At 39.4% G+C, this 462,831-nt stretch overlaps 39 protein-coding genes, 3 long non-coding RNA genes, 2 other non-coding genes and 1 pseudogene across 65 annotated transcripts; 27 read left to right on the top strand and 18 right to left on the bottom strand.

Moving 5' to 3' along the window:
* Window positions 1-17,535: 17,535 nt before the first annotated feature.
* On the bottom strand, window positions 17,536-17,607 carry TRNAA-UGC (transfer RNA alanine (anticodon UGC)). Its single transcript has one exon. It is a non-coding gene; the product is annotated as a tRNA-Ala (tRNA).
* A 408-nt stretch (window positions 17,608-18,015) lies between these two features.
* Window positions 18,016-18,087, top strand: TRNAA-UGC (transfer RNA alanine (anticodon UGC)). Its single transcript has one exon. It is a non-coding gene; the product is annotated as a tRNA-Ala (tRNA).
* A 3,252-nt stretch (window positions 18,088-21,339) lies between these two features.
* Window positions 21,340-37,407, top strand: LOC135428260 (Na(+)/H(+) exchange regulatory cofactor NHE-RF1). 2 transcript variants are annotated; one of them, XM_064682117.1, is made up of 2 exons: window positions 21,340-21,509; window positions 36,380-37,407. In XM_064682117.1, the coding sequence occupies exon 2, from the start codon at window positions 36,382-36,384 to the stop codon at window positions 37,402-37,404; it is 1,023 nt and encodes a 340-aa protein (XP_064538187.1). In that variant the 5' UTR covers window positions 21,340-21,509; window positions 36,380-36,381; the 3' UTR covers window positions 37,405-37,407. The 2 variants fall into 2 exon arrangements, with proteins under 2 accessions (XP_064538187.1, XP_064538186.1); XM_064682116.1 differs by having other exon boundaries at window positions 21,344-21,930.
* Window positions 37,408-39,757: 2,350 nt separating this feature from the next.
* Camp (Cathelicidin-like antimicrobial protein) lies at window positions 39,758-47,018 on the bottom strand. 2 transcript variants are annotated; one of them, XM_064682114.1, is made up of 4 exons: window positions 46,848-47,018; window positions 41,234-41,330; window positions 40,413-41,171; window positions 39,758-40,355 (listed from the first exon to the last, which is right to left on the bottom strand). In XM_064682114.1, the coding sequence occupies exons 1-4, from the start codon at window positions 47,001-47,003 to the stop codon at window positions 39,865-39,867; spliced, it is 1,503 nt and encodes a 500-aa protein (XP_064538184.1). In that variant the 5' UTR covers window positions 47,004-47,018; the 3' UTR covers window positions 39,758-39,864. The 2 variants fall into 2 exon arrangements, with proteins under 2 accessions (XP_064538184.1, XP_064538185.1); XM_064682115.1 differs by lacking the exon at window positions 46,848-47,018 and adding an exon at window positions 41,492-41,712.
* Window positions 41,808-56,493, top strand: Buffy (buffy). Of its 3 annotated transcripts, none has more exons than XM_064682120.1 (6): window positions 41,838-41,950; window positions 42,577-42,833; window positions 55,332-55,619; window positions 55,678-55,830; window positions 55,944-56,252; window positions 56,314-56,493. In XM_064682120.1, exons 3-6 carry the CDS (start codon window positions 55,350-55,352, stop codon window positions 56,476-56,478), a joined length of 897 nt encoding a protein of 298 aa, XP_064538190.1. In that variant the 5' UTR covers window positions 41,838-41,950; window positions 42,577-42,833; window positions 55,332-55,349; the 3' UTR covers window positions 56,479-56,493. The 3 variants fall into 3 exon arrangements, with proteins under 3 accessions (XP_064538192.1, XP_064538190.1, XP_064538191.1); XM_064682121.1 differs by having other exon boundaries at window positions 41,935-41,950; window positions 42,731-42,833; XM_064682122.1 differs by lacking the exon at window positions 42,577-42,833 and having other exon boundaries at window positions 41,808-41,950.
* Window positions 49,799-55,203, bottom strand: LOC135428257 (uncharacterized). 3 transcript variants are annotated; one of them, XM_064682111.1, is made up of 5 exons: window positions 54,863-55,203; window positions 53,005-54,757; window positions 51,494-52,081; window positions 51,258-51,430; window positions 49,799-50,531 (listed from the first exon to the last, which is right to left on the bottom strand). In XM_064682111.1, the coding sequence occupies exons 2-5, from the start codon at window positions 53,370-53,372 to the stop codon at window positions 49,987-49,989; spliced, it is 1,674 nt and encodes a 557-aa protein (XP_064538181.1). In that variant the 5' UTR covers window positions 53,373-54,757; window positions 54,863-55,203; the 3' UTR covers window positions 49,799-49,986. The 3 variants fall into 3 exon arrangements, with proteins under 3 accessions (XP_064538181.1, XP_064538183.1, XP_064538182.1); XM_064682113.1 differs by having other exon boundaries at window positions 54,547-55,203; XM_064682112.1 differs by lacking the exon at window positions 53,005-54,757.
* A 465-nt stretch (window positions 56,494-56,958) lies between the features above and the next one.
* Window positions 56,959-61,661, top strand: Debcl (Death executioner Bcl-2). Of its 2 annotated transcripts, none has more exons than XM_064682119.1 (4): window positions 56,959-57,181; window positions 57,496-58,007; window positions 60,788-60,928; window positions 60,995-61,661. In XM_064682119.1, exons 2-4 carry the CDS (start codon window positions 57,663-57,665, stop codon window positions 61,451-61,453), a joined length of 945 nt encoding a protein of 314 aa, XP_064538189.1. In that variant the 5' UTR covers window positions 56,959-57,181; window positions 57,496-57,662; the 3' UTR covers window positions 61,454-61,661. The 2 variants fall into 2 exon arrangements, with proteins under 2 accessions (XP_064538189.1, XP_064538188.1); XM_064682118.1 differs by having other exon boundaries at window positions 57,387-58,007.
* A 145-nt stretch (window positions 61,662-61,806) lies between these two features.
* Window positions 61,807-64,847, top strand: Opbp (Optix-binding protein). Its single transcript, XM_064682124.1, has 5 exons — window positions 61,807-61,942; window positions 61,999-62,782; window positions 63,279-63,668; window positions 63,732-64,275; window positions 64,579-64,847. Exons 1-5 carry the CDS (start codon window positions 61,936-61,938, stop codon window positions 64,630-64,632), a joined length of 1,779 nt encoding a protein of 592 aa, XP_064538194.1. The 5' UTR covers window positions 61,807-61,935; the 3' UTR covers window positions 64,633-64,847.
* On the bottom strand, window positions 64,658-65,570 carry geminin. The gene has a single exon (XM_064682126.1). The coding sequence runs from the start codon at window positions 65,442-65,444 to the stop codon at window positions 64,878-64,880; it is 567 nt and encodes a 188-aa protein (XP_064538196.1). The 5' UTR covers window positions 65,445-65,570; the 3' UTR covers window positions 64,658-64,877.
* A 107-nt stretch (window positions 65,571-65,677) lies between these two features.
* On the top strand, window positions 65,678-68,767 carry fand (Pre-mRNA-splicing factor SYF1 fand). Its single transcript, XM_064682123.1, has 4 exons — window positions 65,678-65,829; window positions 65,886-66,398; window positions 66,457-67,974; window positions 68,044-68,767. The coding sequence occupies exons 1-4, from the start codon at window positions 65,785-65,787 to the stop codon at window positions 68,620-68,622; spliced, it is 2,655 nt and encodes an 884-aa protein (XP_064538193.1). The 5' UTR covers window positions 65,678-65,784; the 3' UTR covers window positions 68,623-68,767.
* Window positions 68,768-69,406: 639 nt separating this feature from the next.
* Window positions 69,407-71,443, top strand: S-Lap5 (Sperm-Leucylaminopeptidase 5). Its single transcript, XM_064682125.1, has one exon. It carries the CDS (start codon window positions 69,529-69,531, stop codon window positions 71,188-71,190), a length of 1,662 nt encoding a protein of 553 aa, XP_064538195.1. The 5' UTR covers window positions 69,407-69,528; the 3' UTR covers window positions 71,191-71,443.
* An 8,370-nt stretch (window positions 71,444-79,813) lies between these two features.
* Window positions 79,814-81,169, bottom strand: LOC135428130 (uncharacterized). 2 transcript variants are annotated; one of them, XM_064681943.1, is made up of 4 exons: window positions 80,984-81,169; window positions 80,796-80,924; window positions 80,603-80,728; window positions 79,814-80,036 (listed from the first exon to the last, which is right to left on the bottom strand). In XM_064681943.1, the coding sequence occupies exons 1-4, from the start codon at window positions 81,045-81,047 to the stop codon at window positions 79,831-79,833; spliced, it is 525 nt and encodes a 174-aa protein (XP_064538013.1). In that variant the 5' UTR covers window positions 81,048-81,169; the 3' UTR covers window positions 79,814-79,830. The 2 variants fall into 2 exon arrangements, with proteins under 2 accessions (XP_064538013.1, XP_064538014.1); XM_064681944.1 differs by having other exon boundaries at window positions 79,816-80,036; window positions 80,980-81,096.
* Window positions 81,170-86,083: 4,914 nt separating this feature from the next.
* Window positions 86,084-87,609, bottom strand: LOC135428220 (saccharopine dehydrogenase-like oxidoreductase; annotated as a pseudogene).
* Window positions 87,610-108,223: 20,614 nt separating this feature from the next.
* On the bottom strand, window positions 108,224-109,089 carry LOC135428151 (uncharacterized). Its single transcript, XR_010436217.1, has 2 exons — window positions 108,971-109,089; window positions 108,224-108,899 (listed from the first exon to the last, which is right to left on the bottom strand). It is a non-coding gene; the product is annotated as an uncharacterized LOC135428151 (long non-coding RNA).
* Window positions 109,090-110,023: 934 nt separating this feature from the next.
* Window positions 110,024-308,038, top strand: tei (teiresias). 3 transcript variants are annotated; one of them, XM_064681749.1, is made up of 12 exons: window positions 110,024-111,253; window positions 161,691-161,832; window positions 258,148-258,950; window positions 267,593-267,770; window positions 268,851-269,077; window positions 269,946-270,099; window positions 275,739-275,878; window positions 276,164-276,293; window positions 286,181-286,309; window positions 287,536-287,736; window positions 306,549-306,727; window positions 306,789-308,038. In XM_064681749.1, the coding sequence occupies exons 2-12, from the start codon at window positions 161,775-161,777 to the stop codon at window positions 307,092-307,094; spliced, it is 2,505 nt and encodes an 834-aa protein (XP_064537819.1). In that variant the 5' UTR covers window positions 110,024-111,253; window positions 161,691-161,774; the 3' UTR covers window positions 307,095-308,038. The 3 variants fall into 3 exon arrangements, with proteins under 3 accessions (XP_064537819.1, XP_064537818.1, XP_064537820.1); XM_064681748.1 differs by having other exon boundaries at window positions 269,943-270,099; window positions 306,789-308,036; XM_064681750.1 differs by lacking the exons at window positions 306,549-306,727; window positions 306,789-308,038 and adding an exon at window positions 297,856-298,161 and having other exon boundaries at window positions 269,943-270,099.
* LOC135427979 (uncharacterized) lies at window positions 164,674-165,421 on the top strand. Its single transcript, XR_010436182.1, has 2 exons — window positions 164,674-164,763; window positions 164,844-165,421. It is a non-coding gene; the product is annotated as an uncharacterized LOC135427979 (long non-coding RNA).
* Window positions 175,602-180,129, top strand: LOC135427972 (axoneme-associated protein mst101(2)-like). Its single transcript, XM_064681744.1, has one exon. The coding sequence runs from the start codon at window positions 175,754-175,756 to the stop codon at window positions 179,939-179,941; it is 4,188 nt and encodes a 1,395-aa protein (XP_064537814.1). The 5' UTR covers window positions 175,602-175,753; the 3' UTR covers window positions 179,942-180,129.
* Window positions 181,690-184,557, top strand: LOC135427974 (axoneme-associated protein mst101(2)). Its single transcript, XM_064681747.1, has one exon. It carries the CDS (start codon window positions 181,862-181,864, stop codon window positions 184,400-184,402), a length of 2,541 nt encoding a protein of 846 aa, XP_064537817.1. The 5' UTR covers window positions 181,690-181,861; the 3' UTR covers window positions 184,403-184,557.
* On the top strand, window positions 184,976-189,619 carry LOC135427971 (axoneme-associated protein mst101(2)). 2 transcript variants are annotated; one of them, XM_064681742.1, is made up of 2 exons: window positions 184,976-187,711; window positions 187,760-189,619. In XM_064681742.1, the coding sequence occupies exons 1-2, from the start codon at window positions 185,114-185,116 to the stop codon at window positions 189,500-189,502; spliced, it is 4,341 nt and encodes a 1,446-aa protein (XP_064537812.1). In that variant the 5' UTR covers window positions 184,976-185,113; the 3' UTR covers window positions 189,503-189,619. The 2 variants fall into 2 exon arrangements, with proteins under 2 accessions (XP_064537812.1, XP_064537811.1); XM_064681741.1 differs by having other exon boundaries at window positions 184,976-189,619.
* Window positions 191,544-195,014, top strand: LOC135427973 (axoneme-associated protein mst101(2)-like). 2 transcript variants are annotated; one of them, XM_064681745.1, is made up of 2 exons: window positions 191,544-194,688; window positions 194,747-195,014. In XM_064681745.1, exons 1-2 carry the CDS (start codon window positions 191,544-191,546, stop codon window positions 194,773-194,775), a joined length of 3,174 nt encoding a protein of 1,057 aa, XP_064537815.1. In that variant the 3' UTR covers window positions 194,776-195,014. The 2 variants fall into 2 exon arrangements, with proteins under 2 accessions (XP_064537815.1, XP_064537816.1); XM_064681746.1 differs by lacking the exon at window positions 194,747-195,014 and having other exon boundaries at window positions 191,544-194,078; window positions 194,147-194,244.
* On the bottom strand, window positions 235,863-237,701 carry LOC135427976 (protein transport protein SEC31). The gene has a single exon (XM_064681751.1). The coding sequence runs from the start codon at window positions 237,624-237,626 to the stop codon at window positions 235,995-235,997; it is 1,632 nt and encodes a 543-aa protein (XP_064537821.1). The 5' UTR covers window positions 237,627-237,701; the 3' UTR covers window positions 235,863-235,994.
* LOC135427978 (uncharacterized) lies at window positions 241,112-241,668 on the bottom strand. Its single transcript, XM_064681752.1, has 2 exons — window positions 241,372-241,668; window positions 241,112-241,309 (listed from the first exon to the last, which is right to left on the bottom strand). Exons 1-2 carry the CDS (start codon window positions 241,599-241,601, stop codon window positions 241,213-241,215), a joined length of 327 nt encoding a protein of 108 aa, XP_064537822.1. The 5' UTR covers window positions 241,602-241,668; the 3' UTR covers window positions 241,112-241,212.
* An 8,594-nt stretch (window positions 308,039-316,632) lies between the features above and the next one.
* LOC135428197 (uncharacterized) lies at window positions 316,633-318,638 on the top strand. Of its 2 annotated transcripts, XM_064682038.1 has the most exons (4): window positions 316,633-316,724; window positions 317,322-317,904; window positions 317,960-318,081; window positions 318,152-318,638. In XM_064682038.1, the coding sequence occupies exons 2-4, from the start codon at window positions 317,680-317,682 to the stop codon at window positions 318,345-318,347; spliced, it is 543 nt and encodes a 180-aa protein (XP_064538108.1). In that variant the 5' UTR covers window positions 316,633-316,724; window positions 317,322-317,679; the 3' UTR covers window positions 318,348-318,638. The 2 variants fall into 2 exon arrangements, with proteins under 2 accessions (XP_064538108.1, XP_064538109.1); XM_064682039.1 differs by lacking the exon at window positions 316,633-316,724 and having other exon boundaries at window positions 317,002-317,904.
* On the top strand, window positions 318,384-321,772 carry LOC135428014 (inactive histone-lysine N-methyltransferase 2E). Its single transcript, XM_064681802.1, has 2 exons — window positions 318,384-318,403; window positions 318,760-321,772. The coding sequence occupies exons 1-2, from the start codon at window positions 318,384-318,386 to the stop codon at window positions 321,653-321,655; spliced, it is 2,916 nt and encodes a 971-aa protein (XP_064537872.1). The 3' UTR covers window positions 321,656-321,772.
* Window positions 321,773-339,791: 18,019 nt separating this feature from the next.
* On the top strand, window positions 339,792-345,396 carry Cpr50Ca (Cuticular protein 50Ca). The gene is made up of 3 exons (XM_064681800.1): window positions 339,792-339,899; window positions 341,827-341,919; window positions 343,354-345,396. Exon 3 carries the CDS (start codon window positions 343,357-343,359, stop codon window positions 345,394-345,396), a length of 2,040 nt encoding a protein of 679 aa, XP_064537870.1. The 5' UTR covers window positions 339,792-339,899; window positions 341,827-341,919; window positions 343,354-343,356.
* A 3,031-nt stretch (window positions 345,397-348,427) lies between these two features.
* On the bottom strand, window positions 348,428-350,261 carry S-Lap7 (Sperm-Leucylaminopeptidase 7). The gene has a single exon (XM_064681889.1). It carries the CDS (start codon window positions 350,122-350,124, stop codon window positions 348,553-348,555), a length of 1,572 nt encoding a protein of 523 aa, XP_064537959.1. The 5' UTR covers window positions 350,125-350,261; the 3' UTR covers window positions 348,428-348,552.
* A 22,070-nt stretch (window positions 350,262-372,331) lies between these two features.
* Cpr50Cb (Cuticular protein 50Cb) lies at window positions 372,332-384,997 on the top strand. Its single transcript, XM_064681945.1, has 4 exons — window positions 372,332-372,376; window positions 383,256-383,372; window positions 384,413-384,499; window positions 384,580-384,997. The coding sequence occupies exons 1-4, from the start codon at window positions 372,347-372,349 to the stop codon at window positions 384,868-384,870; spliced, it is 525 nt and encodes a 174-aa protein (XP_064538015.1). The 5' UTR covers window positions 372,332-372,346; the 3' UTR covers window positions 384,871-384,997.
* Window positions 384,998-385,851: 854 nt separating this feature from the next.
* On the top strand, window positions 385,852-400,697 carry stj (straightjacket). Of its 4 annotated transcripts, XM_064681781.1 has the most exons (23): window positions 385,852-386,260; window positions 386,367-386,448; window positions 387,463-387,567; window positions 387,642-387,918; window positions 389,212-389,606; window positions 389,806-390,255; window positions 390,331-390,471; window positions 390,538-390,621; window positions 391,011-391,067; window positions 394,035-394,115; window positions 394,174-394,248; window positions 394,322-394,429; window positions 394,495-394,566; window positions 394,629-394,831; window positions 394,893-395,035; window positions 395,261-395,317; window positions 396,305-396,404; window positions 396,930-397,040; window positions 397,097-397,215; window positions 397,280-397,419; window positions 397,480-397,704; window positions 398,832-399,344; window positions 399,425-400,697. In XM_064681781.1, the coding sequence occupies exons 1-23, from the start codon at window positions 386,157-386,159 to the stop codon at window positions 399,515-399,517; spliced, it is 3,735 nt and encodes a 1,244-aa protein (XP_064537851.1). In that variant the 5' UTR covers window positions 385,852-386,156; the 3' UTR covers window positions 399,518-400,697. The 4 variants fall into 4 exon arrangements, with proteins under 4 accessions (XP_064537851.1, XP_064537852.1, XP_064537853.1 ...); XM_064681782.1 differs by lacking the exon at window positions 391,011-391,067 and having other exon boundaries at window positions 385,853-386,260; XM_064681783.1 differs by lacking the exon at window positions 395,261-395,317 and having other exon boundaries at window positions 385,853-386,260.
* An 867-nt stretch (window positions 400,698-401,564) lies between these two features.
* Window positions 401,565-408,632, top strand: LOC135428012 (uncharacterized). Its single transcript, XM_064681799.1, has 11 exons — window positions 401,565-401,675; window positions 402,143-402,227; window positions 403,346-403,628; window positions 404,557-405,895; window positions 405,971-406,375; window positions 406,447-406,488; window positions 406,548-406,892; window positions 406,959-407,300; window positions 407,366-407,407; window positions 407,467-407,811; window positions 407,881-408,632. The coding sequence occupies exons 1-11, from the start codon at window positions 401,627-401,629 to the stop codon at window positions 408,534-408,536; spliced, it is 3,933 nt and encodes a 1,310-aa protein (XP_064537869.1). The 5' UTR covers window positions 401,565-401,626; the 3' UTR covers window positions 408,537-408,632.
* Window positions 408,633-409,065: 433 nt separating this feature from the next.
* Window positions 409,066-415,132, bottom strand: fl(2)d (female lethal d). 2 transcript variants are annotated; one of them, XM_064681766.1, is made up of 4 exons: window positions 414,213-415,132; window positions 411,034-411,158; window positions 410,631-410,964; window positions 409,066-410,575 (listed from the first exon to the last, which is right to left on the bottom strand). In XM_064681766.1, the coding sequence occupies exons 1-4, from the start codon at window positions 414,709-414,711 to the stop codon at window positions 409,695-409,697; spliced, it is 1,839 nt and encodes a 612-aa protein (XP_064537836.1). In that variant the 5' UTR covers window positions 414,712-415,132; the 3' UTR covers window positions 409,066-409,694. The 2 variants fall into 2 exon arrangements, with proteins under 2 accessions (XP_064537836.1, XP_064537837.1); XM_064681767.1 differs by lacking the exon at window positions 414,213-415,132 and adding an exon at window positions 411,504-411,784.
* Window positions 415,133-415,283: 151 nt separating this feature from the next.
* On the top strand, window positions 415,284-416,161 carry LOC135427987 (NADH-quinone oxidoreductase subunit B 2-like). The gene is made up of 2 exons (XM_064681768.1): window positions 415,284-415,677; window positions 415,731-416,161. The coding sequence occupies exons 1-2, from the start codon at window positions 415,349-415,351 to the stop codon at window positions 416,071-416,073; spliced, it is 672 nt and encodes a 223-aa protein (XP_064537838.1). The 5' UTR covers window positions 415,284-415,348; the 3' UTR covers window positions 416,074-416,161.
* A 171-nt stretch (window positions 416,162-416,332) lies between these two features.
* LOC135428089 (uncharacterized) lies at window positions 416,333-417,080 on the top strand. The gene is made up of 2 exons (XM_064681892.1): window positions 416,333-416,635; window positions 416,689-417,080. The coding sequence occupies exons 1-2, from the start codon at window positions 416,353-416,355 to the stop codon at window positions 416,904-416,906; spliced, it is 501 nt and encodes a 166-aa protein (XP_064537962.1). The 5' UTR covers window positions 416,333-416,352; the 3' UTR covers window positions 416,907-417,080.
* A 139-nt stretch (window positions 417,081-417,219) lies between these two features.
* LOC135428177 (UPAR/Ly6 domain-containing protein crok) lies at window positions 417,220-424,194 on the top strand. 2 transcript variants are annotated; one of them, XM_064682008.1, is made up of 4 exons: window positions 417,220-417,339; window positions 420,727-420,949; window positions 421,199-421,366; window positions 421,985-424,194. In XM_064682008.1, exons 2-4 carry the CDS (start codon window positions 420,892-420,894, stop codon window positions 422,221-422,223), a joined length of 465 nt encoding a protein of 154 aa, XP_064538078.1. In that variant the 5' UTR covers window positions 417,220-417,339; window positions 420,727-420,891; the 3' UTR covers window positions 422,224-424,194. The 2 variants fall into 2 exon arrangements, with proteins under 2 accessions (XP_064538078.1, XP_064538079.1); XM_064682009.1 differs by lacking the exon at window positions 417,220-417,339 and adding an exon at window positions 417,724-417,856.
* A 2,477-nt stretch (window positions 424,195-426,671) lies between these two features.
* Window positions 426,672-428,653, bottom strand: LOC135427988 (uncharacterized). Its single transcript, XM_064681769.1, has 2 exons — window positions 428,554-428,653; window positions 426,672-427,725 (listed from the first exon to the last, which is right to left on the bottom strand). Exons 1-2 carry the CDS (start codon window positions 428,641-428,643, stop codon window positions 426,787-426,789), a joined length of 1,029 nt encoding a protein of 342 aa, XP_064537839.1. The 5' UTR covers window positions 428,644-428,653; the 3' UTR covers window positions 426,672-426,786.
* A 3,128-nt stretch (window positions 428,654-431,781) lies between these two features.
* On the top strand, window positions 431,782-433,501 carry CtsL2 (Cathepsin L2). Its single transcript, XM_064681923.1, has 2 exons — window positions 431,782-432,198; window positions 432,689-433,501. The coding sequence occupies exons 1-2, from the start codon at window positions 431,879-431,881 to the stop codon at window positions 433,416-433,418; spliced, it is 1,050 nt and encodes a 349-aa protein (XP_064537993.1). The 5' UTR covers window positions 431,782-431,878; the 3' UTR covers window positions 433,419-433,501.
* Window positions 433,502-433,939: 438 nt separating this feature from the next.
* On the top strand, window positions 433,940-434,569 carry LOC135428171 (protein CTLA-2-beta-like). Its single transcript, XM_064682004.1, has 2 exons — window positions 433,940-434,149; window positions 434,243-434,569. Exons 1-2 carry the CDS (start codon window positions 433,958-433,960, stop codon window positions 434,435-434,437), a joined length of 387 nt encoding a protein of 128 aa, XP_064538074.1. The 5' UTR covers window positions 433,940-433,957; the 3' UTR covers window positions 434,438-434,569.
* Window positions 434,570-435,316: 747 nt separating this feature from the next.
* Window positions 435,317-439,578, bottom strand: Syngr (synaptogyrin). The gene is made up of 5 exons (XM_064682003.1): window positions 438,810-439,578; window positions 437,347-437,578; window positions 437,150-437,289; window positions 436,924-437,095; window positions 435,317-436,858 (listed from the first exon to the last, which is right to left on the bottom strand). The coding sequence occupies exons 1-5, from the start codon at window positions 438,936-438,938 to the stop codon at window positions 436,812-436,814; spliced, it is 720 nt and encodes a 239-aa protein (XP_064538073.1). The 5' UTR covers window positions 438,939-439,578; the 3' UTR covers window positions 435,317-436,811.
* A 3,024-nt stretch (window positions 439,579-442,602) lies between these two features.
* Echs1 (Enoyl-CoA hydratase, short chain 1) lies at window positions 442,603-444,063 on the bottom strand. Of its 2 annotated transcripts, XM_064681779.1 has the most exons (4): window positions 443,937-444,063; window positions 443,762-443,866; window positions 442,829-443,547; window positions 442,603-442,766 (listed from the first exon to the last, which is right to left on the bottom strand). In XM_064681779.1, exons 2-4 carry the CDS (start codon window positions 443,856-443,858, stop codon window positions 442,701-442,703), a joined length of 882 nt encoding a protein of 293 aa, XP_064537849.1. In that variant the 5' UTR covers window positions 443,859-443,866; window positions 443,937-444,063; the 3' UTR covers window positions 442,603-442,700. The 2 variants fall into 2 exon arrangements, with proteins under 2 accessions (XP_064537849.1, XP_064537850.1); XM_064681780.1 differs by lacking the exon at window positions 443,937-444,063 and having other exon boundaries at window positions 443,762-443,880.
* Window positions 444,064-444,454: 391 nt separating this feature from the next.
* LOC135428068 (uncharacterized) lies at window positions 444,455-445,814 on the top strand. The gene is made up of 2 exons (XR_010436192.1): window positions 444,455-444,515; window positions 444,602-445,814. It is a non-coding gene; the product is annotated as an uncharacterized LOC135428068 (long non-coding RNA).
* Window positions 445,806-448,379, bottom strand: tum (tumbleweed). Its single transcript, XM_064681868.1, has 4 exons — window positions 448,102-448,379; window positions 447,117-448,047; window positions 446,253-447,049; window positions 445,806-446,189 (listed from the first exon to the last, which is right to left on the bottom strand). Exons 1-4 carry the CDS (start codon window positions 448,178-448,180, stop codon window positions 446,116-446,118), a joined length of 1,881 nt encoding a protein of 626 aa, XP_064537938.1. The 5' UTR covers window positions 448,181-448,379; the 3' UTR covers window positions 445,806-446,115.
* Window positions 448,380-448,734: 355 nt separating this feature from the next.
* Uba3 (Ubiquitin-like activating enzyme 3) lies at window positions 448,735-450,191 on the top strand. Its single transcript, XM_064681844.1, has one exon. The coding sequence runs from the start codon at window positions 448,788-448,790 to the stop codon at window positions 450,141-450,143; it is 1,356 nt and encodes a 451-aa protein (XP_064537914.1). The 5' UTR covers window positions 448,735-448,787; the 3' UTR covers window positions 450,144-450,191.
* An 11-nt stretch (window positions 450,192-450,202) lies between these two features.
* LOC135428048 (enoyl-[acyl-carrier-protein] reductase, mitochondrial) lies at window positions 450,203-451,553 on the bottom strand. The gene is made up of 2 exons (XM_064681845.1): window positions 451,254-451,553; window positions 450,203-451,189 (listed from the first exon to the last, which is right to left on the bottom strand). The coding sequence occupies exons 1-2, from the start codon at window positions 451,465-451,467 to the stop codon at window positions 450,330-450,332; spliced, it is 1,074 nt and encodes a 357-aa protein (XP_064537915.1). The 5' UTR covers window positions 451,468-451,553; the 3' UTR covers window positions 450,203-450,329.
* A 690-nt stretch (window positions 451,554-452,243) lies between these two features.
* On the top strand, window positions 452,244-454,204 carry OSCP1 (Organic solute carrier partner 1). Of its 2 annotated transcripts, XM_064681737.1 has the most exons (4): window positions 452,244-452,385; window positions 452,574-452,961; window positions 453,025-453,987; window positions 454,063-454,204. In XM_064681737.1, the coding sequence occupies exons 2-3, from the start codon at window positions 452,832-452,834 to the stop codon at window positions 453,912-453,914; spliced, it is 1,020 nt and encodes a 339-aa protein (XP_064537807.1). In that variant the 5' UTR covers window positions 452,244-452,385; window positions 452,574-452,831; the 3' UTR covers window positions 453,915-453,987; window positions 454,063-454,204. The 2 variants fall into 2 exon arrangements, with proteins under 2 accessions (XP_064537807.1, XP_064537808.1); XM_064681738.1 differs by lacking the exon at window positions 452,244-452,385 and having other exon boundaries at window positions 452,525-452,961.
* Smyd4-4 (SET and MYND domain containing, class 4, member 4) lies at window positions 453,992-456,596 on the bottom strand. The gene is made up of 3 exons (XM_064681736.1): window positions 456,333-456,596; window positions 454,923-456,046; window positions 453,992-454,853 (listed from the first exon to the last, which is right to left on the bottom strand). The coding sequence occupies exons 1-3, from the start codon at window positions 456,594-456,596 to the stop codon at window positions 454,517-454,519; spliced, it is 1,725 nt and encodes a 574-aa protein (XP_064537806.1). The 3' UTR covers window positions 453,992-454,516.
* A 212-nt stretch (window positions 456,597-456,808) lies between these two features.
* SkpB (SKP1-related B) lies at window positions 456,809-458,167 on the bottom strand. 2 transcript variants are annotated; one of them, XM_064681740.1, is made up of 4 exons: window positions 458,130-458,167; window positions 457,894-457,978; window positions 457,311-457,812; window positions 456,809-457,076 (listed from the first exon to the last, which is right to left on the bottom strand). In XM_064681740.1, the coding sequence occupies exon 3, from the start codon at window positions 457,800-457,802 to the stop codon at window positions 457,314-457,316; it is 489 nt and encodes a 162-aa protein (XP_064537810.1). In that variant the 5' UTR covers window positions 457,803-457,812; window positions 457,894-457,978; window positions 458,130-458,167; the 3' UTR covers window positions 456,809-457,076; window positions 457,311-457,313. The 2 variants fall into 2 exon arrangements, with proteins under 2 accessions (XP_064537810.1, XP_064537809.1); XM_064681739.1 differs by having other exon boundaries at window positions 456,809-457,158; window positions 458,130-458,166.
* Between the last annotated feature and the right edge of the window lie 4,664 nt (window positions 458,168-462,831).

Raw genomic sequence — 462,831 nt, 5'->3', positions numbered from 1 at the left:
TTCAAATGTTTGACTGAATCTAATTTTGTCAGAATAGATTAATAAACAAAAAAGTAGTTCATAGAATAACCTACTTTTCGATTGACCTTCCCTATGGAAGCTATATGATATAGTTTTCAGATTTTGCATATATGTAAGGACATAGTGAAACTTATGAATTCCTAGTCTGGTCATAATATCTTTATAACAAAAAGTTTTCCTAACAAAGATCGGGGTCGGTTCGATAATCAAAACTTTTTTGATGATTTTTTTTGAATATCTCGGGTAAATATCGTCTGATTTTGATAGGTTGTACCTTTTCAAATTCGTACGGATCCCTATTATTAATTGGCATTTCAACAAATTAAAAATCGATAGGTTAAAAAAGTTATTAAAAACGAATTGTTTGTATATAAAAATGAAAATCTTAATTTTGACCCAATTCGGCAAAAAGCATGGGGCTCTCGGCTAAACATCGTCTGATTTTATAGCGACATAACTTCACCGATTTAATTACGTCATGTGTCCGCATCGTTGTTTTATAGCGACATATCTCCGCCGTTCTAAGGAAACATATCTCCGCGCGGAGATATGACGTTTGAAAACGACTTAGCTCCGGCGTGAATCATTGCGAGATTAAGGCGCTTTATAGCGACATAGCTCCGCCGATCTCTCCGAGCGAAGATAAGATTATGTCGTACATATATCCGACGTCGATCATGGTGAGATTAAGTCGTTTTATAGCGACCTAGCTCATCCGCCGATCATTGCGAGATTAAGTCGTTGTATAGCGACATATCTCAGTCGATCTACAAAAGACATATCACCGAAGATCTACAAGAATGCATGTGTGTGGCTTTTTGTATTAATGTGTCAGAGTAAGATGGAACAATGCTACAGAGTGTCTTCCAGTCGAGCGCTCTAATCTGAGATATGCACTTTATTTGCCTATTGTTATTTTTGTTGTTTAGCTTTGGCTTTGCCTATAATTATGAAAATATCCATGCTTGTTCTAGTTGATTTAGAACAATTCGTGCAGCTCTCCAGCATATGATTACGGGAGCATCCTCTCGAGAGATGTTGCCCGCATAACCCTCATTTAATTGCCCGCACTATAAACATAGACAACATCAAGTAAGGCAACTGAGGTCATAGCATAAAAATTAACACAGAAATTGGTTTATTTTCCAACTGGAACGCCCACCTTGCCACACACACGCATATACACGCGCGCACACACACATATGCGAACGTTGCCCAACTCGCAAACAGCTCCCAACCCGCTTCTTCTTCTTCTCCTTCTACAGCTCCCATCATGCAGCAATTGACAAAGTAAGTACGTAGCCCAGAATGGGGAGTACGGAATGGGCGTGGCACTTTCACATGATGTTGTTAATGATAATGCCGCTTGACTCTGACAAACGCCTGGCCGTTCGGTGCGGGGGCGCTGCGCGAAGGGAGCTGCGGAGCAGCTAGCTGAAAGTTTCGGCCTGACGTTGATGAGACATGTGGTGCGGTTATGGGACGTCGTAAAAATCATTTCACGTTATACATTACACGTAACGTGGCGTTTATGTTTACGTCATTGCCGTTGTTGTTGTCCTTGTTGTGCTGTTGTTGTTGTTGTTGTTGCTGTTGTTGTCCTTGTCGCTGTCAGTGTCGTCGTTGTCCTCGCGCATAAAAATTTAATTGTCGCTTTAAGTGAGTTAAAACTCGCAAGTATTTGCATTCATAGCGCGTGTATCCGACTCAGAAACACCCTGTAAATTGTACATAATGCAAATATGTTCTCAAAGTGCAAAAGACCAGCTAATACTCGACTAAGTGATTCCCTGGTTACTGCCAGAACAAGCAGCCTTCAACTTAAACTTAAACTTTTTTATATCATGTTAAAAGATTGGATCACCTTAATGCACTTAGAAACAATTCAAGATCAAACATCACGGATTATGATGGACATTTAAAGTTGTAAAGTAGTTAGTTAGATTAATAGATTAGTGGACTGAATGTATTTTGATACTTATTTCCAACATCGCTAAGTGGACTTCATACAGATTTAATATAATTACAATGCAATAACTTCTTAAATGAAACATAAAATGTGTTTAATTACAGAGCTAATTTTAGTTTCAAGTTCTATTTATTTACTGTAGAGTATCTGCATATTACTCAATTTCTTCCCCTGTTTGCAACTTTTTACAGGGTATAGCTTAAGCGACTGCAATTAAACTGAATGGTGGCAGAGAACGAGCTCATTAAATTAATTTAATCACGTTAATTAAAATTTGCTGTTGCACACGCACGCACACACACACACACACACACACACACGCATGTATATAGTTAAGCCGAGAGAGATTTGTTTTTAGTCAATTTTAATAGTGCCAGGCAAAATATTTACACCACACGTCGCACATCCCACCTGAAGGCATCAACACTAACGTGTCCCATTCCCGGTAACCCGCACGTTTCGCCTGGTCCAGCTACAAAAAGGACGATGAAAAGCTGCTGCTCAAAGGGTTCTTCATGTCAGTTTATTGTTGTTGTTTTTATTGTTGTTGTTGTTGCTGTTGCTGTTGACTAGTTTATGTGTCAATAATCGCCCTTGGGGTGTTTTTTGTTTAACGCTTGTTATGTAATGATTTCAAAGCAAACGTTTTTTAATTACCAAATAAACCACAAATAGGGACTTGAGGGGTGGCAGTTCAAATTCCCTGACATATTTTGGGGGCACGAGTTGAGGGACAAATTATAATATTTTGTTGTGGACAGGTTCGTTATCTATACGAGATTTTTTTGAAACTATTTTTGATAAATCAATAGCTATATGGCTAATTGATGCATCTATAAAACAACAGATGCAACACGGAAATTTTATATGTCCGGATCTGCTGCTATGTAGAATACGTTCCAACAAGTCCTAAAAAGACCTGACACACAGTTGTCTTAAATTGCAATTTTTGTAGCAACTAATATTCTGACTGAGCAGTTCAATGGGCAGATGCGCAGCTAACAATATAATTGAGTTTTTACTTATGTTCAAATACCAATTTCAACTTTTTGATACTTTGCATAGGCTGGCTGAGTAGCTCAGTGGGTAGATGCGCGCAGCGTTGGTTCAATGGCTAATCGTGGCGAGTTGTTTTCACACATTTTTAATATAAAATGTAAACTAATTGATATTTATGTTTTGACGTTTCCTTTATTTGTTATTTGTTTTACATGCAGTAGTATAACTACAAAATATTTATGGTATATAGCTAAAATAAAGATTTTCTTTGTTTGCACAAAAAAAACATTGCTTTTTTTCTATATAATAATTCAATTAAATAAGGAATACTTGCTAACGAGGTACGAAGGAAATTCATTTCCAGAACCGACTTAATTTGTAATATTTTATAAAATAAAGTATGCTTCTGCTGTAGCTAAATATATTGTATTTATTTATTAATTAAGTGGGAAATTTTACCTCATGTATTATTACGAGATTTAACAAGACAAGAATAAGATAATCAATTAATATTTGTGAAGTACATCATTTTTTAAATTTCGCCACTATTAAGGATCTGCGTCGTGTGTGCTTCTCAGGCAACCTGCTCGCATTATGAAACTATAAGGTAGCTCTTAATGGATTTGAAGATATCAGAAGTTTGAGCGCTCTTCAGCCTTACACCTGCTGCATCAGCTTTATCACGTTACATACACTATTCAAATTTATGGAGCAGCTGGACGTGTCCTATCCAAAAACAGCAGCCATCGCTTTTCGCAACTTTATAAAAATTAACTAGTAATTATGTTTCAGCACTTAAGAAAGAGAAAGGAGAGACCGCAAACTTAATTTCGCAGTAACCAAACGCTTGAATTAACAAGAACAACAACTTGGGGCAACAGCAGCGCCAGATGGGCGGAGAGGGGCTCCGGGCGGTAGGAGTCGAGTCAAAGGTGGAGGCATTGGCTAGCCGTGTAACCGAAATGCAGCGCCCGGTACCCGGCGCTCTTCTCAATAATGCCCGCCGCTCAGCTTGCCACTAAATTCTGTTAAGTTTTGTCCAAAGTTTTTCCTAGGGAGTAGAAAGGGGCACGCAGGGGGTTGGGGGAATGGGGGCAAAACTTATTGGGTAGCTGCTCATGAAAAATTTAACAAGCAGCCAAGAAACTTAAATTTTATTGCCTATAAAGACGCATTAACTTATGCCAAGGGGAGTACCCATGCACTGCCCCTCCCCCCATGACTGTCTTAAGCGGAAGTGGCAGCAGGTAAGGTGTGCGAGCGAGATAGCAGGCGACAAATGTGCGTGCGTAAATTATGTGCAAGTTAGCGCATAAGAGTCCTCAGAGGGGGGGAAGCAACAAATCCAGAGGAGAGCTCCTGCTCGGAGCCAAAGGTGAAATGAATGGCTTAGCTTGCATAACGAGGACAAATTAGTGCGGGCATTGGCTTGGGTTTGAGGTAAGGTACTGTTTGCCTTTGAGTGGGTTTAGGCATTGCCATTGAGACGGGCTGAGACGGGCTGCGGCTTGGCCCAAGGCAAGATAAACTCAACTTGGCGAGGCATAAATTGAAGTTCGGTCTTAGCCAATGCCTGCACTTTACCCAGCCTCCCTCCGCGTCTCTTTGTTTGGCTCGCAAAAAACTTTTTCCCAATTGATCAGCACAAAAAAAAAAGAAATCAAAATAAAATAAAAGACCACGGAATATTGTGCCGCCCTCCTAATTGAATTGTGAGGCCAAAGTAAATGCGGCTCCAGGTAGGCCATACAAAGCCCCAACTTGGGCACAAAGCGGCTTTACAACTTTTCGATTGCGCAAACAGCCGGAAAAGAAACTCAACGAAAAACCACTTAAACTAATAAGTTGACCAAGTTGGCCAAAAAAAAACCTATTAAGGGGTTAAATATATTGCAGCACATACAAATTATTACTCGATTTAATACAAGTTAAATATAATACTGTGCTGTGCGACATAAATATACGTTGCTCGAAGGTGGAATTTAGAAGTTTGTGATTCATTTTAATATATGATATAAGGTTTATATATAAACTTTAAGACAATAAAAACATAAAAAGCATTTAAATTGTATTTATTTAATTATTTTTATTTACCTTTTGAAAATATGGACTTATAAACAAAGAAAACCTGAAACGAGAAAGGATAACTTCGGCAAGCCGAATATTTAATAACCTTGTAGATATGGTCCGATCCGATCGGTTCCGACATCTATACTGCCAGCAATAGAAACACAGATTTATGCAAAGTTTCAAGGCATTAGCTTCAAAACTGAGAGACTAGTTCTCATAGAAACAGCCAGACGGGCAGACTGACGGGCAGATGGACGTACAGAAAGACGTACATATATATCAACTCGGCTTTCGATGCTGATCTAGAATGTATAGACATTATGGGGTCGGAGATAATCTTTTTTATTTATTTTTATTTATTTATTTTATTTCTTCAAATTATAACATCTTTTTAATTATTTACTTATTTTCTACTAATATCCATGCAAATTATCTCATTTTTAAAATTATTTAAATAAGTTTTAGGAATTGTTTGTTAGATATCAAAATTAAATTAAACTTGTCTCATATTTTGCCAAATGCTCCACACTTTCTCCACCCAGGAGCTTTCCCCACAGTTCCCTGTATAATTGCTGCCACATTTTTTCCCCAAATGTCTACGGAACTTAGTCCAACAATAAATTTGCATATTTTGTTCGTGTAGTTCTCGAAAGAATTTAAATTATGGGTGCTGGTTGCAGTTTTTGGGGTACATAAACTTTGTTTAGCGTGAAGCAATATCCCAATAAAATGAATTTCAAATAAACAAAACGAGAAATCTGTGAATAATGTTGTGCGATATGAAAATTGCACTGATTTAGTGGCTGAAATTTGTTGTGCCATTTATTTTGTGCGTTGCCACCCAAGCCAAAGGGGACACTAGACACAGTCGGGGAGTTGCACAAATCCAGGTGACATTTTTTCTCTTTCACTCATCCCTTGAGCCGACTAATAAATAACGCTCAACCAGAAAACTAGACGAAGAATTGGAGACCAAAGTTTTAAGACTGTTATTTGGTTAGGTATCACATAAATACAATATTTAGAAATGAGATTGAACCAGAAATTTCCCATTTCCCGGCCAGAAACGATGAATAAGAAATGTAAGCCCCCTCTTAAACAAAGTTGGGCCAAGATCTTTCAAAACAAGTTTAAATTCGAACGGTTGTTAAACAAAAAAGTTTAGTACAGCCGATTCCACAGCTTTTCCATACTTGCGGGTGGAATTTTTCAAGCTCACGGGCGCAGATAAAGATAATATGCTATTCATGAGCCTGTATATGAAAGGGCTGAACTTATTTGCGTAATGTAATATGAAATAAGGCATGCAGAATATACATAATATATTCTCTCATAACTAATTGCTGGGTATCACAATTCTAGCTTGATGTGGCTGCCAGCTAAAATGTGCAGCCTTATGATATTTTAATCAGAGCTTGGCATAGTTGGAAAGTTAAGTGAATTCTCTGTTGATTTTGTTGAGTTTTTAGCACGCCAAATGCGAAAATCTCATAAAAATTGCAGCAGCGCTTTTCGTTGCATACTATGTGGCGGTCGCGCCGTGCAATGAAATGAAACGTAATGCTCCCGGAATGCAGTGCGGCATAGAATTTTCCTCTTTTCCATTGCTTTTTTTTTCATTTTCCAGCAGGTAAGCTGAGCAGGAAAGTGGAGAAGGAGAAACGGCACAACTGAGGAATAGACTGAGCGCTGAATTGACTAAATTAACTGGTGCTGGCGAAAAACTTTGTTTGCCTTTAGACATTTGCTTGACTGCGTTGGGGGATGAGCAAGGGGGGGTGCAAGGGGAAAAAATGAGAAATGAAATAAAATAAAGCTAGTGAAACTAAAAACTTCACAAATAGAGGAGCAAACGGGACTTGCCCGGCTGCTAAAACTGTTTGATTGCGCACAAAAGATTTACGTTAAATATTTGATGCTGAAATTATGCAACGCTGCGTTAGGTAATCGTCGAAATGCACAAAAACCGTTTTAGTTTTGACTTTGGAATTGTGCAGCGCAGAGATCAAAGCCAGGATAAACGCTGAAAATGTTGATTTTCCAATGAACAGCAAACTGCGCCAATTGCAGCGAGGCCTCCGGCGATTTCAGGTTAAGTTTGTTCCATTGAAAGCCAAGCTGCATAACCATTTCCCCCCGAGTGCACACACACACACATACACATATACATATATAAAAGCTTTGACTGATCGCTTTGTACGCTGCCCATTAAAGGTCAGCTTGCGCAGCTGACTCGCTCTGACAATAGCGCACTGACAGCTGCGTGCTCTCTCTAACTGTTCTTTTAAGCTACGCTCTTTACGCTCTTATTTGCTGACCAATTGGGTGTCTTCAAACTGTACGATATTAGCAGCTCAAATTACGCTCTCATTTGTACGCTGGTTACTCGACATCTGCTACTCAAGTTGAAATGTGACTGACAGTTTTGGCTAGCTGACACTTTTGGCCCTGCTGCATTGTCAGCTGTTGCAAATTTGATGCGTTGAAGAGCTCTTGCCGAGACAAAAACCAAACCACTTCAATTTCAATTCAAATTTTGCGTGTAAGAGTGAGCAGCGGCGCGGCTGAGCCGGGCAACAACAACAATAACAAGAGCAAAAACAACAACAGCTGTGTAAATGATATGTGCGTAGTTGGCCAAAGAGCGCAAAGAGAGCAGATGGCGGCAATGCGAAAGTCTAGTTGACAGCCAATCCAAGCAAACGTCAAGCAGCAGTTAGAGACGTCACCACAGATTTTGATTCACGAGCTTTTCAAAGACGGCGGAGTTATTGAAACCTTCCAGTCGCAGACAGCAGACAGCAGCAACAACCAACAACAACAGCAGCAAAGTTGCAACTTTGCTACTTTTGCATAAAATATTGAGATTCCATGTTAAGTGGCACTTAATGCAAATGCGGTCGAAGGTCGCCGCAGGGGGCGCCACGACAGGTTAGCCACAGCACAGCAGAAGTTAAGATGAGCTTAGAGCGAGCTTTCACTGTAGTTTTTTTTTTGTACATATTTCCATTGAACACTAAAGTGAATGCAAAGTTGAAGAGTGTGGGCGTGGCTAGACAGCGGCGCATCTAACAACTGTATTGGCTTTGAATATGAAATGCAAATGTAATCTATTTTAAAGTTTAATTTTTAAACAAACCAGTTTTGAACCAAACAAGCTTAAATTCGGCATTCCAATGCTGGGCTCATAGATATGGAAAGCCTGGTACACAAAACGAACCTCAGCGAGTCGCTGGCTCGAACCGTGAACCGAACCATCAAGCATTTTGTTTGGTTTTGCTGCCTTGTTTAGTTTAGGTTAAAACAAAACAAATTTCCAAGCAATCTATTCCAAGCTGTTGAGCACAGAGCGCGCTCTAACTGTGAGTGGGTCAACTCGCTGACCTCTAGTCGAGGAGGTCAAGCGGTACAACTTTCGCATGTTGCTGGCAAATGAAAACAAGACTTTGAACCTCTTTAACTTGCAACATGCAAAAACTGCATGCTGTCAACTGCAGCACACACGCACACACACTCACACAAACATGCACACTCAAATAACACATGAGCAGCTGCTGCAGCTAGAAAACTGAATCAGAAACTGAATCCCGTTTGCTGTGCGGCGGCTGTGGCAAATGTGTTTGCATTTCAGGTGTCAACAGCAAAAACACATTCAGCTTTGTTGCAATAACAATAACAATAACAGCAAAACAAAAACTAAAACAAAAACAAAAAACAATGGAGCGCAATCCTCTGCTGCCAGCATTTTCAATACAATGAAAACATTTTACTTAGCAGCAGCAACAGCAGCCACACGGAAAAACTCGTAGAGCTCGAGCATTTTTGGACACATAACAAAATGGCAGCCAAACAGCTGTAGACTTAGTACGGAGGGGGGAGGTGGTTGGGTCAAAGCAACGTTTGGGCTGTGAGGTTAAAGCAGCTGCTCAAGGAAAATGAAAATGTAGAAAACTGGAAGCTGGAAAATTTAATGCTAAAATGTTTACATACATGATTTGGGCAAACATATTCGTGTGCTTTGTCTCTCGGCCATAAATAAGTGAGAAATTATTACAGATTTATTCAGCTAAGATTTCAAAGCGCAAAAGAGCAGCATATTACCTTAAGATGTTTCAAGTTTCAATGTTTGAAACCAGCGTTCGATTATAATTAATTATAATTTACAGTATTTAATCTTCAGCGTTGATTTAGGGTTCAATATCCATCCATGAAATCAATAAGATTCAGGCAGATTTTTATTTGTAGGGTTTTTTTTTTAAATTATTCATTAAAAGTACTTTATGGAGCCCTGTGAAAGGAAATAGAAATGTTAGGATCTATAACATTTTATATTATTTTAGCAAACCGTATTTTAAATAAGTGAAAGTTGCTCTAGTAGGGATTGCCCCATTAAGAGTTACCGGGAACCTTCTTGGTGGCGATAGCTATAAAATGAAAGGAACTTGATCTGTATTACTATTCTAGAAGCTTAATGTCAAATTTTGTGACTTTAGCTCTAAAAACATAACAAATTTGCTCAAAAATCAGGTGGTCGATGTCTATTTTTATTGAAAGCTTGAAAACGGGGCAAGTTATCGATTATCGCCTTTGTTTTGCTCTTTTTATAAGATTAAAGATATTTCTATAAAAGTTCGATTTCCTTTCCAAAATTTAACATATTTTTTATTAAAAAAAATTTTATATCTTAAACGTAGGACACAAATGTTCTGTGTGCCAATAAATAAAAAATTTTGAAATATTTGGAATAAGTTTTTTTGTAAATATTCAGGTTTTTTATATGAGAAGACCGCAGACTGTTTCTTATGAAAGCTATAGTAAGATGTTAACTGGGGATTCGGATCATTTTATTCGATCATTTGATTCCCTTGTTACACACATCGTGTCAAAGCCATAACAAGCTCTGGGCAAAAGTATATAAGCAAAACAAAGTTTCTTTTGACCAGCATATGGGCCTTAAATGTATTTAAACAATTTCTATTTCATTATATAATCGATCAAAAAATCTGTTTGTTTCGCTCGTAAGCCCACGTCGAGTGTCAAAACAGAATTTGTTTTTGTTTTGCACTTTGTTGAAATTCAATTTAGCTGAAATCACAAATAAAAATTCGACTCATTGCGATTAGCACTCAACCTGGCACCTGTTCCGGCTTTTTTCAACTTTATTTTTTGCTTTTGGTATTTTGCTAACTGAAGCACCTGAAGAGACTTTTTGCACAAACACAGAGGACACTTCTTCAGCTTGAGCTGAGTTTTATCTACGACTCGATTTTCCGAGCGTTTAAGCACCAACAACAACAACAAGAAAGAGACAGCAAGTAAACAAAAGTCGAAACCTGAGTCGGAGTCGGAGTGGGAGTGGGAGAGTGTCCAGGCCCTCGTCCTTGCTGCAGTCCAGCTAAATGACGCTCGAGGGCAACGACAAGGAATTGTTGTCGACGTCGCTGCCGGCGCTGGCGCTGGCGCTGACGTTGGCAGCGGCGCTTTGCCAGGTTCAAAAGTCAAAAGGCTACGCCTGGCAGCGACTAACTGACTTTGGCTTTCAGGTATAATTAATCTTGTTTAGCCGTTGCTGCTGCTACGCTTGTGCTGCTTCTTCTTGTTAGCCCTGTTGTTGCAATTGCTCCTGCTGTTGTTGTTGTTGCTGTTGTTGTCTGTCACCCGATGCTGCTGTTTGTTTGTCTTTCGGCTGCTCCTTGAAAAAGCGACTGAAGCACCCGCCCAGCGCTATCGTAATGTATTTAGAACGAGTTTAATTTGCTCGGCAACACATTTTTCTTGTGACCCATCCAACCTGACCAGCTCTCCCCCTCTCTCTCCCACTCTCTCCCACTCTCATTCTCACTGCTGCCCACGGCCAGGTTAACTATTAATTTTGGGCCCTGAGCAAGATTAACGAGTGCATGATTGCCTCAAATTGTCTGCCCGCCCGCCCTTTTCCTGCCTTTATGGGTAATAGTTAAATTCGTGGCATACTTGAAGGCGTCTTGAAGCTCAGCTCAGTTCACAGCGAAATTTATTTGCGTCCAATGCATTTTTTGTCGCCATTTTGGTAGCCACGTTTTGTTATTTTCTTTCTTTTTAGCCCAGGGGCTGTGCCACGCCCTAAAATGGTAATTAATTTGGCTGCATGTCACAGCTGCTCGCTGAATTTTTCCCTTTTTTTTTTGTGTTGGTCAAGTTTTTGCGGCGAAATTGTTGTGTTTAATTTGTTTGTCAGTTGTGAATAATGGGCGCTTAATTAATAAATAGTTATCGATAAGTGTTGCAAAACTATCTTTGATGCACTGCGATAGCACTAATGTTGGTAAATGTCTTTTATGTTCTTTTCAAAAGGAAATATCTGAATATAAAACCTTCTGATTTTTATAAGGCAAGAACAAGAAAAAATAGATGACTGCAAAAAATTGTCTCTGTGATCAATTCAGGTCCAACTTAACTTCTGGCTGGTTCTAATTTTACAAATTGGAATTTATTTGTTAAGTCAATAGAAAACATTTAGAACATGTAGAAACCAGTTGTTGGTAGATAGCTTCAATTGCCAGTCATTACTTTACCCAACTCCAGCCACTTCTTTCCAAGCTAGACCTACTCCTAGCACATACAATTCCATTACATTTGCCACACACGCACACACACACACACATAGAACACTTTGGCGCACGCATTGGCATACCAAAGCCCCAACGGCAATGGGGCATACTCATCAACGGTAACAACTGGGACCTGGTAACCGGTGGCTGTTACCTGGTACCTGGTAGCTCGTCCAGCTCAAAGTGCGTCAAAACTAATGGCCACTGACAACAAAGTAAATGAAGCATAGCTTCAGGCGCACAGAGCTGGCTAACAGCAGCAGGGGTTACAGCCGGGGAGCGGTCAAAGTGCAGCAAACAGGACGAAGAGCTCCGGCAGAGGACACAGCTCATGGGCAGGACAACATTTTGCTGGGCTGCCCCACGTAATAGGCGAAATGAAAAATCTATGAAGTTAAATGAGTGAAAATCAGGAAAATGCATTAATGAATGAATGACAGCAGGCGCTGTCAGCAGCACTGGCACACGATAAGGACATTGACGAGTTACGTGCCAGCCCGCCCAGCCGCAGCCCCTTCCCTGCTGGTCAACAGGCAAACCCCAGTCGTGGGGGCTTTGTGTGCGTACGTGAGTGAATGATCGAGTCTATGTGTGTGTGTGTGTGTGTGTGTGTGTGAATGGGGGATTGGTCTGGTTAGCTTGATGGGCAGCTGGTCAGCTCGGGATTTGTACAGCTTGTGCTGTGCTGCCTCTGCTGCTGCTGCTGCCGCTGCCAGCTTCGCTGATGCTGGCTCGTTGCATGTCTTATTTATGAATGCTAAAGCGTTTGGTTGGGCTGGGAGCTGGACGTGGATTTTGGCATGTACTACACCTGATATGATAACCAACGTTCAACACGTACCGCCCGACCACTAAGCCAGAACAAACACACACACACACACACACACACACACACACACACACACACACATGTCTGTGTTGGCATCTCCAATAGCCAAATGTCCAAACAGTTGCAATTTCTCCGAGCTAGCAAAGCAGCTGCAATGACAGCTGATGTACAGTCCCCAGCAGCAGTAAAGCGGCTGAGGATTTTCCTTTTTTTTGTTCTCATATCCTCAACAAGCGGCCTTTCAACGCACAGAAAGCTTTGATCTTTACAAAGCAAATGGTTGTATGCACATTCTTACAGATGTTTCCAGTTACTTTTCGCTGGTAAAGGATTTGGCATGCCGACCAAATCTACTTCCATACAGACCGAGGATGTGGGTCCAGAACAGCTTTTAAAAGATCGTTCCTTAAGGAAATTTTCAGGGCTGAGTCACTTCTTTTATCAAAAAGTTTTCCATGATAAGGTACCTGTCCAGTATCTAAGCCGTCGAAAGTGCACTTTTCAGTTGTCGAATGGAATTCATGAGGGACTTAAGCCGCTAAACTTGACAACCTCCATTAACAGCGCCCCTAAAATTGACAACCCTGATTTACAGTGTTGTATAACATATATTAACATATTTCAAATGAATTCACAAATATTTCAAAGTTATTATTTCGCTTAAGAGCAGATTTATTTTACGCATTTTATCAAATGTTTTATTTATGTTAAATTGCGCATTGATGTTGCAAAAAGTTTCTTTTTCTTTATAATCACATTACGTAAATTTATAGAGTATGCCAAACAAATAACAAAAAGCTTACTTATGTAAATGTGTGTACAGTTGATCGGGATGAAAACGTCTGCGTTATACTCTTTTACAGGCCCAAAACAGTCAAAGAGGACCGGATGACAATTAGCATTCCAATCAGTGAGTACGTCACTCCATCAGTCAGTGTGTCAGTCTGTCCGTCAATCAATCAGTCAGTCATTCAATTATTTCCTTATTCTGTGAGTCCCTCAGTCAATAAGTTAGTCAGTCCATCAGTCTATCTATCAGTCAATCAGTCAGTCAATCACTCAATCAGTCAGTCAGATCACGCAGTTTTATATTTAGAACTACGAGAAATTGTGCTCAATTGGAAGTATTCCAGTATTTCGGAACGTTTTCAATTAGTGATCCAGTTTGTTGACTGTTGCTTTTGGTTGCATATACAACGTTGCATTCTGCAATGACATGACCGCCCCCCCCCCCCCCATCCTCCCCCTTCTGCACCCACTCTGTGTCGAACAACTCATTTGCACCACAGTTGGTTTTCCAATTGGACTGGCCCTAACCTCACTTCGCCCTAACCCAGACTTCCCTTCACTCTTGCCGCCGGCTCCACTCCGATGCGAATTGCCCCCCCCTCCACCGCCGTACAATGGGCCGCCCGCCCGCAGTGCAGCAAACATTTTTCGCCTATGGAAACGTTGTCGCATATTAACGTAATAAGTTCATGCGCTCCATAGAACTCGACTAGCTGCAGCGGACTGAAGGGGCCGCCCAGGGGCGAACGGGTGGCGGATGTATATTGTTGCTGCAAACTTGCAAATGGGGAGGGGTGCAGGGAGTTCATTCTAGCTCTTTGGGCCTGTGCCGCATAGCCAGACTGAGTTTCGGCTTGTGCCCGGCTGTTGTTTTTGCGGTATTTGGGAATTGCGGCCGGAATTATGATGTCCAGGACCAGCCGACGCTCAGCCCATTAAGCCAGCTGCATGAGGCGGGGCAGGGAAAGGCGACTGTGCGTGCGTGTTGCACATATGAATATGGAGCCCAGAGCCAGGGCAGTTGGAAGCGTGCAGACTCGACCGTGTGTGTTAATTGAAACGTGATTGTGTTGAAGGCGGCTGTGCTGCAACTGGTTATAAGTGGGTGTGGGTGTGGGTGTGAGTGTTGGGCCACCCATGGTTTTTCTGGGCCTGGATGCGTTTTGTTCTCATGCCTAGCTGCTTCTTTTTGACACTTGCAATTGTCGATTGTCGACGGGCAAATGTATGGCTTAGCTTTAAGTGGCCCGGAAAAAGAAAAACAAAATAGTTGAGCCCTTAAACGTTGTGCGTAATATAATTTACTTTATGCTCGTGGGCTTTGGGGAATTCAATTTGCACGCACGCACAATTGAATTTGAATGCAAAATGGCTACGATATCGAATGCATTATTAATTTCCAGCTCAAGCACACAGACACATACACGCACACACACCGACACACACACACAGACATAGATGTCCTTCTGGTGTCTTTTTGGTTCACCCACACACGTTGCCTGGAAACGGAAATATGGGTTTTTCACTTTGGCATAAACGACATTCGTATTGATATTGATGATGATTCCGGACTTTAGAAAAGAGAATTTTAAATGCAATTTTAATGTGATTACGTTCGGGTCTTAAGGCGGCATTAGGCCCTAGTCGCCTGCAACCAGTCAAAGCACACGATTGAGGCTTCCAACATCTTATCTCGAAACTTTGCCGAAATTTTGCGAATATTGGTCAGGCCTTAAGTCTAATAGACTTGAGAGCTAAGCCATGTGACTAAACTGAGCGTTTTTAAGTTGTCTGCCAAATTGTGGCGCCAAATTAAACTTAAAGTCTCAACAGAGAATTCACTTACCGCAGGACAACCTGTTTTTAAGAATATATGACTTTAAAAATCAAACTTAAATATTTAACAATTTTAAACAATTATATAAGTTTCTTAACCTAAGAGCTCGATCTATAAAGCAATTACACTTATTTAAAATTGACGGAGAGATGGCAAGGCAAATAAATTTTAATATTTAAAAACACATTTGTTTTAATTTACATTATTTTAAACAGATAACATTGTTTTTAATTCAAACAATATTTGGCGAAGTAAGTTTTAATTATAATTATTTTAAAGAAATAACTTTATGGAATTCAAAAAATTTAAAATATTTAGCAAAAAATTGAAATGCCTGAACAAGAAATATTTAAAATAAAAATATCTGCATTAGAAATTTTAAAATGAAAAATATTTATATAAAATATAAAAACAAATAAAATTTAAATAATTTCAAACATCATTTGAGAAAAAGACACAGATATTAAAGAAATATATTTTAAGCACGTTTGTTTAAAATAAAAATTGGCAATATTGAAAGGAAAATATTAAATTTCAATTTGTCAAAAAAAAAATAAAGGAATAATAAATACTGAAATTAAAAATATTTATATTAAATATTTAAAAAAATAAACATTTTAAACCAGATAACACCGAAACAAATGCAAACATTATTTTAATAAAATTCAAGCAATTCAGTTCAAGCTAATTTTTGCAATCAAATACGAACGTTTTCTATAGATTACAGTAATTAACATTTTATTCAATTAACTTGAAACTTTTCTGATTGCTGACAATATTTTAAATTTTGTTGTAAAACGAATCAAACGTGATTTTGTTTTTGTTTCAGGACAGAACAAGAAATCCTTAACCCAAATGTCTTTTCGTTATGATTGAATTAAATTTGAATAAACTCAATAAACAGCTCGGTTTCAGCATATCGATAGATAACTTTATTACAGCATCGTACTTAAGATATCAATCAATTTGAGGACAATGTGGTGTTATGAGTCCAACCAGGCATGGGCCTGAAATCCATTTTCATACCATTTGTTTTTTGGACACTTTCGGGCTTGACACGCCCGTCACAAAATTGAGGTTATGTCATTTGTTTAGTTTCCAGCCTCAATTATTTAGTGGCCCAAAAGGCAGGACCATAAACAATTTTCTGTGTGCCTGACTGTGTGTCTGTGTGTGTGTGTATGTGTGTGTGTGTGTGTGTGTGTGTGTGTGTGTGTGTGTGTGTCTGTGTGCATGCGTGTGTGTCTACTTATGGAACCTTGTGGTGTCTATGCAATTACATAAATTCTATGTGACAATTTCGATTTGTATTTTCTTTTATTTAAATTATGCCTTCGGGCGCTACGAAGCAGACAGATAGAAAACAAGTGTGTGTGTGTGTGCGTGTGTGTCAGCCAATTGTTATATAATATTTATTACACTCTAAGCTCACACACCCAGAGAAAGAGAGACAGACAGACATTCAGTGACAGAAACAGACGTCGTTGTGGTAATTAATTTCAATATGCTCGAAAATTTGCATGCATATTTATTTGAAATTTTGGCATAATTATATTTATGTAATGTGTGTCAGCTGCTGTGGCATGTCCAGATTTTTCTGAGCTACGACTAATTGATGGACAATATGTGAAATCAAATGAAATCCGATGCGGCTACTGCTGCTGCTTGCCAATTAAAGAGCTCAAGACAGAATGCCAGCCTTGATTGCTATGTATTTAGCCCGGCCAGAGGGAGAGCCACAACAAAATCAATTGCCTGTCTTAGCCAAACCAATGTTTGAGTATGCCACATATGTGTGTGTGTATCTAGGTGCAACATGTCTTGGGGGTGAAGGAGGGCAGCTGTAGGGGCTGGCTCATGCAAAATTTAATTTTAATTTCAACTAAGCAAATGTTGCGAAAGTGAGAACAGGCAATTTCCTTGCCTTTCAAAAGTCACAAGCAAAAAGGATCGGCCCCGCCCACACTAACCGCCCCACTCGTTTCACTCTATGTATATGTATATCCTGTGCAACAACAAGAACAAGAGCGCACACATTTTAACCACTTGACTGCATTGTGGCTAAAATGGCAGCCAGAAGTCAAAGTCGCCGCCCGAAGTCAGTTCGCTCAGCTGTGCGCTACGCCCCGCACCCCGCCCACACGCCCATACGGTTGGCACGCCCGTCTGGCAACGCCAGTGTTTTTGCCAATTGACATGCAGACCTGCCTGGCAGCCGTAAATCGGCATAAATAATTCATTATTGCCGCCTCGTTGCGCATAAATCAAGTCAGCCTGCCCAAAGCCAGCAACACTGAGGTCACATAGAGAAGTTGCCTTAGCAGCAAACTTGAACTTTAGCCAGCATATAAAAGCCTTGACAGACTGACTGCCTAACTGAGATAAATACAAAAATAAAAGTATAATAGTAATAAATATGCAAAAAGGTAACTGGAGATGCCGGGGATTGAACCCGGGGCCTCTCACATGCAAAGCGAGCGCTCTACCACTGAGCTACATCCCCGTTGAACACTTGCCAGCACAAACTATACTTTGAGCTAACTGTTGTTTTCATTAGTGAACATGCGCAATAAATTAAACTGTTGGCAGGGTTTCAAAATTTACATGAAATAAAATATATATATATTCAATGAACACTCATGTATAAATATACTCGGTTTTGCAAAACTTGTTATAATACTGCTAAATAAATTGGTAACTATTCCCTAATTCTCGCTCTGATTTTAACATTTAAACCTTATTATTTGCCTTTGTGCACTTCTACTTTTATGCAAACAAATTGTAAGCATTGTAATAAATATATTCACAATAACCAAATCACAATTACAATGTACAACTGTTGCCTTGCAGTGCACTGCTTGGTGTGATGTCACGGCATACTTGCTGACATTTGGCTGAGTCACTTCAACATGGGGATGTAGCTCAGTGGTAGAGCGCTCGCTTTGCATGTGAGAGGCCCCGGGTTCAATCCCCGGCATCTCCAAGTACATTTTTTGTACTTTTTCCCTTTTTTAAAATACACAACCATTCAAAATGCTTTTTCAGTCGACTCTCAGTTGTTGCTGTGCGCTGTACTGACTTGAAGCGCGATCGCATCGATTCATGCCTTTGCTCGCCTTACATTATTGTTTTGCTTGTGAATTGCTCTTTTGAAACTGTGCACGATCGAGTTTCGAGTACAAAACATTCCGATTTGAGATCACAATCGATCGCATTTTGCTTCTTCATTCGTAAAATCGATAAAGTGATCCATGTGGCCAACAGGTGCGCAGCAACTTAAAGCAAGCAAACGTTTCAGCAGCGTCTCCCCGTTTGCACTATTGTTGTTGTTAATACTATACGCCCGCATGATCGTTTCAAAAAATACAAAATTGTAAAATGCACGACATGTATCGAAGAGAGACAGAAAGAGAGCAGCTACCGCACACCAACAGCAAGTCAAAGCGAGACGAAGCGACGCAAAGAACCGCAGCCAACGAAGCAATACAAATTGTGTGTTAACACGTGCATGTGTGCGCGCGTGAGTGCTTTGTATGTGTGTGTATGTGTATGAGGGTTGACGTCGCTCTCTTATGTTTTTATACGTTTTTGTTGCTGCCCATTGAATTGAATGCGTCAGATCCGCTGACTGGCGGCGCTGAGCGCCTGGCATTTTACTTAAATGATTGAACGATTTTTGCACGGTTTTTGAAATTAAAGTTCATTTCGGTTCCATTCACGTTCCCTTTTCCAACACACCCAACAGGGAAGAACAAAATTTAGATCTCTTATGACTGACAGCCATTGGTTAAATGCTTGAACATTGGAGCAATGCTCATTAGCGATTTTTTTTTTTGGTTAATGCGGATCGAGTAAGAGAATTGGCATTTTGCGTTAACTGAATTTAATTTTATTTAATCAGCTTAGCTGATTTGGTTCATTTGAAATGCGCCTGGCAGCGGATTTGAAAAAAAAGTTTTATTTTCTTAAGCTGTTGCACAACTTTTATCTGCTTTGGCCCGCCTTTAACTCAGCCCCGTTTGTTTGCTGCATATACATACATATATATTTGAAAAGAATATGCTCAGGTATTTTGCTTAATCTCTAGCAACTCGCGCTCTTTCCTTCCCTTCGGGGGCGGGCAGCTGCATTTAATTTCGCGCTGTTTCTTATAAATATGCATGCAAATAAAATGGCTGAAAAAAGGCTAGGGAATTTTTTGCTGCTGTCCCAGCCGGGCGGCAGGTGTGCCCAGTTGCATGCCCAAAATGTATCTCTCCCCGACCTTAATTAAATGTTAAGTGTAAACTTAAAATGCAATTGCAAATGCAATTTGTGCGCAAACTCTGAATGGAACTTTGCTGGTTTGTTAATTATAAGCAATTTCATAAGTTAATTTGCACACACACACACATGCTCACATGTGTGCGGCACAACAAATTTTTGCTTAAATTTCATTACGCCATAAGCAAATATGCTGCCCAGCTGCCGCTGCCTTCTCCCATCCCGGCCCTTGGTTATTTTGTTTGTTCACCAACTTTTACGAAAACTAATTAAAACGATAAGAGCGCCACTCGCTGAGATGCAGCCCAAGGAGTCCGCGTAACGTTGTGCCCGGGTACAGTCAGCTTTCGAGTACTTTCGAGTATTATTTGATCATTATCTGTGCTGCATGACTAAATTTCGAATTGCAGCCTTTGGGAGGCTTCTCTTGTTGTTGTCTTGTTGCTGTTGTTGTTGGGGCATATTAGTTGTAGGTGTATGCGGGCTGCACAGGCTGCTGCTTCAGTGGCCATGCGGAAATTAAATAAATTCCATGAGCTGCCGAGCTACCCCGATCAATCATGGCCATGGCACACGTCAGCAACCACTCAAAATGCCACCTGTCAACTGTCAACAGACAAAAGTACAGTTGCCAACAAAAGGCTCGTGTGTGTGCGACTGACCACCAAGGAGGCGCTCTACGTTCAAGTTCGAAAAATATTGCAGTTAGTTGCAAGCAGCAAAAAAATGCAATGTGCATTTTCGTAAATATTCAATCAGTGAGGTGCATCTTGTATTGTCAAAACATTTTATTGTATACAATTTTATAACATTTTTATAATAAAAAATGTGTTATAATAAATTTATAATAAACGCCAAGTTATAAATTAGTAAACTTACATTTATTTATATTTTAATAAATTAACAATCTTTTCTTTAAATTATGGTTACTTTTAAGGTTTATAACTTGACATTTGTTATATAATTGGAAGTAAACTAAATATTATAAATGTTTTAAAAACTTATAAGACTTCAAAAATAATCGAATGCAATGAGAAACTTTCATTGAATGGATAATTTTTAAAGCACCTAAAAGTATATCACATTAAGTATAAAAAGTTAGATAAAAAAGAGATCTCAAAAGAAAATACTTTTATTTTGCCCATGAATAAAACTGGTCTATTCTTTTTTTTTTATATTTTATATTTATTAAAAAAAAAACGCATGATCTTGAGCATCGAGCATTTTGAGAAATCGAATAATACATATTTGTCGCCTGTGTCTACGTCTACATCAATATGTACTTGAATGAGCTTTGTTTTCTGAAATCGCATCGGGTTGGTCAAAAAAAGTTGTCCGCATATGCATCCAGCCAACTCCCCAACACGCATTCATCCTTGGTAAATCCTTCAAACAAATTGATACGCCATGCAGTAGATGCAGTCGGTTGGAAACAACGGTGGCTACTACTGATAAGCGAGTCTCAATTGTCAACAGACAATGGCATTAACGCTTGAGAGTGAAAGCCATTGCACGAGTTATCAAATTAACTGAGCGTAGTCTGGGAACGAAATGTTAAATACCGTACGTATGTAACTATTTTCCCTTATGTGGCATTGATAGGCGCACCTAAAATTATGCTGCATGTGTATGTATAGATCTACTCAGGAGAAACAGCTGTTTGCAGTTCTCGCTCTCCCACTCCCTCTCACATTAACTTTCGCTCCTTTGCTGGGCTCTCATTTCAAGTTTTCAGCTAGAGGTGAGCGTTACTGTGATTTGTGCGTAGCTCATGCAAATAATATTAATTTTTCAAAATTATCTTTCTTATTTATAGCTGTTTCTAGTAAATAAGCTTAAGCTCCTCTTAAGAACTCTCTTTGTCTCTCGCTATGTTTAATCAGCACGTGCTTCTCATTTTTCACATCACAGTTAAACACTATACGATATTCACTCACGCAGCGCTCACACTTTGTTTGCAAATGCCCATCGCTAACAAGCTTTGAGCTCACCTGTGGCTTTTAGTGACTGGCCCTCTTGAAGTAGCGCCGCTGGCCCGGTCACAATCAGTAACAATTCGCCCGCGAAAACGGTTAAAACGTTGAAGCGCGAGAATTTCGATAGCGCCACGCGAGAAGAACTCGAAGAAGTGGAAGCAAAAAGGCAACAACAGTACAAGCAACAGCAGCAACAGCTACAAATTATTTTACGTGCGCATGCGCCTCACACTTTATCTTCGCAATTCGCCGTCACCGACTGTCTCTCCGTTTTTGTCTCTCGCGCACTTCCCACTTATCTTTGTTGTTGATTGATTTCGACTCCAAACATCAGTTCGCTTATACGTACGTGTATTTGCATGTGTGTATGTGTGTGCATGCGAAATACGTAAAGAAAACAGAAACAAAATAAAGTTGAATAAAATTGAATATAATTTAAAGAGCAGTAGAAATAAGTGCACAAAAACAACGGCAATAACAAGGGCATTAATACTTTTGCCAACAAAAAATCAAGCGACCAATACAAAACAAACACACAAACAGTAACACACACACACACACACATTAACGGATTGTTTATTAAAGCGGTAAGTTGAGGAGCTGTCAAACGCACAATTTGCATGCAAAACTGCATGGAAGTGAAAAAGTTTATGTAATGTCTGCATGCATGTCAAACTGTGTGGCGGCGATGTCGCTCGGCCTTGGCACAGTTTTACGTCCTGGGCACAGTTTGGCAAGCAAAATATAAGTACATTTCTAAAAAATATATCTTAAATTATTTTAAATTGATGCCCTACAAAAAACGAGACTTAAAAAAGCATCTAAATGTCGTATAAATAAATTATATGCAATTAGTAATTTTTGTGCGCCAAAAAAACTTAATTATATGCAACTAAATGCAATAAATTAAGTAAAACGCCATGAAAATGCAATTTTCAATAGTAACAAAAACATAAATTAATTTTTATATATATTAATTATGTGCTTTTTGTTGTTGTTGGCCATAATATGGGCACACGCAATGCGGCTCAAAGTTTGTGAGCAATCAACCTTAAAAGCCGCACGCTAAATAAACTAAATGTGTAATAAACAAAACATTTTTAAGCAAAGCAAAATGTGTTGGCCTGTTAACAGTTAACTGCTTTTAATGGCCATAGAAAACGGCAGCAACAACTTGCATAATATGTAATTGTTTTGATTTATTTTTGTGACGGCTCCTTATGCCGCCGCTAGCTGCTAGTGTTGTGTTGGCACGTTCATGCACACGCCGCTGCCCAACACTGCCCATAAGCCCCCACTTCCCCCCCTGCTGTACAAACTCACACCCATTGCATAAGGCCATTTGCAGCGCGTATATTTTTCAAATGCGACATGCATGCGATTTTTTATATATATTTTCTGCTTTTAGCTTTTTTTTTTTTAACTTTATTCGCTTTTAACTTGCTTGGGGTTTTTTTTTCATGGCGCAGGCGTGCCTGTGATCCCCCCACCCCCTTCACACACCACACACCACTGCGATCTTGGCTGGAATTTCAGCTATGCCTCAGAGCAGGTTTCGTCAACGCTTTTTATTAATTCACCGGTTCGGTTCACCTGATTTCTTGAGTGTGTGCATTTTTGTCGCGTGTATATCTGGTTTTCAAGCTCTTCTCACTCTTTTTCCACGCATTTTGTTCGCTTGTAAATGCTATCAGGCTGCGTTCTGCTGCGCTCGAAAACTATGCTAATTTAATTTATGATCTTGGCTTTGGCTATATGCGATCAAGTTTTAGCATTTAACACGCTTCTTTTTGGCACATTCCTGCGTCAGCTTTGCCATGTGCTAATAAGAAAGATCTCAAAATATTAAGTCCATTCTTGAAGTTCCGGAAAGCAGCATCTGGATCGCAATCAAAATGATCTTCAAATTGATATGATATGATATGCCCGAAATGGTGAAATACTCGTTGTTATGATTGATCTATTTGTACAATTATATTTCATATTTGTAGCATTCTTGTAGTTCCAGTCAAATGTTTGCTTATCACGATCCACGCTTCTTTTCTTTACCAAATAGCCTGGCTAATGGCCATGGCTGATAGCCTTACTTTAATCAGTGTTCAAAGTACTTGATCTAAATGTTCTTAGTTTCCGGGTATGGGCCTTAACACTGCCGGCGCCCAAATATTTCGAGAGCTGGTATTATTTGTCCCTATCTTGAACTTGAAGAACTTTATGCTTTTATGTGGTATAATCAAGCATTTTTATAATATTATTATAAACATGTTTAATGAAATGCTGTATTATTAAAATAATTTCTTCAAGTTTATCTATTTACATCGATTGAAGAAGTCGAACTTCGAGTCATGAGGTCCAAAAAAAAAAGGGTCTTGCATATAAGAAAATAGTTAGAAGAATATGTATATACAAAATATATATTATAATTCGTAAGGCCTAGACACACTGTAGTGACTACAGTTATCGATAGAACACGTATCTATAGAATATGAATATTTATTTTTAACTGAACATTGAGAAAACTTGCCTTGATTCATAGTCTAAATACTCATTAGTTTTCATCCAAGTCGCAAGTGTTTTCAAATGATCTTCCAGTCAAGTGCGAAGATTTAAGTATATATAAATTTGCCAATTTTAACAATTATAACTGTAGATGCCAAGACCCATAAAATTCCCATATTTATTCTGTACAATTTTGCATTGCATGTAATTCATTTTGAGTGGCATGCGAAAATCTGAACAATCGCATGAAAGCGCTAAACAATATGCGGCCCTAGGCATAACTCCCACATTAAATTGATGTCGGGTCTATAAATATTACAGCCGCATTCAATTTCCACAAAAGTTTGTTAATTTTTTTGTGTCTCTGCTGCATTGTTAGCAGCTTTCTAGAAGTATTTTTTCCTCACTAAGGTTTAGCTCGTAATTTATCTATACGAATGTTTACGGTTATTAGCAATTAATTTTTCAAATTCTCAAGACCTTGAGACGGCGTTACTTCTGAGTAAAAAGCCGTATGGGAAACTATTATATAAATAAACTTAAAGCTAAGCTCGACAAATCAATGATGCTTAGAAATTTGTACGTCTCGCCTATGATAAACACCTTTTGATGCGGGGAACTTTCGAATTTTGGTTATTTTGTTGTGCATCTGAAATATGCATAAATTATACAAATATCTGTTTAATTAAATGGCTGGACCATTTCGTCGGCTGTAACGCCCCAAAACAAACGAAAACGAAAGCGCTGAACAAAAAATAAATAAATACAATATATATGTTTTTTATGGACGACACTAAAAAAACATAATAAGAGACGAAGCAAAAGCCAAACGCGATCCCAACAAGCTGCGTTTTAAAGACAGCCAAAGAGGAGACGAGAAACGCCTAAAAAGAGCAGAGCCAAAGAGCCAAACAAGTACAAAAGGCAACACACACACACAACACACTCTTGGGCGCAACAAAAAAACTCAACAATTCCAAGCCAAAACTGGTTCTAGAATCAATTTTTATTTTCTCAAGCTCAACCAAAAAAAAAAGACACATATATATATAAAAAGAATCCCTCGGCAAGCTGAATGCACGAAAAATATTTTGAGGCAGCTTCAAAATGAATTTGGTTAACCAACCTCTCAGAACAGGCCAAACCCAACCGAAGCCAGCCAAACCAGCGGGCTGTCAGGCAGGCAGGCAGCCAGTTTGTGGCATCCAAGCTGCAGATACAGATACGACGAGAATCTCATACTCATGCCTACAGCAGCCGCAGCTTCTAAGCGACGTCTCTCTCTCTCTCTCTGGGCGCGCAGGCAGACGAGATCTTTTACTTTTTTTTTGTATTATTACTTTTTTTGTTGTTTTTGGTGCTGCTTTGCCAGTTGTTATTGTAGTATGTGCTAAAAGTATCTGCACACTCGCCATCTCGTCAGTTTGGCATGCGGCATATGTATCCGACAGATACGCGCCTGGCACTAAATGTCTGCGCCAAGTTTTTGACCACAACAACGCGACTTACATAAATTGTTATTGTACTTTTGTCTATCTACTTCTTTGTATCTATTGGTGTTATTTTCTTAGTCTAGTTCTTGTGTAGCCAAAATATATTGTTGGTTCTTTGGAGAGGTTATTTATTTTTTATTTTTCATTATTTGCTCAAGTTTGTGAACTTGTTATTGGACTTGATTAACTATCGAACACGCCCAATCCTCAGCCTTTGGCTAAACTAAGTATTTGGGCTTATGCTTATGATAGTTTATTTGCTAATATTTTTGGTTCAAGATAACTAAGTTGTTAAATAAGTTTCTTAATACCTCATACAATATCTAATGATCTTTAAATATTGCCAGATTTTTGTGCTGAATACATCTGTCTCAAACATTTCAGGATTTTCTTAACTTACATAATTTAAACTTATTGCAGATACATAATTACCTTAATTTATCTGCAACAAGATCAAAATTAGCTTAAATTATACAACAATTAACAATTTTCATCCAGTTCCCGCAGGTGGAAGACATAGTTCTGTCCGTACTATTTTCAACTTCCCATCTAATATAGAAAATACAAATACATTTTGAGTCCATTGAACAAAGAACCAAAAGTTGGAAACAACTATTTACTCCCATGTTAGTCTTGTGGTGAGAAGCTTGAAGCCGCAAAGTAAAATTGCGTTCATTAAACCTTTGACCCGCATTTTCCATCCAAGAGTGGTGAAATTTCTGAAAAATGTATGAAATAAATTTTAACAAAGATCTCTGAAAATTGCAAGCATATTCGGGTGGAAATTCCCGTTTAGCATACACATCCATTACATAAGGTAACTACAGTACCTATCACTTATGGTTTAGCCTGTGCGTTGATCCTCAATCAGTCAGCTATTTAGTCAGTCAGTCAGTCAGTCGGTCAATCAGGATAAACTTTATATATAGAGATGTAAGCATATGTACATCAATTCCAATTCAATATGATCTAAAAATAAAACATAATCCTAATTGATTTAGTCCCCAAAAACGAATTTGAAGTATATTTAATTGGGTGACAAAAACCATCCTCTACGCCAAAAAAAAAAGAAGAATGTTTTTAAAATCTTTAATCTGAATTTTAGTTGAATCTGGAATGCAAGCTATACTCGTATACTTATACAAACTTATGTATACTTATACCTTTACTTACTTAAACTTTCTTATAAGTATACTCAAACTTCCTATATTGCATTTTTTGCAAGAACGATATGCAAAATTACGCACTTCGCTCAAATGTCAGCCGTCTGCGCAAAATCCGGAAATTGATGGAAATTTATTCCGCCATCTTTTGAATCATCATCATTTTAAAACAATAATATGCATAGAACTCCACAATACCTTAGTTTAGGATAGATCGGCCTACCAATATGCTGCACATAAGTGCGATATTCAGAATTCTTTCCAAAATTGTAGTTTAAAATAACACAAAAAACATCTGGCCTTCATTTGCATTACTTGTCTAGTAATTTGATTTAATTTATGCAACTTTGCGCATACGTTAAGTTTATTTTTAGCATTTAAAGACGGCTCAATAAAATGGTGATCAAAATTCAAGAATATTTACATAGTTTCTTATTTAGAGATTGTAAGTTTAATTTACGCTCAGATTTGCTTCAAATGCGCTTTGCCAATGATCTCATCCGCAAGACCCACACTTGAGTTCGCTGACTTGAGAAATATATTTTTATTATAACTAATTACGCATCAAATATTAATTTTTTTCGCTCAACTTATATTTATTTGCTTCAGTACGCTCCCCATTTTTGTTTACCATTAATTAATAAGTATCTGGGGGGAAAAAAAGCAAAAATATTTACGCTCGTTGTTTGTCATTGCCGCAGTTGGATTAACGTGCTAAATGCTAATGACGTTATCCGGCTTTATTTGGTTTTTGGTTTTTTTTTTATGTTTGTCTGATCCGCAGATGATCTTGGGTCTATCTCGAGTCGCTTGCAAATGATGCGCTGCAGGTGGCTGCCTCAGATGCTGGTGGGGCAGACGGGTCACAGTCACATTGTTTGCGTTTGTCATTGAATATCAAACGTGCAATCGGCGAGGGGCGCTCCAAAGTAATTAAATGTAAGCTAGTTCTACTGTGAAATGCCCTTTACAAAAAAGAAATCCAGGAAAAAGGCTGGACATTATAGCATGAATTTTAGTTCCCTAAATGACAGAGATAGGCAAAGCTATTAAAGAATAAGTAAATAATTAATGCTCATCATAAATAATTCTGAATGGGCATCATTATGTAAGTGTATATGGGTCATCTTCTAAGAAGACCTTTTTTTTATATCCTGGATGGCAATTAAAGATATCTCGATTATATTATATTATATGTTATATTATATTATATGAAATCACATTTTCATTCAAAACGAGAGCTTCATCTGGGCATATGGTATATCATACTGAGTGTGAACATCATTCTGTCAGTGGAATGGATATATAATTCTCATTCTGACTGAACCCAACATTCACAAACTCTTTTTCTATTAAACGCCTAGGCAGATGTTCTCAAGCAACTAAACAGAATACCAACTTGTGCCACAGGGCATTTAAACATATTCATAACCAGTTTTGCATAGTTTCCCATGGCTAAAGTAAAAAAAATAAAAAAAACATTGCTAACAATTCTCAGTGCCCGCAGCGACAACAGCAACCGCCAGTCACTCTGGCAGAAACAAGATGATGGCGACAATCTCTGAGATGCGAAAGAGCCTCGATTGGGTCTCTTCATTGGGCGCATCTTGAGAGCTGCTAATGAGTTTTTCTTCTTTTTTTTTTTGGTCGCCCCGGGCGCAATGTGTGAAGATCTTTGTAAGTGAATCATGAGTGAGTGCGAGTGCCCGTGCGCGTAATTGCACTTTCCACACAAACTAAAAAAAACACTAAATAAATAAATAAATAAATAAATAAATATGAAAAGTAATCCAACCAGGTGCTAAACGCCAGCTCAGCTTAAAAGCTCTATTCATTTTACTTGACGTCATTGTTAAAAAAAAAAAATAAATTGTTGTTACTCGAAAAACACAAATCTCAGCTGGTTGCTTGTGCTTCAATGAAAATCAGCATAGCGATAAGATAGTTTATAGCCCAACCACTGAAAATTAAAGACCAGAATTCTTGTCTAAAATCAATAAATAAAAACAATTCACTTTTTTTTGTTAACCTAAGTCAAACGCCAACAAAATTAAAATGTGTTTTAAATTGTTGTGATAAGAATAACAAATACAAAGGAGACATAAATAATTACTAGGGTAAAGTTATCTGTTAAAAGTAGAGCTGTCGTGTTTATCATCGTGACACGAACATTCACGTTTTAATACGCCACATTCTCAGTGCCTTACTGCAAAGCAGTTTGCCCATATATTATTTATATAAGCGAGTTTTTGATTTTACACTAATTTTCCGCTCGTAAGAATGGGTTTAAAAATTCAACACTCACATTTGTAGTCAATTTTGCAACAAGAATTGTAACAAATCTTAGCAAATTATTTGTTTTAAGGCAGATCGAATAAAAAGTAAATTAAGTTTTCCACCCATTTTCCGCACTTGCAAGTGGAATATTGCGTCTTAGTGTTGACTAACGGGAAAAAGAACTGTAAGACTGTAAGAAATGCACCGACTCAGCTGTTGTACTTTTGTACTACTTGTTTCGTGACACACACCCATCTCCAACTGGAAGTTTGTCAGTTTAACATTGCAATTAATGTGTTTTATTCACTCACATATCATCTTTGTGCAAGTGAAAGTTCTGGTCGCTTGGATTTCACCTATGAGCATTACTTTTATAGCGCTCACATATGAAAATCTCGACAAAGCACTTGAATACAGCGCAATATCGTAAGCATTTGTTTAATTTATTACGTGGCCTTTTGGACGTTGTTTTTATTTGTTTTTGTTTTTGTTTTTTAAGTCTGATAACCGACATTCTTTTGCTTTGTTTTTGTTTTCATTTGTTTTTGTAAATAGTTATTGTCATAAGCCTTAAAATAGCTCGTGAGGCATCATTTTAAAAAAATGTGAAGGGCTTATATAATATTATCTATAAATGAATTTTGCTCTCTTGACTGTGCAGCTGAGTTAATTGCAATATTTCGAAAGGCTGAAATCATATTTTGCTTTCAAAATGATTATTGAACATTCAGTTTTATTTTGCTGTTGTCGGTTAGCAAAGGATTTGTTGGGGAAATGTGGCTACTTTGCAGCAGACAAATAAATAATGTAGCTCATACATAATGTAGTTTAGGGTTTCTCTGAGCAATATTATTAATGGGAAGCAGATTAGTAACGTAAGATCTATAAATAAATATACATTAATCACGAATACCTTAAATCTATGCAGTTGCCTAATATATAAATACACTTATATTAAGCTGGGCAGCTCGAGGTCAATGCTTGTTAATTCTTATATAAATAATGAGCAACAAGCAACTACGTGTAAATACAAAACCTGAGCAGGTTGTCGGTAAAGCTTCTTCAATAACCTCTCGGTTCTAGCAACAGCAGACTTAGCTATTGTCTCTAGGCAAGACTTTGGTTCCCTTCTTAAAGCTTTAACTTGTTGAAAATTGCAAGCGTCAAGCAACAAAATAGGTTCAGCGTGGGAGAGTTTATTATCAACTAGACAGCAAGCAATGCAAATATATATATATATATATATATATTAAGCTTCTTATAATAGGAATAGAGGGTAGAGGGTATTATAATTTTGTCATGAAATATGTAACGCATAGAAGGAGACATCTCCAAAGTCATAAGCCATATATATTCTAGATCAATATTAACAGCCAAGTTGATATAGCCATGCTCGTCTGTCTGCTTCTATGCGAACTAGTCTTTCAGTTTAAAAGCTTCAAACTTTGCATAGGTCCATCTTGCCGCTGTAGCCAGTACATCGAAATGTCCTCGAAGTGTCGACATGTCGGCCGGATGGGAATACTATATCATATAGCTGTCATAGTAATGATCGGTCAGAAAGTAGGTTCTCGTGTGAACAACTTTTATGTTGATCAAGTTATCTTGACGAAACTCGGCATTTATAAGTTTCACTGTGCTCCCATTATATATGTGCAAAATCTTATCAACATCGGACCCCTATATCATATAGCTACCTTAAGAAAGATCGGTCGAACAGTAGATATGGCAAATATTCTGTTTCTTCTATTCTCACATATCTGCAAAACAAAAATGTGCACAAGGGTAGTAAATCTTCGTCGTATCGAAGATATCCTTACTTTCTCGCTTTTTATTATATTTATTGCAATTGATAACGCATATTCTTCAGTTGGCCGCAACTTATTACTTAGTTGGACAGAATATGTTATAATTCATCAGATTCAAACGTCAATCATTGTTTGTTGTTGCCAATTCTTTGATGATTACACAATATTTACAACTAAAATAATGTATATTGCACTTGGGTGACATAAACATGAGAAAACGAAATCGAGTTTAAAGATTCTTTTTTCTTTTTACTGCGAAAACGGTGGCTAATCAACGATGAAGTGTTGCCAATTATCATTAAGGGGTTGTCATAATTGCCATGAAGATAAGAAAGGGTATTATAATTAATCCGCTTGGTACGTTTACCAGCTGTTAACATTACACATAACATTAGAAAATCCAGCTGAAGAAAGAAAATAATATTGATATCTCAGCTGAATCTTCCGACTTCTGCTCAGGCCCCTTGCAAATCCATTCATGACTATGATTATCTCCGGTTACAATAATTTTCCCCAAGCGTACACGGAATGACTCATTCCCATGTTAGCAAATGTCTGTCAAATTTCTCACATCTTCGCATTTCACAATAGCTCAGCTCAGCTAATCTCAACACAAAAAGCCTCTCCGAGTTTGAAGTATGTCAACTGAAATCGCCGAGAGCATATACAAGTACAATATGTATTTAAGTTATTTCTCATATGTGAGAATAGTTTCTGGAAATTGTGCAAAGCCCGCTTATCTAAGAAATTCCAGAGTGCTTGGCGGGGTATGCGGCATTTCCTTTTCGGGTTTTTTACGCTTATCAGCTTCAATTTGCATGTTGCTTTCGAGAACGTGCTAATATTTGATTTGGAACAGTCCGAGACACTGGCAACTTAATTAAATTTCGCGCTGCAAAATTTTTCCTAAAACAAACGAAAATAATTAAAATATGATTTACCTGCGGAATAAGTACAAAGTGTATGTGCCGTGGGCATTTCGCGTAAAACAAATTTCCGTTTAATTGCGCGTTTGGCTTTTCCTGCTGGAAGAAGAAAAAACCTGTAACAATATTGCAATTGAAAGTTGTCGACTACCTAATGCGCTGTTTACACCTTAGTTAAGCAGGTGATTGAATTGAAATTTAGTGACTCTTAAACTGTGACTAGAATGCAGTGATGACAGTGTGACTTTTTTGTGCAAATGTATTTAACAGGCAGGAGAAGGCATCTCCGACCTCTGGAAGTATATTTATTCATGTTCAGGTCGACGGAGTGACTCGATATAGTCATGTTGATGCGGAAACGACAAAACCTAAGGAATAAAAGAATAAATAAATAACATAATAATTTTAATAGCAGCCACAGAACGAGCTTATAATTTACAATTTAATTTCCATATCTCCTCCCATTTGTATAATTTACACAAAACTCACTTTTGAGGCATGTTCATTTTAGCATAACTCGCAGATTATAAGAGATATTTCTATCGAAATCGGTATGTTGATGCTTGTATACTATATGCACATTAAACATATTTCACTTGTTGAATACCTCTCCTTATTATTCCCAAAAATGAAAAAAATGAACATTTGTATAGGTAGCGCCATGCGCCTTGTAAATTTATCTTGATCTTCTGATTCCACCTAGCAAATTTTGCGACAACAGATCATAAAATCAAATACCCTGAAGCCCTTGAAAATGGTAAAAAATTAAGAATATATATTCTTGGTCGGCATCAATAGCCTAGTCGATCTAACCATGTCCCTCTGCCTCTCCGTCTATAGCTTCTAGAATAGTATATACAGATAGGGTATCTTCAATTTTATCCCGATTAGAGCACTCTTATTTGTTTATTTTTTAACATTTTTGAAGTCGCACTTTAGCCGATATTGAATATATTCTTATTGCACGCTGAGAACAGTGCATAAATATAAATAACAATAGTTTTTAACGGCAGCAAAGTAATTTTTTAGCGCGTTTGTCATGTGCGCAAAATGCTGAGAAACGGAGACGGATATAGAATCGGACATCGGGCCGGGCCGGACTGACAGACAGACAGGCAGACTGTGCTACCTGTGCTGCTGCCTAACGGCTAATTTGTTTTAATGATGAGAAACCGCTTAAATAAACAAACAACAACAAGCACAATGGAGGCTGCTGTCGCGTAGCCGTTCATGCGGGTCTCTGCACTGCTTTCAGGGGGGGCCCAAACCGGGGCATATTTCTCCATTGTCACTGATAAAACTAATGTGTGTGAGTGTCATGTGTGTGCGTGTGTGTGTGTGTGTGTGTGTACTTCATGCTTGATTGCGAATTCAATTAAAGTTTGCACACAGCTCCTCAATCGAGTGGGGCCCACGGGCGGGAGATGTTTGGCAGACGCGGGGGCACACAGCATGAATGTAAACCTCAAAAAGTTGAGCTCTGTCCGAAAAAAAAGTTGAGTTCTGCTCATAAATTAATAAATTATTTGAATATAACATTCATAATAAATAGCCTTTTGTCTATCTAACAATGAAACTATTATCTGCCCATTTTAGTGCAATTTTTGGCATTTGTTTTTAAACTGATTTTCCTGTCAACATCTTACATATTGTTAATACTATTTTATTTTTTATAATTTATCCATAATTATCCATAATTATTTGCAATAATTTATTTAGTTTGTTGTCAGTATAGAAATTATAAGAAGACTGATTTGGCAACGATGGCTAAAGACTCAAATTACTCAATACTAAACAAATAATTTTGTAGAATCTTAAAAGTCCTTGAAATAAATATAAAGTAAATCTACTTCTTTCAACCTCTACAAATCTATGATCTATTTATATATTTTAGAGAACTATTGAAGTTTGGCAACAATGAAATCAAAAACTAAGGGTTTTTATCCCATTTTTATTAATATAAATAAATAATTGTATCACCAATTGACTCAATTCGATTACGCATTTTTAATGGATTAACAGCTGTTTAAATATTATTATTGTTTTTCTACTTGTCTAATGAAATGCGGCAACAAGGCATTGCTAGTAAAACTGAAATTTTTAATAGCTGTATAACAGATATGGCCAAGTTTTAACATCTTTTTGTATGCACATGCACAAATGTAACCCTGAGAGTTTATTAGCTAAAGCAATTGAATTGTGGCTTTCCATATTAATAACCGCAATACTTCAAAGCCTTTTAAAATTCCAATGACCCTGAACTTAGCTTGTGCACAGGTACGCGTAAATGTCATGCCGTGAAATAAGAAAACAATTCTCGAGCATTTCAAATGAGACGCAGGTATTTTTTGTGCGGCACTTCCTTTACATTTATTTGCGCATGTTCGAGTCGAAATTATTTATAAACATATTTATACATAATCATTTATTTTGTCCGCTGAATCATCTCTGGGAAGCAGCTGTCTGTAAGATTTATGGCCGGGCAGGTATGACTCGTAATTGAAGCCCTGCGAATTAATCGGTTCTGTTGAATGAAGCCCCTCCTCTTCCCCCGCGCTGCGCGCTTAATTTATTAAACAAAACTCCGCTGTTCAACTTTTAAGATGCGCTCAATAGACGACCTTGACTGCCAGATCAGACAATAACAATTTAAAGCCCTCTAGTTTCTATCGTAAGCGATTTTTAATGAATCAAAGTAAACAATGAGGCGCAAAAGGCGAAAATATATCTGAAAACAAGCAACGCAAAATACAACATCAAAAAAATAATAATAATAGCAATTGTGCATAGCACATTTGGGCGCTTTGGTACATACATACATGTTTGTAGGTTTTTAGTACTTTGTTGTTTTAGGAAGTGGAACTGACAATTCGAAAAAAACGTCACAAGCAACGAAAAGAAATAAATAAATAAAAATAAAATAATACTCGTAAAATAATTGCAAATAGTTAATTGATAGGTGGAAAGCAAAGGAAGCACATTTATGTTCACACATATGACTAACACAAATTTATTTTAATTTGAAAAAAAAAGTTTAAACATAATTACATTTCTTACAATTGTTTATATGTTAAGATAATATAATAATTTATATATGTTAATATATAAATATTTAGAAAAAAGTGGTTAAAATATATTGGTAATATATTTATAAAACGTGTTTTGGGAAATTCCACCCGCAAGTGTCGAAAAATCTGTAAAACGTTTGTGCGAAACTAAGTCAGCAAAAGATTTTCTATTGCGAAACTTGGCTCTCACATCTGCTCTCGCAAGCAGAACCATGTCATGTTATTTTATTGCTTCCAAGCCTGGGAGCTTCAACAGAACTTTATAAATTGTTACCTGTACTTTTGGCAAGTGGAAAATGCGTACATAAGCTTTATAATCCATCAAATAGTTGTTGTACAAGCTATTTAGTTGCATTGTCGCAATTCATGGCATTAGCTGTACTTATGTCAGACGCCTGAAAATGCCAAAAACAAAAAAAATCACGTCGCCTGACGCAACGCCCACGATAAGAGTCAACACATTCAGGTATTCTGACCCATGAGCACATGCCAGTGGAATTTCTATTTGGGCTGCCTTTAAGCACGGCCATACAAATATTTAATAAACATAAATGAACAGTATTTGGCAGATAAATAAAACTTGGGTTTTGACATTAACGCGGGTATTGGCCAATTGAAAATAAAGCTGGCTTAAAACACGTTCCCACAATGTGCTGGGAATGTGGGTCAAAGTGTTGTCATGCTGCCGTCAGGCAAAGGGCAGGCGATAAGCCAAATGCTGATAGCAATCCAAGAATGAAAGGCTACGCTTATCAATTTTCTGATATCAATACGCAGCCCATGTCATCAAGAAAATACACTCAGCCACTTTACCCGCTGCACTTTTGTTGATCCATCAAATTGTGTATGGGAATTTTTCGACTTTCTTATCACATGCACGACTTTCAGGAAGACGCCAAAGATCTTTGCGCCATTTCAATTAGAGCAAAACTGAAGTTGATTGGTGCGCTCGTTAACACGCAAAAATACAAAATGCTCATTACAAAAATCTTCCAAATTATCAGCAAATGAACAGTGAAAAAGACCGAAACCAGCTGAAAACAAATAAAAGGTGCTCTAGTCGGGAGTGCCCCACTAAGGGATACCCTGCGGTAGCTACAAAAAAGATACTTGAACTTCATATACTATTCTAGAAGCTACATGTCAGGTTTGGTGACCCTAGCCATTAAAACCAAAGAGATTTGCTCAAAAGATTATGTTTCGATATAGATTCTTATGGATTGCTTGTAAACTGCCCAAACGCTAGGAGGACCTACGCTCAAGTCTCTATCTCTCATAGAGATCGACTCGGCTATTGATGCTGATCAAGAATATATATACTTTATGGAGTCGGAGATGCTTCCTTCCGCGTGTTACATACATTTCCACAAATACATTATAATCTTTTCAGCCGTTTTCAATTGGTGCAGGGTATAAAAAACCAATTTCAATAAGGACATATCTACATCACAGTGGAGCTGGCTGGAATCCAGACACACTTCAAAAGATATACACCCGATTGTACAAATTAGATTTGAGATATGAAAAAAGAGGAATTAAAACTTCCTTGAAACTTTTTTACAAAATAGTCTAAACAGGAAAATGCAACAAAGTGTATATAACTTTTAAGCAAGCCTTCCATTTCTTGGCTTGATCCTTTTCGTGTAGTTTTCCCTATTTCACGACTACCTTTAAGACTAACCTTTAAAGAGTTTTTGGGTTTTCTCGACTCTATTTCGCTTCTCTTTTTGCTATATTGCCCAATCTTCGCAAAGAATTTGTGTGCCAATTCAATTTACAGTGTAATTCTTCTTTACTTGCAGCCATGTCCACATCTACCACGCCCAAGACGCCTACGCCGCCCACGCTGCCGCCGGGCGTGACCAAAACATGCCACATAGTCAAGCGACCCGATTTCGATGGCTATGGCTTCAATCTGCACTCGGAAAAGGTGAAGCCGGGTCAGTTCATTGGCAAGGTGGACGCCAACTCGCCAGCGGAGGCAGCCGGCTTGAAGGAGGGCGATCGCATACTGGAGGTCAACGGTGTTTCCATTGGCAGCGAGACACACAAACAGGTGGTGGCCCGCATCAAGGCCATTGCCAACGAGGTGCGTTTGCTGCTGATCGATGTGGACGGCAAGGCTATTGAGATGCCGCCAAAGTCGCCATCATCGACATCATCGCCCGTTACCAATGGCAACGGCTGCAGCAGCAGTCCGCCCAGCTATGAGGGCACCAAGCAGGAGATACCCGGCGCCAGTGCCAACATCAGCAGCATCAGTGTGACCAGCACAAAGCGCATCTCGAATGCGAGCAGCATTCAAAGTGGCAGCACAATGAATGCCAGCGACATGGATGTGGTCGACAGGGGCATGCCCATGGCGCCAGCGACAGGGCCTCTAGCAGCGCCAATCTCAGCTCAAAATGGCAACAAATCGCCGAGCAGCAACAGCAACAGCAGCAGCAGCAACAACAACAACAATAATGTTAACAGCAGCACCAACAACAACAACAATAACATAAACAACAACAGCAGCAGCAAAATGATGAGCACACCGCCGCCGCCATCGGCCGCAGTGGCCAGCATGAATAACAATGGCAGCGTCTATAGCAGCAGCAACAGCACCAACAGCAGCGCCGCCAACGGCAACAGCAACGTTCTTGGCAATGGCAGTGCCACGCCCACAGTGCCAGCGCCCAATGGGGGCATGAATCGAGCGGGCAGCTTGAATTTGCCGCTAACCGTGGCCGAAATGCGCGCCAAACTGGCCTCAAAGAAGAAATACGATCCGAAGAACGAGAGCGTTGATCTAAAAAAGAAATTTGAAATTATACAAAAACTCTGAGATCCCACTCCGTACAGAACCCCCACCCCACACCCACCCCCATCCCGCATATCATGCACAACATTCTAAAAAAAACGTACTTGTTATTATTTGACACGAAAAGAAACGATAAACTATTATATAATGGCTGGCAGATCTATATTATATAAACATATAATATTTTGTCCAAACACTGAGTTTTTGCGATATGTTTTCTTTAGCTACGGCAGGCATAAATACTTTATAATACTTAATAAACTACCTAATTAATTAGTACGCAAAAGTCACTTATGAATTAAGCAAGTTTTAAATTAATTATTCTAGCCTAAGCTAAAGCCCACACACCCGCCCTTTCCCACTTTCCCTGCAACTAGACAAAACTTGAACCCAGAACGTAGCGTATCGAAACGTATTGAAGCCCTAAAAAACAGTTTGAAATTGTGCCTAGTTCAAAAAAAGAAAAGAGAAACCCCACGAAAACATTTCATAAGAAAAGAAAATGTGTTGAAAATTCAAATATTTTTGTGCACATTTTTGTTTTTTGATAATTATACTATATACTAAGTTTTTTGCTTTGCATTTGCGGCTAGTTCACTGAAATCTTTCGTTAAATTTTTACCATACCTATATATATATATATATATATATAACATATATATGTACATGGTATATATGAATGTATTTAGTTTACTTATATGCTTTTTACCGTAAATAAAGCAAAACAATAGAAAACAAAAGACCTCGCTTTTGCTGTGACATGTGTTTTCTGTTTCATCAATTGAAATAAAATTAGTTATTAATTTAAAAAATAAAAATATTTCCGCTGAAATTCGAATACACTTTCAGAGCATATATACATATTTTTATGCTTGAGTATAATAAGTGTATCTAGTATATCTATCCAATCTATAACTAATAGAGGAATTTGCCAAACCACAGTTAAAACAGGAAAACATTTATGATATATGCTTCAATTAAGTATACTACTTGGATTTTTAAAAAATTAGTACAAATTACATTATGCTAGCTCAGTGTTATCCCAAATTTAAACTCAAGCTCCGAACTTTAATATTTTATCAAAACTGCGCTGAAAGTCTAGAAGTGAATCGACTAACCTGATGCTCGATCTGTTTTACCAGTCACACGACTTTAAAGGTCTCTATAACCCCAGACAAACGGCCTTGTTTATTGTGCCACGGGGGAAGCATGGATATTACTAGTTATAAACAGGTAATATGACTCAAATGCTGTAGTTAAGTAATCGCAGGTAAGGTTGAAATAGAGGAAGCGAATAGCTCTCAATGCGCTATTGGGGTCTGTCTTTACAGGATCCAAGGAGCTTCTAAAAGACTTCAATATCTATTAAAAATAACAAGCAATATTTGGTTGGGATCAAAGTTATCTTATATGGCTAAGTATCTGCAGTTGTATGCTAACTTCAGCAATTGATCAACGAATAAATTTTGTTGTTGCCTACCTCAACTAAACCAATAATATACCAAATGATTATCAAACATTTAAAAGATTGGATGCCTGCCAAAGTGGACTGCTAAAATGAGTGACAGTTTCAAGACATCTGCCAGTTAGGGCATTAAAAGCAAACATCGCAATTTGAAACGCACGTCAGAGGCGACAGACAGCTGCACAAATAGATCTTAACACAGCGCGTGGGTGTCTAAAGCATGGCAACGACGGCCATTTCAAAAAGGTTGTGTAAGCCATGAAAATACAAAATACATGAAACTATATGAAAACAAGGCATGGAATGGCATACAAATATGTGTGCATAAATATTAGCAATGCCTAGTTGCTAAAGGTCAACCATGTAAAGGTCAAATTGCAGTAGCCACCACAGTAGCACCAGCAGCCGCAGCAACCTGTTGCACTGCATACTAAACACAGCTCGTTATGAGGCTTATAGCAACAAGAAACGAATTTTTAAGCTCGGTTAGCCGACATTGTTATACCCTTGCTAACACTAATGCGTGATATTTGTAATTTTGTTATTGATTATATTGACCGAAAGAAAACTCAATATTTGTCCGATTTTTGCCATGGAACAAACTATATGATATTGTAATGCGTATAAACATATGTGCTATATGGCATGACTAAATGGTTAAGCAGCTTAAGAATATGTACAATATACTAAACGGATTCCTTAAATGCCTTGCTCAGCGCTTGACAAAGTTATAGGACTCGCTGCAAAGTGTATACAAAGCTATTAAAATATACACAAAATGCAATTGCTGCAACCAACAGCTACGGCAAATCAAGGGCTGTGCTAACAACAAAGAGCAGGCATGTGAAAGTGCCAGCTTCTGTTGCTGTTGCCGCTGCAAAATACAGTAATTAAAAGTGACTAAATACAACATTTAGTATCAAAATTTAAATTGTAATGCTAACATATTGTGTACATAATCGCGAGTGTAACGACCTTAAAACAGGTGTTGTTTAAATTTAAGCTAAACTTTTGCTACTCTACTGCTGCTGCAGATTACAAAGCGCCGCAGCAACAATCAGCATCTCGTTCAAATAGCCCAGCAGTGGGGTCTGCTGCAAAGCACAGTGATCGAGTATCTTGAACTCTCGCAACGTGTCGATCGTGTGACGCATCTGTGTGCGACAGGCGGGCTCATTGACGCGCAGCGTCGGCAACTGGAGCTGCGGTGCACGTGTGGAGGTCAGTGCGCCATTCGAGACGGACAGCGTTTCCATGTTGGCCAATTGGCCAGCTATGCGCTGTTCATCAAATTTGCTCAGGATTTGCTTCTGATCATCATCCTGTGCCTCGTACTCCTCATCTGTTAGGCCATCATCTACATTGGTTTTAGGTGAGCGTTTAACAGCTTTGCCTGGCTCCGCGCATAGCGTCAAGTACTTGGGTATGATGTCCTTAAAATTGGTAGCCTCAAACAATTGCAGATCATCGCAGTCGCCACGAAAGGCATCAGACACATAGCTAATAACACCTGTAAAATAATTACAATTGATCAATAGAAGTGTTGAAAAGTGTGCGAATTACTTACCATTCGTGTTGAGACAGAGGATAAACTTGTAGCTGTCGCAGCCAAAATTGAGCGTCTCGCTTACCTCCGTCTCAACGCACTCAATCAGCGATCGCACATGCAGCAGGTTGGCTCTGTAGGCTAATGGCATGTGCTTTAAGCGTTCAGAGTAGTGCTTGGCATCTGGCCAGCGGATGAGCGGACGCAGGCAGCGAGCCAGCTTGACAAGCGTACGCTTGAATGTCTGCTCCACATCTTGCTCGCTGAGCTCAAAAAACTCGGCGAGTAGAGCAAAGGGTTCGTTCAGACGCAGCTTTCGCAGAGTTACGCAGCAGTCTAGATGCGACAGGTTTGCGTATTTACAAATGTGTCGCTTAAACAGTGGCAAATGTGCGCTAGATACGCCTAGATGCAGTGTGGAGGCCATATCAATGGAGCCCAATGTCATGCTGCGCATGGTGCGTTGTGGCATATCGCGTTTCAGGAAAACAGCCTGACGCACCGCGGAGGCGACCGCAGGTGCTGCGGCAGGGGACGACGCGCCTGTGCCCAGTGCATTTACATGACCTGGCATCGGGCTGTTGGTCGTGGATAGGGGTTGTCTAGTGGTTGCTTTTATAATCGTATTGGGCGGAAGGGAACTAATCGCAGCGCCCAGCGATTCCTTCTTAATGCTAGCCAGCGGTGAGGACGACGTTTGCCAAGCCAGTGAAGGGGACGATGCACTGGCATAGCTGCTCGACTGCATCACATATTTCGGTGTCTTTACCAAAGGAGCGGCTGTGAAATGTGGATTTGGTGAGCAAATCTTGCATGCTGAAGTCAAACTACTACCTACTCACCTGGAGATGTTGCGCTGCTGGAGGCGCGTTTCATACTCGGCTTGATAACAGCTCCGGCAGGTATTTTGCCGAGAGCAATTGTAGTGCCTGCTACCTTCTGTAATGCATGATAATTAAAATTAAAATAAAATCAAAAAGGAATTCAAGTGTTTTCTAAAACAACCACATGTTCACTGGGTTGCCACATTGCCTGAAAACAGCTGTTTGTGGCAGCTCAGCAGATGTATGTATATATTTTCAACGCATATGTTTGTATACCTTGACAGTTTGCTGTGGCTGCACTTGCACTTTAGGTCTAAATATCACAGTGGGCGTTATGGGCAGAATGCCGTCAGCTGTTTTTCGATATTTGACTATGGTCAGCGACATTGTGAAGTGCCGAGAGCTGCAAACGAGTTTTATTGCACTTTTTGAGAAAAATTATTGCACTTTTTTATCAGAGGACGCCAATCGCAGCGTCTCTCTGCAACCCTTCAGCCCACACAATCGATAGATCGATATGCATATGCGTACAACAATCGATGAGTGCTGCCAAGCGACTTTTTGCGCCAGATTATCCAACACTTGCGCGACCAGTTGAATCGGCGCGCCTTTTCGTTTTTCATTTCATTTACAACGCTCGACTACCACGTACGCGACACGAGAAACGATTGAAAGCTGTTGCGCGCTGCGGCGGCTTGCATTTAACGAATTTTAACTTCCATTAAGATTTAATCGGTTAGTGGCTTAAGTGTTCCATTTCTATAAATACAAGTGTTTTAAATTATTGATTTTATAAGGCATATTAAATCGTTGCCATTGAAGTATCTCATAACAACGATAACAATAAAAACCTTCAGCCAAAACGGTGACCGTGAATGCTCAAGACCCAAAAAAAAAACGCGCAACGCATAGTTAATTAAGCAATTTTCATGCAACACCGCGCGCAGCTTACAGGTCTCCGTACACACATATACACCTACGTACATACATATGGTGTATATATATATACTTCTCTGTCGCGTATCATTTATCACAGGCAAAACACAAAATCATTATCAGCACAAATTGCGCATCCGACACTAAAAGATAAACAACGAGAATATGCGCGTATCAATGAAATTGTATGCCGATAAGAAAAAGTTGGTGTGGCCCGGCTCGGCTCGATTCGGCCATTTATTTAACCAATTAATGCATTAACGTAAAGCAAATAACGCGTTGAGCCCGCTAAGCCAAAGGCCACTTGCGAAATTATAAAGTTGAACGCACTCTTTCCCCCCAATAGCGTACAAAGAGTCCAACTTTATTTTAATTAAATTATTTCTTTCATTTTTTTTTTTGCTTGTTTGCTTGTGTGGGTTAAGCTTGTGTGAACTGAGCTGCGTTTCAATACACACACAGGCGCACACCCACATAACAATTACAATCGTAGTGCGTACACGTAATTCGACTTTGCTATAAATGATTCTTTATTACGTGGTTTCTCGGGCAACGTCATTTGGATTACTAAACAACCAGTGTTTATTGACAAAGGCGGCAAATGCTTAAAAAAAAGAAACTGCTGAAAGATTAATCTACAGTGTGCGAAAATACACGAGAGTCTACCAAGATTGACATAGAGGTAAACGGCTTCTTCATTATTTGCATGTTATTTAGTTACATTTCTCTTCTTCTTAACGATCTTGGTGCTAAATTATTATTTTTTTTATTGTCTCTAGTTTCTTTAAAGCAAAACTAACGGTGGTTTTTTACCTCTTCTTCTCCCACACATTTGATGGGTTAGGTGGCAGCCCGCTTTAGATAAAAAGAGTTGCCACATAGTATTTTAACTAGGACTTTTAAAACGAGCGAAGCGACATAATTGTTCATAGTAATTGTATCTGGCTTTTTATCATCAAGCTAAACTGCAGTAAACCCTAAATTCATAGACATATTCTAATTCTACACAATATTAGATGTTAATTTTCTCTCAGTGTATGCCAAGTACATCCATATGTTTCATCTTTAAACACAACTGTGTATTTGACCGTTGCCACCTACTTAAGTCGTCTCAATGGCCATTAATAAACTAACAAAAGAATATTATTCATGCTGTTCACTATGTCAACATGAATTCGATACGTGGCACCAACCCGCCGCACCTCCCGCTCCCGAGGCAGCTCAATATTTGCCACATTGCAATTAACAAGACTCATAGCAAATTGTTAGTAACTTAACACGCTCGAATTGAATGACGTAAATCGACCCGTGGATGGTATGAAATAAAAAATGCAAAATCAACACCCACCCGACGATACGAGCAGTAGTTAATGATCCCCCGCAATATATAAACACCTGCAGCTACCTGCATTCGATTGTAATTCACAAATTTTGCAAATTTCTCATAACGTTTGTATTTAAATGTGCATATACCCTATGCTAATAAAAAAGAAAAAAGTAAAAGGCTTGTTTACAATTGGAATGAAATGTAATTCACTTTGTATATACAAAATATATATATGTATTCCTATCTCTGTCTATCTCAGGTACCCCCAAGCTACACGAAAATTGGATTGTGGCTTTTCGTGTATATTTATTTATTTGAAAAACTTCAAAACCGGATAAAGACTATTAGGAATATTAAATATGTAACATAAAGGTTTGATACACTGCTTGCTTCGATTACAGGGTATCTTCTTGCCTAGTACTAAGCTTGATTTTTCATAGACGTCAGACGACCGCAAATTTATTTGCGTCTAAATTGCATGTAATCGTGGATTAAATACAAATATTTTGTTTTTAAAGTATTATATCCGAACCGTGACCGGATTGGAGGCTTCTGTGGTTTGCTCTGTTTGGTTTAGCCTATCAAAAATGCAATTAAATGTATTTTGGCATTTTAATGAACTGCGATTTGATAAACCAATCAAAAATCGAAAGTCAAATTGCTCGAATCGTTTGTCATGCGCCAAATCAGAGCCAAATGCAAAAGTCAGCGAGAAAAAGTCGACAAAAATCAAGCAATAATATTGCACTCAGACACACACGACTGTTACATACTCTGTTTCAAGGAAATGGTGGGAAACCAACTTTTTGAAAATGAGACAAATGAGCAAACATACTTTTGTCCCACCTCTAGGGAGATTAACAAAAGTCGATATAATAATTTATTATTATAGATACAGTCAGGAGAACATTTAACAATCCTAATATACTGAATTCTACTTTAAATACACTGTATAAATATATTGAAATTCCGAAAAAAAAAAACAGTTGATTACGGGGTGCAGTGGGAAGGAATTGCCGTCCACAGCGCCTGCGTAACTGTCAACTGTTGTAAAAAATCAATAACACAAATGTTAACATGGCTAAAATGCTAAAACAAAATTAAAAAAACGCTCACAAACTCGAATTGAGTTGAATCTCGGACTCGGACTCGGACGCGATCTGTGACTGCCAACTAAAAAAATAAAAAGCGAGTTGCCAAGCCGGCAAAAACAACAGCCAATAAAAAGAAAAAACTAAGTGAGAATTTTGCAGTCGGGTGCAACTGACTGCACAATACACGTTCACATCATGCCAATCTTAAGTAACTGGTAGATCTTTCTGGATAGATCTTTAGAGGAGCACGTTAGTGAACTTCATCTAAACTTAAGTCAACGTTTTCTTGAGGGGCGACAGATCAATCTTTAGGGGGAGTTATAAGTGGAGTAGCTGAGCGGATATAGAACCTTGTAGCCTAGTAGGCGTGGCTCAAATATTTGATCAATATTTGATTAAGCTCTTCATGTAAACATTGAACACCACCAATATACTCTTCTCACTTTGCGAGCGTGCATGGAAATAAAAGAGAAAAACTCGCATTGTATTAGCCAAAATGCTTGACGTTAATTTAAGGCGCTGCAGTGGCTCGATCTAACGTTCGGGCCAATGGCAACTGGCCGCATTTGAAGTATTGAAGTGAGTAAAAATAAAAAAATAAATCACGCGACACATTTGGTTAATAAAAGTTGCTAATGAGTGCTTCGAGGCGTTGACTATTCGATGTGATTTGATTTTATTATATTGATTAACCAATGGGAATGCACTTCAGACAACAAGGGGAGGCGTGATTGATTGGGATTGTGATTGATTTTCGAAATAATAAACTAATCTGACTTGGTTTGATTATACTTTAAATCAGCTAAGCTTTAAAATTCTTAGATATTTAATTCCAATTAAGTTTAAAATGTAAATTCCGACATTTGTATTCAATTTAAATACCCTTGTACAGGGTATTATAATTTCGTCATTAAATGTGCAACGCGTAGAAGGCGACATCACCAATCCCATAAAATATATATATTCTAGATCAGCATCAACAGCAAAGTTGATATAGTCATGCCCGTCCCGGTCGGATCGGATCAGTATTTCATGGCTGTATTCGGAACGATCGGTCGAAATGTAGGAAAGGTTTTTGTTTATAAAGATATCTCGACCAAACTCGGCATTTATAAGTTTCACTAGTTTCCCCACATATATACAGAGTCTTAACAAAGTCGGACCAATATATCATAAAGCTCAGTTTACTTAGTTAACGAACTTCACTATTCTTAAATATTTGCAAAACCGTAGGGCAAATGTCTAAATAGGTATTTAATCTTCCGCGTTCCGGAATTATCCTTACTTTCACGTTATATTATATAATTTAACAAGATAGTACAACAGTAGAGTACAATTATAATGCATTCTATAAGTAGACTAATCATCCAATATAATTCCTTTTTCAAATCTTTTTTGTTTTTGTCAACATATAGTATATAAAATCTACACTGCAAGAGTTTGTAGACCTTCTTGGACTATCGTTAGTCATAAATAAATTTTTTAAATATGTCCCTAGTCAAACGGCTAATCGAAACTCGTACGAAAACTACCCAATCGATTGGCTCAAGTACATATATCATCAAATAACTTAATGAGCATCAAATATTGAGCTTAATGGAATCTTGGCCTGAGCCCATTCAAAGAATCTTGTGGCTTGTAGCTGTTGCTGTTCATTGAAAACTGAAAATTGACTAAAATGAAGTGCATTCATAAATATTTAACGAAATTGCTAAATTGGGCACTAAGTAGTCGCTAATTTAAGCAGTACAAGACCGAGAGACACATGAAAATTGTTTTTAGGCCTGGCTCCGATTCGCCTACGGAATGGAAGAGTGTAAATTGTTGGCTTAGGGGGCAACGAGGCCCGCGTCGAGTGTTGACTACAAAGTTAAGCGCCAGCTGAGACTGTTGTGAAGGGGCGAGGGGCACAGATGAGGGGTTGGGACGGGTATCGGACGGCTGAATGTTCGACACTTAATTTATGTGCACTAAGTAAACATTTTGCCTGCCATTTGCGACAAAGACAAAGTAGTTGCAAGCCATGTTGTGTTCGTGCCTGGAACACATGCGATTGTGCCGCAAAACGTGCCGGTTTTATTAATTAGCCCGGAGTAGGCCCAAACTGGCAGCCATAAGGTGCATGCCACTTGCCAGTTATGTGATCAGCAATGTGGCTGCCTCTGCGCCACAGATGTGCATTCGGTGGGAATATCATAGGTCAGCATTTACAGGCCTTTTAAACAAACTAACACGCAAACAAAAGACCCCTACCCCCCCCTTTTTCTGGACTCACCTGATAATCGCGCCATTGTCGTGCCGGAGAACTAAATGATTTCATAATGCTCAACTTTGCCGCGGCTTGTTCTAACATTTCGCGCGCCCGATTCAGTTTCATGTTGATGTCAAATCGCGCTAATCGTGCGAAATTTGATTCAGTTTCGAATACCATGTTGCAGATGTCACAATTAATCGTATAACTGCAAAAAGTTTTGAATGGTGATGGGGCCTACTATGTGGCTTTCGAAGAGTCAACTATACCAATAGTGTTGATTAATATCGATATATGTACAATGACATACAATTAAGATTACCACTAATTGGGCTTAAAAAGCATTCACATTTTTTTGTTCAGATAATATCGTTTTGGCCATACAGTTTAAAGCCGCGTCATAAACACTTTAGCTTTGTTTTAGGTGCGATATTCAAGACTCTAATATTGTACAGCACTCGATCTTTGTCATGATCTTTTACGATGTTTTACAGCACTATAACTCCATCAGGACGCTTATCGACATATAGCAATATGCAAGTTCGATAAGAATAATTATTCAAAAGAACTACGTTACACATTTTAGCTTCTATGGATTCGATATGGCCTATCCGATCTGCCCATTTAGTATTAGCTTGTGGGGAACTTGGGCTATACAACATTTTAACAATACTCTTGGTAGAGATCTGATCGCTTCCAGCGCACAATAAAACAAATTGAATTATTAAAAAAACAGGGGGCTTAGGGCTAGGACACCCACTTAATATTAAAACACAGCTCCTTAAAGCTGATACCATTTTGTCATAAAGTGTATAAAGCCTCGAGAAATTTATTAATTTTATTGATTTAAAAAGTTTTGTTTGTTTAGCTATATCTTCTGTCTGTAGATTTCTATGAGATCTAGTCTTTTTCATCTATCTACATATATCATATTTTAATTATACGACCTATCGGCCAAAACTGTTTCTGTTTTGAAAGATATTTCAACTAAACTCTACTATTACGAGTTTCATGTTGCATTATAACAGCATAAAGCTACCAGGGAAACGATCAGTTAATAACAACATTTCCTAGTTTTATATTTTTCCACATAGCTTGTCAAAATCCTTTTTGAAATTGACCAAAGCTCTAGTAGGAAATATCGCTTAAGAAATTTGTTTATGAATTCAAAGTTTGTTGTTGCTTAAGATCGTTAGACTAAATTGCACATCTATTATTTATCTACCAGGGTATTAAATAAATATACTAGATGTGCTAGCTTATAACTAATCTACAAGGGTATTAAGTATATATATTCGATATGTTATCTAATAGAGAGAGTCATTGGGTTGCGGACTTGAAAATCAGGCCAGGCAATGGATGTACTAGACGGAGGTACATAAAAATTGGCTTGATGCATGTAAACTATAACTACATAGTGTGGTTAACTAGTGAGGTTGACGTGGTCACGTAATCGCCTAACACCCAAGCCAATAATTATTATCTCTATGACTATTTGAAGTAGTACGTTGTGTGCCCCCCATGATGTATTAGGCCATCAATCAGCTGCTAATTGGACGCCATTTCGTACCCCCCTTCGTGATGGCAACTGGTGCGGGCTTCAGTTGCAGCTCGATTGGAGAATTAACATAAGAAATGACTACAAATTGCACCAAATAACAAAGCCAAAAAGCTAAAGCGAGTTCTTTGCGTATTTGGTTTCATTAAATGTGCTCCAAGCGTGAAAACGTGATAGAATTTCAGTTTTCGCGTTTGGCCATAAAACTGACAGATCGCAATTTTTGAATTGCGCACAGTTTGGTAATCGGTCGTCGAGCCATGTTTTGAGATTTGCTTGTAGCTTTATTCTCAGGCCCGTCCAATTACATGCGACATGAACATAAATAACATTTTATTAAGTGCTAATTTCTGTTTTAGTAGCTCCAAACAGGCCAAACATTTGCCCGCTGCCGATTTCGCTCGGAAGATAAGTTCAAATTTGTTCGCTTGCCACATGCACATTTTCGCCAAGGAGCCGCTCTTGGCTCAGATTGGCGCCATAGATTATTTGTGGCAGCTGAGTTGTTGCTGCAGCTGTGTGTGGATGGGTGTGGTTAATGGAGCTGCCAGCGAGCATTGGGATGCAGAATGTGAAGGTAGAAATTAGGTGAACGCTTTTTCGGGTCCATGTTCAGATACGGATCAGAAATGGCCAGGAAACGAGCATATGCGAGAAAGCAATTAAAGGGTTTGCATATGGAGATCAGTTAGGTAAAGGAGCAAAACAGAAGATTGGGTCGTTAAAAACACAGAATAAGAAGCAAGATACTAAAAAACTTCGTAGTAAGCCAAAGTAAAAGAAAGGCTTATGTAGCTTAAAGAGAGTTTATAAAATAGAAATTCTTTTAAGTATTGAAAAATACAAGATTTGAGAATGAAAGCTAAGATTTTCGAAAAAAATAGAGTATTTATTTATTTTTAAAAAGCTAAATACTAGATACCCTTGAATAACATATTGTTATCTGAATTTAACTAGCATCCTGTATTTAACTATGGGACTCTATGCTCGACCTTTTGATCTTTAACAGTCGTCAAGCCGACATACATACATATGTACTGCCTGCAACAGAAAGTCGGACCCATGCAAAGTTTCAAGACGAGAACTTTAAAACTGAGAGACTAGTTCGCACAGAAAGAGACAGGCAAACAGACGAACAAGGCTATATCAACTCTGCTGTTGATGCTGATCTAGAATATATATTTTATTTTAAGGGATTGGAGATGTCTCCTTTTACGCGTTGCACATTTCATGACGAAATTATAGTACCCTCTAAAAGGGTATAATAAGGCTTTTACAAAAATAAAATTTTCAAACAATCGTACCTATGACAGCTTTATGATATAGTAAATCAATCTGATCATTCAGTTGTATTTTGTGCAGTTTATTTATTGTATTTATCAATATATCTTGAAAATGAAGAAAAGTAAAGTCTGGCTACGAAACGTGAACACTTTTAGTAAACCACTTCAAATCCAGAAGTTGTCCAGAAAAGCCTTGTTCAATTTATTTAAGTAATGCTATTATAATATAAACAGAACTCAATGTTTTCTTTTAGGAGTAGAAAAAGCTACAGTCCCTTATCTGACCTGCACTGCCCCTGCTTCCATCCCTATCTCATGCGAGCTATTTGCCCATCTTATAAAGCGTCATTACGGCCACACCCAGCAGCAGGACCACAAAACCCACGCTGCCAAACAAGGCCAATGACTTGGTTCTTTCAGCCACATTCGCATTGGTCAAATCGGTGACAACTGCTGGCTGCTCCTGCTGCTCCATGTGCGACATAATCACCCTGAAGGTGATGTGAGACAATTCCGATGCCTCTGTCCCATTGCCATGGGCACCCAGCCGAGTATCCCGTCGTCGTCTCTGTGCTACACCTGGTTGGCAATCCTGCGCCGTAAGCTGGCAATCTTCGCGCTCCAGACAGGCCGTAATGCGCATGGACATGACCAGCACATCACCGCTGTGCATGCCCGGAAACATGATGGCTCGAAACTGCAGTCGCTGGCCCAACGGCAGCTCAGGGCTGGGCGCATGCGCGCAGATGGTCTGCATGGCGGGATTGAGACAGCCGCGTGAGGTGATCAGCTGGGCGCTATTCAAAAGCTCGCCAGCAGCTGAGATGCGTTGAAGCTGCACGTCACTTAGCTTGGTGTAGTTCCAGCCTGGTAAAGGGAGAATTCATGGACTATTCACGAGTTTAAACACTACAATATTCTTACATTCTGATAATAATTATCTTACAGCACACACATACACATAACATTAAGCTTTAAAAGAGCTTTAATGCACACAGTCAGTACAATTAATCTCACAAAAAGTTTTTTTGTGCTTTGATGTAAAAAATAAATCGCTTTAGAGCTTTAAGTGAGCTTAAATGTACAATTTATCTCACAGACAGCTTTCATGTGCTTTGATGTTAAAGTGATGGTTTTTGAGCTTACATTTTTTGTCATTACATTTTTATCTAACAGAAACCTTTAATAAGAGTAGGCGGGAAGATGTGATATGCAAGTAGAATTTATCACACTGAAAGCTTTCATGTTATTTGACGTAAATCATAAATGGCTTTCGAGCTTAAACCGATCTTAAATGTGCAATTATTCTTACAGAAAGCTTCTTTGAGCGTGTCTGGGAATTATGTTGTGTTTTCAAGCATTAAGTGAGCTTTTTATGACAGTTATATTTATCTCACAGAAAGCTTTAGCGTAGAAGCGTGTAGAAGTTCTCGAATGGATTAAAGTGTCAGCCGAATATAGGATTAAATTAAACAATTAATTGTAAGCGCCGATTAAGTCAGTCTTATTGTTTTAAGAGCTTTCACTTAACCTTGCGAAAAGCTTCGATGTACTTTTAAATACTTTTGTATTAATACAAATCATTGAACTTACCATCGCCTGCCAGGACATGTGCGCGCAGTAACAGCTCCTCGCCCAGCTGTACCGCGCCATTGCTCTCCAGTTGTCGCGTATAGCCATTGGTGCCCCGTCTCAATAGCTCCACGTGGGTGCGAAAGGCATTCTGATTGCCACCATGGGCATAGCTGCCAACACTGCGCGCCTGCCTGTGCGACAAGAATGGCAAATGTTACTCAAACTCTATGGACACACTACAGTCCGCGACTTACACATCGTTAGCCACGCCCATTTTAAGTGCATGTGTCTTGACCGCCACCCGCTCCTGCGTCTTGCAGTGCAGCGTCAGAATGGAGTCGCCGCCAGTGCGGAGGCCGCGTATGGCCGGAAAACGCAGACGTAGACACAAATCCTGACCACAAGTGCGCACTCCGCAGCGCTCAAAGTCTGCGCCCGCAATGTCCAAGAGCAGAAAACTGCGCGACAGCTTCAGCTCGCAATGCTTGTCTTGCCCTTCCTCGTCGTCGTTATCCAGCACTGGCGAGGCACCCAGAAAACTGTCCAGTTTCAACACTGCACGAAAGTAGCCCGACTGCAGGCAGCGCATATCCTTGAGGCGCAGGCGCAGCTGTTGCTGTTGCGGACTGTTCTCCGCTGGCGGCAGGTAAACGGGCGCTGGCGTTGAGGGGCGCTGCGGTGGCGCATTATAATCATAGCCAGGTGAGGGCAAGGGCTCAACATCATTATCGTCTCCGGGCTCCTGCACAATGATGGGGCGTGGCGTTGTTGTTGTTGTCGAGGGAATGCGCGTGGTGCTGCTGGCACTGGGCTGTGGATAATAGTAGCCCTCGAACTCATGGCTGCGGAACGAAAAGAAAGAGTGTACTTAAATCTTATAGAAAAGCATCTGAGCTTTAAGCTGTTAAAATTGTAATTAATGCTTAAAGCAAGATTTTTATCAAAATCTATTGCCTTAAAAACATTTCATTTGTAAATTATAAACTCAATCAAAAGACCTTAAAACAGAGGGCTTTAAGTGAGCTTTATAAACCGCATTTTGCTTAAAGCTTTAAGTCGCTTTAATTGCAATTACTAAACGCAATGAAGATGACTTAAATCAGGAGCTGAATGTGGGATTGTTATTGAAAGTTTTTTCTTTAATTAATATAACTGTAGACTTCTTTTTAACTTTTACTTTTATAGCTGAAAACGGACATCTTAAATTTGTCTTTTCTAAAGTAATTTTTGCTTAAAGCCCTAAATCGTTTTTACTTTATTTACTAAAACCAATTAAGATAACTGACAACAGATAGCTTGTTATTGAAAGTTTTTTCTTTAAAGCTCTACGACGATTTAATTGAAATTATTGAACAATTAATTAGCTGAGATTGAAGTCGGCATTTTAGTGAAAGCTCTTGAGCTGTAGCCGTCTTAATTGCAAATGATGAACACAATAAGAATACGTTTGATAAATAAACGAAATCTTACATAGCATTAAAATTGACTAGTCAATCTTTCGTTTTGAAAATATGTATATCCTTGATTGAAAGCTTTAGGCGAAACTATTTTAGGCTCAATCAAATTCTATTTAAACTTTACTTGCTTGCTTTTTTTTGAAAGCATGAAAGCTTTAAGTGATTCATATTGCAATTTCAAAATGCAAAAAGGCTCACGTAATTTTAATGCGAGTAGGTGCACTTCATCTTGAAAGATGTCTTGGCAGCAAAAAAAAGTTAACCAGATGAGCCTTGCTTAAGACCTGTCACTTTAATATTCTACAAACCTTGGCTTAGGGATTTCATAGCTGGGTCGCTCCTCATTGCTGGGTGGAAGGTAATGCTGGCTCAGGGGAATAAAATTGCCATGTCCCTGGCTTGAACCCTTAACGCTGCGGTTCTCAATGATCTCTGGCAGACTAAACTCCGTGGTAGCAGGCGCTACGGGTGCCACAGGTGCGGGTGTCACAGGACTGCCAGCTGGTGGTCCATATAGAGCAGGTGGCGCAAAGGCCAGCTGAAAGGGCGTTTGTCCCTGCAGATAGCTGCCAAATTCGGAGGGTGCCGCAAAGAAATGAGCCACATCCGCGAAGGCTCGTTCAAGCAGCAGAAGAGTAGAGCTGACAATTAGCAAGTACGTCCAATTGGTCGACATTCTGTGCAATCACTGACTGATCCAACCATATGTGGGAGAGCTTTTATAAGCTAAAGCCGCATAATCGATAATCGTGATTTCGGCTGACCCAAATGCCTCATGTAGAATTCCATTTTATTAAGTGGCCCAAAACTTTACTTTCTATGCGTTTAAGGCACACGATTTTGTTGTATCGATTGTGACAACTTTCCTTGATCACGATGCGCCGGGGCAGCATTTATTGGGCCAGGTTATGTAAAAACTAATTGCTGTTAGTACTCCCTAGACGATACCACTCCAACACCCGTATCTATGGCCATCCTCGGTCAACTTCACTTGTCGCAGCCAGTGCCGAATCCACAAATCATTTGCCATTTGACATGCCGCCGGCGGACAACTAATGACAACACGCATTCACAACATTTTGGCCACATTGCAGACATCCGTTTGAAATGGTCAAAACAAAAAGACACGAGCGCCAATCAAACTTAACGAGCCCGTCGTTAATGTGCCCAAAGATGGTAGCACAAAGTAAAAAGTCATCAATAATAATACAATAACAAAACAAAACTTTAGATGCATATATCTGACTACATATACCTACTGTTATATATATATTGAGGAATGCCAAAGGCTTCCACACCTAATCTCCTCATAAGTATGTAATTTTTGTGTGGGAAGTGCCAATTTTGCCGGTAATGAACGACTTATGGGAAATATAATTACACATCAAATTTCAAGGCTTAGCGACATTTTACTGAGTAGGCAGGCACAGAAAGACGGATGTTGAGCTAAATCAATTCGGGTCTAAGAAAGTCTAATTTATTACAGGTAAATTATTTAATTAAATATCACAAACAGAATCCTTTTCTTTTGGTTGGTTTGCAGACTGTTATTGCGCTTTTAAAAACAAGTGTAACCTCGGTCTTTAGATGTAAGTCTCAATAAGTAAATCCTTAGCACAAATAATAAATATATATGTATATGTATATATATATATCGACAACTTTCAGAGTTTACTTCTTCAAGTTTATATTACAAAAATATTTACAAGCAGGTTGCATCTGTTATATTCGTAAAAGGCTGATAAAGTATCGGAGCTGGCACCACTAAGCAATATTTATAAATAAGAGGTTTCGCTTGAATTTTCAATACTGTTAATTAAAATTTTACATGAGGATTACGATGTACTCACAAAGTACTTAACTAGCTTATCCTTGCATGTGCTTTTCATAAGGTACATGGCTGATATTATTCGAGCTGAATTCCATATTCGGGCAAATATTATGGGTTGCTTGGTTGCATCTCTCTAGTTGTTTTTTGCTTTTATTATTAATCCGTTTTCCTTCTTCACATTTTTCAATTATTCGCTGAACGTGGGCTTTTCTGCCTTGCGGCTCAAGTCTCTGTTAATAATGTCATTCATAAATTTAATGTAATTTCAACATGACATTTATGATTTGAGGCAATTATTTTTGATTATAATTGTTTGTCTGGGAGCTTATACATACTACAAAACTGTGTTCTTCATGTTGTTATTGTGATTGTTGTTGTTGTTGCTGTCGTTGCGCTGTTGCTGTTGTTGTTGTAGCAGGTTTTCGCCTTGACGGCCAAACTAAAACCCATTTCCAGCATGCCGTTGCCATCGACTGTCACAACCACAGCCACAGATACAGATACAGTTACAGTTACAGATACAGATAAAAGTCTCTCATGGGCACCGGCACCCAAAAGATTGACAACGACGTGCAAAAATTTGCCACATCAGCCAAATCGAATGGCAATTAATTGATTTAACATGAGCAGCGCTCGCCACACACACAGTTTACGACATCGAAATAATTAATGAAACCCAAATAGGCACAAACTGTATCGTATATCGCATATCGTATATCGTGCAATCGGCTATCGATGACTGCAATTAGTGTTGCGATCAGTTTGATTTATTCTTGGTCAAATGTTGTCAATATTGTTTTTCAGGATCTCATTGGCGCCAACATGCCAGGCACCTCATTCCCAACGAATAACGATAATTTCAGCAACGGCTTCCCCATGGTCAGCACACAGGCGGAACGTCTGCTTCAGGCCCAGAACCGACGCAAATTCAGTTTTCCTGCCACGCTTCACTCGGCGGCGCTCCTCGAGGTGGGTCAGCGCGAAACGACCCGCAGGCGTCTCAGCAATGTCAGCGATGTGGTTACCCGCAAACTGTCCTATACAATTGGCTGGAAAGCGGCTCAAATACCTGCCCAGGACATAATCACACAGGTAATAATATCTAATAGGTATACGTACATGTACTCATGTTTTAGCTTTTTTCCTCCAGGGACGCTGCTTATGTGGACACTATATTAAGCGGCGGCTGCGACGTTCCGGACTTTTTAACAAGAAGCTGGGACTGCAGCGCATTCGCAGCATATTGGGCAACAGCAACACCACCATAGGCATAGTGAGAGATGTGTTTCCAGCGGTGCAGGTGGTGAGTTTTTGCATCAGTAGAACTTACTCTTTCAGGCTCTTATGCTAATATGGCCATTTAAAGTATACGTACTATCACATAATAAACGAGCATTAAGTCATCTGTATTCCCAGTTAGGTGATGAACTAGAACGCATGCATCCACGTATCTACAATGGTGTCGCGAGACAGATATGCCGCAATCCTGGCGGCGAGTTTCACACGCCCGATGCTGTTAGTCTACTGCTGGGCGCGGTGGGTCGTGAACTGTTCCGTGTTGAGATCACGTGGAGCAAGGTCATCTCATTATTTGCTATAGCCGGTGGTCTGTCGGTCGATTGTGTGCGCCAGGGTCATCCCGAGTATTTGCCAAAGCTTATGGAGAGCGTCTCCGAAGTAATCGAAGATGAGCTAGTACCTTGGATAAATGAAAATGGTGGATGGGTAAGTTTAAATGTGGACACTACTAAAATAGTTTTAACTAACGTATTCATTGCCGTTGCAGAGTGGAATTAATACGCACGTATTACCCACAACCAACAGTCTAAATCCTTTGGAGTGGACAACGCTGGTCATTGGTGTTTTATTTGGATTGATTTTACTTTTTATGTTTTTTCGCTTTATTGTCAACACATTGATTCCCAAAATATACCAACGATTTACAAGCTGATTTAAAAACGTAAAAGTCTAGATTTCAACTTTTCTCATAATTGCATAATTTATATGCCAAAAGAAGCAGACTTGATATTTGAAGTTGCCCGCGGTTGAGCAATGTGACCTTAATAAATTAAGAAAATAAATACCGCAGATGGTATTTATTTAGGTCTTATTGCGCAGAGTTGTATAGCAAACATCGATATTTTTGTGAATGCAGCGATTTCAAATTACTTAGCAAAATGTTATCGACATGTTTGTTTTAAAAATAGTTTGCTGTTAATATATTTTTAGTATATCAATCGCACTATAACGAGAGTCTACGTCGCAATGGCAGTTCTAATATGGCTGAAAAGCCAATTTATTATAAAACTAAGCAAATTCACAAACCATATGAAATTGGCGCCATACTTGAGGTATGAAAAGACGACAGACGCATTGCACAGGGCTGTTGTAGCTGCCTCGCTCTGAAGAGCTTTTGGTTGCGTGCTTTTTTGGAGCTCGGCCCCAAAGCGGGCAGCGCAGCCAAACGAGCAGCAGCTGAGTTAACGGCGCACACTCTTACGCGTTAGAACATCGGGGCCGCTAAATTTGTGACCGAGACGGAGCGGCAATCCCCCGACATTTGCACAATTTTTTTTTTCGTAGATTTCTCGGTTAAAAGTTCAAAGCAAAGTGAAGCGAAGCGACAGTAAAAACACACGCGCCACAGAAAAAAGGTAAAATAAAGACAACAACAACAACAAAAGCGAAAAGAAAGCAACAGAGGCAGCTCGAAAATCAATCGCCCAGCAGCAACAGCAACAACAACAAGTTTTTAGTTGTTTTCTTTTGTGTGCGCCGTTCGTGTATGTTTGCCTGGTCTACGCTTTGCGCGCAACATTCATTCTCGGTTTTGTATTTTGTTTTGCACATTTTATCAAGCCAAACCACCTCCAAAAAAGCGCAAAACTAGCTGTGCTCATTGCAAGGCGACAATCAGCGAAAGCAACTGTAATATTAAAAGCTCGACTTTTACACAACTTGCATGCAGCTGAAGCTTACGAAGGGGAGGCAGAGGAGGCTGCTACAACAACAACAACAGCAACAACAACAACAACAACAGCAGCAGCAGCCGCAATAAGAAGAACACAAGAGCGAGAACTAAGCTTGGCCCATTGTCCAGCTGCAGCGAAGCATAGCCTGCGCGACATCGCTTTAATGACGATGGCCATGGCACCGACCACAGCTGCTTCCGCCACCAGCACCGCCACCCCCAAAACTCCTACACCCACGCCCACCCCCAAGCTGGCCAAGTTCAAATCCTCCTCGCTGGACCATGAGATCTACACGGCAAATAGACGCAGCACCATTGCCACCGCAGCCAGCGAGTGGAAAACTTTGCGAGCTCCGCTCAATGGCAGATCCGTGCATGTGGGCAGTGCCGGAGCGGGGCCAGGGGGAATTGCAGGCCACATGACGCGCGCCGCCTCAACCTCATCGCTGGCGAGCAGCACACGCACCATGACCAACTATCAGGAGTACAAAATGGAAATTATTAATCAGGTAAGTCGCCAACAAGACGGGCGCGATAAAAAGTGATAAATATGAAGCCAGCACCACAATATACCCTGTGTTCAAGTTAAATTTAGTATAATAAAGTCAAGTCAAGCAACATTAAAGAATATTACAAATATATTGTCTAATCAAATTTGATCAGTAATCAATCAACACAAATAACATAGTTTACTCTAATAAGTTATTTAAATACAAGATACAAAAGAAGCTAGCTGTCACGCCTTTTTTCCAACATTTAATATTTACAGGGTATATGAAAAGGCTGTGCAAACAAATTATACATTTATATATTTTGGTTAAAATTTAGGCAAATAATGAAACAGTTGGTGGTCTCATTTTTGTTTACTTAGAAAGAAATTCAATTTGAAAAATTACCTAAGTTGTGGGCGTGGCTATGCGGTATATAAGCCCTCTTCGCCGTTGACGTTTAATTGACAGGGTAAACTCACAATGCCCGTATGTAAATACGTATATAAATATATACATAGATATAAATGGGTATATTTGTTTATATTTTTATTTTTTAGCAATTTGTTTATCTCGGCTGATAACAAAATAAAAACTTAATATGACTGCATTTTGAGTGGAAAAGTGTTTGCACTTTTTTGTTTGCCATTAAATAATTTAGAAATATTTACTCGACACAGCGATAGCTGTAAAAAACTGTTGCATTTCTTGATCATTTGTTGATAAAATGTTGAGCTTGTTAACTGCACAATGCGGGCTATATACATATATAACTTGGCTGAGTAAGCTCTTAGATAAAACACAACACAACTAAAATTAAATAGCAGCAAATTATTACTAATTTTTAAAAAGGTATAATAAAACAGATCAAGAAAAAACTTCCGGGTATACCATAAGCCAGCTGATTAAAAACTGTCACATAAACCAAATAAAAGTCAGCTAGAAGCTAAAATATGCAACCGAAAACTGAGATGACGAACAAAAGAAAGATATACTAAAAAACAAAAACCCCATGGTAATGTAAACAAAATAGTTCGCTCTAAAAAAACGTTAGCCAAACAGCTGCAAACAAAACAAAAAATTCTAAAAAGCGAAATGATAGAGCAAAAAAAATATTGCTCGAAAGTTTCGTAACACCCGCAAGTTGGGTTGGGTTGATGGATCGGACAGGCGACGGGAATGGAAACATAAAAAAAAACGTATCTTCAGGTGGTAATAACTATGTCGGCGCTTAGAGAGTGCGTGGCATAAACAAATTGGATGGATTTATAGCTTATAGAGTGTTTACAGTAAACACACGCTGGGGTGATTAACCGCTTGTGGGGAGAGTTACCCAATGGACTTGTCAACATTTCAATAACTGGGTTAACCAAGGTCAAGTCTTTTTCGGCAATGGCATATGTCAAGTTGCCGCCAAAACACAAAGTTTGTTAATTGTTTCCAATAAGTTGGCTGGCATGACAAACGGTAATTGCGCGAAAAAATAAAACTACCGACTCTCGATAACAATTGCGAGCGGCATGACATTGTAAATCAAACCGACATCCATCACAGGCACATGCACATATGCATATATATAGATATATATATATATATATATATATAGATCTGTAGCAGATTACAGACTAGACACGTGTTTCGCTGGCTACTTTTATGTGTATATCCAATGTGAGGGGTAGAGTGCCAGATAAGCTCTAGACTTCCAGTTCTGTTTAGAATTTTGAATGGCTAATGATTAACCCACATCCCTATAAATATTTTCACTTTCTTAGCTTTCTGCACAGCTCGCACTGTTAATAATAAGCCCATATTTCATTTAATTATTATGCTAAACACCCTGTAATATTACTGTGTCGGATTAGATAATTTAATAGGGTATTATTTGGTTGCTTTAATGTGTGCAATTTACTATCTAGTTGTACTACTTGGAGTTTGGTATTATATATTTATAGGTACTGAGTAACTATTGAGTTATCATCTGTAAAATAGGTATATCGATTTACTTATATGTGGAGACGTAGAGCAAAATTAATATGACCTTTTACGAAAAAAAATTAAGAAAATAAATATGTTATCATTGTTATTGGTATTATCTTAATAGTTATTTTTAAAGGTATATAATACAGTTACAACTTACAACCAAATATTTTAGAATAGTATCTTGATCTTCCATGGACTATGAAACCCTTATCCTTGTTGTTAACTAGTCAGCCAATCGAGCCTGCATCCCTCTCAGTGTATGCACGAGTTAAGGGTACGATAGTTATTAAACGATATCTCATAGTTGAGCATACTCGTTTGTATCATTTTTTGTTCTGTTTATATTATTTTTGCGAGAGTTGCATTTAATGTGCTACGTCGGCTGCCAATTTTGAACTATATTGAGGTGTGTAAAATGTGTGAATGAAATTTAGCAGGTGTCACTCGTTCAGTGATTGGCCAAAAATTTCAAAATCCCAGACAAGCATAAATTTTTTGTTTTGGCCAAAACCTAACACGAACAGCTGAAAAGTGCTATAAAAACAATTCCCAATGTCGGTGCCGACAAACCCAAACAAAATGGCAAAGAAATCCATAAGTATTTTAGAAGTGTTTCCAGAATTCATAAACTATGTGATTCCGGATTGGCGGAAATTTTGACTAGCAACTGATAGATACACCTGCAAATCGTGTACTCTTGGCACTGATGGCCCCATATGCCAAAGATCAAAGCTGGAACAGCTATCAGTTGAATTGATTCGATTTGATGTGAATTGAATTGGTTATTAATTGAACTTCGTTATATTTATTTATTTTCCCAGGGCAAGTGTCTGTGTGGGCAGTACATTAGAGCGCGACTGCGACGTGCTGGGGTACTCAATCGGAAGGTGATACAAAGGCTACGCAACATATTGGAACCATCGTCACATGTGGTCTATCAGGTGTTTCCAGCGCTCAATAGCGTGAGTATCTAAATCGAACTAACATATTTATCCCGTATCTAATTAACATGTCTTTCCATTTTGAAGATGGGCGAGGAACTGGAACGCATGCATCCGCGCGTCTACACGAATGTCTCAAGGCAGCTGTCACGCGCGCCTTTTGGCGAACTGGAGGACAGCGATATGGCGCCCATGCTGCTCAATCTAGTGGCCAAAGATCTCTTTCGGTCGAGCATCACCTGGGGCAAAATTATCTCGATATTTTCCGTCTGCGGCGGTTTTGCCATTGACTGTGTCCGTCAGGGCCACTATGACTACTTGCAGACCCTGGTTGACGGACTTGCTGAGATTATTGAGGACGATCTGGTCTACTGGCTGATCGACAATGGCGGCTGGCTGGGATTACAGAAGCATATAAGGCCGCACGTCGGTGAATTCACATTTCTGGGCTGGCTGACGCTCTTCGTAACAATTTCAGCTGGCGCCTATGTCGTTTCAAATGTTTGTAAGCGTATTGGCTGTCAATTGTATTCATTGTTATTTTAGTTTCGGGTCGTTTTTAGTTATAATTGTACCCTGTAGTCAGTGAGATAAACTTGCAATCATTCCTGCTTAAAGTCGTTTAATAGCTTGTAAAGAGATCTGTTTAATGTTTGATATGATATCGATATTGATACTTGTTATATTGTTTTTGTACATATGCCTAACTTAGTGCCAATCACATAGAGCAAATAAATTACACAAAGAAAACTAATTCATTTAATCAGTTTGAATGCAACCGATTTTTGCAGTTAACAGAGCGTTTTCAGTGCTCATCTATGTAAGGCTAACAGCTTTCTGATAAGCATCTATCGATATACGCCACAGCCGAGTATCGAAAGTAAAGTATTTTCGAATATCGTTTTGCTTCTGAATATTAATTTATCGATATTGGGATATAATTTGCGACAGAAATAAAAGTGGGACTACACATATGTGGGTACCGAGAGTATAGCACATTTTTGTAGCGTTTAAACTGAAATAATGCCATGTCAGGTGCGTATCAAGCTCAAAAATTGACGCTTGCCTTCGCTCACATCTGTAGTTTTCAGGGCACGTTGGAAAAAAACCCGAGACAACAACGTCGCACTCGCACGTGGAGACAGGGAAACAAAGCAATGTTGACCATTTCATAATTGATACGTGTGCGGATGAGCTCTACTACTGTGAAGATTGTGGCAACGACTTTGACAGCATCGAGTCGTATAACCAGGCGCACAGTGGGCCCGACAGCTGTTCAGGCACTGTTGAGGCCAGGTCCAAGGTGACGGTGCATGCCGTGGAAATTAAAGACGAAATACAGTTCGATGACGACACAATAGACATTGATTCCATTGTGGTTGAGGATGATTTGATTGAGGAACTGGACGAGGCAAGCGAGCCCCAGCTCTGGGATGTGCTGGAAGATGACGAACCGTTGCCAGCTACCGAAGCAGAAGTAGATGAAGCCGAAATCGCGGAAGTGTCGAATAAATCGGAACGCTACTTTTGCTTCGATTGCCATAGCATATTCGAGACGCGCCAGACCGCCGAGGACCACAGCTGTCCACAGGCCGACACAAATGGTGAAGCACGCAGCAAGCACAACACCAAGCTGGCCAAAACGCAAACGCCAATGCGACGCAAACTCACAGCTGCCACATCGGGAAGCAGCAATAGCACCAGCACCGTTTGCCACATTTGCCAAACGAAATTCAGTTCTCCCAAATGCCTCAAGTTCCACATGCGCATCCACAACAAACGTGCCTCCAAATCCATACAGGATGCGCTGCCCGTCGGCGCACATCAGCAGTACAGCGAACTGGATCAGTTCTATTGCGAAATATGCAATAAGAGGTCGGTACTACGCATATGACACCATCTAGTTATATTGTAATTCATAGAACGACCAGAACATGAATCTCTATGCCGCTCTGTAGACTTTAAATCGTCAATATGCCAAACCGTCACCTCCGATCCCATAATGTTTATATTTATGAAGATATAGTCACGTTTTCTATGCAAACTCTCCCTTATATTACTCGGATCGCATAGCTTTAATGCAATTGTTAGTTGGCAACAAAGCTTTTAAAAGGAAAAATTTTGTTTTACAATATTCAGCAATAACGAGTTTCTAGTATGTTACACATTTGCACGCCTGGGGGGTTTTTTTTTTAAATCAATTAGATGACCCCTTGTAAAAGTTGGAATCAATCATCATTTTTTCCGTAGGTTTCTTGGTAGATCTGTTTGGTATACTTTGGAAAGCCCTCGCTTTGCAAAGGTATCTTTCTGGATCAGTTTTGGTGACATAAATTATGAATAAAAAACCACATTTACCATTTCATTGCAGCTTCGAGCAAAACCTGTTGACTGTGCACAAGCAGATGCATCAGAGCCAGAAGCAGTTCCTGTGCGGCACTTGTAATCGAAAGTTCGATAATGTGACCAACTATGAGATGCATCTGAAAATTCATGAGCGCCATGCGCTGAACAACAACAGCAACGCCAATAAAAAGCCCGCCAATCTAAACAAGGATAAACCAGGATTCGCCTGTCAATACTGCGAGCGCGTCTTCTCGCGGCCCTATGAAAAGGTGAAGCACGAGCGCGTCCACACTGGCGAGAAGCCCTACAGCTGCGAGGTGTGCGGCAAAACGTTTCGCGTCTCCTACTCGCTGACACTCCACCTGCGCACACACACAAACATACGGCCGTATGTGTGCACCACCTGCAATAAGCGGTATGTAATTTGGTACTAGAGTCTCTCATATGCTCAAACTTTCTGTATATTTGCGTTACGCAGCTTCAAGTCGCACCAGGTGTACTCGCATCATTTGCGCATTCACAGCTCGGAGCGTCTGTATGTTTGTGATAGCTGCCCGAAGTCCTTTCGCACCTCTGTACAGCTCTACGCGCATAAGAATACGCACACGAAGCCGTATCAGTGCGCCGTCTGCAATCGTCCCTTTGCCTCGTTGTATGCCGTCAAGGCGCACATGTCGACCCACAGAACTGGCGACGCGAAAAGCATCAGCAGTGCGGCCATCAAAAGCCAGCAGATATCCAACAAATATTGGTGCGTTACTTGCGGTGCGGAGTATGCGCGACCCTTTGCTCTGCGTCTGCACATGAAGGCAGCCCACGGCCATCCAGACGATGCGGACACACGACTGGCCAGAGTAGCCGCCACGGACGAGGATGAGATTATTGTTCCAGACAGCGAAACGGCGGTGCTTATAGCGGCGGCCAAGGCAGATTCAGCCTATCTAAATGCAGCCGCCAATGATGTAGACGTTATGGGCGCGGTGCCCAAATATGAGGAGTGCATTGAAGTATCGACAGATGCGGTAAGTATTTAAATATATAGACCTAAAAAACTCAGTGGACAGGGTTATATAGAATCCCACTGAAAAGTGTGTGTGTGAGTGATAGGCTTTCGTGTATTCTGAACCCCTGGTTAAAATCGGGACTGCAGGCAATTTTTGGTCTACAAAAAGTTTAATGAATTTGTTTCACCGACAAAGCCGAACAACTCCTGCGAGTGCTTAAGATAGATATGTCTGCCTAAGTGAAAGGGATAGGATATTTACACTTATAACTTAATTCAATTTGAACAAATCTTTAATGAAATTGTAACGATTCTCTTGCAGTTCGATGTAGAGACCTTTCACAATGAGGAGATCATCACCGACTGGCTAAAGTAAAACTCCATTTGGGCAACACGCAAAATAGGAAACAAACTTTTATTGGAACATAACTGTCACATTAACTAGTAAATATTTATTGCTGGCGTACATTGAGACCAGTCCATTGGGTTGGATGTTGCATATAGTGTAATGTATAAGTTAAGATAATTGAAATCATTTAACTACAACTACTTGCAAAATATAATCTAAATAATGACTTAAAAACATAAAAATATGTGTTTATTGGTTATTAGCATTTGTAACTATTCGGCCTGAGCCTCCTGCTCGTCGCTGTCATCCTCGTCGCATATTTCTTTGAGCACTTCAACCAGATTCTTAGCTTCGTCGAGTTCTTTGCGCATTGTGTCCATTTCCTCCTCCAGACCTTCGATGCGTTCATGCAAATGCCGATTCTCGTTGAGCGTCTCCTCCAGCGCAACGCGTCGCTGCTCCGAGAGCAGTTTGTAGTAGTTCTCGCCGGGCTCGCACTCACTGGTCAGATCATCGGCTGTGATGGGCTTGTCGGCATCGTTGGCAGCAACAATTGCTTCCGTTTGTGTATCGGCGTCCTGTGTTGTTATTTGTGTTGTTGTTGCGGCTGCATCAACGCATTTGCGTTTGCCATATTTGGGCGTTATATTGACGCCGGCCTTTAAGCGACTAAGCTGATCCACGATGGAGACACGTCCGAGTCCCGTAAGATTCTCCTTGTCGTTGGCGTTCGTGTTCGCCTGCAGTGGCTTTAGCGTTTTGCGTTGTTGCTTCAGATGCTCCTGTTGCTCGGCCTCGCTCTCGACTTGAATGTAAACTCGTGCAGCGCCCGTGGACATTTTCAAGTCGTTTCGTTGTTCGTTTGTTTCGCTAAATGCGCTATATTTGTTAACACATCAATTTATGCGTTTTGGCTTGTGATTTTCGGTTCTCAGTTGTGATGGCCGCCAAAAAGATGCCGCGTGCAGATGCTCAACACTGTTTGCCATGCATTTTGCAGCACTGTAAGGGCTGTCGCATTTGCTGCCTATTGGAGTATTTAAATACCAACAATACTAGCTGGTTACACTGTTCATTATTTTCACCAGGGTGGCAACGCCGTGCGTAAACAGCTGTAGCGGACGCGCATGCAAACGTTTTGCGGCTTTTGTTGCCTTTTTCTTTGCAAATAAATGCAAAATGGCTGAAAAAACAACACAAGCGCTGCAAATCGAGCTGAATTTTGTAAGTATATGGTAGCTGCTGTTTACTTCTGTTTTTCACTAACTGCACATCTTTAGGACGAAGAGGATGTGCCGTATGAGGAGGAGATTCTACGCAATGCCTACTCCGTCAAGCACTGGCTGCGCTACATCGATCACAAGGCCAAGGCGCCCAATAATGGCGTTAATTTGGTGTACGAGCGCGCATTGAAGGAGCTGCCTGGCAGCTACAAGATCTGGTACAACTATTTGCGTACGCGCAGGAAGCAGGTGCGGGGCAAAATACCCACAGATCCCATGTACGAGCAGGTGAACAACACATTCGAACGGGCGCTGGTCTTTATGCACAAGATGCCACGCATCTGGATGGACTATGGGGTATTCATGAGCTCACAGTGCCGCATAACGCGTACGCGTCACGTTTTTGATCGTGCCTTGCGGGCGTTGCCCATAACGCAGCACGGACGGATCTGGCCACTATATCTGAAGTTTGTGCAGCGCTACGAGATGCCCGAAACGGCGCTGCGTGTTTACAGGCGATATCTGAAGCTGTTTCCCGAGGATGCCGAGGAGTATGTGGCATACTTGCAGGTAAGATTGTACTATTTAGAAAAACAATGCTTTCTGTATCATGGATTTATCACCGTAGGAGGCAGAGCGTCTGGATGAGGCTGCACAGCAACTGGCCCACATTGTGGACAACGAGCACTTTGTGTCAAAGCACGGCAAGTCGAATCATCAGCTGTGGAACGAGCTCTGCGACATGATATCGAAGCATCCGCACAAGGTGCATTCACTGAATGTGGATGCGATCATTCGTGGTGGCCTGCGTCGTTACACGGATCAGTTGGGTCACCTTTGGAACTCCCTGGCCGATTACTATGTCCGCTCCGGTTTGTTTGATCGTGCTCGTGACATCTATGAGGAGGCCATACAAACGGTGACCACGGTGCGGGACTTCACCCAGGTCTTTGATGAGTATGCGCAGTTTGAGGAGTTGTCATTGAACAAGCGCCTAGAGCAGGTGGCGAATGATGAGTACGCAAACGAGGAGGATGACATTGATGTAGAGCTGCGTCTCTCACGTTTTGAGTACCTGATGGAGCGCCGTCTGCTGCTGCTCAATAGCGTGCTGCTACGTCAGAATCCGCACAATGTGCATGAATGGCACAAGCGGGTGAAACTATATGAGGATAAGCCGGAGGATATCATCAACACATATACGGAAGCAGTGCAGACGGTGCAGCCAAAGCAGGCAGTGGGTCAGCTGCACACGTTATGGGTGGAGTTTGCCAAGTTCTACGAGGCCAACGGGCAGGTGGAGGATGCACGTGTGGTCTTTGAGCGTGGCACGCAAGTGGAATACGTCAAGGTGGAACACTTGGCGGCCGTGTGGTGCGAGTGGGCCGAAATGGAGCTGCGTCAGCAGCAGTTCGAAGCAGCGCTCAAGTTGATGCAGCGCGCCACGGCCATGCCTAAGCGAAAGGTTGCCTATCATGATGAGACGGAAACGGTGCAGATGCGTCTTTATAAATCTCTGAAAGTGTGGTCTATGTACGCTGACCTGGAAGAATCCTTTGGCACTTTCAAGACCTGCAAGGCGGTCTACGAGCGCATCATTGACCTCAAGATTTGCACGCCGCAAATAATCATCAATTACGGCCTCTTCCTGGAAGAGCACAATTACTATGAGGAAGCCTATCGCGCCTACGAAAAGGGCTTTGCGCTTTTTAAATGGCCGAATGTCTATGACATTTGGAACTCCTATCTAACCAAGTTTCTGGAACGCTACGGCGGCACCAAACTGGAACGTGCACGAGATCTTTTCGAGCAGTGCCTGGACCAGTGTCCGCCAGAGCATGCCAAGTATTTCTATTTGCTCTATGCCAAGCTCGAGGAGGAGCATGGACTGGCGCGACACGCCATGGCCGTTTACGATCGTGCCACCAGCGCTGTTAAAGAGGACGAGATGTTTGACATGTACAACATCTTCATCAAAAAAGCAGCCGAAATTTATGGACTACCACGCACACGTGAGATTTATGAAAAGGCCATCGAGGCGCTGCCAGAGCAGAACATGCGGCACATGTGCGTCAAGTTTGCGGAGCTGGAGACCAAACTTGGCGAGGTAGATCGTGCCAGGGCCATCTATGCCCATTGCTCACAGGCAAGTTATATCTAGATAATAAAAGTGTAAATTAAAATTATAATTATTAAATTTATTTATTGTTTTTAGGTTTGCGATCCGCGTATTACCGCCGACTTTTGGCAAACATGGAAGGAGTTTGAGGTGCGTCATGGCAACGAGGACACCATGCGTGAAATGCTACGCATCAAGCGCTCTGTGCAGGCCACCTACAATACTCAGGTCAACATGATGGCTGCCCAGTTTCTCAATACGACCAATGGCGCCGCTGCCGATGCGGGTGCTGGCCCAGGCACTAGCTCCGATGCCATGCGCCTGCTGGAGGAGAAGGCGCGACAGGCAGCATCGGAGGCCAAACAGAAGCCAGTCGAGAAGGCTGCTTCCAATATTATGTTTGTACGCGGCGAGACGCAAGGCGGTGCCAAGGGCAAGGACAATACTGTCATCAATCCCGATGAGATTGACATTGGCGACAGCGACGAGGACGAAGATGATGAGGTAGAAGATGCTGGCACAGAAAACACCCCAGAAGGCGTCACGGCTGCAGCCACCAAAACCGATGATGAGGGTCTCATCATGAAGAAGCTGCGTTTCGAACAAAAAGCCATTCCTGCCAAGGTCTTCGGCAGCCTTAAACCCAACATTCAACAAGACTCCGATGAGGAATAATAGAAAAGATAATTAAAAAAGCCGTAAAAATGTTATAAGAGAAATGTTATCCTCATTTGATACGAATATACGAATATAATAGTTTTTCAAGCACTAAGTTAAACAAACGTCAATCAAATAAATAAACAATTGCTTGAAATCGAAACGGACTTTAACGGACTCTGCAACAAGAGTCAAAGACAATGTAAACACTAATCATACTTTTGAATGCGACGCAAAACTTCTAGCCTGGCTCCTCATCTGGCTTTTCCCACTTCACACGATATGCCAGCCGACTGGCTGTTCGCTCCCCAAAAGCCAGAAGAAGGAATGCCGAAGTCGAGGCTTGCTGATGCTGACACGAGCATCACTTTGGTAACACATTTTAAAATATATGTTTATTTAAATTTACAAAAAAATATATATATTGAGATGAATGAAGTTAGCAGCAATTGAGGAATGCAAAAGTTATTAATTTAAAAATCTGATTTATATTTGAAAACTTCCAATTTAATTTCACTCTTCCAATTTTTTTATTTATTATTTATTTTTATACCATATACCATACAGACTTTTTATTACCTCAAATGCTCAACAAGATCAGATGATTGTATATATTTATTATATATTAAATTTGTAATGCTGGTTTTGGCGACCTTTCGAGCCAGTCAAAGAAATATTTATTTAATTTTTATATATATATAATCAATCAAACAGGAATGCCAAACCGGATAATGTGTTCTTTGTCTAAACTTTTTTAAATTTGAGGAGGCCACGTGCTAGATGTCGGCTGGTATATCACTCAGTAGGACTTAGTACACTTGGAATATTCACAATCAGATCACAAAAATTTTCGGAAGAGCTTAGAAAAACAACACATTACTAATATAGTTCTTAGAATATTGAAACACTGGAAGAGTAACCACGATGATGCTAGCAACACGTGCGGGCAATGCGTTCTACAAGACTATGCAGTTGTACAAGCGGATGCGTGTAACGAAATCTTGGTTGCAAGTCAATACGAATGAGGGCATCCTGAGAAGACCCTGGCAAATCCGTAGATTGACTGGAATTCAGCAGTGTCGGCGCTTTGCCACAAAGTGCGATGATTCAGCCGTTGTCAAGGGCGTTGTGGTGGGTGTATACACCAAGGAGGGCGACAGGGAGCCCAAGCTGACGTCCAGCGGTGAGAAGTTCGATGATCGGGCACAGGGCAAAATCTCGGAGTTGGTGCGCGAGACAAACATGAAGGGCGATCTGGGCAAGGGATTAGTTTTTATGAATGTGGATCCGGAATTCAGTGCCGTTGCCGTGGTGGGCCTGGGACAGGAGGGCGCTGGCTTTAATGACCTGGAAATGATTGATGAGGGCATGGAGAATGCACGCGTTGCCGCCGGCGTTGGGGCTCGTGCCCTGCAATTGCAGGGCGTCACGGATGTCTTTGTGGATTCCATGGAATATCCGGAGCAAGCGGCCGAGGGCAGCGCCCTGGCCATTTGGCGCTATAATAGCAATCGCCGTAAACAGGATCGCACACACATACCCAAACTGGAGCTGTATGATTCACCCGATGTGGATGCATGGACGCGTGGCCTCTTCAAGGCCGAATCACAAAATTTGGCCAGACGCTTGAGTGATGCGCCGGCCAATCAGATGACGCCCACCATATTCGCACAGTCTACTGTGGATGCACTGTGCCCGTGCGGTGTGAGCGTCGATATACGTTCCATGGACTGGATTGAGGAGAATCATCTCAACTCGTTTCTAATGGTCGCCAAGGGCAGCTGTGAGCCGCCCGTTGTGCTAGAGATCAACTACTGCGGCACCGCGCCCGAGGACAAGCCCATCCTGCTGCTTGGCAAGGGCCTCACCTACAACAGCGGCGGCCTCTGCCTGCGTCCCAAGAACTGTATGCAAATTTATCGCGGCTGCATGGCCGGCGCTGCTGTCTGTGTGGCCACCATACGAGCCGCGGCTGCCCTGTCGCTGCCATTGAACATTAGCGCGGTGCTGCCGCTCTGCGAGAATATGCCATCCGGGATGGCGGTCAAGCCTGGGGATGTGGTCACCCTGCTGAACGGCAAGACACTGGGCATTAAGGATGTCAGCAAGGCCGGCGTGGTGGTCATGGCGGATCCCCTGATCTATGCCCAAGCCAATTTCAAGCCTCGCCTCGTCGTGGACATTGCCACTTTGGGCAAAGGCGTCTGCTGTGGTCTTGGCGGCAGCGCAGCGGGCATCTTCAGCAATTCGAACTTTGTGTTCAAGCAGTTTGAAAAGGCTGGCGGTTTGACTGGCGATCGTTTGTGGCGCTTGCCGCTTTGGAATTACTTTAAGCGACTGATCTCACCCAATATTACGTACGACCTTAGCAATCGAGGCCGTGGACCCGCCTCCAGCTGCATCGCTGCCGCCGTGCTGCACGAGCTGGTGCCTTGCGTGGACTGGGCTCACATTGATATCCGCAACGTGGGCATGTTGACTCGTTACGCTCCCTTGCCGTACTTGCTCCGCGATCGCATGACTGGTCGTCCCACACGCACCATCATCCAGTTCCTTTACCAGATGGCCTGTCCAGACAACAAGTAGACACTGACGGCAACTTTAAGTTAGAGGTTTTTACTTTATTACTTTTATCATCTTGTATTTGTTACACGTTTTTATTTCAACATTTTCAAAATTATTCGTTATATTTTGAGTTGTTGAAATGGTGGGGGGAAGAACACCCAAGAACACCCAATGTATATTAAGCAAAATTTTACTGTCAATAGATTTAGTAGTATGACGATTATAACTGTATTTATCAGCTATGTATGATGAATAAAAGATATATGTGCATCTATTTGTGGACTTTAACAATCGGGTAACATTTCAGCTGGGTTTGCTATAGGCGAACTCGTAAGAACTCGAATGTAGTACTTATTTCCTGATCTTTGCTATCTATATGCTTATAAAACTTAAAATTAATTGTATGCTAAATGCAGAAGTTATTTAAGAATACATTTTTACTCCCTGAACCGATCGAAAATGGGCAGAAAGGGTGTATAGGTTTCGTGGAAAATTATGTAAAAGGCAGACGGAAGCATTTCCGTAATCATAAAGTAAATAAGTATATCTTCTTGCGCAAGGAGAACAAGCTGAGTCGATCTAATCGTCTGTGTCTGTTCGTCTATGTAAAAAAGTTAGAGATTTTTAGTTTTATATATATATTCTATATAAACAGAATGTTTTCACATTCATAATATTGACAATTATCGGTTTCAAGTTTAACCCTAAGATTTTAAGAGCTAGAAACACCAAACTTGGTATGTTGATAGGTAAAGCATACCTTTCCTACATTTACCACACTTCGTCCAAAATTGAAATTGTATTTAAAGGTATATTTAAAGGCAAAGCCTTGTGTTTCGATATATACCAACGATTGGGTTCCATATTTGGGCCAAAAAATATAGACAAAATACCGAAGCTAAATATAAACGCATATATATGCTTGGAAAATTGTAAAATAATCGGTCAAAAAACACAATTTATTTGAGAATATATTTTCCAAAATGGTGCTGAAGGAAAAAGTTGGCGTTTTGCTTGTTCAGGCTTGTATAAGGTATTTTCAAGTCACAAACAGTTGATTAGAGCAATGCTCTTTACTTTAATGCACAGTTAATATTGAAAGTAAATCCTTAGTATATGCTTGGCGGAGGTTTCCTTTGGGTTGTCTCCTGGTTACAGGGTACACGGTATTCGTTCATGTTTGCGCACTGCATTCAGCTTTTGACATATATTGAGCATACCCCCATCTTTTACTATGCCCAACGTCCATTATTTAGTGTATTCATCAGTGGGGTCAGCTTCACGTCGGACTCGTTGCATATTTGAGCTGTCATTTAATTAATTTAATTGAGCGAAAATGCGAAATGCGCCCAAAAGTGTTGTTAAATTGCGAGGTGGCCGCAGTGTCTGCTTCTGTGACTCACTGTTGCTTTTTGTAGCCTACTTCTGGGCGGCTTATTAGGCTAATTGCGTAAAGTTGGCTTTAATGAGTCGAAAAACGGTGCCAAGCCTGGCCACAAAAAGCCACAAAGCGTGCGGCAACGTTGTTGTTGTTGTTGTTTCTGCTGCCAGCTCTGTTGTTGTGCTGTGGGCTTTGAATTTATGACACGGCTTTAATGGGTTAACTGGGTTAATGCTCATCCCTCATCATGAACCATGATAGCCCCGCACCCCCGCACCCTCTCACCCAGCCCCCAGCTCTCTCCTCAAGCGACTTTACGGTATTTGGATAGTTTACCCAGCACCAGCAACATACATTTTGACAATTAAGCAAACATTTTGCGCTCAGTCCCGCCAAGTTGGCAACTGGGATAGGTTCTTCAGTGGAGCACACAGCGTAAATTCACAGCCGGCATTACGCAGCTGCTAAGCCAAGCTGCTCGCCAAGTATCTCTCAACACCGCGACATTTTGCACAAGTCATTAGGCCAACGAAATGATAATTTTGAAGCATTTTTGCATTTTCCAATTTGCAAATACACTTAAATACTACAATTGCTGAAAGTGTTCACAATAACTGATACAGTTTGTCTGGGCATTGATGGCAGCAATAATATATTCCCAATTATTGAAGCTTACTCTAAAAGACTCTTAAGAAATGTAATACTCTTTGGGACCTAAATATATTTTGGGCCTGCAAATAAGGCAATATTTAATATTTAAAATGTTATAAGCCCAAAAATGTTTTGAGATGGAGATAAATGTGATCTGTCAATGCTTTTTTGGAGCTCACAGAAAGTTGTTTCGGAAAAGAACTGACCTTATTTTTCTGTTTATTTTAGATTAAAGATAATGCTGACTTATCTATACACTTATACTTATTAAAGTCCTCTTGATAGGAAAGAAACATGAGAAACATTTTGCTAAAAAATAAAAATTTTTGACTCCAATATAAAAAAGCAAGCCAAAAATTAAGTTGTTACAAACATAATAAATATACCACGCCCAAGTTTAATATACTCTTACTAAAAATATATAAAAATTAATTTTTAGATTTTCTTTCTATATATAAAAATAAATTCAAATCTAACAAATATAATTTTCTACAATTTAAACCTTCTTTCATTCCATATAAAAATCAAAATCTAAAAAACATTAAATTCTCTAGTTCAAACCTTATTTTATCTGTCTCTTAAAAAAACAACATTTCCTTATCAGGACTGTAGCAAATAAAATACACAAAGCTGCACACATATCGGCTTTAAATCGTTTCCAATATAGAGTATTTATTAGCTGGTCTCGTGGTATTTGAGCACTTCCTGTTCTCTGTGCGCACTCAACGCGGCGCTGCAAATGCTTTCGAGTTATCAGTTAGGGTCGTATGAGGGGTTGCCATGAGGGCTAAGCGCTCCCGCTGGAGTGCAGCCAAATGAATTTGCTAATGAGCAATCAGGCTTCAAGAATATGAGATTCGTTTTTGCTTTTTAGCAAATTTGAAGTTGTGGGTGTTGTGCACTTTAAAGAACCCATTCGAATGCCAAAATTTAGCTAGCCAGAAGCTAAAACTGAGGTCTGAAGGCGTCAGCAAAAGTTAAACGGTCGTTCGGCCGCATGCCACGCCCATCATACGGCTACGGCCAAAATGCCCGCGGCGTTAATCATTTACAGCAGCAACAAAGCAAAAATCAGACCGAATTATGATTATACTTTAGGGCGAGACGTGGAAATTAGCAGCGCTGGACGCTTGACGTTCGCCGTTTGCTGTTCGGTCAGTTGCCAAGGCAGCGGCCATTTCCATTTCCATTTCCACACCCATTTCCATTTCTATTTTCATCTTAATCATCATTCGCATGCCCAACCGACCTCCTTGGCTTGGCTGCAGCCCAAAAAAATCCTTTTTGGCGGGTCTGGGAACGGTTCTAGAAAGAATTGCAATTGTGATAAAATTCAGCGTAACTAATGCCGACCGCAGCAAAATGCGATAAATCGCCGGCTGGGTTTGTTATATACTCTTTATCTAGGGCTTAATCATTTGATCGAAAAAGTAGTCAAAATAGTAAAAGCTAGTTCGAGATTAAATTTAAAATGTATTGGAATAATGTATCAATTGTTAAGAATTTTAAAGCATATTTCTGAGATATATCTGAGAAGCAAGTTTTTAAAAATTATATTGTAAATTGTTATTAATTAATATTATATTAAATTTTATATTAATTAATATTATATAAATAACGCTTGGCAGGTAAATTTAAACGGCAATGAGAAACCGAAGCTCAAAGAAGTTGCGAAGAGATGATTACTTTTACCAAATGCGTACAAATTTAATATTATTATCAATACAATATATAATATTTTATAATAAAATAATATTTATGGTTAATCTTAAATTTATAAGTAATACAAAATAGGCTTTTGGTTTTTTATTTTTCTTTTCTGGTGTATTAAATACTGAGCTGAACACTCGTTTTAAGGAAATAAATAAAAAAATAAAATAAATTATAAAAAAAACATTTATTTTTAAGCTGCTAAATAACATTCCTTTAAGCAATTTGCCTGTATTTTAATTGTTGTAGCCAAACTTTTGTGATAGAGCTATGAAACTAAAAAATAGTCTAGTATGCGGGAATATGTACAAAATCATTTGAATTTTCGCATTTTATAAAATAAAGTATAATAATAATTATATATAATTATATATATGCGCCAAATTGTTTTCAACTCTTTAACATAAATCACATTTTTATGATTTTATTTTTGTGATTTAAAATGCCGATTGGATTAATTCATTAAGTAGAGAGCATCATATATTCGTCTTATCAATTATATAAGTACTGTCCTTTCATGTTTATTTTTTTTCTTTTGTTGGAACTGTTTGGGGTGTCGCCTTCTGTGGTCGTCATGGACGGTTTGCCCGCGGCTAAAGTTTGGCGACTTTTCTTTTTTTTTGTTAGCCCCACCCGAGTGTCGCTTTCTATGTACATTTTTATAGCATTGGCTCTTGTTTTGCGGCTGTATAGTATGAGAGAAATTCAGTTGCTGGAAATGATAATTTTCACTTGAGCGCGCACGTGAAAATGGGCGCTACGAACAGCTTTGGTGGTGCGGCTGTTGCTGCTGCTGCTGCTGCTGATGTTGACGCCGGGGTGGAGTGCTCGATGTGGTTGTGCTTCGCTATAAATTGCCAATTAATGGCAGAGTAGCGCTGCGGTGGGTTTCATTTGCATTTTGCTTCGCATTGCTTCTAAAACATGCAGATATATACGTATATACATATTATGCGATTGCCGTTGCGATTGAATGCCGAATTTTCTGTTCTTCTCATTTTTTCTTTCGCCCACGCGGCGTATGCTTAATTTTTGGCGCATTCTTTTGGCCTGGTTTTTGTTTTGCCTGTCACACTTCACTGGTCAGCGAGTCGCCATTTTGTTTTGGATTGTCCGGGCGCTGCATTCAAATGCAGCCAAGGCGCGCCTCCCCACCCCTCGCTGGCCTTATCCGGTCAAGCGTCGTGCTAAATTTGTTGCGGTTTTTGTGGGTTTCCTCGTTGTGCTTGCCATTGGTTTTTATCCAAAATAAAATACAAAACGCGGCGGTGCAAATTTAGTTCATTTGAAAATTGGAGCAAAAACAGCCAATGAATAATTGAGCATGTGGTGAATATATATGAATGCACTCATTGAATGTGCCAAGCAACGTGCATGCATTCATAGCTCATGTTTTCCCTTTGAATAATTCAATCACACATCGATTGCTATTTATTAGTTAGCTATTACTACAAATATTTTCAAATAAAAAATAGTTGTTTATTTAAGGTATATAAATAGATTCTAAGCTAAATTTTATGCCGGCCAGGCTCGATGTCATGGTTTGTTATTACAAACAACAACAACAAGCTATAAACACCAAAAGTGAGCAGCTCGTCGAAAAGGCTTGTATGAAAAATATCAAAAGCAACGCAGCTAAAGGTAAGTCCGACTTCATGAGCCTGCGCTCCTTAGTTGCTTGAGCCTTAGACTAGCAGGCGAATTTAGCAATTTTCAATTTTTATGCTTATTTGATTTGTGAATATACATAAATAATAAAGCTATAATAAAACATAATGGGAGTTGATAAATAATGATTGCAAGTATTATTTTTAGGGCGAATGCATTGGAGCGTTATCTAAATCTCTGTATAAATATATATATATATATAGTGTATATATGGCTACAGTTGGCATGAATAACACATGCAATTTCGCTGCCGTTTTCGTTTTCTACATTATCCATTTGATACATATATATAAATATTACTATAGGGAAATTAACTAAAAAAAATTTTTTTTGTGATATAATATTGAATTTTTAGTTATTCTACATATAACTTTATCTATGAACACGATTATTCAATTCCAATTATTGTATTTGGGACAATGTCTTTAAGGATTAAATCGATTAAAACCGACATCGAAATCCTGTTTTTGAAGCACCAAACTGACACATGGCTTCTAAAATAGAAGAATCAAGTATCTTTTATTTAATAACTACCACCGACCCCGACCCATTTAGCGAGAGTTGCATTTGGTGTTTGTAAAAGAAGGTTCGGTGTTACTTTTTTTTGTGATATAATTATGTATTTTCCATCATTATACATAGAACTTGATCTTTGAACATTTTAGCTTAATTACAATTATTGGATTTAGGGATGTCTGTCTGGTTCAGCCTTTTTTGAGGTCTATTTAATTTTAACTCCCAATATATCCCGTCTCTTGTTTGTAAGTGAATGCATTCACATTCGCTAATCTCAACTAAGCCGCTGGTTAATGGCAAGTTTCATCGCTGCATTTGGAGATAATGCTAATCGCATTTATTTATCACCAGCGATTATTATTGTTTTCGATATTGCTTGTTAAATATGTGAACGAACGTGCCTCAGACATATAAATTATGTGCACTGCATATACTGTAATATAACGCATACGACGCGTTGCCTGCCTGGCGATTCGGGCTATCAAAATGTACATAAAACTGTCTAGGCAAATGCTAAACAAATAGCTACAGCAACAACAACAACAACAACGAAAGTTTAGTTATGCACAGTACATAAACATGGCATAATATTAGGAGCCATAGCCCCAACAACAACGACAAAAACAATAAAGGCAACAACAACAAATTATATTTATTTTTTCACACCCCCAAAATGTCGGCTTGTGGCAGGGCGTTAAGATAAGCGCAACGTCCAGTCGATTGGTGTATTCCGTCTATGCATATCGAATATATTGCAAAATTTATATGAACATTTGCATACATACATATATATAGATATATAATATATATATGTATATTGGCTGCGCATAAATAAAACTGCAAATTAAAGCAGTCGCAGCGTCTCGCTTCCAGTTCAATTGCACTTTTTTTTCGGAAATTTGCTTATTGTGCAATTTTTGGGCCGTATGTGTTCCCAAAATTGATAGCTCTGCAAATTCGCGTATGTAATTGTGATTACATTTATTGCAATAAAAAATATGCATAAAACATATTTTAATAAATTGTGTACTTTGTTGCCAAAGCAAAAGAACTGTCTTCGTTTACTACGATTAAAATTAATAGTTAAATTAAAATAAATTTAAAAAATTAAGCGTAGATCTTAGATCTACTTTGTCTTTGTTTTTTCAAGGTTTTAAGTTTTCTAAATTTTATTACAGCTAGTACTCCATCATCGATATTACACTGTGGCTTCGTCACGTAGAATCTCGAACACAAGTAAGAGTGCTCTAGTCGGGAGTGCTCGACTAGCGGATACCCTGAACATTGTTCTGGCAAGACCAGGAGCAGCTTTTGCAGCATGGCTGGATCGACTCGACAACCGATGCTGATCAAGAATATATATTCCTTTGGTTCGGAGATGCTACCTTTTGCCTGCTACATACATGTGCACAAAAACATTAAACCCTTTTTTCCGATTTCCAATGGGTACAGACACACAGGAAATGCAAATAGTAAAACAACAACAAAAGAATTTACATTTAACAAGTGTGCATTTCATATAACGTCATAATTTGCAAATGGTCATTTTAAGGTTTTCGCATTGGTTTCTGCTTTTAAGTTAAAATAAAAACATTAAAAGCAATTTATAAATTAAATAAACAAATGTGTAAATGCATGGCAGAGACTGCCACGACTGCAGCAACAAATAAATGCTGTCAGCAGCACTCACCCCCCCCACCCGCGCCCCCGATTCTCACAGCCATTTCCATGTGACACCCAGTGCCATCCTTTAATAACAATTTGCGTCACAATTGAGCTGGATTGCGTGCCCCGGCCGTAGAGCGAGGAATTAAAATTAGTTTATTTGAATGCATTGGTCCAATGGATATTGGTCCCTGCCAATCTAGCCCCAACCAGCTGCCACTCCCAGCCCCCTGCCCCCCCCTCGCTACGGCAGCTTTAATTGTGCGCTGTGCACATTGCTCATACGCCGCGTGGCCCCGCCAGCAATTGGAGTATTACTCGGTTTCTGTTTATCGCCTGCATTGTTTGCCATTTGGTCGTGGTCTCCAGTTCAGCAATCTACCAGCCCGTGCCATCAGCCTGGCAGCCTATTATTATGCCGCTGCTGTCTGTGACAATATTTTATGGTTTGTTTGATTTACTGTTTATTTATTGTTATTATTGAGTTGAGATTTTTCAGTTGTCTGCACTGGCAACACGTTTCACGAATTGTGCAGAACAACATATAAGGTCGCCAGAAACATTGCACTTTTAATCGAGATTTCAAAAACAAAAAAAATCTTTTATTTTATATTCAAATTTTAATATAAAGTTATGATATTTATGAAATAACATAAATAAACTGTTTATAAAGTCTAAAATATTTTTAGACAATACATTTAAATAAATGCCGAGCGTGAAGTTATTGTCATCGTTGCATTTGATTAATAGCCAAGTAAATAAATTATGGCAGTTTATTTAGCCAACGCGTTACCAATGCATGACCATAAAAAATAATATATGGCCTATAAAAAGAGCCCATAAATTGTGCAAACTTGTCAAAATCAAAAGCGCGGAAATGTCACATTAAATAGTGAACAGGGCGAACTCGCACAACTGTAGGAAAAATACACAATGTAACTTGCTCAACCCCCTCCATTGACGTAGACTAAACAAATTGCCATTGCACTTCCGATCACATTGAAGTGCCCCAACGAGATATCGACTACATTACTTATATTTATGTCGTTTTTTCTTATTTCTTTTAATGTTTATTTAACAATCATAAAAACGCTGAGCAAACCTATGGCCAAGCCCAACACTTGTTGAGACTGCGTAGTCAAGCCGCCATTGCAGGGCATCAGACCCAGTTTAGAGGTGCAAACGCAGGCTTCCACCTGCATGCCCGTCGAATGCGTTTGTAGGTAGCAGCCATTGCTGCTATTCACCTTGGCACACATATATGTCACGTTTTGTACTATAAAATAAAAAATGGAAAATTCACATGAATTAGTTTTTTAAATTTGAAGTAAGCTATTCGCTAAGATTTAATTTGGTTTTATTTTTGTTCCCTATGAATCTTACTCAATAAATAAATCAAAAAAGAAATGAAATAGATAGTCAAGTCAAGAAATAGTAGCCTGATCTAACAGATATTTCGGGGAAGTTAACATAAACCTATATGTTTGCTCTAAGTAAATTTCTACGATTTATGTGGATAATAACAGAGATGATAAAGATAAAGGGAAAAGGGAAGATGTGTGAACTTTTTGGCGAGAACCAACAAGAAATCGATTTATGATAAATTAGAGCTATCTCTTATCTTTACTTAATATGTATTTATATAGATAAATAACAAACCATGACCAAAATTTTAAATTTCATCAAAAAAGGTTAAGTTTTGCCCTTGCTTTAGAAGCTAAATGCTTAAAAGGGGTATTTACCAGAGACTAGGCGCATTAAATTACCCCTTTACGCAGTATTTTTTCTCAAAAGGTATAAAGTATACACATATTATTATCTCTAGTTCAAGATGGTACTTACTGCCGCCCTTGAATATGTAGGAGTACTTGACGCAGGAAAGACCGGGCGACATGTGGCACAGATAATTGTCACGATTCAATGTCTCGTTCTTCCACAGTGCCTTCACATCCGGCACAGTATCATTTGCTAAAGTGAAATATTTGTGTGTACAGGTAAATAAGTTAATGCACATGGGAGCTCGGAGCAAACAAACCGGTGACTACCAGCGGCATTTCACAGGGTATCTCGTTGAAATCACCGACTCTGGCATCGCAGCTTTCATTTTCAATATTCGTTTTGTTCTCGTAGGGTCCAATCCAGGTGAAATGAAAACATTGTGGCGCTGTGAATTGAGTATATATGAATCGTATTCACAAACTATTCACTTTCATATTCACCAACACTCGGCTTTGAACCACTTGAGCAGCAGCAACAGTGGCAGCAATTTAAACAGCGGCAGTGGCATTCTCGATATGGTATTCCTCCCTTTTTTTGATTATGTTTTTTACAGATTCTACTTTTCGATACGTATATAATTTTTTAGTTTTGGACAAGCGCTGCTGTTGCCCCTGCCAGAGACAAACTGATAATGCGGCATTCAATGCAATCGACAGACGATCGACGTTCTTATCATTTACCTTTGGGTACCATTCAGTTTTTTATTGCAGCAAAATGTGGAGGTTTACTAAGTGAGAGGGGTTTTTCCTCGTTTTGTAAATTACATTTTAATTTGTTTGTCGATATTATTATAGCTCTGCAATAGAATTTGGGTTCCAGTTTCAGACGATGTAATGTCGCCCGTCCTGTATATAAGATAGGTTGACAGTTTGAAACATAATTCGCTGGGTAAGGTATAATAAACTTTGAAAAATTACATACCAACAGATTAGATTACTTGTTTTGAGTTTAAGTTCCTGTTCTATTTTGCCATTTTACTTCGAAGCCGATTGATATTTTTCTTTTGTAAATTTTATTATAAAGGTTTTTTGTTACAGATCTAATACGTTTATAGCAAAACAAATGTTAATAAGTTACTAGGAGGCAAACTGTGTCCAGCTCTAAACTGCTTAAATATTTACTCTTATTTATGGATGAATTAAAAAATCGATAAAAATGTGTACGTTCCCGATAAATTACATACAAAAAAACACTTTTATTTGTCAACCATCTATTATTTAAAGGGAGTCCGATGTTAAAATGCACACATCAATAAAAGAACCAAAGAAACAAGAAAGCGGGTTTGAGTAAAAGTTTAGGTAAAAGAGAAAGAACTAAATGAATTGAGAGGGAAAGACACATAGAGAGTGAGAGAGAGAGAGAGAGAGAGAAAGAGGGAAAGAAAGAGAAAGAGAGGAGATAGAGAGAGAGAGAGAGAGAGAGAGAGAGAAAGAGAGAGCGAGAGAGCGAGAGACCTAGTAAGATAGAGTCAAAGAAACAAAAATACAGTGAGATGTATAAGCAACTTTTTATTGCATTGCTTTAAAATAAATCATGAAGACATGCAAGTCTTACTTAAATTAATGAGAATCTCAAAGAAGGGCAATACCTAAAAATGTTTTTTTAACAACTTTCCTTTCGACAACAAGCTTTGGTGTGGAGCTGCTCATGATGTCTGCGACCGAAGCACGCCGAATAATTGAACGTTTAATTGTAATTGAAAGTGACGTTGCCTCAGTATCATTGTGTGTAGTTTGAGTCGCTCGATGATGGCAATCAATAAACGATAAGCGATCTTATCAATGTCGACGACAATGTGGAAATAAAAGAAAGTGACATAAGTATTAAATAAATTTTGAAATATTCTAACAGAAGCGGCACAGTGGCCCCGAGCTTGAGACAGACACCATTCAAACCAGACCAGCTGCCCTCTTATCCAAATGGCATTTAATTAAATTTGCACAAGCAAAGCTGGCGAGCGAGAGGATGGCGGAGGGGGCAGATATAAGAGATGACTGACAAACAATTAAATAACAGCAGTTGCTAAAAATTGTTAAACGAAATTCTGCAAATTGTATTTGTTGTTAATTGTCCGGTCTGAGTTGTCCTCTCGGCTTGCACGAAATGAGTTTGAAAACAAATAAAAATGTCAAACGAATGAATAAAAGTTGTCTAATTTAATTTGTTTAGCAACAGCGGCATTTGGACAGCCAAAAAACACACACACAATCACACACACACACACACACACATGTATTTACTGAGAAAATTCTCGCACACACACGTACCCGAACGGTTGTGCAAATTGAATAAAGGCAAAAATTTCGGCTTTCACGTAAATTTCACGTAGTATTTTTAAATTTAATTTTTAATTGTTCAAAACAATTAAAATTTATTTGTAAATTGTTATGTGTCTGGGTGTGTATGTGTGTGTGTGTGTGTGTGTGTGTGTGTAAAACTTTTTCCACAGCTGCTGGCCAGCTACGTGCTTTGAAACTTTGTTGGAATTGCGATGCTGCCAATGTTAGCTGCACTTAGCTAAAAGCTAAGCTTTTGCTTTAAGCGAAATTTTAAGCACACATCCATCAAGAAATCTGACAACGACTTTTTTTCAATGGAGAAAACCTGGAAATCTCTTTAGACTTCGGTCACAAGTCGCGACACACATCACAGAATATCACATCAAAGGCTGCTCAAAGCCGTTTCCATCATCATCTTTAAAGATTATCCGCCTGTCCCCCTTTTCTATGCCAATGATTGATTATTTTTATTGACACAAATGTCATTAGCTAGCGGGAAAAGCACAAAAAAGGAATTGCTACGGAAATTAGCGTTAGTCAGGCATTTCTAGGTAACACAATGGAACGTCATCTTGCCAAATCCCAAGCAATCGAACCATGAGAAGGGCAACAACAAGCCAAAATTATGTTTTACATGTTTTTACGTTTGAATCCAGCATAAGCTCTGGATGATAATAAACATGAGAATTTGTGCATGTTCATTTTGTATCTCTACAATTTTGAAGATTTCGATTTTTAAATATATTTTTCATTTTAAATAAATGCTTTAATAAAGAAATTATTTTTGTTTTGACTTTTTATACAATGTTGAAGTTATTCTACTTCTCCTAATAATTAAGTAATTTTTTTTATATATAAAAAAATATATTGTGCTGCAAAATACGAATATAAAATTTGCAGCGGATCGATCGTATTGATCCTAACTTTAAGATTAGCTCAATATTGCCCAACGAATTAATAAACTTGTATCTTCTACTTTTATTATATATTATTTAGTTTAATTCAAGACAAAAGATTTATTATATCGTACTTGATAAAGATCGATACATTTCCTTTTATGCAAATTTTCGAACGGTCTGCATATACCGGATAATACTCCAGGAAAAATAAGAAATAACAGTAAAAGCTTCATGCTTACAAATGAATTTTATTATAATGTCAAGATATGAAGTCGACAAGACCTTTATATATCAGGTTAAGCTTTGTGGTAAATTCAATTTTCCGTGCTTAAATACGATTATTAATGCTGCAGATATTCTCGAATCTTTGATTATATTTATTGCAAGTTGAGATGGGCGCGTGTTGGACTTTTAGGGCACGGTCCAAAACGAACACGAAATTTACTTTTTAAACTAACTGACGGAAAAATTGTACCAATAGAAAATTGCAATCTATCAACCGAGCGGAAATTGAAAGTTTTAGCTGTTGACATTGTTCTTACTGCAGCTTAACTTTAGAGATCGTGCTCTTCGTTTTGGTGAGGCTCAACAGACCCGCATGATATGAAAAGCACGACCCATGCGCATCTCTAACTTCAAGTATCACATATTACATTGTACCCATAATATTGTATATGGATATTTTCTTTCTTTCTGACTGATTCGCAGGACAATATTGATAAGAAGTGCTAAGAACTTTGGTAATAAATCGGCTAATTCAACAATTTAATTCAATAGAGCGGCAAATCTCGACTGTTCAGCGGAAATAAGCTTTCTATTTTCGAAGTGCCTCTTTTAGGATTCATAAAACTAACAGAATTTCTATGACGCCCAAATCCATTCAGCTCATTAATTATGCAAATGCTTTTTACTGGCCTCCTTCGACTTGACAATACACCAAAAATTATGTCACCAAAATGCAAATGTCGCGACATAACTTTCGGTCCTGGCTGAATGGGGTGGGGCATGAGCACATGAGGGGGTGTGTGATTAGCACAAGTCCGGAGCGGGCAAATGTTGTTAACAAAACTAACAGCCAGTTGGCATATGAGCAACATAACTGGGCTCAAAACCAATTTTTGCCTACGCTTTTGGCAAGCCTGCATAAAATTTGCATGCGATTAAAATTGATAAATTGTGGGACGGGCAACGAGGAAGTGGATGGGCGGAGGGGGGCGAGGTTGGTTTCTACTCAAGTCAATGGGGCTTGGGCAACTGGGCCAGTCCTTGGCATGACCTACACATCAGCTGTCAATGGCTTTCAATTATGTGCCAGCTTTAGATTGTCTCGGCTTCCGCTTCCCTGAAACGAGCTCAGGCATTGTCGGGAGCAGAAAATCGTTAGCTATCCTTTTTGTGTGCTGCAAGTTTGGTTACCTATTTGAGGTGTAAGTAAGAAGCATGTTTTTTGTAAATTTAATAAAGACGGCTGCATAAATGGTAGAACTGGTTGAAACTATTCTTCGGCGACAGCTAAACCGATTTGCTAAATGACAAACTTGCCGGTAGAGGGAGTAGGGGGGTGGGGCTGCTTGCCGCTGCCACCTCGCATCCCTCTAATTACGTGTCGTAGCTGCACGTCCAGAGCCGGGTCATTATGTCACCTGTACGAAAAATGGCGCACGTAAGCCGGAAACGAGGCGAGCCAAGCCGATGGGCAGGTGAGCTGAAGCAGGGCCAAACGGCTCATTGTGCGGAAATCGCATTTGGCGCTGATAGCAAAAGCAAGCGGAGCAGCAGCAGCAGCGCCTAACTAACGACCCACTAATACGATTAGTGTCATAATGCCAGGGACTTAAGTGTGTCAATAATGTCGCGCTCTATTCGCAACACTTGGCACTCGCTCCCAGCTCATTTGTGGACATCTTCAGATCAAAAGCGCGAGTGGCCATGATAGTTGTAATTCGATTAACCATACCTCTGAATATCAGGCACAAAAGTCGGCTTCGACGCGTTCTGTCAAAAGTTGAGAGAGACAAAATCTGAAATACTTAACTTAATATGAATCCAGCAGTTGTTGACGTAACACAGCGTTTGTTAATTAAATATTTATACAAAACTGTTTGTCCTGACTGATCGGCTGATTGATTGACAGTTTAGTTCCTTAAACATATTTCTTGTGCTCAAAAAAATTAACAAATACGTTTTTCGCAAATCTTGAATAGTCCAAAACAAGGGCGAAAAAGTCTCGATATTATACTGCAGATTATAGTTTATCAACCGAGCGACTTGATTCCTACTTTCCAAGTTCTAAGTAAATTACTTTAGGTAATATAATAAGATAATAATAATAAGATAATATTGATTAAGAAGTGAAGAGAGGTAAAACGGGTATCTCATTATTCATTAAATGGCTTCAGTATAATGTATGTTGGCGTTTGTTGTGTGTTAGTTGAGACTTGAAAGCAAGCTATCTTTTCAGCTGGGAACTTGCTACTGGCTCATATTCTTGGATTGCATGCCATGCTCGTGCTTTTGGAGCTCGCAGATGAGGTTCGTGGTTCCCGGAGGAATTACGCCTCCAGTGCTGGGCATTTGACTGCTCTCCCGTAGAATGGTAACCGCTGCGGAGAGCAGAACTACACAAGTGAAGCCGTAGGCAGGATTTGGACCAGAAACTCTAAAAATTAGAGCTTTGCTTAGCGGTTCCTTGTACTGATCGCTACACTGGGCTAGGCGCAGCAAGCTGGGCCAGCCCGTCGCATTGAAAGTCATATTGAAGTAGCTGCGTTCCATGCGAGCTTCACTTGGCCCATTGAATGAGACGTAGCCGCCGGAAAAGAAGCCCGGATACTTGAGCAACATATTCCTGCCAAACTGGAACTTTGACAAGAGGCCAAAAATGATGCCAAGGAGGGCAACGATGCTGGCAACAAGCCACGAGCGGAAACCACTGTAGGCTTGCATCTGGACTGTTTGTCGTGCTCGTAGAGAAAGCGTTGCGAGCGTATGACCACCGAACGATCTGGGCCCAGAAACGGTAGGCACACTTGTTTCACCTCCGCCGAATGAAATATCAAGGGGCGACGCTTCAGAATGGGATCGAAATGTGGCAGACGGTCCGGATACAGCTGCTGCCTCAAATCGCGCAGCTCGCCTGCGTGTGCTAAACCATGAACAGTGCTCGCCCAGGTGCCCCGCCAACGTCCACATCAGTGTCCTCAACGCCATATACCACAAAGGTCTCCACCGAATTAACGACACCGTCAAAGTTGTCCTCAACAAATATGATGCCCATGTCCGCGGCTATGAAATCAAGCCCGCATGCACTGACCACGTACACACCGCGCTCCTTGGCGCTTTCCCCGTACTTCAGCTGCATCGTTTACATGTACTGTGGCTCGCCGCTGACGTCCACCTGATGGGCGCCGGCCTCGATATAGGCACGAACCACATGTTCACCATAGAAACGATATGGTCCCGCTATATTGACAACTATGCGGGTGAATTGGGCCATTTGCACCAGCGAGTCGTCGCCATTGACATCCGCTATAATAATCAGGATCTGCGACAAGTCCATCGCGGCCTTGGCCCCTATCTCCTTGAGCACCTCCGCATGCTTCTCGCGATTGCGTCCGGCTATGCCCCAACGCAGTTCCTTCAGCACAGACACTGCCTCGTAGGCCGGGTAGCTGCCAGTAAAACCGCTTGCACCAAATATGACAACATCCAGGCGTTCCATATCCATCCCGAGGTAACCAAACCAGGAAAAATTCTTTATTAGAGTTCTGATGTATTCTAACCCAAGTTGTTTAACAAAATGTTATTTGCCTTCAACATTATTTTTATCTGACTTTGAAACGCGTACTTTATAAAATAAGTAAGAAATTAAGTAAGGACAAGACCAGCTCGTGTAAAGGAATTTATTATTTTTTTTATTGTGCTTTATATAAATTGTGAAAATTTTAATAAAGCTAGGAATTATTGATGTTAGCTGTAGTACACTAAATTATATCTAATTATAAGTTTTAACCTTTTCCTAAAATTTCAGTTTGACAGGAATTTACTAGGCAAGAAATCGGATTTTATGCCATGTACCTAATGAAAATAGGCAAATGCGTGTCTTTTATGACTTTATGCAGATGGGACTTTATCCATTAAGTATTTAATGTATAAGACTGTCTGCCTTTCTGGCTGTGCGTTGCCCGTCTTTAGGAAGTCGTTGATCTCGATAATCGATAAAATTGTTTTTCATATTGCACGCAGCAAATTTATTTTCATCTTGTTTTCACGAAATCGATTAAAATTGAGTAGCCGACAAGTTTTTTGAGCCTATTAGAGGTACAAACATCAAATGTTGTAAATATTCCTTTATACCAAACCATGTTCTTCACATAATGGTTTTAAATGTTGGTATAGCCTTGCGTTTAAGTATATACATATGCGTTAAGTATATTGGACGTCATATTTAAGCATTGGAATTTACAAAGGGATCGAACAATAAACCCCGAAGTTACACAAGAATGCAATTTCTGTAGCATGCTGGCCTAAGGGGAGCAGAAACCTGCAGAGGCTGTGCATCGAAGAACTATTGTTCATTACATCGGAAATTGTGTGCTGCCCATCACAAATTTTTCTTTATGCAGTTTATTTTTTTTCATTAGACGAGAGAAAAAATCGAATAATACTTTGGATTACATGGATTATTATTTACAGCAGCTGGTGCAGGCCTTCACCGCGTTGGCGGCCATCATGAGCTCATAGTAGGAGAAGCGATGATAGCTATAGTACTCCGGATTTTTGTAGCATTCACATTTGCCAGCATTGGGTCCGAGTTGTTCCTTTTTACTGATGCACCTGAAGATCTTTGGTTTCACGAACGGAGGAATTTTGAATTTGATCGTTTTTAGGCGGGTGGGTGCATAGCCTTCTGGAGGGTCGTGACTATTTCTAGGTTGTGCCCCTAGACGGGAAGGCTTCTCTGGCTTGGGCTCTTCAGTTTTTGGGACTTTGGTCTTCGAGTATCTACGGGATAGTCGGCTTGGCCTTTGGCCAGCGTTTTGCTGTAACATTTTGGTTGAAAATAATCCTGTGCGTGAAAGCATTTTAATTTTTGGAATTTCTAAATATATCAAAAAAGTAAAAAATGTAGTTAAATTTTGATACGAACGGATGATAGATATTCTTAAATATGTCTAAAAATTTAAAATCAGATATGGATATGCCAGTGTTTCGTTTGGAGTGTGTTGGTTACACTTGAAATTTTTGTCAAATTTGTTTAGCATTCATTTCGATATATTAATTTTGAAAAATAATCGAGCAGCTGATTTTAATTTATATAGAGAAGCTTTTAAATATGCCGAAGCAGATAAAAACCTGATCATTTTCAAATGTTATGGTAGCAAATGCAACCGATATTTATAACTAATCGATACTTTTGTTCTTTAAATAATCGATACAAATACGAATAACAATTTTCCAAGAGAAAATCGACGAAGTCCTGGCCCTTAAAAAATAAAAAAAATAGAAATAAATAAATTTCACTTCACACCCTTAAAAAATATTTTGATATAGTATGCATAAAAAACTAAAAATGAAATGGAGAAAAAATGATAAGCATTAAGATTGTGAGCTTTTATATCTCTATTCGACGATAATTAATTTATTTTTGCGCTCCAAATTTGGCAGTTTTATGCTCGCTTGAAGATCGGGAAAAAAATATTAAGTTAATCCCGATTTTTAATGTTATAATCAATTTTATCCTAACATTATGCTGAATAACTATCGAGTAAACTCTTTAGGTATAATTCTTGAAAGTGCTTTCAACTTCAACCTTACGGAACCCACAAACTGATTGCAGCAAACTTTCTGCAATTTCTTTACAAAATCACACTCACACAACAAAGTTCCACAAATTATGGCGGAAAATTACCTTAACGAAAGAGCTTCCGCAACTGTATAACCTTTTTGGCACAACTGTACCGGGTCAGTTATGTGGTAGTACGGGCACACTTGCGTCGTATAGCGTTGGTAAGTATGGAGTTGAGTGGAGTGAGGGGGGGGGGGGGCAGTTGCGGCGTTGCCAGTATAACCCAAAACAAAAGCAATTAGATGACATCGGCGTCGTTGCCATTTGTTTGGTTCTGATTCGGATTGTGCGGGTGTCGCACGCAGAGACCCACTAAAAAGTTTACCAACGCGATTTTCTTGCTGAAACTATAAATTTACAAGCCGCAATGGTGACGCCGTCGTTGCCGCTAGCGTACCGTTATGTGCGCCATCTTTGTTCGGTTTAAGCGTGAGTGTGTAGGTGTGTGTCTGTGTGTGTGTGTGTGAATGAGTGAGTGTGAGTGTATTAAAAAGCATTCAAGTGAACCTGCGCCGTGTTTCGTGTCCTGGCTAGCTGAGAGCTGACAATTTTCCGGTGCTTCAACGTTTATTTTGTTGTTTTTGTTTTTGTTGGGGATTTTTATTGCCATTTTCGTTGCTGTTGTTGTTAGTTTTAAAAACTTTGCTTTGTTGTTGGGGGCGGGGCGATGTTGGCGTCTGGATGATTGTCGAGGTTTAACGTTTCGGGTGTTGAGCATTTATCTCAACGCCCTCAAAGTTTTACAGCAACTGGGATACACTGTGTACCCAAAGCAACAACAACAGCGCCTGGATTTTAAGTGAGAATAAGTTTAATGATCAAAATAATTCAACGTGTGTTAGTGTTTGGCTTAAGCATGTTTATGCCTGGCCTTAACTGGGTCGACTTTAAGTTTATTGCTGGCTTATCGTCTGTGATTCCGCTTAAAAGCATGCCACAGGCTTAAATACAATCGTAATGCCTCAGATCTAGTTTATAATAATAAATCGAAACTTTGACAATTTGAGAGATAATATATCTATAGATATCTTTTAAGCATAGGATTTCTATAGATATGGGATATCTTTTAAGCAAATTTGATTTGAGGCTTTATGATCTTTGATAAACATCATTCCATTCACATGGAAAATGGGTCCTTAGAATTATCAAATCGGATTCAGAACTTTTAAACATATGTTCGTTATTTTCAGTTAAAGCTGGCATCCAAGCATGCTTTTCATTATTTTATACAAAAATATGTAATAAACACTAAGTAATCTAAATTAAATAAAAAAAAAATAAAAAAAATTTCATATTTCGTTTTACAAAATTTAGAATGCCTTCACGCACGTTAAAGCGTCTTTCTCGTCAGTTGTTTCAATACACGCACTCCCAGATCTGTAATCAAATCCGATTATCTGTTATCCGCCATTATACGGACTGCGACTGCGGTTGCAAGGAGGGAGGCAAATGCGACTGCGGTCCGGAATGCGACTGTCCGCATCGGAAGAAGAACTACCGCCTAGGACCCAAGCCGATGTCCAGCCGCGATCGACCGTTGAACTATGCACCCGAAAGTCTGGGAACGGACGCATTCGAAATACCAGATTTTATAGATCCCAAAGTGTTCAGACCCATGAAGCAGGGTGAACAGCTGGGCCCCGATGCGCATAAGTCAAAAACCTATAAGAATCCAGAGTATTACAGCTATCACAGTTTATCGTACTATGATCTACGATCGGCAGCATCGGCGGCGAAGGAGTATTCCAAAAACTGCGAATAAATTCAAAATTATTTAAATTAGTCACAAAATTGTAATAAGTGTCGCTAAGACATTTTAAAAATTAACTAAATATTGGTGTAATATTAGCGTTCTCTTCAGATTAGGTATCTATGTGATACCTGGATACAGGATGTAGTAGCTATCGATTGGCTGTTTATAATATCCGAATATAACAATAGTTATAAAATTAAATGGTCGAGGGGTCATTAACTACGGTAAAAGCGAAACTAATAAATGCTAGTGAAAGTATAGAAAATATTTAAAAAAAAATTTGATTTGCATTCATATTAGTCGGTTCCCTGACTGAACGTCCGACTAATAAGCGGCAGATCGCAGGTTCGAATTCAGCAGCAGTTGTCAATTTTTATATAAGTTTATTTAATTTTTTATTATTCACAGAATACCCTTTCAGAGCAGCAAAAAAGCCAATCTGGCAAACATGGAAGAACTATTATAAAGAGCTATGTAGAACTAAAGGCACCATATTCTTAAATTATTTCTCAATATAAACAAAAAACCTACGGCACAAAAAAAAAAATTAACCCGCCTATTCACTGCAAAAAGGACCTTCATAAAATCAACAAAGTCGACACGGGTAAGTCGATATGTGAAATATGCAATGAAACAGAAAGCGACGAATAGTCAAAGATGGAAAATGAAAGGTTGTTGACCATATTGATACAAATTGTTGCTATTTCGTTTTTTTTTTTAACCTAAAATCCTTGAATATGTATTCATTAGCGGAGTGCAAAGTAAGGGGATCGAAGCCCCGAGAAGATAACATTTTGAAAATAATTTTAAGTTAATTAGAAAATAAATTATTTTTAATAATTTATGTAATTTTTCACAATGTATACGGGGCATATATGTATATGAAGGATAGTAAAAACGAGCAACGAGATCGGGAACGATCCGGGCTCAAGTTCAGATGAACATGCCTTATGATTTGTTTAAGTGGTAGCTATACGCTTTTACTTAATTGGATCACATAAATCATAATAAAAAATGAAGAAATAAGGGGCTTCAGTCGAAAATAAATTAAGCTTCTACATTATATTGTTATGGAAGGATGTTATGTCGATCAGAACGAAAGTTTGGGAACTGTTGATTATACTCGAAATATCTTGTGATTTTCGATGACTTTCACTGTTGGCGGCGGCGGCCACAAAACTCAGTTGCTGTTGCAGTTGCAGTGGAAGCTGTTTTATGCAAATGCAGCGGCGTTTTTGGCTTAACATCGTGAACTTTCCATTGCTTTTGTCGTTTTGGTAAGTTTTGTGCCAGTTTTCGCGCTAGCCGTGTGATTGCGGGTAACGACAACGATAACAACAGGGCGGGGAGAGAGGGGGAGTGACAACAACAACAGACACAACAACAATGGGAGAGTCGACAACGAGTACTTATTTGGCTGGCTGCTTAATTAAAATGCGCAGGCAGTGCGAGCGCTTCATTTGGCTCGCTTAATCGCCCTGCCGCAGAGATTCGCATCGGCCATGGCCCAAACCGCCAACACGCCCACAATTTCCCGTCTCGGGCGCTGTTCCTTTTGCATGTAAAGTGTCAAGTTTTTCATTATAATTTGCATATTTTTCGCCAGCGCGTAAACTTTTCGCCTACTCACCACCCACCCTCCCCTTGTCCCAACAAGCCAACAAGCTGAGCCTTGTAAATGACAACAATAAGCATTATGGCATGTGCCTGAATAGTTATAAGGACGCCGGCCTGTTGGTGGTGCATAGTACCCGGCACTTCTCGGCTAGATCTGCTAGATACACAGAATGTATCTTTTAAGTTATTTTCAAGTTTAATTTTTTGACTTTGTGCTTTGTGTTTTTCGTGCTTCGCCACGGCCTCGGCCTCAGCCTCGGACGTCCTGCCCACATTTCTCGGCAGAAACTCATGCTGCCAGGCCCTGCCGAGATGCCGAGATGCCGCTGCTGAGCCGCGGCGCATAATCACGCGAAATCTGAAAACGTGTCTTGTATAGTAATGAGCACTGATTATAACTTGAAATTGTGTGTGAAAGTACAGTTGTGTGCACAAGTTATGCTACGTGGCGTACTCCTGAAAGTTGCGACTTTTCAAGTTTTGACGCACACAGCGTCAGTGTAAAAGAAAACAAAGGAAAAAGTCGGCGAAATTTGACTTTTCCTCTTGTATAAGAGTTAAGCTGGATGTTGTGTGCTACGCCTTGGCATTATTTTGTTTTAAAAAAGATCAGAATATATCTTACAAGGCAGTTCTATACGAGTTGTATAAGAGTTTGTTAAATTGGTTATTTATAAAAATTCTTGATCCTCTCAGATTGTTTTTATTAAAGTGCAACAAAATACAATATATGGATTTTTTATCTTACAATTTATTGTAAAAAACTATCTGTAAACGAGTTGTATATGATTAATAAAGAATTTAAAAACTAAATAATACTTAATTAGATCTTCTTAATACTTTTCCCTTTTTTTTTAAATTTTGAAAAGTTGGTAAAAAAATTGCATATATGTATATATATATATAATATAATGCTGTTGTAAGAGAGTTGTGTAAGTAAAACTCAGATAAAGTTCAATAAGAATAAAAGACTATTTTAGAAATGAATAAATATTATTTAGTGTATGGTCACAATATTTTATGAGCCACTGTAAAAGGACTACTTCACTTCTGCCGCACCTAGTAATGCTATTTGATGTGTATTTAAACTTAAAATGATGTCTTCTTAATCAACTACCAAGTCAGCGTCCAGGCAGACGACCGTCGCGTCGATGTCTTTTCCGCAGCCTCTCCCCCTCCTCCAGCATCTCTTCTGGCTCCCAGCTACGAGTATTATGCCAACATATATGCCACGTGCACCCAACGAACGTGTTGGCCCAGAGCTGAGCGAGTGTCTGTGTGTGTGTGTGAGTGTTAAGAGCCTGAAGGATATTATATAATGTGAAGTAATTTGAATGTGAAGTGTGTGGCAGGGAGCGAAGCTTATAAGTCTTATACGTGTGTCATGTGCTGCTTTTCGATTTTCCGTTTGCTTTTTCTCTTTGTCTTGGAAACATCAAAACCTGTCACCCATCTATAGCCAGTTGTATGTGTGTGTGTGTGTGTGTATATGTGAGGCGGATTAATGAGATTTTCTTTTATGGATTTATGATGATTATTTCTATTATTAGTTAAGAGCGTGACAGTCGAAAGTCGACAGTCAATTTTCGTAGCGGCCATTTTGATGCCATTTTAAAGTAATCCATTGATATATGGCCACACTGCGTGGCTGCTGCTGCTGCTGCCGCTGCGTCCAATAGTCTCTACAGTTTTCTCATTTTTTAACCGCACTAAATCACAAAAATTGCACGACCCGCGCACCATTAGCCTTTGCTTATTTATGGCAACGCGACATTCAATGACAATTCAATATATTTTACATGCCCAGCGTTCTGTACCAACAGGAAAAAGAATATTGGTCTCTGTCTTTCTAGCACCCGGTGGTCAGTTTATATACCCTGCACATGCTGAAAACGGTCTCAAAAGGGTGTAAGATAGTTGCTTCGACCAAGTAAAACCCTATAAGCCATGTCCGTCTGCCCGTCTGTCTGTCGGTCTGTCTGTTTCTATGCGAGCTAGTCTTCAGTTTAACAGCTTTCGTCTTAAAACTTTACATAGATCCGTCTTTCTGGTGCAGGCAGTATACTATGTATGTAAGAACTGGCCGGATCGGACCACTATATCATGTAGCTACCAAAGGAATGAGCGGTCCAAAAGTTGGTTCTTGTATGAAAAACTTTTTTATTTATCAAGATATCTTACCCAAACTCGGCATTTAAAAAATCCCTACATATTGCAAAATCTTGTCAACATCGGACCACTATATCATATAGCTGTCATAAAAAGGATCGGTCGAATAGAAGGCTCTTCTTTGAACACCTCTTTGTCCATCAAGATATCCTGACCACAATCGGCAAACTATGCTGATTACATGTATATGAGCTATATCTTATCAGTATCGCCCTACTATATTATATCACTATATAGGTAGTATCGATTGAAAAACAGGTTCTTGTATGGCAAATGTTTTCCACTATTTTCACTATTTTCACATACATGAAAAGCCGCAAGGCAAATGTCCACAAGGGTTTTCCTCTTTAGTTTTCGCTAGATATGGTCCACAGAAGTGTCTGAGTGGCTCAGTCATAAAGGCAGCTGCACAACGAGCTCAGAAACCAGGCTAGTGTGATTTTTTATACCTATAGCCCTTATTTATAGAAAAAAAATTTATAATAGTTACGTTTTGAGGTCCATAAAGCTATTGCAAAGCTGCTAAACACATCCATAATTATGAAAATTGGAATTTTTAAGATGATTTTTACAGGGTATCCTCTAGTGGAGCTCTTTCAACATAATTGGTCTGGCCTGTTATCATTTTGGTATGATATGTATTTGATAGGGTATGCTCAATTCGAGCTCTTTCAATACTCACTTGTTTGTATTTGTTTTCTCTTTTTTTTTTGTGGTCGCCCGCCTTTTGGCCTGGCCTGAAAACAAATTCCGCACTCGTCGCACACAATAAACCATTACAGGCGATTAATTTCATTATCCGCGGGTATCGAAATCAAAAAATACCAATCGATTTATGCGTGCAGCCACAGCATCAACAGCGTCCAAACCGAATGCAATTGTCATCATTTTTTTTTGCTTTCTTCCCTTTTTTTCTGGTTGAGGTTTGAAATGTTTTCTAGTCTGGCATCAATTGCAGGCATCATAAGTCTCGGAAGATATGCTGTTGGGTTTTTATGATGTCTGACATTTCCAGAACCGGATTTGGGCAGCTGCTGCCAAAATATTGGATTAGCAAGTCAGAGAACTGAACCAGCACAAAAGTTATCAATGAGACTGCGATGTAATAAAGATATGCTTATGCAAATCAAGAATATATATAAATCTATATATATCTTCCTTTTTGATTCCGTTTGCTTGTGAAAGACATTTGCACAGCCCCTTTATTCAACAAATTTAGAAGAGCATAAAGAGACAAAGTATTTGAGAGATGTGCGATTCTCTTTGTTCCTTGAATAGCGCAATTCTATGCGCCTTGAATTTAATACCATAAGCACGTGACCTTTCCATCGACATTTATTATAAAGTCTTTATAAGCTACAATAAATATTAAATTAGATAAAGGCGTCTTATCACGCCGTTCCATGTCAAAACAGGATCAATCAGTAAATGTATGTCGTTCAGTCGAAGTAGTTAAGAATCGTTGCCGGCCCAGTTTATAAATCACAACTGCTTAATCGAATTGGCATTGACTCCTTAAGATTATGTCACATTAATTAGCAATTTTATGAATGAGCCATCTACAGTAAATACACTTAGCAAAAACGTTTGTACTTGAAAACGGTTGCATCTTAAGCACGAAAGAAACTCCTCGTGTTCGGGAAATAATTAAAATGTAAAGGGCATTTTATAGTCGAGACACGGCTGTGAAAAGTATATAATTATTTTGAAGACCCGTCATAATTTATAATCATAAATCTTTATAGGGGTTTTATCGGAAAAGACATTGTTTTTAAACACTTGTTCTCTCCCAAAAGATAAACATTATTTGCCGTTTTCTTTTACATTTTAAATATTTTTTTGTGTTTTTGACTTGGAATTTATGATTCATTTAAAGGTTTTATCTATTTTAATGGTTTTTGTTTGTTTAACTTGGCTTGCAGTTAGCCTTAGCTAAATCTCTACTTGGCCATCGCTCAATTCCCTGGAGCGCATTTTATTCTAATTGTTTTGCATTGCTTGTTTGCGCCAGCTTGCGGTTCGATGGCTACCAAAAACATTGCAAATAAAGCAACAACAAAAAAAAAAGGCAAAATAAATAAAAATAATAATGTTTAAATATACTGAGATGAGGGTGTGTGTGTGTGTGTGGGTGGATGGGTGGTAATAGCAATTCATTGTGCAAACAGCGCTCTCTGAAGGCGCTCGCGATGTCAGTTTCAAAAACATCGCGCATTTTCCTTTTCCGCCGCGCTGCCAAGTCCAAACGCATGTATCGCTGGCTTGTTGTTCTTCTTCTTGCCATATAAGTTGTTGTTCTTATACCCTATATCAGCCGGTTGGCTTAAATGGGCCTGGTACATGATTGAGGTCGAATCGGATCGATTATAAGTTCAGATTAAAAATCGACACTTGCAGTCTTCTAGCGGTGAGAATCTTGAAGCTGAAAAATAAACTTTCGTTTGACCCGCATTTGCTAACCAAGAATGTATCAAATAAAGATCACGAGGATCACAAGGATCTTTGAAATAAGTTTGAGGCCGATCGGATGGTAAACGAAAAAGTTGCATACAAAGATATAAAAATATATTAAAAAATATATTTTTTTCAGATTTACAAAGTGTTTAATACGATTTCAAAACCCGGGTTAAAGAACGTGCTAAGCTAGATTCACGAACCGAACCCTAAGACAATTGTGGTTTAAAAAGTAAACCGTAGCAGAGAGAATTTGTTTTAACCTTGCAGCCCAGCTGAAAATTGAGTTATCTGAATTCGTAACGTTCTTTAAAGTATTGGATTAATATTGATTGGATTAAATTCTGAGAAGCATAACATTTAAATTTAGCTACTGTAAGTATTAAAGCCTTTTCCGAACATATATAAAGAAAAGGAAATCTTAGTAAAATGAAATATTTTATTTATGTTTCTTTCAAAAGAAATTTTAGTTGTTTCTTTTTTAATAGGGAAAAAAGTTTGTTTTATTTATCTAAGGGGGTATACGTGCAGTCGAGTACTTCCGACTGGACTAGACTAGTGCATTTTGCTATGTATATTTGCGTTATTTCTATTTGTATTGCCACGCTTTTATTTTCGTGGTCGATGGACGTCACAGGAGACGCCAGGACTTCAGGATGGCAACGAGCACTGAGTGGAGTTCGTTGCGTGCATTGCTCGAGGTCATGTTTAGCTTTTTCACCCCTTTCAATTGCTCGCACTGGCAGCCGACCCTTGAGGGTAGCACCACTAAACCAGCTACACATTTGTATTGTAGTTGTTTTTGTTGTTGCTGCTGTTGCTGTTGTTGTTGTTGCTGCTGTTTGTTTGTGTCTCATTGAGCGAACGAGTCTTTTGATATGGCGCTCAAGCGTTTCGAACGGATTTATTTGCCAAGTTGATGCCGAGGCGAAGCAGTAAAAAGTTCCTTTTGCTTGCCGGCGCGCACGCGGTAAACTGTAATTGTCATTATGCCCCCGGGGCAGAGCCACGCCCACACGCAAACATGCCACCGAGCGCCCACATTGGCCCCTCGTGCCCCATTCCGAATGTTTGTCCTTCGCATTGGGTGAGCGAGAGCTCGGGACTTGCCTCAGCCCACATTGTGCTTACCCCCTTGGACTAGCAAAGTGCTTTTCATGTTGCCACACAAATGCTGCGTGCAGTTTCTCATCATCATCAACATCGCCATCGCAATCATCGTCATAATTATCATTATCAAGTAGCAACGTCATTAGCTGTGGCTGCTGCCTTGGCACGCCCAAAGTATCTATCAATATTTGCATTTATAAGTTCTTTGCCTTGCGGCGTATTTGTTGAGTTATTAACTGAAATTAAGAAAATTGAAAATGCGTTCGTTGCGTTCGCATTTGTGACAGAGCGTGAAATTGCCTCGACTTTCACATCATACTCCGGTATCTTCGAGGGCTAAAAAAGTGACCAACGCGGCCCGGCCGAGTCGTTTTAACTTTTGTAATTATGCGACAAGATAATTAACTCAATTTTTGGCTGCCATGAACAACAACAATTCGAACAAAAGGCGCAAAGCGTATTTGGCCCGCATGCATTGGCCATGGCCATGGCCCAAAACATTTGGCAAGCCGCCCGGCCAGAAATGGTCATAAAACCCACCAATTCCTCTAAAATGGCTATGGAGAGTGGAATTTGCCATTTGTAGCATACTTTTCGGCTTGCTCGAAGGACTAAGGACAAGTGACACCAGCTACCCCAACAGACAAAATTTCAAAATGCCTTTGTTTCATTTTATTGGCTCAAATATAATCTTATGTAATGTTGTCTCATTTGGTCAGGTTCGGGCAGCAGACCGAATGCCATTAGAACTCCGAAATTCTAATTTGAAATTCACGTTGCGCAATCTCTGCATTATATGGGCAGAATAAGAGCTTGCGGTCGACTGATGCGGAACCACATATCTTCTAACTTAAATGGATCTGATTGTAAATTAGCTAATTGCTTAGAAAAATTATATATGTAAAAGTAAAATCACATATTCTAAAAACAAGATTGTTATTAATATTATTATTTTTTATTATTTGTTATTTGTGATATATTATATATTATTCATTATATTTTATTTTTCATTTATTATTGATAGTTTATTATTTATTATTTATTTATTGCTTTTTAATATTTGTTCGTATTTAATTTTTTACTAGTTTTTATTATTTGTTTTTTATTATTAAATTTGTATTATTTGTTTTTAAAAATGTATTAATAATCACTTGTTTTTTTATTATTTATTTATTATTTATAATAATATTATTAATGTTAAAATAATATTATTATCTATAATATTTCTATTTTATAGAAGGTTTATATTTTTATCAAACAAAAAACTTTGATTAATAAATTTTAGTTAGTGTATAATGTAATATTATTATTTGCATAAATATTGTTTATAAGCATAAACTTATACCCTGAACCCATGAAAATGGGCTAAAAAGAGTATAATGTTTTTTTGCAATTTTTTGTAACAGGGATAAGGCAGCATCATTATGTATACGCTATATATTCTTGGTCAGAATCAATAGCCGAGTCGATCTAGCCATGTCCGTCTGTCTATCCGTATATATGAACACGTCGATCTTAACATATAAGAGCTGGAAGCTTAAAATTTTTAACGTAGGTCCTCCTAGTGCCCGATAATTAATAACTTGTCTCGTTTCCAAGCAATCGACAAAAATCGACATTAAAATTCTGTTTTGAGCAAATCCACACATAAGTATAAAATCCATTTGGTGTTGGTAGATGAAGATTCAGGGTATCCCCTAGCTGAGCACCCCCGACTAGAGGCCTCTCACTTGTTTTTAAATAAGATATTTTAATAAATATTTGTATTATCGTAAGTATAAGATACAATTACAAACTTTATGGATTTTCAAAGAGAACTGAAAGGCATAGACTTTCTGTTTAGATAATACCACATTGGAATTTAAGCCCGGATACTCGTTCTTCTATTTCAGCGAAACTTTCTTATTAATCGCCAAGATTATCTTCAATCAACAATTTTCAAATTGAAAACTGAGCACGTTATGAATCTACAAATTGTTATATAAGAGACATCTAAACACATACAAATTATAAAGTTCGTTTTTCTTCTGTACTTTTGAAAATGTGGTCATGCGAGGGATACGTTCCAAAAAAGTTGAGCAACGTACCAAGTGGCCTTTCGCCCAAATATGCTCAGTGGACGCCCAAAAGCCAGCGGAATTTTACCGTAAGAAGAGAAGCCAAGACGTCAGGCAATCGCAATCCCCCAACGGGCTATGTTCCCATTCCCCTGGAATCACCCACTCGCTTGATATCGTCGCATTTTGAGCCCGACATTACCAGACCAATATCGAAGAGCCCACAGCTCGCATTTAGGAAGTGTCGTCAATTTGACAACTTTCGTCGCGTTTCGTCCGATATTTTAAGGGCGATCATTAAAACTCTGACGATATTTCCCAAATGCCGCAGCTAAAATCCAAATAAAGTACTGGTTCATTAAAGGAAAACGTAAAAAGTCATGATTGCGGACTGTCAATAACTCCCACCATTGTACATGTAAAGTTAAAGATATTATCTTATCCGAGTCAAAGTATTTCAAAGAGTAAAACGATCCATATCAAAATAAATAGGGTGTAATTTTTACGGCGATTGTGTACATCCAAATTTCACATCCCTGGACAAACATATTTTCCTTAAGTCAATAAACAATAGACTCAAAACTTATATTATATTTATATATTCTTTAAGTTCTAGATGTATGTGTATAAAAAGACGGCTTGAATATGCTGTGTCCAAAGTTGGTGATACAAAGCCCGAACCGCAGGATATCTTGCGGAAAAAATAGTTCAGAGAGAGTCCCAAAGCATAAATAGCTTGGGTCCGAACCAGGAAGAGCCAGCAGCATAAGCCGAACCGATGTAGAGGAAGGGAGCTGGTTCGCGTGTTGAACCGAGCCAGCCTCAAATCATGTTGGGTAGGTCTTGATGTCACATAATAAGCTACAGATTTCTTTCATTTATCTTTTTTGCACTTATACCCTATACTTTTCGGCCCAGTTCATCTGTATAACTAATTAAGCCAGATGCGTGAGCACATAGTCGCAAATAGCCATATATCATATCGCATTGATAATGTGCCCTGATTAAAGGGTGTTGGCATTCACAAGCATCCACCCACCCGCTGAGGGCTGCTAAGCCGCAACACTTGAGCCAACGCGCGGTGGTTGATCTGCTGACTTTCGCTTCTATTGTACGATTAGAGAGCGTCGGGCATTTGCATTGAAATTTAGACGAATTCTCGATGGGTGTGTATCGTGCACGTCATCATCACCAACAACAGAGTCATGAGTGTCGTCATCAAAGTAATTGCAGGCACACTTTTCGACATTTCATTGAAGCGTGCTCTGAAATTATTTCTCAATTTGTAATAATTTTCGGTGGATTAAGTACACAGCGTGACTTGGCTCATTTCGAAATTCAGCGCCTAAATTTTATGATTGAAGGTAACTCAACTTTGCTGGGATAAGTATAGCACCTTATGCTCTGACTGAGTGCATATTTGATGTGTGCGAATATCAACTTGCGAGCAATAATCCTATTAAGAATATGTAATCCCAAGTGAAATATGGTAAAATGTATAATAAGGTTGAAATAATATGTTCTTTAAGACATGTGAAGCAAACAGGAGTCTCCTATCTCGGATATACCCTATACAAAGAAAATTTTACAGATTTATATATATATATCTTTTTTACATATTTGGAATCTAGATAACATAAGACTGGGTCTAAAAACAACACAAATGCATATCCCGAAGGCGAGTCACGTATTAACATTGTGTTCACATGTTGTTACATATTTACATGTATGTTAACTCGCTGTTAATATATTTACACAACCCTATATTAAGTACCTTAATCTATGCTGAACATTTTCGTAACTCGGAATACCTAATTTTTCGTATATTATTTTTTGGGCTAATTATGTACTTTAGTCAAAGTTGAGAAAGCTTTAAGCAAACTGGGCAAAATCTTAGGAAAGGTGGATGAAAATGAACGCAACACAATGCGGCAAGTGCCACACCCACAATTTACAGACGCCCACAAAGAGAAGCTGTCAAGCGTTGAATGTAAATGCCAGGCAGCCAAAAGATAAGCCCCAAGCGAAGCCAGGCGAACGGAAGAAAAGCGATGGCAAAGTGTCCTCCACTGCGCCTCAGCGCCGGCTAAAATTAAAATGGAAAATGATAAGAAATCGGCGCTGCCAACTTGACACAATGAACTTCATATTAATATGAAGTAAATAAAGGCGGCCAACCCAAGTGTTGAAGTGAACTCAATTCAACTCAACTGAAGTGCATTATGGAGGGTGTGCGTGTGCTTGTGTGTGTGTGTGTGTGTGTGTGTGGTGTTGAAAAGATTTATGGCACAAAAATGTAACGAAACTTTAAGAGAGCGACCCATAAATTAGCCACAACGGAACTGCCAACTCTGACTCCGGCTCGACGTCGAAAATTTGTAGCTGGTTTCTATTTTGACAGCGACTTGCGACGCCTCCTGTGCGCTACCCTGTACCTTGAACAAAAGGGCTTAAAGGTCGTTTGAAGTTGGGTGCATGTAGACAGCAGGGAGTGGCACAAGAGTTTTTTGAACCCAGGAAGCTTACATTCTATATGCTCTGTGTCGATGTACTTGGACTTACTTGAGGCATTTCTTAAACCATCTCTCACAGGAAGTATTTTCAATAAAACCTTTTCACACACTCTACGCAGTTGGAGTTGATTAAGAACTTTATGTAACACTCTCCGTCGCAGAAAAATTAATAATATCTACAACTTGTATTATCGATACTCGATGATAAATCGATTAATATCTTGCAGTAGTGTTGCAAAACTATCTATATTCGCCATATACTTCAGTTCCTATAAGGAGCTCTACATATGATAGTTTTGACTTATTCCTAAAATTTAAGCACAAAATTTTAGCATATAATCGAGATAAACTATAGATAAAGAAACGCCGAGATGTAGATATTATTAGTATCGATAACTGTGCTGTACAATCCGAAGAAACTTTGTTTTTTCTTTAACTTATCCCATATCCCATAACTTACAATCTGGGCATCTGAGCCAGAAACATGTTCGGTTTGCCTGGTTTAAGGATTCGCTATATATATATATATATATATATTGTTTTTATATTTTTATTAGTTGAGTGAGTTTTTGTGCATAGAGTTATTCCGTTCAAGCTAAGGCTCAGCTATTTTTATTCCTTTAATCCCGTTTAAGGTTCGGCTCGTGATTATAAGGTTATGAGTTTGATTTGAGCTGTTCTCTAACCAAATCGGCCTTACTTTTTGGCGTACAGGGTATCAATGAGTCTGCCGCTGTTGTTCTTCCTGCTGCTGCTGCTTTGTGTGCCGAATCCTTTATTCTTTATCCTTTATTGTTATGTGTGTAATTCGCTACGTTCTTCAGCAGAGGCTACACCTTTCATAGAATATCGGGTGTCCTGCGGAGGCGCCTCTCCCCCTCCCCCTCCCCTCGGCTGGACCATTTTCGGCTTATTGTTATTGATGTTCTTATCAGTCGCAATTATTTTTTTGATTTACACATTTCGTTTGCCTCTTTTTCCCTTTTTTTTCATTGGTGACAATTTTCTCGCGTCGTTTGCGGTTTTACATGATGGAGGAGGAGGAGAATGAGGGAGCACGAGTTCTCGCATTGGCGGATAGGTAGAGATAGGCAGCGGCAGAGCTGGCTCAGTTCTCGCTCATTTATGAAGGCAGGGGCTTAGCCTCAGATGAGATTTTAGTGGTTGCCGGTGGTCTGCGGGCTGGACGGGGGGGTAAACAGTTTGCATTATTGACAGTTGTTGCGGAATAATCAGATTTAAAACGTTAAATGTCGACGCCGTTTTGTTGGGTATTTTTTCTGGTCCCTGCCTCTAGCCGCTCGACTGCCCGCCTCTCTGCCTGCCTGGATGCCATATTTTGTGTGCCTTTGTTTTGCGTTCGGGTTTTGTCCTCGGCTTTTATCTTGTTGGCTTGTTTTTTGGCAACATTGCCGCAGATTGGCTTTGAATTTAAGTAGCAATTTCCTGTTGTTGCAGTTGTTGTTTTTGTTGTCTCCATTGTTGCTGGCCGTGTGGACCTGAGCATGTAATGAAAGTTGAAATTTTTGGGCCAGTGCCCAAATGGGCGAGCCCATAAGTCAGCTCCGACAATAACTGATAATATTTTCACGTGCAATTTTCAGCAGGTAACAACTACAACAAATTTGATTGCTATTCACTTTCGGACGGCACTTTAAGGCATGTGCCCGAAAAGAGCTATGCAAATAACTATATTGTTTACTAACAGACCTTGAGTCACTTTCAATTGATCACATATTTGGGTCTACATAAAGATTTTTTTTAGAAAATGTTTGTGCTCATCTCCTGTTAGTCTTGGGTGCTTTTACAACGTTATTATATTCGGACAAACGGTTAATAAGACAAATGGACATGCCTGACCTGCTTTACTATGGGCTAAATAAAATGCATTTATCTGAAACTTTTACTTTGTTTTTATGATAACTTAATCGAACTCATAATATAACATAGAACTATTGTATCCTTCCATTTTTGTAATTCTTAATTGAGAACTTCTTATAATAGAATTTATATTCTATATTTGATTCACTTCACTTCAGTTACTCTAAAGTGTCATCCCTATACTTGTCTTACGTAATTACGTAATTAAGTGTAATAATAATAATAATGTATACAAAATAAAATAACTAAAAGAAAAAAATGTAGAGCTGCTTTAAGAAATAAATGAAAATATATATATAAACTTTCACGTTACAACGTTAACATTTTGCGTAACGTAACAAATCGTAATATTACCATATAAAACCTACATGTGTTTATTTTTGCTAGCTTTGCTGTGTCGTCTTCCCCATCTTCTTCCACTCTCCCTCTCTATCTCTTCTTCTTCTCCCCATCTTAACGTAACCACATGATACTTGTGCTAATCAAAGCTAGCACAGCGTCTAATCCTGTCTAACGGTTGTTAACTACGTAATATGTTTGTCAATTTTCAACGTAATCACGTACAACGTAATCCCACGTAAGGTGCCATCTAATGTCACGTAAGCTCTTTTATCACATTTAGTGCACTGCAGGTAACCCTGTCCCAGTATCATCCCCATCCCCCCCTGGTCCGCTGCATTCAGTCGTTGTCATCTGCGAAGTGCATTTGCTTAACACATTCCCGAGTTGCACTCAGTTTGTTTCTTCTTCAGCCTGCAGCAGGCGAGGCAGCCTTCTGGCTTTCATATAGCAGCACACACACACACACTCACACACACACACTCGCACACATTCGCATAATCAAATTCAATTGCTCATTCAAAACATTAAACTGTTTATTTTCGGATGGGCGTTCGACGCTGTCATTGGTATGGCTATGGGCGGGATGGGGTGGGGGGAGCAGGTGGGGTGCGTCGGCTCAAGTGGCAAAGGCACTTCATCATGCCGCCTAATCATTTGACCCACTTGAGAGAGCTGAGCAAATACTTTTTACGTTGTTCCCACCCATCCAACCCCCCACTCACGCCGTCTGCCGTCTGCCGTCTTGCATGCAATCAGGCTGCCCCCCTCACCGAATCGCAGACAGAGACAGAGAGTGAAAGAAAGATAGAAAGAGAGCGAGCGAGCGGCACACATGAGCCGGGGTCTAATCCTTTCAACAGTCGACTCGAAGTCGTGAAGCATTTTTGCATGCATGCAGCAATCATAGAGCTAGACGGCGGGAGGGGATGGACGGGTTTTGGCAGTGAAGGCAAGGAATTTGGAAAATCTCAGCTCAGTGTCAGGTTGCACGTTGAAAATTTGTCGTCATCGTGTCTCGCACACAAAAATGGCGTTAAGCATAGAATTCTGCCAAGCAGCTAAAGCAAAGAAACAAGAAGAGGAAGAGCCAAAGAGTTTGTGTGTGTGTGTGTGTGTGGGGGGGGGGGGGGAAGTCTGGCGGCTGGGCAGAGGCAAAGACAAACACATCTCGAGGACGCGCCTTGGCTGCGGCTCAAGGATAAGGCGCAAAATAATAAATTATATTTGCGTGATTTGTGTTTAGTTGTTGTTGCTTCTCTTGCGCTTATTATTCCTGTTGTTGTTGTTGCTGTTGTTTTTGTTACTCTTTGCATATATTTTGTAATGCTTCAAATGTTGAACATAAATTTCAAAAATTTAACTTGCCGCCTGCCTTTGATGCTGTTTTTCTTTGTTGTTGGCTGCTTGATTAGCAAGAGAGACAGAGAGAGAGAGCGCGCGTCACGCTCTCTTAAGCACGTGCACTCGCTCACTGGAAGGCTGCGCAGCGGCCACGCACAGCGTTCGCTTGGCCGTGCGGTTAAGAGAGCGCGTGCAGTGCGTTGCTCTTAGCTGTTGCCAGAGTTGCCAGCGTGGAAATGTGAAATTGTGTGCGCATTTCAAGCTGTGTTTTTGAAGTTTATTTCAATATTTTCTGCTGACTCGCCGCCTGCCCCTTTGCAATGCTTGCACCTTATATGCTTGCAATTTTTCTCACACACTTAACACATGAATGCACACACAACACGCACGCACACAAATCAAAACAGCATTAGTTGCGCTTTTTCTGCCTGAAAGGATAACATTTAAGCGCTTGGCTGGGGTCAGCAGTTGACAGTTTAGAGTTCACCCATCTGGCAGCCCACCAAGGCATAAACGAAAACAAAACAAACAGAAAATGCAATAAATAGAAAATGAAATGAAAAGGAACTAAATTTGACGCGTGCCCAACTCAAGTTTTAATCAGCAATTTAATTTCAATTGAGAGCGTCATCTCAGTCTCCGTGTCAGTCTCAGTCTCAGCGTTGCCCCATCGTGAGCAAAACCCCATGTAATACCCACTGGTCTAACAAATTGTGCTTCATCATCGCAAGCCTGCAAGCCATTAAATGTAGAGCTCTTAAGTCGGGCGCGTTTCTATTTAGGGTTGCGCTGCAACAATGCGCATTTCTTTTTAGCAACAGGATTAACGTGAGCTTCCAAAAAAAAAAAAAAAACAAAAACAAGGATGCTCTAGAGGTGTGTGGTTGACTAGAAGATACCCTGTACTCGGCGTTAAGCAGCCGCTACAAGAATTAGAACATCCTTTCACACATACATATGTATTCAAAAATAAACACACACACGCTTGCTGCTAACTGTGCTTCCTCTTCTGATAGCCCCATACTATGATACATGCGTTTTGGAATAACTCTGGTATTTACTGACCGATCTTTATGAAATTTGAAAGGAATAATCATGATATTCAAATGTGAGTAGATACCAAATTTAAGGCGAAAATGAGTTTTGGATTGCCTTTTTTGCTGGGATTGGTGGAGGTATCTAAAAAAGTTAATTATTCTGGATTTGTGTTTGCTCTAAAAGAACTAACATAGGAAACTTGGAGACTCTGGCTTTCATAATCTTCGAGTTTTGCTTAAAAAGCTTGCTTTAAAACCGATATATATCGAAATCATGTAAATGCGAATATTTAAAAACTAATTATAAACATGCTTTGCCTATGATATGGGAGAGTATACATTTCAAGTACAAGTTTATAGCTCTTTTAGGAGGGACGCACTTGCTTCTTTCTGTCTGTTACATATATTTGAGCGCAACGATCATACCCTGTTGCAGCCGTTTCCAATGGGTACAGGGTATACAATATAGAAATTGCTTACAATTGTCAAACAGATGCAGCAGCAACCCCTGAGCTCAATATGCGAACCCAAATAGCCGAATGCGAACCCAACCCCCACCCCAATGCAACCGCAACAGCAACACTAACAGCTTTTGTGTGTGTGCGTGTGTGTGCGCGCGTGTGTGTGAAATGCCAATGACATTTTTCACTCATCCCCCCGGATACCCCTCGCTCAGCTCATTTTTCACATATTTTTGCCAAACTGCAACTATTTTTGGGAACTGCCGCGATAACCCCGCTTCTGAGGGGTGACTCCTCCCCTTGTTGTTGTTGTTGTTGTTGTGCCGGCACTCGAGACCGTTAATTGGTTTTATTCTTAATGATGTTTAGGCGAGACAAAGTCTTGTCTTTCTTTCAAGCCAGCCCACGCGGATATTTCGGCATCTGCAACTGCGACTCACACACATATTTATGTAAATTCCGGGCGGGAGTTTTCAGTGATTTATGTTTTCCACTCTCAGCCAGCCGTGGAGTTTGTTTTTCATTTCTGCTGGTGTGAAAAACAATTCAACAGCTAATTGAGCAACTGCAGAAAGCGAGAACTCGGACGGCTCAGGGCCCTACAAATAGAAGATATATGTGCATATAACTGCAACTCAAGTGCGGATAATGGGTAGGTATTATAGTTAACCAAGTGCGGGTCTTAATGGTTTTTCAATTGAGTCAAGCGACTGGGAAGGGCTGGAAATGGATAAATGTTAACGAATTTTGAAAAATATGTAGTTATACGTATGTAGGATTCAAAACTCTAGGCAAACTGTTTAAACTGGGATATTATTAGAAGGCTTAAAAAAATGTAAGAGCATAAATTGCGGTACTTTAAAATTGCTTGGAATTAAACTAAAAAAACTTCAGAGCGAACATAAAACTCTTCCTTTCGCCCTAAGCTGATCCACAAATATTATTGACTGACAGTTTTTTCATTATTTTTTGTGCTTGACAATATTAACATTTCAATTTTATTGTATTATTTCTTTGTGCTCAATAATTTATGATTAATTCTTGAAGGCATTGAGTAATATTCAGTAATATTTTAAATCATTTTTATACCCTGAACCCATTAAAAATGGGTAAAAAGGGTATAATGTATTTGTGCAAATGTATGTAACAGGTAGAAGGAAACATCTCCGACCCCATAAAGTATATATATTCTTGATCAGCATCAATAGCCGAGTCGATCTAGCCATATCCGTCTGCTTGTCTGTCCGTCCGTCCGCCAGGCTAATGTTACACATGATAATAATAACCAATAATGTAAGCTATTATTTGATATCTTCTAATAAGACTAATGAAATTTTGACAATCTTATAGAAAAGTTTAAATTTATTTATTAATCTTTTTTAATTGACAGTTTCATTTGAACTGATTTATTTTAGAAGCTCCAGTTTTCGATTTGTTTCAAAATTTGTAAATTGCCTCTAATCAGTACAGCCTTTCAATGACTGCGATTCCATGCACACCTGCATGGGGCACAACAGGTGTGTCCTTGTCGTAGGGTCGGCTAAGCCAGCGCAGGCAGCAAAGGCAGCAGCAGCGACTGCGGGTGCAGTGAACAATGCAAGTTAGTCAGTGAGGGGAATTATGCCATTAAATGTCCCTTTTAACACCCACGCAGAAAGCGTGGTCTCAGTCGCCGCTGATCTCTAATTTATTAGCAATGCAGTTGCAGTCGCAGTCGGCCGACGGCAGAGGACGACGTTGCGAGGACGTCGCAAATGCCGACAAAGGCGTGCATGGACAAAAACAAAAATAAAAGCCGGCAAGCCGCACACAAAGAGGACAGAGTGCGCCAGCTGTCCAACTGAGAGAGCGAGAGAGTGAGCGAATGTGTGGCGAAGGAAAGGAGCTGAAAGAGAGTTCGCTCACTGGAAGCAGCATACGATATGCTAGCAGCATTACGTTCCGTTGGCTGCCATCGTTCCGTTAGTTTGCGAGCGTTTGTCGTTGGCATCGGACGTGCGTCGTGTTTAGTCGAAAGCAATACGGTAAATTGTTACGTTTAAAACGGTACAGCGCGTGCATGCTGCAATTTTTACGAATCATTTTTTATATGCGCTCTAAGCTAATTGCGAGTCAAAGAAAAAACGGTTGACAGCTCTGTAGCATTTGGCGCTGTGCCCGCGAGAAACTCATTAAAAAGTTCGACGCTTGACATGTTAAATATGCACAATAAACACGCGGCACAACAAGGCAAACATAATTAATTGCCCGCCCGGCCGTCTCTGTCTGTCAGTCTCCATCTCTCTATATTTCCCTCTGTGTGTGTGTGCGTGTGTTCGAGTGTTAAATAAAAATCAAAATTAATTGCATTTCAAGCATATTTAAATACGCATTAAGCGTCGCATAAACGTTGAAGAGCTCAACGAGTTTGCGGTTTCAATTGTGAGTAAACAGCGAACAGCTACAACAACTACAACAACAACAGGAACAACTGTCGTCGCTGCTGCTTGTTGTGCGCGCAATTTCCGGTTTCCGTTTCCGCCGCGCGACATTCGCGTCCGCTGCAAAAAGTTCTGCCAAAAGTCGCCGCTGCCCACCAAATTTGTCAGCAGCAGCAACAAGCATAAAAAAAGTGTTAAATCGCCGCAGATCGCCAGTGTTGCCTGACCAGAAAAAAAAGGTGCTGCATCTTTCAGGCTCCAAAAAAAAATATAAATATATTCATAAGAGCAGCTTAAAGCGCCGCCAACTGGCCTGCAGCTGCAGCGTTGCCAATTTTCGCTAAAGCGCAGTTTTAGTATTGTTAGTATACAACAAATATTTGCCAAAAAAATACTAGTTGACGATTTAATAAATACCAGCATAAAAAAAGTGTTGCCCACTTGGCGGCTGCTCGTTAAATTTTCGCAATAACAACAACAAATTCAACAAGGTGGACGCTCAACTGGATCAAAGCAAAAACACATCTAAGCAGGTTGGTGAATTAGAACTTTATTTTTCGCCTCTGTTTACACTTCTTCTTCGCAAGCTTTTATTTATTTTTTATTTATTACATTTTGGCATTTAATTTCATGCTCAGCGACAACAGCAAATACATTTTTTAGTTTCAGACGCGTTAAACAAAACCCAACAAGCATGAGCCAAGCAGCAAAGCTTGCGTGCAATTGCTCGAGTCTCAGATACCGCTTAAATTATCGAATGTGTTTAAATAATTTGTACCCTCTAATTTATGTGTATATAACCAACTTTGTTTTGTTAACTTTTTTTGTTAGACTTAACTGTAAAAATGATTTATATTGTAAATATTCATATACATTAGTACAATTAAAGTTGTTCCCATAATAACAGTAAAGTTAAAAAAAATTAAACTAAAATTAGATATCTTGACTGGGAGAAGACCCTATTCATGTTTATTAGTTGAGTCTCATCTTGAAAAATGTTAATTATTTTAATCTTATCTCTACAAATGCGCACATTATTTAATATATATTTAATTACAGTTATAATTTTGTTTCATATTCTCCTATTCTGGAAAACTTTTTTAATTTTAAATTGATTCAACTTTAAAAATGCCCGTAGCATATGAATTTAAGTATAAATATTTAAATACACATTTGATTTATGGATTTTTCGGAATTTGTGGTTCTAGTTAGAGCCCACTTACCAGAAATATTATAAATATTCTTGGAAGTTGAGTTATTATAAAATTATTCCAAAAATTTTAATTCTGATAGTTTTCTTTCTCTTCTTAAAAAAATAATTTCAACAGAATATTTCCCAAATAAATAAACCAAACAAATTAAAGTGCTCAATAGAAGCAAAAACAAAAAAAATATAACAACATTTCTGAAAAAATATATTACAGTGCATGCATTTCAAATGAAAATTCTTTCGATCTGCGAAATTCCAGAAGTGAAAATTTCGGAGAATTCGGTCTATTTAGGTGCGCAATAAAAGATTATTGCAAAATCTCGAAAAATCGTTGGAAAATTGTTTTTGTTTGGGTCGTGAAAGAAAAACAGGGGATAACTATTTATACCTAGTAGCGTATGCGCTCGATAAATATTAATATTTAAAAATATGAATATTTGAAGCTGGGTTTAACGATCTTTCCATTTTATATCATATATTTATCTTGAAATCTTTATGCACTGCTAATTCCTTCACAGAAACTCTCTATCCGTGTGCTCTACAGGGTATTCGCAGATGGTGGCGTGTAAAGACAAGCAATAAAATGCGAGGCAGCTTTAAAGTTTTTGCGCGCCAAAAAAGCAGGCAACAAAAAGCGAAGCGCGAAAGGTGAGAGTCCATAGTGGCAGGGACAGGGACGGGGGCGGACAGTAGGTGCGAAATGTTTATATGGCACATAAAACTAGCGCACACCGTGTCGCATTGTTGTCCCCGAAGAGGGAAGAGGGGTGCAGGGTGCTGGACGCCTAGGGTTGCCATTTTTATTTTATGAACTTTTATTATGTTTATTTGCTTTTACTTTTTTTTTATACTCGAGCGCCCAGCTGCCTGCCTGTAGTAAACAATAATCATAATAATCGTAATCACAGTCGCAGTCGTAGTCGGCGTCGCAGTTAGCAAAGCGAAACATTTGCAGGCGTGCTCGACTAGTGTATACTCTAGACTGTAGAATAATTTGTGTTGTAAATAGTCATAAAGGCTTAATTTAAGTTGTTCCCCCTTATTAAATCCCTAACATTTGTTAAACTTTTATCAGGAAAAAATCACGAAATTTCCAGAAAATGAAGACTTAAGTATTCAAAATGTTTAGTTGATTTGATATTTAATGAAGCGAGTAGGTATCTCAAAACTTAAAAGCTTTATCAAATCTCCGATTTAAGCAAAAACAATTATCGATTTTAAAGAAAATTATACGTCTAATTTGGTGCTTCCAGCCTTTGCATTCTTCGATGTAAGCTAAAAACACAAGGTCTATGAATTGATAATTATCGATTTGAAGGAAAATGATGAGTGTAGGCTCTACGAGTACCTATCCATACAATACAATGTTTCAAGCTTTTGCAGTCTCCTTGATATAGCTTAGTATAAAATGTAGTACCTGATAGGGTCACTTGCACTACCCGCTTTGGCCGCTGTTAAATGGCTACAGGGTATAAGAGACAGGCAACAGGGTAAAAGCGCCGCCCATTTTGTCCATTTCGTGTTGCCTGCTTTTAGGCGCTTTCGCACGTTTGTTCACACCTAGTCAAGCGCTTGCACGGCTACAGCTCCGACTGAGGCGCACACAATAAGCAGACACAAATACACACACGAACACACACACACGCAAATACACACTGTTTCGCTTTGTTGTGCGTTGTACTAAATTGCGCACAATTGGAAGCATACTTTCGGGCGCCTGCGAGCATTTAGTGTGCACTTCTTGGCCAGCGCACGTTAACAGAATTTGAATGCAAATTTCGTCCAGCCCCATCCCCGCCCCCAAGCTCTCTTTTGCTCCTCACGCAGTTCGCGTCCTTTATTTATCGCACTTTCCCGGGTATGTCTGCTCAACTGTAGCATTCTTTAAGGCGCTAGGCACATTTCCCTGTTCTGTTTTCTTGTTTTGTTTTTGTTTGCCCTTTCTCTTGAAGGCTTTTATTTTATTTATTCTACAACGCATTAAACGGACTTTTCTTTTCTGGTTGGGAATATATGCAGAGATTGTTTTGATGGATTATTTTCTTGTGAGGGAACGTGATTATGAAGCTAAAATAATTCTTTTTGGTGCATTTTGATCGAAAGAGTAAAGTTTGGGATTGTATCAGCCATCGGAGAGATTGTTAAAATGGAATATTATTAAAGTTGTTTTTGGTTTAGCATAAAGTGTTTACAAGCGCAACGCCTTAAAATAAATAATTAGTAATTCGCAACGTTTGTTTTATTACTCGCGGCTATTCCCCGGCCTTGCCCGTGACAGGTTTTGTGATTTACATTTTAGATATAACTTTTCACTCTGCTCACCGCGCACGAAAATTTTAATTTACTAAAAAAAATTAGTTTAAAGCCCATCGAGATAAAAGCCCAAAGCTGGGTAAAAGCATATTAAATTAGGAATAATAGTTTTATTATTCCATTTTCTGACTTTATTTAGCTTAAATTTAAATAAGTGGAAAGCCTTGCCTTTGTCTTGTTAAAATTTAAGACTTCACTCAGCTTTAAATTTGAATTGTTTCAATATCAAATGTTACTTATAATTTGTCAATTCGATGATGCTATCAAAATTCCTTAACAACTAATTGACCTTAATACCCCAAATCAATAATATTAAGGCGGGAGGTCAAACAATGCACACTTGTGTGTGTGTGTGTGTGGGTGTTCGTGCGTCTGTGTTTGTGTGTGGCTGCTGTGGCATAATTTCATTAGATTGGCCCTGGCCATAAGGCTTATCGCAAACGTGGCTTAATTAGATTAATGAAAATAGGCTTAGAAGCACGCAGAGTCGCATGGCATGTGCATAAAAGCGGCTTCAAACAATTATGTCTAAACTGAACATGAATACCCCCAAACATTCAAACACTCAGGCACTTAGGCACTCAGACATTTATGTCAATGCATACAGCTTTAAGTTTAAGCTTGAAATTGATTTTGGTTCTCTTTCGTCCAACACACCGCTTGGCTGCCATTTGCCAGGCGCAAATTAAGAAAACAGGAAAAGCTACAGAAATTTATGGAAAAAATGACGTCGGAGCATTTTTGGCTTGCTAACAAATTTGTCGAACTGTTAAAACTGGACGCTGTCCGTGACACACAACAAATTCAACGCCCAGGCGGAGGAAATATTTTATTTTTTTAATTCTTTGCCCCATGCCCCATGCCCCGTGACCCATATCCCAGTGCTGCAAGCGTTTTATGTTTTCAAATTAATTTTAAACAGTTTTCTTTATTTTTCTTATTTTTGTTTTTTTTTTTCATTCTTCAATTTACCCCCTCTTGACATTTCGCTGGCAAACTTGTGCGCGAGTTCGAGTTTTGACATAATCTATTATAAGCGCTTATAATAAGTTTTTTTTTAGGGGAGCGGGTCCTTTTAATTGTAGGCGTGGCTGGACTTAATGAGACCAGCTTGAAATGTGCGTCAGGGGTGTGATTTTTGGTGGGCGGGAGGGTATGTGCAAATACACAAAGCATTTAATTAATATTTATGCGCGGTGAGGCAGACGAATTTTGAGTGGAAACAGTGCTCTAAGATTCTTGTAAAAGTGTTGGGCAAATTGTAAATGCTTGTGGCTGCCACGGCCTTGGCCAAATGTATCAACATTAATAAATCACATAATTCACAAAAGTTACCTTCAAAATCACAGTGGCTGCCACTTGCGGTTCTTTTATACACACACACGCACACATACACATGCAAACACACGCCCACATATAGGGGCGGAATATGACAGTGACTTATTGTAGTCAGTTTTTATGTAGGTTTGCGTGAGTGTTTGTGTGTGGGAGTGTTTTTCTGTGGGCTGCTCATAAATTTAATAAAACAAAAACTTAAGTAGCTCTGAAGGTAAACGCCAAGCGACTGCCGAGTAAAAGCTTGGATTTGAAAACTCAGAGTTACTTATTTCCTTGAGAAGGTATACAATTTTATGCAGTACTCTCCCATATTTTATATAATCTACCAAGTTTAGAAAACAGACAATAATCATAATCAATAAGTCAACACAAAAAAACAATAAATTCAAACCATATATATTACATTATAGTTTGTTTGTTTTGGCATAATTTTTGACGCTCTGTGAAATTTCCAGCACGTGTAATCTTTTTAAGAGTCGTATGTTTCAGAGCCAAGTTATATTTATGATTGTGTAACCTATTTAAAAAGCTCACAGCACATTTATTTATATGATTTCTAGCACAAAATTTTAAATAAAATTCTCTACAATTTCATAGCAAGCTTTTTAAGCAGACACATATTCACGAAGAATTATTATTTGTTAGCCATGATTTGCCCTTTATATATTTCTAAATTATATTGATTTATATATAATAATATTTTTTATTTAAAATTCGTTTTTTATTTTATATAATTTTTAATATATTATTAAACGGTTTTTAATGAAAAATTGAAGTAATCTATATAAATTTAAAATATACTGATTACAAAAAGATAAAAATCTAGTGTCCGAATTTCTTGTTTTTTTTTTTAAAATTGTTCTATTTTTGATTTTTGCTTTTATTAACAACTTAAACTTATATAACTAGATACTAATACAACTTATTATATAGTTAAGTCTAACATAACAAAATTAACAAAAGTTGGTTGGTTATATAAACCGATCTGAGAGATCGATTGGATGGGACCTCCGCAATCTCCTCCGCATTCTTTAGAAGACAACTGCATTTCGATTGGGATTATTTCCAAGCCGCGTAATATAAATCACAGCCTGAATGTTTATTATGTCCCGACTTACGGCACGCCTTTACAAATCGGATGTTCGCATGTGCCAAGTAAGAATAATCAAGTAAGATAAATGCGTAAGTGAAGTTATGAAGGGAATGTATGATATAGAATAAAGGAAGAGAGGGAGAGACAGAGAGGGGTTGAAACAATAATAATTGTAAGTAACATTAAATAGGGTAAAATATGGGTAGAGAGTTGGGCTACGGAAGTCACTCTCCCGTGAAGGGTCAGTTATCCTGTCTGGCGAGCTAGCTAAGACTTATAGAATTGAATATATCCTTTTTCAAACTATTTTTTCTGAACATTTTGGCGCAGTTCCGAGAGTTTTTCAATTTAAAAGTGTTTGCTTTTCTACATTTTGAATGATTTCGTATTATACAATTTTTTGCGAATTAAAAAGTGCTTGTTTAGATATTTATACAAATCGTAGTCTATTTTTTGGGGCATTGCAACTCGCTTTCGCTCTATAGACCTGCCCCTCTTGCGCTCTGCTTTGGCTGCTTCTGTGAGTGGGAATAGTCGGCATATTTTGGCAATTTTAGATATTTGCCAACTTTAACATGCGGCATAGCAACACACACACACACACAAACACACACACACACGACTAGTTATACACACACTTGAAACATATCCAATATGCGGACTCGCTACGCTTTTAGTTAAAAATTTTGGCAGTGTCGGTGCCAAAAAATGCAAATTTAAAATGCGTTGGCATGTCAAAAATCCACACACTCGCACACACACACACACATGCATGCATGGAGTGTGGCACAGGGTGCAACTGCAGACAGCGGCACAAGGGGGAAAATGCGATGAAAATCGATAAACGAGATACATGTGTGTGTGTGTGTGTGTGTTTGTGTGTTTGTGTGTGTGCCTGTCGAGGGTTAAGCTTTTAGTAGTATCTTTTGCTATGCAACTTACATATACGAATTTGGCAAGAGTACAACAGACCGTGAAAAAGAGAGAGAGGGAGAGAGAGATAGAGGGAGAGAGAGTGAGCGAAAAGAGAGCTGGCAACAAATAGCTTAATAGGAAATAGCGTAAAAGCGTCGCCAGAATCGCCCCCAACTATATGTATATATTTATATATGAAGGCGTCGCTGATAAGGGGCATGGGGTGCACTGATGATGTCGGCGGGGGGCTGCTGGGCTAAGCGGTTGGGGCTGCACATAACTGTGCCAGCAAAAAAATCCTTGCACGTATCGCGCTCAAGAAATCGGCAAACGCATTGGCATGTCCTTTCGATCCATTGTTGTAGCTGTGCTTCTTCTTTTCGTTTTTGTTGTTGCTGTTGTGTAAGGGTTAAGACGCGACTGGAGAGGGTAGAGAAGTCGCTTATCGGATAACGTCGTCCCGTTTACTGTAAGTGTGCGGGTATATGTGTGTGTGTGTGTGTGCCGCCTGGCATTAGTCAAATGCAAATTTTTATAGCAACCCTCTGTCTGTTTACTGGAGGCGCCGATAAGACCGCGCATAAGCATATATACCAAATGGATTCTGGATGTCAAGCAGGAGAATGGAAGTTGTTTCCAAAAATAGAAGAAGCACTCAAATAACAAAGTATTAGGGAAGATTTTCATATTTGAAATGGAAAATATGTTCCACTTAGAAGTGGCAAAAATTACAAATATTTAAAATTTTAAAGTAAGTAAGTAAAAATCTTATTTTAAAGATATTTTGTGCTGATAAAATTCAAACTCGCAAACTCCTCAGCATTCGGACTCCTCCAATTCTACTTTAATGATAGAATTACATACGACAAATGTTTTACTTACCTAGCTTGATTCTGGGTATTGTAAACATGCAAAAATATATGAAATAATTTGAAGTATTTTAACTAATGTGGCCTAGGATTCATAAAGTTCCAGTTTCAAAAAAGAAAATTACAAACTTAAATAGAATAAAATAGCAAGAACTTTTCCCAATTGATAACTGGAAAACTCTTTGTAATATTTAATTTTTAAGTGACTTTCAAGCGATCTTTTTAACGCCGTTGCGTATTTTGTTAAATTTTAAAGCACACTGTGGCGCACTTTAAAATATCTGGAGCTTTGGCATCCGCAGCAAGCAGCTACAACAACAGCAACAGCGACCACATTACCGTCTAACGGAAGCCGCCACAAATGAACAACATTGCCACGACCTTCTCCGAGGAGTCCCGCCTTTTCCCCTCAGTCTGCCCGCCCACTCGGCTGAGCGCCTGCATCACGCGCCCAGAAGTAGGCAATAAGCAACGTGTTTGTGTATATGGCACAAACATTTTAGCGTATTTTTATTACACATGCAGGCAAACTGTGTATGTATTTGTGTCTGTGTGTGTGTGTGTCGACAGCCTCATTGCTGAATTTATGAAAATTTTTGCCTCCTGATATGGGAAGCTGGAAGTCTGAGGGTTGGGCAAAAAACATTAGCACCCAATAGAGTTTAATGCGTGCGTGTCAGCCGACAATGCTGTGTGTGTGTGTGTGTTTGGGTAGAGTGTAACCCCCAGCGGATGTGTATCCTGTCTGCGTGTGGCCCCAGCTGTCGAGCCGCTGATGCCAATGCCGATGCCGATGCCGATGCCTAACGTCAACGCTGCCAACGCCAGCGCCAATTTGCGGCTTAACATCTTTGAATTATTGAGGCGCGTTGGGGTCGCACACAGACACAGACACACACACGCACACAAACACAGCGATAGCCAGTGTAGCGCTGCCACCAGGTCCTTCAGGTCCTCGCACCATGGACGCCCGTCCAGTTCAGTTTGCGTGCTTTTGGCCAAATTAAAATTTTATCAAAATGAAATTTGCGGTTTTTGTGTGTTTAGTTTCAAATTTTTGAAGTGATTTTTCGTTGCTTGTCGCTGGCTGCGGCAGCTGTTTGTTGTTGTTGTTGTTGTTGTCGTCGTCGAGTAGCTCCTGCTGCGTTTGGCATTTCCTGAGGCTGAGCGGAAGCTTTGGTTTTTGCAAGTTGGCAGCGAGAGATATGGACCTTGCTTTTGGGGTCGCGCATATTTTAGTTTTAGACTTTGGTATTTGGTATTTGCGTATTGCTGAATTTTAGATGAGCATTGGGCATTTTCTCTGGGCTTGTGCGTGTTTGTGTATGTGTGTCTAGCATTTACTTTAAGGCATTGCAAGGCATAAATAGAAAATGTGGCAAGTTGTAAAGTCTGTGGAGGAATCGAAATAAAAGTAATGGTTGAAGTTGAAAGAAAGAGTTGAAAACTAATATTTAGACTTAATTTTACATACAATTTAAATAACTTTTTTATTAGTTAAATACGTGAGTGCCCTTATTTATGGAAAGTCCATTTCCTTTGGCAAAGTACACTTTTTCTCGATATCTCTTATAAACTCTTACCCGACTTGGAAATCGGGTATTATACTGATTTGCATGGTACTATATACATTTATCCTCAAGCTATCCTAGCTGAAACAATTGTAGCTATGTTTCACCATATTCATACTATGTTACATCGTCCAAACATTGAGAAATGCTTAGAAATATTCTTCCATTTTTGCCAGCGTCTGTAATGGTTATAGTAAAAATATGAATTCACTGAATTGAGCTTGGGTTAGATGTGTGAATAAAATCAATCTTCGACGTGGGAACAACAGAGAAAAGGTTACTTTATGCACAATCTTAGCAATTTATTCTTCTACTGTCGAGATATCAAATGGTTCTTCGTACCTAACCAGAAATCAAGAAAAGGACAGAAATTTTACCCACATGCTAGAACCAATCGTAACCTCTTTTCAGCTAGAGAACTAAAGAATGCTTAAGGTATATCCTGATGGTATATTTTGATCCCCATGCTAGAAGCAATTTTAACCTTTTTTAACTGGAGAACTAACGAAGAAGGTTAATCCTCATGGTATATATTTATCCACATGCTAGAACCAATTGAAACTAGAGATCTAACAAATGTTGAAGGTAAATCCTCATTGTATATTTTTATCCACATGCTAGAACCAATTAAAACCCTATTCCAACTAGGGAACCGAGCATTGTTATAGTTAAATCGTCATGGTATATTTTTATCTTCATGCTATATTTTTATCTTCATGCTATCCCTAGCTTGCCCAAGAAAAACTGAGCAGTACTCTCAGCCCTGCGTCAATTTAATTCAATTGTTTTCAATACCATTTGCTTATAGATGAGCACGATTATAATTCAGTTTTAATGCCAACTTTCTGGGCCGTCAGCTGCTTTCTCAGGCTTTGTAAATCTCGTTTTATGCTCGAAAGAAACATATTTTCATATAATCTGGACTTTTATTGTTCCATCTTTGGAGCTCACTCCCTCACGCTCTTTTTTTCATTTTTCCGTTGCTCTGTTTTTCTTTTGGCTCTCGCCTTTCCCCTCACTTTTGTTTACATTACACTTTTACTAAGCCTCCTAAAATTATACAATAAACTTTACTTTTACGTGTCTCCCAGCCACTTGCTGTGGCCCCTCTCGGCCCTCCGCCCTCTAGCCAGCCCCTATCCCTATCGTATATTTATTTATATTGTGTGTTGTTTTGTTTTTTTTTTTCGCCGCACTTATCCTTGCGATTTTTGATGTTCGCGCATTGTAGCTCGTTAGCTTGGTCAGCGAGGGGGTGTTGTGAGCTAGGGGTGTCTGGTGGGGTCTGAGGGCCAAAATGCCAGCACGGCGTTCCAAATCTCATTTGATGATGCCACGGCAAATACTTTAATTTATGCAGTAATCCTATTACAAAAACAGCAACAACAACAACAGGAACAACAAGATGAGGATGATGGCAGCCATAAAATAAAACAAAAGGAAATAGCACTAAGAATCGTACACTCGGTACTGATCGACTGCAAGTTACCCTTACTTTACGAACTTTTGGATATAAATGATGTTAAGCCATGTTTGGGAAAATAAAAGATTTATATTCTTCAGATTTTAGAAATCTGGATGTTTATCAAAATTAGGAAAATATAATATAAAATTTTCTCAAGATCTTATAAGTATGTAAGTTTATCATAATATATTTTCATAAAAAACATTCTTTTTTTTATATAAGAAATTATATTTTTTCTTTAAAATGTATAAAAAACATAGTTTTTAAATTAATTTATGCTCAAATTATTTGAATATTACTAAAATATTTAATTAATAATTCAATAAATTCAAAGGAAATAAAATATTAGGGAAAAACGAATATACAATACTAGCGGGTATAACCCGGCCTTGCCCGTGGCACGTATGTTATAAAATCAATGTTCTCAAGAAAATTTGAAAAGATTTTGAAACAACTTTCATACAAACGTTTTCCGCCAATTTACCACTGTTGCGAGTGGAATTTCCCAAATCGCTGAAATACTTATTTATTAAGTTCTTATGTAGAGCTTTGAAAATAAGTTTGAAGCAAATCGGACACAACTTAAAACTTCGCCCAATAAATCTTTAAATTGCATTCCCCCCGAAGAAGTTTGAATTCTGCGAAAAGTGTGAAACACTTATCAAATGATTTTTCTTATAGATCTGAAATGAATTTGAGCACGAAACGTCACCCACCAAATCTTTGACCTCCATTTCCACCAATGAGGAACGGATTTTCCTAAAAGTGTGAAACACCCCTCAAATGAATTTGAACAAAGATCTTTGAAAATAAGTTTGAGGCCGATCGGATGGTAAACAAAAAAGTTACATACAAAAACAAATTTTTCCACACTTGCGGGTGGAGTTTCCCGAAACCCCGTCTTAACGTGCACCTACATCACATAAGGTAACTACAGTGAAAATTTCAGCTTCCTAGCTCTTACGGTTTGGGCTGTGCGTTGATCACCAGCCAGTCAGTCAGTCACTCAGGACAAACAGTTTTATATATAGAGATGAAACCTAAGTTGATCTCTCCGAATACAGGGTATTATAAGGACCGTGACAACAATCAAAAAAACAAAGATTTTTACTTTTCTTTGCCCGCTTGGTTGAGCTTTTTTATTTTGTTTTCATTTCGTGGACCAGGGAACCTGTGCCCAATGCCAGAGCTCGCTCCGCCCAATCCCTTATTTCTCTAGCCGATGCGACTCATTTACATTTTCTGCGCGTTTGCCTTTGGGTTCTGGTATATTTTTTGTGCTTTGTATTTTCATTTTGTGCGCCTTTGGCTCTGCTTTTTGCCGCATCTTCGCGTCTTAGCAGCAATTCAATTTATTTTAATTTCTGCTTTTAACACAAAAAATTACCAATTCAATTTTATGACTTTATTCCACGAGCCCCCGACGACTGCCACGTGGCACATTTCACAAAAGCAGCTGCCACAGATCTGCAGCTCGCTTGACACCGAATCGAAGCAAATGCCGCAAGAACACAACAATACGTGCAACGTGGCGGGGCAGGGGACGGTTAGACAGCTTTCAGCACTAGTCTATATATATCCGAGTACATATATTTATATATATCTGCTGTACTGCAAGTTGTTTGCGCTATTTCTTTTTTTTCCGCTGCGCCTTAGTTTTTCTATGCAAACAGCTGCCTCTGACCGTGCCCCCATGCCGCCTGTTCTCTGCCTTAACCCACGTCGCCTGTCATCTTGTATCGCACTATGCAAATCACTTTATAAATAAATTTGTGAAGCGTTTGGCAAACTTTACTGGGCTAGAGTGTGCTCTTAGCTCCTCGGCTTCCTCTCAGCTCGCCAGCTTCCCAGCTCCTGAGCCCCTTAGCTACTCATTCGCCTGTCTCTTGGCTCACATTGGAAATCAGCTTAAATCGATGCAAGTGTTAATGGCATGGGTTCTCAATGGGTGAATGAGGGAATGGGGAGAATTTGGGTGGGGGGAGGTAGCTGTATAATGCACGTGACCCACTGCTTGCCAGCTAATCGGATAATATTTCATGCTGCATTGTGTTTGGGGACTACGTATAACGAGTCGACGTAAATATCTTAGCAAGTGTTTATTTACGTAATATTTCTAATTTCTAATTTACCTAAGTTATGTTCTATTAAATTTAATTACTTATGATGAGTGAAAGATACCAAAAAATGTTGCCACAAGCTATATTTATATATTAATTCGGGTATTTGTTTATTTATTTGTTAGTGGTCGACAAAATGAGTGTTCATCTAATTACTTTATACATTAAAATATGAAAATTAAATGCTAAAAGCTTAATTAGAACAGAAATATTTATAATAACGTCACCAACATGATGGAGGTATTTTATTCGCCCGCCCGCCCTCCTCTCCTTTTTCACTGCTAATTTTGTAAGTGACGGTATTTCAGATTACATTAAGAAGGTGTTCGTAGAGAAAATATAATTCATAAGTAAATATTTCAAATAATAAATAATTGACTATATTACTAAAGAATATACAATTAATAGAAAGAAAAGGAAGAAAAAAGTTGTTTTCACAAGTATTTGGAATACTAAATAAATTGGAATGAGATATATTTCACTCATGACGGGAAATCGCCGACCCGGTCGAGGAAATTTATAGACTGTCCAGCAAGCTATGCCCCTACTCATAGCTGGGAATGAGCAGTGAAGGTTTCCTGAAAGCAGAGATTTTATTAGGGAAAGTTCGGTGGAGAATACGTGGTACAAACTATTGTAACCCTTGCATAATACATAGCACAATCTGTCGTGCACGTATGTAGAGATAACGGGGATACCTCCAACAATAGATTTTAAAATTTACAAAAAAATTGCTCGGAATGCTAGTCTTGTTTTTTTTATATATTTTTTTTTATTTCATTTAATTTAACACGAAAATTTCATAAACACTGTCTATATGAACAGCTATAAAAGTAAATCAAAATAAATGAAATTTCTGGGCAAGCTAATGCTTTATAAAGAAAAGATAGATGTCATGGATATATAGAATAAAATGTCCAGCCTTGGAGTAAAATATAATATCCCAAATGTCATTCTTATTATATTTATACTTTCTTGTTATATCCTGTCAATTGTCAGCATTTTGTGCCAACTCTAAGATTTGTTGTCATTTTGTAATATTTTGCTATTCTATCTTGACAAATTAATAATTTGATGCTGTTTAGCTTACAAGACATTTTAAATTGAAGACATCTTCAAAGAGCTGAAACCCGCGAATCGGCGCCCAATAAATTCAAAAAAGCAAAGTAAAACCTTTAAATTGCCAAATCATTAGCCATTTAAAAGCTGACAAACAATGAATAGGAACAAAAGAGCTGCCTAAACAGTCAATCAAAATGCTTAGGCTGTGACGGCACGTCAAAGGAATAACATCAAACATTAATAAGCAGACACCACCAATACCCTCTCCCGGCAGCAAAAACGTGACACTTTTTGCCGTTGAACTTATGTAAAACACGTCACAACAACGGAAGTCCTCACAACGGGGGTTGGCGTGCACCAGGAATGGCGGCCCACTCAATCAATGATGATGTCTGCCCCCTGCTGCCCCCTTTTGGCAGGAGGTGTGGCATGCCGATAAAAAGCAAATACAGTCAGTGCGCAAACGGCAGCCATAAACATTTCATGAAGACGCTATGCGTAAAAAAATAACTAAAGTAAGCAGAATGTTGCTGCGTTTATCACGGATGAACTGCAGTAAAAATGGAGCCAGGTAATAAAAATTTTAAGGCAATGAGAAAGTCAGAGGCAAAACCGGAAATATATACATTCTTTATAGAAATATAAAATAAACAAAAATGTAATATGCCCGCCAGGTCACAGAGCTAAGCTCAGCTCAGCTTCGCCAAAATCAAAAGATGCGAGCATGTGGCAACGCCAGAGAGAGACAGCCGGCCAGGGTTGCCCTACGCTGACGCGCAACTCTTAGTCACTTGTTAAGCACCGCAACGCTAGACAAAGCTACAGTGACAAAATCAAAAGATGGTCGACACTTACACATGCCGGAGCCGGGTCCGGAGTTGGGAGCATGAAGTCGCGGCAAGCGCAAGCGAAAACCAATTTCATGTTGGTCCTTAAATGGGCAACTCTGACTGACAGCAGTGCGCTTGCCCTGCTATCCTGGCGTTTGGTTTGTTGTTATTTTGGCTTTGGTTAAAATGTAAATTTTATCTGCACGTTAAATGGCTGGCTATAGATACAGCTATGGCTACAGCTACAGATAGATAGATACCGATATAGCTTCAACTACAGCCATTGCGATTTTTATGTGACAGAAAATCTTTGGAAAATGCTTTTGCTGTTGAGTTTATTTTTTTTTTTTTTATGGCAAATCGTTGAGCAAAACTAAACGAAATTGACTTAGTGTGTACCAGTATGAGTGTGTGCATGTTTATTGTGGCTGGGCGTGGCATTCTATTGGTAAGCATTTCTATATTGCTTTTTGACTAGTTTTGCTTTTCAGAGACTTGAGAACGAAAGCTTAGCAATGAAATTGCACCAACAAAGGCCGTTTAGTAAAATGATATTTTTTGCTTACTAAAATGCGAACATTTTTTGTTTCTTAACATCAAAAGTTTTAAAGTTCTTAACTTTCTAAACACTTTATGTTTTTGGATGTGCTTCCTTCTGCATGTTTCATACATTTGCACGAATCCAGTCTTTACCCATTCTCAATGGGTTCGGGGTATAAAAAACCAACTTGCAGGCATTGTAAAAATAAGTTGTTACCTCAAATTCGATTATAGTTATTATTTATCCATTAAACGCATTTTACAATTGCAATCTCAATTTCGAGTTATTATTTCATTAGCTGTATTGCTCGTCGAACCTTTATTTAATTGTTCCCCATTGCATTTTCAGAGCTAAGCCCAGATGAGAATTGTTTACGCTAGCTTGTGCTTTTATGAAATACATATTTATTTCATCCTTTTTTTCACATTTCTTGGCTCGATTTGTGCGCTGCAAATTGGCAGCATAAAATAAGCAATAATAAAATGTTCGTAACGCTCCGAAAGAGTTGCCACATTGTCTGAGAATTCCAACCGATATTATCTTTCGTTCAGTTTTGCTGCCATGTTAAGCAATTATGCATTTGCAACAGACGCACGCACACACGTACACATCTAAATAAACTGACAGCATCTAATATTTGATTTTGTTGTTGTTTGTTTTGAGCATGGTGGCAACACTTGCCAGCTGGGCATCTCACTCGCACTGGACTGACCCTGGCTCTGCTTTTATGGCTAAATAAAAACATTGCTTTAATATTTTCTCTTAATTAAATTCGAGTTCTCCCAAGCGTAAAGCCAAAAACCGGAAAATCGAAGAAAAAGTAGAAGAGAACCCAAATTCGAAACTTTTGCAGCGAGTGCGAGAGCGAGACAGCTGGCATAAGTAAGCTGGTAAAAACCACTTAATCCAATTTAAGAATGCAACCACTTGAGCCTCTGTGAGTGAGTGCATGCATATGTGTTGAGCGTTTCGCATGCATTATGCAGTGCTAGAAAATACATTCTGTTTTTTCTTCTTTCTCCAGAGTCTTAAAGTATGCGAAGCTTTTGTGCTCTTTAGGGGGTTTTTATCACTGCTAAGCCATAAAATTGTTGGGGATTGCCATTTATTTAAAGAGGAAATGCAAAATAACTGTTCTAAAATATTAGCAGTTTCTATCCCATGTGTAGGTGTATCTGTGTGTGTGTTTGTGTATGTGTGTGTGTGTAAGTGTTTGCTTGGACTCGCTTGTTGGTCTAGTTGCTGGTAAATTTTAAGGCAATTTTTTCGCTGCTGCTCACATTACACGAGCCCAGATAAAGGCTCTAACACACACACACACACACACACACACACACTCCCTCACACACACACCCCCCTTCTCATCCGCAGCCCAATGAGCAGTATATTTTGCATGCTTACACAAATTTTTTGTGTTGCTCTGCAAACTCCACCCCACCCGCTGGAATCTTATCAGCAAGGGATGTTCTGTTTTTGGTCCCAGCTCAGATGCCGCCACCCGTTGGCTATTGTTTGGCCTCAAAATTTATATGTTAGGTCATTAGGCTTGTAATAATTTGTTTTGGGCCACATGTAAATGTTTGTCGTAGTTCTTTTTATTGGCATCATTGTTAATGCCAGCGCCTAATAGGACTATTAGGTGTGTGCCAGTCGCTGGGCGGCGGGCATGCATGAATTTCGCTGCCGCCGGGCCTGCCCAAGTGGCCTATTAGGCAGAGTTGTGTTTTAATTAAGCCCAAGCTGCAGCTGCCCAAAAAGCAGGCTATGCATTTTTAATGCCTACAACGCCTACAACAATGCGACTAGTTGCCGCATTTCTGAGTAGCCGGCGTTCTAGTTGCTAAACAATTTTCTAATTAAATGATTTTTGCCTCCGGGGCGCGAAGAAGTATGCTCAACTATTTACGCAACATTCGATTGGGAGGCGGCCGAAAACTACACTTAATTAAGTTTTTGCGCCACTATTTCGGAAATTGAATTTCGCCCAGTAAATTCTCAGATGCCCGAAAAGTCCAACTAGTTGGTTTTAGGCCAACTATTTTTGTATTTTGCTCTAGCTGCCGCTTTCAGTTTGTTAATTCGCATGCTAATGCCGCAAAGTAGGCAATGAAATTGCGCAAAACTAGTTTAGAGCACCGGCCCGGCAAAAGATACGCTTTGGCAACTGTATCTATAGCTAAGGCTGTAGCATCTATGCCGACTCGGCAGCAATTTGTGCCAGTGCCAGGAAATGTCTCAGTTTCGGTGCGTAATTTTCTAGCAGGCACTGTTTGTGCGAGTGCCTTGTGCACTGTGTGTGCCTTTTGCTATTTATGTTCGCATGTCCATGAGCGCATGACCTCCATATAAAATAAATTACTTTAGTTATCTAAATGCTATAGCTGCACACACATACAAATACGTAGCACACACACACACACATACGCACGTCCTTAATGCCTGCTCTTTTCCTCTCACTGTTGCTCCCTTTCTCTTTCGCTCTATCTCTCTCTTTCGCTCTCTCGCTATTCGCAGCGTTGTCTTCAGGGTTTTTTTTATACTAGACACAATGGTTCGCATTGCTTTTGAAGCAGGGTAGCTTAGCTAGGAATTTGAATTTCTTTATGTTCCTTCCTTCGGTTGGACATCTAAAATTTATTTGTCTTAAAATTATGGAAATTGGTCCGGATTTATCTTTTGCAATTGCTTAAAGACATTCCATTTAAGCTCGAATGCATCTAAACAGAAAAAGAACTTTTCAGTTCACAAAACTCCACATTATTATTATGATTGTTATTTTTAAACGAAAAACGTTTGTATGCAACTTTTTTGTTTGAAGATCTTTGTTCAAATTAATTTGAGGGGTGTTTCGCACTTATTGGAAACTCCATTCCTTCTCGGTGGAAATGGAGGTCAAAGATTTGATGGGTGACATTTCGCGCTCAAATTCATTTTCAAGGATCTAAACGAAAAATCATTTTAGAAGTATTTTACATATCTCGCAGAATCTAAGGTTCCTTGACGGAAAATGCGATTCAAAGATTTTTGGGCGTTTTAAGGTTTTAAGTTTTGTCCGATTTGATTCAAACTTATTTTCAAAGCTACACATAAAAACTTTTTGAATACGTGTTTCAGCGATTTGGGAAATTCTACCTGCAACAGTGCTAAATTGGGGTAAACGGTTGTATGAAAGTGTTTTTTTTCTCGACCGATCGGTTTCAAAATCATTTTCAAAGATCTTTGTGTGAATTTATTTTAAACGTACCACGGGCTAGACCGGTGTATACCCGCTAGTTATTAATATAATAATTATTATTATAAAGTATTTCATTTTAAAACCTTAAAAAAATTGTTTAATAATGGTTAACAAAATAACGATTGCCTTATATTTTATTTATTGCTTCTGATTAAGAAAAATACTGAGTAGATCGTTATTAATATATCTGAATAGCTAAAAAAAATTGAAAGCAAAATATGTATAATAATATTTCAACTGTAGTTGGAGATTTTTGTGTAGTATTTTTAGGAATCTAGAAAAAAGGAATTGCGAGTCGATTACTTTCATTTTTTTTTTATTTTGGAATAGGTTTTCGAGAGTATTTTAGCTTCGATACATGCTCGAAAATTTGTTTGACCCTCTTTGGTCTGCGTTCATTTTTGCCCTGCGTTGCCATCCTTTGTGTAGCTCGTCTTTTTGCTTTTAGCCAAACAAATGATAACAATAAATTACACTCTCGAGATTTGGACGAGCTTAAGTATGAAGTGCAGCCAGTCGATGTCGATGCGCCCTGCCAAAATAATGAAGGCCAAGATGCGGGGTGCGCGGTCGGTGGCAGGGGACGCGGTTCGGACGCCACATCAAGTGGCAAACGCACTTGGGGTTTTTTCTTCTATTCTTTTCGGTCCTTTTTATTTATTTTCTGTGTTTTTTTTTTAAGGGAAACCAGAAAAGGAAAAACAGCAAAAGACAACAACAATAAGAAGAATGGGTAGCTGGGCAACAAAAATAAATGTTCTAATTTAGCGACTCAATTTGTGTAGTAAATTTATCAAAAGACTGGCACTGAGCTGCTCCACTTTGTGTGTGCCACGCCCACACACACATACACACACACACACAGCCACATCCACTCTTATATACACACACGCTTGTAACATGTTAGTTGCCATTTATAAATGTTGCTCACCTTCATTGCTTTCTTTTTTGTGGTTTCTTTTTTTTTGCTCTTATTAATTTTTGGTCTGTGCGGTCAGCAGGTAATAAATCTAGCCAGGTGATAATAAGTGCCATTGGCAGCGATTTGTTTAGTTTTTATTGCATACATTTAGGCATTGTTTGGGGCCATCACTGTGGACGCCTGGTATAATGCCTACAGCTGCCTACTTAAGTGTGACGCCATCAGCATTTCGGCAAAAAGCCATAAAGCTCGTTTTCGACATGCGAAAAAAGGTGTTTGAATAATGTTGCCCACTAAAAGGAGGCGCGGTTAGTGTAAGTACTTAAGGCAGTTAAGTGTTGGGTAGTTAGTTTGAATACGTAATAGGCGATTTGCAGTTCTTGACATATATATAAATGCTTTTAAGATAATGTATCTGCTTTTTATCTTACAATAATATTGAGCTTTTATTTAACTAGACTGTATTTTAGTTAGTAACTATTTGGCTTATTTATCGCAAATATTTTGACAATTTTATAAAATTATATTCCTCATCAGACGTTGTTTGACCTTTCTTATAAGTATAGTTAGTTTAAATTTAAGTATAGCATAATAACCAGGTGGCAACCCTGCAATTCTACTCTACAGCATAGCAATCTGGTGGCAACCGTGCTTTCGTACTTAAAAGCATTTAAGTCTGCTTGACAGCATAGCAACCATTTGGCAACCCTCATTGTTAACCTCATGGCAAATACTTACAATGTAGAGCTTGCTTTTTGCATGTTGCCCCAACATCAATTCTGAAAGGCGATTCAAATTTCAACGATATTAGGCCTAGGGTTAGCTTAACAAAAGCACTGATCACAATTCTAAAGAGCAATATAATAACATTAGAGTGCCACAAAAGTGACTACAAAATTTATTTGTGGCTCATTAACTTGGATCTGAAACCTCTTAAAAAGCGTCCAAATTAGCCAAGTTTATGTGCGGCAAACTTTTAAGCATCGCTACGCTTTGCACTGGTATAAAGTGGGCTTTAAAATATATTTCATATATACTTTATGCCTTTTTTGTCGAACTCTCGGCAATGTTTTTTTCTTGCCACAAAATAAAGTTGTTTTAAGCCGCCGGTAATGTTCTAACAAAAAAAAAAACAAAAATTAAACGCTCGTATAACAGAAAAAGAAGAAGAGAGAGGCAAAAGAGTCTGGCAGGCATGAAATTATGCTCAACAAGTGCACTTTGCTGCTGCTTAGCGCCTATTTGATGGCTTTAAACAATTTTATGGCATTTTTATGATAACGAGAAGGACTCGGAGAAAAAACTGTAAGCTAAAGCCAGCCGCCTGGCCTTAATAAAAGTTGTGAAGTGCGCTAATGTTACAGGTCCACTTGGGACTCTGCTTCGTTATGTTTATGGCTTTTGATTTGTGTTTTGGTTTCCGCTGTGTAGTAATGAATTTTCACTGTTATCCAATTTCCGCAGTCTGCAGTTTCAGTTGTCCAACACGCTTTAGTCAGCATTCCGCCAATTTTCTGTAGGGTCTTGAGAATGGGAATCGGGTGAAGCAAAGATAAACTCCTTGTAATATAAGTTTAAAATTTGTTGAATCGAAATGAATAAGATTCGTGCAAAATTTTTCACTTATTTTCCAGAAATATATATAAAAATAAAATATAAATTTGTTTATTTAACAGACATAAATCTTATATGGTTTTAAGCCGAACAGAAATAAATGGAATATTTCACTCACAACGTTGGAAACTAAAACGAAATCAGCAATATGTAACTCAATGGTGATTTCCATTAATATTCCACCGTTGTGAGTGAAACTCAAAATGCCAACGAAATGCCACTAGACTCTCGAAGTGCATGATAAAACAGAAGAGAAAACGCCAAAATCGAAAATAAAAAAGATCATGCAACATATTTTTACTTGTTTATCAATTTGAAGATGGGCTATTTACCTTATTTTTTTATTTTTAATTAGAGTATTTAAAGTAAGGCGTACATAATAGGATAATATAATATAATTTGTGAAGACTTTTTTTATAATTTATTATCTTTTTAATTGGTGTATTTAAAATTTGGCATACATTTTACAGCATGATCTAAAACCCGAACAGATATAATTCATAAAAGTTGATTTCCACTTATTTTCAACCGTTCTGAGTGAAATATTTTAAATACTGCAACGCGAAATTGTATAAGCGGAATATATAAGAAAACGCCTAACCGAACAGCTGTAATATCGGGTATCTGTCTCGCATTCTCGCACATTATTAAAAAAGCCCCAAAGTGCCATAATTTTTGGCAGTGATTTGATAGCGGACGAAGTAAAAATCGGATTGTAAAGTTGCAGCGCGAAATGTTGCATGGAGGCTGCTGCTGCCGTTGCCGCTGGCCGCCTGATTGCCTGACTGCGTTACTGGGTCAGCAGCAGTTGCCGTTGGCGCCAGCAGTTAGCCTGGCTTATTGTTCGCATATCAATGGGCCAGTCTATAGACTATGGTTCAGCTGGATACATTCGCAACGTATTGTTTTGGTGGCCCGGCAGTGCGCTGGTAAAATATTATTTTTATTTGCTTGAGCGCGCACATTTGCAGCATCAGCGTGTGGCAAGTGCAGCAAAAAGGAAACTGCTGACTTCACCTTGATGCATGCGCTTTTCATTGCAATTCCCGCACAAGCACACACACACGCACACACATGCGATTGCAATTTTCTTTTTATATTTTTTTTGGCAACGTTGGCAAAACACGCTTCAGCTCCCTGTGGCCCTGAAATCAATATGCTTTCGACGCCAACTCTTTGCAAGTTAGCAAACTGCCACAGTTGTGCATCAGGTCTGTGGCAAAGACCCCAACACAAACATTGTAGCATCCCAGCATCCGTAGGACTCTTTGCCTGGCCCCGACCTAGTTGGGTTTGTCGAGCAAAAACGAATTTTCTTGTCATATTTTCAATTTGTGTCGCTTCGCTTCGCTTCCGAAACTTGTAGGTGTCAGATTCTGCGCTGCTTTATGGCCCAAGTTGACAATTGCAATAAAAATGTTGGCAGGGATTATAACAAGCATATAATGTCCCACCTATTCCGAGCCACGTCCCTCCCTCGCCCCATCTGGGGTCAGTCAAGGATACAAGTGCCGCCAATGTTGCAACGTTTCACCTTTCACTGTTTTGCTTTGCTTTTCCTTTGCCATGTCATGTGCAAAATGTCAATTGTGCTTAAGAGCAAATGTATTTGATTTCAACTCGGTTGCAATTGTGACGACGCTTTGTGCGGCTTTGTGGATCGCCCGCTACCCGCCACCCTCCGCCTCTCATTCATGGTCTAATCTGCAGTTCAGTGACGCGTTGAGGCATGAGATTTCTATTCCCACAGCCAGTTTTAGCAACTACTGTTGAGCTGCTTCAGGCAATCCCGACTAGAAAGATTCAAAGATTATCTGCTTAAATTTTTGCTTGAAATTGGTTATTATGCTGGATAAATCAAATATGGTGAAGGGCATAATTAGGGAAATTTTATTATAGACAGACAAATAAAATATGGTGAGGGGAAAATAAAGCAAATATTACTATAGACAATAATTACAAACAAATTTACATTTTATATAATCAAGCAATTATTATTATAGGTAATAATTGCAAGCAAATTTACATTTTATAAGATATTATTTTGCATGCATTAAATATGAATATGAAATTTAGTTTTATTAATTAGAAGCAAGTAACTTATTGCTGAAGCATATTATTACTATAATTCATTAACTTAATAAAAATATTACGAGCTTACTATAGGATTAATAAAACTTTATATATGTTTTAAATAATTTTAAAAAATGATACTAAAAATGCATTAGAATGAATTTCCACTCTTGTTCATGCGTTTAGCAATTATAAATATTATATTGTTATTATAAATATTGATAGTATTGTTTTAATTTATTTTTTATTTTATTTTAGTTTTTTACTATGATTATTTTAATTATTTTTATTTATTTATTAATTTTTTCTGATTATAAGTTTATTATTTTATTTTATATATTTTTGTTAATATCATTCTAATCGTTTTTCAATATTATTTACATTATTATGTATTTGGAATAATATTAAAATTGTATTTTAATTTAAATACTTAATTAAATATTTATTTTTAATTAAGTATGGGTAATATTAATAAGCTACTAACCGACAATTTATTATCCTAATTTTTTTTTACATTGATTTCGTTTTCGAAATACAATTTTCATATTATAATAATCACTCTTTCTTTATATTAAATCCATTTACATGGTCTACCCTCCCACTGCATATGGGTATCAATTGGGTTTTGCCAATTGGATTTTGTGGCTCGTTACTCTGCCAAATTGTTTTCATTCAAAATAGAAAAGCTCTATCCCTTGCTGAGCATTTAAGTACCACGTCTGGTCCCATGCCCGCCACTGACCCCACATTGCTTTGAGCTGGCAGCAGATAATAAACAGCTCATAGCTAAATGAACTTTTAGCCGAACAAAATGAATGGAAAAAATGTACAGAACGCTTCGGTCTTTGGCAAATGAAGCCCGCTTGTGTTGGAAATAGAACAGAAAAAAAAATGTTAACAAGCCACGCACAAAATTAGAAACGTGCGTGGCGCAGTCCATACAAAACCAGGCAAACAGACAGACAGTCAAACAGATGGACAGATGGACGGACTGAGAGTCGGAAAAGTAAGCGCCATGTTTAGCCGGGCCAATACAATTACGTTGACGCCCTAACCCTTTTGGCGTGTAATACGCACGTAGCCGTTGACCAACACGTCGCCTCCCCGCCACCCGCCAACAACTACTCTTCAGCTCCTCCCCGGCCACAGTCGACAATCCACCCAAACACACACAATACGTGGTCAAATAAATTGACGCCAGCGTCGATGACGACGTGGAGGACGCACCACAGAATTCAATTACACGTACAACTGCGGGGCGCAAAAGTTTTTTTCCCCATTTTTTTTTTTGCCAATCCACCCACCCGACTCTAGCGCCCTTGGCAGAGCGTCCTGTTCGATGCTTATGATTTTTATTTTTTTTTCTATTATAAACCCAAACCCTGGCTCAAACTTCAGCACTGAGCATAGAACAGAACAGAGCTTGAAAGTGGGTACAACCTAAACCCTAACTCGACTCTCGATTTGATTCGATTCTCGTCTTTCAGTGGGCGCATTGACCCCAGTAATGGGATTACGGGACGGGTCTACCAGTTTAGCCAACTGTTTGGCCAGCGCAGTGCACAAATCTTGTTATTATTAATATTTTATGCGTTGTTTTCTATTTGTATGTGCTTTAGCTCCCACGGCCCTCCATCTGCCACACAAACACACACACACACTTAACGTACCGCTTAGTTGGGCTTATGTTCTTCTCTCCCACTGTCGAAAGGGTTGACCAGAAAGCGCTTATGAAATCAGTGCATGCGCTTCAATTGCTTTCGACTGTGTATTATCCGGTCAGCCACATACACACACACACGCACACAAGCTCTCACACACTTTACACATTATTGTTAATAATGAACTTTGCTTTTCTTTTAGTTTAACACAGATTTGTGCTAAGTTATTGTGCCATGATTTGGAAAACAAACTTTTTACATACATATATACCAAGAATAAATGAATATAAGGTGCAATTTTTCAATGATCTTGTGGCACTGGTTGCCTTATATATGAATAAAAAATGTTTTAATGTGTATATTTCTTTTAAAAATTTAAAAAACGATCTTATAAGGCACTTGTAGTAGACAAAGTAGACTTCGGAAGGTTTTGAAAATCGCACATCTTTCGTGATAATCAGCAACATGTTGTTTTTGGTATTTTATAGGCATTTTGCAACGATAACTACCAAGTGTTAGGTAAAATTTAAAGAAACAGAGTGGGATTTCAAAATGTGTATTCAAAATACGTCTTTCACACTGAAACTAGCAGAGTATCTGAATAAAGTCTACTTTTTTGTGTAGTTTTGTATTGAACTGTACCCTAACGATACAATTAGTTTATCTATATGTTGCTCTGATCATTTGTTTATAATCAATTAGCTATTGAATATTGAATATTGAATATTGAATTGTAAAAACATCTACAAAATATTTTTTAATGTTTTGAAAAAGTCTTCAAGAATTTTTTTCTACAAATATTTGTTGACAAATATGTGTTTAGCCTCCTTAAAATGCTTTGAATAAAGACAACAAAATCTTAATCCTAAAAACTAAACTATACGGCTGACAAGGCTTTAGTATATTTTAAAATTGTAATTCAATAAACAAAACACGGCCCAAATAATTTACTTTTAAATTTTCAGTTTACGCAAGTTATTGAAAACTTTTTTATGGATTTAGTTATACAAAAAAAAGAAGAAAATAATGAAATGAATTTTGCATTCGTGTGTAACTGTTAAGAGCTATTCAAATATTTGGCAAAGCTTAAGTAAATTTACAGTGGCTGCCGCACAGTCTATGCCCCGGGCGTGTCATAAATGTGCTGTAATAAAATATTTTAAATGGTTATTTATGCATATGGTATATATAAAATCTGTGGTGCAGATGCAATTTTCAACAGCAACAATTCAATTTGATATTGAAATACGCACAAGTTTTAATTGGAAAAACTACAATTTGTTATCTAAATAAATGTGCCCAGGCGCCATAAAGTAGGCCTCACCAAATTGTAATTGTGTATGCCGCAGGACAACAAAGGCCGTTGGGCTATGGTCAATTTATGGCAATTTTATTTTGGCCGCTTTCAGATTTTATTGTTGGCCCTCGAGTCCAGCAGCTATGGCAATCATAGCCAAATTATATGGCCCTATATAGGTAGTGGTTGGGGGGTTTTTTTTTTTTTTTTTGGCGGGGCGTGGCACAAAGCAAAGCCAAAGCCAAACAAAAGGAATTGAATGGAACCAAACCGAATGCAATTTAAATGGGAAACCAATTAAATTTAAACACAAAAAAGTAAACAAAGCTTCATTGACGAGTGCCACAAAGCACAAGTAACAGCCAGGGGATGGTGGGGATGGTGTGTAGATGGGCGTGGACTTGCGGCATGTGGCATGTGGCTGGCTGGAGGCAGCCCTAGCAATGCAGTCACAATTGCATTGCGTGTCGCTGCGTCTCATTCATTTGGCACTTGCTCCCATTTGTTTGATTGTTTGCTCTCGTTTCTGTCGCGTTTGTTTTAATGCTCGTTGCGTAGAATTTGGCCAGTCCCACACATTGCATTCAGGTGGCCGTAGAGCATGCGGAGCAGTTGGCTTGCTGCTTGTTTTAGTCATTAGTTGGGAACACGAGTTGATTATTTTGCCTGCTCTGGTATTTGTTTCGGAATCGAATTTGGGCAACCAAAAGCTGGCAAAGCTGTAAAAGTAGCTGTGCGGCTTAGTTTTAAATTGATTAGCCTAGGTTCATTATGCATACAAAATCAGGAGATAAACAAAGCTTCCTTTTTGTATATCTATGTTACACTTTCTGTATGCTGTGTGCGTTTCCATATGTAACATACTTAAAATATATTAGGATTTCTTTTCGGTTTCAAGTTCAAACTTTGACCCAAATCCATGTTGAATATTGAGCTTTAAATGAGTATTATATAATAATTTATATATTTATTTTGTTTTCGTTGCTTTCTCGATTGCGTCAAGTTGCGTATTGGTTCGAACTCCCGATATATTTGTCCATTTTTTTAAATTTTCAGCATTAATTATTTAAAGTATATTCTGTTTTCCATACTTATTTATTTCAAAATCGATATTTTGCAAACATAAATATGCTTTTAATCTGTAATTCAATATTATTATAATGTACATTTTAAGCATTTCATCAGTATAAAACACATATATAAAACATCCCAATCAGCTCTGTTCCTTTTTCATTCCTATTTGCTGGTAATGAAACTTTATTCGAATGGAACTTCATCACATTTTGTAGCTACGTCAATGTCACTTGAACTCATATATGGATCAATTTAAAGCCAAGTGGTGCTCAGGGCAATCATCCAACGAAAACAAGGGGCCCCAATCACTGGCTAACTTTGGTGATAAAGCGCCTGCCTTGGCAGCAGCCTGCTGGCAAAAATGTGTCCCAAAAAACTATGCAACATAAATTAATGGCTAAAAAGGAATCCCTTTCGCCCTCCACCCGGCAGCTTTAGCTGCCGTTTTCAACATGCATGAGCACTAGACTATAATTTCCATTTGCAAAAGTATGCCAACAAAGCAAACAGAAAGCTAAACATGAGCACATGCCAAACCGAACCAAACGCAGTCAAAATATATATATGTTGTATATATATCAGATTGGGCTGGGTGGGGGGTAAAAAAAGTGAAAAAGTCGAGCTAAAATGCCACAGCTAATGGAACATATTTGCGTTGAAAAGGGCTCGAGTCTGGGGCTGAGCCTGCTCCTGGTCCTGGTCCTGGTTCTGGCCGAAACAATAACAAACAAAGCCGAAAGGGCTGGCAAAAAACTATGCGTCGCATTCTGCATGAATAAACCCGACCCGGACCAGGCCAAAATAGGAAAAGAAAGAAAAATGCGAGCAAAAATTTGAAGCATTCATAAAAATGTCGCAAACGCAAAGCGCAAAAACAAAACGCAACGCAACAACAACAACAAAAAGGGAAACAAAAATGGGAGAAATATAAAAAAAAACAAAAGAAAGAGAAAAAACCAACAACTTTATGTGTCATTCATTCAAAACCATGTGAAAAGCATCAGCAACAGCAACGCGGCCCCAAAGTAGCCGCCTGTCAGCGACACCGTCCACACCGACTCCCGCCTATGGGATGGGGTACGAGTTAAGGGGGTTTGCTTGGTGGGGGTGACAACTCTAAAAGCTAAAAAAAAGCTCAGCGACATGCGGCAAAAATTGGGTGAATGGAGAAATGTGTATGTGCATAAAGTACACGAGATTCTCTCGCTTATGAAACGTGTGAAAATATATGCATAAATGTGGCCAGCCCTGCTCTGAAGGGTTGTTGGGCCGGTGTGTGGTGGAGAAGGGAAGGGGGTTGGGGAGGAGCTCTAGCCCTAGTCCGTGTCACATATGGTTTTTATGCGTGGCACTTTTGTTGTACACAATTGTCTGTGGGTTATTGTTATTTCTAGTCCTGACAATAGAATTTTTCATAAATTAAAAGTGTAGCTCGTTGCCAGTGTGCCCATATTTTAATTTTGGAGTGCGCGCATAAAAGTATGCAATAATAAATTGATATGTTATTTTTTGCCGTGTGTGTGTGTGTAGAACAATATTCTCTGTGACAAAAGTTTTGGTTTTTGCCAATACATATATATTTTTTGAAGTGCTTGCCGAAAAAATAATAAATGCCCCATAAATAATATGTTAAAATATGTGCGTCTGTTTTTGGCACTGGCCAGAGCCCAGAAGTATGCAATGAATTAGTGACACACTGTCAATGCGTATGTGTGTGTGAGAGAGAGGTCGGCGGAAAGAGGAAGAAATAGTGATGCCATTGTCATGTTTCATAATGGCGCCAAGTGGGCTGACTAGCTCGTAGTAATGGGCTCTGCTCGGCTCTTAGTTTATTGGGTCAGTTTCAAAAGTTTTTGGCGCTTTATATAACTGTCATTATAAGAAAACTAAATGAAACTTTGGATTATAAAATCAAGCCCGTTCCGAATTTCGATTGTCAACGATTGTGCCTTAGGGAATACGTTCAGCAGTTTACTGGAATTTATCAAGTTCGAGTTAAAGAATTTAGTATAGGTTTGTTCTAGGCAAAAAAATGAATTCGTAGAATGTTAAATAAAATATTCAAGCTAACATTTTAAACTTTTGAGTATATATTTAAATTTTTCGATGATATCTTTCGCACATAGTTGGTTGACTTTATATACGAAATTGATTAAACATGGTACATACTAACGTGTTTTTTAAACGCGACAGATTTTCAGATACCCAAAAAGTTATATTTATTTAGATTGTACAATCAAATTTCAGTTTTTCTTTATTTTATATGTCTTGTTTTTATACCGTGAATCCATTAAAAATAGGCAAATGTATGTAACAGGCAGAAGGTAGCATCTCCGACCCAATAAATTATATATACTCTTGATCTACCCATGTCGGTCTGTCTGTCCGTCTGCCCGACCGTAACTTATCTGATATTAAAATTTACATAGAGGGATATTTACAATGATGGGATATTCACAATGAAGGGGAAGGAGGACAATACTCTGAGGTTTCGCAGGGGTGTAACCTTTGGAGGCGCCTCTCTCTGAGGGGGTCAGCCAGATACACAACAGAAATTGATGATATAAAGAAAACTCATATGATTTTGGCCTTAATTGTTTGCAGCATATTCAAACCTATTTCTATTGATAAATAAAATTATTTATTATTATATTATATATTACTATATTTAATTTTTTTATCACAATAGATAACTATTAAAGCTAGTTAATGCTATTCTGTTGCTATGTGTTGCTATTTTCCTGCTACGAGTTTGTTAATTTTATAACAATTGTTGTATTAACTCTTTCCTCTATTTCTACAAGTAGTTCCTGCTCTATTTACGTCTTCCTTTATTTAAATAAAATTCCTTAAAACTACACTTAGCCACCGATTAATGCCACAATTATGAGCTTCAGTGCGCTGCCAGCTTATTTATTATGAGCCGCAAATGTGCCTGGGTTATGAAGTATTACACATCAGTTAAATGAGAGCACACATCATTGGCTCGACGTCATCAATAGAGTATGGCTAATGCATTTTCATTAAATAGTTTCAAATAAATAGCACTTCTAGCCGCATAAAATGGCTTAATCCATTCCATCAGCGTTGCAATTGCACAGGCGCATTATCATGATCCAGCTATGCTTTTGGCGTTTGGCTGTCTCAATTGATGTCAATATTTATATAATATTTCTGCATGTGCAAAATTCAAAAATTGAAAATCTGCCAAATGAAATGAATTGAAAATGCATTTGCCATTAAACACACACGCGCACATTGTTGTGTTCGTCTGGCTGGCAATGTGAGTGGTAAAGCTGCCTGCCACAAAACAAATACAAATTTCTTATGCAAACAAACAACAACAACGAAGGACGCAAGCGCAGCAGCAGCCGCAGCTACGTACAATGTTGCGTATACGCAATCAACGCCAGCATTTATTTAAATATTTAAATCAACGCGCCAGCACCGAAAACTATGACATCAAAATATGCAAGCTCACGTGTCGCCGACAGTGTGTGTGTAAGAGTATGTGTAATTGTGTTGTGTGAGAGTGTGTAGTGTGTAAGTGTGTGAGGGTGTAGAGCTAGCGCCGGCTATGGCCATTCATACGCTGATTTTATGCCATTTGCTACACGTGATTTTCACACCCCGCAAAGCGCACAGCATCAGCAACGACAACAACAAAACAACAGTCTACAACAACAACAAAAACAACAGCAGCGGCAGCAGCAGCGAACATGGCAAATGTTTTTGCATACATTGAGGCGCTTAATTAATCATTTAAGCTTCACAAAACAAATAAACAAAACGCGTAAGCGAGCAGCGGGAAACACGCCGCATGTTGTTGTTCGTCGTTGTTGTTGTTTTCGCCTGGGCTGTTGCTGATTTGTGTGTGTGTGTGTGTGTGTGAGTGCCAACTGCTGCTAACATGATACGCTGTGTATTGAGTTTTGGTACCATGTCTTTGTATTGAGTTCATAATTAGCTATTGCCTGCTTTGATCGAAATTTACTTTATTTTCAATTATTTTCACTCTATTTGCAGGTATGCATACACAATGAATGGCGCCTTTTGTCAAAGATTTACAGCTACAAAACGAAATACCGTTATTTCAGGTACAATTTATACACTTCTAAGGCATCCCGAGACACTTTTGTTCTTGGTTTGCTCTCAAGATTAATACACATTTTTAAATACATTTTTTTTTTTTTTGTGGAGCCTTTTCTTTAAAAACTGTATAGAATATAAGTCTAAGGCTGAGAGTCGCCTCTTCGTTTCATTCGGGTCATTTGGCTTACAAAAATTGAAACTAAACATAATATCATTTTATATAGGAAAAGTTTCAAACATGATTAAATAGAAATTAAAGAAAGAGAACATCTTCATCAAAATCAAAAGAACAATCGAATTCGTGAAGTACAACCCCTCTTGCTTGATTTCGGCCTTTTAATTAATTAAAGAATCAGAATATTTATTGTATATTTTCTAAAAAATCTTATATTAATAACAATATTATATAGTTAAATTTCGTTTTTTTATAGCTAGACAAAGATTCTGCTTTTGGGTTGCAGTTCTTTATTTTATCCAAAAATGTTTCCCTAAATAAATGTGTGCTACTTTACTTGCATATCTTATTTATTATAAAAATGTCTTATTATAATTCGAATGATTACACAATTTGGCGACTATTTCCAACTAGTCGCTTGAGGAAATGAGAGCTAATCTAGTTCCGTTATCTCTAAGTTATCGATTGCAGATGTTGTATCTAATGTTATAATATATAGCAGAGTTTTCTACTTTCCTTTCTCGTATATCCCTCGCTTGCGCCTTTTTTTTCCAAAGAGTTAATTCAAAAATATCTTTAATTTGAATAAGTTAGCAGTCATTATTGTCTCTTACTTAATTTAGATAAGTTTTCAGTCATAATAATCTGTTACTTAATTTAGATAAGTTTTCAGCCATAATAATCAGACATTCACCTTAGATAAGTTGCCAGTCTATTTAAGCGTATTCATTAATTTCTCGCCAGTTTTGGCCATATCACGACAATAAAATTTTTCTTTGTCACCTTTTTTTCTTTGGCCCTTGCTGCTTTGCTGATTGCCCGACACGCACTTAAATTGTCACATAATTAACGCAGCTGGCGTCGCATCGTGCCGAGTCGTGTCGAGCTGAGCCGTGCGACACTTGACCCCATCACGCAACGGTCTAGAGGTAGGTGGCCAGAAAGTATGCCAGGTTCTCATGGAAGGCGACGAAACATTTATGAAGCTAAATTGTAAATTATACAGGCAGCACGGCAACGGCAACAGCAACAGCAACAAAGCGCGCTCAGGTTAAACGCTTGGGAAACATGGCAAACGAAACGGAAACGGAAGACGGCTGTCATGGCGGCCGTGTACAGTTAGGCAATGCCTTGTGGCGGTCGTACGTGTGTGTGTGTGTGTTGGAGTAATGCCTGTTGCCGCATGTTATATTTAAATATGTCATAATTTCATTTATGTGTACACACAAGTCATGTAATTGTGCGCCGGCGTTTCTATGTGTGTTTGTGTGTGTGCGAGTGTGTGCGTGTGGGTTACGGCTTACTTTTTATGGCATACACGAAAATGTTGAAACACCTGTCGCCATTGCCTCGACGCCTGTTGTTTGCCACCCTGCTAATATTTTTGGTGTGCAACTGAGGGTATAAGGAATATTTCACAAGGTTTGTGTAATTGTGATAGGTTGTTCTAGTCTCTGGAGGATAAAATCTTATAAAATTTTGAATTAAATTTGATAGTTATTAAATTAATATTTTATAATGAAATATTTAAATCATGTAGGTACAATGAGGAAAGTAAATAAAAAAAGTAAAGAAAAAGCCCAACATGAAATATGTCTCTACATTATTCCCTTGTCTTGCAAATATAATAATAAATATTGCTTGTATATGAATCTTTTTTGTATATATCATTTCATTTGTCCAGCATTTTTGGATATTATAATTATTTATATTTCACTTATTTATTAGGCATATATCTTACAGCTGTGGAAGCACTCTGCATTAAAGCATTATTTGGTTTTCTGATTGTCTAATTTTATTTTATTAACGTGCAAAGTATTTAAAGACATTTAAGACTTAAATTCGTCAAGGCTACACGTCCCTATTCTTCCATTTGCTAGAGTATTCCGTCTTCGATCTGCAAACTTTCGGCTCACACATGTTTCGTTAGAAATACGTATATTTATGCGAGTTTGTGTTGACAGCTGTTGTTGTTGTTGTTACTGGTTTTGTTGTTACCTTACAACCGCATGGCAGCAAATTATTTAATTAAGTGGCACTCACCTTGGTAATTGTTTAATTAGAGCCTCCCGCGTGTGTGTGCTGCTTTAGTTGTGTGTGTGTGTGTTTCTGTGAATGGGCGTGTCTTGAGCGGCACCTCCACGATTTTTGCAAAGTTTTTAGCGCGCTGCTATAATTGACAGGTTTAACCATTAACGTCATCGTCGTCCTCGGCTTGTTTGCCGCTTGTTTGCTCTTGGTTGCGGCTGTAATTGCCGTTGCGCCGTCAAGTATGCTGCAACTGTTTTCGGCGTCACGAAAAGTTGTATGTCACACACACACACACACACACGCGCGCGTAGAGGGCCAACATGTTAATGAGTCGGGAGCACTAAAAGGCCAATTAGAGGGACAGTATTAGCCGTCAATTTAATTTGAATTCGGCATTTTGTGGGGATGCCTAAAACTATGCAATTAAAATCGAAAAGCGAACATTTTGTGGGTCGTTTAATTAGCAAAAGTATAAATTAATTTCAGAGTTGCGCGCAATTTATTGATGCGCCTAAAATTATGCAAATGCAATTTTATCTAATTAAAATGAACACACACGCCCGCACACACACGCACGCGCGCACATACACACACACTAGCACACAAATGGTATTTGGCTAAGCTTTTAATGAGCTTATATTTATCATTTTTGTTTGTGTTTTTCGGGCCTGTTCACATTTGTCCGAGTGCATAATTCATTTCCCAAAATTTTTATTTATCGCAGGGCAGAGATTTTTCGGCTTCAATTAACCCTCTTGGCAGGGGTTAAACGCCGCGACATCCGCGAACCAAAACAGCCACAAACTCTTGTTGCCAACTTTCGTTGATGTCATTTGTGGTTTCATATATTTTTATTTTACCATATATATCCATATATATTTGGCACGCCACAAAACCTGAAAGGGGTTAGTAGGGTTTCGGTTGGGCTTAGCGTGGGCGTCTGGCTCCAATTCGTTGCCATGCATTCGTTTGGGCCTCGTTGACATGTTGCTTGTCCTGTGCGCTGATCCACTTAACTTTATTAAAAAGCCCGCTTCACACAAAACTCAACTCTGCCTTTCACTTGCGCCTCATGTTGCGTTTCAAAAAGTATAACTACAACAGCAACAACAGCAACAACAACAACAACAGCAACAACAGCAACAACAGCAACAACAGCAACGTTCAACATTTAATATTTACATCTAATACTCTATCTTGAAAGGGGTAGCTTAGCTGAAGTCCTTGTCAAGGTTTATTATTTTTCAAATGACAGTTACAAGTTTTTATTTTCGTTCTTTTGTATACAATCTTTGAATTACATACTTCGTTGTTAAAATCAATATTGAGCTAAATTGGCTCAAGTTAACATAAGCCCCGCACCTCGAGCCAGCTAAATTAAGATTTGCATTTAACATAAAATATAATAATATATATATAATTTAATATAATATATATATAATATATAATATATTTTAAATATTTTGAAATTTACACGATCTTTTAAATAAATTGCACATAAATGTCCTTAACATTTCTTTTCATCTTTCGAGACATCCCCAATTCCATATTAACACTAAAATATTTTTTAACTTGCATTTAAATAGATTAACGCATTTTAATGAAATAAATGCGAAAATTGAGTTCGTAAATGGAAAAGTGGAATTTATCTAAACAGAGATAAAATTCTAAATATCAGTTTTTAATTTTAGTTTTCAACAGAATTCCAGAATGAGAGACAGTTTGTGAATGTTATTTAATATTTTTATAGAGCTTTGAATAAATAATTTTTCTTAGTTCTTCTTATTTTTTATTTTTTACTTAAAATAGTTTAACTGAATTTTATTCATGTTCTTTGATTTTTTCTAATTACTGCCAAGCTTTCATGAACTGCTTTTTCCATCTGCAAGAGCATTTAGTCTGCGACTTTTGCTGTCACGACATTTGTTTAGCGTTTTATTCCGCCTTTTTTTTTTTATCTTGTTGAGCTATAAACAATTTGCGATGATATAGAATTTCCTGTGGCGTATTCGTTTGAAATGCTTTTTCTTCTTCTTTTTAAACGTTTGTCGTTTAGTTGTCGCTTCTCGCGACATGCAAGTGACTGAGTTTTAGCTCTCCCCTTCTCACGCATTCTTTCTCGCTCTCTCTCTTTCACTCGCTCACTTTGGCGTTCTTTTCTGACTGCTTGTGCTTTTTTAAAGCTGGCAAGCCACACACACACCCACACACAACACATAGACATACACTCGTTCACCTTTTGATTTCGCCAGTGACTTTTTGGCATTCGACTCTTTGTCTCCCCCCTCTCTCTCTTTCTCATCTGCTCTCCGCCATTCGCTCTGTTTATTTGGCACGCCAACTTTTGCTAGCAGCCGGTTGCAATCGAGGTGAAGGCGGGTCATGTTTCATGGCGCCAGTTTCTGTGGCTTCCGTTATGTATTGTGAGTGTATGTTTTGTCTGTATGTGTGTGTATGAGAGCTCTGGTGAGTTGTGTGTTTTTGCTTTGCCTACTTTCAGGTGGGTCAACCGGTCGGTTTGGCGCTTTGCGCTGTTTGCTTTTTTGGTTTTTCGAGCTTGCGTGTTCTTACCAAAATTTATTACGACAATAATGTTTGCACTGTTTGTTCTGTTTGGACGCGTCGTCGCCTCAATGTATGCCGCACGCTTGCCTCGTATATAAGAATCACACTTTTGTCGCGTTGATTTGCCTGCCATGGGGCAACACATCATTGAGTGTGCCACAAAATGTAAACTGACCCGAAATTGCACTCAATGACAAAAACTTTCGCAATCGCACCAAAAATGCACAGCGTCCGAATGCAGTCCAGGCATGCCCTCACACAAAGCTCTTCACACACACACATACACATGCACATTCTCTCACACACACTTAATCGAAACCTAAATGCGAAATTCTTGTTGCAGACTCTCGACTGTTGGACTGGTCATGCATTTGGCCTCGTTTTCATTATATTCTGCATTGGCCTGCGCCTAAAAGTAGCCTACAGTCGCTCACAAAATTAAATGCACTCACGCACGCACCGGCGAACAGTGCGCCACATCGCTGGGTTCACATCATTTTGAGCCCATTAAATCGTTTCATTCGCACGCCCGCTTCCAGCGCTGAGTGGTTATTGATTAATCGTCTTCAGTCAACTTGCTGCCTCTCTTTCGCTTACTTTCTCCCTCTCTCTCTCTCTGCCTGCCTCCATTCGCATTGTGAATTGAAGTGTGCACGGAAGCGCTGATATCAGCGCTGATGCTGACGGCATTTGGGCAGCAGCAGCAGCCAGCAAAAGTATTGCATGTTTTAAGGCGCCGCCAGTTAAACACTTAAGTTAACCCATTAACTGGAACGCAAGGAGTCATGTATCCAAAAGAATTAAACTCTGGCACTACAGCCTCACACAACTGTGGGCTTAAGCTGAGAATCAATGTGAGCTCTCATTACAAATCAATTTTAAATTCAATCGATTCGGGCTCAATAAATAATATATATATATTTATATAATATATAAATATATTTTGCCAGGTTAAAACTTTAAAGCTGTTGCATATTATATTTTTTCACAAATCAGTCTTGCCTTCGATGTTGATAAAATTTTTATTTATTTATTTCATTTTTATTTTAACTGTCATCAAAGGAAAAACTCTAATTAAACTTATGTGAATAAATACTAATGCAACTTATTCCACAGTTAAGCCTAACTTAACAATATTAATTAAAAAAAGGTTGGATATATAAACCGATCAGAGAGACTCCTCCAATTCTACGTCTCTTTAGAAGACCCCTAGCCAGATGATTTGGCCTGTATGTTTATAGCGTCCCCGACTTATTCAGAGTTTGCTTAAAATGTTTTATTAGTAATTAGTCTTAAACAGCATTGTGATCAATCTGATGCCAACACAAGAAAAAACTAAACGCATTTATAAAACTGTGAGAAGCGAACATATGGTGATGCAGTGTCCCATTAATCCTAAAATTTTGAATACATATATTTAACAAAAATTTGCGTAAACTTTCTCTTCATTTGAAGCTGAACGAAATTATACAATGTTTTGGACAAATATCTTTCACTTTCTAACCGCTTGCAGCGTGCTCAATCTCTCACAATTAACTTACATAGCTGGTTCATCAATCATTTGCCATTTGCAACCGCACAAGCTGTGTTGTGCATTCTACCTACCCCCGCCAACCTCACCCCTCGACAACTCGCCCATGCATGACCATGTAACATGCATTTGCCATGTGGCAATCAGCGATTTCTGCACAATGCCTAAAACTATGCAACATAAATTTTTCACAAGCTACATAACAATGATTGCCATTGTTTTTCAGCACGTGCTGCGCTTTCCCTACCTCCCGCCCTTTCCCCATGCTATGCATGAAATGCTGTTGTTGTTGCTGTCGTAGTTGTTGTTGATTTACTACTGACCCGATTTTCGGCCTGTCAACACATGCAGCGGTCACGTCCCCCGCGCCGTAACACGTGGCTGGGCCAAAAATTTGTCGCCTTGCCAAACTATGTGCAACTAATAGTTACAATTTGGCGCCCACACACACACACACACCCCACACACACACAGGCACACTCACTAAAAGCAAAAACTGCGCTGTGGCATTGCATAACTTTAGGCGCCACATATGGCAGCCTTTGTTTCGGCTGTAAGCAGGCATGCAACAGACTACAAACTACAGACTCCAACCTACAACGCGGACGCGTAGGCGGCTTGTCGTCGTAGGGGGTGTGGCAAGCCCATTTAAAGTTGTTGGCATGCCTGCCATGAGCAGGAACTATGCCTCGCAGCGCCTATAGTTATGCACCACGTTTTTTTTCCAGTGCTGTCCGCATGCTTGAGTTAAATTTTTGCGCTGCGCTTGTTATGCCTTCGCTTGTTTATACCCTGCAAACATTTGATATGAGGTGTGAGAAACCATAGAGTGAAAGGCTGACGAAAAGTTATATTGTTTATGGAGGCTGTTTAAAGACAAAACGTTATATATCTACGGGTTGTTTCAGTGGGAATTTCTTGTAATACACAATTTTTTAAAATTATCCTGCATAGCCTAGCCCTATTTATATATTTTTTTTTATATTTTAAAATTAGAGCCCATTAATAAACATTTTAGGCTGGGCACAAGGTATTTCTTCTCCTTCGAAAGATAAAAAAGCGCAATTGTAATAAATTTAAATATTTGACTTGATTTACAGGGTATTCGTTATTCCAGCAACGTCTCGACCTGTGCACCCGTTTTACTTTGCATGCTCTTTTCCTCTCGTTTTTTGTTGCCGCGCATGAAAATTGTTGCATATTTTGCGGCGCCCGCACCGCTTCGCGTATGTGGAGCATGTGTTGCCAATTTTGGCGTCCCTTTTGCGCGTAATTTGGTTACATGTCCAACTTGCAGCATGCAACTTGCAACGCATCGTGCAGTTTTAAAGATATTGTTGTATATGTATATTTTTCGACTCCTCCTTGGCAGCTTAATTTGCCACATTGCAACAAGCAACACAACGTTTGCCGCTGGCTGTGGCATCCCAAAACAACGCACAAATCTAACCAACTAACCATTTTTGACATATTGTCTGTCATACATCGGGGAAGATGACTTGCTCCCCTGGCCCTGCCCCTTTCTCTGCCCCTACCGCGAAGCAAAGAGGTAGCTTGGAATATATAGCTACGCATAGTTTTGTGCTTCACATTATGCAACGGGGGGCCTGCCTTGACTTTCAATGTGATGGACGGATGGCACAGTGCACGAATTGTGTCAATTTATATGCGAGCAGGGCTGCCAACCCCCCTCGACCATTATAAAAGAAAAAAAAAATTGAACAAACAGCACTATAGAAAAGCTATCTACGGAATGTACAAGATTAAATACCCTTGCGGCAATATGAGAGCGCACGACAGCCTAACTGCACAATACTGTGTTATACACGATTCTATTGTGAACCAATCTTAAATGAATAACTAGATTAAATAGTCGCTGACTGAGAACACAAACAAAAAGTTTAAAGGTACAAAAACAAAAAAATTGTTATACGATTTTTGGGTTGTTTTGTCCCAAGAGGTCTAGAATTTGTTGCATATATAATGAATATATTTATTATCCAATATATTTATGTCTCCTCGATAACCCTCATCTAGACGAACACATCGTCGGCTAAGGTAACTATGAATTCGTAAACTTAAGTAAGGTTTTTTATGAATAAGTTAACCGCCTAAATTGACTTTAAACAAAAAGGCGGACTTGTGCAACGTTTTTTATATAGAAGCCTTGGCTTTAACTGTGCTTATTGTATGTCATATATGTAGTTACCAATTTAAATATATATATATATATATATATAAATCCACCATTTACACACTTGGTGACAGAATTATAATACTCTCAGCAAGGGTAACACAATAAAACAGAAAAATGTGCAATTTTTTTCTAACGCTCGCATTCTGTGATTTTTCATTGTGATACTCGCACACATTCTGCACTCAAGCCCCCTTTTTATCTCGCTCTCTCTCTCTCTCTCTCTGTCTCCCTGTACATCTGTCTCTGTTTCACACTCTCTCACACACTGCTTGATATTGAGTGCACTTTGTCAAAAGTTATTTTGCAACATTTGCTATTATGCGCTCGATAACAATTTTATAACAGTTTCTGCTGCTCCGCTCGCCAGAATCGGGGTATTTTTTTATTATTATTATTTTTTTTCGCTTCACAATTTATTGTGTTTCATATATTATTATTGTGTATTGAAAAATGCATTTTTCATGACATTGCAACGAAACCGTTTGGGTCGCAGTCCCCCAGGCAAAGTTTTTGGCTTGAAAAATTGCTCTAGCCCCGGACCCGGACCCGGGGACTGGCGTGCGTATAAATTGTTTGCGACAGTAATTGGAGCACAATGTTAAAGTATGAATTTTTAATTTGATTTCGATCAACTTCACGGGCTCTTCTACGCGTCCGTAGATACCAGAAATGGAAAGTACCTTGTGCCTGTACTACATCAAATTCAACCGAATGCTGACTCTTTGATTGCGGCAAGCCTAAGTTGATTTACAGTTTGTTGTTCAGAATTTATAAGTTGAGGAACTTGTGCTATTACAGAGGTAGGATGGATATAATAAGATATTATATCAAGCAATATAGATATTAATTAATCAATATCTTTTGTTCTATGATTTGATATACATATCTTCGCTGTGAAAATATTGTTTGAATGTAATATCGTGTAATTTATATATATATATAAGCTGCTGGTCACACTGAAATGTGATGAGATAATGTGCTAAAATAAAACAAAACTAAATAAAAGAAGTATTTAATTAATACATGTCTATCGTTCTAGTATTTGATATATCTGAATAGTGAAAATATTGTTTACAAGTAATATCGTAAATTGCAAATATCGTATAAATATACTAAATATAATTTTTAGATAAGCTGGTCACACTAAAAAGTGTGACCTCGTAGTAGCGGCTCTATTTACTGGACTCGTTCCGGGACTTGGCCATCTTTTAATTTTAAATACTGTATGATTAGTAAAATTTAAAATTATAATTTACACTTACGGCTTACCTACGTTGCTATATCAGCTTTTGTGGGAATGATAATTTTATATTTTCATTACATCGATACGAAATTTCATTAACAATCTTGTACTCAGTCAATGCAAAAATATTATGTAGGGCTTTCTTATGGATATATAAATCTTTTTTAAGTTTCGAGGTCCTGGGTTAAGTTTATGAAAAGCAAAAATTAAAAACAATTTTGTTGTAATATATATTTTTCGATATTTTTCGGTTGCGCGTCGGCAACCGCCTTCAAGGCAATTATTTTACTCGTCTGCGCTCTTTGACGTGGAGGCTGAAACAAATATTTTTTATTTGAATATGCATAAATCAAACAAAACAAACAAAAAAAACAGTGTTCAATAGGCTTAATTGCAGTGCATCAATTAATTTGATTGAGAAACCGGAATGCAAATAAATTTTTGATTTTACTTTCCCATAGATAAGATATATAAAATATAGATCTAGCTTCGATTTTCTAGGTTAACCTATAAACTTAGCTTATTTTAAAACTAATGTAAATCAAAAAATTGAGATTAATGTTTTAATTAGATAAATATGTATAGCCAGGTGGAGTATCGTCTATATTTAAGCCTTCACTTAGCTTTATTGCTTTCACTCAATAAAATTATTAATTTCGTAACCACTCATGTGATTTAAATCTTGTGAATGTGTGTGCTGCAAGCAAACAAGTACTCGTTAGCTGTGTAGAACAAAAGTCAAGCACTCTTTAGGTGCTTACTCTATTTGTAGCAGCTTTCTGGGTTAAATTTAAGAGATAACTAGTTGTGTTGACTTTGCAGCTTGATTGTTTTTGCGCTTATTTGGCTTCAGCTGCTGGCCGCAGCTGGCGTACATGCTGTGGCTTCCAGGTAACCCAAATGGCAACGTGCCAGTTGCCAGTTTCCAGTTCACATTGTCTTGGCTGCGTTTCTTTAGACTTGAGTTGCGAGCCAAACTGTGCCTTGACTTGGCCTTTTGGCAGCAGAAACCGACCGCAGCGACATTGATATGAGAGCACTTGAATGCGCCATTTTCAATTTGTTGTAGATTAAAAGGCAAATCCAATTAATCACAAAACCCATTTCGCCTACGCAACAAGATAGAGGAAGACCAAAAACAAAAAAATAAAAAAAATCGAATAGCGAAAGCGAATGTTGCCGCTTCGAATATCAATCAATTACAACGAAAGTATTTATCGGACATGCTTATCGGCTTCAATAAAGGCGCACAAAAAAGCACATGACACACACATGACAAAGGATGGAACACGGTAGGCTGGCTGGAGGTTCGGGCATTGGGGTTGGACCTGGGCTGCAAATGTCCTGGGAGCTGCGCACGAGCGGCAACAAAAGTGAAATTCGATTAAAATTTATCACAAAACGCAAATCGCATAAAAAGCAACAGCAATGTGAAGTTTCTTTCTTTTTGCGGAGGGTCTGTTGTCGGTTGGGGACTCAGCGGAAACAATAAAAAAGGCGCATCATTAATTTTTGCAGCATTTCCAGCAGCAGGCCCCAAATTTATCGCAATACTTTGCGCTGGCCAAAACAGCATAGAAAAGACAAGAAGCAGGCGTAAAAGTCGATAAGCAACTTAAATAGATGGAGTGTACTCTATTCAAGGATACCCTGTAAAAAGAGGCTAGGGAATTTGAGTAGCAATTTGAGAGATTAATGTGAAATGTAATAATTTACATTTATTTGTACTACTTATTTGGCATATTAGCTTAGTCCTTCAGTTAGATAAACATTATTACCCTTAATTTTTTTTGTAGCTCAGCTAATTTAGATGCTATAAAAAAGTTGTATTTCTTTCAGTGTTTATTTTTAACGGCTATTTTGGTTACGTTTTAAGTCGTAAAAATGTTTTTATGGACTTTGGAAATCAAAATCTTAGGTGGAGTTAACGATTGTTAATCAATTAATTTGGTTGAACGTACTTTATGTTATTTTAGCTACTTGATCTACCAATAATATTTGTTAACACACCTTAATTACGCTAATTATCACAATGCAAATAGTTTCCAATTTTTTTTGTACGATAATTTAGTTGACACTTTATTTTGCCTGCAATTTAATTTAAATAATTTTTGAATATTTCTAAAAAATTGTCATAATATTCCACTCTTTAAATTTTAACACCGTAGCAACTCCCAATTAACTCACAATATTTGGTTAAACTCGTAATTCACAAGATTAAACTGAAAGCGACGAAACACATGTAAATAAGTTAAATATTTGCTGAACTTCACCCAAAATGTTGTATCCATGCTAATTAAATATTCGCTTTTATTATGACATATTAGGGAACTTCCTTTAATCAAGCGTTCAATAAATGTATATAGGGTAAAGCAGCCCCTAAGAAGTGAAGCGAACCAAAGCATCATGTGTTTTGCTTGCGTGTCTGTCTCCATTCCTACGGCCTGTTGGGTGAAAGTGTGCGAAAGTCTTTCGCTACCCCAATCATTATTCAATATGTTGACTTTTGTGCTTTCACATTTGTTTCGCACCCTGCCACATAAGTCATGTGTGGGCAATTCAGGAGGAGGATGGGCTGGCGGTTGGCGCCATCCCCTTTTGCTCTGTGGCAGCGCATGCAAAAGACAAAGAAAAATTTGCTAAAAGTGCCGATCGGCAGACGTGCAGCGCGTCGATGTGGAAATTGTGATAGTGCCGTCGGGCTGGTGGTTGCAACGCAGTGCCTCTCATCAGGCGGGCGGGGGCAACCTGCCCCACCCCACAGTCACCCGCATGCCAAAACAATGAACTCTGGCAACACTGTCGAAGTTGTTTAACTTTACATTTGTTGCCCTGGCTGTTGCCTGCTTCAGTTTCTGGTTTCTGGCTCAGCTCCTGCTCCTTTTCCCGCTGCTGCTCGTAGCGATGGCCACAGCTTAGTGAAGCCTTTGATTAAGGTGCCCCCCAACAAGTGTCAGCCGGGGGGCATTGTTTTCACATAGCTCTTGCCATCGAAATGGAGCCGGATGCAGGTGTCAGCGTGGTAAAACTGTGGCAAACAATACAATTAGTTTGGTTTAGTTTCTTCGAATCCATTTCAAAGGCTATTAAAGTGCAGTTGCAGGTATTTAATTAAAGCAGAGAGCTTAATAACTATATTTTGATAGTTAAATATCATTAAACTGATTCGGCTTGCTTGAGCTGTAATAATTTTTTTTACCTAGAATCAAAGTGTAGCTATAATGAATATCGCTATTATTTGACAAATATTTAATATTATTAAAATACTATCCAATTGTTTAATTATTGTTGTTCACATACTGTGAAAAGTCGAACACGTACAAAAAGATTTAAGTTCGAAAATACAGCGCATCTTTTCTGACTAGTTTATAAAAATTGTAAGAAAATGTTTATTGGAAATGGCTTTTAGTTTTAAGCTCTAAGCAGAACCAATGAAGACATTGGAAAATTATATCTTTCTTTTTTTTTCTCTATAAGCAAAGGTTATGCTTAATTAATAATACATTTGAAAGGATTTTAGTTAGTACAAAACGAGGAAAACGTTATGCTTTTAAAAGAGAATATACCTTATGCAGTATAAAAATACGTTTAAATTATTTAATTTGCTAGATAAAAATCGGTTGCATAATTTGCCTATTAAAGCGCCTGCTTAAATCATGCTGCCGGCTTTTAGGCGTCAGCATAAATTAGAACGGGCCGCATTAGTTCGAGCGGCTGTGCAATTAAAATTTATGAAATTAAAAACAAATAATAACACAAAATTTAATTACTCTAAAAAATGGTTGTGCAAGCTGCTGAAACCTTAATACAATGCAAAAAATTTCAGATATTTTTGGTCTGTGTTTTTTATATATGCATCTCGTCCATTTCATTTGCACAATCAATGAGCCAGCCGCAGAGGAATAACATTTCTGCATGACTGTGCGACAGGCGGCAGACCCATCGGTTCAAATGCCACCACAGGCTCGCAGGCACTTTATGCTAAAGCAATTGGCGGATGCCTATAAGTAGGCAATGCAAATTAAAGCGACGGATGAACTCACATGAAATTTTAAACGGGGTAGGAAAGATTTTGTTATGAATTTTTTTTAAATTTATCTTTAAACCCTCTACGCATTAAAGTGTTAAAGGCAGAGTGACATATGTAGACGAATATCACACTATTAAATACTCTATTTTGTCCCGGGCTTTATAAATAAAGGTCACGGCTTAAAATAAAGTCCTGCTTATGACAACAGAAATATCGATTATCGATTCTTATTTAGGAGATAATTGAAAAAGGTTTATCTTAAAACATTAAAGATATGTCATTTTTCTTTGTTATATTAATTGATATATATTTTATTAGAAACACGATTACTATTACCTTACATTGTCAGCTTAAGCTAGTTATATATAAGGAGAAAATTTAACAAGATTTGCTGCTCTTAAGGCTAAGATGTATGAAATTGAGGCCATAATGCGAAGTTTTTATTACACTGATTATATCAAAGAGCAATTTTTCGCTAAGAGAATCCTGTAGATCCTGCGAACAGTACCTTTTGAGTCTTCTTCTTCATAATTGTTGTGCTAGGACAAGCAAGGTGCCTTGCTAGTGCGTTTGGATAAGTGCGAAGGCGTGTTGACGCATGACGTCTCCTACTTTGGTAACTCTAAGGTTCCTCTCGTTATCCCTGCAGAGTTATCAGAGTCCTTACTATAACTTAATACCCTCAGTTACTATAAAAAATAATTTGAAAAGTTAATATCCTTGGCTCAGATATATCTTAATTAACAAACCAAAAGAGAAACTGCAATGTTAATTGACAAGTGCGTAAGTAAGCAATAATTGTTTACCGGATTTAAATTTGTGCTGTAGTTTACTCCGTATATAGGATATCTGTTAGTCACACACTCGGGCATGTTTGCATTGGTTTTTATTGTTTTCGCATTGCAAGCGACTTTTACGAGATTCATGTAAATTTAATTTGTCTGCCAACTGTTTGCGCTGTCCATCCCCAAATGCAGTTCATCCCGCTCCGTTAGCAAGGCTTTTGCTATTTGGCGGTTAACCGAAAAATATTCGTATGCAACACATTTGCAACTTTGCAACGTAACACACAACATGCAAACCAAACGCATGCCCCGCCCAGTTTCAGCCTACTTGACTAGCACAGATAGTTTTGCATTGTTGCGGTAAATTGGCAAAAATTTACGTACCATTGGCATTTATTGTTTATGCATTGGTTGCATTGCCGCATCATGATGATGCCGGTGACGATGCCAATGATAACGATGATGATGCTGCTGTTGATCATTATGATGCTGCTTGCTTGCCACTATATGTAGTTGTCGTTGTTGCTGGTCGCTTGTGGCTTTAAAATTGTGGAAATTACATTTTTGCAGCTTTTTTGTTTGCTGTTGATATTATGAAATATATTTTATATGGCTTAAATAAAGATATATCGTATATATATATATATATATATTCTTTGAAAATCTTTCGATTAGTGTTGCAGGCTTTTATTTTAATTAAGGTTTTAGTTATAAATTGTGCGCTTTACGGTTAATTTCGAAATGGAATTGAAGGCTCGTAAGCTGCCATAATTGGTTTGTTTTAAACAAGTGGGCCACAGTTGATGGGATTTATTTTATTTATGTTATATAACAATTGTTATACAAGTGACCTAAAACTAGGATTTTGTTGAACATTTTAGTTTTAAAGTTTTTACACAACATTTTCTTGCACCTTTTTCAAAGCCAATAAACAAACAGACTTCACATTTTGGTCATAAATAAAAGGCCAGCCGGTTTTTAGTATTTGCCAACAGCTTGCCCAAAGACGTGAGAAAAATGCGCCCTGGCTACAGTTTAACGCTTTTGGCCTCAAAAAGAACACCTGCCGCTAATGGCCAGTGTGCCTTTCTGTGAGAAGCGTTTTAGCCATATGTTTGATTTATATGCGTTCATGTCTTCTCTACATGGCATATCTAAACTTTTGCCACATTTACAAACACACACGCACACAGTGACAGGTCGTCAGGGTTGACTTTTTCGAGCCCAACTGGGCTCAATTTCTGTTCAGCTGACAAACAATTGCCATGTAATAGTTACTCCACTGGCCTTGTTTGCGAGGGTTCCTCTTGCATAATGACAGCTGTGTGACATGTCATAAGCTCAACAACAACAACAATAACAACAGCAATAGCATTAGATTACACACCCACACACACACACGCATACACACAGTGAGTCACATATTGATGATGTGCGTCAAATGCTGTCGCTGTTTCTGTCAATTTTGTTGGCCACAATGTTGTTTGTGTTTTGGCAGTTGGGCTCTCCAATTGTCTACTGTTGTCCAGCGCTCATTTGTTCAGTTTGTCAGTGTGTTCTTCAATGTATTGCTTAGTTCATTTATATTGTTGTTGCTGGTTTGACAAATTGATCGCGTGATATGTTTGCCCAATCCTGACATTGTTACTACTGGCTGCAGCTGTTATGTTAAATGCGCCAAACAGTTGCATTATTTCTGCCTCAGCAGCAAATTAAATGCGCAACATGCACCCAACGGATTGCAACTTTGTGATATCTACTTATTTGTGTTGTTCCCAAAACTAATTCCCGACCAATTTAGCTAAGAAAATAATTGAAATGGAATTGAAAGTGGTTTGAGATTGAATTGGAACAGAATAGAAAAACAAAAGGAATATTGACATAAAATGGGCAGAGATATTCACCAACAGTTTAGATATAGATATAGATATAGATATAGATGTAGATATAGATATAGATATAGATATAGATATAGATATAGATATAGATATAGATATAGATATAGATATAGATATAGATATAGATATAGATATAGATATAGATATATATATAGATATAGATATAGATATAGATATAGATATAGATATAGATATAGATATAGATATAGATATAGATATAGATATATATATAGATATAGATATAGATATAGATATAGATATAGATATAGATATAGATATAGATATAGATATAGATATAGATATAGATATAGATATAGATATAGATATAGATATAGATATAGATATAGATATAGATATAGATATAGATATAGATATAGATATAGATATAGATATAGATATAGATATAGATATAGATATAGATATAGATATAGATATAGATATAGACATAGATATAGATATAGATATAGATATAGATATAGATATAGATATAGATATAGATATAGATATAGATATAGATATAGATATAGATATAGATATAGATATAGATATAGATATAGATATAGATATAGATATAGATATAGATATAGATATAGATATAGATATAGATATAGATATAGATATAGATATAGATATAGATATAGATATAGATATAGATATAGATATAGATATAGATATAGATATAGATATAGATATAGATATAGATATAGATATAGATATAGATATAGATATAGATATAGATATAGATATAGATATAGATATAGATATAGATATAGATATAGATATAGATATAGATATAGATATAGATATAGATATAGATATAGATATAGATATAGATATAGATATAGATATAGATATAGATATAGATATAGATATAGATATAGATATAGATATAGATATAGATATAGATATAGATATAGATATAGATATAGATATAGATATAGATATATATATAGATATAGATATAGATATAGATATAGATATAGATATAGATATAGATATAGATATAGATATAGATATAGATATAGATATAGATATAGATATAGATATAGATATAGATATAGATATAGATATAGATGTAGATATAGATATAGATATAGATATAGATATAGATATAGATATAGATATATATATAGATATAGATATAGATATAGATATAGATATAGATATAGATATAAATATAGATGTAGATTAAGATATAGATCTAGATATAGATATAGATATAGATATAGATATAGATATATATATAGATATAGACATATAGACATATAGACATATAGACATATAGACATATAGACATATAGACATATAGACATATAGACATATAGACATATAGACATATATATATATATAGACATATAGACATACTAGCGGGTATAACCCGGCCTTGCCCATGGCACGTATGTTATAAAATCAATGTTCTCAAAAAAATTTGAAATGATTTTGAAACTGATCGGACGGTAAACAAATAAATTTCTTACAAACGTTTTCCGCCAATTTACCACTGTTGCGAGTGGAATTTCCCAAATCGCTGAAACACGTATTCATTACATTCTTATGTAGAGCTTTGAAAATAAGTTTGAAGCAAATCGCACACAACTTAAAGCTTCGCCCAAAAAATCTTTAAATCGCATTCCCGTCGAAGAAGTTTGAATTCTGCGAAAAGTGTGAAACACGTATCAAATGATTTTTCTTATAGATCTCTGAAAATGAATTTGAGCGCGAAACGTCACCCACCAAATCTTTGACATCCATTTCTACCAAGGAGGAACGGATTTTCCTAAAAGTCAAAGATCTTTGAAAATAAGTTTGAGGCCGATCGGATGGTAAAAAGTTACATACAAACGTTTTTCAGATAGACAAAGACATAGATATAAACACATTTCCATTCAATCCTGATAACAAATTATGTTGACTTTTACTAATTTGATATTAACTTAATTTATTTTACATTTAAAATTGCAAACAAATTAGTCACATAATTGAAACAATTGTGAGATATAATTGAACACAAATTAAAATACGAACGTGCAGAGTCAATCAGCACTGAAAGAAAACAAATAAAATTGTTATTAAAAGAAAATTTGAGTAAATATGAGAAAAACAAAATATATGTGTATAACATGTAATTTAATTCATTAGTACATTTGCAATTCATTTAACTGAGATACAACTTTATTTTTCAATTATTTCTAAAATTAAATTAATAATTGAATTTAATACAAATTCCAAGGTTTTTGATGTAATCATCGTATGAACATCTGAACGTAATTGAGTAGATAATGTTTTCGGGAACACATAACATGGCAGCTGAAAAACTTTTCAGCAGCGCTGAGAATTTGAGCCGTTGTTATGCCTGATGTTAGACAATGGAATTTGCTGACCAAAAACAAGTTGTACAGCTTTAGATCCGACTTTGACTTCGCTTGCCCAATCAGTTGCAATGTGGGCAGCTACCTCTCTGTCATTCTAACTTCCGACTCTCACACTCTCAGATATTGAGATACATGCATAATTAAACCGTTGACAGTGGCAGGCAACTTAGTTGTGGGCGTTGCCGTTATGAGGCACATACCCAGCCACGGAACACGGGCCACGGGCCACGGGACTCGGCAACCGGGCAAGCCAGAACGACAACGACAACGAGACAACGTCAATTCGTTAAAATCTACGTCAGCTTTGCTGCTAATTTTGTTTGCCTTTTGTAGCATACACACACACACACACATACACAATTCTCGCCGACACACAAGCACACACACGCCAGGCATCCTTCATGTGCACAGTGTTTGAGAAAAGTATGCGCACGTTTCGGCTCGTAACATTTGTCGTTTTGTTTGCGCTGCACTTCAAACACTGCAGACAAAATGCTGTCGAAAATCCACTGATGTCTGATGTCTCTATATAGCCCAGCCCTGGTCGGTCCCTGGTCCGTCTGTAGTTAATCCGCCTAACGTTATACAATGAAAAGTTTTTTGTTAAAAATTAATTAATTTTATGTGCAAACAGTTGTTAATTTTTTCATAATTCCTTTCTTTTTTAATTTTTTTTGTTTGTTTTTTTTTTTGTGCGAGTCCTGTTGACCCTCAACGTGTGGATTTTGCCCCGGCAACGTCTGTTGGGTTTTTGTGTGAAATTTCACTTGGATTGTTTTAATTGGCTTAAACATTTTTAGAGGAACCTCTTTTTTAATCACGCGCATTTTTCACATTTTCTTTTGCAGACTTTTACACATGTGCCAGTGAGTGGCCCAAAGCGCATCGGCAAGGAAAATACATCCAACATCATTTGGAGAAGTGATGAAGTCATGAGACCGACATTCGATCGACGCCTCTGGATATTATTGTTCATTATTTTAGTACAATGTAAGTGGAGACCTTTCTCAATAAGACATGACCAAATTAATGCGGCAAGTGGCCTCACTAAGCCAAGCAGCTCATATATTCGCCGCATTGCTTTTGTTGAAAACGAATGCTCCATTTTGTATGCTGGCAACGTGTGAAAAATAGTTCACAGATAATCGCAGTCAGGCAGGTCACATTATTTATGCGCCAGCACACACAACGCCTCCGAATCGCCCTCCTGCTCCACCCACACCGCATCGCGGCTTGAGTCGCCTGTCTTCAGTCTCTCTGCTCCACAGTCTGTTTCTGCTGGCCCTTATCAGCTTGATATTCTATGCCACAAGCAGCAAACAAAGCCATTTCTTTTATTTGATGTGCGTTTTGGGGCTTCCAAGTTTGGGACGCAAAAAGAAAAACGCAATACGGTACGGGCCAGCAGCTGACCCTGAGCGTTGGCTGGCCAAATAATATGTATGTGGTGTTGGCCTCAAGGCCTGTGCTCCAATAGGATAACCAGAACAGCTTCTGCATAGCAAGCAACTTGCGCTTTGCTCTATAATGCAATGAGGCGTATGAGTGATATGCCATTAAGCAACCCATATTACTCATACGAGCGTGTAGCGGCATATGAATCTGTGCTATGCTAAAAAGTCACTGTTAAAATATTTATTAAACATTTTACTTGCACACACAAATTATGTTCTTAGACTCCACAAAAGTATTTCAATTAGTGTAAAGACAAATGAGGGCTTTTAAATATTAAAAAGCCTCAGAAGTTAATATCTTAAACAATATTTTCATGCGTTCGACTCGGAAATATTGTCCCTGATATATTATAAGATATTTGATATTAAACGTTTATTAAACATAAATTAAAACTTAACATAAAATCGTATACATTTTAAACGGGAATTCATACATGAAACAGATTTTTTTATTAAAGTAAGCTTATCGACACATTAAAAATAAACCAAAGTTTAAATAACTCGGCAGAAGATAAGTGAATTAATTTGAGGTACGATCAAAATTTTGATAAAGAAATTATTAAATTAATTAATTTAACGGAAATAACTCGTGATAAATCAAACAATAAATTATGCGACAGCAAAACAATTATATCCCAAAATATAAATGCTTTTAAATCACATAGAGAACTTCGAAAGTAATTTACCTTTCAAATTACTAATTGAATCAAGAACCGCTTCGATAACGCATCGCTTCCGTCAGAAACCAAATTTCATGCCAGCAAATGTGCCACTTTTCTGTGGGGTCAGTTCAAGGTTGTAGTGAACCACAGCGGCCACACAGAAAAATGCAAGCGGAGAGCCACAGTGGCCAGAGTAAAAGTCATATGCGTGTAACGAGCGGCGCTGCTAGGAAAATACCGGGCATATCCGACTACTCAACGCAGACAAACGGAAACGGAAATGCGCATTCAAGAATTTTAATCTGAATGCGCAATTTCGCGTGTGAGCTGTGTTCCAAAATGGCGCGGCACATGTCGACCAAATGGCGGCATCGCAACGCTGCCACGTCCCATGTCGACCGGCTGGCACCGCACCACTTCCGCGTCTGTCCCTCCCCCCTTGCCCTGCCCTTAACCGCCGACCGCCGCCCCTTTGTGTAGCAGCGCACATGTGCCACTGCGGTGCGCCTTGGAATTTCACGCGTTTATTTGCAAAGATTACGAAATGCGCCCGGGCGCCCGCTAAAGTTTTGTATGCGCTTCCTGTGCGCTGACGCTAACGTTGCCTTTGCCACTGCACCATCCGCCCGCGCCCCGCTTTGTCGGCCACAGTGGTGTGTGTGTGTTTTTTTTTTTATTGTACTGTTTGCCTGTCCGTCCGTTCGCCCCGGCGTCTCGCTGACTTGTTATGCATGCAAAAGTCTGTGGCAAATACGCTGCCCTCCTCGCTCGTTCGGTAGTGACATGCAAAATATTTTTGCATAAAAATGTTTGCCCACCAACACACCCATACTTGCACACACACCGACTGCTCGAGTCCTGCGTCCTGCACTCCTTGGACTGGCAGCTGCAGCTTTCGGCTTTAGCTAAAGCAATCCCGTTTCATATGTGCAAAATTTTAAATTTTAAACAACTTCAATTTCAATTTTAGTTATAATATAATTTTTTTTTATTCCTGAGCCAAGTTAAGCGCAAAATTTGTCGGCAAATTTTTGGTAAAAATTTCTCTTGTCACTTTTTGTGCTTTTTTTTTATCTTCTTGTGCTACCTTAGCAATATCATCGGATGTCTTCCTCTTCTCCGCTGGGTTTAATGTCCGACATTTTATCCATGTATTTAAGCTGAATGTGCGTTTGCTACGTGTTCGCCATGCTAAAGACTTCCGATATGCCAGCTCTCTAGCTCTCCGGCTAAGCGAAATGTGTTGCATACTTAAATGCGACAGCAAAAACAGCCATGAAGCACATTTCAGCTCTAATAAAGTGGCGCATTGGGTGTGCTTAGTCATATCATTGGACTGTCATCATCCGGTGCTGTTCGCATTGACATTTACATCGACCTCCGTGATAGAACAAACTGTAAATCGCTTGATCTAGTACATTTGAGGGCAGCCATATTAAATGTATCTTTAATTCGAATTTGAATATAAATTGATTCGGTTTCAGAAATTAATCGTTGTTTAGAACAATTTTTCAATTTTTTGGGTGATTCCTATTTGTACGACTTTCAAAGGGAAAAAGCCTGAACTTAAGCAATTGGATTTACTCTACTTTTCCATCTTATTATTAGTCAATTTTTCTTTTTTGTATATTTGAAATATTTTTCAAATTTTTATGACCAATTTCTGATATGTCTCCCTAGGTTTTTATTTTTCTAGCGTTAGTTAGTTTTTTAGTGCTTAAAATATTTCCCAAGAGGAAACTTACGACCAATATTTATTATTATTTTTTAAAAGTGTGAGGAGACTGTTTTTTGCATATTTTTATGTAAGTATATCAGCTCTTTAAATTCTTAAAGGCTGTGCTTTATGCTGTAGCAAACTAACTTTAATAACTGCTCTCATCAGCTGCCTTAATGCCCAACTATCTATCTATGAGAGATCTCAAACTCCTTTCAAACAATGTCGTCTTTTTCAAAAGTAGGCAACACTGCAGCCTGCAGAATGAACGGCATCAGAAACAAAATTCCAAACGAAATCAGCTTAAATTTCAGCTTTCAAGTGGACTCCTCCACTCAATTTTGTGCTCAGTCAGCGACTCGCTGCCTCCGATGTTCGGATGGTGCAATCAACAAGACAACCGCAGCGCGTGTCCTGGCATGCGTGGGGTAAGGGCAGGCGTTCTGACTGGTGGTGCACGGTCGAAGGTGGGGAAAGGGGATTTGTGAGACCAGCTGCGGCCGCTCATAGATGACTCTTGAGTCTGAGGCCACTCAGCACCAGCAGCAGCACCAGCAGCAGCACCAGCAGCAGCAGCAGCAGCAGCGACTGCAGCTGCAACGTGGAACGTAGTCGCCGGTCTCGTCGTCGACTTAGTTAGCCACTTTTCCTTTATATAAAATGCGCCTTTTGTGCCTCGAGTGCCCCGGCTGCCGCGCCGCCCCTTCCTCACTTTCATAAGAAAAATACAGTTTGCTTCAAGTTTATTTTAAAACTCCGACTTTTGTGTGCTCGAGTTTACTTTGGTGGCGAATTACTTTTCGGTTATTTTATGTGGTCCACAGACGCCGCTGATTGTCTTGTTGTCTGGTGTTGATGCAGCGCCAAAAGCTTCACAGACTGTAGATACTTTTGGGGTTAGGTCTACTACTTGCACTTCCTGCCTCCTGCTTCTGCTGCATCCGGTTCGTCGCGGAGTTTATTATGTTGGCCACTTCAAGTCGAAGCCGCTTGCAAAATGCAATTATCAAAAGTTTTCGTGTTGCGCACTCTCTTTTTACTTTTCTCCGTCTCGCTCCGTCTCTCTCTCTCTCAATCTCAATTTCCCCTTTCCCTCTCTTTGTTGTCAGCTGAAAATTATGGCCAGGGCCATTTTGCTGTCCACAGTTCGAGCTGTGCCACGTTTCTCTAGCTCTTCGACTCTTTTGTTAACTTCCTTTTTTGCTGTTTAACATGGCTGAGCAAATGTAGAACAAAAGTTGAGCGGCAGCAAAATAAGTTCGTAAAGTTTTTAAAGCAAATGCAGTTACATGAAATTTAAAGAGTTGCGCGCAACTCGGAAACGGAAGTGTAAAAGTTAAGGTGGTTCGAGGGGGCGCACATTGTGCCAAAAATGCTGAGAGCGGAAACGCAGCTAACAATAAAAGCCAAAGAGGGCATAAAACGCGCACTTCCGTTTTAAATTTCCCAACGTTTCACTCGCTCCGTTTGTGTGTATGCTTGTGTGTGTGTGTTTATGCAACACACAACGTGCAACACCGTGTGGTCAACACAAAGCTCTGGGCTTTCTCTCGGCTGCCGGCTCGGGCTTCCGGCTTGGCTAGACCGACAAAAATTGGCCGCACACTAAATTGCACACCTGAGATTAATGCGCCGGCACTTGAAAAGCGTTTTGAATCATGGTTCGCCCCGGCAAATAGGCCAAAACGAAAGGTGTAAAGGCCAAAAGCAGCTGCAGCTTGCATTTTACAGTTGTATGCAAAGCGCGACTTTGTCCATTGCGAAAGTCAAACGCTTTTCAGACGCCTTTTCCTCTTTTCCTTTTACACCTTTTACACCAGACGCCATTCGTTATTGTTGTTGTTCTCTTCTTTCATTTCTGGTCGTTACTAGCTGATGCCTTTGGGCTTTTGTAGAGGCAAACGCTAAGTGAAGGCGACCGAACGCTGGCTAGTTCAACAGTGGGTTAGTAAAATTTGTGTACAAGTACAGGATATGCTAGTTTCAGGATTAAAACAAATATTTGAATATTCCTTTGATTCGGATATTTCTAAAGAAATTTTATTTATAAATGTCGTTAGAAAATAAGGCAAACTATGTGATAATCAAAATTGATCTTTCATAAAATATATTTTTCATAAAGTTGTACAAAAATGGTTTAAAAATTACAAGAAATATGTGGTAATTGCTTATAAACTTAGATGTTTAATACAGAAATAGGCGCATAGCAAAAAAGGGCTATAAAGTAGGCTATGTCCAAGTGCAGAGTATAAGAATTTTCATATTTAAATATTCAGCTGATTATGTTATTTCTCGTTACAACTAGTCAAAATGTGTTTCAAAAGAAAGATAAATATATAATCAAAAGTATATATAGATATTAAAAAATGTTCGAGAAAGTTACAAAAATCATATAAAGAAGACAATTTGGCTTAAAATAAACAATTTATGACATAAATGGTCCAACGATTATCAACCTAAATCTTTAAAAAATATTGTTTATTTATACTAAATATTTTATTGAGCATGACAAATTTAATAAAAACTTGTTTATTTTTCTTATTCTAATATCTAATCCAAATTTGCTAACAAATGAAGCACATGTGCAGACTGAATTAAATTTTAGACTTTGCAATTTTGCGCCCTGTTTGTCTACTTTGTGAAGCCACTGTAGAAATGATTTTTTATCTTGCCCGTATTTTTCTCTCTCGACCCTTGAGCTTTTCGGGCTTATTTCTGAACGTCTCTGGCTGCACACACACACACACACTTGTACACACACACAAGTCGTCGTTGTGCACAGTGAGGAAAAGCAACTGAAAATAAATTAAGTGGAAGTAAGTCGTAACGAAGTGATACATAATTCTTTGTATTTTGTGGGGTCCCTTCATGCACTCCTGCACCCGTTGCCCCCGCCATGCCGCATGTCTTTGCATTTTTACTGCATTTCGTTTGAGTTTATTGTGGGCAACAATTGAGTGCAAGCTTGTGGCACAAGGCAGTCCAAAATATTCACACTAAAAGCAGCTCTTTAATGTAGTCACATAAGAAGATAAAAAAACATACCCAAATGCGGTCTTTGCTGTAATTAACGCCCTGCTACGGATTGTCGGAAACATGTGAGTGGGAGGGGGGTTTCATTTCGCAAAAATCCAACCTAAGTAGGGTAAAACTTTAATCTGAGTCTCAGTGATTTTGGCGCTGCCATCCGAAAATAAATCTCAGCCAGAACGAACAGTTTTATTGGGAGTTGCCGAATACTAAATGATCTTGCGAAAGGTATGGCTAATGTAATGTCGAGTTAGCTTTTCCCAAAAATGTTTATGGTAACTTTCAATAAAACAATAAACTAAACTGTGTTTATGGGAGCTGTATAGTAGAATGTTTAATTGGCTAGTTTGATATAGAAATTCTCTAAAGCAAAACACAAGAAAAGCTAAAATTATGCATGAAATTACCTGTCAACTCATTTATCTTATGAAAGCTATAAGACACAGGGTAAGCCAATCTTAGAAGTAAATATAATAAAACTCTTAAAGTTTATTCGAAATGTCTTTAATAAAAATTGGTTAGGAAAGATGATCCAGCGTTCATTTCCATAATAAGTTTATATTATTATATCTTATATAATATTTAATATAAAAGCGTCCAAGCTTTGTACATATTTATATATATTTGCAAACCTATAAAGTGACGCACATCTAATGACAAAATTCAAATACCCGCTGTCAGTGTATTTTGATACAGAACGAAACTTTTACCCCGCGGGCAGTAACCTAATATACCTTAATTTGGCTTTAATGACCAGCCAGAGAATATAGGGGGGAAAGTGGCAGAGTGTGTGGAGCAAAGCAGGTGGGCAACAACAAAGGCGTCCACTCACTTAGCTGGCCCTGTTAAATAGCCTAAATAACTTAATATCAGCCGAAGAGCTGGTTGCCGCTCTGATTGAGATTCACCGGCGACCAGTTTCGGGTCGCCTTTCCTAGCTATTGCTACTTAACTAAGCCAACGATATCATTTTATTACACAGCTCAGTGACAGCCACGACGGCCACGCCCATCGCGCCTCAGTGGATAAAAGGTGGGCGAAATTTTAGAGCTAAGCAAATGCTGCTGCTAACTAGTTGAAAAATTTCACTTTCGATTGGGCTCGATTTTAACTTTTAGCTGCTGCCACCTGCCACCTGCCACCTGCCACTTGCCAGTTGCCAGTTGCCAGCTCTGCTGCCCACACCCACACCTTCCCTTCGCTGCCCACGTTGCGCGCACTTCGAGCTCAAAGGCCATTAACGTGTTTCGTTTCATTTAACTTTTACGACGTTGTCCCCAGCCTCCCCAAAGGAGTAGCGGAAGGAGCGGGCGCAGCGTCAGCTCTGCGTTGCTATTTAGCACAGTAGCAGAGTTGCCCCTGCACCACCGCCCCGCACCACCCACTGCTGGTATTTTTGTTACACTTTGGGCCCATGAAACGAAACTTTTACCTGCTGCATGCTTGACCCAACAAAGGACGACAACGTCGCTCGCAATACGCGTGAGTTTGGTTCCAAGGAAGGAAGACAAGGGATCATGGGGCTTGGGTTGGAGTTTTGGTTGGGGGCGGCGGTGGTGAGGGCAGTGGTGGTGTGGGCGGTTTCTACTGCCTTGGTGGGTTGACCTTCGCTGCTGACAGCAGCCGTCATTAACCTTTCATGATGAGGGAACAAACCGGGGCACAATCAAGCGGAACAGGTGGCAGCCAGCAGGCTGCCTGGGGTGATTCCCATCGAGTCCTGGCAAGCAGCCATCAACAGAAGCTTGCAGCTCGGCGCGGCAAAACTTGCTTCCAGTTTTTGGTTCCTGTCGTTAAATTTGAACTTTTGACTTGCTGGTTTTGTTTTTGTTATACCCATTTTTTGTTGTTCTTGTTGCTGTTGTTGGTTTTGTTCGTGTCGTGTTTGTGGACGCTGTAAAGTATGTTAGGTAATTTTGGCTTTAATGCTGTCTGGACAGCGACATTTCGCCCAATGACCCAGTTTTCAGACTCGTTCTGGGCTATGTCTCTGTCTGTCGCAGCCGCAGCATTTTTGTTTAACTAACCACATGCCACGCCCACACACACACACACACACAGACGTAGAAACAGTCGCAAATTATTTAGCAACCGCAGCTGTGTCGGTGTCGTCGTCCTGACTGCGGTCACACAGGGTCGATATCTATTTGCACTTGCCGCTTTACTCAATTTGTTGTAAAAAGTATTTGCCAAACGAATTTGTAAAGCAAAATTATGCAGCGGGATTAGGACGCTTTAAGATCTGCCCACAGCAGTAATTAGCTTCTATTACTGAAAAAGTGAGACTCGAGTATTGGGAAATTTGTGGTATTTAGTTTTATGTATGCTGGAGTTCAGTTACAGATATTCTTCATTATTACAAGATACCCATGTTAAGTGCAAATGCGTATGCCTAAGATCTAAAATAAATTAATAATCTATCTTGACGTTTCTCTGAGTGAGAAGCTGTTGTTTTTCTTTTTAAATATGTGTGTAGTTGCAAGCTTTTTTGCAACTAATTAATTCGAACTGCTTGTGTGCAGCGAAATTCAAACACTTATGTATATTTGTTTTCGAATATATTTATTGCCGCGCAGGACACTTAGTAGAGATTATGTTTTGTATATTGTTGCTTGGCAGCCAACTCGAATTAGTTGTGCCTAGGTTGCGATCAAACGAAAAACTAACTAACTATGTAAAGCGAACGAAACGAAACTCCAATCAGACGCTCGACGGTTAGAGCGAAGGGCAGCGGGAGTCAATGCAAAGCAAAGCAATGCAGAAAGAGAGTGGGCAGCAGCTTACAAAGAGCGCGCAAAAACTATTTGCTCTTAGGCTGTAATTATGTTTGTTATTTTCTGCTTGAATGACTTGACTGTTACTTGACCAAACAATATGAATATGTTAATTGAATTTTTTTCTGTATTCTCTAAGGGGCCTCCAGTTAAAAGAGGTTTTCTCTCACATGTGTCTATAGTTAAATTGAGACGAAAAATTAGCAGGGCTAATAAAATTTATTAGTTGCTAAGCTCAAGGAGGACTCAAGTGGTAATGAGCACACGATGTGCAGCAATATTTTGAAAAGTTCTTACGCGTTCCTCGCTTTTAAGCTGCAATCTCACATCACAGACAAGAGCTGCAGCATACTCAAGGTTCTCTAATCCAAATATCATGATGTGCTCCAAGGCCGTCAAACTGTGCGCCAATAAGCCATTTCATAACGCAAAATCAATAACTGTTTTATAATGCGCCACGGCAAGCAGAAGAAGCTGAAGGGGCAACAATATCTGCAACAGCTACAATGACAATGTCCTTATGATGGCGTCACAGCCTCAATCTAACCTAAAACACAAACAGCTGGCAGCGATGCTGAGTATGCAACCAAACGACAACAACAACAACAGGGACATCATCATAAGCATAGACATCAACATAATCATGACAACCAACTCGACTGCCCTCGAGTGTTTTATCCTTGACAAATCCTTGTGCAACAATCAACAGCAACAGCAGCAGCTTCCAAATGAAAAAAATACAGCAAAAAAACATGGTAAAACAGTAGAAGGGGAACTGCAAGCGGATAGTTAACAATGCCAAATGCGCAGCAAATGTCTAAATGAGTGCACGAATGAATGCCGCCAGTGGAATGAGTACCGACTGATGAATGAGCCGAACCCCAACCACACAACTACTTGTATCTATGCACACAGACACGAGTCTGTCTTTGTGTAGGTGACAATGACAATGGCGCAAATCGAGGCTTTAAGATGAATCTTTGCCTCGGAGACAACCAGACAACGCGGCGACCCCCTGTTGTCTCCCCAGCAACAGTCTTGCCCAGCTGAATGACAATAGACAAGACGAGCAGTCGCAATTATAAATCGGTTTTTCTTTTTTATTTCCCCTCTTCCCGCCTCATTCTGGGTGGGCGATTTCGGCTCGCCTGTGGAATAGTTTTTCATATAGTCGTAGACAAGACTTAGCACTAGGCGACGTATTTGGAATGTCATTTGTCATGTCATCATATATGAAATTTAAGCGCCCTAGTGTATTTTATTAGTTGATCGCTATAAAGAAACGCCTTAGGTTTTATATTATATTTATATCACGTAGCTGCCTTAGGCCTCAGTCGAGAACTAAGTTCTTGTGTGAACGACAGTTTTGTTTATCAAGATATCTTGACCAAACTCGGCATTTAATAGTCTCCCTATGCTCCCTAAAATATTAGCCAAATCTTACCAAGATCACACTACAATACTATATCAGCTCTATAGGCAGAATCTGGCGCTATAGCACTGTATTCTAATTTTATACCCTGAACCCATTAAAAATGTTTAAAAGGGGTATAATGTATTTGTGCAAATGTATGTAACAAGCAGAAGGAGACATCTCCGACCCCATGAAGTGTATTCTTGATCAGCATCAATAGACGAGTTGCTCAAGCCATGTCGGTCTGTCGAACGCAAGGATCTCAAAACCTATAAGAGCTAGAGGCTTAATTTGGAACGTACGTAGGTCCTCCTAGTGCCCGCGCAGTACGAGTTTGATTCCGATAATCGATAAGTTGCCCCATTTCCAAGTAATTGATACAAATCGATATGGATCTTTAATTTTATAGCTATCGCCACTTCCCCGCTACCACCACAGAGCTATAAATCAAGTAAATAAACCAATTTGTATTGCCCACCACTTTACGCCACAATTTAATGCAATTGACTTTTTAATTTTTACCAAACTCAGCAATTACGAGCTTCACAATTTTACACACTGTAAGCCAAAACATTGTTGTTTTATTTAAAGATAGTTTCTTGGCTTGAATGTTTGTGTGTTTTGTGAATTTCTACAAGCATATTCTAATTATGTGCAACTCTCTGCACTTAGATATATAAACTTTTTGTCAACAATTTTCAAATCTCTTTGCATTAGCCGCAAAAAATGTCACCAAATGACAGGAAAACAACGCGAGTAGCGGCCACAACCGCGACATGACAAGCGAGTGCCACACCCACAAGGCCACACCCACACACACGCACACCGCAACGTTGACTCTTCAGACCTAAAATAGGCAACAGCAAGTGCAGGCGGCAGACAAACAATTTTGTCGAACATAAAATCGAGCACAACTTAATTAAACGTTGAAAGCGCGACCGCATCGGCTGTGGTTGGGGGCCCAGGTGTAAAAGGGGAAGCAGTGGCTGGGAAGGGGTACGGGCTGTTATGGCAGCGCAAGACGTTGACAGACGCCCGACTTCATTTTCGGTGGGTGGCTGCTGGAAATTAGCAAAGCTGTCAACTGTCAGCGGGCGGGGCTGTGCATGTGTGCGTGGAGTGTAGAAATATGTCTACAACTTCATGGCTGGCAGGCAAAGGTAAGACAATGTGTCTCACCTGCGCTTCAACACCTTGAGTTCTCCATGGAACTTGCCGCCCCCAAAGCGAACTTTGCTGTTGCGCATGAATGCGCCAAGTACATGTGTGTGTGCGCGCTTGTAAGTTATGGCATGTCTACTTCCGCCTGCTGCTGCCTGGTGCCTGCCACCTGCTGCCCTTTGCCCTTTACCCTTCGCTTGTCGCGTTGTTTGTAATTTGTTAATTTCCCGCATTTAGAAATTAATTTTCACTTCATGCGCCGCCAAGCAGACAACAGCAGACAACGCCGAGCCAAGTTGACTACCCACCTGACTACAGTGGCGCACATAAGTATGCTTTAACATTTTACGGCGCACATGGATACATACACACACACACACACACACACGTATACTCAAAACTTACGCCGCAATTACGTGTGTGCGCTGGCAACATTTTATATTTAAATACTTTTACGTCCTCATTAATTTTGTGTAACTTGCTTTTGCCATTGTTTTTGTTATTGTTGGTAATTTGCGTTTGCGCTGAATCCGAATCCAAAATCGTAGTTTGAGTCTGTGTCCCTGATTCGGCTGTGTGTTTGACACATTTATATTTAAAATGTTTGCATGTACAAAATCTCTTCTTTCCTCCGCTTTCCAACCCCCCTCCCCCCTTTTGTTTATGCGTTTCTTTAATTGTTTTATTGTGTTCCACAAAAGTAGGTCCAAATCGTTGTTCATGTCCTCGAAACCGCTTTCAATGGGCCTCCTTACAGCAAGAAAACTAGTCCTTAAGCTAAATTGAGCATCAGGGTACAGTTTGTTAGATCTCTTTCAAATTTAAGAATTGGTGTTTTCAAAAAAATAACAGGTGTTAAGTAATCCAAGGCAATTCAATTAGTTAAAGTAATTCATCGTCTTTGGTATGCTGCTGTAACTAGAAGATTCCAAAAATTTGTATAATCCTTCTTTAAGAAACTGTGAAAATATTTAATTGAGGCGAACAAAGCTACATTAAATACAAATATCAACTTCATACGGATTTATCAGTTTGAAAAGTAGTCCTGAAAGCAGATAATATATAATATTTGTGTAATTAAATCTACTAAGGCTGCAACCCCCGTTAATGGATGTATTGGTGACCCCCAATAATTAATTTGTTGCATATTCTTTGTTGCAGTTAAAGGGGAGCTCCAGATCGAACCCAACACAGAGGGAAACAATATTTTTTATTGATTTACTTTTTAAAATAATAACCCATTTAATAGGTCAAAAAGTTGAAAAATTATATTTTTTAGTCAAGGCATGAACGTGCGCGGAGCGATTATCCGACGGTCATAATGTATGTTATTTAATAATGTTCAGTTGACAACAGTATGAGCTGATCACGATATAACTAATTGGCGAATGCGATTTTGATGGATATGATGCCAGAATCCACGACAGTTCCTAGACAATTTTACAACGGCACACAAGCGACTAAATACCCGACATACAACAACTTATATAATAATACCATTTGGATATTCTCAACTGTATAAGAACAACTACAGCAACTATCGACTGACATGGACAACTTTTGGCTCCGATCTTTTTCTCGCCACTTCTCTACTAGTTCGTTTTGATCCACTCTCTCGACTGCCTGAATAATAAGAGGGAACTACTGCTACTGAACTTCAGGGTTGCCATCTATGCGTTATTTCTCCTCTTTATATATATATACATACATATACATATATAATTTAGTGAACTAAATGAAAGTTCATATGGTCATTGGTTTGCTGAAACATCCACAGAGCGGGGCTTTGGTTTAAGCCATAATTAGTCAGATATTAACTAAGGGATATTGAAACAATTTCTAATTTATATTTGTTTCTCCTAATGCAAATATTTCTTGTCGTTCATGTTTTCACCGTTAAGTTACAGGCTTAAATTGGCATCGATAATTCTAATCGTTGGGTCCCAACTTATTAATGCTTTGAGGTTGAGTCCATCTGAAAGATTCTGATGATGAAGCAGACCATATTTCTAAAGAATATGATTCGGTTCGGGTTTCGCTTCAGGTTAATAGGTAAAAGGTTAGCTTGAAGAGTTTGTCGATATATATAAAATATTACTTATGTTGTGTTTCAAACGGTTCGGATAAAAGCTGGTTTTCAGGTAATGAATAGGCCCGCAAATTAGTTGATTTGGATAATATTATTGATGTTTTTGCTTTAAAAGCACGTTACCTTCTTATGCTTATTATTTCCAGCTACTTTAGCCAATTTAACAATTTGTTTTGGAAATGGAGAAAAGATATTAAATGGTAGGCAGCAGGATCGTATATAAAAAATTAATAGTCGTCCATGAGGCTATCGCTCGTTAAAAATAGAAGTAAAAGCAATAAAGTAAAAAGTAGCCAAAGCTATATCAGTTGAAAATGCGACTAGTTAACTTGACACTTTATAAACAAGCTCTTTGCTCAATTTGTTTTTTACTCAATTTCATCAAAATAAATTTTTTTTTTACATCTAGTACTCATGTGTAAATTTTAGCGCATATGTTGTTCCGTCTGATGAAACATAGTCAGTCTGAAATAGTCAGTCCTACAATACAGTTCACTTTTTGGCCCCAATTATGTCTAAATTTTAACCTAACACAACAAAATAGAATTAAAGCCAAATTTTCCAAATAACAGTTATTTTGTAGTCAGTTACGAAATAAAATTTGTTCAGCATGTCTTTATACCGGTTCTCATCCATCCATTTGCGTAAACCCGTTTTAAGAGGACTATCCTACCTGACGGACTGCATGGACCGAACTCACTTGCCGAGTTCGCTTAGTAGCATGCAGCGAATTCCATTCAGTAAGTCGGCTGACTCGGAGCCCCCAGAGGAGGCAAACAAGAGTAGCTGTGAAGATAAACAGAAAAAGGAGAAGGAAGAAGCCGCCAATAAAAAAAAGGACGAAGAAAAATTACAGTTGCTGGAGAAGCAATGCTTGGAGGCTCAAAAGAAAGCTTTGGATCAGGAAATGCAGTGTGCGGACAAAAAAGATCAGAAGCTGATGCAGAGCATGATGTCCTGTTTGACCGAGAGCATGAAAAAGGCGTGCAAGAGAATAGCCCAAAAGAAATTCGGGGAAGAAAAAGCACTTGAAGCCCAGTGCGCAGAACTAGCTAAGAATGATAAAGTTAAAGGGTTAATGAGTAAGTGTGCGGCGGAAAATAAGCCAAAAGACGGTCAGGATGGGCAGTCGAAGGATGGGCAGTCCAAAGGTGCCCAGTCGAAGGATGCGAAGCCCAAGGATGATGGATGCTCTGGACAGAAAGATCCAATTGAAGAAATTTGTTCTTCCTTGAAAAAACCTGCTGAAAAAACAGATAAGGCTAAAAATCGATTTACGTTAAAATTGGAAAAGTGCATCAAAGGCGAATGGGCCGATGTCTGTCAGTGTCGAAGCAAATTTACTAAGCAAGAGAAGGAAAAACTTGCGCAATCTCACAAATGTCTTGAGGCTGAATTCAAGAATGTCTGCAGAAAGAAGGTCTTGAAAGAAATGTGTGAGGAATCTGGACAAGGAAAGGAGAAAAAAAATACCAAAAAAGAAGCAGAGAAACCAGAGCCGCAACCAAAAATGGATAAAGAACTAGAAGAACTGATGATGAAGGAAAAAAGTGAAGAAGAAGCTAATATAAGGCGTGAAGTGCAGGAGCTGAAAAAAAAATGTAAGGAAGAAGCTGAGAAGAAAAAGTGCGCAGAAGCGGCTCAAAAAGAAAAGGAAGCGGCTGAGAAGAAAAAATGCGCAGATATGGCCAAAAAAGAGGAGGAAGCGGCTCAAAAGAAGAAGTGCGCAGATGCTGCTAAGAAAGAGAAGGAAGCAGCTGAAAAGAAGAAATGCGCAGATGCTGCTAAGAAAGAGAAGGAAGCAGCTGAAAAGAAGAAATGCGCAGATGCTGCCAAAAAAGATGCCGAAGCGGCTCAAAAGAAGAAATGCGCAGATGCTGCTAAGAAAGAGAAGGAAGCAGCTGAAAAGAAGAAATGCGCAGATGCTGCTAAGAAAGAGAAGGAAGCAGCTGAAAAGAAGAAATGCGCTGATGCGGCCAAAAAAGATGCCGAAGCGGCCCAAAAGAAGAAATGCGCTGATGCTGCTAAGAAAGAGAAAGAAGCTGCTGAAAAGAAGAAATGCGCAGATGCTGCTAAAAAGGAGGAAGGAGCGGATCTAAAGAAGAAATGTGCAGATTCTGCTAAAAAAGAGGAAGAGGCTGCACAAAAGAAAAAGTGCGCGGAGGCGGCTCAGAAGGAGAAGGAAGCGGCTGAAAAGAAAAAGTGCGCAGATGCGGCCAAAAAAGATGCCGAAGCGGCTCAAAAGAAGAAATGCGCAGATGCTGCTAAGAAAGAGAAAGAAGCTGCTGAAAAGAAGAAATGCGCGGAGGCTGCTCAGAAGGAGAAGGAAGCGGCTGAGAAGAAGAAATGCGCAGATGCTGCTAAAAAAGAGGCAGAAGCTGCTGAAAAGAAAAAGTGCGCGGAGGCGGCTCAGAAGGAGAAAGAAGCGGCTGAAAAGAAGAAATGCGCTGATGCTGCTAAAAAAGAGGCAGAAGCGGCTGAAAAGAAGAAATGTGCAGATGCTGCTAAAAAGGAGGCAGAAGCGGCTGAAAAGAAAAAGTGCGCAGATGCTGCTAAAAAGGAGGCAGAAGCGGCACAAAGGAAGAAATGCGCTGAAATGGCTGAGAAGAAGAAATGCGCTGAAATGGCTGAGAAGAAAAAAAATGCAGAAGCGGCTGAAAAGAAAAAGTGCGCGGAGGCGGCTCAGAAGGAGAAAGAAGCGGCTGAGAAGAAGAAATGCGCAGATGCTGCTAAAAAGGAGGCAGAAGCTGCTGAAAAGAAAAAGTGCGCTGATGCTGCTAAAAAGGAGGCAGAAGCGGCTGAAAAGAAAAAGTGCGCGGAGGCGGCTCAGAAGGAAAAAGAAGCGGCTGAGAAGAAAAAATGCGCTGACGCGGCTCAGAAGGAGAAAGAAGCGGCTGAGAAAAAGAAATGCGCTGACGCGGCTCAAAAAGAGAAGGAAGCGGCAGAGAAGAAGAAATGTGCAGATGCTGCTAAAAAAGAGAAGGAAGCTGCTGAAAAGAAAAAATGCGCGGATGCTGCTAAAAAAGAGGCAGAAGCGGCACAAAGGAAGAAATGCGCTGAAATGGCTGAGAAGAAGAAATGCGCTGAAGCGGCTCAAAAAGAGAAGGAAGCGGCTGAGAAGAAGAAAAGCGCAGAGGCAGCTCTAAAGAAAAAGTGTGCAGAGGCTGCTAAAAAGCAAGAAGAGGAAGCTCAAAAGAAGAAATGCGCTGATGCTGCCAAAAAAGAGGCAGAAGCAGCTGAAAAGAAAAAGTGCGCTGATGCTGCTAAAAAGGAGAAAGAAGCTGCTGAAAAGAAGAAATGCGCAGATGCTGCTAAAAAAGAGGCAGAAGCTGCTGAAAAGAAAAAGTGCGCGGAAGCTGCTCAGAAGGAGAAAGAAGCGGCTGAAAAGAAGAAATGCGCAGATGCTGCTAAAAAGGAGAAAGAAGCTGCTGAAAAGAAAAAGTGCGCTGAGGCGGCTAAGAAGGAGAAAGAAGCGGCTGAGAAGAAGAAATGCGCAGATGCTGCCAAAAAAGAGGCAGAAGCTGCTGAAAAGAAAAAGTGCGCGGAGGCGGCTCAGAAGGAGAAAGAAGCGGCTGAAAAGAAGAAATGCGCAGATGCTGCTAAAAAGGAGAAAGAAGCGGCTGAAAAGAAAAAGTGCGCGGAGGCGGCTAAGAAGGAGAAAGAAGCGGCTGAAAAGAAGAAATGCGCTGATGCTGCTAAAAAAGAGGCAGAAGCTGCTGAAAAGAAAAAGTGCGCTGAGGCTGCTCAGAAGGAGAAAGAAGCGGCTGAAAAGAAGAAATGCGCAGATGCTGCTAAAAAAGAGGCAGAAGCTGCTGAAAAGAAAAAGTGCGCGGAAGCTGCTCAGAAGGAGAAAGAAGCGGCTGAAAAGAAGAAATGCGCAGATGCTGCTAAAAAGGAGAAAGAAGCTGCTGAAAAGAAAAAGTGCGCGGAGGCGGCTCAGAAGGAGAAAGAAGCGGCTGAAAAGAAGAAATGCGCAGATGCTGCTAAAAAAGAGGCAGAAGCTGCTGAAAAGAAAAAGTGCGCGGAGGCGGCTCAGAAGGAGAAAGAAGCGGCTGAAAAGAAGAAATGCGCAGATGCTGCTAAAAAGGAGAAAGAAGCTGCTGAAAAGAAAAAGTGCGCGGAGGCGGCTAAGAAGGAGAAAGAAGCGGCTGAAAAGAAGAAATGCGCTGATGCTGCTAAAAAAGAGGCAGAAGCTGCTGAAAAGAAAAAGTGCGCTGAGGCTGCTCAGAAGGAGAAAGAAGCGGCTGAGAAGAAGAAATGCGCAGATGCTGCTAAAAAAGAGGCAGAAGCTGCTGAAAAGAAAAAGTGCGCGGAGGCGGCTCAGAAGGAGAAAGAAGCGGCTGAAAAGAAGAAATGCGCAGATGCTGCTAAAAAGGAGAAAGAAGCTGCTGAAAAGAAAAAGTGCGCGGAGGCGGCTAAAAAGGAGAAAGAAGCGGCTGAAAAGAAGAAATGCGCTGATGCTGCTAAAAAGGAGAAAGAGGCTGCAGAAAAGAAAAAGTGTGCAGGGGGTGCTCAAAAAAATAAAGGGGCAAAAGAATCTCAAAAGAATGGAAAAGAAGAAGCTCTTAAGAATACGTGTAAAGAGGCAGCTCTAAAAAATAAAAAAAAGAAGGAAGCTCTTAAAAAGAAACGTAACCAAGAAGCTCTTAAGAAAAAGTGCAAAGAGGACGCTCAAAAGAAAAAAGAGGCGGCTCAGAAGAAAAAGTGTTCAGAGGCAGCTAAAAAGGAGAAAGAAGCTGCCGAAAAGAAAAAATGTGCAGATGCGGCTAAGTCTGATAAGGAGGCTCCCAAAAAGTAGTGTAACCTGCCAAGTCCTCTAGGTTTAAAAAAGACCAGCTGTTCTAAACATCAGAATCAGTACAGAAGATAAAATTTAAAAAACGGCATGCAGAATAAGTGAAACGCTCCTAGAAAATGTTAAAAATTTAGTATTCTTGCCTTCACGCCTCGGTAGTATTTGTAAATAAAATTTATTTAGAACTTAAATGAGAATGGGTTTTAAAGGGCGGGTTGAGCCTGTTATGGGTTCTCTCTGGTAAGCACAGCATTACAAATGCTGCATCTATGCACGATTTATGGGCCTGCAGTGAATTTGTGTACTCTGAACCCATTAAAAAAGGGTAAACCTTTTAAATCTGAATCCCACGTACAATATGGTCGCTTTAGGAAAAGACATTGGGTTTTCTTTTGTGCAAAAATGTTCACAGGCGAGTCAATCCTTCTCTCTATTTTTATGCAAGCTAGTCTCTTACTTTTAAAGCTATTCACTATATCACGCAGCTGCCTCAGTCGAGAACTAAGTTCTTGTGTGAACGACATTTTTGTTTATCAAGATATCTTGACCAAACTCGGCATATAATAGTCTCACTATGCTCCCTATATATTAGCCAAATCTTACCAAGATCACACTACAATACTATATCAGCTCTATAGGCAGAATCTGGCGTTATAGCACTGTATTCTGATTTTATACCCTGAACCCATTAAAAATGTTTAAAAGAGTATAGTGTATTTGTGCAAATGTATGTAACGAGCAGAACGGAACATCTCCGACCCCACAAAGTATATTCTTGATCAGCATCAATGGACGAATTGAATTAGCTATGTCGGTCTGTCTGTCCGCCTGCCTGTCCGTTCGTATGTATGAAAGCAAGGATCTCAGAACCTATAAGAGCTAGAGACTTGATTTGGAACGTAGGTGCACCTAGTGCCCGCGCAGTACGAGTTTGTTTTCGATAATCGATAAGTTTCCCCTTTTCCAATTAATCGATAATAATCGATAATGAAATCCTGTTTTTGCAGCAAGTCTCGTAAGCTATAATGCTAGTCACCGAACTGGACTATCTAGAATAGTATATATATATCAAGTATCTTTTATTTTATAGCTATCGCCGCTTCCCCGCTACCATCACAGAGCTATAAATCAAGTAAATAAACCAATTCGTATTGCCCACCAATTTCAGCCACAATTTTAATGCAATTGACTTTTTGAGAAAATTTCATCAAGATCGGTTAAGAAACACAACAATTATTAAAAAAAAGTAGAAACGAAAAAATAGAAAAGCTAGCGGAAAGCACAAGAATTTTTGTATCATTATGCACACACACATTCATGCGAGTCTTTTTTGAATTCTGTCAACAGCTTTGCAATTGGGTTTGTATTGTATTCAGAGTTGTGTGCGAGTGCTGCTACCTTAAATAATTTCCTTTTCAGTAGTGATTAGTTGTTGGTTTGGCTGTTAAGCAATTAGAGACGGTTTCAAGTAGTGCCGCCTGTTACGAGTTCGAATCCTCTTAAGGGACGATTTTTTGTTTTTCGATCATTTTTTTCTTATTACTAAAGCAAACGAGCTCGTATCGCGAGCAGCATTTGGTGTTGGTAGAAGAGGGTCCGACTACCTCCTAGTCGGGAGCTGCCGATCAGAGCCTCTTGTTTTATATTCAGCACTTGAATGACAGAAACGATACGGCCCGCTGTATACAAATGGGAGCAAGTGCCATTGCGAAGTTTACAAAAAATTAGGGGAAGATGTAAAATTTTAAAATCTATACAGTCAAAAAAAGTCAGGCATCTCACTTAGTTTATTTTAGAGCTCCAATTATGTCAAAATTTTTGCCAAAACTGTAAATAAAATAAGCCAAAATTTACATTACATCTAGTAAAGACATTTGGTATAGTTTAGTTAATTGGTCCACAAAATTATAGAATACACCCACTATGTTTTTTGGTCGCTTTACTACCGTTGTTCTGCGCAAAGCCCTCTCCAGAGGCGTTTCCATCATAACCGACTATGAGGAGCGAACGCATCTTCCGATGGCCTCGTTAAACAACTTTCAGAGATTTCCCTTTAGTAGCAAATGTGGTTCTGGCACTGATTCTTCGGATACAGAACACACCAGCATAGTGGAGAAGGTGAATTGTGACAAGGAAAAGGATGCGGCGAAAAGGACAGATGAGGAAAAGCTAAAGATATTCGAGACATTATGTTTGGCGGAAAAAAAGAAAGCTTTGGAAAAGGAAATGCAGAGCATGAGCAAGGAGGAACAAATGATATTAAAAGGTATGATGCAGTGCATGGAAAAAGGCATGAAGAAGGCTTGTAAGACAGGAGCCGAACAGAGGCTCAAAGAAGAAAAAGATCTTGAACATGAGTGTGCCCAATTGGATAAAAAAAAGAAAATCAGAAAGTTGTTGGGTCAGTGTAAGAAGCAAAAAGCCGAGCATCGGGAATCTGGCAAATCAAAAACAGCCTCTTGCAAGCAATCCTCGAAAAAGTCGACGAATGATACGTCCAAAAAAGAGAAAAAGGACTGCCCGAAAAAGAGAGATGACAAGCCACAGAATAAAATAGAAAGCGAGGAAAAAACAAAGGTAAAAAAACAAAAAGGCGAGCAACGTGAATCTGGCAAAACAAAAACAGCCTCTTGCAAAGAATCCTTAAATAAATCGCCGAAAGATGCGTCCAAAAAAGAGGAAAAGGACTGTGCAAACAAGAAAGATGACAAGCCACAGAAAAAATTAGAAAGCGAGGAAAAAACAAAGGTAAAAATACAAAATCAAGACAAAATGGTCGATAAACCGAAAAATAGTTGTCAACAAGATTCAGCAAAATCGGTGGAAGCTGAAGCGTCAAAAAAAGATAAAAGTGATAAGCCCGGACTGTGTCAAGAAAACGTAGATCCAATAGAAAACATATGTCTCTACTTAAAATTGTGTAAAACTAAGGAACCGACTGAAACATCTGGCAGTCCAAAAGAGCAATACTTACTGAAACTAAAGAAATGCATTCGTCAAGAGTGGACCGATATCTGTCAGACTCGCAAAAGCTTAACAAAAGGAGAGCAGGAAACGCTTGCGCTTTCTCACAAATGCTTGGCCACTCAAATAAAGGATATGTGCAAAATAAAGGTGTTGAACGAGATGTGTGGCACAAGTGCAGAACCGGAATCTGAATGCAAGCTCGATAAAATGCAGCAGGATGATCAAGGAGATCGAGGTCAGCAGAAAGAGTGTAAACAGAAAGCTGAAAATACGGAGGCCCAAAAGAAAAAGACAGAGGAGGGGGCTCTTAAGAAACCGTGTGAGGACAAGCCGAACAAAAATCAGAAGGAAGATAACGCTCAAAATAAAAAGCCAGCCGCGGCGGCTCTAAAGAAGAAGTATGATGAGGACGCCGTTAAGAAACAGTGTCAAACAGAGGAAGATAAGAAAATAAAGTGCGAGGCAGAGTCTAAACAGAAAATACAAGGGGGAGAGTGTGGAGGGGAAGCTTTTCAGAATCAATGTAAGGAGGCAGATAAAAAAAAAAATCAAGGAGACCGAACGCACGAAAAAATTAGTCAAGAAGAACTTAAAAACCAAGGCAAAAAGTCGGCTAACATGAAAAAAGAAGAAGCGACCAACAAGAAAAAAACAGCAGACGAGGCTCCTAAGAAAATGAGCGACAAGGAAGCTACACAGAAAATGGGTAAAGAAGCGGCTTCTAAGAAAAATAAGGAACAGGGCGAGTGTAAAAAAAATAAAGAAGAGGATGCACTAAAGAAAAAAGCCGAAGAAAAAGCTCTCAAGGAGGAGGAAGAGGCTCTTAAAATGGAAGAGGACGTTCTAATGAATAAGTGTGAGGCGGCGGGAAGAAGGAGAAAGCAGGAAGAGGAAGCACTTATTAAACTGAAAGAAGAAGAGGTTAATAAAAAGAAAGCAGCAGAAGAAGCTCTTAAGAAAAAGCAAGAAGATGAAGCTCTTAAAAAAAAGAAAGAAGAAGATGCCGTAATGGCAAAGGAAGCAGAAAAGGCTCAAAAGAGAAAAAATGATGCGGATGCTCTAGAGAAAAATTGCAAGGAAGCAACTTTACGCAAAAAGCTGATAACACTTAAGAAATCGTGCGAAGACAAAATTCTTAAGAAACGGCAAGAAAAGGAGGCACTAAAAAAACTGTGCGAAGAGGAGACTCAAAAGCAAAAAAAAAAGGACCAAGCGAAAAAGATGGAAGAAGAGGCTTGTAGAAAAGAGCAAGAGGAGTCTCTTAAAAAAGAAGAGGCTCTTAAAAAAGCTAAAGAAGATGAGGATCTGAAGAGAAAGGCAGAAGAGAAAGTTTTGAAGAAAAATAATGAACAGGACACACTTCAAACGAAATTTGACGACCTCAAGAGGAAATGTAAACAGGAGTCTCACCAGAAAAAGCGGGAAGAACAGGCCCTTAAAAACAACAAACAGAAAGATGACGCAACTAAGGGTTGTGAGTGCGATCCATTCAAGTAATATACTAAATTAAAACGCTGAAAAATAGTCAAGTAGCCTTCACGCCATGGATTATATAACTTTTTTTTTTAAATAAAAACTTGTTCCTTTTAACGTAAATATCTTAAAATCAGATAGATGAATAAAGTCGGCTGTTAATTTGGAACCAATAACAACCATTTATATTTTATTACCAATTGTGAAAATACGAAATGTGGAAAGCGATGTCTGTTGCTGTCTTCTGTCGTTTTGGTTTGTATTGGTACAACTACCGATTGGGATGTATAGAAAATACATTTTGATATAGTGTGTATCGTGTATCGAAGGATGTTCCTAAATTGCATCTGCTTAGAATACAAAACACGCGGTATATAAAATATATAACTGATTCTTTGAATTTCATGCTATTTAGATTAGCTTAAGAAGTTTGCTGCATTTTCTTAAATTAATTTACGAATTATATTAAATGTTAAGAATCAAAGAACGGGCATGAATTGGAGGCAAAATACCCCGTGCAATGGGATCTTTTTTATTGCATATCTAGTACTCATTTCAAATAGTGTATAGTTAAATATTTGAAAAGCAGCTCAGTTACAATTAGGCAAACCTACGAAACAGTTTATTTTCGGGCCTCAATAATGTCAAAATTTTAGCCACAACAATTTCTTAGACTAGACAAAATTTTATTATTTTAGTTTTTTGCGGCATCAAAATTTAGATAAGGCCTACAGCATGTCTTTTAATAGGTTCACATCCATTTATGTTCGTAAGTCCGTTTTGAGAAGCATTTTTCTGCTTACGGGCTATTTGGACCGAATGCGCTTGCCGAGGACTTCCATAAAATACATGCAACGAGTGTCCTTTTGTAAAAACTCTGATTCTTCGGATTCCTCTGAAGACAAGCCAAATCCTTGTGAATACTACACTAAATTAATGGATAAAAAGAGAGAAGAAAAGGAGAAGCAAGAAGCGGCCTGCAAGAAACTGAAAGAAAAAGAAAAACTTAAGAAATATGAGGAAAAATGTATGAAAAGTCAACAGAAACTTCTAGATGACGCAATGCAATGCATGGACAAGAAGGAAAAAAAATTAATGGAAAGCATGATGGAATGTTTGACACGAGGTATGAAGAGGGCGTGTAAAAAACTAGCCCATAAGAAGCTTTCTAATGATATAGAACTTGAGAAAAAATGTGCAATGATGGCTAAAAGTGATAAGATCAAAAGGTTATTGAGGCATTGCGAGAAAAAAAAGTCTCATGAGGAAAAGGACTCAAAAAAATCGTCTAAGGAATCAAAGAAGCCTAAATCAAAAAAAGGGAAAAAGGGATGTAAGGAAGGTAAAGGAAGCCAGAAAGGGAAAGACCAAAGCCAGCAAAAAGAAACATCAAAAAAGAAGTCAAAAACGGAGAAGGTTAAAGAAAAAGTAAAGGATCAAATAAGTAAGGAAAAGTCTAAAAAACAAAATGTAGGTGACGAATTAGAACGAAGCGATCCAATAGAATCTATATGCTGTAAATTGGCAAATAAGGAGAATCCGTTTGAAAAATCCGATGCGCCTAAAAATCAATTCACGTTGAAATTGGAGAAATGTATTCAAAAAGAATGGGAAGATATCTGTCAGTGTCGGGATGCGCTAAGCAAGAGTGAAAAGATGCAACTAGCCCGTTCTCACAAATGCATGTCGGAGCTTGTTAAAGAGAAATGCAAAAGGAAAGTGTTGACAGAAATGTGCTCGGAAATTGTGCCAGTCAAGCCCAAAAACAGAAAGGACGTACATTCAAAGCAAAAGAGTAATGAATCGGATGGAACGCTTGTTGAAGACGATATATGTGCAAAGATTGAACAACGGAAGGCGCTAGAAGAGGAGGCAATGAAATCAAAAACCGAGGAGGATGATTTTATTAAGTGCGAAATCGAAAAAGTTAAGAAAAAGTGCATGGAAGAGGCTCTTCAGAAACAGTGTGAAGAGGAGGCCCTTAGGAAAAAATGTGAGGAGGAGGCTTTCAGCAAAAAGTGTGAAGAAATGGCTAAACAGCAAAAGCAAGAAGAGGAGGCCCAAAAGAAGAAGCAAGAAGAGCAGGCCCAGAAGGAGCAAGAGGAGGCCCAAAAGAAAAAATGCGAGGAGGAGGCTCTAAAGAAAATGTGTGAAGCGGAAGCGTTGAAGAGAAAGTGCGAAGGAGAGAAAGAAAAACAAGAGAAGGAAGCTCTCAAGGCAAAGTGCGAAGAGGCTGCTCTCAGAAAAAAATGCGCAATGAAGAAAGTACGAGACGAGGCTATAAAAGCAAAGCAGCAGGAGGAAGCTGAAAAGAAAAAAAGCGAAGAGGAAGCTCTTAAGAAACAGTGCGAAGAGGCGGCTCTTAGAAAAAAATGCGCTTTGAAGAAAATACGAGACGAAGCTTTACAGAAACAACTAGAGGCCCAACAGAAAAAGGCAGAAGAAGATGCTCTGCGAAAAAGGTGCCAAATGAAAAAATTTCAAGAGGCCGCTGAAAAAAAGAAACAAGAAGAGGAGGCTCAAAAAAAAAAGTGCGAAGAGGAAGCTCTAAAGAAAGAGGAAGAGGCTCTAAAAAAGAAATGCGAAGAGGAAGCTCAACAGAAAAAGTGCCAAGAACTTAAGAAAAAGGCGGAAGAGGACGCTCTCAGGAAAAGGTGCCAAATGAAAAAAATGAAAGACGCCGCTGATAAAAAGAAACAAGAAGAGGAGGCTCAAAGAAAAAAATGCGAAATGGAAGCTATAAAAAAAAAAGAAGAGGCTCTAAAAAAGAAGTGCGAAGAGGAAGCTCAGCAGAAAAAGTGCCAAGAACTTAAGAAAAAGGCGGAAGAGGACGCTCTTAGGAAAAGGTGCGAAATGAAGAAAATTAAAGACGCCGCTGAAAAGAAGAAACAAGAAGAGGAGGCACAAAAGAAAAAGTGCGAAGAGGAAGCTCTTAAGAAAAAGGAAGAGGCTCTAAAAAAGAAGTGCGAAGAGGAAGCTCAACAGAAAAAGTGCCAAGAACTTAAGAAAAAGGCGGAAGAGGACGCTCTCAGGAAAAGGTGCGAAATGAAGAAAATTAAAGACGCCGCTGAAAAGAAGAAACAAGAAGAGGAGGCACAAAAGAAAAAGTGCGAAGAGGAAGCTATAAAGAAAAAGGAAGAGGCTCTAAAAAAGAAATGCGAAGAGGAAGCTCAACAGAAAAAGTGCCAAGAACTTAAGAAAAAGGCGGAAGAGGACGCTCTCAGGAAAAGGTGCGAAATGAAGAAAATTAAAGACGCCGCTGAAAAGAAGAAACAAGAAGAGGAGGCGCAAAAGAAAAAGTGCGAAGAGGAAGCTATAAAGAAAAAGGAAGAGGCTCTAAAAAAGAAATGCGAAAAGGAAGATCTAAAGAAAAAGGAAGAGGCTTTAAAACAGAAATGTGAAGAGGAAGCTTTGGAGAAACAGTGCCGAGAACTCAAAAAAAAGGTGGAAGAGATGGTTCTCAAGGAAGCGTGCGCAACGAAAAAAACGCAAGACACCGCAGGGAAAAAGCAAGGCGATGCTCAAACGAAAAAGGAATTAAAGGCTCTAAGAGAAAAGTGCGAACAGGAAGCTTTGGAGAAAAAGTGCCAAGAACTCAAGAAAAAGATAGAAGAGTTGGCTCTCAAGGAAGCGTGCGCAACGAAAAAAACGCAAGACACCGCTGGGAAAAAGCAAGGCGATGCTCAAACGAAAAAGGAATTAAAGGCTCTAAGAGAAAAGTGCGAACAGGAAGCTTTGGAGAAAAAGTGCCAAGAACTCAAGAAAAAGATGGAAGAGTTGGCTCTCAAGGAAGAGTGCGCAATGAAAAAAACGCAAGACAATCCTGGGAAAAAGCAAAAAGATGCTCAAACTAAAAACGAATACGAGGCTCTAAAAGAAAAATGCGAAGCGGAAGCTTTACAGAAAAAGTGCCAAGAACTCAAGGAAAAGGTGGAAGAGATGGCTCTCAGGAAAAGGTGTGAATTGAAAAAAATGCAAGACGCCGCTGAAAAGAAGAAACAAGAAGAGGAGGCTCAAAAGAAAAAGTGCGAAGCAGACGCACCGAATACTAAAAATAAAGAAGCCGAGCCTCTAAACAAGTGCCAGAATGCGGTTCAGAAGAAGAGCGAGGCAGAGACTCAGAATGGAAATACTACTTCGTTTCGCTCAGTTCTTTACAAAACACTAAAGAAACAAGAATTTCAGCCCGGTAATAAGGTGTCTGTCATTGGTGCTGGAGCCGTTGGCATGGGTTGTGCAATTGCCTTGCTTGCCAAGGGTGTCACCAATAACATAGCTCTCTACGACTTGAAGAAGGACTTGTGCGCTGCAGAGTGCATGGACCTGGAACATGGATCACTTTTCCTTAATAACTGTAATATTGACCACTGCACCAGCGTGGAGTGCACCAAAGATTCGAGAGTTGTAGTGGTCACAGCTGGAGTACGCTGTAAGCCAAACGAGTCGCGCATGAAAATGGCCAAAAAATCAGCGGGTATTATTAAAAAGATTGTTCCTGAGCTGGTTAAGCATAGCCCCAAAGGAGTCTTCATCATTGTGTCAAACCCGGCGGATGTGATGGCCTGGGTAGCCCGTAAAGTAACCAAGCTGCCCTATGAGCGCTGCTTTAGTCCTGGTTGTCACTTGGATACCGCCCGATTCCGCATGTTTATTGCGCAGCTGGTGCGAGTGTCAACGCGTTCGGTGCATGGATTCGTGTTGGGGGAGCATGGAGATAGCTCTGTGCCATTGTGGTCCTCCGTGACCGTGGGAGGTACCCGACTGCAGAATATGCTTCCTACCATTGGCACCGATAAGGATCCGATGCGCTGGTCGAATGTGCATGAGAGCGTGGTGGATTCAGCCTTCAAAGTAATTGCGGGTAAGGGTTATACTAACTGGGCCATCGGCCTCACCGTTACAGACGTTGTGTCTGCCATTTTTGAAAACAGCAATCGCATCATGTCATTGTCAACTAATGCCCAGGGCATGTGTGGAATCGACGATGAAGTCTTTCTATCTCTGCCATGTATTGTCAACCAGTGTGGACTGTATGGTGTAATACATCCTCAGCTTTCAGATTGGGAGGAAAGAAGGCTCAAAAGGTCCGCAGACGTATTGATCGACGCACAGAAAACTTTATAAACTGTAGCACAACAAAACGAACCAAGCTTTCAGTTAAGTTTAGTATCCTAAATAAATATATAGTTTGCTTGGTTTTGGCACTGCGTTATTCCTGCTGCCCAAAAAACCCCTTTAAAATGATCGTTGTTTTTATTGTCACGGCAAGGTGAAAAAGAAAAAATAAATCAAGATTTTGTCTATGCTAGCTGAGAGTTATGAAAACTATAACAACTATAACCGAATGAAAAGATTCCATCATACAGAAAAAAATACAAATATCCATACTATATTGCGATGTATAGCTTCTGCTATACGGAACCCACATTCTGTATTATTCTGACGGATTATCATGATTCAAAAATATCTCTTGAAAGCAAATATCTGTTGTGATCGCATTTTAAATCAGTCGTGCTGTCTGCCCATTTTTGTTTAAATTTAACCTATATAATTATTCTTGGCATGTTAAGCAAATTTCAAGAAGTTAACTTCAAGCGTCATTTTCTCAAGTTTTAAATCCTTGAATATGAAAGCGCTCGAAACCAGCAAAAATAAAAATTGAGATGTTCAACATAATCAAAATTTTAACAGTAAATAAAAAAAAAAGACAATTAATAAAAAAAAAAACATTTCTTCACGTAGTAACCGAGCTTACAATTGTCATTTTTTTAATCTAAGTTTAAATGTGTTTCAAAAAGTTGTAGCTCTTTAGGTAAATTCCAAATTTTTTGGTAAAATCTTATGTGACAGCATAATGACCATAAAGTACTTCCTTTGCGGCATTCAAATTAGCCCCACATCATGCGTTACTAGGAGACAGTTGCATGCCAAGGCCATTTTAGTTTATCCCAAATGTGCCACTGCTTTACGCAGGATGTCGAACTCCAACTGCAAGAGCCAGGAACTTTTAAATGCGTTTCGTACCTGTCTGTATAAAAGTTTTGAGAAACAGGACTACGAGCTTGGCAACAAGGTTTCTGTTATAGGCTCTGGCGCTGTTGGCATGGGGTGTGCCATATCGTTGCTCGCAAAGGGCATTACTAATCACTTGGCTCTCTACGATACCAATGAGAAACTGTGTAAAGCCGAGTCCTTGGACCTGCTGCACGGCTCATTATTCCTCAACAATTGTAACCTGGAGCCAAGTTGCAATGTTGAGGCTACCAAAGGGTCCAGAGTGGTTATCGTGACGTGTGGAGCACGCGTCAAAGAGGATGAGACTCGCTTGCAAGTGGCCCAAAAGACTGCGGATGTTATCAAGAGCGTAATGCCGGATCTAGTCCAGCAGAGCCCCAAGGCGGTGTTTATAGTTGTGTCCAATCCAGCTGACGTCATGACTTGGGTGGCCCGCAAAGTAGGTAATCTGCCCTATGAGCGTTGCTTCAGTACTGGCTGTCATTTGGATACAGCACGCTTCCGTTTATTTATTGGCAAGCTTTTGGGCGTGTCGACGAGCTCAGTACACGGCTATGTCCTTGGGGAGCATGGAGCATCTTCGGTGCCCATGTGGTCGGCAGTTACTGTGGGTGGGGTGAGACTTCAAAAGCTGATTCCTACTATGGGTACGGGAAAGGATCCGATGCAATGGTCAAAGGTACACAAGGACGTGGTAGATGCCGCATTCAAGGTGATCGCAGGAAAGGGTTACACCAATTGGGCCGTTGGCCTAACCGTTGCCGATGTGGTATCTGCCATATTTGAGAACAGCAATCGCATCATGTCGTTGTCAACAAATGCAAAGGGAATGTGTGGAATCAAGGACGACATATATCTATCGCTACCATGTATTGTTAACAAATGGGGTCTGTTTGGCATCGTTCGGCCCCAGCTATCAGAATGGGAGTCAAACGCGTTGAAGGAATCGGCTCAAGAATTATTGGAAGCTCAAAACGGAATTAAACTGTAGATGATACAGAAAGTGTTTTGACTTTTTAATCAGCCTTCTCATAAGATTTAACCGAATTAAAAAATTATCGTTGGGCATAGATATAAATGATTTATAAGTACATACATATTTGGTTTTTTATTTTAAACAAAATTCATTTGCATTCCGGGCGTTGCCAACATGTGGCGTATTTGCAATTGTGTACAGCTTCAGCCAATTCTGAACGGATGCAAGCGTTGCCAGCTGCCGGCAGAAGTAAACCGCAACATTAGGGGTTCCCCGCGTTCGCAACAGCCGCGATTCATTGACTTAAATAGGAGTCCATCTGAAAGGAAGCCTCCTCATGTTGGGGTGGTTGGCCATGCCATTCAGAAGAATCCAGAAACAAAATTTAAGAGTTGTTCTGCTTACTCCCGCCAGAAGAACTCCAATAGCAGCCTATGCGATAGAAGTTCTAGCAGCGAAGTAGCAGCCAAGAAGACAACTGAAATCTATGCCAGTCAGAGTCTACCAATAGAGAAAAAAAGTCAAGTATACGTCAAATGGAATGCACACTCAGCAGAAAAAACTGAAAGCTCAACAAAAAGGCATTTGCTTGCAGAGAGAAGAGCCGAAGCCTACCCCAAACGGCATATGTCGCGCAAACGAGCACCAATTAAATCATCTTGGTATGGGGGTTCTAAGAAGTTTCTAGATCGCTTAAAGCAACTACTGTATGATCCAAGCACTTCGATAAAAAAAACACAGAGCGACAGATTCTACGATTGCGAGGAGCCATCATCTGCCAAAAGTGACCTATTTACAAAACCCGAAAATGTCTCCAAGAAAACCGTAGAAATAAAGCCAGAGCTGTTGACGAGACAGAGTAATATAATAGACTGCACTCCAGAAAAACTAAAGTGCCCAAAAGCTGTGAAGCGTAAAACTTCAAATATTTCTTCCTGTTCGCAACTAGAACAATTAAAAAACGACGTTGAATCCTTAATATATCCATGTCCAACAGAAGACGCCAGACTGTTAGGTCAACGCCCCAGAAATATCCGGTCTAGCGATTTCACGGGCAAACAAAAGCCTCAAAAACCTGAAAGTACGCGTTGCATTAACTGTGATGCCACACCAAAGCCAAACCAAGAAACAGATTCGAGTTTAGAGAAATTCTTGTGCAACAAAAGTGAAATCAAAATGCAGGAGAAGAAACCGAACACGCCAAATGTTGCATCAGTTTCTTCTGGATTGGAGTCTGGTGTCTCATATCCTCAGTCGAATTTTCAGCTTAGAAGTCGAACGTCCCCTTCCATTTCTCCCCAATGTTTAGATAAACGAGCAACAGTCCGAAGTGTTCTTGTCAACAGATCCGACCAGAATGTGGTATTTTCATGCAGCCCAGCCAAATCCATAAAGAAGGACAATCCAAATATGTACTCTTCAAACTATACTGAGGGTTCAGACGATCCAGTAGAAGATTGTTGTGGGAAAACAAATATACTATTCCAAAAATTGAAAGCAATTCCTTTTTCAAATGGCGCTGTACCCAAATCCAGTAAAAAATCCTCCTCAGATTACAAGTGTACCCCGCCCAAGGGCTCGAAAGATGAGTCTCTGGCCCAAACGTTATGTAGGGATCTGTCGGCCTTCAATAAGTCTGAACAAGAATCCACATTAGATTTATTCGAAGGCGACCTTAATACGCTGTTCTCCAGGGTAAAAAAGAGCTCGAGCGATCTGTGGCGTAACCAGCTGCCTAGCAAGAAGTTCGAAGAGGCGCTCGAGGATCTACGGCAATGGGAAAATTACATCATCTGCAGTAACCCAGTTGGCGCAGGGTTTTCTGAACGCAAGGAGTTCGAACTGGATAGTATAGCCAAATACGTCAATGATATGCAGAATCGAAATAACTTACGCAATCAGAAAAGACACTTGACGACCGAAAATATGCCAAAGGGCATTCGCCTCGGCAGAAAAGTCAGCCAGTCTTCTATACTCAACAGGGCACTCAAGGCTAAAATGAGTACTGTTGGACAGAAACTTCCAAATGCAGGCTTCGAGCTGAGCTCAACACATAAAATCAAGTTCTTAGATCCTGTAAAGAGCACGAAGAGCGCGTACTCGAGGACACAATTGCATGACCTACGCTATCAGAAAGCCAGCCGCATTAAGGACATGCAACAAAACGAGAAGAGATTTTTGGATCCGAACGATGCGAATATAAATGCGCTTAGTAAATCCTGGACGGCGTACCAGCGAACGTTAGATCGTAAGTTGGACAGCTCAAGATTGGAGGAGGACCAAAGCAACAAATCAGATGAACAACTAAAATTCCAATTAAGAGTCGAAACGCTGCAGAGAGAAGGTAATGCGAAGAATGCGAGCGTCAATCAATCTGATATCAATTACATAAACTCTGAAGTAAAACAGATCGATAACATTATCAAGCAATGCGAGTTACTAAGAAGTAAATGCTCAATGCGTTTAGAAGATAAACGTGAGCAGGACCTTCAACAGAAGCTTAAAAGGAACAGTGGTGGAATTCAAGCAGCTGGATCGTTACTTCAGAAAAAATGCATAGAAGCCAGCGGAAAGCAGAAGAAGCAGGTCATACTCGAACGGCTAAAGAAATTCCTAGACATCGATGCGAATAAACCCGAACTGCAAGACAAATGCGATGCATCTCAATTAGACAGGCTGAAAAAGGAAGCACACCTACAGAAAGGCAAGGTATATCCAAACTCCGATCCAAATAAAACCGAAATGCACAACAAATGCAATACATGTCAATTCAACAGGCTGAAAAAAGAAGCACACCTACAAAAATGCAAAGCATTCCCAAACACCGAACCGAATAAAAACGCAATGCAAAACAAATGCAGGCTAAAAAAGGAAGCACACCTACAGAAATGCAAGGAAGTCGCAAAGATGAACAAGCCCGACGAATGTGTGAAATCTTGCCAAACGGCGAGCAAAAACTCTGCAAAAGTGGACAGAAAATGCAAACGTTCGGAAATACAAAATAGTGAATATGAAAAAATGTACTGGGAAACAGTACTATCGAAGCATGGTCATGTTAAGGATGGTAATATAAAATCCAAGAGATGGGAAAATGCTGGAAAAGGTCAGGAGGCCGGAATAAAAATGAAATGCCCAGAATGCGAAAAGCATCGCAGAGAGATCGATCAACAGAAATCAAATGCACGCAATATAAGACAGAAATCAGAAACGATTGACAAAATCTACAAGGATGCAAAAAAAAGAGTAGCCGTACTTGAGAAGCAGCTAAAGAAATGTTTTCAAGAACAGGAGCTGAGAAATAAGAAGTGCCAGGTTAAAGGCAAGAATATAGGTAAAACAGATGATGGTGGGCTAAATAAATATATATTATCTCCCAGGCATAGGCATAACGATGGCATATTTGTAACACCATCCGTTTTCCAATGGGACACACTGGGCTGCCCTGCTCCAGCACAACGTCGGGATGGTAGATGCCAACTGTTTGGTTCACAAAATCAAAGAGGTTTAACCGACGCTGGTGGAATTCTTGATGCTCTCGGTATATCCTACGCCAGACGTTTAGATAGTAAATTCTATTTGTTTGACCTTCAAAATCGTTTGGCTCGCGCTGATAATTTTAAACAAGTTCAACTATCCACTATACCAGACGAAGATGATTTAAATACTGAGCCAAATGAGATTAGTCAACATCCAGTTGAATCGTTGGTAGTTCAGTGGGTGCGAAAATTTGCCGAGCTACCGTTACAGTTGAGACCGGGAGCACATATATTGTTGCCCTTGCCCCACTTTAAGGGGGGTTACTTAATTGGCGAAAGCGATTCGCATTCTCCATTGAAGTGGCCCGATCTTACAGTGGGTCAAGAGTTTGAATATGACGATTCCGATTCTTAAACTGTGCTGACTTACTAATCTCAACCATCTGAGTCTGAGTTAAGTATTTAAATTAAATATGTGTGTACCTTTTCGAAGCATAAACATAGTTAACCATGTACAACTTATTAAATCTGGTTAGTTTTGAATATATCCTAAAATGTTTTATCGCATAATTCTTATTATTTATCTCAAATTATTAGTAAATGGTCAGGTTTTACACATTTAAAGAACTCCTTTGGTTTAAGACGGCTAAAATCAATTGAATTAAAACCTTTTTTTATTGAAATTAAAAAACAAATTGGAAATGAATTATGAGGAGAGAAGTGCAAGTTTTGTGGATTTATCAAAATGTTTTAATTTTCTTCCAAACAATAATACGATGTCCAAACTCGTGACTATTCTTTTGCTCATAATTTAATTCGACTGGTAGTCCATTCTATTCTTTTCCTTCATAAATTATTATTGAATTCTTTAAAATTCATTTATGTTTAAAAATGTATATAATTATATTACACATTTTTACCACAAGAATGCCTTAGTTTACTGAAGACGCGAACTACGAGCAAATCCCAAACACTTTCAGTGTCCATTTTATATATAAATGAAATGTGCTAAAAGCAAATAAGAACACAATAATATAAATGTACGTGTGTGCGCATAATATGGCAAACAAGCCAATGTCAAGCGAAAATATTGATTGCCGCATTGTTTTATTGATGAAATAATGAATTTTCCAACGTGCAATATACAGTCATGCATAGAGTATATGGACACGTATGTGGTAAATATATATGTATCTATCTTTGCTTTGGGTTATGAATTTTGGGGCATGATAATGAAAGTTATCGGGCATAAAGTAAACAAGCTTGAGGTGCTGCCTTTATGTTTAGACAGGCCATCAGGCAGACAGACTCGCAGAGAGACAGGCAATGCGTATTTGGTTTTCATTTCATATTGATTTCACAGTATGCTTAAGGCCTGGTGCGGAGTGATGGCGGTGGGGTATATTGGCAAAGCAAATTTGCAGACGCCTCGACTGGCCATCATCAACAGCCATCCGTTTAAATTATTAACGTATGAGTAATTTGTATGACATATAAACAAAAGTCTGTGTTAGTTGCACGCTTCACTGATTGTGGCTGCCATCAGGCCACTGCCACTGCCACTGCCACTGCCTGAATCTCAGCCTCTGGTTAAGCTTCAGCTTCTGTTCTCTGTCATGTGTTGTCCTCGCCGCTTGTGTCCTTTTTGGGTTTTCTATTTCAAATGCGACGTCGACGACAACGACTACGTCTACTGTCTGTCAGTTCCCATGTGGGGACCCTGGGTTGTGCGTCCGGAGAGTTTGTTTTGTATGCGGCAAATGAGTTGTGTGTAATTAAGTCCTAGCGCAGGATAGCTTCTGTGTGTGTGTGTGTCTGCGTCTGCGACGCGACAGCTCCTAGGTTGGGATAGTTGCCGAAGGCAGCTACGGAATTTGAGCCGCAAATTGGGCGTCTTTCGAGCTGCTGGCAACACATTGGCAAATATTGATTAGCTCAGTTAAAGGAAAAATATACAGTTGGAATCTTTTGAAGTCCATGATAATCGAAAACAAAATTCGCAATATGGTTTTTTGAAATAACGTACGAAATTCAGACAGATCTGAATGTCGGTTGATGTTATTCCTAGCTAAAAATACCTGCTGATATAGAATACAGCAATTTGAGTAATAACGTAAATTTTAATATTTATATTAATAAAATGAGAAGAAAAATACTCTGTTATTGGGTGATCCTGAGATCCTTTGAGTATTCCTTTATTCATCGTAATAAACAAAAATTAATGATTAATCTACTAACAAAAATTATTTACTTGATCTTCGCTCGTAAATATCTTAAGCTATATTAGCTAATACTAAACTACCGATAATTTTGAAAAAATAATTAATATATTTTCCTTTCAATTCTCGTTTTAGGTAAGTGCGTTGCCTCATTTCACTCGTAAGTTCAGTTAAAATTTGTTCGTCTTATAACTTCCACTTTAGCTAAACTTTTGTCCAAAACTAGTGGCTTTAATTTAAAAACTTTTTGAGAATAAAAAAAAAGCAAACTGAAAACAAACACGAAAAAAGTCTAAAAAATAAATATATCCGGCAAAAATTGGGCAAAAACCAAAGCACAAACAATTCGAACACTGAATTCCACGCAGTTGGCAAATGCGTCAAACGTCGGGCGCAAAATCAAAGCATACTTTTGAGAATGCTTAACGCAACCGCCAAACTGGCCAGGACAGACGGACGGACGGTTGGACAGATCGACGGACGAAATGCGAACCGTTCAGAACGGCCTGGCCGCATAGTTTAAACAAACTTTTTGCTTCAAAGCCGAAAAAAACCAAAAATAAAATAAAGTACGAAAAGGGGGAAAACTGGAAACGCCACTATTACATTAAAACAGAAAAATAATTGCAAAAATTTCTACCAACTTTTTCAACTTTCGCTTAGGTTTTTTGTTTTTTATTTTTACAGTTATTCCTTTTTTTTTCCTATTTTGTTGGGTTTTGCGTTTTGCTCGCTTTTGTTTTACGCATCCATTCTTTGAATAGCTGGCAAATTTTGCTCGGCAAACTTTAAAACGGGCTGACGACGCTCATTACAACTAATAATGTTAATAATCATTAAAGTGCCGCATTAAACGAGATTTCGGCTTGTTCCCTTGGTCCAACACTGCATGGGCGTCGTTCTCGGAGGGTGGGAGGTGGCTGTAACAATTGCTTTGGCAATAGGCAAGAGATTTCTGCGGCTCCGGCTGCCGCCGTGTGGCACACACAAATTGCAAAAATTAAAATACTTTTCAAAACTAATTAAAATTGTGTTGCGTACTTTTTGGGATCTGCTCTGACCGGCTTCGGGCATCGTCTGCTCTGTGCTCTGCCGCCGCCCTGAAGCTTGCCCGACTGCTTTGGCAGCCATTGATGTTCGACTTCAACTTCGATTATTGCGGCATGTTTAAAACGAACTCTTTTTCCTATCTCATTCTCTCTCCCTCTCTTTAGCCTTAAGCGTCTAACTCTCTCTTATGCACTGCCCTTGCCGCCTTTTGAGCGCCCAAAACTTTTGCAATTTTTCTCTCGTGTTTTGCTTTGGTCTTTAGAGTTTACCATCTCTTTTGGCTCCTTCGTTAAAAGTTGTTATATTTCGACTTTAGCTTTTTTAAAGTCGTTTATGAGGGTGTCGCAAAAAATTATAAAAATCAAAAAAAAAATAAAGCCAAACTATTAGCTTACAATATTTATTCATGGTATATTTATAATGCTGGGAGACTTTGCTTGTCAATCTTACTTATTACCAAAAAGGTCTCATTACAATTAAATTGATTACACAATTACACACAACTATCTCGAACGAGATAGTTCCGTACCGTACCTGACGACTTAGCTCTAATTGAACGACTTTAGATGTTTAATAGAGTCGATGAGACTGGCACAAAAACTTTGTCATCCACAGCTCTAACAATAGAGTCATCAACTTTTTTAGGTAGACTACTAATTATATTGCATTCGATTGCAACATTTTTACAGATCGATAGAGATATTACTTTTAATATATATCAATATGTACTATCCATATATTATTATCAATATATTTAAAAATTAAGTTACTTTTAGAAAACGTCAAAATATTGTAGATTGACAGCAAATATAGAGTTGGGGTTAAGAGACATTGAGACAATAATCTATTTTATTTTTGTATTAAGATACTATTCGATATAACTATTTATATATTACATTTTTTAATTTATATGCCTAATATAAATGAGTATATTTAAAATTAAAGTTTAAATTTGTAAAGTACCAACCATATGTAAAAATGTATATTCATAAATTATCTAATAATTTTCAATGCAATTTATTCAACCACATTTATATTCGTTATTGTCTTTATTATTTTAATCAATGTTGTTGATTGTGTGTTATTATGCATTTAATTTTTTCCTCAATCTCTGTCAAACCATATCTCTGATTCCGATCGATATCATGTCAGACTGATTGCTTTTTGCTATTTATGTTGTTAATGTTACTTGAGCAGTCCACGTGGAGAGTAGAACTTAAATTTTAAACGTTTAACAGTCGTTGCGCTTGTCGATAGGCCTGACACCTAGTCGCCCTCGTATATGCAACACCCGTAGCCTTTTGCAATGTCAGCTCTTAGGATTTTACAGTGCCTGCAAAAGACTTTGCCACTGCCTTTTTGCGACATGCCCCTCGCTGTACCCTATTGAATGATATGTATCCCGAAACCGACCCCATTGCCAGCTGTCACACTCGCTGTATGCATTAAACTTTATGGCTCCACACACACACACTCGCACACCCAATACAAATGAGCATTGGCCCAGCGGCTGCTGCTGCTGCTGCTGCAGCAAACATCAAACGCGTTAAGCAACTTCAAAGCTCAGCCAAGTGCATGAAATGCTCGCTGCCGACAACGACAACGACGACGATGACGATGACGACGACGACGACGACGACGAGGACGACGCTTGGGCGCCATTCAACACGCCACGACTTTTGCAGCCAAAGCAAATCAAAAGGAAATAATGGGGCGATGGCATGAAACGCAATGAACGGTGGCTGCCATCCGAGCCAGCATCGGCCTTCTGTTTCGTCAGCTGCCGCTGTCGCTGCTGCTGCTGCGCTCGTGCCACTCGGCGGCTAAATGGTGCACACGAAGTGCTCACATGCACCTGTCAAGCGGGGCAAATGGGGTACGAGACGGTCAGGATGCCAGCAATGTGAATGCTGTAGATGCATTCGAATTACGGCACAAGTGAGTGAAGCTTTGTGCCGCCGTCGAGCTTGATGCTGGCAATTAATTAGGATTATGTGTGTCGTCTGAGCAGCGCCTAAAAGCATGCACGCACATGTGAGCGCGCCTACGAGCTGCCTACGTTGCCTGTTACGCCCTCCTCCGCCCCCTCGCTCGTCAGCTCTAATGGGCACGGCGCACCAGCTTGACTTCCGCAGCGTGACAGACACTGCGCCTAAATAGTTTGATTAAGCAAATTTATTGCAGTAGCACGCTTTCAGGCGCAATTAATGGCCGCAGTCGCCTCTACCAGTGACAGTGGCAATGCCACGTCCCGCCCTCGCTCTGAATATGCATACAGCATGCAGCCAACTGTTACTGAACTCAATCAATCATCAAAGTCGATGCCTGCACATTTTTAATGATGAAGGCGACGCGACGTCTTCAGTAGACGCTGCTCATTAAAAAATATTTGCAGCGCTCGCAACTTGAATATCGTGTGCTTCTAATAGAGCTGGCTGCCGGTTTCGTGTCTTCTACTTTGAGAGGCACGAGCTAGGCTAGCAGAATGCTTGCGTGCTCGACCACTTAACAGGGCAAGAAAAAAGTTTGAGCATAAGTCAACACGAACTAACACGACTCCACACGATGCCAAAGGGAAGATAAATGTGGAGTGTATATATATATAAATAATAATGATTTATTTATATTTTTTAATCGACAGACTTTTTTGTTTTAGCCATTTTAACATATTCCTTTTTAAAGGCATTACATGCAATATTGATCAACTTTCAGCAAATACTTAGCAACGAAATAGAGCTCATATATGTATGTCTCGTTAATTAAATTTTGATTTGATGTAAATATTGACTAACAAATATTGCATATTTTTAGAAATGTCGCGCATTTCTTGTTCCTAATTTATGGTATATATTTATTTTTATTTTTTGAATTTTTTGTTTATTTTTGAGCGTGCTTTTAGTTCTTGCCCGGACACGCGCTCATCTCTAGCTCATAACTTGAACCAGCACAGCCTGTAACACCTTCTCTTTCTACTCTGGTATTCACGTTCTTGGACCACGTCCTTTTGCGTATATGCGTCCATTTCTTGCCAGCACTAACGACTTTTTAAGTATTTACACACAATTTGGCGTTCGCGCTGGGCAAACTTTTATCGCAGACAGCCGCAAAGTATGCAAAGGCATTTTTTTCCATTCGCCTCAAGTTGCGGCGTCTCTGCTGACACAATTGCTCAAAGGCAACGGCAAAAAGGCGCCCGGCTAATTTTTCCCGTTGCCCGTTTTCTTTATTTGTGGCAAAAGTTTACGCTTCATTATCTTACAGCTTTTGCCAGCTTTTTTCAGTCTTCCACTCTTTCAGTTTTGTTTGTCATTTCACATTTTGATTGCCGAAAACAGCAGCACTTTTGCATGCAACTAACCCCAGGCGCTCATTCTAACAGTCCGATTCAGTTTTAGAATATATATATATATATATATATAAGTGTGCGTATGTGCGTGGGTGAGTGGCATTGTGGCACCTGCTGATAAGCCGCCACTCTTATGTGTTGACTCCAACACCGCTCAAGCAAACATTTGCCAGCTCCAGTTTTCCAGCTGCAACATGCCTCAAGGTGTGTCACATGCAACTTGACTGCTATGTTCAGCTCTTCTTCTTGACTTTCATGTTTTTCTAATTTCTCTTCTACTTCATTTTGTTTTTTTCTCATAGTGAAACTTGCTTGGCCTGTGCCCTGCCCGCCTGTTTCAGTGGCCATGTGTTGGCTTTTGTGACAGGCTAGCTGCAGGCAGCTGTGAAATTTGTGTTTGCTTTGGTCAGTTGTAAAGAGGTTTCCAAAAGACCTGAGCTGCGTGTTTGTGGTTAAGAAAAACACAGCAATAAAAGTTGTTTTGCAAAAAAATACCTAAAAATATCAATATCTACTGCAGGCCTTGTGGTGAAACTCAAAAAACTTTTTAGAAATCATACCATAATCGATAAAGTATCTAAATGGGACTTACAGCTCATATGGCATTTAATTTCCAATCATGGACTATACATGTTCCTGACTTATGCTGAAGCTTTGAGTCCAGCCTGTTTAAATCTTCTAATTATTATTTTCATAATTTCTGAATTATACTTTTTATAGGCTTGTGTGATGCATTAAAGCAGGCGTCTCCGACCCCATATATAATCCGGATCAGCATTAACAGCCGAGTTTATAAAGCCATGTCCGTCTGTATGTTTCTATGTAAAAGTCTCTCAGTTTAAAATCTATCATCCTGCAACTTTGCACAGTTGCAGACAGTATATGTGTCGGAACCGGCCGGATTGGATCTGCCCCATTCTCGTATGAAAAATTTTTTTGTTTTTCAGGATATCTTGACAAAAGTCGGCACTTATAAGTTTCACTATGCTCGCTAGCATAGGAACAATCGTTAAAGTTTTAGGTTTTTGTATGGCAGTTATTATTTTTTCCAAGATATTTTCATTAAAATTATCACTTACGAGCTTCACTTTTCTCACCTTAGTGTAAAAGAATATTATCTACAAGAGTATTAAATAAATCCTTACTTTCTTGATTAAAGGATATATTTCAGCGTAATTCGGTGTGACGAAAATATTTCTTATTTATTTTCTTGATTTTAAGGATAGGATATATCGCAGACTAACTAAGTAAAAGGCAGTAAATGTTCCAAAAATGTAAGAAATATTTCAAATATTTATGATATTCTTTTATTTTTTTGCAATATCCTTCTGGCTGTCTGCATGATTGCAATATCTAGTCACAGTATAAAAGTCACTGGCTTGGGTCTTAACTTAAGGAGTTACTGGACCAATATTTACGAAAACAAAAGCTGTTGTTACACTATGAATACACTATTGCACAATTTCTTGTGACCAGCTGGAATTGTTTTACTTGATATACTGCATAAACTACACCATTGGTCAGCTAATGACTATTTAAATAAGTCACAAACCGGCTGCTGAGTGCGGCCATTAGTACAGTAAGATTTCAAATTACCAATTTCTGTTGCTATTTACAAAGAACTTGCCATCATGCAATCAATTTAAATTTCATAATTTCAATTTTTGTATTATTTTTCTGCATGAATTGTACTCAATTGATCTGCGATTCATTGAACAAAATGGCCAGTCGAACCACATTATTATTATTATTTTGTTGTTTGTACTTCTGGAGAAGTGGTCGGTGCATTGTGATTGAGAGATTCTTAAATTGTATTTAATCACATTGCTTGTATTTTTCTTAAATTCCGCTTTCTACCGGCTTCGTCACTGGCTTTTTAATGCCCTCCATAAGCCAGGCTGAAAAGAATGACTATTGACGGCGGCGCAGCTGCTGGCCAGTCCTGGCTTTAGTTTTCTCTAGTTCTATAGCCAGCAATAGTAGAAAATAAGAAAAATAAAAAGAGCAGAAACTTTGCAGCTGGCTGCACGTGCTGTCTATGCAAACATCGCCAGCGAACAAGGAACAAGGAGTCAGTCAGCCAGAGTTGCCCGTATTTCATTTCAGTGTAAACTATCTCTTAGCCCGGCTTTTGCGCCACGGTCAAATCGACGTCAGCTGCCGCGACATCAAAGTGAAAGTCACGCGTTTTGCGTCTATTTACCACTTTGTCTGGTAGTTATTTTTTCCATTTTCTTATTATTATGTTTGTTTTTTCTTATTTTTTTTCTGTTGGTATTTCCACTTGCATTTGGAAAAGCGCAGACCAGTTGTCTGTTCCGCCTCCGCTCGGTCTGCGTCGCGTCATTCGCGTCTGGCAGCCAGCTCGTTGGATGTGGGCTGTTGTCTGCCTCATTATGTTTTTCTTTTGGCTCGTCCGTTCGTCGCTGGCAATATTTTTATGTAAACAACCAACAAACAGACAAATGGCAAACTGACAAACTCTCAAATGCCGCACAAAAACTGGCAAATCATCAAAAGTAGGCAGACGGCGCCCTAACGAAGCGATGTCGCTTCGCTTCCTTCATTCGCTTTGTGCAATTATGGGAGTTATATGTCCACAGCCAGTGCCTCCTCTCTTGAAATTAGAGAACTTTTCCTGGAAAAGGTCGCGTCATTGTTGTCTGGTCCATCGATTGGTTCGGGCGATGAAAATTTAATTGCAGCTTAGCGAAAGCATCTTGGGAAGTGACCTTGAGTCACCAGCGTCTGGCCTGATCCGGCTTATGGCTTATTCGTTTAAGTTTATGCGCGGAAAAATGCCAATTTCACCTTTTCTTGGGCTCGGCTCACATATCTTATGCCATAGTTTAAATAATGTTCAGCTGAAAGGGTTTCTCTTGTGGGAATTTTTATTTCTTCTTTTCTTTTTCTTGTGACCCGCATAAAATCTGCGTTAAATTTCTTCACTGGCAGCCGTAAAGTAGGCTACGTGTATTAAATTTGTAGCTGCTTGGGAATTTGGTATACCCTGCATAAAATATATGTCGCCGTGGGAAGTATTGTGGTTTTAAAATAGGGAAACAAATTTGAATGCGAGTTAAAAGATAAATTTCATTTATTCAAAAATCTGATTTCGATTTTTCACGATGTCCGCCTGAATAGATTCAAGATAACCTTACTTTTAGCTCCAATATCAAATTTCATTTTATTTTTTTATTTTTATTTTTTTTTGCGTTAAAATTCTTTTATTTACGGCTAATCTTCTGTTACTCTTGCTTGGCAACTTTTATCAGCGTGTGCTCAAATTTCATGGATTCTACTTTTATTTAGTGGCTTTGCCAACTCTGTAAAAATATTGCCCACACGTTAAAAAATAAATGACCATTATTGGGGACCATTTGAGGCAAATTTAAAATTTTAAACTTTTCAAAGGTTTCTTATTAAAATAAAATATGTTCTTAAAACGTAAACAAAACTTTATAGACAGTCTTTTCTTATCCTACCAGTACTTTTCCAACAACATTTTGCCCAGAGATTAATGATAAGTTAGTTTTGAAATGTAACCATAGCTTACAGGGTATCATAGCTTACAGGGTATTTCGCACGTCAAATCTTGAAAAACATTGGCTTTAGCTGCTTTCCTTAGAGCTTGCCTACGCCTTGGGCAAATATTGAAGGGAGGCATCTGCCTGAAAGTATGCTACATATTGTTTGCACAAACGTACTCGATCGCTAGTGGGGACACGGCTCGAACAGAAGAGAATTTCCTTCTGCCACGCCCACAAATCCGCTGCTGGCCGTGTGCTGCTTTCTGCTGTTTGTTTATTTACGCACATGCGAGGCAAAAACTTATTTCATATTCATAGAAAAATCGCAGACACATGTGCCATGTGAAGGTCCACGCCAGCTGTTATACACACACCCATACACAGAGATAATACACACAAAATACGCACACACACATACACAACTCGATTGGCTCGGGGTGGAGTAAATCAGCAGCTAAGTAAGTAAAATGCTTCATAAATTGCTTCAAGTGGCGCAGCTGGCTGACAGCAGCTTTGAAAGCATTATGTGCTAGCAAATGTTGGCCCAGGACACCAAAGACAGCCAGGGATATGGCTTTCCAAGTGTGTGTGTGTGTGCGAGAGTTTGCATGTGTTTTTTTTTTTTTTTTTTTTTTTTTTTTTTGTATAGGAGGGAAAAGCATTAAAAGCCGAAAAGTGTGGGACTTGCACCCACTAAAAACCCACCTACTCTCCGTATCCCTCTCATGGCACCACCGATGGGTATCACTTCACGAGGGGGAGATGGCATGAAAGCCTCAGCTAGATTCTCATCTATGATTGACGATTGCGCTGTCGTTCAGCGCGACGCAAGGATTTGATTATCACTGCCGCTGTGGTGCTAATAGCAATCCAATTGTTTTGCGAGCTTAGTAGGATATCTAGTAAGTCGTTGACTATAAAAGGTCTCCCAATAATTTGACTAAGCTCTTCCCGTTCAGCAGAGAATCTTGGACAGACGAAAAAGACATGTTCAGCGTCTTCTGGGGCCCGCGCACAGTGTGTGCAGAACGGGTCCGTCTCGTGTTTAAACCTATATAGATAGGATTTAAAGCACCCGTGTCCCGTCAGTAATTGAGTCAGGTAGAAGTCGGTCTGACCGTGCTTCCTACTCACCCAAGGCCGTATGTCCGGGATCAGCGATCGTGTCCAGCTGCCATTGGTGGTAGTTCTCCACCTCGCCTGCCATTCTTCCATGGTTTCAGCCCGCCTTACAGTTTGGGGGCTGTTGCTCCTCGTCTCCATTGCCAGGAGATCTAGTGGGATCATTCCGGCCAGTACTAGTGCTGCATCCTCGGAGACAGTACGGTAAGAGCTGATACATCGTAGCGCGCACCTGCGGTATGCAGCCTTGCTGCTTCGGCCGTACGCTGGTATCCTCAGTGCCGGCGCCCAGACTTTTGCTGCATACAGTATGATTGACCTGACCACACTTGCTATCAACCACCTGCTCTTCTGCCGCGGGCCCGCATTATTAGCCATCATCCTGGCTATTGCATTCGCGGCTTTCGCCGCCTTTCCCCCGACGAACTCCAGGTGGTGCTTGAACGTAAGCCGATGGTCCAGCATTACTCCCAAGTATCTGATGGCTGGCTTCGAGTGTATGGGACAGTTGTCGACGCGTATTGTGGCTGTCTCCACTACCTTACGGCTGCTGACCAGTACTGCCTCCGTCTTGTGGGCAGCCAGTGTTAAGCCATTGGACGCGAGCCAGTTCACCACCTGTCGGATAGCGGTGTTTGTTTTCTCCTCCACAGCCGGCAGCTCCTTGCTGACCGTAACCACCGCAATGTCGTCCGCAAAGCCAATGATGTGAGTGCCTGCAGGGATGTTCAAACGGAGAACTGCGTCGTACATCACGTTCCATAGTGTAGGTCCCAGGACTGATCCTTGTGGAACGCCGCCAGTTATGGTGTGCTGCCGCTGTCCTGCGGCGGTGTCATACAAGAGCACACGATTGGAGAAATAGTCCGTAATCAGGCTTATCAGGTACTCGGATATCTGGAGTCCCTGAAGCGCGCGTATGATACTCATCCAGCTGGCTGCATTGAACGCGTTCTTTACGTCCAGGGTCGTAATGAGGCAGTATTTTTTGCTACCATTCCGCCATCGGGACCCCTCGATGGCTTGTGTGGCGATGCCCACAACATGGCTGATAGCTTGGGCAGTGCTGCGCTTTTTCCGGAATCCAAACTGGTACTCAGATAGCCCTTGCCGTTCTTCTAGTTCGTCTTGCAGTCTGTTGCATATGATGCGCTCGAACAGTTTGCCAACCACGTCGAGCATGCACAGTGGCCTGTATGCGGACGGGTCCTCTGGTGGCTTGTCGCCTTTTGGGAGCAACACCAGTCTCTGGCGTTTCCACCTTGTAGGAAAGCGGCGATCCTCCATGCACTTATTAAATAGCGCTGCATAGACTGCTGGTTGCTTGGCCACTATTAGCTTCAGAGCTTTTGTCGGGATCCCGTCAGGTCCTGGGGCTTTATTTGGCTGTATCCGCGCAAGAGCCTGTAGCACCTCCTCTGCGCCCGTCCATTTTACCGTCGACGTTCCGGCGTACGTGGTGGTTATGTGCAGCGTTGGTTGCGAGGGGAAGAGCGTGGTGACAATTGCCCTTAGCTGGACCTCGTTTGTGGGCATTGGCATCCTGCACATTCTTCCCATGACCAATTTGTAGGCTGTACCAAAGGGTTGCGCGTCGGCTTCAGCGCATAGGCTCTTCCACGTGGCGTCCTTGCTGCGTTTGATAGCCTTCTTAAGTGCGGCCCTCTTCGCTCTGTAGGCTTCCTGCATTTCCTGGCAATTGCTTCTCCCGTGGGCCCGTTGGTAGCGTCTTCTGGCTATGTGGCATTCTCTCCTGGCCATCTCTATTTCATGGTTCCACCAGTGAACAGGTCTGCGCCCGTTTATCCGCCTTCTCTTTTTAAGCATGGATGCGTTGCATGCCTCCTCTACCGTTCTTCCTAGGTAATTTGCCCAGTGGTCGGCATCTCCATCGGCTGGGAGTTGCATGCTCTCGACCATTAGCAACAGCGCTTCTGGGCTGAGCGTATCTTGGCTCCATGTGCCACGCTGGTGGTATTGGTCCTTGTGCTGGTCGGCGAAGTGACTTATTATCGCATGGTGGTCGCTGTGTGTGTATAAGTCGGACACCATCCAGGACGCGCGTCTCGCCAGACATGGGCTAGCAAATGTCAAGTCGATGATTGATCCTCTGCCTGCTTTGTTGAAGGTTTGCCTGTTACCAACGTTGAGAAGCGACACGTTGAGGGTTGCAAACGCGTCTAGCAGGATACGCCCACGTTGACTTGTTTTGCTGCTTCCCCATTCAACTGCCCACGCATTGAAATCGCCCGCTATGATTACGGGTGAACGGGTTCTTGCGTCGTCCGTAATGTTGTCGAGTATGTTGGCGAACTCGCTGATTTCTACACTGGGTGCAATATAGCAGCTATATATATAGACTCCGCAACACTTGGCTCTGGTATATCCGGTTGCCGCTTTCCTGTCTGTAAGTTGCGCTGGTGGGCTTCCGCAGCTCCAAATTGCTGCACCACCGCCATTGCTCTGGGTCCAGATGCCTTCATGTTTGGGCTGGTATGGCTCACTGACGATGGCGAAGTCTGTTTTTTCTTCCCGAGTGGTTTGGTCGAGTAGGTCCTGGGCCGCTCTGCAGTGGTTCAAGTTAATCTGGATTAACTTGATTTTTTGGCTGTTGGTTGCGACGCCTTAATGAACCACGGGCAGGCCCTGCTAAGGGTATTGTGTGCCGTGTTCACGGTCTCATATCTCGTGCAGATTATGCATTTTGACTTGCCGGTGCACTCCTTCGCCGAGTGGTTGGCTTCTCCACAATTGAAGCACAGTTTCGAGGCGTCGTGTTTACTGCGGCATCGTGCAGCCGTGTGCCCAAAGTCCAGGCACTTGAAGCATCGCCTCGGCTCCACTTTTTGGCGTATACGACATACCGCCCATCCAATGCGTATCTTCGCTACCTCCAGAAGTTCGCTTGCGACTTTCTTGGGCAGTAGCATAGTAGCCGTCTGTGTGCCGCGGTATGCTTTCCTTAGCTTCGGTGAGGCTTCAGCAAGGAGGTCCCCTTCGATTTTTGTGAATACGGCTCCTAGCACGTCGTCGCTATTTGACCATTCCGGAATGTCCCGTATCTCTATGAGGACTTTGTCAGAGATCGTTCTGACGTCTGCAGTAATCCCCACGGCATCCTGGACGGCCTTCTGTAGTTTGGTTGTGGCTTCGTCCTCTGCTTTGCTCATTCGTAGGATGAGTTCTCCGGCTGCGGTACGCATGATGCCGCTAACGCTCTCTCTGTACTGCTGTAGGTCTTGGTTTGTCTGTACAGTTTTGAGCACGTTTGCATGTGTGGCAGTGTGTATTTGCTGGAGCTCCGTTTTAAAGCATATCAGCATGCATAAATCTAAATCAAAGCCATCAAATGAAGAAATTCTAACGAAAATCAAAGTCACTTTCGTCATCATGATTTTGAATAATCATCATCAACATGATAATCATATTACATAATGAGTATTGTGTGTATTTTCTTGTGAACCCATTTGCTTTTGACTTTTGTAGGCTGTTGGCAAAAGTTCAGGCAAGCGTGAAATTTACGCATCTCACAATTCCCCAACCGAAAATATTTGCACACTGAAAATGCTTCTGATTCTCCGGAAATTTTCAACAATATAATTTTATGCAGCCTCTTCTCTCTCTCTGTCCATCTCCCCTGTTCTTTCTTGCACTTCTTCTTTTTCGCACATAATTCAAACAATTGTGACAGATTTTCTCAGTGTACGGCTGAAAGGATTTGTGTGTCGGACATTTTATTTATTTATCGAATTGTTCAAACTGCCCAGCTAATAAGCGGAACGTGTTGATAATTTTATATTTGAATGGTTGTTGTTTTTGCTTTGGCTGTTGTTGTTACGGACTTCGGTTTTGGCTTTGGTTTTCGGTGTCTAATTTTGTGGGTCTTCAAGTTTAATTGCTTGTAAGATTTAATGGAAAATTAATAAGTTGAAAAATGTGCGCCGGAAGCAGCAGCAATGTGCAAAGCAATTTTCTATAGCCCCAAAAACTGTGTGAAAAGGGTTCGTGTTGAAAAGTGCTTTCACCGTGATAAATGCGACAGGAAATGTGAAATTTATTTGGCATGCTCCGGCGATAAGATGGCGATAAGCGTAAGATGCTGTGTATCGACTTGGAAATAATCAATAAGAATGCAAATTTCATACGGAAAAGCTTTCAGTATGTTTTAATCACTTGTTAAGAAGTGAAATACATTAAAAAACAACAAATAAATATATATAAATATATTAAAACTAAATGTAACTTAAAGCTTTAAACATAAAACATATTATTGGGTGTGCTTAGTTTTTATTAGCTATTTTGACATAGTCAACTGCGTATGAATTAATGCTATTAAAGGATATAAACGTTTTTAATTGTATAGCCACATAAATTACGCAGACTAAGAGTCAAATTATTTAATTAAATCTAAATTATTTGACAAAGCAAACTACAAAATTTAACTAAAAACTGGCGAGCAAAGTAAATCAAGCAAATAATTCAAATCACTAGCTAAGAATAACAGGCAGCTAAACGTGCACTATTATCTCTCTCACACACATACAAATTGAAATAAACAGCAGGCAATTAATAACAAACACACAGATATACCCCAATAAAACATAAATTCAGGGCAAGAAATTAGCATTTAACGCCAAATATTTATCGCTTGTCAAGAAAGAGACAGACCGAAAGAGAGAAAGAGAGGAGAGGAGGAAGAGAAATGTAGAAGGAGAAAGTAATTCCAGCTAGTGTCGAAATTTAGTAACTGTTCAACACTTTGAACCTTGGTAACTTATATTACATAATTGCGCCTAATGACATGCAACGAAATTACCCAAAATTCAATTTCCGCACACACACACACACAAACTGCAAAACGACTCGTCGGACAGCTTGTGTAGAAATACAAGCCTTTGGTTGCATACAAAAGCCAAAATAACATAATTATGCTGACGAGCAGTTTACAAGGGGTGCTGTGGGCTGTGGAGAGGGGTGGGGGATAGTAACTGGCTGCTAGCTGCTCATTTAATAGCAATTTAATTGTGCTCATAATTAAGTTCTTGACTGTGTGCGGGCGTGTGTGTCTGAGGTCAGTTTGTGGCACTAGCTACTCGAATGACTCGAGGCCAACTAAGTGTCTTCCACAGGTACTGGCAGAAATTCGAAATTAATATTAAATCATTAACACTGCGCAATGGGCATCGAAGGCACTTTGAGGCAGTTGGTTTTCCAAGTATTTCGACTAGAGCATCCTTTCATTAATCATTTACGTTCGTTATTACGTTGATTACAAAGCTGCGCATAGAACAAGTAACTAATTAGATAGCACTGCCTTGTGAATTTTAAGGCCAGCTACTTGATTTATGCTATTTTCTAGCCATTGCTCAAACAGTGCTGGCTGTGAGTATGCAGCCCAGAAGAAGAAAAATAGATATCGTTGCACATAAGCGAATTGAAACTGTGTCAAAGATGGCCACCAAAAAAAAACAGGAGGAACTTTCTTGGCGCCGCTGCCGCGACGACAGGCAGTCAGCCAAATGAGCAGCCACTGACCCGCTGGGTGGTTTCAGCTGTTACGAATGGTCCAGTGGTTGGCTGTAATGTTCTTCTGGTTTCTGTGCACATGATTTATTATTTTATTTTTTTTAAGTGTCCTCAGATACCCTGTAAGTAAAGTGCCGGAGCGTGTCTTTGCATTTTGTAGATGCTTTATATTAAGACCAATTCTTAGTGCGGTTTCTGTTGTGAATATAATTTTATATTTCCCCTGATTGGACGAATGTGGCGATAAATATAATGATAAATGTCAAGCATCATTATCAGTCAAGTTCTATATTCCCTTAAAATATAACAACTTTGAGTATATCCTGAATTATAAATAGAAATAAACAAAAAAACTGATATTTGTTCTCGATGCTGTGTCCCTAAAAAGAAGTTCAGATATGTGCTTTTGTTTTCCTATATTGAAGCGTATATGCTTGTCGATCACTTGCTACTTAGTTATTCCTAAATTTATGTTTTTGCTCGCTACTTGTAACTGCCTGGCCCTGAACGGCACTCTTCTTTGCTCTTCCCTTATCCTAGTGCTACACCTCTTGATTCCCCCCGCCCTGTCTAATGTGCGAAATGACCCAGTGACAAATTGTGTAGCCAACTTTTGGGCGCTTTCTTTGTTTGTGTGCTGCTGACCGAATGTGTGTCACTTACTTGGGAAACATTAAAAAATATCACATATATATTTATAATACTTGGTTTATACTTGAATATCGCACGCTATTTAACCGGACACTTGTCGCTTGGAATTTATGTGAGGACTGGGCCTGATTTATGCCAGTCCCGAGGGTGCGTGGGCGTGGCATCGAGTACACTGGTACCGCAACTCAAGCATCGATAAATTATTGAAACAATATTTGCTGTTGGCTCCTTAGACTCATAAATTAAACAGCTGCAAATTTACATTTATGTTTTGTGGCTGCCGCTAATGAACTTGCGTGCAGAATTTTAAAGGCGCCTTAAAGTGCTCGTTGCGTCGTCCTTGTCCTTGTTGGCTAATTTGGTTTCGGGTGGTGGCGGGCGGCATGGCGGCCTCCCTAGTCGCCGGGGCGAATTTAAAACAATTGCGCCGCGCGCTGCTTGGCTGCTTATACAATTTTGTGGGGTCTGGCAACGCTGCCGCCGCCATTTTGTGCTCGTTCGCTGTCTGTGTGCGTGCATTTGTATGAGTGTGTTTGTGCGTGTGCATGTCCTGTGGGAGTTTTGCCCACATTTTTGCACCAGCACAAAGCGCACGTGGCCTGCAGCCCTTTTTGCTTAATATCAGAAATGATGTTAACCACCAAGTGGTTGGGCACCAAGGTGTTTGGGGCTGGGGCGTAGTGTGTATGACAGCGTTTCGGTTCTGGGACTTGCCTGCGGCTCCCCAAGCAGCTCGCCAGTTAGGCTAACAGCTAGTTAGCTGCAGCTAAGTCAAAGCTTTCGGCTTAAAATTTTAGCTGAAGCGCTTTTAAAGCATACTTGTGGGCGACTTCTTAGCCACTTGTGCTAGTATAATAAATACATGTTTATAATGTATACCGGAAAGTGCCTCGTTAAAACTGAATTTGCTAAACTAAATTCATGCATTCATCGTTTTTGATATATTTATTTTTAATTTTTTTCCCCTTGTCATTGTAATTTTAATGCAAATATAAATTTTATATTAAAAATACTTTTGACGTAACAATCATGCTCGCAATTCAACAACCAAAAATATGTAGATGAGTCGCTTTATCAACATTTTTTACGCAGCAATTTCTTTTGGCTTTGCGCCCGGGAATGCAAATGCCAAACAAAAGTAGTTTAGCAGTCCTTGCGGCTCGTTTGAGGGATGTTTCGATGGCTGTCTTGAGGTTTCCTTCTCTCTGCTCTGCGGGGCCGACAGTCGAACTGCGTCTGTCGACATGACATTTAAATTCAATATGTTAATGAGCCGGGGTCTGAAGCGGCCTGGTCGCCAGGTGTTGTATAACTTTGTGGCGCCAGCTGAAGGACAGCCACAAGGTCAGTCACAAAAACTTTCAATTCGAGATGCTCGGCATGTTCTGTATCAAATTGATTCCCTATCTTGAACTATTGCAAGTTTCGTCAAAATAAATATAAATATGTATTTTGTTTTGTATATGGTTGGCGACATCTTTATAAAGCATAAAGATTACGATTTTACGATTTTCGAAGTGTTGGGATTAAAATTATTATACATTTAAACTTAATTGTAATACGGAAAAATGGATATTAGTGAATATTAGAAAACTTTAATTAAACTTGTACGAATATTTACAATACTGCATATTCTACTGTTAAATCTAACATAAAAATTTACAAAGGTGGGGTGATTATATAAATCGATGAGAGATCGATTTAATGAGACCTCCGCATTCTGACTCCTCCAATTCTACGTCTATTTAGTAGGCGCCTAGCCAGACGATTTGGATGATTTCCAAGCTGTGTAACATAGTTCGCAGACTGTATATTTATAACGTCCCAGAGGCAGTAGGATAAAATGTGTTAAGAGGGTGTAGAGCGTGGGTCCCAACACACTCCCTTGAGGTACCCCAGCCCCGATGGCCTTAATGTTGGACTCAATTCTATCGAGCACTACCGAAAATAAAATGATATGTTTGCTAAGTAGCTACGCACAATCAGATAACGCACGTATTCTTTGGCTTCGAAACCCTCGAGGATGAAATTCGTAACCCTAATTAGTTGTTCTGGTGTACCATGAGATTTTCGGAACCCAAACTGAAAAAGAGGAATTTTTTATTGAATCCTCTCCATGGACAACAGCTTCGTCCTTATGGATCATGCATATCCTTGCATTCTTCCATTGACTTGGAGCATGCCCCAGTCTCAATACCGCATTGAAGATAGGCACTGAAAAGAGGACTGCACTGGCCGGCATTGTTTTAAGCGTTATGTTGTCTATTCCATCTTCGCCAGGAGCTTTTCTTGTCTTAAGCTTTGCTATGCGGACTGAGACTTCTTTAGATGTTATGGAGCAACTGGCAGGCTTAACTCTCCTGGACTCTCCAACGTAAGTTTAACCCTCTGTTCATGTTTGCTGAACTTGTATTAAATGGCTTGAAAAGTTTTGTCTAAGTCTTCGGCGTATGCTTCAGCACGTTTCTTTGAAGATCTGACCCAGGATGCGTCAGGCTTTCTGATCGGAAATTCGGGAGTCACTTGCTGTTTATTCCTTTTCGCCAGTCTCCGCAGGGATTGACTTAAAGACTCATTTGTAGAAGCATTTTCCACACTTATTAAAAAATTTTATTTTGTATTAAACTCAAATTATGTATATAACTGAACTTCACATTGTTTTGTTTTTTTCTAAAGTGTGTTCAAATACAATTAAAACTCTTGGCATTTTATTTGAATTAAATGTTTTTTGCTTATACTTTGAAATTAAATTATGGCGTAATCACGGGATTTATGTTGCCTTATTAATTATTATTATTTTTATTATTATTATATTTTTTATGCGTATGCTTTTTATTTGCGCAACTGTTCATTGCATAATTGGCATGAGTTTCCAGTTCATTGAAGCCCAATGCGTTTAATTAACATACTACTTAAACTGAAACGTGACCAATACCGAAACTAAAATCAACAAAAATTACATTTTGCAGCATTTAATAGAGTTATCAATTTTTGGCATAAAAAAAAAACAGATCTAACGAAAGCAATTGACAATTGCTGCTACCAATGCAAATGGCCAGCAAAATTCTATTAAGGTTTCTTTTGTGACAACAACATTCAAAGCAGCGCCAAAGGCAATCAACTGTCATAAACGGCACAGCTAAACAACAAACAACTCTCCCACTCTCCCTGTCTCTCTCTCTCTCTCTCTCTTTTGGCTTGGCTCTCTTTCTCTTTTTATATAGATGCTGATATCAAAATAGTGCACTGAGTTGGGCATAAAAAACAATTGAAAACATTTGTCAATACAGCATAATACATATAAAAAAATTTAAAAAGAATAGAATAAAAATGAAATTCGTGTCGGGGCCATTGGCGAAAAGCGCAGCGGCTTTCAATAGCTTTTCATGCATTGGGAGTGGTCGGGGACGGTAAGTGGGCAGCGGAAATGGCCTTTGGCGGAAATCCGTTTAATTTGCAAAATGCCAACAATGCAATAGCAATAAATGTGACAAAAGCAGAGTACAAGAACTAAAAAAAATAAAACTTTAACGTTAATAACAAGTTTATAGTATCCGATTAGCAGATACCCTGCAACTCGTTCTACAAATACCCTTAAGGCTATGAAAGCATTTGTGAATGAAGAATCAAACGAAACGCAGAATTACTGCATCCTTTTATTTTCTTTTCGTCCTTTTACTTTTCCCAATTGTAAATAAATTGTAAGGAAATATAGATATAAAAGTGTTTTATATTATACAAGTCTGACATAAAGCACTCCAAAGACGATTTATAATATACATATATACTCCCTGATGCACCAGCTACTAGAGCTCGTACAACCTAATGCACCCATTTTGATGGCTCCAGGGTATTCAATAAAAATGCACGCCAGATTTTCTGCGATTGAGTACACAAAATTCAAGTGTAACTGCATTTAAGCTCGCATAAATCAATGATTTCACATAAATTAATATCAATACAAATTGCTGTTGCACCTGTTAAAAATAATGTTTGTGTGAGCAATAAAAACGCGGAAACAACGAGTTCGTTTTTTTCGCCCTTACTACAATGTATAAAAATCAGACAAATGAGTTGCCAAAACCCTGCAATAAGATAAGCTGTAAGCCCGAACTGTAATGACAATGACAAGAACGAGGCCATTTTTGATAGTCAAACAGCTTAATAAAAATTGGCATTTTGCTGGGTTAGTTGCTGACACATTTTTCCAACAGTTTTACATGCATTTTTTCACAAGGTCAAAGAGAGCAATTTTTGATTTTAATATTTCTGAATTCTTTATATTTTTTTGTGTAACTTTTGCTGACAGCTTAGCTTTAAGCTTTTCGAAATAAAAGCAGTTTTTAATTGCATATACAGTATTTCTCGAATCTTAATTTAATGAATATATTCCACAAAACGGGACTATGGTGAATGTGCTATAAAGTCATTGAACGCGCACCGATAAATTTTCATCTATAAAAATCAGCGTACAATTTTTCTTGTTTGTTTGCGCTGATGTTGTTGTTACTGTTGTCGTTGCATGTAGCTCGTTGCTGTTTGTATTGTTTTTGCGTCTTTTTGCAAGCTGTTGGCAATTTTTAATGGCGGCTGCAACTGGCGCCAGCCAACGCAGTTACGCCCACAAAAACGGGGCCGGCAGCGCGGCCGCGGCGACCGCAACAACGGCGCGTCAAGCCGGGCAGACCGAGGTACGGCTAAGGGCTGGGGGCGGTTCGGAAGCGGGTGTAAAAGGGCAGACAGCATGGCCGAAAGGATGGCAGAGAAGAGCAGACTGGCCGCCAGGCGCGGGCTGCTGGGCGGGTTGGCAGGGAAGCAGGCAGTTAGTCGGCTGAGTGTTGCATCTTGTTTAATTTGTATGCTCACACTCGCACACCACGCACGCACCCACTAACAACCCGCCAGACAGACGCACTTGCATAATATTTCATACTTGTGGCTTTTTTTATACCCTGTAGCCATAAAACTGCTACCAAAGTGGCATAAAAAAGTTTTGTAAATGTGTACAACAAGCAGAAGCAGCCACTTTCGAGTCGATACACGTGCGCATTACCAACCGATTCGATTGTTCCATATCCGTCTATAAAACCCCATAGAATTCAGGTACTATAATGGCTATATTTGAAAAGTTGGGCATATTGACTGTGAAATGCCAGAAGAAACTGCAGTTTGTTTGAGTTTCCGCCTCGCTGTAATTTGAGTCCAGCAAATAATGTGATTTAATTATGATATAAACAAACATTTGTTTTTTTAACTACAGGGCATCTCTTGGTCAAATACTCGCATTTCTTGCTTCCCCTTTTTTTATGACAGTCGTCGAATTTCGTATCATCCAACACCCAAAAAAGCAGAGGCGACATTTTCATGTTGTGTCTGCGTGTTGTTTTTTCTGTGATTGTTCTTGTTGTAGTTGTTGCTGCCGTGCGTGTTGCTGTTGTAGTTTTTATTGTTTTATAAATAAGCTATAAATTTCGCTGTGAAAGCAACAGCAAATGCATAAAATACAATAATATACACACACACATATACACAATAACACTCGCATTTATATACAGAGAACCATTCACTCACTCTGTGTATTTTTGTAGAAAATTTAAATATTTTTATGGATAGTGGGCCCGGTGACAACTGCAGACGCTCGTTGCCAGCCTGTTTGTTTGTTTGTCTTCTTGTTTGTCTCCCTGTCGGTCTGTCTGTCTGCAGGCAAATTGAATGAAATCGTCAGACATTTTTATGTTTTATTTTGGCAATACCAAAAGGAGTAATGTCAACTTGAAAATAGTTTGAGGCACACGAGCAACACTCCTGACCCTGCGCAAATCGAACTGACGTAGTTGTTTATAAAAGATCTTGGCAATTTGACACAAAATACGTAAAAATACGCAAGTCGAGACTGCAGGTCAAAAATGTATCAATTCGTTTTTAAAGATACAACATGCGCACATAGAGAAAATGGCACGTGCAGAAGATATTTTAAAAATGGAAATCAAGATTGATAATCGATATTTAACGATGTGGGTGGAATCAGCACGATGTTTTTACAGATACATCAATAAAGGAAAAGTAATCTAACATAGCTTAAAAGAAAAATCAGAATATAGTTATAGCTATATATAAGTAGCTTGGACTTCAAGTCGGGCTCGTCAGATCCAACATATTAATGCAACTGAAAGCTTTTAATTAAAACAACAAATTTTTAAAATGAAAATACCATAAACATTTTTTTTTAACCGAATTAAATTTTATTTGATGCCCTACCTTGTAGGAATATGATTTAATGCCTGCCTTCTTGAACGATGAATATCCCTTCGGTCAACCTAGTTCCTTATTCTTAAAACGAAATGTGGTATAAAGAATTTCTCCTAACCTATCAGTATATCTAATAATCTAGCTACTTTTCAATATATCCATATATCCCCTTTTTAAAGCAACTCGCTTTAAAACTTGCTCTTCTCAGCACTCGGCCCAGTAGTCAGCAGATTGACATACACACACGCTCATGCATAAATCAAGTAAGCAGTGCATGGCATTAGCCGCGTGTCCGTAACGCTTCGCAGCCTCAAGAGCTGCTGACCGCTCTCTGAACTCCTAACGGGACTAAAAACAACAGTCAGTACCCAGCAATAAGCTGGGAAATCCCACATATTAAATGCTTGCCGCTACGTCGTGCCATGTCCCCCAACCCGCGAGACGCAACTCAATTTTATGCTTAATGGCAAAGCCCAACCCCCTCACTCCACCGCGCAGACTAATCCCCAATTTATACACCAACAACATTTCTCATTTCGCTGTCCAGTCTGTGGCACATGCTGCATAAAGCAGCCTTTTGTATACGTTGTATATACCTCATGTTGTGTAAGCCAAAGTCCTTTTCCTGCTCCCTGCCCCCAGAAGCGACCACCCGCTCAGCTTGTGCATAACACGTGCAACACGTGGCAACTACCTCTGCCTCCGCTGCTCTGCTTTGGTGACACCGTCGCAAAACCCGCTAATAAAGGTAATTTTACACAATTCTCCTTCTCCGCTTTACACGTTTCGCTCTCACTGCCTTCCTCTTCCTGTCCCTCTTTCGCTCGACTGGTTGCAACATTTCAATGTCAGTTGGCTGACAAGTTTATGGGCGTGATTTTTGCATAGCGAATTAGGCGTGGCATGCTGTTTGCTTTTGTTGGCTTTGACATTTTTCTAATTACATGCACACACACACACCCTCACACACACACACACAGTTACACGTGAACCAGAGGACACGTGTCGTTTCATTAAAAACCAGTTGTCTATCAAACCAACAGCTCTCACTCCTTACTACACCATTCATGCACTTAAGAAAATGGGAAAGAGTTAAGGCAAAGAGATTTCTATATCTATATCTATGTCTATATCTATATCTATATCTATATCTATATCTATATTTATATCTATATCTATATCTATATCTATATCTATATCTATATCTATATCTATATCTATATCTATATCTATATCTATATCTATATCTATAATTATATCTATATCTATATCTATATCTATATATATATATATATCTATATCTATATCTATATCTATATCTTTATCTATATCTATATCTATATCTATATCTATATCTATATCTATATCTATATCTATATCTATATCTATATCTATATCTATATCTATATCTATATCTATATCTATATCTATATCTATATCTATATCTATATCTATTATCAGTTTTTTTAATCGGATACGCACTTTCTCTCAGTGTATGGTTGAACATCAAATCTATGTCAGTCTATTGTTGCGCAATTGCAAAAGCAAACATAGCACATCCATAACTGTGCATAAGTTTTCATTATAGCAATTTTTAAATCAATTAGCAATGCAAAATTTGTAAATTATTATTTGCTCTGCAAATATTTTTAAGCGATATGCAAATTAATTTCCATGGCAGCCCGTTGGCTTTCCGTTTTGCTGTTGTTTTTCTTAATGATTTTTTTTTTGTATTTATTTCAGCTTATTAATGTGCACGTATATTGTTTAATTCTCGCTGGCAGTTTTGTGTTAATCATATTTATGCATTTTTTAATCAGCTTGTAATTTTTGGTGTAATATTTTATGTAAATTATGCCAACTGGTCAAATGTCACATAATCCCCGCATTCCGACTGCCTGCTCGGCGGATCAAAATTAAATCCCATTATGTATAGCTACTGCCTACATAAATGATATTTTTCGCTGCTATTTAAATTTTATGATTGCACGCTTACTCTTCTTATTTGTACATTTACCATTTTCCGTTCTCTATGCAAATTTACCCGTTAAATAAAAATTTCAATATTATTTTTTTCTGTTCGCTGTGAATATTTTTTCAGTTTTTTCCATGTTAATTTGCCCGCGCTGTTTTCATGTATTTTTTCCCGTCGTTTGAATTGAAATACTTGAAACCCCTTGCAGTGTCTACAGCAGTACACCCAACCCTCTCTGACCTACCACTGGTGCAACTTTATTGCATAAATGTGGTGATTTAATTAATATGCTTAATGAGTTGCAATTAAACACACATAAATAGTGTGCAACAACAGCAATAAAAAACAACAAAACAACAAAATATAAAATAAATATGAGAAAACGCTGACAAATATAAACAATGGAAATTAGTAAAAATTTGTTGCAAATTAAGGCTATAAATAATAAAAGAGGTAAAAGCATTAAGGCGTGTAATTAAATCAAATAAAAGAATAACAACAAATTAAATCACAAAATTGAAACAGAAATAAATTAACTGATTAAAATAAGTTTATATATTTGTTTAAAAGAACTTTAAATCTTAAGTTTTTGTATCGAAATATTCTATATAAAATATCTTAAATTTTTAAGCATTCTTATCAGGTTTTTCCGTATATCACAGGGGACACATCACATTTGCATAGTCCATTCTCTCAGTTTTTTTCCATTGCCAATACTGGACTTTTACTAAACCATTCTCCAGCCATGGAGCTGCAGCTTTCACTTCAGACCACGTTTTGCCACGAACTCTAATCTGTTTTTTATTATCTCAGCGCTTTGGCGTTGCCAGCCAGTCGCATTTTATTATTTTGCCAGTCGCCGCTAACTAACCAAAGCAACAAAAATTGCCAGCAACTGGCAATAGACTCGCCAAGTGAGCCGACTCCCTTCTCTTTGGTGGCCGCACAGATCAGCAGCCGATGCATTCGCATGCCAGAATTTTGAAATTCCTGTCTGGACGGGATTTCCTACAACAACGAGCCAGCGAACGCATAAATGCATCGCACTGGGAGCCATCCGCCCGATTATGCATGTCCCCTGTTTCATATTGATGATGTGCCTGGGCCCAGCGGGCGTTGTCTAGAAAATAAACCAAAAAAATGTAGTTTTGGTCCTGGCCCAGGACCTAAACAAGGGCTTGCGCCCCCAACTGCAATTGAGTTGCATAGTTTTGGGTTTGGGCTTTGGTTTCGGTTTGGCTGAGTCTATTTTGCCTGCTTTATTTTTGTTGGTTTATTTTTCATTTTTTTGTTGTTTTTGTTTTTGTTTTGTTTTGTCGTCCAACTGCTGTGTGGGCAGGGAAATAGAAGACGCAGGAGGAGGCGACGTGCCAATGGGAGCGGCCATTTTGCCAATTGGCTGCACTCGTATCCACTTGGCCGTGTAGGAAATCCTGGCGTGCTGCTCTGCCTCTGGCCAACGATTGCCATATCGTCTCTAATCAATTTTGTTGATTGCCAAATGCAAAGCTCGTGCTGTGCTCAGCACTTGACCTCGGCGGCAGTAACAAACAAATTTTTGCAAGCATATAACGCAGCTAATATTGCTTGAGACATGTTATGAAGTATTTAACCTTAAACTACTAAAAATATTTATTCGTTACACTACTAAAGCGAACCAAAATACAAAAATTTATAGAGGTTTTCCGCCCGAACTTAACTTTCTTTAAATATATTATGGGTGGGATGCCATAGTAAAAAGATTTAAATATACCTATAATAGCACCTTATTATGGTGTCAATATATGATTAAAAATAATATATAATAATTTATATAATATTAAAAATATATAACTTGACTATAGTAAACTTTCGTTCGATTATCTGTTTACTACTGTCTTTTAGCCTACATTTTCATTACTTTCATACACCCTTTTTTGTTCATTGCACGCAATGCCGAATAAATCGATTGAGTAAAACGAAGACTTGAAAGTGTTTGAGATGTCCAAAAATGGTTATTTCTATAGATTTTATCATTAGCGTTTCCTTCATAATTATTATTTAATAGAGCACTTGAGCTCCTAATGACACGACTGACAAGCTGGCAAGCCGTGAAGCACAAAAATCAAGTCATTCAACACATTTGAGCTCATTAAATCGCTTATTTACAAGCGACAAGGTCCTGACCCGCACGCTCTTTCGCTCTATAGCTTTCTATCTGTTTGTACTTTATTCGGTGTATGCGCGTGTGTGTGTGTTTGTGTGTGTGGTTGTGTGTGTGTGTGTGTGTGTGTGTGTGCATTAATTAATGCAGCAAATATTATGTCCTTTCACATACTGGTGCTACACAACTCACACCCTGCACAAATATGGAAACGTGCCCATTGCTGTGTTTATGTTTATGCGCAAATCCTTCGACTGCAATATAAACGGGACCCCGCCCGATCCGGCGAGGCGAGCATTACATGCCAGGACGTCAACTCGAAAGCGAGGCAAGTTGATCCTTGCTGCGGCTGTTGCCCGTTTAGTGGCGCGTGGGCGGACAATGCAAAGCCACGCAACTGTCAATTAATTTGACACTCGTCAGGGCAAACAGTTGTACAAGGAGCGACAAGGACTGACAGCAGGACAGAAGAGGCACATCGGGACAGAGGGACAGCTGGAACAGGAGTCGTTATGATAATTTGTCTTTGGCAGGCAATGTCAAAATTGTATTTAACCAGCGTCAAGACAAACAACAAGCAGTCTGTGTGTGTGTGTGTGTATATATGTGTTCGGGGATGTAGGTATGCACGAGTAATTAATATCTGATATTTGTGTTGTCGGGATTAGATTTGACACTATGCTCTACAGTCCACAAAAACCCTGTAATTATCTGCTGACAATAATTAAGCAACGTGTGACCTTAAAACTTCTGACACGCTCACCTTTGAGCCAATATTCATGGCTTATATATAATTTCTATTTATATACATGAGAACATGACTCGATTTCATAATATTTGTAGCCAGCCTTTGTAAAATTAACGCACAATTCGCGGCGGGGGCATGTGTGTGGAAAAGGAAAAAGCGTCGAAACGATGAAAACGTGTTGGCTGCGTAAAGTTCTAGTGAAAATGCCGTGGGGTATGTTGTCAGTCGTTGGGGAACATGCTAATGAAATCTGTTTTAGAGCTCGGCTGTGGGTGCTGTTTGCATAACCTTCAACTGGATTTTACTTTTCACTTGATAATTAGCATGCGTGTGGAGCCATGACAAGGTTAGCTCTGACTCTGAAACGAGGACAAGGCAAGAGATATTTAAAGCACGACATAAAAGTGAAATTTATATGAAAGTTACGGAAAATGTAAGCTTAAAGATGAGGCGATGTTTGAGATTTGTAAATGCTAGTGCACAATTAACACAGATCTTTAAACGTTGTAATAAAAAGTTGTATATAAATCATATTTACAATTCTCACAATTCTGGTATAACATTTCTCCGTCTTCAAATTTAATATTCTCTATTGGACAGGCTCTTCTTAATGAGTTGAGGGTAAAAACTAGCAGTTTCTTTATTATCTTAATAAATGTAATACATTTTAATGAGAATTATTCTATTTAAAGCTCATGTCTTATTTATTTTTTATGCCTTTCAGTTGTTATCAAACAGAGCTAATAATCATCACCAACTCCAAAATATTCTATTTTGAAGTGTGTCTTAAAATAAAATAAAATGTAATTGTAATATCTGTAAATCGCACATTCTGCAACCCTTACTCCTTGCGCCGGCCCAGGCCCATACCCTGCTCTAACCCCTTTACTTTTGCTTCTTACTGCTGTCAAACTTATTTTGTCAAGCGTTTTACTCTGATTGCATTAATTAAGTGCTCCATAGCAAATGTTAAAGGGTTTTTTAGCTACCCAGCTTCGCTCTCATATGACAACGACAACTCTACTTGCTCTCTTCCTTCCTCTTTCACTCGCCTTCTTGCTGTATATTTCTCCTTGAGATTTGTTACATTTCGCATTTTGTTAAAGTTTGCAAAAGTTGCAGCTACAACTTAACATGCCACGTTTTGACTACTGGCAACTTTTGCCTGGCAGACAGACAGCGAGCCCCTCCTTCCGTCAACTATGTAAGTTGAAAGTTTACGCCCATCTTCTTTGGTTTTAAGTCCTTTGAGTTGCCTTTTATCTCGATATTTGCTTTCGTGCCTTCTCAAAATTGAGTTAACATTAAATTTTTAGTTAATTATAAATACAGTTTTGTATGCGTTGAAATGCCTTGCGGCATAATTTGGCAGCTCTCTGATCTGAAGGGCTGCAACAACCACTTCTTGATCTAAATATAAATTTTCTCTGTTTTTGTGGTGGCAACTCTCGCAACGGCTGCTGCTGCTGTTGCCTTGGCTAATGCTGACAAACTGCAGCTTTGGCACAAAATTGTTGCAGAAATTTATTATTGGCTTAAGCGTGGCATATACTCAATGCTGGTTACGCTCTGTGGGCGTGGCAGGTGCTCTGCGCTGAGTGCACTTTGGCGCTGAAAAGCGTGAGTTATATGCGCCGCGTTGCAGCGCGATGAGACGCGCCAAGGCAAGGCAAGGCAAAGGCAAAGTCGGAAGGCGAAAGGCGCTCAAATGCACAGACTACAGAGTAGAGTCGGCGACTACGTGTCTGGGTGCAATTCTATGGATCCAGGGACTCACAGTCGGGAAAGTGTTGCCTTTTTCCTCTTTACCTCCTTCCCTTTCCGTGTTGAAAAGTGAAAAATGTATCAGCGAGCATTTGTTGTTGCTGTTGTTGTTGTTGTTGTTGTTGTTGCTGTTGTGGTTGTTGCCGTTGAGCCACAACGCCGCGAGTTATGCTTTAGCAAAAGATGCTTTACGACATTAAGCCCAGAGTTAAAGCTGCTGCAAATGCGCTCACAAATATTGAGTATACGCCATGTGGCATTCACATCAAATAAGATAGCAAAAAGAAAGCCACAACGGGCTGACTAAAGCTTTGACTTATGCGTAAGCCAGGGCATTAAAAAGGAACTCAGTTCAGCTTCAGTTGTATTGAGTTTCAGTTTTCTTGGCGCGTAGCATAGAAATTATCGGTGTAAAATATGACTTTCAACGAGTTTAAATACTTAATGGATTAAAATAAATGTAAAAAGAAACTATACCGAAAAACTATGGAGCTAAAAATTACGTGCAAAGAATTTAAGCTCAAGTAGACAAATGACAGAAGTGTATCTTAGCTTTCTGTATCCTTTTTTTGAAATTGATTTTAAGTTTGTCTTAATTTCTTAAGTTTTCGATCAATTTTGCCTGAGACTCTAAAGCATAGTGAAATTTGATCTCCCGAATCTGGTTAAAACATCGCAGGATAATAAAATGGCCAATTCCTGCTCCTTAGCGCTAAGATTTTCGGTGGCCAACTGCTTCAGCTTTCGTTTGAATATGCAGTCTTCCACATTTATTTCAACAGTTCTGGCCTTATTCGAACTTAATAAAACTATTCTAAATAAGAATTAAAAAAATTTAACAAATCAGGAAACTGCATATCTTTCAAATTTAGGAAAAGATTTTCATTTAGTGCAAACACTTGGAAACTTTAAATGGTTTTACAAGCTACGAAGCGGAAGTTCATGGCATTGGCTGCTTTCAGTTTTGAGATATTTATTTTATTAACGCAAATATGACAAACGCTTGTGTCCAGTGCGAGTAGCGGAGGGTAGACGGCATGGGGGCTTCGCAGGGGCTGGCGTTCTGAGCAAATGATTAAAACGGACGCTGACGTTGCCCACAAGCTGTTGCAGCAAAAACAATTTGAAAAAAGTTTTTCCAACCCAAAACACGAGTCGAGGCAAGGAAGTGCAGGACACGCTTGACTGTCGAACAGCTCGACTCGTTGGAGTCCTTGTCGCCAGGCTGCCGTTTTGTGGTACTGCACATGTGTGCTCCTTGTGCTCGTCCTGGTCAAAAGTGCAGCAGCAGCAGTAAAAGCTGTGAGTGCTTGTGTGTGTGTGTGTGTGTGTGCCTGAGTGTCCATGTGTGTGCGTGAGCATTTGCCGCTGGCATCAACTATTTTGTGAAAAGCGTATAATAATTTTCACAGGATATGAAAAAACTTTGTAGTTGGCGCTTCCGTTGCTGCCTCGGACCCGGCAATGTCTGTGCGTGTGTGTGTGAGTGTGTGTTTATATCCATGTGTGTGTGCGTTTGCATGTGTGTGTGCATGGCCTGCGGCACACCATTTGAATGCCGCTTGTGCTGCGCTGTTGTTGTAGTAATTGGACAAGTCAGTAGCCAAAGTGGCGGCAGCAGCCACTGCAACAACTTGCAACTTGCAACAGCAACAACAAAGACACGACACTACACTTATTAACACGTGTGTGTGCGTGTTTGTCTGAGTGTGGTTGTGTCTGTATGTGCTGCTGTGCTGCTAAATGCTCGAATTTTGCTAATTGCTATGGTTGTTGTTATCGTCCTTGTCGTTGTCGTTGTTGCTGTCTTGTTTTATACGTTGTCGCATTGTCTCTTTACGTTCGCTCTTCCGGAAAAATTATTAAATTGCATTTTTAATTAAAATCATGAATTTCAGTTAATTTAATTCTGACGCATTTATATAAAAAGCGGCAGCCAAGATATTTATAATGATAGTTGGCCACATAAGCGTTACTTAACGTTCAACTAAAATAAAATCCTTTATTTTAATATAAGGAGAGTCAAAAAAGTCTGTGTTCCGCATACATAAATAAGTTTTTACTCATATGAAAACATCTAAAATAAGAATAATAAAATGTTTACATTAATCACAATATTCCTTTATAAATGTCTATGAGAATCACCGAGTAGAGCCCTTGTTTTAAGCACAATTTCACTTCTGCTCCCAATCTAATTATGAATTCTCTTTCTCTCTTACAGGTAAGTCCAATGTCATCGTATGTGCTATGCAAATAACCAACTATAAATGTAAGTGACAAGCCTGCAAGCTGAATTCTAGAGGATAAAAACTATGTGCTGAAATGTCTCAACTGAGTTTGTCCTGCACTTCAGGTTGACACTCACCTAATTTCTTTCATTCTGCCTCCAGCTGCATGCTAGATACAGGTTTTTTAAATGCAAAGCTGAGGCGCTGTCTATCGGCCACGTCGGCAACAACTTTATCATTTTTCAAAATACATTTAATTTCATTCCATTTTGTCGCATTTCTCTCACTCGCACCCATATCAGTGACTTCTAAATCGACGGGCGAAGTTATAAAACTTAATTTGCAAAAGTGCTGCGTCATGGCGGGGCACTCAACAGGGAGCAGGTAAGGAGGCACGGCCAAAGGCAGCGGCAGGGATAGGGTCTTATTCATGGCAGTGTCATCGTATGAGTCAATGGCACGAGTTAGACAAGTCATCAAATAAATCCCTTTTAGGTATAAAGTTCTTTACTTACTCCTTTTGATTGTTTCCCTCACTCGCACACTTTCTGTCTCTCTACCTCTCTCCCTCTCTCTTACTCGCCTTCATGTTTTTTATTCCCCCTCTCTCTTTAATTTTTTTCATGCTTCACTTGTTGGGCTAGGGAATTTAGCAAGTTTTTGCCAAGGACAATGGCAAGTAAAGGTACACTGAGAAAAACTGAGGTTTTCAATCGACAACTTAGAAAATTTGCTGTGTAAAATGATAATTCTCTATCAATCAGAATTTATTATGAATATCAAAAATAATATAGATCATTTCCTTGATGTTTGCAAATACATTTACCTTAGCTTGCGGAAATACTTTTCCCTACTTGTGGAAATACTTGATGGCAATATTTCCTTCTAGATTGCTCACGCTGTAGTTAATTTTCTTAGAATTTTATTTATACCAAATTTTTTTAATGCATTAACTGAGTCGAATTTCCCTGGCATTGAAGCATTGTTTAAATTGCCCGATAACCATATCGTGTCATGTCATCTGCCCGTCTCCTTCTCACTCCCACGCTTCAGTTCTCTTTCTATGCATCGATCAAGGCATAATGGCCAATTGGGCAAACACTGCGAATTTGTCATAGTTAAAAATCTTTTGTTGCAAGTTAATGTTGACGCAGTCACATTTAATTGCCGCTTTAGACGAGTATTCAGACGAGGTTCAGCTGCAATGAGTATCGAGTGGTCGTTATTTATTCAACTAAGCCACTGCACTGCATTCATTTGCCTGTCAGCTGGCATTCGGGCGGATATTTGTCGAGCAAACTCAATTGATTTGCCAGACATTGCAACACGCCGCTTTCCCTGTTGCTGAAGGTGCATGCAACACAGCCGAGCTTGGGTTTTGGGTTGTTGCTTCATGGCTCATAAGCCACAAAATGCATTTCTAGCAATTTCCTTTATCCAAGTTGTTTGCCGTTGGCCCATTTTTTTATTTTATTTTTGCCACATGCTGCATACTTGACGTCGCCGTCTCTGTGTGTGCATGTGTGTGTGTGTTTGACATAGTGGTGGAGGGGGAGGCGGTGCAGCGGCAGGCACTTCATCTGCTTAGTTTTTGTAGCCACAGCCTTGACTCGAGTTTTTCCAGGAAATCATGGCACCCAATGTCGGATATATCCATGACTCGCACTAGCTCTCGCTCCCTCTCTCCCTCTCGCAGAATCACTCACTCTCTCTCTATCTGTTTCAGTCTTCCTCATCCTGTCTCGCTCTCCTGCAGCTGTCTTCGGCACTTCAGTCGGCGCTTAAGTTGCACAAAATGTAATACATTTGATTGCACTCATGTTCAAGTTCTGTTACCAAAGTGGCTGCCTCAACGAAGAAAGAATAAAGTGAATCGGATGCAAGACCATGCAACCTCCCTTACCCCCTCGCCACATCCAACCCCTTTGCTGCTGACCCGCCTTTGCCCTGGGTTAGTTGCCAAGCTTCCGGCCCGTCAGGTTGCGTGTTCTCGATTTCTGCGGCTGTTGCTGCTGCCGGAATAGTGTGTGAGTTCTCAACTGTGTGTGTGTGTGTGTGTGTGTGTTTGCGTACTCATGTGTGTGGCTTATATGAGCTTGAAAATGGTACAAATTGATAGATCCGCTAACAGATTGCAACAACTGCAAACAAACTGCATTCGTGCACTGGTCTGTTTATTAGAGCCAAAGCTGCAAATATGAATAAAAAAAAACTTGCACTCTCAATAGGTGAATGCATAACATATATTCAAAATATTGCTAAAATATATATTTTCGCAAAAAATGAAGGTATGAAGTGAATGAAGTGAAAATAAGCTTGAGTTGAATGTGAGTAGAAAAAAGCAGACCAAATCCCAATTGAAAATATCCTCCCCGATAAGATAAAACGTGAACGTGGTTAAGGGAATTGCATATAAAGGCCACCATCTATTAATCTCAACGAGAAAATACCCTGTTTTCCCTTTTGAATGGTCTTTAAATTGCCTAAGGTTGGCTTTCAATTATTAGGCGATTACTTAAATAATCGAAGTATCCCTGGCTCTTAAAATCTTTAACATATGTTGAACGAAACTTTGGAATCAATATTAAAGATTTTTGGGTCAACCGATTTTTGCGAAAACACACAAAAGCCAAAGATAATATAAACACTGTATTAATATTGTCTTTGCAACAACTAACCAATTTTAGATATCAAATTTCCAACAATTTTTTAGAAAAACTTGTTCTTAAAGATGGACTGACAGGCTTAATCAAGTCTGCTGTTCATGGTTATCAAGAATATGTATACCTTATCGAGTTGCAAATATGAAAAGTTTCGGTTCAATTCCCATAAGTAAAACCTAGATTTACTTAAAGCTAATACTATGTAAGTTGATATTATATTGTAATAAGGAATCAAAAAACATATATAATATATAAGAAGGGATGGGTAAACGCGATAAATTTAGTTACATTAATGCGAAAAGTTTTACAATAATTGTTCGGATTTATCTTTTATCTGTACAGCTTCGATTTTGTGTGTGACTATTAACACACAATTTATCACATTTTCTCCAATACGAGAATAGTAATCAGGGAGGAGCTCAGCGTCCGTTTCGTAAAGTTTCAAATCGTCTTTAAATCCAAGTCTGGCTCTATAAATCACATATGCAAACATTTTAGTAATTTTTTTTTAATATGAATAAAACTATTATTGAGATAGTCTTTGTAATTAACAACTTATTTCTTTACCCACTAAATAATACAAACTACGTAGATTTGATTCCCAATTCGAGCATGTATTTTCTTGGCTCAACTCAGCTTATTTTGTGTTGCACTAAACATGACAATAATGAACTGAACCCTGATGCCACTTTGCTGCACTTGTCTCTCTGTCTGTCTGTCTTTCTGTCTTTCTGTCTGTATACATGGGATGGGGCTGTCTGGCAGGGCGGTTTAGTTATTAGTGCACATTAATAACCATTAGGGGCATCCGCTGTGACCTCTGTACATCATTCACAATTAAACCACATTAGGCGCGTCCATCAGGTTCAATCAAAACTGACATGCCGAGTGCCAAGTGGCCAAATGGCCAACTGAACGGCCTAAGCAGGTCGGCACAAAAATGCCGCGTTTCCAGCCAGCCCGCCCGCCCCATTTTCGCTAATGGTCTATAACTGACGCCGGCGGTTGGAGGAGGAGTTGCCGTCATTTGGTGGGTGGTGCAACTACTCGAATACTTCCGTTGCTGCTGCCGCCACTGGCAAACGACAACACGGATACAGGACGGGGAAGGGGATTGCAGGGTATAGGGACATGCTAATAGCTTTGAACTTTTCACAAACTACGGTGGGGCAGCAGCAACTGGCGTCGCTTTCCAGTTCGAGTTGCATTTGAAGCAGCCACGCGCTGCCGTTGCACTGTTAATTACCGTTATTGAACTTGTTTGATTGGCGCAAGTTGAAAAGTTGCCGAGCTGACCACCAGCAATGTGTGTGTGCGTGTGAGAGTGTGTGAGAGTGTGCGAGTGTGGGTGCCACAGGTTGCACTTACAGCGCAGTTGCATTTGTAAAGTAAATAGGATCCATGTTTGTTTGGCAGCTCGTTATCGTTGAGCTCTGCCTGTTTATAAGTAAAGTTCGCTGCTGAACTGCAATTAACCGTCCGAGCTGTTGTTGTTGCTGTTTGCACTGCATTTACACAAGTTTTTATTCATTTTCAGTGCCTACTTTTTGGCTTTCAACCGACTCCTTTCCTTTTCATGAACTGAATTGAAAATGGTTAATAGGGTGTTTCAGTTGCATGTATGTAACGGCCATCTCCAAACCAATAAAGTACCTAAATTCTTGATCAGGACGAAGAGCTGAGTTGGTATAGCCGTGTCCGTCTGTCTGTACACGTCCATCTCGGCTGAACTTATATTATCGGGTACGCAGAACGAGGTCTTAATTTAAGCCCTGAAAGTTTTATAAGGATCGGAGGATAAACACCCATTCTTCAAGAAGTAAGATCTTAAAATCTGGGACAATGGAAAGAAAAGGTACATCCGCAGCTAAGAGTGCGTAGTCTATGTGCGTGTGTGCGTGCATTGTTTTTAATATATATTTTTAGAAGAAAGTATAAGTGTTTATAACGGCAGCTCGACACTAGATACGGGGTACCTGCTAGTCGCGACTAGGGCACCCTTACTTGCTTCTGTTTGCTCCTACGATAATTGTATTAAATTGCAAAAACAGGACTGCATTCAAAAATCTGGGCATATGTCGAGTGCTTTTGCGCCATCTCCATTCATATTCCACATTCATTCACAGTGTGCCACAGTGCCTCCCTTTTGATATGGGTTGGTGTGTGTGTGTGTGTAGATGTATACAATGCTCTGTCGAAATCAATGGCTAACAATTGGCAGGCATTGGCCAAAACAAGCCAAACAGCCAAGCAAAACAACACAAAACAGCGCACCACCAAATGGTGGCCAGCTAAAGCTCCAGTACTCATTGTGGTTGCACGTGTGTGTGGTTCGGGTTGCACCTCTTGTTGGTCTCCTTGTTGCTGTTGTTGGCATCAAAGTGTCGTCGATATTGTCGCTGTCCACACAGCGCATTAAACTTCGGGTTGGACTTGCACAAATGCCCATGAGCTTGATTTTCATAGCGTCTAAAGACTTCGAGTATACCCTGTAATCAAATAAAATGGATTCAGGAGAGTTTTGTTATTATAGAGAGCCAGGTTAAGAAATAGATTCGAGTCGTAAGCGAAACCACTAAAAATGTGTCCTAAGTTTGCAAAGTTTGATGCTTTCTCTATATTGACAACAGAGATAATATGTATATAGAATAAAATAAAGAAAAAGTTCAAATATTTAAAAGAAAATAAAAAAAACTTGTAATTAAGAAAGCGTAACATTTTCTTTTAAAGCCTATAAATACAAATAAACAAGAAAGCTCAAACAAAATCTTCCATATGTTTGAAGACCGATTCACGAAACTTTCAAGTAAAATTCTCTTATCCTCTGCAGAATATCTGCTTATCTGGTATGCTTAGACCAAATCTCATATGTTTTTTTTGCTTGGTTAGATTTTTCAATTTATGTCGCGCTCTGTAAGTTTATATTCTGATTGCAACAACAACAACAGCGTATCGAAGAGAGCGAGAGAGCTTTTCACCTCTCAGGTCCTTGTAGTTTTCCGCTTTTCTCTTAAACATGTGATGTTGTTTGGTTTTTTTTTATTTTGTTTTTTTTTTTATTTTTGATACGGGCTACAAACTTTAGCCACACTTTTTTAAAGTTTTCGAAGCATGGGGATTTATGGTAGCTAAAAGTGCTTCTCGGTTCGCGATTGCCAGTTCTGAGCTCTCGCTTGGGTATAAAGTAAAAGTTTCACTTGGCATAAGTAAGTGAGTGCATGCACACACTAACATACACGCAGACACGCTCACACACACACGCAAACACGCTCACACACACACGCAAACATGTCTATGCACGCGTATCTGTATGCGTTATCGTATAAGTAAGTGCGCAAATGTCTTACAGCGTGTGTAATCAGTGTTAAGCCAGAAGTAATACCACGAAATGATATCAATTCAATTGGAGCTGGGCTCCCTGAGTGAGGTAGAAATGCCATTAATGTTAAAGGCAAAGGCTTGCAAAAGATTTTTAATTCAATCAAATTTACCTTATTTTTTGGACAAGAACATTTTGGCGTATTTTCTTTAAAAATTATTAATTGTTAGAATATTTGATCTAAAAGGTTTGAAATATTTCGGTATTTATCAGAAATTTTTCTTAATAAACATTTTTTTGTAGTTTTTACTTCACTTCAATCCATTATATCCTGAATAAATAATAAAATATGAATAATGCATTTATTTTAACTGAATACACAAATTCATTGGACCACAGATCCGACTTGCCATTATATTTGCAAAATAAATGTAAAAAATATTCGAACAACCATGCACTTTAAGATAAAAACCTTTTTAAAAAGATGTTCTTAAAAAAGGAAAATAAATGTTCTTTATAGAGTCTTCTGCGTATTCGTAAATTTAAATGTCAATCAGAATAGTTGATTCTCTGTGCAGACTTATTCCATAACTGGAACCGTCAATGGCTCCACAATCCGATTGCAGACGCTATTTTAATGGAAATGCGTTTTCGTATTTTCATGTGCCATTTTATTTACGCGCATTACTCAGCAATGGCCCCTGCGACGTGCCACGCCCACCAATGAACGGGCGTTACTTAAGCCATAAAAGAAGCATGAAAAAAAGAGTAGATGTGTGCATGTGTGTATATCAAAATGAAACGTAAAGCAGCAGCAAATCAAAGGGCCCCACAAAAAGCTGCCATTGAGCATTGAATTATATGCGATTTGTTGGCCGCTGTGGGCGTTAAGTGGGCGTGACAGGGCATTAGCCTCGGCCACATTCGAAATTGTAATGCGGAGCGCATTCTGCACTTGTTTTTCTTCACATTCGCTCGTTTCGCTTGTGTTTTCGCCCAAAACGCTGAAAATGCAAATTTTAACCCAAAATTTATGTGAACACCATTTGAGCGTTTAGCTATGCTTTCTTCTGCTGCTTGTTTTGCTTAGGATACCATCCTTAGTACATAAATTACGTAACTATGCGCTGAAAAGAAAATACCTCACACTGATTGCCAATCGATAACTGGGAAATCTCGATTAGCCTGGCTGCGAAATGGCAATCCGTTTGGAAAATCTTTTTCTTGAGCAACGCCAACCAAACTGCAACGTTGTCCATGACACTTTATTCAATTTCTTGTGGGTTAATAGAACCCTGTACATATATATTTTTTTTTTTTTACTTATTTCTTTGTATTTTTCACTCTCTCATGTGCGTAAACTTTTATCTTAGCTGGCACGAATTCGATTTCATTTTACTTTTTATTACTACTTTTCTTCAATTTACAAAATTGAATATTGGCGACAAACTCGATTTTCACACACATGTCCACACGCCCAACCAGCAGCCGCCCAATCGCACCACTCGCACCACCAACATTCACACAACCTGCCTTTGTCTCACACACGTTGCGTAAGACATCGAATTATCCGTTAGAATCGAGCTCGATTGGCAAGGACGAGTAAGTGGCTTCTCACTAACTAGCTGCTGCTCAAAGGATACACCGCACAGTGGGGTGGAATTCAAAATTGCAATATCAATGCATGTTTGTTTATTTTATATATATATGCATATATATCAATGCATAGTTTTTATTTTTATTTGAAGCTCCCTGATTTTTAATAGTCGGACTAACATGTTTGTATAGACAATTCCAATTGTAATCGATGTCGATTGCTTCTTATCGATTGGAAGACTTATCGATAACATTTGATTACAAGACATTCCAATAATTTTGTTGTATTTCTTGTATCTGGCTCCTTAGCTTTAAGTATTCATTTATTTATATGCACTCGTTCACACCTACACATACGCACCCATACGCACATACACACACACGCACACACACACGCACACACACACACACAAAAATCGCACATTCTACTTCTATTTAAATATAAAAATTTAATTTAGCCAGTGATTTCTATGCGACCCGTTAAGCTCAATCCACACCACAGACAATCCGCATTCTATTTGCCCACTGTGCCCTGGGACGCACAGTGACTTATATAAGTATAGAAACACACACACACGTATAAAAGAACTGCTCCTTTGTGTGTCATTTAGCCGTTGTCTCACGCGTGCGTTTCATTTTCCTACCCAAGCCCCATAAGTTGCCACCCCTGGACCCTCTCCGAACGACTTGTTTGCGCTCTTAATTTTTTCGCCAACTTTGCAGTTTCGCAACGTTTTTATATGATTTTTATACTTACGTGATATATTTTTCTGATGCGCCGTCACTGCTGTTACACTTTTTATTATCGGCGTTAACATCAAGATAAACCACCCCGCCCACAACCCACAACCCCCAGCTACCCAGCCAGGCACCCCATATGTGTATGTCTGTAGCATTGCCTTTGTCTTTGCTACCCGACTGTGGGCTGTTTATTCAATTTCATTTATTGATTTTATATCTTTATGTATTATCGGGATAAGCGTTAAGTGTGCTCAATTTTCAGTTGCCTCCGGGCCTCGCCTAGCTCTGACGGGGAAAGCCCAACTGACGATCTTTGTTAGCCATATGCTGATCCAGCTTGCGCCAGAACTCCATCAATATCTCGCCATCCAGGTTGCGTTCATGCTCGGGAATGCTCAGTATGTTGAGCCAGAGCGATTCCAACTCCCGATAGATAGACTGCCCCTTGTAGTGCAAGTGAAAGGCACACAATTGGCGACAGATGACCGCAGGGTCGCCGTGGTTGGGCCAGCCAATGAACTGTTGATGTGGATTAAACACGAATACGGCCACAACCTGTTCCCAGTCCTCTGTAGCCAGCCTGGCCACGTTGTCGATGACACGATACTGCTGCTGCTCGCCGCGAAAGTTGCGCACTATATTGACTTCCTCCAGCAGCCGCAGATCCGAACGCCTCATTATAGCCGGTGGCACAAAGCGCTGCTCCTGCAGAAGCGGCTGCACATTGTGCAGGGTAACCAGACTTGTAAACTCACTGGGCACCACAATAATGGGCTTGCGCGTCGGACGAGCGCCACTTGGAATCGGGGCATGCGTCGACTGGCGTTGTGGCGGAGCATAAAGCGGCTGACGATGCGAAGGCTGGCGCGGCGGTGGTACGTACTGTGGCTGGTGATGCCTGGACGGTGGCCGACTGTTGAAGCGAATAATATTGCTGCCCGGCAGACTGTTCTGCAAGACATGTTCGTTGCCAAGAGATGCAATGGATCTGGAAAGTTGCTCCTGGCCATAGCGATTGGGATCCAAGCGTCGCGCAGCCGGTGGCTGAGGAGGACCAAAAGGTTGGTGGGGAGTATAATGAGGAGGCGGAGGATACTGGTGTGGATGATAGGAAAGAGGAGGGGGTATCTCTTGGTATAAAAGTGGAGGAGGTATCTGATGAAACGATTGGTGAGGAGGCATCTGCTGATAGGATTGTGGAGGAGGTATCTGGTTATAAGATTGAGCATGTGATTGACGCTGAGCTTGAGAGTGAGGTGGAGGCTGAGCATGAAAATTAGCTTGAGGCTGAAAAGAATGCGGTGGATTAAAGGTAGTCTGGCGGTGCAGCGGTTGCGTCTGTTGCTGCTGCTGCGGCTGTTGTTGTTGTTGCTGATGCTGTTGCAGTTGCTGCTGCTGTAGTTGCTGCTGCTGCAGATGTTGTTTCTGCTGATGTTGCGGCTGCGGTTGGTCCACTATCAGCGTCTCCAGCTCCGGCGGCACAACGGGCACCTCGCGCAGCTTTGCTGGCTGCGGCTTGGGCACTGCGCCCAACGGTTTTACAGCCGCCTCTCGTGGCTTGTCCAGTAGACGACAGTTTTGAAAGTCGTAGACACGTGCCAAGGTTCGCAGTGCGCCCGGCAGCTCCTTCTCGCCCAGCAGCAGCTCGGCACGCGTGCGATTCTGCCGCTCGCGCTCTATGGCCTTGGTGGCCAAAGCTGCTTTGTGCTCCAGCTCATTTTGCGGACCCAAGCAGCTAGGCGCAAAGGCAATAGACTGCATTTCGCTCTCGAATTCATCGAAATCGGTGTCGTCATGCGACTCGAGCGCCTGGCAGAGCTCCCAGTAATTCTCGGGCTTACCTCGAGGCTGAATTTGACGGGTGGGTGACTCAGACGCTCCCTCGGCGCCATTGTCCTTTTTCACTTTCATTTTCAAATTTTCGAATTTTTCACTTTTTTTCAGCTGTCTTTGAATTTAGGGAAAAGCTGTCAGTTTTTCCTTGGTGCTGCTAACTTCAGACAAACATCTATTCATATATGCCAAATGCAACCCTAAGTAATTGGACCTGCTAACTTGGTAAAAAGCCTCAAAATAATTGTCTCTTTCTCATATTTGAAAACTTCTTGAAAGCTCTCTGTAAATATTCCCACATTGTCCTCATCATATATGTGAATATATTAACTTTTATTTACAAGCAATTTTTTATTTTTATTGCTTTGACATTGGCCCACGTTTTCTTGTTCTTGCTGTTGTAATTTTTGTTGTCCTCGATTTGCTTTTATTTGTAAGCTTTTCTTATATTTATTTGGCAAAGTTACTTTGGCCTGGGCTCAGCTACCAGCCCCATAAAAGATATTGTCCCCTGCTTTATGTTATTGACTTTAATAACATTTTAGCTGCGAGCCATGAAAATATTTTTGCAAAATGTGTCCTTTTATACACTAACAGAGGGGATTTTAATTTCGTCTCAAGTCGTAGTAAAAGAGATTTTCGAAACCCTAAACCTTAAATAAATTTCAGTGCGGAATAACAAGCTGACTCCATATAGCATATTTGCTCTATTCTTATGCAACTTTAGCTAGATGCGTCCTGATAGAATAAACATAATTGGCTTAAGATTTCGATTACAGCAAAATTTAATTCAAATTGTTTACAAAGTCAATCAATTGCAGAAAGCTTAGTTTTTGTTTATGTTTAAAAACATTCTTCTGCTCCGATTAATTCTGCGATTAATATATGCCATTTATAAGGGTATTAAGAGTACGTTACACCTCAAGTAACATTCTTTATGCTTGTTTTCATTATTTTTTCCAAGCTCATTATAAATTTGTGGTGCTTTGTTTCTCGCTTGTTGTTGGCTCTCATTGAAATTGATTTGGGGCTCGGGCCAAGGCATCGAGTTGGTTTGCACTGGGGTGCGGGCACTTACTTGAGCATCAATTTATGCAGCAGCTACTCGAGCTGCTAACTACCCCAAACATATGCTCAGTGCTTAATGCTCAGTGCATAGAGTCCGTAACCCGTCGACATTTTAAATTGCCCGAGGTACACGTAATTGCTAAAGCGAAATTTCATTACCAAAGGTAAGGCCACAGCGACTTGCACCCGAAATCTGCTGTCAGAGACGAGGGTCGCGTGTGATAAATTCCATAAAAGGTCGTTGAAATGAAATTCTCGCCCAGCGCTTGGCACTTTAGCTGGCAGCCATTTTGTCGCTGCACTAGAAAATGGCGGCGTCGCCATTTTTGTTTATAGCCGCATTTGTCACGGCAAATTGTATTGCCAGTCGGCTCCTAGCTGCTGTTCTTTTTGTCTACATATGTGTGTATGTGTAAGTGTGTGTGTGTGTATTCTGTGGCTCATGCAGCTCGCGTTAACAATGCGCCATAAAAATGTCTGTCCCGTAGGCTCACCTTACGTCTGGAAGCGCCAGCATGTTAATTAAGTTCGGTTGAGCTTTGCAGAATGGATGAGGGTTTTCTGGCTAGACGCGACCAAAGTCATCTGATTTGCTCATTAGACCCGCTATAAATTTAATCTATGCGTTTATTAATTATAGCTGCATAAGCACGATATAATAATGACATCGCATTCAATCAAATAAAATAATTAGTTTTCACACATTTTTGTACATTATTGAAATAGAAAGGAAAGCTTGAATTAAACTAAATACTACTTCCGGAATATTATGAACTTAATAGATACCGAAGTTTTTATACATTTATTGTAAATCTGAATAGAATTTTAGACTGAGCTATATTTTAAACTAGCGGGTATAACCCGGACTTGCCCGTGGCACGTATGTTATAAAATCAAAAAGGCTTTAAAAATGATTTTAAAACTGATCGGACGGGAATCAAACAACTTTATGCAAATCGGAAAACCCTTAAAATTCGCCAAAAAATCTATGAAATGCATTTTCCACCGAAGGAGTTTAGATTTTGCGAGAAATGTGAAACACGTCTCTAATGATTTTGTTATAGATCTTTGGAAATAAATTTGAACACAAGACGTTATCCACCAAATCTTCGACCCCCATTTGCACTAAGGAGGGATGGATTTTTCGAAAAGTGTGAAACACCCCTCAAATGAATTTGAATATAGATCTTTGAAAATTAGTTTGGGGCCGATCGGATGGTAAACAAAAAAACTTTCATACAACCGTTTTCCGCCAATTTACCACTGTTGCGGGTGGAATTTTCCAAATAGTCGAAATACGTATTCATTAAGTTCTTATTGAGAGCTTTGAAAATAAGTTTGAAGCAATTCGGACACAACTTAAAACTTCGCACAAAAAATCTTTAAATCGCATTCCCCACGAAGAAGTTTGAATTCTGCGAAAAGTGTGAAACACGTCTCAAATGATTTTTCTAATAGATCTCTGGAAATGAATTTGAGTGCGAAACGTCACCCACCAAATCTTTGACCTCCATTTCCACCAAGGAGGAATGGATTTTTCAAAAAGTGTGAAACACCCCTTTAATGAATTTAAGCATAGATCTTTAAATATGAGTTTGGGGCCGATCGGATGGTAAATAAAAAACTTTCATACAACCTTTTTCCGCCAATTTACCACTGTTGCGGGTGGAATTTTCCAAATCGCTGAAATACGTACTTATTAATTTCTTATGAAGAGCTTTAAAAATAAGTTTGAAGCAAATCGGACACAACTTAAAACGCCGCCCAAAAAATCTTTAAATCGCATTCCCCCCGAAGAAGTTTGAATTCTGCGAAAAGTGAGAAACACGTCTCAAATCATTTTTCATATAGATCGGAAATATAGGAAATGAATTTGAGCGCGAGACGCCACCCACCAAATCTTTGACCTCCATTTCCACCAAGGAGGAATGGGTTTTCCGAAAAGTGCGAAACACCCCCCAAATGAATTTGAACAAAGATCTTTGAAAATAAGTTTGGGGCCGATCGGATGGTAAACAAAAAAGTTACATACAAACGTTTTTCGCGATTTTTCCACACTTGCGAGTGGAATTTCCCGAAACCCCGTCTTAACGTGCACCTACATCACATAAGGTAGCTACAGTGAAAATTTCAGCTTCCTAGCTCTTATGGTTTGGGCTGTGCGTTGATCACCAATCAGTCAGTCAGTCAGTCAGTCAGTCAGTCAGTCAGTCAGGACAAACAGTTTTATATATAGAGATAAGAAAAACTTGGTTGATTGTTATTTATTGTCTTTTAATTCGTACTGTATTATTTCCAACTCTTAAACAAATATTGATATAAATCACTAAAAAGACTTCTGTCAAAAACTATTTTTTTATATAGAAAAACACAAGTGCATTGCGCAAATTCATAGAACAGAAGTATATAATTCGCATAAACTAAATAAATTCCATAATAAAATGATTTACTCATGAGGAAAACTCGCTTATAAAATAAATAACAAGAAGTGTCAGTTAGTGTGCTCAAATTCGTAGTGTATTGCAAGGCGCTTTAATGCCATTTATTGGGATTTACTGTGAGCCGGAAGAAGTTCTATGAAAAATTTTCGCGTTGCCTAGAGTTGCCTGAATTCAGCACTGCCGTGCAGATCGAGGCTGCTGCAACTGGGCCGCATCATCAGGTAGTGGCTGAGTTTATTAAACCCTGCTAAACTGTGGACGGTCAGTCGATACATTTAGTTGTCGACTATCGAATGTCGAATGGCTTGGCTTACCACTTTAAGTCGAGCGCCTCCGTTAGCTGCGAGCTGTGTTCGCTGATGCTGCGGCCTGGTGGCTGCTCCTGCTGCAGGGAGCTCATCAGAGTGCTCAGCTCCTCGTGCAGCTGGCCATTGTAGAAGTGAACCAGTTTGTTCATCGATTTGTAGCTGCGTGAAATCAGCTGCTGCAGCTCCAAGCCGTTTGCATCAGTTGAAGCTGCCCTGGGCGTGCCAGAGTTAGCCATTTTTTCTTGGCTTTCTTTTTTTTTGAGTAAATATTTTTTATTTATTTTTTTTTTACCGAAATTTATGTAGAAGAAAAACTAAAACTAAAGTAAAATGACAGGCCTGGCCAAGGGCCCTGCCTCCCAGGCAAAGCAGTTGACACAGATTCGTACACTGAAAAAAAACGAAGAAAATTCCTTATTTCATTTATTTCGTTTCTTTTTTTTGAAGTATTTTTACAAATCAACGAAGCGCGAAGCGAATGCCGAAAAATGCACATACATAACGTCCGATTTCATCAGGCCGGAACGCTCTAGGAGATTTGCATTTGCTTACGCAATGTGAGCAGCGATGAGGAAATGTCCATTGGACAGGATTTGGTGGGCAGCAAACGGGGATTTGCTTTTTTGACGAGTGCCCAGCGGCCGCAGTCAAGTGCATGAAATTGAAAAACGCTCCCAGTGCTTATCTATGCAAAGCCAAAAGCGAATGTTTTTTCCTCCATAATGTGTGTGTGTGTGTGTGTGTGTGAGTGTGTGCCTGCTTTGATTTGGGTTTGAAATAGCCCAAAAAAAAAGCGAAAACAATCTCAGTTAAGTGGGCAGCTCACATGGCGTATGCGCAACACATGCGGCTGGCAGGCGCATACAAATTCGCTACCAAGCCCGGCCAATCATTTGTTGCGGCCATTTTATTACGTAGCCGCAGTGTGACCGTTAACATAAAGCAACAAGAAAATCATTTAACGACGACAGCGTCGACGAGGCAGCAAAACAATTTTGTCAGCTTATAAACAGTAAAAATAAAATGCCGGGCTAAACAAATAAGCCCAAGGAGAGCGAAAAAAGCTGTCGCATGGAGTAAACGACAACAACATACCAGCGCACATCAGAATAAAGCGTCAATGAGGGGCATATACACACACACACGTACACACAGGGCATATACCCACAGACGCACACAGAAGATCACACGCCAGCAGCCCCTTGAAGGCGATATCTATATTACTTTTGGCTGGCAAATTGTTTCATTTTCATTTTCGGGCCGAACAGGAAACACAAGACAGTTTTGGGCAACGGCCATTCTCGGGTTAGTTAAAGAAAATGAGTTCGTGGAAAGAATCGGGCGAAACATTATTAAATGCTGTTAGAGCAAGCTGCACAATGTTCTAAGAATTAGGGAAAAAGGCAACCTGATATTAACAGAAATGAGTAAATAGTAAATCAGAAAATAATCAAATCTTACAACTTAATAGAAAAGCCCTTTCGATAATTGAGCTGACAATAAGTAAATATATCAACACAGCTCTTGGAACTGAAAAAGGATGTATAAACAGAACGGATACTTTTCAAAGGAGTATTCATAATAGCTAAATTTAATCAAGTTTTTCGCATCATTTCAGCTATGCTGGAACCAGCTCAAAGACATGCCTCAAGTCGGCAGCTGCTTTGGGCCAAAGTTGTTGACATCAAATTGAATGAAGTTTGAGCGTTGCACATGGCGTATGCTTGATATTTGCGGGTGGCTCTTTTGCACGTTGGCAACTGCAGTGCTTCAGCAGGGCGCACTTGAAGTGCTTGCAACTGTTGCACATGCACATCGGGGGCATCAAAAATTGTGCAAACATGATTGCGAGCTGCCGCCGCGCCCCCAACAAGACAGTAAGTGGACGCGGCAAGAATTTCAAGAAACGAATGAAGTTGCCAACTTGTTTGAACAACTTAAAAAGGTTAGCAAAAGCGTCGAGTGTGCAGCCCACCTTCAACTGTGCCCGGTGGCTGCTGCTTGTTGTTGTTGCCGCTGTTGCTGCTGCTTGTTGTTGTTGCCGCTGTTGCTGCTGCTTCTACTGCTGCTATGTGTGGACACTTGAAAACAAGCTCATCAACTGTGACAACAACAAACGTCGGCATGACGATGATGTAGTCGCCATCGCCGTCGTCGTCCAGTCGTTGACATTCCCATTGCCAGTCAGCGCACTTGCAGTTCATATCCGTTCGCTATTTCTTTGTCCAGTGCCCCGCCGCATGCTCCTGCTGCTTCTGATGCTCCTGCTGCCCGTATCCCACTCTATGTCAGCGCTGTCCATTGTCCTTGTCATTTCGAATTGAAGACGTTTCGATGTCACACTCTGATTTGCTGTCCACTCAAAGCGCCACTGCAAATAGCAACTGAATTGAACTCGAAACAGTTTTTAAAGTACGATTCGTTTGTAGCTTACACTTTCTTTGGCCTAGACAGCGGACGGTGGATCTATGTATTCATCATCTATAAAAGTATCCGCGCTTGTGAATCTGCGATTAAAAATTTGGCTTCGATGCTTCGATTAGGAATGTTGGGGTCATTCTACGTGACAGCTTAAAGCCATTCAGCTATATAAAGTAGATAGACATGGAAGATTTTTTATGTGAAAACATCGCAGCTAAGTTATTTTGGTTGAATAAAGCTCAGGTTTAATAATAAGTAGTTTGTATATTTGCACAATCTACTTTTACATTTTAAGCATGTATTAAAAACCAAAATAAATAAATATTCTAACAACTGAAGAAATACATGTTTTGCCTTTCGTTCATATATATATTACTAGTGGGTATAACCCGGCCTTGCCCGTGGCACGTATGTTATAAGCTTTGAAAATAAGCTTAAAGCAAATCGGACACAACTTAAAACTTCGCACAATAAATCTTTGAGTCGCATTCCACCCGAAAAAGTTTGGATTCTGCGAAAAGTGTGAAACACGTCTCAAATGATTTTTCTTATAGATCTTTGGAAACGAATTTGAGACCGAAACGTCACCCACCAAATCTTTGACCTCCATTTCCACCAAGGAGGAACGTATTTTTCGAAAAGTGTGAAACACCCCTCAAATGAATTTGAACAAAGATCTTTGAAAATAAGTTTGAGGCCGATCGGATCGTTAACAAAAAACATTCATACAACCGTTTTCCGCCAATTTACTACTGTTGCGGGTGGAATTTCCCAAATCGCTGAAATACGTATTTATTAAGTTCTTATGTAGAGCTTTGAAAATAAGTTTGAAGCAAATCGGACACAACTTAAAACTTCGCACAAAAAATCTTTGAATCGCATTCCCCCCGAAGAAGTTTGAATTCTGCGAAAAGTGAAAAACACGTCTCAAATGAATTTTCATATAGATACTTGGAAATAAATTTGAGGGCGAAACGTCACCCACCAAATTTTTGACCCCCATTTCCACCAAGGAGGGATGCATTTTCCAAAAAGTGCGAAACACCCCTCAAATGAATTTGAACAAAGACCTTTGAAAATAAATTTGAGGCCGATCGGATGGTAAACAAAAAAGATACATACAAACGTTTTTCTCGATTTTTCCACACTTGCGGGTGGAATTTCCCGAAACCCCGTCTTAACGTGCACCTACATCACATAAGGTAACTACAGTGAAAATTTCAGCTTCCTAGCTCTTACGGTTTGGGCTGTGCGTTGATCACCAATCAGTCAGTCAGTCAGTCAGTCAGGACAAACAGTTTTATATATAGAGATAATCGATTTTTACATTTAAATTTTGATTACCCTCTTTTCGATTAGATATATTTATTGATGGGTGCTTATTTAATATTCGCGCTGCTATGGCGCCCATAAGTAGGCCACATACGACAGTTGTGGAGAGGTTCTCTCCCATCTATTGCCGGCTGACAAGTGGCAGCTGGCAGCTGGTGACATGCAGCATGGCTTTTCCATTAAGGCAGCTCGCTCCGATTCTGTGGGTCTGCGTCTTTGCAGCTTATGCAGCCAATCATCGAGCCAGCCCTGACAGGCAGGTGTGAGTATGTGTGTGTGCTTGGGTGTGCGTGTGTGTATTTGCATGGCATTTGCGACTTGCTACAGCTGCTGCGCTTCAAACGGAAATTGCGACATTCCTTTGCTTTTGCCATACGTCGCTTGCCTCTGTTTTGCAGCTGCTTAAAAAAATTCGCACGTATGCTAATGTTTCACACACCCACGCACACACACACATACTGAAGCAATCGCTCAGCCACATGCACTAAGTGTTTTTGAAATTACGGTAATTTATTACGGGTCCAGCAACGAGTAAAATGTTTTTGCTGCCACGCCCACAACAGCCACTACTGCAACTGCTGCCAAAGTGTGTCAACAGTTGCAACGCTTTGGCTTTTGCCCCTTGAGAGATTGCCACAGTCGTAGTCTGTTCAGCTGACAACTGTTGCCTGCTCTGCACCGCAACGTGGCCCCTCGTCAGCCCTCACCTGATCCTGAAATTGTAGCTTAGTCAGCTCGGCAGATGCTTTTTGGTTTTGCTGCATACTTTTGTGCGCTGTTTTGTGCAAAAATATTTTAAGCTGCTTTTAACACGCACACATATACACAAGCACACACACACACGCACACCCTCTGCTCTGTAAAATTTTACTAATTGTTTTGCCGCCAATTACGTGCGCAAGTGTGTGTGTCGGCATGCGTCTGCGTATAGGTGTTGCCCTGACTGTGTGTGTGTGTGTGCGTGTATTACCTAGCATTTGATGTATGCGTACAGTTTATTAAAATGTTTTCCCGTCTGCAATTTTACGAATGCCTTTTTACTCGCAATTTGTAACTTTTGCATAATATTTAACACACATATCTATGGCGGTTTGTGGTGGAATGTTGGATGTGGTCGAAGTGCTGGAAATTTTAGACATTGTTTTAAGCTACAAGAAAGAGAGAGTTTACAAAAAGTAGTCTTAATTTAACAAGAGAGACGGAATTTGAACTTAATTGAAATAATACGCCTAGTGACAAAATTACTTTTGGTAAATTGAATTGAAGACCTGCAAAAATGCCAAGCTAAAATTGTTCTTTAAGACGTGGGGCGGCCAATATATGCTTGTTTTGAGTCATAAGGGTTGAAAATACTTCAAATAACAAATAGTGACGATAATCTATGCCAAAATAACTAGTTCATCTATATTTCTATGATTAAAGGATTGCAAAGACTTTAGTTGAACTTGAGATCAGAAAACGGGAAAAAATTCAACAAAAATTTTGATAAAAATATAATCACACTATCCATAAAATCTGAAATAATTAAAAGTATCGATACTGTCTAGACTGTCAACTACAAAAAAAATATTGAAGTAGCTTATCATATTTCGCAGATATCGATTTTTTTGCTGAATTATATTTCTGATTTATTTCATACATTAACATATACAGGCTTTACACATTTGTTAGTTTAAGTCAATTGCATTCCTAACTTAACTTCTTAAAAATATTCTATTAACTTGAATTCCACGAATCTACATGAGACGTTTATTATTTTCAAGGCTTTAAATTTGCTTATATTATATAATATATTTTTTTTAAATTTATGAAAACTGTGGCAATTTGTGCCTAACTTTTCTTTGTTTCTCCTGTAGATTTAGCATTTACCTGGAACCTTTAAATCTTTGTAGATTAAATAGTTTTTAATCGTATTTTCGCTATAGTCTTCAGTTCCTTTTTATTAACTTAAACATTATTTAAGTCTGTGCCAAAAGCAATTAGGTCTTGAAGCCCTGAAAGAAAATGTTAAATAAAATAAATAAAAAAAAAACTGGCTGAGAATAAATAAAAAAAAAATGGTCCGATTGTTTCAGATGTCTCACACGGACTGCCAAGTGAGGCATTAAGCAAAATAAATTGTCGCCCCTTACGCCACAACGCGCATACGCCCCGTGGTAAAGTGAACGGACAAATAAACATATGAAAGACAGAGAGAGAGAGAGAGGGAGAGAGAGAGAGAGAGGAAGGGAGAGCGAGAAAACCATAAACAACAAAAACGAATACGAAACTGTTGCGAAAATAAATGATTGTTTAATATTTATTCTCGTATTGCTTGGAAACGCGACCGCGCTTGCTGCCTGCTGCTCGTGCGGCTGTTGCATCATTTTTCATGCCGCCCCCAAAAAACAGCCTCCAGTCGCCCAGACTAAGTGCCTCTCTGCGCTGGGCTATTAATGCCAGTTGATTGGGCCGATAGAGCGGGGCTGCCAAGGCCTATGGAACATATACACATACATACACTCATATGGCCAAGTACATCCCATATATGTATTTATTATTTAGCCAACGTTTGTGATTATTTACGCCCGATAAGAAAGGGAGTTGGCTGGCCAGTCAGCCTGCCAGCCTGAGTGTAAAAATGATTGAGTATCCCAGACTGGACGTGGTTCAAAGCAACAAAATCCTCATTGTGTGTTTATATATATGTGTGTGCGTGTGTGTGTGTGTGTGTGTGTATGTGCGTAACCCAGTGTCTGGATATTTTGTTGAGACAACGAGCTGGTCGTGTGATTTATTGAATTAAATTGAAATAAGATGAAATTCTGAGTGTTTGTTTAAAAATATATAGAACAAAGCTACGATTGAGAAAAAATCTACAGTTGCCAGCAAAAGTATGCACTCAAGGCATTTTCATACTTATAACTATATTGTAAACAATTAAGTACAATTATTAAATTGACTAAATTGGTACAAGATGACTTACAACTTAAAAATAATAGAGCAAAAGTTATAGGAGATTTCCATAGATTTAGCAATAAATGGTTTTATTAAGGCATTAGGTGTCTACCTGAATGCACTAGGTATCGCCTTTCTTTCGCTTTTCAGTCTTCCAGCGGAAGAAGCAGCTAGTTTTTGCGGGAATAAAATTGCACGTCGTATCGTGAAATCTGTTGGAAAGTAAGAAATTTTATAAATTTTTGCATATATTCGACTTATCCTTCAATTTTTCATAATGTCCTCATTTTGAGTGGAATAAGAAACTCATCGAAATGTTTGAATGCTTCACATACACATACGTGCTCTTTAAGTATTTGTATTCACATACATGTGCTCCATGTTTATTTTAACCACTGAACCAGGAAGTGAGTCAATGTCCAGCTGTAAGAAATGCCAAAATAAAAAGAACCGCTCCCGAAAAAAGGAAATACTGACTGAGCCGTAGAGACAATCAACACACCCATATACTCATGTACACATACACATACACACATACACACACGCGCGTACGCCCTAAAAACTCGAAGCCGCCATCAACGCTAAGTGAAAAGGGCTGCCCAGGGATCGGGCCTGGGTCTGAAGGGGCAGCAAAGGGAGCGGCCGACTTGGAACTTTGTCGGCCTGACGGCACGTTTAATGAATTGGAAGGTAATAAGCAAAGCATTACGGCTATTTCTTCATTTATTCCGGGTGGCCCTTCTACATTGATTATTGATTTTTATTGAAGCGCCTGTCTTATTGGATTTGTGTGCATTCAGATAAGTCGGAACGCAAAGGCGAAGCCAAAGTTAATAAGATTTGCTTTGTTTTTTGTTTTCATTATTTTTTTTTTTGTTCCTATTTTTGGCCAAGTGAATTAATTAAAGCGCATAAAAAATGGTCGAGTGCTAGGAATGCAATAAAATTTGCTGAAGAGCTAAAAACGGGGGTAGCTGCGGAGGGCCAGTAGATGGCTGCTCAAATAGAGGCGACGATGCGGTACAGTAAAAGAAGAAAAAAAACTATTCCAACCAAATGGCCAGCGAGCTATGGACGAGGGGTGCAAGGAGGCGGCTGGCCGCAGGCACTGAGCACGCATCATTTAAGCGCAAAATTATAGCATACTTTTATGCGGCACCGTTATAATTCACAGTACGTGCGAAATGCAATGGTCCCGCTGCTGCTGCCGCTGCAGTGCACTATGTAGAGGAACGGTAGAAAAGGGCTTGTTGGGGCGTGGCACGACACTGTGAAATTATCATTTTAATTGCGCTTTTCCCGCGATGCGCAAACGTAAAAGTTTTGCACACCGCGGACTGGCAAATACCCTGTGAATGTATTTGAAAAACAAATAATTTAAAGTAAATACAAATTGTATTTAAAGTCGAAATGTTTAATAATAAATAATAATAATTTAATAACGGAGAAGCTGATAGTTGCAAGATTTGCTTTTATCTATAATATGCTTCATTTGGATACTCCCACTTGCCTCTTGTGGTATAGGGTGAGTCCGGCGCTGCAAAGTCAACTCAAAAGTAAATAAATTACGCTGCAGACTGCAATAACAACAGCAGCAACAAATCGGAACAACAACAACTTTTATTGCCCTACGCTTCGTTTTATTTGCATTAATTTTGGCGCTGCGGCAAAGTGAAAAGGAACAAAACAACATCAAGAAGGAACAAAAAAATGAATGCAAATAAATAAAACATCGTATAAAAAATTGTATATCAAGTGGCACGGCGAGCCATCCTTTTACTGGCACCCCAATCGCCCGCTAAATGTGCAGAAATTAAAAAGACACTGCCGCCCGAAATGAAAACATAGTAAAGTCGAGTGCAAGCGTCTAAAAGTCTACTGAAAAAACAAAAACAGAGGAAAAAAAATTTGAAAAGCGGCAGCAACAAAGTTGCCATCGAAATTTGGTCACGTGCTGCTCGAACGTTGGTCTCGAGTTATTTACGTGCCTCGCACATTTTTGGCGCTTAATTCATGCCGGAGCAAAAGTTGCAGACACACGCAACCGTACAAACAGACAACAAACAAAACTAAACGCAGGACACTGCGGCCATTTTCGTCCCGCTCTGTCCTGTCTGCCTGCCTGCCTGCCTGCCTGTCTGTCTTGTCCGTCTGTTGGCTTGTTGTCTCAGCATTTGTTTGTGCAGCCTGCAAAACTGCAGCATACTTTTAGGAGTCAGCGCAACATGGCGTCTACTTAATTTGTGGCTGGCACTGGGCACAGCACGTAGAACCGCTAAGTGCTGCCACGCCTAATGACCCCAACCATACCGCAAAAATAAAAAACTTCCAAAATTCTGTAGCCGAGATGTGCTGAGAAACATAAAGTACCACGAATACCCTTACCTTTATGAATTCGAAATTAGAATTTTAGATATGTCCGGGATTAATTAATAAAACAAATAAATCTATCAATGTGTAATAGAGAAAATGTACAGAAGCTTGTGTTGCGCAATATAGGGGACCAAGAAGACCCTTACCTAGCTTCAAAAGAATCTTTTTTGTTGCAAATTTAAATCAAAATATATTTTTAGTGGACTGTGAAAAGTCTAAACTTGAGAATGAAAACTGAAGAATATTTGCGAGATATAGTTTGAACTTACTTTAGCTGATTACAGCTAAAGAGTAATGAAAATCCACCGATAACGTTTTTGGTGTTATCGAAAAACCGTGCTTGCATCGATTGCCTAAAAGCTATCGATTGAATTAATCGAGTCTTTTAATTAGAACTGCGATAGTCAAAACGAATTAAACACTTTCTAATAAGTTATTTTGATATTATTCGGAGAAATTTTGAGCTTATTTCCGCCACAAACAAAGTTAAAAAAACTTCTGAAACGTTTGCGAACTTCTGAAATGTTGATAAAAACGGTTGACCTTTTTGACGGTATCACCAGGCCACATAAATAATGCGGAAGCCACGAGTAACCTTGAGATATGGAACCATCATATCTACCTATTATCTAAAGTGAGCGACCCAAGCATCTTTGGCTAGAAAATGTGATGGTTTTTGTATAATGTGCGCGTGCTGAAGTGAAAAATATGAGCGAAGCACGTGGCCAGCCAATTGACAGATAGAGAGAGTGGGAAAGCAATATAAAAGTAAAGAGAGAAAGAGAGATGAAGGCATATAGTTGCTGGCAAGTGAAGCTATCAATTTCTATTAGGCCGTTGCCTTGCAAGCTACTTCATTCCACTTTAAAAACGCTGCCCAGATACCAAATTGAAAGCAACTGCCGAAAGCGACCACAAAAAAGCAGAGGAAGAGAAATGAGTGAAAGAGAGGGTTAACAAAAATTGGTAACTGGAAACTGGCAACAGCTAAATGTGAAGAAGCAGCAAAAATGCTCTTAATTGGCGTCAGCCATTAAATGCAATTTATCAAACAGACGACAGGCACAGCATAAAATACACACACACACCTGCACCCATCTACATACATACACACGTGCTTTAACAAGCATGTGCGAGCGAGATAGGGAGCGAGTGGAAGTGAGAGCAATATACGACAAGCGACAACAGTTGACAATTAATTTGACACAATTGCAAAGCAGAGCTGCAGTAAACGCGTATGTCCAAATATGGCCCAGTTGCACCTGAACTCCGACCTTCCCCACCCTTCATCTTACCCCAATCAAAATCCACATCCCTGCTGCTATGCATCCCTTGGCAACTTTATAGTTGACATTGTGTAAATGTCGCTGACATTGTCGACGCTCCGTTTGTTTGTGTTTGTGTGTAATGAAGCAACATGCGACGATAAAGAGGGACAGAGAGAGAGAGAGAGAGAGAGAGAGAGAGAGAGAGAGAGAGAAGAGAGAGAGAGAGTGAAAAAAAGAAAGTGAGAAAGCGAGTGAGTGAGCGGTGTTAGTATCCAGTAATTGCCGTGCACATTAAGCGACTGACCATGGCCGCATCTAATGTGCCACAAGAGGCAAACGGGAAGCAGGTGGCCAACAAAAAGCTCTTCTCACATGCATAATAATAAAAAATGTTTCTGACCAAGCAAAACACAACCTTCAGCACGGGTTAACTCACATTTGCACTCCGCAAAATGGTAGCAAAGTGTCACGTAATCCTTTCTAATAAAACCTATAGAGGGACCATACTAAGCAATATTCTGGTTAACACACTTTGCTTACCTTAAAGCGACTTGAAAAGGTTGTGGGTCAGATTAAAAAGCTGTAATCACGCCTTGAAGTTTTTTGAAGCGATCTTGAAGCAAACAAGAAATTATATATATTCAATTATTCATTTATTACATTTTTTATTACGAATACATGTGAGAAAGCTGAAATTTTTTTTAAGACGTTCAATTTGATTTTTAAATTTTAAAAAATAAATTAATTTTGCTAAAAACTTGAAGAAAAATCTTTTTTTCTTGTACATATTGTTAAAGAATTCAAGTTCTTGGCGACAGACAAATGCGGATCGATATTTTACTTTGCGCTAAATTTGATGCCTTAATAAATTTCAAAATTAAATTATTGATGTTTAAGCTTCTCAATTTTCCTATAAACTCAATAAATTTGCGAATTAATGCCTATTAGTATTTGGCTTTTGAGTCGCTTCATAAAGTATAAGTAAATTTAAGTGTATACATTACCTAGAGGTATTCTCTTCTTCTTCCTGCACGAAGTCTAAGCAATCCAATTGCACTTGCAGCACATTAATTAATTAATTATTTAGTATTTAGGGCTACATGCTGCTTGTAGGCAGATGCTGTTAACTTTCCATTTCGTGTTTGCGCCATAGCCAGAGCCACAAGGCCACATGTCGTATGCGCAATATTTGAGAGAAGGAGCACAAATTGAAAATGTTTGAATTTGCAAGACGACTGCCATGTTTACACGGCTCGTGCCGAATGCCTAATGCAAATTAACACAATAATTTTGCAGCCCATTTAGAATCGATTAAAAGGCTTTTAGTTTAAATAGCAAATGAGCAGCAGCGGGGCGGAGCGCATGGCCAGGGCAATGCCAAAAATTCCAAAACGCGCACAACTGGTGTTCGCACAGTTCTTGTTGTTCCTGCTTCTGTTGTTGTTAAGTATTTGCTGGTTTGCCACATAGCCATTGCCACAAAAGCCGCACGGCATGCCGAGGCAAAGTGCAGGCACAGGCACAGGCACAGACACAAACACAGACACAGCCACGCCCTGCCCCAACCCACGCCTAGCTTCGCTTGCATTAAGTGGCGGTTGCCAAAGTTGTCGACGTCATGAAACTTAAACAATGCACGCCAGAAGCTAGCAGTAGCAGGAGCTTCGTCCAGGTGCAACTGCCACTGCAGCAACTGCAGCTGCAGCAAATGCATTACACATGCGAGCACCGTGAAGACAGAGGCCACAACACCAGCCACCAGTGGGGACGGGTCGAAGTGAGGCAAGGCGGTGCGTGGCAGTTTAAAGTGCTGCCTTTGACTGCCGTCTCTGAAGGGAGCAAAGTGGAAAGCCAGCTTGTATTATGCCTTAAGGACATTAACCTAATCAACGCTCAGTGCACAACGTTCTGCACATGCATGACAAGCAGAAGAGTTGCATAGTGTATGTTGCATACGATGGAGCGTTGCATGCATCGGGCTGGCATTGTGTTGACAATTGAAGTCTCCTTAATGATGAGGGAGTCGGTGGGCTGCCCAGAATATTGACTACCCTATGAATTGTTGTTTACTGGTTGAGCTCTGATTTTGTATGCATATGCAATAGAGTAGGAGATGCTGAAAGAAAACTTCGAGCGAAGAGTGTTAAGGGATGAATGCAAGACTTCATCACGTTAATTAATTGAGCTAAGTTTTCTGATCAAAACTGGGAGAAGAAAAACATTGAGTGAACATTATGGAAAATGTGTCAGAAGGATTGAGCACAATCTTTTATAAGATATTTTATCTAAAATAATGAATAACATTTAATAATAGAATAATATGGTTAAGGGATATATCAAATATATGTTCAATAAAAACAGTAAACTTTCAGGAGCAAAAGAATTGAAGTTACTTAAGAATGGTTTTTGATATGAACGATTGAAAGGCGATAGTAAATAACAGCTAGTATCGATACAAATGATTTTATTAGAAAACAAATGGATTTATGGGAAACAAGCTGTGTCACGTTTAAAATGAAAAATATTTAATTCGTAAACGTATGCTTCATAATTTGAAAGGATTAACATCGACTCTTTCGATAATATTCGAACACCAAAGAACATGCATTTCACATATATGGGAATATTTCGCAGAGCCTTTCGCTGATATTCCAAAAAAATAATTTTATATATACATGTATTGAATATGCATGAACCTGATTTGCATTTTTTATTTACTCAGTTTATGTGTCTCACATATTTGCACTGATAAGGACGTACCACTTTTTGCGGCTCGACATTTTTTTTTTATTAGAGTGCACGGCATTTACATAAAATAATATTATTATTGGCAATACAAGCAGATCCGTGCACACGCACACAAACATGTAGCATACGAGTGCATTAAATTATTGTTGACATAATTAAAAAGGAGTTGAAGTGTGTAGGCAACACTGGCAGAGCGCCATTTTAAATGCAATGCAAAAGACTTTAACAAAAAAACATGGAAATGCAACTCGACTGCTTGTCGCTTACATGTTTCCCAGGCAAAAAAAAGAAGAATAAAAGCAGCACAGCGCAGTGGAAAAAAATCAATGAAATTTGCTTGTTAAATGTCCACCACGCCCCCGCCCTGGCCAATTTATTGGCGAGCCTGTAATCAGACTGACATTCGAATACGAGCATGTAATTATGTCAGCGCTTGATTGCCCAGGCACGCCCCTAGGCACGCGTCCGCACGCCCTTTGTCAGTTTATGAAAATGCAATCGCCATTTTGCATATTGATAGAGTTCGCACAAACCCAATAGGAAAAAAGGTGTCCACATAAAAGAAAAATTTTAAATAACAAAAAAAAAAAATTGTTGACTGGTCATAATTGTCATTTAGTGAAGGCCCCTATGAAATGCTGTGCAACAAAACTTTTGCAAATATTTTTGCAATAATGGCAGAAGAGCATTGATTCAAAATTTTGAAAAAAAAAATTAATAATCGATAAAATCAACATCCATTAAACAATTTGAACAGTTTAATAAGAGACTAACAGTAATAGGGTCATTACAGTAAAAAACCAATTGATAGCTTTAAAAACGCGTCTAAGGCTAAAAGAATACTTGTAGTAGGTCTATGAATAACTAAGTAAGCAGATATTTAAGGACACAAGAAAAACAGACTGTTACCACCTAGAAGTGGTTAACTTATTTACCATGTAACCTTTTCTAAATTGCCAGACAAAAGTTATACTATTCTCTGGAGTGAGCGACATCTGAGCCTCTTGCAGCCTATGAACGTAAAGATCAACAAAGCTATATTATATCATACTATATTATATACACTTGATAATCAAGAAATATACATTCTATAAGGATGGATGCATGAATTTTGTTTTGTTATCAAATGTTCAAAGTTAACATGACTGCTCAACTCTCCCCCAATACGCTTCAATATGTGGGTTTTACCTATCCAATCAACTTGCTTCGCAGAGTTTTGTGGCTGCCACAAGTTCAGCCGCCTAATGAGCAACACGCTGCCAACAAGTTTAGCCTCAAAACTAACAATTTTATTAACTGCCAAACAACATGCGGGGGTGTGCAGTGTAGGAGATTGGGGGCGGCAGCCATATGGAACACCACACGCAATTTATGCGCCGCAACGTATGCAACATATTTCGTGTATGCCAGAGAAATTTGCAACGCCCCAAAATGCATGAGCATGAGCCACGCCCACTGTTCTTTAGCAACGCAGCTCGCTTGTATGGGTGGCAGCTTCATTAAATTTACACGCACATGAAGAGCTTTGGCGGGGCAGGACAAGAGGAGCAGGGTAAGGAAAGGAGGCGGCTTGAGGAATGGACTGGAGAGCGCGCACAGCGAAGACGCTGTCAGTTTTGTGCAATTTCCGGCGCAATCTTCATTTACAACTTAAGTTACAGCACAAACAACTACAACTGCATGTAAACAAACAAGACAAACACACACACACATGGACACGGACACACGTACACACACGCATCCACACAGGCACGCCCACTACTTGGCTGGCTGCCTATGCAAAAAGTGTTGCAGACTGTTAAGCTGTTGTGAAAACATTTTAGCGCTGCCTGTCTACAGAGTAGGATAGCTATTCGTGGGTGTGCTTGTGTGGGTGTGCGTGTGTGTAAGTCGTTGCAAACACCTACTCACACGCACACACGCACATATTCGCCTGCTGTGCAAATGACTTGGCAGAGCTGTAAAGTTATGCCTATGAGTGCCTTAGCCAGGATATTCTAGAGAGCGCTTTGCCAGGGTTGCCAGGGTTGCAGAGTGCAAATTTATTAGGCGCATTGCATACTTTTGTGCGCTCACTTGAAAAATGACAACTTTAATTTAGCTACAAACACCGACAGCAACAGGAACAGCCATGCCCATGCTCCGTACACCCCACCGTAAAAAGAATGGCAACACCGCCCCCAAACCAGAAAAGGGCTGAGACAAAAGACAATGAATATGGACGTGGAGCCCAAAACAGAGAATACGGTTGCAACCAGCAGGAGTTGCCACTGCTTTTGTCAGTTAACCACACTGGCTGGCAATGCGCCTAGTTGCCGACTACAGTTAACTCCATAGCGTGTGTGCGTATTTGTGTGTGCGTATGTGTGTGTGTGCGAGATAGACAAATAGGACAGACAGAGAAGGCGACATGCACTGAGTCTGAAACAGGGACTGGGACCGAGAGACTGAGCGCGTTGTCTTTTGATGGCCCCCGTCTCAGATGAATATTAATTACCATTTGAAAGCTTGTCATACACTTGTGTAAATTTATCAACAACAGCAGAAGCTGCAGTAGCAGCAGACAATAACCAGAGTTGCCAAACTGGGAACAGTCAAGGAGTCCTTGGGAGCGGGGGCACTACAACATTGAGGAGGCTGGCAACCAAACAAAAGTTTAGGCTTGAAAATTGCTTTGCATGGCAAAGGATTAGCAAAGGATTTGCGTGCATACAGAAACACATTTCGTTCCTCTGGTCGAGATTCTCAATCTTCCCAGCCCAAATATAGCTGCAGGTCGGTACACACATTATTGGGGCCCACTGTAAAATGTCATAAATAAATGCATGAGCCTTGTAAGCGCATGTGCTATGTGATATTTACAATGCAATGTAATTGATACTCCCATTCCCAAAGTATTTTTACACGATGCCTCTGCCATTTTTACATCACTTCTGGTCAGGTATTTTGGGCGAACTCCCTTGGGGCCTTGTCCCAGCCTTGTGGCCAGCCAGCAGGCAGGCAGTTACGTACGTGTAAATTAAATTGTTCGTGCGTCCACATTTGGTTTAATGCTTGCCAGTTACTCCACGGAGCATATTGATAGTTTACAGGCAGAGTTTTGGGGCTTCAGCTGGACCTTCGGGGGCCCTTAATTAATTGGTTACCCACTTGGCAATTGGTCTGACAATGCCTTATATTTCGTATTTGGTACTGGAGCATGCAAAAGCTCAACTTTTTATTAGTTATTGCTTAATATAATATTAATTATCAAGCGGAAGCAGCCCCGAAATGGAGACAGTTCAAACGAAAAAATAAGTAAAATAAAATAATAAAAATTCTGCTGTATATACCAAGGAATTCTTGATCAAAGGACTCTCAAGAAATTAAACACATAATAATAGCATTTCGTTATCTAAACATTTAATGGCAGTTCGAAATTAACAAAGTACTGAAGTTCATACGTTTTTTTTTAAAGATTTTGATTGTCTCAACAAGTTGACAAATAAATAATTAATTTATAAAGAATGATCTGAAAAGACAAAAATAATAGATTAAGATGCTAAGAAAAAATTATAAATTGGCGCATGAAAAGCCAAAGTTTAATGTTGCCAGTCGTTCCGAAAAAGTTAGGCTGTTAGCATGTCACATTATCCTATACCTAAAACAATAACAATTGAAACAATAAAAACAAATTGATATAACCTTCATCTTTCTCTTCCAGGCACCACCTACACACAACAACAAAATATCAATGCAAAGTCACAATTGAAGACGACGCCCGCCGAGCACGCAGCCAGCAAATGGCGCAGCATATCAGAGCAGACGCCGCCGCCGCCACCGTCGTCGGCGCAGAGTTTATTCGAACTCGAAGCGAATATACAGAGATTGCCGCAGCTGGCAGTTGACCACCGGCAGGTGGGCATTCACAATAGTAAACCCTCCAAATGTGCCAAGAACTGTGCCAAGGCCAAGGCAAAGGTGGCCAAATGGAAGGCGCAGCTGAGGAGCCACCGTGTGCATCAGGCGCATCGAGCAGCGCCACACAAGGAGGCCACGCGACGATTGCGTCGGGAGACAGAGGAAGAGGAGCTGGAACTGCCTACAGCAATGTCCAGTGCCACCACGGTGGCCACCAGTGCCGCAGTCACGAGCTATGCAAATAGATCGCTCGCTGGACTGTTGACCACCATGAAGGCGAAACGCGCACGCTCCACGGTGATCCTGGCGCCGGAGGATATGAAGCCTAAGCCCAAGGAGCCCGTCATTATTATCGATGATGTGGAGGAGTTTGATAGCGGCACCGCCACGCGCGATCTGTTCGCAAAGAGTCGCGATGTGGCGGATCTAATGGATGATGATGGGCCGCTTGAGGGTCCGCGGGCGCTGCCTCTGCGCCCAGTGCCGCCCAATCCCTACGAGGACGAGGAGATGTCTGTGGTCTATGCGGAACAGCACTCAGAGATCAGGCTGATGTGCGAGGTGGACCTGGATATATCCTCCAGCATGTGGTACAAAAATGGCCAGGTAAGTGACAACAATTGGTACTTTACTTTATCTCCATGTCAGCCAGTTTCTAACTGCAGCTGTCGGAGCTGCCAACTTATTTGCAGCTTTTGACTTTAATTGCATTCTTGTGCGGCCCGTTAGCAACCATCACTTCCTGTTGGTCCCTTAATCTGTCTCGTAGTTTTCGCATTTTAATATTTGTGCCCACTAGTTCCAGCATCCGTTGGGTATTTACTGCTATTGAGGAAGGGGCGTTTGTTAAGGAACTCAACCAAAAAAAAAACGTTATGCTTGGGTCTGAATAGATGAAAATACAACTCTAAAAGAATATTTGGAAACGACAATATAAAATGTTATATTGGAAGAGAAATTCAGAATGTGTTATATCTTTGATGAAATAATTCCTCCTTTTTCTTAGGAAAAGCAACTATTTTTATGTAAAATCTGAGTTTGGGAATATGTAACAAAATAAATACTAAATATTTAATATAATTTTATTTTTAGGAATTTTAAATCAAAGATAAAGAAAAAAGACAGAAAGTTTAATCATTTTTTTAATTTAATTGAATGCCCACTTAATTAGACATCAAATTGAACTGGTAATATACCCCTTACAAAATATTAAGTTGAAAACCACCAACAGGGTATTTCTTAGTCTTCACATAGATGTTAAGCAGCAACATTCTTAGTTGCTTTTTATTGTCGCCTGCACTGCGTTTATCCTTTGTGCCTCCTGGCCTCTCTGGCTTCGGACGCTGTCTTCTATCTTCCTGTCAGACGTCTCGAGTGCCAGTTCTCCCTCTCCCTGTCCCTCTCTCTCTGTCTCTCTGCTAGTCTCATTTCCATTCTGCGTCTGGCTTTTGTGCTCCTTGCTTATTTGTCGTTTAAATGCCGCATTATGCAAATAGGATAATCGTTATTATTTGATAGTTTCTGATGTCAAAAGCATTTTAAGAGTTCATCTGTCAAAGGACCTACCGCCCTCCGCCCCCAGAGGCCAGGTCAGGTCGAGGCTTAGCGGGGCGCTTCTGCTTTTTGTGCTTCGTGTCCGACTTCTAATTACAACTTTACGCTGTATGGCAACGCCCACGAGTTGCAGCGAAATATTATACAAATGCAAATTACTGCTGCACTTTTTTTGGGATGCTTCCTGCGCTCTAACTAACGAGTTAAATTGAAAATAAAGCGGCTACAAAAAAAATGCCAAACTGGCAGTTGGCAGGAGGAGCAGCAGCAGCGTCAAAAAGCCAAAAAGCTGGCAACAAAATTAACAAACATGGCGCAAAAGTTAACAACCAGCCTGCAAAAGTTATTGAGTTGTAATTGCAAGTGCAAACAGTCGACGGGACGGTGCAAAAAGCGTAGTCTACCTTTCGGCGTAATGCAATTATAACCGCTTTGGCTGCCGCCGGGCACAGTTGAGAGTTTTTTGAGCCAGCACAACCGAACTGCGGATGATAGTTCGCACACGGTTGAAATTTATAAAACTCCACGAATGTGATTAAAAACTGAGTATCATGAAAAAATATATTCCAGATGTAAGCTGCAGAGTCAAAGGAATTATTTCAAACGATTTCCAAATTATATTAAAGGTGTTTTTTGTTGGATTTTATTGGGTTGCTTAATAGTTACGCATTAAAAATATATTAATAAAAATTATCACAGTTAAGTGTAAAACGTAGAGTTTTCATCTGTTTCGGTTTGATTTTTAAGCAATTTATATTTGAAATAGAAAAATAGACAATTTTGATCTTTTAATAAACACTTTAAAAATAAATTAAAGTCGAATTAATTTGAGTTCACTTTGAATTATTTATTATTATTATTGTGTACTCTATGCAATATAATTTTTTGCCGCAGAAACTTCATCAGAAAGTCATTATACTGAACTTTTACTGGAATCGAGCTCTTCATCAACAACTAAACATCTGTGCTATGCTCGACTCGTTGTACTTACTTTGCAGTTCTTGTTTATTTTACAGTTGCCGTTGTTTCACTTGTTTGTGTTGTTGTTGTTGTTGTGGCTGCGATTGTTGTTGTTTTTGTTTTTGTTGGAAGTGCTGCTCTTGTGTAGTGTAAATTGCAACAGCAACGAGTGGGCAGGCCAAGTTGTTGATGGGCAAATAATAGTTGAAACTAACACAACAACAACAACAACAACAACAGCAGCAGCAGCAGTAACAACAACTGCAACAGTGGCAATAACAGCAACACTTTGTGTACGTGCCTCGGTTGTTGGTCTGCGGCTTGGCTTGGCAGTTAACTGACGCTCCAAACCTGGCACCTGGCCCAGGTGTAAGTGTCTGCATGCGTGTGTCTCTGTGTGTGTGTGTGTGTGCTTGGTCGGTGCGTTGGTTTCAGCAAAAAGCGTTGCATACTGGTGGGCGTTGCATGCAAACATTGTTGCTGCCAGTGTTGACTAACATTTGTTCTTGTCGTTCCTTGTTGCTGTTGTTGCTGTTGGCTGCCTCTGTTTATTCTATACGAAAATTAAATTCAATATTGCGCGCTGTCGAGACGCGTAAGCTAAGAAATGCCATCGCAGTGGAAAAAATCCACCAAATTGGCTGTCAACAGCTGCCATTTGGCGTATTTCGAACACCAAATCTGGCAGACACGTCTCCTCCGCTCCCCTGTTGTCTGCCGTCTGATTGCTGCACTTGTTTGTGCTATCAAAAAATCAGACGACTTTGCAATCTTGGTGACATTTCGCATCTATCGATTGCGTTTGGTTTTAGTTGCCTTAAAAATTTGTTGCAAAAGATGTTTGCCACACGCTGTGCGGCATTTGTTGCAGATTATCAACTTCCACGACCCTCTAAAACTCTGAGTTCGGCCTTTAGCACCAGACTGTCTCTAAGATTTTCTCTACTAACAATTTGTTGGCTTTTATTGTGCAATATGTTCAAAGGCGACAATTGCCAGACATAAAGCTTGCGGTTTTAAGTTTCATCTAACTATGCGAAAGCAACGTATGGCAGCTGCGTAGGGGAAGGTTGATGCACTTTGAAATACCCTGACTGAGCGCAAATGTCTTCAACAGAAAAATAACTTCAGTTTTTATTTCAAAATTTTGTTTAAGCTAAGGTATCTTTTCCATAAAGAATAAACAAATTCGATATATTGCGTGTTAGATTTATAGTTTACGATCCGGTTTTAAATATTTTGAAAAATATTAAAGAAATAGTAAGTAAATGATCAATATAATAACTGTTCAAAGTATATCTTAAATCATTTACTTTTTAATTAAACTTATTTGTCCTTTTCAAAAAACAGGTTTCGCTATAATAAATATAATAATATAGGCGTTCCAAAAGTCCATACGTTATTTAAAACATAAAAATTCAAATTTGTATTTATAAAAATCGATTTCCATCTTATTTCATCAGCGGTATATTGCCTGCAATGCCCTAACTTTTCCGGGTATATTGTAGCGAGCAAAAGTGATGCGTCTTTTTTATGGTTGTATCTTTGCTCGTTGGCCATTGTTGCATACTTTGTTGTGCTTGGCAGGCTGCAACTTATTTATGGCCCCATCGTTTGTTGCTGTTGTCATGGCTCAGGTTTAAGGTCAACAGACTTTGTCTGGGACCGGGAACTGGAGCTTCTACTTTTTATGGGCCCCGCCAGCCGCAAGGGCCACATAAATCTCAAAGGGTTCCCCTGTCAAAAGCCGCGCTAAGCCTCCATTAGTCAATTAGGAGACGCAGAGCAAAACTTAATGCACGGCATTAATAGAGCGGTCCGCTTGGTGGTCCTCAGTGGTGCAGCGGCAGCTGCAAATCACATCAAGCCAAGAAATTAATCACTCAGACTGAAGGCGGCAATCCCCAAATGAAAATCAGCAACAATGCGATGTCAGTTCATCCTCTGGTCGTGCACAAGGGCGTGGCAAGTTGCTAACACGCCGCTTACTTTGTACCTTTGACAATTTTATTAAGTTAGTAACAATGTCGGCTCTAGCAAGGAATGCCTCAGCTCCGTGCCAGTCGTAGGGCCAGTGGCAAATAAAATCAACGCCGCTGACGTTGCAGCTGCAGCAGAGATAACAGCAGAGGCAGAGGAAGAGATGGAGGCAACATTTCCCCACGGTGCAATTGTATTAGTTGTGTTAAAACAAAAGCCAGCCATGTGAAAGCGAAGACATGAACGGAGCACATGCACAGCAGATTAAGGCGGGGATGGAAAAGGGGAATTGAACCACGGCGGCTGCAATTACAACAATGATGCGGCAACAATGTGAGCCAGGCGAGGCACAGCTGGGAAGCATCAGCTGGAGCACTACAATTAAAATGCTCTTTTCGGAGCTGCAGCAGCAAATGAAGATGATTATTTTAAATATAGGGATTCCGATTCCTGATTAACATCTGACAACCCTTGAATAAGTTACTTCACCACTTTACCCATAAAATTAATATAAAATAAAGCCAATGGAAAATTTTGTCACGGTAATAATTGGAAAGATAAATTCTATTTAAACAACTTTCGGCTGAAAAACTTTCATAATTTGCAAACAATTGTGCTTAAAACAAAACATAAAAATTAATTTTGTTTTTTTCACAATTTTTTGATTTATCGTCAATTTTCTTAAGCTATAGATATTCGCTGGGTGTAGAGCATTTGAATTTCTGCACATTGACTTTTGCTACTCTGGGCTTAACAAACATATTTTATCATTATCGCCGACACTCGTTCGCCTCATCACACCCCGTGCTCATGTTGCAAACAGCATTTGCAATTGCATTTTAGCTGCTGTTCGCTGACTTTCGTCTTGTGCGCTGTCTTCAGCAAAGTCTGGAGCAAACACAATGACTCAAAAGGCCGCCCAACCGCCCGCACATCTCCAGTCGTGCCCGTTGCAACTGCAACTGCGGCAATGACATGCGACAAGTGTTGCACTGACAGCTTGCAACATGAGCGACTTTTGTTGTACTTTCTAGAGCGCTGCACAATGTATTCGAGTCCCCATGCAGCCATGCAGCTAGCCTCAGCGACTTTGAGTGGCTGCCAAACTGCCAGTTCCCCTCGCTCCGCAGCATGTGCGTGTGTGTGCCAAAGAATTTATTGTTGAAAATTATCAAGAGGCTAATATATTTGCCGAAAGCAATTTCAAGTTAGTAGCTTTGGGCCAACAGCAGCGACAGGGCCAGCAGTAGAAAAAACGAGCACAACGAGCAGCGACAGGCAGCGAGTAATGTTTGCTGACAAGATTTTTGCAATTCCAAGCAAGAGAGACACAGGGTCAGAGAGGGAGGGGGAGAGAGTTACATATAAGTAGCCATTTTTCGAGGCACTCTACACACACTTTTACTCTGTGCCCCCAGTTTGCTCAAGGAAGAAAATTGGGTGCAACTCAACTTGCTCGAAACTCGGAATGTTGCACTTAACTAATTAGGCCAATTTGGAAAATATTTAAGATTAATTATCTGGGCATTTGTTTTAAACACTTAGAAGACTTCGATTAATCTCCACTTAATTCCGATTGTTTAACAACGAGAATCCGGTAGCCTTAATCGAAAGCTTATTCTTTTATAAACATTGAAAAACTAACTCAACTTAAAAGTCTATTTGAAGCATCTACAAAAATAGGAAATCGACATACCTTGTATATATCGACATACCCTGTATATACAATAGATATACCCTTTGCGAACCAAGCATAAAATCTTTAATGTAAATGTTGAAATATTGTGACAAGTCATGCGAAAAACTATGCACGTATTTCCCAACAAATATTATTTCACGCACACGCACACACATTTACAATTTTCACGAACACAACTTGTATTGTAAAATATATATTTGGAAAGGGCTCTCAAAATAATTAAATCATATAACTAGCTAAACAGAAATTTGCATTATTACACAATGCTATAAATATTAGGAAACAAATACGCATGCGAAATGTGCGAATGCGAGCCTCTCACGGCAGAATTAAATGTAAATTGCAAATAGCCAAAAATTAAAACAATGCAATTAGAGAACACAGAACACAATGTATAATAACTACCAAAAATACCACTGCCAAAGCATACACAAAAAAAAAAAAACAGGCGAATAGTTTTGGTCAAAAAACCCAAACCCAAATCCACAAGCCAGAAATGGCATTCGCCAGATAACGATTGCCGCAAATTATGCAAAGTTATGCGCATGTAAAGCTCAAATGCGCCTTCAAATATGCAACAATTTATGCGAATTGACGCAGCTGCATAACAGTAACAACAACAACAGCAACAAGACAAAAACAATATAAGCAACAACAACAATGGCACACACACACGCACACACACACACAAAAAGGCGAAAAATCATAATTACCAGAGAACAGATCGCTCTGAGGCCGTCGCATGCGTGAGATTTAATGCGCCCAACAATGGCCGGCAAACTGGCTCTTGGCTCTGGGCCTGGAACTGGGCTGTGGGCATCCGGGTTCGGGTTTGGGTTCGGGTGGCCAAAACAATCGAGCGTGTAATCCGCTGGCCGCTCGACGCTGTAAACAAGGATTTGCCACGCTCATTTAACGCTTTTGTCTAGCGGCCATTTTGCCCAACCAAAATCTCTCGCACAGACACACACACGCACACATAGCTGCAGGTGTGCAGTCGCCAAAACTGGCATCTCTGTGCCATGTTACCTCATAAATTTCCAGCTGAATGCGCCGCTGCACAGTTGGAAAATCCAGTTGCCAGTTGCCAGTTGCGATGCGAAGAGATGCGACGCGACGCAACGCGATGTGTTGCGTCTAGCGTCGGCTGCTGGTTAATAAATTTCTGAAATGGCCGCTGCGGCGACTGCGGAAAATGCTCAACGGAAGTTGAGACACACACACACATACACACACGCACATGGACTCTCTGACACAGAGATAGGACAAAACACGCTGCCAAGTTAGCAAGAAAAAAAATGCTTAAATCCAAGCACGCATAAATATTTGCGCTGCTTTTCAAAAAGTATACAAAAATCATAAACGGGCTGTGCAGGGGTTGAGTGGAGGCTAACAAAAATTGAAAATTCGCACGCAACGGAAACGGAAGCGCAGAATACAAATATTTTGTTTATACTACATTTTACACAGATTTTCCTACGTTCATTTATTTTTATGTTTTGGCAACATCTACAAAAAGCCGCTCAATTTACCTATAAAAAGACACAAGAGTTGTTAGGCAAAATGTTCAGCTATATTTTATTTATTCAGCTATTTCTGTACCCTTTGAACACTACAAAAAATAACGAAAATAGGTTACACAGTTTTAATAAATTAACGAGAGTTCAGTTAAAGACAATATAAACTTTGGACACGTATATAAATTCGGATAGGCATTCGTTTTTTACAGAATATTTCCTAATTGGCATTCTGTAAAAAAGCACTTACGTATATTTTTATTGTTGTTATGTTCGTACTCCCGAAAGCTGCTAACTAAGCTGCGACCGATTTGCAGCTGTACAGCTTATAGATTTCAATGTATACATATATTATATATATTCATAAAAAATAAAATGGTATTAAATTTAAAAACAAAATTTAAATTATCGGCAGGTAATCAAGGTTCAAAAACTTTAGGAAATAGCACAAAGAAATAAATTATGATTGCAAAATAATCGTGCAATTGTATTTTGAAAAGAAAAAACAAAACATTTTCCATACAAAAATTCAGTATTTGACCGATCGCAAATGAGAAATCCAATATAGTTAAATCGAAATACTACGTGTTTTTAGTAAAATTTATGTTTCTTTAACTTTATATTATCGAATATCTGTAGCCACAGCAAAATAAAATATGAAATAGTAATTACTTTGCACTCAAAAACCTTTGTCAAAACAGGCAACAGTTTTTTACAATTCTGTAGATTGTTAAAATGGGTCTTTGAATATGGGGACTGTGCATCTTATGTGCAGAGCTTATGAGTATTTACGACAGCTTAATACGCTGCCGAAAGTTAAGCTCTGGCGTGCAAATGCAATTAAAATTATTTACGATTGCTGAAAACAAGGGTGCCACGCCCCCATTAAGCACGCACCGCATTTACCATATTTTCGAATATATGTATATATATGGTATTTTTCATATTTTTCTGCAGCATTTGAATGCGCACATAAATTTCAGTAAGCATTAAGCCGGGCAGAGGAGCAACAGACAGCGACAGGACAATGCGTCCATCCTGCCAGCTGGCCAGCAACAACTATTGGCCACAATTTTACGTTTATTTTTATTTTCACATTTTTGTAAGCCCAGCCACAGTTCATTGTTGCCACATTACAGTAACTGTACTCAGTGGATTTGGTGTGGAGCCACACAAACGCATTTAAATTATCATTATTTTCGTTTGTTTGAAACGAATTGTAATAAAATGTCTGGCCTGTGTAAAAGTGTAAATAAATGCTGGCCGTATTAAAACATTATGGGTGGATATACAATTGTTTTACACACACGCAGTAAATGGGTTCTATATGGGAACCAGATAGCATCTACTATAGAAAACGATAGGAATGGATCAGGAAATTTGTGAGCGTTTAATGCGCTGCATTATAAAGTTGAGATGAGACATTTGCATAATTTCGACAGTGCCTGCAACTCAAGTGACATTACTTTTAATGCCACAAAACTTGTCTCTGATCTCACGCTTACCACTCACACTCTGGTTTTCTCTCTGCCCCACAGGAGGTGCATGCCATGGACCGGACGACACGCGTTACCGACTATCGCTTTATCAAGGAGGCTAATGGTGCGCTAACCATCACCAATGTCATGCTCGAGGATGATGGCAAATGGCAGTGCGAGGCGGAGAATACGCGACGCTATACCGAAAATGCTCGACCCGTCAAGCTGGTCGTCCTGGGTGAGTACCACAAGTGAAAGCCGACAACAATGGCAACAACAACAAGTAAAGACCTGGCGCATATAAAAGTTTAGACAAATATTAAAAAGGTCGTTACATTTGCGAAATTAGCTCAGAACGTGGAGCATGCAGCAGGCAGCAGGCAATGAGCCAAGTCAAGAAAAGCAAAAAAAACTTTCCCTATTAGCCGAATCGCAGGTACAGTTGTGCGCACGTTAAGCTAGCTGTAAGTGACAAAAACTGTGGCACGCTCTTGTGCGTGGCAGCTTAGCCAAATGTCGCCCAGTTCTCGCCTTTGTCAAAGATATAAGTGCACATGAGTCTAGTTTTAAGTGTCTTTAAAAGTTGGGAGCTATCAAAGATTTTGAGGATACGCCTTGATAAGGCACTTGGTATAATTTTCTAAATGTGCAGTAAAGTTAAATGTTATTCGCCTTCTTTTTGTTGAATACAACTTGAAATGTATTAAAAGTCTATGAATATTACATAGAAGATGGAATATAGAATAAAAGCTAGAAGATGCCCAGCTAGAGTTAAAAATAAATTCTCTTAGTTTTAGAAAACTTCTTCTCAACTTTATTCAGCTAAGTCTTGAATAGACTACTATATGAATAGCTATTCTGTTTTAAATTCTGATACTAGAACGCAAGTTGATTTTGATACAGTTTTTCTTAATATCAATAGTCAAAGAAGATTAAAGCTGGAAAAAATTTGTTTGGTTAAAGTTTAACAGGACACCTAATGAATAATATTAAGGGGGAAGGCCACAAAAAAGTCTTTATATATGATATAAGGAGTTAATATAAATGGAGAACATATTTCGTTAACACTTCTGCTGATAGAAATTAACGAAATATAATTTCAAAGCAGTTTCCTAATGTACTATAATACAGAAACATACAACATATTAAAGTAAATTCAAATATATTATAAAAAAAGCTCTAGATAAAACGTCGCTGTAAAAATATAAATGCCAGCTGTCAAGTCGGTTAGTGATAATATTTGTCTCCTCGACAAGCCCAATGAATTTAATTTTTAATTATACTTTAATTGTATTTTAATGACATTTTCCTCTTGCAGATCGTCCCAAGCCGCCTTATTTGCTTATTGACTCGCGTCGCCTGGATGCTGGCAACATTTTTGTGCCCGTCAAAGAAAACTCGGAGCTAAACTTGGCCTGCGTCAGCGAGGGTGGCAATCCGCGGCCCACGCTCACCTGGGAGGTGCTGCTCAGTCCAGGCGTAGATCGTCATGCCCAGAAGGTATCCGCCGAGGTGCTAGAGTTGGAGGAAATCAAAAACGAGAAGGTTAGTACACACCAGCACATTCCTCGGCCTTCCATTAGAGAAATGGAGTGGCTATTCCTTTGGCTGACACTTCGGCATATTGTATTATCATCTTAATGCCGACCAGGCGCAACCGCAAGCTATGCAGACATGGGAGCTCATATATAAACGGGAACAGAGAGACACAGAGCAAACACATTAAGTGTGGATAACGGCGGCTTTTCTGGCTAACGCTTAAACAACGCATCTCCGGGGTTCGGCGGACGGACAAATGGCTGCGGTTGCGCCAAATTTGTTTGTCTTGCACTCGAGCATAATGAAAAGCAGACAGTTTGGTCAAGCCTTGCATAAACCGCCCACCGCCCAAACCACCGGCCACCCGCCACCCGCAGCCACCTGTCAAACACATCGAAGATGTCGACATGAGTGTTTATTGTATGTGTACATTTTCTATGTGTGCGTGTGTGAATGTGTGTGCGTGTGTGTGTATTTGTGTGTGTTTGCTTGTCGTTGACCCTAAATGCCACAAATTTGCGTGTTTGGTCTGCTTGGCCCCCAACTACAGCCACGCTGCGCCCGATGATTGATTGAAAACTGTGCCAACAAATTTGCATGTCAAGGCGCGCGGGGGTGGTGCTGCTGGTGGCAGCGTCGGTGTAGGCAATGCCATTGCCCTTGCCCTTGTCCTTGTCCTTGTCTTTGCGCTTTAATTTAAATTAATGATGTCGCGCTGATAACAGGCCCAGACTAATTGGCCGGCCTGACTGCCTTGTCATTTCGCCCAATTTGTCCCGGCCTAAGTCTTAAATTGTAATGGAATTTTTATCAACCACTTTCCACTCTCAACTTATTTTTTTCTGTCTCTCTCTCTCTCTTGCTCTTGCAGCAGGATAAGAACGGTTACAAAATCAACAGCGGTGCCAAGAGCGAGGCCCGTCTGCCCGCCGTCTATAGGGCGCATCATAATGCGAGGATTTTATGTGTCATGGAACATCCCACGCTGAAGATACGACAGAATGCCTCCCTACTCCTCGATGTGCAGTGTAAGTTGAAATTTATGGCTCACAAAACTATTTTTAGCGGAGCTCTAAAGTCTTATGTTTTTCTCAGATAACTTAAATCTATGTATGAAAACCTATTTTCACTTTTAGAGTGCAGCTACCAAGAGTGTATAGAACTGAGTGCTAATAAAGTATTTGGTTTAGGAACATCTTGGCAAGTTTATAACATATGAAATCGATGCAGAGTTATCAATTAAACATATTTGAAGTCATGCTAGTCATTCTATAGAATATTAATAATAAGAATGTGGCTATACAAATTAATATATGTTTTAAGTAAGTTTTTAAATTCCATTTACTTCAGTTTGTGATTTGTTTTTTGAAGAAGAGCTTTAATTGAATGTATTTATTGATGAACAGTCAAAAGGTATATCCAATATATATTCAGGAAAAATAAATAAGAAAAATCGAATGGTTTCCCTTGAATAAAAACTATATTTGTTGAGTTGATTGCACATATGTGTATGTAAGTGCGTAATTAGTCAGTTAGTCAGTCAGTCAGTAAGTCATTTACTCATTTGGCATCATATTTAAATGTTAAAAAAGTTTTTAATAAAAGCCAAACACGACGAAAATCGCACCTTGTTTAATTAACACAGCCGGCGATAGCGAGAGTGCTGGCAGCAGGGGCAGCTGGTGCGAGTGCGGCAAGTAAAAGTGAAAACCAAAAAGCAAATGTTGATTAAAAAGTTAAATTGCTAAAGTTAACACACGCCACGAGGCACGCAACGGCCTGGTGGGCGTGGCTAAAGGATGCTATACCGGTCGTAGCAGAGGCACGGGACGGGGGCAGTGGAAGGGGCCGGCAATGTGGAGCCAGAGGTCGGCGATGGGCAAAGGAAAACAAAGGCACAGAAATTATTATGCAGCTGCAGAAATAAAAGAAAGCAAAGGTGAAATTATTTAATGGAAAGTGCAGCAGAAAAAATAAAAATACAAAAAATAGTAATGGAAGTGGGCTAACGTAGGGCAGCTGCCCTATAGGAAGGGAATATGTCAAGAGGAACAGCAACAGGCACTGTGCCACGATGTAATAAGCACTGCAGTTACAGCAGAGAAATCAAATGCAACTAACAGCTTTGATAAAGTTTTTAATTAACTGCCATTGGGCAGTCAAAGGATTACATTACAAATTATGAAAACGAACATCGATCAGCAAACAATTTCTAAAGAAATTGATTAGAACTTAAAAGTCAGACACGATTATCTCTATCTCTATATATAAAACTGTTTGTCCTGACTGACTGACTGACTGATTGACTGACTGACTGACTGACTGACTGACTGACTGACTGACTGACTGACTGACTGACTGACTGACTGATTGGTGATCAACGCACAGCCCAAACCGTAAGAGCTAGAAATCTAGAAAGGGAAATTCCACCCGCAAGTGTGGAAAAATCGCGAAAAACGTTTGTATGTAACTTTTTGTTTACCATCGGATTGGCCTCAAACTTATTTTCAAAGATCTTTGTTCAAATTCATTTGAGGGGTGTTTCACACTTTTAGGAAAATCCATTCCTCCTTGGTGGAAATGGAGGTCAAAGATTAGGTGGGTGACGTTTCGCGCTCAAATTCATTTCCAGTGATCTATATGAAAAATCATTTGAGACGTGTTTCTCACTTTTCGCAGAATTCAAACTTCTTCGGGGGGAATGCGATTTAAAGATTTTTTGGGCGGCGTTTTAAGTTGTGTCCGATTTGCTTCAAACTTATTTTTAAAGCTCTTTATAAGAACTTAATAAGTACGTATTTCAGCGATTTGGAAAATTCCACCCGCAACAGTGGTAAATTGGCGGAAAACGGTTGTATGAAAGTTTTTTGTTTACCATCCGATCAGCCAAATTCATATTTAAAGATCTATTTTTAAATTAATTAAAGGGGTGTTTCACACTTTTTGAAAAATGCATTCCTCCTTGGTGGAAATAGAGGTCAAAGATTTGGTGGGTGACGTTTCGCACTCAAATTCATTTCCAGAGATCTATTAGAAAAATCATTTGATACGTGTTTCACACTTTTCGCAGAATTCAAACTTCTTCGGGGGGAATGCGATTTAAAGATTTTTTGGGCGAAGTTTTAAGTTGTGTCCGATTTGCTTCAAACTTATTTTCAAAGCTCTACATAAGAACTTAATAAATACGTATTTCAGCGATTTGGGAAATTCCACTCGCAACAGTGGTAAATTGGCGGAAAACGGTTGTATGAAAGTTTTTTGTTTACCATCCGATCGGCCCCAAACTTATTTTCAAAGATCTTTGTTCAAATTCATTTAAGGGGTGTTTCACACTTTTCGAAAAATCCGGTCCTCCTTGGTGCAAATGGGGGTCGAAGATTTGGTGGATGACGTTTTGTGTTCAAATTTATTTCCAAAGATCTATACGAAAAATCATTTAAGACGTGTTTCAAAATCATTTTCAAAGTTTTTTGAAAACATTGATTTTATAACATACGTGCCACGGGCAAGGCTGGGTTATACCCGCTAGTTACTGAATAAATACATACTCATACAAAATATTAAATTCTACATTAAATATGCAGGTCAAAAAATTACAAATGTCTATAAATTAAAAAAAGTTTGGTTTGTAAGAATCAAAATTAAGTTTAAGTAGAAAAAAAGATAAACAGTTTATGAAAAAAATATGAATTGCGTATAATCTTCATTTTCTCTTTCAATAGCGATTATTCAATAAGGCCATAATATTTGCTATTTAAAATGTAGAACTTCAATTGATATCAAGATACAAGACACTTTTATCCAAAACTGTCTGAATACTTGTCAGACACATTGTTACTCTGCATAGTTTAACTTAATATTGCTCTGTCCCAGGCATAGACGGTTTCGGCTTACGTATAATCCGTTTGATTGATCAGAACAGCTCGCTTAAATCTTAGGAAATCAATGCAAAAGGGGCTGCCATCTATCAGCATCCACATGACTTTGTGCGAACAAACATCGACACAAAGGTTTCGCCATAATCGACACCGGCTGCAAATCAAAACCAATGGCTGCGTCCACAGGAGCAATTAGAAGGACTCGCACTAATTGGCAGTAACAAAGCCGCAGACACGTGCTGAAATTGGTAGCCGATGCTGGCCGGGATCAGCATATAACAAAGTGCCACAGTTATTTGCTTTATTAATGCCCGTCAAGCCGCATAATGCCATGACAAATGCCAAGGTAGCCATAGAGAAAAATAGCTAGAGAGACAGAGAGAGGGAGAGAGAGAGAGAACCCATGAAAATGATTGGAAAATATAGAAAAGCCGTGCGGGATTTGCATGACTTAGTTCGGGTACGGGAATGTGGCATGCATCTGCCTACACTCGATGGATATGTGCGTGTGTATGTGTGTGCTTTTGTGGGTGTACGAGCTTTGGCCAGGCATGAAAATTGCAAAAACCGCAATAACAACAGCAAAAGGCCTATAACAATAACAACAGCAACAACAGCAGACGCAGCCCAACCGCAACGTTTTACAACAAAGAACAACTGAGAACAGTTCCTGATATTTCCGAATAACCTCTCCCCAACCCAATTTTTATTGTTTGTTACGGTTGTATAAATTAAAATGCACACACATGAAAGCACTTGCTCAGACAGCTGAAGATTGTGTGTTTGTAGTTGTCATTGTTGTTGTTGCTTTTAATTTTACATTTTTATGCAGACAGTTGACAGGCAAATCAAGGACATCAATCGCACAGCCAGCGGGAACGAGCCTTACATGTTTTCACAATTTAAAAACAATGTAACAAATTGAATGCAACATTTACACAATTTAAGAAATGAGATTCCAAAAATGTAAATCGCCTGTTTGAAATGCTGGATTTTCATAATGGAAGGAATTTTAAAATTTGGCTTTAAATTCTTTGGCGAAATAAGGCAGAAAGTGTTTTTCAGAATTTTCAGTTCAGCCTAGTTAGACAAGCACAATTTTTCTTGTTACGAAATTCGAAATTGTTGATTTTTTGGCGTAATTGGGCAGAAAGTGTTTTGCAGAACTGTCTGTTATGCATAGTTAGAGGAGTACAACAATTTTTGCATTTTATTTTTTCAGTTTGCGGCTTAGATTCTTGCCCCAAACAAATTGATAGACGAAGCCCCGGGACGGCGAGCAGCCAGACAAGGACCTGTGGCCCACGCCCGCTCGTCTACTCGGTTAGCCGCATAAAAGGCAAACGGGCGTCGTTGACTGTCCACAGAAGGACGTCCTTTCATATACATATATGTATGATGTCTGACAACTGCCATCTGTATGCATGTTACGCCCACAGCCACTCACACACACGTACACACAAGCACAGACACACATACTACAGGCAAACTCAGACGAATGTCTATTGAATAGTTTGGCAAACAACCGACAAACAAATTTCATTTGCCCTGCATAATCAAATTGTATTAGTTACAAAAGCCCACAAAAGAGTCGCATGGCGAGAAAGAGAGAAAGAGAGAGAGTGCTAGAGAAGGGCAGGGAGAAACTGTGAAAAATTGAAAGGACTGATATCATTCTATACAGATTATGTAGCATATTGAATATATATTTTTTTTCGGAAATCTACAGGCTCCAAGGGCTAACACTAATTAAAAAACATTTGATTTATGCCTATGAATATGCATTGACTGCAACTAGATACATATGTAGGGTATATACATATGTATATCTGCAAATATATACGTATATGGGCGTGTCACTTTGCCAACCATTGATATTATTTAGGTTGACATTTGCATTCACGTTTACATTGAGATTTGCATTTTGTCGATAGCTTTTTGACATGCATTCAATGGATTTTTGATTGGCACCCAAATGTAGTTACATTTAATGGCAGATCAATTTGGTAAAAGATGTTGAGTACTCGCAACTGGCATAAGAAATAAAATGACCCATGAATATTTAAATGAACGCATACAATTTACTTTCAAATTCATCTAAAATGTAACTTAGTAAGCTTATAAAATAAATATTCAATGCTCGAATACAAACTCCACATCTTTGTCTTTAATTCTTAGACACATTCAAAAATGAATGATATTTGCTCGAACGAAAAATATAAAATTAATTATACAAAAACCTTCCTCATCGACAATTAATTAACTTTAATATTGTTTGAGTCAGAAAAGTTATTGATATATCTCGATTTTCGATATAAAAAACAACCATCAATAAGAAGAGCTTTGCCGAGAATTTGCACATACGTGAAGTATATGTATATAAGGTTAATATTAAAAATTTTTCAAAAGTTTTATTTAATTTAAAAATGAGTTTTCTTAGTGATTGTCATCCGGATATTTTGTTAATCATGGAATTTGCCAAGATGTTTTTGCCAGAGTCAAACAAAGTCCGTTAGCTTTGCGGGTGCTGTTGAAGAGCATCAAAAAAAAAAAAAATAGGAGAGCGTACACACATTTGCATTTAGTTTAATTATAAAAGTTTCTTTCTGCTGCCGTTTATTTTTGTGTCGTAATTTTTTAATTAAAAAACTATTTTGTAGATGTTGCCACAGTCGCCAGTCGGCAGTCGCCAGGCAGTAGACAGGAAAATAACTAACCGAAAATCTCATCGTATCTGTGTGTTATATCCATTCTTATAACCCTTGTTTCACCTTCCTCCCTCTTTGCAGATACGCCCTCATTTGCCATCTCGCGCACACCTGGCTTTGGTTATCCGCTGCGCGAGGGCATCGAAGTTAGCCTCAAGTGCGATGTCGACTCGAATCCTCCGAGCACGCCGCGCTGGCAGAAGGACGACGGTGACACGCCGGTAAGTCTTATAAAACTTATGCAAACGTAGGCTCTGCTCTGACTCACACTGGCTCTGGATTTTGCGAGAGCTTTTGTGATTTTTGGGCAAGGAGCAAGTTTTAAATGGATTTTCGTGCAGTTGTCGCGTAAAAAGTTCTTGGACCAACTATTTGCCTTGCCTTAATTACCAAAAATTGTTTACGCATAAGACCGAAACTCATTTCCATGCCCGTCTCCTAGCCAAAGCTGTCTCAATTTTTCAGCCCTATCTCAAGCATTTCTCTTTCTCTTTTGCAATTTACAGGTGCCGCAAACGGGCGACGGCTTCCTCAACTTTACATCCATTAGACGGGAGCATTCCGGCTGGTATAAGTGCACATCACGGCATCTCAACTTTCAATACTCCTCGATTGGCTATTACCTCAGCGTGCGCTGTAAGTACGACCACGATTACGAGTACTCCAAATAAATTAGCGCTCGTATGCGTGAAATTGCCTTCAAAATGGCGCGTGATAATATTTTCCCCATTAGTTCTCATATAATAAAAACGAAAAAAAAAATAAATACGAAAAATTGCCAAAAATTTGCTGCGTGGCTTTAACGACACTCGCACATGGTGCGTCCCATCATCAACATTTCTGTCGTCATTCCTCTACCCCTGTCTGTCCCCCACTCTGATGATGTTGCTCCTGCTGCCCTTACTGCCCCTGCTGCTGCTACTGCTGCATACTTTGAGGCGTTTCGCTACCCTCCATATGCAAAATGTGGCAAATTTCATTGGCATTGGCATTGAGTGGGTGTGTGGCTGAGCGACACTGTCAACCCTCTGTCTGTGCAGACACTGTCAGCCCCCCATCCTCCCTCCATTTTCCCTTCGTTGCCATTACACACACACACACACACACACAGTCACACTATTTATGCTTACGCGCCATTTTGCTGTCAATATTTTCCCGTTTTGTGGCTCAAGAGTTGTGTTTGAGCTGCGAGCTCTCAGTTTGAGGCACATTTTACTCGCTGAACGCGTGTTAATGCTTGTAAATATTTTTATTTTTATTGAATTTATGCCCCTAACAGCCGCCACTTTGTTAGCAAATGATGTCGCGTTGTTGCCTAAAAGCAAGCGGCTAACAACTTTTTTGTCTATTTATTTTTGTTTGCCGCTAAGCGAAAATCAAATTTGATTAGCTGAAAACGTGCGAGTTTGGGTGTGTGGATGAGTGTGTATTGCAAAAACTGGCAAGACAATACTAAAACAACACAATAAATTTAATAAAATATAAATCATATAAAAAAAGTTCACTTATGAATTGTAAGTGCTTCTGCTGGAATTTACTCAACTTCTTTAGTGACATATTATAACAATGCATTTGCTATTAACGAAGAATCGGTTGGGCTAAGCATAGCAATTCACTAAATTGATAAAGTTATAAACATCTTTGTGTTCGTTTAAGAGGCTAAGACTATTGCTAAGACCCAATCCAATTTCGAAAAACAACTTTTGTTTTTTATTTTTTTTAACAATTAAGGTTATATTTAAAAAGAAATATTAATACAGCTCGTAAGGAACATACATAGAGAAATGTTACGAGACTGCAGATCACTTCGCTGCCCACTTTGCATCCATGGGAATAAGCCAATCAATAGGAGAGACCCTCCCACGGCCCAGACTCCGCAATTCGTCGAATTCGCGCTCATCAATCATGACAAACACAAAATGACTGCCAGAAGCCGCACAAAACGGAAACTGCAACAACAAAGGCGAATGGCGATAGCAAAAGAAAGCAAAGCACAGAAACAAAGAGAAAAAAATGTTATTGGTAATAACAACTTGACAAAGTGTTGCCACTTTTTTATGCGAATGCCGCCGCAGGCACTGTAACGCCCACAGCCCAAGCTGACCCTGGGGAGAGATTTTTCGTCTACGGTGAAATTTTTATGTGTTAGCAAGAAAACGGGGCGAAAAAGCAAAGCGAAATGCGAAAAGCATCCTGACAGGCGGCTGTCGCTGCTCATTATGGGAAAACAAATGCTTTATTAATAAAAATAAAAGCGCCCAAAGAGGCCAAGAAGTGAAGGCAAAAACAAGAGCCAGCCGTGCCTCAAGGGCCGACATATCGACATTTATCGATGATTGATGTGCCAGGCCGTCCAGGCAATCTCACCTCTCTCTTTCTCTCTCCTGTATAGCCTCTCTCCCTCTGTTACTGTCTTTTTGTGAGGCTTGTCGAAAACTTTTGCCGTTGATTTTGCAGCGAAATCTAATTGTGAGAGACGTTTGGCGGGGTTTGTTGGGGGTTACAAACATGGCAACATGTTAAGCACATAAATCAATTTGTAAAACGTTTACGAAACTGCCAAAATGGCAATTCGAGCTGGCAACAGTCGGCATATACGACTGAAGCCTACCCAAATCCACTGGGCGTGTGTGTGTATGTGTGTAGATAAAGTTGAAGGCAATATCTATAAGATATAGTAGATGCTAGGATTAGCTGTCATAAACTAGCAAACAGCTGCAGAGCTTTGATAAATGGCGCTTGAAATAAAAACCAAGAAAATTGCAAAATTTTAAGCCCTCAAACCCAACGAACAAAAAAAAAGACTGCAGGTCCCCAAGCGGGGAAATGAAGCGGCGGGAAAAAAGAAAACTCGAAAACTGATAAATCGCATTTTGATTTTAAGCATCCGCTGGCAGCAAATCGAAAAAATAACCCCAAAGCCGAGACAGACGTTTGAATGCGCGCTTAATTGCTGACGATATGTTTTCTACCCGCATTCCCGCCGCACCGCTACCGCCACAGCGTCCTGCAGCCATTGAGCTGGAAAATGGCGCACAGGTAGCAAAAGAAAACTTTGCTGTCGACAGGGACAAGGGAACAGCGGACACGGCGTGCCTGACAAAATGCAATGAAAAAGCAATCAGCGTGCTACACAACGGCAGCGCCCAAAAACTACAGGACATGCTTAGGACATGCTGAGGACGAACGGCTAAAGTCAACAGCGCGACCGTTGTCGACGGTTACAAAAGTAGGCAATTTGACGTAGTTTCTCAAACTTTTGCGCTAGCCACTTTCACGTGATTGATTTGCCGGCAGAGCCGGACGCAGGACACGGCAGCTATCATGCGGCGCCCGAGCAGGGACAAACTGACGACTTACGGACGCGCTGAGCTTGTTAAAACGTCGCTAATTTGACACGTACGTCAGGCGAGACTGGGCAGCAAAAAGAGCCAGTGAATAAGACGCATCTGCGATTGGCCGCAGTCAACGACATGTACTGAGCCCTGGGAGTCCAGGTATGCCCAGGCGCAGAGTGTGTTTGCCAGCCTCATTAATGAGTTAAAGTTCGAATTGAGGCTAATTAATGTTGAGTGGCCTGCATCATGTTTCTAATGTTTGGCTAACAAAGTGCAATTAGTGAAAGTTTCAGATTAGAAAAATGACAGCAAAGCAACTTCGACAGCGCAATCGATTTATGCGGAACTAGTTTGTGGTGTTCCGATACTCACAGAGAGAAAGTCGTTCGATTTGTGTAAAACGTTCGTTTTTATCTGCTAACTTGAATCATGTGCTGCTTATTTTCTGTGGAGAACATCAAGGAGAATAGTTTAGTTGGATATACAAAAAATATTAACAGGTTAATTATATTATAAATAATATAGGATGCAATCTAATGGATATATTTAAAACAAGCATGAGTCGGAAGCCAAACCAATTATCAAATCTGTTCTCTACTTCATTTTTCAACGATTTTAAATAGTTTATTTTAAGGAGCTGAAAGAATGTTTTTTTCATTTCAGCTCTTAAGAATTTACTCATATAAAATCGCTCGGAATACAATCGTATTCGTACTCTACACCATGGCTCTTGCATAATATATTTAATTATAATTGATGTAATAGATTTTATGTGGCGGTTTTGAATTTTCTACACAATCAAAACATATATTACTAGCGAAGGGTCTCCATAGCGACTTATTCAATACCTCCGCAGAGACCTTTGTGGTAGCATCGCATCAAACAAAGACCTCGTAACCAGCACTAAACTAATTGCTCAGCCAACTGATAGAAAAATGCAACCTATAGAAATCTTGAATTTCTCATCCCCTGAATAGGCATTGCAACCCCCACTATCCCCGCCCATATATATTGGCCACCTCGCTTTGAGAGAAAAACAAGAAAACAAAACAATGTGGGCACCATTTGTAAAGACGAAGAAGAAAGTCCCCAATTGGAAAAACACATTTGTCCGCTGGCTCTGAGGGGCATTACAATAAAATTTAATTTTACACGCTATCGAAAGCATTTCTTTCGCCTGCCCCGCCTTTGTCTCTTCCTCGACACTCTCTCCCCGGTTATTTCTTACGCCTCAACTGGCGGCTATGGCTAATCGGCAATGTCCTTGCGCATGTTATACATTATCCTTTGTCATGCTGGTTATCGCGGTTTAACTTTATCGTTAAGTTCTTTCGCTTCTTCCAGCGCGATATGAAGCATTTCATCTGGCCGCCCACCAGCCTCCCCCGCCCTCTCCCTTTTGCCCCACCGCCCTTTGAAGCACAAGCATGTTGGTCCTTCCGGGGCCCCGCTCGAATTTCTGTGTTTATCGGCGCGCACGATTATTAGTTTTCTGTTTGCTGCTTTTGTTTTTATAGCCGGCGATTACATTTCGGTATATGTGTGGCCCTTGGTCTGGCCAAGGTTCCTATCGGGGTAACTGAGGAGCCAAGGAGCCAGCACAAAAAGATTTGCAATAAACTTTTATTTGACTTGTTTTTATTTGGCTTCAAATGAAACCCAAAACTCATTTGGTTTTTCTTTCTTTATTTTTTGCTTCTCGTTCTCCGTTTGGCCGTCAAGTTACAAAAATATTAAAAACTCATTGAGGATAATAATCTTGAAATGTTTATGGTCTGAAATAAGCGGGAATTAGTGTTAAAATTATATTTTTATAACTTTAAAATGTGTTTGGGAAATCCCGATTGCTTGATTTTTTATATTATTTTAAGCTTTCGAATTAAGCACATGATATATTGTCAAATCTCAAAGGCTTAAAATCGGTAGTAGTCGATGTGCAAAATGGCGGGAAAAGATATTTTAAAAAATTTACAGCTACAGCAGTATCTTAAAATATATTAAATTTTTTCAAAAATTAGATTCTACAAAAAATTAAATACATTTTGCAATTGTTCTTTCTATGGTTTTTATTTTATAGTTATTTAGTTATTTATTAAACCTTTCTTTACTTGTTTAATAGTTTAACCACATTTGTAGTTTCTCTTTCATCTCTTTACATATCTTTTGAACGACTTTCGCTTTATGTTCTCGCTTATTTATAACTTCATCTTCATATCCAATCTTCATGCGCGTTCTTTGCGCTTGTTTATTATGGTCTTTTTTTTAACTTTTTGCTGTGCACATCACATCCAGTGCAATCATCTTCAATTTCAGCTCATTGTAAATTAATCGCGTAGACTATAAACGCAACCCCACCAACCACCCACCACCCACCACACACTTTCGCTGCATCTGCAGCAGCTGAAAAAATATACATTCTATATATTCTACTAAAAATAGTGAAAAATTCTATACAAGCTCAAACTGCGCAAAAAAATTAAAATTTATAACCAAGACACAAACGCAATCAAATGCACCCACCACAGAGCGCATTCGCTTCCACTTCACGAGGCATGCACCACCAACAACCACCACCCACCCGTGCTCGTTGTTTATGAAGCTTGTAAGTTAAGCTGATTGCTGCCTCAGCCTCTGCTGCTGCCTCAGTCTCTGCTGCTGCTGATGCAGCTTCATATTCATGAATAAATATGATGATGCATTTTTGTAGACGCAAAACGAAAGCAAACGTGCTGCTAATGAAAACTCAAAACTAGCTTATATATAACTATCTAACTATACATATAGGTATTTAGCTCTAGAGTATTTAACTAACCCAATCTTAACCAGGAAACGAAATGTGTGCGAAAACAAGTTAATAACTTTTCAATATGTGTAAGCGACAGCAAATGCGCGTTTGGCCGCTTTGAAGGATTTATGAGCCGAGCCACACTCAATCGGCAATGAGTGTGCGTGTGTGTGTGTGTGTGGACATATTGATGTGCCTGATACACTCTGTCTGACTGCTTAAGCAGGGTGCGGATTCCGGTTGCGGATTTTCGGGTTGCTGTGACTGGCCTGCATTTGGCAGGCGGCGCAGCCCAAACCCATTCCACAACCCAACGCACTTCACAGTCCTTCAGGCTGCCCGAGGCGGTGCGGTGCGGGGCGGAGCAGGGCGGTGCGGTGCGGAGTGGCACTACTTGAAGCCAACGCCAACATGCTGATGATGATGCTTTATGATTAATGATTGGTGGCGAGACCCACTAGAACCCTCCAACGCCTGCTAGTCCTTCTGTGTCCACAGCCTGAAATATGCTGTATCCTTCTGTCTCTTTCTCTCACTTTCTCACAGACTCTCTCTTTCTCTCTGTCTGGCATATTGATGACTCTTATTTGCATTAGTGTTTGTTGTTTGCTCTTCATATTTGTTGCCGTTCTGTTGTTCTGCTCCGGATTTATATACCATGCGGAAGACATTCACGAGTCTTCGCCGACCCATCAATCCGACCCCACCGCCCCCTCATCTATGACGACATATGGACGTTACTTGATGCACATTTGTTTGCTTTTGTTTATTTGCTTTTCTTTTCTCCTCGTTTCGATTGTGGGTGGGTTTCATTCTTATGAATGGCCATCGAACAAAATATGCGTCGAACAAGTGCTGGGAATTATGTTATGCCATGTGTGTGTGTGTGTGTGTGGGTAGTGGGCAGCTAACGGTGGGTGGGTTAATGTGAAGTGCGGAACTTGAGAAAATGTTGAATAAAGTTGTGTGAAAACTTGTAGTCTGAAGTGTTTGGCTTAAATAGAGAGTGATATAAGGGCTAAAAGAACTTTAGAAATTGCTTGAAATGTTTGAGATCCGTTTATTGAGTATGATTGTCTTTGTAAACTACAGAGTCTTTTGACTGTTCCACTGATTCAAATAATTATAATTATTAATAATTATTATTATAATTATAATAGACAAGTCTGATGCAATTAGTATCATAAAATATATATAATTTATTTCAATTATTATATGTCAATTGAATAACCCGAGTCAGAGAAATAGCCATCGGACGTTTTCGTCGAAAGACTGTATATATTTATCATTTACTTTTAACACAAAAATACAACAATTAATACACCATCAAAGCTGTTTAAAATAAACCACAGGGCAACGCTTCTAGGTACCTGTTAAACAAATTGAAAGTTTAAGGAAAATATTTCACAGTGTTCGCCAGAATTTTTTTTTCTACTTGATAAGGGCGCATATTTCCTGTTGATCGTGGCTGTTGATTAAAAATCTCCCTAGATTTTACACAGTGACATCTTGCAGGTGTTGTCGCAATTCTTACATTTCTTAATTCCCATCCACAGCCAATAAAGTCAATTGTCAAAATTGTATATTAATGACTTAATCTCTTCAAAAGTTCCCGGTTGCAAATGCAGATACGCGGAATAGAAAGTAGAAAATTCTTGGTAATTAGGCTTAAACACTTAACAGTAAAATAGTTGAGAACCACCGCCATTACATCACCTGCAATTGGCTGATCCTTGGCCCAGTTTTCTCCCTAGATTTAGGTCTAGACATTTACGAGGATTTTTAATTTTTTGTTAACTTTGTTCCTTTACAAAGGCCCAAACATTTTTCCAATAAGTGTCATATTGAGCCTTAAAACATAATCTGCTGATGCTATATTTTATCTGGTCTTATTACATCCTGGCTTTTCTGTTCGATTGCCACCCCCTAACTTTTATCTAATTTCATAATATATCAAATGCTTTCCTTTTCAAATTACGCCCCTCAACAGCAAACTCGCACCCCATTGCGACGCGTTCCCAGTTCCCAGTTCCCATTTTACAATTTGCAGTCTCAAGTTCTTATCAGAGGCGGCTTCGAGCAGGCCGCGAGCAATGTCCATTGACAAATGTCTGTCAGTCGAGCTGAGCTCATTAGACATTTTATAGACAGCCCAGAGAAATTGAGGGGAGATAGGGAATTCGCATTCATTCTCTCAATTTGCCCCCAGTTTTCACTTGTCAATTTGCGCAGCGTCCCTTTGTCTTTTATATTTTTTTGTGCTCGAGCAATAAAAAATGTTTATAACTACGTGATTTTGACTAAGCAACACGCTTCTGCCGCCTTCCCGCCTTCCTGGCTTCCCGGCACTCCAGCACCCCGCAGACAACATTTTGCGCTATTGTCAGCAATAAAACTCGCAGGGGTTGCTGACCGCGTCCGGGGTTGTTTCACTCCCAGGTCCAATGCCAACTGATTGACATGCGACGAAGGCTCTCGGCTCGAAATGAGCTTACAATTAATTGTTACTTTGGCGTTTCGAGTGCTCACCTCGACTCTTTGTGCAAATCTCGGCTCAAGCAATGGAACTTTAAGGTTTTCGCCACTTCTTTAATGTGTGTCTGGGGTGCGTTTCTGTAAAGGGATTCGTTTAACTCGCCGGCCGCTGACTGTTTGTAATTAGTAGTTTTTGTTAATTGTGCGACCGCTCGGGTTAGCAGGGGGTTGAGGGCGATGTGGCGAGGGCTAATTTTATGAGCGCTTTGAGGTGCAACCTCAAATTGCCAGACATTTGAAATGCCAGCGAATTGCGGCCTTGATAAGTAGTCAACACTTTGTAAGACTTACGTGCGCCCAGAGTCCTTGCCACACACGCACTCATACACACACACACACACAGACAGGCAATTTGCCTTGGGTCCTTTGTCATGATTTTTGCCCAGGCATCCACTTGGGCAACTTATTGTTATGATATCCGTTCTCAAACAAAAGCCCACGCTGCATACTTTTAGGCGCACGTCAACGCAAATTGTAATTTATATGTAATATGAACAGCGCCATAAAGTATGTGACACAAAGGCAGCCTGAAATTTAAAGCACAGCACACAAGAGATGCCTGCGTAGATTATTCCAAGCACGGCACGGAAATAACACGAGCCATAGAATGTAACCAGGCACTGAATATGGCTTAAATGGTGACCACATTGATAAAGGAGAACTCTTCTCTGGAATATCGTTATTTCACCCTCAAGACCTCCTGAACCGGGTCTTGGCATAAATATCTCATACTAAAATTTAGACGATCTCCCCAGTATCACCCCTTAAGCCTCCCCCTTATAAGTTATCTTTAATTCATTGTTATGTTTGTTAATAAATTTCATTATTATTTTCCAAAAAAAAAAAAAAAAAAAGAATATCGTTATATCGGTGCATCAAATATATTGTCGCTTAGGCGATATTTTGACGATATTCTTTCTATGATACCATTGAAACTCTATAGCTTGTCTCTTGACATGATTTGTCGAAAGTCCTAATTTGTCGTGATGAGTTATTGTCATGCTGTAGTTCACTTTTCACCAAAGCAGTATTCTATTGGGACGCATGCATCCTATATAAAAAAGGTATCTTTTAACTTTATTAAGCTCGCCTACCGCAAAACTCGAATGTTTGTTGTGGCGATAGAAAATATATTTTGGACATGGTGTTGATAACTGATTTGTAAATTAAAAATATAGTATTCCATTCTGCTTATTCGTGTCACGACAGCAAACACGACACGTTCTCAGCTCTATACCACAAACACCACACAGCTCACGCAGTTGCCAGCTTCCAGTTTCCGGTTCCCAGTCCTAAGTTACGAGTTTCCCCTGTTAAGCACAAAATATGCGAATATGTCGCATAAATTTGATGTCATTTTCTGTTCGCAACGAAATTAGAATGAAGCATCGTAATGTCTTTTGCTTATCGTGCTTCTTATTCTTAGTATTTATTTATGAGTTCGAGCTGTGGCTGCTGCTGCTGCGTGAAGTTCAGTCAATTTTCCAGCTGCCTGCTCAGCGATGTTCACTTTTAGTTCAACTGAACCTCAATAGTCGGTCAAATCACGCCAAATCGGAAGTGCCAACTCATTGTGCAGATTTCAGTCAGCTACTGGCAGCATGACTCAGGTGCTCTTCAGTGCCACCTAAGTGTCGCCCACATCCTGTCAAGGCGGCGCGCAATTTGTTTTGCTTAAGAACTGCCAACAACCAACTCCTCACCATCTCCCCAGCGTTTCTTGTCATTGAAATATTGTCACATTTGACAATTGCTGACAAGCTTATCATATTTTATGCCCCTGCACATGTGTGCCACAGCGAAACTCTTTAAATTTTCATAAATTTTCACACATTTTCCCATGTTCTCTCTCTCAATATTTACAGATGACTCGGTGGATGTCACTTCGGAACCGGATGATCAGGATGTCTCAGTGGCGGCTGCCTCTCATAATCCGAACAAGGGGCAACTCGAGGTGCAGCTGGGCGGCGCCGTCACACTGCAGTGTCCGCAAGGTATGGCAATTTTATAGCATACTCTCGGGCGGTACAATTTATTAAAAGCTTTCTCTTAAATACTCTATGTTAGTGAAATAATACATGAGTCTAAGCTCCAAAGAATATGAAAATGCATAGCTATGGCCTCAAAAATAAAAACAAGAGTCGGTGAGGGAGATATACTTAGATACCACTGCCAAGTGTCAATCAACAGATTTGTAAAGTCCATCTTTTGAATTTTGGCCCAAATGCATGTCCATTTATTTATTTTGATATATGTGGTTAATAGGACGCACCAAGAACTTTATTTGGGCCTATCTTTTATCACTGTTTCTTAAAGTGTGCCAATTATATACATCTTAAGACGAATATTAATTGTCTTATAACTCACTAAATTGATCTCATTTTCCCAAAATGTAAAATAAATGTACATCCCATTAAAAGCTTGGTAGACAACAAAATATTTACTTCCCTTTGGCTATAGCAACAAGGTATAAGCAATGCTTTTTATACACTTGTCGAGAGTATTCATAATATGTCTTGAAATGTGAGATGCGTGTTGTTTCAAAAACTTATTTGTTTAGCAAGATATCATGACCGAATACGACATTTTTTGCATACTCCATATAAAAGCAAAATAAGACATCCGACCACCTCAGCTCTATAGGTAGAATCATCTGTAATATTGTCTGCTTTTAACGCTTTTGCGAGCTTTTAAATTCTCCTTATACATATATGTCAACAAGGGTATTAAGCCTTCGGCGCGTTAATATTGCCTCTTTTAAGTACATCAAAGCAATTGAGGAAGACCCGTGCTACAATCGCTGACAATGAAGAAATGAGCTCCACTGAAAGATGCGTTGAGTATCTAATTACATTTTAGATTTCGTTCCACTAATTGAGGCACAGATCGAAGCGATTGCGCTGGCAATCGTCGAAGGGAGCTCTATTCATTAATTAGCACAATTGAAAATTAATTATGCGTGCAATTTACTTTGCTCACTTTTAGGCAGTCAACAAACGACGGCACAACCGAAATATCTGTTAGGTTCAGCAGTGTGAAGAGGTGGTGGGAGGTATCCTCACTTTGACAAATGGCAGTGGAAGCTTTTTGTTGTTTACGACTCCGGCATCAATTAAAGAAATTAAAACTTGCGTGCCCTGGCAAAGTCAATTAATTAAATTAGAAATGGCACCACGTCGAATTTTGCAAAGACTTTAATGTTTTCTCTGCTTTAATGTAGGCTCCCTGGGCTGCTGGTCACACTTGGATCCAGTTTCAGCACGTCTGCGCGGCCTTGGCTACGGCAGCTCTTTGCCGACGGGCCAATTCTCACTCAAAGACGTCATGTACCAGGATGCGGGCACCTACAAGTGCGTGGGCCAACCTCTCGCCAACAAGAAGAAGCTCGAAGTGCTTCAAAGTGTCATCGTTTCCGTCAAGGGTAAGTCAAATTTGAACGCAGCTGCATGGCGATTCGATTATGTGGAAATAGTAGTTGGAATATGAACTCCCATTTAATCGAGAGAGAGGCTTTAATATGATTTATGTTGTGGGTGCAGGCAGCATTTAATTTTCAATGCTACAGCTTGTGTTTAACTTACACGTTTTTAATTAGAACTAGTTTCTGGTTTAAGCATCGATTATGAGTGTTTCATTTGTTTAAAGAAACTCGCAGCATACCCTACCTTTTTTAATATTTCAGGTAGCTTTTAGGATTGCGCAAATTCAGTTTGAATGGTTTTTTAATATACCTTTTATGCGATCTCCATCTGAAAATAGCCAACATCAATTTTGAAACTAATTCTATAATTTTTTAAACACACATTGAATTCCTTTTAAATTATTTCGGCATTAAGAGCTGCAATTCGAACCTACACTTAAAGTAAAGACAACGCACACTTTCCATAAATTATAAAGTTAAATGTTATATTAAGGAGTCTTGTCTCAGACTTGTCAACAGCAACAAAAGCTCTAAATAAATTCCTACTACGTTAAATTTGTTTTATGATACGTAAAATATTTCTCAGTAATTATTTTGAATTCCTTCTTTTAAATAGGAAAATAAACACAAAGCGTTTGAAACAGGTACAGCTTTTTGCCCCGAATGTGCTATCTACTTTCGCCAAGTGTAATTTATAGTCCGAATGGGACAACTGTTTCAGCGCCGAGTGGCTCGCACAGTTTATGTAGCCTACTTTTCGGGCTTTGGCAGGTGACAGCAGCGAGTTAAAAACATTAAAAACTTTGACAGCAGTTTTCAGCACGTTGCAAAACAAATGAAAACTTTTGCGTTTCAGCTTTGTGTGAATTTTTTCTTCCCCCACCCCTACAGTGCCTGTCAAAACTTCGACATTTTACTTTGCATGTGATTTTCGAAAAGTTACCCAAAGATTATTCTCCCTTTCGCGCTCTCTCTCTCTCTCTCTCTCTCTCTCTATCTCTATCTCTTTGTCTCTGTCTGTCTCTTGTGCTCTGCGCTTCATCTTGTCGCATTGACACTTGTCAAATCTTTGCCTGGGCGTGTGGAAAAACGACGCATGATTGATGACTCGGCAAAGGCAGAGCCAATTCCAATCAGTTCTCGCTCAGGCATTGAGAAATTACGTATACGCCATGAATAAAATGTTCAGCTGTAGCTGACAATACCGACACGTTGCTGTTTGAATTCTTTGGGAAAAAATGGAAAATCATGCGACCGGAAATTAAAGAAAATGCGCACAGCTTTGATTTCATATTGTCAGCTCCAAGCTGCACAATTCCCCTATCTCTCTCTCTCTCTCTCTCTGCCTCTTTCTCTCTCACTCATTTCGATGCGGGACAGCATTAAGATGTCTTCAGGCGAAAGTTAAGTGGACACTGAGACAATAAAACTTGCCAAGTGCTGGTTGCTGCTACCTCCACTGCCCCCTCTTCTCTGACAACTTGTGGGTTAAGCGGCTGGCAGCTGACAGCAGCAGGTCCGGCAGCCCGGGCTTAGAACCCTCGAGTGCAATACAAACATGGCAGCTCACAGTTGCGCCCGAGCTGCGGCCAAAGCAATCAAACAAAGTCGCTCAAGTGGGCGTCAAAAAGAAGAAGAGGGAAAGGCGATTGTATGGAGTGAACAACATATGGACGCACACAAACACACATACGCACACACACACTTATAATGCTCTATCACATGCAATTTGAAGGTAAGACATTTTGTCATTAAAACTGCGAAATTGAGTGCTGTATAAACAAAATACGCTGTCGGGAGTCCGGACCAGGACTTGACAGGAAGAGTCAGTAAAAGATGACAGAGGCGTTGCTGCTAACGCTTTACGCAAATAAACAACTAAGCAAGACGCAGAACGGGGAGTGGAGCTCGCACTGGCAACGTGAAATAGTCATATTTATCAAGTGGCATCCAGAAAGGATTGCCTGGCAGCAGTAGTATCTGGAGTCAAAGACGCCAGGATATGGGATATGCCAGAGACAGCAGGTGGAAAGGTAGCAAACAAGTCTGATAAAACCTGTAAACGCGCGAGGAACCAACATACACAACAATAGATTAAATTTACTACGGAAAGACAGTGAAGGGAGAGGAGAGCGAATCAGACAAGTCAGAATTTGTGTGTACGTTAGCCCCCTGGGGTAAATGGCTTCACTGTACTTGTACTAGTACTTGTACCCGTAGTTCGCCTCGTATTTGTGTTTGCTTCTAAAATTAAACAAAATACAAAGAAAAAAGCAAACTAAGGAACTGCAAATCAAAAGTCGAGCAAGTTTCTTAGTCTACAAAGTTTCCGGTTCTTTTATAATGCTCGATTGCAAAAGAAGTAGCAGAAGAAGACGACGAAGTAGAAGCATCACAAGTGAGAAGCTCTAGTCCAATTGTTGGTAGTTGCTGCTGTTATGAGAGCGTATAAAATTTATAAATTTACGTAAGTGATAAGCACTAAATTATCACGAGCGTTAACTATGATGAAACTAAAGCAAAACAAATTTACAAAGACGAACAAAAAGACAACTAAAACAGAAAAGAACTACTAAATACCCATATTTAATAACTAATTTTCAAAGATCGTACGAACTCAGTTGAGAGATGTTTCACCCTTTTCGGTAGATTCACCTATGCTTGATCAAAATAAGAGTCAATAATTCTCCGGGTGAAGTTTCCGGTTCAAACTAATTTTCAAAGATCTATGTACAAATACGTTCAAAATATGTTTCAAACTTTTCGGTAATTGCATCCCTACTGACTAGAAAATGGGGCTCATAGGTTGTTTGGGCAAAGTCTTAAGTATCAGCCGATCGGTTGAAACTTCAAAGATCCTTGTACAAATTCCATCGCTCATAAATTGAAAATGCTTGATCAAAGGTCGTTTATTTGATCAAAGGTTTTCTATTTTCGGCTTACAGCTTCATACTCGGAACCAAAATGGGCAAAAAACTTTCAATCTAAATTTTAGTTAATATTCGATGGTTTTCGAATACTTATGTAAGGATGACCTGAGGCACAGAGCTATTGTTAGTATGGGTAGAAATTTACTGTAAGTGAAACAAAACGCTAGACCCGAGCAGTGCCGGAGAATATCCACAAGTACATAGATACATATGCTCAAACTGCTTTTAGGTAAGGCCAACACTGAAAGGGCATTTATCTATTAATATTAATTTAATGTAGGTCTCGATAAGAAGTATCGATAACATGATAGCGACAGCCAATATTTAAAAGAACAAAAATTTTAATAGACTTCAAGAATAATGATATAAATAAATCAAATATTACTACTAGAACGAACTACTTTACCACTGCATATTAACGTAACCATAAAAGCGTGCAACTTCCTAGACAAAGGTAATTAGACAGTTATCAGAAAATGTATTGAATAAACGCATTCCAATAAATTAGCCATGGCCCAGAACATAGAGTATAAAATCTGCGGCCGAAGGCAATTCTTAACGAAAACGAATTTAAGATGAAACTTTTGCTGATCGCTTTTGCTGCTCTACTGATTCTACTGCCGGGAGTTCACTCAGTATGTCCACCCAATCAGATTTGTGACAATGCGAAAGGAGATAAAATGGGTTAAACAAAGCAGACAAATCAGATGTATTTGAAATAAAGCTTTGAGCCATTTCATATAAACCCCTTTTGTGTGCACTTGTCACAAAATCTAAAAAGCTGGAATAAATGCAGATCCCAAATGTTATTTATATGACTGATCAGAGTGACGTGCTGAGTTCATATAGCCTTGCTGGTTGGTGCATCTGCGTCTATCTGTCTGTTTCTGTTTCTGTTTCTACTCCAGCCAAATAAAAAGGATATAATTTGATAAGGTTCGATTTTAGGGATATTGGAATATTGATTGTTGAAATAATAAGTGAAATTTGGTTTCACAACACTGTGTTGTAAATAATAATTTAACAACACTGAAATACTCACAAACACTCATTCATACAAAAGTTACAGTGTAGCAAGTAGGCTTTTGTTATTTTAAGACCCTATTCTTGATACTAAAATGCTTAAATCGTTTAGCCTCACTCTTAATAGAGCATCTGAACAAACAAGTTGACGCGCTCAGTAATCCAAATAATTAATATCGAAACAAACATAAAAATATAAATAAATATAAATAAAAATTTATAAAACATATTTAATTGTGGGCGATTATAAGGCAATATTCCAATAACGGATGTGTCTTATAGATATTTTTTGCACATTGCATCGGACACGGAGTATTTCGTAGTGATGCAACCCTCACTAGAGCATTCAAGTTAAAATTCTGTGCATTAAATTGTGGCGACAGCTGAGTCTTTCGCTTCGTGCGGACTGAGCGACGCGAGGAAACCAAAAATATCTTCATTAAACTGCACTTTAGAGCTAATAAAAAATTCTCTCTTCGAGCTGTGTAACTTTTAAGTTAGCAAAAAAAGTAGAAAAAAGAGGCAACTTTGCTGCATTTGGTTAAATTACTTAAAATAAAATGTAAACAAAACGCCAACAGAATGTTGCCAAGCGGGGTGAGCAATCGAAAAGGGGGCCAAAAAGTAGCGACAAAGTCTACTGAGCCACTTTTGCAAGCAGCCAGTTAACATATGCAGACTTAGCCACACCCACACACATTGTCAACACAAACGCCCACATAAAGTTAACGACAAAAAAAAAGAAAGAAAAAGAAATGTGGAGTCGGAGCAGAGAAAAACGTTAAGGAAACGCAACGGAAAAGCCAAAGCCAAAGCGAAAACGTTGCGAAATTGTGAGAGAAAATTGTTATTTAATTTGTGTGAGTGCTGAACATTTTTGCAGCTGCTGCTGCTCAAGTTTTTGCGCACAAACTTTTGGCCAACACACGCACCAGAAACTTTAACACAAGCATAAATTTACTCTGTGTGTGCATGTGTGTGTGTGTCTGTGCTTGTTGTGTGTGTTAGTGTTGGTAAGTAAGTGCACTTCTGCATTGGCTGGCAGGCAGCAGGCGCGTATCCTTTGCCGTTTCTTCAAAATTCATATGCACATTTATTTTATTCCTTCCTCTGCAGCCCCTCACCCCTCTGCACCGCTGCATATGCAAGTAGTTGCTGCTGCTTACGTATTTGTTGCATAATTCGAGGCGCTCGCTTAAACGAAGCGTTTCCCGGCGCTGGTGACTTGATTACGTTACCAGGCCAACAACTACAACAACATCAATTCGTACATAATGAAGCTTTGTTCTCGTTAGTTTTTCTTTTTTTTTTTTTTTTTTGTTGAGCCAACTAATCAGAATCTGCAGGACAGCAGCTGCTCAGTGGAATCATTGAGCTGGCAATTCATATCCTTAATTCTTTATCCTTTGTTGCCAGCCTTTGACTTTTGCCCTGCTCTGGAATTTGTAATTAAGTGCTTCGTACTTTTAGGCCAGTTGATTGTCATCTCAGCAGGTAATCAGCCGCAGAGTTTGCCTTCTCTTCCTCTGCCCTTTGTTGGCATAGTTATACGATTGTTGGCTTTGCAATCTGACTTTTAATATGCAATATGTCGAGTATCTCTTCAGAACTGGTGGGAAGAAGCTTCTCTGACTTTTATGATTAAGCGCGTAAGGGTCTCTTGACATCAATTCAATTTTAACTCTAATAATTGAAACCTGTTAAACATGATAATGAAGGAATTACGATGATGGCGAATTCCCAATTATTTGTGTGAATTCCAAAGTAAAAAAAAAATTTTGAACAGATATAATTATCTTCAGAGTTGGGATATTCAAAATATAACGCACTTACAATATCTAAGCTCGATGCACTCAAAAAGACAGTCAGTTGAATAAACAGGCAAAGAAAATATACAAACGAATTATGAATGAAAAATAAATCCATAAGACGAATTTGATAATATTGATTGAATTGTAAAAAAAATATAGATATTAAGAAAACATTAAAAATCAATAAGTTTGAATTATTTTTTATTATTATATTGAATTTAAAAATTTCTTCCGAATCGTTTCATATTTTTTTTTTGTATTTTTACATTAAATTTTAAAAAATTAAAATGCCTCGTAATATGCATAAATAAAAAGTCAAGGGAGCTTGAAAGCTAGAGCAGGGATATTAAGGATCTAAGAACTTGACATAACGTAAGATTGTACATTTTAGTCATAGGTTTTGACAGAAAAATTAAACCTGCCAGTATTAAGAGCCATAACGGATCTTTATGATTTTGTGGAATTTTTATTACAAAGCGTACGTAACGAAAAGCACTCAAGTGCTGGCTGCTTATGCAATATATGCCAAACAATCCACCACTGCATGTATTATCAATCTCTTAACAGAGCGAACAACACGCCACCCAGCCCCACCCCTCAGCCTCTTTAGTACTTCTTGGATGATTTCTAATAAAAGCGACGCGCATATTCCATGCTTAATTTGGAAAGCAGAATAACAGAAATGGGGGAGCCTTTTGGTACTACTCCAAAAATGTGCGTACATGAGCATAAATATTGCTTTATGCGCACCCACACACACACACATACTTAGACATATTTGAGCCGCTGACACGCCCCCAAGGCAAGGCGAGGGGCAGCGTTGTTTTATGCATGCTAATTTATTATGTGCATGTTCCTTTTGCCGCATGCCTTTTGATCAACATCCAAACTACATATGAAGGCAGTAAACGCACAAACCCCTTCCCCTTCTTACACACACATACACCACTGGCTGCTGCCCGTAAATATTTTCATTGGCGTTTCTTTTTTTTTTCATTTTCCATGCGTAATTTTTCTTCTTGGCAAATTTTTGCTGCGGAATTTTGCGCGTTGCTGGCAAATATTGCTTTGTTTCTACTCATTAGGCCAGGCTCAGCGCGGGTAGCTGCTCATAACAGGGCTAAAAGCATAAAGCACTCGCATATGACTATGTCTGTGCATGTGTGTGTGTGTGTGTGTGTGTGTGTATGGTGCGTGTGCATGTGTGTGCTGCCAGCTTCGCCTTTGACGTTTTTCATTTGTGCCTCATTTAAATGGCAATTTATGAGTTCTGGTTCGGGGCTTTTCAATTTTTCACAGCAGCTGCGCCAAATTGCATGTTAAATGCTTACAGGGCAGGCTCCCTGCCCTGCCTACCCCCTTTGCCAGCATTGCCACCACCTTGTGTCTATATCCGCGATCTTGAGCATTAGATAAACGTTTCCTAAATGTATTTCGTTTTCTTTTTTTTTCGGCGAGGGCTGTTGAGCCGCAAACGAAATGAAAATTAAACCCAAATTCGCTGAAACTTCAAAGCGTCGTTTTTCATCAAATCCCAAACAAAAAAATTATTACGAGGCAGGTCAAGCCCTGGGGAATTTCGCAATAAATTGCGGATAGTTCAAATGCTTCCAGGGGCATATGCAAAATAGCTTTGATGTTGTCTACATTTAATTGTAGGACTAAGCCATGACATAGAGAATGACAAATAGTTGGACAATTTTAAAGAAAAATGGCATGTAAAACAAGATTGAGCTGACAAAATTTAAGTTTGATTAAATAATTGTTAGCTATTTACTGGATATATCTATATCTATATAACATGAATAACACGAAAAAAGTCCGCAAAGTACGAACCTGTAGCCCAGATATCCTAAGTTTTTGAGTATCTACCAGTAGGAAAAAGGCAATAAATTGTCTCGAAAACAAAATCCCTTTTAACCCATACGTCAAGTATCCTTCGGAGATGTTTGTTTATTTATTTAAACTTAGATGAAATTCCTAGAAATGGCAACGTTTTGACCGTCATTATGCATGTTAAATTTAACCAATTTCAGTAGCAACATTTTATTGGAGTAGCCCTTAAGCTGATTATCACAACCTGCCCAATTTTCTACTTTCCCTAGTTGCAACTTGTAGCTTCAACTTTTTGCTAATTTCCGCCACAATGCCGCACTGAAGGTATGCAGCTTTTTGTTTGCATTCCAATGAATGCATTAAAAAGTATTTTTGGTAGTTTTTTTAAAAATTTTTTTTTTTTTTTTTGCTATGGAAAAACGTTTGTGATGCCAGAACTATTTATTTTCTAGCTTCAGTTCCCACTCTTTCATTCTCTCTCAATATTTTTGGTGTGCTGTTCTTGCTGCTTGTCGTCATCAGTTCCGTCTATTATTCGTGTGTGTGTGTTTGTGTGTTTTGTCTTTTGCACAAATGCACTCAAGCATTAATTTTTACGCTTCAATTTTCATACAAAACACACACAACTAGCAAGGAAAAGACAGAGAGAGCGAGCGGGGGATCAAAATACTGAGTTGGATAGAGAGAGAGCTACTAAAAAAGGCAACTTGCCATGTTGACTAAATTATAATTTTCCATATGTGTTTGTGTGTGTGTGTGTGTGTATATGTCGACAGTCGTTAGTTAAAATATGAACTCAAAACTTGTCATCAGAACTGCAAATGGCCGCCCAAAATGGCCCCAGCTAAAAAATGGCTGCCAAGGCAGCAGCAGCAGCAGCGTGTAAAAACTTTTCAGACAGTTGCAGAAATCATTTTGGGCACAGAGCAGCATGTTAGAGCGAGAGAGAGAGAGAGAGAGAGAAAGCAACAGAGCGACAGAGAGATTGGGAATGAAGAGGAGTGTGTGTGTGTGTGTGTGTGTGCGTGGGTGACTGTCTACAACTGCAACGGAAATGAGTTGAAAAAGTTGTGCAAATAGACGCCAGCAGACGTCGCAATGTCGCCCAAAGCAACATCCAACTTCTTGTCAGTGCTCATACACACACACGCACACATACACGTGCACGCCCTCGCACACCCTCAACGTCTGGCTGACCGGATATAAGCAGTAAAACAAGCTGACAGCTCGGTTCGCCTTTGAGCATCGCCTGTCACTCGGTCGCAGTTTTATGCGTAAACAAATCAAAACTAATTCCTCAGCCCCCTTTAACCAGCAGCAACCCAGTTGATTCGCTTCAATCGCGTTCTAAAGTCAAAAACGCATGAAATATAGAATACCGTAACAAAGCAATTGACATGCAGCTGAAATTGCCTCTCAAGCATGCAAATTTGCGCCACAAGACATCGTATTCACAAGCTGAGCCCTCTGCTCCTGGGTGTGAGCCGCTGCAACCTAAACCAAAGGGCTGAGCGCCGAGCACCAAGGGCTACTCTACAGCCAGCTCGGCAGCCCACCAATTGTGCCCCGCGGCAGCCACATACGCTGGTTGCGCCAACTAATAAGCGACGCGACGCTACGGCAAACCAGTCGCTCTATAATGACGTCGCCCACTGTGCGGCCTGTGCGGCCTGGCGGTAGCTGCTGCAGCAGACCCTACCCCGGCCCCAGCCTGCTGCCTCCTGCTCCTGGCCTCGAGTGGATTACGTGAAATTGCCAAAGCTTTTTATTCGCCGGGGCACAAGAGCTTTGCGGGTGGTATCGCCAGGGGTTGGGCCATGGCTAGAGCCAAACGCATTGATAATGCAATTTGTCGCCTGACGATGCGGATGATGGGCATAAATGTCGCCGGGGGAGGGGGCAAGTGCTGTGCTTATCATGAGCACAGGAAATGTACTATCGTAAATTATATTTTATTTAATTAGAGTATTTGAGTTACCGAATGTAACCGTGTTACGAGATCGGGGTGAAACAATGTTAATTGTCCACTAATTGACTAAACTATATACAACTAGGATGCTTGGGTTTTTTTTTTTGCGATTCTTGCAAAGTTAAGTCGAAGTTTCGAATAGTTGCAGATATTTAGAATATGCTTTAAGCAGGAGCACGAAATTAGGCAAATAGCATAACAGCCGGAATTTGAGTATGATTGACAAATATTTAATTCAATTAACAAGGAATTTATATTAAAATTTGGTATTCTAAGCTTCCGTCATCATTCTCAGATAGAGGTCCTCCCCAGATGCGCTCAACCATTAATGCCATTAATTATTTTTCATGGTATTAAAGCGAATCATTTTTACTTTTAACAAATATTAGCGCTACTTAGTTATACAATCTTACATCACAGTTTACACCTTAATTAGCCTACAAAACAAATTAAAAAGTCGCTTTTTAAAGTGACATACAACAAGAACCGTTAAATGCTTGTTATGCAATCAGATCATAGCGTGATGTGAAGCCAATTCATTTTTTAACAGCTTTGATCACCAGGTATAAAAATGGCGCTTCAGTCGTGCTCTTCAGGTGGGAAAGCTAAATACCTAAAAGAAATATGCCGTTATTATTAACCATAATTTTCGGAGTGACAGTATATGAGTCTTATAAATGCCAAAGATTGATGAACGGCCTCTGCAGCTAATAGACTCCATTATAAACCAATATAATAACTAATTGTAAATGCAACACAATTTGTATATAATATTATTGTAACTAAAGTGACGAAGAAGGAATTAAAAAGTCTAATGGATCTGCTTATACATTTTAATAAATGAATCATTTACTTACTCCCATTTAAATACGTATACACGAACAGATTTCTTCATAAAAAACTCCACTCTGCAAAGTGTTTATTTATCATGTATTTTTGGGATAATGTCTACAATAAATAAATAAATAAAACAAAAGGTGACGAGACGTCAATACAAACTATTGTTAGGATAATGACGAGAGCCAAATGATGTTGAAATAAACACAACTAGAGGGAGTTCCCGTGGAGCAGCCATCACAAGCTAATTATCTCGGCATTACCTTGGACAAGCGCCTTACCTTTGGGCCACACCTCAAAGCTACGGTAAAAAAATGTCGTCACAGACTGCAACAACTGCGTTGGCTCAACAACAAAAGGAGCACCTTGCCGCTGAGATGCAAAAGAGCTGTATACGTGCACTATGTTTTACCGATATGGCTTTATGGAGTGCAGATTTGGGGGGTTGCAGCCAAATCCAATTATAAACGTATACAGGTATTGCAGAATCGGGACAGATAACCAACTGTCCCTGGTACGCATGCGGTTCCACACTCCATAAAGATCTAAAACTGCATACAGTTGAAGAGCAGATTGGAAGGTACACAAGCAGATACTGCTCGCAAGAGGACTACTCCCTGCCCGACCTTTAAGGCGACTTTAACGGCAAGGTTTTGCCAAGACGATTGGTCGTCAGAAAGACTACCTGCATTTAAAATCCTCATACTGCGCGTTATGGGGTTCGGTTCTAAATTACATTTTCCATCCATGTGTTGTTAAATTATTACACTTAATAAAAAAAATAATAAGAAATATAAAAAACAAACAAAATACTATGAAAAGCTGTTATAAAATGAAGAAGCCGAGACTATCGCTTACTCTTAAATATCGATAAAACTTTGTAAGTTCCTTTAAGTTGCCATTTTGCGAGTTGAACTCAAGAGATTAAACTTGCACCGAAACATGGAAAAGCTAGAACAAAGCTGCAGTTAAGCGATTTAATAAAGCTTATCAGCAATTTCACAATATTATGGGCAAAATTTCCATTTAGCAACCGCTGACCCGGCACCCGTTTGGAAATGCCGTTTAATGAGCTGCTCACGCATAAAATTTGCTATTTTTGGTGCGCCTAAGGCTATGCAATAAAATTCAAATGCATATTTTAATTGCATTTCGCTGCAGTCGAGTGCCAGTTGTCGTTGTCCTTTTCGATGTCCTCTCACTGGCACCCACAACGATCCAGTCCAGAGTAGATAATGCATTAAAATGGTTGCCGTTGTACACAGCGCGTAAAGTAATTAAACGCCGCCGCCGCAAAGCTAATAAAAATGTCAAATGTCGGGCAATAAAGCATAGGCCTGACACCCACACACACATTCACACAGACAAGAGAGTGTGTGTCGGTGTGTGTTGTATCTGATTGGTTGTCTGCCGACCGCACGGTTCACACCCTCATCCATTCGCCGCAAATTTGATGAGGTGCACTTCAAGGGGCCTTGCCACGCCCACCTTTCAACATTTGATGGCGTCAGGTTTATATGCAGCACGTCCAGCGAACTATTCGCTTTGCAGCGCGCCTGTGGTTAGTTGATTGCTCTTGTTGCTTACGCGATTTTATAGGCAAGTCTGCTTTCTGTTTATATTTACTTTAACAACACGTTTGTCGCCATATTGTTTTAACCGCGAATGGATTATTTTCTTGCAATTTAATCACATCTTAAACCAAACAGAGTTTCAGTTTTCAGCTCTAATTAGACTATTTTCAAATAATATTTTATGTTAGGCATAAAAATAAATAAAAATATGCCCAATGCCTCGGACTTTATAGAGTTTGACAACACTACTTTTTCTTTTTTGGTCCATGATATATTTTGAATTCGGAATTTTACAATTAAAATTGTTTATATGATAATCATTTAAATAACGTTTCAAACATTGAGGAATCTACAATGAAGTTCCGAAATAAAGTTTGTATCTGAAAAAGATATTCCAAAGATATTCAACAAATAATTGTCTGCTTGTTCATGTGTGTTTCCTATATTAATACCATTTTGCAGATAACTTAAAATAACCGAAAAACAAAGAACTTAATTCGCTCTTGAGCTATCCGAAATTGCAACTGTCAAAGATCTTTGTAGTTAGAGACAAATTTAACGCTTTAAGCCAATTGCATCCATTCACAAACTAGGCTATTAAATATGCCCAAAAGACACTAAAGCCAACGGCATTTTGTGGTGACCTTAGAAACAGTCAAGCGAGACCCAGATAGAGCCCAGGAGGAGACACGGCTGCTGAGGGGCAATCAAATGGTTAAGGTAAAGTGCAATGAGTGCAAAAAAGTGACAAACTTGTCTAATAAGAACATCGCACGCTGCTTGCATCAGCATACGAATATATTTTTAGCTCACTGTATTTTTTGTGTGTGAAAGAGTGTGTGTGGGTATTTGTGTGTAAATATCTCTAACCCAAATCTTGAAAATTTACAAAGCGCATTTCTATAGCAGAAACGGATGTAGCAACATTTCACCTTGCATCCCTCTCCCTCCCCCTCCCGAACCCACGCTGGCCCCATTTGGCGTTGTCAACACAAATTAAGCTCACATGTTACAGCGTACAGTTAGTCGTTGCTGCCGTTTCTGTAGTATATTTAAATATGCTCTTTCACTTTCAATATCAAATGAGTGGATGCCAACTTTTGCCTGGCAGCGAGCAGTCGAGATTCCAACTTGTAGATACGTAGATACTCGTGCTCGGGTTGCCTTGCGTTAGCTTGCCTTGGTTTGGTTTGGCTTGTCGCACCGCAAAGTTTGCGTTTGCATCAAAACTAAACTTTGAATGAAGCAGCCCCAGCAGCAACCCTCGCTCTGCCTCCTCGTACCTACCATACGTGCAATGCAAATTGCACAAGTTGCCAAAAATCGCTTCACATGTGGCATTTAAAGTTTTGTTGGTTGTGTTGCATGTGTGGTGTGTGTGTGTGTAGTTTACAAGATGCAACTTTTTACCTTGCTGCCACTTGAAAATTTAATAAATGTTTTTCTCTTCTTTTTTATATTTGTTTACTTCTAATAACACGAAAGTGAGACCTCAAAACTTTTAAGTGATGTTTGCAAAATATATATGCGAACTAACAAAAATTTGGGGTAATCAAAATATGAGCATAAACCTGGTTCCTAACACATCCTCGAGCGGTTCTCGAAGTTAGAATGTTTTTATGACATGTTTTTAATTTAATTAAACGGAATAACCGCTAACCAAAACACGAAGTATTTTCGTGTATCCAACAGAAACATCAAATTATCAATTATAATGCAATAAATATAATGGAAATAATAATATCCTTATTATATACTACTAAATAATTTTTAAAGCAACTAAAAAAAAACATAATAGTAAAAAAATAATAACCATAATAATAATAATAATAAAAATAATAATAATTATTATAAAAATAATAATAATAACAATAATATTAATAGTAGTTCAAAGAACCATTAATTTAAAAATTATAACGCGAGTAAAATATTGGAAATATTAAAATCGTAATTAAATCATTTTTAATACTAAATAATTTTGATAGGTAATATATTGAAAATATTATTATTGTAATAAAAACAATTAAATTAATAATAGATATTTTTGTTGTTCCATCAGAAAAATCAATTTGTTAATTATAATGCTATGAACATAATGGAAATAACAATTTATTTCTACATTATGTAATTATTAACTAGACGCCATTTATTGCCATTCCCAAAAGAACTGGCAATCGTTTATATATTTTCTTATGAACCAACTGAAAAAGTGGGCGCAGTTGGCAGCCGCTGTTGCTTAGCTTCATTATCCCTCGGGTGTCAAGACAGACACATGAAAGTGCAAGCTGCCAAAGAATAGAGGGCCAAGAGCTTTTCCAGCCAAGAACAAAAAGAACGCTTGAGAAACAAGAGAAAAAATACAGAACAAAACAAAACAGACAATTACAGGTGAGCGGTGCTTAAAGACATAAACAACTGGAAAACATGCCCCTGGGGCCAGAGCCTGGGCCATGAAAACTCGGACGGGCTGTGTGGCAGCAAAAGCGTTTTTAGATATGAAAAGCACACAAACACGCACATGCATAAACATTTATGCAGAAAGAGAGAGAGAGAGTGAGTGAAATACTGAAATAACAGGCAATCGGACAGCCTGCAAGTGAAAATAACAATCATAATATTCAATTATGCAATAGTTGCCCCGAGGTGCAGCGGGGTTCAGTTAGCTGCCTGGCCAGAGGCATTTGCCCTGCCTGCCGCCCGCTCCACACCCCTTGCATTGTTGCTTTTAAATAATTTATAAACATTGTGTGCACTTAATGCAAAAAGCTGCAAATAAAATTAGCAAAAATGCTACTCGCTACATGCCGCTTGCCACTTGCCAGTCAGCGCGAATTGACATTACGTGCGATGCTTTGACAATCAAAAAGGGATTTAGTTAGCCATTTGTCGCGTCCTCTCATTTGTGCTGCCCACCTTGGGGCGATTTTAATTGAATTGTCGTTTGCCTTGAATTATGGATAAACCCCATTGACAAGTAACCCAAAACAAAGCAAAACAAAACCAAACCGTCGACCGCTTTCAAACGCGTTCCAGATTTATCTTAAGTTTGCTAACTTTTTCCCACCTAAGCGCCAACTGCTTAAAAATTAATGAGCCAACGCCGAAAGAGCTCGTCACCGGGTGGTTCACCCAACGAGCTCCACCATCAAACTTACCATTTGGTTGCCCCACTCTCTACTTTTGTGTGTGTGTGTGTGTGTGTGGGTGTCCGGGTGTGTGCGGGAGGGTATCATACAAAGTATCGTTAATCTGAACACGCATTATGCTAACGATTTGTCGTGAACGTTGTTACAAATAGTACTAAGTGCTTTGAAAATCTTGAGTATGTACTTCATAATTTAGAAATTTTCATCAAAATAATAAGACACGACTTTTCTTTTATTTAATGAAAACATTATACCATATTACAAAACTCTTAGACTCAAAGTAACTTATTCATTCCTAAATATATAATATTTATACTTATACACTTATATTTGAATATGTGCCCGTTTAGGAGAATCGCATCAGAATGGATAAACATTTATTTGAAAGTAAAATTCATAATATTGAAAGATTGTTTATTTTTTCAATAAATTATTAATAATAAATAATTAAAAATAAATAAATAATAACAAAAAATATAATAAATAATTCTTAAATATTGAATATTTTGTATTAGCTTTGCAAGAAAAACTGACTTAAAGATCGTTTGCCTAAAAATTCCTGATTCCTTTCATTCAGTATTTGACAAAGTGCACCACACACTCTCCAATTAACAAGCATTTTAATACAGCATTCGTGAAAGGCTTCTCGCGAGTCAAGAACTTTGACTGAAGAAAATGCAACAGCAACTGAAGGCAACAAAAAATTGGGAAAATCACAATTTTCGCACATAGCGCACAATAATCAAAGGGGAAAAGTGCGAAGCGGTGATAGTAAAACAATAACAGGGCAAAAAAGTGATGCAACACGATGGCAAAACAACAAGCCAGCAGGGGAAAAAAGAGAGAGACAGAGTGAGAGAGAGAGAGAGAGGGAGAGCGAGCGAGTGAAAGAGGCAGCATAGACAGAGAGCTTGAATTTCGGGCGCGGCTGACAAAGTAATTGCAACACGCGAATGAATGCGAAAATTCAATTATTTTCGGTCATTATTATTTTTTCCGCGTCCAAACGACTCGAGTGCGTTTTCCAGCACTGCTCTCTCATTCGTCGCGTCTGTCGTCTACCCACGCACTTTATGCAAAAAAAAAAAACAACTTTCTGCGACGTGCAATCAATTGCCGGCACCGACTTGCCGGCACCCCCCTTAGCCTTCGACAACTTTTGCAACCCTGTCATTTTGCGCTGCCTGGTCCATTGTCTGCACACTTGGACGACCGGGCCGCCAAAGTGTTGCAAAACGTTTCTACAGTTGTTGTTGCTACTGCACCTCTTTGGAGGAAACTTTGCTCACAAAAGGCAACTGCAAAAATTAAGTTAACTTTTTCGAGCAACGGGAATTGAGTAATTTTCAGCTGTAAAACTTTATTATTATTTTGGGGCCAGAGCTGGCTCTCATTGTTATTGTTGTTGTGCCGCTGCACCAATTGTAGTACATGCCAACTTGTTGTTATTGTTTAAATGTTAATTTTACTCTACTTGTAAATGGTGTCCGTTTGGGCGTAGGTAATGGGATGGGAGCGCCCAAAAAGTTGCACGCCTCAAAAGTAGGTAGAACATGCAAATTGCATTGTGAAAACGAAAGGAGGTTCCGTCTGCCCCAACGGACACTCCGATGCTGAGGCCAAGCAATGAACTAAAGCGCCGCCTAATTGCATTAATGAAGAGCTAGGCAGCTATCTAAAGTTTGGAAACTGGCAAAAGCTAATAAGACGTCGTCTTTATAAATTACAAGCAAGTTATAATATTTTTAATGTTAACAAAAAATCCTGCATAGACTCGTGTTGGCTCTGAACTAGATGCCCTTGTTAGTAACTGAAGGAATAATAAACTTTTAAACAAAATATGTACCTTTTTATGGTTAGCTCTGAATGAAATATTACTAAATTATAATAATTAGATATTATATAAAAAGATTATATACACATTAAATAAATGACCACATTCTTATGCAAAATGAAGTTCTTATACTTGAATAATAAATGTAAGTACACCCTAAAAACTCTTGCGTTTAGGCTTCAAACTCTTGCGTTTCAGGTTATCGATATCAAACCTTAAAAAAAACAGTTAAAATTGATTTTGAATCCGTGGAGTATGCAAAGCACAAGTTGTAACCCTAACAAAATGTTTATAACTAACTGGTAGAATAAGTCGACTAACCGAATTAAGCTGAGAGCGGGAATAAAAGAGAGCTAAGGGTTTCAGTGCATATATACCTATCCCGTAATCGTTAAAATATTCATTATTATAGGCTTTATAAACTGCAATCAAAAAAATTATATTTCTTATTTAAAGTTTCCAATCTTGTTCTCTTTTTTCATCTTAAATATTAGTCTGTATCGTATTTTTGATTTTGTACATTCCTCTCCCAAGGCAAAAAACTCAAAACTCATTTCATTTAGCGCCTAGCGCTTAAATCAAATTAAAAATCGCACCAATGACCAGGCGCTGACCCTGGGGCCATACCCCCAACGGAGTTGCCACCTGAGCCGAGGGTAAAATACTGCCACACGGCTCAGTGACTGCAAATCAAAATAAAATGTAAATCTCTTTGAGCGCGGGGCGGGCTTTTTGGGCATGCTGAAATCAGTTTTAGCTGTCAAATAAATTACATTTCTTTTTAACCAGCGGGTAGGGTTGTCAGCTGCCTGCGCATGTTGCGACAGTGGCTACAAAATGGCGCTGAACGCATAATTTAGCAGCCTCATCCTTATTTAAGCACACACAACCCTGGCGGCGAGCATTCACTTGGTTTAATTGATTTTACAGTTAGTCGCTCTGGGCGGGGGCTCGAGAGTAGAGTTTTTGAGTTATAAATTTAACAAGTGTCGATGGGCGCTTCGATTTGTTTTTGTTTGCGTCGGCTGGGAGTTTGTAGCTGGTTGATGGGTGATGGCAACCCCGCCGTACACTCATTTGCACTTAACACTTTTGGCCATTTTGTTTGCCGAGCCGCCATTGTTGCCCTGGTAAATAAAGTGCTCAAGTTTATTTGGTTAACGGCTCTCCCCCCACCCCCCACCCCCACCCTCTACGTCTGCCGAGGGCAATGATGAGGAAAATTGCAAAATTTTCGTTCCTGTCGATAATTAAATATGCTCAGCGATTGTGCGGCGGCGGAGCGGTGCACATGTCTAATTGGATTGTTACAGTGTTGGCTAATGCCGACACATCGGAAACCCAACTCTCAATATTTGACCCACATAAGTTCCACACAAATTTCGTTTCGCTTGCTTTTGCCGAAAAACTTTTTAATGAAGTTTCGCCGTTCTTAAAAACTTTCCGCTCGACGACATGTTGTTCTCTATTTATTTTGATTTCTCTGTGCAAGTTGCACAACACTGGCTAAGCGGCTCATTTTGTTCGTGATACGCTTTTAATTAGTGGCGATGGCGTTGCCACTAAACTTTTCGCAGCTCCCTTAGTCTCAGCTGATGCGCCGGGGTACAGTTGTGTTTATAGCTGGCTTAGCTAAAGTACAGTTGTGTACGAGTTGGCTTAGCAACTGTGAAGTGTGGCATTGGAAGTTTATGTTAGTTTGCCAAGCGAACTTTGGCGGTCGGCAAATAGCAAATGACACTCAAGAAATTCGAAAAGTTAATAACGAAGCGCGTTAGAATTGTGTAATGAAAACATAATAATTAAACTTTAACTTATCCAACTTTCTTCCACTCCTTCTCTCTTTTTGCAGGTGCGCCCACAGTAGTTGCCTTGAATGCCACGCCTGTTGCGTATCCGGGCTCACCCTTGCACCTCAATGTGGAGTTCTGTGCCAATCCGCCGGCGCATGCGGCACGCTGGTTGCACGGCGATCGCGTCTTCACGCCGGGCAATCAATATGGCAGCACCGTACTGGCCTACGCGGTCAAGGTAAGTAATTGAAGCCGATGAAACTTTTACTTTTATGCAATAGTATTTTATTTTTTTCTAGGATCTGCCCACGCCCTACTGCAAGGAGGCGCGCCTGACCTATGTCAGCATGCACGAGCGTGTGCCGCGCACTTTCTACTTTATCGTCTCGTCGCCAGGTGGCGTTGCCGAGGCCGTGTTCAATGTCAACTTTACGAAGCGCCACCGCCAGATGTCCAACACCATCGACGACGACGAGGAGGAGGAACTCAATCGACCCGAGCAAATACACTTTCCGGTCTTCAGCAATAACACTGCGAGCGGGCGGAGCTTGGAGCTGGCCCTGGCATTTACTCTCCTGGGCGCAACGCTGTTGCATTCTCATTAACTTTAAGAGTATGAGTGAAAAAGTTAAAAGGCGCTACAGAGAGCGAGAGAGTCCGAGTATGTGTGAGCGTGTGAATGAGAGAGAGAGAGAATGAGAGAATGCTGACTATTTACTCATGCAATTTATTATGCTATGTACTACATACTACCCACTATTTCTAAGCGCATATAAACATATATATCCACTATATATAACATATGTACTACTATATGCTATTGCCCACAACTACTACTACTACTACTCTAAAGCTATGTGTATGTGTACTTGTAACCAATTAGCAAAAGCATTAAAACGAAATTATGCCACTTTAAAACCTAAGCTAAAACCCCCACGACCCTCCCCCTAAGGACTAATTCACACACATTTAGTAGGCATCTAAGTTGGCAACTTGAACTTTTTAGCTAAGCATTAGCCACATCCCCAACTAAAAAACTCATACTCAATATTTTTACTGTAGTCGTAAGTACGTAACTGTAACTGTAACTGTGTGTGTACGTGTGTAGTACTTAGTAGCAGCGCTTACCTTGAATGCCAAATAGAAGAAAAATTAAATTTAAGTAAAATATTAACACGAAAGTAAATTTTTGCGTTTACCTATTGTTAAAAGTTGAGCCATACATAATTATTGTACTTTAAGTTCCTTTTCGAAAAATAAGCGAGTAACTTGCAAAGTGACTGATTTTTGTTAAATATTTTGAGGCAATTAGTGTTAGAGTGAAGCAGAAAGAGAGTGCTTAAAAAAAGAAAGTTAAATACTATACTTTAATGTAAATGAAAAGCAAGTAACTTACCAAGCACGAACAAATTCCTTCCATTTGAATTTTTGCGCATTCGAATAGGCAAAATATAAGTATATAAACAAGCTGTAAAATATTTTGAGAGTTAAAGAGAGCAAAATTTATATATAAATCAATTAAAATCTTGAGAAATTATTAAAAAATATTATTTTTAGTCCAGCTGTTAAAGCATAAATTGTACATTTTTATGAAAGGTATAAGGCAAAGGTAAAATTTTAATTAAATACAATTTATATTTTGATTTGTTTGTACACATATTTTGAACATTAAATTAAATAATAAAAATACATATTTCTGGGTCTTTAAATATATTTAAAAAATAATTGAATTTTTGCTTGCACTAAATCAACTTAAAATTGTAACTTATTTTATTTGTCTGCATTTTAAGTTTACATAATTTACAAGGACCAAAAACTATTGCATATTTTTGAAATAAATTTAAGAATTCCAAAACAGATGGAAAATTAGTTTGGAAAAAAATAAAATAATAAAACCCTCCACACAAAATATACAAAATTGTACATAAATGTTTAAGTAGCGATGTGCTCAAAAAATAATATAAAAAAATAAATAACTAAAATTAAGCACAGAAAATACAAAAATACAGAACAATATTATATAGCAGGTGTTAAATGTTGTTTGAAATTAAGAAGCCCCCAAAAATAGTATGGCACATGTAGCAGCAATTTGAATAGTGCGAAACTAAATAATATAACAATATTATAAACAAAACAAATATAGCAAAGCTTAAGCTTTGCGCTATTGTAAAATAAATATTTTCAAAAACCCAAAGTAGAGCTGACAAAAATTCTTAGCGCGCTGCTTTTGTGTATAAAGCCAAAGCTTTTGTAATTTATTTCATAGAACATCTTAGCTATATAGACATATGTATTGTATGCGCCATATAAAGTACTACTACATTTTAAGAGATCAATGTAAAAATCAACAAGAATTACTTAGAAGAACCTAACGCCAATTTAAGCAAAATTTGTATTGCAAACGCAAACATTTACGCAGAGTTCCAAGAATTCAGCGAACACAAATAACAACAACAACAACAACAATTACAAGTTGGAAGCGTTTTAAGCATTGTAAAAAATATAATTTAAAATTTAATTAGAAATATGCCAACATGCATAGATGGATATGTACTTATGTATGGATAGCCTAACTGTATGTGTGCCATGTAAAATTGAGTTAAGAGAGGGTTTTTTTGGTTTTTATAAACGAAAATTGCGAATTGTATTAACAAAGCAAAAACAAACACGTCGTCATGTTAACTAACAAAATTAATTATTAACAAATGGAAATTATGGTATTATATACATACATATAAATATATATGAATATATATTACAAAGAGTGGTCAAATGCATATTGTATTTATTATATGATTAATTATTATGATAATATTTACAAAATATTATTTGTAATTAAAACAAAAACACATATAATACAGTAACACTTAGTTCTTAAGCGAAACAAAAAACATTATGTGGCAAATTAATTTTTAAATATTACAGAATATATTATAAAAACCTAAAACAAAAGTCAGTTCATTTGTAGTGCAAAGAAAATGTGTTGAAAAACAAAAAACAAAACGGGAAACATGAAATATGCATACGAAAACACAAGAATACGAAATACAATAAGCAAAGGTTTAAGTCATAGGCCCAAGATAAAAGCAACAACCACCAAAGCAAATTTTTAGCAGTACGAATACGAATAACTACTAAAGAATTACTGGGTCAGAGCTGCCCCACAGGGGGGTAGAGAGCAAAACATGAAATCAAAAGGCGCACCAGCATAAATATATATATAAAAACAATAAAGCTTGGACCCTGCCCCAGAAATCAATTGCATTCAATGGGTCAACAGCAGGGCCAACAAATAACTGTTAAATTTAAGCCAGATAAAGTTGCAATAGGAAGAGATCGCAAAAATTTACAAGTTTAAGAGACAAAGCAACAGACAAAATAGCCAATTTAGCATAAAGTAAAAAGTAAAAGCAAAGAAAAACCAAAACAAATGACAGCAAAAAACAAAAACACAAAATGAACATGAAATAAAATTTAAAAATAAAAATGCAAAATAAATAATAAAAACTTAGATTTCTTTTTAATCCTTGCCTTATTTTCTCTGTTCTGAATCGTTATTTTCAAATGCCAATCGTGAGTCTGAATCCTTACGAGCTCAAAATTAAATGTCTTCTAAAAATCGGACTGGAAATACTCGAGATATTCCAATTACACTAATTATACAGTTTTTGATTTTATAACTCGGCCACATTAGTCTGATCTTGGAATGATATATCTTGTTGTACTCGTGAATCTCTATAAAACAGATTAGAAATTCTAGATGTCAATGTCCTGACCATAAACATACGTGATACCAAGCGGATCCAGTTTTTAAACGATCCCGTTGTTGGCGAGAATCGCTCAACAACCGCATGCCACAGATATTTTCCTTTCACATTTGCTTGTCGGAAAATTCAAATTCAATCAATAATATGGTCTGACCTCTTCGGGCAGTGTATGCGTAACAATTGGCAGCGTACGTGCAACCTGAATTGGTAATGAGATTTAGGAAAGATTGCAAATGCGCTTGCAACATGCAGCAGCATCCAATTGCATCAATATCAATCAAAAAGGCTGCACCCCGCCGATGTGGCCAACGAAAGGGAAAGGCCGCAGCTAATTTTGCTGAAGAGGGGCGGGCGAGCGGGGAGACGCTTTGAGGACGCTTCGGGGCAATGCGAGAGATTCCGGTTTTCATTTCGTACATTGGCCCAATGCGTTGTCAACATGGACTGCCGCTGCGTCTGGCAGCGTGGCTCTCGTTGTTTTTGTTGTTGTTGGTCAGGTTTATTACTTGGAAATCAAAAGTACAACGACTCCGCAGGACGGCATGGTCAATGGCGATATGGCCATGTGGCGGCGGTGGTGGCGGCGGCTGCTGCTACACTTTTTGGCCTAAAGAGTTGGCCAGCCAACCTGTTTGCTGACAACATCAGCCTTCAGTGGCAATGATAACGACGACAGCCAAGCAACCTGGCTGCTAGGCAGGCGGCTGGCCGGGCGGTGGGGTTAGCCGGTTTGCCACTTTGCGGCGCTAATGACGGCCAAATAGCAAAGGCGCCAGATTACACGAGCTGTGCGCGATCCAGTGCAGCGGGGGCGTACCGTACCGGCCCCGCTCTTGTTCATGCCAAACGCCCAGTCTATCAACTCGACTGGCAACGACCAATTGACATTCCTTTTTGGAGTGGAATAAACTCGTAATGGCCCTGGCGATACAAATCTGGCCAAGATGCCGAGCGACAACTAGCGCTAATGTCGACGCACGCGCCAAGCGCCAAGCCAGCGAAAGGTGCACCGCATTAATGTGTGGCAGAGGGGGCTGCCACTCGAGCGGGCTGGGAAGGGGATAACACATTGGAGCACCGCAAATATCCGCAATTGCCAATTGACATTGCTGTGCGCATTTCTTTTTAATTGTTGTCATGCCCAAAGCCACAAACCGGCTGCCAACTGGCGCCGCTGCTCAAATCTTTCATTTGCTTATGATATGATGCCTCACAGGAGGAACCAAACTGAACAGGAATAGTAACAAAAAAAAAGCCACAATTACATGTATACATCCATATATTCATAAAACTGCATAGTTTATGGTGCGTTCGAGCTGAAAGTGAATCAACCAATTGAATCATACGGGCATTCATGAATCCATTCGTAATTGTCGATTGCGCTGCTTTGAGGCGTGGCTGTTGCTCAGCCTGCCGCCTTCTTCTGCGGTGCCAATTTTGATGAAGTTATCGCAATTAGTTGGCTTATGGTGAAATCGCCCAACTTGGCAGCATGGGAAGTGGCTACCGGTCACTGGAGTCTATTATATATATGCACGCACATCTATGCGGCTGCGTTTTTAAATAATGAGTAATCACTCATAATATTCACGCTAATGAGTGCTGCATAACAAATAGAAATCAGCTAAATGCACTTGACGAAAAGATTTTATTTGCATATGTGCATAAATAAATAGATTTAAGTATTACACATAAATTCCATTTACATTTGCTAAGCTTTGCACTAACTTTTTATCAATCAATTGAGATAAATCAAAACTGAAGAAGAAAGTACATAATACAAATCCCCGACTATTTCGAAAGCATGTGCTATAATTTATTTAGTTAATATAACTAATTTAATTAAATAAAAAAATTTACTCTCTTTCGGATCGTAAAATTATTATTATTATTTATTATAATTATTGTACGCAAAATTGCATAAACACATTTTTGACAAAATAAGGAAACGAATGCAATAGTATTTTTTTTTAATAAAATAAAATTGTTTCATAAATAAATATTTTTCGGTCGATTTAATGAAATAATGAAATTCTTTTCTTCGCGCACTTTAAGCAATTAATTTATAGAATCATTTATACTTAATTATATTGGCCGTTGCACTCAATCCCGCCTTTAGGCTGGTTATACATTTTCTGTTTTCCGAGCACTTTTCATTATCCGCACTTTTATACGAGCAAATTTATTAAGTTCAGATGGCGACCCTTTGGGCGGCGCGACTTTAAGCGCGCTTAAAACGCTGACAATTAATTCATTGCTGCTGCTTCTTCTTCATCATCTGCTCATTGGCGTACGCACAAATAATTTTTCATACACTTTTATGAAATTTTACAGTTCAATTAATGCATTTTAATTTTAACTTTATTTTCCAATTTACTTCACACAGTTAAACGAGCGACGCGGCAAACTCGCCAACAACGGGCAAATAAAAAAAAAATAAAACAAGAAAACAAAAAAAAAAATTGGAAAAATATTGGAAAAAAAAGGCAACGCTGGCTGAATGCATGAAATACGAGTACAAAAATTGTTAACGCAAAATTAAAAATGGTTTTTGATTGATTGTTGCATAAAATTGGCTTTTGGTTCGAGTCGCCAGCCGCCACCGCCCATTCATTGTAATTACCTTTTGGCTCATTTTATTTGCCCTGCGCACTTAATTAGCACGGCAGATGGGCGTGGTGGGGCGTGGCATGGCGTGGCGGGCGAGACGCAACCGGCTGGCCATCACACTTCGATGCGCTTTTTGGGAATACAATAAGTAAATAGCAGAAATAAAATTAAATAAAATGATTTTAATAGATTTTCCGGAGTTTTCCCAGGGCTTTTACATTAATAAGCTGCGGCGGAGGCATTTCAATGATTTCCCCGACAATTTGTGCCGATTTGGTTTTCGGTTTCCCAGCGACAAGTTTGACCATGCGGAAGGAAGTTGATTTTCAGCCAGCAGCATGAACAACAACAACAACTATTGCAGAAGCAGCTACTCAAAGTTGACTTTTGTTACAATTTTTCGAAATGCTGAGACTGCGCAAATTAGCCATCAACAGCCAAGTTGGCCAAGTGGGGCAGGCGAGGTGGCAGCGCGGGGCGTGGCCTGTGCAATTTATGAGTCGCATTTCCTTTGACTAAACCATGCGAGTCTCTTGGCATGCAGCTTGCTCGCCTGGCTTAGTTACATAATCTCAGTATCCCAGTCTCTCGGTCTTTAATCATAATTGTCTTGCACACATACACACACACACACGCTGCGATTTTTAATCTGGCCACGCATTTGGTTGTGCGGAAGACGAGAGGAAGCTCCATCCAAATGACATCAAGCACAGCGAATCGGTGAAAGCCAAAATTGGCTGCAAATAATAATTGCTCATGTGGCATGTGCTCATGGTGCATGCAACATTCTCAGCGCACACACCAGCCGACGTTAATGAGATGCATTAGATAAGTAGGCTCTATAAATATCAGAAAGTTAAGCGAGCAAACGTTGAACTTAAATTACACAAAAAACATAAAAGAGCTTTAAATGAAAGTATAATAAAAACTAGAGTATGGCAGCTATTATTGTGTAATAAAAATTAGAGTATGATAGTTATTATTGTTATTAATATTATTAAATTAAATGTTTTTTTAGTTTTGAAACAGAAGTATGATAAATGATGATATTTTTAATTTTGCAAACTAGTCTCAAATTACTTTCGAAATATTTAATGAAAACATAATACAAAATAGAGTATAATATAATTATTATTATTATTATATAATTATTATTGATATTTATATTATTATTCAAAAAGCTAACTATGTTTTTTAGTTTGCTACAAAATTCAAATATATTTTTATGGAAAAAATACGCCAATATATCTTATAAAATAAATCGGGTCTTTTCGTTGTTTTTTTGTACGGCAAAGTAAAAAATTAATATTAACTAATAATTATCACGAATTAAAAAATAAATGAATATGCGCACAGAGTTATTTAACGATATTTGTTATTTTAAATCAGCATACTTTTATTCTCTCAGTACACAGTAAAATTTTAATTAGTCCTTTGGCAGACGACTTTAGCTGCAGTCTGAATTGAAATACTTTATTTCGATTAAAATTTATGCTGGGCAGCAATAAAAATATTAGCACAAATCTGTAGCTGATATGAAAAAGAAATCTTGAGATACGCAATAAATGAAGCGAATTACCGCAAGGCATATATTAAAGAAAAGCTATGCAATTTTAATAAATCAGTTGAGATACGCATGTAACGGTTGTCCGTCGGGTGCGTCATTCAGGTGCAAGAGCAACCCCCCCCCCCCCCTCCCCACGATATCAAACGAACGGCACATGAATCAATCAGCTCCAGACGTCAAATGCCTGACAATAAAAGCAACAAAATCTGTCGAATGCGGCTCATTAAAATTTAATGGAAATTGTACAACAAATCGTGAAAAGCACATGGAAAAAAGAAAAACAATGCGAGCACAAAAACGGCAGGTGATCAAAGACAACAACAACAACAAACATAAATATCAGCACAGGTGTAATAAGTATATGCGATAATAGCCAAAAAAAGTAAAGCCAGAAAAACGCAGAGGCGCAATTGAAGTTACAGTAGCTAAGGGCAAAAGCCGGGTTGGCAAATCTCAATGACAAGGGCTTTCACTGGCGAGTAGCTTTTCTTTATGGTTATTGCTGCTGCTGTTGTGTTTTCCACACAATTGGCCAAAGCGACGGCCAGGCCAAAAAACCTGTTGCACAGTTTTCCCGCATACGCTTTTTGGCAGGGTCAATGCTGCCGTAGAAAGCCATAAAAAAATGTCATTGCAAAGGCGGCAGCAAGCGCGCGAGAAACAGAAAGAGAGAGGGCGCCAGGCAGGGAGAGCTGCGCTTGCGCAATCGCTGGATGGACAAGTTTGGTGCTACAGTTTAAGGATCGACAGCGGCAACTGCCGCAATAGCAGCAGCAACAGCAACAACAAAAACAACCACAACCCGAACTTCAACAACATCCACATCCACAACGAGTGCGACTTCGACTGCATCGACTCCAGCGATCGAAAAGAAAACGAAATGCGCGATCCACCGCGGTTTCACTTTCATTCGCAACGCGCACGCGCAGCTGACAGGGTCGCCAACGTTGAGTGCTCCCCCAGCAAAAGGCAAAAGGCAGAAGGCAAAAGGCCGACTGAGCATAACTCAAGTGACGACAGTTCCCACAATTCCGAATCCTCGGTGAACAAACGCCAGACAAACGTAACTCACTTCGAGCAATTGAAATACGTCGCGTATTTGTTTTTAGCCCTCATATTATTGCCAAAAATACAGCTTGGGAAAGTGCAAAGAGAGTTAATATATGGATAGATTTTAGTTGATTTAAACGTGTGCAGAAAAGTGATTAAAAGTGCGTTTTAATTGTGCGGCAATCCATATAAATAATTAAGTGCTTTAATTACGCTGCGCTCCTCCATCCCTCCAACCAATCGCTCGAAATATTTAATGGATGCAGGTAAATTAATAATAAAATGCTGCATTTATAATGCACACTAAGCGTGGGAAAATGAAATGATTTCAATTATAAATAAATCAACTGGGCTAAGCTGGTAAAACTAAAGAAATTAACTCCAGAAATTGCATAATAATCAACGAATTATATTTTGTTTTTCTTTTGTAAGACATTAATTAAAGTTTTATTAGCGTTAAAATTGACAAACAATATTCTGAAAGTAGTTAAGAGAAACATTTTACTGAAAAGTCCCTGTACTTTTGAAATAGTATAAAAAATATATTAGATTAGATAACCTTGATGTTTTTACTTGACGCATTTCGTCACAAATAAAATTTTTAGAGTTGTTTTGCATTCAATTACCTTTTTAGATGACAAAACTAAGATTAATGCGGGAGATTGACTTTATTTTCCAAAAACTTTCCATAAAATTAAACCATAAACTTAATCTATCTAAACTGGTTAACCAAATTTTGATAAATAATATGAATAATTAAGCTGTAACCAAAAATAAAAACTTTTCTATAAAGTTTTCTAAATTAATTTTAATTTAACAATTCTTACATGTAACTTTTTAAATACAAAATAAGAAAAAAAAATAGAATGCAAGTATAATTCGTATTTAATTTAACTAATTTTTAAATGTTAAGTTATCGTTTAAGAAATTTATTATTATAATTAATTTTTTTTTTTTTAAATGTTTATTGTATTGATTCAAAAATAGCATACATTTTTATTACAACACAGTTGGCTTAGGTGGTATTTCGCCAAGCCTGGTTGGGTGCTCAGGCTTTATCGTGGACAAACGTCAAAGGCGGCTTTTTAAAATTATTATTTTAAAAAGCTTACAACCTTCTTTTATAAGTAGTCAGTTGTCAGTTTTGGGAAGAGAAACAAAACAAAATATTAAAAGTACTTCTTAATAAATATAATAAAATTATAATGTAGTGAAAGGTTTCTCCGAATTATCTTTCAAAGGTTATAATTGACTTGAAACTCATTTTGAACGTGCCCAAAAATCAATTTTAATCGCATTCGCTCAATTAAAAGTGTTGCACTTTGCGATTGTGCACTTAAATTGTGATCAATTTAAGAGTTTATGGAACTGAGATTATTATTGGAAAAGTAATCTAGAGTAGAAATTTATTATTATGAACTTGGCTTTGGCTGCACCTGTTTTCACAAAATTTACTTAGTTGATTTGCTGCTGTGGTTGTTGTTGTTGTTGTTATTTGGCCAACATGTTGTGCGAAACCCGCTGCTGCGGCTAAGTGCATTGTAAGTGCTTCGGGCCAAACATGAATGCGGCTAGTGAAATATGTTTTGGCGTGCATATTTAATGGCAATCAAAGCACAGCAACAACAACAACAACAACAACAGCAGCAGCGGCAATAACTATGTGAAAACCCGTACCGAACCATTTTAAACGCCATCAATTTCAATTTTCCAAATTAAATGTGCGTCGGCTGAGACGTCTGCGGCGACTGAGGCGGCTTCTCGGCCAGCGTCAGCAAATAATTAATAATTCATTACGTTGTGGCAACTGCAATGACATAAGCCCAAGCCGAACGCAGCCAAGTTCAACAACTCGAAATGAAAGCGATAAACGGCAAACGACAAGCGACAATAGGCGAATCTTTAGGGAAAATTCACACAGCGAAAGAGAAAGAAAAACGCCAAAAAGCCGAAACGCTAAAATGCCACAGCGAACGCTGCCACTTAGGAAAAATCATCATCAAACTTATCGCAAAAATCAAACAGACCCGCCAGTTGACTGCGGTGCCGGCTCCTCTCCGCTTTGGGGGCCAACCCGCTTGACTGCTTGCCATAGGCAAAAAGCTGTTAAGTGTTTGCTTGAGGAATGCACAGTTTGGGGTTATTCACACCGAAACTTAATGCTCTTTTGGCTATTTCCGTAACAGCGCCGCTGCCATGTGGCCCAAACTTGAACTGCTAGCAGCGACGGCCGCTGTCATTGGCATCTGTCTGCTGGCCGCGGCTAAAGTAACCCACGCATCGGTATCTGCCGGCAGCACCACCACCCTGCCGCTGCCCCTGCAACTGCCCACAATACCACAGAATTCGACAACGCCAACGAGCAAAGACAACACCAGCGACAACTCTGATGACGCCTTGAGTGACAGCCTGGAGGCGGTGGTGAGTCCAAGTTTAGCGACAGATTTTGACAGGTAATGAGACTCGCTCTTGACAGCTTAATAAGCAGGCAGTCAGCGAGCTGCAGGTCAACGATGATCCGCCCACAGCCAGGGAAGTGCTTAAGGAAGCGGAGCCGAAGGAACTGGAAGCGACAACGCCCTTGCAACAATTTGTGGGGTAAGCTTACGCAAAGAGTTAAACTAAAAGCAATTTCTTCAGACATCCACAACTTTAGTAATACTTATAGAAAATTCTTAAGCTGTCCTAGATTGCGGGAAATAGACAACTTTTTAGTAGTCTGCAGATGGAGAGAACAAAAGCAGCTGCTGCAGATATCAGCACAGAAATCTCTTCTGTCAATTTGCGAACATAATATTGAGCTTTGCTCTAGATCTTACCTTGAAAGGCAGATAGATATATTTCCTGATCCATCAGCCATCTGAGCTGCTACCTAATTTGTAGATATCTTCCACTACGAAATGGAACTGAAATTGCGGACGTAAGCTGGTGGCTAGGCGGACCCAAACAATATTTTGCGCTCGGGTATTGATCCCAAATACTGGTTACATAAAGCAAAAGATTACGTTGACACATTAAGGGCTTTACAAGAATTTCGTCAGCGAAATGGACCTCAGGATAGCTCTTTTGCTCATTTTTGGTCAGACTTCAAAATAAAGTAATTCTGAAATTGTGCAATATTTAAAGATACTTCCATAGACGCACATGGAACATTCAGTTACACTTAAACAAAACGAATTTAATATTTAATATTATACCTGTTTGTAGATTAAAAAGCTTGGCTACTTTAATAAAACTTGTATCAATTTTATTTTATGCACTTCCTCTCGTTTGCAGCGTGCCTGGCTTTCTGCCCACGGTGCTGTCCACATCCGAAGAAAGCAGCAGCATTGCCACGCCCACAAATGGACATGGCTATATACAATTCGATATCAATGAAGAGCCGCCCAGGCCAACTGTGCGTCGCGAAAAGAAGCCAAAGTCCAAAAAGGACACAGTGAATGAGGTGCTCTTCAGCCTGTTTCCCAACGGCTTCTCGGACATCTTTCGCTTTAGCGGCAGCGAGGCAAACACAGAGGCAGCCACAGATGCACCGAGCACCTCGGAAACCACTACAAATAAAGCGGTGGTGCATGCCACAACTGCAACGGAGTCCAGTGCCAACACAGAGCCCGTAACGTTGCCGCCTAAGAACGAGACCTTTTACAGCTACCAGACGACCGTGACAAAGGAGTATAGACGCGAGCTGCGGCCAGGACATACGCAAATCGTGGTGGAGAAGATCAGTAGTGCCGAGCGAGAACCGTTTACGGACGGCAGCAATCACATCTCCCGGGATGAGCTGTTGCGCATAAATCGCGCCGCAGTCGCATCTCCAGTGTTACCCAGTTTACTGCTGCGCCCCGAGATCGAGGGCGAGGACAATGAGACTCTCGTCGCCGCCGAGAGTGCACCCATTGTCATACTTGGCGAGCAGGAAACCGAACTCGAGGAAGGTCAGAGCATTGAGGACAATCAGATTGCGGAATCACGCCACATGGATCAGCAGCTCTACCAGCAACTGCTGCCAGCCCCCGCTCGAGACGTGGACTCCTCCTCTCACACCATTGAGAGTTACAGAAGTCAAGAAGGACCCGCCGATCACCAGCAAATCAATGTCCACATTGTGCACGATGAGTCGCAGGCAAAGGTGCCAGAAGCGCCCGAGTCACAGCCACAGCAGGCACTGGATCACTTCCAAGCCCATAGTGAGCAACGCTTCCAGCAGCATCATCAGACCCAAGAGGCACCCTCGAGGCAGTTTCTGAAGACCTTCAAGCCCATCATTTCGGGCAGTGCCGACAGACCCATACCCAAGGGCACCTTCCACTATGAGTCCAACAATCCACCTGCGCGCACAATCTCCAATCCGCCCAAGGAAGTTGCCTACGAGGGTCCGTTTGTAAGACCCGCCGCCCAGTTGAGCTACCAACAGGAGTTGAGTCCGCAGAAACCAGAGCCAGAGCCGCAAGCTCCACAGTCCAAGCTAAACACGCAGGCAATTGCTTCTCCTTCATCAGCAGCTGCTCCCGCGCCTAAACCTAGCGAACACTCAAACTATGGTGGACCCACGCCCAGTAGCTTGGTCTATGTTACGGTCAACTCACATAGCCCGACGGCCGCTGCGCCTGCCGCTCATCAGGCTGAGGAGCAAGCGGTGCCCCAGCTGCCTAGTCCTCACGATTATGTCTCGGAAGCCGCTGCCGAGCCCTCGCAGCATCATATACAGCATGCGCCTGCACCTAAATCCCATCTAAACACCCATTCCCAACCTGAAACTCAGCTCCTGGTTAAGCCCAATGGCTACACCTTCGTGGAGGTGCAGAAGTCCGTGAACATCCACAACAAACTCATTACTGAGAAGGACGGTCGTTTGGTGGAGATGCACGAGACCATTTACCATCCGCCGCCCTATCAGCAGAATCACTTTAGCGTCACCTCTTCCGGCTACAGTCCTAAGGACTTTGTTTCTGCTGCTTCGCCAGAGACGGCTCCTGCTCCAGCACCAGCACCAGCACCGCCTCCATCTGCAACTAACTACGTTTCCCTAGCCGCGAATCCCATCAATGTTGAGCAAGTGGAATACGACAGCGCACCGCAAGAGGGAGCCATCTCGCACGCAGCCATCAACATTGATGTGCCCCATCAGCCTAGAGGCCACGACGCAACACATGATGCACACCATGAAGCACCCCACCACCACCCTGTGACCGTGGTAGAGAAGCATTCGCCCCAGCCGTACCCGGTGCCGGTTGAGAAAATCATTGAGCGTCCCGTTAAGGAAATTGTGGAAAGGCACATACCCGTGCCATATGCTGTACCCCAGCCGGTGCCCGTGCCCGTTCATGTCGAGCACTATGTGGATCGTCCCTATCCCGTTGAGACCATTGTCGAACAGCCTGTGCCTTATCCCGTGGAGACAATTGTTGAGAAGATCGTCGAGAAGCAGGTGCCCGTCGAAGTGGAGCGGATTGTCGAGAAGCCCGTCGAGGTGGAGAAGATTGTGGAGAAGTATATAGATCGTCCCATGGCCATACCCATTCATGTGCCCGTCGCCATACACATGCCCATGCCACCGAACCACTCACCCGGCTTCAACTTTGGCTCACATCCCAACGCCCTGCACCCCTGGACGCATGCCTCGGTGGCTCATATCCCTCCCAAAGTTCTGCAGCACTATTACACGCGCATGCTGAAAAAGCTGCTGCCCCAGTTGGCTGCACCGCAGACGACAGCCAAAACGGCATCGAAGACCACAGCCAAGGCAGCCCTAGTGAAGCCTCCGGTTAGGCCTGTGCGTGGCGAGGCGCCCAAGGTGGCAACCTTCAGCCTGGCCGACATGCGCTTCGATTTGCGCCCGCCGCCACCGCCGCAGGGCTCACCTTGGCTTCAGGGCGCCCGCTACATATACAACACCCTGCCCGATGACTTGTCCGTTGCAGCTGCCTCGGCGCCCGCCCACATGGTCAAGTCCTACATAGGGCCCGTGCCCACAACTAGCACGAGCAGCGAGAACAACGGCAGCGAATTCGATGAGTTCCAACGCTGGCGCAATGGCCACAGCCTGAAACGCAGTCCCGACTTCGGACGCAATCTGCACCTGGAGTACGGCTTCAAGCCGCCCTTGGTGCCTTCGGTGGAGATCGATGATAAGGGCATGCCCCTGAAACAAGCGGATGCAGCAGTGCAGTAGTTGAAAGATGTTAACCAGTTGAAATGAAAAGCGTGCCAAAATATACAGCTATAGTTATTATTGTCTATTTATGTAAAATATTATAAATGCGCATTTAATAAATTTACATTAAACCAAGTAATATTGAATTAATAGAAAGAAATCGTGTGAGTAACTGTCTGTTTGCCTCGTATACCAATTAATAATTACAAATGGAACGCAATTTGCATTATCTGCATAAAATGTTTAACCCAACCTCACTTTGCAGAGTACATAACCTCACTTAAGAAGTGCTCGACAGCGCAACTGTGCTCAATTTAGCTGAAAAGCGCTTGATATCCATCTTCATATATGTTTGACACACAGCAAATCTGAAGCCTACAATTAGGCGCAATATTAATTAAACAAATGACAATGACAGCAGCGCTGCGGGACTGTACCACATGTACCTCGTGTGTGGCATGCCTTCAGTGGCGCGGGTCCAATTAAAAGTAAGCCCAAAAGCGGATTCTGCAGAAAAGGGAAAAAATTATTAATTTTCTTAAGTAGCATTTATGTAAATGAAAAATGCTACTTGCGAACACGAAGGGTTGTGCTGCCCCCGAATGCCTTATCTTTAACTGGCAGCAAACAGGCCCCAACAGCTGCCCCGACCAGGGTCTCAATTTTAAAATGGCGGCACGTCTGCTGCTCCAACGCCCGACAGAGGGCGGCAGCGTGCAAAGATTTATATGACAGCTAATAAATTTACAACACATGTAGCTCAAGATATTAGAAATATTTTTGGTGACAAGCGCTGGGTCCACACGTACGACGGCTTTTGAATGTTATTGAAGCATGCTTTTAGGCGGGCGACAAAATAAAAAACAGCCTCGCAAATATTTACACAGCCCCATCGCAGGGCACGTCGACCCACGACGACTGCAGTTGACATCTGACGGCAGCAAACTGTCAATAGTCAAGGAGCAGCAGCAGGAGCAGGAGCAGCAGGAACCAGCTCTGGCTGCCAGGCAGACAAACCGTTTAGCGTACGTGTTGGCGGAAACGGAAGCACTACAGCAGCGCGCCGAGTGGCAAGTGGCAAATGGTGAAAGTGGAAAGGCGAATGGGGGACATTTTGAAAAGTTATGACAATGGACCCCAAGTGCCTTGCCCTGATTCATGTTGTTCATAAACGCCATAAAGAGGATAAAATGGTTAAGTGCAGCTCCTGTCCCCGAAAGTAGACACTCAAGCGAATAGAGAAATGTTAACCATGAATACTCGTATGAATATCCAAATATCACATTTAATTAGGATATTCGAACATTTTTTGACGTTTTATTAATCAGAATTCAATTCAAATGAATAAAATAATTGCGAATTCCGATTCGAGGTTCTTTTTGTACAATTTTTGTACATTAGCTCGAAGTCTTTGCTCAGCATCGAACCTGTCAGGTGGTAAACATTTGGCTATCTTATTTTTAAATTTATTATTTAGTTGCGATTAGACAAAATGTATTTTATGCTAAAAACTCCAAAAAAATAAAGAATATATATTTAGCTGTATATGAGCATTAATTTCACATCTTCTCAAGACAACATATATATATTGCCAGTGGAAATTAGCCTAAAATATGTAGCTTAATCGATGAAGTGGCATGCCTCGAATGCAGAGAGGCAGAGAGACTGAAATAAATTATAATTTGTAATTTCGAATTTGAAATTCATGCGAATGCAGCAAATTGAAAATTCTCAACACTAATTTGAACGTTGTGCTGCTGCAGGCAAATTCCTCTCAATACGCTTCTTCTGACACACATAAATTGGCAGATCCTACCCCCGCCCCTCCCCCCTTCTCTTCGACTGCGCGCCCCTTGACTTTTGCTCCCTCTCTCTCTCTCAGTCAGCCTCTTTGCCCTGGCGGCAACTGCAACTGCATGCAAATGCAATTTTATTTAACTTGTGCCAAATACGCAAGCATAAATCAAAAATTTATCGCATCGCCACGCCCACTTTGGACGCAGATATATGATATCAGAAATCAATTGCAGTCCACAATGCATTCACCAATTTGATAGACTCCACGAGGAGGCTGCAAGTGTGGGGGGGGGGGGGGGGGGTGCAGCCAGAAAGATAAGCCAAGGAACAATTGAATAATTTATATGCAAATAAATAAAAGTATTTCAACAATTCATTCGGCATGCAAAAGCATACAACAAAAATTTCTCCGAGTTGTCGAGAAATTCTCTCACTCGCTCGCTCGCTCGTTGCATAAAAAAGCGTGTGAAATATATTTTCAGGCCACGCCACAAAAGGCGTAACACACACTACAACAACTACAACAACAACAGCAACAGCAACAATAAATAGCTCCTGGTGCAACTATTGGCGACGCTTTCAAGTTTTTCCTATTCTTTTTTTTCTGCCAGCGGCGGCATTTTCCATCTCCTACCCTCAGCCATGCCCACATTTCCATTCTCGGCGTTGTCGTCGGCCTTTTTGGGCTTGGCTGCTGCCGCTGCATGTCATTGTCAGGGGCTGCCAACTCTGCGTTTGATATACGATTTGGAAGTGTTGGCAAGCCGCCCAGTTGTCGGGCGGACGGGCGGTCGGCGGACGGTCGGACTGGCGCTCGGGCGGCGACACTGCGAGACAAATGCAGCTGAACCGAAAATTGCATTTCCGCTTTGAAAATTGCGCAAACTTCCGTACAGAAAGTGGGGAGAAAAAAATCGTGCTAACCACGAGTACGTCGCACGAGCCGCCACGTCGCCAGACAATTGGCAAAAATTTTCTATAAAAGTGTGAAATAGGCCGGCTGTCTGCCAAAGAGGTCCTGACATGCCGTAAAGTGGCCCCAGTGAACCACAGAAAACTTGTCACACAAAAATGAACGCAAAAATGTCAAAAGCACACACACCCCGCCCCCACACACACGCCGACACACACCCAACGAAAGAATGAAGTGCAGCGGGTGTTGGCGGAAGCAAGAGCTGTTCGGGCTGTTCGGGCTGTTCGGACAGCAGCAACAACAAAACCGACCACTTGTCAATTGCTATCTAAAACGAATCTCATTTGCTCTAACTAAATGAACAAAAATTAAATAAGGGAATAACTTTGTTTTCACTATTAATAAACTAAAGAATTCCGAAACAAAAACTTTACTACAAAATACTTATTCGCCCTTAGAGTGAAGAGAAATACTAAAAGCTGTCTATAAACAACTAACACTGTTGTTTTAATAGACAACGAAAATGTACTGATTTTAATTTTTAAATAGATTTCTCATAAAAACATATTTAGGCAATTTAAAATATTTTCCTCTTCAGTGTTCATATAATACGAACAATATAAATATTTGTAACAACATCTACAGACATTTCATTTCTCATATTTGCACTTACCACAAACAGGTCACAAATTTATTAAAAATATTTAAATGCTTCCATGTTGGCAAGTGTAAATATGAAAAAGTTCTTCAGGAGCTGTCGCCTGACATGGGTTCGTGTCATGGCCAACTATTTGACTGGCTGTTTGGACTGACTGCTTGGTGCTAATGGGCGACAATTTGGTGGTGATTGTGCAGCAGTCAAATTGCTCTTATCTATCTCCAAGTGGAGCAGGTGAGAGACGCAGCAATAACCGCAAGCACACATAACTACACACTCATACAAACACACACGCATACTTAAACAAGAGTTTTATTTGCCAGTTGCAGCTTGAAAAATTTCTGACGTTTAACAAGCGGCAACAACAAACGAACAAACAAACATGAAAACGCGCACAAACAGGCACACGCACACACACATATGTACTTGCAAGCACAAACACACGTGTACGACCACAGATTCCATTCAATCAGCGCCGTCCAGCAACTAACGGCAAAATAAGAAAAAAAAAAATATGACGCAAGAAGTTTGCCACGTGCTAACAATGTAAAGTTTCATAACTTTGCACTGGAACAGAACGCATAAAAACGTGAAAGAGTGAAGAGGTCGGCAGCACAATGGTCAACGTTAGAAACTTGAGAAAGCATGTTAGAGCAGTGCGACGAATGGGCAGCGCAGACAAGGATAGCGATGCTGACAAGTTAACAGCTGTTAACAGCGCTGTTAAAGCTGCAATTTCAAAGCCAGGCCTGAAAGTATGCTGTAAGAAACGCTAACAAACAAAGCTTTTAAAACAAGCTTAATAAAATTAATTGCTTTTTTTGTTGAGCTAAACGAATCGAATGTGTTTTAATTCGAATTTTTTACTAATACTTTAATTTAGACAGCAACTGGATCGAAAAAAATAATTTACAATCAATAGCCCACATTGGAATATATTCGTGCAGAAAACTAATCAAAAAACTCAACTGCAGTGCACAAATACATATTGTAGATATTGATAAAGAAATGTAGAAAAAATATAAGCAAAAATTATTGGCAAGCCAATGAGAAATTTCAGCAACAGCAGCAACCAAATGAATTGTATTTTCTGCCGCAACAAAAATAAGAATATTGCTGCAGGAGCACAAAACGTTACGTTGAATACTTCACATAGAAAGGCAACTGGCAACTGACAATGAAGGCAGCTAAAGGATGAAAGATGAAGGATGCTGGGCTGCAGGGCTGCAGGGCGAAGGAGGTGGGACGAGGAAACGCAGACAGAGCTGTGCAGCAGGCACGCATAGATGATTTTGATAATAATAATAACAACTATAATGAAAAGTGAACACAACCAACCGGCAACAGCAAACAGGCAACAGGCAACGCCCCGGCTCAGCCCAATCCGGAGATGATGCTGAAAATTACAAGCGGCTGCCAGCAGCCGGGCTAAGAATTTCAATCAGTGGCCAGAAGACAGAGCCGAGCCGGCGCAACTTTGTGATTGCATAACTGCGTTGCGGCCTGCACTGCCGATGACTGCCCCAGCGGGTGGCCGAGCTGCCTTCCAGGTGCTCCATCTAGCTCCATCGGCTCCGCATCCCAGCAAAGCTCCGTGCAGCATTCTTTGTGTTCATCGAGCTGAGCATCTTTGCCAACCGTTTGCCAGCAATTTTCTGTCAAAAACAACAGCAACAACAACAAGAGCACCAGCGAGCAACAACTTTTGCGGTACTTTAAGCCCAGAATCGAGTTGGCAGCTCCATCAGTGAGCCAGCTCCTGCTCCCGCTCCTGCTCCCGCTCCCGCTCCTGGTCCCACTCTGGCCACACTTTCAGCATGCGTGTGGTTTTTGTGCAGCGCGGTCAGCAGGTCGACAATGGATTGTGAATTGAGTTGGCATCCGAAACTGGGGATTGGGAACCGAAAGCACTGCAGCCGGTATATTGGCAAAGTTTGCGTGCTCGTCTTTAAAGTGCGTCGCGGAGGGTGGACAGGGGGAGAGCTGGCGGTCAAAGTTGGTTGCATGGTCGCTAAAAAGTTAAGTAAAAGTGCGGTGGCAACGAATTGTTTATTTTGTGTGTGTGTGTTTTCGGGGGGGAGGCGGTACAAAGAGCAAGCGGTTTTTCACATAGTGCAATAGTGTGGTATCTGTTGGCTGACAATTTGTTTGCGAATGTGGTAAATTATTTAGATTGGAAATCTGTGAGGCAACAACATAACACGAGCATGTCGTGCATTATGACCTGCTGAGTGGATGGACACTTTTAGAGTAAACTGAACCTTTAAAAACTCAACAATATCATATACTTGGTATAACAGGAAAAGACTGAGAGAAAATTATTCAGGCACACTCATTTGTATACCCATTTTTGCTGCAAAGAATAAGGCATGCGCGACGGATTATTATATTACATACATATGTACTTGAGAGTCTGTCTAGCTTTAAAGCTAACCATTGTCTCATACTCATTGCAAATTTAACATTCATCTTACCATGTCTTTAATGGTCCCTTTGTTTAATTTTATTGAGAATATATGAAAATGCTTTAAAATAGTAAAAAGTCCTTTTGACTAGACGAATATACAAAAATTAATATTAATTTATCTCTATATGAAGTCTAGAATTTTTAATATTTTTAAGTTTTATTTCATTTTATCATAAAATTATTTCCACTAGGCGAATTTAATAAAACGAAAACTATTTTAACTTTTCTTGAAGTCCGGAAGTTTTCAATAAAATAAAATTAAAATATATTCCAATTTAAGTTAAAATGGCAAGTGCTTCTTGGGGATCTTAGGATATTCTGTAAGCCCATAGACAGTGGCTGACATTAAGAGTGAATTATCTAAATACAAAGCAACAACAGTTTCTTTCCATACGTTCAATAAACAATCTCTCAAATCTAACCAATTATTTGCACTAAATCCCATTTTCTCATATTAGCATTAAACAGCGCTTACATCAAACGAAATGCTCAAACTCCGGGCCCTAATCTAACACACGAAATTTGCATTTCAGGCATTTCTCAAAAGGCAAAGAAATGCCGCAGCAGTAAGTAGTTAATGCCAACTGCTGCACAAGGCGTGGCAACACCAACAACAACGGCAGCCGCAGCCACAATTCACAATTCGTATGCCAGAGCTGCCACAGTTAGACGCAAAGGCGTTCAGTGAGAGCCCCAGCTTAGTCCGCATATGGCCAAATTACTTTAAACTGTTTACACTTTGTGTCAGTTGCCACCTGACGACGTTGCAGCTTCCCCTGTGCACATAAAAGTTTACATTTGCCAAGTAATTTTCACGAAAAATCATTTTCATTTCCGCCGAAAATCCCAGACCCAAACACCAGCCCTGTCCGCACCACCCCCCTTAGCAAGTGCGCCATTTTGACACTTAATTATTTCAATTGAGGCAGCCGCCCTCAGAGGCGCCCAGCACTCGTTTTGCGCCTTTTGTTTCCGAACCCACAAAAGCCTTATAGGAAAATATATACAAATACATATCTATATATACATATATATACGCACGAGACAAATGTGTGTGTGTAGCTAGTACCTTTTTTTACGGTGTATCTCGTTAACAGCTTTTTACATATATATATATATATATATATATATACATATATATATATACGTAACATGTGAAATTTATAGAAATACATTTTGTGGGCCTGGTCGCCCCGTCGAGTCCCATTGTCTCATTGTCGCCTTTGTCTGATCATTTTGTCGCAGTCTCATTTACAATATTTGTCTCCCTGCGACAACAACAACAACAAATGAAATCAGCATTAGCTGCAACTGCCGTTGGGTTAAAATAGAACAGAACGTTGAACGGGCTACGGACAACGGACAACGGACACCAGGCAACTGGCAACTGGCAACGTGCAACATGCTGCCCCAGGACCACAAATGATAAAGCAAATCACTGCAGCCGCTCCCACACTTTTGGTCAGAGCCTCCGCTTAAAAAGGTCAATTAAATAAAATAAAGCCGAAACTTTAATGCTCTACCTAAGCATAGCTTATATAATATAGACATTTTTCTTTCTTTATTTATTTCTTGATTTTCAGACCATTTAAAATAATAATTATAATAGTTGAATATCAAGCAACTTGGGAAAATCTTAATTTGATTAGGTCAATAATCAAAAATTCTTAATCTACAATTATAAAAACAATGGAATCACCTTTAGTATAACAACATAAATTGATATATATATATATACATATATATCTTTTCTCAATAACAAAATTGAACTATTGACTTATGAGTAGGGGCAGAAACATGATGTGTCTTCTCTGATAATAGGGAAGATATTAATGCACACAGAGGCATCCGTAGTTGAGCACTCCGAAATTAAAACTTTCATCCCCTTGGTCAAACTCAAAGACAAATTGAGCTAACTCGCTGCGGGAAAAGGGTATGCAAAAAGGCTGCTTAGCCGAATGGGCTATTTGCTGTGAAAGCGATTTAACAATTTTAAATAAAATTGAATGCGATTGCGTTGAATTACATTTTGCGGCCGGGTCGCATTGTCTCGATAAAAATGAAGTGGCTAAGGCCCGGGGACTAGGTAAAGCCCGTTTGCGAAAAGGCGTCATGTGAGTGGCAGACGGCAGTTCCATGTAGACCCAAAAATTCTAAAGGGGGCTGGCCTAACAAGCCAAATGACATTGCTATGCCCCCAGCCTCTTCCCGCACCCTATCGAAAAATTGTCAAAGCACAGAGTTGTGTGTAATCAGTGGGTAGTGGGCGTGGCCGCAGACAAAGACAATTGAAGTTAATGTGCGCCGAGGGCGTAATGCGCCCACAACCTGCCCCCCACCCCTGCCTCCAGCCACGCCCATCGAGGACAGCTGCTGGCCATGCGGTTGCCATTGCTATTTTACTTTGGGATTATTTTGTGATTTATGCGGTCTTCGAGTTGACATGCAGATTTAGATTAAGAGCAAAGCGAACCGAACCGAAGGACATCTCTGGATAGCTGGAAATTGCCGAAAAACGCAGCCAGCAAATTTAGTGGCGCTGCACAACACGAGCATAAATTAAGGGTGCAGGGAAATTCGGGGGAGGGGGCCACTTGGCGTATGAGTGATATTTTAGTTTGTCGTTTGCGGTTGCCGTTTGTGGCATTAAAAGATTGCGGCTGCTGCTTCTGATTCTGCTGGGCAAGCATATAAAACAAGGATTTACTATTAAAGCAAATTAAATGCCAGTCCCCGATAGCTCAGCCAGCAGAGCTTGGAGCGGCGGGCAGAGGGGCGATGCCAGCACCATTAGCAAAAAACAATAAAAGTTTAATTAATTATATGGCCACAGTGATTTTGGCTTACTGTAGCTGCGCTCCTGGACATAGCAACTGCATATTTATCATTAAGTTTGGTCAATTAATTTACACTAACTTTGATGCGGATTTGGCTTTGGCAGCTTGGATTTCACTAAGCATATATCGCAGAGGATGCTTATACGACTAAATATATTATATAAGTACGTAGATTTTCTTATCGTTTCATTTCTCGTTAATCAGACTTAGTTAATGGTTTATTGCTATTGAATATGCTTAATAATAGACAATGATATATTCAGGGAGTGGACTTATGTCCACTTCTGTTTTTATGCAATGAAATCTCGGACTTCTTTAATGAAAGCCCCTTCAGCTATTACTTCTATTTTATTGTAAAGCGAGCTTTACATTTGAAACTGTTTTCAATTACCTTCGAAGTTTATCAATTATCGAATACAACAATAAATCTCAATAAAAATATTTGCAATTTGCCATGAGAATAAAGTTGCAATAGGTGGTTTTTGGCACCCACATGACACAAGTGTTAACTTTGTCCACCACACACTCACACACACACTTACACACACACACTCGCATAGACATGCGCTTGTAGCCTCAACGAAAAGCAATCATTCGCACAATTAGAAATCGTACTTAATATCAAATTGTTTGCAATTACAAAGCATTTTAGAGCACACACAGCTACAAGGACTGGAACTGTAGGCTGCGAGTGGGACTTTGACTAAAATATGTTAGGCGGAGCAGTGCGGAGTGGTAGTAGATGGGAGGGCGGGGTAGTCACAGAGACAATAAGCAATGGAACGACACATGAGCCAGGGTCAGACATTCAGAGAAATTCACAATTGTTGCCTTTGGTTGGGGCAGTCAGGCGTTGGAAAAAGCCACAGCAACAATAACGTAAAATCAAACAAACCAAAACGAATCGAACAGAACTGAAAACAACAACAAACACAACAGCAACAATAAAAACAACAACAAATACGATAACGAAAATGTTGCAAGAGCCCATCAAGTGAATTTGACTTAAAAATGGGCAAAAAATTGCGGCAATTAAAGTGGTAAATTGTCTCGAAGAGGCAACGTTCAATGTTGCAAGGGCTTTTTGTTTCCCCTCTCTCTCTCTCTTTCTCTCTCCCTCTACGCTGGCTCCTATCAGTTTAAGTTGGCTCTTGGACACTGCACGCACACACACATACACACACACACACACACACACACACATTGGCATTGTCATTTGCCTTATTGTAACTTTGGCTGCTCGCTTGCACCACCTCCAAGCCCTCCTCCATCCCACATCCCCCCTCAGTTGTTGATATTCCGCATTGTGAAATGGAGCCTTAAATGAGTTTTCAGTTGACTTCATATGGGTCTTCTTGCCTGTCCTGCCCTCACGCTTGTCTACCCGCCCACCTCTGCTAGTATTCACATTTATCAGACAGCGTTCAGTCCGGCTTCGGCTGAGTTTTGATTGAAAACCCTTTAAGTATCTTCGCAACGACATTAAGAGAAAGATTATTTATAAGGCCGGAAATAAAATGGATTTTTCTGCATTTACCGAGCACATTTATACGAATTTTTGGCCTAACGAAGGGATAAGTCAAACAATTTATACAGCTGATATTCTGTGGCTTTTCTGTCGTAAATGCTATTAAATATTATTCTATGGCAAGAAATTCATAAATTATTATATCGTATTTAAACAAATCTCATACTCATAAATTATTATTATTATAAACATATAAAATCAACGACTATGAATATTAAATTTCTCAATTAGTTGAAAATATTATTTAAAATTTTGACAAATAAATTTAAAAAATATTTCTATCCCAAAAAATGAGTGATTCAAATAGAAATGAATTAATAAATAAATTTAAATGTAAAGAGAATGAGGTTTGGTAAAAATAAAGGTAAAAATAACGAACAATTCAAAAAAGCAAAGTAAGTTTAAAAGTGTGTTAGTTAAAACATGCAATTCTTTTGTTACACTTGTAAGAATATAATATGTATAACATATTTTTTTCATTTATTATATTAAATTATATCAAGGCATTACAGTTGCTCCTGCAATAAATTTTTAAAATTTATAAAAACTTATATCAAAAAAATATAATTGGAATATTTTCTCACTGGCCTCAGTGCAAGTGAATTTCAACCAGCTCAAGCAACTCTTTTGTCGTGCTATCGTTTCCGTATCTCCTCCGCTCTGTCTGGCGACCGCCTTTGCTGCTGATTTTTATGTGAGTTCAGTGACAACCGAGTTGGCAGATTAGTCCTGAAATATGACCAGGCATTGACCAACTAGTTGGGCAATGCGTACAATATGGAAAAGCATCCTGGGGCGGCAACTGCAGCAGTTACTAGGAGACGACCTTTAAACGTTGGTCAGGCGCAGCTGCTATTTCTTATTATATCGGCTCGAAAATCTCAATTAACATAACTCACCTAGCAATGGGCAAAGTGCGATGCCATAAACTAACTGGCCTGCATTGTCGCCCAGATAGCAAAGGACTTTGGCAACTTCCCGTGCCAGGCGAATCCGTAACTGAATCCCAATCCGAGCATGAGGCGGTCGGCCAAGCGGGTGCCATCTACTCGGCTCATTGTCAAACTGGAAATTGTGTTCATAAATCAGAAACTGCCGCACATGTGTGACATTCCCCTTCATCTGCCACTTCCCGCCTCACCCATAAATGCCTGCAGTCGTTGCCAGTGAAACCCCCGAAACCGCCTCCCCGTTCGTGCTGTTCGGCCACGTTTATTGTATTGTCAATTTGCTGCGCTCGTTGGTTTTTGGGCTGCGCTGGGCACACTGGCTATGTGGCTGTGGCGTAATTAGATTTCGGGGCTGTTCGGGCGACCACGAAAACGGGAAGTGGCAGACAATTAAGGCAACAGCAGCCAACGTGGCAGCATCCAAGCATCCAAGCTGGCAATGAAGGAAGCGTTCGACGGCTCAATTAAAATTTACAAACCGATCGCATCGGCATTGACAGAGCAGATAGATATGAGCGCCAAATAAAACCGCAGCCATTTCCTCGTAGCCAAATGACCAACTGTCCAAGTTTAAAAAAAAATATCAAAAATTACAAAACAATTTAACGGCGATTAAGTGGATGCGACTGGCGCATTGGCGGATTGGCGGCGACTGGTCCCATTGTCAAAACTGGACCATGACCATGCATCAACCTCATGTCCGACAATTAAATCGCACGCACTAGGCCTCAGCGTCAACAGCAAGCAAAACACATTTGGCCACAAAATGTCGCCTCCCTCCGGTTAAACATGGATGTGAATGTTTGTCTTCTACTTGTTGTTGTTGTCTCTGCAATGCGTTAGGCGTTGTTGTGTTAGAAGGGGGCGGGGTGCTTTATAGGAAAGTGTTTGGACTGCGTCTCCGTTGTCTTCTCAAGCTCAGTCTCAGTCACTTTGTTAGTTGGTTAAACTTCCGCACCAGCAGAGCTGACGTCGGCGTCGACGACTGCATCCGCATGCAACTTTCTGTGCGAGATTTCCGCCTATTGCAGCTGCGACTGCAACTGCCTACGCTGCAAGAGGGGCAGTGGGGGCGGAGCAACATGGGGTAGCATCAGCTTACTTCTTGCCTCTAAATGAGCATCTGTGTCCGTGTCTGTGTGTGTGTTGAATTTATTACGAGATTGTAAATCTGCCACGATTACTGCAATTATGGGGCTCAGAGCGTACAAGGTTGGAATCATAAGGGGGCATTCCAATAAAGAATGTGAGCAGTTGTTTTCTGAGATGTAAGAGAACTGCTTGATATGACTTGGGATAGGGCTAGTTAGAAGAAATCTTAAGAAATTGTCAGACATTATTTTGGAATATGAACAAATATCCAAATATTCTTTAGGCAAAAACAATTAATCCAATGTTTTATAAATTCTTTTTAAGTATTCGAATATAACTTAAATAACTTATTCAATGAAGTTGCGATTATACATATTGAAATTAAAAAGAAAAAAATAGTTTAATCGCGGTTTCTAAAATACTTACAATTTTTAATAAATGTCAAATATAAGACTATCCAGTTTGTACATCAATTTATTTAAAATAAATATAAATTTCATATTACCTTCTCGACAAAAGCTAAAAGTCTACATATACAAATATTTACAAAACTAAAGTATTTTAGATATATATAGACATATATGTATTTATTCAAAAAAACATTTTTATTTTGAAGATTTATCGATATTTTTATCGATCTCTGCCCCTTGTTAACTACACCACTGTCTTGCTCATAACTCTTACGCAAATAACTCAATTTCAAATGCAACGCACACCACCAGACCCTCTGCCTGCCTCCTCAGTCACAAAAGCCATGTGAAAGTACCCCCCACTCACTGAGATGGCCCCCCTCTGGCCGTAATCATTGACTTTATTTCGGCGCCAAAACTTGCACTAATCGTCGCTGTTGCCGCAGATGCGCCACAACGATAACTCAAGTCGAAACCTCCAGCAATCTCACAGCGGCTGCCTCCAATAAAAACAATCTGCCAGCTACTTCATCAGGCGCGGCGCGTGCGTGGCAGCGACGGCTTGCAACGTGGCTGTGCCTTGTTTTTCTGCGGCTGCCTGTTGCATAAGCGTTGCACTTTCACATGGCGCGCGCGCGCCTATGCCAATTGTTTTGCCAATTGCCTGGCCTGGCCTGGCTTAGCCGCAGCATTCAAAATTCTTCCTATTAATCATATAATCAGACATGCAAAGGGTGTCGCTGAATCGCACAGGAAATGCGTGGAGCATGCCGCAGGTATAATCAGCTTGATGTAATTAACAAATTAATTATGCAACTAAGCTCAGCCAAAACGCATTAAAACCGGCCGCAAATCCGCGTAAATATCTTTATACATTTTTTTTATCATAAACAACATCAGCAGCAGTCATGACAACAACAACAACAACGACAACAACGACAACTATAATAACAACTGCTCGCACAACGATAAGTTTATGGTCAAAAGTTTGCAGGCACTTGGCCAAAGCCATGGCCAAAAATGCGACTCGCCAAAGACAAATACAGACGACCATCCGCTCAAAATGCACGCAATAAACAAGTGTTGAGTTAGTTAGTGCGGATAGACGAATTTTGCATGCCCTTTTATTAATACTTAATTGTTTGATTTTAACTATGAAATATTTGAAGTCTTTAGACTATTCACATCAGTTCTGATTCATGATTTACTTCTAAAATGTTCCATTTAATATCATTTCATTTTTAAAGTATAATCAAAAGACCCATCATCATATCCTATCCTATCCTATCCAATCTTTTAAAAAATATACAAAGATATTAATAGGGCTAGACAAATATTGCTCTTTGAATTTTAATTAAATGTTGTTATTACATTAATTATATTATATCTTTGTTAAAATACAAGAATATATTTTATCTTTAAAATATAAGAAATATATTAACTAGGTTTAGTATAATTTTTCCATTAAATACAAATTCCTATTTCAGTTTTTTTTTTTTAATTAATAACCAACCCGTCCCAACATATTCTTAAGTATTTAAAATTTAAAATATCATATGCAAATATTTTTTAAATACCTTTATTACAATTTATTACAATTTTAGCACACTAAAAAGCTTCGAGTCTGAGCTTCTTCATTTATGATTACATATATTTATCTTCTTTATCATAAATAAACGCTGCGCTTTATATACTTACAGCATACATATATTTTAAACTATAGTTAATTTGTTTTATATTAGGAGAATAAATAAAAAGGAGAAAAGCAATATTAAATTGAAATAAATTAAATGCGATATAAACATAAAGTCGCCACATTTACAACTTTTTATTTAATTGCATTCATATTTTTGCTAAGGGGCGGACGAGCTCATACATATGCATTCAAATTATAATTTGTATTATAAATTCGGAAATGCTTGACTCAATGCCATGTCGCATCAGCATTTAATTATGCCCTCTTCTTAAACTCTCTCGAAAAAAATTAATGAAAAATGCAACAGCAACAACAACAGCAACTAAAACAACAACTGCAGCAGCGACAACTGCAACTGCAACTGCGACGACGACGACGACGACGACGAGTTTTGGAAAAACTGAAAAACTGGCTGGGATCTTTGTGGAAATGGCGACGCTGCAAACACACACAAAACTGAAGTGGCGCGAAAATTTGAGGCACAGTTGCAGCAACAGCGCGCAAGCGTGCGGTTTTCCTCCCAGTTTGAAAAGGCAGCTCCAAAAGTAAACAAAAGAAAACTCAACTCAAATTAAAAGTCGCATTAAATAAATGAGAAACGAACGAAGCGGCCGCCATAGCGACGACTGCCACGGACCAAGTTTAAACAAAGCTCAAAGCTAAAGTTAAATTAAATAGACAGAGTTTGTTTTTCGTGAATGCTCGCCAAAGGAATCCAAAAAAATTATTTTGAAAATTTTATTATACATTTTATAAAGTGGACAAAAGCCAAGGACAACAATTTGTATAAATAGAAAATTAATATAAATATATTATATATAAAAGTTGCATAATTTAATATGAAAAGTAAAACGTTGAATATGTTAACCAAGCGAAAATTGTAAACGAGCAAATTAATTTAAATAAATGCAAGTCGCATATTATATTAATATTAATAAAAAGAAAACTGAATCTACATACTGATTGAACAAGCAAAAATATATAACGAAAACTCCCGTTAAACTTTCAAGTATTTTGCACTTGCCTTAAAGGCTAATTAAAATTTGCATAAAAAGTGAGCCATAAAAAACGACAACAACAACAACAACAAGAAAGGGAACAACGTTGCAAATTGAGCTGCCACATCGTTGAACGTACAGCTTGACGCCTCATTTGTCGCACTTCCGACGACAGCCGAGCGACAAAAGTCGCACGCAAAACGCGCGCAAAGAAAATGGCAAACGGCGCTGCAGTTGGCGCCTGCCCCAGCACCGGTCTCAAATGCATGGTGAGTGCGAAAGGTTGAGCCAAAAATTATAATATACACACATAAATAACAGGTAACCGGGCGGACGTGGGGCGCCAGGGCGGGGTGACAGCAACTGCTGCTTCAACTGCAATTGAGGCGTGAAAACGACAAGAGTCCGAAAAATCCAGTGTCGAAAAGTTTTCATTAAACGCCTCAACGTCCCATTGTCATGAGTAGGCTGGAAAAATGCTGAAAATGCTGCAGGTGATGCGCTTTTCCGCCTCAGCGCTACAGTTTTTCCGACTGCTTAAAAATACAGTTATGGGGCTTATTGAAGCAGCGGAAACTGACGCTCCATATGTCTGGGCATTCTGTATAATTTATTTACACATTTCTACTCCTCCCACACGGAAGTACGCCCCTCTTGAGTTTTTACCTGTACAAACGTCGGAAACTTGAACTTCAATTAGCCGGAAAAAATACAATAACAATAACAATTGAACTGTTTTTTTTTTTGCGTTATATTTAACGTTGGCCGCACTCATTTAATTATGGGCCGTAAAAACATAAAGCAAATATTCGAAATGCTTTCCATTTCATTCATTCGATGCATTCATTTCATTCGTTGCGATTCGATTCCATTCGGTTCGAGTGTTACGCAAGTTTCGCATGTGCCAAAACTCACTCCTGTGGCATTTGCTTTTATGACCTCTCGGCACCCGTTCATAAAAATGTTTATGGTTATCTAACCACAGACGGTCCGAATCCAAAAGCTTCTCATGAAAAAAACAAACGCAAAAAACGAATGCGAGAAAAAAAGAAAGAAAAGAAAAACATTTGCCAATTGCAATCGAAACTGGAAATTTGCAATTTAAATGGATGGAAACTTTGCGGCAATTTTCACATTTCTTTTGTGCATTTGCCAGCAGCGCGTTTCCTTGTGGCCCGAGTTCCTGCACCAGGCAGGAGCTATAGACTGAGACAAATGCATCTGCCCCCTGCCGCCCTGCACCCTGACCACTGGCCCCTATCGCTAACAGCCTTTTATGTGCATTGAACTTGACTTTGGTTTTTCGTTACGTACTGCAAAACAAACATAAAAAAAAACGTAAGGAAAAACTGGTTCTGTGCAGCCAACATCGAACTCTGGACTAGCTCTGGACACAGTGCCTGCCCACTCGCCCCTCGCCACTTGCCCCACGCCCGACGCCCCTTGCCAGATGCATGCAGCCAGCAACAATTAGCCAAGTTTTGCCTTTTGCCTGGCCCAATTTCTTTAACTGTCTTGCAACGTTTTTCCGCCTTGTTGGCCGAGGCAGCAACAGTAAAAACAACTAACAATTTGCAAGTGAAATTAAGGCAACAAAAACAATTGCAACAACAAGTTAATGAAAACGCCTGCACGCGTTTCGTGGTTTTCCAACACAAGCAAAACTAACAAAACAGCAGCCAATGAATTGCGAAACTGCACTAGAAAACTCCAAGGATGTGCAAGATTTTCCAATTAACACCCAAAACTATTGAAAGCAACATCAAGAACATTTTTGAAATTTAAAGTAAATGATTCCATAAAAGATCGAAATTAGAAAGATTTAACAGATTTGCATGTCTATTTTTTGAACGCATTTATGTCAAAAGACAGATGGAGAAAAGTATAAGATAGGAGTACAAGACGCAGGTTGATTAATTGAAATAAAAGGAATAATCAATAGTCAGATTTGTGATGTTGAGCAGAGCGACATATAGAAAAACTCTAACCCAAGAACTCGATGAAAGTATAGAGTTAAAAGTGAAAGGTATAAATTATTAAAATAAACATGGAATTTATAAAAAAATACGTGACAAATAAATACATTTACTGAGATTTTGTCTACAGACTTTCTCTGCATTTTAGAATAAGTAAAAAATACCAATACAATTTCTCCCCAAACATCTCTTAACTATTTCGAAATTTACATTTTATTTCAATCTAAAATATGTAATTCTTAATTTACAATGCCAAAACACATTTCTAAGTTTTATTTTCACATCAAAATGTTTGCTTTTAAAGTGTTTAAATTAAGTATCTCCAAAGAAGAAAACTTGTTGCAGATTATCAATATCTGGTTTGAATATGTTAAATATTTATCAATTAAAAGTGAAAAGAAAATCAAGCAAACTAACCAAAATTAAGTTTTTCCTAGCAATCTAAATACTTTAAACCCATAAAGCGATGGATATGGACAAAGATGTTGACAATCTTCTGTCGTTCCTCGAAGTCATAAAAAAATTGTTAGCCAGTTTTCAGAGCGCTTTTCAAGCCATAAAAACTGTGCAGTGGAACAACAATTACTTGGTCAAAAACAACACAGAATAGCAACAATTTTTTATTGTACTTTTCTATTGAATTTTAAAATTGCCCGCGCGTGGCCCAAACGAAACGAAAGCACATTTTACGCCCAGAGACCATCCGCTTGGGTGCCACTCCTGCGACTTCGCCAACTCCCGCTATTTGCCCATAACATCAAAGTGTTAAATAGAAAGCGCATTAAATTTTATGTCAAGAGAGGTAGGGGCGTGAAGGGGGCAGAAGCCAGATGGATAACGAGTGCAGGGCTCGGCTCGCCACACACAACGCCAACAACAAGAACAACAACAACAAGTGGAGCGCAGGGCTCAACGGTAGAGCGACAAGTTGGCAGCCCAGGTAGGCGCATTAGAGGCGTGCCCCATGAGCCAGAGTAGGTGGCACGGCTGTGGGTACGGTGGAAACTGCTTGGCAAGTTCATAAAAATTCACTCAGGCGCAGTTTTAACGGCCGTTAAATGTTTACGCGGTTGCATTTTTAACGACTGTTGACAGTTCATTTGGATCTGAATCGCGGGGCTTAGTTAAATGGCCATTGACTATACGGAAAAGCGACGTCCCGTGTGCGCGAATAACGGCACTTTGAGGCAGAGACGCAGCGCATAAAAATCCCCACAGTTTAATCAAGTGATATCCATAAAGGTATTTTTAGTTATAAGCTGAAACACATTATCAAAGCCCGATTTAAAGAGACGCGACAAACAATAAGCAGAGCATCTACAAATAAATATATTTATTTATATAAAGTATAGAGAGCAAGCCCACAAACAATATCCATTGGATCGGTTCGCGGTATGAACCATTGCCCCGCTTAAAGTTTGGCCTTATGAAACTGAGCTTTCACATTTATAAGCCAAAGTTTTGATTCGAAGCGTAGCTCTCACATTTTTTACAGTTTTAACAGATTAATTTATATTAAATTTACATTTTTATCTACATATTTGTATTCATCGAATCGTATTTTATATATTGATAGTATCGAAAATTGCTGCAAAATTTTTAATGAACCATACAAGTTTTTTGAACTAAACTATTTTTTGGAAAATATGGTTCAGCTTAGTTTTATTCGTGTATTTTGTGATAAAACTAATCGAATTTGGCGACCGAACTATTTCCTTTAAAACTTTTGGATAATAAACAAAGTATAAGACGTTGTTGGCTAAGATTAGATTCTTATATCCACTGTCTCATTTAGCTACAGTATATTTTGAAGACAACTGTTATCATATGTTATCTATACACTAAAGAAAACAACAATGAAAAATAAAAACAAAGCGAAATGGCCCCAGAATTCATAAATTCGCTTTCTAATTCGCACTCATCTTTATGAAAAAATTTCCTACAATTACTTATTTTTCTAAAATGTCCAAAAAATTGTCAAAAAAGCTGATTTCTAATATACAAAAGAAGTTTAAAAATATTAATTTTTTCGTCTAAAAATAAAATATAAAATATTTCCTGAAACCCCGAATGCAGAAAATATTTTCCAAAAACTTTTTTTTATTCAAGGTTATTTTTTAAAATCATAAAAAACTATCATATTTGGCGATTTTCTAAAATTTTGGGGGTGTATAAAACACTCGTAATATCTATTCCAAAAATGTAATTTAACTTAATAAGCCCCATTGGCTGCTTGGCCGAGATTGCATAACCTGAGATAGTCGCGATACCATAAGTGGCCTTGCATAAGCCAAGAGTTAGTCGGTGCAATGCGATGCTGGCCAATACTTGAAATCCACAAACTGGTCAATGAGTTTACTGACCATAAAAGCCAAGCCAAACCGCGCCGCAAGTTCAATGTGGTTGATGTGAAAGTGGGACCAGACACATGAATGAACTTGCCAAAAGCCAGACAGATCTGGTGGGTTGGGCCAGGGGACGGGTACCGTGAACCGGGCGACTGGGCACCCCGTGGCGCAAATAAACCGCTAAACGGTCAACGGTTGCAGCGCGTGCGCAACGGGTTTAATGCAACCGAGAATCGAGCTTCGGGTGGCAGTTGCAGCGGCTTCCGTCCAAATGTAGCAAGCACTTGGCCTGACCGGTCGAAAGTGAAAGTGGCAGACAGCAGGCTCAGGTGGACAGCTTATTGGTTTATTTATGGGCTTAGCGCTCAAATATAAATATAAATATAAATACTCTGGCGAATTGCAAGTTGAACAAATGCACAAAATAGCAAAACACAGCTATTTGATCTCTCAAGTTGAATGCTCACATTGCAGTTAATCAATTAGTAAAGCACGTAAACAACTCTCCATTTCTTTCAGGTGCTATTGTTGCTTGGCCTGAATCTATCGTTGACCAAGGCCTTGGAAAACTGGCAGCGTTTTCCCTCGCTCGACACATTCGCCAGCTATGAGGTAAGTTTGCCCAAAAAATTGCCATTAACAATTTTGTTAAGCTCATAAAGGTGTAGGTAGCTTAGAAATGTCTGATAGGTGTTATATTACCCGGCTAAACCTGGACCAATTTGCTTACATTCAGTTTTAAACATCATTTATTTAACCTTTTTTCCCACCCGTGAGAAATTTAAATCTACTTATTTAATTTAAAATTCATTTAAGAAGATTTCAAAAATCTTTTTTATACTTTTGCAATGTAGAGCTTTGAAAATGTTAAAATTATACTGATTTACATCTATAAGGTAGACTTTAAAAATCAAATCTATAAATCAGAATGTCGAGCTTTGAAAAATGTAATACTTAAATACTTATATATTTTAAAATGGGTATAAGGAGAATTATTCTTTTATAATTTAGAACTTTCATATATTTAAAAAAATTCAGATTTATATATGAATGAATTTAAGTAGATTAAAAAATCGTATTTATTTTTTTATAATATAGAGCTATGAAAATGGACTAGAGGCCAAGATTTAATTCTGTTCAGATAACTTTTTAACATATATATATTATATTAACACATATATATATATTAAATCTTTAAGTGAAGGTTACAGTGATCGGCAAAATTTTATTGACGCACCACACATTGGACTATTTTAAGTTATTTTCCAATAAAATTTTATACGTTGTTTCTAGCATAATTAATGTATAATTATCTTATGCAGATAAACTTATCAAACGCAGATAGTTAGAAGTAATGTTCGTCAAAAAAGAAGCAGCAAATGCAGCAAATACCTAAAAATTGTTTACATTTAAGAGAAAAACATTTGAATGCCATTGTAGTAGGTACTATAATTTTGTCATGAAATGTGAACCGAATGGAAGAAGAATTCTCCGACCCATTAAAAGTTTATACATTCCATATCAGCATCAACAGCTGAGTTGATATAGCCATGTCCGTCTGTCGGTTTCGGGTGCGAACTAGTCTCTCAGTTTTAAGGCTATTGTCTTGATACTTTATTCTTGTTGGATCGGCCCACTATATCATATAGCTTCCATAGGAAAGATCGGTCGAGAAGTACGTCCTTATATGGCAAAATATTATGTTTTTCAAGATATTTGCATCAAATTCAACATTTACGAGCTTCACAACTCTCACATATCTGCAAAATCAAATTGGTCACAAGGATATTAAATCTTCGGCGTGCCGACGGTATCCTTACTTTCCCGTTTGTTCTTATTATTATCTGTAAAAAGCGAAATATATATATGCGACTATATACACGGTTTTTGTAAATCATGGAACTAGAATTCAATCATTTTTAATGCAGCATATTTCATATTATAGTGCAGCCTAATTAATAAAATCTTAATGCTATAAAATGAGCAGCTGGTTAATTTTTATTTTTTTTCCCAATATAATTTTTATTCCTCTTTTTATTCTTCTAGGATATGCAACGCTACTTCGATCAGCGCAACTTTCGCAGCATGCGGCACATTGAGAATCCCAACGATGACAGCTATTTGGCCGCCTTCAATCAGTACAACGAGCAGCCAGCGAATCCCTCCCAGCTCGCTCATCCACGTGCCAAGCGCGAGCAGCGCCAACTGCCCACTGCGCCGCGCATGCAGCGCTTTGAACTCAGCGATGCGGTGGAGCCCAGCCAGGAACTGAAGCAGTTTCTGCGTCAGCATCGGGATCGCTCGCTGAAGGCACAGCCCGCTGCCAGTAGCACAGCACAGCCGCCAGCCAGCAGCACCGCCAGCAGCAGGAGGACACGGAAGCCACATCGGTCACGAAGATCCGCCAGCAATCGCCAACCGGCCAACTTTAAGGTGCAAATGATTCCTTTCGAGGCAACGGATGCACGTGAGCCGGATGCAATTACCGCACAGCTGATCAAGCGCGCCAGAGCCTTGGATATGCAAAGGGAGCCAGCTCCAGTGGAAAAGTCAGCTCCAAGGTCCCAGGTGCGCACACGCAAAACCAAACGCTCCAAGCGCTCAGCGCCGCTGCAGTTGCTCAAGTTTGAGCTGACCGATGCGAAGTCATCGCTGCCCGCGTCGCTGCAGCGTAGCAGCAAGCAGCTGACATTGCCCAGCCTACTGACCATGAAGGCCGCAGCGCCGACGAATGAAAATCAAACGCAAATCGCTGCCACACAGGAGACGCGCATCGATGACAACATGGTCATATCCGGCGAGGCCGCAGCCGAGTCCAAGCGCATGTATATCTATAAGGAGGCGCCTGCTACCCACATCAAGTCGAAGAAGTCGCTTAGTGCTCTGCCCCACGAGGTGCAGAAGGTCATCACGCAGCTGATCAAGGAGGGCAACGGCGGCAAGGCGTATATCAAGTATCTGCCGCCCCAGAAGAGCGACTATGAGCACTTCAAGGCCAAGCCCGTCTCGTATGTGCCCAAGCCAGCTGCGTATATGAAGTATGTGGCCACCAGGCCGGTGGAGCCAGTTCATGTGCACATACAGCCCGTGCCCGTTGTGGAGCAGCTGCGTTATGTTTACAAGCCCAGCTATGCCAAGGTTTACCCTGTCGCGCCCACTTTTGTACAGCCCATTGTGGTGCAAGAAGCGGCACCCGCCGCCCCAATTGCAGAGGAAGTGCATCACACTTACAGCGCCGAGTTAGCCGCACCCGAAGCTGCAGCTGAGCCGTCGCTGCAACATGTGGCACCACAGTTTCGTCCATCCAAGCCGGATCCGTTGCAATCAGAGCTGGTGGAAGCCAATCCCATCTACGGTCGACCCATTGAACAGTACAAATACGAGATTCAAGCGGAGCCCAGTCCCTCCACGGCGCCAATGATCAAGATCGAGTACCATGCATCCGCGGATAGCATCAATGAGCACTACAAGCAGCTGCCAGAGTTTCGTGAGCTGTCCACGCTGATTGGCAAGTCGCCTGACGATCAAATCCATGGCCTTACCTATCTGCTGGCCAAGGAGATGCAGGCGAAGATGCAGCGACACCCAAAGCAGCTGCTCTTGGCTCAAATGCAAGATCCACGCCCACAGGACAACACTGCGCCCATACTCTTCCATCCGCAGCAGCAGCCGGCGCCAGCAACTGCCACACTCAAGACCCTGCCCGGAACGGAGCACGGCTCGCTGGGCGTGCAGCCGGGCCGACTGGTTGGCATGGCCAAGACCAAGCAGTATGTGCCCATTGTGGAGCCGGGCAACAATGATGTCAAAGAGCTGCCCGTGGTGCCCAGCACAGCTGCCTCTAAAATTCCCACGCCCAGCTCCTTCATTGATTTCTCGCCCGGCCACGGGCTGTCGCACGGTTACGAGGGCGTTCACGATGAGCAGCCGTTGACCACCTTCGAGCACATCGTGCATCATCCAACGCAGACTCATCATCACGGACTGCTGGCCACATCTCTGCCAGCTGAATTGGAGGCCGATAAGATTGCAAATGGCTTGCACTATGTGCACAGCCAGGAAGACCAGGCGGTGAGTTCTAGATCTTAAGGAATTGACCTTTTGCGAGTTTTTGATTTGGAGTTGACCCTTAACATTAATTCTTACCCAGATCTATCCAAATATACAAAATTGTGCAAGTGTGCGTGTATGGCAGGTCCAACAAATTTTAAATGCACACATCGCTTAGGTGCCCTCACCAACGATAACGAGCTAAAATGCAAGAATTTCGTACGGCGTTTCAAACTTTTTGATTTTTTCATATTTTCGTCCCTTCAAAAGGGAAGAAATGCATTGTTGCTTGTGCGGACACATACACACACATACATTTAAATACATTTAAATAGACAAAGTAAAAGAGCATTCAGAGCACTGAGAATAAGCAAAAGTATTTTAGTGTAGTGGGAGCGAAATAAAAAATAGCGATACCGTTCTATAACACAAATCATATAAAATTTTTGTTCTCTTGCTCTCTGGGCAAGTGAGCGGGTCTCGGATCCGAACAAAAACGACGTCGACTTCGGACCAGAAATTTGCTTAAGCTGTCCAATCTATGTGTTGTATGGTTATCGGTATAACAACAGCTTATCAGCAGTACTATCGATAGTTACGTAGCACGACGTTCTTCCCCCTTCCACCCCTTTATAACTAGTTTTGGAAACCATCGTAAATTACTTTTCTTCTGATTTTAATCGTTTCGACTTCGAAAGTGACTTCGAATGATTTAACGAGCTGTTATTATATATATCGATATTACAAAATGCATCCCTCTATGACAATGTAATCGATTAATAAAACGTCAAGTAATAAGAGTCAACGTCTTCGCCACCATCTGCCATTTATTATAAAATAAAAAGTTCGGGAAAAGTCTCGGCTAATATTGTTCGAAATGGAATCGGTACAAGTTTTTCTTACAAAGCGACTTTCGCTCCAACTCGACTTTAAAGACCTCAAGTAATTGTAAAAAGCACAATTCTGTTGTGTAAATAAATATATGTATTTACCTTATGTAGGCCCTAGATGTCGCTTATGTCAGGCCCAGCCTTTTTGAAAGCCACTCTTACCAGTTTTATGGATGCATAAAAATTAACATGAAAATGGAATGTAATCGATTGCAGCTTTTCTGCTGGCGCCTGGCTTCAACGTGCGGCCTTTCTGGCAATGACAATGCATTAAATTAAAGCATACCTTGGGGCGCGCCACAAAGGCTTAACGCGCCCGAAAGTGTGCTCCATTGATTGGCATAGGCAAAAACACAATCAACATAAATAAGGCGAACTGCCCGAGCAACAACTGGCAGCAACAACAGCAGCAGCAACTCCCCAGACACGACAATGTCGCAGTCACAACAATGAAACGCCTGCAGCATAGCCCCACTCCCCGCTGAGCGTTACCACAGATGGGACTGGGACTGGGATTGGGATTGGGAATGGAACTGGGACCTGGGGTTTGGGCTAGGGACTGTGTGCAATTCAGTTTGATTGCCGATCCATGTCTCGCCGGTAATGCACTTAATCGAATAATTTTCAAGTTCGACAAGCATTTTCAATGTCGTTAGCCCGAACCCAAACTCAAACCTTCCGCCGTCTGCTACCTGGTCGCGGCCACAAAGCAATGCAAACGACTTCGTCTTTCATTGCGATGCGCCTGAAAGCGGACTACAGACTGCAGACTGCAGTCTGTAGATTGTGGCATTGTCTGCCCTCCCCCGCTTGACGCACCGAACCCAATTGATACGAGATGTACGAGGGGGAGTATAGACGGTGTGTATTCCTTTTGGATCAGCTCGAACACTTGAAACGTTTTTAGCAAATTTTTAAGGCAAAGCCACGCCTTCGCGTGCACTTGATTGCATTTGGGGGCGGCAACTTACTGGATTCTACTTTCGTTATATTCGTTTTTATTTTTATCTATTTTTTTTCTCGTCTGAGCGGAATTAAAATTCCTTTTTCAGCGTTGCAAAAGTTTCGCCATGTTTGCGGTACGACGGTTACTTGCATTTAATTTAAATGCTTTTTTTATGCCCAGACTGAAAGCACTGGCATTTACTATGTGTCTGTGCCCATTGAAATGTATCTTTAAGATGCACATTGCGACAATGCAAAGAGCAACCACAAAAGCCCAAGTATCTTATAATATATATATAATATAAATAGAAAGGTAGAAGGTAAAATCAATAAGTACGCCAAGAATATGCGTGCAACTATGATTATTATAATAAAATTCAATTGAAGCCCTGTCGGAATATATTCAATTGATGCCACCAAATGATGCCACATAAATACATTGAAAATAACAAGCGAATGAAGCTGATTGCCCCACGTTGGGCGCCTAATGCGTTGTGGCCCGAGTCTTACATTAACATACTCAACAATTTGCGACACAATTAACATGTGTTCATTGCCGGTAACATGTGTGTGGCTTAATTAACGCTTGTATTATATAAAACAGCTGAAAGCTTTGTTGATTTTTTTGCACAGAACTCAGCGACATAAAATTCTTCTCCAACAAGTCAAGGGATACGGCCTCGTGGTAGGGGACCCATCAAATCGTTTGTCAGAATTTGCTTATTTTTAAATATTAATGATGATGATTAACTAGCAAGAATTATTCAGTAGTCCGGATGATAAAGAAATGTCTTACATTTAAGGAACCCAGTGAAACTAATGAGACGGGTTTCGTCAAATTTTCTTTTTATTTTTATAAACAAAAGTTGTTTATACACTTGATTTTCGTCCGGTCGTTCTTATGGTAGCTAAATGATATAGCTGTTCAAAGTCGAAACCATAGGGCTCGAAAAAAAGTAAAAGCCAAGCTTGGTCAAGACATCTTGAAAAATAAAAAGTTGTTCATACAAAAGCCCATCTTCCACCGATTACTCCTTTGGCAACTGCATAAGCGGTCGATAGTAATCCAATCTAACTGGCTACGAATTATGTACTGCCTGCAACCGTAAAATGGGCCTACGATAGTATTAAAACGAGAGGACTAACTTGAATATAAATAGCTATATCGACTAGCTGTTGATACAGAACTAGAACTTGTATTCAACTGGGATGATGAAAATGGTAAAACATTTAGATTTATCGTTAAATTTTTATATTTTATTTTTTTGGCCGATAGTAACAGTCGCTCAAATACAGTAACGTTTATTCACTTTCTCATATTTAACAATTGATTCTGTTCACAAACAATACAGTGGACGCCTTACTTGATCTCGGGACAAGCCATCTGGTACACGAATTGCACCAAGGTGCGCGTGGGGCGGCCAGTCATGTAACGAGCTGTCAGATAGGGAACCAAGCCGAATTTTGTGAGTAAGCCCGTGCCTCGAGTATCAATGTGAGCCCAATCGGCGCAGGGAACCAGCTCGTGGAGAATGGCAGCTGCCAAGCAGGAGCTGGCAATGCCACGACCATCATTGCTCAGATCGTAGCCAGTCTCGTCACTCACTTGTCTCTTGTAGTATTGCCAGAGGGGCATGCGCCACAGGCGATCACCAGTCAGGGAGCCAGCGCGCTGGAACTGCTTCCAGACGTAATGCGAGTTGGAGAAGATGCCAGAAGCACCGCCGCCGTACGCTTTCTTAACGCCGCTGCCAAGGGCGGCCACATCCACAACTAGGCGTGGTTTGTAGGTCGTTTGTCCATAGATCAGGGGATCAGCCAGTACTACCACGCCAGCCTTGTCCACGTCACGAATAGCCATTGATCTTGCATTCAGCAGGGTGACCACATCGCCAGGCTTCACCGACATGCCTGAGGGCATGTTCTCACACAGTGGAATGACGCAGGTCACATTGATGGGTAGCGAAAGAGCTGCGATACAACGCATCATGCCAATGATCGCAGCGGCTGCAGACATGCTGCCGCGGTATTCATCCATGCCTTTGCAAGGGCGCAGATTGATACCTCCCGAGTTAAAGGTGATGCCCTTGCCAACAAACAGAATTGGTTTGTCCTCGGGCGCAGTGCCGCAATAGCTAATTTCCAGCAGTACCGGAGGCTCGCAACTGCCCTTGGCAATCATAAGGAACGCATGCATGCGCTGCATTTCAATCCAGTCCATTGTTCGTACTTCGACGGTAATGCCACATGGGCACAGGGCATCAACTGTGGCTTGGGCGAACATTGTTGGCGTCATGCAATTGGCTGGAGCGTCAGAAAGACGCCTGGCCAAATTTTGGGACTCTGCCTTGAAGATGCCTCGCGTCCAGCCGTCCATGTCAGCCGAGTCGTACAGTTCCAAGCGGGGAACAATCATACGATTCTTTTTATTCACATTGTCTGTAAATCTCCATACCGCGAGCGATGAACCCTCGGCCGCTTGCTCTGCATAGTCCATGCCATCAACAGCGATAATGTGGCAGCCCTGCTCCTGAAGAGAGCGCGCACCGACTCCTGCGGCAACACGCACATTCTCCATGCCCTCGTCGAGCATCTCCAGTTCATTGAAGCCAATACCTTCGATGCCCACGCCCACAACGGCGACAGAGGTAAAGTCAGGGTCAATGTTGTTGAAGACACGGCCACGTCCTAGACGGCCATCCACTTTCGATTCGCAGACAAGCTGTCTTAGCTTGCCGCTGGTGCGGTCATTTAGCTTCTCGCCGCTTGGCGTAAACTTAGGATCCTTGTCGCCCTCCTTCAGGTAAATGCCGACCACCAGACCCTTGCCTCCGACTGATGAAGCCTCACAGGCGTAACGAACATTGATCAAGCGTGCAACGCTGCGCAGGCTCAGGAAGCTGCGGACGGTGTTGCGGTTCATGTGCTTCATCTTGAGATTAATTTATTCTTTACAAAAATTTGGAATTTGGATATAAAAAAAATTATGGACGCGACTTAGCAGAATTGAGTAACACAAAAAGTAAGAAAAATTGTTTCACAAAAGAAAATTTAGGTTTTTTTTCAGTTTTTATTATTTAATCAAAATTGGAAGTCTGTTCTGTGCAGGCCAGCAACTAAAATACATCTGATAAGTATTCTGTAGCAGCTCCATGCCTTAACTACGTCGGTAAATTTTCAAGGATGAGTTGATCAAAAAATTTTCTGTCTGAGTTGAAACTGAGTGATAACTGTTTTTTTTTTTTTTTTGGTTTTCCCCCAATGGGAAAAAGAATTAATGCTAATAGGCCAATAAATAGGATAATAAATGCCTTAAATGTCATCCCCGGGCGATGCTGAAATAAGAGCACTAATCATATAATTTTAATTTATTATTAATATTATATATTAACAATAATTTAAATACTTATTTTAATTGATTAATAATATTGGTCAGCAATGTATATATATATTTTTAAAATATATAATATATATGTATAACTGTATATAATTCATTTTAACTAAAATTATACTTGTACTGCTTTTAAATTAGTATAATTAATTTTTGAAAATAAGAAAATGTATATATAAATTAATATATCATTATTTTTCAAATTATTTACTATTATTTTTTATAAATTTCATTACAAGCATGATTTTTATTATTTATATTATAATTATTTAATTATGCTTTTTTATATTATTATTATTAGGAATAAAAATATTTATATTTATACCATTTTATCATATTAATTATAACACAATGTCTTATTATCATTAATACTTTTATTATTAATATAATTATAATTATATTATTTGATTATTAATATTATTATTATTAATCTTATTAATATAATTATAACTATTACTATCATAATTATCTTTATTAATATTAATTTCTTATTAATAAGTATTATTCGCATCTATGAAACATCGACAACTGGGAACTATTATTATTACCTTTATTACGATTAATGTCTTATAAATAATTCTTATTCGAACTAATATATTTTGGACTACAGGGAATTTTAAGTATTATGCTTAAATGTTATTTCTCTTTTTTATTCTCTTTATTAACATATTACATATATTTACGTTTATGGCATAAGACCTATTGCCTTGCAAACTGTTCGATGCAATTGTGAGGGGGGGAGGGGGCGGATGTCTCCAGTCAGCTGCCATTGACATTCTGAGAAATTCAGCGAGCAGAAAGCACAAAGTTGCAGACAGGAGCGAGCAAAGAAAGCAGCTAAGAAGTTGACGTCGCTGTTGCCAACATGCCATAAACAGGCAAAAGTGCAACTGCAACAAGCAACAACAACAACCAAAGCACAAGTTGCAGCTGTCAGTTGCGCGATTCGCGTCGCAAATCGACTTAAAATTGTTTTCGAGCCGTGCAACAAAATTCGTTGGCATTTTACGCGTCATTTTATTTGATTTTCAGTTTTCAATTGGCAACTGCAAAAGCTGATTAAATTTTATTTATTGGCACAAAGCGAACGGCAACTCCACTTACATAACTTGGTTGTTAATACGCATTAACAGGGTGCCAAAGTGCAGGCAGGGAGTAAACACGTGCACATCCACCTCTCCCAACTGGCCCACATACCCTAACTGACCAGACCAGTCCACACATTGTTTTACTGCCGTTTAGCATTATTTTTAATAGGCTTTAGGCCTGGTTGTCCCTGTTGTCGTCAACGCTGGGCTTAGCATCCACCGTTCACTGGCTGTAAAACTGTTCCCGCCCTTCCTCACTCTCAAAAGCCGATGCCTGATGAGCATGAAGGCAAGCTGCCAGGTTCTGCTGCCTGCTGCCTGCTGCCTGCCCGGGCTGGCTGCCTGTCTGTCTGTCCAGCTCTGACAGCCAAACGACACTTGTTAGGCTCAAGTTTGGTCTGGAGCTCACGGCCCCTACTCTTCCACTTTGGACATGCCGTTGCAATGCTCGTCACGGGACTTGTTTGACAGCAGCTGCCACACAAAAGCTGGAGCAGGAGCTACATACGGAACAGGAGCTGAGGCAGGACTCTGTAGCCGTAACCATTTGGCATCGTGTGCGAACATGGTCAGATTTTTCGGGCATTTGTCATTTTATTGTGGTCGAAATGGTTGGTAATGGCCGCTCAAATTGTTTGTGTATGTATGTGTGTGTGTGTGTGTGTGCGTGTTGGGCAAGTGCCTGCTGCTTGAGCCTGTCCAATGTGACCAGCTGCAGGTGCAATATTTTCCGGGGACTAACTCACATATTTTAATTCCATTTTTATTTCAACCCTTCTGCTGTTTTTATTATTATTATTTTCCTCTTGTTTTCTTATTGTGGAGCGACATTTTTGTCCAAATGTTGAAAAGACCTTGTCAAGTAGTGGTTGGGGCCCAGCCGGAGCGGTGGGTACATAACTTCTATTTAATGGAGCCTGCCAGGGGAGGACATATGTGCATTGCTTAGTTTGGTGTTTGGCATTGGAAAGCACTCGACAAAAGGTTTTAGCTTGGGGACTTGCCACATAGAGGAGAGAAAAAGGTTGAAGCTACTTTACGAGCACCCTTCCAACCAGGGGTGGGTTCGGGTTAAAGGTTTTCGAGCACACATCCGCCAGCATATGTTCCTAATGTGCCATTTAGAGTGGGTGCTCTTTAGGCTTTGTCAACGTGGATTTAAGCCAGCAATTGAATAATGACTCAATAAAGTGTTGCCAGAAATATTAAGTAAAGACTGAAAAAAATGCCGAAGTCAAAACCAATATAGAATAGTTAAGTAATTTTTAATAGTTCTGATATTTGTCTCAGTTATGTTTTATATTTCGGTTATAAAAATTATAAAAAAAATAAATATAAAATATTGATCTACCAATTCCAAATGAAGTTATTATTATTATAACACAATATTATTATTCTTAGTTAGATTAATAGTACTTCTATCATTATTATTTTTAGGTATTTTACTATTATTATTATTACTAACGTATATTAAAACGTAGACTAGACTGCTTTTACTTTTATTTCAATAAGCAAATAGAAGCCACCTCATGTGAACACTCATAAGTTACTTATCAATTATTGTGTACTAAGCAACAATATACTAAGCAACTTAATGTAAATGAAATATATAATAATTTTTAACTTTTTTTTTTTTACTATTTGAACGTAGACTAGACTTATATATATTTATATTATTATATATTTAAGCACATATCCATTTATTTGTATTCACCTTGCAACATGCTATTTGATAAATATACATTATTCTTATAATTATTATTGTTATTATTATTATTATTATTATTAACATTTTTATTTATTTTTTAATTATTATATTAACTATTGTCTTGTAGAGTGCGGTGCCTATACACTCATTTTCAGCACTCATCCATTTATTTTATTGTTCACTTTGCAACATTATATTTGATCGATATTACCTTTACATATTATTAATATTAATATTTTTATGATCTTTGTGTTGTTAATAAATAAAGTAATATTAAATAATATGTATTAGGTCTCTGTGTAAGTGAAGAACGAAAAACTGTAGTATCTATGCAAATCTTACATAACTTAAGTTTACTTTAAACTTGCCCCTATAAGCTATATGATACTATTATCCTTAACACTTAAACATTTGGAGTAGCCTATGCCTGACCCTGCCATTACTTTCAGCGTTTGCTCATCAATTTCTTGGTTTACGCTGAGATGCTTAAATTCAAGTGGCATGCAAAATGAGACCCTGGGAAATCATTTGCCTGGCGCAGTCCTGATATTAACTTAACGCTAGTTCAGCAGTGCCCAAAAGTTCGCCCTAGCCCAACATTGACTTTAAATTAGCTTCACTTCACTCGCTCACATAATAAACCGCAGCTAACTCAACTACAGGCTAATATTTCGGTAGCACAAAAAAAATATATATATATATATATCTATATAAAGGGGGAGGAAGAAGCTGATAAAAAATTGTACCCATGCCAATGCCCGTTGGCTCCTGTTTCTGTTCCTTTTTTTTTTTCTATCTCTCACTATGTATATATACATCTCTCTGATTCTCTGTCTCTTTCTCTCCGTCTGCGTATCGACTGTCACATTCGCATAAAAATCACGTAGTTTGACATTTTGCCTGCTCCTCTGTCAAATCAGTTAGTTGGACGCTATTTTTTCAACTTCTTCTGCAGCAGCAGCTGTCACGCAATCAGCCCAAGCACATTTGCTGGCAGAGCCAACAAACTGATAACTCAATTTTGGTTAGCATTGGACCACCCCACTCCCCCACCACTAAGCGCCCCTCTCGCCATACCACTAAAGACCACCTATAAGCCCCCAAAATGCGCATCCTGCTCATAACTCGAGCGAAAATTGCTAACAAGCCAGCCATAAAAACTGTGTGTGGCTGCAGGGAAATGCCGTGGGTGTGGCGGGGTTTTTTTTAAAGGGGGGAGGACTTAGAGATTGCATTTAAAATTTTTACCACTTGCTGCACTGACGCCAGCATTTTCGACTCCGCAAGAATTATACAACAATTTTGAAAGGCAAAGCTGAAGCTGGAACTGATTCGGGATCTGGTGCCATAATCAGCGCCTAGCCTCATAATTGTGTGCAAAACTTTTGGACTGTGATGTTGCTGGCAATTGTGTCAATGGCTGCCGTGTGGCAGCGGCGGCCAAAAGGCGCCCCAGAGTCGCCAACGTCAGGACGTACGTCAGGACATTCATTGCCTGCTGTTGAACACGTTCTAACCAGGCACACACATACACACACACACACGGGCTGGCTGATGCGCCAACTCTGAACGCATTACATTGTAAAATTGGTTTTTGTAAATTGTTTGGACACAACACTTATTTCCATTTAAATGCGATTTGGCTTGCTTTTTTGGTCCACTCCACAACGACCGGCTTTCTGTGGCGCCTGTGGCCGCCCATCTGCGAATGTGCGAGTGTGCGATTGTGCCCTGGTGTGTGCGGGTGTATGTGTTGGTGTTGGTGAGTGTTGCTGAGTGAGAGAGTGACCAAGCCAACATTTGTTCAATTTTAAATGAGCATGCAGCCAGCCGCTGCTGCAATTGCCACTGATGCCTCCGCATTTCCCCCAGCCCTAAGCCCCATGCTCTATCTCAGTGCCTCCGCTCTCTGCTTCCCCATGAGCCTTGAGGTTTCTGGCAGTGGTCGGTGCGAGGTGTTTTACAGCGCTTAAACGAATTGTGTGAATAATAAAAGAAGCACTGAGGTTGCCATAGATATAACATTAGTTACCAACACGGATTAGTATTACGAGCAAGCTGTATGCCTGCCTCTTAGGGATACCACCACCAAAGTTTGCACTGCGAATAGAATAGTTACCTTTGATTTCATTTTAATATACTTATGTCGCTAAAATAGAAATGATTCCCCTAAATGTAAGCTGCTTTATTTAATTCTGAAGTAAACATTAGTTTAGCTTAAAGAGAAGATTCAATAATAAATGACTTGTATTAGGAGCTATTAATTTTCTCATCTTTTAACCATAAAAGAATTTTCAATTTGAAACTCCGTTAATTTCCAGCAGTGGGTTAACCACAAAAGTTCTCAGGCAAGAAAATTTGTCAAAATCACAATAAATTCAATTAGCCGATAAGCAAAATAAGTCATTAAGCCACACGCTGATTTTTGCGGTCAAATGATGAAAGCGAATTGAGTTGAGTCGAGATCAGATGAGTTGAGTTAAGTTCCTGGCCAGCGGCAATGAGTTAACCACAAACAGCACCACACAAAGCAAAAGGCAGTGGGGCGGGGTGGCAGAGGCAGCCGCAGGCAGAACAAAAGCAAAACGATTTTAATGAGCCACGCAGTGGCTAACAAATGGCCAGGACCATGGGGGAAAGGGGCGCCACTTGCCTGAAACGGAAACTCAAATCCAGAGCGCATAATGAAAATCAACAACAATGCTGATTATATGCGAATCAAAAGAAATAAAAGCCGGAGCGCGTCCATGGCATATAATTTTCAGTGCGTCAAAGGCCTTTCTCAGCCGCGCCCGCGCCCCGCCACTGAGGTGGACTGAGGCCACCCCTCCTACCCGACCTCCCATCGACTAAAATGTGTGGCAAAAACAAGTGCGAAAAACGGGCAAAAAACGCGTCTAGTAACAAAAGTTGCTGTGCAACTTGTTATGAACTGGGACCTTGGGTTGTTGCTGGCGTAGTATAGGGTCTTGAGCTATAAGTTGTGACTGCATATCGCTTTCACGAAAGTTGTATGCTCTGTGTGCACGCAGCAAAAAGCTGCTTGGCATCACACTTTCGAATTGCCAATGCATACTTTTAGGCTGACCCCAACGCACCGTGGGCTAAATCGATCGGCAACACAAATCATTCATCGACAAAGTTATTAAGAGTGTTTGCTGGGATTCAAGTGACTGTCAATTGAGCGATGTGGCTGCTATGGGTATAGATATTTTACCCTCGGTGAACATGGACAATATTTGAATCAGATCACAAGACTTAGAAGGCCGGAAACTGCTTGAAACTTATTTTCAAACATATATGTTTAATTTAACTTGAGCGGGATATGGGTGTAGAAGTTTTATCTGAAATTTGAAGCAAAATATTTATAGTACTCAGATTGTTAATCCATCTGTATAACATAATAAACTGCTGTCTAGAAAGGAAGAAGTAATGCAAGAAGAAACTTCTTAGTCTAACCCCACTCAACTTGAATGCAAGCTCTTAACTAAACTAAGCTACCTTAAGAATTATTGCAATTTTTCCTCACTAATTTGCAATTATAGAATCCCTTATTTAATTCTATGCTGCAAAATAATTGAAATATAAATATAAATACAGATTACAGTCTTACAACTGCCTTGATAAGCCATGCCTTTAAATTTATATTATAATTTTATTTATAATATATTTTAATTGAATGTTTATTACCCATATCCCACTGTGCTCACTCAGTCCTCTGTGGGTGCTTGGTACACCATTCCACCCGCACTTAACTGAGCAAAACTAAACGAACTCACGTATTATGGCCTCAAATTGCATTTTGCACTCGACTCGGCTCACAATTCGCCAGCACTTTTGGTGGAACGTGTTAAATGCAAAATGTGTTGTCCCAAAGTGCCTGCGAAATGTCCGAGCCAATGCCAAAGGCAATTTCTAATAAATTCCGTGAGAGACCAACTGTTTGTCATATTTTTTTCTTAAGCCAGCCAAGTGCCTGCTTCCCTCCTGTTGACATTGACATTAGTCTACCTACAAATATAAATATCTATATATACATATATATCTTTATAGCATACCCTGTTCGTCAGCATCTAATGGCAAGTCAATTTACAGTCACAGAGAAATTGCATCGTCATCGTCAACATTGTTGTTGTTGTTTGGTCTGATCAACATCATCAAACGAATGCTGATTTACAGTTGGCACAAAAAATATGTGTACGCAAGCCCTTTTTTCAATATGGCACGTGATGTGATTTAGTCATTGCCCCCTCCTTCCCCAACCGAATGTCACATTTTGAAAGGCAAACATTGACCAGTGATGTTACATGAGTAAAGTATTTTTGCCGCCTCCCCCATGTGCCACCCATTACACCTGCTCGCTGAGGTGGGGGCGCATGGTTGACGTTTGACCAGCTCTCATCATGTTTCATCTGCATTGTAATTATGTTCATTTAATCAAATCAAATTTGTAATGAAATTCTCCGACTGCAGCACCTCGTAATAAATTGCTTGTCTGCCCTGACCATGTCGCGGCAATAGAAAAGGAAAAAAATCAAAGAAAATTTACATATTCGCTGGCAATGCGGTTTATTGTCTATGACAATATATATACGCTATAATATTTTGATGTAGAGGGGCGTAACATTTGGTGTCAAGGTATGAAAACACTTGTAACTATTTTTTCGTAGGAACATATTCATTATTTTTCTGTCTTAAGTATTTTTTTAAGTAAAAACTTTTTAATTTTTGACTGAAGCACAATTCTATAGGAACTGAAATTTTGTTTTAGACGTATAACACTATTTTGTTAATCAATTTTTCATTTTTAATTTTTTTCTATTAAACAAGTTTTTGAAGTCGATTTGTTCGTTGATTTTATATTTTCACATGTGTATAATATATAATTAATTGTACAGAGGGTATTTATTAGTCGAGCATGCACTGTACTCGATGATTAAAAAAAACTATGCAATGTGGTTTGGATGCAGCTTTGCACGTCAAAAATCTATTAACATTTTGCGGCGCTGTTAATGAAGGACTCGCTGCGCTCTGTTCCCGCTCCTGTTCCTGCAAACTACTATGCAGAAACAATGCGCGGGCTGCAGAAATATTTTTTTACATTTCATTAAAAGCAAAAAAAGATAAAAATTTAAGCGCAGATGTTGGCAAATTGCTGGAGCGCAGAAATTCTTAATTATAATAAATGCGCTTGCGGTTTAAAGAAGAGAAAGAATGAACAGAAAGTGGTGAAGCGAGATTCGAGTGAATTTTAATTGTGTGAGTTGGGGAGAGTTTCATAAAATTCACGAAATTCCTTAAGCAGTTAACTATTTATTGTTACTTAAGGTATTTGAAAGAATTTACAAAAAATAAAAATAAGAAAACTAAATGGAAAGTCAGTTGAAAAAGTGAAAAAAGAGATGAAAATCCCCAACTCAATATAAGAATTTATTTCAGATTTACGACTTTTGAAATATCTGAGATTCTTAAGTTCGTTTTTCACTCACGAACAGATCTCTAAGTTGCAATCAAGCTTTGCCTAAGCCGAGTGAGGCATACAAATGACAACAAAACACTCTAGAATAACTTGAAGAACTCCCCGCCCATCCCCCTACACATTTCTACTATGACACAAAGCTACAAGACACATAAATTTGCCAAAGCGCGCCAAAAGTATGCATGGGGCATGCAGAGTTTTGCGTGCCTTCGCCGCAGTTGACAAGAAAAATGGCTGGCAACAACAATGTAACTTAATTAAACTTAATTTACAACTCATTAACATATCAAAAAGTTTGCCACGCCCCCACAAAAACATATACGCACAAGCAGGAACCACAAAAGCAGCCCCGAAACATGTAGCGAAAGTTGTGACAATTGTCGAGCCGACAACGAGATTTCCAAGTTTCAGGAAACGGAAACGCACACACACAAACCACCAACACACACATATACCCGCACACAGGGTAACACAAGCCGACATTTGTGCAAAATATTTTATTTCATCTTGAAATGTTTACCAGCGAAAATACTTACAATAAAAAGGCAACACCAAAATTCTGGATGACATCTACAAAACAAATCTATGCAGCGCACAGAAATGAAATCACGCCGCGCTGGGGGCGGGAAGGGGCTTGCCACCGTGTGGCATGGGTTCTTGGCGATATTGGCGCATTCGCCGTTTTTCTATATTGTTGCAAATTTCATTAAGCACACGCCTGCCTCAATACAATTTACAATCACATGCATAGCAAAGCGCCATGCGAATGACAGTCAGCTTCGAGCACCCCCTCACCCGCCCACTTACACTCGCACTCACACACCCGCAAATATACACACGCACAAAAATATCTGACACCCGCCATCTTAGTCTGAAACTTCCTTGTCTTTTGTCCTGCATTGTTATACCTTATAAATGGGTATGTCGGCTTGTGTGCGCGGTTCAGTTTAAGAGAGGTATTTCAAAAGAATATTTTTAAAATGTTCATTAATTGATTAAATTGAGAAAAGGTGAGATAAGATTTGCTTGATAATTTAACATGGACTTAAGAAACTTAGTACTGAGATTCTTATTTCGAATAAAAGGACAGTCAAATATGAATAATTATTTTAAAGATCTGGCAAAAAGAATCAAAATAAATTATTTTTTATCGATACAATATCAAGCCAATGAATTCGATATTTTACGTCAGCGATGCAATCGATAGCTCTCAGTATTATCTCAGTAATTTACATCAAATTAACACATTAAATAAAAATAAATTAATGTTAGTTCTCCATTATACACTAAGGGCATACAAAGTTCGTCTTATCAAACATCTTGCATTATATTTATTTGTAAATGCCAGCGTTGTTGCTGTTGCCGTTGCAGTTGTTGCCAGTCTTCACTGTAGACGACAGTGGCCTTAATACATTTTGCATTTTTCATGCTCATTTCGGCATGCGCACGAGTTGTCAGCTCCGGCAATGGAACCAATCGGCTTACCATTACACCATAGATATATATTCATATATGTAAATACTATATACACTCAAATCGAACTAGCTTAAACTAAACCCGCTCCCACCCTTGGTACCTACCCCTCTGCTCTTCATTGCAGCTGCATCAGTACGCCTCAAAGTATGCCTTTGGTTATCGCATACGTGATTTCCATACTGGCAACGATTTTGGCCACAAGCAAAATAGGGATTTGCATGGCGTGACACGCGGTCAATATCACATTTTATTGCCAGATGGACGCGTCCAGAACGTGATTTATCATGCAGACGATACGGGCTTCCATGCGGACGTTAGCTTCGAGAGCGGCACAACGAGGCACTGAGGCACGGGAACAGGAACAGGAAATCTAACCGAAAATAAAGCCGAAACCAAGTAAGACCGAAATCGTGGACAGATGTGCAATCAATGGATATGTGTGTAAGTTCTAGAATTATGCTATTTTAAATTAAACTGAAAGATTTGCAAAGATTTAAGGAAATTTTCTTAAAAATTAAGATACATCGTTTATTTTGTTGAATTTTCAAAAATTTCTAATCAAAATAAAAATATATATTATATGAAATTTCACTTAATTGTATGTATTCCGGCATATTTTATTATACAGTTATATATTTAAATTCATTTACATTTTATTGGTTATATAAATTCGCTCATAATAATTCTTTAAAATTAATCGTACCAAAAAAATTGTTGAAATTCTGTTTGTTGTTGTTATTATTTTGTACTATTTATTATCAAGTTTTTATTATTTCTACTTTCTGTTAAGATCTTCTAAGTAACTTAACCAAAAACAATTTTTAATTCTTGCTATTTTTCTCCACATTATTGTCATTAAGAATCTATTGTTGTTAAACTAAATCCTTGTTTCATTAAATATAGAATTATTAACTATTGTAATTTAAGATTGTTAAATCCTTGGTTCCTCAGCTGGGAACCTTGCGTTTTTGTCATTTATTCACTCACTTTTACGAAAACTAATGCAATTCATACACAAACAACAAGTTTGTCTCATCAATGTGCAATATAACAAAAACAAATGCGAATACAATTATAATATTTATAGAATTAAAAAAATAAAACAAACAGCTTTCCTGCGTTTTTCATTAGCAAATGTTGTTATGGAAAACATCGAAATAGTTAATCATTGCCGAACGAGCCGCAATTAAAATTATAAACGAGTACGCACTTTGTAAGCGACAAAGCGTTAACAATAGTTAACACTCCGCGAGTGAGGTGGAAGGGAGAGGGTGACGGAGGGGCTCACTGGTTCCGGTCAATTGACAAATTGCACAACTTTCAATGGATTTGGAGACGAGGAAAACCTTCAATTGGCAGATGCGCTACGTTTACGCTTCAATTGCAACCATAATTGACTTTTAAAGCTTTGTAATTGTTCAATTATTTTTTGTTTTTGTTTTTGTTATTGTACATTAAATGCGTGCGTCAAAATTTAAAATTAATACTTAACAATTATTCCAGCCTTGTCGCTGACCTTTTGCCTTCCGCCTCGCAGTTTTTATCACAAATATTTAAGATTTCGAGAACGTTTATTCACTGAAGCAATGCGTGGAGTGTATTAAAATAAGATCATTTAGTGGTTTTTTATCAGAAAGAAAAAAGTCTATCTTCTATACTCTTCCGAAGCATTTTTTGTTGTCGAATGCCAATGTAGATAAAGTTATTGCGAAGCGGAAAACGGTTGAGCCAATGAAAGCAAAGCCGAAAATCGGGTTCGAACCAAAACCCAAATTAGATAAAGCAGCGTCATGCCTTAGCTTGAATCGAACCAATCGATTCAAAAAATGGTTTCGTGTATGCGGAAAAGCAGGCTCACCAACCGAATCTTGAGACGAGGCATTCTAAAATTGTTCTTAGGTTTGCTGACTAATTGCCTGTCAAAAGAAATTCTGATGTTTTTATACACTTTCGAATTCATAAGAAATGAGAGGCAGTGAAATTTTTGAATTATTATGGAATATACTTGTTTGATGTTCTTAAGTTCTCAAGCTTAACTTGGAACTTGGAACTTCTTATACGAATTATTGTTTAAAAAGCACTCATTAGTACCCAAATGCAAGCGTATACAGGTATCGGCTAGGCCCAGCTTTAGTTCCTATATGTTCATAATTTTTATTTTTAGCTCTATTTTTAATAATTGGCATAACACTTAAATGCCAACATAAATGTTGTTTCTTGTTTCTTGTAGACTGAAATTAAAATTGTAGCAAATTTCAATTGGCGGTTTTGAGTTGCCATTCGAGACGCCCATCATTTATCAAGAGTGAAGGTCATGAAGAGGCACTCGGCATGGGGTGTCAAGGTGTCCGACTCTCGGCATTTGCCGCTTGTTTGTATCAACAAACTTTGATGTTGTACTTTAATTAATTTCAGCTTTGGAAAAGCAAATCGGAATCGAAATCAATATTAAAATCGAAATCGAAATGATTTTTATGCCCCATCATTGACGTGACGTGATGCGCCCGCGACTCGCCTCTGACTTTGGATTGTGGGGCATTGATGTCGTCACAAGATACGCAAAATGTTTCAGCCAGCAGCACAACTCGCAACAACAATGGATATTGCAAGCACATGTGGCTTTGCCAGTTGTTGCTACCATTTAAAGTTCAATGTTGCCAACAATTGTAGAAACAAATTTCTGTGCCTGTATCAACATGTTTGCTAGCCGTAGCTCTTGTTGTTGTTGTTGTTCGGTTGTTTGTGTCTCGTTGCCAATTTGTTGCCACTTTACGAATGCATTCAAAGTCAACGGCTACAACATCCGCACCTTAAACTCGCTGCCACTGCCACTGGCATTCTTTTTTTATTTTCAATTTTTTTTTTATGTTTTTTGAGTTATTTCTTTTTTAGGTTTTGTGGTTTTTCATGACGCGGCGCTCATTAACTAATTTAACTGGCATACAGTGCCACTGTAAAGTATGCATACGTGTGGTAAGGTCAGCTGGTTATTCATGTGTTATTTATTAGTAACAATGCAAATTAACTAAATTTAATAATAGCTGCAACTATCTGTCTTCCTTATGTAGAACAATGATATTCTCATGTACATGCTGGTAATATTAATAAATTAATTTAAAACTTGAGAAACAATACAGTTTTCTGAAATATTAATAAAGTATAAAGTTTTTACAATTTTGAAACCTTTTACTTTGTCATTATGAATGTGACTTGTTTTTAGAAAATTTACTTTTTTCGTTTGTGAAATGGATAACAATTATAATTGCATTAAGAAAATATAATTCTTAGCTTTAACATATACTATTCTTTGATATATAAATATTCTTTGTATCATTTTAGTAAGCATACTGCTGGCAGCCACTATATTTTGACCAACAAATCAAGAATTTGTGCTTCATAATTTTTGGGCAAGTGCACAAAATAGTTTAATTGATTTGACATTAAAAGGTTGGGATTTTAATTTGTCTAAGTTCGGAGCAGCTTAACCTGTTTACCAAAATAAATATTTCAAAGTACCTATCACACACACATACACACACACACACACACCTGCAGCCGCATAACGAGACGCAAGCTCATTATGAGAAGCCGCATCGTTATTAGCTTGGAAAAAAGTACAGCAAATGAGGTTCCATTCTTGCATAGCTAGCATAGCCAAATTGGTGTCTCTTCGGTCTGTTCTGTGGCACTCGTATGGGAGCTAACATAGTGATTGACATTAATTGCCAGGCCAAGCGCAACTGCAGCCGAAACAAAAACATAAACCGAGCCGAGATGCAACTGACGCTCACATGATGTTCAGATTCGTTGCAAGTGCAACTTGCAACTTTGAGTGCACTCGTTTGATATGCGTTGTTGATGGTTTTTTTTTTCTATTTTTATTTGATGCAATTGTTATTTTATAATTAAGCAATTCTCAAGTTAATTAAAAGAGACTGCTCAACGCAATTCTGACAAGTGCATGCCGCAAAGATTTATGAAGGTTGCCCCCAAAAAGAAGAACAAGCAGAATAACCACAGCAACATCTATGAGAACCAAGTGCATTATAATTACACTCGGAATTATGGTTATTATATAAATCAGCACATTAGCCGTGGCAGCTATAAAAAAAATATAAACCACGCCCACACGACTGCCACTTGCAAAAACTCTCAGATCTCGCCCATTTTTATGGTGTTTTTCATTTTTTTTTTTGTTTTCTTCCCATTTTTTGCAGCAGCCTCCGCTGCGTGGCATATGAAAAGAAGTTTTGGCTGCGATAATAAAATCCCATTTAAGTTTGACGATAAGTTTTGACCATTAGCTGCTGGGTTTGGGGGCGCTGTCATTGCAAGTTAAATGCTTTAGATTTTCTATTCCCTCTTTTATTTTAGCCAGCACTTTTGCCAACTTATGGAGCCAACTGCGGCTCTGGGCCCAAATGCAATTGATAAGCCTCTGCCTCTGCCTCTGCCTCTGCCGCTCCCGGTCGACGTGGGCATGGCAAATGGCTTGGAAACTTGGCTAAAGGTTTGTCGCTGTCTGTTTTTGATAAATGAGCGCAGATGGGCCTTTTCAAATTATCGTTATATAAACGCAAGTAATTTTTTCTAGTTACATCATTCTAAATGAGAAAATTATTTGACCTGATGTCAATCTGGGCCAAGGATACCCTCAATGCAATTTATAAGGCAAGCGTATTTTTGGCTTCAGAAATGGAATCTGGACAAAAGTTAACATCTAATGTTTTTCATTCAATTTCCTTATATTTGGAACTTATAGTCTTATAGAAAATATTTCCAGGGTATTACCATGCTTTGCATAGTAAGGGCACGAGCATACCCCATGAAAATACGTGAAATGCCACATTAAAAATTAATTTAAATCAAATTGAAATCAGCTTTTAAACAAATATCGTTTTGATTGGAAGTGTGGCCAGACTACGAAGAAAACTTTTTGACGAATGAGGTAATTGCTTTGTTATCGATAACTGGGACGCCATCAAATCGAAATCAAATTTAAATCAAATCAAATTGAATCGCACTTAATTTAATCTCAAGTTTAAATCAATCCGTATTCAAGGTGCAATCGATATTGATATTATCTAGATAATAAAACCTAGTTCAATCGATATTGCTCTTATCTAGATAATAATAATAATACCCATAACCGCCCAATTCAAAGATTTGTGATGCGGTCGCCAATGCTTTGATTTGATTTTATTTAAACTACGTGCTATTTGCCTCCTTTTGCACAACTAGTGCTCTTTGGTTTAATCCTTCTATACAGACTAACTAAAACAATTAAATCTCTCTCCTTAAACCAGTTCGTGTCTTCCGCTACTAGCAGCGGGCTCTCAACGTGTTTGCTCGGATGACTTGATGTGCCACTGACAACAGCATCAAGATCAACAATGGCTACACAAAGTATCTGTGCTAGCTGCAAAATGAACAGCAACAGCGCAAACACGTAAACAAGTCAACGCAGGTTACGGCTCAATCGCTCAGGACCTGCAGTTCGCCGGATACGGACAGCGAGCGTGTCGTGATTTCCTTCAGCTTGCTAAATAAAAATTAACAAGGATAAATGATGTGAAAGGCAGCCGCCGACGCCGACGCCAACACGGATGCCGTTGCGGGAGACAACACGGGCAATTGTCTAGGTGGCCCGGACATCAGCTAGAGGAAAAGGAAGACCACGGGGGCGTCTCCCAGGCTCTCCGGACTTTGGGTCGCCCTCTTGCAGTCGCGTTATTTGATGCGTTGTTTTTGTGTGTGTGTGTGCGTTAAATTGATTAAACGTGAAATTGGAATATGCAAATGCAGCCGTCATACACACACACACACACACACACACACACACACACACACACGCTCACAGATAGCGAGGGACGCAGAGCGGGTCGCTGGGCGTGGCTGTCTGCTGGGCGTTGCTGAAATGTGATTTATGTTAGGTGAAAAGTTTTTCCACAACTTTCGGGTGCAATGAACGGAAGTGCAGCGACTTAAGACGAAGACGATGACGACAATGAAAGGGGATGCCAACAAGGAAGGTGTGAAAAAAATTCGCTTAATTTGTCTAAAGAAAAGCCAAGCGCATGAAAATTTCCATTAAGAAAAATGGTGGCGAGTGTGGCAAGTGACAGGGAAAGCTTCCTTTTAGCTGCAGTTGTTTGATACCAGCAATAAAAAAATATAAAGAAAATACAAAAAATAATAATATAAAATGCAAAAGAAAAGGGGGCAAAAAGCTTGTCTGTGTAGTTAAGAAAATAATGAGTGCAATCCAGAGAAATAAAGTGGGATCAAGTGATAGCAATAGCAGCTAAGAGAATGAAGAAAATATAAAGATAAGTGTAAAGAAAAACTTAGATTAAGAAAGTACTTTGTTGATTATGTGAATTAAGTTAAAAAGTAGTTCTAAAATAATATTTGGTTACGGCTTCTTATAAGATAATTTTACAAGATTTTAACATAATATAAAATTTATTTAAAATATATAATATTTACGTCCGGACCTCGAGCCAGCTAACAAGATATTTTAAAAACGGGAAAGGTCGCCAAAATCAGTGCTTAAATATATGTATATTTATCCTGCTAAGTTTGGTTATTTTACAGTGTACTTATTTTTATTTTTTGAATATTTATATTAGTTTTAATATAATAATCTATGTTTTTATAACCATGCTAGAATGTTTTATCTGTTAATAATTTTTCTTAAAACTTTATCTTTTCTTTCTCATATCTCGACTTTATTCGACAAACTCTTACACGAACTCCTTTTATTTGTATCGTTATACCGATTATATGTACACATCGCAAGAGGTTTAATATATAACACAAATATTTATTTAATATATCGAATATATTTATAGCTGTCGGTTAATGTTATTTAAATTCTAATATTAGACATTATACAATATGTACTAATACATTATTGTTTTCTATTATTTAAGCTCGATGTCAGTGTTAATTATTTTGTATACAACCAATAAACAACACGCTATAAATCCGAAGATATGAACAGATTTTCTTAATTTTTCAAGAATTTGTTGGAAATTGAAAGCATCAAGCCGCGAAAAAAACGCGAATGTATTAGCCTTCATTTTTATATTTTTATTTATGATTTGCCGATTATATTTATTTAATTGTATATATGTAATTTACTAATTTTAAAATATTTTCATTATTTGTAACATTTTACATATATTATTTTATGAATCATACAATATATTGATTATATTTTAAAGAGTGATTGTTACCGTTCATTTAAGTGCCTTGCTGATATCCGAATATACTCTTCTACTAAAATACCACGAATTTTTTTCTTTTTCCTTAGCTACCACCAATTGCTACCAAAGTTGGTCTAGAAACGTATTTAAAGTCTTCGGTTAGTTGTTTCGCTCAGCCGAGTCGGCCAAAAGACATTTAACCCATTTGTAAAAGGTAATGCCCACACCTCACAAAAATATGCAAATTACCTGGCGCATCTGGACGGGCTTCAACTGCAACTGCAACTTCAACCACTTCTCACACCAGACACGGCAGCAGCCAAGCAAATACAACAACAACCAACAACAACAATAGCTGACTCGGGCAATAAACGCGGCAATTACATAGTTGGCTATTCTAATTCACTCAGTTTTGGCCAAAATAGGTGCGCCTCGCATCGACGTGGAATGTCTTTGGGGTTTCTATTCTATTCCCCCAGCAAAGTAACAACAACAACAACAATGGGCAACAGGTGATTCGCCTAAATGTTGCACGAAATGCGCAAAAACAAATTCGCGGAAAATCGAAAATGCTGCAATATTTGCATTACGATGATCATTATCAACGGGCAGATACCAATTATTTATATGTTTGCAAAAACCGAACTTTTTTCAACTAAATTAGAATATTTCCAAAATTTAATTAAACAAAAAACTGCCTGATATGAACTTATAATTACTTAAATTACTTAATATACTCAGAGACCTTTAAACTTGAATTCACTTTGATTAAGACTTGAATCCAGTACAAATGCCACTTAAAATGATATCTTTGTACTTGATCCAATCACTTTCATACTTCTTCTAAGACTATTTAAGGCTAATCTGAATCTTAGCTGAGAATTACACTAAACTTAATAACTTTTAGCTCAATTCAGGCTCAAAACCTTAAGCATTTTTTTCTTTTGGAATCGAGTACGAAAAGTCTTGTTATTAATCCAAAGTGTTTTTCTCTGTGTACTATTTTTATTTTTTATGGGATTAATAGTAACTCTGGATTAATATATAGCTCCCATTACTTAAGTTAAGGCCTAGGGTCAATAGCTTCTAATAATTGAGGTATTTTGTGTGCTCCATTGTAACATTTATCCCAATGCTATATAAATATGTAAGCAGTTGTCGTTTCTATAAATGTTAGTGTAATGATCTACCCGCCTTCGTGTTTTAACAGGGTATGAAAACATTTTTAAATGCTTCAAAGCGACTGGCGAGCGACTGCAGAATTTTTGTCTGTTCTTTTAAATGTTAATTTGTGCAGCATCGCAACAATTCAATAATCAATAGCAGCAACAACAACAAACACGACAACAACACGGGCTGCAAAATGTCATCAACAACATATTTTAGCTAAATTTTTTTGCTATATTCTTTTTGTTGTCTCTTTAGGAGTTGTCTCGCAGCTGCTCTGTTTTGGCTTTTGTTGTTTGCTTCCGTTTTGGCCCGAAGCACATCACGTTATTAATTACGGGATGTTCGCATTGTACACTTGAAGCTGTTGCCAAGTTTTTGGGTCTTACCCCGTTTGACCAGCCCCCTCGGCCAGTCAAATGGCTTTGACTTCGTCATCGTCTTTGGACTTGACAAACGATTGAATTTGAAAAACTGCAAGTTTGGAAGTGCTTCGGAGTTGCGATGACAGCTTTGGCGCTTCCAAAAGTTTCATGAAGTAACAAATGTTGCCCAAGCGCAAATTCATGTCAAGTTTGTAGTTTTGTATCAAAAACGTTCATCATTGCCCTCACTTATAATTTATGAAATGCCATTTGCTCTAATTACATTTTAAATAATCTTTTCGTAATCGCAGCTACCACAAAATGCACTCCACCAACATTTTGAGTGATGCTCAAAGAAATTTCATAGCTCTCGAGCGCATGGCTCGAGTTGGGGATTGCGCATTGAAACTGAAATTGGGACTGGTCTGATCTGTGTGTGTGTGTGTGTGTATACGTGTGTGTGGTTTCCTTTGTTGTTATTGTTAACGGGTATTATGTTGTTATGACAGTTTGACAGTCATCTACAATACCACAAAGCTCAAGTGTCACGGAAATCGAATCAGCCAAAACTATAAATATCTTTAACCCTTTATATTGTATATTATACAATAGCTCAAAAGAAGTGAGCACTACGAGGCTTAAGAAAAGTTCGACATGGCTTAACTTTATAATTTTTCTACTCCTTAACTGTTCAAAAACAAGCTTATTAATATTTATCAGATATAAACTCTTTTTGGGAATATAACTTGCTTTGCCAATGCCTAAACAGTTGGGAATAAAAAGTAACATTATTTTTGAAAAGAAGAGTGTCTTTTGGATAGTTCCATAGATGATAAAAGTGTGTACATTGTTAGTTCGTAAAGTAATTAAATTTATTTTGCAGATCCATCAAATATTAATTATGGATATATAAAAAAGATTATGCTGTTATATGCATTAATTCTGTGGCTACATATGCTTATCCCATATTTTGAACTTAAACATTAATGCCCTAAAACATATATTTCAGATTTTGGGTCCGATGTTATGTTAAATTTGAGTTGAAAATATAAGGAAAGGTATGCCACAGATTGATTTTCTTTAAATATTATTCATTGTCAATATTTGTTATGACAAGAGCATTATTATTCACGACTCTCATTAGACGAAACGCAATATTTAATTAAATTAAATATATTCTATTATTTTGTTTCATTTCATAAAGTACAACTTTTATATACCACAGGCACAAGTCAGACTCTTCATTTCATTGGCAACATTAAAACTAATCCGTGTTAATTTAGTCAGGCACAAGAAACGCAACTAATCTTATTTAAGCCTAAACAACGTGATTAAGTTTTTGTTCGTCATATTTTCATTTTATGCCACTTAAGTATTTATTTTTTTTATAAGTACTTGCGGTGGTCGGCTTCTACATTCAAGTTTTTCCCTTGCCAACTCTTTTCATACCACAATATCATAAGTGGGCAATAAAATCATAACAGCCGCTGAAATCAGCAATCAAAAATGAATTGCTTTTAATTGTTATTTAATATTTGCTTGTCTCTGGTACATCAAAATCGTTTCATTATTTTTTCTATTTTTGTTTTTGCCCACGCTCCCAAGGTTAATTGGTATTTGAAAAAGTTTGGGTTTATGGCCTGAACCGATGGCGGAAGAAAGAGGAAGCCGAGCAGAAGTTGCATCGGATTGAAGCCCTTTGCGGCACACGTCGCCAGCTTTGTGCAACATCAGCAGGCCGGGCCACATGACAAAATCGTGTAGCCGCGGCAAATAGATAAGTTATGATTTTTAGCATGAGCCTCACGTCATAGATTGAATTTTGACATCAAACATGAGGAGCATGCCTCGTGCAGGGCGTACCACGTTGCAAATAGTATACTCTATAGATAGCAGCGTGAACACGTTCACAGCTTGTGCAATTTTCACTCGCCGGTTCGGTTCTGTCACGTTTCGGTGTTGCCAACTTGTTGGTGTTCTCCGGGTTCTTGGGATCTCGGCTTTCTCAAAGGGCAGACCGCCCAGCAGCAGCCCTACTCATGCTCATCTGGCATTCGCAGTGACATTTTCGAGTTGGGGGCGACTCCAAGCCGCAACAGCTTCGGCTCAGGTTTAGTCCCAGGCTCAGGCTGCTGATGCGCCCGAGGGCCCGAGAACTAAAAAACCAGTCATAAAAGTTAAATATCAAATTTTGTGCATTTAATGAAGTCATTGCGGGCGTTTTTACAAGTCGCTGCCTGAGGCAATCTCTAATTCCTCCGTCAGTCTGGCAGCAACATTTAATAAAATACAAAATTCAAGCAACTTGTTATACATCCGCCAAGCTACAACTGGCTCTAATGATCATCGCCAATTCATTTATCATCAACAATCATCATCAGCAGCAGCAGCAACAATTGTACCAGCTGCTGTTGTCGTTGCCGTTGCTGTTGCTGCTGTTGCTGTCGATGATCTGCAACATTTTTCACTTCAACACTCAACAAACGCTCTCAGCGCTGAGCAGCGAAGAGCAACATGCTCCCCACTCGCTGCTGTCGAGTCATTCTGACAGAGAGAGAGAGAGAGCGAAAGAGAGAGAGAGCGAGAGCAAGTTGAGATTGTAGCTACTATTGTTGTTGGCTCTATGAAGATGATCTAGAAGTTCAGCGCTATGAACCTGCCTCAATTGTTGTATCTGGGCATTGGTACAACATTTTTCGTTACTATTTTTTTTGGGTGCAGTTGGCAACGCGATGTCGCTGCTGCTGCCGCAGTCGCGGTCGCTGTCGCAGCCAGCACCGCTGCTGGCGGCTGCGACTGCGCGTTGATTATAAAAAGCAAGCGCATCTCCATTGTCTACCCTAATTCAAAACGTTCGTGTACTTTGTGCGGTACTTGTGCTGCCAGGCATAGAAAAAAGCAGCAACAACAATTACATAACAATAGTTGTAACTGTTGGCCCAGTTGAAAGTGAGAGGCGTTCAATTTCAATTTCAATTTCAATTGCAAGTGTTGTAAAAGGACGTTTTTAAGTCTGTGCGTGTGTGTGTGTGCTTTAAAGTGTGCTAAAAGCTACTGAAACTCAATAACGGAATGAAACGTATATTCAATGCGTTCTAAGCATTTTTGTAACTGAAAGTGAATCTTAGTTAGAAGTTCGAATATTTCAAAATATATTTTAATTTTTTTAATTATTCAAATTTTATTTACTGTCAATCTAGCGCGGATTAAAAATAAAATCAATTCTCAGTGGAGCTAAATCAACGCCATTTTAATACAAATATATCAAAATGATGTCCTTCAAATCGTTTGTGTTGCTTGTAAGTATCCTGTCTGTCTTAATTGTGATATTGACTATTTATAAAATCAACCGAAGAATTCATTCATTTTTATGAACAAGATAATATTTCCTTTGTTTTCCACAAAATTAAAATAAAAAGGAAATATAAGTTAAAACTTAAAAAATATTCTTTAACAAAATTGAGAGAGTAAATAATAGAATTTATTTATTTAAGCACAAGTGAAAACAGTTATATTACGACTATTCAAACTAATACTTGAAGAAATTGAATGGGGATGACAATTTCTTATTTCCTATTGCCTGTAACCACTTTATTTGTAGTTTGTTCAGTTTTCCAATCTTGGCTGTGATTTTAGTACACAAATCCTAAGCCTACATAAATCAGCAGCATACAAATCATTTGAGCTTTTTGAACCTCGACGCACTGAACGAACACTGAGACAAAAGCCCGCACAAAGGACAACAAGTTAAGCTTGTTATATGTCAAATTTGTTTATAAGGATGTGTTGTCCTAGCACACGTCCTGGCCATAGCAATTTTGGGAGGGTGGATGGGGGCTGATGGAAGCGTTCTCCGTAGTCTGCTGTCCGCTGTCATTTTTCTTTCGGGGCATTGGCTGAGCTTAGCCTGAGTTTTTATCATGCGGTTTTCCACTGATACATTTGTGAGGTGGATTTGCTTTTGATTGCATGCTCAAACTTTGTTAGCTGCTCATAATTTAAATCTGTAGCCAGAAAAGCAAACAGAAATAACCGTAGAGCAAAGCCAAGCTGTTGTTTGCCCAACTACCGAAACTAGTCGAGTGCCTGGCAAACACACACACACGCGAGTACGCACGCACACACACACACACACAAGTTGGCAACACTTGGCGTCAATGGTAACAAAAACGATTACATAACTTCCATATCGACTGAACTGACTGTCAGGCAGCCTGAAGTGGGCAAAGCGAAAGTCCCAAATCGAACAAATTGCAAATAATCAAAGACACTTAAGTGCTGTGCGTAATATATGTCAGAAAGGCATAAGAAGGACTCACACCCACACACACACACACACACACACACACACACACATGCAATACTTGAGCATACTTTAGGGGGATATGGAGCGGATTTTGTCTCATCTGGCAACAGCTGTTGGTTTTACCTAAAATACGAGTACGCCCAAATCAGCAGCAATAATATTTGATTATTTTCAACAACTGCCAGCTAAACATTTGGCTTCCGTACAAGGGTTTCGCCAAACAAATGGCTTACAAAGAAATTCACAGCCGTGCCTCAAAGTTCGAATAAGTGTCCTCACATGGCAGATGTATAGTAATATAGGAATTGATATATGCTCAGGCCGAATGGTAATTGTAAAGTGGGAAAGCGAAAAGAATGGGAAGATGTTAGAGAACTCTTATGCTCTCCAACTATGATAATAATAGCAAACATACAGTAAAATAAAAAAGCCAAATATTAATGAAGAGCATAATATTCGATTTATATTTTTTGCTTTTATCAAAATGTGCATTAAATATAAATTGATTACACAAACGGATATTAACTTTTGTATCATTAATAACTAGCAGCTGTTAGTATCAGAATGTGAATAATCACAACACACAACACACAACAATCAATCAACAAAAAGTTTTCATATAAATGTTTTACATCTTAACTTGTCTCTATAGTATCTATATAGTATCTATATTGAATATAAAGTGTTTATAAGTAGCTGACTGTATTAGACCAAGGTTTAATTTAAAACAACATTAATTATTAAAAAATATTTTTAGAAATATTTATAAAACAACTCATTTTAAAATCCAAAACTAGTTAACTTCATGTTTTAAAATTAACAAAGAAAATTATATTTCTTCACATTTAAAAACAATACAATAATTAAAAGATTTATATATCAATATCCATAAAAATATGAAATGTCATTTCATATTAAACTCAAAACTAATTACCTGCAGCTTTTTAAATTAAGCTTAATTAAAACCAATAATTACAATAAATATAAAATAATATTTATAAAGAATGCATTTTCATATCAATTAAGATCCTAAACTAGTTAGGGTTTTTAAACTAACGAAGAATATTAAATTTCCACAAGTTTAAATAAATCCAATTATTAAAAGAAATATTTAATAACATTTTTAAAAGAATGAATTATCAGTTTATATGATAGAAAATTTGCTGAATTTAAAATAAAATCAACTATCCAAATATCTATCTATCTATAGTATAGTATAGATATAGATTTATAAAAATCTGAATTGTCATTTTATATTAGATCCAAAACTAGATAGCATCAGGTTTACAAAGAAAATTAAATGTGCTCAAGTTAGTTACATTTAATAATTGTATGAATGGGTTCATGTGTATTCCAACACACAAACTTTCACTTACTCCCATTAAAGTCGCCGCCAGCTCCTCCTCAAGGGCGGTGTGAGAGGCGCCGCAAAGCAGGCAACAAATAAAGCAGACTTAACTGCAACATGGAGCTGCCTTGTGGCTGGCAAGGAAGCAGAGTAACAAAAATAAAAAAAAAGGCGTGCTAAATTGTTGGTGCGACACTTGGATGCTATGCAGACGACTCCGCCTGCCTGTGTCTGGTTGTGTTTTTTAATGCCTGGGCTGCCAAGCAGATAACTGGCAAAGGTAACACAGACAGCGGTTCATGCCGGCTGCCTGGGTCTCAATGGATACCAAACTGGGCGAATGGCGGGGCGGGCGAGAGGGAGGCGCTGGGTAGTCACTTGCCAGACGCGTGTAATTTGCCGCTTGTAACTTTTTGACTTTTCGTTAGCGTTTTTATGCCTTCATTTTTTCGTTCTGTTTTTTGGTTTTTTGAAGCATGCTAGACACGCCCAAAAGTAGACTATGCCTGCCCATGGGACACTGCAGGTCAGGACGAAGCCTTTGGGGAGTATGCAAAAACAGATCATGCAATAAAAGGCAAAGTTGCCGCAGCTAGACAAGCGCTAGACAGACCTAGACCCAGACCCAGGCGCAAGCCCGGAGCTGCCTGCCAAACGTGTTGAACATGTTCATATCGGTAGTCTCTGGCCAAAAACAATGTTGCCGTAACCCAGGGCACGGCTAGAGAGCGGCTACTGGGCGCATATATTAAAATTCCCAGTTTCAGCTGCTCATTTTCGCACGCGGCAAAAAATACCGTCAAAACCCCGAAAAAGATGACAGTCAAACGCATCCGTTGCTCGGCACGCTTTTGAATTTCAAATGACAGACATAAAATATGCATCGTTTGATATTTGGCTGATGATTTCGTTGATGGAGCCATGAAGGCTGCTTGGCTGCATGGCTGCATGATTCCCAATAAGCAGCAGCAGCTGCTGCACATGTGCCCCATGCCCGAAATCTGTGTAATTTTCCAATGCAAGCAGCCAGGCGCAACGCTATAGCCTCATAGGTCAATGCTGGCTTTGATTAGACGACTGATTATGGCCATGCAGCCACGCAGCCTTTAGTCACAGCCGCAGCTACAGTCAGTCTGCCCCACAGGCCGATGCCGATTGAAGTGTGAACAATTGCCCAATTGTGTGCCCAATGCATCTCAGGCATTTGAATACCCTAACTAGGCAGGCAGCCAAACATTGTGCATTTACAAAGCATCTGTAAAGCATCCCATCTGAATGCAATTATTTATCTTTTACATTACTCATTACTTATTATTTCAATATTATACTATTTATCTTTTATTTTTCACTTTTTGATAATATAATTATTTATCTTTTACTCTTTTCAATCTTTTCACTATTTTATAAGATCATTATTTGTCTTTTAATTTTCATGATTTCAATTACGAGTTATTTACATTTTACTTTTCACTTTTTTAATTGCATTTTATTATTGCCTTTTAATTAAGAATCTTGAATATTAATTATTGTTTATTATAATTGCATACTCCATTGGTCAACAATAAATATTGTTTCGCCATTATTTGATCGTATATATATTCAGTAAAGTTTATTAGCTTTGCAAAATATTAACCTGCTCAAAATATGAGTGCATTCTGTGTTTCAACATATTATCGTAACTTTCCAAATACCCTGTTGAATAAAAATTAAAAAAAAAACTATATGTCCGATATGAAAAAACTTAGCAATTGTTCATTTAAAAGAATAGCTCTGATTATTTCGATCTAAAACAGTTTTATAGATAAACAAGGGACTATTATTAAAATGTAGCACGATAATTTCATAATAATAATTTCAGATTCAATCTGCAACAATTCTCACAGAAACTAACTTTAAAGCAAACCACAAATAAATAAAATTAAAGTGTATACATTATTCGATACTAAAGGGTTTTTGGCATTACATTGGATTCTTGTTGCATTACAAATTCGATTTTAATTGAAATGATTTGCGAGATTTCATTAGCTGGCTGCCGTCGAGATTGGGGTAATTGAGCTACAGGTCGGTCGCATCCTCATTGCATGTGTGGCAACAATAAAAAGAATAATAATAATAATAACAATGCCAACATAGAAATATGCAATTGCTGCGGTTTGCTAGCAAACTAGCAAAAAATATGCACAAAAATATTTTAGTCAAGGCAATTTTCCAGAGATGTCGACGGGACGATGCGACGGCTGCAATTGTTCGGTGCGGTTTTATTGTCTTTGCCGAATGTTGTACACAAAAATGGAAAAAATTTAATGGTGCTTGAATGCAGCATTCGAAGCTGCAGGCTTGGGCTTTGTCGAAACCATCTGAGTCTAGGTATGTGTGGTAATCTAATTAAATCGAAATTTTAGCCGATTACAAAAGCAAGCACTGCACCCAAGCAGTAAGCAGTCAGCAGTAAGCAGTCAGCAGTGAGCAGTAAGCAGTCAGCAGCAATAAGCAGCATGCAGAACGGCAACAGCAGCCGCCGTTTGGCAATTAGCCAAACGTTCAACGTGGCGTATGCGCAATGAGGGCTGAGGGCGCCCAACAGAAAGGAATTTTTAATTGCATAGTTTGGGCGTAAGTGTTGCTTTGTATTTCAATTGCTCGCATTGCAGAGCCCGGCCCGTGACAGCTGGCCAGAAATTAGTTCAATGGGTTTGTGGTCCACCAGCACAATTTAAAATCTTATATAAAGTCTTTGTATATGGGTCAGCTGATACTTATCTGTAGCATTTTAGCTTTAATTTTTGAGCAATTTAAATTATTTCCAGCCCATTTCCAAATTTTGCAACAATTGCATCACTTGAATTTATAATTTTCCCCACTTTCACTTACCTTTTTTTTGCCACTGTTTTAGCTGTTTCAGCATTTTTTTTTCAGCTTCCACGCCGCCCACAACGTTTTTATTAATTTTTAAACACGTTTTTTTTTCAGCCTAATAATTTTCAAATTGCCTTCGGCAACTACTTGAGATATTTGCAACACCCGATGACTGTAATATATAATTTGACAGATAGTTTTTTTTCGTACATTTTTGTTGCTGGTAATTTGAATGCCGCAGCGGCAGCTTATTCAGATATTTTAAAATTTTTTGCTTATTTGCAAAAAGGTTAATATCTATATGCGGCCGCTGGCGGCGCTTGTTTTATGAGAGGTTTTATGTCGCGTTTATGGTCTGTGGCTTATGGCCAGTAAACTCGGGTTAAATAGGGTTAATGCGGTGTATGGGCAACCGAAAGCGTATATCACTCAAAGAAAAATAAAAAGAATTCTTAGTAAGTACAAATGAAATATAATAATAATAATAAAATTTAAAAATAATTTAATTTCTCAAATTTATCAACTCGATACTATATGACAGATAAAATGTTATTAGATAGTTAGCAAAATTATGGGAAAAAAAAACAGATAAATACATATTTTAAAAAATGGTAAAGAATTAACATTTAAAACCAAAATTAGAATTGTATTCTAGCTCTAAATAATTTAATTATAAAAATTCAATATAATTTGTGATAATTCACAAATACTTATCCAGCATTCGGCTGATCTTTAGAAATAAAGAAGAGAATGCCAAAAGATTGTCATAAATCTTCTTCACCTCGGCCAAAACTTTGACTTCAAAGCAAGCCGCCAATTGCTGCGATTCCACGCTTGCCACATATAAGATGCCCGCTCCCAGAAGCAAACACACATATTCGAGCATAAAGTCGCAGTGAACTCTGCTGTGATCCAAAGGGAGCCTGGCCAGATTCGTGCGGCAGACGCGCGCCAAAGCCACAGCCTTTGATCTTTGGCATTGTCCTTGGCATGGAATTTATCTCGTGCCTCCTGCCGACTGCAGCATTTTTTTGTTTTCGCTACTTTTTTTCGCCAATCAACTGCAACTGGAGTCAGCACGCGAGCAAATTGCGCAAAGTGAAAAAAAATAAATTTGTTGATTGAAATCGCAGCTGAGGCCAAAACAAAAGACTTAAACAACAAACTTCGCAAAAAAAACAACATAAAATAAAAAAACAGCCGAAAAAAAGAAACAAGGCAATAAAAGTCATTTCCCATTGCACATACTCACGAGCAGAAGGAGAAGAAGGAGGCTGTTGCGGTTTTTTTTCTTGGTTTTTTGTTGCCATTCACATGGCCCATTAACTTTTATTTGGCCAAATTTGCATTTCAATGCCCCAAAGTGGGGGCAAAAAAAATGAAAAAACACCAAAAAAACGCTGCAACATGCAACAAACGATGAAAAGGTCAGCCAAATGTTTGTTGTTCTACTGAGCGAGCAGGCGAGTGTCGTGCATGTTGCAAGTTGCAAGCTGTTAGTTGCAAGTGTATGTGGCAGCTGTTGTACTAATGCTAATGCGCTATCTGACATCAATGTAGAGGAGTTTGTTTTTTCTTCACTCGCTGCTGCTGGTTGCACCAAAAACAAACTTTGGTAACTTGCTTAATTGCTGGGAACGTTGCGAATTCCATAAATTTACACACATATGTATGTATGCAGCCGCATATTTATAGAAAAAAGAGCCAGACCCAAGAGCCGGGCCAAGAGCTCGTTAGGCACGCCATCGTCATCCTCTTCGTCATCGTCATCGCCATCATCATCATCATCGCCATGTTTAAATCTGTGTACGTGGGCGTTGCAGAATGTTGTCTAGGGTGCCGCTCAAAATTAAGGCAAGTGCCGCAACTCGGGCTGCTGATGACTTAATAACAGTTAATAAACAGGCAGTACAAGTAAAAGCTTTAGTTAGTCCAACAAGCTGAATGGGAAATATCTGGCAAATGTCATGAGATACAATCGAATGGCCAATTAAATCAATTATTTTAAATGCTTGCTGTGCATCCCTGCAACTTGGCTAAACTCATTTTTATGAAGACATTTTATTGCCAACAATTTTATTGCCAACATAAATCTGGCCATCTCGGCCAATCGCAGTTCTTTTCACACATATTCGTTATGTGTATTTGTATATCTATAGATATATATATTAAATGTTAGCCGCACATAAATCAATTTGCCAGCCAAGTTTGCCATTTAGCCGCAAGTCGCTGCCAATATGCAATTGTCATATATTTTTATGCACTTTTATTATTTATTTTTAATAGTTCTCTAGTTTAAGTAGCATACTCTTAGCTTGACGTCGCGCTTTAAACTGGGTCGTGATCAAGTGTGGAGCCAGAGCGAGACAAATGTGCAGATATTCAAACCGTTTTTGTGATACTCGTGATCAGCTCAGCGTGAACTTAACTCTTTTATGATATTCTGAGTAGTTTTTTATTTTTCAGTTTTTTGCATGTTAAATGTCTGTCGATTTGATGTTAAACAACAAGCAAGCCAAACTTAGATAATGACAACAACAAATATGTTTTAGCATAATCATTAAAAAGGATGTTTCGACCAAATCATGATTGATCACAAATAAAAATAAATATATTTTAAACCAAAAAAATATCTTATTAAAAAGCTTAACTAATTAATCAGCCACACACAAAAAATATCTCTTAAAATTTCTAATGAAGATTAATTCGCTTTTCAATAACGATTAACAACTTTGGTCAAACAATGAAATACACATTTATAACTAGCTTTTTTTTAAATTACTATTTTAATTATCAGTTACTCACACTATAATTTAACAGTCCATATATTTTGGAGCGCCAGCCAGAAATTCGCCACAAGTTCAAACTCGTGTCTTTCCTTGTGTGTTAATTGCCCGAAAATGGCAATAGAATCAAAACCATGAAGTGGCAGAGCCATCGAACGTGTCTCACCTACTGCCTACCTGTAATTAATTTCAACAATTTTCATTGTGTTTTCTGTTTTTTGTTTTTTGCCCGCTCGGCCTTCAACTTGACGCGCCGCTGACAATGTGGGCGTGTGCGACATGCAACACGAGCTAGTTTGCTGGAATTGAAGATAAATTCAATCTTTTTTTTTTTAATTTTAATTTTTATTTATTTATTTTGCTTATGTTGAAGCGAACAATGCACAATTTGCTGACCAAGTTTACTTCCGCTGATTGGGCTGATTAATAATGAAAATGTTTAACGAAACACTTGTTGATTATACACAATAAATAATGTAAAAATCAAAAGGCTTATAAATGTAATTACCAACACAGCATGTGGCAAAAAAAATGGAAAAAAAATTTAATAAATAATGCCAAAACATAATAACAGTAATGCACGTACAAAGCCGCACAAAGCGAACAATTGATATTTATTAGATTATGCGCGATTAATGATATTTCAATGCGAGCCGGCTCGTGCATTATGTCTGGCAGTTACTTTAAATGATTAATACATAAAATATTTGATGTGCATAAATATGCTAAACGTTTGCTTGAAGTCATTTAAAGATACTTACAATTCGCAAGATCAATGTCCAAAGTTCTAAAAACCTCAGCGCCAAGGTGTGAGATAGCCACAAACCATGGCAAACCTAGACCACAAATCCAATACGAACCTTCAACTGGGTACAATTAGAGCTGTGAACAGAATTTAGCAAAGACCTAAACCACACCACAGCTCAACGGCTCATGATGCACTGTGGTATATAGCCATGAAAACATGTAGGCACGTATAGATAATTTATATTATATATATACAATATATATATTATTTATATTAGGAAAATGTTTTCATAATTTTTGAAATATTCAAAACTATTACAAATGTTGGAAGTTAATAATTTGTGTAACCTAAAATGTATACACATCTAAATATGTTTATTATGATTTACACGATGAGCAAAGAGATAAAGTTATATTTAATTTAACTTTATTCTTCAAAAAAATAGTTCTTTTGTCATATATTCTAGTCAATCAACTAATAGAACCGCACCAATGTCATATTATTAACAAATATTCACAGCAAATTCGAAATAAATGAAAATAAATAATCAAAGTATTTCCTCAAACAAATACTTACATAAACTGCAAACTCACTTTAGTACTTTTTGCAAATTTCTGCAGCTCTTGCCCCACTGTAATTCAATTCTCCATCAGCAAGCACGAAGATGTAACTTGATTTTCAGCTGTTGTTGCTTTTGTTTGGTATGCAGTTAAATGCAAGGCTTTATCGATCTCAATCTTTATCTGTCTCTCTCTTTTGTACATCTTTATCGTTGATCGTTTTATGCAGCATTCGATTTGGGCTGTCGTCGGCTGTTGCGGCAATTTGTTGGCCGCGCTTTGACTTTGCCTTTATATTTAATTTACACGTAAATTATTTGTTTCTTTTCTTCGTATTGCAGTCAAAGGGAAGTGCAGACAATGTTTTTTTGTTTTTTTTTTTGGGCTTCGGCTAACTGTAATTGCATTTGTTTAACATGCTAAAATTGCTGTTGACATGCTTATTGCCTTTAACTTGGGCTCCTCGTTGAAGGTTGGGACCACACACTGTGCTGCATGTTCGAGTAATTGAGGGAATTTAGTTGATTTATTAAATTAAATCAAACGTTAAATTTATAAACTGTTTTAGTCGATTAAAAGAACAAAAGAAAATGCAATTGAAATACAAATGCTTTGAAAACAAAACTCTTCACTTGCCTAGACTTAAATTGAAAAAATAGATATATATATATATATTAAATAAGCGTGCAACATTTATAAATCAGTTAGCTATGCACATAAATAATAAATACAAATTGTAAATAACTAATAGTTCAATTTAAGCTCAGCAAAACGCAGCTGAAAACTGTTTGCACCGGTGCACGCGGCGTATGCGCAATTTAAAAATCAGCAAATCATTTAAAGCATTTTGCCGTTGACTTTGGCATTGGCCATGGCCAGAGAACAGGCTGTGACAATGATCAATAGCTAAGCATATTTCTATTTTTACATAGAATACCTGCAAGCATTACATAGAGACGTTGCAGTTGCAACCGGGGGGGGGCAAAACATTTCCGCAATCCACAATCCGCAACCAAAGTTGCAGTTAACAAATGCAAATTGAAAACAACGACAGGCAGCTAACAAGAGGCCAGCAGCTAGTTATAAGTCTGACAGCTGGCCAGCATTTGAGCTGGCCAAGTTGGCCGAGTTGATGGATGGCTGTGGCAGACCGAGTTGCATGTGTCAATTAGCCATGTTTGGACCAAAAAAAAAACAGAGGATGAAGCAGCAGCTGACGTTTTCAGTTAGCTGCAGCCATAAATTTGTGAGTCCGCCTTAATTGTCAGCTTCTAACCTCCGCCATTTGTTGCCCTTTCCAGTGGGCCGCGCATTCTAAATACGAGTCAACCGCAACCAGACAGCATTTGCTTTGGTTTTGTGCACCTGCCCCAGAGCAAGACGGCGGCTGCGACTGCCGCAGCTGAATGTCAGTTGCGATCTTATCGCGGCTTCTATTTTTGTTTACCGCTCACTTTTTTTTCTAATATAACCTTTTTTAGCGCTTTTATTTTAATGCTTATAAATGCCAAGTCTTTGTTTGTTTTTATTACAATTTTAAAATTTGCTTGGTTTTTCCTTTTTTTGTTTTGCAGAGTTTATCACTTGCTGCCATCACCGCCTACGCTTACGCCCAGGTAGCGCCCGGCTCGAATGCGTATTTGCCGCCCACCAAGAACGGATATGACTATCCAGAGCCCAATCAGCCATTCGTGAGTATGCCGCACTGGGCCAACAATCAACAAACAGCCGCAAAAATGCAGCCAACCAAGCCGCAAATTGAATTAAAGTCAATGGCTAATTATGGCCATAATTTTCACGAGCCCCTCACTCGGCTTTTAACCTGGCCTCTGGCTGTTAAGCCGCTTTTCCAACAACCTGTCCGGCTGTCTGCCTGTCCAACTGTCTGTCGCCACATTCATCAGTCAGGCCGAAGACTCAATGCATTCACAGGCCGTCAACACTTTACTCCATAAATGTTCAGAGTCATGCCGCCGTCACCTTTGGCTGCAGCACACAGAGACAGAGACAGAGACAGAGACGGAGATAGACGTTGTGAAGGAGACAGCGCTCTTCAATTTGAATGTCTACTCAAATGATGTTGCATTTGTCAACTGACAGCCTTTTCCATGGGGGCGTGGGCATAACCACAGACATCAAATCACAACTTGGCCAAAGACAGGAATGAGTTAACATTTTTTTTCAATTTTTTTTTGCTTTCATAACGAAGATGCTTTTGGCCGAGTTGCAGTTATAAGCCAAAACAATTGATTGCAGTGCATTAAATAAAATGCAGTTGCGAAAGTAAGAGCAGTCACCTTTGAGAGTTGGCCGTAAAACTTTTCCAAATAAGCGACAAGGAGTTATTAAAGGGGCAAAAGGGCGAGTCAGTCAAACTAGACAGAAAGCTCTGTTAATATTACTACAAATTCTATAAAAAATGCGTCCTTCCCTAAAACTTAGAATCAATTTGAAAGTAATATTTAGAACCTTTATGTTTTCAAATTTTTAGTAGGAGTCTTACATGACACTTTTGCAATGCTTGTTAACTTCTTTTAATTTTTGTATTTGCTTCTTTTTATAATGCAATCTTTCATATAACAACCCAATATTTGATATAGAGAAAATGTTTTAAGAATTTTGTTAATAATAGAAAATTATTACTTTAGGCTGTTTTAGGAAAAACCTTTTTTAAAGCCTTTTAATCTAGTACAAACTAACATTGTTTACCTAACATTGTTTACACTTGCAGAAACCCGGCACGCCTGGTAGACCTACGCCCGGTACCGGTCCACGTCCACCACCATCTCCCCCACGCATTCCCGGTCAACCCGCCGACGTAAGTACATCTTTAACTCAATAATATCCAACCCCAACTCCTTTACTCCAATTGATCATCAATTATGTATGCTCGTGCAGGATCATGTGCACGTGCCCGGCATGCCATTCGACTTTGAGTACGCTGTCCAGGATCCGGAGACGGCCAACGACTATGCGCACAAGGCATCCAGTGACGGCGACGTGGTGACCGGCGAGTATCGAGTCCAGCTGCCCGACGGACGCACTCAGGTGGTGCGCTACACGGCCGACTGGAAGACTGGCTACCATGCGGACGTCAGTTACGAGGGAGAGGCCCAGTTCCCGCAGGGACCAGCTGCTGGTGGACGCGGTGGTGGCGGCGGCGGTGCCGCCGGTGGCTACAAGTACTAGAGAGAGCAGAGCTCGGTCCGTATCGCGTTTTGAGTTATGTCTGTCGTCATTATCTTGTTGTGAATTCCATGAGAAATGTCTAAACTTTATGGTATACAAATAAAAACTATTGATAATTTTTTATAAACATTATTATATCATTTTACATATAATAATAAGGATATGGAAACATTTTAACTGAAGAATTCAATGTAAAAGTGGTTTAAATGCTCATGATTATTGGGTTTCTGACTCTAAGACTGTAAACCCAATGCAGCAACGTTCAAACTGTATCCAGGATATTGACTATTGAAATTTTAATTCAATATTAAAAGTAGTTATTAATTTCTTAAGAGAGGAGATGTGAAAAGCAAGAATGAAATTACACAAAACCAATATACTCGTTTTTATTTAATGAACAGTGTATCAAATTTATATAAAAAATAAATAAGAAACGCTTTTTAAAAATCATTAAAGCTTTAAGAAAAACGTCAATGTTTTTGGAATTGACTTTTTTAAAAGCAATTTCAAAATTTGGTCATTTGTTCACAAAAGCGACGCCAAGCGACTGTTTCAAGCAACAGCGCTTCGTTTAAGCTCGGCATAGGGAAAGCACAGGCACCTTAATACTAAGCTCAACAAAAGCTTTTCGCAGTCCGACTTGTAGCCCTCGCATTGTGCTCAACTGTCAAACGCTGTCAGCAGAAGCAACAGGTAACGCTCAGCTGTGCCCGCTCTCACATCTGGCAAACGTCAACACGGGCAATGCGCAGCTGCACGAGCGGGTAAACAAACACCTGTGGAGCTCTCACGGATGTAAACAAATCGAAAGCGCAGACGCGTCATATGTCAACGCAGGCGCAGGATATGGTGTGAGCAGCGCAGCGTCTGTCAAAAGCGCTGGCAATACAGTTGTCTCGCTCGCACGCACGTGCGCCAGGCGATGAACTCATCGCTGACACAGAAACGTCAGCGAAACGTCAACCAGCTAACGGCAGTATACAGAGAAAAGTTTTTTTTACAGACTTACAGAATTTTCACACGCGCAACGCTCCCAAAACACAAACGAAAAGCGTGCTAAAGTTGAGAAAAATTCAAGAAAATTGGCGAAATTATTGTAAAATGTGCAGTGCGTGAATGAAAAGTGGTAAAAAGTAGCTCCGGAAAATGTTTGTGCTGGCAGCAGGCATGCCTAAACCAGATGAGATGTGCAAGTGTGTGATTGAGTGCAGCAAATTGGGCTACAATTAAATTAGGCTCGTTCGTATATATGTCGCGGCCCAGATCGGTGCAGCCAGTACAGCAATATGGCGAGACCATTTTGGGCCTGGCGTCGCCTCTGCCTGAGCCTTCTGTTTGTGTTCATCAACTGTGGGCCTGCTGTCAATGGCGAAAAAATCAACTACAATCTGTGAGTGCCCCCCTCCCTCCTCCACCCTCACTCAGGATCTAAAGCATCATTAATTTTCATCTAACAAATATATATATATATATATTGTATATATTCATCAACATAGCGTGCACTCCTGGGCGGACAAGCTGGGCTTGGAGCTCTTTTCATTGGGCGATTTTATCACCAGGCGCAAGGAGGTGCAAGAGGTGAGTCGCCCTATTGATTTTTCCCACTGTGCGCCCTCCCATTGTTTTTTGTTGACGTTTGGCGACGGCAGCTGCGACGGCAACAGCGACTGCGACTGCGACTGCAGCAGAGACGTGATATTTGGGTTAAAGGCTGCCTATGTAGGCAATTATATATACAAAATGTTTGAAGCACGCGGTGTGGCTGACAACATCACACCACCCAGCCCACTCCCTGCCCTTGTTACAACACCCCACCTCCTGCTGGTCAACCAGTTGTTGTCTCTTTTATGAGGTCAGTAAATGCTGCTGCTGCTGCTGCGTAGGACAGCTGGGTAATTTATTTTTAGTCAGCGCAATTGAATTTTCTAATGAAATTGCTTTGCAGGCGCCAAGCCAAATGCGACATGTGGCATGTGGCAAGTGGCATGTGGCATGAGGCATACATACGGAAGTATATACATAAAGACACTTAAGTATTTTCCCTAGTTCGCTGACCATTAGGGCCTTGGCAATGGCTTATTATAACTGTTCTTCGACAGCAGCAAAATGAAAAACTTGTATAGGATTATTACGGGAAAACGTCTTGGGTTCTACTTATGTATACACAAAATTATGGAACCAATAAAATCTACATAAACTAATGAAATGATTAAGAATGAATAAGCGAAAAAGTTCAATTTAGAAAACAAGAGCTAAATGTTCTTGAAACTTTTTCTATGATTTTTCAGGGATATATCTTTAAAGACTTTATTTATTTAATTACGTGGGTAGCTACCTTCAAAAGTTAGAGTTTCTTTGTCTGCTTATTATATACAGAGGCCTATAAATATGGTGTCGTAAGCTCTATAAAACGAGGTAGAATATAAAAATTTGTTATAAATAAATAATATAGTTTTTTTCACTTTAAAAATATTATACTCCTGATTCCAAGTATTTTAATTGAGAGGCATTTCCCTCCATTTCATTTGGGAACTCATAGTGCTCGACGTTAACCCAAAATAAAACAAAATTACACTCTCAAAACATTTGCAGAGCTTCAAAGAAGCCAAAGTGGTGACACGTCAGGGTGGCCTAATTGTCGAATCCATGGCGAAAGAAATCGAAATGATGATGGATCTCAAAGTCAGCGCCGTGCGTGTAAGTAATTCCCCCCAGCTATACCAAAATTAAATAAATAACATCTGCATAAATAACATCTGCATCGATTTTAGCGCATTATGGACACCGCTGAAAACACAGCTCTGTCGCATCAAAATGATATGGCCGACAAGATGTTCTCGTACTACAATGCCAAAGAGATGGCGGAGCCGGGCGAACCGACACCACCACCTCCAACGACACCACCGGACATGGATGATCAGATCGGCGAGCCGCTGATCTATGTGCCGCCCAAGGTGTTGGTGCTGGAGCCGAGGCCAGAGTTCCAGAATACGCCGGTCAATTTCAGCGTCAGTTCCGTGCACGTGCCGGTGAATGTGTTTGATCGAGGTTTGAACTGTGCTTAAGATCATAACAGCTATCGCTCTTCTCTATGCTCTCTCTCTCTTTCTCTGTTTCTTTCTCCAACTATCTGTCTCTTCATGTCTATATATATACACTTATGTAACTGTTACTGTAACTGTTGCTCTCTTTGTTAAGCACATTGCGTGTCGTATGTCTATGTAAAAGCTTCAACACACGAGCACACAAATTGCCAAAACACAGCGTATCTGTCTCTTTCTAGATGTCTAAACGTAGCTCTAAGCCTGTTTGTCTCGCTCGTATGGTGTATGCTAATTAGTAACCGTTAATAGTTAACCGTTAACCGTTAGCCGTTAACTTTTCTCGTATGTTGCGCCTTCTTTTTCTTTTTCAATTTCCAACCGCTTGCGTCAATGCGCGCCACAAAGCGCACGCGCGCCCACGCAAGCAACGCATCGCCGCATTCTGCGTACACAACTGTACCTAATGGCCGATAGTGAGAGATGAGCGCGTTCACATGCACAAGGAGGAGAGATTTAAAATAGATGGATAAGGAGAGTGAATGAAAACTAAATTGAATTTCATGTGAAGAGGTTTAGTTAGTTTTCAATTAGCTATAGTGGACATTTTAAGTATGTAAAAACAAATATTAGTTTCATACAATCAAAATGCCAAATCAATTCAGACTCTGCCTAATATAATAATATCCTAGAGTATGATTTAGAAAATTAAGTCCTTTCCTATTATCTTATTCAACTTATTGAAAAATTGTATACGTGTTCATCTCTAAGAAAACCCTTGTTTTTCTCCGCCCTCAACGCGAGTGTTGCGTTGCGAATTGTTGCTGGGGACGCGTGCGTGGCGCTGTGAATGTTTATTGCCGACACGCGGAATGCTTTGCCAAAAACCGTACAACACCCAACTAAGCCACTGTAACACTAACGTGCAATATGCCCACGCCCATGCCCACGCCCAAGACTACGATCATGCCAACAAAGCACACACACACACGCTCACACACAGAAACACACGCACACACACCTGTGCCTGCACTGCCTTGTGCTATGTTTAAAACGCCCCATAAATCCTTTAAAAAAAGAAACCAGAGAGATATTCTTCTAGGTCTTAGTTCGAATCCCCAAAAAGAAAAACTAATCAATTTCTGTATAAAAATTCTTCCCGTTTCTTTGACATCAAAAAAAAATATGACAACAACTAAAAAAACAAAACAACAAATCATCGGCAACACACATCGAATACCTCCACACGAACATGAATACGACTTCGAATACAAACACACAACAAAAATAACACACTCAGCATCGGATGTTATAAAAGCGATTCAATGGTCGGAGAATTTGGATCAGATATTTCGTGATAATTATAAAAACGATCCAAGTTTGTCGTGGCAATTTTTTGGCAGTTCGACAGGCTTTATGCGTCAATTCCCTGCATCGAAATGGAAGAAGGACGTACCGGTTGATCTATATGATTGCCGTTTACGCTCTTGGTACATGGAGGCGGCGACAAGTCCAAAGGATATTATTATCCTAATGGATGGATCTGGTTCAATGTTGGGACAGAGGCTAGATATCGCAAAGCATGTTGTCAATACAATACTCGATACATTAGGTACAAATGACTTTGTGAACATCTTCACCTTTGATAAGGAAGTGAGCCCAGTTGTCGGATGTTTCGAGGACACACTGATTCAAGTATATATATCTTTTATTTGACTATCATTTTTTTTCCTTAATTATCATATGATTTTTCAATTATCAATCTGATTTTTCTTTATCCCACAAAAAAAATTAAATTAAAATAAACACACTCAATCAATGCGGCTTCAAACACAACAATCCCATAAAACAAAAACAAAACCGAATTCGTTTTACAACTTCGAAATTCATCCAGGCAAATCTGGGCAACATACGTGAACTAAAAGAAGGGATTGAATCGTTTAAACCCAAATCGATTGCCAATTATACCGCTGCATTGACAAAAGCCTTCGAGATATTGGAAGAGACGAAGATTAATTCGCGCGGCGCGCAGTGCAATCAAGCGATTATGATCATTGGTGATGGGGCACCCGAGACTAATCAAGAGGTCTTCCAGTTGCACAATTGGCGTGACCCGCCCTATAGGCCGGTGCGTGTGTTCACCTATCTGATTGGCAAAGAGGTGGCGAATTGGGATGATATACGGTGGATGGCATGCGAGAATCAGGGCTATTATGTGCATCTCAGCGATACAGCTGAGGTGCGCGAAATGGTATTAAACTATATACCAGTTATGGCTAGACCTCTGGTATTGGGTAGGCATGATCATCCGGTCATATGGACGCAGGTCTATGCGGACCTTGAGGTGGGTAATAGTCTAGGACCATTTACCAACAAACATCCGAAAACCAAAAGCCTTCAATCGTTTAATGCTATCTAGGATACAAAACTCTCCGACTACCTGTGGGAGATCAAACAGTGCGAGGAGCAAAAGGCCGATGTCCTCGAATACTGGCAAGTACACGATCGCATGCTGGAGCCCAACGAAATGCACAGACGAGAGTATCGACGCATGAAGGAGGTGAACTATATATTTATCACATTTGTATATGTACAAATTTAATTTCTCATTTCGCTTCGAACGCAGACCTGGAACCAACCAGTAGACTCCAATGTCTATCAATTTATGACCACCGTTTCGATGCCCATCTATGATCGTCGCGAAAATGCGGTAAGTCAAGCCCGTAGAAATCGTTATGCCCGAGAGCGAGCGAATTCAGAAATTAAATCGAAAATCAAGTATCAACAGTTAGCACTGCCAAAATTCTTAGCCAAAATCGTATAAACGACATTTACCGAAGTCGCATCGCAGACAACGGCGCGTTCATTATGCTGTTTCTCTCTCTCGCTCTATCTCTCCGTCTTTCTCATCGTCGAAGCAATCGATACATATATATATAAAAAGAGAAACAAAAGAAACCAGTACCCAACCCATAATCTATCTATATAAAAACTCACTATATACTACTACTATATTAATATTTTATGCGTTATATATATATAACACACAACAACTACCTACTACTACTACTATCAAAACTATACACAACTATACCACAGAATATCACCGAAGAAGTTTTAATAAATGAAGCACTCTGGGAATTGCAAACACGTGAGGTACAAACTATAATGCCAAATTCTAACAAAACTACAAAATTCCAATTCCAATTTACATTTGAGTAAATTTAATAATAAAAAAAAAGTATTTACTGCTCTTTAAGCGAAAGTTTTATATACGCCAATTAATCGCATATATCGTATTGAATTCAATATAATTATATTATTCAAGTATATATATATATCCATATATGTATATCAATATACTTATATATGACTAAAGTAAACAATTTGTTATACTTTGCGCTACATAACATGCATACCTATTCCATATTTAACCGATATACTTATATAACTAACTATACCTACTCGTATATAACTCTAGCTAACATGGTCTAGGACCATGCTGTTTTATTAGCAAACTTTTTTGCCATTATAGTTGACCACGTACTCGTACTAGGTACTATCAAAATACATAAATATATAAATATATATATATACATATATATAAATATATATACATATATATAAAACAAAATCAAAACAAAATCAAAACAAAACATGAACCCCGAACTCTATATATTCAAAATTGCTATTCGATTGGTAAAGTATTTAACGATATGACACGTAATTATACACAATAGCATATAAACAATTTTCTTTATATATTCGTTAACGTACCATAATTAACATAAAGCTATGCCTAGTTACTTACTTAACGTAATCGTACATTATATAGAACATTTTATCTAGCATTTTGAGTAGTACAATTTAACATTTGTTGTTTTACGTAAGATCAACAAACAACTACATATCGGGTTGAAGCCGCGTGGCCTAGTGCCTAAATACATAGTATAAAGTACTCGTATATAGACCAATTGGTTAAATACTCCCAATAGAAATCCTAATGTTAGCGTGCCGTATTCATTGATGTTTAGTAAGTACAATGAATTGAAAACTTGAAAAACTACAAATACCTCGAAATCTTAGGCTAGTGCTGAGGCCCTATAGAGCACATGAAACAACAACAACTACAACATCAACAACAACATCAACAACAACAACAAGAACAACAGAAACAGAAAACAACATGGCAAACATACAACAAAAATTGACAACACTAGAAACAGTATTAAAAAGTTGATTAAGTTTTTATACCCTTCATAAAAACCAGCCCAAGGGACGGCAATTGTTAGGCAGGCACCCTAGTATCCAGCTTAGTTTAATACACCCCACACCCAATATTTAACTTTCTCCCAGCTGCGCCCCTTAGGTGTGTACACCCGAAATATTTATGTTGCTTTTGTTACTCGAGATTTATTTATTAAAAACTACCAATACAAATTCACAGCTCATTAATCTAACGACCGATATTAATCCGGCTGCGAAAATAAACCTTCAAGTTGTGAGTAAATTGTTTCTAAATTTAAGCAACAACAACTGCAACCAAATGAAAAAAAAAACAATTAAATTTTAAAACTGCAAACAATTTTTCAAATTAAATTTAACGTTTGTTTTGATTAACGTCTGTGCCGCATGTATTTTGTTCTTGAAGAAATGAAAACTCCTTTTGCTTTCAAATTGAGCACCACCTAAAAATTTAATTTTTACCACCACGTCCATTTTCCATTGTCCCTCTTTTATTATTTTAGCTTCACTTACGTTTTTCTTAACATTTCTTTTAAGCTTTTGTCCAACAAATGCCTTGATATTAATATAAAAATAATTGCTTATGTTTTCTATAATTCGTAATCCTAGGCTAAGTTCTATGTGTAAAGCTTTTCCTAATTGCTGTTAACGGGCACTCGATCAATTTCCTAGGCAACTGCAACCGCAAATTCTACTAACTGTCTAGTTGAACTTCAACCTAGCTGCAACTGGTAAACACTCACTCACACCCTCTTAACTACTCGGAATGGTTCAGTTAAACAAAACTCCGTTTCACATAAAAATGAATGCCAAACTACCAAACAATTCTCAACTCATTTACACTGTGTTTCCACTGGTACGACGCGCTAGCACTGTGTTTCCACCAGTTCAGCGCATTAACACTCTGTTTCCACTGGTTAAGCGAGTATACGCCGTGTTTCCTCTGGTATGCGCTGCTCTCCCGCACACAAAAACTCACATATACACAGAACGCAAGTGCAACTGTGTGAAGGGTATAAAAACTATGAAAAAAAATAACAACACCAACTACATGAAACACACATTCAAACAAGCCAAACCCAAAACTCGTACTTTCCAAGTGCGTCGTTCACTCACATCTTGTGCTATACTCTTCCCCGCCCTAATACACTTTGTAAACAGCTTTGTCTCAATTTTTAGTTTAATTTTCAATCGAATAAATTGTAAATTACTTTTTTCTTCTCCTTCTTCTTCTACTTTGCTAAAGCGACGAAACTAAAATTTGCTAAAAATTGTCTCATTTTGATTTGTTTTTTAATTATATATTTTTAGTTTACACTGCGTTCTTTCGGTTTACACAGCCACTTTACGCTCTCATACGCTCTTAGTACTACTCTGCTATGCCATGTAATTAGCCTTACGCTGTCGAAAACTAAAAATCCAGTTTAAAATTTTCTACAAATTTTTGTAATTTTGAAAATCAATCAACAACAAAATATTGCTATTTGAAGAAAAAAACTTTCTTAACTGTATTCGTAAGTTATTGCGTAGTAAAAACAAATGCTTTTCATATGTATTTGCATAAATAATTTCTAAATTTTCTTTATATTTATTTATTATATTTTATTTTATTTTTCTGAAATGCCATAAAGTGTAGGCCGAATCAAAATTTCGTTTTGTACTAGCAATGCCATTTATCAACTTCAAATTCAATTCATTTTCAGTATTTGATTAACAATGCAAACAATAAAAATTCTCTGTACTTGTACTTGTATTTGCGCTATAAAAAAAAAAAAAAAACAAAAAACATTCAAAAATCCAACTTGTGTAAATGTTCTGATCCAAACACTTTAGAAAGCAATTTGTTAAATTTATCTTACAATTTTTGCTCATGCACAGACAAGAATTGCAAATATATTGGGCGTGGCTGGCACAGATGTGCCCATCAATGAAATTAAAAAACTGCTATCGCCGTTTATGGTAAGTGCTAGTGTTGTAAAAAAGCTTTAAAAATCGATTTTAACTAATATCTCTGTAGCTTGGCGTGAATGGTTATGCGTTTATAGTAACCAACAATGGTTATGTACTATTCCATCCAGATTTTCGTCCAATTGTAAGTACTAGAAAACATAATACCTGAAATATTTACGCTTTTCAACACTGTATGTATACTTTTTGCTGAGCAGTTCCAAGGTTATATACTAAAGCCAGCTTACAATAGCGTTGACATGATTGAAGTCGAGCTATTGGATGACGATCGAGCCGCCAGAGACTTTAATCCAGTGTTGATGACGGTAGGCATCAAAAAACCCCATACAAAAAAAAATATATATACTATATTTACGCTTCTCTCACTTAGATACGCGATGCTATAATCAATCAATCGACTGGCAGCAAATGGATGTTAGTTAAGAATCATTTCGATGAAATGGTTAGTATAAATTCCCATTTACATAATTTGTTTGGTTTATGCCATTTCGATATGCTCCACAGAAACGTGTGGCTCGCGTCAAGCGCCAGTATTACTGGACCGCTATTAAGAACACGCCATTTACGCTTGTTATTTCCTATCCTGAGCGTTATGGCGTGAGTCGCGTGGAGCCACGCACCGAACAAGATATTCATCGCACCTATATAACGGGCAAAAATATACGCAGCTTCTTTGATGGCAAACGCTGGAAAATTCATCCCGATTGGTAGGCTTATTCCAAAATCCTATAATGCCGATTGCAACTGACATTCTTTACTTTGTCTTAGGCTCTTTTGCAAGCAAACCAACAAGACATTCAGAACGCCCGAAACTGAACTTTTGTATTTCGTGGACCGTATGTCTGAGCCCGGTTGGCACTGGCCATCGAGTCGAAGCGCGTTGCCCCCGGAGCATGCGGCGGCCATTTTTTGTAAGTAGCCCAAAATGATAAAACTACTTTTTTTTTGTTTGTTCTTTTGGGTTTAGAAAACGCTTTGATAACAAAAATGCCGCTGTTGACGCTTTTGAACTAAGTTTAGCTTATTGTGTTTGATGTTCTGTTTACCAATTTATGCTCGAAAGAAATTATGATAACAAAAACTAAAAGAAACTTGCAAATTTCGATTACGATTTCAATATCCATGCAAATTCACAGCTAACAACTCATCAACTGGCCGCTATCCATCAATCAATGAAAAAGAAAGCTACTATTGTGAGTAACGAATACCAAAACGAATGCCAAGTCAAGTTGTAACATCCAAGTCTCCTCCCCGATCACACACTCACACACACACACTCACGCACCAGTAGCACCAATAATAACTGAGCTATGCACTTTGCACTTGCACCTCCATTTCGTTAACACCTATTTAAGTACAATTTTGGCAAGTCGGTTGCCAATGCAGCTGAGAAGTCGGATATGCCTGATATATGTAGTCTTAAGTTATGATTTCAACTTGTATTATTAGAAGCTCTATGTTGCCACCAGTTAGCTGCGGAATTTGCACAAAGTATTACGAACAAAAAAAAATGGACTTGCATGAACGAAAACTTTTAATTATTTCAATTAATATTATTTTGTGTAAAGCTTGTTAAAGTTATTTATAAGTTTAATTTGAAACCAAACCTAACGCATGTTTTCACTGCGCAACACAGTGGAAACTTTGCATATTTATCTCAGAGATGGTGTTAACCAGGGCTGCAAACTGGTTTTAAGCAGAACTGATTCGATATCAAATTTAAAAAAAAAATGACTGTCAAGAAATAACCGAAAACTGAACTAAAAGCAAACCAATTTTGAAAACATGTTTTTGGTTTTTTTCCAAAAAATAAAAATTTGATGGATATCCTGGTCCAATGTATCCAAAATTTTAGTCCCCAGCCCGTTTATCTAACCTTATTTGATAGATGCCAATTTTTGCTCCCGTCTTGAAGTAGAGAACATTAACGGCTTTTAGTTCAACGGGCAATTGTAAACTAAAATTGAATTGTACATTGATTCATATGACAGGCTTAAAGCAAAGCCTGGGCTAGGGCAGGTAGTTGGCTCTGAAGCGAACTACCGATCTTTTTTTTAAGTTTGCAGCCCTGGTGTAAGCGCTGGTTAAATGTTTACAGGCTGATGAAAGCGCTCTTTTATTTAACTAATTACCAATATATCTAATGCAACAAACTAATGCTTGACATTTTCTTATTACAGGCGATCGCCAGCTAATGCAGTCACTTGTCTTTGATGCACGGGTCACCAAATGGTTCTCCAACAACACCAGTTTCAATGCGCGCGAAAAGGATGAGAAGAGGTAAGTGGCCGCTGCGAAAGGAGCAACTGTTTGCAGTGCCAGGGCTTGACTTGTTTCACACATCAAGTACAGTCAACGCCATGCCAGGCCATAATTATATAACTCAATATCCCAACCAGGGGCAGCACATATTAACCATTATAATTTGTGTGTACGCCTTTCTTTTTTCTCACTTTTATTTGCATTTTATGGCCGAACTTTTGCGTATCGTTGTTGTTGTTTGTCTATTTCATAATGCATTTTTGCACCCACAAATGAATACTGCAATCTATGAACTCTTGAACCACATAACATAATGCCTTTCATAATGTCTAAATCGAAATACAATACAAATACCCTCTCTAGCGTAAGCGCATCAAGCCCAATAGCCGTACTAATGGGTTTGCTGCCAAGGTAAACAGAAAAACTCGTCTAAACTTACTATATGATATATCATACTAATAATTATACATAATTATTATATTGTTTTGTTGTCATCGATCATCTATCGGTACATCTCTAATATATCGATTTCTGTTCCAACAGACACGAATTCAAGCAGCGATTTGGCATCACCGTCGCCTTTTTGGCCACGCACAGTGGTCTAACACGCTGGCACGAGTTCCACTCGAATATGGCCGAGCAGCCGGGCGTGGGGTAAATCATAAACACGTTACAGTAGTCACTCTTGATATGCAACACTACCATTTCAGTGAGAGCTTCAGTCAGAATAATAAGCGCGCCATCGATGAGATCTGGTACAAGCGCGCAGTGGATCAATATTTTGTGCAAAAGGAGAGCTTTGTCTACTCCGTGCCCTTCGACGCTGGCGGTAAGTCTGGCAACCTTCAACATTTGGAGAATCTGTAGTTAACTGTTCTCTATGACACTTGCAGAGACTGGTTCGGAAATTATTGTTACTGCCAGTAACGCGATCTTTCACAATGAAAGCTCCAAATCTGCGCCCGCTGCCGTCGTTGGATTCCAATTTCAACACTCGGCCTTCTACAAGCTCTTTCACAATATCACCGGAAATGTGAGTGCTCTATAATAATTTTAAGATATTCATATAGATGAAGCAAGCAATCCCTTATAGGCCTGTGCTGTGGATGATAAGGACTGCTATATACTGGACAACAATGGTTTTGTGATCATCTCTTCACGCGTGCACGAAACTGGCAGATTTTTCGGTGAGGTCAATGGCGCCATCATGATGCGCCTGGTGGAGGAAAGAGTATACAAGCGCGTCATTGTATATGACTATCAAGCCGTGTGTTTCGAGTCGAAAACAGAAGTTAACGCTTCCAATACGCTGCTTTCTGTAAGTAGACATACATACATACATAGAAAAACTATTTTAAAATCTCACAGGCTTATCGAAACGTTAAAGTGCCGTTAGTACCTTTAATATTCTCAATGTTAGTTTGACTAAGTGCCAGTTAAGCTTAACCAACACTGACAACCAATGCGTCCACACATTTAAATAAGATGGCAACTCTGCGTGTCAAATCAACCTAGTAAAGCTTGAATTTCTGCCTGCATTTGTCTTTACTACAGTCGCCCTTTATTAATAACTTTGGCTGTTTCGATTTTTTTTTTTGCTCGATTATAAAACTATTATGAGTTTTTGAAACTTTTTTTATAAAACTTCAGCTTACTCAAAAATAAATAATACATTTTAAAATTTTAAGACTTACAAAGATTTTCTACAAAATTTAAATTTAAATTGGATCAAAGCCTAAAGATTTAGAGAACTCTACAGAAATGTCCATTTCCGTACATTTTCCACAACCCAACGAAACGATCATATAAAATTTAATTTTTTAATGAAATTTCTAAATATTAACAAATTGGAAACTTTATAAAAATTATTGGAAAATATTTTCATCACCAAAATAATAATGTTAAAATTGAACATTAATTTGTACAATATAAATAGAAAGTATTATTATATTAATTTTTTACTCAATTTCAACAAAAAAAAAAATTAAAATACAACAGAATGTTTTAAGAAATGACTTTTATTTTCGAACATTTTTTGGTGAATTTGTGGTTTTTGTACAATTTACTTATAGACTATCTTATCTCGTAAAAAAGGTTTTGTTTCAACTCATTATCAATCTTGTCGAAAAAATAATATATTATTTATTATCTTCACACGTTAATACTGTATATACTATACATGAATATAAAATGTTAACACAAACAAAGCACGAATTATTCCGCATCATTAACACAAATAATTAGTTTACTTTAGCTTTTAAACATGTTCACACATAATTTGCCACAACTTTTTTATATGCAAATATTTGAAGTTCGATTGAAAAAATTATGAATTTATTTTTTTTCGGTGTGTAGACATTAAATTAATTTTTTTTTTAATAAGCCTCCATTAATAATAACGAATTACATGTCTTTAATTTCTCTCATTCTTTTGTTCCTTTATAGCCGCTGTTCCATCTGCTGCGCGTGGGCAAATGGCTGCTGCATACGGCGCTGTGGTATATTGTACAACTGATGCGACTGGCGCCCGGCGTAACGGCCCATTACAATGATGTGTATATGGATGTGAATGGCACAGAACCGGAGCCGGAGCCAGATGATAACAGTCGGGCAAAGAATACAGCCTGGCTGCGCTACCTGACGCTGCATCGCACGCGGCTCAAGTCGTGCGACATGCAGCGCGAGTTGTATATGCTGTACAATGAGAAGGACAACGTTGTCTACAATATGACAGCGCATGCATGCGAGCGGCCATTTGTGGTGCTGCCCATACCGAACAGTAATCTGATACTGTTGGTCATCGATCAGCTGTGTCCGCGCGATGTCGCCTACGTGCTGACCGTCAATCCCAAGCCTATACACTATCCGCTGGCGCCCAACGAGACCTTCTCCTGCTACAAGCACGCACGCGAATTCAATCGAGTGCGTCCGCAGAGCTGCATCAGTCGCCATGCGAATGTAAGTCACACACACTCACTCACTCTCTCGCTCATTGTCGTTCTCTCTGCTAATAATTATCTCTCTTTGGTCTAACGCAGGAGAGTGCAATCAAGTTGTGCGGCAAGGGCTGCGCCTTCTATGCGAATCTCACGCTGCTGCTGCTCAGCCACGTGCTGAGCCGCTTGCTTTAACGGCGGTCGCAATACGTTTAGTCTAATCGTAGGCAATCTATATTGGTAATGTTTTTTGTATTCTAAGATAGTTAAAACGGGATAGGGGAACTAAAATTTTTTTACTATACTCATAAACGCTTGAGCGCTGTTCATTTTTTCCACAATTTTTTCAACTTAGTTGTAAGGCAAAGGTAGCTACCAAATTTGTTTTCAATGCGTGTGTTAAGTTTTATGTTAACTATGAAAATGTAACAGTGTGTGCTGCCTATGATGGACGAGTCGCTGCGCTTTATTGTGGACCTTCCAATAGACAAAACCAAATATGTATGTATATGTATTTATTATACTAATTAACTACAAATTCCAACAACGGCCTTAAACAACTCGCAAATATAAAACAACAAATATATTTAACAAAAATAAATAAATAAATAACATTTTGTAAATGCCGCTCGCTGTTAAATAGGCAAGAAAAACGCGCACACTGTTCCATATAAACTACTGCCCATGTTAAGTGTGTGAGTGCGTGTGTGTGTAAATGTAAGTGTATGCATGTGTGTGTTTGCGTGTCAAATGTGTTAAAACCTAATTTAAGATGGCCACGTTTGTAAGTAACACTTAGCTAATTATTATGTTAAAGTACGGAACAAAAATACCTATAAATAAAGCAAAAATAATGAACCATTTAAATATACATAAATACATATACGCCAGGTACATGCTATACGTTTAAGTAGCTTTTGTATATTTGCTTAGCTTAGCCCAAACAACAACTACAAAAATATAAATGAAAAGAGAAAACAATACTTAAACCAAAGGCCATTTAAGAGTTCGGCATTACGAAGCATTAAATACTTTTATAAAGATTCGTTATAGCTCGTGCGTAAAAGGAAAAAACCACATAGAATATGAGTAATAATAAAAAAAACAAACCCTATTCTTTGTTTTTATATAAAGCATATATACAAAAGTAATAATAATAGCTATGATAATACTGATTGATACCTAATATAACCCACAAGTACCTATTATAACAACTTTTTATTACATACTACTAACTACTTGATACGAGCTACGAGCCACAGAACTGAGCAGAAGCAGCAGCGTCTTGTAAATAAACATTTAAATGAGAATAATGAAAAACAAAAAAAAAATTGAAATTAAATTTATACTTGACTAGTTGAAATTTACCCAATAATCTGCAACAATTCATAACCAAAATTTTTAACATTTAGGCAAACTCCAAGTTCAAATCTTACGCTACTTTAAAATCTCACACATTCTGATACCATTTTCACACCCAAAGCTTGAGTCCCTCCCATTTTTGTAGTGCCCGTGTACCTACCCTTCGTGCCATTCGATTGTCTAGAGTTTGTTATTTACTATTTAATATTTACACTTTTATCTGTTATTTATTTAGATCCATTCAAAACCCACTAAATACAATTGTCCCACTCCACTAATTAATTAAGACTTGTTTAATTCGCCCAATCTATAATAAAACGCATAAAATATATTATAAAATGTAGATAAGCCGCAAGGCCTCTTTTGATCAGAACATAAAAAGTCGTTTCATTAAAAGAAAACAACTAAAAGAAAATAAACTAAATAAACAAGACTGTTTCCACTTCCGCAGTTTTCCCTAAACGGAAACGAAACCGGAACTGGCAACAGCGCTGAATAAAGCAAATTTTGACCGAGACGAGAGATAAAAACTTCCTTTAAAACACTCACTAAACACTGCAGTTGGTATTAAACTTAATTTAAAAGCAACAACACTGAATACATAGAAATTTATGTACTAATTAAGCATATATTAATAATTAAATAAATGAACAAATTTGTCAAAAGTGCTAAAAACCATAAATATGTATAAGTATGTGTTTTATTTGTCGGGCAAATAATTTCTGTATGGGGTACGCCACGAGTAATACCCAAACCACAATACTGAACCGCATAGCCAGATAAATCGGTTCGAACTAAGAACTAATATGAACTACTTAGTTAATTTTGTCAGGATCGGTGCTATATAAGAACAGCAGCTGAACTTCTCTGGTGCAGTTGCTTTTGGAATGCTAACTGAAGCGCATTGTTTTAAAGATTAAGTAAATAATTTATTTAAAAACAATGCGATCCGCGGGTCCCTCAGCCTTTGTGGCTGTAATTCTTATGTACAGTGAGTCATCAAGTGGACAATCGATTCGTAATAGTAACAACAATTGCAAACTTTATTGTTTAAAATGTTCAAAAAAATATACAAAAAGTGTATTTAATACAATATATTGAATTAAAATTTTTTTAATTTTGTTGTGCCTATTAAAATTTGAATTTCTAAAGTCCATTAAATTATATATGTATTAGAGAGTGAAAGTTGTAAGACAATATCTTTAGTTATCACATTTAGATTTCCGGTGATAATTTAAGGATAACCTTTGCATTGAAGAGAATAAGATAAAGAACATAAAATATAACTGAGAACCTTCCAATTTTGTTGGAGAGTATCTTCATTGATTTTACTAAAGCATTTAAACAGTTTTGGCTCAAAAATTCAATATTAATTTTCTTAATTTAATTTCTTAATAAAATTGTCATTGTACTCCATTTTGTTGCACTTTATTATTATACTTCCATTTATAATTGAAGGCGTTCACGTTTCCGCAACGATTCCTGAGGCGGTAGCAGGGATCAAATGCAGGCTGCACCCTACAAACTTGTGCGACAATCTGAGGTAAGAACAACTTGACATTTTTAAAGGGCAGATAATTAGCTATAAGTATCTAAGCCTTAAACACATTATCTAGGACAAAGATGCAACAAATTGATTTTTTTTATACCCCTGTAGAGGGTATTATAATTGCGTAATGAAATGTGTAACGCATGGAAGGAGATCTATCCAAACTCATAATGTCGAGTTTATATAGCCATATCGGTCTGTTAGTCAGCCTGTCTGTTTCTATGCGAAGTTGTCTCTCAGTTTTAAGGCTATCGTCTTGAAACTTTACATAGGTTCGTCTTTATGTTGCAGACAGTACATATGTTGGAATGATCGGTCGAAGAGTAGGTTCTTATATGGCAAAATAATCTGTATTCCAAGATACTTTCACATATGCTCACCTGCAAAAGGGAAATGCATACAAAGGTATTAAATCTTCGGCGGAAGATATCGTTGCTTTCTCGTTTGAAAATAACGTCAGTCAAAGTCCTGTTTTGAATGTATTCGTCCTGTACAATATATCTAATACTCCACATTTGAACGCATGAATCACCTTGCATGTTAGTCAGTGGTTTTTAATAGTTAATATTAATATCATTTCTGCAATGTTTTGCAATAGCTTTCACCGCATAGTCGCTTAATCGTAAGCTAAATTAAAACCTTTAATTGTAGCGGTTTACAGTAATTATGAGGTTGGGCCCTCATTTTAATGCATTTAATTAATAACATGCACCTACTCATTAAGATTAATAATCCATTTCATGACCCAGAGCACACTAAGACACACATTAATAGTAGCTAATCGAAGAAATTGCACATTCTATACAAAAGCTAGATTATACAGAATATATGTATACATGCTCTCTTCAATTGATGATACGATAGCCGAATCAAAAACGAGTTTTCCATATCTATCTCTACTCAAGGATATGAATGCCTTCGTATTTCGTGCTACGTTTAAAAAAGTAGACTTCATCCTTAACTTAATTGTAATTTTATTATATTATATTATATAACATTATACTATATAATATAATATTATATTAAATTATATTATATTATTACGCAACTATAATACATACAAAGCCTTAATTAAATAATTATTTAATTTTTTTTCTAAATTTCATCTACAGCAATGCGAAAGAGTGCCAAGCGACAACACACTGCATTCAAACTGTCTGGGAAAAGCGTTCGGTGCCTGTGGATAAAAATGCCGTCTGTCAGATATGTAAGGACATTATCAAGCAGGCACGCAGTGAGCTACCCAGCGACAATGCCGAAGTGAAACTCAATCGGATAATTGAGGATTCCTGCCAACAGATACCCCTTATCAAAATGCGAAAGGAATGCAACACACATATGAGGAACAGCATGCCGGAGTTGATAGAGGTGCTGTCTTCGCAAATGAGCCATGAGGTGGGTAACAAAACAATACATACAGAAACGTCATACATCTATATCTAAGTGTTTGTACTGACTGACCGATTGATTGGTAACTAACTCACAGCCTAACAGGTCAGAGCCATGAAATTAAAATTTTCATTGATGTTTCCTTCAGGGTGGAAAGTGAACTCTAGGTTTTTGGCCTCTGAATTGGGATATATCGAATATTGCAGCCATATAAGTGTGCTTGGCAAACGCGACGTTATAAACATGTGTCTGAGCGTCGAACTAACAAGCGAGCGATCGTTGATTTAAATTCATTCAAATTCATGTAAAAATGGTACCCTCAAATATCCTATATAGCCAAAATGTCCCATCCCCATAACTCGGTCAAATCTCATCCGATTTCATGGTTTGGTCTCTATATAAATTTGGATTCTAAATCTGACAACTTTCTTCGTGGTCTAAATTCATATAAAAATGCCACCCTCAAGTATCCTATATGGACATAGGTCAAAATTTTTCACCCCCATAACTCGGTCAAACCTCAACTGATTTTCAAAAGGCCTTTAGCTGATGGTTTGGGCTCTAGATCAATTTGGCATATAAGTCTGCTAACATTATTTTTGGTCAAAATTCATATGAAAATGGCACCCTCAAATATCCTAACATATATATATATATATATATACATCCGATTTCCCCGCTAAGTACCCGCTAGAGTGTTATATAAAAAATAGCCAAAATCAGGACATTGTTTGTGTTTGTGGAAAAAAATTTCTGCGGAAATTCTAGTATATTTATATATAACATCTTATTGTTACTAACCAACAATCAGGGTTCGAATCCCAGGCCAAAGGACAGAGTTCCCAGTTCTAATTATAATCATAATAATAACAATAAAATTAATAATATTAATAATAACAAAAGTAACATATTATTATGATTATTATTTGAACAGCCAATTTGCACCGTGGTGGGTCTATGCAACAGCGTCAGGATCAAGGAAATGCTGATGCAGAGCTACGAAGGTGCGCTGGACGGCAGTCTAGATGAGAATGATGTGGATCTGGCGGTGCACGAGGCGAGCAGAGCAAGTCGTAATGTGGATCAGCCCGATCAGCTTACCTGCACCACCTGCAACCTGCTCATGCTGGCTTATAAGGAAGAGTTTGAGTCCACCACACGGGGGGACATGATTGAAAATCTGCTGCACACCTGCTACAGCCTTTACAGCTTGTCGGACACCTGCGCCAACATTGTCTCCAACTATTTTGATGACTTCTATGAGCTGGCAAAGCAGCATCTTCAGTCGAACGACATTTGCCAAGCTGTTAGCATCTGTACGAATACCGAGACTGAACCAGAGGCGGTGGCACCTCCAGCGATCAAAAGCGATCAGTTCTACTGTGGCCAGTGCAAGCAATTGGTGCAACATTTGCGTGAAACCCTGTTGCAAAATACAACTGAGGCGCAGTTTAAGCAAAAGCTGGAGGGCTACTGCAAAAAAACGCGCGGCTTCAAGATTGAGTGTCTGACGGTTGTAGATCAGTTCTATCATGTTATCTACAGTTTCTTGAAAAGTCAACTGGATGCCGAGGGCGTTTGCTCGTTCATCAATGTCTGCCGCGAGCATAAGAAACTGCAGGGAGAAACAGGAAGTCTGAACTTAGTTGACTCCAACGACGGATTGGAATCCAGTATTGAGCCGCAACTACCCTTATGTTTCGTATGCAAAAGTGCTTTTAGGATTGCCAAAAGTCTGGTTCGTTCCCACGTCAGCAATGAGAAGCTCAAGAACGCGATGAATTGCGGCTGCAACAAGCTGGGTAAACTGTCAAATAAATGTCACGGGGTGGTCGACAGCTACGGAGATCGAATAGCGCGCTTCGCAAGGAATCCCAGAGTGTTATGCTCCCTGTTAGGCATGTGTTTTCCTATTGGACCGCATGATCTCGAACTAACACCAGTCGAATCGGAAGTCGAACTTCTAGTTGACGATACTAATAAGAGCGAGCAGCTGCAATTGACCGCTGACATTGAGGGCAAGGAATCGGTTGAGTGTCACCTCTGCAAAAAGGTGCTCAAGACTCTGCATAAAATGGTTAGGCATCATCAGGATATCAAACTGGCCATGGATCGCGTGTGTCACGTGCTACACAAACAGAATCTGACGGATGAATGCCAGACTATGATAAAGCAGCACGCCGATATTATCATTGATCTAATGAAGAAGAATGTGCCACGCCAGCAAATATGCAGAACCGTTAACATGTGCCTCATATACGAGACAGAGAACTGTAAGTATACGCACTCATATTCAACTGATAAACTGATTAAATGCATTTGTAAACTATGTATTTTCTCTTTGCCAGTTTTTGATATTCAAGCGCAACTAGACGATCATTACCAGCTCGAGCCGACCTCTGATGTTGGCTTCAAAGGGTTCGAAATTGAAATCGACGATGCGCAGGATGATCAGTTCGCGCTCGAAGATCCTTTAACTACTGATGTAGGCTTGAAAGGATCAATCAAATGCAGCATCTGCAAGCGTGTGATTAAAGCTGTGCAGCACATAATTCGCAAAGGTGAAGATAGTGGTAGTATTGAGAGAGCTTTAGATAAAGTCTGCCATAAGATGGGAATACTGAGCGGCCGTTGCGAGAAAGTAGTGCACAGGGACGGCAATAAAATTGTTGATCTAATAACAAAGAAGACGGCTGGCCGCAAGATATGCAAGTTGATTCACTTGTGCAGGAAGTCTGTTTCTGTAGAAGATTGTAAGTATTAAAAAAAATTAAACCCCAAATCCTAACTATATTAACCAGACCCGTTACTGTTTGATCTCCAGTGGAAGCTGACGATGAGGAACAGGAGGAATACGTCGAGTATTGTTAGTATCAAATATATCCAAACTTAGACAGCTAACCTACTTCAGCTTTTAACTCGTAGTTGATATCAACGATGCGCTCCTCAAGGATCAGATGGGTCTATTCCCTCTAGGAGAACCTTTATCAGCCGTTGAACTAGTATCCAAAGGCTCGCCCAAATGTGCTGTTTGCAAGACGGCAATTAAGGCCTTGCAGCATATGGTGCATCACCATGACGACAAAGGTGAAATCACGAAGGCTTTGGGCCATGTTTGTCACAGGATGGGAAAACTACAACATGTATGCGAAAGTGTGGTCAACAATCATGGCGCTGAGATTGTCGATTTAATGACAAAGCATATGTCAGCTGAATTAATCTGCAAGGCGATCCGCGTGTGCCACCTCTCGACTACAAAAGAGGAAGATTGTGAGTAATTAGAAAGTAAGCTATTCTGAAAACTCTGAGACTACTTACTCTTTCACGAATAACTAGACGTAATTGATGAGGCAGTGCAAGAGGAACAGGTGAATCCGGCAGAGCTGGAGGAACCCCAGCCAACTACTGATGTAGGCTTGAAAGGATCACCCAAATGCGCCGTCTGCAAAGCTACGATTAAAGCTTTGCAACACATAATACGCAAAGGTGAAGATAGTGGTAGTATTGCGAGAGCTTTAGAGAAAGTCTGCCATAAGATGGGAAAACTGGGGGGCAGATGCGAGAAAATGGTGCAAAATCACGGCAGTCAAATTGTTGATCTAATAACAAAGAAGACGGCGGGCCGCAAGATATGCAAGTTGATTGGCATGTGCAGTAAGTCTGTCTACGTAGAAGATTGTAAGTATTTAATAATCCGACCCACAAACCTATATTAACCAGTCCCGTTACTGTTTGATCTCTAGTGGAAACTGACGATGAGGAACAGGAGGAGTACGTCGAGAATTGTTAGTATCAAATATATCCAAACTTAGACAGCTAACCTACTTCAGCTTTTAACTCGTAGTTGATATCAACGATGCGCTCCTCAAAGAGGAGATTGGTCCATCCCCTCTGGAAGAACCTTTATCAGCCGTTGAACTAGTATCCAAAGGCTCGCCCAAATGTGCTGTTTGCAAGGCGGCAATTAAGGCCTTGCAGCATATGGTGCATCACCATGAAGACAAAGGTGAAATCACGAAGGCTTTGGGCCATGTTTGTCACAGGATGGGAAAAATACAACATGTATGCGAAAGTGTGGTCAACAGTCATGGCGCTGAGATTGTCGATTTAATGACAAAGCATATGTCAGCTGAATTAATTTGCAAGGCGATCCGCGTGTGCCACTTCTCGACTACAAAAGAGGAAGATTGTGAGTATAAAAAAAGGATTCCTTTTGACATTTATTTACCGCTCTCCGATATTTACAACTGTTTGCTAGCCGCAATAGCTGAGCCAATGCTCGAGGAACAAAAATATCAGTCCGAGGACTTGGAATTGGTTCAGTTAGCCGACGGCCCCGTCTGTATATTTTGCGAGCTGTTCATATCCAAAGTTAAGACAAGCGTGAATGCCAAGGAAAAGCAGGCTCATTTCATAAAGGAAATTCTGACCAGCTGCCATCAACTGCCCTCAATGTTCCGTAAGGAATGCCATGAAATCGCCGACCGCTTTGGCCCATTAGCCTTAGATCTGTTGGACAGTGTTTCTCCACAGCAAGTGTGTCGTCTAGTTCACTTCTGCTTCAGCCAGGAGGAATACAATGCATTTGTGGGCATTGCACAGGACAAGCTGGAGAACTCACAGTTGGTCCAGCCGGAACAAGGACCGTTCTGCATAATATGCGAGCTTCTGGTGACTAGATTTGAGCGTCTGCTAGATACCAAAGCCAAACGTGCCCATATACTGCATTCAATTCTTTTAACCTGTGATTATCTGCCTCACTTTATCCGAGATCCATGCCAAAGCATTATTTATGGCTACGGTGCCGCCGCCTTGGATCTAATTAGCAAAGTGAAGGCCAACGATGTGTGCAGTCACATGCCGCTATGCTCCAGTCAAACGGCCCAAGATAGCAATGAAAATTATGCACAATAACTCAACAATAAGATATCCAATATTTCTAATATTTCCATTTAAAGCATATTTAAGACTCTCTGAATACCATGCACATATTACCTTATTATATATATCTACAAGCTTAAATTAAAAATAATCTTCATCAAAAAACGGATATATTTTAAGTATTTTATATGACAGGAGTATAGGGCAGATCGATGGATCTATTTTATACTGACAAGGCTGTTCATCCTAGCTGACAAAATCTTAATGTCTCGTCGATTCCAATTTTAAGGTTGTACGATTCTTAGCAAAGTCTGCAGGATCCTTGCTTATCCAAAGAGAGCTCTGGCTCATGTTTAGGCGTTGGACGGTTAATTTATCAAAGCTGCCGAAGAGTTTTTACCCAACCCGAATCCATAGTGGCTCGTGCCTTTAGAAAGGTAGGATAGCTGCATTTCTAGCTAGTCCAATGTTTTCAAAACTCGTTCAAATGATGGACTCTCCGGAGATCTCGCTTTCTAGATAACTTTCATACTTCTTGCTTCAAAATAAAACTAAACATCTATTAAATTTTCGTTACGCTTAACAATTTATTTTAACATAGGTTATATTATTTTATACAACTTTTTTTCGTATTATAAAAAATGACTTAATTTTAAAATTAAAAACTAATTTAGCTAGACGACGATTTAGGGTTCGATCTTCTTTAGCTTTTCAACTGCCATTTAAAATATGTATAAATTCTATTATGTAATTGTGGATGAAATTTTGTTATCTCACGCAGATAATTTGTAGCGATCATAATTGTTAAAATGGTATATAGTTGTATATACTATATTTATATATGCATACATACATATGTTCGTATGTATTTCTGTATATCAGTGACTTCTACTAAGGATAATTAGTGTGTTCTATATAAGTATGTTGCATGCGTGTGCAAAAACAGAACTACAAACGTATTGTACAGTACAAATGTATAAAATGAAAAAAAAAATAATAATTATGTATATATAATCAAATGTATAGATTAACCGCAAGTCTCTCTTGAATCTCAATTCACAAAGTAAACGTCAAAAATTAACGAATTAGTATTAGGCATAAGCAGATATATGATTTAATCCACTGCTACCAGAATTTGCAATATTAGCACGCTCCTTTTAAAAGTCCATTGCCGCTGCTTCTGCTGCTGCTTCAGTAGTCAATGCTGCTGCCTCCGTTTTGTTGCATGCGCACGGAGCGACGTCGCGTCAGAATGCGTGCTGGTGTTGCTAGTGTGGCTTCGGTGATTGCCTCCGCAATGAGTGGAACTGGTGGATCCAGAACATTTGCAGCCGTCATAGCTGCTGCGAATTCCTCGCTGGCCATGCCAGCTACCGCATTGTCCAGTACCAGGGGCGTCGGTGTGATCAGACCAAGACTTTGTTCGCCCTCCAGCTGTGAGCTGCGTCGCGTAGATATGCCACGCAGCTTAGACTTTTTCGGTGGCAGCGTACGTGGCGCACTAACCTCACGCATGACGGGCACCGTAGGTGTCTCCTGTACACAAGTTAACGTGGCGCTCTCCTCTTCGTAGTTGCGTTTGCGCGCCAAGCGCGCAGCGGCTGCCCCATTTTTGCTGCCATTGCTATTGCTGCCTTCGTCGGCTGGCATGATGAGCTCTGGGGCCACAGTCTGTTGTTCGTTGTTGTTGTTGCCGTTAAAATAATCAGCAGGGTGTGTTGTTGTTATTGTTGTGTTAACTGTTGTCTCCAGGCAGGCATTCTCTTCAATGGTCTCCAATTTGGGGCCGCTGCCACTGCTGCTGATGGACTGTTGAAACGGGTTGTTGTTGCTGCTGTTATTGGCATTGTTGTTGGTGCTTTGCCCATTTGTAGCTGCCGTCGGTGTTGTTGTCGCATTGTCAATGCTCTCCTTTGGACTGTTGCCACTACTGGCCTGTCGGAGTTGCGTATTTTCCTTTTCTAGCGTCTGTATGCGATCACGCGTTGTCTTTAATTCTTGCTGCAAAAACAATATAGTGCTTTGCATGCCCTCCACATCCTCATCGATCTCCTGCAGAAAGTCATCGAGCTCTGTGAACAAAAACACATGTTCATCTATATATTGGTGTTAAATAGATTATAATACCTGACTGAGATTTCTTGACCTCCTCGCTAAAGCTTTTCTGCATTGCCAATTCAGTCTCTAGCTTTGCTAGTCGCCCATTGGATGTCATCTTGCCCAGCTCTTCGTTTTCCTGATACAATAGACGGCACTTGGCCATGAGGCGTTTTCCCGTATTTGAGTCCGGCGTAAATTTCCAGGCGGAAAGTTCATTTTGCGTCTCCTCCAGCTTGGCCTTGGTGGCCTTTAGCTCCTTTTTGAGACGCTCAAAGAGCAAATTTACAGCCGGATCGAGAAGAGCCGTACGCAAGGCTAAGGCTGTGGGTGCCTGCTGTGCCTTGTACTCTGCAATTTGACTCTGTGTTGGAGTGGAAATGTGTATATATGAATACCCCTAGTGCCATTGTCAGATGTCGTCAAAAATTACCACATAATCCTGAAACTCTTGCTCCTTGTTGGCCAGACGCCGCATGAGAATCTTTTCGCGTCGCTGTGCGTCGGCGCATTGCAGACCCAGACGCGTCTGCTCCAACTTGAGGCTCTCGATTTCATCTAAAGGGGCGGGCGCGTTTATTAAAGTAAAACAAAAAACAAAGATAGTGTTAGTAAACGTCGCAGCACCCAGGACGCAGGGCTGTAGTCAACAATCGATCGAGTAGAATAAAAAGCAGCAAATAGCAAACGCAATGGTCAGTGGGCGGCGAGGCAGACATCAGCAGATGCTTCCCCTCCGCCACGATACAAATTTACAAGTTCTTTAAGGGCAATATATATAGTACTTGGTTGCACAACTTGGTGTGATGTGAATACTGGTTGTAGTTTGTAGGTAGATACATATTTTTTTTTAAGAATTTTTATATATTTTTTTTTGTAATTGAACTTAATACGAAATCATACCAATGCGTTGCAATCATTCGTGTAAGTTCGTGACATTATTTTGCGCTGTTGTTGCGGCTGTTGTTGTTGCGCTCTTGCTGTTGTTGTTGTAGCTGCTGTTGTTGTCGTAGTTGCTGCTGCTGCTACCGCTGCTGTCGTCGAATTTAGTTGTTGCCACGAACGTTGCACTTGCACACGTTATTTCTTGCACTAATTTTTGCTTCGAGATTGCGAGACTCATGAGAGATTTGCCTCAACATTTACTCAACACTTGCTTGCACTTTTATATTGCTTTCTTAATTTAACATTTGCATTTGCATTTGCATTTGATTTTGCTTTTGCTTATTGCTTGCTTTATGGAGAAGACACACTGTGGAAACAACAAACGGTTTGAAAATTTTGTTGCAAAACTGAAAAATATTTAGAAAAACACTTGCAAAAAACTCGACGCGCGCACTTTGCTTTCAAAAAGCTCATACAAACATCAACATCAACATTATTTTCTGGCATTTTCGAACACTCTTTTTTCTCTCGTTAGCTCAGAAGCTCTCATAACAAAGTTCAACGACTTTCGTTTCATATTTTTCTTGTGCAAACACACAAGTTATTATTTATATGCATTTATTTCTTATATTTATTTTATATATATGCATTTATATCTACTTTTTGCTTTAGCTGGGGTAATTACGTTTTATTTTCTTGTTATTTCTGCGTACGCAAACAAACCGAGCGCCGTTATAACGTGTGAGTGGGACCGTGTGTAGACATTTGTTTGTGGTGTGCGAGCTTGTATTTGTGTGTGTTGTCTTTGTGATTGTGTTAATTGACAAACGCAAACAACAGTTTGGCCTATATGCTAATCAGGGATGGAGCTCTAAATTAATTACCCTGCACGGTTTTTTTTTAATGAATTTTATTTTAAGCATGCAGCTAGTTTTATTAAATATTTCCATTCAATAATACACTGTGGATGGACATGACTCCTTTAAGCTGTTTGTGTTTTCAAACAATCTTTTTAAGAAAACCGAATTTCCAATCTGATTTGCAATATATCCCAAATGTTTTCCAGCCCTGGCATATAAACCATTAAATAACAAGCGACAATTAAATAATTAACTACATCAGCGCAGACGCCTGTCTGGGCAAAACGATTTTTAATGCTTTTTTTGCCCTACAATAAATTTGATTTGACCATTAAATGCATGTGTATATATATTATCTTATCTGTCGCTGGAAAAAACAACAAAAAGACGCACACACACGCACCCACAAACACACGATAATTTAGCCCGCGCTTTGTTGCGATATTTATTTATTTATTTGTATATATTAGATTTCTTTTTTTGTGAAATTTTGTTTCGATTTATTGTGTTATTTATTTATTTATAAGTATTAAATTAATTTTGTGAATTTTATTATTGGCTTTTTCAGTTCATTTTGGGCCATGATTTGCATTATATTCTTAACACTAGCAAAGTTCTTGGCTTAATAACACAAAAACTGAAGAGAAACATTTTTTATATTTTTATATTTTATGTTGAATTTGACATTATGCAAATATATATGTTTTATATACATTATATACCATTTTTATGCACTCTTTCTTCATTTCATTTATTTTGCATGTTTTATTTATTTTGTGATTTATATTTTTTGACTTCTGTTTAGCTGCTTTGTTGCGTAAAGAATTCAAGACGTGTAAACAGTGTTGGAGCGTAACAAAAGAGAATGTGTGTGGGGGGGCATCGAGAGGCAGTGCGAAGAAATAGGGAGAGGCATAGAGAAAGAGAGAGAGAAGGTAAGGCAAGAAAGGGGCGCGCGCGCAGGGGCACGTAGACAAAACGACAACGTGAGCAACGTTGGCAACGAAATTGGCCAAAAAACGAAAACTGTACACACGGCAGAAACTTTTGAGACGACGACGAGGGCGAAGGCGAAGACGTAGACGGAGTAGAGAAATTTGATCAACTTTTGGCATTTTTTACACTTGTTACACACAATTTTGCTTAAATACTGTTCATATTTTTTATTACGCATTTATATTATGCAAATATTTTGCTATCTTTTTAAACTGTTCTTTGCACACAACACTTTGCAACACTTTTTTATTAATGCATTGATTTGCTATGATTGCTTTATATTATTTATATTTTAAGTTCGATTTGCACACACTGGTTAAACACTTGCTATTTGTTTTGATTATTACAAAAAAATAACTTAACTAAACAAAACGCTGAAAGTCTTCAAAGAGTGTTCGCTTCAATTCTCAAAAGTTCGATTTTGTATAAACTAAAAAACAAGGCACACGTGGAGTTCTTTTTTGTTTTAGTGTTTTTCATATAAAACGCATTTTTGCACAAAAACTCAAACTTTGGCCGTGAAATCGCCTTACAAAAATGCAACAACCTCTCAGTTAATGTTTAAGGTGCGCGAAATAACGATAGATATTTATTTTTTTCTGATACACAAACAGTTATTTTACGCACCCTAAACACATTTGAAAACTGAACATGTTGAAAAAAATAGGAAACTAAACAAATTATACAATTTACACAAATGTACACTGTTTGTTGTTGTTTGATTTCTTGTTTTTGTTTACATACGAGATATATATATATAATTTGATATATATCTATATATTTATATATATATATATATAATATACAGCATGTATATATAATATGCATACAATTTGTTTTGCATATTTATGCGTAAATAATAATTTAATACCTTCGAGCAAACGACGCTGTTCGGCTGCGGCGGCAGCTTCGGCAACAGCGGCATCATGTTGTTGTTGTTGCTGTTGCTGCTGCGGTTGTTGTTGTGGTTGTTGTTGTTCTGGTTGTGGGTGATGGTGGTGTCGATGCTGTTGTTGTTGCTGTTGCTGTTGCTCCTGTGTTTGTTGCGCTTGCGTTGACGTCGGATGATGATGATGATGATGGTGATGATGATGATGCGGCTGCTGCTGCTGCTGCGACGTTGGCAGCTCTTCGAAGCCAGACGGCGTCGGCGATGCCGGGCCAGATGGGCCCATATTATTAACTGCGCCAACACCAGCGCTACCCCCACCAACACCACCAGCAGCCACGCCGCCGGTGCCGCTATTGCTGTTGCTATTGCTGCTACTGTTGCTGATCATGTGTAAATTTTGATCATATTTTGTAGACATTTTATCGTAACTGTTCATCAAGGGTCTCTGATCGTCCATAGTCATTGCAGCGACACTCATAACTCAATACAAAGCTCTAGTTGGTCCTTTGCTTTCCTCGATTTTCATATGGCATGTACACACTGGAACAAACACACAAAACTCGCTGCTAGCGATGCTCACTGCCAGCGGAGCACCTTTTTCGCTCTCGCACACGCACGCTCTATATGTGTGTGGGCCTGCCTGCTCACCAATACCAATGCTAAACTATGCTGTAGACGACGCGAGGCGAGCGAAAATTTTTTTGTATTTTCTTTGCTACTTTTCAGTGGAAAAATTTGCGTACTTATTGCGAATTTTCAGCGTTGAATTATTGATTACTTGCTATATTGTTCATTTCTGCGCACTTTATCAATATTTTTATGTGGTTTTAATCACTTTTATTACGATTTTTTAATAAATTCTCTTGGAGCCGTCGATATCATTAGTTAGCTAAATACGTATGGTCAGCGTTGCCATATGGTCGGCTAGTCAAATTCAATATGGTGGACCAACACGCGATATAATACCAAAACAAAATGGTCACCCCAATCCAAGAATAACCACAGCTGGCCACCTATCTTAGCTCATATTGTTTACGTTTCTTCAAGAAGAAGACAGTTTCTGGTAGCCCTGGTTTATTTTGCAAATTACATAAAAGTCTGCGGCCAACGACAAAATGTTGCGACAAATTGCTGGACCAACGTTTGCCAAGTTGCTGCGTGCAACAACCAGCCCAGCGAATGCGTCAGCTACTCAATCTGCGTTCGGCGGCTCGTTCGGCACCGTCCTGGCACGCCAGCAGCAGACCTTGCCTGTTGTCGACTCTGGCAATACCCTACCGAAGAAGGGCTACTCGCCTTTTGGCACCAAGCAGGCCAGCATGGCCGAGTGGTCGCTGGCGAGGTTAGACGATCTGCTTAACTGGGGTCGCAAAGGTTCCATCTGGCCGCTTACCTTCGGCCTGGCTTGTTGCGCCGTGGAAATGATGCACATTGCAGCCCCACGGTAAATATTATTCCACCTGCATACACATCTATAATCATCATTATCTATTTCAGATATGATATGGACCGATACGGCGTTGTGTTCCGTGCATCCCCACGTCAAGCTGACGTTATTATCGTAGCTGGCACGCTGACAAATAAAATGGCACCAGCTCTGCGCAAAGTCTACGACCAAATGCCCGAACCCCGCTGGGTCATCTCAATGGGCAGCTGCGCCAACGGCGGTGGCTACTACCACTACTCGTACTCGGTTGTGCGAGGCTGCGATCGTATCATACCTGTCGATATCTATGTACCTGGGTGCCCCCCCACTGCGGAGGCGCTCTTGTACGGCGTCTTGCAGCTGCAAAAGAAGGTAAAGCGCATGAGGACGCTGCAGATGTGGTACAGAAAGTAAAGCGATAGTCTCCAGTTAAATAAGCAAAAAGTGTTAAATAAATATTGTATGCAAATATAGGCAATAGCAACAACGTTTTTCTATCATATGTATTCTAATTAGTTTTTTTCTATAAACATGCTTTTTTATATTTTATTGCAATGTAAAAATTGTTTAAAATATCTTATAGCTTTTGTGACGTCACCGACAGTGAAATACAACCTGTTACAAAAACCTACCAACACATTGTCTAACGTTGCCAGATCGCAATTTTTAATAATAAACAAATACAGCTGTGCGATGGCCGATTTTCCCGAAAATCTACAAGTAATTAAATTGGAACCACCAGGAACGCCGGAAAAATCCAACATTAAGGAGCGCCTAAACCTGCACGTAAAGCGACGCTTGCAACAGGATCTGCCCGTTTCCAGCCCAGAAACGCCACCTGGGGACACAGTCGCAGCCACTGCCACAAAACGCTGCAAGGCAACTCCAGCACAGTCCAAAGAAGGGCAAAAGCAACGCAAGCCCTATCAAAAGCGAGTGGAAAAGATCAAAACAGAGACCAGCAAATGCAAAAAAGGTAATCTGATATTTTTTAACTAGGAAATCGCATATGACCAATTAAAATTACAGCACAAACTGCCAGCCCTGCAGCGGATTTGGAGGCATTTGACGAGACAGCAGATCATGAGGCATCGCCAGAAAGGTCGGACGCCAAAAACATAGGCCGTGATCGCTACAAAAATGCTGATATACTCAACATAGTATTGAGTGCAAAGAAACGAGCGCTAATGCAAAATGCGGAGGTGCAATCATTTTGGTCGAAGATTATGTCAGCCCTGAAGAACTGAATTTATTTACTTTTCATTGATGGGGCAATACTGGTTGCACTTATGGCGCGCATTGATACGATTTTCATAAAATTTAAATAACAAAACGAGTTACTTTATGGTTTCAGCTTAAGTATTGTTAATAGTTCGATTTTAATAAACAAAATAATTTAGTTTTTATAGTTTTACATTAAACACACTAGTATTTATTTACTGCGCACGATCTGTGAGCGCTTCTCATATGACTAACCAGTCGCTGCTGCGGCTGCTGCTTCCGCCGCCGCCGCTGCCGCCGACGGCTGACAGCTGCAAAATTTTGCAGAGCCGCTCAGAAAGCAATTTGACGTTTTTGGGGTTGCAACGTTTTGCGTCGCGTAATCGCAGTGATTTAGCGTCTCCGAATCGAAAAGAATACCACAAATTGATAACGAATTCAAAGTGTGTTCGAGCAAAGGTAGTTGCAATGTGCGATTAAATATTTGGCGTGTCAAAAGATGCTTTGAGCGTAATATAGAATTAACTATAATTGGCAATTAAGCCATGTTAGATAATCCCGTTTGGGGTTTGTGTGGCGCGTTTGTTATCGATTTAACTATTTTTTTTTCCTTTTCTACTTCTCCCGTGTCCTTTTAGGGCGCGCATTCTCACGCTCACACTCTCTGCCGCCTGCTGCTGTATTTTTTTCTTTTGTCGCCACCCTTGCGCGACTCTTGTGCTCTGCCTCTCTTGCTGTGCGCTTTGGCTTGGTGCTTCGTCCTTGCCTTGTCCACAACTTTGCGCTCAAAACGACCGACCAACCGCCCGCCCGCCCACCTGCCACCCACTGAGCCCTTTTCGGGTGCTTTTCACTTTCGTGCGCTTCCATTTCCATTTGGCATCAGCCACAATAGGCCATTCCTATTCAACGGTTCTTGCAACGGCGCCAACTTGCCACCGTCATCAAATATTTTCTCAATGTGCTCGCCTCTTACGTAAATAAAAAACACACTTATATATATATATATTACTTAAAGCGCAGCCAATTTGAAAATAAATTCCAGTCAAGAACTGGCATTATATAATATTGTGCCAAAAGTCCTGCGAGACGAAAAGTGACGCGAAAGAACAAAAGTGCAAAAAGTGATTACAAAACACTTTCAAATTTTCAGTGCACGTCAAATACTATAAAAATGATTACAAAAAATGACCCAAATAACCATAAATAAAAAGCAGAACGATTATATAAATATATATGACTAAATGTTAATTAAAAAGGATGAAAATGTGTCTGAGAAATAAACAAATATCTATAATATAGATAAAAACTTAAAATCTGAAAAAATGTATAATATTCAATATCGGAAGCTTTCAAGTATTTGTCTTCAGTTTGTTTAACTAAAATTAGAAATTGACACGAATATATTATGCTTTTTTTTAACGTTTTGCATTATACAACTAGTTAAACTGTCTGGCTTTCGCTGCCCCTACCCCCCCCCCCCACCAGCTGCCCACCTGCCCCACCTGCCCCAAGAAGAAGAAGAACAACTATTGCGTCTATTAACTGCCACCTTTACTCATACTGCACTTTCATTTTAATGGCTAAATCAATATCCAGAGTAAAAAAGAACAGAGGAAAAAAAAAAGGGAAAAGAAAAGTATTCTCTTTAGCCCTTTTGCTAATTGTATGACTATTACTATTACATAAGCGACAGCTTTTCCCCCTTCCCAAGTGGGGAAAAGCAACCAAAACATTTCCTTGCAGGAAATGCCAAAAGTCTGAAGAACGGAGACACATGCCATGCCAGCAAATATGGGATAACTGGGAACTGAACTAGGTCAGTTATTGAATTTTCCCGGGCGCCGCGTAACGCCCACCGTCCACCGTCCACCGCGCACCGCCCACGCAGAGTGCTGCACGTACTGCTGCAACATAAATATAAAACAATATTTGTGATAAATAATGGAAACAAGACATACTGCCGCTTGGCTGGCAACAGGACGAGTCAATTCTGTGATTGACTGCCCGACATTCGAAGCATGTCAGTGAGCCATTAAGACGACAACAACAATGCTGGGATTGGCTGCCTGACATGACAACGGCCCCGTTGGCTACCCTATTGATTGCCTCGGGCCTGAGCGTTGCAGCCAGCGGTGCCTTCTGTGCCAGAGACCCAAATTTTAACTCAGTCGCAAACGAGGCGTATGCGTAATATTTGCCATTTAGTCATGCTCCGATGATATCTGCCTCTGAAGTGTGTGTCAGTCCGTGTGTGTGTCTGTGTGTGTGCCAGTATATGCCAGTATGGTGCCTCCTATGGCTTCCTTCAGTGCATTGCACTTTCCTGATTACGTATACGACTTGTGGTACGGATGGGGGTTACATGGACTGACCCTTCCTTCCATCAGTGGTCCGCTGCCGCTGGCAGCCACAGTTGGAAGCCGCACACTTCAAGCTGTGCTATGATCATTTATGGGGCAATTATGTGATTACAGCTGAGTGTCCTTTTGACATTTATTATTCAAGTGAACGTGCACTGCTTTTAGTTATCTTTTTTCCCCTGTTCATCATCTAAAAGAAACTCTCATAAATTTAACAAATAATTTGAATATTAATGTCTGCTTTTGGAAGGATCTTCAGCACGTTAACAAGTCACTTTTTATCGTTGCCAATTTAATTTTTATATGCCTAAGTTCAAGCCCCTCAATTTCTGTTAACATAAGCATTCCCAAGAAAACATGCTAATTAGTTGTATAAACATTTATTAAATCTTTTCCATTTAAGAAACCATAAAAATGTTACAGCATAAAATGTATCTTATGGCATTATCGTAATCCAAAACAAGTCCATTTGGGTAACCTAAGCGACCCATCAACATGGAATGCTTAGCCTGACAAAACTATAAAAAGCTCTGCCACTTAAACCCCTCCCCCCGCCCCCTTCTTATTAGCACACCTGGCCTAGTTGTTGGTGTGGGCATGTTACCAAGCCACCAGAACTAACCCACGCCGCATGGCTGTAAGGCCCAAAGCCCCGTTATATACTGTGGGTTTAGTTGGCAACAATTGCACACGGGGAAAATCAATTGCAAGCCATTGGCTGCCTATGCTGGGTGGATGACACATAGGAAACATAAAAGCTGCAGCAACAACAGCGAGAAGAGCAGCAATCATTGCAATCCAATTAAATGGCCGCTTGACTGCTGCTTGTCGCCGAGTCGAACTGTGAATTGAGTGAGAATTGCCTGATTTGCACTCAAATTTAGATTCCACAAACTTGTGTTCCACTAATTGGGTCGTGTGCACGTCATCAAAGCTGCAGCGCCTCAGCTCACTCTTACTCTCAACTGGAGCAGCATCGCAAGCGCTCTCTCTCGCGCTCTCTGCTGCGCTGCATTGCGCCGCTGCGCTCACCAAATGCCCTGCAATGCAACTCTATCCTCCCCTCGCTGTCCCCGCCCACAGCTTACTGTAACAGTTTTGCCTATTTTTGAAAAAAATGCGTCCCACTTTTGCGTTTGCTGTTTTTCCTTTCCACACACAGTTCTATTTATTTTTGTCAACTGATTTTCGTTGAGCCGAAAGGTTGAGTTTTTAGTTTATTCAGTTTAAAGTGTTGAGCTCAATTATTATATTATTAAATATTGCAAAATAAAAAGTGCTAAAACCAAATTATATGAAAACTAAAGAAAAAAATGTTTTCAAATAAAATGAAACAAGTAAAAAGCAAAGAAAAGTATCAATTAAAATGAAATATAAATATAGATTCTTTGATTTGAATCAAACTATGTAATAAATACTAAATGAAAAAATCATTTTAACAAACAAGTTAAAGTTATCTCCCTTTCTTTTAAACATATTTTAGCTAACATGATAATTTAACTCGGCTAAAAGCAGAAGAAAAAACATTGAGAGTCTTTCAGTGAGAGCTGGATACAAAACAATTTTGAAACACAAGTGCAAAGTACACAAAACAACAACAACAACAACAACAACAACAATAATAACAGGAAAAACAACAGTTGCAGAAATGTCGCCTTTTATGGAAAAAACGTTGCTGTTGTTAGGCGTGCTGTGTTGCATACAAGGTAAGCGCTCAGGTTTATGCAATGCAAAAATAAAGCCAAAGCCCCTCACACAAACGCACACACACATATGCACCCAAAGAGCCCTCCCACACCGTCTGCCCCCCGTCTTGCTTGCATTGTTAGACAACGCAGCCCTAGCATTTGCGAGTGGCTTTGCACACACATAATGCAATTTGATATGATTATGTATGGATTTGTATTGAGGTCCCTTCTTCTTCTTCTGTTTCTTCCACTTCTTGCCACATACAGTTACCACTGCCCTTATGTGCTACGACTGCAACAGCGAGTACGATCCACGTTGCGGTGATCCCTTTGAGCCCTACTCCATCGGCGAGGTCAACTGCAGCAAACAGGAGCCTCTGGAGCATCTGAAGGACAAATACAAGCCCATGCTGTGCCGCAAGACTGTCCAGAAAAGTAAGTTTCAACAATGCGTAAAAATAAAAAAAATATATATATATATATACAATCAGCAGAAGATATTTATAATGTATATTATTAGAAAAAGGCTCGACATTTTTTAAGAAAAATATACCGAAGTATATTTTATGTATTAAAAAAAATAGAATACTTTAAACTTCTACAATTAAAAATAAATGTGAATATATTGGGGAATATACATACATATATCTAAAATATTAAAAAGGGAAATAACATATTCTTCATTTGAAAAACAATTTGAAATTATTGTGGAAAAAAATTAGTAACACTTAATTAATTTACTTAATTAATAAAAAATAAATTTGAAATTATTTGGCAAAATAGATCTAAAATATTAAAAAAATGAAAGCGTAGAAAGGCAACTTTATTTTTAAATAAAATTTCCCATTAAATTCTTACTGGGGAGGGTAAATCTCCCATTCCTCTAGTTCATCTAATATACCTGTTTGATCAATTTTTAATAGCTAAAATCCAAATAATAAAATACTTTACGGGGGATAAAAATCCCACTATCAGAACACGAAGTAGATATATTTAATTTTATTTAGAACAAATTCCATTTAAAACGAGACGCTAATTAAATTGAACTTTCAGTTTATGGAAAGGTGCGCATTGTGCGCGGCTGTGGCTATATACCCGACGAACGCACCGATAAGGAGTGCATAAGGCGTTTGGGCACCCACGATGTCTCCGCCACCTACTGCGCCTGCACCCACGAGCTGTGCAATGGAGCCACTGCCGTTGGCCAATCGCAGATGCCGCTGCTGTTCGCATTGGCCGCCGGATTCGCGCTCTTCTTGACAAGGCACAGCATAAGAGTCCAGAGCTCATAAATATCCATTTATTAGCATTTTCCAATAACAATTTATGTTTAAATATTATTTGGTATCATTTAGATTTGAGACTTCTGAAATGGATGGCAAGTCACTTCGATGGCCAGTTAATTAAGTTGCATAATTTAATTTAATTATACATGTGTTCGTAAGCGTAAAAAGTGAGAGATTACCATAAAAAAAATAAAATAAAAAACTAAACTCTGTACTTAATTTGTTGGACTCATAAAAAATGCAAGAGTACCTTTAATGTAAATGTAAAACGAGAAAAAAAAAAATAAAATGCATTAAATCTATTTGGGCGGTCAAATCTGTTGAATTGTTTTATTCACTAAGCTCATTTTAATTTTATATTAATTTTAATAAATGTATATCCAAACAAAAAAAAGAGAAATAAACAAAAAACTGCCAGTAAATGTCTCCGCCTAATACACAGAAAAAAATGCATGCCCAACTTTAAAACTAAAACAAGCTTAACTAAACAAATTGCAGTTTCTCAAATGTATTGCAAATGTATGTTCGGTATTTTGAAAACTTCTGAATCCTTTCAAATCATAATTTCCTTAGAAAGTTCACAACATTTCGACTATTAAGACGCGATATTTACATGCAGCAAAGAACCCTAAAAGGTAAATTTTAAAAACAAACTCTTCATATGGTATCAAAAAAAAAAAAAAAAGAAATAATAATAATAATAACAATTCAATGAGTACATTAATAGAGTATAGTATTTGAAGTAACTAGGACACCAGATCATTTGAAAAACAAATTATGAGTCATTGCAGAGTAAAGCAAATAGTATAAAATTTAAATTTCAACTAAATGCAGATAACATAGCAAAACAAACTATTTACAAAACCAACAACAACATTCAAGAAAAAATAAGAAACTATGAAAATGTCATATTTTGTCCATTTTAAGCTTCATACAAAAAAAAAAGGAAATTATATAAAAATAGACAAATAAATAAATAAAATATATAATAAAAATCTTCCTAAAAAACCAAAGTAAAGAAAATATCAAATGAAAATTTTGTCGTGTAGTTAATTATTATTTTCTATTTTTATCAACAAGTATAAATTCTTGATAAACAATTTTCAAGTGCTTTATTTGACAAATTGATAGGCACAAATTAAAAAAAAAAATAATAATATATATAAAGACACGGCTAATAGGCAAAGTACAGTCAACACAAAACAACAAACACTAGCCAACACACAACACAAAACCAAATACATTTTAACACCTGATTTGGTGTAGACCTCACAAATACATACAACAATTGATTAATTCATACACAATTATACTTATACACACAAACACACACATACATATATTATAAAAAATGATATTTATTTAGTTAAATATTATTAAGAATTATATGGACAGCTAATAACAACATTGTGAGCATATGTAGATAAATTTAACTAATTTTAATTTACATGCAAGAAAAAGAAAATATATAAAAATGTGCATAAAAACAACAACAAAAACAACATAACACTAGCCGTTGTATCGTAATAAATAAATATATATGAGAAACACATTTTGTGCATACTTAAGAAATTAAAAATATATATTTAATTGCATTCTATTTAGTTGAAAGAGAATACACTTTTTAAAGAAACATATAGACAAAGAAGGTTATAAAATATAAAACCATTTTTTATTTGATACAATAGAAAGTGAGAGTAAACCCATGCCATACACATACTTCACACAGGCACACGCAAAAATAATAATACAAAAAATAAAAATAAATAATAATAATTGAAATGGCAGCGTGAATCATATCATTGTATTTTGCTTTACGAGTGACGATATTCTAAAATAAAACCGAATAGAAATTCCACAATATATATGTTTATAACACAATGCTAACCACAATACAAACAAGCAGCTCAGAATGCTAAAAGATAATAAATAAAACAAAAAAAAAAGAGAACAAAAAAAGATAAAAGTAAAAACAAAGTTTGGTTCATCTTCAGCATCTACTGAGAACAGAAAACCCTATAATAAATACATGCATATTAGTCCTAAACCTAAAAACGTTTCGATAAATAAAAGAACACACAGATTTGACATATAACATTAAACAAATGAAGAACACACACACACACACACACACAGTTGCATACCTAATAAAAATAATAATAATAATAATAAAACTAACAATAATAAACTTATATGTGTTTCGTCTGCGCTGGCTGAGTCGTCAAGTTAATAATAATAATTTACATTTGGTTTATGAGTTTCTAAGCAAACCCAAGAAATATATATATGCAACAATGAAGTAAAACAGAAACAAACAAAAATTGAACGAAAGAAAAACAAACAACAATTTACAAAAAATTATGTGAACTTGTTAATTTTTAGCGTTTAAGTCTGTAAAGCTCCGCTTGTAGATGAAAAATCAATAAATAAACTAAATACAAAATTGAATAAAACGATAAAAAACAAAAACAAAAAAAAACACAAAATACAAAAAGTTATAAACTTTCACAAAACAAAAAAAAAAACATGTTGCTCTTTTATCGATTTATGCAGCACGCTCAACAAGATATATGCGTAATTAATTGATTTAAGGGGATTTTTACCATAGGAGGGTATTACGGAAACGTCGTTCCATCAAACACGAATTGAATTTTGATTTTACTTTTATTTTAAAAAGAGATTTTTGTAGAGAGAGAGGGAGAGAGAGAGAGAGAGAGAGAGAGAGAGAGAGAGAAACATCTTACGACATCTTAATTAGCACATTTGCATTCAATTTAACTACTTTTTTTCTGTATCCGCAAGACCTTGTAGCATTGCAAAGCCTAGGCTTTATACAAATTTGAAATAACTAAGCAGTTAACTAGTTAACTAGCTAAAGAAAGCACTAAATCTTAATTCGCAGCATGACTGAACTCTCTCCCGAGTCTCCGGGGAAATCAACAAATCAAAACATGCAACTCAGCATATTAATTATGAATTATTAATTATAATTAAAAGACAACCAATTTTTTTTTTAATTTTAATACCCTTGTAGAGAGTATTATAATATTGTCATGAAATAAAAAAAACGCATCAAAGCAGACAAATCCGACCCCAGAAAGTATGTATATTCTAATCAGCATTAACAGACGAGTTGATATAGCCATGTCCGTCCGTCCATCCGTCCGTCCATCCACCTGTCCGTCCATCCACCTGTCCGTCCATCCGTCCGTCCGTCCATCCGTCCGTCCAGCCATCTGTTCGTCCGTCCGTATGTCTGTTTCTATGCCAACTATTCTCTCATATTTAAAGCCTTCTTCTTGAAACTTTGCATAGAGCCATCTTTCTGTTCCAGACAGTTCGCATTGAAAAGCATTTCTCCTTTTTTTCTTACGAGGTTTAAGCTGGGACCCCAATTTTCGATTACCACCGTACTCCAGTAGGCTTCTTCAACTTAATCTTCCCTCTTTACCCAACTGTGGGACAATCCTCGCCGTTGTCTTGTGAGGTAGCTATTGGCAACATGGATTTTCCTTTTCTGTTAGGGCATCTTCAATTCTCTGCTCCCTCCAGACCCACAATAAATTATCGCCCCAGTATTTCTACTTACGTGCACGATTATAATAGATTGCAATGATTATAATAGATTGTACACATTGTTCTCCATAAAACTCTATTCTCTAAATCGTTGCTTTCAGGATACCTTTGGAAACTCACTGACCATTTCCAACTATGATTAGGGGCATAGCTTGTCGGACAGGCTTTATATTTCCCCCACCGGGTCAGTGATTTCCCCTAACTATCTCTTTACCCTATTAACCTGACATTCTATAGCCTATTTCATAGGGGCATAGCTGGCCGGAAATAAAATACCTGCATCGTGTCGATGATGATATTAGAAACATTTGTATTCTGATTAGGCTTTTAGTTTTTAATTCTAATGTATGCTCGTTAATAAAACTTCGTATTCGGCCGGATCGGATAACTATATCATATAGCTGCCATATAAACGATCGGTGGAAAATTAATTTCTTGCATGAAAAACTTTCTTGTTTATTAAGATATCCTAACCAAACTTATCTTTTATTAAATTATTTATTAAATTATGATGCTTACTAGTAAACCAAATCTTATCAATATTACACTACTATTCTATATGACACTATAGAAAGAAAGGTGAAACAATTAGTTTTTGTATGGCAAAATATTATATTTTCCAAAATATTTATTTTTCTCATATATCGGCAAAGCCGTACGGCAAATATTCTTTACAGGGTATTACATTTTTGGCGTACCGTACTTATCCTTACTTTCTCGTCTACAGCTGCCATTCATCAATCAGAGTTTGATCAACATTTAAGAGAAATCAAAATTTTAAAGAATTAAATATGTAACTGATTTGTAAAGATAAAAGATTTTATTTAAGAAACTCATCAAATCTCTTTCCATATCCATATTCCGAACGCAGAAAATAATTTAATAACGATATATTTATAATTTATTTGATATATGTAGATAAGGAAATTGGCAAAACATATGTTAACTATCATAGGCATATAATATGATGTCAATATACTCGAAGTATATAATTTATGGCGTTGTCGACGTGCTTGCGCCCAGGCTGTTGGGGAAAATGGCTCGCTTGGCAATGGGCTGGACGGAGCTGCGCACGATTTTGATGAAGCCCTTTTCGCCCCACTCGGCGCCAAATGAGTTAAGGCAGAGCCAATAGTCCAGATTGCTGTCCGTGTCATGTCCATAGCCGACCACCACCAGGAACTGAGAGCTGCTGGCTGTGGCCCGCACTGGCGGCACATAGACACCGCTGCTGTAGTGCATGAAGCCAAAGGTCGCGGGATTGTATTCCACAATCACTGGGATTTGGCTGGCAACGTAGCGCATAAGCAAATCATCGTCGCCATCTTCTATGGTGCCATAGGAGTCCAGTTTGATGCTGCTCGTTGCCAACTTGGGCAAGCACATGCCCTGATGATTCCACGAATTGTTAGCTGCATATTCGTCCTCGTTCAATAAAACAGCGTCTGTCTGGGTCAGATAGTCGAAGGCCGTTTGTGGCACCTGCGTGGTGCAGCCAGTGCCCATGCCAGCGCAATCGATCAGTGCCTGGGCGGAGTTGTTCAACGGCAGCGTGGTTAAAGTCTGTACGGCATTCAGGATTTGAATGGACGTGGCCGCCGCATAGGCCCAGCTGCTGCTGCAGACGGTGCCCTGATCCCGTGCCGACACTGTGATCCCAAGTTCGGACAGCATGTCATACTGGGACGGAGCTATCTCGTTCGGTGGCACGGGCGTTGAATTGCCAAGAGTCGTGGGATAGACAGCCTGCGGCAAACGTGCCGCAAATGTTATCAATCGTATGTCCGAGAATTGATTCACCTTCACTCGGTAGCTGCTGGCATTACGATCCGCCAGCGCATTATGCGAAGCTATTTGGTTTCTGTGGTAGTTAAAATAATACATGGCATTGTTTCTCTCCGCTGTGTTGGCATAGGTCTTATTGAATTTGGCCTAAAATAGGTATATTAAAAGTATAGTGTTAGGTATTATTCTGAACTACTAGTCTTAGGAGGATCTCCTTAACAGAAGAGGAGATATATCGGGCGGAACTTATGCCTTTATTATTTTCGTTATGGATAATAGTAATATTATTATTATTGTTGGACTGGGACAGTTAATAAACCCATCGACCAAGCACAACTTTACTAAGTTGTATTTAGAAAAACTTTTCTAATTTCAAGGTAATTTGCAACTTTTCTTGCGAAAGGTTTCATATAACTATTTCGAGAGAAAGTGTAAAGTCTTAATGTGTTGGGAAAACAGGCAAAATCGAGATAATAAAAATGAATTTTGTATTCAAATTATGTGTACATATTTAACACAATAAATTATATTAAAAGAACTCAAATAAAGTGCAAACGACGCGTTCATAAAGACGGACAGTCGGACAGACAGACGGACATGGCAAGATCGACTCGGTTATTGATGCTGATCAAGAATTTATATACTTTTTTGGGTCGGAGCTGCTTCCTTCTGCCTGTTATATACACTTGCATAAATACAATATACCCTTTCTACCCATTTTAATTGGGTTCAGGGTATACAAATAAACCGTTTTGATTTTCAAAATGACCCAGTAACTTTAAATCTTATTGGATTTTACCGTAAACTAGTCTTCATGGCACTATTATTTCCCGTAGTTTTCATATAGTGAAAAAACTATTTAACACTGCGATATATGTTTTACCGGGATGTCAAATTCTTATAGGTACTTCCATATCCATTGCACCTTTGACACATCGGTGAAATTAACTTATGCTGGTTAACTGTCAGACTCACTTCATATGCCTCGAAATCAATTAAGGCCTGTCCATGGTTGTAGGCATATGCGCCAGAGCACAAAACACAGAACAGAAACAGTTTAAGCATCGTCGAAATATATCAGAGACTAGTTAGGAATTGAACATTAGCAGAACCTTTATATAGTCGCGCCCATCCATGCACTTTCTTTATGATTAGACAAGCAAATAATAGATAAACGACCCACCATTCCGCAAGAAATGTGCAAATAGATTTCTACATATGCGGCATTAAATTCATGACTGTCGGTCTTGGCGGCTCACAAATGCTTAATTCGCACTTGCCTAATTATGGTGTATATATGTTGTACTGTTGTTGTCTATATGGCTCGGGTCTGTCGATTTGCCTAGTTAACTGGGCGTGGCCTGTTTACACGCCCCACTGCTGTTGGGGTTCTCGTATCTCTGTTAATTTGTAATTTCCACTGGCCTAGTTCAATCTAACGTTGTGCTCAATTCTTCAAAACTCTGCATTGGCGTTTCTCGGCAATTATTGGCTCATTGTCAAGATCATAAATGTTGTAAAACTTGACAATTAGCTCGCCAGATAAGCAATGCATCTGCACGAGGATCAAAGCCGAACTAAACACTGTTAACGTGCCTTACAAATTTTTGTGATTCAAAAACTGAAACGTAAATGAAATTAATTATTATACATTTTTTGTTTGGTAAATGTTCCCCTAGAAATCCCACTACCGGAATTTGAGCATTGTATTCTTAGGGAGCATCCGTTTTCGGGGGCATTTTGGTTTCTCCCAGAAATGAGTTCGATATACAAATTGTGATTCATCCTCCAATATTCAATTTTAAATATAACACCTTTTCATGTACTTCCCGCTAAATTTATTGATATAAATAAAGTTTCTTAACTTTAAAATAACATTAAAAGTAAACAAAATGTAATTTAAAATATTAATCAGCGAGTTTAATTTGATTCGGTTCAGTGTATTTTTATTGTTCATTTATTAATGCTAAATATTGTTATAAATGTTGAATACTTTGAAGATTTCGTTTGTCACAGTGTCAATTGAGCTACTTTGTCTATTCGATTACTCATCCACACATTTTTAAGAACACGGAAACACTTTTTCGTTTGTCACTGTCATTGTTATTGCCTGTCGGTATGATCGCATCAATCTCATAGTCTATAAGAGCTGGAGATCGTTTTGGTAACTAATCTATGTTTCTCACTGTTTAGCTTAATAAAGTACAAATGGATAATTGGTATAATAATTAACTAACACAAATATTCAAAAAATATTCGTCCAATAAATTTATTTTCCCCTCAAACTTTCTCATTTCCTGAGTTACTAAGCACAGATAACATTGAATAGCTTGATTATGCATACCTTCATCAGATTTACATCGTTACATTGAAGTGCAGTTTGCATTAGTTTGTAAATCATCAAAACTGGTTGCATAAGTTAGCATGTATTCAGGCTATTAACAAGAAATGAGTTAATTAACAAATTTTTGTGGTAATGCCCTAACGATAGGTATTGAAACTTCAAACCCGAATATGTAACATATTGCATTAAGCAGAGCTTGTGACTTGATCAGATTGAAAAGTTTTGCCCATCAGTCTGCCAATCAATCATTAAGCAATGTTTTACAGACAGAATGCGTCTAGCGTTTCATTAATTATTCATTCATTATGCCTAATAATTTGATTAAATAAATAATAAATATGTCGAAAATTTGTTTTGCTTCTGTTTCATTATTTAAGCTCGAGTCGTTATAAGAAATAATTTAGGTACGTAATATGCATGTGAGGGAATTAAGTGGTCGGCACTCGGCGAAGAGCTGTTTTTAATTGTGATAATTTATTTAAAATAAAGTATTAAAGCAAAGAATGTCAATGTTAAACATTACAAAATGGTTTATAATGACTCAAAGTTGCTCTACCTGTGAATGCCAGTGCTTAAAATTAATTTGGTACAACAATTTCAATATTTTTTGCATTTAATAAATTCATTTTAAAATACATAGAATATATGTAGATAGATATAGATATAGAATGGCAGTAAATATAGGATTATTTAGGTTAATTTACCAATATTTCTAAGGCTTGTTGCATAAACCATTTAACAGTCAATATACTCTATGAAAAACTATGATCTATTGACAATAAATTTCAATTTAAGGCGAATCGGAAAAGTGGTAAGAAATTTGAAGATGATCACATTTTCAAAGTTTGGAGCAGGTTTTTTATTTGTCTTTGGGCCAGAGCCTATAAAACCACAGCGTCTGTCGCCAGCGCGGCTTAAAACGTTCGCAGTCTCCGAGACAACGGCATCTTAACAAGATCTCCAAACGAGAAGAGGTCCAAACCGAAAGCCAGCAAAAAAATAAAAAAAAGTTACAAAAAAGTTACAAAAGGTGATTAATGTGCATCTATTTATTTATTGACCAAGCGTGTGTGTGTGTGTGTGGGCAAACTTCGTTAATAATAGTTATGAAAATAACAAGCGTGTCGGCATTTCCGAAAGACCCCCCGTCCCCAGCTCTGACTAAGCACCTTTCACCCGCATCGAAATCCGATTAACCCGCAAATGTGTATAAGCCCGATTATACGGAATATTATTTGAAGTGAAATTCGTAAAAGAAATGATTTACTTGCCAAGGGCAGAAATTTCACAAAAAGAAAGAGACGAATACATAAATAAACGTATCACATGCGGGCTCATATGCAAATGTTATGCATATTATAATTTTTTAAATATATAAATCGAAATACATCAATCGGATAGCGCAGTTAAAATTTAATGACAATCATTAAAAACTAATTTAATCAAAAAAGACACGATGATAAAATCAAATAGCCCGAACAGCCAAAAGAGAAATACACTCATGGTCAAGTCGAACTGTGTATTACCTTCTAAGAAAATTCCTCTACAATAAATTAATAAGGAATCCTAACTATTCAGATGAAGTATGAGCATTGGGTCGCATATATTTCGGCATAGAAACAAAATACATCAAAAAAATACAAACAAAACTTATCTTTTAGTAAAAAATTATCAAATATAATCTGATAGCAAGTGTTAAAATGTTTATCTCTCTGATTGCGTGTCATAAAAACTGAAGAAATGTTATTCTTGGAAAACAATCAACTGTGCATTCAGAATATATTCCCTATAGAAATTTCGAGGGTTGTAAACTTGATGACTTAATGCAAAGTACCGCGTCGCTAGGGTAATCCAAGATATATGTGACTGTGATGATTGGTACACCTGCTGTGACTGTTATTTAACCATTTTCACTCTTACATCATCTCCCACTCGACACGACATTTCGCTGTTTAGATGTGGATGTGCAAATCGGAGACGTTGCAGCTGCTGCTGCTGTTGGCCTGGTTAAATGCTGTGTCATTGCAGAAGCTGCAATCATTCCCAAGGCTCTGCAATGTGCGCGACTTTGATGACTTTCTGCGCCAGACAGGCAAGGTGTATCCGAACGAAAGGGAGCGTGAGTTCCGTGAGAGCATCTTCGCGGCGAAGAAGTCTTTGGTGGATCTAACCAACAGCCGTGTGAGCAGCTATCGCCTCAATATTAACACACTCGCCGATATGACACGCAAGGAGGTTGCCACGCTGCTCGGCTCCAAGATCTCAACGCAGGGCGAGTAAGTACTATCTGAATTTTTAAATATATATTAAGAAATTTTTAAATTTTGCTGATAATTATGTAAATCTAATGTGTACTTAATGCTCAAACCAAACTCCCAGACGAACCCTTTTCACACACACGAGTGGAAGATGGGTGAAAATCGATTTACAAATGTATACATTTTATTTTTTAGCATAAGATCATTACGTAAGATCATATAAATGGCATATGTGTAGAAATGTAACTTGGATCGTTTTTCACCAATTTCGATAAATCCACCGAAATAAGTGAGAAATAAATATCTAAGTTTTTTAAGAGTATGTGTGTTATTATTTCTTACACAGTCCATCCTTATGGGGGAAAAAAAGATTAATCAAATATGCGTGGTTTTGGTTAGAATTGAGAAAAGTTTAGAAATATGATCCAGCAGAGGGTAAAATTACTTAATTATAAATAATAGAATGGAAACCGCAGACATTATTTATTGTTCTCTTGCCCTTTTTCAGAGAACTGACCGCACGCCACATCAACTTTGTGCCCGCCACAACCGCCTTAAGTGACAACCTGCCGGAATCGTTTGATTGGCGTGAAAAGGGAGGCGTCACACCGGCTGGCTTTCAGGGTGTTGGCTGCGGCTCGTGCTGGTCATTCGCGACAACTGGCGCTCTGGAGGGGCATCTGTTTCGGCGCACCGGTGTGCTGGTGCCGCTGTCAACGCAAAACTTAATGGACTGTGCTGATGACTATGGCAACATGGGCTGTGATGGCGGCTTCCAGGAGTATGGCTTTGAGTATATACGGGATCATGGCATTACGCTGGCAAACAAGTATCCCTACAAGCAGGTGGAGATGAAGTGCAGGCAAAATGAAACGGCCGGCACGTATCCACGCGAGAGCATTGTCAAGATACGCGACTATGCGCGCATCGATCCGGGGGATGAGCAGAAGATGAAGCAAGTGATTGCCACGCTGGGCCCCTTGGCCTGCTCAATGAATGCCGGCGCCATATCCTTTGAACAGTACGATGGCGGTATCTATGAGGACGAGGAGTGCAATCAGGATGAGGTCAACCATTCGGTCGTTGTCGTTGGCTACGGCACCGAAAACGGACGTGACTATTGGATCATCAAGAACTCCTACTCACAAAACTGGGGCGAGGCTGGCTTCATGCGACTTCCACGCAATGCTGGCAGCTTCTGCGGCATTGCCAGCGAGTGCAGCTATCCCATACTGTGAGCACGTGCCAGCCGTGGCTTAGTCAGTCTCTTTAAGTATTTGTTAATACCATGTATACGAATTTATTTTGTTACCATAGTTTGTAGAAGGAATAAGAAATGTTTTTGTTAAAATAAAATCGAATTATTTAAAATTTGGTGTTAATATGTTCTGATATGCAAAAAATCTTTAGAAAAAAAGGTATAAAAAATTCCAGTTGAACTCAAATTTCATCAAAATCGGAGCAATCGCTTTAGAGGAATTCGGGTGCAAAAAAACATATTAAAATACGATTAAAATAAATATAATAACCAATTGAGAATTTAAATAGAAACACAATAAATATACACTGCAAAATGTATAGGATGTTATCAGTTGACGAGTTTAGAGTTCATTTATTATGTGACATGGACAAAACTGAAACCTTATAATAATATATGGAAGAACTAATTGAAAGTCAGCTCGCATAACATTTGCATTCGCTCGTAACGCTGCGTCTATAAAAAGGGGTCGCCCATGCGAACCACACTTAGTAAGTGGGAATACTTCGAGATTGTAGGATGAATTCGCTTGTGATTTGCTTCGGCATTTGTGGGCTTTGTATGTGCCTGGCTGCTGGAGCTGGAGCCGCACCCACAACAACCGACATAACCGTGAAAGCTGAAATAGAAGAATCAACGACGCCTGTGCCACAGCCGACTCTTCAGGATTCCTCAGATAGCAAATGCGATATTGAATGGACTGAGTATAAGGTACAAATAACATTAGTTAATTTTAACATTTATAGTGATGACATTCCAGTTAAAAATATAAATCAATTTAATTTCTTTTGCTTAAACAAACAGCAAAAATACCAAAAGGACTATCAGAGCAGCGGCGATGAGGAGAAGCGTCAGAGCATATTCTGCGAGAATCTGAGCGAAATCGAGAAACACAACGCCGCCTACGATCTGGGTCTGGAGACCTACAAGAAGGGCGTTAACGAGTTCAGCGATAAAACCCAAGACGAATGGGAGAAAGCTTATTTACAGAAGAATTAGCTGCTTGCACAGCAATTCCCGATTTTTTAAATACTTGAAAACTTACTTTGCCTTAACATTTCTTATAAATATAAAAAAATTATAAATATTCAAATAAAGTATTTAAAATATTTACGCAATATAAAAAGGTAATCAGTTTTATGTATTTTTTGAGCAAATAATTCATATATATATAAATTATACCAGAGCAACATTGAGAAACTAAGTTTCCGATAAAATTAGCATAAAATAAAAATCAAGCAAATGCATTATTTTGAAGATTGATATCGTGGTAAGGCAATAATAGCTCTAAGCCAATAAAGCCACGTAAGTGTCAAGCAAGCCTGGGGAATACTTATCGCTGATACGCGTTTTATTATTTATATATATATATATTTATATAGAGCTAAGCTTATAAACAATTCAGTTCACATTGCCGCGTGTTCCAGGCGCGTTTGCTTTTATGACTAATAATTTGCAGGCGTTGTATTGGTTTTTAAAAATATGTGTCATAATTTATTGAATGTTTGGTTTTTTATTTTCAGTTGGGATTGGTTTTATTAAATTATTGTTCACTGATTTTCAAACAAGTACATTTAAAATTTAGCATCAATTTGTACCGATTATGTTTAAATATTTTTATTTCATTCAGGAGCTCTACATGAATAATTAATAAATTTACCGCAAATTTGTATGTTGTTTGGTTTGGCTTTAAATAGAGGTTTTTTGATGAACGGTTTTTTCATTTATTTTAAATGTAATATTTAATTACTTTTGCTTAGCCTTTTGCACATACAACATAGTACATATACATACAGCTGGCTTAGACAATTTACATATACAATACATAAATATATAATATATATATTTTTTTTTTAACAAATTCTCTCATAGTTTACCATTATTTGATGTTGCACTAAACAAACATTTATGTTGTATTATTTAAATATGTTTACATTCATTGATATTGGTTAATTTTCGATTGTATAGTACGAATAGTTTATTTTATAATACTATACAATTCTTATGTGGGTCAACAGTTCCCATGGGCTCTTGCCAAAAGTCAAAATTATTTTTGCCAATTATTCTATTTTGCGATTCTTTGATATAAATAAATGAATGTTTTGAATGTGACGTTCATTTAACATTGTTTTCGAACTTTACTTTCAGAGCTATTCCCCAGATATTTCGTATGGCATACCTCCAGTTTTTTTTCACTGTGGAATTGATTCGAAAGCGAAATTCAGCAAATTGTTGTTGACTTTAATACGAATTAGTATTAATAGTAAATAGTGTATGAATCATGTTTGAATACTGAGGTTAAAGATCTTGGGTTCTTAATAAATTAGTTGAAGGGGTGAGCCTTGGGCTGGCTTAGACTCACCTTTCAGACTAATATCATATGCAAAATTATAATTTGCCCAAGTCAAACGCTTTTGTAAGATTTCTCATTAATTTCAGCCCATTTGCTCATATCTTGGGATCATTTTAGAGTTTAACAATTATTAGCTGTAATTCAATTTTAGAATTTTTACATTTTGGCGTTGTGTTTTATTGTTTCCTTATATATATATATATATATATATATATATATATATGTGCTAAATTCAAGCGACCCTGGCCATAGGTCCTGCAGCTGTCGGGCATTGGAAAGAACTATTTTTTAAGAGCAAGCAGAAGAAGGAGTTATTAGGTGTAAAATACTTGTGTGTCTTTTGGTTGGTTGTAAAATGGATATGTTTTGAGCAGTTTTTGTGATATCTGCCAGTTAACTAGTGTGGATCGATTACTATATAACTTTTGCTGTTGGCGTGTGTAAATTTGTCTAAAAAACATTTTTGTATTTTTTTGTATTTGTCTTTTCATCATTTTTTGCTGTCAGGGCAAATCCAGAGCTGAGCATAGAGGGCCAGGGCCTTGCACAAGAAAATTTAATACAATATACTAAACAACTAACAACGTTTAAAGCATAAGTATATATATGTATATAGTATATATGTATATATACATATATATAGTATTTAGTTTATAATGTGTATATATCATACTCGTATATATTGCAACAAATTTTCACTACAAAAACTGCACACATAACTTAGGGGGCTAGCTTATAAATTATTATCATTAATATTATACTGTATAAGGATAGGGCTTTCAACTGAGCAGATAGGCTTGCTGCTTACTGTATTCCTTGCTGAAGCAAATGCATGGCATTGTTGTTGTAGTTGTGGTTGTAGTTGTTGTTGTTCGTATATGCTTGACATCGGTGTATTAAGTTAAGCCAACTTGTGCACTATAGTTGCAGTTGGTGTAAAAATTTTATTTGCCATTTGCACTACCAAAAAAATGTGTGTGTCGACAACGGAGGAGTGGCACAACTTGCTAAGAGATACGCTTAGTAGGTGGGTTGCTGATACTCCATGCCCGACTGTTGTTCCATGCCTGCAAAAAAATTCAAAAATATATATACAAACAATCTATGTGGTCTAGAATATGAACAAACTAACCCTGCTGTGGCTGACCAAATGGCGAGGCACTGTACTGCTCATTGTCGTTGTCCATGGAGTAGCTATATGCCTGCTGGTGCACCACGTTGGCCGGATCAGTCTCAAAGGCCGAGGTGAACTCGTCGCCGGCGCCAATCAGAAAACGTTTATAGGCCATAAAGGCGCACAGAGCCTGCAAATAAACTCGATTAAGTCCACAATTAAGCCAACTGGGCTAACGACTCACCCAGCTGAAGATGCTAAAAAAGCAGAATACAATGGCCGTCTTCATGCTGCCGGCGCCAATGCCCAGTGGGGGCATGGGTGCCGAGCTCCACTGGGACCACAAGTAGAAGAACGCGATGAAGTACAGAAATGCCCAGGCAGCTGCAATTGCAAGCATTAGCAGGAGATAACCAAAGCTATTAAGTTTACTTTACGCACCCGAGAATCCCATGTCGCCCATGACGTAACGCTTTCTGCTCTTCACCGAGGACATGCGCTCGAACATGAACTCGCCGCCAATGAAGTACATGGAGGCGAGAAAGCCAAAAATGCCAACGGTATTGCCATATTTACAGGCCATGCCATCGTTATTATATAGACACATCTCCTTGCCATCCTTTTCGACCCAGCCCTCGGAGGATATGCAGCCGAAGACCACAATAGAAAAGAGCTGGGAAAATATTCAAAATCAAATTATTTATTGCTGAAACAATGGAAAAAAACCTTAATAAAACCCCAAAGCGTAACACGATCCGATAGGGCAGACACGCACACCCCATCTCCGCTTAGCGTCCAGTCAAATAAATGTATTGATTTTAAAGAGCAGGTGCAACAAACCAGAAGTTCAAGTACACACACACACACACACTCACGCACATAAACAGACACCAATACAGGCGCGCATTTAGGTTTGTGACCCAATTTGAAGCGAAGGCCAAGTTTAGTGAGCAAAAGACGCGCCTGGGGATAGGCAATGCCAACTGCAATAACAAAGCTGGTCCTTGACCAAACTTGGCACGCTGTCAGTTGTTGTCGCTGTGCAAAAAATACGTATATACTTATATAGTATATATGATTAAGTATATGTCGTCAGCTGAAAATGCCATTAAACGTAAATGAAAGCGAACTCTTATTCGAAATGCCTGTTAAGCGCATTTCTCGCACTTGCCTTTTGGCTGTGACGCACATGTTGGCCATTAAAATGGCTTTATTTAGTGGCCGTTGCATTGGCTTATATTTAATGGCCTTTATTTCAAACACCAGCACAGCTGTGTCTCTGACTTGGCCCACTTGTCAACCATGCTCTAATTTCTGAGTCATCCCCAAGTAACATTTACTCTCTACCGAGCTGCATAAACAAATCACGATTCAGTCATTAACAACAACAACAAATCCACGAAATTCCCACGATTGTTGATTTTTTACTTAATAAACTAATTAATAGTATAACAACTTTTAGAAGCTATTGCAAATAAGGTAAATATGAAATAAATTAATTGCCCCAAAGATCCAGGTTCGGATCTTAGGTTGGTTTACGTTATGGATGTCTTATAGTCCTAGCCGAAGGGCATAGTTTTCAGAGCAATAATAATAAACATAATAATAGTATAAAAAGTATTAGTATTGGAAACACAAATAATATTTATAGAGATAAAAACAGTAATAATAATAATTCATTTTTATCTGTGTGAGAGGAATCTTAAAAACAAAATGGCTTCCTTGTTAAAATTCCACAGCTCTAACTGGAAATAAAAATGCTATTCGTTTCGGAATCCCCAGCATCGTTAACCCGTAATTTAATAAAAACTCCTTTGTCAACGACAACGTAATGTTAAAATGTCCTTTGTGTGAGGCCATCAGTCACCAAGTTTAAGGTAGGGTGGCCCTTTTATTTAACTTACCCAGCATAGGGCGCGTATGACAACTTGAGGTTTCATGGCAAACGTCAACGGATCGAAGGCGCCACCCGCCTTGCCCCCGCCATAGGCGCCACCAGCATTAATGTTGAGTATTTGATTAAGCACATCCATTATTAACGCCTACCACTTGCTTGCTCTCTATATATATATATATATTTTTATATATATGTATAATTTTTTTGTTGTATATTTCTTTGTGTATATTTATATTTTTTTCTATAACGCGTGCGAGCTGCGCAAACTTTAGTCAGTCGTGTGTGTGTTGGTTTTTTGCGTTTCTCACGTCTTGTTGTGAAAAATCGAATGCTTCTTACTATGCCAGCTCAAGGGCAAAGCGGGGGCGTCTTGTACGTTAGGTTTGGTAGTATGTGTGTGGTTGTCCGTACATGTATACACTGACAAGCTCTGTGTGTGTGTGTGCTATGCTGTAGTATATCACAATTATAGATTACAGCACACCAGAAATAGCAAAGCTCAAAAGGTTTGGTTGTTCTCACGAATTCCTGTGACACAGTCGCGCGCGTCAAACTACAGAAATCGCAAACGTTATTCAAAATCAAACAAGGGACACGCGCACAATTTATATATTATTAATCATGCATTATTAATAAATATTCCACAAAATTTCAAGGGCCTGATTTTCACTTTTACTTTTCTCACACAACGGCCAACGCGCAGGACTAACAGTAAAGTGTATGTAACGTCCTGTACTCGCTCTCAGTGTGTCATTGTGTGCGCTTGCATGTGTGTGTGTCAGGCTGCTAAACGATAATAGCGTTTGTACAATCGATAACTATTTAACTATCGTTACCAAGCTGGGATTAATGTATAAAACACTTCTCGAAAACGTCCAAAATAGTTTAAATAAAATATTCCAAAGTTTTACAACACTGCCGATAGTATCGTATTCGTATGCGATTTGGCGCTTTCATCGTTTCCTACAAATTTGGCGCCAACTGAGTTGCCCATAAGTTTTCTCTCTTCTAATGAATATACTAAAAAAAATTATATGTGTATAAAAAATATAAAGTAGCAAAGCGTTAATGCGTTGCCCTTTGTTATGCAAACAAAAAAAGGAAATAAAGTGGTGCTCGCCGTGTGGATACGAGAGGCATCAACAACAAAGTTGGCTAGGCAGCCTAGTGTTTAATTGCTTGGAGTCTGTGCCGCTGCATCCAAATACAACGCCTTACTACCAAAATTATGCGCCGAACTTTAGAAACAATCCAAGATCTACTAGGCCAAGTTGGTTGCAGGAGCCAGAACAGGCGAGACCTCAAAGGCTGACCAAGCTACCGACCAAATTAGAGCCGAAACCTGAGGTTTTTGAACAGAAAACAACACAAACAGAACCAGAAACTAATCGGACAAATAAATATGAGCATAAAAAGAAAGAATTCCTTCGAGAATACCATCTTATCCAGCCGTTCTTAAAGCAAAAGAATACTAAAAATTTAAAAACACCAACAGATGATATTGTAACAACCTTTGGAACATATCGAAACAGGGAAAAGTACCAAGAAAAGAAGCCGATTCACAAACACTCTCAGCGACATTTACCACAGAAACATGAGTCAAAGCTTGCTGCAAATCAAGTAATTATAGATAGGTATTGCTTGAGCACAGACAGAAAAAGGAAACAGATGGTTCAAGAGCGGAAACTCATATTGCAATTCTGCCCGCAGAAAAATACGAAGAATATACAATGTAATGAAACACCCAAAACCATAATAACAAAATTTGGCTCATACTTTCAAGGAAGTATTGAACCCCAACCCAAGTTTACAACAAAATTTGCAAAGATGTTGCAAGGCACTAAGGTACCTGAATTCAATGCCTTATTAAAGAGCAGACATGGTTTGCGAAAGAATGCAAAACTGGAGGCACCTGCGCTTCATGCAAGGTTTAAAATCAAACCCGAGCATACCAACAAAATTGATAAAACGATTGAAAATACGGACGCTAAGGTACCTGACACACCTGTGCCACACAAGAAAAAAATTAAAGCATCACCGAGGGATACTAAAGAACTAAAGCCAGCCCCCTTAAAGACCGAACTAAAGAAAGCCCCCTTAAAGACCGAAGATAATATACAACCCGCTTTTACTAGCACTTTTAAGGAGATGTTGCAGGATGTTAATCCAGAAATGCCTGAGCAGCATCGATTACTGAGAAGTCAATACTTAATGGCAATCAAGAAAGGGGGCAAGAAAAAGCGAGACGTGGTCGGTATCCAACCCAAGTTTACTGCAACCTTTGAAAATATGTTGAAAGATGTGGATGCCAACGCGCCGGAAGAGTATAAATTAAACAAGAGCAGACACTTTTTAAAACGAGAAACGCATGCGAACAAACATGCAACTAAAAATGAGGAAATAATCCGACCGCCAGACAGTTCCTCAGTAAGGAGCAGATACATCAGGAAAATTAAATACAGGCGGCTTCGGAGGCCGATAAAGCAAAAGCATCCTACCGGATCCCTAGACTCCTTCGATGAGTGGAATTTAAAATATATACCTAAAAATATGCCACGTTTTCCGGATAAAAATGTATACACTAAAGAAATTTATCCACGTACGTCATCTGTCATTAGCAGTCGTTCATCCTCAAAATCGTTGGCAGCTGAGGAGCAGGAAGTGACTTCTCCTCCGCCATGGGTAGGGTATATACTTCCGAAACAAAATTCATTTAAACTTTCAATTTATGCACCAATTCGTTACCCTCAAGCCGTTGCTCATCCTAAAAGAGTTGGCATTAAAAGATACTCAAGCCCCATGAAGAAATTCTTTAAAGTTGTTAAAGTAAAACCAAATAGGTCTCCAAGCTCTTTCCGTAGCCGAAAAATGGACAGCCCCGCGAGCTGGACAACTCACAATGTAGAGGCCGAAATTGATACACCCGATCAGGCAAATGACAAAAAAAAAGTTAAGGCAGCCAATTTCGATTCGTTGTTTGAGTTTCAATCGAGCTTTGATCTTTATTCAAGTAAATCAGGTCAGTTGCTCGCGGAGAAGCGTGCCCATCTGTCGGCTCAAATAGCAGAGCTAATGAAACTCGTAGAAATTCGGGAGGATGTTCCGCTCAGAAAAAAACGCGAACGCAACTTTGTGCAAGAGGCTCAGAGGCAGTTGTGGAAGACAAAACAACCGAGAAATGAGAAAATAGCTATGAAAAAGAGAAGCAAATTTCCCACTAAATTGGAGAAACTACGAGTCCCCAGCGATATGACAGGTTCCCTGAAGCCATTGGTAATTCGACGCTATATTAGGAAACCAGAGGTGCAGCCTGCCAAACATCATCAGCAGTGTACTTGTGTTACCTGTAATACCTGCAAATTGTTTAACTTGGGAAAGACCGAAGCCGATACGCCACTCATTCGAGAAATGAAGGCCAAGCTGCTGCGAATGCAACTACAGAACTACTATCGACTTTTATTACAACACGAAGCAAGGAAATGCAAAAAGCTAGCTCAGTCTGTCCATCGATGCCGGAAAGAGCACCCCTGTAATATTATCTGTCCCTGAGCATGTAGATGACGACAGCCATGATTGGCTGTCAGTTGATCTATGACCACATTTGGTCAAAGATCAACTGACAACCTATCAAGCTCCTTACGGGAGTTGTCAGTCATCTGCTCCCAGGACCTTTTGAATAAGATCGTAGAGCTGGCATTTTGATAATCATGTTTCATGTGTACAAACGTGTTTTTAACTGTTTCATAATTTTAACATAGATTTATAAGCAAAAATAATGAATATATAATCTATGTGACAAATTACAGATTATTTAACGTATTTTTATTGCGTATAAACAACGGGGTTTGATTTTATAAATGCATTGCTGGCTTTCAAATTAATAATTCTTGGTTCTGATCTATTCGCTGGTGAACTTGGCCGGGCGCTTCTCCACAAAGGCCTGCATGCCCTCTTTGCGATCAGCCTGCGAAGAGCAAACGAAATTATAAATATAAAAAGCAAGTATTACGTAATCAATCAGCTCACCGTAGAGAATGTGGCATGGAAGGTGCGACGCTCAAACTTGAGACCCTCCTGCAGGGTTGTCTCATATGCGGTGTTGACCGACTCCTTGCACAGCTGCACAATCAAATTAGAGTGGGTGCCAATTTTCTCGCCCAGTTTGATCGCCTCGCCCAGCAGTTGATCGGCCGGAATGACCTTGCTGACCAGGCCAACCTTCTCCGCCTCCTGGGCATTGATCATGTTGCCAGTGAGGCACATTTCCATGGCCTTGGACTTGCCGACCACACGGGTCAAGCGCTGAGTGCCGCCCGCACCGGGAATGGTGCCCAGCGCAATTTCTGGCTGACCGAACTTGGCCTTCTCGCCAGCATAGATAATGTCGCACATCATTGCCAGCTCGCAGCCGCCGCCGAGAGCATAACCATTGACCGCAGCAATGATGGGCTTCTGAGTGCGAGCCACCTCTGTCCAGTCGTTAAGGAAGTTGCCCTGAATGCACTGAGAGTATGTGTTGGGTGCCATCTCCTTGATGTCTGCACCAGCAGCAAAAGCCTTCTCGCTGCCAGTCAGCACAATGGCGGCGATATTCGCGTCCTTGCCAAAGCCCTTCAGAGCGGTGGACAGCTCCTGCATCAGGCCATTGCATAGCGCATTCAACGCCTTGGGACGGTTCAATGTGATAACAGCCACATTTTTCTTCTCTCCAGTCACTTCGGTTTTAATGAATTCATAGTTGCTTGCTGTTGCAGAGGGAAAGAGATGGCAAACGAATTGATATCACAAAACTTACGTAATCATTGTTTTTTTTTTCGTGCTTGCCCACAACTAATGAAATAAACTGGGTAATAAAATAAATAGTTTTGCCACAGCTCATAGATTTATATTAATTAACGTGTTCTGCTCAAGTGGACTTTGTACTTTATCTGCATTGGTGTGATGTGTCTGAGTACTTACAGGTGCTGCTGAAACGGGCGGCCACTTGTGGCTGACGGGCGGCAGCCTGGACCAAAGTTTGTGCACGCACAGTAAACAGTTTTGCAATGTTGGCCATTCTAAGACCTATTTTGAAAATAAGAAGTGTTATCCTCTGATTAAGTGAAGGAGATCTTGGGTGATGTTTGTTACTTACGATCAGAACGCTGGAGCAGGAATGTCTAGACTCTAGATGATCGATCGCACGATGCTTGGAGCCGGTTGGAAAATGGTGATGAGCCAATGTTATGGCACGAATAATCGAATTCGTTCCAGTCTACGCACGAATGCAATATGAACGTCGTAATTGTCCATGATAAACTAACAAAACATTTTGCCTATAATACAAATTATAGATAAATAAAATAAAGTAAATCAGAACAATAACTTTATTTCAAATGTCATAGACACAACAACTAAAATTACTCAATACTTTGTTTATACTTTGTTAATAAAAAAAAGGACCTTTTCAATACAATTACATTGATTTACAGTTTGAAACTGTTATTTGAAAGATACAAATATGAATTGTTTGTTGATTGTTTTTATTTTACATTCAATTAAATATTTCTCGCTTTTAAGCTAACTATCGATATATTTTAGCCGATATTTACGAACACTTTATTAAAATCGATTGTTTTTGCTTGCAGTGTTGTTAATTTTTAAATTGGGATAGTAACCAACTAGTTCAATTTTATGTGCGGTCATGCTCGACGTGAACCAAGCCTTTGATAGGGTATGGCACCCCGGTCTACTGCACAAACTCAAGGCAAACTTACCAGCATCCTACTTTAAATTTCTCAAATGCTACATCTCCTGCAGACAATTTTACACCAAGTGCGGTGACGCCACCTTGTCTATACAGAGCATCAGAGCCGGAGTCCCACAAGGAGCGTTCTGGGACCACTGATATACTCGGCTCGGATTAGAGCCTCTTGGTCGCCACGTACGTGGATGATACTGCTTTCTTTACAACGGCCAACACACCGCAGTACGCGTCCTCCATTATGCAGCGTCAATTAAACTCCCTGGACAGCTGGCTGAAAAGGTGGAAAATCGCGGTCAACCAGGAAAAATCCACCCATATCACTTTCACGCTGCGCAAAGGAAACTTCCGGTGAGCACAACGAACAATTAACTAGGCATGACCCTCGACAGACGGCTGACATGGCCCGAACATATTGTGGAAGGAAGCAGGCAAGCTGAAACAATATTACTGGCTGATCGGCAGGCAGTCCAAATTGAATATTTGCGTCAAGCTGTTTATTTATAAATCAATTATCAAGCCAACATGGACTTACAGAATCCATCTATTGGGTACCGCCAGCAGGAGCATTATTCAGCGGTTTCAAAATAAAGCTCTGCGAATTTTATCTAACGCGCATATATACCATGAAAATATCACAATTCACAGCCTTCTATATATTCCTTGGGTAAAAGAGGTAATTGCCAAGTTGAGTGATCGCTACATCGCCAGACTAGGCAACCACCCAAAAAATCTTGCCACCAAGACAGCTAAAAGAACACACCCGGTTGACCTCCCCCAAAGAGTCTAATTCCACACTTCCCACGGCTCCCTCTACACTAAAAAGACACAAAGATAATAATAATGTTCAAAAAAAATATATTTTTTATAATCTAAGCCTATCATAAAGATCGGACAATAAAGACTGAAGTAATTCAAGCATGCATTCCCCAATATGGGACAAAGGGAAAAGCACAGCTGCTGCAGTTCGAACATGACATCAGCTCGGCGCTAGGTAAAGGGTATACCCTAGACTTACACACCAGACTAGACAGCTCTAACTTGTTTGTACTACCCTAATCTGTAAAAAGTATATTATACAAAAATTTATTAGTGATTCGTTTAGAGATTGGGAGCTGTCTGTGGTAATATGGCCAAGTCAGGTGAACCTTAAAACCCACTAAATTGTTATATAAGTAAATGTATATACAAATCCATGCGTATAAAATTTTACTTTAACTCAACTTTTACTTACATTAAATAATAAAAATGCAGTTGAAATTCGTATAATTTTAGTGTATCTAAAGACTTGTTTTTTTATTATACAAATATAATATTGATTACCAAAATAGAACGAATGTAGTTGAGAATTCTTAGTTGACAAATTGTTAAGTATTGAATCAATGCAATCGTATGTATAAACAGTATTCAAAGTCTGTAATAACATTTCAGGAGCAGTTCTATAAAACTATAAACTCACAGCTAGTGCAAACAAAAGAAAAAAATTGAAATACTTGTAGATTAAGTAAGCACGCCAGCGATGCATAAGATAATATCTAATCATTCGGGGATGGGAACGGATGCTGATCCCCTACTTCTTATGCGCAGACATTGGGGGAGTGCCGTAAAATTTGCGCTTCTTCATAGTGCCCTTAAGTGGCGTAGCTGGCGAAAATAAGAGGAAGCATTATAAAATATATATATATTTATGTGAATAACAGTAAATACCATATAGCGAGAACAGATCCCTGTTGTTGCTGGGTACACGTTTGACACCGCTGCCAGGAGGTACCAGCGGTGGTGATGGTTCGAAGGCCAAGTACTGCTGCCAAAAAGTGCCGGGTAACTCGAGCAGTGCTTTCATTACTTGCGTTTGCGTAAAGACTTCTGTGTATAGAGCATGCTGATCAGGATCCCGCGACGAATAGCCCATAATTGTGGGCCCGAATATCTTAGATATATTATCTATGGGCATCATTACGACTGGGCAATCGGCAATGCGCTGGAAATGCAGCATTAGGAATGCCATAGTGTCGCGATTTGCGGGCGGCAGTTGCTCCACTGCCTGATAGAGAGACTCTATGGCCAGCTTGTTGTCTGGATTTTGCACAGCATTGGCAAAGTCCTTCCACTGGCTCGTGGGTATGAGTGGTTCGCGCAACGTGCGCAAGAAGTCCTTCACACAACAGCACAGCACATAGATGTCCGTATTGCCCAAATGGGGTGTCACCTTGCCGCGCAGGAACTGCTCCTTCAGTGCCTTGTACTCGCGCTCCGACGACGACATGCGATAGAGGCCCACCTCACTAAGACCACGCGCCTCAATCTCGTTGACACAGTGCACAATCAGTGCAGGTATCATGGGCGCAGTTGCTGGCGCAAAGTCGCTCAGATAATGCATCTCCGTCTTCGCCGTGGGCGTGCCCGACTGCGGCACACAGCTGACGGTGAGCAGCTGTCGACAGTCGAGGTGACAGCGCACCGGACAGTCACGACAGCGCAATCCCACCGAACCAAAGCGAATGCTGCAAGATATTAAAATTAATGTCAAATTTCTATTGAGGGTAGTGAACTTTAAATGTTTGACTGTACCGCTTTTGGCACTGGACACAGTTGTCGCCACGCAAAAAGGTCTTCTGGCTAAAGCTGTGCTTCCGCATTAAGAGACGATTCTGCGCCGGCGACATGCCCACAGCCATGGCATTATTAAGAGGCGTTTGCGGCGGCGCTGTGGGCTCTTTGACGCCCGAACGACGCGGCGTTGAGGTAGTCTGGACATCGGCAACGCGTTCATGAGACACAATCACGGGCAGCGACTCAATGGTAGACTCGGCGCGTATGACACCCTGGCCATCCTGTGGTATCGTCACCTTAGTGGTGGCGCAGAAGCGCTCAGCACCCTGGCCAACATCCAATGTGTGCTGATCCACGTGACCCGAGCGATGCGTTGTGGCGCTGACGGTGCCAGTGGTTGGTGTGCCAACGTTGCTGCCATTGTGGCCTGTACTTAGACGAGAGCGTTTAGTGCCCACACACGGCACAGGGTTTTTGGGCAATGACGGACGGTGCTCACGCCAAGACTTGGAGCGACGCACATCGAGAAAATCATCCTCAGAATGTGTTATAGATAAATCGGATAGCAAAGAGCCTGTTGAATTAATGTCGCCATATGACTTGTCCTCGTGCAGTGTATTTAGGGATTTGCGCTTGCGCGTCGAGGCCGAAGGCAGCGTATTTAGAAAAGCCAACTTATCGCGCGTCTCGTTGTTCAGATTTCGTTCGTGGCGCAGCAAATCGGCTACGGCCATTATCTTGTTTTCCATGGCGTCGCGCTCGTGCTCCGCCAGACGCCGCGCCTTGATTTCCGTATCAATGATGCGACGCGCATGATACAGCTTGCCCTCCAGATCGCCCATCTTAGCCAGCGATTTGTCCAGTTCTGTTTGTAGGCGCGCATTTTGTGTGGCGTAGCCATTGCATTTCTCGTGGTACTGTTCAAACAAGCGCAAGAAGCGCAGGAATTCTGTGGGGAATACCAATACGAGTTACAGTATTACTTGCTACTACGTGGACTCACCCTCCTCAGCGGTTCCTTCGGTCAGCACTTGCATGCAACGTCGCAGATCGTCGAACGACGCCAACACGGAGAGCGTCATTTTAGATGAGTGCGCGCCAAATTGACTGCAGCAATTTAATTATATTTAAAAGCGCAACAATTTACTAAAATTTCATTCACTTTTCTTTCACTCTCACTACCTTAATTTTCCTTTTTTCCGAATTTGATCTTATTTACAACAATAAGTACAGCAAAGAGGAAGCACGCTACAAAGGACGCGACTTTTTCTTCGATTGAAGTGCCGTTGTTTTAAATTTGTATGTAGATGTGTGCGATAACCGATAGTTTTCTTATCGTTTAAACTAAATATGATTAGTAAAATCGATAGCTTAGCAGTATTCGATAAATTTAAAATCTTAATTTATTTATAGTCGAACGTTCACTTTTCCTTTACAAAAATGCATGTGGCGTATCGTGTAACTATGTCTCGTTTTAATTTTAATAAAAAACTAGGCGTTCTGACGGCTGATTTTCTTATTTTACCATTTTGACCATATATTTAATTGCTAAAACATTACAGTATTTTATTTTTGGTATTTAATAAGCATTATTTAGGACTTTTTGAACAATTTGACTAAATATAACCAATATTTTGCCGCTTTCATTTATTTGCACTCGAGGATTCAGAAATTGGATTCGTCAGAATAATGTCAGTTGCCTCGCCTTCCAATCCCGCTTTAGCGCTACAAAGCAAACGGTGGAATGGGTTGCGGCATATCCTGGAGCGTGAGGGTCTTTTTTGCAAGGATGATTTTTCGCCGTCGCCGGACAATCTGGATTTTCTCCAGACGAAATCCAAAGTGCTCATCATTGGCGCCGGCGGATTGGGCTGTGAGCTGCTCAAAGATTTGGCATTGATGGGTTTTGGTGATTTGCATGTGATTGACATGGACACCATTGAGCTGTCCAATCTGAATCGTCAGTTTCTGTTTCGGCGCACAGATATTGGATCATCGAAGGCGGAATGCGCCGCCCGCTTTATTAATAATCGTATACCCACATGTAGGGTGACGCCACACTTTGCCAAGATACAGGATTTCGATGAGACATTCTACCAACAGTTCCACATCATTGTCTGCGGTCTGGACTCCATAGTGGCACGCCGCTGGATCAACGGCATGCTGCTCTCTATGCTGCGCTACGATGACGACAACAGCCTTGACGTATCCTCGATTATACCAATGATAGACGGTGGTACCGAAGGATTCAAGGGCAATGCACGTGTCATATTGCCCGGCTTTACTGCCTGCATTGAGTGCACCTTGGACCTGTTTCCGCCACAGGTTAATTATCCGTTGTGCACGATCGCAAACACGCCGCGTCTGCCGGAGCACTGCATTGAGTATGTGAAGATAATACAATGGGACAAGGAGAGCCCCTTTAGTGCGCCGCTGGACGGCGATGATCCGCTGCACATTGGCTGGATATATGAGCGTGCTCAGGAGCGTGCCAATCAGTTTAATATAAGCGGCGTCACGTATCGCCTGGTGCAGGGCGTCATCAAGCATATTATTCCGGCGGTGGCCAGCACCAATGCGGTCATTGCCGCCGCCTGCGCCCTGGAGGTGTTTAAGCTGGCCACCAGCTGCTACGATAGCATGTCCAACTATTTCAACTTCAACGATCTGGATGGCATTTATTCGTACACCTATGAGGCGGAAAAGTCGGATGGCTGCTTGGCCTGCAGCAACACGCTCCAATTGCTGAACATTGAGGATCCCAATACGACAACCCTGGAGGATGTTATCAAGCAATTATGCGAATCGCCGCGTTTTCAGCTCAAGAGCCCAGCGCTCACCACCGTCATGCCCGATGGCAAGCAGCGCACTCTGTACATGGCCAACGTGAAAAGCATTGAAGAGGCCACGCGCAAGAATTTGACGCAGTCACTGGGCGAGCTTGGCTTGCAGGATGGGCAGCAGCTGACAATTACTGATGCTACATCGCCAACCTCCATTGCGCTGCAGCTCAAGTACCAGGCCAATGAGGTTGAAATGTTATAATTGCAAATAAAATAAAGAAATATTCAAATCTAATTGCACGTCACTGAATTGAAACAGAATTATCTTTTTAAAAAAATACCCAATCCCGTTTATGTAACTTATTGGGAAGCGTCATTCCGCATATATAAAAGCAATTGAAAAGCTGATTTTCAACTAAAATTTACATAGATAACATAAAAATCACATTTAACATGTCATGTCCAGGATGAATTTCTTGCCAGTGAAGCCTTTGAAATTAAGCGCGGCAGCCGCGGCCTCCTTGAATTTTTCTAGCGGCACCATCTCATGCGTTGGGGCCACAAACTTTTCCTGCTCCATCAGCTGGCAGATTTCCTTAAACATTTGCGTTCGTTCCGGTGCGCTGTAGTTCTCCTTGGACCAGCGCGTCATCCAGAAGCCCCTAAATGCAATGTCCTTGAAGATCAGTGGACCTGTGGCAACGGTAACAGGCTCGCGGGACATGCCGCCATAGGTGACCATAACACCGCGATCATTCAGGTGTCGCGACACCTCAGTTGCGCTCTTGCCACCCACACAATTGAGGGCTAGCTGGGGACGCTTCAGTTTGCCAGTCTTGAAGAGGTCGCTCGTACGCATCTCCTCCTCGGTTAGCACAGCAGTCGCGCCCAGACCCTGAAGCATCTGCTTCAGCTCGCTTATTTCCGGTCGATTGCGGACAATACCCACACTGTTGATACCCCACGCACAGCACAGTTGATGCACAGCTTGACCCACAGCGCTGTTGGCGCCATTCTGTATGACCGTGTCGCCAGGCGATAGCTTCACAAAGTCCTTGAGCATGCGATAGGCGGTGCAGGGATTCACTGTTATTGTTGCCGCCTCTGCCAAGCCCACCTTGCTGGAAATGGCAAGCAATTGATCCTCGGTGTAGATAGCGTGTGTTGTCCAGGTGCCCAGGCCAGAAGCCAGCGGAATCACATAGGCACCTGGCTGCAGGCCTTTCACCTGGTCGCCCACACAGATGACCTCTCCCACAAACTCATTGCCTGCTATGGCCGGAAACTTTGGCTTCACGGGATATTTGCCTGCAATTTGAGCATAAATGTTTATATAAGATGATTATTAATCTAAGCATCCATGCAGACTTGCCCTGTATAGTGTTAATGTCGGCGGGATTAATGGGCGCTGCTAGAATTTTGACCAGCACTTGTTTGTCCTTGGGATCCGCCAGCTTATCCTCCACCAGTTTCAGCACATCCTGCGGCTCGCCGTGCTGTGAGTACTTCAGCGATTTGGCGACTACGGACATTTGACGGCACAACAGCGAATGCCTTGTCCAGCTGGGTAGAGTTTTACGCAACATAATTTTGTATTTTTTTAAAATTCTTTTTTTGTTTTTACTAATCTGAACAAACGAAATTTTACATCAGTTTTTTGTTTTGTTATTACGCCGGCTGAACTGTTTCCACCAGACAGCATTCCATATAACATATTATTGTTCCCACTGTGTGCTTAAATTTGTCAAAACTTTTGATGTGTTGCAAACTTAAGAGGTAAACGATTTAGTATGCTAAAATTATGTTATGAAATGTATTCTTTTAACATAGAAACCCATTTATTTTATTTAATTAATCGTTGTTAATCAATCGTCTCGCATTATAAGAATCTATTGCATATAATCAGAAAATACTGACCGATTATAAGTGTGACCGCCTTGCATTTTTATCACTTTTTGACTGCTGCGCGCCAAGTTTAAAAATCATGAACTTTATGCCGTGCACTAATTGCATTGTGCAGGCAACCACGCAACTTCCGGTTTCCTTTTCCGTGCACCGCCCAAGCAGTACAGGTGTTTGAGGGTTCCTTCAAGCACACTTGCGACCACAAGAGCAACCACTTGACCCAAACTTTAACCACCACCAATTTGAATATTGCATTAGCATAAAAATGCAATTTGTGGGCGTTGCAGCGATTGGCGGTTCTCAAAAAATATAATATACAGGGAATATTTAAGCGAAATATGAATTTACGCAACATATTAATCGACTGCCATTATTTCGTAATCGGCGTAATTGTTTTATAAACTGTGCAACAACAAAAACGAACACGTCAAAATGTACGTTTAGTTTTGCAAAATAAACAGAAATCAATAACTATGGGACAGACAGACGGCTAGGAAAACTTCATGTCTAAATTCCCCACTCCAGCACTGTTACTGCCATAATTATACATGGCACGCTCGCTGCGCAGGTTGGGGTATATTAACTTTGCCGTTTCATCGGTAAGCTAAATGTTAGTAATTAAGAGCTGGCAAAATTCTACTTTTGTTTAACTTACAAATACAATCAGCATTTAGCTTAAAGAGTTAATAGATAGGACAGAGCCATATGTCAAATTGTTTGCTTTATATTATGAAAAGATAGCCTACTAGTTGGTATTTGAGCCATCGACTATTATTTTTATTTTCAGTTATCGTGGCGATAAAAGACGTTGCCGGGGTTCTCATAAACCAGCCAAACATCGTCGTCGCCGTCACCGTCGCCACAGGATACCCTCGTGCCCCTCCGTCCGGCAATACGGAAACGAAAAATCCAATAAAATAAATGTATGTGAGAATTGTTCGTGGTTGGTCGCGTGCAGGACTCAGCTCGCAGGCGGCAGCTGTCCAGACTTAGTTAACATTTAGCATTCGAGCGCCGAAGTTGCCAGCGGGTCAGGTCCTTTCAAATGTCCACACGACAAGCACTCAATCCGCGCGCCAATGTATTCATACTGGTCAATCTGGGCTGTGAGGCGTTGTACGTAATTGACCAGCGCCTGAAGGCGCAGCAAATTGCGACCGAAAAATCCGTTCAAGGTAAAATTTTGTTAATTTAAATATTAAATGAAGAGCCAGTCCAGCCCCTTCACACTTTTCCAGTTATGCACGATGTGACGTCGGTGCTGTTGGAGCCCAAGTTCATTGAATCCCTTATCAATGGATCCATGCACGGCAACGCCCAGCTGCTGACCGCGGATCACTGCAAGTTCATGTTGAAGGACATAACCACCTGTTCGCTGATGCGCCTCGACGAAACGTCCATGGAGAAGCTGTGGAATCTGATGACCATGATGTATAAGTGGCAGCTGTTCGTCTCGCGCCACCAGCACCATTTGCTAGACATAACGTTCCGCCACTTGGATGCCATAAACAGGATGTATCCGGACGCGAAGCAACATATGCTCATTGATTTCAGCAAGAATATGTTGCTGGATTTTTGGAATGCCTGCGGCGAGCAGCAACAGTTGTCCATTTATCGCACCAACAGGGCCTGGCTGCAGTGCTTCAATACAAAGATATCGCTGCTGATTCGGCTTGGCTTTCAGGACATGGATGGCAGTTTTTTGGCCGAAGTAGATCAGTGCCATTATCAGGAATATGCCCAATGCATTGGGGACAATATCTACATTAAAAGCAGCGAATTGGCGCAGCAGCAGCAGCGGGAGCCCAATCGCATAGATCAACTGGCAGCGCAGCTCAACATTAATCCGTCGTCGCCCCCAACCGGCGAGGATTTGCAGCCCATGGATGCTCGCCAAGTCCAGAGGCAGTTCGAGCAAACATTCTCTAGCATTTTGTTTACAGACACGGATAACAATGCGGCGGCAGCAACGTCACAGGCGCAGCGTAATCCCAATGCCTCCGGCTGTGAATTTGTCCAGCTGGTGACTGGCAACAGTAGAGCAGACGATGAGGTGGTCAACACAGCGAGTCGCAACGGGGGCGTGCTCAAACAGCAATTGCTTGATTTGTACAGCAAAATGCCCTGAATAAGCTGTGAAAAAAGAAGAATACTATGGCATACTGAAAGAGCGCCATCTATCGTAAAATGAGATCAAGCATGTAATGCATAATTAAAAAATATTGTATTTGTTTGTAAAATAATTACAAAAAAGTGTTTTCTTTTTCATTTTGCAGTTTCGAAGACATTGGTGATTCAACAACATTACAAAAATTTTGAGCTTGCGACCTAGTTGTCTAAATTTTCTTTGTATTTGCGGCCGAGCCGCTGGCAAAGCGGGAAAACGACCTAAAAATTCTGTCTATCATTTCGTGTGCGAAGTGTTGCAAAACAATAGAACAAAATAATTCAAGAAAGACAAATCGGAAATAGAAGTTCACAAGTATATAAATATTAAAGAATTGTGTTGTCTGTTTGCATGCCAATTAAAATCAACAACTGCCGTAGCTGCCAAAATGCTGGAAACTTATGGCAACCAAATTATAGTTAGGGGGAGATGGGGGATAATTACTGCTTGTTCGTCCAGATATACATATTTGTAGTTCGTCGCTGTGTCTTGGGAGCTGGTGGTGGTGGTGGTGGGTGGGATGGCGGGTTGCGAGGCAGTCAGTGCATTGTGTCCCAGACACATTACATTTTCGCCTTAAGCGGCACCGCATCCACCATGATATGCAGTGCCATTTTGAGACACTCCTCGGCCGAACTGATCTGGGCGCAGGGAAAAGCGGCTGCGTATTGCGTCAGAAAATCACAGTATTTCTGATAATTGGTCAACGCAAAATCATAGTTATAGGCACCCAACAACTTCAAGTCCGTGTCACTGGTCAACTGCGGCACCGAAGCCTTGAACGGCAAATTTTTATACGTCAAATAGTCCAATTCGCACGCCTCGCATTTGCAGGTGAAGCGATACTGCATGGACAACGTCTCATGGCGTTGTTTCTTGCTAAACACGGCAAAGTGAGCGCTGGCAAAAGAGAAATTGAATTTTATTAAATCTATTTCTACGAGCATCAAATTTATTTTATTTTCTTACCCATAGTTATCGTAGAGCACATCGCCGGCCTTGATGGGCCGCAGCACAAACAGATAGGCCTTGACGCCCTCATAGATGCGCAGCGTGTTGGGTGCACACGAGTGATTTAGCAGGGAGAGAAACGCATAGGCGCCGGATGAATGCGACTGATCGTCCTTTGTCTCGTTCGCCTGCTCGACGAGATCTATGCCATGCATGTTTGATGGTGATGTTTGTAAATGTCTAAACAGTAGATCCGTGAAAAAGTTGCGACCCTCCTCGCCGCCCAGATAATCTTTCAGCGGCGTATACTCCATTATGAAGTGCTTAAGGACGGCGCAGACAACCGAACGCTGAAATAGATCCGAAACGGAGCGCAGCTGTTGATTCGTTACCAGGCCGTGTATGGCCCGGTAATGTTCCTGGGGTGTTAGCTGCGTATAGTCCAGATCGAAGACGCACTTGTGCTGATTCTGCGGCTGCTCACAGTAGGCCATCAGATCCTCAATGCTGCCATATAGATCCAGGGCGCTCAACGTTGTGCGCAACGCAATGCAGTGGATTTTGTTGAACATGCGATGCAATAGGTCAATGATGGGGCACTCGTATTTGTGGAAAGTGCTGTTGGCACGCTGCTTGCACTCTTCCGAGCAGAACATGACCGAGCAGCAGCTGTCGCAGGGTATAAGCGTTAGGTAGCGCTCCTCTTTACAGGTGGCGCACCTGATGTATCGCATGGGCGCTAGCAGCGAGGAGCAGAAGGGCTGCTCAGCGGCAACCACATCGCCAACGACGAGATCCTGCGTGGTTACTATAAATCTGCCTTCATCGGGCGTTTCACGCATCTCCAGGCAGTTAGCTATGAACGGCACCTGCGGATGTGCCTCGAAGTTCAACTTGAAGCCGTACGGTACAATATCTGGAGGCTGTTGCTGCACCAACTGCTGACAGTCACGCTCCCGCTTGTCCAGTTTATGACGCAGACGTTCTGGATAGTTGGCCTTGCGCGCCAGCTCAATGTTGGCCAGACATTCGCGATAACGTTTCCACTCAAAGAAGACCGCCGAGCGATTGGCATATCCAATCGACAAATTTTCCGAGTTTGGTTCCGCATAACAAATGCTCTTGTTGTACAATTCGAGCGCCTATGGAGAGAAAATCATTTTCATCACTACTTGAACATGAATATAAAAAATAAGCAAAATTTAAATTTCCCGCCAACTAATTTATGTTAATCTATCGATAAGTAGCAGAGTAACCAGATCAGTTTGTGTTCAAGAGTATTTTTTGGGTATTTTTTATGTGGAATGCTTTTAAAAATGTGTAAAGTGTAATCAGATATCAAAATCGATAATATTTACAAATTACATATGGAACAGAATTTTAAAAGCATATCCATTTTCAGCTTTGACAACCTATTGGCCCACTTGCCTGAAAGTATTTCCTGTTCTTTAGGGAAAACTGCTCGTTGCCCAGCATGCGGAATTCGACGCTCCGCTTGTTGCATTTGTTCTCGCGTAGCGTTACATTTAGGAATATCTTCTCCATGTACTTGAAGTCAATCAATGCATGTTCAACGAAGTTCACCTTAGAATAGTTCTCTTTGAGCTCATTAAATTTGCCGGATATGATGCCAATCAGTTTCCAGTCGTTGAGCTTTTTGATCAGATCGTCGCTTATGTCGTATACGTCCATTGTTATTATTGTGCCTCAATTTATCCTCGAGTTGTACATACACAAACACACGCACGTACGCACACACTCACACACACGCACACTCAGACAGAGCCAAGCCACTTGGTCTTGTCGTCGTCCTCCTCGCCGTGTTTTGCTTGCAAGTCGCGTGTGTTGCGTCGCCGCCGCCGCCGCCTGTTTTTTCACCAACAAAATATGTTTGTGTATTTCAATGTTTTTGTCACGCAACTTTAGAATTGCGTTTATATGCGGCGTCAATATGCAATTTCACAGAAAATTTCGAGAATTATACTGCAAATTTATTTGCTATGCGCCAATCCAGATCAAAAATTTAGTTTAGTTAGTTTTTTTTTGGCGAATTCAACCGCAGTGTGACCGTGTTCTGGGAGCAGCAAAAAACATACTTTGCATGGGAAAAATACCAGCAGTCACGCGGTAAGAAGGGTTGGTAGGGCTAAATTTGTAACACGATAGCGCCATCTAGATATTGCAGTTAGTGATTTTCTGATTCGAAAATTAGCCGACATGTATGTAAATGTATATGGAAGTTATTGTTTTGATTCTAAAATGAAAAAAAAAAACAACAAAATTTACCCAAAACGAAGAGTAATGCATATTTCAATACGAAGGTCAACAAACAATATAATTAATGAAAATTTTTAAATCTGGGAACAGTTACAATAAAGGAACTTCCCTATTAAAGACTGCGCTCACTTATTATTTCTCTTCGCACCATTCGTTCTCCTTGCGCACCTGCTCTTCCTCAGCTGGAGAAAAGTCATTGGCTATGGCAAACGTCTCGCGAATATCCTGAAGTGACTTGCCCTTGATCATATTGGCGCACGTTTTGCAGGTGACATCCAATAGGCCCTGGATGTTCAAATAATTAGCGGCCAGAATGAGCTCAAACAAGGTGCCTTGGTCGACTTTAAGAAAGTCAGCATCCCAGGATGAAATATCGTCTGTGCGCTTTTCCTTGTTCTCATCCTCCTGGGGTTGCTGCGGATCGTCTTGGGCGTGATAGGTAGCCCAGTGGAGCACCTTGCGCAATATAGTCGAGTTAACATTGGGCAGGGGTAGCACACTATTGTCGCTTTCGTCACCCAAATCTTCAAGTGCCGTTTTAATAGTTTCCGAACATTTGGCTATTTCGATATCGGTATCAAAAATTTCCTTATCGGAAGATTCCAAACGTATAATTGGCATTCTGGAATAGCTAAACAAGAAAGTTTTTATTTTAGTTTCCCACGACCGCCGAATATTTTTAGAACATGTATTTTTTTGCCGTACAACTCACAAGATTTTTTTGATTTGTTATCAGTGTCACTAAATTTGCTCAACAGATGCGGATCGACGTGTTTTTCAAGGCACCACATGAAAAGCTAAAAATAAGTGCTTTATTATTTTAGCTGCTTGTTCTTCAACTTGATATTAAGAAATATTTTGGTCGTCAGCGCTAGTTAACATGCACTTAAACTTTTCAATAAAGTTCGAACCTCATCATTTCTATTAGTTTAAATATTTAATACTTGCCGTTTTCTCAAAATGGTCAATTTAGTTTTGTTGATGAAATTGCAACGATTTGCCGGGCTTCTAATGTGACCAAATCTCACGGAATTAGAAAATAAAAAAAATACCAATACAATAACAATTAGCATACCACTATATTTTCAAAATGTACAATTTGGAGCCTATAATGAAAACAAGACTTTTCATTAATTTAAGTTTAAACGTATTTACAAAAATTTGGGAATGTATGTATAGACGCAAACCAAGTCTTACTGATGCACATTCAGTGCAACAGGCCCAACAAAAAGTCGAGTGTCTTTGATATAACCGCTAATGCTGCATCCGTCATTAAGGCTAAAGCCTGGAATAACATATCCAACAGATCGTCTTGTTCGAAAGTGCGAAGAAAGCGAAACAGGAACAGCGCAGATACAACGATGATCACAGGCCAGATAAGCGAAAGCACGACCCGTGCCGTCCAGAGAAGCACATACCAAGTGACAAGAAAAAGCAATACATAGGCAATTAATGTTCCCATGTCCGTGGGCATACCGGCATTCTTCACCGTGTATTCGTAAAGAACGATAAAAAAGGGTGAGTCCCTCCAGTCGCCGGCTTCTTTCCAACTCTCCTCAGCCATTTTGAATATGTTCTTTGTCTGCTATAAAATCCAAAACAAGGCAAACTGTGTTTAGTTTTATTTAATGTGATTTACCTACTTCGAACATCTCAAGTGCTTACTCACAGATCACCTACTAACAGCTGTTCGCCATATGGTGTGCCGAAAATGGCACTAAAATACCAAACTTTATTTTGACATAAATACACCAATGCGCTCGTCATTTTGTTATCGAGAGCATTTATCGAGCGAATATTACGCGCGACATCTTTAGACATTTGAAAGTTCGCATCAGATGAAAAATAACCGCTTTATTGCGTCCTCAGAGGCTAATCAACCTTTTGAGGGGATTAACCTGCTGGCAAGCGGTGATTTGCAAACTCTAAACTACATACGTGTGTGCATTGAACTTGCAGTCATGCTTCCAGCAATTCCCTAGAATACAGTCAATGTCCCGACTAAAAATAGAACGGTAACTGATGCTGAGCATTTGAACGGTAAGCAATTTCCTTTTCCTTTGAGCTGCTGTTTGGGGGCTGGTTCAATGTACTGCACCTGTAGCGCTTTTGTTTGCTAGAAAACGAAACGAAATCGCATTTTAATGGCCGAAACCGCACACATAACAAAACCGTACAGCCTCGATGTATAAAAAATGCAATAAATTGGCCAATTTCGAGCTGATAAAGGCAGAAACCTAACACCAGCAGCGCCACCAACGAACGACGTTTAGCAAATTGGCTGCTTCAACCGCAATATATGCGAACGTTTTTGCTTTTGTGCGCAATAATGCCGTGGCAACAAATTATGGCTGATGATAACAATATCGATATCAATACATGTTTATGCTTTTTTTTTTTTTTGCCTGAGCTGGCAATCAGAGTTTCAACATCTATGCATGGTACGCTGTTAAGCAGGGCTGGCAAGGCATATTATCAAAACACTAGTTTGGCATTTATTGTCCTTTAATTCGCGACTATTAGTGAAATACATATCACCGTATCACCTCAAAATCAAACATAATCTTTTAACACATATGTAATATTTAATTCTTATACTAGTCCCTTGAATGCAATAGAGCGGCCAATCTTTGTCTCTAACAGAAGCGGATGCCATAAGACCAGTCTAATCCAGCGTACTTATGTACTTGAATATCGTACTCAGATTTCATTTCTCAGAAGCGGTTTGTTTGCTTGCAACTGTGTAATCATTGAGGGTTATCAAATGCCAACGAGAATACATTTAACCTGTGTTGCATATTTTACTTATGCATGTAAGGCTTGCAACAGGTGTGCTATAACAATTTTAGCGAGTTGTATAAGATGCACAAATTTTAAGCTTCTTGGAATCTGTTTGGGAATCAAAATATTTTGGCATTTAAAAGTTCTTTGAGTTAACTGGACAAGGGGGCAAACATTGTCAAGTTGACAACCAAAAAAACGATGTTAAATGTGTGCGGAATATAAAATGCAAGGAAACGGAAATGTTCAGGCAAAAGTCAAGCATGCAACAGGAAGCTACGCAAACACTGGGACACACACACACACACATACACACGCAGACGTCAGTACAAAAGGAGATAGTGCGATACATTTATGAACAAAGCCAGATATAATAACAGGCACAGCAACTGCAATAATAACAAGAATAACAACAACAGCTTGTCGTTGTTTCTGGTCTGTTTTATAAGCAAATAAAGGCGTGACACAGTTCTCTCACACACACACACACACACACACAGGCACACACACACAGAGACACAGTGGACATAACACATGGCAGTATCTTTTTTATAGTCCAGTTGCTGTTGCTCCTGTCAAAGTCAGTCAAGCAGCCCAAGCAGTCAGTTGCATTGCCATTGCAACAAAGTCGCATCGGTGGCCTTTGTGACCTGTTTGCAGCTTGTGTTCTATCTGTGTGTGTGTAAGTGTGCTTGCCTTGTGCTGCAAACAGCATAGGTAAAAACCTACTGTGCCATGCATCCGGCATAGTTGTAGATGGTTTTCGGAGCCAAATGAAGTGAGCTTCTTGATAAATGAATATTTACGGTTGCTGACAAATGAAATACAAAAGCACGTTCCAGTAAAAGAGCAATTTATTAAGCAGTCAATTAAATTGTTTTGTGCACTTAAATTGCAATTGCAGCATCGAAATTAAGTTGGAAGAAGTCAAAGCTTTAACCGATTGATATTAACACATGTAATTTAAATTAATAGCAGCACTTTGTTCTCATTATGACTTCATCGTCTTTGCAATTTATATTTATTGCATTTCACATAAAGAACTTAAACCTTTCTTAAATGTAAGTAATTGTTTTAAGTTTCAAATAATTTCGAGTCTTAGACTTGTGGATTAATTGTATATATTACAAAATTTAGTGAAATACCAGAAGATGTTTTTGGTATAAAAGGACATCTATTCATAGATAAATACGTGTATGCATACAAATAACATACAAGCAATCTTAATCTTACTTACATTTTTGAGAATCACATAGAAGGCTTATATTTTAAGTATATTATTAATTTATTGCATCGTCAAGAAAGTTATCATGGTTATTAAGTATAAGTTTGCGTATAATTGGGCTAACGTTTTTATATCGCCCATCTGGTATAAGATGTTATCATCAATTATTTTCGAGTTTCCATTTCTATTTCCACGCAATTTCCGCTGAATCCCAAGAATTATTTATCGTTGGAATTGATGGGTTTAGTGGAATTGTCTTAGTGCTCGTTCTTTTCTCTCCGTCTTCCCGCTGCTATCATTTCTACTCGTATTTGCAGCGATAAGCAACTGCGACAGCGGGCGACCTTTTAGCTTCATGTTGCTGATGTGTCTGTCAGATTTGCAAGCAGTGTACATGTTTACTGTTACTTTAAGTGCATCAAATGGCAGTGAAGCCAACCGCAAAAACTCAATACCTGCTTGCCCCAAGTCCCGCTGTACTGGTGTCAACCAGCGTGTGCCACACGTGCCCTAGCTCCGGCCGCAACGACGCAGAGCTTTAAAGTGCAGGCAGCTCCTACTCAACGTTGACCTTTCAGGTTTGGGGCCAACAGCTGGAGGGGCGATGTGGATGTCGCCTCGCATGCTGAAAACCATTTGATATAGTCGAGCATATAGCCGCGACACTTGATAAAATTAATGAGCATCGAGCAAGCCAGAAGAATGGAAAAGCTGCTGAGTGAAGGTAGCCCCTGGGAGATGAATATATTAAGAGTGGGGCCCACATTAAATTGTTTGGGGATCGGCTGTCGTTAGCCTGGGAGCCAAGCAACAGGTATTGTTGTGGTGCTTCTACATTTTGTACACTCAACTGAGCTAAACTTTGAAAATGTATTATAAGTAACTCCTCAATTTGAGCAGCATTCAGGAAAGTCAACGCTTCAGGGCCAATAGCTGAAGCAACAAAGGCATACGTTGAAAAGCAAAAGAAACAAGCAAGAATGCTTCAGTCGGGCTTGCCCGTCTCGGAGATACCCTTAATCTAGCGAAGATAAGATGTGCATATGCATAGCTCTTTCTGCATGTTGCATACATTTACACAAAACCATTATACCCTGATTGGAATGGGTTCAGGGTATAAAAAGCCGAGCTGAAAGCGAAAGGCAGTCGGAGGGGAAAAAACTGTTTCCAACTTTTAGGCGGGGCGGTGAGGGTCTGATTTTTTAAATGTCAGCGCGTAATAAAATTTGGACGCCTTTTACGCATTTTTAAGTTTGCGCCGCTTGCGCATAAATGAAATTATTAGCAAATAAATGAAAAATGCGCAGTTAAATTGAATTATATATACAAAGACACGCACATATGTACGTACACGTTATTTTTATTCTCTTATTTATTTATTTTTTTTTTTAATATTTTCATTCAATTTTGCAGGTTTGCCCGCGCAACAAACGTAAATATCAAAGGTGAGTGTGAGCCTGTGTGTGGGTGTGCTTCAAGAAGCCAAGAGACACCGTGCGTGTGTGTGTGTGTGTGCGTGTGAGTAGTTTTTTTTATATTATTTCCCTTCATTTTTTTATTTTTATTTTGCGCCTGGATTGGATTGGGAGTACGGCTGTCGTGTCAATTCAATCAACTTGCTTTCTTGCCGACTCCCCACGAACC

This window comes from Drosophila montana, unplaced genomic scaffold (assembly GCF_035044405.1).
Source record: "Drosophila montana isolate Dmon_TW-CO22-7 unplaced genomic scaffold, ASM3504440v1 contig_2438_1, whole genome shotgun sequence".
In the NCBI taxonomy this organism is placed as follows: Eukaryota; Metazoa; Arthropoda; class Insecta; order Diptera; family Drosophilidae; genus Drosophila; species Drosophila montana.
Note: the sequence above shows the minus strand (reverse complement) of the source record. Positions and strands in the feature narration are given on the sequence as shown.

What these genes read in the sequence shown, in the direction of transcription:
- LOC135428260 (XM_064682117.1), top strand. Translation starts at nt 36,382, where the DNA reads ATGTCCACATCTACCACGCCCAAGACGCCTACGCCGCCCACGCTGCCG.
- Camp (XM_064682114.1), bottom strand. Translation starts at nt 47,003, where the DNA reads ATGGTATTCGAAACTGAATCAAATTTCGCACGATTAGCGCGATTTGAC. An exon ending in CAGCAGCGCAACATCTCCAG is followed by an intron (nt 41,172 to 41,233) that starts GTGAGTAGGTAG and finishes CACATTTCACAG; the next exon opens with CCGCTCCTTTGGTAAAGACA. An exon ending in CCTCTGTCTCAACACGAATG is followed by an intron (nt 40,356 to 40,412) that starts GTAAGTAATTCG and finishes ATTATTTTACAG; the next exon opens with GTGTTATTAGCTATGTGTCT.
- LOC135428257 (XM_064682111.1), bottom strand. Translation starts at nt 53,372, where the DNA reads ATGTCGACCAATTGGACGTACTTGCTAATTGTCAGCTCTACTCTTCTG. An exon ending in TATGAAATCCCTAAGCCAAG is followed by an intron (nt 52,082 to 53,004) that starts GTTTGTAGAATA and finishes TTCGTTCCGCAG; the next exon opens with CCATGAGTTCGAGGGCTACT. An exon ending in ATGGGCGTGGCTAACGATGT is followed by an intron (nt 51,431 to 51,493) that starts GTAAGTCGCGGA and finishes CTTGTCGCACAG; the next exon opens with GCAGGCGCGCAGTGTTGGCA.
- Buffy (XM_064682122.1), top strand. Translation starts at nt 55,350, where the DNA reads ATGCCAGGCACCTCATTCCCAACGAATAACGATAATTTCAGCAACGGC. An exon ending in CCCAGGACATAATCACACAG is followed by an intron (nt 55,620 to 55,677) that starts GTAATAATATCT and finishes TTTTTCCTCCAG; the next exon opens with GGACGCTGCTTATGTGGACA. An exon ending in TAAATGAAAATGGTGGATGG is followed by an intron (nt 56,253 to 56,313) that starts GTAAGTTTAAAT and finishes TTGCCGTTGCAG; the next exon opens with AGTGGAATTAATACGCACGT.
- Debcl (XM_064682119.1), top strand. Translation starts at nt 57,663, where the DNA reads ATGACGATGGCCATGGCACCGACCACAGCTGCTTCCGCCACCAGCACC. An exon ending in AAATGGAAATTATTAATCAG is followed by an intron (nt 58,008 to 60,787) that starts GTAAGTCGCCAA and finishes TTATTTTCCCAG; the next exon opens with GGCAAGTGTCTGTGTGGGCA. An exon ending in TGTTTCCAGCGCTCAATAGC is followed by an intron (nt 60,929 to 60,994) that starts GTGAGTATCTAA and finishes TCCATTTTGAAG; the next exon opens with ATGGGCGAGGAACTGGAACG.
- Opbp (XM_064682124.1), top strand. An exon ending in TGCGAAATATGCAATAAGAG is followed by an intron (nt 62,783 to 63,278) that starts GTCGGTACTACG and finishes ATTTCATTGCAG; the next exon opens with CTTCGAGCAAAACCTGTTGA. An exon ending in TTGAAGTATCGACAGATGCG is followed by an intron (nt 64,276 to 64,578) that starts GTAAGTATTTAA and finishes ATTCTCTTGCAG; the next exon opens with TTCGATGTAGAGACCTTTCA.
- geminin (XM_064682126.1), bottom strand. Translation starts at nt 65,444, where the DNA reads ATGTCCACGGGCGCTGCACGAGTTTACATTCAAGTCGAGAGCGAGGCC.
- fand (XM_064682123.1), top strand. Translation starts at nt 65,785, where the DNA reads ATGGCTGAAAAAACAACACAAGCGCTGCAAATCGAGCTGAATTTT. An exon ending in TGCAAATCGAGCTGAATTTT is followed by an intron (nt 65,830 to 65,885) that starts GTAAGTATATGG and finishes GCACATCTTTAG; the next exon opens with GACGAAGAGGATGTGCCGTA. An exon ending in TCTATGCCCATTGCTCACAG is followed by an intron (nt 67,975 to 68,043) that starts GCAAGTTATATC and finishes TATTGTTTTTAG; the next exon opens with GTTTGCGATCCGCGTATTAC.
- S-Lap5 (XM_064682125.1), top strand. Translation starts at nt 69,529, where the DNA reads ATGATGCTAGCAACACGTGCGGGCAATGCGTTCTACAAGACTATGCAG.
- LOC135428130 (XM_064681943.1), bottom strand. Translation starts at nt 81,047, where the DNA reads ATGCCACTGCCGCTGTTTAAATTGCTGCCACTGTTGCTGCTGCTCAAG. An exon ending in CAAGTGGTTCAAAGCCGAGT is followed by an intron (nt 80,925 to 80,983) that starts GTTGGTGAATAT and finishes CTCAATTCACAG; the next exon opens with CGCCACAATGTTTTCATTTC. An exon ending in AATGCCGCTGGTAGTCACCG is followed by an intron (nt 80,729 to 80,795) that starts GTTTGTTTGCTC and finishes ATTTCACTTTAG; the next exon opens with CAAATGATACTGTGCCGGAT.
- tei (XM_064681748.1), top strand. Translation starts at nt 161,775, where the DNA reads ATGAGACCGACATTCGATCGACGCCTCTGGATATTATTGTTCATTATT. An exon ending in AGGACGACGGTGACACGCCG is followed by an intron (nt 275,879 to 276,163) that starts GTAAGTCTTATA and finishes TGCAATTTACAG; the next exon opens with GTGCCGCAAACGGGCGACGG. An exon ending in CTATTACCTCAGCGTGCGCT is followed by an intron (nt 276,294 to 286,180) that starts GTAAGTACGACC and finishes CAATATTTACAG; the next exon opens with ATGACTCGGTGGATGTCACT.
- LOC135427972 (XM_064681744.1), top strand. Translation starts at nt 175,754, where the DNA reads ATGTCTTTATACCGGTTCTCATCCATCCATTTGCGTAAACCCGTTTTA.
- LOC135427974 (XM_064681747.1), top strand. Translation starts at nt 181,862, where the DNA reads ATGTTTTTTGGTCGCTTTACTACCGTTGTTCTGCGCAAAGCCCTCTCC.
- LOC135427971 (XM_064681741.1), top strand. Translation starts at nt 185,114, where the DNA reads ATGTCTTTTAATAGGTTCACATCCATTTATGTTCGTAAGTCCGTTTTG.
- LOC135427973 (XM_064681745.1), top strand. Translation starts at nt 191,544, where the DNA reads ATGTGGCGTATTTGCAATTGTGTACAGCTTCAGCCAATTCTGAACGGA. An exon ending in TAAGAAGTGCCAGGTTAAAG is followed by an intron (nt 194,689 to 194,746) that starts GCAAGAATATAG and finishes ATTATCTCCCAG; the next exon opens with GCATAGGCATAACGATGGCA.
- LOC135427976 (XM_064681751.1), bottom strand. Translation starts at nt 237,626, where the DNA reads ATGAAAGTGAAAAAGGACAATGGCGCCGAGGGAGCGTCTGAGTCACCC.
- LOC135427978 (XM_064681752.1), bottom strand. Translation starts at nt 241,601, where the DNA reads ATGGCTAACTCTGGCACGCCCAGGGCAGCTTCAACTGATGCAAACGGC. An exon ending in GAGGCGCTCGACTTAAAGTG is followed by an intron (nt 241,310 to 241,371) that starts GTAAGCCAAGCC and finishes GACCGTCCACAG; the next exon opens with TTTAGCAGGGTTTAATAAAC.
- LOC135428197 (XM_064682038.1), top strand. Translation starts at nt 317,680, where the DNA reads ATGTGGCCCAAACTTGAACTGCTAGCAGCGACGGCCGCTGTCATTGGC. An exon ending in GTGACAGCCTGGAGGCGGTG is followed by an intron (nt 317,905 to 317,959) that starts GTGAGTCCAAGT and finishes CGCTCTTGACAG; the next exon opens with CTTAATAAGCAGGCAGTCAG. An exon ending in CCCTTGCAACAATTTGTGGG is followed by an intron (nt 318,082 to 318,151) that starts GTAAGCTTACGC and finishes TAATACTTATAG; the next exon opens with AAAATTCTTAAGCTGTCCTA.
- LOC135428014 (XM_064681802.1), top strand. Translation starts at nt 318,384, where the DNA reads ATGGAACTGAAATTGCGGAC. An exon ending in ATGGAACTGAAATTGCGGAC is followed by an intron (nt 318,404 to 318,759) that starts GTAAGCTGGTGG and finishes TCTCGTTTGCAG; the next exon opens with CGTGCCTGGCTTTCTGCCCA.
- Cpr50Ca (XM_064681800.1), top strand. Translation starts at nt 343,357, where the DNA reads ATGCAACGCTACTTCGATCAGCGCAACTTTCGCAGCATGCGGCACATT.
- S-Lap7 (XM_064681889.1), bottom strand. Translation starts at nt 350,124, where the DNA reads ATGAAGCACATGAACCGCAACACCGTCCGCAGCTTCCTGAGCCTGCGC.
- Cpr50Cb (XM_064681945.1), top strand. Translation starts at nt 372,347, where the DNA reads ATGATGTCCTTCAAATCGTTTGTGTTGCTT. An exon ending in CAGAGCCCAATCAGCCATTC is followed by an intron (nt 383,373 to 384,412) that starts GTGAGTATGCCG and finishes TTACACTTGCAG; the next exon opens with AAACCCGGCACGCCTGGTAG. An exon ending in TTCCCGGTCAACCCGCCGAC is followed by an intron (nt 384,500 to 384,579) that starts GTAAGTACATCT and finishes ATGCTCGTGCAG; the next exon opens with GATCATGTGCACGTGCCCGG.
- stj (XM_064681781.1), top strand. Translation starts at nt 386,157, where the DNA reads ATGGCGAGACCATTTTGGGCCTGGCGTCGCCTCTGCCTGAGCCTTCTG. An exon ending in TCGAGGACACACTGATTCAA is followed by an intron (nt 389,607 to 389,805) that starts GTATATATATCT and finishes AAATTCATCCAG; the next exon opens with GCAAATCTGGGCAACATACG. An exon ending in TGGAAAATTCATCCCGATTG is followed by an intron (nt 394,832 to 394,892) that starts GTAGGCTTATTC and finishes ACTTTGTCTTAG; the next exon opens with GCTCTTTTGCAAGCAAACCA.
- LOC135428012 (XM_064681799.1), top strand. Translation starts at nt 401,627, where the DNA reads ATGCGATCCGCGGGTCCCTCAGCCTTTGTGGCTGTAATTCTTATGTAC. An exon ending in CATATACGAGACAGAGAACT is followed by an intron (nt 405,896 to 405,970) that starts GTAAGTATACGC and finishes TCTCTTTGCCAG; the next exon opens with TTTTTGATATTCAAGCGCAA. An exon ending in GACTACAAAAGAGGAAGATT is followed by an intron (nt 406,893 to 406,958) that starts GTGAGTAATTAG and finishes ACGAATAACTAG; the next exon opens with ACGTAATTGATGAGGCAGTG.
- LOC135427987 (XM_064681768.1), top strand. Translation starts at nt 415,349, where the DNA reads ATGTTGCGACAAATTGCTGGACCAACGTTTGCCAAGTTGCTGCGTGCA. An exon ending in ATGCACATTGCAGCCCCACG is followed by an intron (nt 415,678 to 415,730) that starts GTAAATATTATT and finishes TATCTATTTCAG; the next exon opens with ATATGATATGGACCGATACG.
- LOC135428089 (XM_064681892.1), top strand. Translation starts at nt 416,353, where the DNA reads ATGGCCGATTTTCCCGAAAATCTACAAGTAATTAAATTGGAACCACCA. An exon ending in GACCAGCAAATGCAAAAAAG is followed by an intron (nt 416,636 to 416,688) that starts GTAATCTGATAT and finishes TTAAAATTACAG; the next exon opens with CACAAACTGCCAGCCCTGCA.
- LOC135428177 (XM_064682008.1), top strand. Translation starts at nt 420,892, where the DNA reads ATGTCGCCTTTTATGGAAAAAACGTTGCTGTTGTTAGGCGTGCTGTGT. An exon ending in CGTGCTGTGTTGCATACAAG is followed by an intron (nt 420,950 to 421,198) that starts GTAAGCGCTCAG and finishes TGCCACATACAG; the next exon opens with TTACCACTGCCCTTATGTGC. An exon ending in CCGCAAGACTGTCCAGAAAA is followed by an intron (nt 421,367 to 421,984) that starts GTAAGTTTCAAC and finishes TTGAACTTTCAG; the next exon opens with TTTATGGAAAGGTGCGCATT.
- LOC135427988 (XM_064681769.1), bottom strand. Translation starts at nt 428,643, where the DNA reads ATGCTTAAACTGTTTCTGTTCTGTGTTTTGTGCTCTGGCGCATATGCC. An exon ending in TTGATTTCGAGGCATATGAA is followed by an intron (nt 427,726 to 428,553) that starts GTGAGTCTGACA and finishes TACCTATTTTAG; the next exon opens with GCCAAATTCAATAAGACCTA.
- CtsL2 (XM_064681923.1), top strand. Translation starts at nt 431,879, where the DNA reads ATGTGGATGTGCAAATCGGAGACGTTGCAGCTGCTGCTGCTGTTGGCC. An exon ending in AAGATCTCAACGCAGGGCGA is followed by an intron (nt 432,199 to 432,688) that starts GTAAGTACTATC and finishes GCCCTTTTTCAG; the next exon opens with AGAACTGACCGCACGCCACA.
- LOC135428171 (XM_064682004.1), top strand. Translation starts at nt 433,958, where the DNA reads ATGAATTCGCTTGTGATTTGCTTCGGCATTTGTGGGCTTTGTATGTGC. An exon ending in TTGAATGGACTGAGTATAAG is followed by an intron (nt 434,150 to 434,242) that starts GTACAAATAACA and finishes TTAAACAAACAG; the next exon opens with CAAAAATACCAAAAGGACTA.
- Syngr (XM_064682003.1), bottom strand. Translation starts at nt 438,938, where the DNA reads ATGGATGTGCTTAATCAAATACTCAACATTAATGCTGGTGGCGCCTAT. An exon ending in TTTTTAGCATCTTCAGCTGG is followed by an intron (nt 437,096 to 437,149) that starts GTGAGTCGTTAG and finishes GTTTATTTGCAG; the next exon opens with GCTCTGTGCGCCTTTATGGC. An exon ending in ATTTGGTCAGCCACAGCAGG is followed by an intron (nt 436,859 to 436,923) that starts GTTAGTTTGTTC and finishes ATTTTTTTGCAG; the next exon opens with GCATGGAACAACAGTCGGGC.
- Echs1 (XM_064681779.1), bottom strand. Translation starts at nt 443,858, where the DNA reads ATGGCCAACATTGCAAAACTGTTTACTGTGCGTGCACAAACTTTGGTC. An exon ending in CGCCCGTTTCAGCAGCACCT is followed by an intron (nt 443,548 to 443,761) that starts GTAAGTACTCAG and finishes CCTCTGCAACAG; the next exon opens with CAAGCAACTATGAATTCATT. An exon ending in TCCATGCCACATTCTCTACG is followed by an intron (nt 442,767 to 442,828) that starts GTGAGCTGATTG and finishes TGCTCTTCGCAG; the next exon opens with GCTGATCGCAAAGAGGGCAT.
- tum (XM_064681868.1), bottom strand. Translation starts at nt 448,180, where the DNA reads ATGACGCTCTCCGTGTTGGCGTCGTTCGACGATCTGCGACGTTGCATG. An exon ending in CGAAGGAACCGCTGAGGAGG is followed by an intron (nt 448,048 to 448,101) that starts GTGAGTCCACGT and finishes TATTCCCCACAG; the next exon opens with AATTCCTGCGCTTCTTGCGC. An exon ending in GGATCTGTTCTCGCTATATG is followed by an intron (nt 446,190 to 446,252) that starts GTATTTACTGTT and finishes TATTTTCGCCAG; the next exon opens with CTACGCCACTTAAGGGCACT.
- Uba3 (XM_064681844.1), top strand. Translation starts at nt 448,788, where the DNA reads ATGTCAGTTGCCTCGCCTTCCAATCCCGCTTTAGCGCTACAAAGCAAA.
- LOC135428048 (XM_064681845.1), bottom strand. Translation starts at nt 451,467, where the DNA reads ATGTTGCGTAAAACTCTACCCAGCTGGACAAGGCATTCGCTGTTGTGC. An exon ending in CGACATTAACACTATACAGG is followed by an intron (nt 451,190 to 451,253) that starts GCAAGTCTGCAT and finishes CTCAAATTGCAG; the next exon opens with GCAAATATCCCGTGAAGCCA.
- OSCP1 (XM_064681737.1), top strand. Translation starts at nt 452,832, where the DNA reads ATGTCCACACGACAAGCACTCAATCCGCGCGCCAATGTATTCATACTG. An exon ending in GACCGAAAAATCCGTTCAAG is followed by an intron (nt 452,962 to 453,024) that starts GTAAAATTTTGT and finishes ACACTTTTCCAG; the next exon opens with TTATGCACGATGTGACGTCG.
- Smyd4-4 (XM_064681736.1), bottom strand. Translation starts at nt 456,596, where the DNA reads ATGGACGTATACGACATAAGCGACGATCTGATCAAAAAGCTCAACGAC. An exon ending in AGAACAGGAAATACTTTCAG is followed by an intron (nt 456,047 to 456,332) that starts GCAAGTGGGCCA and finishes TTCTCTCCATAG; the next exon opens with GCGCTCGAATTGTACAACAA. An exon ending in GTGCTCTACGATAACTATGG is followed by an intron (nt 454,854 to 454,922) that starts GTAAGAAAATAA and finishes CTCTTTTGCCAG; the next exon opens with CGCTCACTTTGCCGTGTTTA.
- SkpB (XM_064681740.1), bottom strand. Translation starts at nt 457,802, where the DNA reads ATGCCAATTATACGTTTGGAATCTTCCGATAAGGAAATTTTTGATACC.